The 570,859-nt window shown below is 40.6% G+C and overlaps 3 protein-coding genes across 8 annotated transcripts; 1 reads left to right on the top strand and 2 right to left on the bottom strand.

Annotated features, from left to right (window-relative positions):
- Nucleotides 1-21,493: 21,493 nt before the first annotated feature.
- On the bottom strand, nucleotides 21,494-128,895 carry ZDHHC14 (zinc finger DHHC-type palmitoyltransferase 14). Of its 4 annotated transcripts, none has more exons than XM_032183597.1 (9): nucleotides 128,226-128,895; nucleotides 71,935-72,107; nucleotides 57,877-58,035; nucleotides 45,216-45,353; nucleotides 41,602-41,650; nucleotides 37,033-37,135; nucleotides 35,271-35,380; nucleotides 31,818-31,920; nucleotides 21,494-22,745 (listed from the first exon to the last, which is right to left on the bottom strand). In XM_032183597.1, exons 1-9 carry the CDS (start codon nucleotides 128,474-128,476, stop codon nucleotides 22,344-22,346), a joined length of 1,488 nt encoding a protein of 495 aa, XP_032039488.1. In that variant the 5' UTR covers nucleotides 128,477-128,895; the 3' UTR covers nucleotides 21,494-22,343. The 4 variants fall into 4 exon arrangements, with proteins under 4 accessions (XP_032039488.1, XP_032039490.1, XP_032039489.1 ...); XM_032183599.1 differs by having other exon boundaries at nucleotides 21,494-22,700; XM_032183598.1 differs by having other exon boundaries at nucleotides 71,947-72,107.
- Nucleotides 128,896-147,649: 18,754 nt separating this feature from the next.
- Nucleotides 147,650-170,075, top strand: TMEM242 (transmembrane protein 242). Its single transcript, XM_032185187.1, has 4 exons — nucleotides 147,650-147,805; nucleotides 149,074-149,174; nucleotides 154,879-155,016; nucleotides 168,950-170,075. The coding sequence occupies exons 1-4, from the start codon at nucleotides 147,688-147,690 to the stop codon at nucleotides 169,046-169,048; spliced, it is 456 nt and encodes a 151-aa protein (XP_032041078.1). The 5' UTR covers nucleotides 147,650-147,687; the 3' UTR covers nucleotides 169,049-170,075.
- A 58,074-nt stretch (nucleotides 170,076-228,149) lies between these two features.
- Nucleotides 228,150-548,083, bottom strand: ARID1B (AT-rich interaction domain 1B). Of its 3 annotated transcripts, XM_032185764.1 has the most exons (22): nucleotides 546,434-548,083; nucleotides 515,987-516,181; nucleotides 467,394-467,534; nucleotides 447,917-448,027; nucleotides 372,775-372,816; nucleotides 326,570-326,813; nucleotides 310,347-310,436; nucleotides 294,223-294,402; nucleotides 287,394-287,721; nucleotides 269,003-269,148; nucleotides 261,348-261,457; nucleotides 260,434-260,592; nucleotides 254,770-254,979; nucleotides 251,029-251,233; nucleotides 242,968-243,106; nucleotides 241,549-241,721; nucleotides 239,823-239,973; nucleotides 238,704-238,820; nucleotides 237,019-237,115; nucleotides 233,012-233,801; nucleotides 231,965-232,095; nucleotides 228,150-229,948 (listed from the first exon to the last, which is right to left on the bottom strand). In XM_032185764.1, the coding sequence occupies exons 1-22, from the start codon at nucleotides 548,081-548,083 to the stop codon at nucleotides 228,239-228,241; spliced, it is 7,119 nt and encodes a 2,372-aa protein (XP_032041655.1). In that variant the 3' UTR covers nucleotides 228,150-228,238. The 3 variants fall into 3 exon arrangements, with proteins under 3 accessions (XP_032041655.1, XP_032041656.1, XP_032041657.1); XM_032185765.1 differs by lacking the exon at nucleotides 238,704-238,820; XM_032185766.1 differs by lacking the exons at nucleotides 238,704-238,820; nucleotides 372,775-372,816 and having other exon boundaries at nucleotides 546,434-547,295; nucleotides 547,356-548,083.
- Nucleotides 548,084-570,859: the final 22,776 nt, after the last annotated feature.

Raw genomic sequence — 570,859 nt, 5'->3', positions numbered from 1 at the left:
AGTCTTCACACCACTTACAGGGCTCGGAGAAGCATCACAGCTTGCTCCCCTACTGCCTTCTTTGGTGCAAAAATGTCCTCTGTCTTTTTTTCCTTTTTTTCCCAGGTACAAGCCCTCCAGTGGGCCTAGCGAAGCTGTCAGAGCACCACCAAGCCCCTTTGCCAGCAGTGCCAGCTTTGGGACCTACACTTGCCCACGCAGTATAAAGCAGCTGCAAGCAGGAGAGGATCTGGCTCTGTAGTTAATCACAGGAACGTACATGAAACTGGTTCTCTGAGCACCAGCCACGGACAGATGAGTTTGTGTTCACTCACACACAAGCACATGTTTATTCAGCACACTGTACCTCTGAGAGGTGCTTGTCTCACAAACTTCCCATCTCTTCAAGCAGGAGAGAAAACAGCAACAGAAGCCAAGAAGCTCCTGGTTTTCAGCTTGACTTCTGGTATTGAACTCGTGATTTGCATTACTTAGTCCATTTAACCTCTCTGCCTTTAGTTCCCTCACTGAAAAAAAAGGACCAAAAAAAAGCTGGATTTGACTCGGCAAGACAGCTCTCCTCAGGAAAACCAGCCCGGCGAGTGTTGTGGAGAACAGGAGGCAGCTCTCCCTGCACAGCAGCCTGCCACAGCAGGAACGGAGCCAAGTGCAAGGGGCAGACTGAGACTGTGACCAGTGATACACCACTACTAATCTTTAACCTCTGCAAGTGACTTTCCTGGGCTCCAACCACACAGCTCCCTGTAGCTGGCATAAAGTAGACATGAAGTTTCAGCGTGACACTGAAAATTGGAGGGGTCAGCTGTTTGTCCATTCCCCCTGGGGAAGGACAGGGTCACAGAAAAGGGCTGCAGGTAGGACCAACTAGACAACCTTTGCCATGGGCATAAGAGACCACCGGAGCAAGGGAAGTTCTCTGTCTCAGAAAATACCCAAAGCAGCCTTCAAAAAAATAAGGGGACCTTGTACGTACCCATGAGCACACTGACAAACCTACACCATGAGAGACAAGGAGAAGTTCTGCCTGAATGGCCAAAACAAAATAAAATGATGATTGGGTCACTGTGTTGTGAAGATTTTCCTTCTAGCAACATGCCATGATAAAATGTATATTCTGTGACCATTGGCAAGAAGTCTTTCCAAGCGAACTAAGCCAGTTTAGCAGGTAGGCTTTGTGAAGGCTGTGGCTCACACATAATATGTCTGGGCAGTATAACAACATGGCTTGTAATCACAATTAACAACAATGAACAACAGTTCTTTTCCTTTCTAGTTTCTAGATTTTTAAATTCTGATATGGCAAACATTTCCTCCTTAGCTGTAAAAAAACGAGGCTAGAGGTTGTAATTTATCCTTTGGCTTCAGGAGCTGAAGCTTAGCAGAGCAAACTCAATAGCTGTTTGATAAAAGCACGGAAAGCTGGCAACACAAGAACCTGCCAACATAGAGCACTTGCCAATATTAACAGATAGAAGCGATGGGAAAATATTTCAAAGCGACAGTGAAGGAACCAAAATGTTCTGAAACTGAGGGGTGTCTTTCTGCATCTATTCAGCCTGGATGAAGGCGGAACAGGGAACTAAGCAGTTCTGGCCAAGACAGCCACAGTAAGCACTGCTTTGAACACTTGCCAGGGTGCTGGCTGGCTGACTGCTTCATCATTCTTATCGCTCCCAGCAGCGATGAAGCACCCAGCAAGGGTGGGAATCAGGAAGAAGTCTGGCACATGTGCACCCCCACACATCCTATCTGTACAGGGCACCATCCATGGACAGGTTCAATTGACTGTTTCCGCCCACAAGGCAAGGGGCTTGCTCTGAGGAGGAGCAAGTGCAGCTGAAATGGGCCAGGAAGAGAAGACTTAACTTCCTTCATCTCCAGAAGAGATCAGGCAGAGGTCAGAAAAGGAAAGTCAGTCCAATAAGTAGCACATTGGCCTTGGAAGGCCTACCTCAATTCCCTACGCCAACACTGCCTCAAAGTCACAGGCTTCACAGGAACTCTGCAAAGGAGTTTGAGCAGCTGCCACCCATAAAGTAATAACCCTACTGCAACAACTAAAAGTCCTAAGGCAAGCACAGATCTGGGAATTGAAATGGGGATAGCTCCTGTAGAGAAACAGAGAGTCCTCCATAAGGCCTTAGAAACTCCCAGGGCTACGTCTCTGTCAGGGAGGTGACTGCATTTCAGCTCCTGTCCCAGCCAGGGAACGTGCTACAGTCTTGACAGAGACTCTTTTCCCCTGAGTGTTTTTTTTTTTTTTTTTTTTTTTCCCTCCAGAAAGGATAATTTGGTCTTAAGTAACATTTCAGATGGCACATTTTGATGAAGAAAAGCCAAAGCATGCTGATTAAAAGCCTGATTAAAAGATTTTACAATGACTAATATGTCACATGGAGAGATAACTCACTGTCTGTTTCAGAAGTAGGGTTTGGGGCAAGCTGTTCCTCACAGAGCCTATACTGCAGTGAAAGGATTTAATTAATAGTGTGTCCACAGTAATTGGCTCTATGCATTAAATCCCATGAATTTCACTTGACAAATCCTGCTATACGCTGCCCCATAAATTCATATGCTCATATCAAATACAGGAATCATTATGTGAAAAAATCTGCAATCTGGAATATGAAAGCCCCATGCAGAAAGACATTCTGCTTCACAGTGGGTTTGCAATCTGTTAGGGCTCAGGTTGGCACTGAAGCAGTAGTTACTCAACTGAGTTTAACATTTGGGAAGGCAGAAACTGCACATGGTCAGGCTGAAACAGGAGAGGACGGCAAAAAGTTTGGCAGAAGGAAACAAATTCTAGGTTCAAAGGTAAAACAAAAGGAAGAGGGATATAATACTGATCCTGCCTTGTAAATCTAATGGCCTTTCTTGCAAATACACCGCAAAGAAAAGAGACACAACATATACAAACTGCAGCTTAAGAGTGCAGAATATATAGCATGATCAAATCCTTTTTAGGATTTTTAGTGTCCTGTCTAGTGTCTACAATTTATCACCTAGATAAAATGAAACCCAGAAGATTTTTTCCTATAAGATGAGCAAGTGTGGCTTTCCTTACTGTCTTTTATAAGAACCTAAAGGAGGTTTGGAACAATTGCCAAAAAGTAATGAATCCACAAGCACGCCTTACTGAGCATGGCAAAGTGATAAGGAAAAGGTCACAATTCAGTCTTGGTAAAAGTAAAGTCATTTCAGAGCACAGTTATTTTGGGGGTGATTTGCTTAGGGAATACTTTCTGCAGAGAGACTTGATCAAGCCTCGAATTACCTCAAAAAGTTGGGCAGTCAGGGTACAGTACAGTGCCATTAGTGTGGGATGTGACCTAAAACAACTTCTGCTGAGAGTGAGACTCTTCTGCTTTTATTCACTAAGAAAGTTACTTGTTCTGACAAAACTACTTTGTTCACTAGACTTGGCAGAGTTACTCCAGCCGAATATCTGTGCGGCAGACAGCAGAATACACTCCTTTCTATTAAAAATGCTAGGTAATGGCCAGCTTCGTGCATAAATGGTAGGAAAATCTGGACATTCAGGTAATCTATTTTTGCCTTCTTAGAACTGCTTTGAGCAGTGCATGATAGAAGTAACCATTTGCAGCTAAACCTTTCTTGCTGGCCTTGGAGGAAAGCAGGAGCAGGTCTCCCAGAGCCTGCTGTGACCAGTCTTGGCTGTCAACCTGTCCTGCCCTTCTGACCAGAATGCCTCATTGCAGTAAAAGCATGTACATGGGGAGAGAAAAGGAAAAACACTGGCATAATTAATGCTTTCTCGATTAAAGCAGCCTGAGCTGAAACCCCTGTGGGTTTACAGAAGCGTATCCTAAGAGCAAATAACACATCAGCAGCCGAAGCACAGGGCTTGGGTGACAGATATTGGTTTGTACCACAGCTGCACAAATACCACGGGGCCAGAAGTCACAGGGTGAACCAGTGTTACCCACAAATTGTGTAAATGATGGTACCCCATCACTTTCTGGTGTCAGTAAGCAAGCGTGTTTAGTGGCTTTGGTCAGCAGTTTGAAGTAAGGATTGAGAGGACCTCAGTAAGCACAAAAAACTAATTGATTCTGGGATCTAACAGGTGCATAGACCCAAAGAGGCATACCATCAGCAGGCAAAGACACGGCTGATTTTACAGAAGTGCGGAATAACAAGAAACTGAAGATACAGCATGGTAAAGCATTCAGGTTGAAACAGTCACCACTCTCCCCTATGAATGTCCTGCCACACTTATTGGAAGGTAATACAGACACATGAGCTTCTTCAAGTGGAGTCTGGAAAAGATGCTTTAATTCTAAGATATAACAATTTCTGGTATCTCTTACCCAGTAACCCTTAGTTTCACCCAACACAGATCCCAACAGCACAGAAACAGCCAAACCAGACGAACCAGATGTTTAACACACAGCAACTCTATTGCTGACTCCATGTAGCATCCACCAACACGATAAGAAAATGTGGGACAAGGCAAAAGTTGTATCTATTTTGTATCTCTATTGCCTGATAGCCTCAGAGATTGCAAAGGCCAGTGTGTTAAATGTAAAATTATTGACCCCTTATGCATTCTTGTCAATTTTTTTTTTCCTTCCTCCCTCCCCCCCCCCCCACCCCCCCCCCCCCCCCCACCCCCCCCCCCCCCCCCCCCCCCCCCTTTTTTTTTTTCAAAAAACCTAAGCATTTGTTCATTACATAGTAGCTGTATGTAGTTGACCTGCATGCAGCAAAAGTTCTGGACCATGGATGTGATGATAGTGCAGGAGCTGAGTCCAGCTGGAATGGGGATGAGGACAACTGCTGCGCAAGAAACCAGTCCCAACAACAGCACTGGCAAACTCTGCCTCCAGGTGGAGAACATGAAATAGTCCCAAACTCCTGAAGAGTAAAAAAACAAAAAGAAAAAAAACAACAACAACAAAAACCACCTGCTTTACACAAATATCCATACTGATAACAAAAAAAAATAAGAGAAATAAATCTAAAATACAGTTTCTTAATGGGAAGCTTTCCACATTTCCTAGAAATTATGAAAGTGCTTTTTAACTTCACAGGCGGTAAGTTGATCATTTACTAATGGTTGACCTACCTCTATGAAATGGATGTCAGCTTCAGTACAGAACAGGTAAGGCACAGGAGGTGACGGTGCAAACAGCTTCCCCATGGCCAGGCCTTGCTGGGGAGGTTTACCTGGTCTCCCAGCTCATTCTTTTCTGTTGCTTTTGCCAGGACTGTGAAAATGCCATGTAGGAAACCACCTGTCCGTGTTATGGTGAAAGATCCTCTATGGAGAGCAGAATTTATCTTTTCTCAGCCTCTGCTGAAGGAGCATACAGTTAAAGGTGCCCTTTGGAGGTTAAAGCTCCACAGTTACTCATACTGCTGGGCAGCTGCACAAAGGTTTTCATACCACAGGCCCACCTCTGAAGCCTAGGAATTTGGGGGGAGTTTTCCTGGAAATCTCAGTGAAGGAAATTGACAGCTGAACACTTGTTTGTCAAAGTGACTTATCTTAATGCCAGTCCTAAAGAGAGCTGTTTCTGGAGACAGCCCAGTGGGTCCTGTGCTTGAGAGGGGTAGGAGCTGAGGAACGTGTGTGTGCTCTGCAAGCACTGCTCTTCTCAAGCACTGCCTCCACATCCATCTCTACAGGTAAGCAAATCGCACTGGAGCCTGAATCCAGTGGAGAGCTAGTACTACAAACAAACCTTGGGCAAGCAAAGCACCTATTTACTTTTCCTCAGAAAACAAGGGGGTAGGAGGCACGAAGGACACAAAAAACAGATTTAATATGGACATAAAAAGTGAGGAAAAAAATATTTGGGGAAATGACATGTATTCGGTAATTAGGGAAATTCCCTACCACATGTATCACAGATGCCATGATCTTCTCAGGAATCAAAGGCACCAAACATTTCTAGGAAACAACAGAAATACTTGCAGGTTTTTTGTTTGTTACAAACGTCATCATCCTGGATGTTATGGAATGGCTGAAAAGGATCAGGTTTCTCATCTCAGGCCTACACTTCCTAGGAGAGATTATCTCCTGGCTGCTCATGGCAGGATATCTTGCATTTTCCCTCTGGTTATTGCAAACAAACGTCACTGGTCTAAACAGATCAATGACCTGATAATTGCTGTTGCTCTGCTCCGCATTTGTAATTCAGCCTACTTTGGAAACATGTTCTGATTTCCTAGTTTATTAATTGTGCAGAGACATCTCAACTGATTAAAAATATCCTGATTACTTTAATAAGCAAATAAATTAACCAGTTCCGGGAACATTTTCACGCAAAACCTGATTGAGTTAGACTAAACGATTTATTAGGACACTGCAGATGCCACACAACCTGCTGACAGGGAATTAATTCAGAAGAAATATATATTTAAATTCAGTTTATTTTGAGCAGATTTGATCTACTAGCTGATGACTAGGGGAAGGAAATTGCCCTCTCCATCAAAACTTTTCTACCTAACAACTATTACTTTTACACTAGTAGTTACACCCCATAGTTTGCTGAATTGAGCTTAACTTAGAAAAGTTGTTTGCTGTTTCCTAGCCTTTGTGCTAGATGAGAAAAACAAAAAAAAAAAGTAAGCTAATTTGTGTAGAGCCAATGCTTCAGAATGAAATAAAATTTACTGAGCTGTCAACATCTTTTCTTGTTCATTTGGGCATTTGGAGCATTGCTGTAAGCCAAGTAGCTACAGCTGGTCCTCATTCCCCAATGTCTGTCATAGGCATGTAGCACTGCCACTGGCTGAAGGCACGGCCCATCCTCTCTTTGCAATTCCCTGTCTTTTCACAACAGATTCACTTAAAGAAAAGCAAAACAATCTAACAAACAAAGCAAACTAACAAAAAATGCACTCCTCTCCACTAGAGACCAATGCTACAACTGAAAGTTACAACCTGGAAAAACAGCATTTGGGTTTCAATACGTTTAAGGATGGACAGGAAATAGACATATAGATTGACAGCCTTCCCTGAAAGGTGTAGTTTAGCAAACATTAAGATATCTGAATAATCTTGAACATGCTTGAAAGGACAGAAGGTGATGTGCAGAAATAAGACTATTTTGAGGATATAGATCTGTGATACCATGCAGAAACATGGATCACAAAACCTACTGGTCTGCGATCCTCACTAGGAGGTAATAGAAAGGGTCCAGAAGGCCTAGTAACAAGCATAGCTACAGCACAGGGTACACGTTCAACTCTGGCTACCATGAAGTTGTGGAAGGAGCCAAAGTTACTGGTACCTGAAACTTACTCTCCGCGTTAGAGATAGTTAGATCTAGACTGCCTAGAAAACAGTTGTAAGTAGGTTTGCCTTTCTTCCTTTTCCTATTCCACATCTGTTAAGGACAGTCCTAGCATTAGGACAATACCATTTCATCACTGCTTCCCAGCTCCCTCAACAGCCAAGTTTGCCAGACCTTAGTGAATACTGTTGATCTATGCCAGCAAAGAGATGTATTCCGACCACGGCCCATGTAAGAAAAGCCAAAATATTCCCCCTTCTTTTCCAATCCCATATATTATTTAAAAAAGGACTGGCCTGGGCTAGTGTCATTGCAAGGCCTCCATGCTGGAGATTAGACCTTCAGTGGCACCACGTAGCATTTGCACTGCATTCCTCTTGGATGAGGAAGCCTGGATCCCTGCACGCTGCCATCTCTTTTTTGCTGCACTAAATTTCTGAAGACATTATCAGCTAAGCCTGGGTGGCAGCAGTTTAAAGGACACCAGCATTCATCTCACAAAGTGGCAGAGCATGCAGCTCTCACTCCTTGGGGCACTGGAGTCTGAAGTCACTTTTGTATAATTTCCCCCCAAGAGTACAACAACCATCTGCCCTATGATGAGAGCGTAGGATCCACCTTTTTTCCTATGTGACATAAGCAACAAGGACCCTGCAAGAACTGTTTCAAGATCTGGAGGGTGGTGGCAATATGCCTCAGAAAAGCACTCCTCCTGTGCCTTGGAGAAGCAGCTATGGGGGAAGAGACGCGATTTAGCATTTCAACATCTTGGCACGTTTGAACCCTTGTGCAACTCACAGTAATCTAGAAGATAAATCTATAATGAAGCCAACAGAACTGCAGATTTGCACTAATATCTTCTGAACCTGAACTGCATCTGTCCCCACAGGTGCGGGAAGGGCAGGAATAGGTTTCAGCTGAGCGTAAAATCAGGTGACTTGGCAGATGGCAACGTCAAAAATACCAGAAAAGCACCACCTGGAAAAGTTCCTCAGAGCCAGAGGTTGCCAATTCTGTTCCTAGACTGTGAAGATGGCTGCTATCCCTTCTGCAAGTGACTGATACCCCCTTTACAGCAGTGACAGCCATATATTTCATATCAAGGCAGTAATAAAGGAAGCCCGCAATATGTGTGTGTGTCCATATATATAAGTCCAGTGCAGCAGCAACGGCAAACAAGAACAGCTCATTTTTTATTGCCTACTGACATGAAGTCCAAGAATTACAGATGGTCTGAGGACTAGAATTTGTAAACCATTAGACTGTTAAATTTATTTCCTGATGTTTTAGATACCATTAGATCTCTGTATAGCATCTAACACATCGTGACCCAGGTTACCACAGACTTGCTTTCAGCAGTGATCCATAGGGAATACTTGCCACTTTAGAAACATAATGCCACTTTACATTAACAAAATGAACATGTATTGAAGTGCACATTTTCACATGTTGTCTCCTGATGGGATGGCACCAGAATAAAACCTCCCGGAATGAAGGCAGTCTAATGCCTGACTGTAATTCAGGTAGGGCAACAATTTTCCTCACTTTCTTGCTGTGACCTACTGTGACTACTAATGTCAAAACGTGTTTGTCTACACACACATAGAGTTATTGCAATGTCTGGAGGTAAAGGTGTGCATGTACATATCCACTTGCAAAACAAATATGGTAAATGCCTGAGTAAAAAATAGTTGATCTGCGATGACTCTATAATTTTGTGTATACTTAAACCACATCACAGTACAGCATGCACTACCCCTGGAGCACCTGGGGGAATGCAGAACATGATAAACCTGAACCCCTGAATTCCCAAATTATAAGTTGCTGGTAGTGATTTTCACTGCACTAAGTGGTTTTAACTAAACTCAACTCTTCGCTGAGGGGACAGGAGGAAAGCGAGAAGCCACATTTTGTGTGTGAGGAAAGAGAGGATTAAGCTAAATTGCTTTTCTTCCTGGGAACTGCGTCTTTGTTTTGTAACGCAATGTTAGTTCCCAGAATGAACCCAACCAGTCTGCAGAGCATCTGGTACAGTAAACACAATGACAATAAACAACTTGCCTGAGATCACACACTCAGTGATCCAGCTTCCTGAGTCCTACGGGTTAGTCACCAACAGTGGATCTACACAGCACACTTCCCCCAGATGACTGGCTCTACTGACTGAGCACCAAGATTAGACTCGCTACAATTACTGTGCAAACGTGCCTTGAAGTCTCTCATTTACAAAACAAAACCCCCAAAACTAAAAAACCTTTAGTATTACTGTCCTGTATTCACAAGAAGACTTTAATTTCTTTTCAGTTACAAGAAGCGGCACAACCTGAAAGATCATGAGGGGTAGGGTGTATATGAAGCATCACTTCATATGCTATATTTTTTTTCTTTCATGCTTCCTACTTCATATATTTTTTCCTGTGTAATCTACAGCTTCAGCCAAGTGGCTGGTTCAGACATCTGGTCTTTCTGTGGCAATTTTTACAGGATTTCTGAGGACCTTCACTCCCACCTGTGCACACTGAGATGCCACCTTTCTCAGCAGAAACACTTTTCTGCTGAGCGTCGAGCTGAACCAGAGCCTGACTTGCCCTCTCGGGGCACAAAAATCCTACCTCACAAAAGTATCCCTCTCTAAAGCACAGGCACTGCAAGTGCCCAAATGAGTAAGGGAAGGATAGGTTTCTGCTATGTGGACAGATGCTCTGCTTCACTCAGCACTGGTGAGGGCTCAGCTGAATCTAGTGCCTGGCTTTCCTAGGGCCTTGCACCCTTCTGGCCGCAGAGCTGGAGCCCCGCTGAGCAGCCCAGTGAAGTGCTCGCCTCAGGGTAAGGACGCAGCTGCTGATGCAGAGATAAGAGCAGCCTGCCCAGTGCACCCCAAATGGCCACAATACAGGGTCACGAGAGTGGATTACCTTGAGGGAGATGCCATTTACACACTGAGGAAGTTTGTCTAATGGTGAGGCTACTGAAGCAGTACAAGGGGTAAGCCTGGAGAGGCTGGGAAGGCATTGCACACTGTACATACAAAATCCTTTCAGGCATTGCAGAACAGGCATTTGCGTGTGTTGGGACATGAGGAGAGGGTAGATGCTCTCCAGGTCCCTTCCAGCAATGCTTCTTAATGACTTTTTCCTGAATTTAACTTGAGGTTTAACACTTTCACTCAATCTTTTGATTTCTGTAAAATATAACGTACTGCAGTACTAATGACAGTTTAACTTCTTTAATAGGCTACGTATCTCTAATTTACTTTCCTCACAAGGAAACCAGAGGGGGGGGAACAACAAAAAACACTTAAAAATACATTTCACGTCCTAGTACAAATATATCTTTTCTTCTCAGAGCCCGAGACATGGATTAAATAAGAACAAATGGCCCCCATTTTGAGACTGGGAGGTTCGAGGTGGGAAACCAACCAGATAATTTCCCAAAAGATACAAAAGCTTCTTGCTTTCTTGTAAATTATAAAAGATAAATCAGAACTCCAAATCTTAATTTACCAAGGGCAACAATAAAACAACAAACTACAGAGGACTGCAAAATGTAATCTGCTCACTAGCTCATGCATGCATCCAGCTCTCACCACAGCAGAGTACTGATGGTAGATTTTAAGAATTTAACTTGGCATCAGTGTAAACCTATTCATTTAATTGTTCTCGTAAAAAATTAACCCGAGGCAACTGTGATTCAAACTTTGGCATTTATGGCAATGGAGAGGTCATATGAAAAGCAATTTTCTTTTTTCTCCTAATCGTTAATCTTACCTAAATCTTGTCTCTTTAATTCACTGGTTGACAAGATCTTGTCCAATACTGAGTGTGCTTTTCTAATACCTGTTACATGCAGTGGGCAAAACTAAAATTTCTTCATCAGTTTTGCAGCACAAAAGAAAAAGACTTTCAGAAGAAAGGCTGCAGATAAAATCTAATCTCTTCGAAGTGGGTTCCTTAGTGGGTTCTGTATTTATTTATTTATTTATTTTGACATATGAATGATTACAAACTCTTTCCTACTCACTGGAGAGCTACCATACGCTAGCAACTCATGAATTCTTCTATTGCAATTTAGTCAAGGCATGTTTTTGGGGTTGTAATGCTTGCTGATGCAGGACAAAACACATTACAAAACAAAAGCTCATTTTAAATACACTACTGTTGTAAAAATGGTTATGAATAGTAGAGGTGAGTTTTCTGTGGTCTCTTTTTTTCATTTGCCTGAAATGCCTTCTACATAACTGTCTAGATCAGATCCTGAAAATGTAATTATTTTTCTTTGAATGGCAAATATATTGAATTCCCATTGAAACTCTCATTTGGAGAATAAAGTCACAAAGAGATAAAGACTGCAGACATGGACAAGTGTTGTGTGGGCCCTCTTCACAGAGTGTTTTTTCACTGAACAATCTAGCAAAAAGCTGCAGTAGAAACTTCCCATATTGTTGCAAGTGGGCACAATTACTGCCTGGGAACATTACTTCTTAAAGTTTACTGTGGTTGTTATTTATAAGCCAGTAAACAAACATTTACTTAAACAAATGGAAATACCATGCATCTTAGGATGTTGTCATAAGCATACACATGTTCATAGCACAGGTATGTTCAATATAATTTCACAGGAAAAGAACCACTATGTTTTCTGTACAACTGAACTAGCACATCACTGAACAGAACTGCAGTCTAATAAGCAGTTATTCTGTAAGAAAAAAAAAAAAAAAGGGAAAACTCTCACAGTGTTTTTTTTTTTTTTTTTTTTTTCTAACCAGTAAGTTTTACATGCTCCAGCATAATCACACAATTAAACACAGCTCTGCTTTTGTTGTTCCCCTGCCTTCTAGTCCTAGATCCATAACTCTATAGTCCTGATATCATTGAACATCCAGCAAATGATCAAAGAAAAAAATATCTACAAGCAACAGTTTTGCTTTAACACTGAGTGAATTGTGTTTCTTTTTGTATATGCCTGTTCACTCAAGTGTTAAGTATTCTCTGAATTATAGAACACAACCTAAATTTATCCCTTCTGGAAAGACAGGTACTAAATCATTTATAGGTTGGGTCGTCCACCAAACCACTTAGAGAAAGTAATCTACTGTCTTGCAGCTTTCAGCAGACTTTCAGAGTCAGCTCAAGAAATAATTGGAGTTGAAACCTGGACAGACTGGGGAGGCACAGAAGCACACCAAGATCAGCTCTGAGCCATATCATATTTTCTTAGAGTAGAAAAGAAAGCACTAGATGCACGTGGCTAAAATGTCATGCTTTTGTGAACTTGCATGGAACGGAAACCAAAGCATGAAGCAGAATTATACAGATAGTTTAGACTTGTTTTCTACGGAAAAAAACAAGTTATGCAGTCATGCTGAACTTGCATGTATGCATATGAGTGTGCATCCTCATAATGACCTTGAAACCACAGGAGAATGACGACACCAAACTGTTGCATGGGGGTGCAGCCAACATGCTGAGCCCAGGGCAGCCTCTCAGAGAGCTGGGTTAGCTGGATCCCTGTGAAATCCAGCTAGGACACATGCAGACTCCCGCATCCAGAACAAAATAACCCCTGCAACACTATAGTAAGTGGTGTTGTAAGGCTGTGGGAGACTGTCAGGTTGCTGTTGCAAGAGGATAATAAAAAATACAAGCCTCACTTGAGAAACTGATTGCATGTGGCCTTGATGTGAAGAGAAGGAGACAATAGGTTCTTCTATCACTTAGCTCAGCCTTCAAATAGGTGCATTTCCAGTTTAGGAAGCAATTACAAACACTGACTGGAGTAGTGGTGCCAAGTGACATTTAAGTGCAAGTAACAAAGGTAACTATGGTCAGGAAAAAAAAAAAAAAAAAAGACTACTTACAAAGCCCGGAAATGTATAGCAGCTTTTTTCCTCCTTCCCTCAAAAACATAATTCATTGTCAGAGATAATACAATATTGCTTTTTCCCAGATCTTTGAAACCTATACAACTGTAGAAATGTATACAAAATGGAAAGCTTTTTAAATTCATGCATTACAAAAAAAATAAAAATTTATCTGCTCACTTGGTCATAAGTAACTGCATTCCTGCTATACCTGTAAGTTCCTCTGTTCACTAAAAAGCTAATAAGGATCTACACAAGCTGAAGACAATAAAAACAACCATATAAAGTCCTGTCTGAAACATAAAACATGATGTGTGATGCCCCATTGAAGGCTACAGACGTACTCTTTGACTTAAGAACTGAACATCTGAAACCACATCTATGGCTGATTCCTCCTACAGAGAGATGTAATTAGAAATCAAAAGAGGAACACAGCTAAATGTTGCTTAGAAGAAACTTCCTAGTAGAGCATCCCCTTACAATAAAATCAGAAAAACAAAGCAGGACAGAGAAACACCAGGAATTGGTCACTGCCACCTAGACAAAAGCACATGACAAATTGCAGACATAACTACGCAACTCAAGTGATGGAGAAGACTGAAAACAATTTCCTGCTCCTTGTTTGGGACAGAACTATGACTGATCACATTGTCTATTAGAAAAAGATTTACCATTGAAACTCAAGAAGAAGAAACTCTGCCTAAAGCTGTGAGATCAGAAAAGTACCTCAAACCTACATCATGACACTGTCTTGGGACAGTGTCTGGCTCTGCAAAGTCAGCAGAGCACCAAAGGGTGCACCAGACGGACCAAATCTGCTTTATTGCTGATTTGTGTTATACTTCATTCAATACTTAAGACACAGAATGTTGAAATTCTTTGTTTTTCTAAAAAAAGCAAAGAGACTTTCTACTCTAGAGAAGAGTACTCTGCTTTTAGCCTTGTATCTTACTCAGAAAACAGTTCAGTCATTTAATTAGAATAGTCTACATATGATTAATAATATACCAGCACACTATTTGCCACTTACATATGCAAATACATTTACCACAGAAAGTAAAACCAAAATAAATAAGCGTCCTGCAAGCATACATACAAGCCTGCACTGGGACAGAAATTTTGTCCACCAAAATATATTTTTCCATTGGAAATTCCACATCTTATCTAAACTTTAGAACTCTAAAGAGAAATATCCAAAATTCTGATTTCATGCAAAGACACATATATATTTATATTTCCAAATTACTTGCCAATTGTAAGATTCAACTTAATAACTAATAACTCATCATTTTACATACACTGAACATTCTTTATTGCATGTTAGCACTCAAACATTTTAGTCATCTTAGTTATATAAAGCTGCTTAATTATAACCTTGATGAATGGTTTGTAAAGCTCTTCATTTCATTTATTTTTGAGTTATCCTCTAAACTATATGAATTCTGTAGAAGGAAACAACAGATCAGCAAGAAACAATTGGTATCTGACTCATACTTAAAAATAAGTCATTAGTCACAGGTATGCTTGAGTGTCACCCTTGTCTTCAACACAGTCTTCATCATTCATCATACGCAATACATCTGTCCCTGTACAGGCGATACTAACCATCTGCAGTATCTCTAAACTTGACTTTCTTTACATTCTCACCAATACCAGTAACCACAGACAAGCATCAGTGTGTACAAATATGACAGCACTCATATAAAATTAGATAAAATCTAAAAAGCTACGGAATGTTTCTATTTTCTCTAATGCAGTCTGATGTTATTTCCTTACAGTCATTAAGAGAAATGCATATCTAAGACTTTTTATATATGTATTCTAATCAGCACTGTGCTCCTTACTTATATCAAAATGTATGTCAGAAAAAATGCAATCTTCAGTCTTGACAGCTGAATCCAAATAAAATATAAATCAAGTATCAAATCCTGGAATCTGGAGGAGGTGGTCTTATATCAATGACACTAGTTTTATTGCTGTTGTGCAGTAAAGGTTTGTGACACAAGTACTTAAAAAATGAAAATGTTTTTATTTTTTCAATTTAGTTGTATAAACTGGTTTTAGGACTATTCAATAATGAAGATAGGTATGGTGTGTTACAGAATATTTCTGTAGGAATGGAGGAGGATTCTAATCTTTGATATGAGAAAATATATTCAAGAGTAAGACAAGAATATTAGAATATTAGAAAGAGCTGCTACTCATGTAGCTAGGGAATAAAAGCATTTTACCATGTTTCTTTCCATAAGGGTAGCTATAATAAAAGACTGTCATTGTGAATATGACAATGACAGTAGGATTCTGAGATATTAGTATAGTATATGTATATACTTATTATATATAATACTATATTACATATATAATATAATGTAGTATATATATACTATAATATACTATAGTATATTATATATAGTATATATAGTATATAGTATTATATATAGTATATATATATAGTATATATAGTATACTATATATAATATACTATAGTAAAAGTATTATTTCAATAGAGATGGGTAATCACATGGTCATTAAATACAATACTAAATACCTAAACTCACTATTATTTTAAGATTAAACACCATTTGTGTTCCAAACAAGTTTTTTTTCAGATGAAGTTTCAGCAGCTGGGAAACTTTTCATGAACGTTGTTTTTTCCTTTCCATCTAGAAGATAAACCAAATGCGCACAAACACTGGGTATTTTCTGCACCCTAGAAACTGAGGAGGTAGTCAGCTCTGCTGAGCTTGTTTTCATTTTCTCTGACCTACCTAGCGGGAAACTTAGCATTTTGGGGTGGGTGGGTGGGGGGGGGTGGAACAACCACCCAGCTCTCCTAGCTGTGGTTCCTGCCGGCAGCTCCTCCCTCCCATCGCCAGCAGCACCCACAGCCAGCTGCCGCACCGCGACAAGGCTCCGAGCAGGGGGGAACATGAGAAATCCTACAACCGCTTTTCTGCTTATTGCAAACAAAATTGTCGCTCAGCGTGAGGAACCATTCAGTAACTGCACATGGACATGGAATCAATAAATATTCTCACCTCTAAGGCAGCGTTATTTTTAAGCAGAAGTGAAATTCCCTAGAGACAAGCCGTGTGCACCCACTGCGCACTCCTGCTCTCTCTGCTGACAGTGCAAACGCTAAGGAAATAGATCCCAGGACTGAATCTAACCACCTTGGCCACCAAACCCCTTGTGCTTCACAAACACAAAACAGGAATTACTCCCTTATATCCTTCACACAAACACTCCTCTAACTACACCTCCACTGGGCTGGACACCCAATTCTTTGAAGCTCATTTCCCTTGCCAGTATGAAACCTAAATATTTCATCTCATTTCCGTCTTCCAACAGCAGTAAGATTCCTGTATGTTACTACAGACAGCCTATGGAGCATAATAGCAAAGTGAGATAGTTCTGAGCATGTTAAATTCACGTCCTTTTCTCAATTGTATCTGGTTTGATAAAGTATTTAGTGCTTTTGAGATGAGCCCAAGCAAGGCTCCAAGACTTCTCACATCACAGACCACACAGCAAGTTGCTGCTGACTGGTTCCTTCATGCCCTTATGTATTTCTGACACTTAACTTCACACAGTTAACTTCCAGCAGCTGTTACCAGCTTCAGCTTTGGGGAGATTTAAACTAAAGTGAGGTTAAACTTAGTTCTATTTTAGGTTAAACTTAGTTCTATTTTCCCTAGTTTTCAGAAGAAGCAATGCTTCTCAGCTCGGGCAAGGCCTAAGATGCACTGAGACTGTACTGACATTTATATTTTTAGCTAGTGAAACTGACTTCAGTATGTACTGCAAAACAAACATACCTGCGGGACAGAGCTATTTGGTTTGTAAACCATAAAGTTTATCTAGCAGTCTTAATTCATATTTTCACACTAGTCACAGAAATTCTGACTGAATTCCAGGTTTTAGGTCCAACTGACTATACTACCACAAAGGAAAGCACTTTCACTCAAAAGTGAGCAAATTTAACAAAGGGATCACCAAGAAACACAAAACCACACCACACTATTAATTTTGTGATAACACTTCTGGTATGGAAATACAGAATGCCAAAACAATTCCTAGTGAGGAAAACACTAACGAGATTCCCATTTTTAAGCACAATCAATGTTTTAAGCATCCCGTCAAAGGAACCACGCTTCTTTATGTTTACAAACGTATTTTCAAAACAGAAGTAGGAAATTACAGTAGAGGAGAGAAGCTTGCAGGCAGATCACTCACTCAAATTTTTCTCACCATCTTCTTACAGTTCTCTCAGAAGTCTGACCTTATTTCTCTTACATTTTTCTTTCCAGAATGACTTTTAAATTTCTCAACAACAACAACAAAATAATAAATTGAATGCCAGCGAGCAATTCTCTTGATTTCTTTTTATAATTTTGTTCAGTTAACATTGACAGCTGTCCTCATTTTTCCCCACGTGGCTGTTTTATTCCCTGTCCTTCTTCTCCTACAGCTTACAGGTAATTCCCCTCTTACTCCATGTCACCGGCTAATCTCCTCTGGTCTGCTTTCACCTCGGTTGTCTTCCTTTCATTTTCTTGTTCCTGTCCCCACTGACCTACCTTAGAAACACACTTATTTTCTCTCTTTGTAGCACCCGAAAAGTTGTTCTGCTCTCCACCTTGTATTGCTGGTGATGAGCACTCAAGTCACATAGCTGAATGTTTCCTGATAGCTGCCTGCTGGGGACAGAACTGAATTGCTGCATCATCTTGGAATTAAATGAGCTTTGCACAGGTTTAAACAGCTCACTTAATCCCATCAGTCTTTTGGAAGTCCAGGCAGTGTGCTCAGCCAGATGTCAAACTGCAAAGTCTTTGCGGACAAACAAGCAATCACAGCCAGGGAGCACTGACCCAGATGGATCCTGGAAAATAGGACAGTTCCAGTATAAATGAACTAAATCTATATGCAACTAAATCACGGTCCATTCATATTTGGGGCTTCAAAATATTTGAAAGCATGTTGAAGTATACTACCTTATTTCAGTTTGTCCCTAAAAAGAAAAAAAAGAATAATTTGGGCAGCTATTGACATTTAAAACAGAGACAGAGTGGCCTGTGCCTGCACACACCACACTTGTGTTCAGAGTACCACTGATAAAAAGAGGAGGTGGGGAACAATAAAATCACGATGATGGTTCCCACCTATAATTTACATCAGAAGAGAACTAGAATAAGGATTAGGTCCCTCCATTCTTTGCTGAGTTCTTCAAGCTGTATTGATTTGGGGAACTAAAAGACAAACAGAAGCTCAGATTTGTAAGTTCTGCAGAGATGCTCTTTCATCCATTATTTTGAATATTAGACAGTAATTTACTTACCAAGAACTAACATACCCACTCTTTAGATTTAAACAAGTAAGTCTCTGCAGTACCACGTTGGTCATCTTCCTTGTAACATATGCTGCACGTAGGTCTTTGGTTTATGAGACCCGTTTGCTTCTTGTAGGATCGTTCGTTAAAACTGCAAAACAGCTAATCTTCCATTTAGAAAACTACTTTCAGTGAATCCAGTAACCACTCTATGTAGAAACACATCCGCCTCTATCATCATTTAACATGAACAGATGAAAAACTGATAATGGATGCACTGATATACAAAAATACAATAATAGTTTGACATATATTACTTTACTGGCGAACTGATATGAACATAAAACTCCCTCTTAAAATAGAAATGTCTTTGAGAAATCACACAACTAAAGAACCTTTAAAAACATTTCATAAAACACTGTTTCATTCTACATATATTATATAAACACCTAGAAGGAAAAACTTATCTAAAAAACAACAAATCAGAATAAACAATTTTTGCCAGATAAATTAACCGGTTCCTACACATTGAAAGATTTAGATTTTTCAGAAAAATACTTTTTTTTTTTTTTTTTGAAATATCAACTTTAACTGTAAGTATACACTTCCATTCAGTCTACTTTTGTAATTCAGATGAATATTACAACTATTTAATATTAGGGCACTAATCGACAAAGTGAAAACAAAACAACAGAAAAATCCCTGTGCAATATTGACTAGGATTATCATTTTGAATCCATATTGTGATGTTTTTAATCATAGCCCAAAAAATAAAACATTTTAAAATAAAATCTGTCGAGTAGGTGTGATGAATGGTTACTCCGCTGACTCATTCCAGATGTATGCACAAGGTCAAGCATGGGAGCTCCCACGACTGATGCCTGCTGAGCTGGGAGTGAGGGGAATGGCCAAAGATCCTTTTGGAGGCAACTCTTCAGTTAACCTGCTGCTAAATCACTGCGTGCTGTCAGTCCAAGATTGCAAGTACCACACCATGTTGTTAATAGACTTAATTCCAAAATCTTCCAGCAGATGTCCTCACAAGGCAGTTGTGGCAGAGAGGTTAGAGATGTCACCATTTAAAAAACACTCAGATGAGAAGGTAAATAGACTTACAGTAAGGGCAATACACATATGTAGACAGACAAAAGTATTTAATTGATTCTGAAGTGCCAAACTTTAAAAAAAAAAAAAAAAAAAGGCAGCATGTTAAAAAACATAAGGCTATCATCTTAAAAGCTAAAAAGTCACGTGAACAAATATGTAACTAGCACATCTGTTTTCAGTAGCACATCTGTTTCAGTTTTGTTAGGTAGTTCTTATATCTTGATTATAAACAAAGCAGAAGACTGAAAAAATGATGGTAAAAAGCATGATCACAAGTTGCACATAAAAAGCAGTATAAGGACACTAATCCTGTCTTTCTCCCTCTTGTTTCATGTTAAAACAGACACTAATTTTATCATGTACTCAGAGCTGATGTGCAGCTTTCTGCACTACTCCCTGGTGGCAATGACACACAAGCGTTGTCACAAAGCTCATATTCTTGGAAGCATAGAATCCCTCAGGGATTTTAAGGGAGACTTTAAAAAGGAACAATTCTGCTAGAAACAGTGATCCTTAGCATTACTATTATGAGTGGGAAGTTAGAATAGCACATTAAAAATATTTGACTTGTCCTTCTACATTGTGGGCAATGCATCCATAGGTAAGCAGCCACAGGCACTGAGATGACTCAGTCAAGTACTGGTCAACAAACTCAAAGCAGGTATTCTTTAGCCAGGCCTATCAGACCAGTATCTCCAACACTCAATCATTACCTGATTTAATGCAGATGTCATGCATCATAAATGAAAAAAATCAGGAAAGATGAAATCAAGGTGATGAGCATCAATGACTCATCTACAATAGCATATACAGAAATAAAAAAATTATACTTGAGGCTTATTGGGAGACCAGTCAGCAGGGACATGTCAGTTACTACAGGTAAGGGGCAGGTGGAAAGAAGTTGAGACTGTCCCAGCTTCAGAAATGTGCACAGAGGGTGGCTAAAATAGCTGTGACTGATTTCTCTGCCATAGCTTCTTTGGTGGACCCATTACTGCAAATGCAATCAGAAAGCATTGCTACAATTCCACACTGAATAAGGTGAAAGCTGGCATTATCAATTATAGAAACAGATTGCCTGTGAAATCTTAGAGGGATAGGGGTTTTCACAATATCTTGTCTGATACTTCAATAGCATGCATGGCTGACTCTGTAGGCTGATTGTCCTCATTGTCAATAATGGAAATAAAACCAGATATTTAGGTTGGTGTCAGTGAATGGCCATCACTGAACAATAAAGAACTGTCACATTTCTGATCTGGACAACACTTTTACACTACAGAAGCATCAGATAAAGTTCATTCTGCAATAGGCTTGTCCTGAGGAAAGAAGAATGCAGGTCCCACATCCTGAAAAGCATAGCAAATACAGCATTAAAGCTATTAAGCTCTCCCAGCTTAACTAAGCTTCTCTTCGTTTATCATCAAAACAAATAATCTCCTTAACCTTTCCATTGTGCATTACTTAAAACAAACAAAGAAACAAACAAACAACAACAACAAACTACAGGAGAATGATCTAAAATCAATATTTGCATTTGAAATACAAGAGGACAAATACAAGTGAAGCATGATGACCAGAAGGCAGCTATGGCATATTGTTGACCATTTAAGTGTACTTCATGACACTGCCTCTGTCTTGAATCACAAGCTCCTCACCTTCAGCCACATAAGGAACATAGTGTCCTGCTTGGACTTTAATTCTTACTCTACTGTTTCCCAATACAGACTTGTCATGGGTACAAATACACATCTCAAACAAGATATAAGAGATTGTGAAGCAAAACTCATCATAACCAGCTTTTCCTCCGAAGTTTGGTTTCATTAAGTAAACATATCCCAGTAAACCCTTTACAAGCTATGTCCAACAATAATCATGATCTCCCCCTCTTTCCCCAGAAAAACTGGAAGGATAACTGTACACATGTCCAAGAAATAGAGGATGTCATTTTATTGGAGGTCCACAGGTAATTGTATCACATTAGGGAGTGGAAGAATCTTATGGTATGGCACAACACAATACCTCACTCTAAACACTTAAACAGAAGGTTAAATGATATGCAACATGATCAAATCAGTAACTCTCCATCTTCTAGGCACCACTGATAAATTTAAAATAAACTTTAATAATTGAAAAAATAATATAGTCCATTAATTTGTTTGTTGCACTGTCTTTAAATGAAACAGCACTTTGAAAGTCACAATAAAAAGCAGCACTTTCTCTTAATACCAACACCACCGTAACACATACTGTAGCGTGGCATGCAAATCCATATCTGCAGTCTTTTTTTTTTTATTTTTAATTTTGTATTACAAATGGAATGGTAATTTTCTACCTCAAATATTAGTAGCATAACATGTAAGTGCAGATCATTCTGGCCACAAGTGTGGTAAGCCTTAACAAGTGTGTATTACAAGAGCATAGAACACAGAGCATGACACTTACACCCAAGAATCTCTCTTTTGTACTGTACATGGTCTTTGCTACAGGCTGAATCCACTTGCTGTACCCAACTGCAGGAAACAAGATAATTGACCATTTCTGGTTCTGCTTAAAAATAAGATACAGTCACCATCAAAGCATAGCTATTAACAACCTGGTCAAAAAAATGCCATAGCTCCAATGATAAAAATAACTTGTCTTTTTAGTAGGCTCCATTATGTGATAAAGTTTCCACTATAGCCATGTTATGAAGTCTTACAGTGGTACTGCAGTGTCATTCCTGTTAAAGGTTTGTGTAGACACCAAGAAGTGGTGCGATGTTCATAAAAGCTGTTCAAACTGAGCTAAGCTTCACGAGACCACGTACTGAGTCTTCATGCAATGAATCCTGGCTGGCTAGACTCAGGACGTGCATTGTATGGCTGTGTGTAATAGGACTTCCACTTGGCAGCATCCCAGGGGGTGACGGAGCTTCTTCAGGAGTAAGAAACTGATGGCCTTCGTGTTCCTCTTTTAAAGGTATCATGTCTGTCAAACCTGTATCTGATGTGAGATTTGGCATGGAAGATGGTGGTGTTGGTTGCCCTAGAGTTAGAGTTGCACAAGGCCCACTGAGAGAAGTCTTTCCAGGTAAAGGTAGCTCTTCACTAGTTATGCTGGGCTCACTCTGTAGAAGAGGGGTGGCAGCAGCCTGCAAAACGAATTTAGTGCTCTGAATGCACTGGTCTTGGTCACACTGTAGAATGGAAGGGTGTCAAAATTATAAGGCAAAGAAAACAGGGTAAAAAAAAAAAAGTAGGAGAATGGATAAAAGACATGGAAAAGAATGGGATGTGAAGAGAAAAAGAGAGAGCCATTAGTATCATTCCATGGTTAGCCACCCAAAAATCTCATTGCATGCTACCCAGGAAAAAAAACCATGCATAACTAAGCTGGTGCTTTGGATTGTTATCAAAAATAAATTATAATAAACGTTTACAGTGTTCACATAAGAGATTTTGGTTACCTCCAAAATCCTTACTTTTATAAGTACTGTAATTTGAATATTTTGCTTAGTCTTGTTCAAAGCAATCTGGAAAGCCTAGCTGAACAGTCAGCATGTAACTCACTGCGTGGGGCACCTCAAAACCTCCCCGGCTCTAGCTGAGGGAAGCAGGCAGGTGAATCACTTCTGCTCTACTCATTTTTATCCTTGAGTAGCTGGCAGTTCAAAGAGGCCCAAAGGCAAAATTCAAGCATCACTCCAGGGTCAAAAATACGAGGCATGTGTCTTGTTTTACTGGTTTTCACATGCAGGAATTAAGGTGCTACGGATGTTTTCCAGAACAAGAATTCCTTTGATGCAGATGGTTTTATACAGATATAGTGTCAACACAGCCTCTGTGATCACAATTTTTATTTTCCAATCTAATACATTATATTCTTATTCTGGAAGACGTGTAGAAATAAGACAGTACTGCATATTTATTAGTTTGATAGGAAAACAGCTTTCATAATTTTTAGGCTGTTTCTTTACTAATTTAATCTTGACAATATAAAGAGTCAAGCTACTGAACAAAAGTTTTCTGGCAAGCGCTTTCACAGTAGCAAGCCAAATTCAGCATTATATAAATCCAATTAAGCTCAGTGAGTACTACCAGGAATGCTTTTGGCTCTGCATCATTCCTAAGCACCGTTTATACAAAGTTGTCATTCATTCCTTGAGATGACAAGACAGGCGGGTGTTTCAGCTGGCTAGGTGGCTATTAGGTTTTACTATTGCCTGATTCAGTTTAAGTTCTTCTTTCTAACTGGCATGGTTTTTGAGAGCTTCCAGACAATATATATTTAATATATTTATATTTAATATATATTTAATTCACAGCCTGATCATTTGTAACATCTGCAGATTTTTAAAATGCTGTTTGATTCATTTGCCACACTACTGTTCTGCTGTGCAAGAGAAACACTACAGTGATTGAATACAACTATAAATCCAATGCAGCAAAGAAAATTTGGAAGCAAACAGTAAAATAAGCATACCCTGAGTAGGACATGCCTATTTACTATTATTTCAAAGATTCCATTAAAGATACTCTACTTTACAACTGATTTCTTCAATCTATATTGTATTCCTAAAAGACTTTACAAATCCAACATCTATTCGAGATACTACCAATCATCAGTAACCACTGCTACTGACACTGCAGCAATTCCCTATAGTGCCCGTTATTTAATAAGCCACTGTGATATACACTATGCAAACTCATAGAAGACTTCTGCTTTCTCTTGTATATGATGAAAACCATCACTATGAAAGGTTCCCCTGGTATTTTCAGGTCCTCTGATTCTACAAGTTAATTCCATAGGTTAATGGTGGATGCACACACAATATATTCAGACAGAGTGCAAGCTGACTGCTTGGTTACAGTAGACAGGTAGTATTTTAAACACATCTGAGTGGTTTAGGACCCTGAGACCAACTATTTTCTGACAGGTAGAAGTCTGATCCTTACTCAGTTATGTATTTTCCAACACTTATGCTTTCAGAAAGACAAATGCACTCTGTTACATATATTAAGTTTATACAAGTTTCAGGAATTTTTTGCCCCACAAAATTATGAACAGCCTCAGCCAAACAATTTAAGTAGTCCATATAACTTCATAGAATCACAGAATGGCTTGGGTTGGAAGGGACCTTAAAGACCATCGAGATCCAACCCCCCTGCCATGGGCAAAGATGCCACCCACTAGATCAGCTTGTGCAGAGCTCCATCAAACCTGGCCTTGAAACACTTCCAGGGATGGGGTAAATTTCAGAGGGATTACTCAGAGGCTTAAAGCCAAAACCTTGCATAAGCACCTAAGGAAGAAAATGTTCAGGAGGTCTTTAAAGTCATGCTTTCAATTAGTAATTCACTGTGAATAACTCACTCTTGATTAATAATACTGTTATTCATCCCTGCTCATTTAAATTAAAACCATACCCCTTGAACTAACCTTACTGTGCAGATTTTAAAAATCTGTAACTGACTTTTCAAACTTCAAAAAGACAAAATCCATCTGCTCTAAAAAGCAGTAGCTAAAGTGCATGTTAAATAACAAAGGACTGCCCATAACCACTAGGGTTCCTTGAAAAAAAAACACACCAATTCTAGCAGCTGACTTAGTGCTTTAGTGAAGCTTCGGCACTGATCTTCAAAAGCAAATCATTACTTAATGTGTTCAGGCATACAAATACATAACTTTAAAATAGCTGGAGGTAATTTACTTGAATTCTTTGTATAGTCTGAATTAATTTTATTATTACTGAACTCTACTGCATTTCGACTGAATCAACATCGAAAAGATAAAGCAGCCTTATAAAGCTCCACTAAACAGAATGTTACAAAACTTTTTCAGGTACTATCTCTCTTCATTTTGTGACTTCCCTAAAGCCTCTGCTCTTATTCAGATACACAATTTCAATTTTTCTTTTTTCTTCCTATTTTTTATTTAATGAACAGTGATCATCATGAAATATCTTATATAAACAGAAAAGGCTGTAATCAGCTTTCAAAGGTGATTAGAGTTGGGGCTTATACTAGAAAAGGTAGACGCGTTAAACGAAGCTCTCAAAAACATACAATAAAAAGAGCACATACGCTACAAGCAGACTATTCTGCAGCCTAAACAGCTAACAGAAAACTAAAGGAAGAAACCAGATTTGTTTATAGGGCTGGCATGGTGGTTTTTCCTGGATTCCATATTTGGTTTTGAACTAAATGAAATCTACGAGCAGAAATTTGTCAACAAGACGATCTTGTTAACAAGAAAAAGGAAGCCAAGCTCTGAAAACTAAATAGTTAAAAATCTACTGTAAAAATTATTCCACCAGTACCTTCTTATTTCAGATCTACTGATTTTATTTTCCACTTGCAATTTTCACTGTTTCAGAGGAACAGCAGATTCCAAAGGTAAGACAAGTTTAATAAATTCTACAAGTACAGAAATTCAATTATATATATATGCATAGAAAATTTCAGCCATCTCTATTTTGCATTAAAAGGCACAAACCAAAGCAAATTAGACAGAGCCTAAAATTCTGAGTTTATTTCACAAATAAATACAAACGATTCTGCCTGAAACAATACTTTTAATTTTGTTTTTCTCAAGTCAGCTTTTTCCTAAGCTACAAAAAACATACACATTAACAAAGCTCTTGAACATGGCAATATTTTTTTTTCACATTTCTAATGCTAAACCAGAGGTTGTTTACTTTGAATTTAAAATTAACTTTGTTAAAATTTTTCTAACACTGGTAACATTAAAGAATTTTCACAGTTCTCAAAGATAGAGAAAAAAAAGAAAAAGTTGAATTACCTCAGCATCTCTGAATAAAGTACAAACACCAAAAAGATCAGAGGAGATCTCACAGCACTGACTGGCAGTGCTGAGCAGTAACAGAAAGGATGCTGAAATAACATACTAGTTGGATACTATAGATGGGTAAAGAGTGGAGGAATGGAGCTGCATAACTGTTCACAAGGGCTGTAGGATTCCACACCCAGAATCAGGTACTGTGCAAAAAACAAGCCACAAGCCCAGCAGGCCAGTGGCTTCACTAGCAAGAAGTACAGTGCAGTAAGAGTGGAACTATGAAGAGAAACAGCTCTGATGCAAAGATGAAATCACTTCTCTTTCAGGGATTTTACTTCAGACTAGCTACAGGTTGCTTTTATGGACTGAGAGCCCATGCATGGTTAGAACACTCTGGGGGCATTCCAGGAGCACATCTTCTGCAAGTAGCCTAGTCCATGTGCTCTGATCTTGCTCTGTGTTGGGAAAAAAAATGCAGCTAATATGCATGATCAAAAGAATTGCTTCTTCGCAATTCAAAGGAAAATATTGAAGACAATTAACTGCATGTGCCTTTAGCCAGTTTTAACTATGAAATAAAATGCTTTAATGAAAAACCTCTATCAACCTTGGCTATAGTAATGCTGACTTGGTAAAGTCCCTAAATTCTGTCTGGGGCAGTGAAAAAGCATATTTGTCAAGTACAACAGTAAATATTGAAGGAAACACCTGTAAAACTCTCAGCAAAGTGGGGCTCCAATCCTTGCTGATCTCTGTATTATCATAGTAGCACACTGGGATTGTCAGCTAATGTTCCCTGCATCAGCTGGATTCTTTTTTCCAGATCACTTCTAGAAATACTGATATGAACATTTGGGAGAGGACTTGCTGCATGTCTTACTGGTAAGAAACAGCTGCACATGTACTATAATGGCTCCTATGATTCACAGTGGTATGCGTAAGAAAGAAAACAAACTCTCTAACTAAAGAACTTGCATACAGGAAAGGGAGAAGTGGATATAAGGGAATTTGGCACACAAGCAGCTACCTAAACACTAAGAAGATAACTAGAACACAGGAGTACAAGTAAATTTCTTTGAAACAAAGAAATTAACCTGTCCTGATATAAAGGCAGTTGGAAGTAAAATCTAGCACTTAAGGCGTTAGAGAACTTCTAGAGACATCATAGTAAAAATAAACCAAACCAATTCCTCTTTAAAACAAACAAACAAACAAACAAAAAACTACTCAGAATGAGATGGATTCTGTGTTTCTTCATAGCATTACTAAAGAAAAGACCCTGTGTATTAAAACCCAAGAATCAACTCAGGCTTTTAAGATAAAGCTAAGTACTAGAAAAGTCAGATTCAGGTAACAGTAGCTGATGAGTTTATGCTGAAATAAGAACCTTTCCATAATACAAAGAAAATTAAACCTTTAAATGAAAAAGGAAAGAAGGAATTCAACATAATTAGAAAACTATGATAATGGTTGAGATACTGCCTGTCATGCAAAAACAGAACAAAACAAAACAGAAACCCAGCAAACAACTCTTTAGAACAAGAGGAGAGATGCTCAGGCAATTAATCTAATGAAGAGCTTGCAATAAAAATGCTATAGGGAAATACTTTGGAAACATCAGATCTACAGATTATTAGCTCTAAGTCACCATGCTTGTCACTTAGATAAGGATATTAAGAAGGTAGCTAATTAATTTACTGGATTAATTTAAAATTATGTTGGGAAAAAGATCAAAAACACTGGAAATATACCAAGAAAAAAAAATTATATGTTGTACCAGCCTTCAAAAAAGTAAATAGAGCTTCATCTCTTAGTAGAATAAGGTAGATACTAAGAAGATACCAGGAGAAAAAGCTCTTTTTTTTTTTTTTTTTTAATGAGATCTAAAAAAAATTACAAAATGGGTCTGTGAAGCCCTGATGATAAGAAAATCCCTGACTTTTGAGATTGTGGCAGAGTTAATAGCAAGAATAGAGTAGTGTCTATATGAAATATTTGAAGTTTTAAAGGCAAAATTATCATAAAAGCTTTTAAATATAATAATAATGCCTCACAGATGGTATGCTGAATAAGAGAATTTATTGCACTGAAAACAAGTGTCTGGCAACTTTAAACGTAGACTGATATTTGTTTTGAAATTAAATGCAAAAATGATGATCTGCTAGGAGATATATTAAAATAAATGAGAACAGAATATAATACTAAGTAACCTCCAGAGACTTAAGAATTGACCAGAGGCTGGTTGGATGAGGCACAAGAATTCTAGTTAGAAAGATACCATTCAGTGGGTAAAAGACATGAGGGAAGCGATGGAAAGAGGGAAGGAAAGGAACAACAGAACACAAGTGAGAGAGCAAATGCTCATTAAAACCTTTAATATCAAAGAGCAAGAGACATTTTAGCGCACTATATGGATTTAGTATAACGGCTAGAAATTAAGAGTCAATATAGACATAAGATGTAATGCATTCTGGAATAAAATCCTAGGAGACGTGCCATAAAGGTGTACTGGAACACACTTCAGATTTCTGATAAATGACTTCCTGGACTCAGAAGTAAATCGCTAAAATAACATTATCATCTCTGGTGATGTATAAATGGCTAAACCTCTGCCCATTTAAACAGTATTTATGGACTAAGACTCTGACCTACATATGATCTTAATTTAAGGAATTTAACTTTCTTTGTCCTTTTCTGAACCCACACTAATACGAGCTGCAGTTTTTTCAGACTCAGCTCCTTCAACCAGCCAGTTCTTTGGGGCCTACCTGTCTCAGCTCCAAGAACACATTTTTCAGTTTAAGCTTCTGTCTTTATTTCCAAGAGGTATGCAACCTTCCAGAAGGGAAGATGGAATCTTATTCCGTGTATTGCATAACCTTTGTCAGCGAGGACAGCTGGTAAAAAGGAAAACTCTTCTTCCACAAAGACATTGCCTCTACCATTCTCCATCCACTACAGTCTTGGGCTTGAGCCAGTCAATGCTTTAAACTTTCAATCACCAAAGGAAATTTTGATGTTCACTTCTGAACTCCCAGCAAAAAGAATTCTAGAGAAGCTTGCAGAGGTTCTTTCTCTAAAATAAATGGGATGTTGTGTGCCTTTTTTTTCCTGTGCCTTAAAGTGTACTCCACTGTCTTTCATTCAAGAAACTCCAGCAGACTTTTTTTTTTTTTTTTTTTTCAGAGGAGAGCAAGTGAATGGCTGGTGTTCCTAGTACCACTGCTCCCAAACTCCTGAAGAAGAGTATAAGATGGTGTACTGGGAAGAAAGATGAGAGAGACTGGTAACATAAAGCTTGGAAAAGCAATAGAGGTCACTTTATAGGAAAACGTTTTAAACAGAATGACGAAGTTTTACTTGATTAATTCTGTCTAAATTTAAATTGGAACAGGAAATCTGGTAACCAAGCAGAATGGATGAAAGCTAAGCTAGCAGTAAGGTGAATTAATTTTGTTTACACACCCAAAAAAGTCCCATTATGTGGATGAGATCGAGATCTTAACTGCGGATTAGGGAAATCAGTTTTGTTGTTTGCTGCTTTATGAGACAGGAAAGAGAAGAACAAAGATAGGTACAAGGTCCACTGAGAAGAGCAAAAATATCCACCTTAGAAAAAAAAGAAAAAGGGAAATGTGAAACAAGAACAAATAAAAGGCAAAGTTATGTTCCACTGCACTGCTGCCAGCAGGAAACACATTTATAATTTCTTATGCTTCAAACAATTCAGGAAAGAATGTAAGATTTTAAATAGGGAAGAGAAAACAGTGCTAGAGATATTAAGCAGGTCTTTAACAGTTTGCAACACAACAAAAGAGAAATTTTAACACTAATATGCAGCTGCTACTAGAATCTGACTGGTCTTCCATAGAGACCAGGAATAACACCCTGGGGTGAAATGGTATCACTGTCTCAAAGAGTTCCTCCATACAAGACATGGCCTGTTACATTTCTAAAACTTCTTTTGTGAGCTCATTTTCAGGAATGAAAGCCGCACATTTCAAAGCATCTCTAATAACTGTTAAAGAACCTAAACCTTTCTTGGCGTAAGTACCAATATAAGAATATAAGAAGTTAAAATCCCTGAAGAAATGCATTTGCGTATTTACAGGTACTACCCTCGAAAATCATAACAGCTGCCTGTTTGACGAAGTAATACCATAAAAGATTTCTCAGTTTCTAGAGACAAATTTAGACAATCTTCTATCTAACTGAAAAAAAGATTTGCTCATTAACATCTCATAATGATAGTATCTTCTTACAATGTGAGTTTAATTGCTATAATGTTAAGATAATTTAATGCTAAGAACTTACTGAGGGCTTATGATCATAAATAATTAGTCTTGACAAAGTCAGGAAGTTTGGGTAAACCCTGGAAGACCTCAGGCTATTTTTAAGTTTTGCTTTCTTTTCCTTCTTTTAATTTCCCCTTCTCTTTTCAGGGTTACTTTTTTGAGAAAAATTTGCACAAAGCATTACCTTGTTCTACACAAATGCATCTCACTGAAGATTCAGACTTAATGTGTCCCTAATACATTTTCTCATTAAGGAGACTAACTAATCTTCCATTTAATTCTCAAAATAATAAGCAGAAACAGGTTAGCAACTAGAGTAAAATTTTTATACCAGTTTATCAGCAACACTAAAACTATCTGTCTGGGAAGATGTTAGAAGGCTTTGTGGCCTCCTCCTTGTGGCAGAGGAAGGGGGTACATAACTCATGGCTTCTTGGACAAAATCTTAGAACCCATGATAACGTAAAGATATGTGGAAAACAATTCAGAAGTAGGCACATACGTAAGATTCTTGCCTTTGGAAAAAGATCTCTTTCAGTTATTCTCCTTGGCACTGGAAATCCTAGCCTCCATTATAATAGCCATTGCTACCAGCAAAACAAATCCAAAAACTAGCAGTAAAAACTATTGGCACGGTTTCAGAAATGTTTAAAAGTTTTGTTGTTACAACACAGTTGCCATGTTTTGTTCATTGGAAGTTCAGTGTTCTCCTGCTCTTTATTCAATACACTTCTCTTCCTTTTTGTTCATCTTTGCTTTTTAGAGCACGTTAGTCTACACACACCTGCAGCGTACAAGTGAAGGAGGAAACACAGTACGAGAAAAGTGCTGCATCAAATAACAATCAGTTGGAAAGTGATGAACCAGAGCAAGTCCATAATACTTGAATATTCCAGTTCAAAACAGCACATGTCAACAGTACAAGTCAAAATGCCAGTATATTCAATAAATCAGCAGTGTAGAAAAACTTTTTTTAAGAATCCATGAGCATTAACTATTACACTTTGTGAAACACATTTAAAAAAGCCTTGTTTTTCTTTCTTTACTGTTAATAAACAAGTCATTCTACCCAGTGTCAGCTGTATCCAGTTAGTTATTACTTGATTAGTTCACATGAAAGTGGAGAAGGAAAACATTCACAGGGATCTTGATGAACACTATGGGATGATTCCTACCATGTTGCTCTGAGATTGTGTAGCCCCATACATAGTGATGCCATTTGATGGTCCTGCTAATTGGGGTGTATCTGGTTGTATAAATCCTCTTCTGTCAATTAAACTATGGAATAATCAAAATAAAGAAAAAAAGAATTAGAAATATTTCAGATCAATAACTCTGCAATTAAAGAAAAAAATAATAGCACACAACAAACCTTAACGCACTACCAATAACTTCCAATGTCCCTTTTAATCAACTGAAGAAGTGTAAGACTTCATTTCTACTCAACATCAAGGTTAGTACTTCCCTGCAATATTACTCTCCATATAGTTATAATGTGCTGCTACTCCTCTGGAGGTTTATCAGGGACAAAAAAATTTAAAAGCTGACCAGCAGGTACTATGAAAACATGCATTTTAAACCACAGGTGTGAAAACAAATTACAAATTACAAATCTCATTACTGCATTTTGATTCAGAATCTACTTTAAAGTTTGTTTTTTTTTAAAAAAAATTATTATTCTGTTCCTAAACCTCAAAATTAAAGCTCAAGTACAAAAATACTGATTTCTTAACAGCTAATTAACCACAACATTTAGAAAGAAAGAAAGAGGAACTTTTGTTCAGACAACTTACTTGCCAGGTGCTTCATGACAGCTATCTAACACTGCTCATAGTGCTCCACTATTCTTATCAAAGTGATGTACTCATAAGAAATTTGAAGAAAACGAAGAGGGTTTGTGGAGAAATTAATAGAAAGAAGTAAGAATCTATGTAAGATTATAAAAAAAACAATGAATGGAATCACCTGATGTAGCTAAAATTCCACATACAATTTTTCCCTCAGTTTGAAAACTGTAAGAGTTACTATGGTTTTGACATTTAATAATTATATAAAAAGCTGAATGTTCAGACACTAGTACTGTGTTATACGTGTGGATTAGCTCATATCACTTCTACTCAAAACAAAAACTTTTCAGAACTTTTTTTTGTTTATGCTTCAATTCAAAGATGTTTTAATTAAATATAATTTCAATTATAGTTCCATACATTTTTAACTCATAAATGACAATGTTATTTTCCTGTGTCATGAACAGTGTTGCTTTCCATCTGGAAAACTGCAAGCTTCAGAAATCAAGAATGCTGTAAAATTTTAACACACACACGCCAAGAAAAAGAAAAAAGGAATATCCCTTTTTAACCCAGGATAACAAATTTTAACTGGAGGTTTAATCCTTCCTGTTACTAAAACATAAAGTGTGTTTTAAGACATTCTTGTTGTAAGAGCTAAAGTCAGCATAGAATTGGTTTTATTTGCTGATTTATAGAACCTCTAAATCCCCTCTAGGTCAAGATAGCCTCAATTTTAAAAGATAAGAACAGGACGTACAGAAAAATCTAAGGCGTTTCTCCTCTCCAAAGCCAATGATGTATCCACCACTCAAAAAACAATTTAAGCTCTTGTCATGAAGCTCTGCAGAACACGTTTTTAATGTACACTCAAAACACTTAGAAATCCATCTGAAATTAAAATCTGTCTTGTGGAAAGCACTCCTTCCAAAATCAGATGCTTGAAAAAAGTGTGTTATTATATTAGATCACTAGTTAGACCTATGTTGACAGCTATGAATCAAATTAAGATTTCAAAGTTACTGTTGAGAACTTGTAAAACGCACTCTGAATTTGCTAGCATGTGTTTCTGTTGAGAAACATGATATTTAAAGGAAGTGAGGGAATTTTAAACCATTATCTCAATTTGCAATCCATTTTCAAAGGTACTTGAACCTTTTGCATTTTAAGCTGCAATCACTAATAAGCTATCTTACAGTTATTTAAGAAAAAAAAAAACAAAACAACTTGAATATGTAGTGATTTAGTGATTTGGCATGCACCTGAGATTAAATACTTCAGAGTGATCTCGTACACAAGTGGAAGATTAGATTCTTTGCTAGATTTCAAATCAGGAAGGAGCAAGAGCCAAGAAAAAAGTAAGGCTATAACTTTTGTTTTGAAGTAAAAAAAAATTTATAGTCACAAAATATCTCCCTGCAGAAACTCTATGTTTACTTTATCATCTAAAAGAAATTATATTAGTATATGAAATTTAGGAAAAAAATGCACAACCTCTGTAAAAACACAGGAGCCAGTGCCACTCTGGTTTATTGTGTGTGGTAATTGTATCAGTCAAAGCAGTTATTTCAAGCAGTAAGAAACATTATATACTTTTAATAACTATCTCCATGTGAAGTTAAAAGGATTTGAAGCAAGGCCTTGAGTTTTTATGTCACATAATTCTATGAAAAGCAAAAAAGCAGGAATAAAGGGTTGGCTTCTGACACCATCCCCAGAGGCAGGAAGCAGAGGCAGGGTTACTCTTTACAGGGATTACTGCGTTAACACAGTACGAGGAAATCATATCTCAGGTATCTATCTCCTTAGGAAAAGATGCCAGCCTCTCCTGCTGACCTCCTGCTGCTCTGTGGAAGAATCTCTGGTATTCACAAGAGCAAAGACAGAAATCCCACTTCCAGTGAAGCACCTTTGCCTCTGCCATTTCCTCTTTCTTTCTCAATAGTACAGACTCATACCTACATTATTCCAGACAAAACAAACCAGCTTCAACAGACGAGTACTATCACAAAAATAATCTATAAAATGAAAGCCATTTTCTACAGAGGAACTAGGCCTCTGCTGTACACTTATTAGATGAGCTATCTAATCACTGGGCACTGAAGTAAGAAGAAAAAGTTGTGTCTTTCCTGATGCCAGTGTTTTTTTCCTCTAGTGTTAACTGTCTTATATTTAATTCAAGATGAAAAAAAAAACACACATAAAAACATATGCAACCTTGACTGTACAAATGTTTTGGATCTGTAAAGTGAAAAATATATGCAGCAGAAAAGAACCGGTAAGCTTTCTGTGGAATTTCTGTGGAATTTGGTTTAAGAGAACCAAAATCATCTTGGTGTATAAATGTTAAGAGTAGTACTAATAAAAAATATTGTACATTTAAATAAAGGAGTTCTGAGTGAAAAGGCAATAAGAACAATTATCAAACTAGTTGTAGAATCAAGGTTCCAATGTATCGCTCTGTTAGATCCATGTCACATTTGTTAGATATATACAAGTCTAATTAACTTTCAATAGCCCATCATGCAACATCTAATTATTACATTTTTTTTTTTTATTGCCAGCAGTTACTAACTGCAGTGGCAAAGGTTCAAAGAAGAAGTTTATTTTAATTTCAGACATCAACCTTAAATCCACATATTTTACAGGATCTGATCACTAACTTAGTCTAACCACAGTTTACTGTCTCTTTAATACTGAAGAACAGATTTACTTTACACTTCTAACCGACAGTAAAACAAAACATTATTTTAGTTGAGTAAAGTCAAGAAGTCTGAAAGAATATTTTTGTATTGATCATCATGTCTTCATTTACACTAACAATATTTTTGATACTCTTACCTTGGAGAGAGGGGCCCACAGAGTGCAGCACAGCAATTAGTAAAGATGTTGCCATAACTGTATGGATTATAGTTTTCTTTACCTCTTTTATTTGACCATGATCCTTTAATCTGAAGAGATATGAACAAGACGCATCACATATAATACAATATGGAAAATGACAGAGGCAATTTAAGGGTTACCAAAGCAGCAGCATGCTGCTTACATCAGAGGCAGACCAGAGAAAACCCATGATTACACTTTCCTAACAGCTTTGGACTGTTATGAAAGCTGAAACCTAAAATCTTACAAGCAAGCACAGGCTTTACCTCAATAGATTTAGACAGCCCAAAATCTCAAAGGACCAATATACTCACAGCAGGAATTTCAGCATCTGAACATGTTTTGCATAATGGTCTAAGCTTAATTTTACAAATATTACAGCCTGTTCTACAGAAGAGGTTTGACTGCAACATACCATTATAGCCAGCAATAGAGCACTTGTTTCCCATACCCTTGGGTAACTTCTCAAGCTGTCCAATACCACACAACATCATTTGCTCCTACAGCCCACAAATGGTTCTAAAATATTATGGAGTAATTGCAGTCATTACTGCCTTTTAGTCCATACTATGCCTTCTTTTAGACAATCTTACTTTTCTGTTTGTGAGGTGCTTGAGAGCCTGGGTAATATACCTTACGGTATTCAGCTGGAAATGTGTGGCTTAAATGAAGTTACAGAGGAGTTTACTTGAAATTCAGACATATTACACTGCTACAGTTCCCTACTCTGACTTTCAACAGTCCATAAGAAATTTGAGAGCTCCTTGGTTGGATACCTGATACAGAGGTACAATTCATTCCTTGCCTGCTTGCTAAGTTTTTCCTGGTTGACTGGTATTTTTTTCTAGTTTATAATTGTAACTGTGAACTTAAAATAATAAAAAACCACAGATTTGACAGTCCCAAAGATGCTACTTCTACATTCAAAAAATACCTATGAGAAAAGTACAACAAATTACACTAATTTTAAATTTACAGTAATTTGTTAGATTATTTGCTCAGTTCCAACATGCTTTCTAACATTAGCTAACTAGCTTTATTTCCTTCTTTCATCCATTTCCTATCTCACCTGTTAGTAAAGGAAAGACATATCAAGCCTCCACACATAGTTAAATATAATTTCACACTAAAACAACAGAAACCTATGTGCAAAATAGGACAACTGTAGAAATGAGAAAGTTGACCTTTGAATTAATTACATACTCCTTACTAGAGGTTTTAGATCTTAGAGTGACAAAGAATTTCAAACGAAAAATATGATAAAAGATGAAATTTTAGAAAATGTTGAATTCTCAAAATTAAAGTAAGTGATTTTTGAGTCAAATGGTATTTAGGACTCCAGGTAAAGAAAAATGCTGAAAATTTAGTAGTTTTCTACTGAACTGAAGCATATGAAATATACTCATTTCTTTATCTTCTCTTTTCTGTACTACATTTCCTATTTCAAGGTACAGGTCCTGGGGGTGTACATCATAATGGACACACTGTGTAACCACTACGTCTTCAAGCCACAACTACAGAACATAAGAGCTCTTCTCATATTTTGAATCAAGCATGACCAGGTTACTTCCTTCTTTACTAGTCAGTCATTCTCAAAACTATGCACCTATGAGTGGAGCGCTCTAAGAATTATGGAGAAAAACTGCATATGATTAAAATTAGAGATCTTCTCATCACTACAATATAGAAACATGTATGTAGAAATATACTATGAACTTACATCTTCATTTGTTGTTTGATTGGAGCTGATCAAATACGTGTGAAAACCTGAGAGGCCTACAATGGACCATACAGAGAAAAAACACACCACCGCTTCCAACACAGTAATTGAAAGTCAAGGAAATATATGCAAATGCAAATGCAAAAAAAAAAAAAAAAAAGATATTATATCCAATAACAAGCAGTTACAATCACAAAGTTCAGGGTAGTCAACTTCTAGTCCCCAGCTGTTTTCGAGATCTTTAGGGCACTTCAAAGGGGTCAGCAAAAGCCAGACTCAGAAAAGCAAACCTATTGTCAGTGCTTCAGTGCACAGACCACTGTGCACCACTGACAGCAGCAAATGTTTAAGGATCTGCACACTGAAAAAGGACAAACTACTGAGTGGCTCTGATCTCAACTGCTGAAATTCAAACTTACACGTTCATTCTGTAAATGTCATCACACTTCTTTTAAGATAGGTACATATGGGTACGTATGTTCTCATAAAATACGAAGTCAGAAAACTGCGTCCCAGTTTTATTTATCTAACTGTCCTGTCTTTCTTCTGTTACTGTGATTAAGATGCAAAACATGATGCTAACACTAGCATCAAAGTGCATTAGTCCAACTAAAATACAAAATTCACTTGCTCTCTCAACCCCCCCTGGATGTATAACAACTGAATACATTCTACTCTATAACTGTGGGGGTGTCCAAATGGCCCAGCCTTGGCAAATAGCCAGGACAACTGTTAAGCTTGTGAGCATAAACAAAATCACAGAATGGTTTGGGTTGGAAGGGACCTTAAAGACCATTTAATTATAACCCCCTGCCGTGGGCAGGGATACCTCCCACCAGCCCAGGTTGCCCAAAGTCTCATCCAGCCTGGCCTTGAACACCTCCAGGCATGGGGCATCCACAGCTTCTCTGGGCAGCATGTGCCAGGGCCTCACCACCCTCTGAGTGAAGAATTTCTTCCTTGTATCTACTCTCGACCTACCCTCCCCTTCAGTCTAAAATATCTACCCCCTGTCCTACTACTACAGGCCCTAGTAAAAAGTCTGACATTCTTGTAGGCCCCAATTTAACTTTTGAAAGGCTGGAATAAGGTCTCTCAGAGCCCTTCCTTCTTTAGGATGAACAACTCCAACTCTCTCAGCCTTAGTTAGGTTAGGCTTAAATACTTGAGGTAGGCTTGAATACTCAGAACTGTACAGTATTTGTCCAGAACTGATAGACTGGGAACCCGACTATTGATCACTGGCTAATTATATGCCATCAGTGAATCACTAAGCTGCTTCAACCCTGGTTTGGTTTAAACTCCATGAACTGAACGTTTTTTCAATGCAAGAGTAACCTTTACCTTTCCTAATTTCTCCCAGTGGGAACAATGCAAATGAAAAGCACAGAATTACCTTCCTAAATTTAGTATAAAAGTTAAAAAGAAAAAACAAGCCATGCTATTAGATTGTCTGTTTTTCATCTTGCATCTGTTACTCCTTTTATTTGCTTTTAAACTGCTTCTGTTTTCACTCCTTATAAACTGCATAACCTGAATGCCACAAAGAAGTAACTACATTTTAATAGATTGTTATACTAAGAAAGTCAGTCAGCACCCAGTGTTGCATACTTACTACAGTTTATATAATTCCTTTAACTCTAAAGGAGTCATCATCTTAACAGTAAGATAACAAAGTAGCTTCTAAACTTCATATACTCAGGCAAAAAGAGCAAATTTCTATGGAAGGTTTTATAGACTGTTTCCTTCTTGCTTTTTTTTTATCATTATTATTTTTTATTTTTATTTAGTTTCATTTACCTACAATAGACATGAACACAGAATACATTTGCTTCTAGAATGCTATTTTCTGCAACCCTTAAATAGTGAACTTTTTTAGGGAGCATGAATCAAAAGCAGAAAAGGTTTTGGTTGCTAGAAAAATTGATAGAATAAATCAGTTAGAACAAGACAATGGGAAAAGAATGAGATAAAAATAATCTGTACACTAACTGTATGCTAACCTTTAAAGAAGCCAGTTTCCAAGACAACAGTAATTCAAAATATTCCAGAACAAGGACACAGCCTTAAAAGATACAAATAACATTCTTACCACTGAAGCTATCAACAGAAGAGAAATATGACAGATCCTCACCATTATACAGAGACACAGGATGGAAAATACATGGATGGACATAATTGCAATAAAATATCCTAATACTAGTTAACAGTGAAGAGTCTTGTACTGAATGTCTGCTCTGACCTAATGAATTGGGAAACACATGAATTGCCTGTATAATTTTAAAGTGGTTTAAAAAACAGAAAAGAGCTGTTTGCTTTATGACCCAATCTGTTTCAACAGCAGCCAAATGACCAAAGTGCACTGCTGAGCAGCATGTTCTGACTGCTCTGTCATCTCCTCCTCAAACCATGTGGAGAGTCAAACCATCACAAGCTAGCAAATTACTCTCAGTTGGCTGTGCAACTGCCATAGCTTAAAGCAAGGAGAATAGCTGAGAAAGGCTAAGGAAGCAGATTGCTGTTAGCAGGCAGTTCAGAAAGTGTAAAAAAGCCCCCCAAAATTGGACACAATACAAGTCCAACTAATTGGGCTTCGAGAGGGTAGAAATTGTAAGGACTGCTCAGTAGAATCTACACACCAAGACCAAGAGGATGAATCACTTGGTCAGAAGAGGAAGCTGAGAGGGAGAGATGCTCTCTGCAGCCTCATCAGAAGAATGAGCACACCAGTAACAACATATTTTGTGCCAGGATTACACTCCAGAGGGTCAAATTACAAAAGTTAGTCTCCTACTGACAGAGAAGGGAATTTATCAGACTTCTTTTTGGATCTCAGTTTGAGGAACTGGAAGATGCACTTAGTCACATTGTCTAAACTTTTGGGCAGACCTGTGCGGTGCCAGGAGTTGGACTTGGTGATCCTTATGGGTCCCTTCCAACTCGGGATATTCTATGATTCTATGATCACTAGAGCGGGTGGTTTTATGTTAGCTTAGCATGACTAAGTCTGTTAAATTAAAAAGCAATACAAAAAAAAACCAACAATATTCTCAATATAAAGCATAATATGGTATCTTGCACAGGCTTTTTAGCAATACAGACATGCAATGTTCTCCGTGTCTGAATGAACTGATGCAACATTCCCAATACCATTCAGACAATTTAATTTTTTACTGCTCTGAATTGTAACCAAACTATTAAATTGTCCAACGTGTCACTATCAAACCAGGCCATTTCAACAAGATTCACTACAGAGCCTGTCAAATTGGCACATCCCAATGCAAATTATGAACAAGCAGCCTATTGTTCCTGTACAAGGGTTCTCAAATGCGTAGTCAATTACCTTTTGATTTAAGGACAATTGAAAGCTATTCTTGTTTGAACAACATCTGAAAGAATAATCTTTTGTAAGAAGTAATTGTAACAGTTTTATTTGGAAGCTACTGTTGTACTACTTAGAATGGTTTGTTTGTGGTTTGTAAAATTATTTGCACACTAAGAAAATTTAAACACTGGTTTAGCTAAAAAGGAAGTTCGCAGCTCATTGGCTCTACCTAACAAACACACATTAAAGAAAATCGTATCTATAGAATTTGTAGAATTTGATACTTGGAAAATCTACCTGGAAAGAGTGGTTCACCTTTATATACTGCTAGAAATGACTGAACAAACAGGAAGGGAGTTTCTTTCCACCTACTGTCAAAAAGAGAAAAGTTTATGATGCGCAGAGTCCAGAAGATGTTTTCTTGGCAGAAGTACAGAAAAGAATTATTTTTATAATAGCTTTGTGAGAGGTGCAAACTGCCTATTCTGACATAAACCATTCAAAACATATCCGTAAGTGTGAAGGTTACAGTCTGTACAGAAATGTAAGGAAGAAATTAAGGAGAATTTGTCAGCTTCCCATTTTTCTGTTATATTAGCTGCTTTCAGGTAGGGTGGTCAGGAAGATCCTTTTCCATTCTCACTCAGTGGAAAATATACAAAAAGCTCCCGTGAAATGATAAATAGAACACTGGGCATTTAGAGAATAGTAGTGCCCCAGTACGCTTGTGCTTACTTCTATGTAACTTAACAGAAGTTAACACTTGAAAGTGACTTCCCTAAAAACAGTAAATCAATGTAAAAATACTTCTAGTAACTGAACTCTTCAGACACAGTTATTTCACAATCTACTTTTTCTATTCTGATAAGAATCAGCCATCTCAGATATTTTTTATTGTAAGAGCAGAAGAATCTTTTAATAATTCAAATGAAACCATAGAATGGACATAATGTGAAATATATTAATGAATTCCACCACAAATACTGGAACGTATTTCCCTCACACACGAAAACTACAGACCTTTGTTATGGGTACTGCTTACAAAAGACGATGAATAAGAAAAACCCAGACTAGTCGCTTTCCTACTTCTAACATGTGGTGAGAAATCCTGTTGTGCAAGAAGTGATGAAATCATTAATTGATAAAATCCCAAATGTACATATCCAACAGCAACAACAAAACAAAAACACATCTCAGATATTACATTACAATAAGATCTAAAAGGTGTTTCAATGAAAGGATATCTTGCAGGACTGTCCTTGAGGGCATTGAGGAACCCTGTTTGTTGAGAACCTGTAGGAACAGAACCCAAATTACCAACTCAGTAAGAAATTGGACTACAGGCTGTTTTCACCATAGTGCATACACAGTATTTGAAGAGCAACTGAATAATCGTAGTATAGAGTTTACTAATGTGAATCTGAGATTATGTTATTCAGCAGCAACAAATCAGAAAAAAAAAAACAACTTGTGCATGTTATCAGGTCTAACACCTGCAGAATATTTTCTCAGTAGTACCAATTTGATGCACACATACTTTCCTTTGAACAAGACTTCTGATTATCCTTGATCTTTTTAGACTTAATATTGAAACAAAAAAATGTAAGCTATTTCTTTTATTTTGGAATATCAGTTTTCAAAAGCAGCCTCTTGACTTGGAAAATTTGCACCAAAAACCCAGATTCTCAGTTTTTGCTCCTTTATTCTGGGAACAGCACAAATTCTCCAGACTATAATTCTGCTCCCACTACACCTGTGTAGAAGTTTCTTTTATTTCCTCCCCTCCTTTAGTAGCTGCTAATTGCCTCTGGAAAATAAAAGATATCTAGCAGCTGAAAAGAACTCCAGAAGAGCATGCTCCAATGATCTGGAGATGGAGAGTTCAGTTCCACAACCATGAGATATTTATCAAAAAGGGCAATTTGACTGCTGGCTGATATATATATGCGGCAAGTGAATTTGTAGAAATTGACTCAGTGTCACATAAGACTCATACTTGTTGCATTTTACTATACAATTAAAATTATATAAATGCATCAAGTTGAAAGCATTTCCCCTTAGCTAAATCCATCTGAAGGTTTGTCTGGGGAGAGAAGAATCCTGATTAATCAAGATGCCTTTCAAACAAAAGAGAAAAGTGTGTATATCCTGATATCTGACCTGTGCAGTCAATTTTACTATTTATCATTAAAAAGGGAACGTTACTTACCTTGTATTTTGAGTCTTTTCAGACTCTCATAACTTGGTCTTAGCCTCATGGCACAAGATTAGTGGAACTTTCCCCTACCTTCTTACTATTTTTAGGATCCTTAATGGCAATGGCAGCAGGTAATTGTGATCTCTATTCCCTACTGCTGGTCACACTCTTACAAGCAGTTCCCAGTGTATCAGAAGGGGAAGTTCCCTCACCCCAGCATAGAGCTGAAGTACTGATACCTCAAACAAAGATGAAAAACTGAAGACATACTAGCATTGAAAATGTTTTAAGCTTGGGGAGATGGAAGAAAATCTCTTGCAAGTAAATACCTTTCAATTAGCTGACTTACAAAGTCTATTTATTATCTTTAATAACACTATGTGCAAAGATTGTTAATCCTGGAAAGGGCAAATATCCAAGGGATGTCTTGAAAATAAGGCCACAGAAAATAATAAGTTTGCTGCATCTCATATCTCATTACCACATGGGTTTACCAAAAAAAATTATTAAAGTGGCAGCATGGAAGACTTATAAAAAAATTAAACAGATTTCAACAACTTGTCTATATCAAGAGATATTTAAAATAAAATAGGTTTCCTATGTAATCAACAAGGTCAGAGAAGGAACTTCTCTATTAGGATGAACTATAAAAGATTAAAAAAAAAAAACAACACACACACAAATGCCTTCAAGTTGCTTGGAAACATCCCTCAGTCCCTTCTCAAAAGGATATTCTCCAAAGGCATTCTGCCCAATACGTGCTGAATACTTTTTTGACACAGTCAAGAATATATTAGATAAATTTGAATGCTGAACTTGAAGCTCAGCTGTAGTAAACATCAAGAAACTACTCACAGTTTATACCTGCTCCCATTGCCTTTGAGGACCATACAGTCTTTAGAATTAGGGCCTTTTTTCTGTCTCATCCAAGGTAGATAAACCTCCATAGTACGAATGTTTTACAACTGATAGACATGTTTGCATTTAACATTTACTGTATGTTACCTCTAACAACTATACAAAGCTAAAGTTCTTCTCAGCCACAGAGGCAAAATTAATCTCTCTGATCTTTGTCTAATTCACACTTAAAATTAGATATGGATGCTGTGAAGTAAAAATCCACTAGATAAATCAACATGACATACAAAATATGAGATATTGGCATAATATTGCTAATTCTTATGCTGAAAACTGCAAAAAAAAAATTGTAGTTTTTGTGAAATGAAGGTAGGTTAGCTTCAAAAGTAGCTTTATATCGTCAGACCAATTGTTTTCAACTGGTGAATTTTAGCAAAGTAAGGTGATAAAAAACATGCTGATGCCTTAACTGTAAAAGGTATGCAAACACATGTATGCCCAAATAAATTTTGATTATTAACGGAAAGTGTTCTCTTTCCAGTAGTTACTTTTCCCTTTTAAACAATAGGGTAGTTTTTTGTCTTCTCTTTAAACTAACATTAGAAAGGCCTTATCTGGCAGTGAGAACAACTTGCTGATCCAGACTCCCCAAAATCACTGCCCCTAGCTCTAGTGCTACATTTCTGAACTGTGTGACAGCCACTTTTTGTGTACTTTTGTCCTTCTTTTGTGAGGCACAAACAAGAGTAGTAGTTGTGTTTTTCAAATATAAACTTTCATCCCTTCACAGCATAAGTTATTTAGGACATTACACATAATCTGGCATATTTTTCAGTATTCTCTAAATATTCAGCATTCTCTAAATATTGCCATTATCAAGTTAGCTCTATAAATGTGTTATAAACTAGAATTATTATTTGTATCAGGTTTCCATTGTAACAAAGAATAGAAAGAAATGAAAAGATCACATTTCCAAAATGACTGAAGAAATACTGTTCAAGGCAGTATCCTATATAATTAGTGAAATATTTTGATGTGTCCTAATAAAAATGGATTAAAACCCCCTACTATATACAAAAGGACTTCTTTTTATGACCATTCATAACCTATTACCACAAATCAGATCGTCATCATACAGGAGCTAACACAATTTGTTACGTGTTAAAACAACAAAAAACAAAATAACAAAAATGAACACCCAAAAGTCTGGGAAATATCTTCTTTAAACCAAATTCAGAATACAAATAAAGATCAATCTCAAACTCATGAATATTAATCTACCTATAGCTTATCTGATTCACTCCATTATAAATTGGTCATTCTCAGAATGTCATGCAAATGAAAGTAACATGTTAAAAATAGGGTAGAGAAAGATGTAAAACTGAACAGTGAACAAAAAAGTATAAAATAGGTCAAAACTAGTTTCTTATAGTTTATCTTTTTGTTTGGATGACAACTGATCTATACTTAATCTTAAAAAAAAAAGTTCCTTGGGAAAATGATGCTAACTGTATACTTAGACATGCAGTATATGTGCTGCTTTTCCAATAAACTGCCTATAAAAGGACAAAAAAGATCAAAAAATTAACACTCTATTAAGGTAAAGTCAATGCTAGATCAATGACTACCATGACCAGGGTCTGCTACAGACCAGAGTGGGAGTCACTGGGGGTTGTGAAGCTTCAGAGAAAAGGCAAATAAATAAATAAATAAACAAACCCTGAATGATCAAAAGATTAACTTAAAAGTAAAAAACTCAAGTAAATGGCTACATACGTAATCTGATTTCACCAGCATACTTACGAAGGATGACGTGGGTGATAACGAATGCAAATATAAAGACTGTCAGAAAGGACAGAGATAAAATAAACATATAAAAAAATCTGTAGTTTCTTTTCCCCACACAGTTGCCTACCCAGGGACAGTGGTGATCAAACCGTTCTGAAATGAGAGGCAGAAGAAAAAAATGGAAAACAATTAATAAAATGCTGTTTACTTGGAAAAAAGCTCTCTGAATACTTTATTAAAACTCACGATTTAATTGGCATTTGCAGCTAGCCCCAGAGAAATTCTTATTTAGAAGGGAAAAAGAAAAGAAAAAGGAATATTGTAATGAAACCTTAAAGCTCTTAAATAAATTAAAGTATGAGGTGAGCTCCCATTGAACTTGCAGCATTATTATGATAAATTGTGCAGTCAGACCAAAAAGCTTATATTTATCCACTGTTACACAGAACAGTACCAACTCAATTGCATTTTTTTCAAAGCAAGGATATTTTCTTCCAGTGACTCTCCTACTCAGAATTAGTTTTCGTATTTATATCTGTCACGATGACACCTGACTTTAGTGCCCACTACCATCCCCTATCCATTAATTATGGCGCATGAAATATTCACACCTCCCACTTTTATTTTTACCGTTTTACTCCAAGTATTTTCCATTCCAGACCACTTATTTTTCAACTCAGAGTTGACACTGCCTTATAGCAGTTTAGAACAGTAAAACCATTCACACAAACCATTTTTCAAGCATTAAGATTTAGGCAGCCTTCTAAAATTTGCTTATACTTTTCTTTACTAAGCCAAACCCTTTCCCTTTATTTCACTGAGAGGTTAATGAGGACAGGAGTTCAGCATCGAGCGTCCCAAACACCAGTGCTGGAAAACAGCAGCGGGACCAGTGAGCCCTGCAGCTCCAGGCAGCCGGGAACCTCCTCGTCCCAAAACTCTGGGTAATGAAAATGGAGCGATTGTCAGGAAACAAAAGGGCCTTTCGTAACTGGAGAGATTACACTGCCATAATGTCAGAATTTTAAATTTCTAATCAAATCCAAGATCATAACACATGACAGATGCTCTCATGCTGACTGACTCTCACCCTCTGATCCTCATCCAAGCCCTGTTTTGTTTTCTATGACTTTTATGCTTCCATTGACGTACAATATCAAACTATTTGTAATTGCACAGGAAAGGCAAGCTCTAAATTTGAAGTCCTTAAGCTCTATGTTAAAAAGGCACATCTGTTCAAACACACCAGTTTATTTTAACTATGGCTTTATGTTAAAGACCTACATGGGAGGTTTTCCTTGAAGGATGTATTTAGGATTATCTCCATTTAGAAAAAAAAAAGAAATGAAAACAACAGGCACAACAGATTTCTGAGTTCACCAGACTTTAGGGTTTTTTAATGGTTTTGTGTAACAGATGTTTGGACCACATGTTTCTGCCATAAATCTGTTTCAAATTCCAGTGGGGCTATTCAAGGTGAAGTTGCTGAACTTACTTAGTATAAGGCTTCAGAAACACTTTGATTTAGAGAGACTTATAAGAATACCAAGAATTAAATACCTCCAATATCTAAATGAGTTGGCAATTTATTCAGTGGAATACACTGGTATTTCCAAAATAAGTAGCCACTGTATTTCAATAGTGCTGATTTTTACATTTTGCTTCTGAATGAGTCCTTACTGTCTGATAAACACTTTACTTCATTTAATGGGTACCTACTATAAAACATGAGCAAGTAATACCATAAAGAAAAATACAGTAACAGAGCCTTCTATAAAGTATAATCCCAGGGTACTTTTGCACCCTAATGCTTCAGGAAAAATAAAATAAAAAAATAAATCATGACATGTCTTTGGAAAATGAATTCCATACATACACATTAATTCTCTTCTATGCTCACACAGTAGGAATCAACAAATTCTACTGACAGAAAGCTCAGTTTCTAGCTGTGAAATAATATTTAAATATATGTATATGTTTGATGGATGCAGATAAATGCACACATACAAACACACACATGCAAATACACACACTCATATGCAGGTGCATACACATAAACATATACTTCTTAATAGAGACTGTATTTTAACTTACTCGCCTCTCCTCTCTATTTCTGTCTTCAGATGTTTTTGGTAGGCTGAAAGCTCTGATTGCTCAGTAAATACCTTGTTCAAATTGTGGAGCCAAGTAACTACCAAATAACTACCTAGTATATTTATAAAGCAGAAGTGGACAGAAAAGGCTAGTTGAGAAAAACATCACTATAGTGCTAAATGTGAAACAAGTCTAACAAAGCAAGAGAAGTACTAGAGGATTTATGTGAGTTCTGAATAAACCAGGCCTCATTTTTCCCAGACAGTCATAAAACACAAAGGGATGTGACATTTATGGTATAATGCCACAAAATAGTATCTTAAATAGCAAGGGATTAGAAAACAGCCAATCCTGGCAAAATGAGCAGACACATACTAAGCAGAAACTCCTACCACTGTTGAGAAATATAAACTCTCTTAAGACTAGAGCTCTTTCTTCTTCCTTGCAAAAAGAACTAACTTAATAAGTATCAATGAAGAAATAAAGTATCATCAAGTTCCCTTCCAGAAGCCTGCAAACTGAACAAACAACAATTTGGAAAAGGAAGCTTTTGCCTTTGGTCTGGACAATTCTGGTAACAAAAATTAAGATTCACCTTTATAGAGAAATGAGATAAACAACAATGCTGAGAGAAGCTGTGAATTCTGGCCCTTGTGAACCAAAAATGCAGGGCAAATAGAAATACAACTGATTCATATTATGAAGAATCATGGACTGTTTGGAGGTGATGGTTGTGGTTTTGGCTTGATTTTATAGGGTATCCTGGCATAGTTGCTGTATTTATATACTTATGCCAAACTTAATGTAAAAATGTTTGCAGCAAATGAAAAAAAAAATACATTTTTTTTCATTTACAAATGAAAAAAAATTACAAAATACTGCTAATACAAGCTCTTGTTAATAGAAAGTATATTAGAACTGTTAATGACGAAAGAAGGAAGCTATAAGGTCTGGAGTCTGTCTATCGAAGCATCTCAGGAACAAAGCAGCTTTGACAGATCATCGTCATGCACTCAATTTTAAGTGAATAAGCCAGGTATCTGCTTCAGGATGTGGTATGGTGTTACAGCCATAATAACCTAATAGAGAACTACTGAAAAAGACATTCTTGCTTCTCCTCTTCTGGAAATCCTGTGAACTACCTCTTGTCTGTGTGTTCGTGGTTCTCCTTCCACAGACCAAGGCTGGTGTATGTTTACCCTATTGGGGGCTGGTTCACAGCATTAGACTATATTAAAACTAGCATTAATTTTCTGTCGCTTAGCTCCCCAAACCAGCTCATCACACAGTATCAAACACTGAAGCTGACACAAGTGAAGAAGAACGAAGACACTGTCAGGGAAGGGGTGACCCTTTCTGAAGCAGCTCAGTGTTAATTCAGCTCAGCTCTAACATCAACCTTACCACTGGTTAACACTTGCCAGGATTGCAGGAGAAATTCAGTTTAAATGAATTTTTCAGTGTCTGAGAACAAAAGTAGATATAAACAGAAGAGACTGAAAAAATATGTGAACAGTTTATAAGGTGTAAAAGGGAGACAGGTAAATGGAGACTAGAAGTGCTGGTGTAAAGACCACAGAAAATGAAAGACGTAAGAAACCTCACGAGATGTCAGCAAACCTCCAACAGTGACTTTATTTTACCAGTTTGTCCCAAGTGATCTAACTCGGAATTTGGCTAACGACTTAGGCTAACCAGCACCTTTGTAACTAAAGCCCAAGTGTGAGGCCTCACAGGGTCACTGAGCCAACCTAAAAGCTCAGTAGCAGTGAAAGAGGTGGTCCCGTGCTGCCCTTCCCGTCACCTCATCCCACTTCCTTCTTTCATTGTCTAAGCTGCTGCTGAGTCAGCTCAGTTCACCCAACTGGCAGGAAAGAAAAAAAGGAAATTATTTTGTTGGTTGCTCAGTGAGTAAAGCTGGCTTACCAGTGGCTGTGTTACTAAGGGCTGTATGAATGGGCACAAAGGCCAGAATCACATGAGAAGGGGAAAAAAGGAGGAAGTTCAGATGATGTTGCCCTAGAAGTGGTGAGCTGCTGGTATGACCCAGTGGTCTCATTGAAACTCATCCAGTGATATATGGGATTTGGACCACGTAGAAGAACACACAACTTACATCCTGCTTTAGACATTTCTCTCGCTTTTTAACTTTTCTGAAATATTTAGATCTGATAACTTGCTTAAGAAACGTTAACTGCTGAATATCACAGATAAAACCAAAAATGAAAACATCTCCCATTTTAATAAGCAGTGGAGCACTTGGGCCTTATTGACACAGTGCATTTCCTTTAGAAGCCACATGGAAGCTTGTTCATTGATGCTCAGAAGCAAAGAGCCAAGCCTCTGCTTTTCCACAGCACAGCATGGAGACTCCTTAAGTCCTTAAATGCTCAGCTTCCACTTTTCAATCCCTGAGCTCCAGGAAACCATGTACAAAATGACTCTAAAGCTTTCTTCCTTCTTTCAAAGCACTCAATAAAAGCTTTCTAACTTACCAAGAACAAAAAAGGTGTTTTTACACAGAAATTTTACAAGCCAGCCTAGTCCTTCAGCTTACAGCTTTTGTTGTCTGGATGCATTGTGATTTCAGAAACATTTATTATTTATGAACTGCTTCCTTTTGCCTTTGCTCGACTGGATCCCTGCACACCAAAATATGTTTTCCAACGCTTAATGTGAAGGCAGGTCTAAGGAAGACAAAAGGTCTACAGGTACAAAACCACCCAGGTCACATTAAATTGCAGATTCCAGTGAGCACAGGTCAGAATTCACTTGGCAATTCCCCCATCTCATTAAATTAAAGCATTGCATAGCAAAGACACAAACCTTAGTCATTCACTGAATGTTTACTGTGCTTTGTTTAGCACATGAAAACACGCACACTAGGATGGGGAAGGGTCAACAGCCTGCTATTCAAATTTTGTGACAGTCAAACTCACATTCCAACTCTAGTAACCAAGAGAGCTCTAATTGAAATTACTTTTGATAGTAGCAGGACAAGATAGGACCACAAGATCCTTTGTTCTGGATGCACACTGAGCAATTATACAGGGCTACCAACACATCTGCACATATTTATTATAATGACAATTACAGCTCTTTGTAGAACTGTGATGTCATGATATGACCACATCTATTTATGCTTCTTGACTTTGTATGACAAAGGCTATTTTCAGAATTTGGTTGCTCTTGAAATGCTAAGGAACACAAATTAGTTTTGTTTTTTTTTTTTAATTACAAAAAGTGTTTTTCCTTCTAAGATACAGTAATCCAATCCCAGCAGCCTGAATCATGTACACATGCACAAAAACAAATACAACCATGGCATTAAAGCCTTTACAGTCAGTTTAACATAGCTAATAAAAAGTCTTGTATCCATTCTTCATAGAATGGATACAAGATACATATATTCATAAAAACTATCCTTAGATCAGCTGTTTCGTTCCATTGACTTAAAAGTCCTTACTCATAAGAAAATTATTCTTATTAAAAAGACTGATGGGACCTACCATCAACTGGTAACAGCATTTTGCATCACTTAATATGTACAACATTCACCTGTGAGACCGTCATTCTCCTAACAATGCCTTTGCTGTTACTTCAACATAAATTTCTAATCCAATTTCAACTGAAGTGAATAACAGAAGACTGATTGCAAGTTACATTCATATGCACGCTGATGTTATTTTAGAACATCTGTTAGGGACAACGCACAATAGGTCCCTTAAACCACCAAGCTTTAGTACTTTTGTATTCTGATCCCCAATCAAAACACCCCAAGAAAGCAAAATGGAACAGAGGGAACCTCCAGGCCTCAAGTTTACACTAAGGAGATACACACCAAAGGTTTACTCCAGATTACCTTCTAGACACTAGACTGATCTCTACAAAGTGAAACAGCAACGTAACATTGTGGAAAATAGGCCTCCTTAATTAATTAAATAAATTAATAATGTGCATGGATATTTATACCAAAAAGTCACTCAGAAATGCAAATGCAAGGGATACTCAGCACATTTTACAACTGTGTAAGCACTACCCCAGAAATCTAAGCTATTTGGGTGGACATTTAAGAAAATCATTTGCAATGCCAAGTTTTTCCACTCTAATCAACTTCAATAGTGGCAGACTAATGTTACTCACAAAAAGAAAATAAACATGCTTAATTTTGTTAATAAAAAATAACGATTTATTAGGAAAACATCCAAACATTGCCTTAGCATGCTCATAGTAATTAAACTATACTGTCACATAGCTCACTTCACTGTTACCTCCAATAATCAATGTTGACTAATTAACAATAAATCCTGTTGACTGCAAGCACACTAATGGTGACATTTTCAAAGTCAGCAGCAGCAGTTCAGAATAAGAGTGCACAGCAAAGGACCGCGCTGCTTAACCATCTTCTCCTTGTATACATGCTTTTGTAAATATGCTAAGTTACACATAAATATAACAAATTAGGAGCCATAAAATTGCCAGACACACAAAAATCATGAAGTAGGAGAGCTCAAAAAAAACCCAACTCATTCCTAAGGTAAGTGCGGTATCCATGCATCAACCTCTACAAAGTTCTTGGCTTTATTCCTCTTTTATTCTACTGTAAAGCATTTTTTTTTAATTACACATTTCTACCATTGCCTTCTAATTCCTTAACCATCTTTTAACATGTTATTGCACCAATGTAAATATTGGTTATTTATTTCAGTTTTAATAATATTCTTTTGTATTTTCTCCTAGATATCTCTCTCTCTCTCTTTTTTTTTTCCCCCCTCTCAGAAGTCTCTACTCTGACTTCTGAGATTTACAGCATCATTCACATACTCAGGGATTTTGATAATCTCTGCTCTTTTGTCCATATGCAGACTAACACCTTAGCTATAATATATTTCTCTAAAGTAACCTTAGACACCATCCCCTGGTTTTAAAGAGACTTTCTGCCCAGTGCTTTGGCCTAAACTTAAAATAAATAAAACAATCTCTTTGACACACATACCATGCTCCCTGAACTCGAAATTACATCTGGTATATAGATGGCACACTCATAAACAAATAATATACAATGTCTGGAAATGCTGCTGTGTGCTCCATCTGGCAGCCTCTTCGGTGCCCCAAAACGGTAGCACACCTTCAACAAAAAGAGACAAACTCAATTCTCACCTGTGAAAACTGGAGAGAAAACTAAAGAGAGGGAGAAAAAGGAAAAAAAGGACATAGAAGCCTTGTAGTTTTAACAGCTGAGCTAAAGAGTCACTTTTCAAGACCTGGAGCTAAGGCTTAACGGATTCAAAAAATCAGGCCCCATAATGAAGTGAAAATTACACTCTTTTTCATAGCAGTACTTCATAGCTTTATCTAAACCCAGGAAATGTAAGAAAAGAAATAGGCAAAGGTCATGAAAAGGCTTTGACAGCAAAAGGAGAGATAATAAGGGAATGAAGGAAGAGTGCTACAGAATGGAATTAAACCCAAGCAAAATGAAGCCCTGACATCAAGTGAATGTACATTGGTTATAAAGGACCAGGAAAGCTTGGGCAAATTACTCACAGACACAGCGTCAGTGTTATAAAAAAACAAAACCTTACAATGCTACCCCTCAGCCTGCTTTTGAAGAAACTAGTGTTTTCCAGGCATGGTGGTGTCTGGAACGATGTCTGGGAAGAGCTGCTCCCAGACCCCACTGGTAATTCTGTCTACATCTTGCATCACATGTTAGATGTTATGTACATTTTAATCAATAATTCCCCATCTTAAGAAAAAAAAAAAATTACAACATTGATGCTTGACTATGGAAGCTATTTTTTAGAACAGTGATTTTTATCCAGAATCTGCTGTTTGGCATACTGCTCTGTACATGACACACAGTATTTTCAAAACAATACATCTATGTAATCCAGCCAGGATCAGAAACAAGATTATAGCTACAACTGCCTAGTCAAAATGCTTTAGGGAAGTGATGATTTAACCAGAAAGGGGGTGTCTATCTGCTTCTAATATAGCATGTTTTCATGTTTTGTTTTTTACACAGAAACCATTTGCTCTTGCTTATGTAATCCACTGCTTTGTCTTCCTCAACAGCTCATTGATTCTGATCAACAAAACCACTAAAATATCCTCAATGTCCTAGACCAACCTGTACTATATTTTACTAGTTTTTAATCAAATACTTCTTTGTATGTTTAAGGACCTTAGTAATACAACTCACTTTTAGCTTTCCAAGATTGGGTTAAAAAGGATAATTTACCATTGACGTATATCCTCATATATTCAAATATGGTTTTGATTATCAAAGGACCAGCAGTTTTATTATATTTTGACCTCCAGTAAAAAAAGTTTGACTTTGTTTCTCCCTTCTCCCAAGGATCTAGCTTCTTTTTTTTCCTGGCATGCTCCCCACTGTAATATCTAGCTTCTAAGAGAAACCCAAGCTAATAAAACAATATTTCCTTTTCATCAACACCCCCAGAAAGTAGCATACATAATTTTACAGTTGGATATAAAATAATTAATACTTTTTGCTAACTGTATAATATATGGTTAAAGGAATCAAAAAAGAAAAGAAACTAAGCTCAAAGACTTAGATTTTCTAGACTCACCTTTAAGTCTTTACATAACACCCAATTTCTTCAACTGTAAGAACATAAAAACTGGAAAAAACAACCCAGATCGCTGCCAGCCTAATAAAATCTTGACACTTGTTTTCATGTTTAGGATCTTTAGAAAAGCAACCAAACTTACAAGTGAGAAGAATCCTATTTCCTACAGAAAACAGAACCATTGATAGGATTTTTGAAGAGGGATACCTCAAATCCATCAAGAACTACGGAAAACAAAGTGTTAACCCTCAAATGCTCAAGAAAGCCTATTTTGAAAATTTCTGAAAGCGTGAGAATATTCTGCAGGAAGTATCACTGCATGCTTGCCCTCTTCTCTTCTTCCCTGGGGATCCACTCTGGCCATGGCAGGAAACAGGCTGCTGCACCAACTGAAACCTTTGGTCTAGCTTAGCATGCCATTCTCATGCTCATAATGGATCTCTGAAAAATCAAACTGATTTCTTAGTAATCCTAAGGAAAACATTTCAAAGAGAGGCCATCTTCAAAACTTTGAGCTTTCAATCATTTCTGGAAAAAGTCACTTGCGTTGAAAGAAACACAGTGGAACCTGACAAGAGAAGCTATCTTTATCCATGAATCACACACAAATATATGACATACTTTTTTTTTTTAAGGAATAAATAAATAAGGACAAATTCTCTTTTAGGAATATAAATGGTGGTCCTTGTCTTCTAACATACTGGATTTTTGCCTTGGTCTAAGCCAGTTACTTTGCTCGATAGGCAAAACTGTGGCATGTGAATACAAAGAAAGCTTTAGACATCTAGTTTTTGGACTAAGTTGATTTACTGCTTGGCTAATCATCAGGCACTGGTTTTGCTTAGTCATTCCATACTATACTTGGGGAAATAGTTTGGAAACAATCAACTGCCTCTTGTTCAGCTTTTATTATAAAAATAAAATTATAGAAAATTAATAATTAATAAAATTATTAATAATTAATAAAATTATAGAAAATTATCAAAAAAGAAAGTTGCTGTTGAAATGACCATAAATATAAAGAAAAAGTAATTTCAGAAGCAAACCTAACAATTAGCTTTTTAATAGCATCAGATAAAGCATCAACATTCAGTTGTCAAAACTCAGCAATAACTAGCCCAAGCTGAGAAGTTGAGATTATTCCTTTTTTTTTCTCCTTTAGCTCTTGTGCTTATACGTACATTATTTTAAATTTGCATATAATTTTTAAGCAATGTATTGTACACAGAAAGCCCTCAAGGGGCTAACTTCCAGCTGCCACTCATAATGGAAGTTAAAAAAAAACTAGTCAGGAATACATCCATGATGTTTGTGTGAGGGAAACTGACCAAATTTTTGAAGGCATTACATACAAATGCAACAAACTGCATTTGTATGAAAATCCGTATTTTTCTGGATACTACTATGAAAACATGGTAAAGCTAAAGGAGTTTGAAATTGCTACTGTAAGTACAATGCTAATTAGGTAGTTTTTTTCAAATCCATTATTTTTGTGTAAACAAACTACATGGTTACATATAAAAATGAGTGATAAAATGAAAATCAGAACCAGTGCCAAGAAGTAACGGATAGGCTTACTGGAAAGGTAGTACTACTAATAATGGGGGAAAAACATGAATTAGTTTCTGCAGGTACTGACATGTTAAAAACACTTCTAAGGATTCTTTAAAGGAAAAAAGCATCAACAGAAAACACTGAATGAAAGAACCTTTCTGTCATACTGCATTAAATTGTCCAGTATCATAAAACACCTTTAGGGAAAGGTAGTAAGTTGTTTTTTTATAGTGTAATCAGTGCTGGTTTGAAGAAAGACTCCATTCCTTTATCACACACTCTCTGTAGTTAATTATTATGCAGCAAAAGCGTCAGGAACTAACAAGAAGGTAAAAATGAATGCGTAAGCATATTGGTAGTGGGTTGCAAACATAAGTTACTCAAGTATCCGTAGATGTGTGAAGCAGGAGTATTTTTGCACTAGTTTAATTAAGGAATGAGCAAATTATAGTGACACAAGAACACTCAAACATATTGTAAGATAGGTTAAACTAAAATTAAATAAAAGCATTATCATATAGACAATGCTGACTCTTAAGAATGGAAGCAAACCTCATAACATATATTCTGAGTAACTGTACACTCTTGCATAGTTAAGTCTTTCAAAGTATGTGAGTAATCCAATTCTGTTGACATCCATTTTTCATATAAAATTGGTTACAAATACTTATAGATTTCACTTATTACATTAAATCCACGTGAACACTTGTATGACAAATGCCTTCACGTAGACAGGAAATGAGTACTATGTAATATACCCTGAAAAGTCACAGTTTATCATAATTCTCATTATAAAAGCTGATGAGAAAAAACACAGGAAATTCATTCAAATAAATGAATTATTAAAAAAAAAAAAAAAGAAAAAAGCTTTAAATCAAATTTTTTTAAAATCAAAAAAGCTTTAAATCTTGTGTAAGAACAAATTGCAATCATCTCACCTATTTTATGAGTAGAAAAATCTAATCCTGTTGGATACAGTTATCACTTATATGAGTCACTTGGCTCAGCCTCTTTTCTGATATATATATTCATACAAATTCACAGCTGTTGCTTCGATACAGATAAAATCAGAAGATAGAAACTGTCTTAAGCTGGTTTCCCCCCCTCCATCACCAATTATTTCTTAGACTACAAAATTTAATATCAAAAGGACAGATTGCACATAACCTGTAGAGAAAGTCGTTGTTTGTTTATTAAGATAGCCAAAACGTTATCTTAAAATAGGTATGCATGGGAGGGTTGCTCTTATTTATGATGGATTCTCTTGATGAGGACAATAGTATTTATTTACTGCACTGGCCAACAGCTGCATTTTCATGTTGTCAGTTTTTTTGAGCAATACCACCCCACTATAATATCCAGGTTACAAATTTGATACGATACTTTCCTGAAGAGTTGTCAACTGCAATTCATAAACATTCCTCCTTGCCACGTCCAACAGCTTTTACAACACTTAGAAAACTCTAACAGCAGCAACACTTATTTACTGAGGGAACCATCTACAGATACCAACTGATGGCACAAGGCCAAAAGGCTACACATCTCGCTCTCATGTAAGCGTACTCACTCCATGAATATCATCTACATATGAAACTGTGATTCTTCCAGTGACTGCTTTATATCTAAAAATATCACTGCTGAATGCTGCAATTACATCTCTCAGCTGGAGACATCTTGCTACATTATTTTCTTGAATGCATAAGATCCAGGCTCAACGGCGTGCTAATCAGCTGCACTAAACTCTAAATGGGATCTAATTAACTAGAAAACTACTCAGATTTGATTGGTGGTTCTTTTTTTTTTTTTTTTTTTTTTTTTTTTTTTTTTTTAAGTTTTCTTTTAAATCCAAGCATATCTTAATCACCTTGCGTGCCCTCCAAAGCAACAGTCATGAAAAAGACGAGATGTTCAGAAGGAGAAAAAGCCCCTATCATTACAAAATATCCTTAGGTCCTGACATCATCTATTTAGCTTCTAAATAGCATGCTCATCCAGTAATTTCATACGGATTCTGACTTTAAAATTCCTAGTCTTAAAACATTTCAAAGGTATGAATTACCTATGGTGTGTGTTCTGGTCAGAGTGTAACCCTAGCCATTTGAACTATGCCTTGCAGAATTGGTCGTAAATTATAGGGAGAAGTATCTCCTTGTCTGCAATCTAGTTTGGGGAAGGAAACAATCCTGAGACTCATGCAAAACTCAAATCCCCCTGCACTGGAAAGTTCTCCTCCTCGTCTGCCTCCTCTCAAGCTCTTAACGTTTAACAGAGTTTGTAGGAAAAAGGCTGAACACAGCAAGTGACCTCATGAGTAATTTTGTCACTAACGCTTCTTTTGTCTCTAATATTGAAAGTATTCAAAACATATAAGCAACTAAATCGAACATATGCCATAGCTTTTTTTTTTTTTTTTTTTTTTTTTTTTTACTCACCTACGCAGTTATCACAAAGGCTGCAATGTGAGGCACGAGGTGGGCGGAAAATCTTGCAAGTAAAACAGTATTTTAGTTTCACTGTCTGTCCATTGATGATCACTTCTTTTGTTCTGGGAGGGGGGCGGTATCCTCCTGAACTGGAGCCATTTGCAATATCTAAACATGGAAATGCAACACATTAAGTTTTGCACACAAATTATGCTGTATACACATAATCAGCCTTGATGGCAATCTGTAGCAAGTCTCAAATTTATATGAACTCCATATTAATAGACTTAAACTACATTTTTTTTCCTTCTCATTCTCCTAAAATAAGAACTTGTACAGAGAGCAAAGAGATGATCACAAGCAGCATCCATAACCAACTAATTTGAATTAAAGAGAAAAAAAGAAACACTCAAATCCAAGTCTCAAAAGCTGAAAGCTACCTAGATCACCAAATTTCTATGCTGTCATATCCCCTAGTAGTTCATGAAGAATACATTACAGACAACTATGGCTATTGGTACAGGATGGTTGAAAACAGATGTTTTTCCAAAATACTTTATTTAGTTTGATCTTGAAAGATAAGTTTGCTCCAAGGAAGATACTCATCTCTGAAAATGAGAGTGGACTGACCAGCAAGAAAGGAAAACATTTCAGATGGCAATTTCAAGAACCTCCTCTGGACAAGTTCTCTCATTAAATTCCTTAATTTTGGGGGGAACTTGGTAATTAGTCTTTTCTTGACAGGTGCTGTTCTTCAAAATAAGAAAAGCTACCTTTTAAACAGGAATTTACTTTAAATAATCATAAAAAACCCTAACTTTTTAATCCTGAAAGAGGAAATAACAGAGGTTGTAGGCCCAACCTGGTACAGCATCTATGCATTTACTTAAGCATTAGCAGCACTGTCACCAGATCTAGGCATATGGTATAAGTAAGACCAACCAATCATCATTTTAACGTCTCAAACACTGGTACAATGGAGCACATCTACAGATCTTGCTTTTCTGACATTAAAAATCTACCCCCCAATTTTACTTTTATAAAATTTGAAGTTTTTTTTTTTTTTTCTCCCTTCCCTCCTCCCCCAAAATAATTTCCAACCAGCTCATGGGGTAAAAGTGGTGGGGTTTCGGCTTTCTTTTTGATTTTAGAGCTTCAGCATTTGTTTTTCCAGTAACTAAAGAACTGATTAGACTACTTCAAAGTTCAGTTCTGTCCTTTAAATGCTCCCAAGCTGAGCTATGTACTGTGACAAGTGAACATGTACAAACAGTACTTTTCTCTTCACACACCCGTTCTCATACAATCACAATCAAATAAGACCACAGAACCGACAAAACAATTTTTACTTTCTGACAGGAAGATCAGTAAAGCCAATAGGAAAACAAAGATAATTATTTTCCAGTATGTGACTGAAACTGCATTGCAAAGTCAGGGTCACCTGCACAGTTGCTTTAACGTGTCCCAGCCTGCTCACCCACTCACTAAGCATGCATCAGTAGGAGTATCTGTGGGATGCCACTGTGAATTTGACCACTGAAACAACTGCACTTCAGAAAACTTTCTTGGAGAAGGTGGATGGAAGGAAGCAATAGCTGCACATATGGGAACCAAGATATGAAGCATTCCTGAGGGGAAAGAAGTGGTGGGTACTGAAGAAACAGCTGCTGAGACCCTCCTGAGGTGTGCGGATCCTGTTGGATCTGCCCCACTCCCTGCTCTGTTGCTGGGATGCTGAGCCGGGCCCTATGATCTGCACGTGGAAGCAGAGGTTGCTGTGTGGCTCCCCCAGCAATCGATAATACTGATTTTGACCTCAAGGCCAGTACTACTTGCCATAGTATTTATGATTTAATAAGTATTGCACTGTAAGCTACTAGTGTGGCTGTATGTCGAAGCATATTTCTACAATAAAAGTTGTTCGATGTGCAATATGGACATTATCTTAAGTTTCCTAGTTTTTTCATGCTTCTGCTGCTTAAAAGAAACTTAGTCAAATGACTGATTTTAAAGCACTCTAAGCAGATACATGAATTTGATGAGGTCAGTAGGAGTAATTTAATTTCTTCAGGTTACACCGAGAACCATTTTTTGCGTGCATATTGTTGCCCTTATTACACATTGGTTTGAATCAAGTAACTTTTTGTTTTTGTTTTCTTATTCAAAACTAAGCTGAAAAGACATTCTTCTGAGGGTGTAGCATAAGTGCACTTATACTGTATAAAGCTTTGCAGAGACACAGGGAAAACAGGGAAGAATTTCTTATAATTGTGGAGTTATGTTTAAAGAAAATCTTTCATATTTACAGAGAACACTTTTTCTCTGTAGAACAAGTTATATGCTTTGTGAAATGGGGAAATAACTTGTAGGAGGAGGAGTAGTCCACATGAGACAATATCATGCTTTTTAGGGGAGAAACTGTCAAAAGTCATGGTTATGAAAATCCTCTATTGCTGATTGTAGTTGCTATCACTGTAAATGATAAATATGCTTCCATGTGCCATACCTTCAGTGATATCATCATACGGAGGCTTGTAATACCCTTAGTCTTTATATAAATCCATGGACCTTATAAAGCACAGGGTTATGTTCATTTCTGACAATAAGGGTCACAGAATCACAGAATCACAGAATTTCTAGGTTGGAAGAGACCTCAAGGTCATCGAGTCCAACCTCCAACCTAACGCTAACAGCCCTCCACTAAACCATATCCCTAAGCTCTACATCTAAACGTCTTTTGAAGACTTCCAGGGATGGTGACTCCACCACTTCCCTGGGCAGCCTGTTCCAGTGAAAGACAGACTACTAAGATGTGAACACAAATGTAGGTCATTAGCCCTAGTTTAGTTTTCATCCAAACATGTTCATGACTACTAGTTCATTGATAAAGCAATGTTTTCCATTTGATACTTTGAGAGTCAAACTGAGGTATACAATTGCAGCTTTCAATAGTGTTTAGAAATCCTAATGCACTGAATTTTGTGAAATAACACTAACTGTTTTTTTTTTCTCTCAGAGAATGTTACTTGGAAATGACTTTCAAATCACAGTCTAGGTGAATTCGCTGTTTCCCCCTCATGAATCATTTATTCATAAAAAATCCACAGCAACTAAAAAAACAAACAAACAAAAAACTTTCAGAAGTTCAGAAAGTCCCCTGTATTTACTTTATTTTAAAATGTGCTCTGGCAGAATCTCAAAGGCAACTTTCCTTTCCTCTGGTGCAAAAGGGAGACTACTGGCCAGTCTGTTACACTTACAATGCTGGTTTTCTAAGAGGATTTCCTTCCTAACCTGTGCCATGAAGTTCAAGTTCACAGAGACAGCCAATCCCAGCTCTCTAACTGAGGCAAATTAATCTGAAAATCCAAGTGCAAAAGCTGATGCAAATTAAATTAATGAAAACAGTCTTGCTGATTTTCCATGGAGTCAGAATTTTCCCCACGATCCTAAATTGCACAATCAAACCTGAAAGACTCAGTCATTCTGTTTATTAACTTTTTTTTTTTTTTTTTTTTCTGGAAACAACAACCGGGCAAAGTCAAATGTGTTTGGATTTAATCAGATTTATCTACCCTGCGTGTGCAAAACATGCCTTGTCCTCGTCTCACAATGATTTTCAGACTGTAATTAATCTTCAGTTGGACTGCTCATACTTGTGTTCTAACACAGGCAAATCTTTTAATATACGTGGTCCCTTTAATGTATAATGAGATTAACCTTCACAGAATCACCTTCCCCAAATAAACCTCTGTTTGACCACTGCTTTTTACATTTTTCTCTTCCAATCCACTACTGATGCAGTTAGGCAAGCTATTTTACAAGAAGGGTAAAATTCTCCCACTAATGGAATTGCCTTCCATCCTCCATGGTACTTTGCTGTGATAAATTTTATAAAACTTATCTAGCAGCATTAAATGTTGATGCACTAGATGGGGCTCCATCATTTTTATTTTAGGGAAAAAACAAACAAACAAACAAACAAAAAAAAACAACACACACACACACAAAGGACACGATCCATATCCTTGTAGGACCAAGGTACCTGAAGTGCTGCAAGAAACTTGCTTCATGTATTTAATGGAGACAGCAGTCCCAAAACCTTCTAATATATAACATACTCCACATACTTCTCTCAAACTATAAGACTAATTACTAATGTGAGGTGCTGTTTAGATGAGAGACAGAAGCTGGAATTTTGTATACATACAGGATCCTTCCACTCAAACATTTGCTATTTTGGTCAATTTTCCTAAGATCTTAGGAACATACACTCACGCTCTAAAAGGTCTCTCCACATTTTCTTGATACAAACATACCAATGCAAGGTTTACTGTTAACTGTAAAGTGGCAATTTCAATCTTTTATCATTAGAAAAATTAGTACCTATGAATATTTGTAATGTTTCCTACTGAGGAAAACAGAAGGCAATGAGAAACCTTTGTGTATGACCTACAACATCTGAAGAACAACAACAAATCAAAAATCTGCAAAAATATAAAATTCCTCTAAGAAATGTCTTCTCTGTGTTGAACCATGTTGAACATTCTCTGTTGAATTTAAGCTACGTATTCAACAATTGGAGGTTCAAGAGGAAGAGTCATTTTACAAAGTGAAAAGAACTGAAATAACATTTGTCTGTTTCCAGACAGTAATCTCAGGGACAAACAATACTGGGAACCTGGCTTAGACAGCCACTAGCAGCTGCTAACTGCATTCTTCACATAATTCTTCATCTGATAGGCAACAAGAAATACTGACCAAGTACTGCTCCCGACTTTAGATAAAAGACTTACTGCCTTGACTTTGGAAAACGCTACATGTTATTTTCTGAAGAGCTGTACTGCATCACCTTCTTTAGGTCTAAAATTATGTGAAATGTATTCTCACTCCCAGAAGTAAATGTAATCTTCAGTGATTTGCTGAGGGAAAGAAGCATTGAGTCCAAGAGCGTTCTGAAAGACTTGCTTAATGTACAGTGCAGTTTTATTAGATTTATTTTATGAATGTTGTTTAAAGCATGCAATATCAGGCATGACAGTTAAGCTGATATCCCATCTTGGGAGAAAGGGGAAAACATAAGCAAGTCGCACTCATAAGCAGTATTTCTTTAGGCTATTGTGCAATTCTCTGAAATGCCTATGTTGTGGTGGCCACACAGATTTAATTTTACAAGGCTCTAAGGAAATCAGACTGTGCATTTCAAAACAAATGAAAGACAGGAGAGGGAACTGCGGAGAAGTCTCAAATGCAGTCTTAAGCATCAATGAAAACGAGAGAGACAAAACAAAAGGAACCCTCAGAGATGGCATGCTGATGTAGCTAACATATTGAGTTTGGGGCTTTTGGAAGGACAAGAAAGAAAGTGAGCAGAAACCAAACTGCTTCTACAGAATAAATTGCGAGGATACACATAAGTTAAAGACAGTTACCCTGAAGAAAATTCCCAAGTATTTCTCATTATATATGGGCTTTTTTAAGGAAAGAAAGGAAGGAAAAATCAAAGTGGCCATCTTTTTATTTATCTGCACCACTCATCTGATGCAAATAAATACAAATATTGTAGAAGAATTGTTAAATCTTACATGCATCAAGTGTACAAATGATTTCCCATCTGTAAAACCCATTCCGATGGGTTTGGTTATTCTTTCACACCTTCATATTTAGAAGTATATATCTTAGAAACATTTTTTTTTTTTCAATTTTTGAAGACCACTCCACACTAAATGAATCACAAATGACAAAAATTATGACTGCAAAGAGGTTATGAAATTCCAAGTGATAAAGATTTGTGAAATTCAGTGTTGATAATGCAATGTAATGCACACAGGACTAAACAAATCTATTTATTACGCTATAAAAATGTATCTTGGAACTACTGTGGCCATTACAAAAGAAAAGCTGCTCAATACTCAAGTGTGGTTAAAAAGCAATGAACGGTAGAAAATATGATGGGCTGGTGTTATACTAATGCACAATGCTTTTTTATACTGAAGACTTACAGAATCCTGCTTCCTGCATCTTAAGTGATATAGAAGCAATAAAAAAGAAATAAAACAGAAAAATTGGAAAAGATCAAATGTGTGGAACAGCTTTCGTACCAGAGAAGATTACACAAATAATGCATTCTCAGGCTTGAGAAGAGATGACTGATTGAAGATGTAAAATAGAAAAAGAAAAAGCACAGGAGCAACTGTTCAACGTCAGGAAAAGAATTACTTGGTGTCAAATGAAATAATCAGGCAGCACTTAAAAAGAAGCAGCAGTACTTCTTGTCTAACTTGCAAACTCAAAATCTAAATAGCATTCCAAGTTTCATCAACTTCAGAAAAAAAAAAAAGACAAATTAATAAAGAACAAAACCCTATTAAAAAAAATAAATATATATATACAACCCTTAACTTCAGAAGTCCCTAATCTGTAGGTTATGGGGAGCAATGAGGGTACAGCAGGGCTCCTCAATTCGTTCAGTTCACGTCACTTGTCACTATCACAGATCACACATCAGGCGAGATGGACTACTGATCTGGTCATGTAGGGCTGCTCCTGGTTTCATGTTCCCATAGATACAACAGCCCTTCTCAATACAGTATGTTATGGGATCACAGAACCCACGCTTATAAACACCGTGAAAAAAATACAATTGTTTTCTTTTCCAAGGCAACACCATAAAAGTTTTTTTCATGAAAATTATAATTAAGTAAAAATACTATGTAAACAAGTTTAGTTTCTCATTTGGAAAAAAAAAATATTAATAGGTCCTGCTGCATTTGACTAAGATTATGGCACTGTAATAGTAAATAACTACATTATCTCCACTGATTTTGCATTATACGAATCTCATGCACCTAGTTGCTTCTGTTCTATATTATGAGAAAAATATACACTGTTTTAAGACCTATGCTTCTTTCCACTCCTAGGCCAAACAAATACAAACATATTCTTAAATATTTCCTCATAGGTCATGTTTTCTTTGTTTCTCTTTCTTGCTGTCTTCCTCTTGAGCATCTACACATCAGGTAAAAAAAATGGACAGTGAACTGAGCCTTCATTATGACTAAGTAGTGCAGAATGGTACCTCTCCTGGTTTATATATAATTATTCTTCTCATGCATCACCAAACAATTTTCCCTTTTTATCATGGAATCACAATCTGATTGTGGATAAAACTCACGTCCCCTTTTACTCTACCATTCACTAGCTAGAATCCTTTTTGTATTTGATTTGCATTTCTAATCATACATTCTTTACTTGTTCGTTACATTTGCTAAGACTATTTAGAGTATAAAAAAATCAATCAATCAATCACTTACAAATCCCTCCAGCCCAGCATCATCTTCAGAGTCAAGCATATTCCCTTTTTCTTGAGCCCATAATCAGTCTCTGCAACATCATACTTTATCACTTACTGTTTGCCACTGAGAGTATATTTTTGGAAAGGTGCTCACTGACTTTGTTGTAACTTCATCTAGACCTTATTTCCAAAATCTGCATAGAAAAAATCCTATGCAGGACCATATCAAGAGCTCTGTTACAGTCAAAATCTAGCTTATCTGCTTCTTCTTTTCCACTAAGACAGTTACTCCCTCAACGAAGGGCATTGTTTCAGTTACAATTGACTTTTCTTGAAATACTATGCTGCTCATTTCAAGCCTTAAATGGCCACAACCCCACTGCAGCCCCAATTCTTAGAGCTTTATCATTTCAGTTTACCCTGTCTTTCCAGAGATTAAATAGTTTCCAGAAATATAATAGATACCCATATAGTACAATATCTAATAGACAGATATACATACAGCATAGTAGATAATTTGTTTTGCCTTTTTTTTTTTTTTTTTTAACCCTCTTAACTACTATTTTCCTCACTGACCTGCATTTCCTATCAGCAGGCTGTGCAGTTTCTCTCCTGAGATCAAAGCAGTGTTGAATACTTCAGATTCCCCTCTGGTAATCTCTCATTTCCAAATTATCTAGCATGCATTCAGCTTCTTTCTTCCTCTAACGGAGGCCATCCTGTCATCTTCTAATGTTCCTAGCTAGTTTTAACAAACATTTCTTTCCCTACTTTTGACTTTCTGACACTTTTACTACAGGCTCGTGCCTGTAGTAAAATTTTGACTCATCTTTGAAATTGTCTCCATTTCTGATATAAGTACTTTTTGTACTATTTTGGCCATCTTTTTATTTATCTGCATTACTCATCCAATGCAAATAAATACAAATATTGTAGAAGATAACAGTAGTACAGCCAGAATGGCCTCTGACTACTCTTCCCAACCCATCTCTCTATATGAGCATAGCTTGCTGGTTTGCATTTAAAATAATATATCAATATAATAGTTATGAAAATATTTTTCAATAACAGAGCTCTCTTTCACTTTGGGGATATTCTTAATTTTATGCAATTCCTTTTGCAGAAGGATTCATTAAAATTATCAAACTTATTATTCTCCATAAGATTTGCCATAAGCCCTCATGTTTGGGAACTTGAGCCCCAGACTCCACACTTGCTGTCAGTATAGTTCCTCATTTCAAGACTCTGTTGGCCCTTTTTGGAAGACCACCAGTTTTGCTGCTAAAGAAAAGACCATGTTTTTGATCAGCTCAGTGGTCTGTGCCTGTGAAGCAAGTTTTGTGCTACCATATTTTTTTAAAGCAAATTTAAAAGCAAGTTCTGAAACACCCCCACACGGAAACATCTTGAGTCCCCTAATCAACTTTTTAATATTATCCTGGATGCTAGAAAAAAAAATCACCAAATTTATACTTTTCATTTTGCTATCTAAATCTCTGTATCTGACAGTCACTTTCTGTGAGGCAGAAATTATTATTGTCAGCCGCTTATTTGAAATGATCTGTTTCCTGACATAGATGAATGTGTCTTTGAACACAGGGGAAATAAACAATTATCTGAACAGGAACTGCTGCCTGTATTTTGGATTAAAGCTGGGACCTTATTCTAGGAAAAAGATTCCATGAGAGAGCTTAAATGAAACTAGACAGCAACACTGATTAGGAAAAACTATCAAATGAATACTTCATTATATTTTTTTCTGTATTTTTAAACATTTAACATCAACAACAAAAGACTTGGTAAGTTTTTGTACTCTAAGGTATGGTTTTTATTGTGAAGTTTGCAGATGCTTGAGTTAGATGATTCAACTACTTCAGAAACTCAGATGAACAGCAAACACGTTAATACCGCTGTCCTAGAGACTTTTAAGAAAGGAGCTGAAACATGGCACAGGCTGAAGCCTTTGAGCTTGGCACACAACTTTTTCTGTACAAATCTTGGCAGACAGGGCACAAGGAGGGTCATAATTCATATATCTGCAGCAGCAGCTTGTTACAAGCTACAGAGTTAACTTTCATATTTCTTTACTGTAGAGCACAGAAGTACTCCACCACTCCAGAGAAGCCAAGGATGCCACATTCGATGAGAAGTGGGTTCACTGGAGACTGCTGCCAGTGAGCACTTGGGGCAAGGAACCTGGCTCTGCTTCCCACTACCTCAACACAAAAGAGGAGGTGAGTCATAGAAGCAGGGCTGAGCAGAAATAGAAGAAAGAGAGCAGATCTCAGGGTGGATGTGCCTAACAGATGCAACAGGAATAAGAGGCAGAAGAGAGCTACAAAAAGGGCTCAGCACCAGAAAGCATGGGATGCTCCACAAACAGGAACCAAAACCCACTGGTAAAGCATGCCCTCAGCCTACCCTACTGTCAAGGCATAGATCGTGCCATGAAGGAATCGCTTATCAGTTATTTTAATAGCCCTGCGGACTGAAGGAAATTACAGAAAGAAATAAAAATTATTAATAAACATTGTTTATAAATCAAGTAGTCCCCAAATGATATTAAGGTAAGTGGGCTAGAGATCATCTGTCCAACCTGAATTTGAACCCATCAAGAATATCTTTTGTAAATATAATAATTAATTCCGTGACATTGTTTTGGATCTCTATTTTTACTAAAGCCTGTTAGAACCAGCCACCACTGCTCTCCAACATACATGTCTAATCCAGCCCGGAAAAATTCACTCTTCGCTTTTCATTTTGACAAGCACATACATAAAACCCACAAAAACACTGTGCTGAGACAGACGAGCAAGTTGCTGCAGGTCGCAAGCTTCCCCAGTTCAGCCCCATAGTCCCTACCAGTCTGTGCAGGTGTTCTCTGCCAACACTGGGAATGAGCACAGCTCCCCCCACCCAGCAGCTGACACCTGATGGTGGATGCCAGGAGCAAAGGTCTGGAAGTAAAAGGCCCTCACAGACATACTACAGACCTTTTCCAAACAACCATGAAATACACGTATGTGTATGATGGTTTTTTTTTTAGGTTCAAGCAAGTTAAAACAGTCTTTAAAAGTTTTAAACTTTTACATGTTAAATGTACTGTTGTGACTGGAGGCAGCTAGTGTGCCTTACTGTAGTGTTGCACCCATATTAAGTTCACACAGAAGCTTTTTCAATGAGTAACAGGAATCAACATTTTTATAGCGAATTTCTGAAACCGTTAAAGTTGTCAGCAGCACAGGAAACAATTTAGGATGGGAAGGTGCCAGCCCTCTAAACTAGAGGAATGCTAAGAAGCTCCTTCCCTCACTGCCCTCCAGAATAAAAGAAAGTAATAAATTAAACTTTTATAATTATCTGGGAAACAATCCCAGCCCTGTGTCTGGGGGAACTCCGTAAACAGAGACCAGTGAAAGTATGTGAATAAAGCCCAAAGGAAACAAAAGCTATCAATAGCTAGGAATGCTGTTGTAAGGAACCAAATTTAAATCAAACCCTGAAGCAATGGAGATCTCCAGGAATCTTCCGAGTTTGAATAACGGCCGGAGCACTAGCAACTAGCTGCTTTATTTGCCTGTGTGATAGAAAAGCTAGGGTTTTGTTTGCACAGTATCTGAATAAAAAATCCTGGGTGCGGTCACCGCTTTCCTTCATCTGGAGCAGAGGGACACCAACCAACTCTCCCAGCCAGCCAAAGCACTTCTTGGAACAACCTGTGGTAACTTGTTTCTGTGTCAAGGCCCTCATAACAAGAAGCACATTGTTACAGTGCTGCCTTCTGCCTTATCTCTCCAGGGTTTTACTATTCAAAGAACATGTATCTCCTCCTTTTGGATTCTTTTTTGCATCTTTATAACCAGTGGATTAAGAAAATGCATCTAAGACACTTTCTGTGCCAACTAGCAAGCATTCAAAATACCTGATCCTTCAAACGGGGACAAGAACACACCCAGTTGGTATTCATAAGCTTGTTTATATTCCTGCTGCTCTATAAAAACAGAGAATTAAATTGAACATCATAAAAACCCTAAAGTGACTATTACACCACAGCCGTTTCAAAACCATAGATTCAATTAAGTATTACATATATGAATACTGGATATAAAACCTGAAGAATTCATTTGCTGTGCTTCAATTGGGGCAATCCCTTAATAAAAGCATATTTAAAACATGAGCTCCAGGATGCCCCTGCATTTCACCAAGTAGCTGGGTATAGTAGTGAAAAATACCTGTCACAGCAAGATAGCTAAATGCTAATAGCTACACTTCAACAGCTTGCTTGCAATCTCTTTTAACAGACCACTATCATTATTACCTTTATATGTAATTACAGAAAAGGTGCATTTCCATGAGAAAGCCTGGCTGCTTTACATAAAATGAACAGGCTATACAAGTTTTGTTCAGAACAATTTTTTTCCCTCATCTGCACCATCATTATTATTGCAGGTAGATAATCAGAGAGTAAATTTCAGTAGCACCTTCATTACTGGATTTTAATTTCATTTTCCTTAACCGTTTCAAGAAATTCAAAGAAAGACACAGAAAAGGAAAAGCACCTTAGGAAGTGACAGTGCCTAAATGGATACCACTGTTCTTCCCAGCTTTTCTTACTCTCCTCTCTATTTCTCTCAAATGAAGGTGTAAAAACCTGTTGTCTGGGAGAATTTTATGTCATTAGTTTTGAAACAGTTTAAAGAATTACAGCTACGATTTTCTATAGCTGAACTCTCAGTCATCAGTGTAGGTGGCTCAATTCAAAGCACCAAACCTGCCTTTCTCTTCTAAACTGCGGACCATTTTATTTTACACAGCACACTCTTCTCAGAAGGGTAAGCAACAGAAGGGTTATTCTTACTTTAACCAGAGTTAAGATAACTTTCCTCACCAAATACCAAATTCTTCACACACAGCTACGCTCTGACTTTTCCTTACAATGACCTCACATTAGAGTAGGCACAAATTCTTCTCCATCTGGCTAGATGTCACCTTCTTCCTGTCATGGCAACGTCAGCTGGCTCTGGGTTCTGCACAATTACTCCAAGCAATGAATAAAAACAATACAGATTGTCTTACTGAAATATGAATGCCAACAGAACACTCTGTTTTTAAAAAGCTATACTGGATCTAAAAAAATTGGTGAACTGCACATCAGACTTCGCAAACCCATAGGGGAAACATTTATTCTCACAAAGTTCAACCCCCCAAAAGCCTCAAACCTACACATAGAATACAAGGAGCAAGTAAAAAATAGCTGCTGTACCTAGTATGTTGCAAAAGCATTGGCTTCACTTCATTGAAGTACACAAAATGCTGTTTATTATACAAACCCCTTTCTATCCTATGGCTTAGCAGACTGTAGCAGCTGAGTTCAGCACCTTCCAAATCCGGTGAAAGAAAATGATCTCACTGTAGCGACCACCAATAAATTCATCACTTTATTTTGAAATTCTACTTCTTAAAATAATCCATAGCAAAGGTAAAATTCTTAAGTGCAATGCATAGCTTCAGGATGCCTACATCATGCCTGCACTCTTATCAGCTGAGTCTAAGGAAACTAATGCCATACTGATGTGAACATTTGCTGTGTTGACATGAGTTCCCTTGTCATTCCTCACTTACCAGCATGGTTCAGTGTTGATTTTGGTGTGTACAAACCATGTTTGATTTCTGAAGAAACAAAACCAGAACTTCTGCTACACATATGCACCAGATGAGCTCTATGCCAAATCATGGTACAAGTCCAAACCAATGACTTTGCCCCTCACACATTTTCACCAGTGTGTTGTGGAGGACAATTAGTCTAGAGAATGAGACAAAACCTTGTCTGAAAGCAAACCGTTCAAATTCACACACTATAGATGCAACAGACTTAGTCCACTCTTTTGCTTTACCTGCCTTCAGTTATTTGTCATGGTATACAAAGTCTAAGATTGCACTAAATACTGTATCAGGGACCCCACAGGTGGTACTCCTGTGCTTGCATACACCTGTTACCTGTCTTTTCAATTATGAGTAAGAGTTCCTCTGAAATGACTTCAGATTGTATGATTTCCAACGGCTACCATTTCAAAGGAGATATAGTAGCCATTAGTAACCTTTAGTAGTCTACTACAAAAATAAGCAAACTGTTCTATGAAGCAGCTCTGCAAACTTACCCTGTGTTTTCTTATCTAGGTAGCATATTCATGCTATTTAGTGTACCTGTAGGAATTCCACAACTAGAATTTAGTTGTCAATTCTCTTGATAAATGAGGCTGATCAAAATCTAGTTCACTGTCCTTTAATTGTGCAGGCTTTACACAGATACTGAAGTACAACCTTCCCAAGATTACATCAACTTATAACACTGTATATTAATACAGAGACTTATCTGACCCTTTCACAATATAAATAATTAAATTCTGTTAAACTCTGATGGTACATTACTTTAAAAGATGCACAACTTCACAACCTTTGCAATATCAGCTGGCTTGCCAAAAACACTTTAAAAAGTATTCACTTGTGCATTACAGGGAAACTTCCACCATACCTGCTGAAAAGTATTTACAGTAAGAACTATCACTCTCCAGGTTCAGTATTTTGTTTACTGCCTTTCTTAGTTAAGAGCTGATCAACCATCTTTCCACAGGAATCACTGCAGTGTCATCAGACATGGCAACTCCAGGATAATTACTGTGGCAAGATAGGAGTAACTCTTCCCAGGAGGAGAGCAGCACGCTACCTTCACACAGCACATACACCCTCGGGAGGAAAGCGAAGAGACAACAGACCTTCATTGTTACCTATTTGTCTCTCTAGATCTGCTGCTTCATCTGGTGTTGCGCGTGGGAGGACACCAGGATCACTGAAACTAGTACGCAGCAGGGTCCCCATCACGAAAAAGAAAAGAATCCCACCAATTGCAGGTATAGCAGGTGTAATCTTCTCTGATAAATACGGACAACTGGAAAAAGAAAAAAGATTAAACAATCAATAACAAATAATGCAACTTGTTCTCAACAACTGTTTACCATCATAAATGCATATCAAGAATTCACTTTCTCACACAGATATATTGCTTTCTTTGGAACATTTAAGAAAGCTGACATTTCTCTTTCTGTTCTTGACACTTCTGAAAGTTCTCATAATCTGTTCAGTATAATACAGGTTGAAACAGCATAGCAATAATCTTCCTAATATGCAATACATGCATTTACATAAGAAAATGTTTTTATTACAGGATATTATGAGCTAATATATTTACTGCCAACTTGCATGAATTCAATATGCAAAGAGAGGGAGGGGAAGAAGGGACAGGAAGTAGACTGAAAATATTCAGCCATGAAGAGTAAAGCAGATAACATGATGAAATAATACAAACTAAAAATGTAATTAAATCTAGTTCATCAAAAAGAAGGTGTTCAAGATCTTAACACCTGTGGCACATTCCTATAACAGTCTTGTTATGTATCAATATTATAACACCAGGGTGGTGTCCCAAAGCCTGCTAATTCTCTTAATCCATTTCTTGCAGCTTAATAAGCTTGTTTACTCATTTGCAAAGTAAGGTAAATGTAATGAGAGTGCACTGCAACACACCTGGAAACAAATAATCCAGCTGGTCTAGGGCAGCATCCACAGCCCTTTACCAGCACAGGCTCTATAGTTACCAGATTTGCAATATAATTACAGGTTTTAAAATTATATAACAGTTTTATCAATTTTCCTCTGTATTTCACATGTAGTAAAAACAGAGCAGACAGCAACATCAGAATCTATGCAATGTATAAATATAAACATCTCTTTATGGTTGTGCAAAAGGAATGTGGGCATATGAAAACTTAGATATTACACAGTACACCACCGGTTACACTGGGTCATACAATAAGCACTGTAGGATCATCTCAGAAAATGCAGAATGAACACTCTCTTCTTAGCGCCTCTATTAAGCAGAAGGGACACAACACACAGATTGCTTCATGTATTTCTGATGTCTGCATGAGGAGTCATAACATAAGCCTAAAAATGACACAAGCCTAACACCAACAAGCTCTGGGCCTGAGGGCTTTGTCTCCAGTTTCCAGGTATCAATCAAGTTTAATTATCATCGTCTTCCCTCTTTCTGTTTGCCGCCTTAAACGATGATTCAGACGTGCCAGCTTCTGCACTGCATGTTATCCTCAGTGGGATGTTAACTCTGAGCAAGTGATGACAATGTCAACTTCACTGCCCATCACTTCAGCTGATAGGAAAAGCGCTTCCTTTCCCTCCCCATCCCATCAGCTACCACGTACCAAGCATTTATCTTACTGCACCATCCCATTAAATGCGCTTGGATGCTTCATAGTACATTGGGTTTAATGGATACAAGCCCAAATACATTACATGGCACATCATGTGGTCCACCCTGTGGTGGACCACCCTTTCACCCTACATGAATGTAATATTACTGGCAACAAAATATTAAACAGACAACTGGGCATTAAAATTAAGAAGGGGGACGGGGGGAATTCATAGACAGGATAGATTGTTTAGATACTTGGGAACACACTTGAAAATGCACACTTCTCAGAAATCTGTTTCCAAGAGCCAGATCCACGATACCAGTGCTAAGGGAAGCAGCAGCAAGACAGCTGCTAGATGTAGGCCTTGTTCCCTTACCCTCAGAGAAGCCAGTCAGAATGAACAACCAAAAGGAAGCTTTCACAGCACACAAACACCCTACTGCTCATTTCGTTTCTTGCCACAAAGGATCATTGAAATCAAAACTACTGTAATACGCTCAGACAAGAGTACAAATATGCTGCAAGAACGTATTTTTAAAAGGATTAGGGGGAGCATGTACATTAATGAATGCTAAATATAGCACAGTGCTCTTATTCTTCTACTGCATTATTCATTACACATACCAAAGAAACTGCAACTGTGCTGAAGTTTGTTGACCAAACAAGAGCTGTATGTGTGTGAAAGGCACCCGGGAGGTAATCTGAGGGTAGCATGGTAGGTGCAATACGGTTTAGACACCAGTGCAAAAATAGCAGCATTGTCAACCTACACAGCTTACATCGCAACTTCTCAGCGATACGCACAGAGCAGAAACTGAAGGGCCATCTGAATAGTAAGGTGTTTTGTTTTAACAGTAACTTCATATGGAATTGGTAGAAAGAACCAATTCCTATACTGAAATACTGTGAAAACCTTGCATTGCTGGAAAATGATGCTTTCACTACAGGAAAAAATACATGAAAACGTCTGTGCCTTGCTGAATCACAGTCCATCTCCAAAGAGAAAACATTCACAAAGCTCTGCACACTCTTCACCATATGCAACTGTAAAGTAATCTGCTTCTCCTAAAAGTGTTTCCAGGGTATAAAACCTTGAAATTTATTAACTTCAGCTTGGAATTGTTTCTGTACTTCATGCCTGCTAAAAAGGATTGAAGATGTGATCTTTGGCAGTAATAACCAAACAATGCTCCATGAGTTCAGAAATTAATTCAAACTGAAAAAACAGCCTGTACAGAGATTCGGATAGGAAGCCCAGACAGGAGCATTCAGTCTAGTCTGACCTAAATAGCAACAGGCCCTATAATATTACATGGGCCTGCAGACAATGACATCTACCTTTTAGAAAGGCCCAATTAATTTTCCCAATTCAGGTAAATTCAAAGAAACAGAAAGAGTATACATCATTCGCTTTCTGCATTTGACAGCACCCTGTGTAGCCCTTTTTTCTGTGAATGAATATGAAGACAGATAATAAGAGATCACAGACATCTCTGGGAAGACAAGTTCATATGGACTTTCTGCCCCAGACTTTGGAGGGTGAGAAAAGTACAGCTAAGTACGTTCCCTTTGACTAAGCATTTTTTCTTTTTTTTTTTTTTCTTTTTTTTTTTTGGGGGGGGGAGGCTATTAAAAAGTAAATCCATTAAAACAGCTACAAATTAAAAATTTGGATTTTAGCTCAAAACTATCAATACATCTGTAGAAATGCACTTGCATGTATAGAACTTGTATTTGCATATTCATATAACAAATGCATTTGTATTGGTACATTAAGTTCAATGTTATTTTAAGCAATTTATTTAAGCTATTTAAATTATCTATCATTCTACTTTCAGAACGGCCAAACACTATACACAAAAAAAAGCATCATTTTGAGTATTTGCTCAAATTCCTTAATTAATTTGCTTCAGTTGAGTTTGTATCCCATTAGGGATTAAAGCTTTCCTCATATATTATTGAAAATTTCTTTCTGGACGGTGTTTTCAGATATGTTTTTTCCAAGTAAATATTAGCAGATATTTCCTGACAGCAAATTTCAGAATTTCCAAACACCGTCGGTCCCCTGCTGGCAGCACCATCAGTGACAAAGCAGCATGAAAACAAATCCCTGTCCCCCACATCAGCACAGCAAGTACAGACAAATCTTTTAACCTCATCTCTTGGTAACCACTAGACATGAACTAACATCCTCACTTTATATCTTAGACTCAGGAAAACAATTAGCCTTAATCAGTATTTGTAGTGATAGCACAGAACAAGTACAGATAGGGGCCATCCCAGAAAATACATTTTTAGGACATATTTTGTGGCCAGAGATCCCACTACAAATGGTATTGTAGAAATGACTTCCTCAGAGAACCATGCTTGGTTTGCACATAGCAACGAGTAATACATCCTAAAGTTTCAATTTATTTAATAAGGTTTTTAATTAATTAAGGCTTTGTACAGATCATCCCTGGGTTTTGCCTGGCTTCTCAGCTCCTTTTTTGAAGCATCATGTGAAAGTTTGCATGAGTGTAGGAGGGAAATAAAATCTGCTGGAAGACTAGTCTGTCACAGCTAGATAAAAATAAAAACACGCTGGCATTTAAGAGATAATTATCAAGTATCGTGCCCGCGAATGAAGGATGCAGAAGAACAACAAAAGTAATTCTTATCACCCAGCAACCCTCTTAACTGCATAAGCACGCTCCCTGTGGCTACCAAGATGAGCAGAAAAATACACGTAGTAACTGTATTGAAGTGTGCGCACACTGGGAATCCTACAATTTTTGAGCTCTTTCACTAGAAAATGGAAAAACAAAAGAAACCTGCTTCAGACCTGTCCTGGAAAGATAAAGGTTTTTCTGAACAGTTCACTGACAGTCATTGTTATTCACTGATGGGGAGATATAATAAATGACAACTCTATCCAGTACAAATAATGGATACTTAGGCTGTCTAACTTGGAGAGAAACTCCATAGTTACAAAAAAAAAAAAAAATAATAATAAAAATATATATATATATAGCCACTCCTACAGAATAGAAAGAGACAAGGCTCTATACCCCTGAGAAACTTGCTGACCTGAGATCTTATTTATTATTTACCAAGTTGGCAGACAAAAAACAATGAAAACATAGATTTTATGTAAAGATGTACCATCACAATTATACTAGTTTAAAAAATAGAGAGAGATCTATAAGCTTGTTTGGTGAGACCAATAATAGGGTACTATATGTCAAGCTTTTCACAGACATAAAACTCTTTGCAGCAGACATTAAAAAATATGTGCTCCACAGGAAAAGCATAATATAGTAAGTATAGTAGGACCATGTACCATCAAGCAAAAAATTACCAACTGCTCATTTTCCTCCATCAGCAATTGAATTTCTGTTTTGACAGGTATTGCCTACTTACTTTACTAATAAATATTGATGTGTGGGTGCTGTCCAATGCCAAGAAAAAAAACTTGCACTAAGTTCAGTTCCACATGTTAAAAGCTAACTTCTAAATGAGACCCTGTTGCTTTCCTTAAATTAACCCAAGGGGTTTGCTTGCCCTCCCACTCTTATTTATGGCTTCTCTCAACTTCCCCTTCCTTTCACCTCCACTGCATCACTGCTCCAAGTCACTCAGTCCAGTGCTTCTGACCTGATGTCAACATAAATCTTTGTCATGTTCTTTTGTGAGCCAAGTCAGTTTACTAAAATGTAAGAAAACTGTTCCATTTTGTTGATGTCTGTCTGACAAATCACATATGCTCTTGGAAAAGTCTCCAGAGCACCAATGTTAGCATAAGGCAGGAGAAACAGAAGTACATACCAAAACTAGGAGACAGAAGCTTGGATTGAGAAAGAAGACCTTAATTTCAGCAGCAGCCAGTAAGCTTTTCATTCTGACTGCTGCCTTTTTTGAAACATTCATCTCTTTCAATTTACAGATGGCAACAGAGTGCCTATATAGATAGATCAAAGACAAATCCAGACTCTGGACTAGAACAGCAGAAACGCCTTATAATCTAGTTTTCTAATGACAAGTTACCAGTTCAAAGACAGCAGCCAAAGACGTGCATGTAGACCACAGCACAGGGAGACAGGGAAAGATGTGAGGATGGGTGAAACACGAGGGTACAGCAAGAACCTTGAAGGCTGTCCCCCCAACAAAGGATGACAAATGGGACAGAGGGAATTATCAGAGTGAAGTAATTTCACTGTTCTAGGGTTGTAGGCTTCTGTCTTTTTAATTGTTTTCCACCAGGGTTTGGATCAGGCCCAGTGGTTTTCAGGCAGGACCACAGTGATGAAGTTGGGCCGAAATGAAGCCAGCCAGTCAGTTTGTGGGCTGAGGTCTGGATCAGGCGGCTCCACGGCCAGCCAAAGCATGGCTGTGGTTGAGCCAGACTCTGCAACAGCTCAACAGGGACTTAAGGCCCTAAGGCTGAACTTCAGTAGACCTCCTGAGCCCATGGGGGTGGAGGAGAGACCCCAGGTGACGCTGGTCAGGACCATTAGGGCCTGTTGGTGCACTCAGGGTCCTGACAGAACCCATGAACCCAGCTGTAGAGGGACACTCCCTGTGAGATGGCTGGATGATGTTACACACCTGTGCTATGAAGGCTGCATTTGTGCTGACAAACTAGCTAATAGGTGTTGGGAAGCCCAACTTTCCTCTCTCTCCTCTCTGTCCTCTCAGTTTACTCTATGCAACGAGAACAGCACATTTCTATATGAAAAATCATTTTTGTACGGACAGTGTTGTTCGTGGTCAAGATGGTAAGAAGTAAAATCAAACGCAGACATAAGAAGATTGCCAAATTAATTTACTACAGAAAATACCAAAACAATCTTAAAGACTGCCGCATCTAAAGCAGAGTTAATTTTATTGCATCTCTGCACTGTAACTTCTAAAAGTGAGGAAAAACATGAACATTTTTGTAAATTTAAGATTTATCAAAACATTTCATGGTAGCAGCTCCTCAGTCAGTATTTTTTGGGATGCTCATGTTTTCACCCTCAACCCAGAAATTCCAGCATCCTACAACTACCTCTTTGAAAGGACCTTATTTTAAAATAAAGGTGAAAAAACTCTTCAGAAACATCTGACAAGAAAAAAAAAATACAGTTAGAAACAACATGCTGTGCATTAACCAGCTTATGGTTGATTCCTCATAAGTATGCTCTTGGTACACAGAAAATGTAATGCAATTTGAGTACAGATTAGTCTAACTAATGTTACATGAAGTGCCTAACAAGATTAGCTAGAGAAGTTCTGCATTAGTTTCCTCCATCTGCCTGATACTTTTATACAGCCTTTAAAATTCCTATCTGAATTTTTGAAAGATTAAGGAAGAGACAGACTATATTCAATGGGATTTGAAATGTGCTTAGAAATTTGATTTATTTCATTCTTCTTTGTGCTTTGAACTATTTGGAATATCACAGAATCACAGATTGGTTGAGGTTGGGAGGTACCTCTGGAGGCCATCTGGTCCAGCCCCCTGCTCAAGCAGGGCCACCTAGAGCAGGTTGCTCAGGATCACGTCCAAGCAGCTTTCGAAGATCTCCAAGGAGGGTGACTCTACAACTTCTCTGGGCAATCTATCATACCCTTCTTCACTTCAGAATGGTTAATAAAATTCAAAAACTTGTTTGATAAAATAGCACAACAAATATCACTCCTCTAATACTTGCATAATTCCAAAGCCAGGAAATTTGGTATCAGCATTCCAAACATGTAAGGACTATGGAAAAAAACAATAGCTAACAAAAGACTGAATGACAGCAGGAAAGAAAGGAATAGAAAGAATTTTATCTCCTGTAAAATCCCCAAAATATTATACCGTAATCATAAAATTGTATGTTTTATTGAATAGTTTCAGACAAAAGCATTTAGCCTTGCTTGAATGCTTTACCACTTATTCTATACTTTAAGATAACGGACAGACCTTAGTTTTTCTGTATTTGTTATAATGCTTGGGGGCAACTCCACTTAATTTTAATTCTAATTAACAATCATTTTTTAAGTGGGCATACATACAGAATATCCGTAATTATATGGTGCATTTTAAAAAAAGATCAATATGATGAAATTGTGCAGATTACAGAACAGCATGATCTTTAAGCCTAATAAATTAGATACTTTAGAAGTTCTCTCAAAACCAGTGAAAAAGTTCTCTCAAAACCAGTGAAAAATAAAGTTAGCTAAATGCTATCCTGAACTGCAAAAACTCAACAACCAGTCTTGAAAGTTCATGTGAAAACCTGACACAGTTTGGTCTTTAACACTGATGTCAAAACACCTGAGCAATTTCCTAAGGTAAAAGATCTACAGAAACCTCTCTCTCCCTTGCTCAAACCAGCAAGTGTTCAATGGAACTGTTAGCCTCACTCATTCCATTTAGTGCATTACCATTGGAAACAGATCTACACTGGCTGAATTTTGATGGAGAGGTTTAGATGAAACTAAGCAAGCACTGTAGTTTATGACATTGTGTAAGATAAACCACAAGCTCCCTCTACAAGTAAAGGTCTTAGCAATCTATTGTAGCAGATATGCAACAATCAAAGTAATACCCTTGTGTGATCTCCCAATTTTCATTGCTACATGAATCAACTCTAATGAACCACTGTCAAACTTCAAAGCTGGGACAGAAAATGCATAACGCAAAAAGAGGCTTCTACAAAACAGATGTGGTTATTGAAGCTCCTACAAGGGCAATTAAATTTTATTTTGTTATTTAGAGAAGGAGCTTTGTTTGTACTAAACAATTTTAAGATACTGATTGCATCAGCTGTTGGACAGAAATTTCAAAGCAAGGTAGTAAGAAAACGGGAAATATCTTACTAACTACATCAAGAGCCTAAGTCTTACCAGTTTCTTTATGGAAAGCCAATGCATATATGACATATCCTTGAAAGACAAACTTAGAAAAAGCAAGTCTTCCAACCACGCAGCAAACAGAGGCTTTCTTTTTTTCAATTTCTGCTCACTGACTAATTACTTGAGAAGCTAGAAATGTATCTGTACTTTAATTCTGTTTTTGCATGCTGCTAAAGGTCTGGTTTCCATAGTAAAAAACTACCAATTAATAAATTCTATTAGGGGTACAAGATCTCAATTTGTTTTAAACAGCTCATGTAGAACACTTGTTTTTCCTGTTATGCTTCATATTACTTCCTTATTATTTCTTATTATTTCCTGTTATGTGATTTTCTAATTAAACCATCAGTTTAATCCTAAGTACTTATGAACACAAATGAAAACCGGGCCAAAACAAAGGGAAATGTCTCGTGTGTGATAACCACAAGTTCCTGAAGAACAAACTTTCAGGTGATTTTCCACTGGATTCTCTGGATATCGAAACCTATGCAAGTAAACTGCTCCCAGACAGCAGGCACTGAGCTTCCAACAAGAAACATTTTGTGTTCGCCCTGCTAAATGACCAAATGTAAAGCCTAACTCTTGCTAAAATGCAAAAAACAAACAAACAAACAAAAAACTCACACATTTGTTTCCTGCTATTTTTCAATGTCACAGCACGATGATGAAATGAGTGCCAGTCATCCAGGAAGGATGGATGAGTTGAATTGCCATTTTCAGAGGCACTCAAGCACTATGTGAGTGAGCTTAGCTATAAAATGAAATCCTAGATAAAGTCATAAGGGCCTAAGGATACCATATCCAGTGTCCTAGAAGGATTTTATTTTCTTACTCTCGTTTTCCCCCCTGCGCTTCTGCATAATTGCCAGTCTTTTGCATAGAATACACAAAATAAAGTTTTAATACTTTTCCCCTGTATTTTAGATTAAAGATAACTACTCAGTGGAATGCACTAAACCAGAAGCCTTTGCATTTTGTTGAAAAACAGAGCTAAGCTTCACAGACACAGCACTTCCTGAGGCTCCTTTACTTATCAAAAAATAAAAGAAAGACAGAGAGAGGACTGAAGATCCTGCCCACACTACATATCAGAAGTGTACAACACATTGTTATAAATAAAGCAACTAGGAGCATAAGACAAGGAGAAGCACAACAACAAAAAGAGTTTAAACCTCATCTTTCCCAAAAGAAGCAAGGTTAAGTAGCAGCAATTCAGTGAACTGGTCATCCTTCCAACAGTCTTAAGAGGCACGTTTACACTAACCTCACAGGCTTGGGTTTTGCTAAGTGCTGACAGAGTTGTATTTGAAATGGCATCCTCTTTTCCTGCACTGCCTCCTCACAGCATCACCAGAACTCTCTTATCCCAGCCTAAGCACTCGCTGGACAAGCAGACTGGCATCCTACAGGCTACTTCAGATTTAAAAAAACAAAACCCAAAACCTAATTGGCACGCATCATGCCAAAACAATGCCAGCTCTTTATATCTAAATCCATATCTAAAATGAGTCAATTTAAATATAAATAAATTGCAAGACTGGTTTGAGGCAAATCTGTTCTTTCATGGAAAAAATAATGCACCCAAAGCTTCACCGACACACAAAGTTCTACCACTACAAATATTTTGGTTAGCAAGATGTAATTTAAACAACTAGTAATAGCCTTTTATTATTTTGCATTACAACTGAGGTTTGTATGCAAGTCACATGAGTCCAGGCATTAAAACTTTAAGAAATACTATACCCTGCAAGATTGCTTCTAAATCAGAGTTAGCAATGTCATAGCATTTCATTATCTCCAGGGATGTGAGGAGAAAAGGAATATTGCTCCGAGTGCAGAAATATTTGTATCTGATTTTTTTCATTTTTTTAAAGGATGCGATAAAATGCTCTGTAGAGACTTTTATGTTAAATATTCAGTTACCAAACCTAAATAAGCATGTTCACATTTAAAATCAGTAGCTTTAGCACATCATGTTTTTCTCTGAAGTTCCAAAAATACACTAAGAACAGGTCCTTTCTTCTTGACAAAGACCACTGACTGAAATTTTTCATTCCCTATAGTATAATTCACCAAATGTTACTTCTACCACAAACCAAATCTGATTTATATAACCCATTTAAATAAGGGAAATATTTTCCAGCATATTTTCTCTTAAGCCAACTAAATCAAGAAATAAATAAAAAGGAAAAATAGACCTAAAGTTATAACAGGTTTTATTTTTAAAGTTATAAATGGAATGAAAATCGTTCATATTAATGGTTAAAAGTTGAGAGTATCACAGAAGATTCTGTAACAAGCCAAACAGCAAAAAAAATAAATAAAAAAATCCACATTTAATAGAATGACTTTCATAGAAATGTCAGTCACTGAGGAACCATAGGTACTTTACAGCTAGGTGCTGCACATTAACTAAATATTTTGACTGCCAATGCATATAAAAAGACCTGAATGGAAGATGGACAATAAAGAAATGCCCAGATTTTACACTGTTTCTCAAAAACATTACACTTAAAATTCCCCCTCGGATAAGTATTTAAATTATGTCCTATGGATTTTTTGCTTTCTAGTATTTCATTAAAACTTTCCTAATTGAGTTGTTATTGCAATTTTGTTCAGTAATTACCACCAAACCCAAATTTTAATATAAATTGAACCACAGCATCACAGGTAGCAGAGAATAACAAACTGCCACCCTTCCTCAGAGGTGTAATTTACTTCTTCAATTTAATGTCTGCTTATTTTTGTCAGACTGCCAAAAAATGTGTCACAAGAAGGTGAAGCAAGCAATGAAGGTCTTTATTATACCCATTGTAACTGTAAATTTCTACCTTTTTCTTTCAGCACGTTAATTACATAACCTGTTACTGCCTATACAACACAATCCCAAGGCCCACAGAAAGACCGCTGCTTCTGCCACTATTTATACTGAAATTTTAGTAGATGATTTTGCAAGTGGAATAATGTGATCGCTACCCCTAAGGCTAGCCAGCCACGAAAAAAAACAGAGCAAAGCTCAGTTACTTTATTGTTCCCAGAATAATCCCTAGGGAGTTGCAACACAAGACTTGCTCTCTGGCTCGCCACTGTCCAGCGCGCTCCGTTGTCCGCCCAGCCTCAGATGATGCTGGCAAACCAGGCAAACACCTCTGCAGCTCTTGGGCTGCACTTCGGCATATTCATGAAGACAGGAAAGCAGTTTGATAGAAATGGAGATCTTTTGACTACATAAAACTGAGTCTTCCAAGTGCTGGCTTCACGAGCCCCATCTTCTGCCAGTGGTTTGTCTTCAGCCAGGTTTGCCTTCCTTTCTCCAGCCTCTCCCAAGCTCACAGCAACAGACCCTAAACAGGAGGAAGTTCCACAGTTTGGTAATTTTCTGCAGTTGTTTTCTTCTAGCCTGTCCTCTGATTAAGTCTATTCTCCACAGAAATGTTTGCCTTTGGGGTCTGCAAAACAAAATGCTGCATTCAAAGAGACGACCTACCTCTAAGAATAAGAAATGTGCTGGTTATTTCAATAAAAATTATCCATAATCATTAACAACTAATGATTAATAATTACTTAAACACATAATTGATACCAAATTTATTATTTTGTCAATTTGTTTACTCCAACTTGAGATAGTTGGCCTAAATGAAATGGTAACGCCCTGCATGTTCTTCCTCCTTCCTCTCTGTGCCCATCCAAACGTGAGTCAAACTTCAGGTGAGGTCTGGAGCTGCCCTTCGTTTTTCAGTAGCTTTCCTGGGTTAAGGTACAATGTAATGGGGATTTACAGCATATTCTGTCTGTGCGTTCAGAAAGGAGAGACCTTGGTGCATCATGCTCCTGGTTATAGGGAGTCTCAGCATAAGAAGGAAAGCTTCACACAGACACAAGCTGACAGCGTGTATACACTCTTCAAAGAAGAACAGATGAGATTTCACACCTGACAAGATACTTGGAGTCTATATGTCAAATACTATGAAAGGGTGGGGTTTTTTTGTTTGTTTCTAAGGAACACTTGGAACTCCAAAGAAATATTTAAATCTTAGGACAACTTCATACTTACTTCCAAATATTACTTACTACAACTTAGGAAACTTTTGTTTTGATTGTTTTCATTTATAGGAACCTGCAAAGTAGTTTTCAAGGTTATAATTTGAAAGAAAAACCTGAAGAAACATCTTAATTGAGGTCACCAATGGAAAAATAAAAGTGTTGTAAAAACATAGCGTAGGTAAAGTACAAAAAATGATAGTATTTTAGTGTGTATAAGCGTTATGCAAATGCTCACAATGAGCATGCGATAACGCAAATTGTATGAAAGATGTGTGAAAGACACATACAACAGGGCAGCAGCAGCAGAAGTAATTTCTGTTTACAAATGAAAAGACCAGGAGAACAACATTCTATTTCTTCTCAAGTATAGAAAAACCCTTTTCCAGCCAAAGCACAGGTAAGTATTCTGCTTTGCAAATGAAGTAAAGCATTCTTTATTCCAAGACTTTGCTTTGTCTGCAGAGGAAAAAAAAGAACAGAAATAGAAGAACAAGGACGAATGGACTATCATGCAAGCAACCTTAAATCAAAACACAGCTGTAAATCTAATTTTAGGTCTATTGAACTTGACATTACAAGCTTAAATAATATTACGTGCACTTATTCCTCCAAGAGCAATTATTCTGCCCTCTTATACTTGAAAACAAAACTTTCCTTTTCACATCGATTAAACAATAATGTTACCTAGTGTCTCATTATCCTGAAAAGTATCAAACCCTCAAAGGATTCACAGGTATGAAGCACACATCACATAATCCATCATATCACCGTGGACACATTCACAAATCAAAACCCAGAAGCCACACGAGGCAACTGTACTACTTATTTGATGAACTGAGTACTGAATTTGTGCTTGTTTATTTTTTTAAAGCTCTTCTTAAAGTAATAAACCAAATTATTCTCACTACTGGACCACTTCCATACTTTTCTCCTGCTTGACACTGTCAGATACCTTTCCTTTCTCTCTGTAGAAAGAAAGCTTCTTACTAGCAGACAAAAGCTTCTTTTTTAATCCTTTCAGCAAAATCTTGTTAGGACTGAAGACTACACAGCTTACAGACAGCAGACATGATCCTAAACTACACACTATAATCTAGGGAGAAATTCACATTTCAAATGTATACTAATTAAAATTCTAAACATTGCATTTTGCCCTGGATTGCAAAACAACTTCGCTATCATCTCTGTCCCAAATACATACTAAACATCTATTAACTTGTTTAAAACATGCAGAAAACAGGAGATGGAGGGGGGATTGAAGTAAATATGCAAGAGCAGAGTGCAGTTTTCTATTCAGAAAAGCTAGAAATCTCAAGAGTGCTGAAGGCCAAGCTGTTGGTATAACTGCATCCATGCCCAACAAAAAAATTAATGTAACCATCTCGGAACTGAAATTAAACAGAATCACAGAACGGTTTGGGGTCATAGCCATTAATTCATATGAGGCCCATTATTGGTGTCCAGGTCCAGACAAGCACCAAGATAAGACCTCTGTGCATTTTTATTCCATCTGTTAGAACAGTGAATAGCCATTAAAATGAAATAAATATTCTGTATCTGCTAAGCTTGAGTTCCAGGCTTGTGTTTCGGGCTCATGTACTGCACAGAAGGGTAAAATGAGCTCCCTGTGAACGTCCCCAGGTCAGCACAAATCTCACCCTTTGCACTCAACGCATTATGTTGTTTCTCCACAGCAGTAATAATTATTCACAATGTCTTTATTTGGTTCAGTAACCTAGAAAATGTAAACACTTATTCTACAAGCCTGTTCTAAACCAGGATAAGGTCCCAGTTTCAAAAAGCAGCATCTAGGTACATGATTGCTACCGACTGCAATTGGACCTAGATGCCAACATAAATCTAATCTGTGAATCTGATCTAATCCATCCTCTACGAACCCCTTCTCCTCCTTTTCTGGCAATATACATACACACATCATCATACTAATTGGAATAAAATTGTGTCCGCAACTTGATGTTCCCAAACTTAGCACCTAGCTAGATATTAAGACCAACAAAATGGAATGAAATGGAATGTCCTCTGAGACTGAGGTCCATAAACTGAATGACCTGCGTTTCTGCTGCGCATAAAGAATAATCATCACAAAATTTTCACAGTAATTACAGCTACATTAAAAACTGCAATAAAACCATAAATGAAACAACCTTTAAAATAGAAGAGACAAAAATGACCCCAAAAATTATTTATTTATTTTTTAAGAAAGATGAATAAAAGCAAATACTTTTATATAGATTCTTTTATTGGTTTAAATGCTACTTCTTCACCAAAACACACTCTCTAAAGCAAAGGACTTGTGCTCTTTCCTTCATTTTCCTGTACCGTTCTTGAAAAGCTGGGGACATTGCTCTTGTTAAACTCTTCCCACCTATCGCTGAAGATAAAAGAAGTTAAACCTTAAAACTGTAATAAAATAAAATTTGTAATTCTGAAGGATTATTTCTATGTCACTTAAGACTAAAATAAAAAATAAAAATAAAAATCTCCATGCTAAGCAAATCCAACAAGTGTAAGTGAAGTGTAGACCAAGGCCCTGGAAACATGGCTGGCCAAAGGTGATGTGCTGCAGTCAAACTGGTATAAGAAAAAGCCTAGATTAGGGAAGCAAACTTTAAAAAGTATTGAAAATATATGGCTTAAACACCAGTTGTTAGTGCATTCCTGTGAATATCCTGCATTGCAATCAGCTCTATTTTGTATATGACATTATACTACTCATGCTAAAATTAGCTAAGACTATATATTCTTTCAAAAAACAAAGCAGCATTCCTTATTTTTTGATCTATTCTGCGCTCAGATGCTTGTAGCTTAGCCAACCCTCTACAGCTGCCTCGACACCATGCCAGTGAGTCCACTTCCTCAGCCGTTCTGTGCTTAGGAAAGAATCCCCGGAGACCCCAGGAGCATTGCGCAAACAATGCCGCGGCCTCTAACTGCTCCTAAATGCAATATCCATCTTTGCTTCTTTTGTCTCTCTTGAAGGGCGGAGAATGTAGGCTTTGGACTTCGTTTTTGGTTGATGAAATGATGTTTTGTTTTCTCTCAAAAGGGTGATGGATTAACCTAAGAAAGACCATTCCAGACAGGTCAGCAGCAGTTCGGTGGATAGGACAGGACCAGGAATCAAATCCTTTTCCCGGATCCGCCAGGAATCTGTTGTGTGACCTTGAGCAAAGCCAACTCACCTAATATCCCTTCGTTTTTTTGGAATATACACCTATCCAGGACACAAGCAAGACAGGATTAAGTATGTGCCAAATTCCGTATGACTATAAAAATACACACGCGCGCCAGTTATTTATTTTCAGTGGTTTTTTGCTTCTTTTTTTTTTTCTGTTTTGTTTTTGTATTTACTGCCAATGAATCCTGATCATGGTCTTGGACTCTACTGTACAAAAACACTGTCCAAGCAACAAGCAGATCAGCTGGAATCTCTAGGCAATACTGAATTACAAATAATTGTTAACAGGATACACAGCTTGGCTTATACAATACAATAGGAACAAAAAGGGAGGAGGACTTAAAATAGAAACTCCATATGTTACTGTGCTGATTATTAGTTGTCTCAGGAAAAACCTACTGGGGTTACAAAAAAATAAGAAAATACATGGAACAAGAAGCATTTCAGCCTCTCATAAAGAGACAGGGTGTAAACCTTTATAAGTTTAAATCATATTTTCTAAAATGATACTGAATCAGACTCAGGCTTAGAACTTAACTGGTTTGCAAAAACATTCACTTAATAGGAACCTGATGTTGACAGATATGTTAGCAATAGTTTCTTTCCAAATATAGCCAGTGCATGTCTGTCAAATATTTTAGACAATAGTTCTGCGGAAATTACTTTAAAATTCTGGGGGGGGGGGGGGGGGGGGAGTTTCTTGAGATAATTTAATTCTCTCTTTTTTTTTTTTTTTTTTAATGTGAAATGAGTGATCTTGAGAAACATACATGTTCCAAGAAAGTATCTTCATAAAAAAGCCCTAAACTTTCTGGATTATAATACCTGGGCCATGAAATAATCAAATATTAAGTATTTACCACTGCGAAGAGTAGCAGTAGTCTCTACAGACCACAGTGATTTCCTCCCCCGGCATGCTGACAGAGACTAACTCTGTTGACAGTGCCAGCTTAAGCTCCTTTTCCTCTCGCCCAGCCCAGCCATTTCCACCCCTGCCTTGTGCTGACACAAATGTTTTTGCAGCTACACGGTGAATAGGAAACGGTCCCGACTGACACCCTCCCCAGGAAAAAAGGAAGAGCAGGAAGTGTGCTAGGGCAACTGGTTACATGGATGGTGAAAACTTTTTGGTTCTCATTGTTTTAGTTTTGTCTCTCAAATTTCAGATTGTTAATAAATAGTTCATCAACAGCCTTCAAAGATCTGAAATCACCTTCAGGCAAATTGTAAATATACCCATAGCAAAGAAAAACAGCAAAACGCTCATTGGCAAAATGAGATCTCTCCATCTGATTGAAACATGCCATAGGACTGAGTACAGCCTGACAGTGTACTAAGTACTGTGCAGTAACATTACAAGGTACAGCCGTAATCCCTGAAGTATTCTACATACACACTGCACCTGCAAGAATCGAATAATCTAACAAAAATCTTTAAAGGGAAGCAGCAGATATTAATAAAGCCTAATCAATTATTTACCAAGCAGTACTTGCTGCGTGCCATAATTTAGATGATTAAAGAAACAACTCACATCCTTACATCCCAGTCTTTTCCACAAACTGGACTTCACTGTCTGTGGAGTGAAGAGACCAACCCCACTGCTAGGGTTCAAGAGTCCCAAGCGTTGTCCTTCAACCCTCCCCTGTGCACATCAGCCTTTAGAAAGAGTGCCTTGTTCATGTTGAAATGGATCCTTCAGAAGGTAACAACAATACAGCTGCCTGGGGAAGCATCCTGATGATCAGTTCTCACAAATAAAAATGAAACTTCTTTTTATAGTTAGCCTGCAAGCCTACCTCGGCACCTGACAAATACTTCGGTGCTCCAGCTGTGCAGTCTCCAACCAGGGGACCATTCCCTCTGCTCAGCAGGGAAACAACTACAGAGATGACTACACCTCAGAGGCTCTTTAGACGTGAGGATGTCATAACTCCACAATTTTAATGATCCCAATCTGGCAGGAAAGAACAATATCCAAGTGTTATAGACCTATAATGAAGAGAGAAAAATCTTTTTTTTTTTTTTTTTTTTAAGGCATTTTCAATGCGGCACTGAAAGCTTCATTTTTGTTCCTTTCAGCACTGTTTCTTTCTCCAACAAAAGCAAATTTTGAGCGACAGAAAAGTACATTTCCCTCTCTGCCCTGCAGCTCACTCCGTGAGTGTGCAATCAATGACAAAGTCTTAAATGGGAAAGAGAAAGAGAAAAAACGACATTGCAGTGAATGATGAATGCCATACAAAAATATATGTCCTTGTATAGCCTCGAGCTTCAAAACAAGGCAAGTAAGATCCCTGAACAAATGCAAACATTCAAGAGACAGACAATCCTTTGTTACCAAAATTCGCTTTTCTTTGAGTATCTCTGGCAACTACATGCATACCACCACTGCTGTTTTATTAAGTGACATGATATTAAGTTAATTAGGTCAGCACAATTGAATATGACCGGCAAGCACTGTCCTGTTATAAAGTGTACAAAAATATGCTTCATAAAAAGACCGATTCAGATTATGAATTTTATATGTTATGCAGTTATATGCTTATATGTTATCAGGTGAGCTTTGTAAATTCTTTCAACTTCTATTACAATTTTTCTGGCACCTGTTTTTTGTTTGGTCTGACAATGGAGAATGGAAACTATCAATTGCACTTTGGGCTTTAACAAGGTCTCATCTGCACTCCTCAGTTGCATCATCTTAATTAAAGGCAGGATTTAAAGCAAGTTGAAGCAGCTTTATACCCTATAGGCAAATCACCAATCCACTTCAAGCTAATTTATGTGCAATTCAGTAGACCAAAGCAAAAATGTCTACAACAGCCATTATGTAAAAGGTATGGAAACTCCCCCCTGCATGTACAGGCTGAAACTTAAATGAACTTTTCATGTAAAGTTAGCATCATGGCAGGTTTGGGGATTATATGAGCCCCAAAGGGTTTTTTTGTTTTCACACCCAAGGCAAGTCAGGAAGACAACTGAGGGCTGAGGAATTCTCCAGCTACAAGGAGAGCACAGGAAGAGGTCCTCGTATCAGTGGGAGCTGTAGTCATAGCTGCAGTTCGTGAAGAAACTGAACCTGAACCTGCTCTTTCAGGAGAGGTTAGAGAGCAATGATGGACATTTGCACTTGAATGTAAGAACCCAGGAAGACACAATGCAAAAAGTTAGAAGTACTGGTTCAGGATATCAAATTCACACCCTGAAGAAACTACAGAAAAAGGTACTAGGATGTCAATGTGAAAGCTGAAGGGTGTATGGTATTCAGGAAAGTCAGACACTGAAGCGACTAGCAATGTGTTTCCAACTAGAAAAAAGGGTTCCTTGCATAAAGCACAATTAGCTTTGGTCAGAATCACTTAGGGAAATGACTGTTTAAAAAGGTTACTTTCAGTACTGCTAATGGGTCACAGCAATTGGGCTGGGAGATGAACAGAGGTTAAAAGAAAAAAAATCTCATTTTCACAAATAGACCAAAAAACAACCAGTATCAACAGTAGTGTTCCTGATAGGCAAAGGCTTCTTCAATGAAAAAGCACTGCTCTAACTAAGAAGCAATGTTAATTACAATATGGTTTTAGATTGCAGGAAGGACTTTACAGAGGAACAGGTCATAGAAAATAAATTGGTATTAAAGTGACTCATTTTTTAACCACTGAAATTAAATGAACAGATAAAACCGTCTGATTTGAGATTGTGCCATGCTCTACTGTGGGGCTGATAATCCAGAAAACTGAAAAAGCAGTGTATTAAAGCAGAAACTGCATAGGAAGATTTCATAACAAAACGATGAAATTAGTTATGTTATCATATGACTAGCAAGTAGCAAAAAAATGGATTTATGAAAACAATTCAGGCAAACCTATAACTCTAAATTTGCCCTAAATACCACTAAAAAGCTTTGGAATGTGTTTTGAAAGAAAGAACTGCAGAAACAGAAAGTACACAGAGATATACTACAAGGTGGCTCAATATCTGCCTTTGATGAGATTAAAAAAATATCTAGACGAAGCAGATGCAATCCCACCTACTCTATCTAAACTTAAGTAAAAAAGAGTATGATATAATCCCACCTGAAGGAGAATGATGACTGTACAACAGTGGTAAGCAGGTACAAGACTTGGTAGAGAGAGAATGATGATGGTGATACCATAAGGTGAACTACCAGGATTGAATAAGGGTACTCACAGAGCTCTTCAAGTGTCAGCAGCAGTTTTACTGACACAATAAAATTGGAGCATGCGTGCAAAATGTTTTTAGTGCACAGAACACTCCAGAGGACTGAATATTAAACACAGGGAAATTAATCACTATAGCACAAAGACTGGGGCAATTCTCACAGAGAGCAACAGAAGACATTTCTGCCGTGCTGTGGTGACTCATGTCCTAGACATGACAGGAAGAGTGATAGAGGGAACCGGGAGCCTCTGGGCCACCGACGAGGATGTGGCCATTAAGGCACCAAACGTGATGACAGACAAGAGCAAGGAAATGACACAAAAAGTTATGCACAGCAGTGGTGACACTGGACTACTGTATTTCAGTGTGTCCTGTCTCTGTTTGTTTTCAGGTGTGTGTTTGCCCGTGTAACTGCTTACATTCCTGAGCACCCGGGCTGGCATAACACCACGGTCATATGCTGCTCTGGAAAGAGTGCTGGTATTGTCATTCACTGCTTGAAAGAAAAGAGACTTGCTATTCGCATATTTTACATTGCTGAGAGTTCATCAAGTGCAACCACAGATACAGAGATATAAAAGTGCAGACGGTGTATTTGAGGACACAGGAAGGAGGAATACATCCCTTATTTCAAATAACTCGAACAGCAAACACAGGGCTTTCCTTCCTTTTTCGCTGAGATACAGGCAGGCCATTCAGCAGACTCCTAACAAAAGGAACTACTCATCTTTGAGAGAACCTCTCATTTAAGCTTTACAGCATTTAGGATAAACAGACACCAACCAAACCACTGAAGTAACTTAGTTTTAATACTCCTACACAGAACACAAAGACAGGCCTATAAACCCAAAACTCTAGAAATCGAAAATGCAAGGCTACAAACCAAGAGGCTCTTGTTTTACTTCTATCCACAAGACTTCAAATATTCAGATGCTTGCTGGTGGATACAGAACAAGGACAACAGAGCTGAAATAAAGACTGCCAGATACTCAAAATGGCACTAACCACTGTGTAACACGCCCAAAATAGAAATGGGACAACCAAAGTCCCATCTCACACCACTATTCTTCCTGCATTTACTTCTCAGCTGAGGTGAACAAATGATAATTAAGTCAATGTGTAAAATCAGTTATACTCCAGTGACACACATTAACTTGGATTTCTTCACTATTAAAACTACCGAAGATACTCCTACTCTTTGTCCTATCCAGATCTACGTTCACACTGTCTAAATCCAAATCGTACCCCATTTTGCAAGGACCTACACAGTATCCCAAAACTTCATGCTGCTCAGACTTGCCAAAAATCTCTATCTCACCTAAATCATAAGCGATGCTCGCATCAGGAGAATGATTCATTAAAATTAAGACACTGTCAGGAGCTTACCTATTGGAGGAATCTAGGAGAGTGAGAAATTTCTGAAGAGCATCATCCATTATTTTTACTTACACAACCACATTTTAACTATAGCTGGTTTTGCAATTTCAATTTTCCATGCATAAGTCATCAAAACATCAGTGTGAAGTACTGAGTGTGTATCTGACAGCCTGCTTCAATGACTTTGTGTCAAATTAGTACAATTTTTAAAGCAGATTACTGATCCTAGATTACTGCTACACTAAAGAACCCTAATTTATTAAAAGGACTGTTATGAAGAAAAGTTGATTTAAATAGACACAGAAATCAGCATCACCAGAAACAGCTGTTTACATCCAATTTTATGCAGAAGAAAAAATACAGGAAGATAAAAATATTTTCTCAGATTACTAAGTGATTACATATACACAATAATATGCAAGTGATGCATATACATAATATAAAACAAGCCATTGCCTACAGAAAATTATGTATTCTGTAAAGTACCCCAAAAACTGGCAATTAAAAAGTCAGTATTTCTGACTTATAGTAAATAAAGTGAGTTAGGGAAAGGTACAAGTTGATTACACTTATTCAGATTAGCATTTTGTGATAAGAGATAAAAGTATGTTATTGGCAATTGTTTGAAAACCCGCAAAAAAACTACTATTAAATAGCAGTATTTTAGATAATGATTAAGTTGTATAAAAATAGTAAAACGTTCCCTCTAAGAAATATTCAGGGATAATGGTAAAGCTGCACGTTTACATACCTTTTGCATAACCGAAGGAACTATTCTCATCTAGGGTGGCCCACAAAGATGACCAAAGGACTGCAGAACCTGCCCTGTGGGGAAAGGCTGAAGAAGTTTGGTCTTTTCACTCTGGAGAATAAAAGGCTCAGGAGGGACCTCAGCACAGTATTCCAGTACTTAAAGGATGGCTACAAAAAGGAGAGAGGCTCTCTCTTCACAAGGAGCAAGAGGTATAAGCTGCACTGGGAGAGGTTTTATTCTGATATAAGAATTTATATATTTCTTGCTGGGAAAGCAGCTCAGCAGGCTGCAAGCAATCCAGGAGACTTGTGGACTGAGTGTGTTGAGGATAGCTTCCTGACAATTGACAAATTGACAAACCAACCAGAGGAGAAGTGTCACTGGACTCGGTGCTCATGAATACAGATCAACTCATGAAAGAGGCTGAGATTGGAGGCTGCCTGGGCTACAGCAGCCATGCCCTGGTTGAGTTCATGACCTCAAGGAACATGGGCCTGGCAAAGTTCAAAGACAGGGCCCTGAACTTCTGAAAAGTGAGCTTCCAGCTGCTTTAAGAATTAGTGGATGAGATCCCTTGGGACAGTGTCCTTACAGACAGGGGAACAGATCAGAGCTGGCAGCTCTTTAAGGACACTTTTCTTAGAGTGCAAGAGCTCTCCATCTCCAGGTGTAAGAAATCAAACAGGGAAGGAGGAAGCCACATGGCTGAGCAAGGACCTGCTGGGCAAATTGAGGTGTGAAAAGGAAACGCGTGGACAGTGGAAGCAGGGACACGTGGCCTGGAAAAGTACAGGGATACATACTGTCTGCATGTGTAGGGGTTCTCTGTCTTCACTGGCAGTGAAACTTCCCCTGTCTCTCAAGGCCCTGGAACTAGGCGATCTTTAAGGTCCCTCCCAGCCCAAACCTTTCTGTGATATTCTCTCACTGAGCATGAAATTCATCCCTAGCAGACAACCAACACACAACAAATAATGCATTTAAAGTCTTTTTTCAAGTATTGCATTTGCTTGATGCTCACTCCTAAGTGAAGAAATCTAGCTGTAAGAGCAGCCACCATTTTAAAGCAATAAGCCATTAAGTAAGCATTTCTCCTCGATATTTTATTTTGCTTCCTCAAAACCACTTCAAACTGTTATTTTTACTCCTGATATTGCTGGACACAGCTAAGAGCTTAGAAGAACACGTTACTTATAAATAACACTTTCACTCTCAACATATTACATCACACTAAAACAATCAGAAAAGCTGACAACCACACACCAGATACAATCAGTGTACACCAAATACGGCACAACATAATACGCTAAACTAAATATCCAATCTCGAGGAACTTCTCATCTACAGAAGACTGGTCTTTTACTAAAGCTTCCAGACGTGACGGCCAAGGTTACAGAAGTTTCAGCTCCTGCCAAGCATCTTCACTGATCTCCATAATAGGCTGGATGCCTTGGCAAAATGGGGAATGAAAACACGCCTTTTGCACCAGGAATTATTCTGTTGTGCAAAGCATGAATTAAAATCACCTCTGAATTCTTCTGCAATAGTTGTATGTGTAGATCTCGACCCCAAGGAGTTCACTAAACTTCTTCATGCACTCATGAGTCTCATAGAAAACACGCTTTTCAGGATCATATATACATACACAGATTTACAGGAGTTATACATTCTGTACAGAATTACTTATATGAATATATGCTTCTGTACATGCAAATGTACACACGTATGCACGTATATTCTCACAGCCTCAGGAAAGTTAAAAACTATTTCCATGGCAACTACATCTAACTATGGAATAAGCTGAAAGTTAATTCAAAGTTTTATGTCTGAAAACCAGTGAAGACAGATTACACCAGCATTTGCTACTCCAGGAGAACTAGAGAAACTGGAGGAAGACAAGGAATCAAAGTAGAGATTTGGCACCGGCAGTTCCATTGTCAAGCATATTTTATTTATTTATTTATTTTTTTTACCAACAATATAAAGCTGACCTAACCCTCTACAAGAGGGAAGTTGACAAAAATGTACTAAAAATAATATTTGAGAAGTGGTTATCAAAAAACTTGCAGCTTCTGACCTTTATTAAGCTGTGTGTCTGAGCATCAGTGGGAGTCCTTACTGATTGATTGAGGGCTACGCATTCCTAAATTCATACTATGGTGCTACTAATAATAATCAGAAAGGACATTCTGAGTAAGAAAAATATATTTGTCCTGAGCATAGCAGAGCTGGAATTCTCTTCTCTTCCAGGCCATCTGATTGAGAATAGTCACTAGAAACATTTCTGAAACTGTTGGTTCACCAGAACTAACTATTCCAAAGTGCAATTGGTTTAAAAACCTCAAGTTTGCTGCACAATGGCATTGATACAAGTCAAAGGAAGTAAAATTGATAGCATGACCCCACAAGTACATAAGTCATATTCTTCTTTGGCTATAGAAAGTCCATTAAAAAAGTTGTATCTTAAAGTCTATCTTCAAAATAAGAAAATATAATTGGATTATTAAAAAGGTCAAATGTAAAAAAAAAATAATAAATCTGATTAGTGAACGTAAATGCCTTTTTACTTTGGAATACGAGTGATATATTCCAGAACAAATATTTTCATTTCTTTCACTATCACAGCTTTCCAAAATACCACCAGGTTGTGATTTTTGTGTGTGTGTGTGGCTAAAAATAAATGTACTGTGAATCATCAAGCCATTACACAGCACTTCCTGGGCTCTACTAATTCAGCCAAAGAATTGCCATTTTCATCCTTTCTAGAGCCACTTTCTGTAGAGTGCAGGCATTTCAAAGCATCAATTAAAGCTGCAATCTCTGTGAACTTATCCAGCATTAACATATGGCTGTAAATTTACAACTCCTGTACAAAGCAATCCTCCAGATAAGGCTTTGCTAAATTTGTGCCTATGTTTTACTACAAAGTATCCAATATCAGAAATAATGCACTGTACAGGAAGAACAAAATTGCCAGGCTGCAGTCTGTATTATGAAAACAAGGGGAAAAATGGCACAGAGCACCACATAGACGATGAAATTGGATACAGAAAAGGTTGCCAAAGCAGGCATAATATAAAACACTAATGTAATACTGTGTGTTATTAGAAACAAACAAACCCTTCACATTTTAACCCATACAGAAAGATGGAATTTTTCTTTACTGTTATCTTCATTTTCCACTTGCTTCACTGAAAGCCCTTGGGATATTTTGGTGGAATGTCCTCTTACAGGTTTTAAATTTTAAACTAAAATTTTAACTCTTAAAACCACTGCCTTTTCGTAAAGCTTTATATTTTTTGCATATACTATATAACAATTTCCAATTGTGGACAAGACAATACTTTTAAACCCTTGTTATATGCTGGTCTTCCTCCAGTGAAAACTGTAAGGAAAGACCTTAAGATGTTCCTGAATTAACTCTGCTCTCTGCCCACCTTGTTACATCAGCCGTCAATGGGGTCTTACCCAAAAAAGCTAATTAAAAAACCTGGCAGGAAGAGACCTATACAATGCTGATCTGGAACTTGTTAAGAGGATTTATTTACAGCAGTGTTGCCTATTGGAGTTAAATCCTTCCCCAAAAGATGTATATTGACCTACAAATTATGTAGCAAAGGTTCCTTTATCTTAACACTGCAGACACATTACCCTACAGACTTGTATGAAACAGCCATAAAAAAGGAAGGGGGGAAAAATATAGGCAAATTGAAAGCAGCTTCTTTTCTGTACATTAAATCCTGTATGCAGACTTCAGCTTGAAATCAGTTTGCCCCAATTATGCTGTATCTTTTCCTATACTAAAAGGCCACATATTTTGTTTTTAAAGAAAAAAAAAATAAATTATTTCTGTTACTATTATTTTAGAAATAATATTTTTATTTTTTGCTATCACCTGCATTAACACTGATCACAAAGATTAGTTCAGCTGTTGGGGGAATGAAGAAAAGACTGAAAAAAAAAAAACAGAACTAATATTGATTCCTCGTTCTAATCTCTTTGAAAGTTGGATTTTTCAAGTGAAGTTTACAAATAAATTTATGAGTAGCTTGCATCTTGATATACTTAATCCAGGGAATACTGTTTGCCCAGAGAGGCTGTGAAGTCTCCTTCTCTGAAGATATTCAAGATCCACCTGGAAGCCATCCTGCACAATGTGCTCTAGGTGATCCTGCTCGGCAGTGGGGTTGGACCAGATGATCTCCAGAGGTCCCTTCCAACCTCAACCATTCTGTGATTCTGTGAAAAAATCTCCGGAATCTACTCCATTTTCCTATCTTTGATCACAGAATAGTAATAGTTTAAGAGAAGAAACATGATAAAAGATAGCAGGAAAACAACTTTGACACAGACCATGTGTTCAGAAGTGAGGACAATTGGGAGCCATGAGAAAACTGAACAGAGGAAGGAAATATTTGGAGCAACAAATGCGAAATCTTTTATAACGTGTATGCCTATTGAAAGGGAAAAATATTAATAAAAAGGCTACCGAATATCTATATTTTCTGATGTTTTAGACATGGAGAGCCTTGACAGAGAGCACAGCAGGTTACAGTAGGATGCTCTACGCGAGAGCTCCATTTTCCATCTTCCCAACTAAAAATGCTCCTGCTGGGAAAAATTTCTCACAACTTAATTAACAGCAAGTTTAATATAGAGCCTCTGAAGTACACTGGCGGTTTGCATAGAGAGTAGAATCATCAAAACAAGGAGGATATAAGCAGCAGAGGGCACGAATGCTGCTCGGCACACACAAAATACGGGTGCACTGCCGGCTGGAAGGGAGGGGATGTGACCTCACGGCTCGGCTGGGTGCAACCTCCACCGCTCAGAGCTGGCCCACCCAGCCGCAGGATGGTATCAGATGGACGACGGGTTCTTTCCTAAACATTCAAGCTACTTTCTGGATGCCGACGGAGTTATTTCTGGAATTATGAAAATTTTTACAAATCTCTTCCCATGACCTTCCTGACATTCAAACTCCGATGAATAGCTCCCACACTGGAGTGCTCATTCTGAGAAGGAAATTTCATGTTCCTTTTCCTTACTGGCAGATAAGTTATGGATTGTCCGCAGCAATGATTTACCACAATGTACAAACACAGTGGCATATCAGCCATTTGTTCTCAATTCAAAAATGCCTGGCCCTTTTTTTCTGGCATGACCCTTTTTTTTCCAACCCAACATCAGACCTTGTCAAAATAAACTCTGAAATCCTGATCTGTACCATATCTCACGAATGTCATAGGTTCTGTAGGCTATTCCTGGAGTTATACAATTGCAAATGAAAAACATTAAGTTGCAAAACCAAGCTCTCCAAAGTCAACAAATAACAAAGGCATTGCCAGAAACAACACGCAAAATGCTTGGGATCCTTAATTTGCCCTGTGTGTATACATTACAATTTAAGTTTTTAATTATACGATCACGTCCTATCTCCCCTACAAGACTGCTCCTTGATTCAGTTGAAAAATAAATAAAAACACAAACAAGAAACACCAAACAACAACAAAAATCCTCAATATTTTTACCAAGCAACTACTCAATATTTTATTTTCTTCTGGCATTCAAAACGTATCCCAAGACCTTACACACTGAGCGCTATTCAGGTATTTCTATGAAGGTGAAATCCTCAGCTTCCTGGTGTGATATTCCACAACACTCATTGTTATAGCAACTCAACATCTTGTAAAACACTGTCCTTGAAATACATCTATGAAATCTACAGAGCATTACCCCATGATTTGAGATGGGACAATTCAAGCACAAAAAAAAACAAGGCATATTTTCCAGACCAGGAAGCCTTGCGTAGTATTTTCACTATAGAAGCATAGAAAGGTTTGGGTTGGAAGGAACCTTAAAGATAAGCTAGTCCAACCCCCTATAAAAGTTGTACTTTATGCTTAGTCAGCACAAAATCACCATTAATTCAATTGCAGCTGAGACCACACAGCATGCAAATTTATGTTCCAGGTTCTTCAGCTAAACCAAAGGAAAAATGCAAGTAGTGACCACCTACAGAAATTCTGGTTTTAAGTGATTCCTCATAAGAACACTGGAGAAGGTAGGAATGAGTCCAGCTTTCAGCACTGCACTGAGCTGTACTCTGCAATTCAATTCTAAAGTCAAGTTGATGATATGGCTGGTAGTCCCAGGCTCCTCAAATACATACTTGGACAAAAAAAAAATGTAGGTCACCACACTAAAAATAAGAGGATCACATAAGAAAGGCTGAAATTTTGTAATGGGTGGGGCGGGAACCAACACACAGAAAACTAGAGTTAGTTTTGGTTTAGAGTACCAAAACCTACACCCTGAAAGCAACCTGCACCTCAATGCAACCGTATGCCAAACAGAAAAATCCTCCATATTTGATACCATATTACTACCAAGCAGGGCACATTTCAGCAACTCAAAAATGGACTGACAGGAGCACTCTCATAACAAAGCAGCGAGGCATGCCAGCCAATGCAACGCTTTTTTCAGTACACGTCCAGTGTGGGAAATGCCAAGCACCACAGTCACACACAGCTGACATGCAGCAACCTAATGCAGATTAAAAAAAAAAACAGCAAAACAAAACAAAACTTTTGGAGAACATCATGAAAAACTTAAGCTAGAGAGGTTCTAGATGCTCTTGGGACAGCACATGTTAAAATAACAATACCATTCGAAAACTATTAACACCTAATAGCTAAGGTTTGTGTTAAGCAGTAGCAGGACCAGGTAACAGAAGCTCTGTGCTGGGACTAGTTTCAAAGAGAAGGGCATTCAAGAGGAAGCTCTGAACGAATCATGTTGTTATTATTTCATTAATCTCCATAATTTTATAAAAAGCTTGTACTAGATGGAACTACAACAAAACCTTTTAACTTCAGTCAGTTTGTGACTTTTGTACTATATCTACACATCCCATGTAAATGCCAAAGGGAATAACAGAACTCCCGAGAACCAAAACACATTACATGGAATTAAAACTAAGAACATGCAGCTGTTTTTAGTCATACACATTTTTATAATAAAGACAGAGCTGTAAAAACTGTTATTAGCCCAAGAAGATCAATTTTAAATCACTGTTATAATAAAGAAATACATTTAAATCTTTTGCTTGCCTGTTTTTAAAGGAGCTCAAGTAATTATCAGAATAAAACTAGCACAAAATTAGTGTCACCTTCATCCCTTGATGTCTTTAAATGGAGGATGAACATCTTTAGCTAAGCACAAACTGCATTTTGGTCAGTTAAGTCAAAAGGCTCATTAGGACAACTGGATGAAACGAAGACGTGTAGTATGTAAAGATGGGCAGACCAGATGATTTAATATTCTCTTCTGCACATAAAACAGTATCAAGAACTGTCCCAAAGGAAACCATACAATAAACACATCATTACGATCAATTAAACCACGCTCACATTCATTAATCTAAGTGTTCCTCACTGTCCTCATTGCTCCTCTCTAGAGGTGTTATCACAAGGCAGAATAGCCAGATGAATGGCCTATATCTTCCTCCTTTATTCCTCATCTTCAATGCAATCTGCTGCATACTTGAACTTACCCCTTCTCTGTATCTTGCTTACACGCACTGCTCTTTAAAAAACAAGTGTTAATGATAAGTAAGCAGTGTTTGTTTTGTTTTGTTCTTTTCATTACTTTTCCCAATTAGACTGTTTTATGTCAACAGGCAGCAGCAGCCTTACTTGTGGACATGGCACTTAGGAACATGGTTTATTGGTAGACTTGGTAGTGTTTGGCTGATGGCTGTAATTGATGATTTAGGGGTCTTTTCAAACCTGAATGATTCTGAATCTACTGCAATACACAAACCATGTCTTCTCATCAAAACAGTATCTGTCTCTCTCAGCTCCTAACGCAAAGTCAGGTTACTCTCAGAGAACAGAGCAGCACCTGTGCTGTTAGCAAGCAAAAAAACTGCATTCAAAGCTAGATAATCATTTTGAAATACATTTATTCTTCGTGGTATTCTCTGTGAAACATAATATTGTATCCATGTCTCTTGCTGAAGAATCTCAAGCGATCACACTTCTAATGCAAAGTGATCGTTAGGCCTAAAAAGTATTTAAAGTACTTGTGACCAGCTTCAGAAGGGTGTTTAAGGCATCCCTGATTCCAGCACAATGCCAGGTGTCTACATATCTCTATGGATCAGAGTCTACCTGTAGACAAAGACATAAGTTTATTTTGTCGTTCTGTAGAAATAAACAACAGTAGCATGATATAAGAGATTCTTTATTTCAAATAGAAATCTCATTAATACGTCACAAGCAGCAGCTTCAAAATCTGAAGTTACCAGAAGGACAGGGAATTATGCTAAAATAAAGGGTGTAAGATCCCTGTTCAGGCCAAGTGGATGATACACACTTGCTGAAAACAAACTTGCCAATTGCTCTGTCCTCTACAGAACTCAATACCACTAAATCCAAGCAGTGGAGAAAAAGTGATGAAAATCTATATGTCACTACTCAGGTTCATGTTAAAATTTTATTTAACTGGTAAGTTCAGAGCACTCTTGAGGTCCCCTGTTAAACCAAAAATGTGGCAGTTGGGAGATTAAATGCTTCAGTCAAACACACATCAAAGCATAAACTGCAAAGGGACGCCTGTCTCTGCACAACTCTTATAAAAAAGAAAAGAAAAAAGCAGGTAACTAAATTAAAAAAAAAAAAAAACAAAACAACAAAACAAACACCCTATGTCAGTCATCTACAGTAGTTTCTGTCTCAGGTCACCAATCCAATCTTTGCAACAGTCACAGAATTCCTTGGCTGGGAAGGATGTGCAATTACTGAGTTCTCATGCATACATTTTAGATTAATTTAGACCATATACAAAGCAACATCCAAAAGCATACATAAATTTTTCTGAGAAGGAGGCAGACTGACTATTACATGTGGCCTAAAGCTGAGATTTTAATCTGCCACCTCAAAGCATCTCAGTAATTATTTTGCTACTGAAACAAAATACATGATTTAGGGAACAAAGACACAAAGAAGAACCCCAAACCATTGTATTTAGTGTATCGTTTTCACAAGGAAAAAAAAAAAAAAACACACTATTGAAACCAGTATCAATCTTTCACATTATATTTCTTTGTTTATGGTGTGTGGATCTGCTACTTAGCACATATCCTCTTTCCACTCAGGCTGGCACAACAGTCATAAATGTAGGAGTATGATATTTGGGCTTTCTGTTTTTCAAAAATTCTTTTTAAAGCTTCCAGCTAATTATCTGCCTCCATTTAAAAGGAAAATCTGTAACAGCGCATTAGTTTTGCAGTAAATTTTACTTGTGTATTTTCACCTCACCTGGAAACATCTGGTACAATATGTGCATCTATACAAAATTAATTCAAAATCCTCTGGTGGCTGTTTCCACCACATAAGGAAGGCGAGGAAGAACTGAAACAAAATTAAACTATTTTCATCTCAGCTTTTCTAAGGACCATGGTGTCCATGGTCCTTTCTCTTCCAGCTTCTTTCTATAACTTCCAAAAGACCTGGACAAACCTGCCATCTGATTTTGACAATGTATAAAGGAGTGAAGGATATCTAAAAGCTTGTTTGCTCTAATCAAAAATAAAAGATAGAGAAGACAAACAAATTAGCAGTCCACCAAAACAACAGCTGCTGCCTGGTTATCTTTTGTACAGGAGATACTGTGGGAACAAGGATACAAGGCCACTTGTGGAAGGTATCATATCTGAGGGTTCTCTAGAGAAACAAGGGCATGGCATTTTCATGGAGAGAAGGGTAAGCTGTTCTGAAAGGATTTGGATGAGGGGAAGAAAAAAAAAAAAAAAAAAAAAAGCACTTCACTATTTCCCCCACATGATGAAAATCCACTTGTCCTAGAAAAATGACTCAAAATGCTCCAAGAAATGTTTTCTCTTCCAGCCAGAAACTAACTTGGGAACTGTAGCAAAGTTAAGTCCAATTTGTTGCACTGCCTTCTTGACAGACTAACTGTTTCCCATAAACAAATGCTGGTTTTCAAAAATTTCTTTCCCCTACAACACAAGAGCACCGAAGGGTTAGAAATGTAACTTGTTCAAATAACACGTTTAGGTCTTTAATAGTCAATCCGAATTTTGCAATGCTGTTTTCTATAAGCATTGAGGAAAACACAGCCAAAGTCACAACTGTACTGTAATTCTCAATAATAATCACGTCTCCATCCATACACTTTAATACTAAAAAGCAGAAGATCTTATTAGAGGATTATTCATTTCTGGTTTCATTTCTGGTATCTGTATCATTCCTTTGGAAATTTCCTTGGGGGAAGCACATGCCTGGTTATGGCACTGCCATCACACTGAAAACACTGCTTTCACACTTAAGCTAAAAGGCACAAATACTAATTACAAAAGCAAGTTAGGTTTGTTGGTGCAGGTCACAGTAAAGTATTATACAATCACAGACACGTCTATGTCACTAAATGTAGACATACCTATTAGACAAAGGGTACAGACTATGAAAAAATAAAAAACAGGTCCTGGTTTGTCTACATGTTTTGTTTTAATCTCAAAAGGGAGAAAGCAGGAAATGCTGTCAATTGCTATAAAAAAATCCTTCAATCTTTAAATCTCTAGCAATATCATCAAAATACATCTATGATTTTTCTCTGGCTACTGCAAGACTTTCAAGTACTGTTTGGTTTATCCTGCCATGCCCCTTTCTTGTTAACAAAACTGAAAGAAAAACGTAACTTAGAGAATAGCTTGCTATCTGAGCAATCAACACTGCTTTCACAGAAATCCTGTTAAATTGCATCTCCAGTCAGCTGTCAATAAAAACAACAAGACACAAAATCTTATCCCAAAGTGGTATGAATATTTAAGTCTGAGTTTAAACTACATCTTACTTCCCATTTAAGTTGCACATTTACAAAAAATGAAAGGGCACCATTGCATTTCTTTTAGTATTACCACTCTAGACATGATATTTATGAAAAAGGAAACTCCCATGTAAGCAAACATCTGTTTGTATGGTGAAACGTTTCCAGTATTTGTATTAAATGAACTCTGGAAGCTATTATAATCCACGTAGACCATTCCCTAGTAAGACTTTATCTAATCTCTTCTACAAATAACTCCTTTTATATTGCTGTTAATACTCCACTTAGTGTATATATGTTACATAATTAGCATTATTCCTTCCAATAGGCCAAAGATAAAAGTTATCACCTAAGAAACAAAACTTACTAGAGTAAGTATTTATTGGAGCATATGTTTTAAGAGTAATGAAAGTCCTATTAATAGGTAATAAAAAAGTTGATTAAACATATAAAAACCTAATGTGATTCTGATTATTGTGAAACTTTGGAAATAGGATTATATATTTGGCTGTCTTTCCATGAAGTTTAATTTAAGGTAACATCTTGCACTGCAAGAAGTGAGGAACCAATTTTGTTGACAAGGCTAGATTTCTGAAATAAAAGACTGTGCCAAAGCAGGCCACTCGTCTCTTACTCTCTAGAAATGACTGACACATCCCCCAAAATAAATTGGAGTAATTTCTCCTTTGGCAGGAGTTATTCACATCTCTGCTGACTATAACAAAGCAAAGTGTTTGCTTTTTCACATAAGCAACCATCCAAGAGCAGATTTTGATAATTACAGTACTCAGAAGAACCCACGGGCCAGGACTCTTCACACTTAGGCTCTCCGAAAAGCAGTGCTGAAAAGCACCGTTTATAAAAATAAATAAATAAATAAATAAATACAACTGCTCCACAAGATTGCTTTATCCACTTCATGGTCTTGCTGTCATGTCCTTCAGTTCTGACCACACAGTACAGATTAACTGCGGACAGGACTGCTCAAGAATCCGCAACTAGAGGTCAGGTTCTGCAAATGGCAGTCAAATAAAATAGCCAAAAAATGAGTTTTCTTTCACATCCAAATGTAGACTTTATATCCATACAGCCAAACTCAAAGAAGCACTATCACCTATAAACATTTCTACAAATGTATAGCATGTCTTCTGTGAAGATATTTCCTGTACACCTTCCCATGAGTTAGCAGCAGGCATTTTACACACCCTTCTTCATCTATAGATGACTAAGTCCCAGCAGGCTTCTGGCAGGCCACCAAAAGCAAACTGCTGTGCAAATAGCAGGGCAGCTAGGGGCTACGTGAACAAAGCGCTCAAGCAGTGTGCTTCTCTCTGCCTATACGCACGACCAAACCCTCCTGCTGTTACTGCCATCACACATGAGGAAATGCAAATTGGAGAGCTGCATTTGTGGCATCCGATTTACAGTGATCATTGCTCAATGCCAACAAACCAGAAATCCGTAGGAAGTAGGTTTACTGCTCCTAGTGATCAAAGGGGAAGTGGGGAAAGGAGATAAATGGTGCTTTCTCTGAGTCATGCAACGCCTGAGTTGACGGTTGGATATCCAGAAGAAAATCTCAGAGAACGAGGCTGAGACATCAGGTTAGGTGCCAGAAGTGTCTAACCAGCCATCTGCACAGGCAGATGTATCTGAATTATTGTCACCACAAGGACAGCAGTGGGCTTTGTTATTCTGCCTTCCATGACCATTTACGTCTAGTTCTGACTGTAACATACCTTGGTTGTTCTGTCGAGGTTTTGAAGGGAATTGTTCGTGTACTGTTTATTTTTTTTTCCCCTCTGTATTTTATCTTTGGGTTATCTCATCCACAAATAAAAATTGAAAACAGCATGGATTGTGACTTCAAAAGCTGCTGACAGGACAAGGCAAACAATGCAGCTGTGAAAATTGTTCTTTTGTTTCAGTGGCCTCTTCTTGGAAGTCTTGTACAAGAGACATGCTAGAAACAGAAGAATAATTCCATGCATGCTACTTATATCCCAAATAGCTGTCATCCAAAAATGAATAAAATTAATCACGAGAAGCCAACTGGTGAGGATGTAAGACACTAGGACATGTGCAAAAGAGATTTTGGAGCTTATTTGATATGTTCCTCATTATCCGCTATAAAGGAAGACCCAGATCTATATAAACAACATCTTCGCTCAACCAGACAAGATACAAAGTATGAGACCTTTGCGCCAGGGGAGTTTTAGGTTAGATGTTAGGAAGAACTTCTTTACTGAAAGGGTTGTTAGGCATTGGAACAAGCTGCCCACGGAAGTGGTGGAGTCACCATCCCTGGAAGTCTTCAAAAGAGGTTTAGATGTAGAGCTTAGGGAAATGGTTTAGTGGGGACTGTTAGTGTTAGGTCAGAGGTTGGACTCGATGATCTTGAGGTCTCTTCCAACCTAGAAATTCTGTGATTCTGTGACCTCCTCAAAGACCAACCACAAAGTAATGATAGAATCATTTAGGTGGATCTAAGATCATCTGGTCCAACCTTTAACCTAGCACTGCCATGTCCACGATTACACCATGTCTCTAAGCACTACGAAGACCTCCAGGGATGGTGACCCAACCACTTCCCTGGGCAGCCTGCTCCATTGCTTCACAGACTTTTCAGTGAAGAAGTTTTTCCTAAAATCCATCCTAAATCTCCCCTGGTGCAACTTGAGGCCATTTCCTCTTGTCTTATCACTTAGTGCTAGGGGGAAGAGCCCAATCCCCACCTCGCTACAGCCTCCTTTAAGGTAATTGTAGAGCATAACATCTCCCCTGAGCCTCCTTTTCTCCAGGCTAAACAACCCCAGCTCCCTCAGATACAGATATTCAGAGAGGACTATATCACAAATGAATATCAGAAAGGTCTTTTACATCAAAAGAAAAATCCTTGGCAACATACAAAAAGCTGTATAATGCAAAGCCATTAAAGTTAGAAAGGATCCTTGCAGGATTTCAAAAGAAGGCAAGAACAGACAGCGTGAACTTCCTCATCAAAAGGTCCGTGCAACTGCCTTGAACATGACAGCAATTGTAAACCTAACCAACAACTTGATATTTAAATATTAGTTTATAAAAAAAAAATAACCACCACATTGTTGGTTTCATAACATTCTGTCCTAGAACAAAGGAGTTAATCTCTCTCTTTTTTTGCAAAAATCTACAATATTTGAGCAAGTATTTTGCATCTTTCAATGCGAATGAAACTGGCAAATACTCGAGAGATGCTATACTTTCTCTTTTACAAGCATACAGCAATGACACAGACTTATTTTTTATTATTATTTTTTACTGTTTTAGAAAACACTTAATGACAATCAAAGGAGATTTGGAAACTAACTGTGCTGGTTTCCAAAATAGCCTAGAGCTACTCACCCTCCAGAATCAAACTACGTACGGTTGGTAAATCTCACATATAAAACCCAAGGGCTGTCAAACGAGGAAGATAAAATAATCACTCTGGTGACTACATTTCTGATCTAAAATAATGAAGACATAATTCTGTCACTATGAAATGACACAGACGATTTTCCAAAGAATTTTACTAAGCACATTATAAATTCCTAGAACATGGACTAGAGTTAAAATAAGGCAGTGTGAAAACACAGCTAATAGAGCAGACTTGAAGTGTACCATAATAACTGCTCTAAATCACATGCCAGTCAGATTCATTATGGTTATTTAAATATTCTATCAACAAAAAACAGAATATATAATGAAATAGGTTTTTATAAACTACTGCCTACTGGTTTATACTGGTTTAAAGGTGCTGAGAGATCAAGATATTTTTAATGTATACAGCTTTCATAGAATCATAAAGGTTGGAAAAGACACTCTAAGATCATCTGGCCAACCATCAGCTCATCTGAAGTTATATACTTCAGAATATTTCCATACAATAAATTACTACATAATTTTCTTTCAATTAAAATGAAGTATTTATGATAATATATTTAAATCCACTTCAGAGGTCTTTTTAAGTACACTTAATATCCACAAACACTTAAATTTTTTGAAATCTAAATATCCTGATAGTCAGTGTTTTTTTTTAACTGTAAATTTGAAATACTGAATGCAAACACTTAATTACACAGGAAAAAAATGAGATCCCAAAGATGTACAGAACAAGAGATCCAGAGGTGGCTGCTTAAATGTCCAAATTAATTATTAGACTACAAAAATTATGTATAAGAATTACAGCCATACCACTCAATCCAAAAGTGTCTTCTTGCTCCCAAATTGCCCCAACAGCAATTTAAGAGGTTATTTCCCGTAAAAACCCTGACAAGTTGTCCCCAAAATACTTCAAGAGTTTAAGAGAGAAGCAAGCTCCCTTATGCTTGCCATTGTGGATCACTCTACTGTCCTCCCAGTCAATTCGGGACTGTTCTGGCTTTTGATTGCCAGTACTTTCATCGTTCATCTTCCTCTAACTCAAAGTTGCCTTATTCAATTGAGGTTTCCATTATTCGTTCTCATTCCATTGTTAACATTAGATAGGTAAGCCTGCTTAGACATGTTAAAAAAAAAAAAAACAAAACACAAACAAACAAAAAACTAAGTAATCGTTCATTTCAATTCATATGCTCAGTACTGTGAACAGTAATCAGAATGGATTCCATGACTACTTTATGTAGGTCAAAACAAGAATTCATGGTTTCACACTCTTCATTTTTAAACTCCCTCTCACAAGCACTACTGAAACTCGCTGGATAATACATATTTTACTTTTAAAAATCACATATTTAAAGCTCAGTGTACCACATGAGCCACATAACTGCTTTGCAAGTTTTTCAGGTTTCATGTCCCATCTTTTATTTCAGTTCAATATATTTAAGATGCCAGATCACACCATTTCTAATAAGGCGACTGTGGCAGAAGAATCCCTTTTCAGGCCATTAGGACAAGACGGAGTGGCCTCATGTTGCAATAGAAGGGAAGAGGTTCAGGTTGGAAATGAGGAGTCATTTCTTCTCAGAAAGAGCAGTCAGGCACTGGAACTGGTTGCCCAGGGAGGTGGTGAAGTCACCATCCCTGGAGATGTTCAGGGAAAGGTTGGACTTGGTGCTTAAGGACATGGTTTAGTGGGTGACATTGGTGGAAGGGGATGGTTGGACCAGCTGATTTTGGAGGTGTTTTCCAACCTTAATGATTCTATGATTTTAAAATGGCTGCAGGTAACAGCCTTTTCCCTGCTGTGTGTCAAGAAAGCTGGTAAGCAGACAGACAGCAACTCCAGGGTTCACTAGAAACTATGCCTGAGCTATCTGAGAAATCAGGTAGGCAGGAACTAAACACTACTCTGATTACTTGGTCCAATCTACCCCTAGTGGAGCATGATTTTTCCAACTAATAAAAAAATATTTAACTGGTTGATCAATATGAAAACAGAAGAGTACGTGCTTTATAATAAAGTCAGATTTTTCTATTGTATGCAGCAGGACTGGAAAACACCATCTGGTCAGTTTGGTAACCTACTAAATTTTTCATGTCATTCTCCACTAATTACCTTTCCTAAGACACCAGTGAATATTTATAGATTGATTTATTCCCACACTAATAGTTGATGACAACTCCAAACTCTAGATTTTAGGTTCATTTTATAACTATTTTATGAGTCACCAATAGTCCTCCCCCTTCCTGGAGAAGTTAACAAGTTCTTTTTAAGGTTGCCTGTGCATGGTGACGGTTACAACATATGAAGTCTGAACCCGTGAATTGACAAATTACATTCTACTCAATACAAAGTACAGATGTTTTCCTCTCCCCACCCCTAAAACCGGTGCATTATTAATAAAGTCATGAAAAGGAACAGCTTCAGCTAATATCCTTCTGATGTTTTATGGATATATTCCTGAGTAATAGCAATGCAGTGACCTTTGGAAGCTACCCTTCTCCAGGGAAAGATCAGCTGTATGGGAACAACCTCAGATAAAGCTTCAACTAGCCTGCTTTGTGAAAACTTCTAATGGTGACAATTCCACAATCTGCCTAGGAAATTTATTTCAGTCCTTATCCATCCTTACACTTGGAAAGGGTTTTTTCCCCCTAACATCTGCTAACCTCTAACCTGAATATTTCCTGCTGCAACTCCAAGTCAGAGCTCCCTGCCACATCCCGAGCAACGTGTTGAAGTTTTTATCATCATCCTTCTGCATATCCAAAGGCAATCCCCATAACTCTCTCAGCACAGTCCTCTCTAAAAGAAAACCTCAAAAGACATGACTTTTTGAGGTACATGGGGTGTGGGAGGAGTGAAGGGGACGAGAAAGAAGAAATTCTCATGACAAAGAAGCTGCCAGTTTGTTTCTTTAGAGAACCTGGTAGGTTCTCTAATTCTAAGAAAAATAGAAGGGAAGAGGTTCAGAAAATTGCAATTAAAAAATTCAAGGCATTTCTCAGCTTAACAAACTGATTTATCATCTATTGAAGAGAAGCAGTACCCAAGGGAAGGCTTTATTACCTTCCCTTGGTTCCCTTCATTACCTTACCTGCATTACCTGGCGTCTGTACATCACCCCAAGCACAAGGACTACAAGGGATGAGACAATTCTCCTGTAAAAGCAACAGGAACAAGCACGTGTTCATGTAATTAAGTACATGCCAGTTCTAATCTACAGTAATAGTTTGCACTGATGCTAACAGCATTTAACTCTTTTTGTACACATTGTAAGCATTGCCTGTGAATTGTTTAAAATATGTTGAGATTTCAGTTCAGTAGTTTAAGAGAACTGCACTCCAGTCTGAAAAGGATAACTCGACATAAGCTGGTCTCTGCATGGGTTCCTATTGCCATATCAGTCATAGTTCAGCAACCCTGAAAGAGATGGCCACTTGTCTCCAACAGATTTCTCTTTAGACCACTTCTTTTTTATTGTTTTGGACAAAGCAGAGCACAGATAATTTGTTGAACTGCTATCCTGAATCTAACCAAGCAATGCTGCAAGGAGAAATTTACTATTTTGGGGAGTTTCATTTGACTAGGCTGGCCCAGCTAGCAGAGTACAAACTGAAAACAGAGTTTCTGAAGAACAATTTAAAGCTTGAGCATGTGAAAAGAGCCTGAAGAAACAAAAAATTGGGAAGATAACATCTTCAAACACAGTGCATTCCAAAAGATATTTTTGGCTGCAATAAACAAGACCTTGAAGTTGGCCTTCAATTTGTAGCATGAATTGTGCTACAAAACCACATTTCCAGAACGCTGCATTTCAGACACTTCTCAGGAAAGGATGCACTATGTTCTTCCCCAGCCAAAAGGAATATATAGAGAGAGATATATAACTGGGGTGCATTTCCAGTGGTCCTTTTCTTCTTTGGGAAGATTCAACCTTGTGTCAAACTCCAGTCTACAGGTGCACCTTTATTAACGTGGTGACATAGTTCTAGTCACAAACATAACATGACATCTAAAGATATGCAGGTGATTGGATGCAAGCTTTCCCAGAAGCTAGCTTCCATTTCAAATTAAGTCACAAACAGTGCTTAAATTTCATTGATATTGCACCCTAAGAACAAGACAGTCCCTTTAAAATTCTGTTTTCAAATAGAGAAAAAAGTTTGCTTCTGGGTAATATTTTTGCTTAAAGAAAAATTCCAGTGGAACCTGCCAGCACAAGCGAAGGCTGCATTCAGCTTCCTTAGGGTATGCTCCTCTTTCATTTTTTACAGCTGCTGAAACCTCCTCAGTGTCCTGAGGGTCCTTGCTTTAAGTGAGGGCAGGCAGTGGCACAATATTGGACACGAAAGGTCGGTAGTTCTGAAACACATTCACTCCCCCTGGTCAGAAAGAAGCCTGGACATCGTGACCTTCAGAGCAAGGTTCATCGTTTTTCCCAGGCTTTGTGCAAGAAAAATAAACCCCAGATGGCAGAGAGCCTTGATAACTAGCTAAGGAAGCAGCCAGTGCCAATCCTATTGCAAAAACAAAACATAACACCAAACCATAGTGCAATAATGTAATAATAACAACAAACAGCAAAGCAAAAGTCACTTTGCTACTCACTCCTGCCAGCTGCTTAGTATAAACTAGTTGTTGTACCTTTTGGTTAACACAGCTGAGGAAAATCTCACACATGCTAGGCCAGTGCTGTCACTGGAGAACAAGGCTGACCTCCTCCGCTTCCTACGCTGGCAAATGAACTTTGCTCCATTTCAGCCAACAGCGCTATCAGAAGGTGGAGTCGTCTTACAAACTGAAAACAAATTTAGGACCATTACGTATGGCAGCAGCAAGGTGCCTTCAAAAGTGTGCATCAGAATAAAACACAAGAGAGACCCCTCTGTCATCTGCCAATAAACGCCCTAGAGTTCATTATTTCATTCATAAAAATGACAACCATTTAGGCTGATTTTTTCATCCTCCGTGTCATGGCTTTGCACCTTGGTTTCAGCCACACCTTTAATAACTTTACTAACCTAATAGTGGGTTTTCCAACAGAAAATGCCAGGTAGCTTGAAATCAAACTTGCCTATTGTTCCAAACACATAACTGTACCGTGTTTGCTCTGCACTGTGCAAACTGCAAGAAATCAGCCGAATTACACAAAACATACTTATTTTGCATTTATGCTTTTATACTACCTCGAGAAGGAGCACAGTCGCATTCCAGCTTGCAAGGTGCGCAGAAGGCACACGCACTGCTCTGCCTTGGGGAGCACAAGGTCAGAAAAAGCATTCTGAATTAACAGCGAAAGACAAAGTTTTGCAGACTCCTGCCTACATATAACAAAGACGCAGAATAATCCACTGTCTCATCTGTAATGCAACCTACAAGCCTGCCCTCTAGGTCTGTCCCTCGTGAGGACATCTTTGGCCAGAGCCACAGAGCTTCACTGTCAGAAGAGATTAGCACAAGAGAAATGAGGAGCGGTAAGAAAAGTATTTCAGGACTGAAAAACACCCACAAAAGATTTTGAAACTCTACAGCACCACTGGTATTATTGTCCTTAACAGCTGCCTTTTCTGACCTACTCTTGATATATATATATATAAATATAAATAAATATATATATATATATGCTCACATATACATAAATAACCAAACTCCAAAACCAGTAAAACATTGAAGATATACATATCATACCGTCACTTCCAGACTTTTCAATTCTGTGCTGATGAACCAGGACTGCCAGTGCATCTCCATAAGCCATTTCAGCACTCATATCTAATACACATAACCCATAGCAAACATGACTTAGAAGCACCTGTTTAACCTTTTCTTGGCAGGATCCCCATCAAACATGCTCATCTCCCCATCCAGATGGTTAGCAGTACTGGAAAACAATCATACAAGTTCTAAATTTTTAGGCTGTGTCTATTTTAATCAACTCCTCATGTTTCAGCTTAGGAACAATGAAAACACTTCAGCCTCACTCTCAACTTCCATGTGCTAAAACAATCCTACAGGGCTTGGACTGCAAAGAAGCCTTACACACGAAAACTGCTTTCTGCACACAGAGCACACGTTTGGAGGCCAAGTACAATCTGGCATTTCTGCCTTGCAATAATTCTCTCTTTCCCTTTCCGTAACCTCATGCCTTGAGAATGTCCCCCTTTTCACAATTCAGAGATCTGATAACAGGACAAGCTTACTATTCACATTTATTACATCCTTTTATTTGGCTGGGATTTTCCCTCAAACAGTTATTGCACCATTCACTTTAATATGTAATGTATCTTCTGTATACAGCATGTATTACATGGTTTACTTTAACACAATTTTTACAACTGGGAAGTATTTGCATTTTGCTCATTAAGAAATATCAGTAAGAACGCTTTGGGACTGTACCTGAACTGCAAGGAAAAATCTTTCACTTAATCTGATGAACTGTCAGCCTGTACTCCTTTACTGCTGAATTTTAATACTGTCCTACACTGCAACAAGAATTTACTGGGGAAGTCATATTCAGGCTTTCTTTTAGAAGCATTTTGTTTTCCCATACAATATATTTCCCATTAATACACTAGATTTTGATTTATGCCTCAGTTATATCTCATGGTAACACCTTCCCTTCTATTTACAAGTCTATTATCGCCGTGTTTATTTTTCATTTTTAGCCTCTACCAAGAGATATGTTGGTAGGACGGAATACACATACATTAGCATTTCAGGTGCAACATAGTTTACGTATCTTGCTGTGTAGTTTAAAACACAACATGCTGGACACATAACCAATAACTTAAAAATCCACTATGAGTATCAAAAGTTATGGCTAGCTTATTTATAGGTACTAACCAAATGTGGACATGCAACTCTCCCTGAAGTAAGTGAAATTATTTTTCAAAACCAAATACTAGAGCAGATGTGCCAGCTCCACCCCACTACTTATTTTTTTCCTTCAAACCATTCTACAGGCATTGTAAAATCTTCTGAAATTGTCAGCGTCACCCTTTTCATCTTTCGGAATATGAAGGCAAGAGGAGCTGGCTTAGAGACGCACTCATTCTGGAAGCACAGCACAGCTCTTATCTGGCAAGATCGACTTCAGTGGCAAGTTTCCATGCTCCTTAAGTCTTTGACCTTTATTTTGCAGTCAAAAAATACTTGCAATAAAGCTGAAATTAAAAGCTTATTTCAACAGTGAGTTACCTTTGCAACAGATGTTGCCTCAATCAATCTCTTTGTATAGAGCTGAGAAGTTACAAACCCTATGTTCTCCCTCCACAGACGACATTTCTTTGCTGTAACAACGTCTAGCACCAACAATTGCTTAAAAAAGTTTCAGAAGAGAAAATAAACATACTTTTGCCAAGAACAATCCAGTATTAGGTAATATCACACCTCCAGACTATCATTTAGCAACCTGAGCTGTTGGTTAAAGTTTTCTAGGCTGCAATAACAGAAAGGTATGCGCATGGGGAGGGGCATGTTTATCTTCCCATCAAGCTGGATGTTGGCGCACTACAGCCTCACTTACTGGGATCCAAGCATGTCAGCTGCCTTCCTCGTATCAGGCTGCTTTGGTTTTCCTCGTTCACAGCCAAATGCCTGTTTCCCAGACTCCTCAAGTGCGAGCTGAGAAAAAAAAGCAAAATATTTTATCCCGCCCCATTGGTATACACTTTCCTCTGAAATGCCTTTCCACTCCCAGGACACACTGTCTGATGCACTCAAGTATTGGAAGAGAGCTTCCAGCAACTGGCATTAGAAACCAGCACACAGGGCAGACTGTTCTTAAAAGGGTCCGGGGTTCCTTACATCAGAGCAAAAACATCTTTTACTTTAAAGGCAAACACTCACAGCAGTGGTTGAAACTCTTCTTAGCCTCCCCAGCCCAGGCTAAAGAAAAGAGCCTTCTAAGCCTCGTGCCTTGTAAAAGAAGAGTGATTATCCTCTCAAGGTCTTATATTGAATTAGATTCATCTCTGTCAGATTTCAGTCCACAGCTTTTTGCCTGTCTCCTGCTCTATAGACGATTCCTTCTGCTCTGATTAGTTTTAGGTGTCTTATTTAACAAAACCATTTTAAAGGCCAATTCTTTTATTGCACTGTGAATAGAGACATCCACTCCAACTGTCTCTCGCATGCAGACCGTTCAATTCTCCATTAACTGCTTTACGATTCTTCCTCCATCCTCCTAAGGTTAAACTTTCAACATTAACAATACCAATCAAACCAAGAAAACAAAAAACACCCAACTACACAGCTGAATGAAACAGGCAATTTCCCCAGGTCATTTGCTGTCTTATCTGAAGCGTGGCAAAAACGGCAAGGATTATGAAAATACTCCTTTCCTGGTTCAGCTTAGCATATATTTTGAGCTAACTCAGCTGTTTTCACACAAAAGCAGGTGAAGAAGTGCTCGTGCAGCCTTTTCCATGGGCTTTCTTATTGAAGCCATGCAATACATTGGCCGCACAGTCTGGCTGCGGGGAACTGAGAGACTAAATGGGCAGGGATGCTGGAAGAATTGCATCAGATATTGCCTCTGTGTTTTGTTACAGAATTGGGTATAGTGTTTTTAACAAACAAACAAAAAAAATAATAAAATACAAAGAGCAAGACATGAACAACTAAAAAGCACTTGATGTGTTATTTAAAAGATGCTACAATTCATTTTCCTTCAGAAATGGAATACAGTGAAGTAGTCAAACTTCAGTCAAACAAGCAGACAATTTTAATCTGTGTGGGCAGAAGGGGCAGATTGGCTTTCTGCAGGAAGGGAACTTCCTGAACTGGTTCACCATTGGGTGGGGTAAGAGCAGAGCCAGGCAAGAGAAGTAACATCTAAGGCCTGGAAAAGTGGAAGAGGTGGCTCCATCCTTCTCAGCAGCCCATGGCCATTAGATTGGTCTTGCTGCAACTGAATCTGCTAAACAGAGAGGTTGTTTCTATGAACTGCTCCAAAACTTTGCTTTAATTCATGAACAGTAAGAATGGGGTTCCTGTCCCCATTAGAAAATAGAAAAAAAAAAAAAAAAAAAAAAAAGGGCAGAAGGTCTACAGGTATGAAGACCACCCTGAAAAACAGTGCTTTAAGTATGTGGTACAGAGAGTTGTGGAGAGATGTGCCTTTGGCTTGCACCAGCCCCAGAGAAACTTAACAGTGCTGTCACAGCATGTAGAAGTTCAGTGTATTTCACACAAATAAAATACATTCTGCTTCCCTTATACTTTCTCTGCTTTTAATTTTATTTGTAATAGTTTTTAATACAGAACTGGACACCTTAGTAGAATTATTTACTTTTTTAAGCAAATCAATGTTTTAAAGAAGTTTGGATTAATCTGACATCCCATGTGGTACCCTGCCCCAAAGATAACAAATTCAGCCCTAGCAGCTTTTCAGACAAACCATTTCATCATTTACGTCTGAGAGCCCAGAAGCTGAATGTGCGATCGATTAAGGTGCAGGGCTCAGTCTGAAGCTAGAGATGTCCAAGAGCAGGCTGGAGAAGGATGCTGAACCTGCAGAATGTGAACAACTGTTTGCGCTGGCTCAAGCACTGAGAGAAAGACCCCCTGATTTTACACAGCTGCACAATGATAGAGGCAAATGCAACATAAATCACAAATACTCATGGGAAAAAGCATGTGTTCATTCCCTTCCACATGACAAAGGGAAAAAAAAAAATAAGTCTTTTGCCTTCAGCTTTACTCCCTCCCTACCTCTTCCACAACAACAGCACTATTGGGCTATTAAAAGCAAACAAGTGGCTACGGAAGTTAGATGGGAGGAAAGAAAAGTTTACAAAGTTTAAGTGAGATACAGACAAACTGATGAACACAACGTACCATTGCAACAATTGCATTCAGGGACGCTCTTCAAGAGTGAAATTGATTTTATTTAAAATTGCTGCTGCTGTTTATTTGGTAAAACACCAATACAATTCAGCATAAACCAGATGGATAGCAGAAGACAAAACTTGATGGGGTAAGTCAAAGAGGTAAGTAGGTAAGTCAAAGAAAGCAGGAAAAAAAAACACACCAGAATTCTTGGAAAATGTGCTTTGAACTGAGAAAGCTTTATTCTTTTTTTTTTTTTTTTTTTTTAAAGGGGGTAGAAAGAAGAACTATGACATTTCACTTCTAAAGTTTTAAGTTTTATAGGACTGAGGCTAAAATTCAAATCCTACGACTAGATTATGCTGAACTAAGTTCTCATGAAATATGCATGTAGTAATCGGGTTCTTAGTTCTTAGGAACTAAAACAAGATTAACATTATCTCCCTACATACATCTTTTTCTGTCTTACAGGGAGAAGTTCTCAGAATTACCATGGATAATACAGAATGGCTGAGGCAGGAAGGGACCTCTGGCTATCACTTACTCCAACCCCTCCGCTGAAAGCAGGAGCAGCTAGATGAGACTGCTCAGCTCTGTAGCTGGTCACATTTCAGCATCTCCACAGCCTCTCTAGGCAACCTGTGCTCTCTGGGCAAACAAAAACAAACAAACAACAAAACACCTGTTTCTCATGTTTAAATGTTACTTCATTTTGCGTTCATTGCCTCTTGTCTTGTCATTGGTCACCGCTGAGTGGTGTTACATTTTGTTTTGTTTTTGTCATTTTAACTTCCCCTCCTGCAGTCAGGTACTTACATACACTTTAATAATATCCCTCCAAGTCTTCTCTTCCCCAGGGTAATCCAGCGAGGCAAACCAGAAGTGAATATGCTTTTTACACAGCATACTCCAATCTTTATAGCATACCATACAACACGTTTTATGCATCAGTCTACTCAGAGCAATGATCCAAGTTTACTTTGTTTCCCCACCCAGTGCTTGCCCAGCCCTGGAGAGAGCTCTGTCCAATGCTAAAAGTATCTTAAAAGTTGTATTTTGTCACCATATAGAAGCATTATGAGTGGCAGCCCTGAATAAACCATGTACACATGACGAAAGTTTATTGCAGAATAGAAATACTGATGCAAGAGAAATCAATACCAGCTTTTACTCTTCTTCTACTTGCTTTTAGCTGTTTTGCATAGCTCCACCTGAGGAAAAAAAAAATAATTCCTCCACGTTCCATTACAACACTAGGAAGCCCTTTTTACCAAATAAGACAGTGGAACATCTGCATAGACAGCTATGCCATGAAAACCCACACCATGAATGCAAACAAGCACACCAGTGAAATTTAAGTATGGGCTGCTCTTACACTTGTTTTTTCCCCCCTCAAACATAGCATTGATAACCAGTGGGGTATCTGACAAGTGTACTGGACATACACAAGCAGGACTGCTGTTCCCTGACATCCAGACATCTCAATGGGGAGGGTACACGAAATGTAGTGCTATCAGTAACAAAAGTTTTGTATAGGGTCGGTCTCGTTTCTATTCCTTTTTCAATGGGAAAACAAAAACTTCAGCCCCTTGCCAATGGCATTTAACCTACATCCATAACTCCTAGTAATATACTGAGTGATTATACCACAATAATAAATTCTAGCATATCTGTTCCATACTCTTAATTTCTTAGCAACCAAGATGTATTGATACGTATAACAAGCATATAATAAAAATACAGTGATTTCATACATTCACTCAATACAAACAATGTAACAGTTATCTTGCATTTAAACTCTAACATGAAATTCCCAAACTGCAGATTTTGCACGTGTTAACTTCCAAGTTCAGAGTCTCAGTTTTCAGTTTAATTCTCCACGTTGTACTGAATCTCCTGCAAGTGTTTTCATTAAAAGAGCAGAGCTACCGCACGTTCACCACAATAAATGCATTCTGCCAGTATTCACTGCAGTAACCACCTTCAGGGGAGGGCAGGAGTGGAAAAACAAAACAAAAACAGCTGTGATCTCATTAGCCAAGCTCATTAGGTAAGACCTCATTAGCCACCATCCCACAATAATGTGCATAAACCCTGCAGACACTAATGAAAAGGAAGCAATCACGGACCAAAAGCCAAATAATCATATAGCGCTGCAGCCCACTGTCAACCAAGCAGTTAAAGTGCTGGAATGAAATTGGGCACGATGCTCAGCGAGGCACAGCTGAAATCCCACGGTCAGGCTTCTCAGGCACAGAGCATCCCTCGCCTCACACCAGCAGCACAAACAGGAGCTCTGGGTGCTTCAAAGCCTCTTCCAGGACGAGGATGTACAACTGAGTAAGCAAGAGCGTGTCTAAAACAAAGCTGAAACTCCAAAACGCTTCAGCTTTCCTTCTGATAATTTGGCCTAAGAGGTCCTTAAGTAAGTTTTCAATATGAGTAACTTTTAATATGTCCACAGCATGAGAAAAACAAAAATTTATTTTTGGCTATTACACATTGACTTTATCTTGATTTTGGTCTGTTTCTTTGGTTTGTAAACAGTTTAACCGCTGTACAGTTTTTGTATTAAGTTCTAAAAAAACATACTATAATTATACAGAGTTTAATAAATTCTGCTATTCCCAGCTGACTTCAGCGAATTTTTCCCTGTTTTCACCAAAAGAAAGATGAGCAGTGGCGTCATCCACAAACCTTTGTCAGGAGCCTGGAACTTTAGTGATCATCAGCTTCACTTCACTATGAGAATCACCAGTCAGGCTAACAAAAATTTCCTAGATAGTGTTGATAAAACAGTTTAAGCATTTTAAAATTATCATTATTATCATTAATGTCCCAGTATTTCAAGACAATTTTTCTTTTAAACCAGGCTATTTTGAAACAACCACACAGCTTAGGAAGTTAAAAATACTCTCACAGCTTTCTCTTCTTCTGCAGTCATCTTCAATTTCTCATTACTTCGTTCACATTTTAATGTTCAGACAAGCAGTTTAAATCTGCACTAGCACAGAGCCCCTTTCAAGCAGAAAGACAGTATAAAAGGCTTTGTTTTGATGTTGTTTTAAGTACCTAAGAGGTATAACTTATCTGTTAAAAAGGAATTTATGTTTTGAAATGTCCAGTTCAAATTTCAGCGTATCAGTTCCTACTGAATCTATAAATGAGTCTAGACATTTTTTAACAAAATATTTTTTCTGCCCAAAAAAGGAGTGAAAAGACTACTTTTGTTCAAGTCCTACAAAGACTAATAATTTATCTTTTCACTCTAAAAGGATGACAACTCCTCAGCCATCCAAAGGCCAGCTCATCGTCTGTATACTTTATATTTTGTATGAAATGCCGTTTACAAAACAGTAATGCAACACAGCTATTACAAAAAATAAATCATGTAACAACACAGGTATTTTATCCACTATGAACCCAAATTTTAAAATGAGTAAAAGGAACACTTTACAGGAAGCTAAAAATGTAATATGGTCCCTGAGAAACTGACTTTAAAAAAATGGAAAAAAAATAAACAACAAATTTCCTTCAAACAAAGTATGAAAACTACTGAGGGGTGGACTTTAGAAGTCCCAGATCACGTCACACGGGAATGCTAGCCTTCTAAGAAACAGTAATAGAACTTTTTTTTTTTCCAGTAACGTAAATCTAACGTGATTGTCCCCATACTAGTCTGTAGAAGACACACTCACTACCCACTTGTTAACATAAAGGAGCAGCAGATTTGGATTTCTCTACTCAGAGAAATCCAAACCAAAACAGACACACTATACAGATTACGTGGATATAAACATCCAGCTTCTGAGTGATGAATTGAAATAGATTTTTAATCAAACAACTTCCACAAATTTATAAGTCTAATCTCACAGTTTGGAGGCTGAAGATGTACAGAAGTATTATGCATGAGCAATGGATACTTGAAGATATAAGGGTAAGAAAGCAACCAAACTTCTGAAATGACCTGTTTCTCACTCTGCAATGGATATCAAGAATCGAAGCTGAGAATTTACACCTACCTACAGCAACCACGCTGAGCGACAACAAAAGCAGCAAACTGTCCCCCGTCAGACTGCTGTGGCATTTTCACTCTTCCTTTAGGAGAAAGGGACATCAAGCAAAGAGGACCACAGACCTTCACATTTCGCTCCACAGATGCGCATGCATCAATGATCAAAAGCCATACAGTAAGTTCCTCGAGGTCCTGAGAGGACACGGTATCTGAGGAGCCAACATTACTTCCCACACACAGCTATATTCTCTATTTTCATGTCCCTCCACCCCCACAAAGAAAAGGGAGAAAAAAAAGTGGAGAAGCTGAAGCTGAAATGTAAGTAGAACACCAAGTGAGAAAGGAGTAAATTAAAAGATCAAAAATCATGTTTAAAATCATGTTTAAAAGATGATTTCTCTATGGAGCAATATAAGGCCATCAAAAAAATGTAATAATAAAAAGCTGCTTATCATTTCACCATCTTTTGGAAAAGGAGTTAAAATGTTACAAAACCATAAAATGCCTCTGCAGTTTCAGAGGAACTAGAGAATGCATGACTTCCAAAAATAGGAGAGGTTATCCTTCTGTTATGCTCATAGAATTTTACTCTGGGAAAAAAAATGAAGAATTTAATAATTACCCATTTCCAGATAAAAAGACCTAGCCTTGAAACACAGAAGTGCATGGCCTAATATCACATGCTACTGGTATATTTCCAGGTTAAAAGGATTTCATTTTGTATCATATAATTCATTCAAAGCAGGTTTAAAAGCTTAAACAAGCTTACCTGCTCAGTGAAGTGCTACTTTGAAACAGGCTAAACCAAAACTGCTCTCTTTTGACCAGAGAGAAACTATAGGTGAAATACTCCCACAGAACCCTGAAAAACTAAGAATATATGAAGCAAGCAAGCTTTTTGCAATTAAGGAAAGGAAAAATCAGCTGTCAAGGAAAACAGCATTAAATAGACTTTGCCCCTGAAAGATATTTGATTCTGACAGTTAATATTTTCAGGGTAAATTAAGTGCAAAGAATAAACAACACCTGGTCAGAATGCATTAGCAATTTGCCATATCATTTGGTAGATCTATATAAACTACGTACAAAAAGTAAACCCGAAGGATTAGGCTTATTGCATTCCATGTCTTTTTCACTAACGTGGCAAAACGAGAAATGGAAATATTGCTCTGTTTTCATTTTAATTACATTTTTTTTGAACAACAAACACTGGGGGGAAAAAATGCCTATTCATCATTGCTTTTGCCTACGCCGTTAAGCACTACTGAGCGGCCTTCCATATAGGAAGGGATGCAGTTCTCCATTGAGCAATCACTTTAGTTTCTAGGTCGTAATTTTCACTTTAAAGGCCATCTTGACATCTTCAGCAGGAAGTGTCCTGCAAGCTTACAGTAGCCGCTAACAGCTGAAGTCAGAACTGGTAGCGCTTCCTTCTAAGCAACGCGCCGTGTACTTACATCCTACAATGACCACGTCCTTCACCTACACATCATAAAAGCAGCCAAAGAAAGAAGAAGGAGGTTACTAGATGGAGCACGTGCCACCTACTTGGAATTCAGCCTCACACTGAGAATCCGCATCTTGTAAGAGCAAGAAGCACAAGCCATGAGACGACGATGCCTGTTGATGCCACGGAGAAAACACTCAGCTTGCTGACATGGGTGTTTACACACGGAGGCTCGTCACAGCGAGCAGCACCACTTCACCGCCGCGTGTGCTAGAGGAGCTCAATATTGAACCACCTACACCGCATCAGAAAGGGTGACTCACGAACGTCCTCCAGTCACACTGGTTTTCAAAGCAGGAGGGCTGGAAGAGGTTGCCAGCAGCCATAAGAGCAGATAGGAAGCAATGATTTGTACACACACATGCGCATGCACAATCTCAGTTTAAACGATTTTCCAACATCCACCTTTGGGAAAAGGGTGCAATTAGACAAATGCCCACCAAAATCACACTTTAACTAGCTCAGAAAAAACTCTCTAGTTGGTTGAATCAGTGCAAGCGTCAAATTATATCAGGAGTGATAGTGCTGTGACTCACAGTTACAGAGAAAAGAGCTGCACTGCTTCAGCCCTGACGGCACCCAGCCATCTGCTCCAACCTTCTCCGAGTTACTGACCCTGCAACAGAGCTGACAGAAGAAAACCTGACTGTGCCCGAGCCAGTTCTGTTCCATCAGCATCCCCGCTCACATCTACCTTTCATCAGAAGCCTGAACCGAAACAGGTCCAGTGCAGACACGTTCCCTCTGTGCCTGCTCCAAGGAGGAGCTGTGCTGGCAGCCAGGGGCAGCTCACAGCAGCAGAGCTCACAGCCCATCCATCACAGCTCCGAACTAGCGAGGCTTCTGCATCCATATGAGACTTGCCATTTAACAAGATGCCTGTTTTACACATCCTCCTGCGTTAAATATGCCATCCAGCCTCCTCGTTGCTTTTCTGTAACCTACAGTAGCCCAAATGACCCTAAGCATGAAGGACTCTCCTCTCTTTCGAGGATGCATACCTAGCTGCATAAAAGAAGTAAGTATGAAGTGCCTTAATTTTGCCTGTCTTTATTGCACCAATAAAGGGCTTTACATATATGCAAATACAGTGGTTGAATGGACTAGGCACAGCAGCAATACCTGCCCTTCAGTTACTGATGCCATCTTTGCTCTGGGGAAAGGAATTTGTTTTCCAAACTTGTCATGCAGATACTTAAACATGAGCACTGAATAATTATTTTTTTTAAAAAAACCTGTGTCTCTGTGTAAGGGGGCAAGGCAAAGCAAAGTCCATCATTGAGCCAAATTTGCAAGAAAAAAAAAAAAAAGAAAATCATTGTAAGGTTAGTCAGGAACTGCATTTCCAAGACAAAGTAACATACCCAAATTTTAAAGACAGATTGAAGTAAATTGTGGTGCTTAATCCTGAGCATTTTCAAATAGACGGAATTTTTAAGAGTACCTCAAGCACAACATCTCTGCTGGGTCCCCAAAGTACTTGCAATACATCACGTTATATTTAATAGACAGGTTACAGAAATAAAACTGCTTATTTGCATTTCCTTCCTTCAGAAGCAAGGGAAGATGCAGCAATTAGATTGCAACTGCTTGGAAGCTTAAGGTGTTGTTTTGTGTTTGTTTTTTGTTGGTGGTGGTGGTTGGTTTTTAAAGCAAAATTTCTTTTACCTCTTTGCAAATGAAAAATAATAGTGAAATGACAAAAGGAAGAAGTAGTGATGCACCTGGAATACTGGGGAGAAAAACACCAACAGAGAGAAAGGAATAAAAACAGCAGAAAGCAGGAAGTGGAAAAAAAAAGTAGGCAGGAAAAAGCACAGAAGCATAAATATGAAAAAATGTGAAGATTACAAAGGCACGATTCAAAGTCAAAAGCTACGCAGGTCAAGATGTGTTTGCTTTTGGAGAGCTACAATTTGTTGATTCAGTAAAATGCATTTCTACCCTGGAGATGAGTCGAAAGCACATGAAATAGCTCTGGATGAATGGGTATCAGAGCAAAATATGAGGTACAGGAAGAGATGACGTTAGAGGAACAAAAGAAGCCAGAAGGACACAGAACAAGTGTTTGTTAGCACGACTCTCTCAGAGATCAGCTGCCAGGTTCACCTCTTTCCCAGTCCCCCTCTTCACTGCCTGCAACTGGGGAATGACTTGGGATGTCAGTACCCATTTTCCAGTTTCCAAAATCCAAGTGCACAAAGTCCTTCCTTCCAACTGTAGCAAAGAACAATTTGAAGAACACACACAGTATCTTCCTCTTCACTGAGAGCTTCACCTTACAGTTCAGACACACAAGGCATATACCCTTTTAAAAATCACTTGGGCCCACGTGTACAGAAAGGACTGAAGCACTTTGCTCTCACATTCTGGAAGTGGCTGGTTGAGGAGCAGCTTCCTTACAAAATCAGTTAAATAACAGAAGTGACATTCAAACAACTGGAGACCTTCTCAGCTGATCAATAAGTAGCAACTTCAGACCACTAACAAGAGATACAATGAGAAACTGCTTCAGAATAACACTTTTTAAGCAAGGAAAGTCCCCTTTTTCCTTTATAACCTTACCAAGCATTTGTAGTTCAAACACTGCAAATATGCTGAGCACCATTCCCAGTCTCAGAGTTTGAGGGATTTGGTGGTGTTGTTTTTTTTTTGTTTTATTTTGTCTTCAGAGGATGCACAGTAATTCCAGCATAAGTGCTTTTTAAACACCAAACCTACCTTATCATTATTGTACAAATTAAATACCATTGCTGCCCTCTATTTTTAATTTCCTTGAAAGAAGAGTGCGAGTGATACAAGAATGACTCAAGAGCAGTACACATGCTTTTGCTCATACAGTTACGTAAAGCCAGAGATTTCTCCTTGCTTCAGACTTCTGGTTAGAAAAAGCACCAGTTTGGTATCAAAATGCTGTATCTTGACTCCAAACATGGTCCATCACATCCAGTTACACTGCAGATAAGCTCAAAGCCACAACACCAGTTGGAGAGTTTGAGTCTCACAGAGCACATAACTCACGGAGGTAATGAAATCAGGTGACAGAGAGCTAGCGGCTCACCCTGCCCTAGCAGTTCTGAATCACGCAACTACAGAGAATATTTCTCTCTGAAGGATCGAATTGTTAAAACACATAAATAAGCCGTACATGGTGGTTTGGCAAATAGATTTTACAACCATGACTATAAAACATTACACTTCCAATCCTACGTTTACATTCTGGTGCTTATGGGAAGTCCAGCACTTGCCTTTGGAGGCTCTAGTGAAGGTGATGAGACCACACACAGATACAAGTGTCAGCCCACACGGAAAACCTTTCCAAAATTAGGCCTAATCATGCCAACCAGAACAGAGTAGCAGCCAGTCCTGATGCAATACTACCAGCAGACACCTTTGAAACCCGTTTAAAAACAGGAAAGTAAGTGCACGTGCAGTAAATGGATACCATCATCCACTGTGCCATTGCAATTACTCGAAGGATGCTCAAGAAGTTTCATAATGCCTGCAGGAGATGTACAATGAATCACTCCTCTAGCATCACCAGGAGCCCATTGAAGACAGTTCACCTGAGGAATTCACAGACACCTTTTCCGGTCACACGGCTTTAGACTCTGATCACCTGCTGAGCATTTCTACCTTCTTAAATGCTACCAGTATGTAACAGTTGTCTTCTACATCTAACTGGCACAAGTCAGAGTTTGCTAACGTTGCTATCTCTCTCTTTAAAGGCAACAAGCAGTAATCTATGTTCAACTGTATCTTTATTTTCCTGCCACAAACCACAAATCAAGCTAGGATAGTTTTAAAACAGATGAAGCAGGATGATATCTTTAAAAAGAAGTCAGTAGTTCCTATAGCAAGTATTTTGCAGTCTGAGCACCGTTGTAACTCAGTGTTTTAAATAACTAAATAAAAGGTGAACTGCATTTTACATATCAAGTACCTAATTCTTTATTAGCATGCATACTTAATTTAGCTGCTCCATATAAATTTAGCTGCTGCATATAATTGCGAAAAATCAGTACGTTAGATTTGCTGGCACTGTGTCTTCACTTGACGGAGATGAAAAAGATTCCTGAAAACTCACAGCAACAGAGAAAAAGGCCCTAGGAGGATGCCAGAAACCTCCTTAAAAAATGAATCCAAAACTGTAAGGCAAACATTGCTTACAATAAGACCAACCTGACATACAACAAGTTACCATCACAAACAAAGTAATGCTGTTACCTAGTGGTGAAAAGCTAGGTACATACAAAATTGTATAGCTCTGCCTTTTCTTTATTTAACTAATCTGGAATTCTTGTCCACAAGCTATTAAATGACTTCGAGAAGGAAAAGACAGGAAAAAAAGCCTGATTTATGAACTAACAAAAAGCATTGCTTTCCTCGCATTCTGTGCGGTTCTGTGGCAAAAGGTCAGTATTTCTGCACCTGCCAGTTTTGATTCTAATCAGTTACCGACAGACAAGCAGCTACCTCATTTCCTGACCGTCCCAAACCTGTTGTTTTACGCTCCTCTTGCAGCAAGAGCTGCAAACCTGCAATATAAAAGCGGTACCACCTCCATCCGAGTTTTCCGCGGAGCTCAGTGAGGGAAGCAGGACCGTGTGCCCCTCAGCACCTCACCAGAGCACGCTCTCAGTTACATAAACCGACGGTAGCCGATTTCAGCCAGCACCCCCTGTGACATCTGGATAAGTGTGTTTATGTTGCTTTCGGTCAGCAAGTAAATAGCTACAGGAAGAGAGCGGGGACATGACAGGCGTGAACGTCACTTACTCAAACGCAAAGAAGAGTCCGCTGGTGACCAGGATGAGCACGAGAGTCAGGTAGAAGACTCCAGTCTGCCGAGCCATCATGATCCTCCCATTGCAGAAGAACTTGTTCCTTCCAGGGAAAACCTCCCATTTCCTCCTGGGAGCTGTTTTCTTTTTCTTGTGGGGAGACTCCATGGGAGACGAGGAGCTGTGCGTGCTGATCTGGCTGTACTCGCAGTCTTTCATGGGCCCGCTGCCACCTCCAGGAGTCATCAAGAGAAAGTAAGACGTGGGGCGAGCCCCACCGGAGAGGAGCTGCGGTGTCTGCAGGGCGGGCAGAGCCGCTCCCGGCCGAGGCAGCCCCGCTAGCAGGCGGGCAGGGGGTGCGGCGGGCAGACCCCGCCGGGCTCCTCGCAGCCCGCAGCCGTCATGCTGGCAGTGCCGGGCGGCAGGCAGCCGGCCTTCCCCCGCCCGCCGCCGGGCAGCACAAGCCTGGCTCGGAAGGGCGAGAGGAAAAAAAAAATAATAATAAAACAAGGTTTATGAAGCGGTGAGGGGCTGTCCGGGCTGATCGCGGAGCCGGAGGGCTGCTCCTTCCTGCCCGCACGCTGCCTGCGGGAGCGGCTCCGCCAGCACAGCCTCCTCGGGGACCGCTCCCCGGGGAGCCCCGCGGAGCCTCAGGGCCGGGGCTGGGGCTGGGGCCGGGGCTGAGGCTGGGGCTGGGGCCGGGCCGGGGCCCGGCAGGCGGCGGCTGCCCGCCGGCTCCTCATCCCCCCGCCCCGCCGCGTCCCCGCCTCACGCCCCGCGCCCCGGGCGGCGCCGGCTGCCCGAGCCCCCGCCTCCCCCCGCGGCGCGGCTCCTCGCAGCGAGGGCGGAGCGGGCAGAGGGGCGGAGGGCGCCGCCGCCGCCGCCGGGAGAGCTGCGCCGGGACCCCGCCGGCCCCTTACCATCCTCCCCGCCCTCTACCCGGGCTCATCCCCCGCCGCCAGCCGCCTCTTCATCCCGACCGCGGAGGGGAAGCGGAGCGGCGGGCGGAGCCCCCCCCGTCCTGCTGCCCGACCGCCCGCCCGACTGCGCCGCCCTGGCCGCCCCCCCTCGCAACCGGCCGCCCCCGCGCGCGCGGTTGCCTCCCCTCGGCCCCAGCAGGGCGAGGTGTGCGGGGGGGAGCGCCGGGCCGCGCGGGACCACCCTCCCCCCGCCCGCTGGGAGTTGTAGTTTGGCTGCCCCCCTCCGCCCGGCGTCCCCCAAGGAGGGGAGGGCGGCGGCGGGGACTACAGCTCCCGGCGTGCCCCGCGAGCCCTGCGGGGGGCGGGGCGGAGCGGTGGGGGCGCTGAGGCGGCTCCGCCCGACCCCAAATCCCCCCGGGCCGGGGCAGCCCTGCCCTGCCCTGCCCTGCCCTGCCCTGCCCTGGGCACGGCCGCGGCAGCCCCAGCAGCCACAAGGCGTGCCCATCACGTTTCCAAATAAATTGGGCTCTGTTACAGCACAGCCCCACGTGGCTGAGGGCTGGCCCTAGGGGAGACACCGAAAAGCCAGCGGTGTGTGGGGGCAGCGGTTTCTTAATTCCACGTCTAATGTTGCAGATATTTATCCCTTTAATTCAATAAACTAATTATTTATCCGTAAAGAATGACTGATGACAAAGGAACTTTGGCATCCCCTTCTTATTTATTTATTGTATTTATTTATTTACAGTAGGTGCTGCTGCACTGTTCCTTTCCATACCCTCCTCCTCCCCCCCACTTACTGCCAGCAGTTTGCCTGCTACCTCCTAACTTACACATACCGACAACTTTCATTCTTTGACATGTTCTTTATGAATAACTGGTGAGCTTTCTTCCTGTCTTCATGAATACAGCACCAATGCATGCCAGAAAGAAGGCTGCTGATAGAAACGTGATTCACTGACAAGCGTTTCAGTCTTCATCAGGTTTTTATTAGCGCGTTGCTGGAGATCTGTACTCTGCCAATATTAATGATTGTATGATGTGAAACGGCTCTGTTCTCTCCTGAGGTTATGAAATATTTCAGGCATTCAGAAAACAGAGCAAACAGTTTATGTAAAAATGTCATTGTTGGCTTATCTTCATTGGTAGCACTCGGCTAATTTCAGAAACACTCTTCAGAAACAAAACATTTGCAAACAATACCAGCACCTCATTCAAGCTGCTATCTACTCCATGGTATTTCACTTGGGTTTTGTTGAAGACACTGTGGTTGTGAAGCTAATTGAGAGAAATACGTAAAAGAATCTGAGGAGTGCCCGAACAGATAATTTGAAAAGTAAAACTCAAGAGTGGAAGTCCAACTTCTACTACTTTCAATAGGCAATGTATTTTGGCTCTTAGTGCTACCCGTGGTACTTTTCACACAGAAAGCCTGTACCAGTCCCTAATCAGTACCAGTCCTGCCTTGGAATTCAGAGTATGATCCTTTTGCAAATAATGTTAAGACAGCATCAACACCTTTTTAAAATTGCTTTTAATATCACTTGAAATCTCCTGTACAAAGGTATTTTATACAACTAATAGTTACCATTTGATGGTATTTTTCAAAGCATTTCTTATAGTTCATTCGTAATATTAATGAAACTCGTTTTGAGGCACCAAATAGATTAAATCATAAACACAGTAGGTAGAACGAATAGGTTCCCTATTCATAAAACTTTGTAGGCTCACGTGTTCTGGTATGTACTTTTCAATTTCTTATCTGTGACGGAGGTTGATCTCATGCAATGGAAGAATATGGTGCAGCAACAGATACTTAGTGAAGAGAAAAAAAAATATCTTTTTGTTGAGAAAATGACAATGAAAGAGTTGTTACCACTGAAACTTCCTCTCTCTTACCCTGTCTTCTGTGTGGAGGTGTCACAAGGGCAAGTCTTAAAACATCAGCTAATTTGCTGAGAAAAATCATCCTTATGTGTACAGAATGTTGCCATGCTTCATGACAGAATTAGCTTGACAATGGTGTAAACATAATCAGAACAGGTATTTAAATGATTAAATAATCACAAAATTAAAAATTTTAGAATTTTGAACATAAGATGTCTGTACTCCACACATCCTACATTGCCAAACCAATACTTCTAATGAAAAAAGAGGAGGAAAAAGCAGGTATTGAACTGAAAGATCCAATATTCTCACAGGTGGAAAGACATCAAGGCACTGCCACAGACATGGTTTCTAGGGACATTTTTCAAATCTTTCACAATTAGTTTTTGGAAATACTAAGAGTTTTCTTCTTTTTCCCCTCAACAAACATTTTTCTAATTTTTCACTGATGTTTTTCAAAAGTAACTCTCTACCACTGCTTGGCCAACAAGCCAAGCAATTTTAGCTTCTTACCAATACCAACCATTCCTTTTGTGAAAGTACTTCATTTCCTTAAAAATATTTGGGGTAAGACTGGAAATATTACTAAATTTCATAAAAGTTGCCAAACAGCTTTGGAGGAAAAGTTATTTTGTTTTTGTTTTCCCATTACTCCTCTGAGAAGCTAAATAGATCAGTTTTCTACTTTTAATATTATCTATTTAAAAAAAAAATGCTTAGTTTTGTTAAAATCATTATATTTCTCTAAAAAATGTAAGCTAAATATTTTGCAAAATATAAAATAACTTTTTGTGTTTGTTTTTTTTTTTTTTTTTTCAAGAAAACTGAAAATGAAATTACGTACACAACTTCAGTACCAACAGCACTAACTTTCTTTGAAATGACAGATTTGTTTTTCAGATAGGCCACATTCCCAGAGAAAACTGTCCAACTCATGACCATTGAATTTAAAATTGTCAGTGCAGTAAGTCCTAAGAGACTAGATATTCGGCACGATGAACAGTAAAAAATAAAAATAAAAAATAAGAAGTGAGAGTGAGACACTGAACATCAGAATCACTATCTAAGGAATCAAAAAAGTAAACAGAGGTTGTTACTTCTATGACAAGATCAGCTTCAACAGGTTCAAAAAGCTTACAAGTGTCTCTTAAGTCTTGCTATTGAATGTGAAAGCAATGTGTCAATTTCTCTTTTGAAGCACTGGAAAAAATACTTATTTATAACTTGAATGTCTGAAATGGCTTAATCATAGAGAATCTGGAATATTTCTACAGTTTTTCAACTTACAACTTTGGCTTCTTAGCATATGGCTTCACTGCTTTGGATAGAATTCAGAATCTATGGATATTTTCATTTATTCCAGCAGAAGATGATCATAATTCTCCTTAAAAATGCAATTAAAATCCAAAAGTTTTCAGAATTGGGCATGCTTCCACAATCAATAACTGCTTCCAAAGTTCAAGAGATACAGCCTCAAAATCTTACAATTCCAACTGAAAAAACAAACACAAGCGTTGTGTGTGGTCATTACCGTGGTATTTTAACCCGATTTAAGAGTCCTTCTTGCACTAATTTGAGCAAAAGAAAGACAAAAAATTTGTTCGTTTTGGGAAGTTCACATAACATGCAAGTAAAGAAAAAGAAAGGACCAAGAGAGTGAAGTTACAGGAGGAAAATCTATTTCCACTGTTATCAGTGTTGGAGAACATAAAATGATGAGCCAGGAAAATAATTTTCCTACTTAAATCCTTAAATCTTAAATCCTGCATTAGTGTAGTGGAGTGAATTATATTTTGTTTGTAGTTTTGCTGCCATGTGAAGAGCCTTGCATTCGTCATTGCTTGAAGCAGAGCAGCTCCGTTTTATCGGTCGGTGCTATACAGAAATTTCTATACACTCCCCCAAAGGTCTGTAATAAGGATATTTTACTGATTCTCGAATAACGGGGTTTGTACAGCTCTATCCTAATCCCAGATCACCAAACCGTTACCTTTTGTACTGTAAACTTCCTCTTTAAAACCACACTTTTTTTTTTTTTCTTTTTCACAATACGTACAGGAAATGAGCTTAGTTTTCAGAGAAGTCAGCATTTGATCATGGGTCATGCCCATCTGTATGCTCCTCACAGCACATATGCTTTCTGTTTTCTTGGTGACTCCTCCACGGACTGGAAATTCCTTGTCTTGGAGATAGGCCTCACTTCTCCTGTGCAGCACATTCAATATTGAAACAAGTGCCTGTGGGAGGAACGGATGCAAGGAAGCTAGATTTCCTTTCCCATCACAATAACCTTGTGATGAGGAGAATAACACTCTCTGAAACTGACAGTGAAGGGTGGCAGTTGTCCTGTCCTCTTCTCTGACCCTTCCACCCACTCATGTATTTCCACCCTCTCGCTTGCAGTCTCTCCACTGCTTATCAGGCTTTTTGCTGAACTGTCTTGGCACAGAGGTATCAGCAGAAAAAATACCCCTTTTTTTTTTTTTTCTCTCTTTTTCAATTCCCCTTAATTTTCTGCCACCTTATCATGTTGGAACTACTCATCAGAGGACATGACAAAGCATCCAGGACTGTCACAAGGGAGGGGCAGGAGGAACACATTGCCCTGCAAAAGGGAAGTGAAAGAGGAAAGAGGAGAACAAAGGGGCAGGGAGCAGGACTGCAGCCAGCAGTTGGATAGGGCTAGGCTGCCCCTGGACTTCAGGCTTAGCCAGACCTGCTCATAGGGGCATCCCCTAGGTCCTGGCAAAAAGTGAGAGGAGACAACACACAGCTTAAAAGCAGAAAAGGAAGGGAGAGCGTGATCTTCCCCTGCTGGGTGGTGGTGAACTGTTAGATAAGCTCAGGCTTATCATTAAGACTTGCTGAGGGTGGCAATATATAGTGACCAAGTTCTCCCCACAGCATTGGCATTAATTGTCTTTCTCTCTCTCATCGATTTTTAGGAAACTTTTAAAAATTTAATTATACCTGAAACTTCTACCCTTTTTCCTATTTACTTGAGCAAGTTACAGTGTCTTTAGAGAGAGCGGGGAAGTCTCACCAATGCTTTATACCGTTGTGTGAGTCCATTGAGAAAGGAAACCAACAAAAGCCACCACCACCACCACCAGTACACACCTGCAAATGCTCCTGTAATTAATGTGGTGCTGTCCACTACAATTGTTTTAAGTAACCAAAACAATAAAAATAGTAAAAATGTTTTGGGTTGGAGTTCTTTAAATAATATCTCTTGCTTAAAATAATATCCCTTTTACAGGTGGTGTGTTTTTGTTTTTTTTTTTTTAACTCCTGTTTCCTACCGTGGGTTATAGAAGGGACGAGACTCTTGGTAGATCAAAGCATAACCACAAAGATGCTCAAGTTTATCTCATCTATGACCTTTTCTCCCCACCTCTGTGCATGTTTCCTGGCTGCTGCTTCCTTTCTCTTCTCTGCTGCCCCAGCGAAGAGCCTCTTGCATTGCTGTGGAAAGGCAGCTTGTGTTCTGCAGTGTAGAGCAGGAAAGCACTGTCACCCAGCTCCTGCCGGAGCATGACGCTCATTTAGAGAAAAGCCTCCGTTGTAATTGCAGTCGTGGGCTGCTTCGCTGTTTTGAACTCCACACTTCAAGCAGCCATGGCTGTCAGTGGAACACATCCGTAACGCGTTGATGCGGAGTAACACAGAGTGCATAACAGTTTTCCTTGGAGGAATTAGGCCATTAGAGACTTCTGAAAATCCCAGAGGGGGGCTATCTGTATCATTGAATGCTTAACTAGGCCATCTGAAAATGGAGCTAACTGCTTTTGAAAATCTCTTTAATGCTTCATTGTCACAATTCAATGTCATTAACTGGGAAGATTCTGCATTATATCATTGCTTTTCTCTCACTCCCTTCTTTTCTTTCCCGTATTCCTTTCCCTGCCTTCAACTTGGTTTTATGTCTCTTCTACACCTGCCTTCCCCCACCACATATACTTTCCTCCAGCAAACAGCAAGGTCTTGGGTTTTGTACCCATCTCTCTTCCCCACCTTCTGCCATAAAACAATGAGCAAAAATAAAAAGGGAGAACAGGTCATTTTACACCTCGGAAAGCTATTGTTTTCAGGACAATAAGCCGTGACAGACACAGGGGTGCAGTAAGGACCAAATTAATGTTGAATTTGGAAGGCCTACCTCCTTTCCCCCACCCCCCATGGAATAAGAAACTTATACTTTATACTCTCAAATATGAATATTCAATGAGCTCTGTCAACAAAGGGCTAGACATGACTCATGAATCATACGGCTGACAACACTGCAGTAGAGAAAGGAAGTCTGACAATTAACAGAAATGTGACACAGATGATATACAAGTGTGGTCAGAGACATAAAACAAACACATTTTCCCTGTGTCTTTGTTCATTTATTTACTACATTGTTCATTCACGTATTTCTGCGAACACATAAATGGATGGGCTTCGCTCTTCTCAGAAGCTTGTGACATCAGAAATTTAGCAATTACTTATACTAGTACTGAATGCAACTTTTTCAGATGGAAATGTCCTTTTCAATTCATAGAAGTTTATTTCATACCACAATGAGTACAGTGGCTCACTTTTAAGTGTTCTCAGAAGCTTGCATTCTTCAGATATGCCCAAGTTGGCCTCATAAGACATATTTCTATTTTTTCCTGTAAGACTATTATCCATTAATTCTTTTTTCGAACTAAATGGAACGGAAAAGACATGGGATTACATATATGGTTAAGACAAAGTTTTGACCAAGATTTTGAGAATGATTTGTAAAGGCTTTAGAACATCTGCTTTTCACACCAAAATAGGAGAATGAGTTTATATTTTTTTGTGTAATTAGTTTATACTAATCTAGTAGCATTCATATAAATTAATTCTGATGAGCAAATGGCAGCCTGTAACATAATCACATCTTAAACCAATAAAACTGTAAGCATCAAATCCAAGAAATCCGTTCAGAATTCTAAAGAAAATTATTCATGCAATAAATAATATGCAAAGATTACACTTGAAAGCTTTATAATACTAACAGGAATAAAACAGAAATAAAACAAAACAAAATAAAAACAGAAACATTAGCTTCAGAAAAAAATAAAGCTGGGAGAACAATTTAAACTCAGATTTGATGTAAAGGCAATGAAGTTGCTTACCAGTAACCAGAGTCCCTCCCTCTGTGAAATCCACATATTCATTCGTAGCACAAGTGTTTGTAAGTAGAAACTGGAGAAATCTTTCTACTTTCTGTGAAGAACTTATAAAAGCCTTCTGGTAATTAAAGGCAGCTAACAAGAAAGATGAGGGGGGACTCTATGATAAAGTGTAGTGATAGGCCAAGAGTAATGGTTTTAATCTAAAAGAAGGTAGATTTAGATTAGATATAGGGAACAAATTCTTCATGATGAGGGCACTAGCACAGGCTGCCCAGAGAAACTGTGAATGCCCCATCCCTGGAGGTGCTCAAGGCCAGGCTGGATGGGGCTTTGGGCAACCTGTTCTGGTGGGAGGTGTCCCTGCCCATGGCAGGGGGGTGGAACTGGGTGGGCTTTAAGATCCCTTCCAACCCAAACCATTCTGTGATTCTGTGATTCTATGACTTCAGCTAAGCAGATTACACCCAGCCCTGCCTTCCCTTCAGCTCTGGGCAAATGAAGTGGAACATCCTACATCAGTTGTCTCTCAGCCACAGAACCTCTAGTGACCATCAACATCGGGGGGGGGGGGGGGGACGGAGGGGACGGACGACACTGCAGGAGGAGGTTGCTTGTGTGAATGTCTGAGTTTGGAGAGCTTCATTTACTAGTAAATAGGCTCCCCTTTTAACTTTGAGATAACTTTGTGACAACTTCAATAGATTGTAGAAATTTATAAACTGTGTGCATGCATAGAAGAAGGAAGTTTCCAAACACATGTAATGAGAAGCCTGAGTCCTTCAGGCAAACAATGTCAGCCCTGTGTGCCTCTGAGGTGGTAAAGCCACTGGCTGAAGCTTCAGGTGGCTGCTCAGAGCTGAGGAGTAGGGGCTGATGACATAAAGACAGGAAATATTAAGCACCTGGAGCCCGTGGGATAAGTTGCAGGTGGATTGTTAGGAGTAACTTACATAAAAGAAAATCTTGGAGGTATATCATCTGTAAAAAACTGCATTTCTCCACTTTCGGAAGTAACTGTACCAGAAGGAGTTGTCTACATGAATGCTGTCAAGGAACAAATTACCAGTGGCATGAAGAGGTAGCTCATGGTGTTCATGAGAACCTGCTTTAGCCCCTGTTTTATGTGATTCTTATCCAGGCCAACTGGTACAGACCAGCTTTTTCTCTACCTACCACAGCTTTATTATGCACCATGCAGAACACTCAGCAATTGTCTGCTCTAACCACAGTACCTAACCACAACATGTTGCTCAGAATAAGCCTAACACACACTGGTAACCTTTGCATAGCACACACTGTGAGCACACCCCACCTGCTGTTGTTTTCCTTGCTGCAGGTGCCACTGTACCTTCTCCTTGTGCAACAGCTCAGGAAAACATGACAGCATTTCAGGTCTCTTCCAAGCCTGCTAGGTCCAGGTAAGTCATCCTCAGATGTCACCTCTCCACATGTTGCCAAAGCTTCTACGTTTACATGAAGTAGAATATTTATTCATTTATTTACTGTTTTGAGGACATATTTACTGTTTTGAGGACAACAACCAATGCTTCATGACTTATGAGGTTTTGCATCTTGGAGACCAACAGTCTTCACAGCACCGTGCCATATAGCTGGGCTCTATATCTGGGCTCTGTATCTGAGCTGAGCAGCAGATAATCAAGAATTCTTGGCCAGAGGAAGCCACATGTAAGATTCCCGTCTGAGTTAGCACCTGCCATTCAGCGCTAGCAATCTGGGCACCCATGCATATTCAGGAGGCAGCTGCTGCAGTTCAGCTTTCGCAGATCCAAGGTGGGTCTGCTTGCAGTCAAGATCTTCAAGGCCACTGCCCAATGCCTGTATTCCCATACAACCTTCTTCAGCAACACTGAAAATGTTGTCAGCTCTTTGCCCAGTGTGGATTCCCCTGTTACAGGGAACAAAAGATGAGATTCACGCTCCCAGCAGCTGCCTCTCTATGGTGCTTATAATTGCAGTAAGAGAGAAGCTATCATTGTCATTTTCAGCTCTTCACTCTTCCAAAGTGGGTAGCTGGCACTCTCCCCCTTTGCAGAACCTGGGCTTCTGCAAAGCCAGGAAGCCTGTGTTTATTTCAGGCATTGCAGCATTTTTATCTTGGATGAAGTGCCCCTTCCCAGCCAAGCTGCACATGTGCAGTGTCGCAAGTGACCGTGACCTCAGCTCGCTGCCCACGTGGCCTGCTTTCTCTCATCAGAAGCCAGTTCCTACAGTCTGTAAGAACCCCTGTGACCTGATGTATCTCTGTATGAAAGAGGTGGTGAACTCTTAGATATGGATTATTCCCATGAGTGTATGTCTTTCAGTCCATATATATCCATCTCAGTACTGCTGCTGCCTCCAAGCAGTCCTGAGCACAAATTTCCTTCCTTCCTCTGCTCCTCCTCAGGAACACAAAAGCACCTCTTTGCACAAAAAGACCCCCACTTTCTTTTCCCACCCACTCTCAAAGTCATGAAAAGCACCACATTCTCTCCTCCACACCAACCCACCTCAAGTATACAACTCTCCATCTCCTTAACCATCATAATCTTAACTTTCCTCCTATCTCTGAGCAGGTGGCAGGTTCAGGAATGCTCTTTGCACAGGCCAGCATCAAAGCTTGTGGTCAAGGCTCTTATATGAACAAAACCCAAGTTCTCAGGCATGTGGACGGTATCCCATTGCTTTGCTGCCCACCCCGTACCCCTTCTGGACCAAAGCAGCCCATATTCCCTGCCATCCCACTCAAGGATGTCAGCCCTGGAGCTGAGATCAGGGAAAGCAATGCAAAGAGCCCCTCAAGTCCTCACCTGGTACCTGCCTAGAACATGCAATTTGCAGCCTGGGGAGATGCTGTGGAAGCAGAAGCTCCTATTCCAAGTGGGAAGAGGCAACTTAGGTCCTGAAGTCCTGACCAATATCCCCAGGAGCTGTTAGCCTGAACATTTACCTGAAATGCACCAAAGATGCCTCTGTGTGCATTTGGAGTACAGTTCACACAGCACAAGGATAAAATTAAATTTTGGGAGAGGGCATCAGCATTAGACAGCTGGAAACATAGGAATGCTGCAGCAGGAATCCCAGCTGGCCAAAAAACAAGTACACAAAGAGCAGTACTGTGTTGCTTGAATAAAATCTTTGATCATGAAATCCCTTCTCTCTGTTGAGTGGCAGAGGACTGAAATGGATGTGAACAAGCACCATCTCAGATGAATAGCAGCCAAACGTATGGGCAGGGCAGAAGCATGCCTCCTATAGACACTCAAATTTCTCCCATCTGTAGTGAGAGGACATAAGTACTGCATAGCTTGAAGACAGAAATACAGCTGGCAAGGACATAACTCTCTTGTGCTAGGTCAGGATTTGAAATGAGTTTTTATTGCAATGGTATGGTTTGAAGGAAGTTTTTAGATTTCAAGAGTTTTCAAGAGAGAAAGGAATTCACTGGAGAGTGAAATTTTGCAAAATTCAGCTTAAAAGAAACCACAGATTTTGTAATTTCTAAAAATTATTAAAAACACTTTTTTTTTTCTTTTTTTTTTTTTTTTAAAGATATGCTTTATTCAATATTGAGTTAGAGAGGGAATACTAAAGTTTTTAATTGGTAAGGCTTTTACATTTTGTATTGTAGCCCAATGGTTAACAACTTAATTTAAAAGTTACTAAAATGTATATTTTTGTAAGTATAAACCAAAGTTCCTCCCATCCCTAGCAACTCCATTTGACTGTACTGTAAGATTGTTTATATAATAAACTGATTGAAATTCATTTTTTCAGGGGAACATATGTTACACTGCTGCTTGAACATTTGAAAGCTTAGCTTGCTAGAGGAACTCTGAGAAATTGTGGCTGTGGCTGTAGCTCTTTGCTGTCCTGGAGGGCCTGCTGCACCCAGGGATGGAGGTGGAGTACTACGTGGAGCAAAGGCAAACTAGATTATAGTGTACATCACCAGTAGACATCATCTGTGTGTCTAGGTGCTACTTTTGTGCCCCCAAAGATATCTGAGGCCAGATAAGGTAGTCATGTCCCTGTCCATCCAGAGCAGCGAATGCTACGACCCTGGAATTTATAAATTTCTGAATTAATGTTTAATTTTCTGTCACAGATAAAACTAGGAATTCTCTTCAGTTATTCCTTCTTCCTTGCAACTCTCCTCTACTTCATATCAGGCAGCAGTAGTCTTTCCTATCAGTTCAAGAGATCACCTGTCTTCACCTGAACAGGTTTTGTTAGGTTTTTTGTTTGTTTCCTCCCTCTTGCTGAGCAGAATGCACTTGAAATGTCAGCTGTGAATCAGAAACCCTAGGCTGGTTGGAAGTTTCTGCACCTTTCTGTTTTGTCAAATAGGTCCAGCTGACTTAGACTTTCTGGGGTTTCATATACCCTCTAACAGAGCAAAATCCCTGTGTTTGCCCGGCATGACACCAGATGTCATAAAATGTGCCTGATACACGTGGGCACATCCAGCACGTGGGCAAGTGTACGCAGCCTGCACCCTCATGCTGGGAGCTATGCCCCCAGCTGACCTCCTGACCAACGAGGCTTCTGTGGGGCAGATAAAATGGCCTGGTCAGCCACATCCTGACCCAAGGGCTTGTTGTAACAGGGCCATAGCTTAAAACAGATTTCAAAGAGATGGAAATCCCGACGTTAAAAAAAAAATAAATTAATCATACTTTCAGCTCTGTGAATGCAGCAAAGCGCTTCTAAAATTAAGTATTCCTGTTTCTTTCTCTAGTCACTCATTTTATCTATTTTGTAGCTGTCTTTAAGTGTTAACTTTGTGAGCAAAGCAGAGAGGCTTAGAAAAGAAGGTCTGCAGAGGGTCAAAAAATACACAGCATTTTTCTAGAGAACAAAAAGCCTTGTCCAACAAACGCAGAAGGAGATGAGATGCCAGTGGTTAGTTTTAAGCTTTATTTCTGGTCTAAAACCAAAGACCTCTTTATAGCCTAATAGAATTATAGACTCGAGTCTACCATTAATAGCATGCATGGCGCCAGAGTAATAAAAAATGGAAATTCATTGTCTAAGAATGATTTACAAAGTACAGTAATTCATGTCAGAGTTTCCACAACATTATGGTTCTCAAAAAAATCTCAGGTCCAACTAACTACCAGTGTTCAGTTAGACATTGATCCTTTAATGAATGCATGCACTTTACTGATTTTACTTTGGCAATGTTACAAGCATGGAATTGAGAGAGAGAGAGAGAGAGAGAGAAAATATGTGCCGTGAAATATTCAGCAACATTTCTGGTCTGCTTTGTACTTGGGATCTTTAAGTTATTCATTTCATCTTTCCACCCTCTGGGAGAAATCTGTACCACAGAACATGTAAACTTCTAAAAAAATACACATTTTTTAATGTTGACTTCTTCAGAAATTGTAATAAATAGACGTGAGCAAGCAAAGATCAGATTTAAGGACTGTTTTAGCAATAGGCTTTATTTAGGATGACCATGAATAAAAATAATGCATAGAGAACATTAATTAGCCCATTTTCTACCATATGTCCACAGTGTCCCTGTAGCTCACACCAAGTGAGCTTCCACACTTCTTTTTAACCATGTACATTTAGTTGTAATGGTTCAGCTCGTCTTCAGTCATCAATAGGGAGCCTTGTTACTATGGTGACAGACAGATGGATTAATGCAATGTTTAGAGAGATACAGCAGTGCCAAATTTTGATATATACAGTAAGCGCTAATGTACTGCATACACGAGAGGGCATGCATGCAGAAAATCCCAGGGACAGTCTTCCGTATGCACGGAGAGGGCTCTGACACAAAATTCCCATTATCTTGACAGAAAGTGGCCATCTATCTCCCACTTACAACCTTCAAAAACGGCCTGTTGCAGGCAGGGACAGTTGCTTTCGAAACTTAAAATGAATGTCTACCGAGGCCTGCTGGAAAAGGCTGCTGTCAACACCTAACAAGTAAGCTGTATATATTAGGCCACGGAGCTACTGGTCATCTGAGAGTCATTATCCGTAATCCACTGCCTGAAGTGCAGGCTGACACTTTCAGCTGAGCCCGCTACATCGGCCTGTTTGCTTTACTCACTGTGGCTCTCACTGATGAGGAAGAAATGCTAGGTATACAAAAATGATGGGATTTTTCCCGAGCACAGGCAGAGTGCATGTAGAGTAATTCTTCCTAGCAACTTTCACACTTCCTTTTCTCTCAGACCTTAATGACCGGCACCTTCAGCACCCATCTCACCCCCTTCCCTAGAGCTGCTAATGAGCTTTCCTGTTTTTAGATTATTAGCTTAATGGCTTGTGTCTTGCAAAAATCCTCAGACAGAGATGAAATTGCTATAGGAATAAGATGTGACAGTTATGCTATGAAACCCTGCCAATTATGCTATGAATTCCCCAGCTCACAGAACTATTAGTTGCATAGTTGATTTTATTCTCTGTGCAATGTTTGAACCATCCCATTATTGCAGAACATCACTGCAGAAAGCTGTGATAAGCAACTAAATTCACTGAAAAGTCAGGTATTTTTAAAAGGCAGGTTGACCTACAGGCTGAAATTCTGGCACAAACGTGGCACTTTTAGAAATATTCTAAATGGGAAATCAAAAGCGCTTTATCCAGATCACACTATTAATTTATGCTACAAGAATAATTTAATTAGAAACGTTTTTCACCCATCTACACAAAGTGATAATTATCATTCATCATGAGCCTAATATTCAGCTCTCCTCCCAGGCCTTTTTTTTTAATTGTAATATTAACTATAGCAATTAAGCTCTGTGAATGACCGCAAAAAGGGCCTTTGGATATAATCTTCGCTGAAGCTGATTAGGAGAAGTATACATTTCATATTCATGCCAATTAATTTTGTGGCTGGGTTTCTCGGCGGGTGATGTACTATATGAGTCAATTTGATATTGGCCATCGCCCAACGACAAATAAAACACCAGCCCAATCCCTTTCCCGAGTGTTTTGCAACATGTGCCACCTCCGAAGGCCCCCAGACCAATGTAGCTGGCCTCATGAGGACACCCAGTGGCATGGGCTGGGCACAGCAGCTCTCCTCCTGGCCCATCCAGACATCATCCACTTCTGAAAATGGCGCTGGAGATGCTCCTGCTGCTGAGCGTTGGCCCATGACGGTAGTGTGTTCCCCCGGCACTGGAAGGCATCATAATTTGGTGAGTTAGATCTGAATCAGATGAAAATGAGCCAAGTTTGCTACCACTCTTATGCAGCCTCTCTGACTAGCTCACGCGGGGTTTTCAGGGGAATGTGCCTGGCTGTACCAAGCCACCCAGGGTGACAGGGAACCCTGGAGGTCTCCAGCCCAGCCTCCTCTCCAAGCAGGGTCAGCTGAGAGCTCAGGCCAGGTTACTCAGGGCTTTAACTTTAATCTGAGCCTGACTGCCCTTATGAGGGACAGTCATGGGGACCTGTTTGAGCGGTGGACTCAGAGGTACCCAGTGAAGCCCACAGCTGGAAACACACTCACAGGATACATAACCCTACATATTGGGCTGTCACCAAGAGGTCTCTTCTGTCCACAGACTTTTCTCCACAGAAAACCTTGATTCCAGGCTATTGCCAGGTGACAACAGCTCACCATCTAACCTTTGTTACCAGACCACCTTTGTTACTTCAGGTCAGACATATAGGCAGAGTGGCTGAGTTTGAAGTCCCAGACCATGCTTTATGGGCACCACAGCAATAATAAATTATTTTTTTGCTATTTCTTTTTTTGAAATTAATCAGACGTACATTTTTCTCTGGGCCATGTTAAAGGCTTTTCTAGCACTGCAAAATAATTATAAAAGTTGATAGATAATATTTCATTCTGTAATGAAATACATACTGAAATCCTTAAAGACATGGTATCCCACAAAAAATAATAATAATTAAAAAAAAAAAGAGCTCATAAATATTTGCTGGGTCCCTAAAGCAATGGTAACATCACAGGAATTGATTTGTTTCTGTAGTTAAGAAGGGAATGTGGGCACAGCCAAAGAGATGAGGGCATATTTCATTTGCAGAGAAAGAGCATTCTAAACATTGAGCAGGTAATAAAACTTGTAGTTTAGTAAGGGATAAGAACAGAAAATAAGTAGAAACACTTATGTGCAAGAAGCCCCTGCGATGTCCTCAGAACCATCCTCCAGAAACCTGTATCTCCTGAAGCCCCAAATGCCAGTCATCACTCCCCAGGAGCTCCCCAAGTGTCCCCACCTCTGCAGAGCCACATGAACACAGTCCAAGACATGTGACAGCCCCAACATGTGATATCAACATCTCTGAAATGTGCAGTGTGCCTCTGATCAGCCTTAATGTCATCACATGAGTGCTAATTTGGGATTTTTAACTGGAGCTCTGGCCACACTGCCAGTGGGACTTCTGCCATTTACTGAACTGTGGCCAGGCTCTGGCCTTACAAATACAGGACACTGTGGTGTCAATGCAACAGTCAGTCTTGTCCTAGGTTAAGCCTGACCTACCGAATAACCAAAAAGTGAAATAAAAAAAAGAATCATTTTATCTTCTGCAGAAGTAAATGGTAAGGTTGAAAATCAGACTTGTGCTGAAGGAGATGACCAGATATCTGGGGATCTATCTTCCCAGCCTATTCTTTTGCCAAAGAACTACAGCAAAACTTTGTGCAAACTGATCGATTTCTTCACTTCCTCTTCTCTAAATGGAAAAATACCCCTCACATAAATCTGTGAAGCTAGCTCAATCAATATTTTTGAAGCATCTTCTGTTTCTCAGATGCAAGGCTCTTACTATAATTGTTCTTAAGTCTGACAAATGATCATTGACTTTGTCAGGATATCTGTGTATAAATCCTATAAATCATTATTCAGTGACCAGATCTTTCCTAAAAGAGATCTGAGGACTTACTCTCAGCATGGGAATTTCAGACACCAAAGTCTTAAGAAAGGCACAACAGTAACCAGCTTATTTCTTATTACCATAAAACCAGAAACTATGGTAGAAACAAAATCATAGTTGCAGAATGCTTCCCTTTCTTGTCCAATAGACCAGAAAATTGATCTGAAATGCTTAACCAGCTTCCTCATGCCTCCTTCTGTACACAAAGCTAAGGGTGCCCTGTATTTTCAGGAATATCAAAGCTTTCATAAATACAGGAAATGACCCAACTCAGTCAAAGAGCAAGACTCAACTCACCCGAGAGCTAGCAAGCAGCTCAACTGCTGTATTTTCTCTCCTTCCAAAACCAGCATTTGGCTCCTTTTAAAATTCTTTTACATAATTAAATTCTGTTAGCGAACATGTCATTTTAACCAGTATTGAAATCAACCTCCTGTAAGCTTTGAATTGGATTTTCTATCTCCAAGCCTGATGCTGTGCTTCATCTGCCAACTTCCTCTGCAGTGGTACTGAAGGCTGCTCTGAATACATACTATAAGACAGTTGGATAGTTCAGTAAATATATTTATTTTGTCCCCATGAGCTTATAAACTAGCTCTTTTTCTTCTAAAGATCTGGATGTCAACCCTGGTCCTCAAGTGAAACCAGCCCTCAGCGTGAATTGCTGGTGTTCTCCTGTCACTGTGCACTCCTGCACAATTAGCCATCTGTCTGCTCGTAAGAAGACGTGGAGCAGGAGAAACACAGGTCAGGACTGAAATATTTTTCAGCATTACATTAAGAAGTTTGCACGCAGTGTTCTTATTTCTTGGGTTAGCTGCTTATAGGCAGGAATACCACATATTCACAAGGATTATTTAAAAACAAACAAAACACAACACAAAAAAAAAAAAAAAAAAAAAAGAACTTAGGGAATGCCTTTATGCAAACCTGTTTCTTCTGTATATTTCTTAAATTTATTTTCTTCCTTGTGCTCTTGCTTTTTGTGTTTCCATACCTCACCCTCATAAATACTGTATGCTTTATGAACTTCCTTAAGAGAGGCACTGTGTTACCAATTTTTCATGAAAACCCAAGGGTTGATGTAAAAATCATAAACACAACTTCAGAATCATGGATGCAGATTTACACATACTTTGAAGCTGAAAATTTTGGTTGCTTCATACTGTCTGCTTTTGCTTTACCATTTCTTTTTTATAATAAAAGAGGACCACAGAAGGAAGTCTACCATCCACCATTGCTTTGCTGTGAAACTTGGCATCCTGGCCATTGCAAACTTTAACAAATATTAAACATGCACACAGTGCCTGAACCTTGCAATTATCATTTACTGATGTTGTCTAAATTCAGGCTTGTAGTCAAATTAAATTAGTAAAAAGTAATGCATTTTTCAATCCTACCATCACCTATATAACATTATTTGCATATACATTTTCATGCCCTCGTTTTAGGAAGATTTTAATATTTGATACTAGAATCATAAAAATCAGTCTTTCAGAAAAATGTCTGTTTTTAGATAAAAAAGATAACTGAATTTCAGAAAAGACAATGGGTTAATTCCGAGTAGCTACAGTCTGTTCACTTGTGTACTGTAACAGTGACTGAGAAGGAATAAGAAGAGAAAACGCAAGGCTTCTGTGTAAATTATATTTCAAAGGAGAACAAGAAAAGATTAATATTGCAAACTAGGTGGACACAATTCTGCTGAATTTTTTTTTTTTAAAGCAAGACAATTTATTTTACAACACTAGGAATTTTAAATTACTCAGCAAGACAGAGTGGGTTTCATGGGTTTTATGCCCTACTTTAAGTCTTTGTGAATGATTAATAGAGACAGATCTTATCTGACTCTCTTAAAGATAGATTCCTGGCATTGTTCAAACCAAGATTAAATAACACCATTATTCCTTTTCTCATCTTTCTCCCTTGTCCTGGAGATTTGAAAGAAAGTGATGTGTTGATTGATGTGAACTCAAAAAAACTATCTTGAAAAGAAAATCCAGGACTTAATCATCAAGGACAAAAAAAGAGGTTATTATCCCAACAGTTCAATGATTCTCTTTGTAGGTATCTGGGTGATCTGGGCACAATTTACACTCAAAATGTATGTATGCTGTTGTTTTAGTTTTATGCATACTAATGACATCTAAATACTTTATATGACCGTATACACTTCAGCTTTAAGATACAATACAAATATTATTTTTATTATTATATATGTATATACAGAGAGAGAGCTCGTGTTTCTCTCCCAGCTGCTCCTTCATGCCCAAACGCCGTGCAGCCGGCGCAGCACACGCCCTGCCAGGAAAGGCTCCGGGTTGGCTTTCACAAGCCCTGCGACCAGGAAGTTTCCCAAAATACTCCATTTTTCGCCTAGCAACCCAATCCCCCGCAGTGAGCCGCTCGGGTACAAACTCCAGAGGCTCACGGGGAGGTGCACTGAGGGAAGCCGGGGAGGGAACACCCGGGGGGGGGCTGCGCCCGGCCGCCTCCTTGCCAGAAAAGGCTGGTGTTCAGACGCTGGAGGAGGAAGAGGAGGAGGAGGAGGAGGAGGAAGGGCGGCTGCCTGTCCCTGCCCTCCTCCTTCCCTTCCGGGTTAGCCACCGCTGCCGCCTCCTGCCGAGCCATGGGGGACGCCCCGCAGGGCGCCGCGGCGGCTCCGCTGGACGCAGGGCTGGGACCGGCCCTGCCCCGGGGAGCCGGGAGCTCCGCGGCCGCCCAGGACGAGGTCTTCCTCATCAAAGGTGCGGGGATCGGTGGCGAGGAGGAGCCGGCCCGCGATGGCCCCGGCCCGGGCTGGCCCCGGCCGAGGATCAGAGCCCCCCGGGGCGCCCCCGCTGCCGCTCCGGCTCCGCCGGGGCTGGGGACCCGCGCCCGCTGCCCCCGGGGGCGCTGAGGGGAGGTTCCGGCCCCAGGCACGCGTGGAGGTCCGCCTCTGCTGAGGGCAGGAGCTGATAAAAACCCGTGGTTGTTTCCGAAATCAGGGAAAAAAAATCACAACCAGGTTGCTGGTTAGTAGACCCTGAAGTGTAAAAGGCAGCGGGCGTCCCGTGTGCTGGCACTGCCTGAGGTACCTCACGTGCTTCAGTGACATGATTACAGCAAACTTCCTCATCAACAGTAACAGCCTAATTAATTTTTGAAAACTGGGCCCTAGCATAAGAATGTTTTGCTTCTTGCTTTCTATTCAGGCCATTTGATTTTTAAACCTGACTGCTGTTTATTTTTTTTTTTACCCAGCACAGGCTGGGTGTCAGTGGTCACAAAATAAGAACATGTAGCCCCCTAAAGAGGGGATTTCAGTATGAACCAGATGCTTTTGTACAGTGCACCCAGCCTGGTGCATCTTTCTCTTAAAAGCGATCTGGTTGTGGCTACACATGCCTTTCTGATGCAAGAAGCAGAGGGACCAATGGACCCCACGTAACTTTGGAAACACTGAAGAACTGAAAGTGAGGGGCGCTCTGTGTCTTGGGAAAGCTCATGCCTTTTTATTATTATTATTTTGAAATAGAGCATTAGAACAGAAAACGGACAAAACCAAGGAAATGTTGCTTACAGAATGGTTTTCTGAGGTACTCACGGATTTCTCAGATGTCTCTTCAAAGTATCGAATGATGCAGCAGAAGAATTGCATACATCTTCCTCTGGAGAAGGGCAAGGCACAGTGATAGAGCAAGGTGATTTTAGTAACCTGGCTCTGGAGTGAGAGAGGCTGCTGAGGGAGCAGTGGACATTTGGAAGTACTGTGAAAAGGCATTCTGGGATGCAAAAGACTTCTGCATTCTGTGCTTCACAAATAAACACTTGCTATTCGTTGTCAAAGTGCTCTATTTCAAAAATAATTGTCCTACTTGCTGTACTGAGTTAATGTAAATAATTTGGACAACATCCTTTCCCTTCAGCACATGCTGACATTCTCATTTTTCAGTTATTTTCAAAACAGGTTTTTACTATTTTTCACCCTAGAAAACAAAATCTTAATTTTTATTTCTTAAACTTTTCTCGGCAGGTGGAATTTTTCTGGGTACTGTCGCAACAGCAGGAATGATAGCAGGTTTTGGCACCACACTTGCCATGACAAAAAAGAAGAATCCAAACTGGTTCAGTAAGGTTTGTTCCTTTTAAACTATTTTCCAGTTGTGATACACAGAAAAAAATGCAAAAAATTGCTTATAAAAATGTTGATACATGTAGAACTTGGCTGTCCAAAGTTGATGGTAAGAGCACTAGACCTTAAATTAAGTCATTAGGAGTAGTAATAGTTTAAAAAATCAATTCAGAGTTGGTGCTGCTAAATACTTTAGTGCTTGAGATTAGTTGAAATAAAACAACATTAAGCTTACCCTGTTAGCTTTAATCATACTACTGCTATACAATGCAATGTAATCAATGATCTATTTTTATCCTGTGATGTGAACATCCTTCAGTCATGAGCCTCAGCGATCCAACTTATCATGCAGTCCTGTGGTGCTATCATGAATTGGGAAGAGAGGAAACTATGGAGTAACAGTGGGATGGAGAGGCAGAAAGCCTGTAAGATGTGGAATACATAATATGAAAAAAATAAAACACTGTGAGAGGTTGTTCCATAGGTTATAAGAATGTATTACAATAAAGAAGTTCTCTTTTTTAACTTCTTTTTTAAAGTCCTTTATCTTGGACACAGCATTTTTCCAGATACTGTATATTCTTGGCTGTCAGACCTGTCCTGTTAGCACTGTGATTTAATCAAGAGTGACATTACATTGACATCCTAAAATACATTTGCTGGAAGTGGCTCCATACGATACATACCATTTAAACTTTTACTGAAAACCAGTATCTGTTACTATCTGCGCAAATGAATTTTAGCAATTTGCTAGGAAAAAAATATGATTCCTGGGTTCCTTAACTTTAATACTGCAAAGTGTAGAAAGAAGGCGTTTTGTCAAGGTACTTGTAGGTGAGCAATTTCAAAAGGGAAGACTAGACTTAGAGAACGTCTGTAGAGGCTCTCTGAAGTTTTGTTACCAAAGAGGTAAAGTTTTGCGGTAGCATTCTTACTTAAATGTAGACTTACTGCAGGTCATTTCCTATTATATTTAATAACACATTATGCATAAGAATAGAAATGTACCTATGAATACCTAAAGATGATTGCATCCTTATTAGATGCTTAATGTCTAAACAGTATTTTATTCCATTTAAGATGAGGCCATAGCTTGGCAGGTACGTCAGGCAAACATAAGCCAGCAGTGCTGTTCAAAGAAGTAACCCAACCATCCCAGAATTAATGCTGGAAAGAAATAAAAGACCCATTCTTTCAGCATCTTTGCTGGTTTGCGCTACCTTTTGTGCCAGTGAAACCACAGCATACAAGTCAGAGTAGAAACAAGCAAATGTGACATGGTCTGGGACCAATTTAAATAGTTTGATGGGAGCAAAAATAGCAATTTAATAGAGGAGTTGTAGCATCACAGCATCATGATTGCTTTCATATTTTGAGAAAGCAACAGTATGAGACCCTAGTCTTGCAGAATGGCATTGATGTTACCGGCAAGAGATAAGGCTGAAATTGAACTTATTGTACCTCCTTCATGGCAGTGGACTTAACTAAGCACCATAAGAATTTGTAGAACCAGAGCCCCATATTTACTTTGAAATGAGGCTACATAATCCTGTTTTGTGAATGACTGCAGAGGCTTTCAATTAAGAATTGAAATTTCAATTGTTTGGGGATGTGTGTGTTAAAATTAAATGGTCATATGCAGCAGCTTCCCTATGAGAAGCATCCAATTTTACCAGCATTTAGTCAGGTGTTTAATTTTACAGTGGGTTAGGTCATATAAAGCAGTGAACACCCTGAACAGTCAACCAAAGCAGTTGAACTTAACATTCATTTATTTTAAGCACTGCTTCCTTTCAGATACATTCATATACACAAGAGAACGTTTACAGGATTGAGGCCTGGGTCTGGAAAAAAAAAGTCATTTCTTTTTCTCCCATTTCCTGCTCGTATTTCCCAGAAAAAAAAAAAATACAGTGTGGAGCATATATTTTGGCATTGGTTAATAGCTGATTTTTTGAATCAAAGAGTTATCCTTTGTTTTCTCTTCATTACTGCTCCTATACCGGGGAAAAAATCTGTACATAGAATAACAGGTTTATGAATAAAAATGTTCTTTTTGTTGGTGATGCCTTTTTCTCCCATGATATCATACTAGTTTACTCTTGTCATCTTATTTTTAGCAGTTCATTAATCAGGATTCTCGATGCTTCGAACACAGTATCTGATAATCATATGACAAATTGTGGTGTTTACAGAGATCTTTATATTTAATAACACCGAAGAATCAAGCTTTTGACCAAACACGGTTTGACTGCTGTCAGTAAAACCAAGTCAACTGTTTCTTCATAGCACTTATTTTTTTTGGGACAATCAAGCATTTAAATAGCATTCGAGTTTTTTTGCCAGCAATTTTCACAGATAATGACTTCTATTTAAAGATTCTGTGTAGAGGTTATTTTTGTCCATTCTTTTTCCATCTTCCAAGTGGGAGAAGTTCTTCTACATGTTGTGTATGTTTAGACTCTTGAGGCAGGAAAACATCAGAAATAATCATCAGCATTTTTAGATCTACTCAACACAATCTCTACCGAAGAAGTTAAGAAAGTTCATTAGCTGTGGTAAGGAAATAATAGGACGTGGTTTAATGGTGTAACTAGAGATCTCCCAAGTTGGTGTCCATGCTCATATGTGTATGTATACACACATGCTTACAGAGCAGTGTTTCGTTACCAGCTTCCACTTTGGGGATGTCCAAATCAGAATAAATAAGGATCAAGACAGATTTTGCTCATGCTCTTTGCAAGTGTGTATTTGTCCTTGGTAACTGGCTAGAACTAAATCCAAAGGACAAGCGTTAGTACTGAGCACTATCTTAGGATCATTTCAACATTTTGATAAATACAAAGCCAAGAGGAAAAAAAAATATTGATGCTTCTTCATTGATCAAATACCACACTGATAAGCATTGTTCATGTGCTGAACTTTATCAAAGAAGAAAGAGCAATTAAAAAAAAGTCTTAACAGAGAATGCAGAAGATTTTTTCCTACCTTTTGTGATAAACAGAGAAGTGCAGTTCTTTAAAATAATTTTCCTCTAACACATGTCAGATCTTTCATAGAATGGCTCAGGTCGGTGTTGTGGTTCCGCTTGAGTGGGCAGCCGAGCTCCACCACAGCCGCTCTCTCACTCCCCCTCCTCAAAGAGGAATGGGGAGAAAATATGTGAAAAGGGCTCAAGGATTGAGATAAGGACGAGAAAATCACGCAATAATTATTGTAACGGGCAAAACAGACTCGGCATAAGGAGATAGTAAGATTTATTGCCTACAACTAACAAGCGAGAGAAGTGAGAAAACAAAGGAAAAAAAAACCAAAAGCACCTTCCCCCCCATCCACCCTTTTCCACCTCCTCCCCCCGAGCGGCGCAGGGGAACGGGGAATGGGGGTTATGGTCAGTCTACAGCACTTCTTCTCTGCCGCTCCTTCTCGGTCACTCTTGTCCCCTGTGCTGTGGGGTCCCACCCACGGGATGCAGTCCTTGATGAACTGATCCGGCGTGGGCTTCCCACAGGCAGCAGCTCTTCCAGAACTGCTCCAGATATGGGTCCGTACCACGGGGTCCATCCCTCAGGAGAAAACTGCTCCAACCTGGCTCCCCTACGGGCAGCTCCTGCCAGATCACCTGCTCCTGCGTGGGCTCCTCTCCACGGGCTACAGGTCCGGCCCGGAATCTGCTCCGGCAGGGGTCTTCCACAGGCGGCAGCCTCCGTCGGTGCAGGGCCACCTGCTCCACCGTGGTCTCCTCCACGGGCTGCAGCGTGGAACCCTGCTCCACCGTGGCACTCCATGGGCTGCAGGGGGACATCCTGCTTCACCATGGTCCTCACCACAGGCCGCAGGGGACTTCTGCTCCGGCGCCTGGAGCACCTCTCCCCCTCCTTCTACACTGACCTTGGTGCAAAGCTGTTCTCTCACTCCCTTGACTCTCCCGGCTGCTGTGTGGCGCAGCGTTTTTTTCCTGTCTTAAATATGCTCTCACAGAGGTGCAAACAACATCGCTTATTGGCTCAGATCTGGAAAACAATGGGGCCCTTCCTAAACATGGGGCAGCTTCTAGATCTTTCTCACAGAAACCACCCCTATAGCCCCCTGCTACCAAAACCTTGCCACGTAAACCCACTACAGTCGGAAGGGACCTTAAAGCCCACCCAGTTCCAGACACCTCCCCGCAGACCAGGCTGCCCAAAGCCCTGTCCAGCCTGGCCTTGAGCACCTCCAGGGATGGGGCAGCCACAGCCTCTCTGGGCAGCCTGTGCCAGGGCCTCACCACCTTCACAGTGAAGGATTTCCTCCTAACATATAGTCTAAATTGCCCCTCTTTTAGTTTGAAATCTTCCCACAAGTTAATTTTTAGTCACTTACACATTTTAGACTACAAGTGAAAGAACTCTTTACTGATTATATTTGTATGCCTGTACTCTCATTAATTTACCTCTGAGCAATATTTTTTATTTTATTTTATTTTTTTATTTAATACCCAGTACGTAAGTAGGACTATTCAGTTGTGTGAGGACCACAGATGCCAGTCTTTAGTTGTTACCTTCTTAAATCTATGTTTCTATGTGAAGAATTGAACAGTGATCCTTCTGAGGGGGAAAAAAACACAAACCCTTTTACTGACATTTACCACTAGGAGTGAGAGGATTACATCCTACTGCTGTTACAGCCTACACAGACTGAAGCTCTCCTGCAGCAGATAAGTAGAGAGAAGTGGGCAGTGTGATCCGAGAACGGCTGGCTAGCAGCAAACACGTGGTGTGAATTGATTGATGTAAGCCAGCACACGTTTGTGCACTTCATAGCTGCACTGTGCCCTGATGTGCTGCAACTGAAAAGGTTTAATCGTGGTTGGGACTCAGTTGTGGTTGAGGCTCCTTTCTTCTTGGCCTGAGATGACATCCCCAAGTGTTTTTGTTTTCAGGACACATCTCATGGAAGACTCTCAAGGAGCAGAATCATAAGAACACCCACTCTTATTTCTGAGAAAAATGGAAGTATGAACACTGAATAGCATTATCTTTGTTACCACTTAGTGAACTCCGCAGGGGATGGGGTTTAACGTTGCTGCTTATTCTTTTCAAAAAAATTCCTAAACAGTTTCTAGACCTCCTTCAGAATTCCGCCTCTCAAAAATCAGTCCTTCAGTCACAGTTATATTCTGCCTCAAACTGAAAGCTACATAGGTTCATCCAGTTTTCTCATTCGCTACTTTAGGAGTGCAGGTAAAAACATAATAGACTGAAGGCCTTGACCTGCTCATACTCCTCCTCTCCTCCCCCAGTAAAAAGTACCAAAATCAGTTTTGTAAAATGATTATGTTCTGATGTTTGTAGCATAAGGGCTTTTGATCCACTTCGGGGTTCTGATCCTGAGCCAGTTTTGTATTTTGAGTGGTGGGATACCTGCCAGATTCTTGTGCTCTTGAAACACTTCATTTCGATGTTTCTGGGTAATAAAAATTATCCCCAGGTGCTACTGGTAGCCATGAAAGCTGTTCCTGGTGAGAAAGCAGCTTATACACCTACTTTGTGTCTGTTTGGGCCTGCCAGCATCCATAACAAGAGCTTCTGTGGCCACACTACTACAGCTGGCAGGACAGGAAATATTATAGAGCACTAAGTTAAACATTTTAGTGTTTTGTTTTGTTTTTTTTTTTTTTAAATCAACTATCATTCAATTTGTCTTGATCACTGTTTTTGCTCCTAGGGTATTACTGCCACAGCTGCATTACCAGAGAGTGGTTCATCATTGGCCTTACGAGCCCTAGGATGGGGCTCACTCTATGCCTGGTGCGGAGTTGGATTGCTAAGTTTTGCCATCTGGAAGGCGCTGGGTGTTCACAGTGTGAGTAGCAAGCATGATCCTCTCAAATACCATATTTTTCCTTGAATCAGTCATCTTGGAGTGTCATCTCTATACTACAGCCTGGCAGTACTCCTTCATTCCCCAGATGTAGAGTGACTAACCTGAGGGCTCTGCAGTCTGGAAAGTCATTCTTGCATCTTCCCAAGTGGGATGTTGTGGGAAGAGACAACCTGGGGGGAAGAACAGTTTTGTCCTGTTTATGTTTATTTACACAGATGTTTCAGATTCTTCAGAAAAGAGTCAGTGTTCTACTGCAGAGACTAAAATAGTAGCAGTAAGCTTTCTGTATCCTTTGCTTACAGAATTGAAGGCTACCCCCAAATCCTATCTTTAGAGCTGCCTGTTTATTTGTTCAAGGTCCATTTTCTGCATCAGGACATGAGGGACATAAAAGCTGAGAGGAAGACAGCTTTCTTTCTAGTGGGTTTCTGTAAGGGGCAAAGGGGCAGAAGACATGTAACAGAGCGCTATTCCACCACATGCCATGTCAAGGCAAAGAAACTCGGGAAGCATCTGTATGTCTCAAGGGGCCAAGGCTATCTTTAGCCAAGTGCTTATGTTCCAGTGTTTCACAGCGTTGAGTGTGAACACTAGAGTTCATGTAAGCATTTTGGTTTGCCCCTAGTAACGAGCCCATGACTGAAGAGTTCCCCTGCAGCTGTTTGGCAGAGCTGTCTACATCCTTTTAAGGGGTAGGAATGAATAGACTTCCTCTACTTTCTGTGACAAATTAATTCTATATTCAGCAAAGCATTTCATGCTCTCCAGACACTAAAAGAAGCAAGATATTACTTCATCCTGATGCTCATTAATAGCTTTATTCAAGTTCTCACTTCTTGTCCACTCTGCCAATGCATCCTGCGGGTTACCATTTGGGTCCCAGCATACAATCACATCTTCCCTGGTCTCCAATGTTGAATCTCACTAAGAGCCATTAAATGCAGGCAAAACACAACAAAGCATAGCAGGACACAGGATGCAGCATTTTGTTTATACTCAAGTCCTTGTCAGGCTATGGTGGAATAGCAGAAAAGGGGTAACAAGAGTGGGAATACCAATTTATGCTCTCTGCATGCTGACCTACAACAGTCCACTCAATTTACTGTCAGTATATCATCGTCCAAGAGGATTCATTCTGCTAGAGTATTTCTGGCCCTGCCAAAGGATAGCAAAATATGACTCTAGTCAGCAGTTTCCATTTACTGTTGGTCAGTAAGCTTAATTTTTATTGTCTTTGAGAAATGCTGACCTGGACCCACAGTTGCTTGCTTTTCTCGTGAGACCACTTTCCTTTAGACTGTATGACAGGAAACAACGGCATAAACTTGAGATGGCCAAGTCCCAGGACATGTCACAGTCTGACAGGGAGCTTCCTGACAGCAGTGGTTCTTGGGTATTAAGCACGCAGCACAGGGCACAGCCTTTTAGCAACTAGTTGAACGCTCCCAGTCAAAAAGTCATTCCTTATTTTATTCTGCGTTATATTAGTGTTGAAAGGAAATAGGAGTAACTCTTAAAAAGCTGCTGAAAATGCCTGTTGGTAGTGGTTTCTGTTGTAGGCTGCTCACATTTTACAACATGGCACAGTTAGAACTGCAGACACTGAAGGAAGCAGATTTCTGTCAAGACCCTTTGGCCACCCATGATTTTGAACAGCTGTGTCCCTGCTTTCTACTGACATATCTATTGCTTTCATTATAGACTTTTAAATGCCAGCTGCAGGAAAGAAACTAGTTTGATAGTACTAAAAAACAAAAATCGGCATTTGTAAATTGACTGTCATGCGTTTCTTTATCCTGTTTTACCTTATGTCTGTTAAAATCAAACATAAATGTTTAAAGTAGCTAAAGGTGCAAAATCAAAAGTGTTAAAAATGAAATACTCTGACCAAAGAGAAGAGATTCTAGAAATGTTCTTAACTGTAAAGAACAAGTCATTTTTGATTGTCGTTGACACTTTTTGTGTACTATTTTAACATAACAATCAGAGCAAATATTAACTCATAAAAGATATTTCATGGGGTAACACAATACATTTGAAAATTCTTCATTGCTGTCACATAAACAGAGATAATATACTAGTGACTGGTCAGTTACAATACTAACTTTTAAGGACCCATATTAAATGCATTCATTGTATCTAATAGTTATTAGATAATTCTCCAAATAAATCAAGTTTAATTTGTATGAACTATTTACTGGAGTTATCACTTAGCAAAATAAAGTTTCTTTATGTATTTTCAGACCTCAGAAGCCATTCCTGATTTTACACTAAGCTCCACATTTCAAATTTTAATTTCAGTTCACCACTTTGAAAAGAGGCTCTTACAGGCTTACCTGAATAAAAACATCTTATGTCTTCAGTGTAATTGAATGCTGTGAGTTCAGTTGCACAGTAATGGTTGCAGGTTCCAAAGTACCATAGACCTGTAGAAACTGAAATTATAGTTTCAATTGAAGGATGATGTACATAGATTTTAAATCTGTGACTTCAAAGCAAACTTTAACCTCTGAAAGCACTGTATTATACATGACCTCAGGGAAAGCTTGATTCATTTTGATGCCAGGAACCTGTGAGATCTTAATAACTAAACTTTTGGCAGCTGGACAAAGAGAAGAAGAGCTTGCTGCCCTGCCCCTTCACCTTACTGCCTTTAACAGCAACCAGCTGCCTTTGGGACCTGCTAATTAGCGATCTGGCCCTGCTGCTATCCTCTCTCAGCTGGGCACCAACTTCATTTGTTTAAGAGCTACTGGTAATATTAGTAACAATATTATGACAGCTCATATGGTGTTTAAATATTAAGTTGTTAAGCATAATAAAGTTCTAATTGTAAACACCACAGATGTTTCATTTAGCAAAAAAGAAGCTGCGTCTGTCACACATAAAAATGCATTAGCTCCAGCGTGTTCTCAAATTCATTGTCAGCACTGTCCTTGTGAGTGTCTGGGTGGGATCTCAGTGAAAAAAGGACTGACTTTCACGTACAGTTTGGAGGGGAGTTCTGAGTCAACTAAAACTGAGCTGCTCTGTGGTTTGATGCCTAATACCATCTCAGGGAGTAAAGCACAGGAAGCCACAGTGGAAAATCAGGTGTGATGGGTTGGAGATCTCAAAGCAATAGCTCTCTGGCCATTGACACTATTGAGCAGTTTTCCCCCTGACTGATCATCCACATAAACTGCTGAAGTTCATGCACACCAGAGCTTGCTCGGACTTTCAAGGAGAAGCAGAGCTGGGCAGTGAAGTTGGAGAAGTTCAGCAAATGATGTGCTGCATGCTTTGAATCACTTTAGCCATGCACTGGTTTGTAGTGGTGGGGCACTTAACTGGTGTCCATCACTTGTAATCAGTGTGCTTGCCATTCATCCATTTTGATCATATTTGTGCCCATAGGATAAGTGGTAAGCATCTTCCACTCACCTGGAAAGACAAAACTAAAACCAGCAATGAGGCTGGTACAATTTCTTTTTCCTTTTTTTTTTTTTTTTTTAAAGAAACTAAAAAAAGTCTGTATTATAATATTATGATTCCTATCTGTCAAGTGCCTGCCTGTTATGCCCTCCTGGGCAAAGCAGGGTCCCCATAGGGGTTGGTGTGCAGGAGGGCAGTGGCTATAGGCTCCGCTGCACACAGGGGCCAGGGGACTTGGGTATATATGTGTATAGTTTGTCTCACTTGCACTGCAGCTACATCTGCTGGCGGCAGGAGAGAACATCAGCACGTTCAATGTCTAGGAATAAGCCAGTTTTATTTTTCACGCTTATTGAACGAGTGTTTTTAATTGCCTTATAATGGCCTGTTTTCTTAAACAAGTATGACTGTAGTGGCAAATGCTGTTGCCCCTGGTTAGAGCCCAGAAGAGCACTTTTCATTTTGTATCACTGCCAAAATACTGTGATTTTTAACATTCAGGGACGTGGTCCCTGTGAGCATCAATTATCAACGGGACAGGGTGATTGATAAAGATACGTATGACTGTAAGCTTTGTGACTGTTTAAATTATCTTGTCATCACTTACAAAGTCAGAGATGGAACGACAAGAACAAACCGGCACGATATTTCCTTGATAAGTTATAATTGCTGTAATTAATCTGCGTCTGTGGTTCTGGAGCAGCGTTGCGAGTACTCAGCAGTTCGTGTTGTGGAAGGAAACTGGAACTGCAGTGTCGTGAAAGTGCTTTGTCCTTACGCCTCCTGACTCAGCCTGCTTTTGCTGGAGAAGCCAGCACAGAGCAGTCACTGCTGAGATCTGTTCTGGACACTAGGATGATGCTCCAGCGTTGGTGATACTAAGTTTTTATTTAATCTTTGTGGTTTATTGGTTCTTAAAACAGTGCTGTGACGATGCCTACTTCCAGCTCTTAAGTGGCTTTATTGTTAAGGGTGGTTCCCCGTAGCTGTACAGCCTACTGATTTTATGCTAGCATGAAAACCCAGGAATGACAGCGAGCCACTGATCTTTATATCTCGGAAAGGGATATAAAAGATTTTATGCTGTCTCAGGATGGGCTGTTAATATCCCCTGACTGCAGTTATCACTGTTGAAATCTTAGAATATCCTGGTAAGTAATAAACCCTCGTAAATTCCTGGGAACTGTTATCCCTAAACTGAGAAGTGATGGGTCAGTGAGGACTTGGGCTGAAAATGGTTTAAATTTTGTTTTTCATTAACGTGAAAGAGAAATCTTCATTTTCAGGACGTAGGAGCTTATGGTTATCTATTTTTACATTGTACCCCGTGCAGAAATTATCTAGCTGTCATTAACACTTAGAATGACTTTTTTAACTCGCTTCCCACAATTTCTTAGGAAAATACTTTCAAGTAGGTCCACCTTTGACTACCTCAGGGCCTAGCAGCTCTGTATTAGCAAGTGTCATCAAACAACATCAAACAGGTCAGTGAAGCAGTTTGGGTCTGGGGACACCTACAACCATATCTAGGGGATTTTTAAAATCTGGACTGACTCTAGCCTTGTCCCATGGCATGGGTATGTCCCATGTCCCTTGGGTAGCACCGTCTCTTTCAGGGACAGACTGGTCTTAGGTCTCAGGTCGTCATGTATTATTACAGTAGGCTTGTGTAGTTACTTGTGCTGAAATAAAACCTTTCAGTATCTAAAACCATAGGGTTACCAGAGGTGAGAAGTAACTGATCAAAAAGGAAGTGGCACAGACTCTTTTATAAATCATTTTCTAATGATAAATTGTCTGAACATTGTGGTGTTTAAACAGTTCTGATCTTATCTCCATCCATGAAGGCACAGAGTGCAGCAATGCAAACCGTGTCTGTGAGTACACTGTTAAAAAACTTGGTAAAATTGGTGGTCACAGAATAGTCCTGGAAACTTGGAGGAAAAAAAAAAAAACACGTCTCTGAATGAGGCCCAAAATCTATTGTTTTGTTTCTGTAATATTACTTCACATTAAACACTTTAATTAAGCTAAAGTTATAATAAAACTGTAAAATCTGAATTAAAAGTCTAATGCAGAGCAGACTTGCTGGAGCTAATACAGTTTGAGTGATTTATCTGGTCTGTCCCCTGCCTTCCCTGCTGCTTAAACATGTCTTTTTAAAGGCAGAAACGTGACATGTTAGAAGTCTGTACAAGCAGGATGCACACCATGGTGTTGCCTTGCTTTATCTGGTGAGTGAAACGGGAAGGGACTACTTTTGTAAAATAAATGATTCCTCATTTTTTGAAAAAGACCTTTTTGACTCATCCCTCTGTCCCCAAGTGCTTTTTTCTTACTCCTCAACCTCTGACTTTAGAGGGTTTACATAGTCTGATTCCCCTGTAGCTGACTGTCATGAATACATTGTTTACATTTATCCATATATTGCATTTGGTCTGCTTATTTTAGAGGGATAACTGATGGTGATAATCACATTAAGCTGAATTCCACTTTCCTTACAATATGGCCGCCGTTTATCAGCAGTACCAAATAACTTGGAAAAATGTTTCACAGTTTTCTAGAAGTTACAGTTAACTTCTGAACCTTTATTTTAAATAAGCAGGGTTTTCTTTTTAATTAAATACTTACAGCTACAGAATACTTGACAACTACTAAAACATACCTCTGAATGCCTGTTGGTATTATTATGTTTTTTACATACCAGCAATTACAAGCCTTTTTTTTTTCTTTGAAGCAGAACAATGCTTCAGCACTTGCACACTGAGGCATTCAACAATTAACAAATGAGACAGAATGTGCTTTAAGAGCCCTTTTGCTCTCCATGCCCTCAGTAAATTAGGTTTTATTTCCTCAGAAATAAAAGCATTTGTTCTCCCATAGGAAAAAGGGTTGGGATGATTCATCTGTAGGTTTGAGAGATCGTGTCTTGTTGCTTATATATCTGTTCTATGGAAAGCTGGGAAAATACTGGGAAGAATTGCCTAGTAATTTGTGACTAATATAGTTACAAAATATTAGTTTATCATTTTTATGGTGACTCCTAATGAAATATCCTCTTTTTCATTGATCTTAACTTTTAAAATATTAACAGCCTAACACAATCGCACAGCTGTGTAGAGACATCTAAAACAATTAGAAATGATACGGAGAATATATGCCTGCCATGGTTTTCTGGTAGGGACAATTCCTAGGCGGGCTGCTTTTCTCTAGAGGAAACCTAGCCTCTAAATCACCATTTTAAGTATAACAATATTAGCATCCCCTCGGCTATTTTGGGAGATACTTGATATAATTTTGTGGGACTATATTCATAGGTACAATATAAATACAAAAGAATATTGGGTTTAAGGGTGGATGATTTTCAGAAATGAAATGAGAACATGGAGAAATTGTCTTCACGAATTACTGGGTTTAGCATCCATAAACAGTACTACTACCTACAGATCTCAACCAACTATAGACATATTGCAGAGGCTTACATTTTTATGCTATTTCATAAATAGCATATGCAGCTATATAATATAAAATATATATATATATAAATAAAGTATAAAATATATAAAAGAAATGTTGCCATAAAAGCATTACATCTCCTAGAATCATCATAGAGTCATTCTAGATGTTTTTTACTATTAGTTTTTAATTTTCCTTGTATTTAATCCCCGCCTATTCATGACTTTTCTAGTCCTTATCATGCTTATGTTTGATTGCACAATAAAATCTTTTCTTTCCTATTTCATGATCACGGAACTCAAAATAATTCAAATTTGCCCTTTTTTTTTGACATTGTTTTACTTCCTCAATACTTGAATTCCAGATTTTAGAAAGAAGATGGAGTACTAGTACAAGTTAGCACTTCCTCCTCCTGTTTATACACAGTTTTTCTGTACTGCTTGTATTGCCTAATTAGTTTGGGGAGGAGAAGACTTGCCTCCACACATATGTACTGCTAGCTTTTTGCAGAAGAAGTAAAAAGAAAAAAACAAGGAACCTGTGAACTTCACTGTGTACTTGGTAGAGCAGAATGCTTATTCAAGGAATAAGACCATCATTTTCTTCCTGGAAAGCCGCTACATCTGCATTATCAGTAGGGACAGCTGTAAGGAAGTATTTCAAGAACACAGGAAGGCTGTAGCAGTAGCTCTCTCGAGGAATTATTTTACTGTGTCTTGGAAGAGACTCGTGGCTGTCAGCTGCCAACAACCTGTTAGGAAGGCAGACAGAATACGGCAGCGTTCAGCCTTTGGTCTGAAATTGCCTCTGTGGAGCAGCTCCAGGTCTCTGGAAGTGTGCAGGTGGATCAGCGCGCTTCTTGGCTGCATGTAATGCAAACTACATGCGTATAACTAAAGTCTGAATAAAAGTTTATCTGACTGGTGTGAATTCCTCATGCTACATCTCAGTACCATGGGGTCTTGTGCTTCATGAAGTGTGGCAGGATGGCAGTGCCTGCTCACCATATGCTTCTGTGGTCTAGGAGCCAAGCTGCTGTGCTGGACTGAAAGTACCCCGTCGTCCCCATCTTTGTGCAACATGATGCGTTGCTTGTGTGCAATTCAGCACTGTTCCAGGCATCATTGCTTAAGAACAGGGCTTTAGTTTTGTGCTGGCTCTTTTCTCAGCCATGAATCTCACTTGTGGCTGATGCGTGCTGTGAATTCCTGGACATACAGAGGAAAAAAATTACTCAGGTTACTTTTTTCAGGAACTACCTACTTGCATGCAATTCATGTTCTTCATTTAATTCAGAAATCCAAATTACAGCACACAAGAGCGTATACAGTGGGGACGCTCATCCTGATGCTTCGGGTCCATTAACCAACATGCTTTATACATTTAGATATTTAACTATCTTAAATTTTAGATTACATTAATTTTTCAAATTGCCCCGGGTGACTAAGGAGCAATGAGTAATACACAATAATAGACTAATCATGTGGATGTTCTTTTCAGGCACCCAGATTAGAAAGTAAGAGTTTACAGAAATAAATGTCAAGTTCCTCAGTGATTTCAAAAATTTTTCACTCCATTTTTCTGCATGGTGTGAAAGCCTTTTACAGTATAGCCCAAACTTTGTACCATTATTTTTATTTTGAAGCCTGGCACAGCATCGCTGGAATCAATGGGAATGGGCTTGAGAATGAAACACTAACATCATCCGGTTTGAGATATCATATGCTACAAAAACCCAAGCTCTTGGCCTTCCACTTCAGAAAAGTCAACTGGGAAATGTACAGAAATTTAAAGTAGGCATATATCTCTGAAGCTAAGGAGAGCTTCTCCAGAAAATGAAGTGCTTTTTTTTTTTTTTTTTTTTTTTTTTTTGTTCTGAATAGTCAGAACACTGGGATTGCCTTTGCCAGTGAAGTGTAAGACCTAAGAATATGGACCAGAGCACTGTTTCCCATGCTTGCCCTGCACCGAGTGCTCCGTTTTACCTTGGCAGTCGGGGAATTGCCTGCAGCTGGCAGGCTGTCGGCCCTGCACTTGGAGTGCTGTAAGGGCTTGGTGCTCACTGTTTTCTGCAAATAACTTGCTATTTCTGCATGCAGGCTTTGGTAAGCGTTTGATAACAAGGGTGACAGCAATCATTTTTAAGATTTGGAAAATGGTGGCCAGAACAATCCTCGCTGATGCCCTTAAACCCGGGGCAACCTGTCTCAGCTTCATGTCTTGCGAGGTGGAAGGTGGCTGATGAGGACATGTGGCATGGACACACCGTATCCAGCCGATACTCCAGTTCAGGGCATCTAACCCCATTTCACTTGGAAGCTAATGTAAGCAGTTCCTACTGGTACAAGTACTAAAATAGGAAGCTAATAATTCCTAGAATCTGGGTTGGCCTATTACGAATGTCAGACATTAAAGAGAACATTTCTTCATAAAACTTTCATTCTAGGATTCAAATAGACTCTTTTAGCCCCTCTTCCATTCATTTTAATATGAACGGCCACGTAAGTGCTCTCAGTAATAGTGCTCTCCCAATTTTTGTGTGACATTCTGTCAACGATGTACATTAAAAAGACATTATTAAATGGAAGATGCTTTTAGGTCCCCATATTTTTGCCACCTGAGGCAGGATCATTAGGTTAAGATAAGAAAATAACAGTGATCTGTAGCTATTACAGATTATTTAATGCAGTAAGGTAGATGATACCCTTTTAGAAAGAAGCCTGACAGTCAGAGGTGGAACAGTTACTGTAATTTATTTGGCAGGAAAAAACAGTGTCAAGCTTTGCAATATCTATGATAAAAAAAAAAAATAAAAATCACTGGAATGAAATTGACTTCAGAGAGTTGCCTCCAGGAAGAGCAAATGCTGGAATGTTAAATCAAGAGATGTGCTACAAATCGTTCGTGTACCACTAGGTGCAGGAGCAGGATTTGAGAGAGCGGTCTGTGGTCCTGAAGGCAGCAGAAGGAGGTGGAATACGTTCAGCTTTTAGTGCTCGGTTTACTCTGCTATTAATCAGAGACATTATTACAGTTGAACTGAGAACCCCAGGGTCCATGTGGCTGGCAATAATAAAGAGGCAGCCATTTCAGTGAATTACTTCAAAACATTCCAGTGGTTAGTGGATAGCGTATTAGCTTTGCTAATTAAATTAACACTTTTTGAATTGAGACCAGTGGCGTGTGTATTTGGGAATCTGGAGAAAATACAGAAGATTTCTGGGTCGGAGAGGGGAGAGCAGATCTTCCAAATGGGATGTCTGCTGAAAAAAAAAGGCAAGGCAAGACATGGATTTGCAACTGCTGTGTTTCCTTGTCAAGAAAGTGCAGTATTCATAGGATATAAAGCTAAATTTATCATTTTCACAAGAATATGACCACAGCGTAGGAGGCTGAATGGATACCAGGAAATCCATTTCATGGCAGGATAGCTAACTCATCACTAGTGAAAAATGTTTGCCTTCACTACAAGGATCCTCTGAAGCTGTGAGTTACTCTGAAGGCCAAATGAGGTCCTATACTAAGTACAGGTTGGCCAGGCAAGGCCAACATACTCAGCTCATGGTCTCTGACTGAAAGAAGTCACAGCCTAAAAGTTGGTAAGACAAGGGTTCATAAGCAGACAGACATTGTCACTGGGAGAGAAGAGGGAGGAACTCTGGGTTGCTGTTTCCCTGGTTATTTATGTGTGCATACACCGGTGCCACCCGTCAGAGAAAAGCTGGGTTTTGGTTGTCCCCATGCATTTAGGTAGTGTGGGAAGTGAGCTGTAGGGGAGCTCTGAGTGCAGGGAGGACACTGGCCAGGATTTACAAGTACATTTAGTTTGTGCAACAAGCACAAACATGGAAATGGAGGAAGAAACTGAAAAGCTGGTGATATTAGTGGAACAGAAGAGAAACCTTAGAAGTCCAAATCAAAGCCCTAATGAAGTCCTATAGTGCAGTTTCATACTGGAGGAAGAGAGAGAAATTAAAAGTCCATAAGTAGTACTACTTACATCTATTACTCAGAAACTGTTGTGGAGAGAAATAGTAGGGTGCAGGATCATTTAACTTGCATAGTAATTTAAGTAAGAGTTGTAGCTGTGACATTTGTCTTGTGAACAATCTGTCCATGGTTAAATAGACTGTGAAGACCCCATGTATAGCTTAGGCCCACGCCAGTCTCCGTGGATAATGCCTTTCTTAAACAGCTGTCACCCTAAACCGTAATGCTGAAGGGACAGTGCACAGTGGTGATCAGCTTGGCTTTCATTGATGTGGCTCACTGTCCAGAGTGGGAATCACAAAAGAAGAAAGTTTGTGGAATAATGTAAAACATTGTCAAACCTGTGAACTGCAATACAAAACTACTTTGTGCCAAAGGGTCATGGAAAAGGACACGGATGCTTGCAAGAGAGGAAGTGATCAATGAGACAGTGCCATCACCTGCAAAGTGCTTTTACAAATAAGCATTAGAATCTACGGAGATAAGGCTGAGGAAATTTTTCAAGGGGTCTTAAAACCAAAAAAAAAAAAAAAAAGGACATTGACATTGAACAGATCAAATTTTGTCCATGTGTTAAAGGAAAATTGCTTTTCTAGAAAATGAGTTGCTTTTACCTGCAGAACATAAATTAGCATTCTGAATGGAGAGAAAAAATCTGCATGTTTTTAAATCTGCAGTAGCTAGCAGTGTTTTAGTGCTTTCTAAATAAATACTTTTTTTTTTTTTCCTTCCTTCAGAATAAACCTGTAGTGTTTTATTTCCCAGAAAAGATTGCTTTGTGCATTTAAGGACTAGGCTTTGACATATTTGTAATTATGAGTTAGCTGTTAGAGTGAGGCAGCGCTGTAGTTCACTGAACGGCTTCCCTACCCATCATCCTTTTTTGGAGACCTTATGTAACTGCTTTTAGTTTTCCTTTGGTATCTTGTGTTGTCAGTGGAGTAATAGAGGTGTCCTGCAGGGCTAAAAATAAATTGAAAATCAGAGTTTAGAAGCAGCCGAAAAAAAAAAGCAACAACAAAAAAGGATGAGAAACAGATTACACCAGATCATATAAAATGATCATAAAAATGGTATAAAATGTTTATTTCCAGTTTTACCAACTGAGCTATGGCAGATCAGGTTAGGATCTGACTATTCCTATGTTATCAAACACCCAGAGAATACTTAGAGTGAGATGAGAGAGCTTGGTTCACTCTCTAGGAAGTAAAAAATATTAAGTATGTTAAATACTTGCCACATGTCAGAGAACTCAGGTAACTTACTTACAGAAGACTAGAAAAAAAGTTTGGGGCAAAACAAAGTTCCTAAAGCATTTCATACTGTAAATACTTGTATTCAATTGTCAGCAATTGTGTAATGTAATTTTGGCTGTTCTCCTACATTGTCTGTGATACTGTGTTTAGGGTCTTTGTAAAAAAAAAAAGCTACAAAAGCTTTTTAGGTTTAACTAAGTTGCAAAGATATTAGGTTAGTAACTATTGTGTTGAGTGCCAAGATTAAAAAAAAAAAAAAAAGAAAAGAAAAAAGAAAAAGAAAAATCAACAACAAACAGCGACAAACCAAGAAATCAATCAAAACAGCTATCTGATCAAAATAAAATGTAAAGCAGAGAGTGGATTACTTTTTGCATAAGAACAAAGACAGGATAAAACTAAAAGGATAATTTGGCTCTGAATTTTCCTCCTACTTCATATAACATGTATTTTTATTTAATTAGCAGTCCCTAGGCATTTTTACTCAAAAATGTGGAATCTAAAATGTTTTCCTCCATCATAATTAATTATTTTCTTAGCAAAGATTTTTAAAATTTCTTTGTAAACAGTTTCTTTCCTTGTATCAGCTGTAATTTGAATAATTGCATTCCAGCAAGTACCAGTTGTCTGCTAGAATTATTCATACACAGAAGGGCCTGGATAGAAAACACCCATAGCTATTTGTTAAAAAACTGATGACCCATAACACACAAAAGTTTGGTGTATAAGAGAAGATGTCTGTTTGGCTGCTTAGAATATACAGATCTCTTGGAACCCCTCCATGGGACATAGTGCTTGAGACAGCATTTTGTCTTGAAGATGTCATTGCATCTGTATTTTAATACCACACATCCTGTCTCCTGTGCTTGAATGTCATAGATTCTGTAGTTTCCTAAAAATAGTAGTTCAGATCTTCCCCTCTACATCCTGCTCTTCATGCAACAGGATTTGTACTGATTTGATTCTTCTATGTCTATCCTTAAAAATATACTACATGTAAAAATATTGGAAGAGAGGTACCTGCTAAATCTAAACAGTATCTTCAAATACAAGTGATTTTTAAAGGAATTAAACCTCAGTTTTGGCTTGCCAGGAAAATCGAATCAAACATTGGTGATAGAATGGTTGCCATAAATATAGATTTGGTGATTGGTTTTAATGTCAACACCGAATATAAAACCAGCAATCTTTCTCTTCTGTAGCAGACAATTTACCAACAAAGAAAGAAAAGCATGGTCCTACGTGTAGTTGTGAATCTTATTTTCCTTCCTACTAATATACAAATTTTGTTTTGTCACCATACTGTTGGATAAACCTCAGGTGAGCTTTTCTTTAAACTTCCTTAAAAATTCTTGAACAGACCTGGTGACTCTTTTATCCATAGCAAGTGTAGAATAAGGCACTGAAGTCAAAATATGGGCATGTTCTATTGAAGTAATTTTCCTATAAACAAACAAAAAAAAATTAAATTTGTGTGTATATACATATACACACACACATACACACATAATAGTTCATCTAATGGTAGTGAATCATTCAGGCAAGTGGTCCAAATTAGGCACCCCAGCGTAGTGCTTTAGAAGTGGGGATTGTTGTGGGTCTCTATACTTTCTTTGACTTAGTTGAACCAGCATATTCAGAGGGAATGTCTTAATTCGCTGTAATTTTTAAGGCCTTTTTGCCTCTTCTTTACCTCACACAGACCTATTTTGTGGAGTAAGCCCAGGTTTCATGGTACTACTTTATTTGCTACTTATTAACAGCTGACAGCCTTTATTTTTTTATGTCTTTTATAGATGAAAGAATTCCGAACTAAAATGCAATCAATGTTTCCAGCAATTCCTAAAACTAGTGAGGCCACTGTTGAATGGGAAGACTTACTTAAATCAAAGTGAAAGAATCGGAAGCATTTGGAGATGGCTCTTTCAGCAAGAACAAGTAGCAAAGTGTCCCATATGAAAAAAAGAGAAGAAAGCTCAGACTGAGCAAGTTACTGGCCCAGTCCACTGAACTTGGGGATGCCAGTTAACATCTAAGAGCAAGAGAATTAAAATAATTATTTATACTGTACTTCTTCAGCATGTTTGGTATAGTTGATATGGGAGGAACTGAACCGTCCGAGACAAGTTTGATTCAACTGGAAAAAAGACTGTATCTTATGAAGACTTAAAGAAGAAACTAACCTTGGTAATAAGTATGAGGACAAAACCCCAATAAACTCCTATCATATCCACCTTTTAAGAGAAATTTTAGGGAATTTCCCTAGGAAACAACGGTACTTTCAGTGCCATTTACATGTACCATTAGGAATATAAACATAAGACAGTTACAAAAGATACATTAATGAGCCTGAAGATAAAGCACACAGTGCACTCTGCTAAAAATAGAGGAGATATTTAAAGTTGTAACAGAGAAAGTGTCTAAACCAAGCTATTTTTATATGTCTGATGGGAAAGTTTAAATACTTCCAATAGGGAAGTAATGATCTACTGAGCTCCTCCGTAGAGCAGCAGCAGAGATCTCAACAAAGTACACTCTTTTTTCTCAGTAGTAGCCTTTTTATTGGATCCTACAGTTGTGAATCTGCAAAAAGCCTCTACTATATTTGTATGGAAATGTTAAGTGTTAGGTGAAAAAAACTTTGTATTTCAGTGGTTCCTGTGGCTCTTCTATTAGGAAAAATAATGTGTCATTTTCCAAACTGCAGTAATCTCATGTATTGTGGGTGTAAACTAGGAAGAATAATGTCTCAAACATTGTATTTGCAGAACTGTAGATCTGTAAAATTGCAGAAATTAAAAAAAAATATACCATCAGTGAACAATCCTTTGTTGAATGCTCAATTATCATTTTTTTTTATTAATTGTGCACAGTCCAATTAAGGCAGCTGTCAGATTTAATAAAGTCCTCTTCAAACCTGTCCTTTGTGATTAAATCTTTATATTCTTAGGAAAAAATGTTTTTTTTAAAAAAAGCTTTAAATGTCAGATGAATAATAGAGAAATATGGTTTTCCTACAAAACGTGACAGCAGCAGAATAATATCTTCAAAGCAGCTGATGTATAATAGTTGACATCTTTTCCATGGCTCGATGTTTGTAATCCAATATGAAATAAATTGTGGTGAATACTGCCATCCTATGCATATGAACAATGGCACTGCTTTCATATTTCTATTTGCATGCAGAGGGATGCCTGCAGTGCCTATGCATACACAGATCAGTAATATTGCTGAGTTACCAAGTTTAACAAGAAGGTCTGCCATTAAAACTGATCAAGTACCAAACTGAAGTAAATAAATGCAGATCTCATGATGCCAACTAAAGGTTGGTCACCTTAAGTTTGTAAAGTGGGGTTCAGGTCACTTGGCTTTATCTGCACAAAATAACTTTTGGTAAAATCTCATCTAAATTAGTCATCCAAGTTGCCTGCACCGTCGATTTGAGAAAGACAGGACTGGTCAGGGGGCAACTCACTCTGCACTAAAGCGAACAGCTGCTCCTGGAATTTTACAAGGCATCTGAACTGTGCCAGCTGCCTCTGAAAAGAGTCACTCTGCTCTAGCTTACCTCCCATCACTTCAGTGACTACACGAGAGCACAGCTCGGGAAAAACCCTTAAGAAAAATGAGTCGTTTTCTAGCTCTAGAGTTTCCTAGTTTTCTAGCACAGAGTCCTGAGGGTTAGATGAGTGCTAGTCCTGGCACAAGAGAGCTGTCCCTTCTGGTAATGGTTAACCACTGGGTGAGTCTAACTACATTACAAAAGAATTCCCTTATGACAGATAGGGTGAATTAAATCTGGAGGTGTCCAGTTATACGTACATCAGATATACATATATCAGATGATGTCTTCCAAAAATTTGAACCTAGTGAAGTTAGCAGACAAATATTTAAAATAGAATCACACTGGTAGGCCAAGTGGAGAGTCATCTGGTAAATCTGTGTTAAGGTTGAACATAAAACGTCTCCCAAAGAGTGAGTGAGGAATTAAGATAATATTATTACAAGCTTGATTGTATGCTATGGGCTGGAAATGTTTATCTTTTTTGTTTGTTTGTTTGTTTGTTTGTTTTTCCTAGATGAAGGCTTAGATAGAAGAGTCAGAGCATAATTTAAAAGTAAATCAAGTCTCAATCTACAGGAAAAACATGGGAGGCCTTGAATTTCTTTCTTGCACTGTGCAGTTCTTTTCACTAGGTGGACATGCTGTTGGTTTGGGGATGTTGCTTATTTTCTTTTTCTGAAAATATTTGGCACAGCTACTGGAACCAAAAGAAAACCCTAGAAAATGCCATTCTCTGTACAAATTGAAGGGAAAAGTACGTAGTATACCAATAGCAGATAAATATCACAGTGTATGTAGTTATTGCAACTGAGCAAATAAAATTAAGCTAAATGCAACAACGGATAATATAAATAAAAAAGTAATTAAGTTTTCAAGATTTATATACTAGAAGTAGACACTAAAACAAAAAAGTTATTGGGTCCAGTGGCTCCTTAATTGCTTCCTCTTTTATTTTAAAAATATTTTATCTTTTACTTTCTTTCTCCATCAAGGGAGTATATGAATGAAACTTGGAAGAGGAAGTTTATTTTCATTATCAACTTTTCCTGTGCAAAGAGTTGCACTAAATAAAGGGATGTTTGCAACACTGCTATTAAAAGTGGGTAATAGAGCACAGCCACAATGAGCTTCATTGTCACTTTTCAGTGGGCTTCTGTTTCATTTACTCTGTTTTTCACCAACTTTCTGGGCACACTTAGTTATAAGAATAATGGAGGCCACATGTGTTCCTAAAATTAGCCTGCAGGCTAATCCTTAATAATCCATGAGCTCCCTCCATGCTGCTGTGTTGTTTAGAAGATGAAGGAGATGTGGGAACAGGGCGATGAAGAGAACGGTATGGAAAATGGCTGTGCAAGAAACCCCGATGTGCAGGCTCCACTGCCCTTCATGTGGTTCTGAAGAAAGCCTCTGCAACACCTCCAGCCCCAAGGTCAGTAACAGTGTCTTTGCTGTAAAAGGTGGCAAATGAAAACAAACTGGAACTACTGCTTGTTTAATTTGCTCCACTGCCCACTCTGGCAAAAACGTCTCAGGGGCTTTTGCTGTGATTTTTGTCACCTACAGCATCTGCTGACTTAAACCAGACTCCTCAGAGCTCATCGTTTTCGAAAATTCAGGTCACCTAACATACACACAGGAGGAGTAGCCTTCGATATTTAGGCTGTCATTCAAAAATCTCCAGAGAGCTAAGTGCCTGAAACTCAATTAAGGCTGAAGAGCTGAATCAACACTGCCAGAGTTTGGGCTGGTGGTTGCAAAATTCCTGGATGTTTTAAGCCTGATAGGCCAGAAAACAATCCCATCTGGGCCAATGGTCTATTTCAGCAATCAGGATTAAGCTGACAAGTTTTCTGTGATTTGTCTATTTCTTTAATAGCAAGAACATATTGTTAAATTAGCTAATGGGAAGAAAAATGTTTACCAGTTAATGCGATGCTTTATGTGGAGCACCATCTGTGTATTGTCTGCTGAATGTCCCTGGATGCAGAAGAGAGGAAATCGTACAGAATTTCAACCTTGTCTTCTCTACTGTCATTATCTTGGGCAAGTATGGTAAACAATCATATTTATCTTCTGGAGCATATAGAGTTTTAATCAACCTATTAGCCAGGATGACATTTTTCACAGACGTTGGAAGGTACAAAAAAGACATTATCTCCCCATATGCAATCCAATTCATGGCACTGAGCACTAGAAAACTAGACCAGAATGAACGAGACAAGTTGTTTTTCCCTTCACATCTAAATAAAGCTATTTGAAGGGACTTTAGTCAAGCAAACTTGGGGACTCACCATAAAATTCTGGAAGGAAACAGAAAAATCAGCTTTTGTAGACTGCAAAACAGAAAGTGTAAGAGAAAGTTTTAATCCTTCATGTCCAAAAATCACCCTTTTCTGTTTGGTTGGACACATTTCTCTGGGGGAGGTTTTGCTATTATTTGAGATTCATGAAAACTGGTTCAGTTATTCATCAGTCTGACAACTGGGAATTGTACTTTCCTTCCAGTCTGATGTGTTTTATTCTGATCATCAGCAAAGCAGGGAGGAGACATCTTACAATCAACAATTTGGATATGGGAACAATTCTTCTCCTCTGCTGCTAGCCCTGTATTATAAAGTAATGAGAGTGAGAAGGCAGTACTGGCTGTAGAGGGTTGTGACAAAACACACATTTACTTTTTGACTAAGCAGTGATTGCCTAGCAGTGCCTTGTACCACTGCTACAAATGCGCCAAAGTAAAACCATAGAAACATAGTAAAAACATAGAAACACGACAATTTTGTGACCAAGGTATTCACTTAGGATACTAAAAGGTAAAGCTCAAGAATAATTAACAGAAAGAGGGACAGCTTTCAGAGTGGAGATGGGGGTCTCCTGCTTGGGATACACCCCAGGACAGCCTCCTGGGACATGGAGACCTGTTTCAAATTTTATGCTTTCTGCTTTGCTCTTAGTTTGTGCTTTTTCCTTACAAAGAAATAAATAATAGAGCAAATAACTCAGACTGGGAACATTTGTTTTCATGGTTGGGTGGATTCTTCTAGTATGGAAACATTTCCTATATTCTCCCTGAAAAGAAACGTCTTCAGCTGAAGACTGAACTTTTAAAATCCTGTACCACTGGACTAGATTTACATTCTTCTCTTCTGTAAGGCCTCTGGAGTTCTTGCAAGCACTAGCAACTGATTAAGCCCAGTTCCTGTTTACTGTGCTTCCCCTTGGCTGTTGGACTAGGACTTTATATTGATAAAGTGTAGCAGACAGTTTATTGTTCTCTATTCTGCTTGGCTACACAGCTTATTTATTATTTGTTATGACTTATCTCAAGAATAATGTGTAGATGATATACAGAAAGTCTGGGGTTCACCTGTATATCTGGGTCTGGCTCATTGCTTTCACACTAAGTTGCTCTACAGAGACAAGCATAGATCCATAATAGTTCTGTTTACTTCTCCTTCCCCTTTAATTTAGATTTGCTTATTTAATTATTTATTTTGCTTTAGAAAGAATGGAGTAAAAAAAAAAAAAAAAAAAGACAAGTGATATTAGATGTGTGGATTTTTGGATGCTCACAGTGAGAGCTTTAGTGATGATGGATAACCAGCCAATATTGACCCACAATTTTTGCAGCACTTTAAAGAAGAAAGATTTTCAGATTGGGCACACAGGGTCACTTGTCCTTTTTTTTTTTTTAATTATTATTTAATTTTGGCTTATTACATTACGTAATACATCTATGTTTATGTTCTGCGTGACCATAGCATGAATCTAACATAAAGAGCTATTTTTGTGGGTCACAGGTTTATTTAAATGCCATTTATGAGATCACACTATGAAGGAAAAAATTAAAAATAAAAATGCAGTGATCCTGTTGAAAAATGAAAGTTCACATATCAGGGATGACTTACTTTATGCCAAGCACTAGGTCTGATACCAAAGGACAAGGTAGTCAAAGCCCATGTTACATGCAGCTGATTCTTTCCAAGGAATGCACTGGATTTATTCTCCTAATTCCTGCAGACATCTACAGAAACACAATGAAATTCTCAATATTTGAACATTTGATTTAAGTGCAATGTAAACTGTACTTCAGACAAACGTACCAGAAACTGTATAATTAAATACATATGCTTTTTAGGCCAATTGCTAGTGTATACTCACAAATGATAATAATTTTGCTAGCAGACTGACAAGTCACAATAGAAACACTTATGTTTTGAGTTAAGTTAAGCTGATTTTCCCTCTGTGTTGTTAAGCAGCATTCCTCCTCTCCAAAACTTTCTTCTCTGGGCCCTCAAAAAAAGAGTAAAAGTTTTCTCTGCACCAGCTTTTGTCTGCAAATAGAAGGATGTTGCAGAAAAGGTTTTGCGTCCTGGTCAGAAGCATGTGGCACTTGGCTGGCCCAACCTCAAGCCAGCTGCAACATGGTTGGTTTTAGGGTTTTCTTTTGGTTTTTGAGTTTCTTTAAAGCTGAAACTTTGAAGCTCAAAATCCTCAGAAGGAACAGAAAGAGAAAGCTCATGCAAACAAATACCACTGATCTTTACACAGCTTTGATCTCTTATATATCTATAGTGCCTTTCATCATGAAGGAGCCCAATAAGATTTATAAACTGCCTTCAAAGAGAAATCTCTTATCCTCTATATCACAACGTGCACACCACTGAAAACCAGTCTTCAGAGTAGATGATGACCCATAGCATAATGTATATTAACAAGCAGGAGAATAATTAACCGATACCGAAGAATACATTATTTGGTGGGATCTGCAATACCAGAGAAAATAGTAAAGGCCTTACTTTTTAATGCACACTTACCTAAACTGAAAAGAGAGGCATCTCTGAGGGACTCATAGGAACCACACGGGCCCAATGTCAGCACTGTCACCTCAGTCCCCAATGTTACCTCAGTTTGAATTAGCCATTATGTTTGGTTAGTTTGAGACTGCATCCTGGCAGGGCTTTGCCCTGTGAAAGTTTCTAAGGAGAAAAGGCACAGACAGGACCCTGGCAGTTTCTATACACATGTACATATGCAGGGGCGCACACACATGCACAGCGTGACACCTGAAGCCTCAGTACATGCACGTGTGACTGGGAAGGCTGCTCCTGTGCTCATCCCAGGCCTCAGGTCTCCTCAGCTTTCCACACTACAAGCGCCCCAACGCCCCTCTACCCTTCAAGACCCTGCAGGGCAGACAGCACATGTGGAGATGTGGTGGTGAGCAGAGAGGATCTGACCATGAGGGACAGAACAGCCCTTTGGGAACCATTTTGGGTTCCTGGGTGCGATAACTCTAACCCTGGGATGGCTCAGCAGGTGTTTCACGCTCTGAGCTACGTTGATCTATCATCAGAACAGGAGCTTCTGCATCGCTTCTAAACATCCGCTGGCATCCCACAAGACTTCGGCACAGAACATTTTATGAGCACATTTCTCTTCTCTCTCCACATCTCTCTTGGCCTCAGGGAGCCCAGCTCAAACAGCTCCTCTCCCTCCTTTCCATTAGCCAGAATCCTTGATTAACTGAGCCTTCAACTGCCTGAAAATTGCAGGCTCCCTTGAAGACTTTCAGGTAATTGCAGTCTCTACTGCATTTCAAAGCTAAAGCTTAGGTTACTCAGCCATCTCCATAATGTCTGATCAATGAAGTGATCAATTAGGAATGGGAAAATGAGCTATAGTACAGCAAGAGGAATGGCTAATGACCTAACATGGAGAAGTCTTTTAATCTCTGGCGTCCATGACTGCATGCCAGCCTGCTCCTTCACAGAGCCAGAAGGGTCATGGAAAATTGAAAATTGTCATTTAAAAAAAAAAAAAAAAGAGAACAAATGGGCAAAGGATAAAAAATCAATTAAAACTAGAAGTGTGTTATAAGGACCTAGAGTGGGCTCAGGAAAAATTCCAAATGTTTGTTTAACTGATACATGAGATTGTTTGCCCTAGTAACTGTGTCTCTGTTTGATATGTATGAGGCTTTGAATATTTTATAACAGTGATGGCTGTGTTCACTTAAAGGCAGCTGCTTAAAAAATTTAGAATTCCAGAAAACACTTTGTCTTTCAACTCAGCATTATGTAATGTTTCAGGCTTGATACCCATTTTCTTTGAAGGCTTTTCCTACTGATAGCATCAGAAGTGTCATCCAGGAAAGATGTTTCATCTAAAAAAAAAAAAAAAAAAAAAAAAAAAAAAAAAAAAACTGTTGTTGGGTCTTTTTGGTTTGGTTTTGTTTTCTTTTTTATTCTGCTGACAGATAATGAGTGTTAATGCTTCATCTGAAACAAAAAATGATAGCTGAATTGGAAGAGTGCTAGAGAGGAGGGCACTGGGGAACACATTTGTGAGCCATCACACAAATTCTCAGAGAAGCCCAGGCAGAAATTCAGAACATCACATCTTAATAGAACATAATGTACTCCAGAAAGAGTAGAGATAATGTATCCTAATGTATTCAATATTTGCCTTTGATGTAAGCTTAAGCATTATTCCATATGTTTTACTCCATCACTAAATTAATTTTGGTTGGAAACCATCGCACATTAATTATCAAATATGACTAAGCTCCAGCTCACTTGTTTTCCTAGGTTATTTGATGTCTGCTGTGAGACGATTACATTGCAGAATTTTGTTTATAATAGCTGTGGCTAACATATTAACAGTGACTCTGCCAGATTTGCTGGCTATCAGGCACACACATAGCTCAGCTGTTTGGGAGGAGAGGCTATAGGAAGGGAAAGACCTGAGCCTCTTCAGAAACTTTGCACATGTTTAGGATCTTCTCTAAAATAAAACAGAATAACTAAGAATCTATTTTTTTTTACAGGGAATGAGACAACCTGTTTGGACCAAACATTTCACTTAATGAATGACAATTACTGCAAGCAAACACTTGCTTGGGTAAAGAAGGCAGAAATTAATTTAAAAAAATATTCTCTGTATTACAGACCACTTCCCGACCTAATGCCGTACTTTGTTTTGAACAGCTTTTATGTGAATTTTCAAGAACATTTTAAATAATAGATGTGCCATAATTACAGCCTGTGTTTCTTATGAGAGGGGGTTTTACTATTCAGATCTTGTCATTTTAAGATCAAAAGATTTCTATTTCAGAACTGTCTTCCTTGCTGAGCTCTAGACAGACAGAATACTTCGTGAGTTGCCACATCCTTAGCTGTTTTAAGCTCTGTTACCATTAAACTAAATACACGTTCCTGAAAATCCCTTATTACACAAGCAGCTTTTTTGCCCTGTTGCCCACAATATTTAATAGAGAAGCCCATATTCCCTCCTAAAAAAATCTAGGGATTGTCTTGTGAGAGGGATACTAGAGGGTTTTCATCTAAAGCCAACTATTGAAAACAACTGATCTAACTGTAGAACTTCAATTTTTATCTGTTTACTTAATCATGTGTATATCCTTTTTTAAAATTTATTTTCATTTTATTTTTTTTTATTATTTTTTTGGCAATGTTTCATGATGTCTTTTTGATCACCAGAGATCCCTGAATTACATGACAGCAATACTTCATTATAGTCTAAGAAACTACGAGGCAAAATATATAAATCAGATTTTCTAAAGATTTTTGTTGTTGTTAACCAAGAGAAAGTTTCATCAAGAGAAAGTAGCAGTTCTGCCAAATGACCAAAAATAAATGTTCATAAATCTAGATCCTGTTGTATGAACAACAGCTCATCCAATCTGCCTCGTTAGTCAGCTGTGCAGAACTTACACCTGCTCACACGTAGGGGAGGCAGTGTTCAGGCTGTGAGGAGGTAGTGTCATAGCTAGCAAGCGGCTGTTCAAATTCAAGGCCAAAATACAAAAGCAGACTGAGCGCAATCACGGCAATAATCACACAAACTGTTTGCAAAAGCTTCAGCCCAAAATTTTCAAGGGCAAAATCTCTCCAGAGTGTTGATTTTTTCCTATTATGTGTCACTTTAAATGTTGTTAAGAAAACAGACTGCTTCCAAGTGTGGGCTCTGACAAATGAGATGTTTTGGATCAGAATGGAGCTGTATTAGTTCTACTCATGACCTGTCTCTGTTGATGTGCCAGCCTTGATCCATTTGCTTAATCCTCATTAAAATTCCTGCTAGCTTCACTTAAGGTTTTAATGGAACATTCATTTAAGGGGATGTTGCTGCAGGGAAAAGTAGCCCCTGTGCCTTCTCTTCCTGAAGCCACATATTGCTGCACTTTGCCATCCCCTCCTCTGAGCTAGCAGCATCAGTTGTGCAGCTGAGTAACAGAACAAATCAGAGGAGATTCAAGCTGAAAGGCAATGTCTCCCCACAGGTTTATTTCCCAGCTGCTCTGCTTTCCTGACCGAGTACATCCCAGCTCCTCAGCTTGTGCTGGCACAGTGCACGAGGTAGGGAAGGGATAGGGACTACTTTTGAGCAGGACTGAAATGCCAGGCAAACCATGGTCTTAGTGAAGACAGATCTGGAGCCTTTGCCTGTAAAAATCATGACCCTAAAGAACAGGAAATCCCATTGCAATTCTGCATGGTTACATAAACTAAATTCTGCAGGCTTTAATCACTACGCACCAAAACTTTTTTGAAAGGCAAAGCTCAATCCACTGAAACATAAAGCTTTAGATGGGTGAATGACAAGAAAGGGAGAAGGATGTGACAATGGCAGAGGTACAAGGATTAATTTTTTGAAAATCATTTTGAAAAATATACCTGACCAAAATATTATGTTATGAGCATCAGAATCTAATCTTGTAAGACAATGTTTGGAATTAACTTTTACTTCTTATTTTTATTTTTATCGTCCTGCTGGCAATCTGTTAGCATTATTCCACTTTACATTTAAAAAAGCCTTCTCATCCATAGCAGATGTTCAGTTTTTCTCCATGTATGTTCTGTAATTCCTCTTAACTCTACTAATAGGCATTATATTATCAGAATTACAAGTTTTCTTATAATACCTCCATCGTGTCTGTAGTATCCTCTTAAAATCTGCTGAAAGCTTCTACTGCCATTTCCCTATTTTGAAAAAACAGCATTCAAATATCCTCACTTTTGCAGTATGGGCAGTGGCTGTAATTCCTGGAGTCTCTATTCATTCTGAAATATAAAGTTGAAAGCCTTAACTGGCTTTAATAACTCCAAGTTGTCACAAAAGAAATGGGTTGGCTGTTCACATGGTAAAGAAAAATCTGAGTATGAAATACATATCTGATACTACTTACACTTGCCCTGAAATAGTTTTTTTTTTTTTTTTTTTTTTTTTGTATTTTGCATCATATGATAGAAGTCAATATGTGTGATTAATGGCATAAAAAGTAAGGGAAGTATCACAGAATGCCATTTTGTGTCCTGCCAGCCAAATGAACCCATTGGATGCATGCCTCCCATATGATAGGTAGTGGTACGAAAGGTCATATAGTGCAGCAAAACTGCTCCTTAAGTTTTAATTTTTCTAAAACTGGCATTGCCTTTAATATATTTGCTAGCATTTTCTATTCTCCACCTCTACATTCTATTCTTTTTAATAAAATAGTTAGACAGGTAGGCTTTGCACCAATGGCTGTTGGCAAAAACAAGGGTAGAAAGAGCAGAGAAAAGAAGAAATGGATGTTTGCAGTGGGTGAAGAACTTGGATTGACTGAAGGCCCCAATAAGACCAAAATCTTTGTAAAGGACACTATCTCTTCCTGAAGACACACAAACTAAAGTAAAAGATGTCCAGAGTTTGCTGTTTCACACAACACTGCCTGGTCAGAGGCAACACCACAGTTACACAAGTAAGAGTCAGCCAGTTATCAGTTGGTATTGCAGATTTCTGAAAACTGCTGCCTCCTTGGAGGGAATATTCCAGTGGATACATTTGAAGCCACCCCCAGAGGCCACCCCTGAATCACTGCTGCCTAACAATTAAGGTTTCTTCAACACTACTTGCTCCCAGTCATCTGCATATCCTAGCTTCCATACCTTCGCAGATTTGTCCTTCTACATTCTCAAATAGACTTTGTTCTGATTTCTTAACAGCTAAAACAGCACAGCTGAAAGCACGGCTAGCATGATACAAGCTGCCTCTGCCCCCCTGCTTGCTGGAGGAGTCCAGCCGCCCCACTTATTTCTGCATCTGCTCTTATCCCCACTGCCACTCCCAGCAGGGGCACGAGGGAGGTCTGCAACCTGTGCAGAGCCTGGCTGAATGCTGCAAGGGAAGTGATGAGGAGAGCAATTTTAACCATGAATATCCTAATGAAGCTCCTGTGTTGACCTTACACACTTCTGATTAAGCAAATATGCAAATGCAGAGCAGTTCAGAGCTGGATTAACATTCAAAGATTTTTAAAAAGCTACTGTGGCTACATGCAGAGTGACCTTTAGGCCTGCTCAAGTCAGTTAGAATGCAGATGGGGAAAAAGAAAGACATTATAAAGACAGGCTCCATCTCTCTCTCTCTCTCTCTTTTTTTTTTTTTTTTTCCTTTGAATCTTACAGCCACCATAAAATGGGCCACTGGAGGAACTAAGTATCCAGATCAAGGTTTTACAACTGATGTAGTTTCAGGGCAAGAGATTATTCTGCATCATACCTGGGGATGTCTCTGCCAGTACCTTCCAAAACCAAAAAGTTAACAGAGAGTTTGATCATATCTTGTGGGTTTTGTGCTTTAAAAGATGAAATAGGATAGCTGGTAGGTAAGGATCCAGAGATGGCTTCCCACAGTGCAACTAAGACTCAGAGGGGATCAGGAAATCCAGGGTAAGTAGCATGCTCACCTCATGGTCATAGGAAGGCCATTCCAGGCAACTCTGAGGAATCTACCCTCTTCTACCAGCTGGTGTTCAGAAAGTGAGTATTAGGAGCAAACCCTCTTCTCTTTAGTTAGAGAAAACATCTGTGATGAGGAGATACTCCGTTTGTGCTGTCAGGTGCTATGGTGTTTATATACAGTGGTCTGAGCTGTGGCGTCAAGGCGGGATACCAAGATCCACAGATGCCAGAAGGCAGTTCAAGTCTCATTCTGATAAAAGAAGAGGCTAGACATGGAAAACTACAGGAAGGGAAAGGTTAACAAACACTGTGCCAAGATTATATGTTAGAACCATCTTTCTCTCAGCAAGTTTTCATTGCCATTCATAGTCAACTGCTCTCACTACAAACACACACCATATTTCTAGGAACATGGCAGTGGAAGAGACCTCATGGGTTCCCAAGACCCTGTGGCTGCAAAAGCCACATTATATTCCCCATTTCCTAAATCAGAGATTTTTGTTGGTGCTGTTCTCACTATTCCCACTGAAAAGCTCTTCTAACAGGGTTCCCTGATAACTGGGATCTCTCTTTTAATTTCCAGCTTCATTGCATTCATAGCTACCTTATCCCATTTGTTCTGAAACCTGACTTTGTCTAATTATTTCCTAAGGCCCATTTTTGTATCAATGTATTGAACTTTCACTAAAAATATTACTTCAGAAGACACCTTAACAATGAAAAATAGTGAAGCAGAATGATACTATAAACCAGGAGATATCCTGTATTTGTATAAACTGTCCTGACTTTAATATTAATGTATATTTTGCCTAGGAATTTAAAAAAAACTTTTCATTCGTTTTCAGGCTAGACATGAAAACAAATAACTGTGATAAAAGGCTATGAATATATCCATAGAAAACACATGTGGAACTACACTTTTAGATAACATTTCTGCCATTTTTTCTCAGAAAACATGAAGAGAAGGAGAAGAGAAGGAGAAGAGAAAATTTCCTGTTCTAATTTCCCCTAATATTTTATTAAAAACACTTCTTCACTCTTGATCCTATTATAATCATGTGTCTTAATGTAGTATTGTCCATTACTTTTTATTTTTTGCATCATTCATCAAGATGTTACTAAGTTTTGAAGGTCTCGTGGAATATATTTATTTACCTGGTGCATACTTGGGGTTTCAGAACATCTTTACATAGTTGGCAACAAAGTTTTATAATACAGTGCTTTATTTTCTTGCTTTGGAGATAAATAATAAGGATCAAAATTTACGACGGCTCAAAATACTATGTAATGTTCTCAGTAATTTGTTCAAGCTACAGCTAAAAGGCCTAATACCCATTTTTTGTATCTTTGAAGCAATCACACAAGCTTTTTGAATCTACTGACTCTTTGCATGTGCTAGTAATTTTGGAAAGGTTTAGTAGTTATTTTCCAATACTTTGATAAATCAAAGGAAAATAAAAACTTTGACAACGATAACAAGAGCATTTAAAAGCAATAACATGATGCTGTAAGGGGAGCATGCTTCCCTTCTGCTCAGGGAAGTAGAAATAATTCATTTTTTCTACTAATGATAGAACATGTTTTTTCCTGTGGTTTAATCCCCATCAAGATTTATCTAAAAACTCAAGGAATAAAAATCTGCCACATTTTATTCATTTTATAATGACAGACTTCACATAGGCTCTAAGGCAAATTCTAAAATAGCTCAGACTAATACAATACCAGGCCTGAGTTCTGCAAGAAAGCTGACTGGTCTGTGTTTATAGCAAACCTGAAGATGAATTTTCATTTGAAAATGTGAAACTGAATTTTGTACCTTTACAGGTAGTGGGTCTTCATACTATAAGTATCCTGCTTTATTTCTGCCCAATATGAGAAATTTATATTGCAACAGTGGGATAAATATGGCTGATTGTGCTATGAAGTCTGCTTATGAAGTCTGTAAACCAGAATTAAATACTCCTTATGAAGTCTGGAAACCAGAGTTAAATACTCCTTTTTGAAAACAGTCTATGCTTTAAGAAAAAGAAGAAAACAAAACCAAAAAAACCACCAACAACGGGGCTTTATGAGACATAATTGGGATCAACAGAAATTACTGTAATTCTGAGATATGTTCTATAGTTTTTTAAACCATCCTTTAGTGTTCTGTACCAAAGGCATAATTATACATTAAATTATAGCAGATGGCACCAGAAACCTGTAGAAGCATCATTTGTTAATATATTCTGCTGGGCTTATCCATCAAGGTAGTGAAAGTTGGCATAAATTACACTTTCTTTTGGCTCTTTGGCATGTTGATTGCATTGTGTTACATTCTCTCTGGATTGTACTCTATTCTTACTCTGTAAACTATGACTAAAAAGTCATCTTGCTTAAACCTAATTCAGAAACAGTGAAATCTTTGCATGTCAGAGCCAGAAGCCCCAACGGCTGGTAAGAATCTTAAACGTGTCCACTCATCTCCTCTTCCTTCTGAACTAGGCAGCCACCCCAAAAAGGGTAGGCTGCCAAGAAGGCAGACTGGGGAGAGTCTGAAGGGAAAGAATGAAAACTAGAAGTGGAATCAGATCCAAGTGGATCCTTTCCATGCAAGTAAACACCAGATGCATGAAAGTCAGCATTTGGATCGGCTCGTTCTGGTGGCGTGGGGCTGAGATGGAGATAAGAAGGGCTATGTGCAGTGCCACCACCACGTAGCAGTCCTTCTCCCTGTCCCCTGCCTGGGCACAACATAGACTTGCTTCTCGGGAGGAAAAAAGAGGCAGCCATGTTACCTGCCAGTTACGAGATCAAATTTAGAGCGAGACTTTGAAAACGGTCCTGTACTCTTTGTTTGCTCAGCACCTCTGTGCAATAGCCTCCAGTGTTTGCAGCCACATAACCGAGCTTCCCGCTACAAAGCCCCTCAACAGTGCAGGGAAACAGCAATGCACTTAACTGCAGAAACCTGGGCGAGAGGTAACCTTGTCATGTTTTGTTTGCAGAGCCTTGCAAAGAAGCCAGAGATACCTCTTAGAAGCCGTGTCTTTCGCAGGGGCGGCAGTTAAGGCATCACTGCAGCTGGCATTCAGAGTAAGGGAAGTTGGGGAGCAGGACGGTAAATCCTTACCATTGTTACCTACAGTTAGTCTGGGAGAAGTTGCTCAGACGGGTATTAAGAAAACTAAGCTGTAATGTACCTGTTCTCCAGCAGAGGGTAGCATTCGTATATGGAAAAATGCACCTCCAAAAAGTGCTTTCTGCCGCATATTTTAGAAAAGCTGGGAATCTCAGCCTTTTCCCTTCTAATTAGTTCATAGGTAGATGAACTAATCATCCAATCATCCAATCCTGAACACTTAATAAAATATGGAAAAGTATTATATTAAAAAAGTTAAGTCAAGATTTAAGATTACACATTTAAATGAAAATTATCAGCAATGAAATAATTAAGATTCCAGAAGCAAAGTTGCCTTGAACTCTATATCTAGCTTTCTGCATATTTTAGAATGCAGACAGTATTAGAACATTGATTATCGTGATGATTAAATATAGACCATTTAGGAGCATCTAAATCAATCAATCCCAATCAGAGATGGGGACCTCAATTCAGAAGGTGTTGAACACACACTTGTGTATGTATATCTGTGTGTATAGCAGATCAATGAGACAATGTGTGTTCCAGCAGACACATACCTGAGCAGCTTTATTAAGTCCTCTAGGCCCCTGATTTTTTAAAAAGTAGTGGGAAAATAATCAATTCATACAAAGCAGCTAAATTAATATGATTCTCTGAGCCTTTTTTTTTTTTTTTTTTTTTTTACCCCGCGTTTCATCTCTGCAGTTTCATTCTTTCAGTAATGTAATTTGGCTGCATTAATATATGGCAGAATTTAGCCGGTGTATAGGCACTGAGCCACACCAGAACTACTCTGCTTATCTGTGCCCCTTCTCCCTTCTAGCTTCTAGCTGTCACTTAGTCTGAATTTATGCCTTTACAACGTGATAGTGCTTAACTTTACAAACAGGGTGGTGCCACCCACTATAAAGATGCTGGAAGACAGGCAGGTGGTTTGGATGTTGCAGTCACAATACACAGATGATTAATCTACAAGGCTGCCATCCTCTCCAAGATGAGAGCTGATTAGGAGATCAAGAAAGATTTCGGGAAGGGTTGCAACATAAAGGGAAGTTAAAGGGACAATTGCTGTTGCTTGAAGCAAAAGCCATGTTTTAAGAGGCTGAATTAACCTCTGGACTTCTGGAGTGCACCCATAGCTGTGTGAGATTTTTCACTCTGTCACACCTGCTTTCCATAGATGTAATTCTTGGTAATGGGTAGAAGCTGACTGACTGAGCAGAGAACAAACTTGCGAATTTTATGTATGGTTTTGTGACACTGACTATCAAATTTACCGATCTTGTGGTTTTTGCCATACTGCAAAATCATGATAAAACATGAATCACAGTGCAACCTGTGGAGATGAGAATATAGCATAAAATGGATTTCTGCTGTGTCTTTTTGATAAAAAAAGATATCGATGTGAAAAAAAACTCAAAAATTCAATTGGCTGTGTATGCAACACTTCAGTGTTCAGAATAATAAAGGTCTACACACTTCTAATATATCTGAGAAAAGAAAAAGATCTGTTGAAAAACTAGGGTTTAATATCCAGGTCAGTGATATTTTATTCCAAAATCTGCAGCACTAACTTCATCCATGTGATAAAAATTCTCTTGATTTCAATGTGAACAGTCTTGTAGAAGGGTTTGCAAAACCAGGGCCTGAGGATGAATAGAAAAGGGAAATTAGAAGTTAATTGAAAGGAAAACAGATGTTGAAGAAAGATGGGCAACAAAAACATGCAGAAAGAGAGAGAGAATAAACAAAATAACTGGAAAAAAGGAGGGGGAAAAAAAAGAAGGATAACATGGAAAAAAAGAAAACAATTTGATGCAATATATATTGTGGAATTTAGACATGTTTCATAAATACATTATCTAGATAGCTCAGAAAACCACATACATGTCATTGCATTCTTTTCTGCTGAAAATGTCTGTTTTAAATGTATGGTATTTGTAATCTAATGATCACAGTAGTTTAAAACACCCCCAATGTGATAAAGTAAAATGCTGCTTATTTGCTTCTTTTATACTCTAGCACTTCTTCCTTTTAGTTATTACTTTTCCTTCCCCAAGAACTCCAATTAAAGAACAGAAAATCTGATATACTCAAATGTTAGCTTTTTCAAACCTGCAGGTGCACCTGTGCCCCCAAAAGCTCATCTGATTTTTCCAGTTCCAACTGGTCCAATGAAAGATAACAGCTCTGCCTGGAAATTTTGTCCTGCATACAGCGAAATATCAGTGTGATGTGCTGTGACCTTCCTTTTTTCCTCCTGATGCATTCAAAGTTTCTTATACATTCCACAGGCCTTGCAGGTGCCTTAATGACTCTATCCCACAGTGACACCTGGCTTCCCCCAAACCTACTTTCAGCCTGTTCTTTATCCCTTTTTTTTTTTTTTTTTTTTTTTTAGATACTCTGGGGCTCCCCACCCCAGCTACCTTCCAGTGCACAGAGTACAAATGACCTCTCTCAACTTGTGCTCCTCCTGTTCCCCAAATCCCTTGCCTGTTCTGTCACCTCCTTTGACGTATCACACTTGGAATACAAGCTCTCAGAGACTCATTGTGTATTCTTTCTCACTCGCTTGTACAGCACTGAATAAAGTGGTACCTGGATCCTTAGTCAAGGTTCCTGTGTATTATTATGATCATACAAATAGGCTACTGGGAAAATGTAGAAAGTTCTTCTTTCAGAGACTGCAATTAGTTAAGGATGAATATGTTCATCCTTATAAGTGGTACATTCATTCACATAAGTGCTGGAGTCATATCAATTAGGCTAATTCACTTGAGTAAAGTTATACTTAAGTATTTGTAGGACTGAAGCTACACTTCCATTGAGAACTCTACCTTTGACAATTATCACAAACACCTACATGTTGCTACAGGGGAAAACTCAAATTAAATTGCAATCTGTTATAGATAATAGAGATGAGAATGCTCCCAGTCCACAATTCTGAGACATCCAAGGAAAAAGCATCTGCAAGAAAAATATTCAATTACCACCCTTTCCTCACAAAGGAATACAAGGCTCAAGAAACCCAACAACTTAAAGAACAAAAACAATGTTGGAATTGTTCTCTGAAAGAGACTGGCCACACAACCCACCTGCAAAAAACTCCACAAAGACATTTGATAAGCTTGCCATGCAGAAGGCTTATCCTTTTTTTTTTTTTTTTTTTTTTTTTTTTTTTTGAGGTAGAGGATGATTTTAGCCTTGAATCACATACTCCTTTAAGAGGCAGAAATAATGAAGTGAAAAACAAAATTAAGAAGCTTCAGTATGCATGCAGGAAAATCTACTTCACTAGAGAAGGAGAGAAAAAGAAATGAACTCTTCTGCTAAACTCATTTGTCATTCCTTGCAGAATACCTTGCAGAGGCAAGGCATACAGGATCTTGTGCTGTCCATGGAGGCTCCGAACACAGCGAAGGACATGGCTTTATTGATATCTTGTTTTTACTTTCACCTCTGCAATGGCACAGATTGTATCAGAAAGTTTTAAAAGCAAAATAGAGGTTAGATCCATTTTCGATACTCTAAATTAAAAGAATAAATGAATCACCCAACTGTAGTTAATGGGCAATTAACATAATTCTGGTCCGGTGTAGCTGAAAGATAATGAAAAAGCTGATTGCAAATGAACCAGCAGTAATGTGGGAGGTCATAATAGTCCCATAACTCTGAATGAGAAACCAATTTCTCCTCTAACACTAGATGCTTTGATTGGTGAAGGGCTTTATCATACTATGAAATTTGCCCATGATAGTGTGAGATATAAAAAAAAAAAAAAAAAAAAAAAAAAAAAAGCTGCAAGGAGTGGATGGCTTACAGAGCAGGTAATCTGAGCAACTACATGAGCCTGTACTAGCTATCATAAACTAGAGGGTAATTAGGAGTGCAATGGTGAATAGAGAGGAGAGAAGCATATATCTGAGTAATGAGTTCACAACTGTACTACAACAGGGCAACACACCACCAGGGGAAATGCAGCAGGGTGTCAGACTCTGCTCCAGCCTGGAGACTGGATGTGCTGATGCCCTCTAACTTGGCCCACCTCCTGGAGACTGCCTAATCTCTTTGTGCTCAATTTGTTCTTAGTTAAGGAAGGAGTAATGGGGTGGGATGAATTCCACCCACAATGCTTTTCTCTTCTCTCCACTTACCATCTATGTCCTGATCCTATTAAAACTTAAGATCTTGTTCAGCAAACTGTCATCAGATAAAGTAAATTACATTTAATGCTAGTGGTAATGCTCTGAAAATCAAGAGAACAATTGTGTCTAGGGCAAGGACCGCCTCTTTCCCTAGAATTTTAAGTAAATCTATATTTAGCCCCTTTGTGGCTTTTGAGGGGGAAAAAAGGTAATCATGTTAGAACACTGTAATGGTAAATGAATCTATGTCCTAGAAGCAGATGGCACATTAATAGGGTGAAGACACAGAGAAAAAGAGAGCTAACCCTCAAAACTGTCTTTGTTTTTGTTGTTTTTCATCATTGTTCCTATGTCTTTTTTACCAGTCTGAATAAAATAACAGTAGATTTAATACAGAGGACTTAATCCTAATGCCAGACTTTATATCATGGCAAATCAATAGGTTATTGCTGCATTATGTTATGTGTAAAATAGATAAGGTAAATAGATAAATTGACAGCACTTAACACTCAGAAATATTTAGCATAGCAGAGTGCACAGGTTGCAAATGACTGTTCTAGGTAGATTTTTATGTCACCTTTTGCACCACTGTCCTAATGCTAAACTAAGGTGGTAACAGAAGTCACTCAGTCATTTGAGATGACTTAATCTTCCTGGCATGCAGGGATACATGCAACTCTGACAAGGAATCACCAATGCATATGCTGCCAGTCAGAGTCAGTAGGTACCTCTAGTTCATTCACTCAGATTGGTATAACCACCTTTGTGGGGCCTGTAACATAATAAATAGAATTGGGTTCATCATGGAAAAAGCATATATACCAACTAACATATTACTATCTCTCCTGCCCAACCATCTATATAACACCTCTCAGAAAAAAAAAAAAATAAAATCAGTATTAGTTTAAGTAAGGGCAGGTAATAACTTTAATTCACTCGGGAAAATCAACATTGCTTTTATAACGGAGTGTCTTATCTTCCAAGCTTACTGGAGTTCTCTACAGAGATTGATGCATATATGGATGGTGTTTATTCAGCCGACATAATCTATGTAGATCTCCAAAGGACTTCTACAGGATCCTTCACAAAAGTTTTTTAAGAAAGCTAGGCGGTGGTGGAACAAAGGGAAAGATGTCTGTATGGATAACTAACTAGTTAAAGGATAGGGCATAGAGAGGAAAACTGAAGAGGTGTTTTTTCAACAGGGTGCATTCCACCCTTGGAGTTGCAATGGGGTCTGATCTGGCACCTGAGACAGTCAAGGCATTCACAAATCATTGGGGAAAGTGGGTGAGAAGTGAGTTCAGGAAGTCTGATGGTGATACAGAGTTACTCGAGGTAGCAAGGACAAGCAGTGGCCAAAAGAAAAAAAAAAACACCTTATGAGGTTGAGTGGCTGAGCAACTAAACGGCAAATGAAATTCAATGCAGATAAATGGAAAGCAATGCATGTTGGAAAAACAGTTCTAACTCCACATATTAATATGACGGAGTTGATCATTACCAATTAGGAGATAGATCTGGTCTTATGATAGATAGTCTTATGAAAATGTCAACCCGATGCTCAATAGCAGTCAAGAAGGAAAGTCAAATGTTAAGAAATTATTAGGAAATAAATGGAGAACAAAACAGAGAACATCACTGTGCTGCTATGGAAAAGAATCACTCAAGCCCAGGTTGAATACTTTGTGCTGAATATCATCCTGTCTCTTTTCAAAGCGATACAGGTAAAAGGGGACATTTCAGAGGAAAGCAACAAAGATGACAGGAAACTGTAGAGCAGCCTTCATGTTATGAAAAGTTACTCAGCAACTACAACAGGGGATGCTAGCACATTTAATTCTGGAAAAAGTATGACCTGTAAGAACATGACAGAAGCCTGAGAAATGATGAATAGAATGGAGAAGATGGATCTTGATCCTTCCCATAAGAGAACTGGGGAACATAAAATTAAGATAGTAGGAACTGTATTCAGAACAAACATAAGTACTTCTTTGTGCAGTAAGTGGTTAATTCACTGCTTGCTGATGCTGTAGATGCATGAAATAAATGGGAATACTATACAAGTAGGAGAGTTACTGAAAATACAGAGACCACGTCAATTCAGGATGTCCCTTGAGGTGGGCATTGCTGGAGGCTGGGAGAGCAGAAAGAGGAAACGTCACGCAGAGCCAGGTGATGGGCTAGAAGTGCCTTTGGTCTTACTAGTAAGAGCACTCAGTATGATCTTACCTTCTAACAGATAGCCCCATCTGGGATATTAAAAATCTGGTTGACTGACTAAGATGAGAGAGGAAAGATAACACACGTGACATGATTCAGAGAAGTGGTAGGCTTCTCAAACTTTATGTCAATACTGATTAAGGATAACTAGTAGCTACAGAAGTAAGCCCTTTAAGAAAATTATATAGCTTCACATATTTCTTAACTCATATCAATCAATCTCATCGTTTTCTTATTACATTAACAGGACATTTCTTCTAACAGAGAGAGATACTTTTCCTCCTCCTGCTTTCCAATGAATTATGACAGAGATCACCTCATCTGGTGATCTGGGACAATTTGCCAGGCTCTCCCATAATCTTCCAGTGTATTCTCTATCTTGAAGAAATATTTATACTTTGTTCACTATAATGAAATCTGAATGATTTCAGATAATGAAGCCAACTGGGAAAGAAGAAAATGATCTATATTTGAATGAAGACTTGGGGGGGATGACACTATATAAAAGAGACTTGAATGTTATAAAGATGACATCACCAGATGGAGCTGTTACTTACAGTCCTCTAAATTCTCTTTCTTTGAATGCAGGGACCTTCTTGATTTTAAGACCTATATACTGCTTAATTTTATGGAATAATTTCTGTACACCGGACTGTGGGAAGTAGCAGGGCAGTTCACTCCCTGTCCCAGTCAGCGTCTTTGCCAGAGCCATTACTCTGGAAACTCTTTGGTGCTTCTCAATGAAGAAATTACCTGAACCCTGACTACTCTTTACACAAAGAAAATACTACAGGTGTAGTGTAAATAAAGTATCCTACACAAGTACAACAACCAGTGTCTTCCACACTGATTTCACCCTATAATGGCAAGCTCACCTGCAAGGCTCTATATCCATCGCTGCTTTGGCAGCAAGACAAGCAGCTACAGCAGATCCATACACAACCTTATCGATTCTATCTCTCCTCCTGGTCTTTCCAGAACACTGCTTGAGATGGGAGCCTCTCTCCCATTTTTCTTGCTATAGATCTGCTTATTCTTTCTGTTATCAGTGCTCCCAATATGCATTATCTCTGTGCATTATCAGTTACAACAAAGCCAAAAGAAGAAAAGCTCTCACTGTAAAATATTAAACTTAAAAAACTAGCTTATCTGATCAAAAGCTTTGGCTCTTTCCCAGGGAAAGAGCAGCCTTCGGTTTATTGCCCAGAGAGAAGCCTATTCTTATTAATCAAGGCACCTCAGCGCATTATTCAATGAACAGCCATGCTTAGTGAAACCGGCCTGGTTGCTGCCTCTGTGGCACTTGCTGTATTTAGAGAAGAGACTGTAGAGACTGTATTTAGAGAAGGTATCACAACCTTGGCAAAAACAATCTCCTCTTCGTTAAATTCTTGCCTGTACCAGAAGCCATCACAAGGCTTTAAATTCTATTTTGGAATTCTATTTTTAGAGTTCAAGGGGGATTTATATGGTGCTTCGACCTGACACAAGCTTTCTGCACAAGGCTGAATTTAGCCTTGTATGTCCTCACAGCTGAAATTGCTGACTATAATAAATTGAGGAGGGCTTGTTCTACATGTGTCTAATAGGCTACTGTGTATCTTAAATGTAGGACTTCCATGATGACTAAAATTTCACCAAATGCTTGTAGCACGATAAAAAAGACAAATGATGTTTGCAAGTTCAGCTCTCATTGTCAGCAGCATCTGTGCTTCTTTAGTGACTGCTGCAGAAAAATACCAAAACCTTATTTTAAGAGTAAATGAAAGAAGATTCCCAGATTATTTACAACTAAGAAAACTGTCCCCTTTTCAGCCTAGTGTATGATCATGCTGCCGTCAGCCCTGGCTCCCTTCCCTTGCATAAATTTTGAACAGTTGGCCAACTTAGAAGGGCACGGGGGAGAAGTCTCATGGATATTAAGCTTCTTTGAGTTTCACTAGGTAGGGGAGAGAGATTACTAATATCCCACTGACAGAAACATGTTTAAGCCATATCAGATACTAGGGAAGGCAAACAGGAGCATAGCAAGACATAAATATAGAAAATCAGATGATGTTGATTTTGTTGCTCAAGGATAGTATGGACAGAACAGACAAATGGGAGATCAAGACCTATTTGCTCACAAAGTTGTTAGTTTTTTGTGCTGTAATATTTGTGGTTCCAGGTGCAGATGCAAACTGGGCAGCTGTGGATGTAAACCATTAATATAAAAATATGGATTAAAGAATCAGTCTTGAATGTCTTGCCTAAGTTCAACCAATGACGGGAACAATTACAAACGCTGCTTCAAACTGCCTGGTCTAGATAAATTTCTGTTCCAAGCCTGAGCTGAGGTAATGAAAAATATTCCCAGGATGGTCTCAATTTCATAACTACACATTAGGCATAAACAAGAAAAAAACAAAACACCGCACACACACAAAACAAAACATGAAATGAAGCCAAACAATTCACAGCAGTAGAATAAAGCAATGAAGAATGACAAAACCAATGAAGAAATCCACAATGTGTTTGCCTGCGCCTCACAGTAATTAATGCTTTTTGAGATATTAGATAAACTTTTCTTTGTTGTAATAGAAACAGATTTCCCAGATCTCCTATTTCAGCTCTCAAGCTCCACCTTTTCCCAGCTTTGTCTGAAATTAGCCACATTTTCTACCACTTTAATAAACGTGGAATACAATTTGGAAATTATCTGTTTGCATCAGCACTGGCAATGAACAATAGCTCAAATTTTGAGAGTCAAGGCTTCAATAATAAGGCCTGATTTCCTTAGCAATCAGATGCATACACATGCATACACACACACGCACGCACGCACACCACATGTCTTTGTGAATAGGGCCCAAAACAGCTGCAACCTTCCAGAAATTAATTGGATTCTGGATCATTTGCATTTTTATATAGTATACCAACAAAAGATGGAGATAGCAAGTTTATTAATGTGAAAAAAGAGAGAGAGACAGAGAGGGAGGGAAAGTGAGCATTTTGGTTGAACCGCTAATCCAAATTTTAATACGCGCAGTTCCCATTCACCTTACAATGCTGCAGCAGATCCTCTAAGGTGGAAATTGATATGCAGGTCTAAACTGCAGGCAGCTGTTAAGGACTCCTACTGATGCCTAGGGCCTTTACAGTTCCTCATCTGGGTAGGCATTATGATTTGATAATGGCCATTTTCAGACAACACCCAAGGCAATTCCAGGATTTGCTGTCACAATAGACACACTGAAAATAAAGTCAGTGTAAATAGATTAAGAAATTGACAGAATAACAAGGCAGAAAGAATTAGAATGAATACACAAATGGCAGATGACAACTCAATGCATTGTGCTGCAGAGATGGGATAAGGAAAGTGGAGCTGGAGGATTTATCTGCTGACTGTATGCCTTCAACCTGCTTCCTGACTGTGTGGATGTTTATTTCAGTGAGAAATGAAATCTTTATTAGGAGATTTCTTATCTCTCTTGCTGCCCATTGAAAAACTTCCTTTCTGCTCAACTGAAAGCTCCTGATCTGTAGGGTGCCCAAGAAAGGTAAATATTTTTCAGGTACACAGCTAGTGATGAGGGGGCAGAATTGACACCCCCACTCCACTTGGGAACAGGAATAAGTACTGAGGACTCAGTGGCCCTCAACTCCTATGGGTGTTGAGGTGAACATCAGGTGACCAGGGCTTTATATTACATGATTCATTTACAATTTTTTTTGCAAACCTTTATCAGAGTGTTTTTTTTTTTTTTTTTGGGGGGGGGAGGTGTAGTGCGTGAACTTACCTGTGGAATCCCTTATTTAATGTCTTTTCTTCTGCTATAAATAGATGGAGTTTCATTGATTCATTTTTAATGTGATTGAGATTTAATCTCTGCCGAACAGATGGAGAAAAAAACACCTCCTAGCTCTGCTCAACCCCGCCTAAACAACCAAATCATACGTGAGTAAACCAGGTACCAGACTAATTTGTGAAATACTGAATATGACTTCATGTGCAGAATAACTGTGACTATCAAATCGTTTATTGGATGCTCTGTGCATGGTAGACCCAGAACACATTGAAAGATGGACTATTGGTTGAGGACAGTAGGTTGTTGGGTAAGGAAGGGAGAAGAACTGCTACAAGGATGAAAATGAAACTCAGTGCTGTGTTAGTGCTCAGCTGGGTAAGGATCCAGGGAACTTCAATTCTATGTCAGTGCAGTAAGTGCTTCCCAGGACTGTAAGACACGGAGCACAACTTTTCTCTTGGCTCATGGAAAATAAACTGGATGGGAGCACACAGTAAGCCAGAGCATATAGCAGTGAAATGTCCATCTACTTCGACTATGGCAGAGCTTTGATTGGTACCAAAGGAGACGCTGAGGTAAAGGGCACTGCTGGGAGGAAGAAATACAGAATAACCTCTTCCCCCGTGGAGCTACGAAAGCAGCAAGTTGCATCCTTGAGTAACCAGCCCAGCTCTACTGTTTCCTTCAAGCCCTTCCCTATTTACCTGTTTTTCTAAAATCACTGAGAAGCCTTAAAAAGCCTCTGGCACTTGAACAAGGCAAATTCTGAGCCCTCAGTGCAGGGTATTCACCCAACACATCTTGGGTAATCTGGCAGGAGCTTAGGCTCATCTTGAATAAAATACTTAGTTTTGCTTGACTTCATGGGTATTAAGCCAGTACTTAATTAAAAAGACAGTGTTGTATTGAATAAGGAACAAGATTGTATGTGTGGTTTACATAAATAATAATTAAATCTTTTGTGATTTTATACATACTTATTATCTTACGTGAATCTCATGTATGTAACTTTTCCATCAAATTCTGTAACATAATGAAACAACCTTTCATTTCCCTACCTTTTTCTTCCTTTCCTTCCTCCACATTTCTTTTCCCCAGTAAGGAGCATCCTACATTTTCTGTGGTTTGACCACTTCTGTATAAAGTTTGACCACTTCTTCTATATAAACTTTGACTGCAGCCCCCACTTATATCACAGATCCTTCCTTTTCTTTTTCATTTTCTCTTTGTTTTCTTCCCTCAGGTGTTGTTTTTCATCCTCCCTTTTGGTTGTTCTTAACCACTCCCGTTTCGCCCCACCACCCTTTTTCTCTATTTCTCTCCTCTTATTCTGCTTAAATTACAACCACTCTTTATTCAGTTTTTATACTGAGCATCTATGGACCGTGGTCTTCCCCATTAATTTGTGTACCCAAATCCTACAAGGTTAGAAAAAGAGAAGGTGATTTTAGCTTTGGCCAGAGAAATGAGAAATCAGGCATCAAGAAGGAAGTGAAAGGGATGACCTGCCACAGAGCCTTCCAGCATGGGGAAGAGCGAAGTAGTAACAGTTAAGAAAGGAAGAGGAAGGAAGAGAAGATTTCCATGAAGAATGTGGGAAAAGAACAGAAAACAAGGCAGTGGGGACGAAATACAGTGATACTATTTTTCTTCCCAGGTTCAGTGTTCCTTCATTTTTGAAGGACCTGAAGCTGCAAGGAGTGCAGAACTCCATTTTGCTGTAAATCAATCCTGTTAAATGAAATACCTTCATTATAGCTAGCATGCCAACATTTAGAAATGAATCAGAACCATGGCCAACATCTTTCTGGCTGAATAAACAGATATAGCGAGACACATTACTGAATAATAAAGTATCTCAGCACACACCAAGCCCTTATTTATCTATTTTTGTTACCCTTAGCAGAAAGCCTGCCAAGGTATTCTGATAGGACCAAAAATCCAGGAAAGCAATACTTTTATAACTAGGCAAATCTTTTCCATGGCACAAATCACTGTATTTGTACTGCCTAGGGACTTGCTAATTTTCTGCTTTTGAGACAGACAAGAAATGCAAGAAGCGTAAGCTTGACATCCTGGCCCCAGTGAAGCCAAAAGCAGTACCTCCATTTAACTTCTATGGGGCTAAGAACAGCTAATTTCTAACTGAAAGGGAGCTGACTGAGTGCAGTCTCTGTGATCTAATTTAGATGGATTAAAACAGCACCAGAGGAAAAATGGCAGAAAGCTGATTAATATTAGGGCAGGAGTGATGCAGAAACTACAGGTAGGGCAAGAAAGGTCCCGAGATGAGAGAGTGGGGGAGAATGGATGCAGATAGGAGTGGAAAAGGAGCAGAAGAGGATCAAACATGTCAGGAGCTGCAGATGAGGAGAAAAAAAAAAGGGCATAGGTAATGAAGACTCAGAGCCACTATATACAAAGTAAAGATGGTTGCCATCAGGTAGGCTGAACTGAGGGCCCTGACAGGAAAGGGTGAGACCTTTGTGTCTATGGAAAGAGAGAGGTATTCTGTGTTTGTGCTTGGAACCTGACACAATATCATCATAGCTCTGCATCTGCTCACTTCGTAACTATAAAATCCATTGTGTTTGTTCATTTTTGCTTGTTTGTTTTTTGAAAAGTATGAAACTTAGTTAAATTTTAAATATTCAACATTTATAGCACTCATCTTCTGTATGTCAATGGCGCCACAGTTGAAGTCTCTCTGGAGACTGCCTCCTCTGGGATGAGGAGGCAATAGCAGGGGCAGCTCTGCTCACATGAGCAGCTGTATTTCACCTGTTAAAATCTTGCAATGCTTCTCCAAGCAGAAACACAAATATTAACCTGCTGCTTCACTAGGCAATATAAATTTATTAAATTATTTTATTTTCCATATTGAGAAAGCACTAATAAAGCACTGATTTCTCTCCCTGAGAGGTAGCAAGAGAGAAAAGTTGTTAAATCATCAGAAACAAACCCTGGTAACAGAGAACTGCATTTGATATTCATTTTCTATTGTCCAGTCAGAACTATTTTATATTCCCAATGGACAGGTCACCTGCTAATCCTTCTGGGAGTATACTTCATTATTCCTAGTGTCTTAACTTTACGGTAAGGTAATACTTCTTTCTCCTGAGCATCTACATCCTTTAAACATTTGCAGCTTGTTACAGTTCATCCCAACTTTCACAAAGTTGCGTGGACATGGCTGTGTTAATTTTTCCAGGCTGGTTCATCTTCCTGTTGTCCTTCTCAAGATTTCCCTTAGTTTACCAGTTGTGCTCCACCAACATGCTAAATCAAACACATCCCCAGTACTCTAGCCAGGCTACAACAAAACTGCACACAGAGGGCTATTAAGACAGTGCTCAGTGATGCACAGCTTTTGCACATGCAGCCTGAAATTATGCCACGCTTCATTGCAACTGTGTTATGCTACATATGCATGCTTAATTTTCTGTTCACTATTACCTCTTAACAATATGGGAGACAGTGGTATAAGGCTATTCAGCTGATTTACACCCTTTCTGAGCATGGCTTGAATGCTGATAATGATGTCATTAAAAAAAATCTGAAATCTGAATTGAGCTACTGGGGACTTCACCCAGAAATTATTTTTTTCCTTTTTTTTTTTTTTTTTTTTTACTAATTAGTAAACAATTCTAATGCTCCAGTGGACATGGCTAATTCAAAAAGGACTTGAAATTAAAGACTAAAATTGGGATTGTACATAGGCTTGGTAAAGAGTTTATACAGTGCACTCTTGGGACATTATCAACGGTGCATTGTTGCATACAAAAGTGAAAATTCTGACAGTAAATACATACTTAGGATCTTTCAAAATGCTACTTATCAGAAGAAAATACTCCTTAAATAAATAAGCATAGATTATTTCAAATAGAGTACTGTGCTACCAGCCACAGCTTTTTATACCATTCTTCCTTCAGATGCACAGAGGAAGATCTGGCTGGAACAATCTGCAGATGATGGAACATCCACACAGTGTGGACTGCTTCATTACTATTTGTATATCATTTTAGAGAAAAGATGAGAAGGGGCTAAGAAGGAATATTTCTTCCTTCAGTACCTTTGCACTACTCCTCTGCCAAGGGGGGAATGCTTTAGCAGCATGGATGATTGCCTTAAGAAGATGCAAGAGCAGCAGATGTACCGATACTACCACTGAATTAGCTTCCTTCAACAGCATGGACAACAGCAGCTATCCATGTTTGCCTGGGACCCTTGGTATACAGCCAGATGGATAGCTCATGCAGAAGTCTAACTCACATTGCACTGCATTTCACTGCTGTTATTAAAGTTATGATTGCTCAGGAAGCAATTAGTCCTTGTTATAGTATAGACACTGAGACTATGCAGAAAGCAAAACACAGTCCTTGATCAGTCAACCCTTCCTTGATCCTTGTCACAGCCTCTCCTACATTGACTTTCTGCTCCGAACACTAGTGGTTGCAATCCAGGAGCAATGCCTTCTGGCTGCATGTTCTCTTCCTTTCAGATAAAGGAGATATGATCTGCTCAAGACACTCTGTAGATGTGAAACTTACAGTGCAATGTCAGCTAGTTCTTTAGTGTTTCTGAATTATTTTCAGATAAGAGATGCCATAGAATTCAGATTATTATTATTAGTTCCTTAATCTGGCTTGAAGCTGGTAAAGCTAACAGTTTCACAGGCCAAGCCATCTTCCCCATGGATTTAGAAGACAGGTTTGTGCATAATCTAGGCTTAAACCAAGTTTGCCTCTGCCACTACAGGCAGCCCAACCCATATTTAAATCAAAACTGCATGGAATAGTACGTTTTATGCCAAAGTAATAAAAACTGTAATGAGACACACACAAACACATATCCTTATCACAACATATCTACACTGTGTCCCAGGCATACTTTTAATCTACGTCTAACTTTTTAGTAGTGACGAAGCACCTTTCAGTCATTACTAGAGCCATTAATTTAAGTATCAGCGTTGTCTGGATGTACTGTTCTCCTACAGTGCCTAGGATGTCCATGCAGCCATTGATTTAAGAGACAATATCACTTGCTTCCAAGTTTATGAGGCAATAAACAGCTCCCGCATATTGATGAATGTGGAGGTGTTTGCTCAGCACATTTGCAGGGGACGTTTATTACCCAAGTGCTGTGCTTTAAAAGCAAATGAAATTGCAACTATTCTCACTTTCTTCTGTTGGGGGGAAGGGAGAAAAATACTGTTGTTTTTAATTTGTTCCTCCACTTTCCCTCCTCCTGTGACTCATTAAAATGACTGACACAGCCATGGACATTTCCTTCATCTGTGCAGTTGACGACTACAGGCATTTTTACTTTGGTGGCTTTGCATGAAACTGCTTTAGAAGAGGGTGCAATTGTCAGAATACCAAAGAGACGTGACTAAGACGATCCCTTAGTGCTTTATTACCCTATTATTCCTTTCCAAGGGATTAAATTAGTTCATCAGCATAACCACACAGAGTTGTTAACCCTACAATAATTCTCAGTGTTCTGTCCACATAATATAAGCATGAAATAATTTTAATCTACATAAAAGGGATCATGCGAATGTCAATGATTAAAAGATGAGTCTTTGGATTGTACACCTGGCAAAACACTTCTTGGAATCTGAACTCCTTTTAAGTGTATGGTATTGGGAAGGAAGAGAGGGTGGAGGGAAAAGATGAGATTGATTGCAAAGCTGCATGCCAACTGAGTTGTTATGAGGATGCCAAACAGAGAAAGCAATCCGTGAAAAATGTATTAAATTATCAAAAACACAAAACTGATTTATAGCTGCTGTAATTTCTCCCTTGCTCTTTGTTCCTATAAAAAGGATGTTAGGGAAAATATTTTCTTACAAGAAAATGTTTCTAGCTGTTATTAAAATATATACCGATATTTAAAGTTATTTTCTTTAACTAGGTTAGGAATTAAAAAGAAAGATAATTGAATGATAAGTATGAATACAAAATCTAAGGAACCAAACAAATATTTTCCAAAATCCTTGAGTAAAATTGACCATGGAATCTTCTGGCTTGTATGAGAAGTCTTTAATCTAAATAGCAGCAGATCTGTTGTTTTAAGAAAAGGATCTTTGAAACTTCTAGCAGAGCAGACAATTCATTTTTTATCCTTACAATATGAGATTAAAGAAAAAAATATCAACTTCAAATATTTCATAATGCACATTACCTTTCTTCACCATTTTTCTCATTGTGTTCTTTTCTAATTTAAGACTTAGATATGCAAATCTATATTCATTTAGATATACCTTTTAATCTGAGTAGTAGTCCCATTAAAATCAACGGGACACATGCTTAGGACAAGCCAGCCATTAGCACTGCTATGCCAGTAGGCTGTCAGAGGTCATTCTTTTCCTTGGTGTTTGAAAAATGCCTTCAACACATCAGGAGGTGTAAAAATTGTAACATTAAGAATTAATACTTATATTTAAAAGAAGAAAAACCTTTGTTGGTCTTACTTAACTAGCCCTCATTTACACTGTTAAAATTTCTGCCACTCCTGCTTTAATCCATATACTTGGTCTTTTCCATTATGGTCCTTTTCTCTCTAATGCATTTTCTCCTGCTTTTGGTTGTCCTGATTTTTTATTTTTTCTTTAATTTTCCTTGAATTTTATCTTCCGTTCTCATTTGACAAAGTAAATTTGTTAAGGAGAAGAAAAGGAAACTTCAAGTTATGCTGATATCTGTTCGGTTACTGTGATCTTTTGCAAACATATTTCAATTTACTCAGCTTGTACTGTCTTCTGCTTTCCCATGGCTGTGTGTTAAAGGGTAGTCCCTACAAAGGAGATGGGGAATGGGGAGTCTGTTTCATTTGCAAATCAACTGACAAGATTTAGTTTACACTATTAGCTTGGTAATGTTAGCTTATCATACATTATGAATTATGGAAATTAGAAGGAACAAGTCTTCTAACAGGTTTTGACAACCTCACTGATTGCTGCCTGGGGTGTTTATGGGCATAGGATAGGGGTGGTCATTGAAAATTGGTTATTTAGATTCTGCTTTAACATACCTGAACTGGCTGGAAAACATGTATTACAGAAAGTCAAGAAACTGAAAGTGATGTTTTTCCATGCGTATTGGAATTACTTAAACAAGTCATGACAATAATGGTACCTGTGGCCCAGTTTGGAAATTGGAGTGAAAATGAGTGTCATCATAAATGGTTTAAGCTAGCTCTAATTACCTCAAGTGTGAAACAAAACACATGAAAAAAGTTTTATCTATCTCTCTCTATATAAAATATATATAAATATGTTATATATATATATATATATATATATATATATATATATATATATATAAAAAACTGTATCCTGTTCTATAACAATTGGATGACCTCTGAGAACTGATAAAGGAAGAAGGTACAGTTACTTTCTTTCTGAAAGATGTTTTAAAGATGACCACTGCTTCCTATTTCTCTTTCTGGCCACCCTATTGATCATTTCTTCTCAATGGAATGGGAGCAAAGCAACGTTCTCTTCAGGAAGGATAACAATGGCTTTTGAAACTGTGTGCTGGATAGAAACATCAAGAAGGAGCAAATGATGACAGCAACTAGCGTTTGCTAGAAAGTACTGTTATCAACATCCCATGCAGAAGAAAGGGCGATGGAAGTATTTTTGGAAAGGTCATTCTGAGAGTTTTGGCTGGTATCTTTGTCCCAGTGAAAAAAATAGGAACAGCAGAGATTTTGAGTGAGGATCAGGTCTTTTGTGGATATTCTGTGCCAGCCTCTGCTAGAGAAAACGAGAATTGTATACCTTTTCCTTCCATCTCTTCTCTGCAAAGGGTCTCAAATACAAGCAATGCACTGTACGCAGTAAGCTTCAATTTCAGGGAAAGTTTGAAAAGCCTGTAATATTCTGTGTGAAGGTTATTAGGTGCTCCCCAAAAATCTCATGTTGAGTGACTAATTGCTGGCAGCAGACATTTCTAATGAATTTTTACACAAATTATTTCAATACACTCTCCTTGTCTGAAATTTTATATGTAATCTCTTGTGTTTGTATGTGCAGTTTGGCCTAAGGGGTGAGCTAGTGCTGGCAGCTAAACTAACTCAAGAAACCCTTTTTATAAAAGGAGAAAGGAGTGATACAATCAGGTATGTTTTCTAATGCTTAGATATTAAAAACACATTCTTTGGAGATAAACTCCAAACACAAAACAAACATAGGTGATAGACTCAAAATTGCCAAGTCTGTCTTCCCAGCCTGTTCTATGCCCCAAAAAGTCTTCTCCACTCTTCTGTTCCCCACTGAGGCCAAGCAAGCACCTGGTATCTCTACCTGTAGTTGGAGAATTCCTCATGGCACACAACCTAAGTTTGAATGATGCCCTAACATGAAGCCTTTTGCTAGTGAAGGGAACTCGTGCTCTTCCAGCTATTTCATTTGTGTAAAGGGCCTTAATAAAGTCTTCCTTTTAGCCAGAATTAGGGGTGTTCAGCACACCTTTATCTACAGCTGTCGTGGCCTAGAGATCACAGGCTTGCTTAACAGCAGCCAGCTTGCTTGACAGCAGTCACTGACACTTTCCAGCACAGCAATATTGTATCCAGCCACAATATCATATATGATTTCATTTCAAAGCCCTTTTGTTCCTGCAGGGGTCCCATCAAGCATAGCATACACCAAAAGTACAAATTCATAGAAAACACTGGCTCCCTGCATGAATGAGAGATATGTGTTAAAGCAGAAAAATAAAAAGGAATTATATCTGTCATGCTGCTTATGTGTGATTTTCATATTTATTAGCATAATCAGATTTATGATTATTCTTATGTATCTCTTGAGAAGCACGGCTGACAATTATTTAATTTTTTAATAGTAAAAAGAGCAGATCTCTCAAGCAGCAGGTGAAGAGGCCAAGAGCCTAGCTTTGTGACAGAGCAGTACTTCAAAACCATGTCTGCTGTGCAAGAATGACACTTTGGATGAGCCAGGACACATGAGAAGCGTGTACATACTGTAGTACTCTAGAGGCTCTGAAAGGAGAGAAGTCCCTTCCTTACTAACTTGGGAAGCTTTGCCTGCTGGATTTATTCACTCTGCCCCACACCCTCGCCCCAGACATCAACCCCCCCACACTTTCCTCCTGAAAACAGCTGCACTTTTGATGTGTTTTTAATACCATTTGTTATTTCCTGGGCAAAGCTGAACTGTAGCTCACCCTCCAAAAAAAGCAGATGTAGACCTATAAAAACTATCTTGCTATAAAGGACTCTATAAAACAGTATGTTTTAATTGCTTCCTGGTTTCAGCAAACTGTTTTATACTGAAAGTTAACATTAGGTTGACACTTAACTTCTTTGGGCTTTTTATTATTTTAAAACATAAATTATCAGAAGCTATTTATTTTAGCATTTGTTTTCATGAATGGAGGTAGCATTTGTGTGACTGATTAAGCATTTCAAAAAGCAGTACAACCTACCCCAGTTTTTAATTAGTTGCACAAATTATCACCAAGCACCGTAAATTTAATGTCATCTCTTTTACGCTAACAAAATAAATACTGAGCAGGTAATAACACATTTGTATGGATCAACCGAGTATCCTGTGGGTAGGTTACTATTACTCTCATTTTGGAAGCAGGGAGATGTGATTGAAGGAGATGCCCAGGGTGATGCACCCAGCTGATGGCTTGAGCTCTGAATCAGCGAGACTGACAACTTGGGAAATGGAGATATTTGGCTTTGTGCAGCGACGACCAGAGCTTTCCTCCCCCTTCTTCATACAGAACCATTGCAGAATCACAAATATGATCAGCTCAGAAATTACTGCCTGTTTCTTGTATTTTTTCCAAGAAGCAGTCTGTTTGTTTTGAATGTCTAACAATGTTTTGCTGCTCAGCCAGGTAAGTCTTACCCTTAATAACCTATCTTCTCACAGATTTTGAGCCTGTAATATGGCTACTAAAAATGTATTTAAATGGTTTATTAACTGAGAGACTCTTCTGAAACCTGCGCTACAACAAATTGGTATCATTCTGCAGAGAAAGATATACAGTAGTTTCTGCACAGAGGGCTGAGGCACTGTTTATCTCTCAAATGGGATATCGGCTCATGAGGTTAAAATCAACCAAGTGAATTTTTACATTATAGATTCTTGAAAGAATCAGATGAAAACTGATGACACCCAAGCGGACTGGAAGCATGCATTCTGCTTAGTCAGTCATAGCCTGCTCCCATATCATGTGGTAAAGAAAACCACAGCTGATCCGTAAGCACAAGAGGGTTGGCAGATAGTTTGATACGTCTAGGTTTTGGAAAGAACTGCTTCACGTTTTTGCTGGTGGAAGATCGGAAAGTACAAAGGAAAACAGTATGTTACTTAAAGGTAAGTCAGCACCCTATGAAAAACAGCAAAAAACCTGCCTGATGTGAAGACCTAACCCTTTTCCTGGAGCAGTCAAAACTTTACAGCAGAAGCAACACCGAAACTGCATCGCTAATGATCTTTTCCTATAACAAGCACTCTTCCAGGCCATGCGTTTTGACAGATGAGCGCCGACAGCCCTAGCTGCAGCAGCTTAGGATGTTTTCCCCAGTGCTTGTCTGGATGCAGCTCTCTGCTGCTCCATGTCAGCCCAGCTCAGCACCACGTACGGAGCTCATACTAGAACAGCAGGACGTGAACCGAGCTGGTTGAGACGTGGGCACACGCTGCCTGCAGAGCCCACAGCCTGTGGCGGAGGCCTAGGCCCTGCGCCCTCCCAGCCCCAGCCTGCCTGAGCCTGCCTGCTGAATTCACCCGGGCGCGCGGCAATTCGGAGGCTTAACTGCAGCCCCTGTAGGCAAGAGCTTTCAGCTGCCAAATATTATGCAGGCTCCCCGATGGGCTCGGCAGCCTATGTCAAACCCTGCGAGGCTGTAGTTACCATCACGCTGCAATCACGTAGCTGAACTGCAGGCTACAATTGCACCTTAAGAGGAGCAGCGCTGAGAGAACATAACAGATCTGTCTAGCATACAGTGCTGTCTCTTAACGGCAGGTGCCTAGGGCAGAATATAACAACGCAGGTTGTTATATAAAGCCAGAGGTAGCATCGCAAACTCCTCTTGTAGGAATCTGGCTAATTGCTTTTTGAACTCAAATAAACTTCAGACTTCTACATGAGTCCAAGGAGGCCAGAACTGTAACATTGTTTTTTAACAGAAGTATCTCATTTTGTTGCTTTCAGTAACCCATTTGCTAGTGCCAAGAGCAGCACCTGCCCCTCAGACTGGAAAACATGAGGGCTCCCAGTCCACCTCCCCACATCTCAGGCAGGTTCACAGGTCTGGATCGGCACCAGTTTCAGGCACTGCTCCCTTAGCTGAACCAACCCAGTCCAGCAATTTCTCCCATGGTAGCCATTCCCCACCTTTCCTCACTCCCATCACCTACCTTGCTAGGTGGGTAGCGCTCCCTCACCTTCATGCCACAGGGACCAGGGTGACCGTGATACCCACATGCAGCTTCTGCCCCTCCATGTCCCCTAGCCACACTCTGGGCACAGGAATCTTTCCACCTCCAGCAGAGGGGTGAAGGCTCCTTGCGGGGATGGGGACTCAGTAAATGAACCCTTCGAGTTAAATTGTGAGTCTGTGCTATGTTAGACATACTAACAGTCTGAGAAAAAGAAGAAGGTAAAACTAAGAAGTGACTACAAGCACACACTCTGCTCACCAGATGCTTGGCCCACTGGGTTAAATTCACTAAATTAACAAGATTATTTCCACCTGAACAAACTATTCATTCCTATTATTGCTAGTTAAAAGGAAAGGCTGCAGGATGTGTGCTTGTCACAGAAAGCAGTTGACCCACTTAGCTCTCAAGTTAAGAAATAAATACTGTACGTGTCTTTCCTAGGCTGTGGATCCAAAGGAAAAGGAGAAAGCCAAGGTATAAAGCTGAAACAAATGTCACCAGGCTGTGCAGCTCAGAGCATTAGGAGCAAACAGTGCGTGAAAGCATGATTGTTTTACATCTTCACCCAGATGTAAATTTGTCACTGTTGGGTCAGGGTTACATCTTCAGTTTCTGTGTTGTGTAATTACAGTGTTTAAATGCAGAACAATCTAATGTGCCGATATAGCTCACTCATTTGTGTGGCACCATTTAAAACAGTGCATAATACAACTTTGAAAAGTTTGTGAGAGAATTTACTGTTATATAGATACCATCTGTCCAAAGTCCATGAGTTAAAATGTACTGGCCTCATATGTCACATGGTCTTAGTAAAATGTGGTTTATTTTTTCCTCTCCCGCATCTGAAGTTAGAGAGAATCCTGAAATCTCTGTTTTGCCAATACACATGTAAAGTGAATCAACCACCAAAGAGACAAACAAAAAAGACCAACAAGAAACAGCAAAATAGCAAACAAAGATCCAACAACTCAGAAACATTGGGTTGGGTTCCAAGAAACTATGAGATGGTATTACAAATTATTAGGTTAAACAATAAAGATAATTTGGAGTCTTCCAAATAAGGATAATAAGGAGTCTGTCAGTAAAGTAGGGATTCTATTTTAATGTTTATTTTTTCAGCAATAGTGAGTTGAAAAAGTTAACTTTTCAAAAGAAAGCTTACTGCCTGATTCCAGAAACTACAGCCTTAAGAAAAACAAAAACAACAACAACAAAAAAAGCGCTGTAAAACCAGTGAAGTTCTAGGGGATGACACTGTGACACCAGCCAAGGTCCAAGTCATGTAGTGTTTCACTTGGCTTAGCATTTCCAGCTGATGCAGTAAAAACTGTAAGATCCAGCTATTAGTAAACTAGTGAAGCAAAGATGGATGTTAGTGTCAGCCATTAGATCAGGTAACAGGTACTCTGGATTTTAATTTCACTTTCAGTATATTTCATGTTTCTTCTTTTCTCTCTCCCCTCCTGAATAAGCTTTTTGAGACTGGCAGTACGTATTCTGGGAATGACTGTGCCTTTGTGTTTATAGCCTCAAGAGGAAAACTGTAGCTGTGGGGAGTTTGTATCTAGTGAATTCTCTTTTCAGAAAATGAAATGGGAATCTGCAAACTTTGAATGGAGTGCTGGAAAAAAAATAATAATGCAAAAACCAAAACAATGCTGTTACTAAGCATGAAAAAGCCCATAAGAGAAAGGCACTGCAGGGAATTTTTAGCCCTCAAAGAATTGTAGCCAGACACACTTACAGTTAATATAGTCAAGCTAAACACTTCTACAAAGCATTATTTTAACAGTGTAACAGTGTCCGTAGTAATTCTTCATCATAAATCAGCCATGTCATTTTACTAACCTATTTCAGTGGTGTTTTCTTGGCCATCAGAGGTCAAATCATTTACCAATTTTGTAATATTACTAAATTAATAAAGATGCATAATCTAGAAAGTCGTGAATAATAAAAATAATCTAATCTTTTCTGTGTAAACAGAGTATATGTACTTTAAAATAAGAGGAACTTTTCATTACCTACAAATTTGTAAAGCTCTCTCCTCCAAGGTGTCAGAAACCAGAAAAAGCAAGGATCTTGCACTCTGTAGGATTTATGTATGGAAAAGACATATGGTTTGCATAATTATTCCCACCACCACCCTGACCCAATGCTATGGAGAAATATAAAGTAAGCAATATCACCCCTCAGCTTTCTACAAGCTTCTCCAAACTTTAAAAATTATAATTACAAATGTCTATCAAATAATTATACTATAAGAAATATTAAATGTGGTCTTAATTTTTATTTTTGTCCCTAGAAAACATATTTTTTACATTGGAACTGAGGGCAAACATCTAACATATAAAATATTTCAGAGTTTTTTAATTATGAAAGGAGAAATGTAATTAGTCATAATTATTCTAGGGATCAGTCTTTCTCAATTAAACCCGCAATTTATATATTTCCTGGAGGAGATACTGAAATGTCTCAGATCTCAGTAGATTAAATTCTGTATGTAAAAAAAAGCTCTATAAAAGGTTGTCACAGAGCAAAGCACGGGCTCTGTTTAAACTATTCCTGAAGATAGTAATGCTCAAATGTTGCAGCTTGGAGTAGAATAACCTTTCTGAAGATGATGTGCCCTGTTCTACTGCAGGCTCTGCCAGTGGTAAACGGGACTTGAAGAGAGAGGGCAAAGGGAATGCGTTTTGACTCTGGACCATCTTTATCTCTTGATCTCTGTGCTGGCAGGCACTCGCCTCTATATGTAGTTAGCTTCCTGGACTACTGATAGCATATGTTGCAAGAACTCAATTTTTAAATATTGCCAGCAGTTCTGAGAGTAAAGACTCTCTTTTACTGTGGGAAAAGCAACTCTATAGAGAATGAAAGAATAAACTAAAACACGATGATTGTAGACACAGAATAGTTAAACCCTTCACAGCTTTGATAAATATGGAGGAGGTGTCTTTTATTCTATCCCACCCATAAGATTTGTCGATATAGAGAATCACAGCTAGACTCAGGAACATTTTCTAGAAATGTGTTTTACCCAGAACCGTATTTAATCATTCTGTTCACAGAAGGGGACACTTTTCAGCGGCATACAGATCAAACTACTTTTCTGTTGCTTCTCTTAGATCAGCATCCTGAAGCATTGACTTGTGATGCACATGGAGTAAGAAAGCAACAATGACCCCACACTACATATGAGATATTTAATAATATGTAGTTATTAAAACATGTTTGAACATCTAGTATGATCAAAGACAACAATAAATGGACTCTGACTTGGTGTACTTCACTTTACACTGTCTATGGATGCTTCTGTAAGTACTTTAAATTTGCCTTGATTTGCTTTCAGAAGGTTTTACAATGTATTTTTGTAGGATTGCATCATTGCTAGGCCAAACTCTGATTAAGCATCCAAGGCACATAACCAAAATGAGATCTGTTTGCAGAAAAACACTTGTTTTTGTGAGATGCAGTTAGAAAGTGAAGAATGGAAATATCTAGATGGAAATCAGTTTATCATACTGTCACACATGTAACTCCCAGGTTATCTGTAAAACCCCCAAACACCAGTTAGTATCTGTGTAGGTAATATGTCTGTGTGTAAACAGTACAAGGGGAAGTTTATCCCAGAGGGAGACTTCTTAAATAGCTTTTCCATTTTTAATCCCCTGTAACATTTTCTTCCTTTCCCAATAGTTCCTTGTTTTTACCTCTGATTTTGAACACATTATTTGGAAGTGCAGATTATCCAATAATATGAGCTACCAGAAGATATATTTATATATTTATTCATTTATTTAAAGGAATGGGTTTTTTAAAGTACCAGTTATCTGAAGCACGGGATGTGGAAGGAAATGTGGGTAATTCTCTCAATCTCTGTATCAGTGTGCTTGAAACTTAGGAATCCAGTACTCAGCTCTCTTGGTCAGGTTGTAATTTCAGATACTGCTGGGCAGCTATCTGAATCTCTCTGCATGTTTACGTGGCCTATCCCCACATGCTGACAGGTTCACACCTGTAAATCTGATTAGCAGACAATGTTTGACTTGATTAGTCAAGTGCAAAGCTCAATGCAGTCAGACATTTGAAATTCAAGATTTCCTGGAGCTGTGTTAATAGATTTGAGACCTGAGCAGTGTGCAAATGAAACGACAGGAGCCACACATTCTTCAGACAGTATTTCAGTTCTTCATGTTCAGGGAGTACTGAATCAGGGACTGTTTGGAAGTGACATGTCCCTCCCTCACTTGTTCCTCTTGCCTTGGGACAGTGGTTTGCAATCAGAGCTTTTCTGCACCTTCTTTGAACAGAAAGTAGTGAATTTTTGTAATGCTAACCAGCAAATTCCCATTTCCTATTGACTACTGCCTGTGCGTTTGATATCTCTGAAGGTCTAAAGGCTGCTTTCAGATTATTCCTTCACATGAGAAAAAGCACTATATTCTCCATCCAACCTTTCATAAGGCTTATCTATCTGCAGTCTCTAAGCTCAGCCTCTTGTTTTCTTATTGCTTTTCCATTCCTGTGACTCCCATTTCTCCTCAAATTGATGTCAATGCAAAACCTTCTTTCTTTTCTAACACTCTGTCTCAGTGGAGCATTTGTGATACCACACATTATGAATGCTCTGTGAAATCAGTTTCAGAGTAATGATATGCTATGTATGCTTAGAAACGCACTTATGTTTCCAAATGTCTCCTTGCATATTATTAAGGTTAGTGAACCAAGAAGATGAGTACTTCTGTCACCATAAGGATGATACACATAAGAAGATATACATGACTATAGATACAGACCAGTTATAGTCTGGGAGAAAGCCAGGGAAGGATTGTCATTTATTATTTAAACCTACCCAAGCTGCACATTGTATTTTACTGTACAGTATCAAGACATTGATCCTTGCCCCTTTGTCCTACAGAACCTGTAACATGAGGGAAATTAACACTGCACTGAAATAATTGCTCTATTACAAGCCCTTAATACTGACACAGTTTGCAGGAAGTAAAGGAAGATTTATTTCCATGCACTACACTCTGTAACACACCACAGTGAGCAGTCTCAGGAATAAGCTATGTTCTCTGGTACCATATGTGAAATGTGGTACATCCATGTCTAGATACAGTTATCTGCATGCTCTCAGAATATTGTCCTAAATTAGGCCAAAAATATCTTCCGGGAGTAACAGGACATTATGACAGGACAAAGTAATGGTGGAAGGAAGAAATCAATAAATACAAAGAAAGGCTGAAAATGGCTTTGGGGTGAGAAGAGTTATTCCCACAGAAAGACAATTTGCATTGATTTAATTTCTGACATGCTTTGTTTTCAAGATTTGTAATGATCTATACTATTACTATTTGTTCTAAAGCATTGTCAGAAGGCCTGAACAAAGACATGAGTAAGCAAGAATGGGAAAGACAAATTCTACTGTCTGCATGCCATCTGTGAGGGGCAGAAATCACCTATAGGCATGAAAACACGAACTAGATAAACAGGGTAAGTGGAAGGCTGGAGCAGAACAGAGTTCAGAGAGCAGCAGCTGAGAGGAGAACAGGGGGACTGAGCAGGAAAATCAGACACAGAGCTTTAATAATCATTGACCTTGCACTAAACAGCACAGGAAAAAGGCAGCACTCCAAAGATTTAATACAGGGCAAAACCAACAGGGCTAGCATGCACACTATATTCTCCTATCCATTTCTCCCCAGCCATATTAGCGTCCCATCTCTGGTATCTTAAATTTACTCTTACCTTCCCCCAGACAGCAGTCCTCTCTTTCTCTCTCTCTCTCCCCCTCCTGAATCCCATCTCTGTGAAACCCACAGGGTAGCATCTATAACCAAACCAACATTTTCTTAACATGAGAAGACTATTTACCAATGAAGAATTGTAAATTTTGAGAAGACATCTAAAAAAAAATAAATAAAAAACCCCACAACCCTAAAATTACAAGACTGTATTTTTTAAACAGAGAAAATCCTTGGAATAGCTGGCTTTCATTTGGCGCTTGTGTGAATGCACAAATGAATATTAAAAGACTTCCCTGCATCATTTGCTTTATCACAGAGCAGCCACTGGGAAACTTAGCACAGATTTCAGTGGATTGCATTAAGACCAATGCACACTCCACTACCATCATTTTGCATAACACAAGGCTATTTCAGCATTTATTTTCAGAACAAAGTACTCCTTGCGTACGAACACTTTCACAATGAAGCCCATATTTTTATGACAGCAATCTCAGGGACTCACTTCCCTCTGCTACTCACTTTCACCTACCCTGCTTCCTTTCTCACATCTCCCAACACACACGAGAAGGCACTGTGGTCTGTAAGGGTGATGCACCCGGTGCCCCCAGTCACAGAACAGGGTAGGAAGTGGTGCACTGCTGCGGGAGAGCATGTGCTTGCACAGTACCACAGTCTCTCTCTCCTCTTCTGTTACCCCATGCATTGGGTGAATCTGCTCAGTGGATCAAAGTATCGATCACCAGAGGAAGCACCAGTGCTCTACTGTACTCCACAAATGCACACGATGTGGTGGTATATGGAAGAAAAGAATGTCCTCTGTTCTCAGATCAAGATGCCAATGCACATTTCCCACCTCCACTGAGCCAGCGCCCCCTTCATGATTCATCATTCTCCCTCCAAAAGTGACACACAAACTTCTCTCACCCAGGCCTCCTTCTCCTCTGAGTTACCTGGACCCTCGTGTCCTCTGCAGGGAAATCCTGCCTCCCCTCCTGAAGAAGTATGCCTGCAGGTTGCACAGTAAGCTCAGACACACACACAAAACCTAGCCCCGGGAAGGCACGAGGCATCACTGAAGCAGGTCACCTTCCCAGTCGGGAAGAATTGCTACCATTCTGCTGCTGCAGTAGTTTGCATGAGAGCTCAGATCACCTGATCCAGGCAAAATCAGCCAGGCTAGTGTAAACAGCTGAAATATGCAGTGAGAATTTTCCTGTCTCATTTTATTCGAAGCAGATGAGGGAGAGCTCGCACAGCAGGGCAGCGGTGATGGCACAGCACAGGAAAGGGGCAGCAACAGGCAGTCGATGGGTAGAGATGGCTTCAATCAGAGCTGTCTGCAACACCAACATCTGCGGTTCGGTCATTTGTCAGAACACCCAGTGTTTGTCAACACGGTCAACGAGGGCATTTGTCAAAGCACAACTCTGCCGAGTTCCCAGAGGTCTCGTTCTTTTACATGAACTTCCGTAACACACGTGGGGGAATAAAAATGACGTTCTTGTCATTGCGAGAATAAATTCATTAAAGGTTAGAGCAAAATCCAAAACAATTACAAGGAAGCATTTACCTCTTCACAGATAGCATCTCTCTGTTATATTTGCCAGCAATTTGGAAAACTAATTAAAATAATGGATTATTGTACTCAATGTTTTAAACTAATCAGTAATGTTAACACGCAATGCATTTTCTCTTTCCTATAAACACTATTTTTAAAAGCCTTCCTAAATTGACACTTTTAAATAAAAATCATTTTCTTGCTCTTTTTAATTATTTCTAATCCAGCATATAATAAAGCTTAGCTTGCTGGTACTTGCATGAGTACTAGAAAGCACAGGTCATTGGGCCTGGGTAGCTGAGGGTGTTTAATAGCCCAGAGTATCTTTTTCCAAGGAGAAATGTCAGACTCTGATCTCATGATATTGATGTACAAATGCAGGTTCATCGACCGGTACAGAATCCCATTAACTCAAATGGGGCTTTACGCAGGCATCTGCCCTACTAGCAAGAATCGAGAACTTTATGATTGGAACCCAGCTCCTGAACAACAGGAGTTCGCATCTCATAACCTCCTTCCTCCGCCGTGCCCCTTTCCCATGTTGTCATACTGCTGATGGATTCAGGAGATTCAGGGGAAAAAAAGATGCAGGAATTTACTTTTAGTCCGCAGACCGACTCTTCTCTGACATTACTTGAAGTGTGCTTTTTGGGTAACCCAATAACACCTATGAAGTGACTCGGTCTCTGGATAAATATTGGCACTAGTTCCCTAGGAAGGGAAGTGGTTTTTTTTTTTTTTTTTTTTTTTTTTTTTTTTTTTTTTTGTTTGTTTGTTTGTTTGTTTTTAAATAAAGTTTTTTTAGATACCAAATAGGAAATGTTTTCAAGTGGTTGACCTTCCAATAGGGCCAAACACCCTTCAGGTGTCCCCAGGTGAGCTTTTCAGAGGAGAAGCCCACTAACCTTATGGTCAGCCTTGAACACCTCCCCTCAGGGTGGTTTTCACAAAGAATACATCCATGTGCACTCTGCTCAAAACATCTGTCTCTTATTCTTGCTCGAGAACTAAACTTAAGTAAGGGAAAGAGATACTCAGCTGAGCTATAAATTATGAATAGCTCTTCAGTGAATTGAACTTTGAAGCTTAAATAACAGAGCAGTGAAAGTCTGGAAAAGTAAAAGATGTACAATTTTAATTTAGTGCTACCCCAAAAACTCAGTTAAAACATTTAAACATCTTTATTTACTTTAGCTAGAATCTTCAATAGACCAAAAGTGTCTCTCGGGAATCAGCAAAGTGTTCTGCAAGATCTGAAGAAGAACTGGGGGGAGAAGGCAATGGGGGGGGGTCTATTCACACTTCAAAGAGTTTCCTTCAATGACACTATTTCAGAATAAGACTTACAAAATATTTATTATTTATACATTTAGTTATTTAAACAAATATCATGTATTACTTAGCTGAGAACAAAGAGAGTTTGAAACTTTATTTTTATGCTGTAAAGAAATTAAAAGCCTGTTGGACTTAAGTATCCTTTGACATTCTTTTCTCCTTTTAAAGAGATTTTTTTCAAACTAAAGACAAAAAAAGAATGTCAAGTTCTCACCTCTCTGTTGAGGTTCAAAGATTTTTTTCCCCTTCATTTTGGTAGTATTTTGTGTGGTAAGTATCTTATCAAATGAAGGTTGTGCTTGTTTGAATTTCAATGAAAATAAGTTACTGAATTTCAATGAAAATAAGTTACAAGTAAGAAGCCAGAAGTAAGAAATCCATGTTGAGAGTGCTAATTTTTACACTTTAGATAGTTACCCTAAAGTCTGCTAAAAGAACAGAAACATAAAGTGGAAAAAAAAAAAAAAAAGTAACAACAACAACAAAACAAGAAAAAAAATCATATAACTTTGCTGTTTCACTATGTCACATCATTTAAAAGCTTCAGAAAATAGGAAATGCTTTCTAAAGCCAGGGTATCTAAAGGTGTCCCGTGGCCACAGCTGTTATCTGTGGGCAGAAAGATGGCACAAAAGTGCCAGGAAATATTTTTTTAAGTTTCTGCATATTAATCAAATTTGGTAAATTTTTTAAGCATATACTGAACTTCAAAAATATGCCTGAATTTATCTTACAGGTATATGACTTCAGTATGTTCTTGATGCTGTCCTGAGTTGGCTCCTGAGTCTGCAACAACCTATTACAGTCGTACTTTTTTGGTCTTCCTTACTTCAGGCCCCTTTCTGTATCTTCAAATCATTTCTATGTATTTGAAAACACTGATTGTGGGAGAATTGACTTTAATCCCTTCACTTGCCTGGTATGGCAAATATTCCCACAACACATGATAATATAAGTGGGACCTTAGTCTGGCTTTTTGTCATTTTGCTAAGTAACTGTCTCTTGTGAGGTGGCAGTGAATGGCATCACTTAGAAGAGCTTTCTAGGATAGGACCAGCATCTTTGAAAGGCTTGGGCTGGTCAGCACGTTAAGGAAAATCAGCCAGTACCTTTTCTTTATGATGAACACAGCAAAACAGCCCCAAAGGTGCTAAGTTTCATTTTGACTGGGACAGGGTAACCAACCTTTCAGAAGAAAACTACCTGCCAGATGTGACAGGTGTAAAAACCAGTGCCAGTACGCACCCCCCCTGTGCCCACTGGGTCCTGCAGGCACCCAGAGGTGAACGAGCCAGCGGGCGGCTGCCTTCCCGCAGCTCCCAGCCCAGCGCCGGAGGTGGGTGTGCAGCAATTTCTGTGCAAACGCCGGCTGTGAAGGTGAGTTCCCATGGCCTACCTGAAATGGCAGTGGGAAACCAGAAGCGCTGTAATGGTGTGTTGCATATTTCAGTGTAACTTCAGTGGAATCAGAGGCTATTGATTAACTTTATGGCTACATGTCAGCTAGACTAAAAATTTATGGCAGGCCAGACCCGAGTTTATGTGCCACTGAGACAGAGTGCGTCTGCCAGCAGGGAACTGTAAAGCTCTGAATTCCCCAGCGCTGTAACCAGGTGAAGCAAAGGCACTGCTGGTTACCTGCTGCTATGCTAACGTGGCTTGTACAGCTCATACAGCTGACAAGGAACTCCTAGAAAAATGGTAATGCCTTGGCAGTAGTGTGCTCAGCTCCATCCAGACTATCGTAATGTTCACTTGCCTTTTCTTTGCTTGAAATAACATTTATCACTGCTTAGGGAGTACTGATAGCAGAGATTTTAGTAAGCTTCTCCATCACATTCCCCTTTACTTCCTTCTGTTACTCCTTTCCCTGATGAGATGGTCAACACTTTTTTTTTTTTTTTTTTTTTTTTTTTTTTGATTAAAGTTTGTGTTTTCTCAATCAGGGATTGCACTTTCACCACAATCAACAAGTTTTGTAGAATTATAGTAATAATTTTCTGCTTTCTATTATATTTTTATTAGGGGAAAAATTCAGAACAAACCAACTGAATTTAATGTTTTGTTTTGATCACGTTTAATACGTTTGGATCTTCTTGGTGGACATAATAACTTACATTATTATTTTGATTAACTTCCCATCTTTCTCTATAACATTAAATATCAGTGTTGCAGTTGCATTATAGACACATTACCTATTACTATTCAGTGCTGAAGCAACACATTTTTTATTTATCGGTGCTTCAAAATTACAAAAAGCCTTGCAACCTGTGTCTTAACAAAACAGCTTCCTTCCTTTATTCAGGACTTGCTTCAAAACAGGAGAACACTCTCTGGAATATAAGAAATAAAGTTAGAATCATATAGGCTTTCCTTCTAGTTATAAAAACCTCAGTTACTGAAATCTCTGCACTGAAAACTGTGTTGCTATTTCCACTTACTGTTCTGAGAAGTTTGATTGATTCAGCCTTCTCTTACTTCATGACAAATTAACAAAACACAGAAGGGTTCTCTTAACATGATGGATGCATTATCTGATTCAAAGTCCAAAGAACCCACAACTTCCAGGGTGAGTGTCATGCAAGGATGGTTTCAGTTAACACATCTATTTTAACAATGGAAGAGCATTGTAAGGGCAAACCCAGGCAGAGTGATTAGCAGTGGGCAAGCCACGCACCAGCTTGTGCCCTGAGGTCCTTTAAACTCTTGTCAACTTTCCTTCAGGCTAGGAAGAGAAGAGCTAGGGAGAGGCTCAGAGTGCTGCAAACCTTTTTATGCCTCACAAAGAGTATTATAAGGAATGGCAGTCTATACAGAGCCCTGTGGTTGAAACGGTGCATATAAGCAGAGCTTCCTCGGGGGGTGTAAAGACTGATCCATACCATTTCATACTCCCTCAGATTATGTTGTGGAGGAAGATGTTTGGATAGAAAGCAGTCAGTATATGCTTTTTCATCTAGACTTAGATCTCAGAGTCTATACAGAGACCTTTGCTATTTCAGGCAGGTTGTATTTATTTACTTAGCAAATTCCCATCACTTTATTTGTTGTATGTTGCTGCAACTACATCGTGTTTCTAGTAAAAAAGTATCCTGCTCTGCAGCCACACAGTACCTTGAGACATAGAAATGTCAAAATACTACACCACTTCATTTATTACTATACCGTTAAAGGCAGAATGAGTCACTGTTAATTTGATTATTTTCAAAACAGTACTGAAGTTCCCCCAAATGTTCAAAAATTGGAAGATACAGTAATATCGTGTATTTTTAACTTTGACTTGTCTGCAGCTGATGATGCTTATACTAACTTTAGTAAATACCACTGCCTAACAGCTCATTAGAAAATGAAAGTTTGTCTTCAGGTGATTGTTCTGCTTGCATTCGTCATAATTTACTATAGCAAAATCACTGTTTGATCTCGAGTGATGTACAATAAATGTTACCACTTGGTTTTTCCTTGTCACCCAGAGTTTCAGAACAACAGGAGATATTTCTGTCAACTTTTGATTCTATGAAAACGAAGGGGTGTGTCTATAATACATCACCATGCCGATGAAAGTCTTAAAATGTTATGTATTATCAGATACTTACACAGAGGAGGTGAGGACTGCAGTTTTTAATATATTAAGTATGATAAAATGATTCTTTCAGTGAATGACTACTACTCATACTTCTTTCATTATGAGTTGGTTTTTTTTTGTTTGTTTTGTTTTGTTTTTTTTTTTTTTTTTTTTTTTAATTAGAACAAGCTGAACTTGAACAAGCTTAAGTTTAATGTAGTTTGTTAATTGCTGGGTTACCAAAGACTGATGAAAAAAGCTTTGGTCGTAAACAGAGTTCTTACATAAACACATTCTCATGAAAGGAAAAAATAATAATTCACAGCTATACATAAGCGTTTCCACCCGCCTCCCCATTTTGAGTTGCATCGAACAAACATTGCCCTCAACTTGATCCTTTTCTGAAGAAAATAAAACGGAATAACATTGACTTGCCAGGAAATCACCAACATTATTCAGCTGATGAAATTTGATTAGAGAGCTGTATCAGGGCTGTGCAACACCTGCAGACTGTGCTGTGCTGAGCCCCTTGGGCCGGCACCCCCTGCCTGACGGCCCCCGGAGGCTCTGGTGGCTGCTTGTGCCTCAGAGGCAGCAGCAGCAGCGGCAATATTTTCCCTATGTAAATAGAGTTGGACAGCTTGCCGAAACCTGCTAAATATTGATTCTGCTAAGACTTTGAATTAAAGTTAATTTAAATAGTACATGTAAAGAGTTTTATGAATTGATTTCAAATAACAAAGATGTATTGAAAAAGCATTAAGCCCGAGTACCATTTTAAACAATGAATTTAAGCGTATGGTAATTGAATTACGGGTTTGAGCGCAGCTGAAACACAGGCTTGAGGGGGAAAGGCAGGCTGTGCTGGGTGAAACAAAGGCTACCCAAAAAGAAAACTGTCCTGGGTGTCAGGCGGGTGCCCCTGCTCCCTGAGGGTCCCCGGGTGGGCAGTGTGTGGGACCACCATATGGTTAGCCCCACATGAAGGCTGCTGTGGAGGCCAGCAGAAGGTTCTGGAAGGTGGGCTGAAGGTATGGGGCAGGACATGAGGAGCACAAAAGGGCTGCTCCACTCCGGTGGGGAGCAGGCCTCGCGTGTGCGGCCAAGGGGAGCCATCTTGCTGGGCATCCTTGTCATCACCCATGTCACTGATATGGGGAGAAAAGCCAACAAATAATTAAAAATTGAAAGTAGGGAACAACCCTCCCTCCAAGGATCCCTGCTACTTCCAGCCCTGAGGCACAGAGTGCTGCTGCCGGAGAGGAAATGTGGAGTTTATACAAATAAGGGGGTTACCACCTTCCTTCCGTGCCTGCTCCATGGTGGCCCTGCTGTCCAAAAGCGCAGCCATGTCCTTCTGGGTGCTGTGCCACCTGTGTGGCTGCTCCCCTTCCCAGGAAGGAAGGGCAATGAGAAGCCTTCCTCCTGTTCTTGCAGTAGGCACTGCACTTTCACAAATGGCAGGCCCAAACATTGACAACCAACCAAACAGCACAGACCAGACTGTCAGCATTAGAAGAAGCTCATGGGAGTTGTGCAATCTCCTTAGATCATGATTTATCACTGTATTTTGTGGCACCTTTTCAGCATGAGTCTATCATGCTAGCATCACCTCGTCTACTTGTACCTGGGGCAAGAAGCTGTGCTGCACTTTGTGCAGTCAGGATGAAGGTGCAGAGCCGCTCAGCTCTCTCTTATGCTAGGTATTGGGATGCTCTGGGGGGTAAATCAAATCAACCAGCTCCTGGAGAGTTTGCAGCCAGCAGCAAATCACCATAGTTCATAGTGCGATGGGTGAATAATTCTCTGAGTGTACAGTCATAGCAGCTGTCAAAATGTCCTGGGTAAAAAACAAAAACAAAAACAAGCAAACCCAACACCTGAACACATCAACCATTTAACCCGTTTTGCCTCAACTACGTTAGAAGCAGTACCACTAGCAGTAGTGCTGTCATGTTTGCAGGGGATAATAACTTCTAGGAGGAACAGGCTGGGGATGATAACCTCCTCAGGCAAGGCCACAGTCAGGAGAGCAGACCTGACTGCAGCTGAAGATAAAATGAGCTGATGAAAGAAGATTCCTGCTATTTCCCAGTTCAAGTGAATAAATTCTAATATTGACTTCCATTAGGCTATATAACTTCCAGAGTACAAAGGCAGGGAAACTGATATGCCAGGAGATTTATTTCAGGACTAATGCCAGCACATACCACAGTAGTTGGCTTTATAAAAAGACACTTTCTGTCTGCAGACTAACATAAGCAGACACAGGTAAACATGCCCAGTGTGAGCACCTGTGTGAGCTACCTGCTAACTCTGTTTGCAGTTATGGCAATGAATCGCAACCCTCCCCAGTGGAGTCCAGCAGGCTGCATGGGTGGGGACCCAGTGTGAGCACACAGACAGGCTCACTACACGTGCACGATCCCAGCTCTGCTGGTGGTGCAGACCAGCACAACTCCACAGGCTCCTCCAGGAGGTCACTGCCCCAGCCTAGCTGGGGATTCTGGCCCTCATGGACTGGAAAGCTCAATCTGACTTCAGCTCTTCAGGTAGTGAGTACATGCAGCTGTGGCTTCCTTGAAGTCAAAATAATGACACCAGCTGCATTTATGCATTATTACCATTCTTCTTACTGGCAGAAATGGGCACAGTGCCTCAGAGCATGTTTGGACTTAACCATCTTCTGTATAAATGAAGGTATTTAATGAAATTGGTCTTTATGTACACAATACTTATTGGCATATTTTCCTCTTTATGCCCTACATACAAAATATATCTCAGCCGATGGTCTGCTAGTCAATGTCTTGGTTCTGGGGTTTTCCTTTCCTAGACAAGGTATGGATGTTGTGGAAGGCAGGAATATGCCAGGCTGATAAATACATGTTAGCCACTTGGGGCACAGAATAAGCTGTGGCTGAGCTGACATGGAGGCCATAATATTATTTTCACAGGGTACACTGGTCATGCATCTAAGTGCTTTTAAACTGGCAGTTTTATTGATATTCAATGAAAACTATTTACCCCAAAGACCCTATATAACAGAAAAGCCGAGGAGGTTATAGTTGCTGACTGGAAAGGCTGGGTATTCATGCTTACCAAAAGTAACGTGCCCATCTTTTGAAGAGGTGTAGAAATGTAAGATGTATGATGAAGCTTTTTTTCTTTACCTCTCCTTGACAGATCTCAACCACCTCCACACTGTTAAGGCTGGCAAATGATTGTAGTCACTTTTTCCTGCAGGATAAGAACCTTCAGGGGATGCTGCTGTCTCAAGAACTGGTTATAAAATCCAGCACAATGAATAAACCTCTCTATATACCAAAAGGTATCGATAACAGACAAAATCCAGGCAATTCGGTAACTTAAAAATCAGGATTCTGTATTTGTTACTGATGCTTAGGGGAAGGGAAGCAAGCAACATGAGTGGCTTAGGGAATAAATGTTAGGGAAAATGAAAAAAAAAAAAGAAAGAAAAAAAAAAGAATGGAAGAGAAGCACTTTTTTTTTTTTTTTCTCCTGCCCTGTTCTATTAGGAGCTATGACAGTGAAACATGCATGGCTATAGAAAATGGGTGGAAATATGGGGAATAGAATGTTGTAAGTGGTTACAGGATATTGATAACAAATAACATGTTAGTAAAAGTCTCTATCTTTCCTAACAATATATAGAATATATAGAGCTAGTTCTGCTGATGAAGCCTTGTTGTACGTGTTATTTCTCACTTGCTGTGTCTCATTGCTACAGTGCTTCATCTTTCACATAAAAAGAAAAACCAAGAATAATCTTTTATAAGAAGTCCATTGTAATCTTTAGTAGTAGTGGTACAACTAATAGGATATTGTTTCTTTGTGAGTTCTCTTAGATTTAGTAGTTAACTTTGCAGTTTTGTATTATAATGACAGTAAAACATGTACTAGATTTATTTATTTTTCTTTGTTCTTCTCAGTTGCAGCTGTATATATAGAGCTGAGAAACAAATTGCTACATGTAGAGTGGAACTGCATCGTGGAGTAAGCTTTTCCTAGCATGTGTCTAACAGTTTTCGTGTTAGATAATGATGTATCTTTCTGCTGGCATGATTATATATAAACTTGCCTTTTAAACATACTCCATAGTGGAGCAGAAGTCAGAATGTTTGTCCTTCAGGAGTCTCTTTGCAAACCTGAATAAACATTACAGAGATGCCTGAGCCGTTTGGGATTTGCTCTGCTAGCTAGGCAATTCCACCCCATCACCCTTTTAATGTAAATAACTATCCTTAATTAATGGAAATGCAATATATACTAAATGTAATGACAGACTGAGTAAATTAACAAATGCAGGGCAAGATTTTGTGACTCTGCTGAAGGCATTGGATGAGGATCTTGTCCATTCATCTCGTAAGTTTAGGCCAGTTAAAAACAATGTGAAGTAAAAAGCATTTTTAGACTGTACAACCACGCTGAAATGAAATACGTTTTAGATTTCTGTTAGAATAAATAACTGGAAGCACAAACTGAGTCATTTAGGCATGTAGCTAGTTAGATCTCGTAAGCAGTCCAAAATATGTGTACCCACAGTTGCTGACGGTTACAGAAAGGAAGGCCAGGATTTGAAAGCCCTTTTCTGATGATGCACAAATAAACAAATGAGCATGAATTTAACAACAAAGTCAATATTAATCCTTCCCCATTCCTGCTGTCCTGGAGATTTGAAAGGTAAACATAATTAAGGAAAAATTAAATTTACCAGCCTGCATGTGGCAGCTCATCTTTTCGTTTTCCTTCCCTTCCTCTTCTCCCCCCACCTCTTAAAATCTTTTTACTTCCTTCATCTTTATACCAACCACCAATGAAATGCCAAATTATCTTGGCTTGGTTTAATTACATGTTTCTTTGGAATGACCCAAATATGAAAACAGTGATGCAGCAGGGACACAGGATGCTTTTCTTTTAGCTTGGTCTTCATATTCTGCCTCCCTTTCTCCAAGTGGCCACGTCTTTCTCCTTGCTCCTTCCTCAGTACTTCTCTTGCTCTTTTCTTCAGATTCAACCATCCCTATAAATATCTTTGTGATGGATAGAGGGAAAGGAATTGGGCATGAGAGATGTAAGATTTCGTCAGAAAAAGGAAGTGGGAGAGCCCCCAGGAACTTCACAAATTATCCTGAAGAAAATTAAACTTGCCAATGGTATGGGACCATATTCTAGCTTTTTGTAATTGCACTCTGTACGTGGTTCCTGTATTTTTAGTTTACTGTTGCTTTTGTTTCCATTTTATCCTATCTGTCTCCACCTGCATTTACTTGTTCGTGACTTGGAACATAAACTTCTTGCAGCAGGGACTACTTCGTGGTTTTGTGTGTGGTTTCCACATATACGGTGTTACCACGTTGATGGTGACAGAAATAGCAGTCATCATCCCTCTCTGAAGAATTTGTTTCAAAACCTGAGACTATTCTCCTGTTTAATATAAAGAAAAAACTGAATTTTGTGATCGTAACAATGTTATTGCAGCGCTGGGGCAATAGGTGTGTATTACTTCTTAGGATACAGCAATAGCGAGGTAATGAAGCAGCACACAGCTTCTTGAACGGGTGACCCAGTGTGTGCCACCTCACTTCGCTTGCCAAGTTCCAGTTCAGTTCTGTGTTACCTTGGTCATCTGCACTGTGGATGTTTACAGCCCTTCCTCTTTACCAGAGGGGAAGGATGAAGCAGTGAGGGATTTCTTCTCTGCCCCTGAGTAACACTGAACAGCAGCTTCTGAATGAAGCAGCTGCGTGAAGCAGTGACAAAGGGTTAAAGCAAAGGCTGAAATGAACTCCTGCACCTCTCCCTGCAACACCTGGACCTGTATTGGACGGAAGTGTTTTCGTCAAAATTGTCAGCTTCACTCGATTCCCTGTCACTAAGCAGTATTTTCATATTATTATAAAGTAAGAGGTCTGTTCTAAATATCACTGTGAAAATGTTCTGAGTGAGTCCTTCATGTGAAAGACAAACATATGCATTTGCTACAATATTTCTCTGTGTAATTAAATCTTCTGGAGGTGTCCAGGGCAAAAAGATAACAGACCCACAGAAGTGATGTATGGCACAGAAGTCACCAATTGTGGTGTAAAATACCTGAACAAGATGGAAGAGAAAGTGCAAAGGCTTTTAAATGTGGGTGAATTTTTCTTCCACATCCTTCCTTTTGGATAGTTGAAAATGGTGTTTCTGAGCAGCTTTTTTTTTTTTTTAGGACATTGTAGGAAATCGTAAAATCATTTAGATTGGAAAAGACCTTCAAGATCATCAAGCCCATCCATCAAGCTGACCTATGCTAATAAGAAACAAAAACATATTTTGCTGCCAAAAGGGATAGTCATCTTTTAGCTCCTGATGTGATTCTAAAGGTCAGTGAGATTCAGGGACTCCACGTATCTCAGTGCTGCTATTTTAATCTATAAGCAATTAGTTGCTCGGTCCTGCCAAACAATGGGTAGCTTATTGATACAGTCAAATACTTGTGGGTTTGATTATTGCCTAAGATACTAATTAGTTGCTTTCCCCAAAGCAACTTGTCATGGCTTTAGAACGTCAAATATCACACCCTCTTGTTAGCACTAGTCTGAACTTTGCTACACAGCACCTGTGATCACATCAGCACAAAAATGTAAAAAATTTTAACTGTAAAATTAAGTATCTCTTGTAGGAAAGATACAAACAGCGGCTCAAACTTGTTCAGGATTCAGTCAGAACATGCTAAGTTCACAAGTCTCACGAGTAGTTCTCCAAAGGCTTAAGGAAACATTAGGAAGAGATGTGAAATCATAAATTGACAACAGAGAGGAGTTCTTACATTTTGCCTTTCTTCTGATAAATGTGTTGTAATATTAACCAGTGATTTAAATAATTTACTGTTACTACCGTAAATCACATTCAGGCAGCACCTGTATTATTAACCTTTCCTTTCCAGCCTTCCAGTTCCCCAGGCAGTTCTACTCCTTGGTCCACCTGGAAGCGTGGCAGCAATGCTCCATACAGATGGACATCATGTGGCTGGCTGGCTAGATGGATTTTTTTCCCCCCACCACATTGTTTAACCAGGCTCAGAGCGGTCCCGAATGACATTAAAGCTCTGGCTCTGACAGCTCACAAGTGTTTTGCCACAGGTGTGGTTTTTCCCCCAGAGATCTCTGGGTCTGAATGCTGAAGAGAAAAGAGCATAGGCTCAAGATGTCCTTGACAAGAAAGGGGTGAGTATTGCTCTGCAGAGGGTTTGTTTAACAGCTTGCTTGTATCCACAGGGTAATATCAAGCCGTAAAATGTTAGTAAGAAATGGGTTTAGTAGCGGATACTACTTCTACACTGCCTAGTATTAAGCTGTAAAAATCACCCCTGAAATATGCCTCCTTCTGTGATGAAGAGTTACAGGTGGGTTATAATTCACCACCTATTTCTGAATGCTTTGTTACGCAAGAGAAAGAAAGACCGCTGCAGCAGGCGATGTGGGAGTGGAGAGATCACTGAATAAGAAAAGCTAGAAGGAGAAATTACTTTTCGTGACTCTAGGGAGTCACGTTTCAAACTCGGCTTATAATTGTATATACTTTACCTGTCTCTGAAATTCTTTTACATATATTAATGTTATAGCGATCCGTATGAGCACGATGGGCAGTATGCCAAAGGGGGATGTAATTTTCAACTACCTCCGCACTGTGATTGGAGAGGGGAGGAGGATGTCCACTAACAGTGTAATTATGTGGCAATTCCGGAGAAATTGATTATTATTAGCTTTTTATGATCACACTAACAAAGTCAATGATCCAAGATGAAACAGCAAAAATTAGTGCTTGAACAATATTCAGCAACAAGATATCACCAGGTGAGAGTGGAAACCAGATAGTTCCTGAAACTGAAATGGCCATCTCCCACCAACTGCAGCCATGGATGTGCTCTGTTAAAGCCTGATCCACTTTACCAGGGAAATCCCAGGATGAGAGGCCATGTAAGTATGCAATGACACATACAGTATCGAGAAGTGGGGGGGTGTTTATTCTAAATACCCACATCACTGGGGTATTTGCACCTTTAACCAACAGAGAGAATTACAGGTAGTGAATACAGATCATTTTCTTCAAGTTGGTTATTGCTTTAACAAACTCTTCTGTCACTTTTTCTAACATCCATCTTCAGCCCCTCCCAAACGCAGCACTGAGACTGGATACCTGCACGGTCAGGACTATTTGCCCCTTTGAGGCTCTGTGGTTTTATAAATAATAATTAGAAACACTTCTCTGTGATTTGAGAAGGTTTTTCTAAAACGAGAGCAAGTTGCTAGAATACTTGAACAGCAGAGTAATATTTCCGAAGGTCATAATAATAAAGGAGGGGAAAGAGAATAATCATTATTGCTCTTTCTTGCAATTAGTCTGCTTTCCGATATCCCACATTGCAACTAGAACATTATTCAAGAACACCCATCACAGTGCTTAACAAGATTTAATGTACATTTATTCTTAACATGTGGAACATATAAAGATTTTATACTGAATAAATGAAATTCATTAAGCCAGAGGAAAAGGAGGAATTTACATCAAGTTTTTTTCTTTTTTAACTACATTATCTTGAAATACAAATGCAGATTCTTGTCACTGAAAAATCTTTGAAGTTGTGTTTCTTCCTTTTTTTTTCCTGTATATATTTTTTTTGTCTGTAGACTGGTAACCATTTTCTTAAATCAATCCATACGTAACCATTTCCACACCTTGATTTATAAAGCAAATTGTGATCGGCTGCTCTCCCGAAATAGAGCATGACTTTATACATACAGAAACTTGTACATTACCCTCAGTTGTTGGTTTTCTGTGTTGGGTTTTTTCTTTTTTCTTTTTTTTTTCTTTTATTATTTTTTGGAGATATGGCCCAAATGAAAGAAAAAATAATTCTACTATCACTTTGTAGATACCACATCATGAAAAAGAAACTAAAAACTTTGTACTAAAAAAAAAAAATGAGGGTATGTTTAATGTACAACTTCTATATACATCACGGCCCTTAGGCAATAAAAAAATATTTTAAAAAATGATTAAAGGAATCGTGAAGAACTGTCATTGTGGAAGGTCAAAAAAAAAAAAAAACAGATGTAGACAAGACAGTTCTGGTGAGGAAGCAATTGATGTTTATCATCAGGTTTTGTTTAAAAATCTTTTAACTTGAATTTTTTGTTTTGTTTTGCTCCTAGCCTAATGTAACCATTTCTCCTGAGGAGAAACCCATATCGTTTTGTATTTTGACTACTGACTGACACCCTCCTTGATCCCCTACACCTACATCACTAGAATCTTCTATTGCACAGAGCTTTGGGTGATGGTATACAAGTTTTTTTTTTTTTATTTTTTCCTTATTTGAAAAAATAAAACACACAGGAACTTGGTATGTTGGTTATTTTTCACCTTTTCGTTTCAAAGTGGTGAGATTTTTTTCCATCATACAATGGTTTGCCATAACATTTTTTTTAAAAAGTCACTAGTTCGCTTCCCAAAAAATATGCAATACAAACATGGAAAAGAACATTGAAAAGGATAATCTATGGAAAAAAAAAAAAAAAGTGTGACCTTTGAATGTACTAGACAGCAACTTTGGTTAAAAAAAATAAAATAAAAAGATGTACTTATACACATAGACAGCAAATATTAATTTCATAACTGTTCAAATTAATAATTTCTTTAATTCCCAATTGGTAAATAGTGAATGGGGCAGAGGAGCAAAGATTCTTTTTTTTTCCTTCTTCCTACATTGGATAAACAAGAACAGAAAACAGCCAGTTATATGTGACCCTCTAATCTCCACTCACACATGCTTGGCTTCTCACTTATGTCATAACTGCCCGATCTGAAAAAGTACATCACAGATGACAGATGCAACCAGAGAGTTCAGGACAGCAGATATTGAGATATCCAGCAAACGACCCTCGTGCAAAAGGAACTCTGAGCGGTTCTCGTCCACTCTAGCCATGGCCAGCAAGGCCTTGGCTGCCCTGCACATCATGTCTACGCTAGGCGGCTCCAGAGGCGGAGGCTGCATGTGCATGAGGTTATGCTGGCTCTGCTGGTACTGGGCCATGGTGACCCCATCCTCCAGGAAGCTTATCAAGTTTCCGATGCTTCCCTTCTGCACAGCTATTGCCCTTGCTGCTAATGTGTCCCCCTGGGCAAGGTTCGATAAGAGCGCCATGGACATTTCTCGGCAGACCGGGTTTTTGCGATCCCCAACGTACCTAACTAAAGTAGCGTAGAGTTTCTCCTGACGACTGAATGGGGGGGTGGCCAAGATAAGGTCCACATTATTGTCCTGGATACTGAGCTTACACAGGGTCTCCAGCACAAGTCTCTGAGGCGAAAGAACTGAGTTGGGCCCCACGGTTGGAAAAGGATCCTGTGCCTCCGCAGACGGGCACACCATCCAGTGCAGCAAGCCATCCAAAATTGGCAAACAGATGCTTTCTGTGTAAGCAGACAAGTCTAGCTGCCCAGAAATGTTGGCTAATGTGACCAATGTATTATCCCTCAAGACCTCGAGGCAGTCCCACCACCACTCATCCTTGCTGCAGGCCACCCCTTTGTCCTCCTCTTCCTCCTTCTCGTAAGTCTGCGGCGCTCGCTTTCTTTCTGGATGCTCATGGTGAAGAAGGATCAACTTTCCCAGGATCAGCACCAAGCCTGGATGTTTGGACATTTCGGTGTCATTGCCAGGCACAAAAGACAAGCTACGGACGATATTTGACACACAGATGCAGCGTTTGGCCAAGGAGTCTTGCCAGTGAGTTATGGTGCATAGAGGAGTCTCATCCCGGCTCCTTGGCTCATCCTCTAGCAGTTTAATATTCCGGTGGCTTTTGGCTTGATGGATCCCAAAGGGAAATTTACTGCTCTCTGTTTGGGAACCAGAGTTTGAGTCTTCAGGCAATGCTCCTGGCCGGGCTGAGAGGACATCGTCAATGGTTGCTGTTATACTTTTTTCTTGCTGTTCCTCAGATTCGCCTTTCCCCTCGAGGTCCTTCTTTTTGCTTGGAGAGTTCAAGGGAGGAGGGGCTTTCCTGCGTGGAGGAATCTCCATCTTGCTTTCAAAGTGAGTCTGGATATGCTCAGTTGTGTCACCACCACCAAGCTGCCAGTGGAGAAGTCCACTATCAAATTCCTGAACGCGTCCAAGTTTGTCAGATCGGTCAACCACAAATAGATTATTTTTCTTTACAATCTTTATTGGCAGCTTGTCAAATTTACTGGCTTGTTTTGGCCTCTCGCTTGGATCAGCAATGGCACCAGGAGTGGAAAAAACAATGCTTTTTTCTTCTTCTACCTTTTCATCATCCCCCTCCTCCTCCTCTTCATCAAAATAGTCAATACATTCGTCGTTCTCCTCTTTTCCAGTATCCTCTGCCATGGACTGGCTATCATCTTTCTTGGCTGCTTTGTGATCAAGTGCTTTGTGACCTGGATCTCCCACTTCATATTCCATAAGGATTCCAAAAATGTCAATCAGGCATTTTCTAAAATATTCTACTAAAAGCTCTAGAAATCCAGACAACTAAGGGGAGAAGAAAGGAAGAAAGAAAGAAACAAAAAACAGATAAATATTTTTGTCTGCATGGGATTTTACTAGGAACACCAAAGCATACATCTGTGAATATTTCCCTCCTCCTGCTGTGGACTCGTGGCTAAGCCCTGTATTGCAGAAGTTATTAAAGGAAATTCTTTTAGTTTCTGTCCCATCAGTATATAATGTCAGACTATCATGGCTCCAATTGCTTAAACTATAACAGCTATGAGACGTACAATACTTCTATTCATGTGCCTCCTTTAAGCTGCAGTAGACACCTAGCCTCGCTGTTCTGTCCCCTGGGAAGTGCCTAGTATTCTTTATTGTCTGTTCAGAGCACTGAAGTTTCACACTTGCCTTGCTTTTCTGAATTGTACTTTTATTCGAATCCCGAAGTTGATGATTCTTCTCCTTTGCCTCAGTCTCTACAACCAACTGTTCTGTAGGAATCTGCAGTTCGGGTTCAAGGAACTAACATCCTAGATTAATATCCCACCTCTACTAGAATGGTTCTCTTTTTGCCTGGCAGTATTTTAAAATTGTTATTGGAGCCTGGTGCTGGAAGTCATCCTTCAGAAACAGTTTTCATTTAGCTTTAATCCTCTTAATTAACTTGTAATCATTTTCTCATGGAAAGGCAGTAGTTGGACTTGGTGCTAATTATCCTCAGTGGCTTTATTATTAAAAATTCTTTACTGTTATGATATATTCAGCCTGATTGTCTGCCTTTTAATGGTTGTTTTAATTGTAGACTAATAGGTGTTCAGCAAAATGTATCCCTTTGTCCATTCCGAATTCTCTAGCCACTGCCAAATCCCCCAAAGAATTAAGAACAAACAAATCCTTATGAACTGCAGGAATTATCAGTCATCATAAGGAGTCCTGACTGCCATTGGAAATTGTGTTCAAGGCAAAAGTAACCCCCCAAAAATCTAAAATAATCTGGTATTCTGTGTAATTTGCACAAGGTGCATTGATGCAATCTCTAATAGAGAGAATTCAGGTGAGATTCGCCTCGCTTAACCCCAAACACCTGCAACAGTTACACACCTAACCTAATTGTCTAGATTCCTTTTATAGTCCATGATCTTTTAGAGGCCATTTCTAGGGTATGATTCATCTGACCTATTTTAGATCTCTACTTTAGGATGAGATGAATCATGCTATAGATATCCCTTGTTCTAAAGTTAGGTGGGATGAAATGTACCATCTATGTCTGTGTTTTAAAAAAAAAAAGGTCATTATATTTAAAAAATGATGAGTTACACTATTAGTAACCAAGGAATGAATGGAGCAGGGAAACTGAATATTTCATTTGCACAAATTTTAAATTATGTGCATTATCAGCATACCCTCTATTACTGCCACCTAACAGGCCAATGGGTAGAGCAGGGCTGAAAAATTCTAGGAGGTAGTGAGGCAAAAGCATACGCTGTTAAATGGCACGTTACTTGTGTCCTGTGGACAAACAGTGGGTTTTAGCCTTTAAATCATCTTATAAATCTGAAATTTCTGTACAAACCTAATTTACTGGAAGAAGAAGTGAAACAAAAAATAGGTGATTCAGAAAATCTTACAGCTTAGTATGGGACTACTGAGTCAGACAAATAGTGACTGAAAGGCAGTCTCAAGTAGATTTAACATTGTTCTGCAATGCCTTTTCTTGGAAACAGCACAAGATTACTACCATATTGCTGTTTTCTGGGATTGTCCTTGAGCTACAACAAATGTGAATTTACACATCAGTCTTCTGCCAGTGATAAAACTCTTACATTCCTATGTGTCCCTTTCTAGAGATATCCTCCCTTTTGAGCTTATTTCCCCTATTCTAGCCTCAAGCATGTTTTGTTGCTCACTGTTACCAATAATCACAAATGGAACTTTTGCAATATTCAGTTTTATGTTGATTATGATCAATTTTAAGAGACTTCAGCATTTTTATATGTATTGTATTGGCACTTGTTTTCCTTGGAAGGCTGAGAGGTATATTGCTTTCCCACCTACCTGAGAGAGGTTGAAAGTAGCGACAGTGCTGTCATCATACAGAAGAATATTAATAGTGTCTAGCGCCCAGGTACTTTCAGCCAAAAGACCAGATTTAAGAGACATCATCACTCTCCAGGCCTCAGGAGTTACTGGAGAAAGAAAGGATAAAAGCAAAACAGTATTAGTGCATACTTGCAGTCTGTTAATGAGTTTTGAAAGAACAAGCTGTGACATTCTGAGGGTGAAAAATACAAATGAAACAGTTACCGAAACATTGCTTGTTTAAAACCCTGGTTTCACCACTTAGCTTCATTCTGTTTTTCTGTAACTGCTGCTTAGACTTAATTCTGGAGAATGTCTTAACAGGGCCATTCTTCCTACTTTGCTGAAGATGAAGTCATCTTACAAACTTTTGAGAAGTTGTCCAAAGCAAACAATCCATAAATACAAGTAGAATACTCTGTCAGGAGTATGGGAATTTCAAGTATGAGAACTTGAATGTGTGAAACGTAACAGGAATTCAAGATAAGTAGATACTTGGGAAAGAATATGGGGAGGAAAAAAAAAAAAAGACAAATAATATGGAATGAATAAATGGGCCACTCAAGGAAGGCAGACACTGTAAGTACACAGAGGAACAGCATTAGCTCTGTTGTGAGCTTCCACGGGACAAGAATGTAGAAATGTTGCACTGGTGATTTAACAAACACTCTGATGGAACTGTCAACACATAACCTTTGGAAGTCTGAGAGAAGCTTCATTTTTAATGCAAATGTGCATTTTTTGACACCCCTGCTCTCCATATTAAAAACTGATTTAATTCCAGGTCAGATTTGCTGGGCTGAGTTTTAGGTATCATCGTCATGATGCATATGTTATTACATTTTTATTTAACATTATCACATAATAGTTATCAACGTTAACTATTTGTCAAAATAGGTTTAAAATAAAAACAAACAAATAAAAAATGAATAAAATAAATAAAAACAGATAAAAAATAAAATAAAAATCAAAGTCCCTTTTTCACAACCTGTTTCGGTATTTGGCTTTTGTTTTGATGCTTACCAATATCTTTTGAGGTAATCTTTCGTCTTGGTTTTAAGACTGGTTGCGATGCTTCTACAGAGCCTGGGGGGAAGGTGATTTCTCGCCTAATCGGTGGTGGTTGGGGTGGAGGTCCTGTGACCTGTGACACCGGAACTGTGGGTATAACCTTTTGCATCTTCATGGAGGGTAGGAAGGGAGACTTGCTTGGAGACATACGGTTTTCCAAAGAGCGCTGGAAGGATGCTGGACTTGGAGCTCTAGAGATGTGATTTGGCATAGAGGGTGGCGTCTGGTAGGATGACTGAGGAGGTCTAGTGATAGGCTGCATGGAGGCTGAGGATGACATATAAGAAGGCTGACGTTGGTTGACATGAGAAGGCCACTGACTCTCGTGGTTTATCCTCTGGTCAGGTACCATCATATCATCAGTGCGATTCATCCCTGGATACGGCGGGGCCTGTGCAGGGCCTCCTGGACCTTGCCTGTTCTGGTAAGGGTAAGGCATATCGTTTCGTGTTGGCCACATGTTCTGCTGAGGACCTTCACTGGAGGATGACGACTGCATGGGGCCACCAATCATCTGGGGAGGTATTCCGTGCTGCTGCATTTGCCCTGGGCCCTGCATCCTCTCCCTGTTATACGGATACGGATACTGTCCCTGCATGGGCCTCCTGTCAGGCCCAGTGTAAGCATTGCTGTACTGGTTATACATCTCCTGTTGCTGGTTGCCGTACTGCATGTTATACATATCCCCTTCATGGCGCTTGGCTGGGGGCCCATACATGCCATCCATGTGTCGCTTGTAGTTCTGGAAAAAAGAAAAAAAAGGGAAGAAGATTTGTCACTTTTGCTCCATACACAATCAAATAGATCGTCTGGAAGCTCATTTAAAAAGCTGAAGGCTCCTCATTCTGGAAGGATCATGCTGCTTCCAGTCAGGCACACACTGCTAGTTAGGCTTGATCGAGGGCTTTCTTTTTAAGCCTCTGTTGTGCTGCGTTTGTAACTTAATATTGACAGGAAACTTATCCTTGGGCTGAATTTTCTTACGCTTGCTCTTGTTTTCCCCCTTTCCCCTTCCTTTCCTATCTGTCAGATAAAATTCCATTGACCATTTAAGACACGCATAGAAAGGCAGCAGTCCTCACCAACTAAGATATTTTCACTCTTTTTTTATGCTTAGTCCTCTAAGAAGACAAATTTTAAAACAAAACCACTCAATGACTTAATCTCTTCAAGGGACAAGCACTGAATGAACTCTTAAAATAACAGGATATGCCACAAGCATGTAAGGTTGAAACACCAGATTATGACAGAGCATAAGCTACACACAATACCTATACTATTAGGAGAAAAATTCTCCTTCATTTGTTACTCTGCATAATTCCTGGAAACACGGTCCTGCTTGGGCAACCAGCCCTCCTTCCCTAATCATCCTAAGCACGTTTAATTTCATGTGAGATTATTTTAAAAGCCGGTCACATCCCAACATTCTACTCGAGTTTATGCAGGTTCTTACACTGCTGATCAGTGATGAATGAAGCAATGTAACTAACAGCTGCCACCCATGGTTTATTCCGTCTTTGTTTCTCACCCTCTCAACTGGGGAATGTTGTGTGAGGTAAGCTGTTACACTGTGGGGGGAGACGAGCTGGTTTTAAATCATACGAGTTTGTTTGGATTTAAGACAGCAGGACAAAAATAAAGATGTTGCAATTTGAGGGGAAAGTGGTAAAGTTTGCAGGGGTCCTGGAATCCTTTGGGAATTTGTTGCACAGTTCAAACCACTCCGAATGCAGCATTTGTATTAAAGGGGCAATTTTTGAATATATGATCTATGGTAAGTTCAAAGTTATGGCTCCCCTGGTATCTATATCTACATATAGATAAAATTCAGTATGTATTCAATATGGGTCAGTTAAAACAGCCCTGGGATTCATAAACTCATCTTCCAACTTTGGTGCACATAAAAATGCAACTGCTGCATTGCTCAAAAGTATTTTTTATTTCTTTTTAACTTGCAGTAGAGCTGTCTGGCTATTTGAGAATAACCTTTTCAGCCTTACATAAGCTACTTGCTGTGGCAAATTCCACGCTTTGGGCCAATTCATACCTTGAGAACTGACTTGGTAGTTGCCACATCTAAGAAGGTGTTTGTTTTACCTGAGTGATTCAGAATGCTTAAAGCAGACACTTGGGAATGAAGCACGTGCCTTTATAAAAGCTGTTCAGTGCTCTTGTCTATGTAGTGGCAACTACAGTGGCAAGTACATCCTGCTTTATGCCTAAAGGTAACCAGTGCGGAGGGCAGTGGTGCACCTGATTCCCCCTCCTGTGTAAAGGTTCAGTGGGTTGACCGAGGCTACACAATGTGCCTCTCTCCACTGGGAAAGTGGAATTGTGAGATCTTGCAACAGACAAAAAGACACCAACACCGGTCACCTGCTGTGTAATAACTCTCAGGCTACAAGCATTCATACAGGAATTGAAAAAAGTGGCTCAAAGTGCTTCATTAGCCCCAGGGGTTCATGCTCCAAGCACCTCCTTCCTAGTCATTCCCTAGCCTTCAGGCTGCAGATAAGGCTTTGAAAGGGCCATTTTTCACATTCTTCTTGAACGCTACAGAGTGAAACTTAGGAAATAGAGTAAGGAAGGGGCAACCTGATTCCCAGCTAAGTGGAAAGGGGGAATCCTCCGGGAGTGGGAGCCCCCTCTGGGAGGGGCCAAGGCCAGGATTCTCGCCCTTCATTCTTCAATGCTTTTTTGCATTCACGCTTGAATGAATGCATTTTGCATTCAAGAGGCATTATACAAAGCACATGAACAGCACTAGGGACAGGACCAAATATATATATACACACACACACAAATTTAAGCTGCCTTCTTGCTTAAATGAACATGTAGTTAATATATAACCTACATACGTTAGCATGGAATATCTCAAACTGTTCTGTTATGCATCTTTGCAATTTCCCCATTAAATCATCTCAGCTGCTAGTATATGCTCATTGAAAAGAACAGCACATTACTTTTTTGATGATGCTATTTTAGAGATGTTTGAACCAAAGAGATAGGTAAGAAATTGAACATTTTAAGCCTTTTTAGTACAATGTAACCTAAAAGCTCTTTTTTCTCTTTCCTAAATTTCTTAGTAAAACTCTACCCCAAGCTGAAAAGGACTATTTGGAACTGTCTGAAAACAAGTTTACATTCTGACATTGTATTATACGGAAATGCTTTCTACTTTGGAAGCTAATTTTGATTACTGTATAACTGGAACTCATAACATGCAAGATGAAACTCTGACCTTGTTGAAGTCAGTGTAGTATTGCTATTGACTTACAAGAAGGGATTTCACCCACAAGGTAGTAATGATGCATCTTACAAAAACCTTAAATTTGTGTATCATTTGCATTTTCGAAGACTTTACACTGAGAGACTGAAATGTACAAAACGTTTAAGTTATTTTTAACACTAATAACACCTCTCATGTATTGGTAACATATTACTTGAGAGAACACACAGGGAATATACCATCTGATATATATTAAAGATAGGTAATGCACATGACCACAACATTCAAAATAATTGCGAGTACTGCATGATTTACTCTGTTCCGGTTTTCTGTTGGGTTCACTTGGCTGCATGACATAATTTGAGGCCCTTCAACCTGCCAGTCAAGCAGCTTTCCTATTTGTTTCTGAAAGTGAGGCAGCATCACTTTACTAGCCTATGAGTTATACTTTCCCAGTCTGCTGGTTATTAACTTGGGACATTCACTTGATACACAAACAAAGCCACAGAACATCTGTTAAAATTTATGCTCTTTCAGTGTTATGAACATATTCTCCTATAGCTGCATATATACTGCTTATCCATATGGGCTGTGATTCTGACCAGAACTACAGTGCTCCTTTGTGCCAAAAGACATACATTCTATAAACAATGTTTTGAGTGTATACAGAACTTTGGGGTGACATTTATTAAACAAATATTATGAATATAACTGTTTCCCCTTTTCCTACCTGCTGCTGTGGATACATTCCAGGTTGATGTCCTCCATATGGTGGCTGTCCTGAGGGAGGTCCTTGTCCTGGATACTGCTGCCCGTACGGTTCATGCCTAAAATGAAGCATTCAAATCAACACTTAGAGCTGATGGAATTTCCAAGCCACCAGGAAAAGGAAATTGCTCTGATGATCTTGCACGTTGAAGATATTTGGAAACACAGTGAAGGTACAGTGTGGTATGGTCCCGAGCCTAGTGCAGTAAGCTCTGCTGGAGCTGGCAGTCAAAGGAAGGAGGTAAAGCAGATAGAAGGAAGGAGAAGCAATGAAGATGCAGCAGAGAGATTTAGGGGTAGCTGTCAGGAATGGAAACAGAGTATGGTCAGCAAAGAGGTAAGACAGGTAGCTACAGTGACGCTGGGAACCAGTTGTAGCAGGACAAGTACTTGATGTATAGCTCAGATGTTGCGAGTCAAGATGCTTGTGTTTAAAGAGTAGATCTCCATGAAGACTATTTCCTGGATTAAAAATGTTATCAACTTAGAGGTATGCAAGTTTGGTATATAATCAATACCTAACTGCTGATTTAAAGTGAAATTCTGTGATTCTAAATTTAGTTGGACCACAGTGACAGAAAGTTAGTATAAATATCATTATATTACAATATGTAACATTTAAACATGTTATCACTGAGTGAAAACAGTACTTTTATGATTTTGCTAAAATTCATTTAATTTTTAATTAAAGCTACATAAATGAAGCATACACACAGGAGGCAGAATTGAGCTGCACTTGGAAACTTACCTGTGGCCCCTTATGACCTCTGAGGGGCACTGCAGTGCAACTGCAGCATTTTTAGCATCTCTGAATGAAATTTAATTTGCTGAAATGAAGTGCTTGGAAAGTATTTAGACTGAAAAATTAACACTGTATTGCAGACCAGTATGTCAGTAATTCCACTCTGTACATTACCAGTAAGAACATAGCTACCATTTGAGTATAATTATGGAAGTAATATAACACAGAGAGTCAGAGAAATAAAGGAAATAAAGAAGACTGGGGAACTTGATGCATTAAAAGATCTCATGGGACATGGCTTTTCCAAAAACACAGAAAATTTACAGTTTTTGTGTGTTGACCAGAGTGAAAGCAATAGCTGCTTAGTATTTCCTAAAATTATCATGTGGATGGAGAGAAAATACCTAATGACAGTTAAAAGAACAATATACCTGATAGGAACTATCTACACTTGTCAAAGATTTTATGTGCTACACGATAAAAATGTGCAAAGGTACACGTACATTATATACATAAGGAAACATTTTCTAAATGTTAGTTTTGTTAGCCACAGAATAACCACAATCCAAATGAAGCTGTGGAAGCTTCAGAATTGGTGTCATTTGATGCTGCACTGGAGAACTTGGGGCTATAATAAATGTTCAGTTCAGTGTTGGCAGGGAGATACATAAGACAGTATGTATACTCCTTTTCTAACGTCTATGATGCTATAGCTACACAAAGCCAACTGATTCTCCCAAGCCTCTGTACCCCCAAGAAGCTGAACCAAAGGTAAAAGCCTAAATAAGAATAGAGAAAGCATAAGCAACACCAAGAGGCCGCATATTCTATGTGCTCCCACAGAGGCTGCTAGCACTCATTAGCTGGTTATTGCAGATATTACAAACAGAGAAATCAGTGTTCACCTTTGCTGGCCAGGGTAACGATTAGGAGAGTACATGCTTGGGTCACTGTTTGAAGGCACCATGTTGCTTTGACCAGGTGGTCCCATACTGCCTTCAGGACCCAGCCCATGATCCGACCTAAAAAATGACAAAGGAAACCTCATTCTGTAAAAAGCACTTATTCTCCAAAATTGCCAAGAAAACAAAACACACCCCTTAAAGAAAACATTTGCTTGACTTATCACCTTCCGCTGGAAACTTTAATCTCACTGACTCCCCAGCAATATGACCTGTTGAACATGACAGTTGTGTTTGCCTACACACCCACTACATCAAACTATGGGTGAAAACTCTACTCCGCTGTTACACTTAAAAGTCCAACACTGCATCACTTTGGCTACCACCAGGAAACAAAAAAGGAAGCTAAAGTACACAATCCAATGAGAATAAAAGTGGGAATATAGCCAGAGCTGCAAAACCTACTGGAATGCTTGATAAAATACAAACAGTCTCAAACCTCTCTGCTTGCTATGTAACAATGCTCATTCATCAGTGATTTCACTGTTTTTTTCTTTATTATTATTTTTTCCAAAGGCTTTCCCAGCATAAACAAAAGAGAACCAAATTTATTCTTGCTTACTTCACTGAAAGGCAAACTTACTAGGGTCCTGATGGACACGCTGAAAGACTAGTGCCTCTACAGCTCAGACAACAGACTCCAGAATTTCCAAAGACAATCCACTAACAGACCACAAACCAAACACAGTTAGGCTGTTTGTTTTGTTTTTCAAAAAAAGCCCACCAACAACTGTTTAGGTGAAAACATGGCAAGAAGACTAGCTCAAGTGCTACTTTACATCATCACAGCCCAGCCCAGCCGCCAGCTGAAGGCAGCTGCCAAACACACCATTTGCTGATCTGCTGCAGCTTGAGTGACTTCTGAAGTGTAACAATTCCTCTTTATTAGTTCCTGTGAACAGCTAGACACTGTCACTACCAATGGTTTAACTCCCAGTGATTTAGCAAGATGCTGTAGGAAATACAGGCCGATATGTTCTCTGCAAGGTGAGATGGGAAAATGAGAAGGGGAGATGATTGTTTTCATTAATGGGCTTTCCTTTCTCCTAAAGATTAACTCACCTCCTGTCATAGCCACTTCCATAAGAGAACTGCTGTCGCTGGCTCATGCTCATGTTGGACATCGCTCCAGATGGACTCTGGTTATACATATCCTGTATTCCACTGTTGGGCATTTGTCCAGGGGTCATGAAAGGCTCATTGCTTCCAGGCACTGAAACAGTAAAGGAAATTAAATATATTATTCTGGGTGTTTGAAGATATCTTTTTATTAAATGATATATTTTAAAATAATGTTCAGATCCCTAACACTGCCAAGGAGAATTAGCTGGTGTCTGACAAGCTCTCCAGGGCCTGATGAAAACACATGAAGCAGCACCACTACCAAGATGATGGTTATAATATTATATAGGAGCTGCAAACAAAGAAAGTAATCTCATCATATCGAGCTGAACTCAACAGGCACCAAGGCAGCTTCTTCCCTGTGGTCTTTATAGCTGAAGATGAACTTGCTCTTACTCTTTTCACCCCAAACAATGCTAAATATGACCGCAAACATGAACCCTACAAACAGATGAAAGCAAGTCTCATAGTTTGAATTATAAAGCTGTAGGGATTAGGTTCTGCTTTTTCTCATAAAGCACTTATATACCTACATATATCAGAACTTGCTTACTGAAGGAATAAGCCCACTTAATCTCAGATGGATATAACAACTAAAATGAATCTAAGACAGAGAGGACCTTCCCCTTACTCTAACCATCTTGTGCTAGTCTCCACAGTCTAGGAGAAAGGATTTAAAGGAAAGGTTTGAAAAATCACATCAGGCTAACTATCTCTTTTAACATATCTCCTCGACTCATCACATATCAGGCAGTTGGGCTCAATCCTTGTATGTCCCTTTCAACCCTTCCATTCCATTCCATTCCATTCCATTCCATTCCATTCCATTCCATTCCATTCCATTCCATTCCGTAAAATTCTTCCCTTGATTTATGGGCCTCTTCTTCCTACGTCTCTCCTTTGCTCTCTTTGTGATTCCACTTCTTAATTTCATCTCCTCCATCTACTTTTCTCTTTGAAGCCATTGTGAGCCCTACTTGTGTTCTTTCCTCCCACTTTCCTATATACAAGGTATGCAAGACTGATTCATTTTAAGCACATTTTATAGAATCCACAAATACACCTGTAGGTTAAGTGCCCAAAAGGATAAGAGTCAGGTTTGACATTAATTTTAATTTTTGCTTTCTAAAAAATGAACAACCTTTGAGCATGTTTATCACTTTTTTTCAAGGGTTGTCTAAGGGAGAAAAAAACTAGCTTTCCTATTCTGAAAAATATGTAAACAGACAGACAACATAAGGAGACTTGCTCAGTTCCACACAGTGAATTTCCAGTTCAGCCCTACTACAACCAGGCCTGTTGCTTCTGAGTTTCATATTCTAACAATGAAGTCCAGGATCTGATTTGCAGAGTAGCTAACCACCTTCAAGAAGCATACTGCATTGCATAAAATCTTACCCTAGGAATTTATGCCATCGTTCCTGAAATGTGTTCCTAGAAACAGTTTCAGGAAACAGTTAAGTTCCTCTAAAATACACAATATGACTCTGAGAGGGGGAAATATGATCAGAGCAGAATGAAACACAATTGCACTGCATCTCTCTTTTTGCTATAAGCATGCCATTTTGCCAGTGTTAGAATCAGCAAAGTGTGCAGCTCATTCTGATGACTAGAATACCCTGATTAAATCGATGTAAGAACACTTAAACTCCCACAAAGAAAATACCTTTTCTCATTCCACCGAAAGGATCTTTATTCGGCTCATATGGCATCCTTCCCATCATATCTGGCATGTTTATTCCCTGCTGGTATGGTGCATTTGGCGTCATGGAGTTTCGCTTCGGGAATGCTGAATCACTTACATCAGAAAAGGGATCGTGCACACTAACTGCGCTGTTTCTAGAAGAGGAGAAAAAAGAGGCATTAACATCACCATAGATTTGTAAGAACTGTGAAAACAGACTGGACTATAATATGCCTAGTCCATGACGCTGTCTTCAGCAGTGCAGCACATACCTGAGGAAGATGCAAACAACTTTCACCATCATTAAAAAATCTACCCATTTTTTTCCCCACGCTTATCTGACTACTTACATTAAAGACCAGTGTTTTTCATCTAATTCAACTGCGCATGTTCCTATTAGTCATGTAGAAGTCTAAACTTTTCTGAAATTTCACTAAGCTGTTGTCCTCACAAGCACAGGTTAATTATATGCTGTGTAAAAATAGTATTACTGTTGATCAGTTTCAAATTTACCAATTGAAAGGTAATGACTGTAAGGTTACCAATTTACCATTCCCTTGCTCTCCTACTAAAGACTAAACAGCTACATTTGATTTACCTCCCAAATACCATTTCCTGTTATATGCAGAGGCACTAACTTTTATGGCTGCAGACAGCTTTATTCTGAAGCCATTACAAATTTGGCTTGGAAAATGGATTTTCACTATTAACTAGCAGATTTATTCTTAATACAAAAGAAAATGTTTTTCACAGTGGAAGAAAACTCAGCCTGAATTACAGATGATTAAGAAATTTCTGGTTATCCTTTCCGAGCTATTGGAGATGAAGAAAAAAGAATCTATGTATGTTAAGTTCTGAATGATTCTGTAAATAGTTCAAAGCTCAGGTTCCTGCTGAAGTCAACGAGAACTTTTTTTTGCTGGACCTCAGTGGGCTAAGGATTCTTTATGAATGGAGAGAAGACTTCAGATCAAGCTGGCCTGAATGGCTTATAGGATAGACAACTGAAAGGGATCTCTCTGTCCATCCAGCTGAATACTCTGCTACCTCACTGTTATTGTAATACTTATTTGAAAATTGGACCTGTATACCCAAGAAGCAAGGCTGTGGTTCTGAGCTGGTGCTGCTGGGTTCCACATTCCTCCCCACTCTTGACATATTCACATTCTCTCCTTTGCACTGGTGCTTGTTTGATCTTTCTCTGATGTTTAGAAAGCTAATGCAGTTCCTACTCCTTCCTCCCTTTCCCAATCTCCTCTCCAAAGAGAGATGATTTTCTGCCACTTCTAAGGCTGGACTGGTTCAACACAGAATCAAATGAGTTCCTGAGCAGATGGGAAAAGGCTTAAACTGTTGCAGAACTACAGCGTAAGAGAAAATGAAGCAAAGCTCTTCTCATACCTGCCACCCTGCATAGGTGTCATCTGTCCATGAGGTGTTGATGCTGGTGTTGGGGGCTTCAAATCGCCTGGCACTTCTGTCATGGAATTACTACCAGTAGACTGTGGAGTCTGTGGACCTTGTAAGGAACCAGAATTAGCTGGGAGATGAAAGAAAAAAGGAAATATTAAAAGGTAGAAGCCAAATTACTGTGGAAATAATAATCATCAGTGAGAGAAACTGGTTCTTTCCCCCATGAGCCTGCTTATACCATGCATCTCAATACTTTATAACTTCCACAGATCCTCTGAGATCAAGATGTGCTGTGCAATAATAGCCATCATCTTTCCTAGAACCATGAATTAAATCTGATGCCTGAAGCAACATGAATAGAAATCATCTAGATGAAGGATCATTTAAAACAGAGGTCAGAGATACAGACTTAATTGTCTATAGTTTACAACAGAGTAAATTAAAGGTTGTTCTTTGGCACAGCTTCTTTATATAATCACTACCACAACACAGACATTCATAAGGCAAATTTCAGCCAGAAGCTTCTCCTACAAATTTAAACTGCTGTATTAATATAAGAACATAATTTCATTTACTACTAGAAGGCAGACATTTCTGAGGTGAAACATGGCAAATGGTTGGTGGCATGCTGCAACTCTGTGTCAGTTTTGAGACAGCATGGCAAAAGATTGTGTTCCAGAAATGCAAAAGACAATCTGGGATAAGCAGAAAGCAACCACTGGAAGTAGAATACGAACAGGAGCTGTGGCACACATTCCTATTAAAATTGTAAAAGTAGCAAAATACAACTTAACAAAATGTAGCTAGGATCACCTCAGAGCATGTGTAACAAGACCAGGTCAGTTCTGCAAAGCCACCTATTTCACCTGCGAAAACTTTTAGGTTGAGGTCTCAGAGAGTAGTAGTGTACCTGCACTACTGTCCTCCTCAACCATGGTGAATACCTATAATCCTGATGTGACAACGAGTGGAGAAATCATGGACTGTTCTATTCCAACAGCAAAAAGAGCATTAAATGAATACATCACATAAGCTAATGGTAAAACACGTTCAGACCAGTCTTTTAAAGTACACACTTGAAATTACTCTTTTTGTATGAATACTGAGCGGATTATCCCCCCCACTCCAAATATTTGATGTGGTATTTTTCTGATTTAGAAGGCAGTAGAAGGGTATCATTAACAGTGTCTAAACCTTGGATCAGACTGGCCTTGTCTGCTTGTTTGGTGCTCGTAGCAGGAATTCGTCCCGAGAAGTTGTAGGGTCAAGTCTATGGATGCAATTTTCAAACAGAAAAAATCACAGACCTAATAGACTTAGAAAGACACGGCTTTGACTTGAGAGGTCTTTTTTTTTCTTTTCTTTTTTCTTTTCTTATGAACTGTCACGTAAGCATTTTATAGTGCCTGACTATCTACGTTCAACAGCCAATTAACAAAACTTTATAAATTACTGTTAGAGGAAAAATTGCAAGAAGCAGTATGGGCTTTTCTTCTGCATGTGAAAGAGAGAGTAGTTTATAATTGACTCAGACTCCTAGAACACTCATCATCTTGACAGGCAGAGCTTGTTTTTAACTGAAGAACACCCTTTTTATGTGTTTCATTTATATCTGTAACACATGTTCCACTATCTGGAAATCAGTCTCAGTAGCAAGTGCATATGTAAAATGCACATTTTGTAGACCATGTTGTTCCTGTCCTCAACTTTCTAAGGCATGTTTGGATTGCGCTCACATAGAAATGACGTTCAAAAAAAGTTCAAGAAAAGCTCTCTGATTGCATTAGTACAGTAACAACAACATTTGCGACAATTCAGGCTACAGTTGACTGAAGGCTTTAGTGCTATAACGAAACAAATCCATGAAATAATAAAGCAGATCTTCATGTTCACATAAAATGAACCCTTTGTATATATGACCCCCTGAGTAACACAGGACCATTCTCTTGTCCTTTTGTATTTCAAGGCCTATTCTGCTTTAAACATAGTTCTAGATTACTTCTAAAAAGCTCGAAGGCATTTCTGAGTTGTCACACACCATCTTGTCATATTAGAGCTATGTAAGCAAGTATCTTAGTTTATCCATACACGTACTGTAAAACATGATATTGCTTCACCCTGCACATTTCTCTTATGAGTGGCTCTTATGCAGCAATTAAGTTCTTCCTTATTCTACCTGAGCAAAAACCGAATTCATATCTAAAGTAAACCGAAATAAAACAAGCAAAATATTCTTTCATTATTTATGGGCTGCTAGAATACATTGTATCTTTATTAGGAATAATGTGGTTTTTAGAAACCTCTTCAAGGAAAGATTTAAAAACAGAAGGATGTCCAACAGAGAACCTGCAAGTTAAATTTCTGTCTGCTGGGTGGTAGTTATAGTTATTGGCCCTGACCCTGACCCCCTGCTAAACAACTGTTTATAAATATCTGAAAAATGGAAGGTAAATACTATTACAAGAAGTGCCAAGTTTCTGGTATTGCTTTGTGAACGTGCTTTGCCCTAGGTCCCTGCTGGGTAAGGCACACTTACCCCAGACTAGGGCCTGCAATGGTTTCAACCTCTGGATCAGGTCATCAGCTAACAAGACGAGCCCAAGAGTGGGTATGACCTACATTCTTTAAGTAATGTAACTCTTTCTTGTAGGATGTGATTTTCAGTTTCTTAAACATTTACCATGCTTCAGACAATCACAAGGAAGTTATCCAGATGGATCTTCCCCTCAAGCTATTTTTTTTGCTTGCTCCTGTAGAAATTTCATGTGCAATACTGGGCATATGAGTGAAATTATTTTTTTTTCACAAGAGGTTCTTAGATGTGTGGTCCTTTCCTCAGAGAGTCTCTTTAGAGATGTTGATTTGTGGCTAGGCAGAACACAATAAAGCAACAGGTGAGATCATGTAAAGGGTGATACATGGCAAAACTTAGAAAACTGGCACCCAGAATGAGCTGATATTCATGATGTAAATTTTTTTGGTGGCTCAGCTCTTCATCTGTAGAACAGGAATCATACTCCTTTTCCTCTCAGACGGATATTGCAAAGGTTGATCGATGCTTTTAAAGCCCTCAAATACAATTAAAATGAGGACCAAAAGAAAAAAAACAAACAAACAAGGAGTAAAGTTATAATTCTCTGTTTGAGGCTGTCTGAAAACTGTGGTACAGTTATTGAAAGGTGAGGGTAACACAAAATACTGAATAACTTCTCATTTGTTGAACATTTGTTTATTTTGTGCACTGAATGACACAGACATTTCACAGAAAAAATATCAGTGTGACCGCATGATTAAGAGTGTATTGAACTGTAGATGCACAAGGAAACATAATTAAGGTTACAAAGACTATATCTCACTTTTGGCATTTCTTAACATTTGAGCACTAGGCTTTGCAACAAAAAGATATGCTTTGACCAGTTTTTGGATATAGTATGTGCACACACTAAATGCAGATTACTTATGTTCCCTCACACATACTAATACATTTCACACACATTGCTATTAGCAATGTTTTCTAGTTTTCAAGGATATGGAAACAACCCTCTTCTTTGTAAGAAAGCGACATATTCCTTTCTTCATGTTTTACCTTAGATTTTACATTTGTTAATCTGTTCTCTGAAGTCCTTATATCTATTCTTGAAGGTATTTTATTATGCTAGCCGTTTCGTTTTGATCGTGGACATCCTGAAACAGAAGCCCTATCTTTTATAGTGCTTTCTAAGCTTCAGTACTAAGCAAAGAATGAATAAGGAAGACAAACACTAATGTTCTTTTAGAATAGGTAATCTCTGTGTACATGACTGCAGCTGACTTGTGGACGTCCAGGAAAAAAACCTACGTATACATAGCTAATGAATTCTTCATCTCACGTCCATGTCTAAGTGATGCTTCTCTCTCAAGTGTCATAGCAGATCTGTAAGAGTATGCTTTTAGGAATTTAAAATCCATCCAAAAGGAAATAAAAGGAGCATTTCTGTTAGTGAGAAGTACAGTCCTACAAACTCTTCCCGCAGTTCACTCAGCGGCAGCACGGAATTGCAGGACTGCCACAGCTTTTTCCTTGCAAAGCCCGAATGGCAGCACAGGCTGCTTTAAGGAAAGACCCTTGATTTACCAGAAAGACGCAGTTAAAAAAATAAATATATAAAAAAGATTTCTCTTGCCAGCAATTTTTTCCCTCCAGGAAAAAAAAAAAAAAGAATTCAACCTCTTGAAACGCCATTAATAGGAGGCCTGACGCGCTCTCTAGGATATCCCTACCTTTTGCCAGAAGCTACAAATGTATACTCTAAAGTAAACAATGGGAAGGTTACTGAAGGTTAAGCACATTCGCATACTTCAGAGCGAGCAGCCAGCCGCCACGCTGGGAAGATAATTCACACAGCACGAGCCCCGTGCCCCAGTTTGGCCGGGCTGGGGGCCGCTGGCTGCGGCTGGGCCCCCCCGGCGGGGCGTGGGGGCACCTCTGCCTGCCCCCACGTCCTCCGACCCCTCGCCCATCCGTCTTCCATGGGGATTCCTCGGCTGGCCTGGTGGCACGCTGCGTGGCATCACCTGCCCGCTAATAACAGCAGGGCGGTCGGCCACCCGCCGCCAAAGAGGGATGGGTTTGGTTCTGGGGCCACTCACTGAAGGGCTGCGTCGCGCCGTGTCCCCCCCGCTGTCCCTCTCCCCAGGGCCTGCTTCTCCGCTGCCAGGGAATCTTTCAGTTCAGGACTTGCCACTGGATTTGTCCATTTGGGTCAAAACTATCAAATGCTCATGATGGGAAGCGCATTTTGTCTTTGTACCCACTTCTGGAAAGTACTGGAGCCCCAGAAGGATGCTTACGAAGGCCTACGGTGCCTTTCTCTCCAAAGGAATGCCTGCACAGCAAAATAACACCCAACAGTTGGCATGGACCTTGGCACAGACACAACAGCCAGGACACAGGGCCAGCAGGGGTCCTCTAATAGCTAGTCTGGCATTAGGCATCTGCTGGTGGTGTCCACCACGGTGGTACTACCTCACCCCGACAGACCCAAAGTGTGATATCAAGGTCTCAGCCTACCACAAGCACGTCTCCAGCTTGCACAGCCTCGGAGCAGTGCAAGACACACTGCAAGACCTTCAGGCCCCCACCTCTGCCTGGCGGTTTTCTGAAAGGACAGAAGAGGCTCCAACAGTACTATAGAGCCAGGACGTTTATTACAATAGGCAGCTAATCCTATCACTACTGCCTTGGCTACAGTGCCAACGCTGGCTACTCTGACTCCCTTTTTCAACTTCATATAATTGCTGACACTACCCTGAATTGCACTGTACACAGCACTAAACTATTCTCTCCTTTACATATCATTTACCTTATTAGAGTTAATGATGTAAAAACCAAAAGTGATGGGAATTCCCAAATACAAGCAAATGGACTAACACACGAACCCACACTGCTGCATCGCAGTCCCCCAGATTTGCCTTGCACATCACAACCTTTTCCCGACCAGGTTCTTCTGCTGGGCTCTGCTTCCTATGGTTTTTGCACTGTTTCTCATGGACAAAGTACAACACCCCCTCTCTGAGACAAATCCCCCTGCTTTTTTATCAAATTACCCAAGCACTAATGCTGCCAACTACTTCTATGCAAATGGTGTCTGCTTCAAAGTGGTTCTGCCTGCACTGAGCTAACTGCACAACAGAGGCTAATGGTTAAAAGGAGGACCTTACGAGGCTGCTGTTCCATGTTGTACCGGGCTCCTGCTCCCTCTGAATGCCAAAGAGTAACAGATTATCTAAAGTACATCCACAACTCTACTTCTTTTGTGCAGTTAAAATGTTAATGTTGGTATAAACCAAAGAAAAAGGAGTGAGAAAAAAAAAGCTGACTATTAAAAAGAACAGGCTTGCACTCTGCAGCATCTATACCTCAGCGGGATTTCATGTACTAAAGCTGATACACACTGGGAAAGCCTTTCTGCGTACAGAAGTGCAGTCCATTCAGTGACACGAGTTCTTTTCTAGCCAACAAAACAAACCTTGAGATCTTTGCTTGCTTCCCCCTCTTCCAGTCTCTATGTCCTGCTGTGTTTTTATCTTAGAAAAATAGTTTCAGTTCTCCTCATAGGCAGCTTCCTTGAATGTTATGATAAATTTAAACTCGGACTTTATCATTTTAATCTGTGGCATCGTGACACAAAAGGACGCTGTAAAAATGGTACGTCTGGTGTTTCTGTTCCTTTGTTTCCAGTCTACGTATTTAAATAAGGATTCTTCATCTCAAAGTTCAACCGATTCACAGGATTTGTCCCCGAACAAACTGCTGAGCGCAGTGTTGGAGGCGGACGGGCAAGGGAGGAGAGAGCAAAGCACAATACCCTTTCATTTTTAGTACTGCTTCTTAGTTTTAGAAAGAGATTAATTTCCTCCTGACACTCCTTAGCAAGTCTAAACAGTTTCACTCCCCTTACCAGCCTTCTTGGGAATGAGAGGCAAATGCAACATCTTATAATTTTTGCAGTGGGGCACACTCTGGACTTGCTATGCTCATTTCAGACTGATAAACATTTGGACTATAGGCTTTACCTCTTGTACTACGTGTTTTTCTTCACATTCTGAAATTACCTTGCAAAGTCATCTAGTTATCTTCTATATTAAATTATCAACACTGAGGTACCTGATAACTGTAGGTATTAATGAGGAAGTGGAACTATTTAAAGTATTACACAAGGAGATGTATCTAGGAGTGTTTAACACTAAACATTGCCCCAAATCCTTAAACCAAATACATCATGCTGAAAAAGATTTAAGCTTTATTTCCTTATCTTCTTCTGTAGTGACAAAGCGCTATCATATGAAATGATCTTGTAAAGGCCAGAACTGTGTTATATGATGATAAAGGCTTTTGCAAATTTTGTGGTATCCACGGTAGGAGTTTTCCAACTGGGGAGATACAGCCAGCAAAATACCTCAAGAGCTTGCTGGGTCCCCCACTCTCCACCTCCCATTTTCAGCCAGTGAACCGAAATAACAGAAATTAAGTCATTAAATACTTTTCCAATATTGCCTTCTAACATACGGAACTGCTATCAACATTCCAGAATTATGTTCTCTTGGCAATAACAGAAGGCGGTCTACCTAGCAGTAAATGTGAAAGCTGGTATTAGCAAAATTATTTTGTTGCTCAGAAAAGTCTAATAACCAGCAAATCACAGGAAAATTTTTCAGAAGTCAACTTAATAGACTAATACTTACAACACCTTTTCCTATATGCTTAAAATGTCACTGCTAAAGAATTTTCCTGTGTTGAATATCAATCATGACTATCAAATCTTGCAAGTCTCAAGTTAAATTAATTTAGAAAGAAACCACACTGTACACGCAAAAAGAATGGCCCAAATCAATCAATTCACGTTCTGATTTTTCAGAGAAGATAAAAATGGTGATGCTAACAACTTATCTGACATGCAGGATTAACAACAACAGAATAGAGAGCGTGCCTCCAGACTACAATGTCTGGCCGTGGGGATACACCATACTCTCAGCTCCCTCCATCTGCCACACATTCAAGGCGAGCCACATCAGAGCAACCATCTGAGATCCACTCATTAGCCCAGCATCTGCCATCCTGCCTCCAACTGAAGTTTTACCGAGCAACAGCCACGCTGAAAATGCAGCTTCAGAGCCACAGCAATGAAGGTGCAGGCAGGAGGGCCTCATCTTTAGATAAATGGAAACTCCTCCTGGGGCTGGCTGCCTCGTGTGTTACAGCACGAGCACGTCCCCGCAGAATGCTATCGTTTTTACTGGAACAGCTTAACTCTTTGAATCTTAGAGATATGATGGTACATGCACCTTGAGCAAAGACTAGATACATAACCGTGGATGGCTCCTCAGAGTTAAATCTGACTCAACTCAGGAGCCGGTTCAAGTTGGAAAACAAGATGCCAACAACATATTTATCCTCGCAGTTTGTCTAATATTAGCAAGACATGCTTCTAAATATAAAAACTGCAACCTAGTGAATATCTTGCGCATTTAAAAATGGTTGTGTAAGAGGCTGCAGTTTTTCCTACTTACCAGGAGATGGCGGCTGAATCTTAGGTTGTTTCTTGGTATCTCCGGTGCTGAAGACTTCTGGAGGGGGCTCCTCCCCTCGCTCGATCTTGCACTCGAAGGCAAACAGGTACTGAATGTATTGTTTTTTCAGGGAGCTGGCTGCACTGCTCGAAGTGCCAACGTTCAATGTTGTTGCCAGCTCACGCCACTTCTTGTTTTTATTAACCTAGCACAAGAAATGGCAGAATCATTGGTTTGCAGCAGACTGGTTTGTTTAAAAGTCAGGAGACAAAAGAAAAAAAAAAAAAAGTACTTAATGTCTTGGTTTACTTTTTTTTTATTTTTATTATTATTTTCCTCTTCTAACTAATGCTCATTACTCCCACACGAAGTAATGCATAGACAGCATTTACAGTTATAAAACCATTAAGGAACCTGCTGATAGCTACATAAAAAGCTTTGCTTGTTGAGAGTCTTCTGCATGGTGCATCTTTTAAATGCCTTGCACTCTTCCAGGGCCTGTGCTCTTCAGTTAGCAATTTATCTCCCAGCAAATGCACGCTCACTCTTGCTCTGACACCCACCCACACCCACCCCATTCTAATTAAAAAGCAGCTTCTAAAAACTAATTTAAAAAGCAATAACAGCGCTATTCTGCAATTTAAGTGTTTGAGCACCGATATGAAAAATATTTTTTCTCTCCAAACTAGCCACCAGCTGTCAGACAGTTTAGCCTGTAATTCCTGGCTCGAGTCCTTTCACTTTAGGGCATCTTGCAGGGACAGATCAATGATCCTTTAGCTAGATGAGAGGCAGAGTGAAGTGAGGCCCCTTCATTAATTAAGGCAGACTTCAAACACGCAGGACTAGCCCGGCAGTACCCTGTATTACACTGCTGACTGCACAGCTCCACTGCGAGCCTTGTTTGCAGTGCAAGGCTGAGAATATCCAAAGAATCTGTTCCTGAGTTCTTCAAACACAGCTGATCTGCAGTAACAGCTCAGTTCATTTGTCATCCTGGATGATGCCACTGGCTCACTCAGCTGTACCAGTCGTAGCAGAGTATTTTGCTGTAACACCTGATGCCCCAAAGTTCATTCAGCCAGTTGTGCAATTGCTAGGTATGATCCTAGGAGGGGAGACAGCACTGAAATAAAGGGGCTATGAACATCTGAGCATCTGGGCTGATGCTGGGGAAGAATCCTGATTCTTGCATGCCACGATACCTTGTACTTGCCCTGAGGCCTTGTACTTGCCCTGAGGCCTGAGATTTTCTGATTCCAGCTTTACTTTTCTAGTTACAATGGTTATCATTAGCCATACTGTTCTCGTGCCTTTATGCCAGCAGAAGAAATGTTTCTTACATTTCTCTCTGTGTTTAATAACATCATAATTGCTGCCAGTCAGCGAAGATATTTTGGGGATAGCATTAATAGTATGCAGGTTGGCATGGCTGTATGAAGTGTTTTTATTTCTCTGGTAGATCCTGCAAGAACTCAGGAGTTAAAGGAGAAGAGATTTTCATAAACTGCCCCTGCTGAGGCTTGAAATCCAGTTACACAGCCCTTTGTGCCTACTGACTTACAGCTAAGTTGTATGTAATGAACACATTGTATAATGCAAACAGGAACATTCATGCCTAAATGCCCACTGTACTGGCATTTAAAAGAAGACTGCCAGCAGCTGGTCTGTTCATGTTGGGACCCCATCAGCTGCACGTATTCAGAGAACATGTACTGCTGCTGCTCAGCTACGTTCCCTGTCACTTTCTGGGCAGAATCAGGAGATGCAGAGCGTAGCAGCTGGAGCAACAACTTTTTAGAAGAACATCACTCGGATGCATTTAAATAAATCTCATCAAGCAAAGCACTTTGCCTCTCAGTAGGCCCGAACAGATAAACACGGTGATCATTCATGTGGGCATACCAGCAAAAACAGAAGCCTTTACTTTCAATGTCAATTCTTATCAGTACTGAAGCACACAAATTTGTAACTCAAGATCCTTCAAAAATCAGGCTAAGTGAACAGCATCTATTCTTTGGCAATGCATAATGTCTATCATTGCAAATTAACACTGAGTGTCTCAAAATAAAATACATTTCCATGTGATAAGCAAACATTAACAATTCTCCAGAACATCCCATGTGTCCCCCTTGCTTTATTTTTGATACCGAGTCAGGCTACGGGAGCAATCTCGCTGTACGAGGCAGAGCAGCTGCATGATACGATTTACCTGTAATAAAGTTTCTGAGCTAAAAGTAATCAAATCTTTATGATGCTGGGGGGCATGAGCTGATCACTAAAAATGTCAGGATACCATCTCTTACCCATATATAGCATTTAACAACTGGCAAGGTGAACTATATTAGGTTTCTCTGCCTTCCTCTAGTAACAGCAATAGCTAGCATTTCTGGACTTGAAGGGCCAATGATCTAATTCAGTAGTCAAGTCCTGTGTTGTGAAGTGTACCATTAAACACAGCAGTAAAAATGGTACTAATTGATGTTGGAAGTTTCTTTCCTGAACTAACCAGATAAATCATTAAGATGTACTCTCTTTCTGATGATCTAATTTGATTTCCGTATTTTTGACTTAATATTTTATAATTAGTGTAAAATTATATATACATATATATACCATTAAATACTACACAGATATTTATCTATACACCTGTCTTTAAAACCTAGTCTTGCAAAGCACTGAACATCCACAGACATTTTTAAATCCACAGAAATTACGGGTCTCAGCATTTCACAGTAGCTTCTAGCATCTAGCCAGACTGATCCTGTAGATGCAAAGGATGTTTACTAAGCATCAGGAAAGGGCAGATAATATCAAATACAAAAGCTAAGTCTGCAAATGCTGACCATTTACTCCTGCTTTCCCTTTTGATGGTGCTAGTCAAAAAACATTTAGTTTTGCTCTGTGGTGGTCAATTATACAGAACCTTACGTAAGTTATTTCCACATATCCTTTTGCCAGAGTTCCAGTTAACTGGTGAGAACACAAACGAAAGTTTCTCTCATCTGTGGCACACCAAATAAGCTCAGCAGGAAGAACAAGGCCAGAGAAATTCGTATATTCTGTATTCTAACATTGCACTTTTTTGTTTTCAGCTCTTCTATTTTCCTTTTCCTTTCTCTCAATTAAGTAAATCACCTTTTCTTTGTAATGATTACGCTTGTAAGGCAAATCTAAATATCCTGAAAGTGCTTTCCAAACACGAGGAGAGCACAGTCTCTGCTTAAGACACAATTGTACTGTGTAGAGACAATTGGAGATGAAAGATTTGGGAAGAAGAACGATTTTCAAGAATCTCTCTGCCACTTTTCTGGAGAAATGAACTGATTTGTCCCAGAGGCAGCATACCTATCTGGGAAGGATGGATTTCAAAATCTCCTTTTTCTTTCAGCTGAATTCCTTTCAGCTCTATCATCTGTTTTTTTACATGTGACTTTGATGCAATGGCCTTTTTCTCTTCTGTTTTCTTAGCAGCACTACTGGATTCCCCTGAACAGGTACCCTGAACAGGCAACAGCTTCATCTGTCTACAGAGCTGGTCAATTTTGATTCAAACAGTAGGCTTTTAGAGCAATTATGCAGCCAAAGATGAGCTCCAGACAAATAGAAAAGCGTTAATATGTTGAAACTCTACTTCAACTCTATTGTCAGGGCTGAGAATGAAGTTGTGTAACTAGCAGGAAATATTCTGGAAAATTATGTATTGCCTCTTCAGAAGGTTGACTTTTAAGCACTTCTCACCTGTGCTAAACCTCCAATCTCTTTGACACAGACGTACAGCCTGAACAGGTCCAAGGGCTTCTTGCCCACAGCTGGCAGACTGGCCACAGGTGTGCCCCTCTCCTCCATGAATGTGAGGTACCGGTCTACCCACATCTTGCGCTCTGGTTCGTTTCCTAGTTCATAGACTTTTGTGATCTTCTCTCCAGTTGTGGTAGAGGAACTTGATTTCTGAATTGCAAAAAGAAAAAAAAAAGTTGGGGGAAGGGTGGGAGGGGGAGGGAAAAGAAAGTAAGAAACTCACAACATTGAAAAAGAGAAGATGTCAAACAAACTAAAGCTATCACACAACAGTCAGGAATGAAGGCTACTAGTTCAGGCACAAACAGTACATTCTGTCCATATACTGAAAATTCAGCTTTTTAATTAAAAGGGCCCAAACTCCCCATTTTCATGTTTCTTTCACTGATCTGAACTTTGGATCCCAGAAGGCAAGTTTCTGATGTTGCCTCATTTCATTTTAATAACAGGTAGTTCTCACATAGTCCTTCACGTCCACTTATCTTAAAGTGCTTTGCAAGCAGTGATTTGGGCAAAATAAAACAAACTTGTCCCACTCAACTCATCTTAATCCTAAAAACGAATGAAATGAACACTCTGCCTTTCTACCCAAAGAGTGGCTAGAAAACCTAAAAGTCTTCCACCAGAACAGGAAATGCAGAAGAATATCCTAAAGCATGAATTATGGCAATCTAGTACACTAGGGATTGTACTTGATTTAGAGTCATAAATGGCAATGCTTTACTGTCTGTTCATACCACTGCTGGTCAACAGAAAGAAGATGAATGCCTACAGTACAAGGAGATTGGTGGCAAAACTCGTTGTGAATTGTGAATTAGCTGCCTGAGCCAGTAATGCTCATGAGTGGCTACTACTCTCCACTCTTGAATGAGGACAGAAGATGGTCACTTCATATGACCTGCCTAGAGAAGAAGAGTGTGTATATGACCTGGGGAAAAGCAGGATTCAGAGCAATCAGAGATGAGCCACAGGAAAACTGAAAGAGGTGGAAAGAGCAGAATACTTTCATATGTGGCAGAAGTGCAGGAGTGAAGCCCTTCTGCTGCTGCTGTTCTGGCTTTACAGCTAACAAAAGCTCATGCTATCCTGATGTCCTTTTCTTCTCAATCTAGAGATGGCAGAAAGCACTGAGGCTGCCACAGGGGCTGGAACACAGATCTTCTCACCATATCTTCTTTTTCCATCTGCGAGCTGGGCTTTGTGCCACACGTGGATGGACCAGGCACTGAGGTGCCTCTGGTCAGACGATGGAGAGGGGCTGTTGGTACTGCAGGAAGACCCTCCTGCTCGCACAGGGTGAAGAGATCTGCTCAGCACTGCGAGATGGAGTGGCTCAGAATTAAACACAAGAGAGAAAGATTGATATGAAGCTTTGGGAAAGGAGCCAAACACATGAAGGGAAACATACGCTTTCTATCTATGTAGCAAAATCCTAATCTTGGTTGTTGATTGCAGTAGACACTTCAAAATCATCTAGTCAATCACTCTTTCCCTTCTTTGCCTTCCCTTACTTTGAACAGGAGACAGTAGTACTCTGAAGTAATCAGTACCTTATTTGTAGTCGAACACTTCTAAACGAGACCCTGGACGTACCTCACGGGTGCTACAGAGCCACCCACTTGTCCTCGTCCCCACACAGCGCTGGTGAGGGCTGGCGCTCCACACCATGAAAGATGTGGTGTGGCAGCATCCAACTGCCAAGGACTCTAAAAGCACTGCCACCATTCATCTTGCACATTAGCCTGGAAAATATGACAGGCTCTGTATCTCTCTCCAGCTGAAACTTGGCAATACTGGAGGGGAGCCAGGAGAAAGGGAACACGAAGCCAGGAGGGGGTGACCCAGCAGTTCCATGAGCCATTGCTGTTCTTTCCAGTGAATGGATATTCCTTTTAATTAAATAAATAGCCTCCTGTAAGGTTTTCTGCCTCCTTTGCAGTAGTCCTTCCTACAGAGAGACACTACTACCTTCTTCACTTAGAAACAAGACACACTCCTGAATCAGATTCAGTTGTGTTACAGATCCTGTGATGCCAGCGTCGAGGCTGAACTCTAAGAGGCTGGCAGGAAAGTTTTCTGACATGAGTCCTGCAGATTTTGATTATGCAATGGAAACACAAACTGACTCTGTAATGGCAAACACTTTACTCAAAGCATCACTTGCCATGTATTTGGGTGTTTCAGTAAATCAGTATAACTCTTTTCAACAAATATACTTTGTCAAGGATTTATTTGGTGGTGGGTGGGAAGTGGGCAGTAGGCAAGTCCTATTGCTACTAATTTGATTTCGTAATGAAAACACGATCACAGACTTGAACAGCAGAATAAACTAATGCTACTCCTCTACCAACTGCAGCAATAACAAAGTTACTCTACTGTTCATCAGCACTAGCATTAATTTTAATCTTACACCTAAGATGCTAGAGAACTCCTATACAAGTCAAGGTGGGAAATTCCAGCTTTTACCCAGCAAATTTTGTATGGCCTTTTATTTTAACATACAAGGCAACAAAGAAGTTTCTATTTCACTTTTATGGTAGTTCACTATTAAGAATGTTCAGGTTTCCCAGTTTTACATTTTATTTTTCTATGCACTAAGATTCTCTCTTTCAAATCAGATTCAGAGCAGAATGGAGACCAGTTAAGAATTTTTCATTCTGGGTTCTTCCACTGTATGTCTCAAATAATGTTGCTTTTCAGCAATGTGGCAGCAGGCTCTAAAATGACAGTATAATCTGAAAACTTTTCACAGCTTACAGAAGGTAAGAAGTGTTTCTTACTGTGTGAGCTTTCAGGTTGTCAGGCTTTGTAAAATGGGTGCAATTTTCTTCTAAAATGAAATGTTAACTTTAGAAGAATGCACTGGAGGGAAAAATGCTATTCCTCAAGAGTAAAGATCTTTTTCTCTTCTCTATTTTTTATAAATGTAAACATATAAAAATGACAGATGTGTGCAAGCTAGTCTACACACAAACAAACTCTGGATCCACATGGGCACATTCAGCTGGAAGACTAAATTTGCCTATAGGTCATTGTTAAGCCCTGGAAAATAGGGGGTTATTACAAGATGATACCATTAACTGATTGTTAGCTCAAGTGAGGGCATAGCAGGCAATGCTGGAAGAACACAGATCATGAACATTTATTTTGTAAAGTTTGTTGATTATTTGGGTGATAAAAGAATGCTGGTGCAATCCGGTAGCATACACCTGCACTGACTTGGTGGTATCCTGTTCTGCCCTCAGTTCCCAGTCATTCTACAGATATGGCTGGCTATGTTTAAATGGGTGATTAAAACCACCCCCAACAAAGAATGTGGATACCAAAGCCAATTCCTCTATTAAATTTCCCTCAGCTCATACTTTATTTTCAATACCTATCCCCTACTGAAGTTGTATAGCTCTAATACAGACCCTTGCATGCTGAGGCTACATAATCCTTGTGTTGGAGTGACCCTGCATAGTGCAGACCCACTTTCAAATTATCTGCTAAAGGATTTGAAGATTCTCAGACTGTCAGGGATGAACGCTACATGTAAAATTAGCAGAGCAGAAATGTCCTTTTACCTATACACCTTAAGAGCCCTCACAACATAACACAAAACAGTTCCTTCTTTACATTTTGTTATGGCTCAGTTCCATTCAGAACTGCTGAAAGAGAGGATCCGCTTGGTAGGATCACAGGGACGTTGTGAGTCCATTCACCTTTGCTTTTATCCTCTGCTGGAATGGAGAAGTTGTAGCCCAAGAAGCAGCTCTGGGATTTAACGAACAAATTTGGCCTGTTTTCAAGTGTAACAAAACGCCTGCAATCAATCTTCCAGTCTATGTCAGGCTGCTGTTGGAAGTCGAAGTTATCCAATACACTGGCCTTCATAGGTAAGAAGAGATCAGCTAATTTACAGCACTCGTTTCTCCATCATTCCAAAGCACTGTATTTATCCCTACCAAGAACCTAGCTGAAGCTAAAGATGTAGCAGCACTTGAAGGGAAGGGCATTCAGAAGAGAAGCTTTTACACTGAAACCACAACATTTCTCCGTTCACTTTTCCCAGCACTGTACTCTGCCATATTTGTGAGGGAAGAAAACTCTGCATATCTTCACAATGGCTCTAGGATACGTTGTGCAGTTTTTACAGTGAACTCAGGAATGCATTGCAGAAGGACTTGATGGGTCAGACAGCCTATGCAATAGCTCTCTTGCTTTCCTCCAGAAAACCTACCTAAAAACGCCACTACAAAGAAAACGAATCCCGTTTTTGGTACTACCCTCTTAGAAACACTGTTAAGAATGAGACTTTGTGGGAACAAATAACACCAGCTGCCTTCTGAGACCCAAAGTTGCTGCCAAATAAACATCAAAACATCAAGGTGGTGCATTTCATGCCACGCTGCCCCTCTGCTCAGGGCATTCACATCTGGCTTTTGGATGGGTAGACCTTTGTTACTCCAATTGGCCTTCCTCTGTTTTTAAGACATATTCTGTAACATATCACTTTGTGAAAACTGAATTGTTATCAAAGAATTGTTGCTATTTTAAGTGAACATCAACATTGGAAAAAAAACACACTTTATATTTCTCAAAAAATATTGCAGTATTTTTCTACAGAGAAACTATTATCATTATTATTTTTAGCAGAAAGAAAATAATAGAACAACATACATTTTCCTATTAAAAAACGCAAAAAGCAAAAATGGCCAAGTAGACATTTGCTTCCCATAGGCCATATAGTCTTATGTCAACATTCTCTTTTCTATATATGTCTATATATGCACATAGATTGCTCTATGTGCATATATATATATATATGACATTTATTTTTTTAGTTCCATGCATATCTCTCAGGTTTTTCTTGTACGAGAATGACTAAACATTATTCACCTAAAAATAGTTTTCTAAGAACATACACACACCAGTTTTATTCTACCCACAATCTGGGTTATTTCTAAATAATTGAAAGAAGCAAATCAGAAACAATTTTGTTTTAGATCATATCCTGAGAACCTAATACATGTATTTCCACATACACAATTCAAAATATAAAATGTTTTGAAAATATACATGGCAGCTTTTTTGTGGTGCGAAGTCTACAATTCAAACTTTCACGTATCTTTTTTTTCCCCCCATTTCCTCCCTTCCCTCCTCCCGGCCCCAAATAACACTAGCAAAGACAAATGCAGCAACCAGAGTGAAGACAGTTGTGTGAAGGAGTTTGGGCCCAGGAACAGAAATGGATTTGTCCTTAACAACACAGTCCGCATGCTTGGAAGCTGATGCATTAACAGGATGTTTTCTTCACAACAACTGCTGTATTACCAGACAGCACACTTGCATGATGCACGCAATTTTACTCTTTCTTATTTCAAAGTACCGTTGGGACAAATTTTGCCCTTGGATAAGCATGCTCGGGCCCCACTGAAGCCAGGCAGTGGAACTTACAGTCATGTGTCCGAGAGCAGAATTTGTACCCAGTGTTATAAAGAAAGAAAACTGTTTAGTGGATAAATAATGAAGAAAAGGAATTTATAAAACAAACAAGCAAGCATTAAAATATAATTAATTACAAAAAAATAAACAAAAACCAAAAAAACCAGAGCCACTTACAGGGCTTGATGGAGTCTTTGGCCAGCCTGGGCTGCTAATGCTATCACTTTCATCTCCATGAAATGAGGAGATGCTAGCAGAGCTTGGGGACATTGGGGAAGGGACTGGCAGGTTGCCTGGGGTTGGGGGCTGAGAAATACCCTGAGAGCTGTAGCTATCCTGTGGTAGAGGAATAAAAAAAAAATAATATGACAAAGGCAGGGCAAACTTTATTAAAAACAAAAAAAAATACATCCAGTTTAACAGACTGACCAATTTTTTATATATAAAATATATATAAACAGAGAGACACATACAGAAAACACACACATATATAAATATATTTATATATATATATAAAGTATTAAAACAACATTCTTAATTAGTATAATTTGGAAAGTTTGCTGGATGCTTGGCTAAAGTCACTAAGCCACCATGCTTATTTCAAGCTCACATGGAATGCTAAGCATGGGTTTCCCCTTATGAAAGAAAGAAAAAAAACACAAGCTGTTCACCTTATTTTATCAAATAAGGCAGGAAAGCAAAATATTAAAGTATGTTGCTGCTGCTGAGGCGGCCAAAACAGGAAGCTATAACTGAAGGCAGAGAAAAATGGCTGCAAGGATTAAAACCAGGCAAGACCCTTCTTCCCCACCCACCTGGCACAGCCGAATCCCCACGCAACTTTTGGCTTGGGATGCTTTGCCCCCGCAAGTTAAAATGCCGTAAGAACTAGTAACTTTCAGATCCACACAATGAAGTGAAAAAAAAAAAAAAGAAATAATAAAAAAAAAAAGAAACAAACAAAGAGATTGCACGTGAATGGAAAGGCATGCAGGAGAGAACAGAAGTGGGTAGGCCAAAACCAGAAGATGGAGACAACACAGCAGACTCCTGCGGGCTGAACCAACACCACGTGCGGAGGTGGTAAATACCTTTGACTTGCTCTCGGGTTGAGGGGCTCCTTCTTCTTTGCCATCTGCTTTGAGAGGAAGGGGTAGTTTGGACTCACCGGGTGTCATCATATCTGCAAGACCCATAGGTGCTAATCGAAAACAGGAGAAACAGTTAAGCATGACTGTGCTTGGCTCGGTAGGAAAAAAACACTTCCTGCTGCCAGCCTGTGGCCACACGTGAAGCAGAGGTTATCCCACCTCCGTCCTCTTATCCTAGCATCCGGAAACCTGCACACCTCTTCAGTGGGAGTGAGGAAATAAAAGGAAAGCGAGGAAATAAAAGAAAAAAGAACAAAGGGAGAATGCAAGCACCACACAACAACGATAAAAAACACTTTACGGAGGAAAATTTGTTTCTCATGGTGCTGCTGGTCTGCAGCTACCCAAAGACATTTTACCAGTACAGTTTACCAGACCAGCAGACTACCTCAGTTACTCCTGCACTTTCCCTTTAGCAATAGACTAACGGAGACGAAAATGACGTAGATTTTACTTTCAATTTTGAATCCGAGAAAAAGGCTGGACTTCCCAATTGCGCTTCTGCATTAAGACTGGCGTCCAGCAGGTAATTGCTGCCCCGACTATCTTCAGGACGAGTTGCTCAGCCTTGTGAGCTTTAACTACAGAATTACAAGCTGCAAACTCTGCTCTGAGAAACAGCAGTCAACTTTCCCCCTCCTGCCAAAATGAGGTGGGACTATAATGAACGCACAAATGTCTTTCCCTGATAATGGCACGCAGTTGCTTCCCAGGGGTGTGAGGAGTTTAAGTTTTTTTTTATATATATATTTGAAGATGCGAGTGCTAAGTATAGTATTATTGCTGCAGAGCTGCTGGGTTCCTGGATTTCTAGAAAGATGGAAGAAGAAACATTCAGATAAATACAGAGAAAATACTGGGCAGAGCAGATGCTAGGAGGTGCCATGACACTGAATCAATGCAAATAACCAAAGAACAACAGCAAGACACCAGGCGATTCTTTTCCTGCAGAAAACCATGTGCACAGCATTTATGAAAGGCTGGATTATCTTCCCTCCCTCTCCCTCTTTTTTTCTCCCCCTCATGTCCTGCTTTCAAAGAAGGATCTGAGATAAGAAAAACATAGGCTAGGATAACCTATAAAGAAAGGAAAAAGGAAAAAATACATATCCCAAGCTCACAAATTTTAAGAATCAGCAAAGCATCGTTGCTTAAAAAAAATAAAAAAGGGGAAAAAAATAAGAATGTGATCATTACCAGACCTAGTGTGCCTCTGCAAAATGACAATGCTGGCTCACACTAGGCAGCAGGCACACTGCGTAGCAAGCCAAAGAGAGGAGGGGGAAAAGAAGCTTTAAAAATGCTTCACAGATTGCCCACTACAAAATGATTATTGCACATATTCATGTATTACTATGTTTTAGAAAATAATTAGTTTTAATTACAGCAGTGAGAGCATGAGCAGGACTCTGGCGAATATGCTGGCAAGCTTTGCAGTGCTAATTTGCTAATATCTTTAGCATCACTGCAGGTTGAGACTATGGGTCTGCCAAAAAAACCTACCCAGCCATGTGCCATGTGAGTTTACAACTGTATGCTCAATATTCAGCTTTGAACTGCTGGTGTTTTTCATGGGCACATTTTCTTGTTTTTTCAAAGCACATTTGTAGCCCAATCAAGCCCTTAAAGTCATCACAACACATAAATCATAATTGAGCTTAAAAAAAAAAATTTACTTGCAATACTTAAGACTTCAAGAATTGAACAAAAAGCCTTTTTCAAGTGATGCAGCTGCAGAGAAAATCTATTGGGATCAGCTAAAAATGCTGTTATTTTTATGTATGTGTGTGAAACCTCAACAAAACAGCCAAGCAATATTATACTGGGAAGCCAGCATCCACTACGCATGTGATTTGTATGCATTTTGCCCTTACACTGTTTGGAGAGTTGGGGCAGCTTGTGACCATTATGGAGTGAAGAATGGCAGCCTAACACATTTTAGTTTTGAATTCTTCAGTTTTAAAAAAAGTTACTTTTCTTTCAGAGATTTTTTTTTTAAATGTACATAGCAAAATGGTCAAATGTATGCCACAGTCTGGTTTCAAACTGGGATGCAAAACTGTTATACAAAATCCATTTTAACACATATCATGCTGTGAAAGTGCTAAAAAGACATCTTAGTTTTAGTTAAAAGCAAGCCAAAAATGACCCTTCTCCTCTCAAGCTATTTTGGAGAGGTCAAACAAAGTAAAGTTAACGACACTTCTTCACCAGCGTTCTGCATGGCTAAATCCTCTGTTGATCTCTCACTGTTATCTAGGTTGGCACATTGTATTTCTATTGTGAAAGAATAGCATAATTCTGCCCATTCCTGGTAGTCCTGTTTCCATCAGAGCTCCTTTATAAAATCTCTTCCAGCGAGGTTTCAATTAACATCTCATGTAAAGGGCAAGGGACTCTGGTCTGCAATGAACCACATATTCTGACTATATTATTCAGGTTTGGGAATGTAAAAACACCAGTTCATTTTGTGTACTGCGTATTTCTTGTTTTGTGGTATTTGCATATATAATTTCGTCTCTATCAGGAGTTGGAGACTATTATGAAGAAATTAATATGGCTTCACAAATCTGTTCCACTTTCTGTTCTAAATTATTTTCTTCATCTACATCACTTTCTATTCTAAAGAGGAGAACTGCAAGGGTTTTACTAGCAAACTGTAAGGTCTCCCTATAGCTTTTACCTAACATGTTTCCACAGCTACTTTTCCATCCACTGTTGAAATGCTGTTTCATAACTTCTTGCAAACGTATTCTCCAGTGATTTGCAAACAGACACTCCTTCACTTTTTAGCAAAGCAGTACAGCAAGAACATTGTTTTGACCCTTTCTGAGCAGTGAAATACTGTTATTGTCACAAAAGTGCTAAATTAAGACATGCTCTCTTTCTACATAGGTACTAATAATTCTGTGTGTGAAGTACAGACCGAAAGATAAAACATTCTAGAGAAGAGGATAACAGGGAAATTTTGACTTAAAAAGTGCTGTAGCATACTGTGAATAGGTCTCAAGTACTAGCCTCTGGCTTATTAGAAGAATTTAAGAGCTAGAATGGTTTCAAAAAGCAAGTATGGGTCAAGGTCCTGAATTAACTATTCCACGCTGAATTTAATGTACTCAAAGGCATATATTGACAAGAGTGAAACTGCAGCAAAGTATTCTTTTTTGCTAAAGGCTGCACTATCAGTCCCAGAAGATGATGAAATACTGTAAGAGCAGCAATACACAAACATTGTTTTTCTCTTTATTGCTAGTGCAATAACAAATCACGCTCTACAAAACAGAATATTACATCCTTTGTAAGACATTTCTCCCTCCCTCCTGCCCCTAGCACTCTCCCTCCAAAAAAAAAAAAACAACAAAAAAAAAGAAACAAAGAAAAAGCAGAGAATTTATGACTCATATGGAGCTGGCAAAAGAATCCCCACTGCTTTTATACCCCAAAAAAACAACACAACAGAGCAGGGACAACAGCAGAACAGCATTGCCTAACATCCTGCCATAACTGACCATTTCCCTGTGGGTAGAAGCACAGCCGAGGATGCTCGGGCTCCTTGTTGTGAAATGGGTGTGCAGGCAGCCAAGGATGTCAGCACCACCCCTCCTTTCTGCCTACCAACCCTCTGGACTGTGGGATGACAAGTGCATGAGTTTTGGGATGTGGGTACGTGTACTGTAAGAGCTGGCTTGGCTTACAGTTACACGGTGACCACCAAATTATGGTCATTGCCTGTATGGGCTACAGGTGATGCGATATTTAACCTGCTACCAACTACTGGTGTCCTCTGAAAACTGTGTTTAAATGTACATTATAGAATAGCTCACATGGAGGTACGTGTCAGGGGAAAAAAAAAGGAAAATAAATGGAGTTCTTCATTCTTCTGAAAAATTAAAACCAACCAAGCCGCAAAACAGAGAAAAACAATTTAGATTTCTAAAAAATGCTTCACATTTATAAATATAATTGCTGTTTCTATCAGGGGTTCAGCCAAATAAACACAAAGTCAAAAATACATTTTATATAAAAATGTAAACGTTGTATCTGTTTTTAAGAGTGTCCTTTTAATTCCTTTACTTTTTTTAGAGCTTCACGTTGTAAGTATTCCAATGTTCAAAATTTACTGGGAATAACAAAACCCAGAAAAATGAAAGGTTTGGGTAGAACAGAGGTATGGCCAGTATGAATGCTCCAAAAGAGGTTTTGGATGCCACTCTGTGCGAGTACAATATTGAAATCTATGAGATACAAACTCCATATTACTTCTTTTTAAAGCTAATTTTCGCAAGAATTACCAAGGTTAGCAGCGTGAACTTGTTATTTCATTGATGTTGGTTTTGTAAGTTTCCTTTTATTATATTTTTATTATATTTTTAAAGCCCAAATTTAAAAAAACGGAGGGGAAAAATATATAAATTATGTATGCGAATGTGAACCCCTGTATAACAAGAGGACAGTGGAGTTTATACCATTTCTCTGTATGGCAGCTAGTTCCATAATTGTGGGAGGATTCTGGCACTTGTTCTTGAAGCTTTTGGTATTGTTATGGATGGGATACTCTATCAGAAGGATCCGTCTGCTTTAATCTCATAATTTCTGTGTTCCTAAACTGTTCTACATCATCTAAAGCTGGTGATGTGTTCTTTGATCCACAGTCACTGCTGAAATACCTGGATGTTAAACTGCACCACGCTATTCCTTTTGATAATGATATTAATTAAATAATAATAATAATAATAAAATAAGGTCAACTGGTAATGAGGAGTTATAAATACTAATAAAAACAGGTGGCAAAAAGTGTTATACTCAGCTGTACTGAAGCTCTACAACCACGTAAATTCCAAACAGCATCTGCAATCTTCCTGTGTTTTACAGAGCAAAACCTAAAATTGACTGCATTTGATTACAACAAATAAACCAAAACCTACCTTCCATCCCCAAAACAGGCAACGTAATTGCACTCTCAAACCCCAGAAAACCAAGAAATGAACTTCTCCGTGTTGCTTACCTTATTTTTTCACTGGCCTGTTACTGAAACAACAGTTGTTCATGCTCAGTGCATGTCAGAAAGGTAACCCTCTCACTTGACTCCACCAGCAGCTACTGAGTTGCTTTTTTTGGCCCTACACACTGACTGAACCCTGTTTTTCCTGGCTGTTGTAGCTTTAAACTAGTGGGAAAAAGAGCCAGATAGCGGCGTTGGTCTTTGTGTCACAGATAATGCTGCTTTCGGCCTGTAAGCAGGCACCATCTGCATGTTCTCCATCTCATCAAATGCAGTGCATGGGCAAGAGCGGAGCCTGCAGTGCTCCCCTGGCTCAAGACAATATCATTTTAAGTCCTGTATTGACACTTGTCTTAAGCTCAGCCCTTCATTTCTTTGACCCAAGCAGAATGACGTGTCAGCATATGGGCAATGGCAGCGTTCCCACTGCATGTGCCCCCAGCAGTGTATCCACGCCTCATTTTCTCTTTTTTCCCCTCTGCACCGCCACGCTCCGTGCTGTTGGAGGCCAGCCGTGTAAAGCAATAGAGTGCAATCTAGATGCGTGTCTGCTCACACACAGAGGAGAGGAGGTGCACTGAACTCCTCCGGTTCATCTCATACTTACTTTCTATTGGGTAATCTTTGAATTAATAAAACTGGAACAAAAGAAAACCTCACAAATGCACTGGCAGAAAAAAAAACCCTGATAAATGTTTAAATTATTAAAAATCCAATATTTCAGAATGCATAACACAATAAAAAGAGTATGACTACCCCATACAAAAGACTGCTAGGATAAATGGCCTTGCATTGAACAGATTTCCACTGTATGAAATAACGAATGGCTGAATTATCTGAACAAAAAAACCTCTGTGAATCTTCCTTTAAACTGGTTATTCCTTAGGAATACATAAATCTTCTTAGGCAAGGCACTCTGCCATCTGTTTGCTGTTGGTTATTTTTGCAGCTCTGGGGGCCAAAGGAAAAGGGGGAAAAATTACTTCTGCTAATAGCAAAACAGAATTTATAGCACAGTTTCAATGCTCAGAAGTAATTTTATTTCAGCAAGCCAGACAAAACACATAACTACACAAACAAAACATAATATTACCTGGGACAGCTCTGGTGGGGGAAAAGCAAGCTATTATCTAATGGTCTTTTCAATAGCTTTTCCCTCTTCATCCAGACAGTACAAGTGTGCTGTCTGGACTAACCAATGGCTTTCAAGCAAGACTGAAAAAAGCCCTTTTGGTCTTTTTTTTTTTTTTTTACTTTTTTTAAGATTAAAAAAAAAAAAAAAAGCTTGCTGATTAACAGCTTCTATTCAGTTTCTTTTGCTAACAAAGATGTAACATCATATTCTCGAAAAAGTAAGACACCCTCAAGTATCTTGGGAGCTCCTAAACACAGCAAAGAAGCCCTCTGGACATACTAGACACTACAATTTCACATGGGCCATTTTCTGCCTAAGAAACAGAGGCATATGAAATTGAGAGGAAGGAAAGGCAGGGAAGGAGGCAAAGGATGAAGGAATGGAACAGGCTACATGGTGCAGAGAGGAAGATACTGAAACACAGGCTCTTGGTAATACGCAACTTAAGCAACAAGGTATCTGTAAAGAAATAAACTAAGTAGAAGCACATACAACTAAGAAATCAAATCACCTTAGCATAGCTCTTCAGCTTTCAAAAATACTTTAAAAAACTAATTTTCAAAAAAGGCTAATGTAATCAGTAAAGCATGCACCGAAACTCCACGACTGGAAGATCCACCTTAGGGTTACTGAAACTCCATCCGAACCCTCCCTCATCAAAGAATTGGTCTTTACTGAAGTATGATCTCAATAGGAGATAATTGTTAGGACGTGAAGCTGAATAAGGACAATGAAGCATATTTGCACAGCAGTATATTCACCTGTCTTCGAAGATGCACACAAATCTGTAAATAATTCTGAATTCACAAGTCACAATATGAAAGATAAATCCAACATCTACGTTAAATATGCTTTGTTTGCAGAAGGAAACTATGATTAAATTTCATATACTGATATTTAAATAAGTAAGTGAAGAAATTCTATAGATGGTTATATGAATTTTGGAAACAGAAAATAAGGCCTATATTTTCAGAACAGAGCAATTATTTTAAGTGCCCAACTTACAGCATCTTCAAGTCAGAGCAGGTGCACATCTCTGTTTTTAAAAAACAGCACCACATTAAATAACTCAAATTGCAATCTTAGGAAGCAAGACACTGAAAAGCAACAGCAGCCTCTTCAGAGATGAGGCTTTTCTCCTTCCCCCTCTTGCAGACACACACACACAAATACACATAATACTTGCTAGTCAACACCTACGTCAAACTGGGTCCGAGTGTTGCTATAACTTTCAAAACATTGTACTCATCTACATGCTGTGCGAAAGGACTTCATGAAAAATGCATGAGTTACTGTACAAAAAAACGCAAATACCTTAGCCTAGTTTCCAATCACTCCAAACTACCCCGGTAGGGGCGAATTGAATGAAGAAGGCTATCCTCTGCCATCAGCTCAGGGCTGGTACCTTTAAACAAGTTTTTGGAGGAAGGCCACTCCTGAAACGCTACCCACCATTACCTGTGGAACTGTTCACCATGTTAGGTGCCATGCTGTATGGAGGAGCCTGCGGGTTCATCAAGCCAGAGCTGTTGTTCATCGGCTGCGTGTAGGGGGAGCTGGATCCCATAATACCGCTTTGATTCATGGCAGGAAAATTGCCTTGCCTACGAGAAGAAAAAGCACACACACACAGTCTCATTACGTACCTCATCGCTGAAGATACTGTGGTTTGTCACAGAATACATCTCCTATTGTTTGCAAATAGCTAAGGAGAAGGCACACAATTAGTTCATTTTACCTACATGGGGAGCTATTAGTCTTGAATTAGTCACTGTGTATCTGAGACAGAATTGGCCTGAACATAAATTTCAAGAAATGTATATGGTGTTTTTATATGTCACAACCTATCAGCACAAAAATACAGCTCATATTATTTACCCTAGACAGCAACGTGATCAGGAGTCAAAATTAGAACCTAGGTTTGGTATATAAAAATTTCAGAGTGAATGAAAGTTTTGACCATTTAACAGAAATCCTTGCCTGCCATGGCTCAAAATGCAATGAAATGACCAGAAGAAAAATGGGTGCCATAGAATCTCTTTCAGATCTCTTTATCTGATGTTATCAAACACACCTTGTTTCCTGTAAACACTGCCAGTCTTAGGGTTCAAGAGAGAAAACCAACTGCATATGAAAAGTTATCTTGAGTGTAACTTCATGACCAGAAGTGGCATTCACAAAAGTCCCAATGAAATCATACAAATGTAAATTCCTGCTTCTCTTCTTCAAAACAGAGTTTTTTCTTAATAACACAACAGATGTTCCTGTTTCCGGTACTGATTTAGGGCCCAAAGTCATAGTCATTTAGCAAATGCCATTAAAATGACCACAGACCTGACTGCAGCACTGAATAAAATACCCATCTTGTCTGTGCTGTTCAGGTTCAACCTTCCAAAAAACTATGTACGTACAATGCACTGTTGAAGGAAGAAACCTTTCAAAACCAAAAAGTTAATCATGTATCGGTATGATGCTATCATAACAGAGCTTTAAGTTTGTCTGAAAAATGGAAGAAATTCTCCACATCTTCACATGTGAAGATTTCAGATGAAATATTTTTGAAGACTAAACCTTAGATACTTTTTAGAACTTCGGTAGCTAAGTACACCTGAAAATGATTTCGCAAACTGTTTAGAGAAACTGAGGTGCAAGAAAGAAAATAATCAAACCCAAGTAAGCAGAGTAATCCAATGCAATGCTTCACTCAACCTCAAAAATAGCCTTTTGCTCTTTTCATTCACAATACAATTACCTACCTTTTCTTGGTACCATTAAAGATGATATAGTTTTATGATACCTATATGAGTATGTAGTTATATGTATATATTTGTATGCATAAATAAAAAGACATGCACAAATATACTTACTTTTATATTCATAGCCTATATAGGAAAATACAAAATTCAGACCTCTTTCTTCAATGTACCCCTGTGAATTTATGGTGTTTTTCAAAGAAGTAAGATTAAAAAGGAAGCAACCCCACCCCCCTTCCCCTTCCATAGCTTTGGTACCTGTCTGCTTTTTTCACCCCCCAAAGAAAACCAGAACAATTTAATGTTATTAAATAATAGGCAGTGAAAGTTGTTGTAGGAAGACACAGTTTTGGTATAAATTCTGCTGTTCATTATTGTACAGTATTCAAACAAAATGGACAATCCCCCCCAAACCAACAACCCTGAATTACTTCAATGGCTTCTCGTCTTCCCCAAACTCAAGGCAGGTTCTTAACACAATTGGTAGAAATGGATTTTTTTTTTCTTTAGGAGGTAGAGAAGGAAGACCATTAAAGCACTATTTGGCCTAATTTTTCTTGGCACATTGTGAATTTCTTCAAAGGAAAAGAGAATGTGTTATCTAAATAAAGCATCTTTTTCCAAGTCAGTTTTGTCCTTTGCTCTCTGAAGACAAACTTTTCTTCACTCTTGCAAAGAGGCAAAGGCTTTCTTTTGATATGAAGGAGACAACTGCCATACAATGTCATTTCCCTGATGAAGCTTGTAATGTGTAGTGGAGGGAAAAGATTTAAAATGCACAGTGGTGCAATGCTCCAAGGGAAAATTACAAAGGGAAAAGAGAAGAGGAGGACCATTTGGCAACAACTTTAAAAGATTTCAGTCATACAAGCAAGCTTTTCTTATGTAAATATTGTATCTTCCTATACCCCTCCCCCTTTTCTAGCTGAAAATTGTTGTATTTCAACCAATGCAGTGAACTGAAAAGTTCTTTCCATGCTGGATAAGTGAGCTCCTTCCCATTACTGGGAAAAGATATAAGCACAGATGAGGAAAGTGTGCAAGTGCATTTTTATGTTTTAAAAAAGAAATAATAGATTTTGAAAGGTTCTTTTATGGAGTGAGGATGGGATTCTGGAAAAGACAGAAGTCTCTCCAGGTATCTGTCTCTCCAGTGTCCTTCATTTGCTTTAAAAATACACAGGAGACTTGTACCTTGCAGGTAAGCTGAAATTGGTCTCGACCTACTAATATTTCAACGCTATTACTTCCTATAGCATGTATATCTTCTAAGCTGTGGGGCTGTTCATTGTCTCAAATTGAGGTACAACCTATTTCATGTTACCCACTATGGACATCAATCTCAATTGTAGCTCATGAAAGCACACTGCTGTACAACAGCTCTAAATCAAGAAGTAGGAAACTATTTCCAGTTTAGACAGAGTGGAAATTAAATAAAAGGAATATACTTGCTTTGGTCAGGACAGCAAGAAAACAACCAAAGTCTAAAAAAAATTGCTTCCGTACCCTGAAAGACCTGAATGGCAGAGCCTAATTCTGAAATTTCATCTGGCAAGGCAATGACTTTCCCTTTCATCCTCCCATGTAATGCCACACTTAGAAGGCAGACGGCTCTCAATCTCTAGAAAGGGCCCCCAGCAAGAGAAAAGACTCAGCACCATCCCTTGCTCAACTTCATTCTTCCCCCATTCCTTATCACAGCACTGACCAGGGCATGCATGAGCTAATTCAGCAACTTCGAAAGGCAACAACCTGTAAAAGTAAATATTAAATTATTCTGAGATCGGGTGCAGTGTGCAGTACAGAGTTCCTCCACATATTATTCTGCTCTATGATGGCCTGGAATGGAAAGTTTCTTTAGGGAGAAATAATCAGGTATTACTTCAGCCTTTAATTCTCACTCCACAGTGGGCCTCCTTTGAGTAAAGACTGCCAACTGTGACAAATTGTGCTGCATCAGTGCTATAATATGAAGTGGAGTCCATTAAGAACTGAGCTGAGATCACCAAACTCATTTTGATTAACCTCCAGGTCACTAAACACTTATAAATATGTTACACAGCAGCTGCTAAACATATTTATATATGCTTAAGGTCACAGCGTCATCTGTTGGTTGTTGGAGTTAAGTCAAAAATCTTATGTTTCCTTCTGTGCTGCTTTTAGTAAAGGAATATCCAACACACTATTTAAGAAGTAGTTATCTCAAAGTATACTACCAGACCCTCTCCTACACCTCTCAATTCCCTCCCCCATTTTTCTGGAAGGCTAAACAAAAATGAAGTCTATTAAAAACTGTTTGCTGTACACGTAGTGACATCTAATGGCAAAAATTCAACTGACTGGCTATGAATTCTATAGCTGAACAAACCCCATTAAATATAGGACTTCACAGTATTTACCACATAAACGCCAATGGTTGGGTTGCTTAGGAATAACACAAGTGATAATTAGGAATAATAGGAAGAAATTAAGAAACAGTTATGTGAGCATAATAAGAAATGTCTTCATGGTGAGATGTGGCTATCCTCCAAGGGAGTGAACTAAACCCCAGTACTTGACCCTTTCGCACACAGAGAACACAACACATTAGAAGATGTAATGGTCAGAGAAATCCTGCATTATGTATGTGCTAGATGACCTGTCAGGTATTTTCCAGCTCTAACTTCTCTAATACTGTGATCCCAGATCACTTATTTTTCCCCATTTAGATGAAAAAGCAGCTGGCTAATACAAATTTAGGATTATGCTATCAGTTTAAACACCATACTTAAGCCTACACATTTCTTCTTTCTGCTCTACTGTTACAAGATGTCCATGTGTTCTGCAAATAGATGAGATTAAAAATGGGAAGGGGGTAGGATCTGCTTGCTACTCTGTTGTGAATTTACTAATTTACAGCACTTGCATAACATCAGAGCCAGTTGATACGCTCGAAGAAAGGGCTGCCACCCTGGGGGACCTAGAGAGGCTGGAGGAATGGGCTGACGGGAACCTTATGAAATTCAACGATGACAGGTACACCTCACAAGGAAGAGCCCCCTGCAGCGATGCTGGCCGGGGCTTGACGGGGGTGAGCAGCTTTGCTGAAAAGGCCCTGGGGGTGCTGGCAGACAGAGAGCTGAGCATGAGCCAGCAGTGTGCCCTGGCAGCAAAGAGGGCCAGCAACATCCTGGGCTGTGTGACCAGGAGCACAGCCAGAGGTGAAGAGAACTGATCTTCTTCCTTTACGCAGCACTCACTAGGCTGCATCTAGAGTATATCACCTCCACAGTAAAGGAGAGAATGATAAACTGGAGTAACTTTCACAGAGGGCCCTTAAGAGTAAACCCTTTTCCCAGTGAAAAGTCTGGCATTGGATCAGGTGGCCTAGAGAAGTCATGCAGACTCTGTCCTTGGAGGTTTTCAAGACCTGAGTGGATAAAGCCCTGAGCTCTCAGGTGAGCCTGCAGTGAGGAAGAGGTTGGACCAGACACTTCCTGAGGTCCCTTCCAGCCTGAATGACCCTGTGGCCCTTCACTGTCATCTTCATTGTGCTGCTGATGGTCTGGTATACTATCAGGTCCAACATAAAAATGGTCAAATTCAAAACATTCCCTTTTAAGAAGGTCGTGTTCTGCTTTTTTGTTTTCCTTCATTTGCAATCTACCCGAAGCTTAATCTGCACTTAATCTATTTTCTCTGCAAAACAAGTAGCACCAGATCTAATTGTGACTTCTGAGCTAATGCAGAAGTCCACGTATTTGTAAAGAGGGGATGACATGCAAGATCTGGTCATCGTTAAAAAGCACAACAAAGAAATTGTAAGAAAGAAAGAAGAGCACTGACAGTACAAAGAAGCACACAAGTGATCGCAGCTGCTGAGCAGTGTCTCTCATAGCGGGATGTCTTTCTTTAACTGGGCCCAAAATCACCAGTAGGTTAGTGTGGTGCCTCCAGCTGCCACACAGAAGTCACTCTGTGGCACTGAGCACATTGTGTTGAACGCTTGTTGGTATCTGATTTAGTGTCTCCTCAGAGTTGCCATCTGATGAAGGATTTTATTGTCATCTTCCTCAGATTTCAACAGGCAACTGACTACAAAATGGAGCCCGGAGGTAGGTCCAGCTTAGCTATGGACCTCCCTTTCTCAGAAGGACAAGAAATGAAAACTCAACTTTCTGTATGGAAACACATCCAAGATACAGACGTGGGGCCTCTCAGCCAGGTCTGTTCAAGGGACGGGAGGGATTCACAGGGGAGCCTCAAAAGCAGGGTGCTGTAAGAGAGGGGCCTTCCCTCAGCTCCACTGCTTGGGCGCGCTGCCAAGGGCCGGCCGCAAGGCCCCAGGCTGGCAGCATGGGACAGAGAGGTGACAAGGCAGGAGTGGTGCTGGAGGTGTGTGGAGCCCACAGTTGTCTCCGTGGTCATGTGGGGTGGGAAGGGAGCGGCTGCGGTCTCTGCGAGGCTGGCGGTGCTCCCGGGGCGGGGAGCGGCTGGTGTGAACTCGCCATCCTTGTCCCAGCCTCCGTGATGGGCCACCAGGGGACACCACCAGGGAGACCTGCAGGAATGAGCTCTGGTCGGGAAGAGCCGCCACCAAGTCACACGTGTCCCGGCAGCCACAAGCTTGCACCTAGGATTATTTGGACGCCTCTGCATTGTGCTGCCTGATGCTTTCCACAGTACTGTGTAAGGCAGCGATTTCCCTCAGCTATCCAGCCTTAGGCACTGGACCTGAAAAATTACCCTCTTACCGTGACCTGGCCACCTGAGCAATCGGCTGCTGAGGGGAAAAAAAAAAAAAAAAAAGAAGAAAGGAAAAAAAAAGGCCCACAAGATCATGGGAGTTTGCCATTCTCGCTCCAGATCTTTAACCTACATTGGTTTTGCAACGAATGCACTGTAGCATCTCCAGGGAGTAATTTGTGTAAACATTTTAAAAGGAACATTTTTTTTTTAATGCTGACACACTGCTAAGGTGGCTACTTGATTACAAACTGTGAAAATGACTGCGTTAGGCTGCGCTCACAAATCACAGTGTACTGACCAAATTGCCCTGTGCTTATCTGTGCCAGGTCTGCAGCACGACAATATTTCCTCTCTCTTTTAAATGTCAAAGTATGATTTGGGGGGTTGTTATTTAAACACACTGACCCGCACAATAACTAGAAGTACTTTATTTAAATCTGCCTTGAGCTGGGACTAGCCTTAAGCGCTTATAATCTGTCATACTTTGACACCAAATGGATTATTATAATGAGAGTAATTCAGGAGTGAGACCTGCAAATGCTTTCTCCCTGGAGAATTGACACGTAAACATGTGCATACAGATACATATGCTCTTTTGTTATGGATTTTCCTTCTTGCTGTATTATGAGCTCCCTTGGAGAAGTGAAACCATTTCTGTCATCGGGGGATAGGGGAGAACTGGAGGAGGGAGAAGAGAGCAAGGGAATATAAAAAGCAATGTTGCTTGCTTTGCTCTGCCTGGAAGTTCATCAGTGAGTCATCACTGTTACCAAAGGCCAACACACACGAAATCTGAATACTGTCTTGAAAAGCTATAAAAAGGCATTAAAGGCAATTCCCATGTAAATAAAACAAACACATTCAAAATACCACATATGAAAGCTAAGTATCTTCCTCTCTCGTTAGCTGCTACTATAAATGTACTAACCTGGATTTCCATTTCCTCCCTTTGTTCAGCAGGGAAGCTCACCACTTGCAATAACAAAGTTTTAGAAAAGCAGCCATGAAAGCTGGTGATGTGACAGGTGTTAGCTCTGCCATGAGGCTTTTGATGAAATCCATTTTTCAGGTTAGAAGGAGAAAGAGAATTTTATACTTATGTGTGTGCATGCGTGAAAAGGGAGGCCAAGGCTCTGAAACGCACATGACACTGACAAAACACCATGAAACAAAAATGAAAAATCATACAGATTTGTACTCTGTGTGTGTGTCTGTCTGCTGACACCTGGTACACAGAATGAACACCAGACTGTTCTGTACAATGACAAGACCTAAAAGGCAATGCTAAAAATGGGGAATAATTTTCTAGCATCATAATTATATGATAGTGCACATCACCTTGTAATCCACTGCATGCAATCTGACCAAGTAAACTGCCTTTTCTTGGTCTGACTGATCTAAAGATTATTGCATAGCATACATTTTTGGAAGAATAGCAGAAATAGCTTTTCTAAATATACTCCTTTTCTTCTGATTATGCAAATATTTTTGCCTTTAGCATCATCATCATTATTTATATTTCACTAAGAAACAGCCAAGGAGGGAAAAAGAACTAAAAAATTAGTTTCTCCTATCAGACTGATTTGATGCTTAGTCCCCTCAGAAAAGCAGCCACAAAACTGTATGTTTGTTTATGTGCTATTATCATCACATTAACCATTTTTGCAGTGAAAACATCTGCCTGACAGGCTACCTTTCTTGACACTTATTTAAAGCCCAATAAAACATAAGAGTGTCACACCGCATCAAATACTGGAAGAGCAACAGAAGAGGCATATGTAATTCATGAATATTGATGCTAATAACAATACAGCTACACAACATTTGTACTGCTGAATGCAAGTTAAAATCAGAATAAATGTCTCTATCCCATTTTACAGATAACGAAAACTGAGGAAGAAATCCAAGATTAGTAAGAGTCTAAAATACAGCCAGAAGAATACGAAAGTAGTTGAATACAATGAGGAAAACAGCACAAGCCCACAGAAACAAATCCTTAACTTCATTTGATCCTACTGATATAAGGGTGTGTGACTGAAAGACATGATGGATATTTAGTGAAATACAGTAGTATTTTTTTTTTATAGAGCTCCTTCTGTGTTAATTAGTCTTTTTGGTCTGAATTTCACAGTGACTGCAGCATTTGGTCGCCAGTCTTCAAACCCCCAGGGATTCCCTGAAATGCCTTTATTAAACAACATTCTTACAATTGCAGCAAGACCTCCACACTTGAGTTTATTTGTATAAGAACAAAGTCCTCTGTAGTCATTGCAGCCTCTGCTAGATAAATGCAATATAATGCTGTGTGACAGAAAACACAGGACTACTGAAAAGCAGGCCAAGTCCAATGGCTTGTAATCCCATCGAAGCTCTGCTCTTAGTGACCCCTGCCTACCTGCCTGACAATGTGGATTTAAACTGCAGCTCTCAAGGCAGCTGCTTGCACCTGTCCCCTTCAGATAGAATGTCTCTGCACTAAAAGGAGATGCATTTCTGAGCCCAAGTGTGTGATGGGTGAAAGAGGGATGCTGTACAGCAAGCAGAAGCATGCAGAAACTTTTTTTATATAAAAAAAAAACAAAAAAAACTAAAAAAAAAAAAAAAAAAAAAAAGGCCTTCTATGCATGATGCAGCCAAGCTGAATCAGAATGGCATGAAGGGTGATTTAGCCCGGTGTGACTTGATATCAAAGTGAGGAATGACTCATATGACTCTCTCACTATGTACCTTCTATTTTTGTGCATGTTTATAAATAGCTTTATTAAGAAGTCGGAAGGCCCTATGAACTCTCTCCCAGAATGATGACTTGAAAGTGGGTAAGAGTCTGTTCCCAGTACACTCATAGCTAGGAGGTCACCAAAGCGTGGTGCTAAAAAGCTACAGGAAGCTAAGGACACACTGTGTATTTCATCGATTCAGGCTCCTCTGGTGTGGCACCACCTCCGAGAGGCTTGACTCCTGTGCTCCCTGCTCTTTCATCTTGGGATGTGATTCTCTTGCTGCCTCTCACCTCATCCTTGCAACGCTCAGTCATATTCTCGTACTGCTTTTGAGCACCACTCAGCTCCACTGAGCTCACTATGCTGGCAACCAGCTGAAAATCTAATAAAATCCTGATCATTTCATGCCAGCTCCTCAATGTATCTTTTCATAGTAAATGTCATCTGGCTGACAGCACGCTGAACACAACTGTGCATGTGCAGCAGCATGGAGAGGAAGTTCTCCAAAGGGATTTCCCAGCAGACACATTTTCACTTACCTATCTTTGCCCAATAGCCTGGAGCTATTACATGTTTATCAATATTATTACTACCACTACTACCATCAGTCTCAGCATTTTGGCACTCCAGACAGTTTCACAACAGCAGTGTGGTGCATATGTCAACATAGTTTCAGCTGGCTCTTTTCTTCATCTTTGGCTCAGAAGATGCCTGAAACCTACTGTGACAACTGCAACAGGTATTTAATGTGTTAGTGAAAATGGTGGTTCTCATAAAAAAAAAAAAAGAAACAAGAAATAAAATAATAATAAAAAAAACACTACCTTACTGCTGTTAACTGTTTAATATGATTCTTACAAAGTTACTTGTATGGCAAATTTGAACAGATGCTCCCCAGCTGAGCTCTATTACTGAAGTGAAGGGCTCTTCCCATTCATATTTCCCAAGGTAGCATTGCTAAAAATTATTTAATGTTCTTTCAATGATCACCATTGTAAAACAGCGTAAAACCTTAAAACCACTGTAAAACCTGAAACCCGCCTACCATTTTTTATGTCTCTCACTGTCTGTTGCAAAAACCCTAGACTGTTCAGTCACAGCCTTGTACTTGCAGAATATATGTGCCAAATCACACATGGCAGTCATGGCATTAGCTTTCTTCATGAGTCCCATTAAACAGATGGCTATTCTCCTGTTTTCTTCTGACTAGTTCTGTGATTTTAACTAGTAGACAAAAAGACAAACAAAGTGAAAATCTGGTTTCCTCACCTGAAGCATTTCTTGCCAACCAAAGAATGAGCATTCAACCTAAAGTTCTCCTGTATTCTTTACTTTTATATAAAAAATAATTAATGAAATACTGCATTCTTAATACCCTGAAGATCATGTTTTGAAGTACAGAATTTCTAAGTAACGTCTGATTCAGAGGCAAAATGTTAATAAACTAGAGCCCTACACTGCTATTTTGTTTCAAAACAGTACTTCTATAGAGGACAACAGCTCTCCTAAATAACCAAATCAAGCCAAAAATAATCCTGACATGATAATAATCAAATTAGAATTGTCTCTGAGACGACTGAAAATTCTCATTCGTGATTCTGAAAATCACCCTTCCTTCCCAACATACTCCCACTTTCACAATTTACAAATTGTTACTTTCCAAAGGAGGGAAGGAGTAGGACTCTTGAGGTCTGTGGTTAATCTCTAATGGCATGAACAGCATACAGCAGTCTACTTGATTGATGAGTAACCAAAATAGAAAAAAACGTCTCCCCAAATCACTGGTTGCCTGCATGAGCTCTGCAGTATGGTGACATTCAGGGCTCCAAAATGATGGATTTACCTTTTAGTGAAACAAAATTCCAGATAAAAACATATTTCTCTCAGTCTCCCACAAAAAATGGCTTTGGTTGGCTCAGCACGTAAAGTTTCTTCCCATCCTTACACAATTTTATCAGCGATTTTGAGCCGATCTACAAAATGCATCTTCATTAAAAAAAAATAATCAGAAAAGAGTTTTTCCAGCTTCCCCTTTGCTATAGTAAATGCATACAAGCTAAGTCATGCTTCACCCCTCCTAATACATTGCAGAAACAATCCAAGTATGGTTCTGCTTCAAAAAGCAAAACATGAGGAAAGGAAGTGCCCTTTCAAAAAAACAAAGAATAAAAACCCCATAGCTTGATCTAAACGACTGTTTCTTGTGAAGACAGAAGAAGCATGGGCCTAGAAATTACAGTTACAGGAATCATTAATATTTGGACTTCAAATCACACACAAAGTTGACACAGAGAGAAAATATCCCACCCCTTGCTGCAGCCACCCCCAGGTGGAGCAAGCGCAGGAGGTGCTCTCAGCTCACAGCAACACCATACAGTCACTTCGGGCAAGAGGCAACAGTGCTTCATCCAATTAAACTATACAGGGACCCTTTTTATTTCATTTTATTTTATTTTGGAAGCCAAAATGCAGTTTCACTGACTGGAATTTATTGCTTGGATATTCAAAGAATACCAGATAGGAAGGGAGGGCTTATTTCAATGAAATCTGTCAGGATCCCTAAAGAGATCTTTGGAGGGGTGGGATGGGGGGCAAACAACCCGACACCTTGAGGCTTGGGAACTGGGAATGGGCTGAATTTGAACAGGAGTGATTCCTTCCCGGTAACTGCATGTGAATGCTAACTAAAAGACTGGGCAGAAAGAGCCTTTCTGCCAGAGGCTTATTTCAAAGACAACAGATAACGCACCCCAGTGCTGGCTCCAATTATGGCTTCCAGTCCTATCTTGGCCTCGTTTACTTTGGGGATTTCACAGTGGGCAGCCTTTCATCTAGAAGAAGCCTGGTTTGAATAAGCAAAGAAACTTGAATGAGTACTTAACCTTCCTGCACTCCAGCGCACTTCCCAGCAGAGAACAGCACCTCCAAGCTTAAGAGGAAAAGGGAAAACAATGGAAAATACATGCTCTCTCCAGGGATTAAAGACATGAAGTTTTATTGTAGCACTTCAAGTCTTCCTGCTACATAACTACAGCTTTTTAAAATCACAATTAGAATTTTAAACTCAAAGTTTCAAGATCAAAAAGGCTAGACTGGAAAATACTGCATAGAAATTGACAGGATCTAGGATGTTAAACACCTGAAAGAGTTCTGTTTTTTATTTATATTATTCTTTTTTAAAAATTTATTTGCAATTTTCGCCTTGATCTTTTTCCTTTTGACATTTTAATGCACCGTGTCCATTACTATATTTCCTCACCAGTACCTTCTAGTCCATCAGCAGTGCTGCATTACCCTGCCGTTGGAGAAAATAATATGGAAAAAGTGCTTTGCTGGCACCAGCGACATGGAGTATGAATTATACATACATAGCAGCAGAGAAACGCTGATGGAAGGTTAGGCTGTGGATGTGTGCGAGCGTGCGTGTGCATATATACACACACAGGCTGTAAAGAAGACATATAGAATACATGTTTTTATCTTATTTACACTAATTTTAACTGTCTCTGTACAACAGAAACCCTCTAATATCATTGCAGCTTTTTGAGATCAGTTTGAGGACTGAATACAAACTTACCTATATTATTTTCAGCTCACCACGATGAGGCTGTAGTATGTACTCTCACTGTCCTGAACAAGTACTGAGAGCCAGTCATGGGCTCCTGGCATGGCTATGGGCTTAATTATCCATTAACTATGGACAAAACAGTATGCCTTTTCATTAGAAAGGAAAAACATCTGATAAACTTAAGATGATAAAACAAATATTTTAAAGATTTCATTTTATAAAGGGATGGATGTAAAACCTATTCATATACAACTGCACACATTCCTCATGGGTAAGACCAAAAGCAACTATGTATTTTTTCCTCAGGTTGTGGGATCTCTGCATGTGGGGTTCTCCCAAAAGTTTCGAGGCTATTGGCCTTGGAGTCCTTTTTATACTGAAGCTGAAGGAGCTTGTCAAAGACCTACACAAAGGGTAAGGAGCCTTAAGATGATGGCAGTGGGCAGGTTGCTGCACTAGATTATTCTACCAATCTCTTTGCTTCCCCCCTCGCCAAGTAAATAAGCAGCAAGAACTAAAATCCATAGGCAATCTGTCCTTCCAGTGTCCTTACACAAAATGCAGAGAGTAATCCTAGAAAGACTGCCACTAGATTGCCACTCTTGTCAAGTGTCCCCCAGGACTTTACTTATGTCTTTACTTCTCTCTTGATACACCTAATACCAAATTCTAGCACAGTATAGAAAGTTTTGGGTTCTGTGACTGAAGGGCAGATTGATCAGCTAGTATGATCCTGCAGCCCTTGTTTTCCCTGAATTTGGGGGAACAACTCACGTCAGAGCCAGCCCCGTGGCTCCAAGAAGCCTTACTTAGTGGTACTAGACTCTAAGGGCTTCAGTGCTCCTGAGGACTTGTCAGGTCAAGCTGCCAGTGAACTAAAAATCTGGAAGTTAAAAAATCTACTTCTCTGCAGCTGGACGGGAACTTCAGAGTTTTTATGTTTTAGAATCACGGGAAGCACACACGTATATGTATCATCTATGATTACTCACCTTTTGTAATGCACTTTGCTCAAATTATGGTGAACCAACTGCTGAGCAGTTTAGACAGAACCACATTTTAAAGTGCCTAAAAATATGTCAAAGCAATGCAACACCATAGATTACTACAGAGACCGAACACCATCTCTCAGGTGGCATAGGGAACAGTGAACAATAATGTTAATATCCATCTTAGAGTTAGCAACCCGATCACCAGGATTTAAAATGGCCAGAGGTTGCAAATAGCTAAGCTGGATCCCAATTCCTCTCTTTAATAAACTACTATGTCTAAATTGTCTTCTCTAAAATCAATGAAATTGAATTCTAAATTCATTCAATCTATATTTAAAAAAATTGCTTTAATTTACAAAATTGGAACATGCAATCCCAAGAAGCATATTAAAATAGAATTCACTGAGTTCAGAAACACTGCATTCAAAGATAGGATTGCTCCTCTTGTAGGCACATCAAAACTCATTTTAAAGTAATTAGTTCAGGTATTGATAACTGTAGTTGCACCAGCAAAAGGCTCACTTACCCATCCAGTTGGATGTGTACTTTACTGCCAGCTAGTACAGAATTAAGTCTTCCTAAGGCCACGCTGCTTACAGTGTTATTAGATGGCTATTTCACAACCATTTCTTTTTCATTTCCATTATACCACAGTCACATCTTCAACTGCTAAGACATACTCCGAATGACACTCCCTGCTGGCAGAGACGTACTGAACATGATGTTGACAAGCATGTAGCTCCAGAAACGTCTATTGACTTCACTTGTCAAACTAACAATCAATTCTCTTAACGTCTGTACTGCGCATTTACTGTTGTAGTAAACATAAAAGCTCACAGTGAACACACAGTTCCCAGAAGTTTCAAGATGGGCATCCACAGACTGAGGAACTCGTAACTGGCTAGAGTTTAGAGAAGATACTGGCTAAATTTGCTGCCCTTCACATCCCCACTAGCAGAGAAAATGCTATCTTGTTTGTTTAAAATGCTTGATTTTACTGAAGGATAACTGCGTTGCAAGTCTGTACACACATAAATACTTATATATCACTATAAATATATCTATCGTTGCACAAACTATAGTGTGCTAAAAGATTTAATGTTTTGAAACCATCTTGTCTTTAGAGGTCTCCACTGAGTTGTGACCTCCAACAACAGAACCAGCCCCTGATGTCCTGGGCAGCGCTAACAGAAGTTAACAAAAGTATTTGCTTGGAGTTCAGTGGATGTATTAGGCCCTCAAAGTACAGTCTGTATCAGTCAACAGGTGTGTTGCAACCAAGACACAAAAAGGAAAACAAAATTTTGCAGTTTCTTCACACTGTCTTCTTGAAAATAAGCAGAAATACAATACAGTGTATTAGAGAGTTATTTTGCGTTGCCTGTTGCAAACTGTTACCCAGACCATGCTTAAACATCCTTGGCAGTGTGAAACTACAGATATTGCTGGTCCAACAAAGAGATCTCTGAAAGACTTCTCTTTCTTTTAGCCTGACGTGAGATCTCATGTGGGAAATGCTGGCCTGGGTGCACAGGAGGCTAGTACATTGTAAAATTTTAGGTTGCAAGAAAGGTGTTCTGTGGCTGAAGGAAGCAATCCAAACTTAACATAGAGCTGATCTCCTGGTGAGGTCAAAGGCTAACTCACATGGTGTAAACCTACCATCTTCCACATCCACTGCTTCTATTTTCATATTTTTATCTTTCCTAAATCAGAGTAGTGGTCTGTGCTGATGATGATGCCTAGGTATAACCAGCTGACACTCAGATCTTGATCATCCAGCCCTTGTTAACTAACATTGATTTTCTGCCCCAGTGGAAGTGATTTCATTCTGATGCATGCCATTTAAATTCATTTTACACAGCTGCTTAATGTGGCTTGGCAAAGCAGAGGCAAACCAGCTTTCTATGTCTAAATGAGACTCCTGAGTTGGTAAAGGACAAATCCTGTGGATTAGCAGCTGAAGATAAATTTCTCTCCCCTATTGATACTTGGCTACTGATTCAACAAGTTGACCTTGAAGGGGATCACCACCAACTTGTACAGAAATACTGCTGTGTAACCATGACTCTGACACAACCATTTCATTTTCCCCTTAATTCCACATAGAGGGGTGTATTTTGTGGTAATGAAAACCCAACAGTTTGTGAACTCCACAGCTGAATCTTATCAACTCAAGACATACAAAGAAAAAGGCTGGATATTATTCAAGCATTTTGGCATATAACAGTAGATGTCTTTTCAATTAGAGAAAATAGCATGGTGCAAGTTTTCTCCCATTTCACTGATTTTTGCCTTTTAAACAGAAGAACCAGAAGACTTCTGTTTTCATTTTTTGTTTTGCTTTTTTACTTTTTCATGTGCACTTACATATATGAATGATGTTATTAATGAAAAGAGAAAAAAAAAAAAACAAACAACAACAACAACAAAAAAAAACAACACAACACAAACAAAAGCAGCTATAGAAAACTGGTGATTAAAACTTGTTAATAACCATGAAGGCAGCAGTAATCTGGGTATTACAGATTTCCTACGGAGGTAATAAATGAAGTAATCTGATGGCAGGGAAGTCCATGAAACATGAATCTCGAGTGAAATTAGACAAGGTTGTGAGCAAGCAACAGGATAGAAATCCGTGCAGATACATTCTCCCTGTGCTTTAACTTATAACATGGTTACAAAATCATAGTTGGAAGAACTTTGCTGAAAAAACAGTAGCTACATTTCAGGGCATGTTTTGGTCCGAATACCTAAGGCTCTTAAAAATCCTTCCAGCTACTGGCTGAAATTTTTCAAAGATGTTCACACTCAATTACAGTGCAATAAAACTTCAAAGAAATTTCAAAACTTCAAAATCCCATTAAGAAATCCTGTCATCACTTCTGCAGTAGATCATGTCAGAAAGGTATCACACTTTGGGGGAGTGGCTCACTGCTGAGACCATAATGACGAAAACATTAACAAGTCAGGAGAATGATGTTTGCACAGCCCTGCTGCGAGGCAAAAACATGGGGTGTCCGCCAGCCCTAGCCTGGCTGGGATAAGCAGGCGACCTAATGTATGGTGGCCTAAAGCAGAACAAAAGAACAGCCTCTTTGGATTTGCTCGGTATCACAAATACAAATCACTGACAAGTACTTTCTTTCCATGTACAAGAGAAGGAGGACTTGCAGGAATTGCCAGAAGCCATTGTGCTTTCTCCCCTTCAGATGACTTGAGATTGAGGGGAAAACAGTGTGCTTGCAGCCTTGTGGCATCTGAGGGGGGTGACAGGTTTTGCTCAATTTGCAGTTTATAAATGGCCCCATATATAGCCAGTATTTGCAATAGGTATTTGATGACTGCATTTCCTCTACAGGTGCTGGATCACTGGAATGAGCATTCTGTGATGAAAAGGCTCCGAAATGGTGTATTTTTGCCCAGGCAAAGCTAGAATCCAAAAGCAGTTCTACAAAACTGACTTGGGAGGAAGGTGTGAGAGATAGGAGTGGCGATGGGTTAATCTAGTTTTTGATCAAACACAACACACTATGCCCGAAGTGTAAGCTGAATCACAACCAAATACCTTGTACTTATTACAAACCAAGTCTTGCTGCAAACACCAACAAATATGTCCTTTTCCTTTCATTATGTGATTATAAAGAAAGCGTCCCTGCAGCTGCAGCGATGGCCCATTTATTCCTTCTTGCCTGACCTATCAGCTTACAGCCTAACCAGCCAGCCAGAAGCAGACTCCTGTAAATCTGACCAGACAGGCCCGTTAAAACACCCACCACAAGCAAGAGACTGCTGGTTCACAAATATCTGCAGAAGCATGGTCTATTTTAAAGGAGCGTGGTTCTGTCTCTCAGAAGAAGAACATGAAGTACACTAAATTTACTGTTATTGTTTTAGAAGTTTGCTGTTGCTTATCGCTAGAAGCCACCTGCCTTCCAAACTCACAAAGCAAGAAAGCAACAGATAGGGGGGACACATTAACTTGCTATTTTTGTTTCTACATTGTGCCTTGGAATCACAGCAACTCTGGCGTCCAGAAACACTGGTCTTGAATAATAAATACCTGTATGTGTGTATGTGCACATGTGTATGCATATGCATAAATGAATGCAAGATGCTCGATATGCACACGCATAAACTCGCCTACCAGAACAGTGCAACCAGCTTTGTGTAATTCTCAAATGTAATGGAACATCTTTTAACAGAAAAAAAAAAAAAAAAAAAAAAAAGATAATAAATACAGCAGGAATTATTTCAGTCCGGGGAAATGTGGAAATTACTTCATCCGAAAATTTCCCAGAAAATATGATTTCACTGTAAGTACTCAGTCATCTTAATAACCATGGACAGAAAAATGCCTTTGCCAAAATCCACGCACAAATGGCAGTGTGCAGTTATGCTGCTCAAAGGGGAGACAAGAAGCCAGACAGTGGCTCCAGCCTCCAAAATCCTGAATTTGCAGGTTCTCTCATACAGATGCATAGGTGGCAGTTATCAACTCCAGATAACTACACATTGATTTTATGCCTCCTTCTGCCTTTCCCCTCCAGCTGCTCCCCTCAGCATGCCTGCCTAGGAACAGGAACATCCCATAGAAGAGAACTGTCACCGTGGCTGCCACTCACACGTGGGCAGTAAGCACAAGACTTGATGGGCAGCTTCATAAGCCTCCTTACTCCCTGGCAAGGGCAAGCTGCCAGGGACGTGCTGGCCCTCTCTCTACCAAAGATCAAATACACATATCCAGCTCATGGGTTTCAAGTTGTACAGGGCTTGTTTTCAGCTCCTAATGTCACCACAGCCCTGTGGGTTTTCCTAAAGCCTACAGTGCCAAGAACCAAAATGGAAGTGGCTCTCATCTTCATCATCACAGCTGCTTTTTGAGAGTGTAACTCAAATATCCAATGGCATGCTTTCCCCTTGCATTTAAAGAAAATATTCTTCCCACTTACCATCTCCTCTCAGAGACAGGGGCACAGACAGAACGTGTATAAATGCGTATGTGTGCACCTCTACAGCATTGTTGCTTCAGAAATGATAAAGAAAAGCACTGCCACTCGTTTCAACTCCTTTCACCTGGTTGCATACCTGCTCTGAGCGGAGTTCGCAGCAGCCTGCATCACTGCAGCAGCCGCCTCCTGTGCCTTACGGTTCACAGATGGCATGGGTGGGCCCATCCCGGGGCCTCCCTGCTGAGACATGCCAGGAGAATTGGGGGTCATACTGCTCATGTTTCCAGGAAATGGTCTGCTCTGCATCCCAGCTGATGGCATCCGTCCCAGGGGCATGGTACTACAAGGCTGGCTTGGCCCCTGTCCATGCATCTGACTGTTGGCATTTATACCCATGCCGGGTCCTGGGCCACTGTAGCTTGTGTTGGGCACGCCAGTGTATGTTGGTGGTCTGGAGTAGTTTCCTAAACAAAATGATAAAAAGAACAGAGAATAACATTAAGCTTTTGAGCAAATATTTCTTTTTAGGACATCAGCAGCCGCAGAAGTGACACATATGAACTGAAGGGAACCACGCAGGACCCAAGTCAGAGCGACTTTGTCACCGTGAGGACAGGCACACAACGAACAAGCTGCCCAAAGATGCTGTTCTGATTCCCCTGAGACCCATCTGGATAAAGTCCTGAGTAACCTGCTCTGATCTTACATCTGACTCCGATTAGAATACAAGGTTGGCCTAGAAAATCTCCTGAGCACCTTTCCAACCTGAATTATCCTATGAACATCATTTCCACGTACCCTTCAACATTTTCTGCCTAATAAACATCATGGGATAACAGCAAATACAGAAAACCGTGGCCTCCAGAGGGTTAACAACACAGCACACAGTACAAAAACGCCTTGTGCAGTCGAGATACACAGCATGTAAGAAGCCCATTACAAAAGCTCAAGAGAGAGACTTACTTTTGTAATTTTATGTCCTCGTTCTTCATCTTCCTGCAATTTCTGCAACAGGCTATTCTCACTGGATCCTTGCTCCTAACCGTTCTGTCCATTTGTGTCGGAGATGCTCCGGACTGACCTATTGCCAGGCCCTCAGGAACATTCCCGCTCCCTCCCACCCTTACCCTGGTGAAAAGCTTGGCTCTGCCAGCAAAGAGCGTCTTAGCTCACAGTGCAGCTCTTCTGGGGAAACTAGTATTACAGGAGTAATCACCAATACTACAAAGATGCTAATATAAAGGGGTGCCTTATGAGGGATGGCATGAAAACCTGGCTGACCCCAGTCTCCATTGTCACAGGAACAAAGTACCCCACTTTCAGCAGCTTAAACTGAGTACGTGATTACCTGAGTACTGACTTTCCTATCATATTGAGAGCTAAAAAAAGAGTAAGTATGGCATTCAGTGTTTTAGAAACAAATCCAAACAGCATGAGAAAAGAAAAAAAAAATGGTAAAGATACGACAGAAAAGTATTTTAAGAGACGGATCGCATTACACTACTTCAGTCATCAGATTTGACTCGTCTTTATTTCCATCTCATCCAGATTAGTGGAAATGTGACCCATTCCCTCCCCGCGGGATGCCTCCGAGCAGAGTTTCCTGACTACCCTTAGATATTCCCACGCTCGTTTGAGGGCGGCAGCCAGTGGACTCTTCCTGAGCGTGGAAATCAGCTACATCTTTCCTCAGGCCTCAGCTACCAGGCAGAGGAGTCAGCGGCATGCAACTCCTGTTTATATTTGAAATAAATATATTCATTCAGCATTTGAATGCGCACATAATTAATTCATACGCTCCTGCTGCTGTGCTTTGGCTAATCCTCCCCTCCTCCCCACCCAGCAACTGACTCACTCTGGTACAAGTTCTCTTCAGCAAAAACATGTGTGACCTACGCTTTCCAAGGAAATGGAACAATGCTTCACTTCAGCTTTAGAAACCAAATTTGTCCATGCATTTTTTTTTTTGCAGAAAGGTCCACGATATGTGGTTTAACAGAGATGAAAGGCTCCAGATTCAGCTGTGCGCTGACTTCAGACCGCCCTGCCTTTTCTTCTCCTCCTCTAGGCTCAGCTGCTGCCAGCTGACCGTTTGCTGTGCAGCGAGCCATCGCTCCTAACCAGAGTTTTGTTTGCTGAGACCTGCCCAAGCCACCCCTCTGATCCAACATATGTGCTTGTATGTGCCCACAAACCAAAGGGCTCGTTAGTTTCTTACTGCTCTGCTTAGTGTTAAACCTGTAACACAGAACTCGGATGCTGCTCTGCTTTCCCAGTTGCTTTCTGCAAGAAAAATACAACGCAGTAAGATGGAGTATATGTACGCTCGAGGATTACATGCACCCAGTTAACACATTTTATGTACGTGCTATTAGAAACACTGCTTCCAAAAGTGAAGCAAATGCACTCCCTGCACTAGCAGACCTGATATCCATAATCACTGGGAGCTACTGTCAGTCCAATTTACATAAAGCCAATTTGTTTTGTCAGTTCAGCTCTACAAAGTACAGTTCAGCAGCACACTTGGAGGAGCAAACACCAGTGCTAAATACTATTGCTGTTTTGATGCTATTTTGAATTGGGACATAAAATCTCTTCTTTCATGTTTTGGCTTCTCCAGCATAAGCACAACAGAGAAAAAAAAGCAGTGGAATCTTCTCCACAAAAATATGTGGCTCGGTTAAAATAGCTCCTAATCATTCCTCTCCAGGGATACGCGTCCAAGAGCACAGGGAAGTGGTATCTTCTCAGTAAGGAAAACAAGTTTCAATGTTTTTTTCCATGTTTTTTTTTCCTAAGCATTTCCTCAATACCTCAAGTACTCGCTATTCTTATACCTTTCCCAGACCACAAAAAAAAAAGGCAAAATAAAAGCCAAACAAAATACAAGAGGAACTGCCAGGAATGAGGAGCGCAATCTTATTTCCATGTTTCTCTAATAGATTAGTAATTTGTTGGCAGTGGCTTTGACAGAAAACAGATGGATGCAGCATTAAACACAATGAATGCAGCAGATGCTAGGCCAGCCCACATCAGCTGGACGTGTCAGGCAGCCAAGTCCAAGAGCCCACACTTTTCAAGTGGGTACAAGCCTGGCAACAGCGGCTGTACAATACCACTGAACAACTCCTCCCCTCCATATCAAAGGGATTTTTGATTCCAGCTCCCCCAACCAGAGCAGAATTGTGCCCACAGACACGGTGTCTCAAATGAATCAGAAAAAAACAACATGGTAACTGGAATCAGGAGGAAAAAAAAGCAGCATAGTGAAGATAAAACATGAAAAAGCCTACTAACAACCTGCCAAAGACAGATGTTCATGCTTACTGCTGAAACTTCAGTCCACTTTGTCCAGGTTTGCTGAACAAAGTGCTCTGATACCTTGCCATTTCTAGGGCAGCCAAAGAGAGGGCAATGTGAGAACTGCCTGCTAGCTTTGCTCTCTGCTTTAGGGACAGAGGTCACATTCATGGTATTAAAAATAGTATCTAAAAGACATTTTAGAATTGTTTATATGTTCACTTAACCACCAAGTTTTCCCCATACAGATACAGACAATTAAAATATATTGTGCTGAATTTCTTGTAAAGTATTTCACCTAGGGGGCTTCAATATGTGTGGCTGGTTTTTAAGTCTTAACTCCACAGCCTGTAGCATGTGTGGGACTGAACTCGGAGGCCCAGACTCTCAAGATAGTTAGGGCAGCTCATCCTTAAGATGCTACCACTTTGAAAACCTAGGCTCTTGAAATCAGGGGGAGCAAGATACCAGAGTGCTTCTGTGAAATGAGTTCAACATTAAAGTTACAGTCCAACATTAAAGGTTACAAAGCACAAATACGCATTCATATTACTTTACCACAAACAAAAGGGCGTTTAACTTACCGTGAAGTTTAGGGGTTTGGGTTCAAATACATTCACTAGTGGTTCTTCTCTTTGTTATACCCAAACAGAACAGTGTTACTGCTGAATTCAGCAGGAAAAGGTAGGGAGATGGGATGCATTTCCGACAGCTTTTACTGATCTGCAGTAAGTTTTTTCTCTGCCCTAGTCTTAAAAGATCCAACTGACTGTAGTATCTGACTGCTCTCCGGAGTGCATTTAAAGGACATTTTGCTGTGACAGCAGTTTGATACTCGGGTCATAGTCCAGAGCTTCATTAGCTCACAAGCTAGATGTTGCCCAAATACAAAACAGAAAGGCTGTTTCTTTCAGCTCCGATTCTCACTTTGCTTCTTTTTATTCTTGGGGACAGAAAACTGCTGGGAGTTTACCAAAAATTAAACTACTGTTCTGTACTCTATCCTCCTGTTTTATATCACAGACATACAGAAGTGTGCAGCCAAAGCCATTTTTTATTTTTGTGGGAAATGCTTTCACAGCATTGGGCTAGGTCCCCAGTCCAGAACTGCTTCCTGGGCAAATATGTTTTACTCTTCTTACAGATATAAATGTCATGTAAACATACAAAGAACAAATAAATCAACTATATGCATCTGATGGATCATTCTGCTCTTGTGAACTGTGGGTTAATTCTTCCAACTCAACCTTACTGGTGTAGTCTTCACTACAACGAGCAATTCCATTGCAGAGAAAGACAGCAGACTTAAGTGTTACTTTCCAGGACTGAACACAGCAAAATACAGTATTTACATGTAGACTATGTTTAAACTCAACATTTAAGCTTAATGTCACAAAATGCTTTGACACATATATAAAAATATAAGTAGTCCTGTCCAACTCAGCTAATGCTTAACAATAATTTGGAGGAAGGTCTATGTGAGCAAAATGAGAAAAGCAAACAAAATCCTTGAGAATGATTGTAGTTTAATAATTTAAGAAGTAGTTTGCAACCCAGGTGATTTTTAATATATTTGTTATTTTGGCAATAAAAAGTAAATGGGGATACAGTATTATAAATTCATCAACACTGGCATATAATTGTGCTTTGTAAGAGGGTATGTTAGAGATGCAATTACAGATTGCTTTCATTAAAAATGAAAAATGCTATTAAAATCTTAAATCCAGGTAAGTACATGACTGAAATATCACCATATTCATCCCAGTATTTTATTAATGGTCACATTAGCCCAGTGAAAACGCAGTATTCTTCTGCTCTATTTGTTACCTGTAGAGCTTAAAGCCTGCAGGGCCCTAATTTTATGATGACCAGTGCATGGGATCACCAGTACTCTTCGAGAGCTGGCAGAAGAACATGCTTTTCATCCATCACACTATTCACCAGACCCCTCTGAAACGGCCTGTTAATGACAATGATGCTCATTTTCTTCCTGCCCCTCAAGTTCACTTTTTAATAGCCGTTTCTTCCTGACCGCGACCCATAAAATCATTACATAGGCACTTTCATCTACAGCGAGAGGAAAAGAACTGCTGAACTCAAGCAAAAAAGAAAGTAGTATTCGGCGTGTTACTTAAATGCATTGATTTAGTACAAAAACCTTTCCACTCAATCAGTGTGGATGGCTAATGTTTTACTGCACTTGACACCCACTATTCCCATGGTTCGGAATCTCAGCAGCAGCCGTACAGCTGGAAGTCAGGATAGCACATCATAAATCCACTGGATTTTTACCAGTTAAGCTAGTTGCTCTCTGTGCAGATAAAAATAAGCACTTGGACAGCATTTTATGGCCACAAAACGCTTTCCAAATAAAAGGAAAGCACCAGTCAACTGGAGTTGGGTAATTAATCTTCACACATGGCTATAAGGCATTGCTAGCCCCATTTTACAGTTAAGGAAAGCAAAGCAGAGAAATGAATCTACTTGCCTAAGTTGAACGATGGAGTAAAAGGCAGAGCCAAAATTAGAAAGTAGGAGAGTTTGGCTTGTAGCCCTGTGCTCAGAAGACTAAAACAAATGCAATCCAGAGATGAAAAAGAAAGGAACATTGCATAGGGCAGCAAGACGCCCTTCAAACAACAGAACTAGTTCTCAGAAACCCTGGAGACTGAAATAGCCATCCTTGCTAGCACGGGCAAGCCACTGGGCCCTTATGGAATTTCCCATTTCTGGTTCCAATACTTTTTGAGGATTTTCAGTAAGAAAGAAATAGTAGGAATTGCTGAAATACGAGAGGTTCTTGATGTACCTTTAAAGAAAATACTTCCCCTTATATATTCTGCAGCTTGACTTGAAGTTCGTTAAACCTCTAAACAGATGCATACTTTATAGAGGTTATCCATTAAAGGCAAAACAACAGACAAGTTCAAGGTTGCATGCATTGAATGTCCAGGGGCAGAAATTGTTTCTTCTGTTTTTGTTTTAGTCCTTCAACAGTTTTGTCAAACAAGCAAAATAAAAGGAACTGTCTCTCTCAGTCTGAAGGGTTAGTTAAAATTCACAAACCGTATGCATTAGAGCTCAATATTATATTCCCACAGTAGCCACTGTATTATTATGCTCGTTAGAAGACTTTAACCCTCGCAGTCGCTGCACTATCTCAGATTGGCCTTGGGATTCCATCTAAGAAAAGAAGTCCTATTTTGGGATTGGCGTTCGGACCCTTATTCCATGTGTGGTCAATTAGACATCGCAGACATGACATGCTAGGCCTCCTAAACAATGGCCCTGGCAATGCAACAGATTCATCACTTCCTTGATCAGTTTATCGTAACTATTTTTATACAAAGGTGCTAATAACAGAAACAGCTTCTTCCACAAGGTGTAGCACCATCTCTGAATGTTCTGAATGACTTTTTTAATGTTTTTTTTTTTTTTTTTGTTGTTTGTTTGTTTGTTTTGTTTGTTTGTTTGTTTGTTTGTTTGTTTTAAAGGACAGGGCATGGGGGTGTTGGGTGTATGTGGATTTTATTTATTTATTTATATTTTTAATAAGTCACATACCTACCTGTCTTCTTATATACATGATACATCTCTCATTATTTTTTTTACAAGCACATACATGTATATGAAATTATGATACATATTAACAGCAAGGATTTTACCTTGTGGTCCATACTGGCTCATCTGAGGCCCATAAGTACCACTTGAATTACTCTGCTGAAAGCTACCAATTCCAGGATGCACTTGTCCTCCAGGTGAGGGGTGTGGTGACATGGAAGGTCCAGTTTGTTGAGGTCCATACTGTGACATTTGGGGGTTCCTCTGTATGCCTGCCATAAAACCTAAATGGAAAAAAGCACCAAAGTAAAATTTAATATTAAAGTGACTGTTCTTTATTTAAGAAATCCTTGACATTCCAGAGACAAACAAAAACCAAACAAAACTCCTTAGTTATTTTCAGACCAAAGATATCCAGAAAACCAGTAGTGTTCATACAACAGAAATAAATGCACCTCAAAATCAGCAAAGCTCTCTTAGTAACCACAACTTGTATACAAGCTTCACAAGCTTTTAGTTGTAAAAGAAAGATAGGGGAGTCCTGCTTAGTTACAAATGGCTGCTGATTTTAAAACTAGAATGACCTCTAGAAGAAAACAAAAAAGGCAAATGTCTGCATTAATAAATAGTAGTGAATTTGTCTGATGACTGTTGATAGTAATATCATAGCTTCCAAAAATATAGTTTGCTACTAAAATGCATACCTTGAGCCTACAAAAGTCCACTGTATTTTTTTCTATTGCCCACACATTCTCAGAAGCTAAAATTTCCCTTTATGTGAAAACCAGCCAAACCAGCCAGAAAAAAGGTCATTTTGACATGTATTTGTGCCCTAGGACCTTCCTCCAGTCTGTCACCAGCATGTCTGTACTGCATTCTCTCTTCTTTCTCCTTTCATAAATGTATTAATGAATCCCAATTTAATTTAAGGTTCAAAAGCTGCAGCAAAGACCTAGTAAAATGCTATAAAATCTGGAAACTTCATATAAAGGAACAGAACCAACCCTATTAAATGAGAGGCAGAAGAAGGTTTTTCTGTTTATTCTTTTTAGTTTTCGTAAAATGGGAGAAATCCTGCAATCCTGCCCATGAACCATCTATGAAGGGATGTTGGTTTTGTAGTATTTCACCCTGTTAAGTTTTAGTGTTGCTTTCAATGTTGAAGAGGACGTACTGAGGAGACAGTAAGTTATTTTCCTGTTTCTTGAGGAAATCCACTTTCTTTCCTGTTCTGTTCGCATATTAAATTTCATCTTCGTATTTCTGTGGGGCAAAACAGGGGTATGCAGAGGCACGGCATTTGCTCTGCTGCACCCGGCTCCACGCAAGGCCTCCTGATGGCTCGCCCTTGCCCAGGGGAGCATGAGGTACCACACGTTGCTGGGAGGTAAGAAAACGTGCACGAGCAAATCTGCGTTTGGCCTGCCTTGAAGCTTGTCCAGGCACCCCTGCTTTGCCACAGCAGAGGGATGAAACAGTGTTTGTGGATGCCTGTTTCCTCTTCCCTCCAGTGCTTTAAGTGGAGCGTGTGTGCGGAGGGATGAAGCTGAAAGCCGAGGGAGACACCCGGCCTGTCAGCACTGGTTGGGCCTCTCCTCCCATCGGGTAACAACAAAACCCCTGACAGTCAGCGGACAACTGGAGGCTGCTGATAGGAATGGTTAGAAAAAGCAGAATAAAAAATCTTATTTTTTGAACTACTTGCATTAGTGTGATCAAACTAGCAGCTGAAAACACAAAGGTACTACAGCTGCTGTGACTGGCGAGCTGCCTCCGCCACCCATGGGCCTGCAGGCAGCTCAAAGACCTCCCTTGAGGAGAAGACCACAGCTCTGGTGAGCACGTCCCAAAGGGGAAGGGTTAAGTTTCTTGTCCTAGCACTGCTGCCACTGATGTGACACCAGGTGAAAGACCTGCCTTGCTTTCTCCATGTTGCTAGCCTGTTTGCAAGCCAGTGACAAAGCGCTTTACACAACAGGACAGGATCTTGAGGTTGTACAAATGAAAAAAGTGGTGTGTACTTCACCAGGAATTAGGAGCTGAGTTTAAACAAAATATATAGTATATAGTTTTTGAGCCCTCCACAACCTTTTCTTCCATTAACATGTTTCTCCAGCCACCAAAACTCCATCAGAGACAGTAAGCTCAATGCCACAAGTTGTAAGGAAAGAAATGAGCACGAGGATGGCCTTGCTACAACTGGTACACACTTCTTTTGTACTATGAACAATTCAACTCATAACACGCTTAAACTCTAACAACCGTAACTTTGGGTAGAATATACACAGTTTTCCTGACCTCAGGAAACTGTGAAGTCAGAGCTCGGCACCTGCTCTGGAGGAAGCCCAGCTGTGCTCACTGGGAGAGGGCAAGCCAAGTAACTGAAGGAGAAATGGAGGCTTGGAAACTAGTAAATATTGGCATTCACACTTCTCTACACTTCTGTAAAGAAAAACTCATATCAACTTCTCCATTTAGCTTGATTTTGAAACAGACCCCTCTTTTCTCTAAAATAGTTCTACTTTCACACAAATCTTATTATAAAGCCTATGTCTGCTTCTGACAGTACTGTAACTAATTTAAAAACCTAATACAATCGTATGTCTGTAGGAAATAAATGCTCACATTCCAGACACACACACACCATATATATATTACACTCACGGGATCCATTTAAATGAAAAATTTTGTACTGGTCACACTAAGTTTTTTATTATAAAGATAGTAAACTCAGTCCTGTATCTAGTAAGAAGTGAGTGTTTTCTGTTCACCATGGGCCTTTTAATCTATGAGAGAGAACTCTGCAAGCATTGTGTTAGTGATAGAAGGTTTTCAGCCCAGTTATCACAAGCCATACTTTTCTTAACACTGCAAGGATGGATGACACATTGACAAGCTATAGCTTGCATGGGTTGTAATGATTTCCAGGTGATGCTGAGGAACTGCTAGTCTTTGAGTCTAGTGGAGAACATGGACATCAGTTTTAGCCAGCTCTGCTGTTGTCAGAACAGCTCCTGAAGGGACTGGAGTAATAAATGGAATAAATGTTTCCACCCCAATGACCTCTTCTTCAGGAAAATTCTTCTCATCTGTTTCCGATGCTGTGGAGTGCACTGCCAGGCTATGTGTACAGTCATAAATAAAACACATCAGGTGCACTCCCTGGCCTAGAGAGCGGTGTGGGACACTTGTGTCCATTTGGCTAAACCCCTCCACTCAGTCCTGGCAGTACTGTCCATGTGCCTCTTGTACGCAGTCCTTGTTCTGCTTCATCTCTGCCCTGGGCTGTGGCTCAGGAAGCACACACAGGCATGGGCCAAAAGCATGCCATGCCAGTAATTACACAGCAGAGATAACTGTGTGATACTACCCAGGCCCATGCTCTGACTACAGTTTATACAGATGCTGCAGCAGAGGTGGAGCAGGTAAGCTCTGGGGCTTGGATTAAAACAAACAGAACAGGCTCCTTAACTGCATTTGACATGAAGCACCAGTGTCATCATCCCAGAGGGTGTGAGACTGTGCTCAAATGAGGTTGGCTTTGCCATCTTCTCTTGAGCATGGACAGGTGGAGAATTAACAAAAAAGGAAGCCTGAAATGCAGGAAGAATATCTGTGCCATATTACTGTCTGTACGTTATGTTGAAACATGGCCTTAAAATAGGATCTGCTCCAACCTCTTCCCAGAGAGCAGAGGAGTTATTTCAGTTACAGATATGACACGGAGAAGAAGGTAGACCAGGTCCATAATGTGATCTGAATTCCCTTAGAACAGAGATGACTCTATCCTCATCTATCTCAGTGAGGGCACAGTAAATCTTCAGAGATCAGTGCATGTGTCTGAAGCGCTTCAAGTACGTGCAGAAAGCTCAGATGTCTGAGAGAGAAAAAGGGTTCCTGGTCAAGACGTTAACATGCTTGCATCAGAAAGAGAAAACAACATCAATTCTAGAAATCTGATCAGAAATGAAAGGGAGCAGCTGGCATACATTCATTTTTCTTTATTTACACACATTTTCCCTAGTGTTCAACTTCATTTTATAACCGATACAAACAGAAATAAATTTTCTTTCCAGAAAATTAGATCTAAGATAAAGTTTACTTTTGTAAAGAAAGGAAGTAGGATTACATTAGAAATGCACTGGAGTAAAGGCGGTGGAATGATTAAACAGCCAGACTGCATCTGACATGTCAACCTCTATGACAACAGGGTGTTTTTTTCTTGTCATTGTTTTTTAAAGAAATTGATAGGAAACAGCCAGGAGTTAGGGCTTTAAAAATTGCAACAGCAACATGCTCATCAGTGAGCAAACCTACTCCCTTCCCCTAATGTTAGTGATAAAAGAGGTACAGATGATGCTTTGCTTGCCATCACAACAAGAGATTACTTACCAAGAAAACACTTGAGTGGAATTCAGCAAACTAAGCTATTTCAGGAGTAGCTGAATATATTGAGCCTTCCAGAAGTACTCTCATATTCTAGCTATTTTTATACTATATTCATACACCTAAAGAAAGATCTTTTTATTAGAACCCAATTGAAGTTGTAAAGCCATCTTTGCTTATTTTTTTCTCAGTTACAAATGAAACAGTAGCATTCTATTAACAATTAGCTCACTATTATTAATGATAATGCGTTTGTAAGTTCTGATAGAACATACATACAATGTTTCAAAACAGTCACATAGCAGCATATTTATCTTCTTCCTTTTTGGCAAAACGCAGAGATATAATACACAATAGATAAAGCTTATGATATTTGTGAGCGAAGTGTTTCTTCTCCTTTGAGGAGGAAAAAGACAAAAATGAACTTCCCAATGTCCTATGTATTACTAAACACCTTTTAGCACACATCATATAGCTAATATCATATACGGTGCCTTTGTAAAACATCTGAAATCTTTTTCCCTTATGCACAGATATACATAAAAGAGATTAAAAACAGTGAGTTACTAGACTTTCAAGAAATTATGCACTAAGGCTCTCTTAATTACATTTGTACAATGACCAATACAAAATCATCTGCTGAATACAATCTCTTTAGCATTAACCATGAAAAAACTCTATAGAATGTGCTGGGTGTTGATGTAAAGTCTGAAATGGATTCTTCTGATCTTTTAAAGTCTTGGCTTGAATATGAAAAAGCCCTTCCAGGAAAGCAAGAGCTAAAATGCAAAGGAAGCAACTGCAAAGTAACAAGTTATTGTACATCTGCTGATAGACAGTAACTCTCTACTGGCACACACTTAACCCACAGTCAATGAGAGGTCTTTTGATTTAGCCAGGAGTAGTTCATTGATTTTCATGAATGACTTAAAACTGAAAACACACACAACACTTATTCATTTTAAGCTCAGAAAAACTTTGGAGTTTACAGCAACAGCAGATCATCATTAAATTACAAATCTGATAAATAAAAAATGAGGTAAGATACAACTTGCCATGGTACTTTGCAAAAAAGGTACTTACATGAGAAAAAAAAATACTTCAGGCTATTGCTTATTGCTCTTTTTAGCAAGGTATGGCTAGTGGAAGAGCATGGGACCAAAACAACCCAGGAACAATTCTGAGCTGGGCAAAGGAAAGTTCCTCTTTTCTGAGGGCAGATGCTAAGGAAGGGGCTAGGCCCACTTACTGCTCTGGAAATCATGGAGTGAGGAAAGCAGAAACATGTTGGATACATTTTCTAAACATCAAATAATTACAGAAAAATAACATGAAATTCTCTACTTAGCGGTCAGCTCAGAAGATTTAAATCTGAAAAGAGAGTTGGTTTTCGCTACCGATAAAGGAAAAACTTGCAGGAGGTGTAGGGGGGAAATCACACAAACGACCAATGCTTAGTATGTTAGCATGGCACTGACCGGTACCCCTGAGAAAAAAGAGCAAATGTTTGCACACTCGTGACACAGTTCCTGGCAGAGATTCCTTCCTCAGACAGCCATCTGGGCTGTATTCACTGTCCCAGGATTTCCAGAACACAAGAGAATTGAGATGGATCTAGAGCAGCAAACTGCAAATGCAGCTTGTCCTTAGGTAAACAACACTGGGTGAGAAGTAGCAGGATAGAGCTGAACAAACAAAGAAGAATTTTCTGTGCAATTAATGTAATAAAATTTGGCAAGCTGTTACCGTGGAAGGACGCTCAGGAATATCACAGCTAGTCTGCAGCTCTCCCTAGCTTGCCCATCTCAGATGGCAAGTCTCAGGTGGCACCTCAGCTGAGGAGGTCTTTGGACTGGGTTTTTGCCCTGCCCACAGTCATCACCTAGAGCACCCTGAGGAAACACCCGGCAGAACAAGATCAAACACTAACAGAGTTTCTGTAATTGAAAGAGTTTGTTACTGTTGCATGAACCGGAGATACCAGGACCTTAAATGTGAAGCCAGGTTGTCTGCACAGACTGGTGATGGTACCACAGTGGCCTTCTAACAGTGTGGTCAACACCAGAGTGGCTCATTAAAAAGGAATACTTATGAGGGATACTTAGATATTGGGGGAAAAAAATCTAACCTGTCAGAAATTTTATATAAGACTAAACAAAGAACAGTGATGAAGAATCTGAGGAAGGTTTGACCCATCTACCAGAATGCAGCCCAAGTCAACCCAGTGAAGCCATGTAGGTGGCATAAGAGAACTGGCCTCCAGAGTCACAGGATTTCTTCACGTTAAAGATGATGTACTTTTCTCAGCTCCTATTCTCACTTTCTTGATGATAGCCTTATGAAAATATGTCCAGCTGGACTGGTGACAGTATATACAAAACCTGTGTTTGTCATGCATGGAACATACAGCTTAGTGATATACACAACAGGGCGATGGCTTGGTGAGCCCGAATAGATCAGTTTCTGGAGCGTAAACCTCATTTAGATGATGTAAATATTAATTCTCAATATTTCTGTCCAGTTAATAGGATGGTTAAAAAAAAAATCCAATAAAACACCTTCACAAACAGATGGCAAACAAGATTCTGATCCATATTTAGCACAGCTAAGTTACAGCACTGCGCCAATAAAATATCTTTGGATGGCTCTGGTATGAGCCTGTTAGATGCGTCCCAAGCAGCAACAGTGACACGGGTAATGCACAGGTAGTGACTGTACTAGAGCTCTGCTAATATCCCTGCTACCAAGTGAACATTTCTGCTGAGAAGGAACCTGTACAACTGAAGGGTAGCAGCATTAAAGAATGCACTCAGACCACTGACACTGGAGAAATTAAGAGGCTGATTCTTTAGTCTTTAAAGAAGGCTAATGATCTTCTTGATATATACATTTTTTACTTTTATAAAAGCTAAAAAAAAATCATATTCCTCACTTCTTTTTCTAATCACAGTCTATTAAAAAAAAGAAAAAAAAAAGTTTTGCTTTGTTGTTTTCCCATTAACTGCAAAAAAAAATAAAATAAAATAATAATTTCTACATTGGGCAATTTCTTCACGAACCATAAAGCCTTTCCTTCTTCTTCAAGTGCACAGGATGCTACCAAAAACATGCAAAGCTCTCTGGGCCAGAGCATTCTCTGGGCCAGAATAACAGCAACAGGATTTCTCTTTTGTACCTGGACGATCTATTTTCATGTTGGCATCAGTCTGCAGAATGATTGCCACATTTCTTCACACCCATTTGATGACATTTCTTTGCGTACATAAAATAGCAATTTTGGAAAACATCACTTTAGCAAAATTGGTGCTTCCTGCAAAGAGCACTGAGGTATTTCTTCCTTTTCACAAAAGGATCAATGTTCTATTTAAGAAAAAGCGCTGGACTGGTTCTATTTATTTTTAAAGTATTTTCTTATTATGCTTCATTATGTATCTTACAGACTCTTCACTGTGTATTTGTCTGACTGCTTCTCTTCACAATGTGAATAGCTTTGGGGAAGATGGAAACTAATGACCTAGCTAAGGTTTTAACCCAGACCCCCTGGTGTTTTACCAGCTGTGCTATTAGGTTAACTGGCTGAATCTCCCCTGCTTCCCTCTCTCTGATATTACAAAACCCTGTCTATGTATAGCACGCAATAATGTTTAAAATTTTCCCACCCCTAAACCTCCCTCAGCTACTGCCTAGCCTTGAAATTCATATAATCTATCACTGATAAATTAGAATCTGGGGAAGGATCAGACAGATTACCCATATGGTAGCTAGAGAAGAAATATCTAACCTTTCCTAATGCAAACCTTGCCTAATGCTCTCTGATGTAAATTTTAAGTTCAGAGAAGGAAAGACATTTGCGGAGATGTTGATAAACAGAGAGACCAAAACCTCATTGCTCATCCAGTGTCTTACACATAATTTGTTACTGTAACGTGCCCTTATGCAGGATGCTTTTACTATGGTGCTTGGAAAATCAGGGTTAATGGTGAATTGCAGTACAAAAGCAACCCCCCCACACACCTCCCCAGCTGAAGCAAATCCTCGATTTCACTGGGTAGCTTGGGCTGCTGGAATTAATCTGAGCAGCAACGTGAAAAACCTGAGGAGCCTGCCTGCTTTATACAATCAACATTTGTCTAAGTTTCCCTAATAACATGCATACTTATGAAAATCACGGAGGAGAGCAAAGAAGGAACAGCATTTTTCAATGTGTAATGTGCAAGGCCTGCAGGCTTAATGGTCTAAATTTCAGGTTTGAAAAATTTAACCTCCCCAGAGACTCCTGTTCAAAGGTTCCATGGCTCAACTCAGATCTTCCTTTTCATGAAGTAAATATATTGAATACCGTGAGATATATATGGATTTTGTGGACACAACTAAAATACATACAGCGTCTCATTTCTGTCTTGCATGCACGTAAAATAAATCATAATATTTTTCAAAAATACAAAATCAGCATGTTGTCCTCAGTCCCAAATGTCTTCGTCTCGATCTTATTTTACCATGAGTTATGATTCGACTGATTCTTCCCTTCCTTGATTTGCAGCTGTTCCCTGACGAGTGTTTATTCTGCAGCCTTTTGGGATCCTTTGGGATGAAAAGAACTATCTAGTGTTAGCTATTAATACACACATTATTATATAGATTTCAGCTCACTGCCCTACATATGAACTTAAAAAGACATAAAGGACCTTAGATCAGAAGTTCTTTATTTTTAGAGGAGCTTCATAAAAAGGTTAACCCAGGTGCCGAGGGAGCAGGGCGTCCTTGAAGCAATGATGCTGTTACGCAGGCAGAGCACAGGTGGCTGGGAGTTTTGTAGGCCGCGATGGGAGGCTGTCCCAGGGACAGGGACGGTGCTCACAGCTCTGCAGCGAGCCTGGTGGCAGGAACATCGGGTGACGCTTTGTCAGCTTCTTCATCGGTGGCGGCTTGCAGCTTACTTCACTCCCTGAGCCCAGGGGCAGGGAATCTGAAGTCTGCCTAATGAAGTCAGTGGAAACTTTTCTATTGAGAAGCCTCTGCGCTGGCAACTATATAAACTCTCTCAGAATAATTCAATTCTACTCCCTAATCTCAAAAAGAGAATCCCCAATTTAGTTTAAAAAATGAAATAAAGATTCATCCCCAAGTATAACAAGATTTAACATCAGCAAGAAGAAAGCAATGACCAGCTGCTAGTATACAGAATTTGCTTGGGAGGCCTGACTCCAGGTTTTGAATGTACAGATATTATTATCTACTTCAAATCCTACTTCTGCAGGTTTGCTTTCTCCCAGAGTGCCTTATCACATGCAAATCATACCCTGTCCTCTTGCAGATAGCCAGGGCTGCTGCATAGTTAGTGCACACCACAACTAATCAGATCAACCTAAAGCTGGCTCTGGCTGGTGTATGTCTGAAATCCAAGTACAGCCTGCAACCAACATCCTGAAATGGTGGCTGATTCCTTTAAGAATTAACCTGGTTTGGCACAGTAGTATCACCCCAAATACTTTCAAAATACTTTCAAAGCCAGAAAAGCAAGTCTTCCTTCAACGCGTGACAGATGAACAGGCACAAAACTCTTCTCTCCCACAGCTCTGTGTGAGAACCAGCAACCTGAGACCCCAAAGATCTTGATTCTTCATTGTAAGGCACACGCATTGCACACCAAAGGCTTACACTGGTGTGTGATGCAGTACACTACAACGGGTACAAAAATGGGGCTTTTGGATGCTACTGCAATGAAAACAGCAAAGAAGTGTGTTTACATTAAAAAAAACAGCAAACAAAAGCCCTGCTCCTCAGACCAACACATTTCAAATGAAAGGAAGATTAAATTACTTTTTTATATCTAAGTTAAAGCATCAGGACTTTTTCAATCAATTTAAAAAAAAAGTAAAAAAAAAGTAAAAAAAAAAAAAAAGATGGACTGATGCTTTTGAAGACTTGATAAATTTAGTGCTCACTGAACCGAGAAACGAACGTAACTTTTTGAGTCACTGAAGAAGTTCAGTGCATGGCCCTGCCTTCACATCCAGATCAACTCCGTATGTTCCTGCGCATCCTTTAGAAGAAGTGGGGATGGGAGTGCTGATATGGTCTGTCACATCACTTGCAATGGAAGAGATGTTTTACACGGCTAGCCTTGTAATGGAATAATTCCCTCAAAAGACATGTGACATCTTCAACTACAGCCTACTTTTTCTCCTTACACGAAGCACTTCGCTGGCTGTTGAGGGCACAATTCATCTAACCCCAGCTTTCTGGGAATGAAGATTTTTCTCCCAGCCTGGCACGGTGTTCCTGTATACCAGCTGGAGCTTAGCTCCTCTGTACTGACCCACTTGGAGAACACTATGTGCAGAAGAGGCACTCAAACATACCTGTGGCTTTGCACTCAGTGCATGTCTCAAGCATCTTTCTTTAAGAGCCTGAAACACTTCAGTCTACATCAAGTAAACTTATTACCAAGTCTGATTTAACCTTAAGTGGTGTCATCGTTAACATGGCAAGCAGAAGAATTTTAATGACAAGAATCATTTTATTCTCTAGCTCCTCAGTGCTCTGAATAGATCCCAAATCCCCAAATGAGAGCAAAAAATGTATTCGCAGGGAAAAAGTCTTTTTAAGATCTAAAAGCAAACTATAGTATCTTTTTTGTTGCAATAAGAATTCTTTGATCTATTTTCTTCCTTCTAGTTTCCTTTTTTTTTTTTTTTTGTAAGAAGAAAATAGATTTCAGGGAAAAGAATCTCTACCATCAAATGTCAGTATTAAACCATAAATCTGATCAGAAATTGTAGGGGCAAAATACCAGATTGGTATTCTGTGTCTTCAATGCAGGAAAAAACATTTATATTTTGTTAGATATATGACAGTGGAATTTATGTGATGGCCGTGTACAAATAAGCATGCCCACAAACCAGTTCAAGGGGATAAAAATACCTGCGTGAAATCCAATGGGCAAATTAGGAAATTGTAGTTACAGAAATTCAGTTGCTACTTAGTGTTTATAGGGAAGCACAAAGAGAACATCAAAATGCCTGATCACATCCCATCTGTTACTACCTCTTGCTGGATAACATCTTGGCTGCCAAAAAAGCTATTTAAATTTACTATATTGCAGCTACTGATAAATATCACTTCTGTGAAGGTATAATACTAAATAAGGTCTAGATCTGAGGATAAAGCTTACAAGCACTTGTGTCAAAAAGATCCCAATTTTGCTTAGTGTAACACCTGTACTCCTACAAGCCTGTTCTTACTCCTTGTCCCTGTTTGTGATATGTTTTTCATACAGCATGTAACTGTACAATAATCCTTAGATCGTGTCAACAGCAGAAAGAAATAAACAGCCAGAATGGAAAGGATGACAAAAAGAAGAAAAGAAAAAAAAAAAAAAAAAGGAAAAGAAAAAATAGAAAAAAAAAGAAAAGGTACTGGGAGAAGGTGATGGAGAAGAGCAAGGCTATTCAACAATTTTGGAGGTGCTTACTCCGGGCACTTTCTGCACAGATCTGACAGGCACAGAATGGTGCCATGAAACTGCCTCCAGCTACAGAATACATTTTCCAGCACATCACAGCAGCTGCAACGGCATCAATTCTGCTTGCAATCCATGTCCAAACAGAAAAGTTCTCAGTGGTCCTATTTCAGCATATCTCAAGGACTAATTAAATCCTCATTACTATCTTCTAATTATTCCAGTGCTCTGGGATTTCACTGAGCAAGTCCCCAATGGTGCATTAGATGAAAAGGGTTAAATAACCTGTGTTGATTTTGAGGCTCCAGATCTATTTCAGACCTTTAGCATATCATCAGCATTATCATGAATATTTAACTACATACCGCTGTGAAAATTATAAGGGGAAAACAATTAAAGATTTTTTAAAAATTAATTCTGACCCATATACATTTGCACTAATAAATAAGGCTTCTTTAAGTATCCCCATTATGAGGGTGCTTGCTGGAGTAATAATGCAAAGTCATTAACTGTTTCCATTAAATTCAATGGTTTTCAGGAGCTCCCAATTCACTATTTTAATATGAGATTGAAACTGGACGTGTGGATACACAACTTGAAAAGCATGAAAAATATTACTTAAAATTGGTATGTTTTCTATGCTTTTTCAAAATTAGGTAAGGAACCATTCATTTCTCCCAGAGTGAAAGTGTTTCAGCATTACTGTGACACGTTTTCTCCTATTAGTGTTTACTTATGTGAATATCCATATACCATCTCCTAATGGACATCTCCCTTAGCTTGCAAAACTAAGAGTGGGAGTATAAACTAAAGGTCAGGATAGAAGACTTCCTTTTCACACTTCAGGAAACTAGTTCAGGGGGTTAATTCGGATATGCTGGCTTCTGTTTCATCCATACAGACACCTTCTGGCCCACAGAGTAGTTTTAGCTATTGAGCACATCCTCAAAGAGCAGCTTCCAAAACTGCAGCAGATCAGGCAGGTTGGTACAGTTGAGAATAGGGAACATAAGTCCCTGTACTTCAAGTATTCGCCAGATGGGTACAACGGGTATCGCTGCTTCTCTGCCTCTAGGGGCTGATGTAACTGAAGTTTGTAAATACAAAAAACAAAAAAAATCTACTTCTGGTCACAATAAAGAAAAAGCTGGAGTAGCTATATGAGAAACAAAGAGCAAAACATGGATCCCTCCCAGCAGTAAGTTTCAATGACTAGCTTCAACGAGCATGACTACATTTTCACGTGTTATTCCCTAGTAATGGTAACTGCTGGGATTCAGCAGCAGATAAACGCATGTGTAGGTAGGTGAGCCAGCATCGTTCCTCCTGCTTCTCCAAGAGCCTTCTGACCCCAACCCTGCACAGCCTGCTCTTTCTGTCTCCACAGCTCTCTGACTCCAACAGTTACCTACGTGATATGGGTCTAACTTCAAGCTCCACTACTGTGAAAGTCTTGTGAGTTGAGACATAGGTTATACACATATAAAATTACAAGGAATTTCTTATTGTAGATGATGCATGTTGGTAGAACTGAAATAGTTTCATTGACTGGGCATTGAACATCAGTAACTGGTGACCGCTTCTGGGATGAGAAGTAGGCTACCTACAACAGCATGTTCACTGGATCCGAATGTACCAGTTTGACATGAATAAAATTCAAATTATTTTTAAAACGTACGCACTTTGATGCAATCATTACAAAAAGTATGTAATAAGCTATATAAAAGTAAGCTAAGAGCACAGAAAATCCAGTCTCCCAAGAAATTCCTATTACTGTACATACGTACACACCTTGCCACCTTTACTCCTCTCACACACAGAATGTACATGTAAAAATTCGCTCATTGCTTCATACTGCACTGTATGACAGGGATGTATAGCCTCAGGCAGGCAAACATAAGAAATCCCAGCTGGGTGCTGAGTAACCGTGGATAACGTAGGATAAAATATAATCAAACACTTCAATAATAAAGATGTGTAAACTTAGTGGTTCAAGGTAGTAGTTTAGCATCCAGAAGTGCTACAGTTCATACTCCACCTGATAATCAAATTTCACAATATCTGATAGATAACATTTTTTTTTTCCAAACATTGAGAGCAAAGGATTCTCTTCAGGAAACTGTTAGCAACCTGTTGTTCATTCAATTATCTCTCTAAATAAGGAAAGAAATGTTACACAAAGTACTAAAACAAATAACTTTACCTTATCCTATGAAGGGTCTCTAGGCTTTTTTTTTTTTTTTTTTTTTTGTAGAAAGTGCATCAGTAAGCCATGAGTTTAAATTACTGTAACAGATGCCTATGGATCAGGTGTCCTTAGCAGCAACGATTTTCTGCTCAGGTTTTTATCAGTAAATGACAAGCACCTTCCCTTTGAGTCCCCATTACTCCCCCTCCTTCCTGTCTTCAAGTTCAGTGGAAACCAGTTCAAGCAAGCAAAGGAATCAACTAATGTAACAGCCTTTTTAAAAGGTGAAGTTTTCCATTTCAAAGGAGCCTCTAATCAATGACAGGGCGCAAAAGGGAATGCACACATGTTTATGCACGTATCGCGCAGACTTTAGAGAAGCTTTGGGGAACATGTTCTGCAAAATCAATATAACCTAGCTAGTTACAAATTTCATATCTTCTGCATGAAACAAATGAACTTCCTGTACAAGATGGGTCACAAGGATCACGCATATTACACCAGATTCTACATGTGAAATGTGAAAAAATTATGTGTTAACATTCCCAAACACATTTCCTCTAAGAACATACCCACAATTATCCCCCCCATAGATGAAGAACAACACTACATCAACCTATAAATTTTATTTTCCTTGCTGTTATATACTTGTTTGACTTCCCAGTTTTAGTAGCTGTCTTCTAACTTTTACTTCTGCATGCCCCTCTGTCTCCCCTGACCACATACTGACACCCAGTTTTGTTCTGTAAGAACAGTCAAAGGGTTCAACCAAACCGTACAGCTTGGTCAGATCCGCCTAACTCATCCCCCAAGGCCAGGTGAGGAACACACACTAACACTTATTGCTGAGCAGCACCACATTTAGTGCCAACACCCAATCATGCCAAGAAATGCACACATCTTTCTGAGATGCTTGGGTCTTCAAAGCCTCAACCTGATCCACTCCCACTGTCTTGTGACATTCTGTCCTACAAAACATAACACTTCTGTACCGGGTAATGAGGCCACTCTTCTTCACCAAGCACGTACATTACTCTAAAACAGATTTTAGGTCCCTGCACTAACTATGTATAAAGAATGACCTGCAAAGGAAATAAAATAAATGAATCAAACGTGGAATTTTCTATTTAATGTTCTCATTAATCAGCATTCCTGGAGGAGGTGACATCCAACACAGAAAAATAGCAAAAATTAGGACTCTTTCCTCCTCTTTGTGAATCCTCTTAGTTTCTCCTGGATGCTGTCCCAGAAATTTGTCATTCTGTGAGTTCAACTTGTTTCACTGTGAGAAAACTTCTAGTATTTATGGTATCCCCATATGGTGCTACTTGGAATATTTCTGGTAGCAAGACATTTTAGGAGGGGCATTTCATAAATAACTCCATGTTTATCACAGTTATCATGTGTCTGTTTTGCAAGCTTGTTGCTGGCACATGTTAACCACTGCATGGACAGGATGCCCAGTTTACAGCAGTTGATCATATGGCCATGTGAGAAGCCTGTAACAATTCTTTTTTTTTTTTGTGAGCTAGGGAGGAAGGAGGCAAAAGGAAAAAGGGCTTAACATTTACAAACAGTAACATTAAGAAAAAGTATTTCTCCGTTTATTTTGGTGAGCGCTTGCTAGGAAGCAGTGTTTTAGAACAGTGCTGCTGCCTGCAAGGTTTTTCCTTGTAGAATTTCCAAATCTTTGAACTATTTGACCTAAATAGTTGATTTCCCTTTATATTTAAAGATATTTTTATTTCTAGAACTGGCTAGAGCACTAGCTATCATGTCCGTGCAAAGACATCAGAGACGAGAATTCTAAGAACAGTATCAAAACTACAGTGCTTGTAGCTACTAAAATTTCTATAGTACTTTCTATAGATCTCAATTCCAAGACAGACAACAAAAAGTTGAATTTTCTAGGACATAAATCAATCATTTACAGAAAACTGCTTTTATACTCCGGGTATTCACTGTATTTTAAAAAGACCTTGTTTCCAGTTATGTTTTGGTAAAACCTGCTATTCAATTGCTCTTTCCCCAGAGAAGGAAACCCCCAGAGGCTTTTAAAATAAGGATTGTCATTATTTTCTCTGGGAAAAGGAAAAAAAAAATACCAGGAAATCTCATATTACTAATGTGCATCTTAAAATGAAGACTGAACTTGGCACCAACTATAAAAAAGACCCAAACACCTAACAAACCTCGGTCCTGTGGCATTGGTGACTGGCTCAAAGCAGGGTGGGAGCTGGATTCTGACTGGCTGCCAGGAGGCTGCGGTGGCATCTGACTGCCTGTAACACACAGAGAAGAAAGGGAAAATAGACTTGCTTTTAACATTGCAATGCACAAAACCAAGCCTTGCTGCATTTTTAAACCACTTAACATCAAAGAAAGTACCAGCTGTATAAGTTAAAAACAGAGCTCAACAGGTTCAGCTTTTTTCTTTTTCTTTTTTTTTTTTCTTTTCTTCGTTTTTTTTTTTTTTTTTTTTCTTTGGAAACCCACGGAGGAAAGATGCATAAACATATTTAGCAACAGGCATGGTGGAATGTACAATTTTGTATTGAGCGAGTTCCCAACCTCACCGACATGATCCAATTTATAGCTGCAAATCTCCTGACACATATTTCTGTTAGAGAGTTTAACAAAATCCAAGTCTGCTGAACAATAGGGCTCATCCTGCCGAGCTTAAACTGGCCTCCAGCCAGGCAGACATGGCCCACTGCCAGCAATATTACCAATGAAAAATTCAGTCAATACAAAAATGACTAACAACAATAAAAAGTATTTCAATGAATCAGTGGTTTTAATGTTATTTGAATGTCCACACAGAACATGGGAATAAAGAGTAATACGTAGGTGCACATGGTAAACGTGAAGCATGTTTGAAAGGGAGCAGACAGCAAAGGGGTATCTTATTATTCAAACAAGGCAAAGGGAAGATATTTGCTTACCGAAATATCCATCCAGAACACACAGGCTCATTTCTATGGCCTCGTTCAAAGACACCCCCAGTTTACCCACAGCTGTCTACCCACCCAAAGAGGAAGAATGGCTCACACAATGCTGCCTGTGAGGCTTAGGACACTAAATCTTCCCTTTCAATAGTGCTACGCGGTGTTTAAAGCAGGTGCTCATTGAAGTCCTTTCTCTGGGCCACAATTCAACGCTGTGTCCAGCACGGGGCCCTCACCACCCCCATTGCACTGCTACAGCTTGGCAGCAGCTTTGTACCCAACAGGAGGAGGAAGACCAAGAGCTGGGCATCTCCCGGCCTCCTGGTCACTGCTGGTTTGAGATGCCTCTGCTCTCGACAGCCAAAGCAGCTTGAAGACCACCTCAGGTTAGGCAGCAAGTATATATTTTAAGCACTTAGCCACTGCAGTGACGAGCATGGTATAAATAGCAGCAGACAGATTTATATCCCTCATCCTCAGAAACTGCTCAGATTGTTTTCCGTTTAAAAGAAATGGAAAGAATAAAAACACATGAAATAGATTTGTGCCTGCTGAGAATCATTTCCTCGTGCTTAGCAGCCACCCTTTTTTAATGGCTGAGGCGAGGATCCTGTGGCTATTTCTGGAGCTGGGAGCAGAGCTGAAGGAGAGCCAGCAGGGGTTGCTCTTTCTTTAGAGCTACGAAGTGCCCAAAGCTGGAAATAAAACCGAGGAAAGGGGATGTGCCTGCCCTGCCCTTCCCTGCCCTGCCGCTTCCCGGCCTCAGAGCCACCAGCTATGGCGGGCCTGCGCACTGGAGCCAAAGCAATGAGAGAACCGTGATGAACAAAAGGAAAATCCATAAAATGTAGGGTGTGACCACCTGCTAACTACTCCGCTGAGGTGCCTCTACGCTAGAAAACATGACGGGCAACACGAGCATGAGCGGCTGTGACAACAGCCTCAGAGACACAGATGCTGGGCTGGAGGCCCAACGATGCCACGCGGTGCCTGCAGCTCCGGGATCCACGGCCTGGCTGGGTGCCCCAGGGCGTGTGACCATAACACACCAGCTTGTTTCGATGCTGATCATGGGCAGGCTGTGGCAACAGTACGTGCCTGCACTGTACCAAACACCTTCTGCTTGACAGAAAGGATTGGGTGGCTCGAACTGTAAACAAGCAGTAGCGCCATGCTAACGCGGCGAGCTGCCACTGCCACCGCGCGTGCCTGAGGCACCGCGATCAGACAGCACTTCCAGTAAATCTTGACTGTGGCTTTTTTTTTTTTTCCTGAAAACCATGTAAGATTTTTCAAAATGCTTAATAGTAGAGGCAGAGGTACTCCTGATTGCACCCTGCAGCTCCCAGTGGAACCCCCACCAGGTGGAGGCCTGGCAAACTTTAAGAGACATTAATATTGCATGGACGATCTGTACTAGGCCACATATTTTGACTACATTTATAGCAGGTCTTTAACTTTTTGCATTGATAATAAGTTCAATTATCTGGCAGGAGCCTTATCCTGCACATGCAGATGTGCAAGCGCAGACAGGGAAGTCAAGCTCTAGAACTGAGCATATACGGCATGTTACAAAGAAATCATTTTCATCTGCATCCTTTGGGAATCCAACCTCAGGAGCTTTGCAAATTCACTGAAATTGTTTGTAACCTCTGTAAACATTAATGCTATTTTAGTTCACTTTTTAAAGTTTGCATTCTGTTTTTTGTTGTTGTTCTTTGTTTGTTTGTTTGTGCTTGGTATTGAAAGAAACTGGAAACCAAAGATGTTGTTTCACACAAGAAAACAATGTCATAAACAAGTCAACCAACTCTACACATATTAAAACAAGGAATGAATTTGCAACAGAAGTGGCCATTATGTTAATTATCAGTGGGTATTACAAATTATCCAGGTGCTGGACATGTGGAATACTGCACAAAAATATTTTCAGTTGGCCTGTCATTTTACCCTTAGAAGTGATCTGAAAGGTAAAAGGAAGTTAAGCACCCAAATACCTTTGAAGGCTTGAACTGAACTCTTAATTTGGATATCTAACTCCTATTGATTGGGAGTGGATGACGGGACTTTTAAAATCCTTTGAAGATCCTGTCTGCCATGCTTTCAAAGTTCCTTTGTCAAGAAAAGAAATGACCTTAAGGATTTTTTTATTTCTTTCCTTTAAATGATATTAATCCTCCTCCCTTTTAGCCTACTGGTACTTGTAGCTGGTATTCTTGGAAGCTGCTTTAAATTATACACAAACAGACTTTTGTGTTTTATTACGGAAAAAAAACTTCTACAAAAGAAAACAATCTATTTTCTTTTTAAACATCATTTCTACGGCTATGTAAGAGGGAAAAAAAAACAAAACACAAGTTTTTTCACTGACAGACTATTGCCTCTTTTGACCTAATGGTACGCAGATGGAAGTTTAAACAGGAATGCCCTTTTCCCATGCTTTGTATAGTACTGTTATCACACTGCTGAGATACTCTACCTGCCAAAACTTCTGCAAAGTAAACACTACTGATGTTTCACAATATTTTTCTTATGCAAAATCACAGCAAATACAATAATGCCTGTTAAAAGGATATATCTTTTTTCTTTTTTGTTTTAATAAAGTAAACTCAGTTGAAGAGGTGAGAGAATTTGAACTACTTAATGACATAGTTATAAGCTGGTTTTCTATTTTAAAAATTATGTTAGAAATGCCTTTAAACATTTTGCATGAAGCTTTGTAAATCTGTGCTTGAAATAGAAGAGACTGCATTGTACCTTTGGAAAAGGTGGTCTGAGAAAAGCACTAAATGGTGATTGCATTATAGTGGTAGCCATGAAATTTGCAGTTAAAGTGTAAAAAGCAAATTCCTTAGAGCCAACGTAGCAAGAAAGAGCAGACCTTTGATATCCTGCTGGGGAGGGGTCCTTATGATGAATTACTGCCCAAATCAGTAACGTTTTGAAACATGCTGAGGGCTCTCTGCTCCCATCAATGTAATGACACTGGAGGATGCTTGGTAGCAGTGCTCGGTACCGCTCTGGACAATACCTCACAGAATTGCGCCTGAACAATTGAATCAAGAAAGCACTTCAGTGATAACAGGTTCCCCCTGGGAAATTACTGGTTAAAGAGGGAAGGAGGGATATCAGTACAAGAATTTTAAGATGCGTGAGGAACTGGGAAATGGGGACCAGGGGGACTGATCACAGGAACAGACTGAGTTGAAAGGGGAACATCAGGCTGTAGGAAAGTCAGAAGTTAAAGATCTTGTGGGTTGTATTTGGGCCAATTCTCAATCTAATTTAGGAATTAAATGCTAGGACTCTATTAAAGACATTGGTTAACTACTAAGTAGGGAAGCATAGTCGATAACATAGATGATCAAAATACTATCTAGGAAACTGGACCACCCTTTGTATTGGAGTAACGAAAATGCAAAGATATATTCTTACAGACCAGAAAGAGGCCTTTTCTAACTGAAAAGCTATAGGATTATCTATTATAAATGGGAGAAGGCAAGGAGGGAAAATCCGACTATATTTTTTGATAATTACAACTAACCATTTGCTGTCACCCTGAATCAAAAAAAATATATATATATTATTAGGATGAATTAGGAGAATTATTTCCAGTGGAGGTAAGGAAACATAATGCCATTGCTGATGTGCCATTGCTGAGCCCTCATGCACACAAAATTAAAAAAAGCCTAATGCTAACTGGAACGGGAACTGAGAATGGCTATGAGCATGACATGACAGGAGGCTGAAGGAGGGCGTATTAGTGAGCATGGCAAAAAGTAAAGCTGTTATTTTGTGCCATCTTTTTAAAAATGTATTTGCAGCTAAATATCAGGGAGGGAAAAGAGCACAATGTTTAGGATGATAATCAAACCATTACTGGAATTTGAAACAACTTCCTTTTAGGAATAATGAGGTCCAGGAAACCTAGTGAGTATTAAGATGAAACCTGATAAAATAATGGGATTATATCACAGTCAATGTGACAGTAAAGGCTCGCGGACCGGAAGGGACACTCGGTCTCAGATCCCTACATCAGAAATGAAAGATCATAAATAGGCTTCTGTATGGGACTGCTTTAAATGGGCTTTTCAGGAAATTGGAAGTGAGGTGCAAATGACCTCAAAGGAAAGAAGTTTTTCTATGGGCAGCATAAAGGGAGACCGATCATGTGGTTTGTGTTATCTCTTTCATCTTACAGAGCCTATGACCTCTAAAGAAGAAAGATTATTTTCTTCCTTAATTTATGCATTGTAACCAAGCTTCCTGTTGTATCATCAGTATTTTTAAAGTGACGTACCCATCTGAACAAAACCCAAGTGTTGCCTGCATTTCCTCAAATTAAGAAGCACGAAATATTAAAGCCTTCCTTGTATCCACATGGTAACAGATACTTTAAAAGGTCAGCAGCGTGAAGACCCTTGCAGATTTGCAGACCATATCTTGGCTACCCACACCGCCAGGGTTATGCTGCACCACCTGGGAGGGAAATGCAGGCACCTGTGCTCAAACCAAGCCTTCTGGCTCCTCTCAGCACTGTGCTGCAGCTAACAACAGCACTGGCAATCCACTGCTGCCTTCTCATGCAGCCAATTTCCACCTCTGCGACCCGGGAGCTCCGAAGGAGCCTGGAGCCCTCCAGCCTTGGGGTGGTTTTGGCTGCTGGCTGTGCGGCTGCCTGAAGGTGAGACCGCAAGCAGCCAATTTATTCCACTGCAGCAACGCAAAGTGGCTGCAAGTGTGGAGATTGTCAACTTCAGCCACATTTAGGGATGTTCCACATTGCAAAGTTATCAAAAATATTGTTGGCTCGGCCCTGATTTTCCACATTGCCTCTTAAAACAAATGCATCATTCTCCAAAGTCACTGGATTCACAAACATACATGAGTATCGCTCACAAGCCAATTAAAATCATCAAAAGGTAAAAATATTCTCAAAGTACGTAATTCTAACTGCTAATCCTCGGAAGTTACACTCCATGTTCTTCTTCATATTTGTATTACATTCAGTGTGTCAAGGACTGGGTTCTGATCACAGATAACACAGAGGTCACCGTAACTTAAGGGCTAAATTACTCTAAAATCTGCATTCAAAAATATGCAACAGTGAGTTACGGTGTCCCACTGAACCTTAGCTCTGACTCTTCTCCACACATATGCAACAGCATAAACATCTTTATTTCATGACCAGGAGCTACTTGTTTGACATGATATAACATTCAATTCTAAAACAAAGATGACACTGACAGGACAAGGTAGCTATTCAGGATCTTGTTTCATCCTCATTATTCAGCGTGTGGTCCCAGGGTATTACTTATGGAACACCATCCAAATGTCACCCTTGCTACAGAATTATTCATTGCATTATAGACCATTTTCTTGTTAAAAAAAAAAAAATAAAAGGGGGAGAGAATTCTGTGGCTGAAGCTGGTATCCGCCAAATTGGCTGTCCATGTTTTATTCCCAGGTTGTATAACCCCTGAGTAAGGTATGAAGACTATTAAGAAATACTCAGGAGTATAAAGTGAAATAATTGCTAGTACCACCTAAACCGACAATGGGCTGAGTGTCAAGTTGCAGGAAAGCAAATATTGCCCCGCAGGCAAAAGCTTTCTTTGCTTGGGAGGGAAAGGGAGCAGCAGAGCCGCGGCAGGAGGCCCCGTTTCATCTACACCCCATCCAGCAGCCACCTCGGCGTTTGGACCGAAGTGAAGCACCGCGGCAGCACCACCGATTTTTTTTATTTTTTTTTCCCTGAGATTTTGGCGAGAAGCCCGAAGTCAGCTGTCAATAGAAAATTTCAAAAGGCTGCGACTCATCCAGATCCGAATGGATTTTCAGCAGGCCACAGAGAGCACCTGTCTGCTTGACAACTATTGTTCCTCTCCAGCAAATTTCGAAATCCTGCTGCAGACCAGGAAAGCACCTAGAGCCCCTCAAAATTAAGGGCACGCCATTTATTTATTTATATAAGCGAAGGCGTAAGTCAGCCTAAACCTAGGGATCACTGCTTCCCTATCCTCAGTAACACCCCTCCTAGCCCTGTAATTTCACTTTACAGTTATGAGAAGTTTCATTTCGGGGGATCAAATTCTTTCGACTCCCACCTCCACCTAACTCTGCGCTCATTTAATGCATTATTTCCAGGAAGCTCGGGAGAGTTCACAGCACACAGTATTTCTGCTGGAGGCCAATCCAGACTCGCGCAGCCCAGGATAGCAACCAGTTAAATCTTCTCTAATCCCTGCATTCAGAAATGGTGGCTCACGGAGGCTGGAACGCAGGAACTGAATAGAAGCGGCAAGCTCGTATTTCTCTCACCAGGCCAAATTAATAAAAACAAAACCTGATTTCTCCTCCTCATTTTCCTATTCTTCCTCCTCCCCAATATTTTTCCTCTTTCAAACACTTTTTTTTTGTTTGAGAAGCTTAATGTTTGGCTGCCTTCTGAAGAAACGGGCACAGTGACAGATGAAAGACTGTATTCAGCGTATAATTCAGAATAGGAAAAAATCGACCGCTGTGCATTTAAGATTCTAACAACCTTGCAATTTTGTATAGCCGTTTTCCCCAACCCGTTCTTTTGAAGAAATCTGCTTTTATTCTGTTAATAACTAACCACAGTTGCAGCAGCATGGATCCGATTAGCAGTTCTTACGGTACAAAGGAGAAGGGGGGGAGGGCTGTGAACAGGGTTGCCAATTTGTCCACCTGGGTCCCCAGGAGAAAGATTAGATGAGGCGCTTGCTCCTTTTTTCCCCACTCGCTCACTGCTCCGCACTAGACAGACCTCTTCAAAGCTCAGCCACTGACTTCATTTTTTTTTTTTCTTTTTCCTAAAGTCTCATTTAACCGCCCCGCCACATGTTTTGCACTCTGTGCCACCGCGTCCCTCCAAAGCAACGCTGCAAATTGGGATGCGAGGGGGCTGGAGAGGCTGCAGCAGCAGCTCGCCCAACCCCCCAGTGCATTCTCTCACACCTCCACAGTGCCTTTGAATTGCTTTTAGATTTTCCAAGCTGTATTTTCTGAAATCGGTGTAAAACAGCGAGAGAAGCGTCTGTGTGCGTTAGTGACTGATCCAAGCCCTGGAACCGCACCGTATTTCTTACCCTGTCCCTTTAAGCCTTTCATAAAAATGATAGCTTTGCTCGCGTTTAGACCGAAAGGCTGCATGGATTTAGTCATTCGTAATTACTTGGGACGTGACATTACATGTTTGTTAATGCAAAAAGCATATGCTTCAGCTGGAGAAAAAACATTCTCAACTTCTTTATAAAATGTCAATTACCCAGAATATAAAACTGCTATTGATGCAAGTGCTAAATAACTAGAAGCTCTTAACAAAGGAGAGGGCAGTATTTCCTCACTGTATCTTGCTCATTTCTTCCTTCCAGAAACGAAACCTACCCTGTCACACACCTGAAACTTAAAGCACAGAATTTCCATTTAGGAAGTAAATCCAAGTTCCAAAGAAAGAATTTTTCATTATCCCTGCCCATCATCCTCTAAGCTTCGTTTATTACTACAAGGAAAGTTTTTCTCTAAACTGTTCCTCGTTGTGTCTACCCGCTTGAAGAGCCTGGGAAGCACAAGAAACTTCCAGTATCTGCCACCTAACAGAAACCTTCAGCCCTGATTTTATTATCGCCAAATTTTATCAAAACCATATATCAGCTTTCATTCGTAATATTTCCGGTGTAAAATCATGCAAGATGCCAAAGAGATGGTAAACATGAAATAAAATTGCATTTCTTAATCCGTATTCCTTTTTTCTTTGATCCGTCTCCATGCAGGAATTGTTCCGAATCAATATTAATCATCAGGTGGCGTTAGCTCTGGTGGAGTTTCACTCCTCCCTGCTTCTCAGCCTCTCAAGTTCAGGCAGGTAGGTGGAAAGTGGAGCAGAGCTGATATGTGGCAACGAACTATTTTGCCTGTCCTGCCTGCTACTTCTTGTACTACTCCAGCGCCTGTGATTAACAGGCATTTAAGTAGTAAAATGCGTGCGCTCTCATTAATCCTATCCTCAAAAGGAACAAACCCTCCTAAGACGACCTGTAGCTTCTCTTATTGCATGAGAATGCACGTTGCACAGCCAGCGCAGTTCTCAGGGAAGAGGGGGAAATGGCGAGTTGCATGCAAAAAGGCAGAAAGCACCTGGAGGCAACCCAGCCTCCAACAAACATTTGGTGGGTCTGATCTTCCTGAAGACAAGATCTATCATGCCATATTCCATCTTGCCCAACAGCGATAAGCTCCCCAGCCCGCTGCAGCAGCAGAGCGGTTGGTTCCCCACGCGTTTTTCACCAGCTGGGAACTTTCCTCCGGGTCGCTCCCTCCCTCCGCAAGGTCGCTCGCCCCGCCTGCCGCCCGCTGCCACTGCTCCCGTGTCACTTGCTGCTTGGAAGGGGGAGGATCAACGTTAGCAACCCCTGGTTATATCATTTATAAACATGCAGATGTGGATTATTAAAGATTAATGCATTTTGGGATTGGTGTCGGCATCCCGTTTGTCTCACGCCGAAACCAATTCTGTTCTTCATTAGTCAACGACAACCCGCATCACCCTGTTGTGGAAGAAAAATCAAAGGTGCAAGCGTGAATTGAGAATAAGTGATGAAACTGATTACTAAGAAACTTAACGGCTGTAATCAATCAACACATCACAATAATTTGAGTCCACTGTTATCTGGGGATGGGGAGCAAACAGCAAGGCTCGCTGTCAGAGCCAGTTGCTCTCTCCTGTTTACTTTCCGAAAACCCACTTGTCAATTCCAACTCCGTATCTACCTACGGAGCAAAGCTGTCAAAGAGCCGTCCAAAGCCTTCAACAGTTCAACCCGCATAAGCTCGGTCCCTAAGGAGGAGAGAGAACACCTTGCTTTTCATTATTTTGCTTTATAAAAATTATCTGCAGGTAGTAGAAATGTTCTCTTTTTGAGGCTAAATGCCTGTTTTCTAGCTGAGCTAGAATTAATTCGAGCCACCTTTGCAATTATTCAGGTTCCTTCTTCGAAGGAGGGATGTAACACGTAGCTGTCTAGTCAGTTCTGACACTAACCATGAAGTACGAAGGACGCTTTAAATATCTCTAATGGCAGTGATACACAGCCCACATTAACCCTGAAAAACTAACAGCCCACCCCACCACAGGAACAAGCCACTTAGTCCATTTACGCTGGTTTTATCTGTGTATAACAGCCATCTTTCAACATCAACAAAAAACTTCCAATGGGAACCTGAGAGACTTCCCATTCACCGATCAATCACTGCTTAATATTGCAAAGGAGGAGGGAGTGAAAGACAACCTTTTAATTAATGATAACACACAAATTAATGCTCTATTTGCAACACAGAAAAGAAATAAAGAGGTAAAGAGGATCGATGTTTGTGTAGGCAAATAAGAATGACAGGAAAAAAATAATCAAACTTTCATAACCAAATATACACTATCTTAAATTTCTGGAAAAAAACACACATAAGTGGGCTTCACAAAAAAGAAATAAATGACTGGGTCAGTGATTACATGTAAACAGTAATAGCTCAGTGACAGCCTTAAAGTATACAAACATATCTGTCAAATCTTGGCGGCTCTGGTGAGTCTATTTGAATTTTGCCATGTGAACCAGAGCGCATGCATAATTATGCAAAGATTTTAATTGGATTTCAACAGTCGCCTTGCTCCAGGTGGATTCGTAGCAGCGCAGGGCCAGCGGTGAGTCACGGAGCTTCAAGAAGCGGCCTGCTGCACGCACGCTGCCAGGGCACGCTCATCAGCTGCTGCCCCAGATGTTTTGCAATGGCCAGGATGGCGAAAACAGGCCTGGCAGGAGGCCGGGGAGACAAATAATGAACGGGACAAAGCACGGCCAGGGGGAGGTGCGTGGAGTTGTCTGTCTGGGGCAGGTTGACGTGGAGGGTTTGCAGGGTGCTGGATGAGCCCCTGTGCTGTGCTCGGTGGCCCCTGCAGGATGGTGAGCCATGGGGCAAAAGCAGGCACCAGCAGTCTCATCTCACACAGCAACTAGAAGCCAGAACTGCACTGTCTGGCTGTGAAATGTAAATGGTGACAAAGCAGATATTAAGCAAGTGAAAACATTACAAACTGCGAAATGAAAGCTACCACTGAAAACCACCACCCAGGGCATGCTGGGTTTGGTGATATTTTTGGTTTGTTTGTTTGTTTGTTTCTATCCAAAGCTTAACTCAGCAATGATGAAAAACAGCAGGTTGATGGCTCTGGAATATGAAACCCTCTATTGTAAGGAAAATACAACAGGAGGAACTCGAACAGCGTGTCTCTGTCGCATTTCCTTTCCTGCACCTGTTCTGGGAAGACCACCTCTGCAGAGAAGGACACCTCCCCGATCTCTCTGACCAGCTTGCAAGGAAGAGAGCAGCTTTGCCACTGCCTTCTGTAGCTCCTCAAGAAAATAGACAGACTATTTGCTTATTTCATGATGCCCTGAACCAACAGGTTGTTAATCAGTCGTGACCCAGGCTGAATTCTAATAGGTAACACAGGTTAGATGCTCCGTATCCTAGAATCGATGCCTCCAGACAGAGTGCTTAAAGCTTACCTGTTTTTTTTCCTCTTAAAATAAAGAAAAACTCTATGTGTTGTTCAAACCTTTCAAAAGAAAGCGTTTTAAATGATTGTTATGTGAAACATCCATGTATTTCATTCGTAAGCATTCTAGATTTGCAAAACTGCTGAATAGATGTTTTGTGCACTAGTAGTGATTAAGAATATGGCTACGTCAATGGCATTTTGTGTCCTGTTTTTTTTTCTGGTCTCGATGCCAATGAACAGCATGCATCTTCCTTGCAACAAGCTGTTGCAAGGTTTTTGCCTCCGGAGAAGCCAAGGGGGAAATATTGATAGATGTATTAAAATAATCTTTCTAGACAGGAGGACCACGGCCATTTTACAAGGATATAACCCTCACTTGTGTTTTGCAGCTCTGTTAAGGTATCTGTAATACTTCAACAAAGAGTACAGCATTGCAAATTCACTTTCATATGGTAGTCTTCTCTCCCTCAATGTTTGAGAAGGGTCCATGCTGAATAATGCGCCCGTAGCTGTGGTCAATGGAGCAAGCATGTGGAACAGCTCTATGCCAAGCAAAAGATTTTTTCAAATTCTTGTTTAAAGCAAGATCAGTCTAATCGGCTTGTCTTGCTGCAGCCATTTCTGGAAACATGACAATTATAAGGCTTCTCCTTTGATACAGCATGAAATAAAGCATTGTTCCTATTCTGATTTTTGCTTTAAAATGTCCTTTAAGACTATGACAGATGAACCATTACTCATTTTTTATTCTCTCTCTCACTACTTGCTTCATCAGCCTGTCCACCGCACATTGACTAACATGCACACTGAAGCAAGAAGTCCTGGTACAGCCCACTCTGGGCATCCCATTCCCCTTTTGCCTTTTTTTTTTTTTTTTGCCTGGAGTGCTACCGTAATTCTGTCCACGATGGGAAGGGAAGCAGAGAGCAGAGCTGGTCGCTGAACGGCACACATCCACTGCCTCATGCAAGTGTCCGAACTAAGAACCTGCGGGACTGTTAATCAGAGGAGGGTGCTCACCACTGGTCAGCATAAATCAAGGTGACTGACGGGAGCATTCCTAAGTGAGAGCAGCCACACATGGATTTCTTCCCGAAAACTGTAACTCCAGCTGCATTCAGGCTCCTTTGTGCAAGAGGACATCAATATAATTGTAATAATAAGAAGTACCATGCAGTTGACGCTTAGCAGAGTGAAAATAACCTTGTTTGTTCAGGAAGTAAATGTAATAAAAGTGCAAGGCAAAATACTGATCTATGTGAAAATACTTTTATATATTTCTAAAGACAGCATTTGCTATTTATTAGTAGCGTAGCATATTCTGATTTTCAATATAAATAAAAATTGCTGCAGAGGTTTAAAAATAATCTCATCTCTTAACTCATACAAAATCTGCTCATCCATCATGGGTTAAGGGATCCCTGGCCTATCAGCAATCTTCCGCACAACTCTCAATATTAAAAATTTTTGCTGCTTGCACCACAAGGGAGAAAGAGCTGACAAAAGCCTTTGGCCGGTGAGATCAAAACTGGGGATGCTTGAGGGGGAGAAAGTGTAGTTTAGCTTATTTACATTTTTGCTTTCTTAGTAAACCGGAATGGTTGGAGCAGGAGGCATTAAAAAAAAAAAAAAAAAGTGAAATTAACATCTACTAAATCTTCTGGCAACAGCAGTGCATTTTGATGATGTGCTGTGTCAGCTTCCACTAATGGTTTAGGGTTGAATCAGGCACAGTTCAAGACCTAGAGCAGTGCAGGGCATCGCATCTCATTTTTTGGAAGAACATGTACCCTAATTACAAAGATGGCTACAAAATAAAGAGACTGGGGATTCTGGCAAAGCAGAATAATGATCCACTTAACAGGGAATCAGAATACCATTTTACATCTTTAAAAATCATAAAAGAGTAAGATTTCAGTTCTGTAACAAAAATGTGTCTGAAAGAGAATTTTGAGAGAAAATGGTTAACAATTCTCTTTCCAAACTAAGCACGGCAAAGTTGCTTTTTCTGCTCTTAGGAGTTAATCTCCCCGATCTATTCCAGTAACGTGCATGGAAACAAAGGCTGTATATGTGTGCCACTTACCACACGAAATATCTGTCCAGTATTTCAAAGAGTACAGGAAGGAAATGCCCACTGAGCTAGGGATGTGCCAAAGCCCGTGTTGCCTGTGCCAGTCCCTTCCCATGAAATTCACAATGTGTGATAGAAAGCAATACGGGAAGGCAGATTTGCGGTGGGGTGGGGAAGCGGCTTAAACAGGCAGTGGAACCGAGTCAGCCATTTGGGAGGTTTATTAAGGGGCTGCCTGTTTGTCTGCCCTTTTGATGTTAAATTAGTCGTCAGTTTTGTTGCAGCGAAGGAGGCATCGGGAAAAGGATGCTTCTCTTCCAGCAAACCCTGGGAAAGCAACACCTTTATTTTAACGGCCTTCCCACCAAGAACCCCCTGCAACATTTTGGCTTTCCCCAGCCATAGCTATCAGCAACACAACAGCTGCTCATTTTACAATGACTTGCTGGAGAGAGAATGATTGAAAGAGCCAATCTATGTCACATGGAGAAGCTGTGGCACAACATCGCAGGAGGTAATAGGAGAGGAATGAGGTCAGAACAAACAAGGGTAGGGTGAGAAGGCAGAGGAAAATAGCAGCGAACAAAATTATTGAAGGAGAGATGCTAGACTACACAATGTATGTTTAAAAACAGCTACAACAGCCCCAGAAATGCAAACAAGCTCCGGATTAGTTTTTTCCAGTGCCTCATGAATATGGCAGATGGGAAAAGCCACAAAACCCCAGTAACGAAGCGCAATGGTGGGAATGCAGTTAGGTGAACGGGGAGAGGGATGAGCACGGCGTCGCTCACATGGCTTGGAAACCCGAGCACCCAGCAGCGTCCCACTAGTCACGGGGTTTTAAATAGCAGTTTTACTCATTTCATTCTGTAGCTTGAGAGAAGCAGCAGCAGCAGCAGAGCTAATGCAGCTGCCTGGTTTTCTTCGGAAGACAGCGATGCATTAGCTCTCACCTGAGAGCTCACCTTTAGCAAAACAGCTACAGAGAGCGGGAATTGGCCCAAGCTGGGGAACCGGCAGCAGGCGATTTTGATTTAGTGCCATTCATAAAAACGCTTCCTGAGGAAGAGGTGCTTTGTGTTACTGTAACAGACTAGAAAATTGGCATTCAAAATGGTGACACGGTCTGTATGAAGAGCTAATACTTTTCATTAGGCCAGTCACAAAAACAAGCTTTTGGGCTCAGCTGAAGCGAAGTGACTCTAACCCTGACCTTTCAGCCCAAAGCCCTTCTATTTTTACCCCAAAGGAATTAACTGGTTTGATAAAAGTTATTACTTTTCCCTACAAACTGTCCTGCTTACATCCTTATCTGTCGTGGTTACAATAAAGCTATTTTCAACTTCACAACACTCTCCCTATATTCAGCAACCAGGCTGCTAAAATATCCATCAATTTATTTGCCCGAATCTGACTGTTCAGAGATATTCAAAATTTAATCAAGCCGAGATTTTCCCAAGAAATCAGAACATCAGTCTGCAAACAGAAGCCAAGACTTCCTGTAAAGCCAACAAATCTGAGTCCTGACTGTAAAGCGCAAGGATTAGTTCAGGCTGTGGGAACTATTACCTTTCCTCCTAGGTGGACTATTTAACTTCACTCAACAGGGACAGGCTTTGATGCCACACAGTGGGAGCTGTGCCGCGAATACAGGGTCACCACCCTTCCTGTAATGCACAGGGCTCCTGTCCCATCGCTCTTCCTGCTGTTCCTGCCCCACCTGAGCACATCCTGCCAGCCCAAGTGGCTGGAGAGGAAAGAAATGACTGCAGGGCATGTGTGCAGCATCAGGGCTTGACACACTCATTTAGGATGCAACCTTCATGCGCATGCTGAGCTTACTCCCCTTTGCTTATCTAGCTTGACCTCTGTTTATACTTAGGCACGGACATTTCACTCACATACCTTTGTACTGAATACCAAAACACACACTGCTCACTACATCTTAACTTGCATCTGGTCTACAGCACATCTAATGAATAGACATTACTATTTTTGTTTTTTAACTGAGCTCCATCGCTTATTTTTTGTGTTTTTGTCAGCTACAGATATCACCCCAGGGTAGTGCTAGCACTGTTCTATTCTTAGCATTCAAAATATCAGAAAACAATAAAAAAATGAGCATCAGAAAGGGAACAAACTCATCTTAAATACCAAACATGCCATTTTTTTCTTCTGGGTACCTTAAAAAATTTTCACAAATTTCTGAATGTACATTAATGATCTTGTGTCAACTCTATGTGGCACAAAAGAGCAAGTGGCAAACACGCCACCATCATTTACATTACTTTTAGTGGAGCTGAATTCCTAGTAAAATGTTGACCTTTGCAAATATAAATTAATGTCTTATAAGAAATATTGTATTCAAATTTTACCCCAAATAACATTTTCTTAACACAGGGTTGGAAAACCTCTGCCTCATACTAAGGGGTCTTAAGCCACCATACAACTCCAAGAGCTGAAGACAACAAAAATACACAGTAAAAATAAAAATGGGACCCTGCAAGTAACAGAGGAATGTGACAGATGGATGATAAATGAACCAAACACAAAAATTAGGATCAATTATTTGGACTGGCCCATGAATAAGACATTTAACAAATACACATGTGGAGTCACGTTCAGAATTTTGAGAGCTCTGAGGGCTTGGTAGCGGAAATTATCCCTGCTTTATTTACGCATTCTTTTTTTTCAGAAAAAGACCCTGAAAACGCAAGATTTTCCTAAACTGATGAATTATCAATCTAAACGTATTTTTTCTTTAACATATATAATTATAAACCTTTGTATTGATATTTGTTGGAACAAGCTTACCTGGAATACTTGCTGGAGAAATGGGACCAGACCTCGACTGGTTGCTTCCAACAGGAGAGCCTACAGGGGAAGGCGATGGGCCCCCAGGGATGCCAGAGAGATGTGGAGAAGCATGAGGGGAGAATGGAGACTGTGCGGGGTTGCTCTGCTCCCCTTGGCTGCTTGTAGAGCCTGATGCGCTAACAGCTGAGCTCAGCGTTGCTTCAGTTCCAGTCGGCAAGTCATCAATGGATCCAGACAGATCCTGAGGAAAAAGGAGAAAGAACCTAAGTAAAAACTAATACACGAGCCTCAGGACACGAGAACTGGCATGGTGACGAGGTCCATTTGTTTACTTATTACAGCAGATAACTAAGAGGTTTTCTTTAATGCTGGTTCATGTAGTTAAATGATGGTAGAAAATGAGGATAGTACATACAATTCTCGGTTTAATCTGTAATTCTTTTGAGAAAAAGAACAAGCAAGGGTAACAAATGAATTGGAACCAAATTCATTCAACATTGAATTTAACCTTTTCCATCTGGATTAAGCTTTCAAAATTAATCCCACAAATTCTGCCTGAGCATACTAAAGCTAATGAAAATGATACATCAGTTTCACTTTCACACAGTATTTCATTTTGGGGTTTGCTCCCGTTAGAATCACAGCTTATTCACTTCCCTCTTTAAACCATCACTAGAATGACAGAAGAAGGGTATAAAATGTGCAGCCTTCCTAATACTCGTGTTCAGTTCCTTTGCCTTGCAGACGCGAGACAAAAACAAGGCCCAGCCCTGTGCAGCAACACAGGACCCACTGGCCACCTAGGAGTAAGGAAGGCTGCTTCTCTACTTCCACCATATCTACTTCCATCAGTTTGACTAGCATCCAAGCTCAGTTTCTCTACAATTTTATTTGAGTGCACTGCGAAACAGCTGTTTCGTTTCAGTTCATAACTGTTGCATTTTCAATGTTTTCAATGAGAAATTTCCTCCAGTGGTCAAAGCACATCTCAATTCTAACTACAAGTTGCTGGGCACATTCCCTAAAGCTATAGTTAACACTGTTCTTTGGATCTGTGGGAGTAATTTGCTTTTAAATCATTGTAAAATCAGATAAGAAGAAACAAGAATGTTGTGACAAAGCAAGTATGTGCCCCTTAACTCTCAGGAAAAATGTTAATTCCTGAGCATGACAAAAAGATCTCAAGCAAACAAAAAAGCACAAAGATAGCTGCGCCTCCATCAGCTGTTGGTGAGGCACAAGTTAGGGAGCACACTGCTATTTCTATTAGTGAATTAAGGCAGAGAGCTATTTCACAGATAAAACAAATCATGAAATGACCTTTGGGGCTTCAAGTAATTGAGATGACACAGAGCGTGTTGCTTTTGTTGATAGTTATTTCATTTGTCTGACTCATGCAAGTTGTTCCACTGGAGACAACGGGACCAGAGACTTGAGGAGTGAAAAGACAGCTGGGCTTTGCCTGGGCAAGGAGCTCAAGAAACAACAACTTAGTGCTATCTCACCTTTATCACAAAAATAAAGTTATTTTTTGGAGTTACGCAACCTGGACAAGATTCGAAGTGGTGTATTCAGAATGAGTGCTGCCTGATCCCCGTTACAAGGGGCTCCCAGTTAGTCTCCCCTAATAGACAGTCAGTCTTCCAAGGCATGGACATAGTAGGATTAGCAGTTTAAACACCAGGAGCATTCATAAAAACCCACCTAGAATGCTATGTGCTATTCCCCCTTTGCATAAAGGTGTACTTAAATACAGCTGGCCCAACTTAGCTCTATCCAGGACACCTCACAGACTGTATTTCCAAATGTGAATTAGACACAATACTTCAGGCACAGCTCTCACCACAGCTTCATTTTGCTTTTTCCAACAAGCACAAAATTGTATTTGTATTTCATTAGGCATATGAAAAACAAAGATTGAAGTTTTCGAAGTTAATTTACGTGTGAACTCTGCATTCACTTGAGAATAGAGTTCCAAGTCCCTACAAATGGAAATTTAATTGTGATGCTGGCAATAAACCATTTTCATTGTCTCTTTTCTGAAACTATTAACTTTAGGAAATGTAAACACTGCCGTTTGATGCTGCATACAGTAACGCCAGGGATTTTCACAGGAGAAGGTACCTGACAAACAGGTAAGCAATTACTGCTTCTCCATACATCACACGGCATTCTTATAAATGGAATCAAATCGCTGCTGTCGTAACGTGTAACAAACGCTGCAGGAAGTGCTGATGAAACAAATGCTGCTGAAAAGCATGTAATGAAACCCCGAAAGCCGAATGCCGCAGAAGAGAGCATATTCAAAATGAACACAAATTCTGCGTAAAAAAATAGACGGGCACCCAACTGATATAAGGTAGTGAAAGCGCATGGTTTTATGTTTGGAATAACAAAGTTTTTAAATGGTGTTTGGATTAAAGTGTTCACTTGCTGCAGTAAGCCACAGGGTACTTGAAAAACCAGCAAACCAAAATAAGGGAAACCCATGAAGCAGTTAGTAGTGTCCATGAGGAAATTATCTCTGCAGAGATTGAGGCAGACCTTGCCCGTTCAGCCCAGCACCTCCCTGGCTTGCTGCGTGTGGCTGTGGGAGCACGCGGGGCCAGGACGAGGCTCATTTCTCCACAGGCCGCATCATGGCTCCTCGTTCCGCTAATCTCCCGTGGGGGTGGCGTGACTGTCAAGTCCTAGGCATTTCCTCAAGTCCATGCCTTCAAGGGATTTCCTCACGAACCTGATCCAACTCATTCATAAAAGCAGAAAAGAAGGGAAGAGGAAAGCTTCTGTGATGCCAGCCAACCTGAAGCGCCACCCTGCCCCCAGAAATGGCGGGCACAGCAGCCAGGCAGGCCCCAGTCACGGTGCGCCTCACAGCAGCACGAGCAGCAGGATTTCTTTTCGAGGCCGGGAAAGGCACAGGGACACGTCCAATTCATCGAACTCATCTGCCGAGGGTGTTATCATGGCAACAGGATCAACCAGATCAATCGCAAACGCTGATAATAAGGCTGCTCCTAGGGGCATGAAGGGCTCTTGTCTATCCGGATGCCTGCGCGACGTTCCACAACCTCTACTTTGTGTTACAGGGGGCTAAAATGAGAATCATCTGCCCCTCTGCGCAGTTTGTGAACCATTATTGTGTGTTTTTTCCTAACCTGTGCTTCATGGCCTTACCTAGTCTTTTAAGGCAGAAAGCATGAGTAGGTGAGCAACCGGGAAACTTCCAGTACACAAAGGCTTTAGAAACACCTCTGTTATCCACAAAAGCTAATTGGGAAATTAAAGAGCAGCAGAAGAAAGACTTTATGTGAAGCACCTGGACCGAAAGAGCACAAGTTGGCTTTCTGTTCTCCTATTATCAGTATTTTAATGCCTGCTTTTCCCTCAGCGTAGCAGAACAGTAATGAAGTCCTGCCACTTCCACATCACAAACATTTATTTGTAGAGAAGATATTGTACATGTACACATCATATATGTAAATTATATGGATTTACTTGCATTTACTTAGCATATCCATACGTAAAGCTATTAAAAAGCCTGCTAATAAGAGAAATTCACAGTGGTTTAAGCATACAGCCTAGTTAACAAAGAAGCTCTGTAACTAATACTCCTCTAGAGGACAATTTAGTCAGCAGGGCACCAACTCTATTCTTCTTTTATAAGTACTATCAGATCTATGATGCCTGTAAAGAACAGAGAGACCTTACTTACTGCATCTCATTCAAACCAAGGCACCTTCAAGCTACAGTGCTTCCATTTATCTTGTTGGAAAGTTGGCAGGTTAGGTAATTGCAGGGATTCTTTTAAGGGGCTGAAGTCCCCATACCCTAAGGCATGTCTTAAATTCTGCCTCTTTTCAGAGGTTTTATCTGGTAAGCACTCATTTCTTTGAGTAAAACGTAGCAGGTCTAGAATTACCAGAAAACTCTTGTTATACAGACCTGGTTCTTGTACAATAATTTTACTGCTCTTGCCTATGGTATTGGTATGGCTGTATTTTCAAATGTGATACCAAATCTAAGGAAAAAGAGAGGGAAGACAATTTTTTTTTTTTCTCCATCACATATCCATATCAAAATTCTGTATTCTCTGTCATCTTTACATTCTGTATTATTCAGGACAGCTTTCCAAGTTCATTTCGAGATTACACCTTGATTATAAACTGAAATGTCCCTATGCAGGAGTTCTCTCTTTTAGTTAAGTGTTTTATCTCTATCTTCACTTCTAGCCTCACCTTCCACCCATGCACAACCTTTATCCTTGTCCCTGTGACAAGTACAAGAGCTAAAATGAACAGGATCACATTGTGCTCAGGATTATAATGTTATGCCTTCCTGGTGGTATGATCTTATCAGGCTGACAAGAGAGCCACTCTTGGAATAGCACACCAATTTACAATTGCAGCACAGCCAGCAAGGGGTAGAAGGAAGTAAACTGCACAGAGGCACGAAACCCACAGCTACCTGCAAACAGAGCACATGAAAAAACACACAGACATTCATATATAATAATATAATACAATGTAATATAATATAATCTTATCCAAGGAGTATTCCTCGATCCAATAAATAGCAAGGAGGAGACTTCAGTAACTTGCTAACACCACCACGATTTTACACACGGAGTGTGACAGGATTAGAGCACTCACTACGGAGCAAAAATTTACACTGCAAACACTTCATGCAGTTGCTGGTTTTGCTCAGGAGTGTCCCAGCAGCCATAAAACATAAACAAGATTTTACTGGAGGAATCCCTTGCTAAATACCCACAGCTGAAAAACGATGAGTGCTTCCTCTGAAGTCAGTAAAACTGAAAAGTGCCCAACAGGTCTAGCAGATAGCCAGAGCCTTGCTAAATGATGTCCCACACTGCTAAATGACTGCTTAAATTCACTGACAGATTTCTGGGGTTTGGGGGTCTCTCAATGGGTTTCTGCATAGCGTATACAGCCCCGGGGTTATTTAAACTTAAAGCTGCCTGCCTGCATGGCCCGAGCCACCCTTACTCCACCCAGGCCTTTCTGTGGTGTTTTTGTTAGGACGGGGGACAATACTGCTTAAAAGGCAGAGTAACGCACGAAATATTCATCGCCTCAACGCGAGTCACCGCTTTAGCAGTGAAATTATATATACACACAAACATATTTTACATATAAGTATGTAAATATACATTCACGCAGACATCCACTTGGCTATTGTTTTGGAACCACGGGGGATTATGAACAATATGCTCTGTAATTGAGATTAACTTTGAACAAATCATTTGGCTGACACACACACATACGCGCACAAAGAAAAAACCCACAATAGCTCTGTTTAAATTTCAAGATATTTGTAAGACCTCTTTTCATCACAAAGAAGCCTATAATAGCACGTTTCAAGAAGACTTCCAAAGGCCCTGCTGGTCACATTGTCTAGACAGCAAGCGAGTTAACAGCCTCCTGCTTCCTGCGCAACTGGGAAAACACACAGGCACCGAGCCATGGGGACGAGGAAAACCCCAAAAACCCCTTAGTGGTCAGAGCCTCCCACCCCCTCAACAGGTGTCCTCCCGCCAGGCCAGATGCATTGTGAATATGCTAAACATATTTAATGCACATCCTTAAAAAATCTTGTTTAATGGGACACGCGTTGGAACAAACCCAAACTTTGACAATATTTGGGCAGAGGTACTTTTTAGCTAGCCATGGTGCTTGGCAGACCTACTTCATCCCACTTACTGTACTTCAGTGTTGTTAAATAAATTTTAACTTTAACCCGTCTATAGTAAACTACTTGTGCAATAGTCTAGATGAAGCAAATTCTAAGTATATGGTAAAAACACTAGCCTCTTGCAGTAATTTTAGTCCCAAATTCCTTAAAACAGCTGGTATGTTGTAAGGGCTCCTATCAGCATCAAATACCTTCTCTGAGAAGTTACATAGGGAAGTCCCCCAGGATGCAAAACCTTCCACCAAGCCCTGTACTCACTTAAGCAACTGAGAAAGAGTATAAGCAAATAATGCAGTGCCAGTGCTCAGCCTTCTTTCTTTTCAAGCTGTGGGATTCTGGAATCACACCAGTATTACAGAAATTATCTACAGAAAGACAACCTGGGAAAGCAGATTCAAGTCACAGCTTACTACCTAATCACTAAGCAAATGACTGTTTTGGACAGTTCTCGCTTTTAATTTGGATATGAAATTAATTCCCAGTCTTAAAAAAGTCCCTCTGGTTAAAGCAGCACGGAAAATATTTGTTTCTAAGAAAAGTGAGTCCTAATAAGTAAATACTTGCAGAGAGCGAGGAAAGAACAAAGGAGGGCTGATACTTTTTTTATTATTTTTTATTTTTTTAACTCAAGCTGATATGAATTTCTGTGCTGACTTTAACTGACCTGGGTTTTCTCTGAACATTCACTGAATGGGAAGTTTCATCTGGCAAATGTAAGTAGACTCAGTGCAAAGTCAGAAACTAAGAGCTATACCACTATTTATTTTATTTAAGGTATCCCCTGGTCCAGAGCACACATGATGAGGCAGTGTGCAGCCTCAATGGTTGAGACCTGGGGAGAGCTGACGGCAGGACCTGGCCCTGTTTTGCTCACTCACACACCACAAAGACCTCACGGGCTGCTTGCACAGGGCCACCTCACCTGCTGCCTTTCTACACGGGAGACAGAGAAGCCATTCAGGAGGCAGCAGCCGACTATTTCTTCCCGAGCACAGATAAGTTTGGGCACCCGAGCTGTTAAGACTACGCGGGAGGAGAGGCTGTGGCTGCAGGCATTCCTCCCTGCGTGTGTGCCCACAGGCCTGGCTGCCACCCAAACTGAGAGCACAATCTTCTTCTCCTTGATATGGCATCTCACAGTGGCAAGCGATTTCCAATCCATTTTAAAAAGACAGAATTGTTTCTTGCTACATTTGCTTGACAAGCAAGGGATCTCTGTTAGCACGACAACTTTAATTCAAATGTAAAATCCAAACCAAACAACTGTTGACCTGATACAGATGTCCAAGAAGAAAAGTAGGGTCTGACCATGGCAAATTCACTCCAGTGCTCGTATCTGGATGGTTTTGGACCACACTGCACAAACTGCTAGACCCTATAATTTCAAAAAGTACATTAATTTTTTAGGAATTAATCCTAGCATAAACCTGTGTCTATCCAGGGCAAAGCTTCTTTTTGTGCATTTTAAACTACTGTATGTATTTTTAACTATTTTGAACTATATTGGGAGTTTCTCTCCATTTCTTTGGATGACATATGATTGGTTTATACCCTTGAGGTTCCTGCAAATCCAAACCCATACGAATTGATCAGCTACCACGTTACAGCAATCTAACCAGCTTGTGATATGCCCATGACACGAGACTAGAAGAGGTTGTGAAGACAGATACGGTCACACTCCTGTGCTTGCACTGCTCCACGATGCGATCTGACTTGCTCGTCCAGACGAGAGCTTTACAGCAGAAACAACTTAGGGCAATTAGAAATTCAGAACCGACATGGTAGCCTCGAGAATGACACAAAAGCACGGCCAGCTACACACCTTGCTGGCAGTGCTGCGTGCCCGGCATTATGTGGTCTGCAGTTCCCTGGCAGGTAATGGGATGGGGGCTCCTGAGGTCTCCAGCTGCATCACAAAAGCTCCTCATGCCATAAAAAAGTTGATACTTTACAAACATCGACTCCCATGTATGAAACAATAAATAGTAATGACCCATGTGCTATCAAAGCAAATTGACAAAGCCTAGCAAGGACTGTAAACAGGTAAGATGCAGAGCTTGTCTGACAACAATACTTTTTTATATCGGAAGTAAACAGTAAATCTCCAGAACAGGAAAACAATAACACGGCATCTCTCAGGATACAAACCTCACTGTTTATCTCTGAAGCAGAATGCTTAGCACGTAGAATTTCTGTGAATAAAATTTAAAAACAAACAGCCAGGAACCCTTAGGAGCCATTTGTTTCCTCGGTATTATAGCAAAGAAAAATTCTCAGCCAACAACTCTCGTAGCTACAGCAAATAAATTATCAACATTTAAAACACCCAAATCAATGAAAACAACAAACTGCCGCCAAGTCTAGGAAAGAAAAGTTGAATTTGCGTAACAGCGACCTAATAAAATCTGCTCGCGCTCATACTACCACTCATTCAGCTTCCTCAGTGTCAATATTAAACATACACAAACACGAAATCCCTGCCATTACAGCTAAGTTTTTTCATTTGAAGAACAACGAGGTAAGATGTAACTTCCTTCCTTTGCACCTCATTGGGTTACATCCATTTTCTAGACCATGTCCTACTTCCCCATGGGAAAGACAGGCTCAATTGGTAGGATAAAACAGAAAATAAGCAGACTGAAGGTGAATAGGCATTAATCTAGAACCTTTCAAGCTCTTTGGTGCTTATTTTGGAGATCACCATCCTCCTTCAGTAGGCTTAAAATCTGCATGGCCACTGGACAGCCGCACTGCTGGTCAGTCCAACCTGCTTCTGCTTCTGTCCCGACCCTATGCTGAACCAAGCATCACAAAGCCACAAGGAAAACACCGCATGCCTCTTCCTCCCCCTCCCGTTACTTGCTCTGCTTTCACAATTGGCTTTGAGAGCAATCTGAACAAGCAGGCAAGAGGAGGAATACTGAGTCACAAGACAGGTGAGTATCAATTTGGACAAAAGGGTATGAGACAGAACAGAACAAGACATTACCAAAAGAATATATGGGTCAGTAGGTCTGAAAAAGACCTAAAATTTCGGCAGGAGCAGCAGCGACATGAATGAGGAATTATTACTTACTCCCTTTATTCCCTTTACTTTGGCTCCCATGCTCGTGGAAGCTTGCAGCACAGGCAGTCAGAAATAGACCATCTGTCTCGAGACTATGTATTCAAAAACCCGAGACTTTGCAGGTGCAGCTCAAGCAAGAAGCAAATATCACTTCAGGATACCACGGCATGAAATGTGATAAAATTCACAGTATGTCTATACTGCAGCATGCCTGCACTTGATTGCAGCGCCGAGACTCTCAACAGGTCTGCGAAGGGCAGCTCTGGTAGGAGAAGCTCTTTCATTATGGCCACACAGCCTCGCACAGCTCGATGTACCCTATGTCTACTACTACTGTTTACTCCTGCATCACAACACACCCATCTTGCAATTATAAATTAATGTCTTTCCATACCTGCTTCTCAGATTACCCCATACTGCATTCAGGAGGCATCAGCCAGGCTGTTAAAATAAGTTTGGACCTATGATATAATTTGATTTGGAGATCTGGAGTTGAGAAACCAGAAGAAGTGTTGGTCCAACAATCAATCGCCCGCTGATCACTGAAGACAGACCTTTCCACCCCACGGTAAAGTAGGCAGGTTGATAACAAGTGAGCTGCTCTGATAGCCCGAAGCTGTATGTGGACCACAATAAAGAGCAGAATAACTGATGAACCTGTACACCCAAGGTTTAAAAGCTCTTGATCTACAGCACTTGCCTTTTTTTGGCATATTAATACCCTTTGTAGGAGTCATGGTTTGATAAAGGAGGTGTCCCAGCAGGTGAGCGTGAGAATGAAGATTTACAAAACACAGTTTTCCATTAGCTCGGGGACTGTGCATGCATCATAGTGTGCCTCTCTTCTCTCTCCCCCACAAATCTGTGTAACCAAATACCGCAATTACACAAGATGGTAAATAAGCCAGAGACACATCTTGAACTTCAAAAACACAAGTGCTCCACTAACTTTTCACCTCTTCCTCTTTAATCACATGCTGAAAGCAGGTAAAAACGCATACACCAAGAACAGTGGTAGATGTTAGAAATGCCTTTTTTTTTTTTTTTAAGAGACTGAATAAAGAGACTTGCCTCAGAGAACAGCATTAATTAACAAAGTCTCATTTAACAAAACTGGAACTAACTGGATATGCTGTGCTATACTGGTGGGGCAGGCAGAAATTAGTGTCACAATGTTCTCCACAATAAATTCAGCTGAATTTGCCTCTCCAGACTCATTCTCTTGGCATCATGCAGGACTCTCTCACGCTTCTCCCTCCTGGGCTTCCTTTCGTTTTTCTGAAGCTAACACGACTCCAGGGGTGCCCAGTTCAACGACCAGCAGAGCACAAACAAATGGGGCTGATCGCTTCACGCACACCCACGTGTACACAAACTGCTTGCTCCTTTCTGAGGTTTATGGGCCATAACAGCAAAATCAAATGATTATGCTTCAAGAGCTGTTCGCTCACCCCTCCTACCTTTTCATTTCCAAGTAACCTGGGAAAAGGATGGCAGATGAAATTCGAGGCAGTAATAAGGCAGAAAAAACTTTCAGCTCTTTTCTCACACGCACTAGCTAGAACCAGATTCCCTAATCACCCCAAATTCTGTAGGCCACATCTCCTCACCATAATTCAGTCCTGGCTGGGCACACTATTGTGCAAAATAATTGAGCTGCAAGGGAACATGATATTTTGAGATGATACGGCTTTAACAGACTTGGGTAGAACTCACATTTCAGAAACCTCTGTATAAATTTCAAAAGGCTTTTGAAATCTTAGAAAGGTGTCTCGGCCTCAGATTTCTTTTGAAATAGTATCTTGATTACACTAGTAGGAAGGATAACTTGTAGTGCTTCCTCCAATTAAGCTTTAAGAAAAAAATCTCAAAGGCCAATACCCTCCCCTGCCTCCTGTTAAGCATGCTGTCCTAGACGTGGTTCACAAATGTTGTTTTCTGGGTGGAAAGGGTTATCTCAAGGCTAAGGCAACAACATGGTTGTCCTAATCACTGAATGCATTACGCCAATCTTTATCCAGCAGGTTTGCAATTTTAGGCACACTTCTGAACTCCAACACGTGAGGACAAACAGGAAAAGTCGCTACATAAGTCTTAAACCATATCGACTATGAAATCTATGGGGAAAAAATGCCAATTACTGTTGTTCTTTAATTACTAGATTTTAGAAAGAGAAGACTTCAATGGTGGATTGTGAAAGCCAGCTTTCTGTGAGTTTCTGAGTACCTCAGCATGCTTGAAAGCTGCATTTTTTTTTTCTTGTCTTAGAAAATACAAGGAGTCCCAAGATCTACTAGACAAAGCTTTCAATGAGACTGTTCCTCCAAAACTTTTCTTGCCTTGAGGAAGGAGGCTGGTATTACATTGAACTACAAATCAATGCAATTCTAATAAACACACTGTGAAAAAACTCCAAGAAAGCCGAGCGAGGATGTGCAATGTACAGCATCAGCCAAAATGTGGCTGCTGCTCCCTGGACGACGATGAGTGGTCTACTTGGTAGTGCCATATTGAACAGGAGATCCCCACCTCCCCCACTGTGCGTTACCCTGCCCTGGACCTGAGGTGCCAGTTGTCCTTTCCCAACACCTGCCAGGCCTTGGACCTGCTGCAGTTCCCTCCAGCAAGTACCACTGTGGTACCACAAAGCCCACAAAGACCTTGTGGATTTTGCACTTGGAAGTCACTGGTATGAAAGATTTGTAACCAGAGTTAACAGAAAACTCTCCCCACCGAAGTCCTCTCTACCCATACTGAATTTCGAGGGTGTTCATGCACAGTGAGAAAAAACATGCCAGGTAATGTGACAGAGAAAAGGTAGAAATAAAGGGCTATATTGGAAATAAAGGTGGAACCTCCTTTGAAAGAGGGCCTGCAAGGCCCTTGTAAGGCGGTGCTCATTTCCCTTCCTCTACTGCTGCTGGAAACCCCCGTGCCACACACAGCAGATGCTGAACCACCGTCCACATCCGCATCCCAGTCATTGCATGATGAAGCCTAGACAGATTTTAGCCCTGCAAGAACTTCAGGTGCTTCCCCACCTCCTGCTGATGCTCTAACTTTCCAACCTGTGTTCGAGCACTGCAACGGAGCTCAGGGAGCAGGGTTGAGAGGTCTGCAGGGGCACGCGTGTGACAGAAAGATGGGCAAAGAGCCAACTGCATCACATCACGGTTTGTAAGAGATACAGCCTGAGAAGGATATGGGTCTTAGCCTGATCAAAGTTTTGCTCTGTGGCTTCTAAAGTCGTTGCTGCTTAGCTGCAGTGCTGCCTGAGCACTCATTCTAGCCGCCTGTTCGTGCTCTTCCATGCCAAGAAGATTATGGATGGGGCATCATTTCTATACTGCTGTCTTTCTGTAAAAGACAAACCAAAACACTACCTTTCTCACAACTTTTCTTACAAAGATCTAACTAATGAACTATCAAAGAAAAGCTCATTTCATCCTCTGAGTTATTCAGTAGAAAGACCACCAAAAAAGGGGGGAAAAAGCAAATCAGTAGGTTGGGTTGTCACAAAGTCCCAAAACAAGTCTGAAGGGTGATTGGCAGAATAAACGAATGTACCAAAGGAACAAACAGTCTTACGAATTAAGTAAAGAAATAAATAAAGAGAAAAAAAAAAAAAAAAAAAAAACTTGTAAAAATTTCAACAATCACGCCAATCTGTTAGGAGCTGTACCACTGCCAGTTAGTGGGCCTCAGGGCTCCGTAGGATTTCTCAGCACAGTGCCAAACTCCAGCAATATTGTTATGGTTAGAAAGGAATTTCTCACAAGAGCTAACAAAGGCAGAAGGTCATAAATAAACACAGCAGGATTGCCTTGTCAGTTCTCATTATTAGCGCTGCAGGCACTTGCTTTTCTATGGGCTGCTCACAGGTTCATTTAAGTGTAAGAGCTCCTCCTCAGAATTTCACATACTCATAAATAACGAAAACATTTCTTAACTCACGGAAGAATAGCACATCTAAGTTATTTTTTTTATTTTATTTTATTACTGTTTTTCAAACACACAGAAGCACATGTGCACGAGCTTCCTATAGCTCTGCTGTCCGTACATCCACAGGCATGCTTCCCAAACTGACTGGAAGCTTAGGCGCAGTTAACCCAGCACTGCAGCATCCTTTTACGCTGGCCTTCATTACACCGCCCAGGCATCCGCCTGACTCCAGCCATAATGAACAAGAAGAACTTTCTTACTGTAATAATGGTCACCAGCATTACGTCTGGGCAGGAAATGAGGCTGAGCTCCTAAACCGATCCTGACGTGCATTACAAAATGAGGAAAGCACAGCTGTGTGATCATTATTGCAATTATAAAATGACATTTAGAGTTAACTTCTTTTTGTTTCTGAATTTTAAAGCGGAGAGGGGACAGTACCAGTGATTCTAGGGGTACAAACAAGCAAAAAACAGAAGGGAAAAGTTCTCAATATTTCAAGTGCCAGTCCTTTATCTCCTGTCAAAAGTTAACAGGCAAGTGAAAGCATCTTACCTCTTCCATACGCATGTGTACCTATCTATACATATACATACACATACATATATGTGAACAAAAAGTGAGATTTGTGTAAAACTAGAAATAATTTAAATAAATTAACACTACAATGTAGTGCATACTGATTCCAAGATGCATATGTAGGGCTTTTCAGAATATTACATTAAACTTAAGTACCAGCAATGCTATCTCCAGAATATTTTTATTTTCTATTTATTATGCTGGAATATACCTGTAAAGACTTGAAGAAAGCCCAAAGGTTCACAACCTTGGAAACAGTGCCGTTATGTTAAACACAAGTAAATGAGCAGGCCTCATGCACAGCCCGTCTGCTCCAGAGCAGGTGACACGGGATGCCTGACCACAGGCAGACCACCGCTCCATCACGGTCACTTTCAGTACCTGAGAGGTGTGTGGGGGGGGACATAATTACCCACCTGCCAGGAAAACCCAAACACTGCTCCCTTTTGAGAACTGTACTCAACACCAAAGTACACTTCAGCTTCCCTGCGTGGACATAATGAAATGGCCATATCTACTTTTCCGGCGGGTAAAACCTGACCAACGTGACTATCACTGCGATCTGCGCGGTTTCAAATCCCCACCTTTTCAAACAGATTGCATGACTGAATGACTGGCGAAAGCCCTGACGCCTTGTATGCTTTCTGCGAAGAGCTCAGGAAAATCATTTTCCTCCCAGCCTGCTTCCTGGCCCACCGTCTCCTATCAAAGGCAGCCGGGTTGTTAGTACTGACGCGCTACAGCGGAAAAGCCGTGTTCAAAGAGCTGCTCCCCTCAGCTGCGCGGCCCGTTCATTACACGCCATTCATCACCATAAACATCAAAAGCTGGAGCAGCTCCTGCGAATGGAAGTTCTCCACATTTCCTTTTACAGACCGCAGGTCGGCTCTCCTCCTCCTCCTCCTCTTCCTCCTCGGTGCTCAGAGCGGTTCGGTGCCCTCCCAGCCGGCCGCTCCTGCCTGCGCTGCCCGCCCCGACACGGCCGAGCAGGGCCCTCCCGCACGCTGCTGTGCAGGAGCTGTTTTCCAAATTGCTTACCCTTTTAAGCTGGCTTCCACCAGACACAATACCGGAGGTGTTACAAAAGCAGATTTCTTTCTGCACACCGGCAATTGTGTCCTTCTCAGCTCCAGCCTGCTGGAGAGGAGAGAGCCGCTGGAAGTGAAAGAAGCTGGAATAAAAGATAATTGATTCCAGCTGGTTACTTTCTCGGCCTCCCTCTATCACCAGACAAGGTGCAGCCACAGCACAGGATGCGCTGTAATCCCTTCTGCAAGCACGGAAACCGAGACCCGTTTGTGTTTCCAGCGCCTTCTCTTCAGGGCCGCCCAGAGGTCCCTGGCTCTGCAGCACCTCATGTTGGGCCCTCGGCTGCGACACGCAGCTCCCTGCGGGCAGCACTCACGGGGCCGGGACATGACATGGGCACACAAAGGCACAGGACATGGGCACACAAAGGCGTGGGACATGGGCACACAAAGGCACGGGACATGGATGTGCCATCTGGATGTGTTGAGCATGGCAAGGAGCAGCACGGTGATGCCTCCCAGCCTGGCAGATCTCAAGCTCACGTGTTTCAGAGAGAGGGATACCCTAACCACAATAGCACTTACACGTTTCTTTCCTTGATTTTTTTTTTTCATTAATATTTTAAAATCATTTACATTTGATCAAGACACTCTGATCAAGACATGTTTATTTCTCTGCAAACGCTCCTCTGCCACCGATTTTGACAGAAGAGCTAGGTTTTGGCCCACCGACTCAAACATGCACTTGGGTTAATGTTTTGTGCCTCATGAATTATTCCAGAAGGGAAGCACCCCGTATGCAAGTCAGAACGCAGCTCCAGGCTACCAAGTCCGGAGCAGAAGAGGAGAATCTCTCTGCTGGGTAATTGCAGGCACACGTGGACGAGCTTCTAATCAGCAGAGGGAAATTTCCCCTCTGCAGTTGCTATTGAAGGCAGGAACCCAGCCTGGGCTCTGAATCATCTTCCACAGCAGCTCGTGGCTGTGGAGGGAGCGCTTTGAAGTTGCACTGAAAAGAACTTCACGTTTTGCAGATTAATCTATCCCTCCCTTCCCCCCCTTCTTTTTGTACAATTTGTTTTACACTTCAGTATTTGTGGTCGTATTTCAGTAGTACAACACTCACAGCTTTTTGACATTTTTGGTATTTTAAGCTTATATTATATTTAAGTTCACCATGCTCAGAATTTGAGGATAGAAAAAAAAATGTTTCAAGGGCTACAGATTTCTAAACTGAGTCATTAAATGCTTTCTCATGTTAAGCATTATATTTCATTACCATAAACACGCTATTGTGGAGTTTTTTCTCTAGAATCAGGAAATAATTATTTTGTACATTCTGGAAAAGGTCACCGTACATTCCTGTTGAGTTTAAGAGCGTGAAAAAATTATGCAAAAGAAAGTTGAGAAAGTGAAAAAAAGAGCAGGGGTGTATTTCCTGAAAAAAATATGGAGGTATTTCTGGTTACAAAATATCATTTGTTATATTTCTATCAAAGAAAACTGCAAGGACACACTAAAAAGGTGAACCAACTACTCTAAAAAATTATGACTCTGCCGAAAGATCACAAATGTCAAGTTAGTGTCAGAGTGTTGGCTCCACTGACTTCTCACGATTTTAATTTTACTTTTTAAATGGAGAAAAGAGGAGAGAAAGGGAGAAGGCATCATCAGACTAAGTCCATCCTGCCTAGCCTTAATTTTTTAAGCTAAAAAAAGCCCAAACTCTGTCCATGATCTGTATTGGTTTGTACCTGACCACTTCAGCCGTCCCTGACACTTGACCTGCTTCTGAAAAGCAAGAAGTCCAATTTAAGCCGACGGTCCTGCGGGGAGGTAATGGTTTGACCCTTGGTCCCTCCACCACAACCGTTCCAATTCTCTAATGATTTCCCTGCAGGGTTCATTTACCAGTTCTGGGTCAAAGACCAGCGCATCCATGAAGACAAGGGGCAGCACAAGCACTGCATGATGGATTTGAAAATAAGTGCATCGTAAAGGAAACCTCCATCAATTAGGGATGGCCTTTGAATTCAAAACAAAAGGAAGCAAAGAGCAAATCATAATGTCTACTCTGTTCACTTCAACAGCACACAGATACATACATTAGAGATTTATTTTAGCCTAGGTGCAGACCCAGCAATCATCCTAGGACAAACAGTGCCCGTTCATCCTCAGATGAGGCAGCCTTTCTATCCTTAGTAGCGGGGAAGTTGAAAGGATTCACTGCTTGATTCCAAACAAGCTTCTGTTGTATCTGAGCACTTCACTATCACACACCTGGTGACTCTAGACAGAAACATCAAGACTTGCAGTAACTATGAAGTAAAAGATCATCCACATGTCATTCCGCTTTTGATTTTTTATCCTCTGTCTTATTTTACCTTTACAGGAAAGAGCAAAATTATCAGTTACGAGTACTGCTTCTCCAACCATCCGTTTCCAGGCACAGATTAAAAGTAGATGCATTATTTATTTATTTATTTATTTACTTGTCCAGTGGTCCTCCACATTGAAATTTATTATGTGCTTTTTTAGAAAGACAGGTATGAGGAAGTAGAGTTAGCAGTACAAAAGGAGATGCAGTAAGGGCACAGAAATATGAACCCTGAAAGATGTGCTTGTTCCTAATGAAAGATGGAGGGGAAAAGAGGGGAAAAATTACGTCCCTTCTTACCAGCAAACATGCAAATTAAAATAAATACGAGAATACTAAAAATAACTCTCTTAAGAAGGTTTCCACTATTCAAAAGCGATCAGGCAAGGCCATGGTAACAGATCAGCTGATGCCCGTCTTCAGAAGCTCTGGCCATGGCCAGCATGCACCAAGCAGAGCTAATAAATGCAGATTACTTGTAACAACAAGGGAGGGAAGCTATATGCACACATGCATATTTTGGTGATACAGACTTAGACTGGGAATAGAGAGAAAATGATCGTGACAACAATGCAATATCCCCACTTTTTAAAGCATCTTCTATTTGCACAATCCAAATTTAAAAGCTATGTAAAAACCCCCAGTACTGAGCCTGCCCGTCAGGCTTGCTGACCTTGAATCTCCTGAAATACCTCCCTAAGCATTTAGCATTCTCACTCCTATTATGGCAAAACTGAGGACTGGGCAACAAACCCTGGAATCTAATTGAATGAGTTTTGTATATGTGACCAGGCTGGCTGAGAACAAATTCTTGCTGCCAACCACTCCATATGTGACAGGAAAACTTCTGCTAATAAAAGCCATATTGATGTACTTGTTAACGATTTGAACACCACAGTAATTGAATTTAAACCAGGTAACTATGCACCAGGGTTATATTTTGCTCTACCAGCCTACCTCCTCCATCTCCTCTGCCCCTGCGCTGCTTAAAAGCAGCTGGAATAGTTTTACACCACCACCCTTCCCATCACAACCCTGTTGCCATTACAGGAGCTCGGGGAGCCTGGCATTTGAGCAGTTCATTTGAAGTGCTCTTAACTGCTTTTCTGAAAGAACAAAGCAGTTTTATAACTCTTCTCTATAAAAACAGAAGGCACTTATCTGATGGCTTCTCTTATTTTCAGTCCACCAATAAGTGACACCGGTATGCTAGAAGTGGCTACCGCCATGGAGACAAAGTCTGTCCATCCCTCATTGGGATCAATCACATCAATGTTTCTGTGATGGTTTTTTATTTGTTTTTCATTTTGTTGTTAAATTAAAAAGGATCAATGTAAAAAAAAAGCACCCCCACAAACCACTCAAGCCCCAGTACAAAAAGTACTTTAACGCAAAAGGTTCTTGATTTCCTCATCAGCACCATTATTTGAAAGCTGAATTATTAAATGGACACCATTAGAGAAAGACAAGTTTTCAGTAATCTTTTTTAAAGTAGTAATCCTTCTCCCCCCCCCCCCTATTTTTCATCAATTAAATTTAATTTTCCTGTGAGTCAACACAAGGGAATTGTCAATAAAAGCCTGATGGAGCAAACCTTTCCAGAGGCCCTTAAGCCAAGCGACTTCAGCTTACAATCAGGATACAACCTGTATTCAGAGAAACCCTTACTACACCTCCACCTCTGCTCAAAAGTGTGGTTTTGCAACCTATCTTTTGGGCTGGTAACACTTTGCTCATGCGATTGTATGCAAAGAATGGCACACTACAAGCTATATTGGAAATAAATGACCAGTTTGTTTGTTTTAACTGGGACTGAATTACTCTGTGTACACCTCGTTTATCTCATGCAGACCACAATTCACGATAGCCATTTATTCAAACAAATTCTGCACCTGATGAACTCCGCATTGGTGAGCTCCTACAAGAAAGAACCTGAAGGCCTTTCCCTCATACAAGTCCCCCTTCGTCCCTCAGTTCAGGTGGGAACAGAATAACAGATAGTTTTCTTTTACTCCACACCAGGTCTGAGGCCATACAAGAATCATACACGTTACAACGGGCTTGTACAACATTTGGGCATCTTCTCTGTGGATTGATAGCTTGTCTGCAGAGAGGTGAACTTATCACGGTCCTGCTTAGCGTAGACATCCGGACAAGCAGTTGGCAGCAAGGTTTCTTCTGCACTAATTACATTCTTTTCCAAAAGTTCACCCTGCCTGGGTGTCCAGGTAATTGCAATTAAGGCAGGAATCTGGTAATTAGAAATTCAAGCGCCCTGCCAAGAACAATACACTTCCTCTTAACGTGCTGCCCAAAGAACTAATTCACTTGGAAAGGACAGAAGCTGATGTGAAGTGGCAGAATAGATGTTGATTAAGCAACAACCACAGAAATAAATTCCCTTCCCCCTAAAATCAAATTCATTACATCTCATTTAGACTCCTAGAAAGTGTTTTATTGCCTTTGAAACATTTAAAATAAATGAGAACTCAGAATTTCAGACCTCCGAACAGAAGCATTTTCTGCTCACCAACTCCAGAGACTGTCTGGTGAGAACTGCAGGAACATTTTTTTCCAAGCCGCACATCCAGCTGGTTTGTACTCCCCTTCAATCTCCCACCAAAATGCTAATTTTGTATCATGACTCAGCACCTACTTCTCACAGACATTATTCACTACATACCAAATCACTCAGTAACCACCCGAGCATGTTCAACACAGAACAACATTTCATTAAAAACGAAAGTATAAAGCAAAGCCACCCAATATACCACTTCCACTGGATACTAGCTATCTTACACTGTATACTAGTTTCCTCTTTCTGGAAACAAGAAGCCTTTTTCCACTGGAGATAAGGAAACTGTTCAATTTTCACCTGCATACTTTGCACTGTATTACATTAACTAACAAAAGTGTAAATTCTAGTATAGATGTTATACTAACATCTGGTAACTTTCATCAGTAGTGTCTAGAGGCAAACATCAGCTTCCAGCCTCCAGCAGAATTCAGGTTCACTTAAAATAATTTCTCATGTGAAGGAGCAGTTCCAGCACTCGCACACTGCGCAGTCCCACCCACCTTCTTTTTGAAGCATTTGGTTCTGGTCACTGTCAGTCACAGAACAGATTAAATAGTCTCTCATGATAGGTCCAGCAGGATTATTATTATTATTTTTAAGGTGTTGAAATGTGACTGACCAGCAAGTCAATCACCAGGCACAGATATAGCTGATCTGGCCAGTATACTGAGGTGACTACAGAAGGTTCACAAAGCTACACGTTCAACAGACCTTTACTTCTTACTTATGAATGGCTTCAAAAACCAGACATTTTCCCTTCTTCTTCCTCCTCTGTTTAATTTTAACCAAGAAAGCAGGTACAGCTTACATCTAGCTGTTTCTAGCCTATTCTTCCCACCTCTCTCCTGTTCATTCTGCAAAGCAAACCCTGATGAATCAACTCAGCCATTGCTCCTCTCTGGCTTTTCTGAGGAAGAGAACATGCTCAGAGAGTGCTTATGATCTTGGGATCCGCTTACACAGAAGAATAAAATCAAGCGGCAAAAGTAATTAAAAATACCTTAACAACATAATTGGTCCAAAATAAAATGGATTTTGAATATTCTGGCACTTAAATTGTTGAAAGCATTATTTAAACAGAAATAATGACAGCAGGTAGATAACTGCATTGTTTTTTAATCTGTCAGCTAAACGAGGAATATTGTTCTTAAAGTCTAGACTTCCACATCACATGCTTTAAAATCCATAGATTTACAACATACCACTAAACCTTTATCTACCGAAATTACTTTCATTATAGTTTTAATTTAAGTCACGTGGCAAACAAGGTTAAAACTGTCTGACGGGATCAACAGATAAAGAACTGCATAGGAGTAGAGTCCAGAATGCCATACTCACATTTTTCTACAGAGAATCAATGTAAGAGGTTTCCGTCCAAACCTAAGCCCTGGAATCACGAGCCTGGCTGTAGACACAGCACTGCCTATTCATTTTAATATAGCTAAATAATTTCAAATTTAAATAAGGAAGGATCTGGGCCAATGCTGTTTAGAATTATTTAAAAATATGGGGAGGGGGAAGAATTTTTACTCTCTCTTGAAAGAAAAACCTACATGAAGTCCATGTCTGTGCTAGATGACTCAAGGAAAGTGCTCTCCCTAGTCCCGCTCTTAGTGGTTCCATAATAACTTCTTCTGGATGACACTGCTACCTCTTCTAATTAGCTACCTAGGCATAATCAAAGGAGCTTCTGCTTCCTCATCCTGCGTTTCACCCACTAGAGGCTTCAATAAGCTCTCACAACTGGGATTGATCTAGGGATCAAAAAACTAACACAAGCATAACTCACATAATTCAGAATGCACTTCACAAATGGAGACTACAGCCGTGCCATAAAATGTATATAGAGCCCTGATGGAAAACTATGAAAAAGAAAGGATGCTTTGAAATTCTCAAGATTTGTTGTTGGTTTGCTTTCATAAAGCATTATAAGATCAGTTCTGTCGCCTCCCCCTTTCTCCAACGTTTTTAAGTCTAAGAAATTACTCAGTTCTCTCATGACCTCTGTTTCTTATTGCCTTAGTGGGTTTCGAAGATTCTTTAGATCATACCCAGACATAACTACTAAAGGAACAAGCTGAGATCATCAAAACCTTATGACTGAAACACTGAAAACAAAATAGAATGTACAGTTTTCACCGCCCACCCCAGAAGTACATCAAGTGCACAGTAAGAAAAGCCTACGGTAAGAAATTACCTCTCACGCGCTGCAGCAAAGCCTTGGGAGCTAATAATACAAGAAATAAAACTGCTGTTTTGATTGATAGATCTGTTAAAGTTTCTTATCGCTGATTTCCAATGTCAGTCAAATATGTTTCATCTTTTATCAGTAACAAAATAAAGTTATTTTTGCCTTGGAATCTGAATTATAGATACTTAAATGTAGAGAAATAACACTAAGCCAAGCAACAATTGAGGACTAATATCTTCCAATTGACCTAACAATGTATTTAAAAAAAAAACCACAAAGATCAACTATTATGAGCGAACATTGTGTTCTTTCCTATGATTAATTTCAGCTGATCATAAGCAAGGTGTTTAGTTCAGGTATTGTGTTCTTTGTTTTATGTTAATCTTCCCATCTGTTCTTATGGTAGGTATCTCATAGAGCACAGACAAAAAAATAAATAAATTCTCTGATAGACAGGCATTTGCATCACGCTGTAACACAGAAATTAATGTATTCAGTGTTCATGTAACTTTATGCAACCATATATGCATACAAATATACATACAATATATATAACGGAGACAAATGTTTTAATTGGCAAAGCTGGGTACTGAAAAATGCGTCACTTGCAGCTTCACTGTTGTATGGTAAGTGATTTTTATTTTCTTGGGTAAGTTAAAATTTATTGTTCAATAAGAATGAAAATCCTTTAAACTGCATGCTGATTTCATAGTTACAACACGCTGAAAGTCATCTGATGCTTTGCACATGGCATAGTGCAGTGCGTGAAAATAATGCTTTCCAGGGAATTTGGACTAGAAAAGACTAGAAAAAAGAAGTTAGTATTATCCTGCTTGTGTGAATACACGCACTTACACGGAAGGACATGAACAGCTCACTGGGCACATGCAGTTGGACAGGATCACTTCACTGCCTGTGCGATGCACAAGCGAGCAGGACGGGGCCCCAGTCCCCTCCCCACTGCAGGGGGTCATTGCAACCTGGGCTGCTACGGAAACTGCAAAAACCCACAAACCACAAAAACAGCAGATGGATTTCGACCCCCCCAAAGGTGTTATCTGCCATGTTAGAAAATGCCAGATGCTACGTAGGCACCACGTTCAGACAGCTCTCCTGCTTCTGCAGATACTCCCTGGTCCCCGAGGTGCGGCATCACGCTCCTGCTCCCTTCTCTGCCAGCTCCCTCTCCTCCTCTGTGTGCTGTCAGACCAGCACCACAGCTTACACCGGGGCAGTTTCGGACCACACGGACTCTGGAGCATGAAGATGTGGCGGCTGTAGCGAGCCACATGTGGCTGACGGACGGCAGCAGGCCCAGCGCTGTCCGTGAGGCCTGGCGGTGCGACCGCGGGGCCTGCATCCCTCGGGGCAAAGTCACTCCCTCCCTTCCATGTCCTGTTACCAACCAAGTCACGTAGAATAAACTTCCTCCTATAACATCTTTAAAAATGGCTAATAAGGGATTTTTAAAGTCAGATTTTTCTATATAACACTCCATAAAACAATAACGTTAGAGCGTTTTACTACTTCTTTCTTCAAAGATGCACGGCTTTCCTGAGAGCTGCATCCATTCAGCTGGTGGAAAGGAGCCAAGGCGCAACCAGAAGCACTCGCATTTTGAAATCCGAGTGGTCATTTTACAAAAATTATATTAAGCAGCACATAGCAATATAAATCGCTCCATAAAAGCGGCATACTGCCTTATAAACTGCTCTTTTAAAACCAACTTAACAACAACAAAAAAAAATTAAGTTAACAATGGGCTGCACAGCTGTAAAATAAGTTGCCAATCCCTGACTAAGATGATGAAAAGCAGCCATAAAGAAATTTTGGTGAACTGCAGCAAGTATGAGAAGACAAGGTGACAATTATATTTGGGGAAGTGATCGGGCCCCGTAGACCCCACTTCAGCAGTGGAGTAGTGCATCTGTCTAAAGCTGGCATCCAGCTCAATGGGCATGATATTCTAGTCAAATCCATCATCATTCAATAATAATGGCTTGAGAGCCATTATTTTCTGAAAAAATGTACTACAATGGACAAGCAGCAGCCTCACAGCAGTTAGACTGGCTCAGGGAGAAGTCAGCCACACAGGAGATCATTTCCTCCATTTTATAAAGGTTCAGTCCCAATACACACAGATGCCTTATTTTTCTAGAACATTAGTACTGAATTGCAACGGTGTAATGGTGGGGTAATAGTCTCCATCAATCTGCTTTTTTAAAAAAATAATATTAATTTTTTAAAAATGAAGTACTGGAAGTCTCCGTGTTTCTACAAAGCCTGAATTCATGCATCCATTTTCATGGAACTTAGGAGGTTATTCTTTCAACTGCATTTTGGGATGCTCATGACAAACTCTCTGCTAAGAGGATGTACACACAAAACTGCAAATCGAAGGGCCTTCTCAAAAAACTATCCCACGCACGTTCATGGAACAGACTCCAAATGTTTTTCTAAACCACGGGCAAAGGCCCATGTCCTGACACTATAACTGGAAAGAATGCCACAAGGGGTAAATTACTACGGTTGCCTTCATTGTTTTTCACAAGGTAATTTTTTTAGACGAAGATGCTGTTTCTAATGACCTTCCCACCCAAAAGGGTAAGAGCTTTGTCACTTGTGAGTTATTTGTATACTCTTGCTAATTGTATTGCTACACTCCTCCAATCATTATGAATATTCATTTTATCTCACTCCTCTCTGTGTGCACTTATTAACTGTATAACACATATACCCAAGAGATTTTATATGTGTATATATGTATATATGTGAGTGATGTTATTTATGTAAATCTATATCTGACCTAGGCACACAAAAAACACAATATTCAGCAGTGGTACTGCAGTCCTCGGGAATAAGGAACTGCCAGAGAAATTGAAACAGTTCCAAATTACCAAATATCACCTCAAATAAAAACAGCTCCTTTAACAACAATCTTTTTTAATTTTTTTTTTGGCAAGGATATGAACTCACCGAGCATTTCTTATCATTATTGCTATTATTATTTACTGAACACTAAACTGTGTTTTGTCTTATATATTTAAATTAAGAGAGTAAGCTGCCTGAAAGATCTCGTCTTGTTGTGTTTCCTTCTATCTGCTGCTACAGTTTTAAAGCACATTTTCCTTTATTTCACTTTTCCACAAGCCATAAAAAAACTCATTTCTAATTCATCCGTTCGTTCAGCTTAACCTCTCTTCTCAGCAATTAAAGCACTCTGCGCATCCCTCATCTATCACACAGCCAGCTAAATAATGCATTGCGTCCTCCGCTCATCTTTTATCATCCCAAATGACAGGTATTAGCATATCTCCCCAGTCAATTACAGTGCAGCGGAATAATCACAGCATAATTGGGCGAAAGCCACTCTAATCACCAACCCTGCAAACTCGCAGAATAAAAACTGAGTGGCAGTTCAGACAGGCCTTGCTCTTGTCCATGACTCTAGCCAACAAGCTTGGCAGGTCTCCATTTCCTTCTGCCTTTTAAAACTTATTCTTCAGGGCTAAACTTCGCAGCACATACACACACAACTAATTTTGTTTCCTTCAAGGAGGACCGTGCAGGTTGATAAAAATTACCAAAAAGCTATTTGCTAACAAACGGAAGCTTGTAACATAGCATGCCTATTTTCTGCCCTTCAGATCATCCAGCCAGGCTCCGCTCCACAGACTAGCTTTGACAGATGGGTTTGTTGCTTGAGGTGGAAACTTTTACATTTCATGTTAGAGCAAGCAGAATTTCTTTTCCTTCAAGTATAAAGGTTTTAGTAGATCTAACACGGTTAGGTACTGTTTTAGATGGTACTGCTTACTGCAGATATTACCTTCTGTTTTTCAATGCTAGCAAGATGCCCACAAAGCCTCATTTTTAGTTGTTGTGTTTTTAAAACATCTGAATTAAAATCCTATATATATATATATTTATATATATGAATATATATGTGTATATATATATATATATGTATGTATACATATATATATATTTATACATATGAACATAAAACAAATGCTTAATTTGTTAAACAAATAAACACAGGTAAATTGACATCAAACTGCTGTCTCCCGTGGTCAATCTGAGCAAATGGGAGTATCAACAAAAACCCTCCACAGTAACAGACCCCTGGATGTGTGCTCTTCCAGCAGCTCTCAAACTGGTGCCTCAGCGTCCAGCTGAGGTGGGTCCCTGCTCCAACACCTCCCTGCTCCAGGTCTCGAGAGCCATATGCCAATGCGACCACTCGTGGACATTGGGGTGGGACCACCCATGGCCTGGGATCTGCTCACCCTACAGGGCAAAGGTGTGCCAGCCCCACACAGCTTGGGATCTTCTGAACAGAAGGAAGTTTAGGGCATGCAAAGTACCTGGGGAAACCAGGACGTGTGTTTAAAAGAAAGTTGTTGACAATACTACCTCAGCACAGCTGAAATTTTCAAATGTATTGCAAATGTGGGGAAAGCTGTCTGAAATCCAATGGACGAATTCTCTTCTTCGACATCTAAGGGAGATTTATGATCCGTGTGCTGTTGTCATTGGTGGTAGCACATTTTGGTTGTGTGTATTTAGGTGACTTTTCTGTCATTTACCACTTCAGCCCCAAAGACAGAATGAAAAGCTACCGAAGAAAGCGGGCAATTAGACTTCTAGCCAGACCATCAGTGCGGTGCCTTCCTGCTGCTTGTACAGGATTATGCATGGCCACTATAAGGTCAAATTGCACTAAATGAGGAAAAGACTTTCTGGAAGCAAGGTTTAGGCAAGTTATGTACCTGTTTCAGTATAAACAGAGGGGGTTGCTTTTACCTCCTTCTGCTAAATGGTTGAGATCTTACTCATTATTTTAGCTAGAACACAACATCCTAATTCAAACATAGCTTTTAATGTTTCATTTTCTTCCTAACCTCCTCCTGTCCCCCATAACTGCTTTCCCTAAATCACTTTCAAATCCCTACCTTATCTAATTGTAATTTCTTTGTAGTCAACAGAATTACAGCAGATACATTTAATCAGTGGTGATCTTCCCATTCCTGCTTCCCAAAATGGAGCTGAACAAGACAAGGACTTCTTTAAAAAAAAAACACAAACTCATCTTGTACAGTGTCTCATCATATAGCTCTGTGTGCCAGCACTGCCAAGCAATGAAGCTAGGCAAACAATTTGGTATTAAACTACTGTTGCAAAGCCAGGGAGAGAAGAACAGAAGCTCGTGTATTTACAGAACAAAGACTCTCCTTACCCCACGTCTCCCACAAAGCCTAACCTCCTGAACTACACCTGCTTGCCACGCTCAGGCTGCTGCAGCTACAGCACGCAGCGAGAAGGGGGAAGAGAGGCTCGCAGCTGTTTGACACTTTGGAAATGCTGGTGGAGGATTCTTGGACTCCTTCCCCTCGACGGAGATGAGTGCCCACAAAGATGAGGCAATTATTCAGCTTTCAGTGCTGCTTCTTTCTTTTGTGCCACTGAGGAGCCTCCCAGGGCCAAAGCCTGTCTCTTCTGCTAAGTGCTGAAGAGCAAAAGGCATACAAGCTGTACCATTCCAACTCCTTTCATCTCAAGTCTTTTCTCATTCTCATTTTTGCTTAAAAAATAAGCACAGGGTGGCTATACAAATACAATTTTCACTGTTTTTAAAGTCCCGGTGTTACCGTTGCGTCTCCTTCCAAGTCTGCTTACTTCATACAAATAGATAGATGATCCTTTCCAGACTCCAACTTATTACCTCTTATAATGTCAGGCACTGTGCTCTCAACAGATTCACTGAAAATGATGTGAGCTGGGAAGAAGCCAATCAACAGGGGGAAAGAAAAAAAAAAAAGCCATTAAAAATTGGCTTTAAATCTTGGCTTTGAACTGATAGAAAGATTAAAAAAAAAAAAAAAAAGAATTTTTTTTTCTTCTTCTGTGATTGTTGATTTCACTCCTCCTTTTCTGTATAAAACCCAGAGAGCTGAATGAAGGCTGGTCAACTAGGTCATAACAGGTTATGTTGGAAAAAAAACACCCCTAAGTTAGATGCTGTTACAGGAACCTTTATAAAGCCCTACATACGCTGCTTTTCTTTCTGCACTGTATTTACTGCTCATAAAAAGTGTTCAGTAGCTATTGAGAAGAGGTCTCTTCATTTCTGCAATGTAAGAAAAGAGTGGCCTCACCCAACGAGCTTCCCCAACACTGCCCCTCACAACTCCCTGTGCTAAAGAGAGGCATCTTCTGTTTTGTTCTCCCCTTTTATCTTCCTGTTACCCTGAAGATCACTATCTAGTTTTAGGAAATTAATAACTTCACTGTGAAGGAACAGACTAAGACCAAACACAATTTTGCAGATGTCAGAAGAATTTTTAAATGGATAATTCTGGAAAAAATACAAAAAGCGAGGGATTTGGCAGCCTACAACAGAAAGCCTTCCCAGGAACTGATGAAGTATTTGGAGGTGCAAGCAGCCCTGTTAGTGTGCTTCACTTACACAGATGACAGCAGATCCAGCTGGGGCAATTCGGGGCTGTTCCACGTCTACCTCACCACTTCGCTGCTTTTACAGAGAATTCATTGTAAGAAAATGTAAACATGCCCCCAAAATGCCTGAACCCAAACTGAACCCATGTTTTAAGCTGTGATCTGTGACTGCCTGGACTACTGCAGTGTATTTCCATCTGTCGTAAGATTGGCAGCTTCTGCCAGTCAGCAGCCAGGGGTAGTAACACCCTGCGCTTGTGTCATAACATTTGTCAAAACACCTCCTGGTAGGCACCTAATCTGAAGAGCTGCAGAGATCCTCAAAACCCCAGAGCGTTCTACAACGCTGTGTTACACCCTGGCTGATCCCAGCTGACCAGAAGAAGCAAACCAAAAGGAGGCTCATCACAGGGTGGTGTCATCAAAATGTTAGTCTAAGCTCCGTGTGTCACCTCCTTAATGGCGTTTCCAGGCACAGATCGTATTTCGTATTTTTGAGAAATGGATAATCCACCTCGTAACGACATCCAAAACCACGGGCAGGGAAAGGCTCTGGAATATGAAAGATTCTGGAAACAGTAGCTGTTAGGACAAGATGAACCTCAGATGGACAGAGAACATGCCATACAAATCCCTCCAGCAACATCTAGAATGAAAACCTGCTTAAAAAGAAATTTCCAAATCTACGTTATTTGGAACAACCAACAACCAAACTTCAGAAACATTTCCTTTCATCCAAGACCGTGATCCTGCAAGCAACGAATGGATCACGTTCCACCAAGACTTCCTAGAGACGCAGTATTTTAATGCCTTCAGGCTGCATGCACATTTCTATCCAGCAAGGGAATTTCTGTGTTGAGGTTTCAAGAGTGCAAATGTGACATGCTGCAGCTGCCTTGCACATTATGAGATATGTTCTTGTACTTCTGGACAATGCTTGTCTGCCAAACTATAAAAACAGAGAGACATAAGCTATACAGCACTGTAGTCAGAGAAGCAAGCTTGGGGGAAAAAATAGGAGTGAAATAGAGTGTATCACCCATCTCAGCTCTACAGCAATGCAGGGAATTCTGTAATTAGTCTTTGCTTCTCTGAACACCATTCTCCTGGTAGTAGACATCACTGTGGTGTTTGAGTGCAAAAGACTGGTCTGCAGAAAAGGCACACTAGATAAATCCACAGGCTGATGGGAAGATGTGTTCTTAGGTGGAAGGTTTTAGTGGAGAGCCATAACCTGTGACTCCAACTAGAATTTAAGGACTGCTGATGCGTGTGGATTTGCAAAGGTGCTGGGAGCAGAGCAATTCTCTCCTGGGAGCAAATTCTTTGTATCCTCTCTATGGTTGGTCCTGGAGGAACAGAAGAAATACAGTCCCTTCCTCCTCAACTGCACTGGCTTCTGTTTAGCAAGGGAGGCAGCAGTATCCCTTTATCACTGAACTTTTATGATCATCGTAGTTCTATAATTTATGTGAAAGTCAGGTTCGCATTTGTTTTGTAGACCTGAGAAATGTTAAAATACCACAATTTTTATTAAAATACTTTTCTTCCTTTTATTCCAACAGATCTTACAACCCTAGTGCTTATTTATCTTTTCCAAGAATGCTCTAATAGTGTAATAATTATGACCTATGTTCAATTGACTTGACGACTAATGAGCCTTCTGTAACCCAAGCAAAAATCCCATAAGCTTTGATAAATTGCGTAGATGTAACGTCGAAGCAACGCTCAGCCACTACTTCTCCAGAGTGGAACAGAACCGGTGAGACAATGCTGGGAGCACAAATTCATTTGCTAGGATTTTGTTTTCCCACTGTGAATTTAACACATGCTCCTGCTCCTTGTTTCATAGAAGGAGATGGGGAAAATATGCATTCATGTTCCAGCCCCCAGATATGAGAGGAAGGTTGGAAACAACAGGGACCTCTTGCAATTTAGAAGATTTCTCTGCTAGCTGTCTTCTACTGTTCCCAGAAAAGATGCCTCATTCTTTCCATGGCTCTTTCACCATAGCCACACCTATGACATGGGGACACAAATGCCTCAAAGGTAACAGCATTTGCCATCAAAGGGAAAATATGGTTGTTTTGAGGTCTCTTTGCAGCCCATTCTACATGTAGCTCTTGTCATCCCCTATCTGTGCATGAATGAAAGGGCAAAGCAGGCACGTCGTTCTTTCATTTAGTATACATATGCTATCAAGGAAATTATCTAATCTTTGGTTATCTAGGACTTTCAGAATCCATATTATTAAATAACCTACATCTTCTTAAAGAAAGGTTAGCAAAATTTCTGTTTTCTTTTATAAACAACGTTAAAGAAATTAGGAAAATCAATAAAGTAACTGAATTCAAGGAATAGTCACAACAAATACTTTCTCTGGATGGAATCATTAAAAACTGTTTGTGGCCTCCTCTCTGGAAAACATTCCAAAACCCAGAGAATGTCAGGATAACATTTTGGAATCAGACACCTACTCATCACATGAGATACTTTACAATTTCCTTGCAAACTAGTTCAAGACATTAACAAGCGTTTTTTTTTAGTGAAGATGATATACAGCTACAGAACAAAAAATGCTAACGTAGGTCCCTTTTAAAACCGCTTCTCCTGTAAAATATTGCTTGCTTTCTGGTTTGCAACATCATATTTATTTAAGAATATAAACCATTTGTAATCCCTTTAATAGCAATTCCTTGATGGTGATGTGCTAGAGAAATATAAATAATAATTAGAAAGTAAAGCATTTTTGAATCCCAGAAATCCTATGTGCAGATTTTGAATATACTTCAAATGTCAAACTAACCTTCAAACTGCACTTTAAAAAAAAAAAAAAAAAAAAAAAAAAAAGAGCTGTCTTTCTGTTGTTGCACAGTGACTAAAAACCAAGAACTTTTCTTTGCTCCAACAATGGCACGTGCCAGCTTTGGGACTGAGACAAGCACCAGTAGGTACAAAATGGACCTAAGGCATAGAAGTCTTTGGTTTTGTTACTTCAGCTTGCACACAGAGAGCTCAACAGATAGGCTGGCAGAACTTTGTATACATAAGCCTTTTGCAATATCTTCTCAATGAAAGCATGAGAATTGAGAGTATATGCATAAAGAAGTCATAAAATTGACAGAAAACCAGCTTAGCTTCTCCACGTACATTTCATTGCACAAACTTTAGTGTACAGTTGGGAAGCTGTGACTTTGAAATGCTAACAGACAAACTATTTCTAGTTATATGGGGGTACTTGGTCTAGGTATTTTGGGGATATTTTTCATAAAAAAAAAAAAAAAGGAAAAAACAATTATAGAAACAACCCTTAAAATTATTTTTTATTAATAAAATGACAAGGGATCAAAAACAATTACAGAAGGCAACCTGCTCTTAAGTTGATTAGCCCAGATGTCAAAACGGTCACATTTTGCTTTTACTGGATGTTTTTCCAGAAAAGCAAATCCACCCTCTTTTAGACCAAGTATCACATACAAGCGTACATATGCGAATATGTACACTTCAATCTACTGACTGGTGTTTGATTAATTTAAATAGATGAGTGGCTCACTTAAACTCTCTGCGCTTTGAGGTTACGTGTCCCATTATGTACCGAGCTTGTTGGCATTTGGAATATTACATTTAGAAAAAAAAAACAAAAAACATATTATTTCACATCTCCTTCAAGTTACTAAAATATTTAGGCGTAAGATATTCCCCATCTAGATATGGGCATAAATCAAAGAATATGACAAGAAACTTGCATCTAACACCAGCCCTTCTCTGCTCCTTTCATCTCCGCACCAAAACACGGAAAGGAGATGAGCCTTAAGGGCAGCAAGCCCTGGGTGAGACAGTCCAAGTCTGCTGAAGTATGCAAGGAGATGCACTCAGATGACCACACGTATTTCAGTGTAGCAAAAACCATCTTTCACTTCTAAATTAGAACACGCTGAACTCAAATAACTTTGCAGAGCAAAATTGGAAGTGCAAGACTAAAATAAGAAGAGACAATTTTAACCAGGAGAAAGATCTGGAAATCTGTACTGATCTCAGAGGCTTTTTTTTTTTTTTTTATTCTTTTAACCTTAAATATGTGCCAATAGGAAAAAAATGAACGCTAACCTTTCTTCTCTCGTAAGTATAGCAATTATCTGGGCCTCACCAAAAGCCCTTTTCAAATTTCGCATGCCACGGCCCCCAGATCTGGAGAGACTTCTGGCTCCCCATAGCTTTCTATATTTGAAAAGTTCCTCTAACTGAGGGGATTAGGGCCTCATATTTAGGGTCACATATTTAGAGCCAATCAGGAGCACACTGCTTTGAGGCTCTGTTTGAAAAGAAGAAACTGAAGGGCCAAAGCAGGGACAACACGAGCTAGGTACACTAGCTGGTCATCAGACAAAAATCATCGAAATCTACAAAACCGAGTGAAATGGCAGCCAGCTAAGGACGTAAGAAAGTCAGAAAAATCCCCCTCTGCTTGCATTCACCAAATGTCCGTGACAAGGCCTCCTTGGCAGGGCCCGGGGACCTCACCCTCACCCAGCTGCTGACCCTGCCCCACGCGTGGTGCAACACCGTGGGATCACTGTACACATAGCCGCAGAGGAGCTGTGGCTGTAGTTGCAGCAGGAAAAAAAAAAAAAAAAAAAAAAAAAAATAAAGAAAAGAAAAGGAACCAGGTGACAACACACAAACGGTTGTTCTTAATTACTCGTAATTATATCGCAAGGTCATCTAATACTGTAGGAATAGCTGCAGAAGGAATGCATTACACCATTCTGAAGCAACCCTCTGCTGGACTGAAGATTTTGTTGTGTGTGTTCAACTCCCCGCTCACAATCCCACAGAAATCAGGCCTGTGGTGTAGGACAGCCATTTTACCACAACTCCGGTAAGGACGGGGGCCCTGCAGACGAAGAAAATGCCACCGCAGGGCCTGTGGCCACCTCGCCTCAGGCACGAGGCAAGCACGGCTACCTTCTGCTGGGGGTCCCACCAAGCTTGGGGGCCATCTTCAGCTACCATGAGCTGTCACAGAAAAGGGTGACCAGAGCCAGCCCCAGCAGTACAGCAGTGCCTTCAAATGGCGCCGACTGCCACTAAAGCTAGAGGGCGAGTCGTTCACAGATCATGTAGCCCTGCACATCCAGAGGGGCCTGAAACACCAACAGGACCGGTGCCATGCCACGTACACCTGTGCCTAGCGATAATGCCACTCACACCACTTTGTAACCCTCTGCTTCAGCACCAAAACCATGAAAACCACGAACCCAAGCCTGCCAAGGCCCGGCGGTGCTGGAGCACCGAGCGACCGCCTCACGCCCAGGCCATGCCATGGCCTCCCTTATGCTGCTCTGAAAATCCTTACGGGAGGACTCGGTGCTCAGCTACAGCATGAACTGGCTCAGAAAATACTGCGGGATCGGCAATTATCCCTGCCTTCAATCCATTCAAAGAGCCTGCCAAAAAAGAGAAACTAAAGAACTAAATATAAATCCTTGGGAAATAAAAGTATACATAGATACATGTATATAAATACACAGCTCTGAGCATATACGTTCACATATATTTGCGTAAAAATACCATTTTGAGTACTTTAATAGAAACAAGCACAAATTGATTTAAATTAATCTCTGAACATACTGGAGAGCCAGCACAGTAATTAACTGTGTTATTTATTAATTATTATAACCATACCAACTGTCCTTTCTCTTCATCTCTCCAATAAAAACAATTCATTCCTAATCCATTCCAGTCACAGCAACCCTTATGAAACGTTACATAAGGTAATAAAATAGCTCCAGTTTTAGGGCCGCAGTATCCATTTCTAGCCTTCAATCACTTGTGTCAGATTATAATCTCCAGTGAAGAGGTCTGCGGTATTTGAACAATCCAATACCTCCACTGGCACATGCAAGCAGGCTGTAAGATTGTTTTTTCAAATTACACAGCAATATACTCTGACTAGGAGATCGGTCACGGAACAAGCTAAATCTGCATGAAGGAGAAAGACTGAAAGAGCTGGGGGGGCGCAGGGAGGGAGGATGCAGTAAGCAGTATCAGGAAAATGAAAACAGAATTGAAAAAGGGAGAAGGACCACAGGAATGTACCTTAGTTGAAAAGGTTTCTAGCAATATCTGCCGGCAGTTTCTTTTAATCTGTGCAACTAGATGTTATTCTACAGCAATCAACAGTTTGAGTGGGCATAAAATAGAGAATTTCTAATAGTTTAGATCAGCACAGGATATAAAACACAACTGAAATGCATTTCCATGTGCTAAATTCAGCAATGATTACTGCCATCCAATTGCTTGTATAGCATACTCTGACTATTATGGTGGCAGGCATGGGGAATACGGAGCAAAAAGGAAGGTAGAAATATGTTGATTCAGATTACCACTTACTGAATTTGCTTTTGCTTTGCTAGTATATTGTTAAATCTTTTTTTGTGCTTCACAGAAAGATACACATTTTTAAGATGGCTGGTCATAGCAAGGTCTTTATTTTGTTTTTGTTTTTAAATGGCCGTAATTTGCACACCCTGACACCTGCTGATTTCATGCCCTGCCTTTTCCCGTCAAAGCCCATTCTCAGCTCTCCACACGAGGAAATCTCATTTATCAAAATTCTGTTAGTGTAAGGGGAAGGGCTATGCTGAGCTGAGCCATGGCCTTCATTAAACATGCAGAACATAAACTGCTGACACTAAGCACAGTCAACTTGCAGTGCAGCAGAAGAGGGGAAAAAAAAGAAGAAAAAAGAAGAGCAATGAGACAGAAGCAATGGTATGATGGTGAGATGGGAATAAAAGCCAGTTTTGCAAAGCATTTAAGTCGCACTGAAGTCATTGAGATTTAATCACAGACCTGAAGTTAAGCATGCGCTTAACTTCGCCAAACAGAAATAGATCACTAAATTATGAATGGATCATTCTATTTCTATTTCAAGGAACACGGACACTTTGTTCTCCAGACCATTCCCTAAGGGAATGAAAAAGGTGAGGGGGAAAAGGGTAACAAGAAGGAGAAAACAGTCCCCTCTTCAACTCAAAATACTGGTCTGGATAGAGGAACCGTACGTTCTGCTTAATATGATGAGACGAAAAAGGTTGGCATCCATCATTTCGGTTCATTTGGAGAGAAAAAAAGCGATCACCATTATGTTCACTGATTTCAACAGGGTAGCAAAAACAGTTGCTCTGAACAGGAAGGAAGAAAAATTTGTAAATTTGGAAGAGGAAAGCATGAAAACAGAAATGCATTAAGAATCGACATTAGGGTTGAGGGGGAACAAAGTGGCTTTTGAAATTTTCAATTCAGCTACTGTTCTTGATTTTTTTTCCCCTTTAATTCTCAAAGATAGCTGTGTAATGCTGCCTACAATAGAAGCTTGAATTTAATAGGCACGAAGCAGAAGGTGTGTAGCATTTTCCTCTGATCACAAGGAACAAGCACTTAGCTGTAAGAGAGATCCACAATGAGTCACTGCAGGGAGGAATCAAATGCATCACAGGTACATGTAAGCCTTTTTTATTATTATTGTTCCAACTGAAAACACATTATAACTTACAGACCTAGGGAAAAAAAAAAACACACACTTTAAACCTCCTAGTCCTATAAAAATACGTAATATCCCAATCATATATACTGGCATTCACACAGCTTCAGTGGAGGCTGAGGGAAGTGCAAGGGGGAGTGGGGAAAGAAGGTCAACCATTTCTCTGTAAGCTTTTTTTTTTTTTTTTTTTTTTTCTATTTATCAATAAGCTAAGATAATCATTTGAAGTTGAAGCTGTCTAAATACCAAAAGGAATGATTTTCCATCAAGTTTCAAAGAGCAGCTAAAAGCTATTTTAATATCCATTATCTGAAAAAATAATATCATATTAACATTTTCTGAGACTCTGACATCTCTTCAAATAGTTCTTCAAAGTTAATCTGAAATTAAAAGTACCATAAAATTAATGGCCAGATTCTGCTACCCTCTCCTGTATCATCACATTCCAGAAAGACAGAATTTCAGCATTTAGCTCCCATCAACCAACTCTTAACATAATACGAATTTTTCTTACATCTTTCGGGGCTCTGTGTACGTGTAGTTTAGACAGAACAGAAAGTAGACACACTTGTGGCTATGGGGCATGCACATTAATCATTCCCCAGAAGTAATTTCTGTAGATTTTTTTTTTAAACACACATTGCATACACTTAACAGAAATCAATAGCTGCTTTCATAGTAAAAAGCTCTCATAGTGGTGTTTTTCATAACATCACCTACAAACCAGAATGGAATGGCCCATTTCTTAAACCTTGTCGTTGGATTTGGAACCAGTGCCATATTTTCAGCTGTTTTACCTTTATTCTGGTGAACGAGACGCTGCAGCCTGCCATATAAAGCTGCACGCCACATGGCACCATTCAACAGCATATCTAGGTCAGCTTGCATTTTTAATGTGCTCCATTAGCTTTCCCCTTGCTCACTGTATCAAGTTTAAACTTCTTCTCACTTTCAAACCTTTGCATAACTAAGCCTGGCACAACACAGGATCCTAAGAGTATCGTGACTGTCTGCAACATTTCTTCCACCAAAGACATCCATTCTAATGCTACTTAATTTCCTAGATTTCAAGCCATTTCCAAGCACAGCATCCCCAGATTTCTCCTTCAAGACTCTCTTCCACAACATTACTGGTTAAAAAAAAAAAAAAAAGATTTTACTTAAAAAAATAAAAAAAGCTTTAGCTACCATAATTCCTTCCTCAGCAGTACTTGGGGCAGCTTAACAACTGTGACCTTGGCAGCTTTCTGCACACACTACAGCTAAAAAACTAAGAGTTAATAACCATATAAACACCCATAGCTACATTACTGTAAAGCTTTTGCATGCAATCTTATGTGCTATAATGATATTTAGTCACTTAGCTGCTACAAAAGCCAGTTCCACACAATTCACTTCATTGCTTGCCTTCATAAACTGCAGTTAGACATTTCTCAAAATACCTTTATTAATTTTTAAATTAGTACACATCCCGACTCTGTTCTCACAAGTGTTTCCAAGGCGTGCATCCCTCCACCGGAGCACAGCCCTTGCACAAGGATTAGCGTTGTAAAACCACTCTAGATATAGGTTACATTTACAGGGTAATCAGTTCATCTGCTCTGACACGAGGAATAATACTGCGAGAAGTTTCACAGAAGGCTGGGGAAGATTCAAATGGATCTTGATAAAGAGGTGGGGGGGAATCAGCTGGTGGAATGAAAACAGAGTCACATTAAATTGAACGGCAGGGATGATGCTCATTGTGCTCCAGATTAAAATGTTAAGGCAAGTTTTACTACAGAGACTATAAATCTGTCTGCTTTCTGTTTCAGGTGGTATCAAGGATTCTGTAGTAGAATTGCAAAACACACAGAAGGATTATTACACCAGAACTATAGCACAACTGTTTACACGCATGTAATAAGCAATTAAAAGTATTGCAATAGTATGGAAATTATGCCTGAGCCATGTGTAATTTTGATCCTCCTATGTAACGAAAATACATTATTAAGATCCAATATAATTCGCCGCTCACCAAGAAAACCAAAGAAATGACCTTGAAAAACGAGATCTTCCAGTGTCATTCGAACCCAACACAATTATTCATCAAGATCCCTAATTCACTAAAAAACCCCGTCTCACACAAAGAATTCCTTAAAAAACAAAGCCAAACCAAAACCAAACAAAAAAAAATACAACACAATGGAATAATTGAAGCTTCAAAGTTATTAAATGTTTTTTTTTGCGAAAGAAATGTATGTTCAGCTGAAACTCAAGCTGATGCAGTATTGTCACTGTTTCTCCCTCTGTGAAACTCATGGCACGTCACCAGTACTTTTTCACGCACAGCACGGTTCTGAAGCATGATACACACCTGACCTCATCCCTGAAAAAAAGGGAAACCGAATCCGAAATCACATCTGTCTACCCAACAACTTTCTCACGTTCCTCTCTGCAATTTCTGCTCCGCAAACCTAGTATTAGTTTTAACAAGCTGACTATGCAATCAGCGTAAGCAGCCGCATCGCACATCATCTGAATCCTTCTGTACGTGAATCCCCGTTTCGTGCTGTTGGAGAGAAATACCGCCCCAAAAAACAAACGAATGAACAGCAGGGAAATTAAGAAAGTTGCGGTTTCTTTGTTGTCGTGGGTTTCAGTCGCAAGACCAACAGGAGCAGGCTTCCTGCACCAAGGTGGGGTTCCTGGCTCCGGGCAGCAGTTCTGGTCGCACCAGTTATGCAGTCAGGGAGAAATTTGCAGAAGAAAAAAAGAAATCTGGTCTAACCTGCTCTCCTAATCAAGAAAGAGCAGCCAGGTATTTGCAAGCGCTCTGTCCTGCCCTCCTCCCACCCCCAAACAAAGAGACCACCTGCCTAAACATTTATTTAAAATGTGCAGGTATTTACAAGCAAGCGCTGCGTTCCAGTTGTCAGATGAGCTCTCGGTGAATCTGATATTCCCTCCAAGTTCAAAACAGCCGTATAAATCACGCGGGCCACACAGGACTGCAAAGGGCCCGCGCTATCGCACCAGCAGCATCCTGGTTACAGTTTAACAGCCTGCAGTTCAGCTGCACGCTGCCAGGAACACAAAGCTGAGCTAAATGCTGGCAAACCAGGGGGGGAACGTGGGGCTGCAAGGTCTCAGCACCCCACCAATTAAGAGTGTGGAGTAACAGAGGAAAGACTGAGAAAATAAATCTCCCTCCCCTTTTTTTTTTTTGTTGTTGGTGGTGGTAATTCTCATTGCTGCACTGTAGGGACTGATGCGAAATGGTGGGTTCAGCCAGACCCTCAAGCTGACGGGTGTTCCCATCAGGAGAAGAGCACCAGATGCTTTTGGGGTGTTTCTACAGATCCTAGCAAAGGGCTAACCCCCCGAGCACATCGCAGGGCAGCTCCTCGAGCCAGGATCGAAGCAGGCGGCCGGTGCCACGAGCGCTGGCTGGTCAGGGGCTGCAGCAGCACGTATGAACAAAGCGTCAGCTTGAGTCAGCGCAGAAACACAGCAGAAATACTGAGGGAAGGGGGACGCACGTCACCAGAAAGGCATAAAGAGTTGCAGACGTCGCTTCAGGAAAAACTGGGCGATGTCCCGAGTCGCACACACGCGTGTTTAGGAAAGCTGCGTGCCAGTCGCTGATCCCTCGGACTCTCCAAAGGGCAGCGGCAGCTCTCAGCTTCCACCACAAAGCCACGCATGGTCCCAGCCACATCTTGGTGATACAGACTCCGCAGCATTGCTGGTGATGGCTGCTCACCATGTTCCTGTTCTTAAAGTAGAGATGATATGGGAAGAAAGCCAGCAGTTCATTTATTTATTTATTTTTTTAGCGCTAGTTCCCAGCTGATGGCAAACCACGCGACAGCATGGTTTGAGGACTCAGAGGCAGGGGTGATGCTCAGCAGCTCTGCTCACACCAGCCCTCCGCAGTGCACTCAGAGGAGCTTTTGGAAAGCAGAGCACTTCCACAGCCCCATGCCAGCTGCCCAAGCCTAACCCTGAGGCCGCCAGTATTTATTCTGCAAGCATCAGTAGCTGCTTCACATGGAAAAGGAGCATTGGGCAAGTATTTATCAGTATTTTGGGTCACCGGAGAGGCGTCTAGCAGAAGAAACAAGGGAATAAATATATCTAGGAAAAAGCTCAGCATGCTGTCCCCTCATAGGGACACTGCCACAGGAGGCAGTTCCCCCCTAAAGCCTTGCCTCAACTTCCCTGAGACTGCAGTGCAGGAGTGCGTGCGCAGGCAGCATCGCTGACTGGGACAGAGCGCAGGGAGCAAAGGGGCAGCTGCTGCCGTGCCATTTATCCAGCACGCCTGGACACTGCCACATTTGGGGGTTCCCAGCTAATGTGGCTTTCTTTCCTCTCCTGTGCATCATTTCATCTTCTCTTCCCCATGCAAGGTTTTTTTTGCAGTTGTCCACATCCACCACCACCACGTGATGAGCCAATAAAACCTCTCTTTTTTCCATATCCTCCCATAAAACTTTAAAATCCTGAAAAAAAAATACCAGAGAGATCTCCTGAGGCTGAAATTCCCAAACATTATAACTACTGATTCTGCAGGTGAAGCTTCCAGACCACGATCGCCATCACTCAGCCCTGAGATTTCTTGGGTTGCCCCGAATACCCTGGCAGTGAGATGCATAGGTCCAGGCAGGAACATGCTGAAATTGCTGCTACTCGCTTAGCCATAACCACTGCAAACCGCTTTGGCTCCTCTGTAAGGGGCCCCTGAGCCCTGCTGAGAGCCCTAAAAGAGCACCGTATTCCCTGCTATGGTGCCCTTCTCTCCCCTTAAAAACCAGCTGGAACAAAGGGCACTCAGGAGGCTTCAGCAAGCCTAAAACACAGCTTTAAAATGGCTCAGAGGAAGAAGGCTGGGAAATCCTTTTAGTCATCTCCGAACACCTCCGATAACACAACTCCACAAAGAGAACAGCAGCGACAGAGCTGGTGAAACATGTAATCCTAATTTTGCTCTGAGCAGCGAAACAGAAGTTACTGGAGGCTAGTATGAATATCTACTCTTTCTGAGCTGAAACAAATCCAAAAACTTATTTACAAGCCCCCGGATTCCTACCTAAGTCAACAGTGCACAGGCAGATGTAAATGAGGGCTCATTTCTCTGTATTTTCCTATATACTAAACACACACATAGACACTCCAAGTGTCAACATATCAAGACAGAGATAATTCAGACACTTGAAAACATCCTCTTCTGAAAAGGATTAATTGGCTTTAAAACAATTTAATTTGGCTTTGAAGATGCAACTTGCAGAAGCAGCCACCAGATGGCAGAAGCAGAGGCTGCTCGGAGACTTCAACAAAAGAAAGCTGTCTTAAACAAGGCAAGCATTAAAAGAAAACAATTTTTATGCCTACTTTTTCTTCTTCTTGAATAACTTCTTTCCTCCTTCCTTCCAGGAATTAAGTGCTATTTTGTGCCAATCGATCTAGTTCAAATCTCCAAAAAATAAAGATGGAAAAATTAACAAACACCAAAATCTCTCGAGAACACATTTTCTCAATTTTCTCAAATGGCATCGCTACTCCATCTCGCAGCTCAAGGCTTCCGTGTTATGGATACCGCTACAACAACAGTTTCCTTCTAGATTTGCACCGTCATAACTCATGGTCAGCCACTAAATGTATTCTCTTTGGTGTCCTACGCTTCAAAGCAGGAAGCTGACACGTAGCTACACCGCGCAGCAGCTGAATTTCCCCTCGGGATTTGAACTTCTGGTAGCTGGGGCTGTGAGAATAAGCAGGCTACAGGAGATGCAGCGTGGTGCACTGAGTGTTGCAATACAGCACCGTTTGCAAGGTGGAGGAAAGAGAAAAATAAAAATAAAAGCTTAGTGAACTCGAGTAGAAGTAGCATGGTTGGGAGCCAAAAAGAGGTTTCAGTCCTGAGCACACGTGATTCTTAAAATTGTATATCCTGTGTCGGAGAGGGAGCACTGGAAAAATGCATCCCGGCCGCAGGTATTTGAAAAGACTTAGGAGCTGCCTCCCTCAACAACTTCCAGAGTTATTAAATTAGGGAGGCGAGGTCACCGCTTTCTGCTGCGTCACGGAACCAAAACGTGCCCACTTCCACGAGCAGCGCCCACAGCCCCGCGGCGCGGACACCGCCACGTCGGGAATGCCACCCTCACTGCGTCTCTCTAGCAGAACGGTGGCTCCATGGCACGGATTTCCCTGTCGAAGAGAAATCTTTCCTCCTGGACTTGTCTTCTCCGAAGGAACCGTAAAACCCCTCCGCCAGCGAGCGCGTCCATCGGGAGCGAGGTCGGGGCTCCTGGAGCCCAGCAGCGCGGCCCCAGCAGCGCCCAGGTGAAGCTGGCTCCGACGTGAAGACGGCGCCAGACGCAGTGCTGCAGATAATTGTGCCTCCGCACGGCAGCAACACCCCCCTTGCAACACAGGCAAGGCTTTCTCGCCTGCCCCTGCTTTTAAATGACACCTGCGAATCGCTAATCCAGTCGCCGCTGATTTCCATATGTCAAATTACAATCCCAACTTGTGCGCAGCAACATAATAGTAATGATTAAGCCAATTACATCACAACGCAGCTTAAAAGCACACACAATGGACGGATTAGAGCCGGCGACCAAACACGAGCGCCCTGTTCTGGCTGGAGCTCCCCCGCTGCGGGAGCATCGGCGGCTCCCGTCCCCTCGCCCCGAGCCTCCCGACAGGTCTGCCACCAGCACGGTGCCCTGCAGCAGTGCCACGCCACGCCACAGGCTCTGCCAAAAGGGCTGAGGCACCCAAGGGTGGCTGGCACCTCTGCCGAGAGGCCGGGATGCATGGGAGAGGCGGCATCGCCCTCCCGGGCTGGGCCAGGCCGCTGCTACCCAGACAGATTTGGGTCAGGTCGATGCTGGCAGCAAAAGTTGTGGGGAAAGGGAGGGGAACAGAATAGGAAACTAAGCACCGACTGGAAAACAGCCTGGCATCTCCTTCCCCAGGTAGGGAAGGAGACATCGATTTTAGCCCACCTGGAGCACGTACCGCCGGCTTTCCACACTTCCACGCCAACCGATGCCAACGTGGGACTCCTACAACAAGGTGTGGATTAAATCTTTACATCACGACCAACCTCTCAGACTCTGGTTTTCCATTCTAACTGAGGGATTAAAATGCCGTGATGAGAACTGAGCACCTAAATCTCAGGATTTAAGAAATTCAGACACGGGTATTTTCATTTGTCCATTGCCTTGGTGTTTGTGTTGGTGTTGTTCACAATGGTTAAACCTTTTACCTCTTATTTCTGCTCTGTGCACCTTATTCTTTTTTCCCTTTCTTTTTCACATCTTTGTATCCCTCCTAATTTTCTCCGCCATCTGGGAGCACTGGTCCCATCTGCTAAAATCTGTCCTCCTATTCCAGCTAAAACCAACACAAAATAAATCGGAACTGTTAGCATTTTACATGTCATCATTAGGCTCTAATAAGATTAACGGGACTGAAAGGGCTTCCAACTTTTAAATACATCCCTGCATGCTGACTGCAGACCCAGGCAGACACCGCTCCATCCGGTCACTCTTATTCTACCTGAGTTTCTCGGCAGCCCCGGGTTCAAAGAAAATTCCTGTATGTGCAAGCTGGCACTCGGCAGAAGCTGAGTGAACCGTGCCCACCTGTTAGGTCTGTCCCACATCACCTACCACCTGCTGGGTGGTCATTTCCCCAGGTCTCTCCATTAACAGCCACACACATCACAGCCACTCTAAATACTGAAGCTGAAAGATCAGTCAAAAGCTGGATTAATTTTTTTTCCCTTTAAGGAACAACCATGCATACAAACGCACACACAAACACGTGTATAAATAAAACTGAACACCACATGTTCCATCTTCCAAAATGCTATTACGGCACGCTAACAGCTTACCCCTTCTGCAAAATTAGCTGCAAAGAAAGCTGAATGCTTTTGCTTCCTGCCATTCAACCGAAGGAGAGGTTTGGACAGTAACACTGTCGAATTTGTGAGTCTTCATACTCAAACGACACCTTTTATTTAAACTGCTTACACTTAAAAAAAGTTGGTATTAAAAACATCATTTTTTTCTAATAAATTCCATCTATTTCATCTTTGTTTTGGGAAGACCACTTTCTGATTAAAACAGTGAGGCGGAGGGACCATTTTGAAGGACTTATTACCAGTGGTCTGCGATTTGCACCTGTTCTGTGCTTGCAGAGCAAAAACAAGCTCTGGCACTTCAAGGTACCTCTCCTCTGGGTTTGTTGACAGTGTGAAACAATGGCTTTTGTTTTAATTTTCTTTGCTAAAATTAAAAAAAAAAATCTTTTGCCTGATCAAAATGCATATCCTACATCAAAGACCCTCTGCAGTTGATTTCTACATGTGCTTATCCTCCTCATCAAAGACTCCAAAGACTGCATCATCCAGATCCTCACTTCCCAGATGATAACTATGGTGAGACTGAACAATGTTGTGCTGTCTCATTCAGCGTGTTTTCCTGGGAAACGGCCCCACTCGCTGCCAGCATGCATATTTACCATGAAATGAAAAACAAGGAGAATTTAAGACTAACAGATAACATTGTAAGTTCTTTCTGCAGTTTAGAATTATTATTTTTTTAAACAGTATTTGGTATCTACAGGAAACACAGCCTGTCAACAACCCTAAAACTAAGCGATAAGCATTTAAGGGTTGGTGGAATGGATATAGTCAAAAACAGTCACCCTCTGCCACACATTATGCTTCTCCTTACGCATACGGAAGGGATTTAAAATGCTAGAAGCTGAAGCATGTGCTGTGCCCCAAAACATCAAGATAGCTCCCCAGTAATCTGCATTAGACCTGGAGGGAAATTCAGGCTAAAAACGTGTACTGAGGAAAGCATTACAACTGTGTGAACTACAACCTTACATCCTCCTCAACTATGTTACATGGTATTTGCCATATAAACTGATTTTCTGAGTTATAAACTAAAAAACACCACTTTTATTTTTTAAAAATATGCTTTAAAAATGTGCTTAGACGTACTTCCCATGACTGCACCAACTGATTAGCTAACAAAACAGAGATGCTAACATTTGTGTGTCATTGCAACAGACAGTAGAGGAAGTGTTTCACAAGGAAGAGGAGGAAAGAAAGTGCTTTCACAGGATGCCTACGTAGGCAGTCAAGATAGATTCTAAGATTAACAAATTTGGAATGATACATTTACCCTTTTTCTCAATTGAGAAAAAGTACATGACATGTCTAGTTTACTACATAATGTAAGGCTACTTCTTTGAGAGAGCAACAAGACCCTCTTGGTTCTGAAGCTGAATCTTACAATTTGCTTGGGACTCTGGAAGATAAAGTTAAGAGCTGGCAAAGGTACCGATTTGATTTTGTTAAATTAAAGCTTAGCAACAGAAAATTCCTGAAACTTTAGGTAATAAAAAGGAGCTTCAAATGGTGTCCATCAACATGACTACTAAACTGAAAAACACCTTGCAAGTTTAGCCACAAGAAAAATAGCAAGAAGCCTCTTCCACGGTGTTTTAGTTGTGCGAGTGACTAGTAGTAATATTTCTGTTTACCTACCTATAGTCTGAAGGATTATGGAGATGAGTTCACAAGAGCTGACCCTCCAGGTTTATTAAATATTCAATGAATATTCTGTATGAATGCTGGGTATTAAGTAAAAAAAACAACATGGAAGATACTGCAGACTACCATATGTTAAATACTTCAAATAATAATGGGGTAGCTCTGTTCATTTTTTAATAATTTAAATCACTTTATCATGTATCAACATAAAAATGTACAATACAGACACAACTGTAAATTCTGGCATCATTAATATTTAGATGCTTTTAAAGCTTTTTTTCTGTGGGTTAATTTTGTTTACTGAATTCTGTATAAACTTGGAAAACTTATTTCATCTTTTGATTTTATTTTTTTTTTACCTCGGTAGTAATAGACTATTATTTTCTCACCTGCAGTAGTATCACAGCAAGGGGGCCTTCAGCAGCAGGAAACTCTTCATTGTCATGATTTAGCCTACTGTTTCTACAATCTCCTCCTTCCCCTCCCCTCCCCACTCTCTTCCGAGCTAAATAGATGTAGCCTACACACAATCTGCCTTTTCCTAAAATCATCTGCTATTAGTGCTTAATTAAAACTGTGGTTGTCACCGTAAAGCTCGATGGCCAAAGAAACTCAGGCAATAACTAGGATACTGCCACCCATTCCGCAGAGCAGGTCTAAATGGTCTCTCCACCACGCATACTGTATGCCATACATTGATCTACAGTTGAACACAGGGTGATGCAGCTGCTCAACGTAATACTTCCTATTTGCGATGCACTGTGAAAAAGGATCGTGAACAAAGTGGCTTACTCAACAGACTGTTACAAAGCAGGAAACAACTGGGATTTCTGAGCTGCAAATCTATGAAACAAGAACAAACCCAGCACGGAGGCAGCTCCAATCTTAAAAGTTACTAGAAAAGTGAAGTTCTGTACTTCCACATGGGCTTCCCCACGTTAAGATTTGCTCAAATGTTCTACACAGAATAACAGGACTCAGCCAGCCTGTGTGCCCTCTGCAGAACACCACACGTTTGGGGAGGTTTCTGAATTGGTGGATGTAACTAACAGGGATCCTCAATTCTCAGGCTGAAAATTGTCGTCTTCTGTACCATCACATCCAACAATTTAAACGGAAGGGACCTATAGAACAAAACTGCATCAAACTACACACCTTGTGTCCAAATGTAGCATCCTCGGAGGCCAAGACTTCAACCTGAAATTATAAGGAGAAAGATCATTTGAAATGTAGCCACTACCGACCACCTCTCCTGAGCACAGCGCCACAGCCCAGGCAAAGCAGGCTTCTCCAAATGAAGACACGAGCCTGGACCGACCCTCGGAAAGCCTGCATACGGTAGCACATGGTGAACTGACAGCTGACAACAGGAATCTTCACAAGAGGAAACTCAGAAACTCACAACACAGACCACATTTCTCAGCCTAAAGGCTGTAAAAAGCATCTACCTGTTGGTGCCCCAAAATGTGCTGCACTGCAGCTGCAACACTGATCTCCATGGGGAGTTTTGGCTACACCAAAAAGCTGCCTGAGCACAAGCAGAATCTCCTGCTGTGGTGTCTCCCCCTCAGACAAAATGCTGGCAGCACCTGAGCTCTTCCCCTCATGTTATCATCTGGCGAGGCCGGGTGCTGCAGCATCGTCTGAACAGCTCGGCTGCCCAGGCCTCACTCACAGGCCCCTGTCCTGCCTGGAGCTAAGCAAATCCTTTAAAATCTGTGGAGTTCAGAGCAGAAAGGCTGCCCAGGCAGAGGCCAAGGCCTCAAGATGCAGTGCAGACCAGAAAGGCTGAGGAAAACAAGGTGTTAAGTGGCCTGGCGGTGCCCCACATCCAGCGCCTTGCTGCTCGCTGCGTACCCCACCGCTCCAGGAGCTGCTCCGTATTAATCCAGGACAACAGGCACAGAAAGGCAGGCACGCCGGCTTTTTCATTAGACTCCTTAAAAATACTTCACACATCAGCACCTTTCACCTGAGAATCTCAGCGCTTTTATGAATTCTAATTAATTAAGCTTCTCAATACACCGGTGAGGTAGGAAATGTCATAATCCCAATATACAGCAAGAAGAGTGAGGCAGAAAGAGGTTAAATAATTTCTTAGCAGTCATGTGCCAAACAAGGGACGCGCTCAGGAAAAGAATCCCAGATTTCTACTCCCAGGCTCATAGTTTAACAACTAGGAAATTCTCTATTTCTCTGATTTACATCCTATTTAAAATGCCTACTGCTGCATTATAATTTATACAACTAGTATAACTATAACTAATGTATCTAATCTCCAGTTCCAGTTTAACTTAAGAAGAGTGAAGGATTTAAAGCAAATCAAGAGGGAAAAAATGAATGTCAAGTTTCAGCCTGAAGCACATTATAATGCCAGAGTTATAAACCCCTGAACAAGAGGGTTTATAATGGAAAGGCTGATAAACTAACAATGATGGCAGCACTTAAATATATTTATGTCATGATCTAGCAACATATGGTATCCCTTCATCTCTAAATTAAAAAAGGGAGGAGGAGATGAAGCATTTATAGGAAGGAAGAATAAAAGGAGAAAATGAACCTGAAGTTACCCAATTGTGACCTGTCCGGCTGATTAGGAATGGCAGTAAGAGGCTACAAAAGAGGATCTCATTCAATAGGAGGTAGAAAAAAACCATCCAAGTAAATAAAATCAATCTGAAATGATACGTATTAGCTACTTATATTAAGCTTCTAATCCTTTAGGCACTTTATAAATATTAAACAATCAGTCCTGGTGAGACTGATAAATATCCATAATATATTTTACAGATGAAGAAACAGACAGAGGGTTAAGTGACTTGCCCAAGGCCAAAAAGAGAATAATCAGACGCTGGATTGGAAATAGCAGTATGACTACTTGTCAGAATACAGTGCCCTATTCGGACCCTCAAGTAATTCCAGGATCAGAGGCAGCCCAGCTAGGGTTAATGCGGTACCCATCCAAACTGAGAGTTCATTTTCACCAGGCTGTTCGTTCTGGTAAAACATCTCGCTACCATAACCACACAGACCCCAAAACGTGAACCCGTGCCACCGGCTCCCTCTCGGACGCCCTCCTGTGCCCAGCAGTGCTGATGGCCACAACATGGATGGCACAAAAACCCCGCAAAGATCAGACAGATCTTTGCTGGGGCTCCAGGCCTTATTTCTTCTCTGGGGAGGCCACCTCGCCACGAGGGGACCGTCGCTCTGTGGGAAGCTGGCACTGCCAAAAACGGGCCGTGATAATTGAGCACCCATTCGCTTGGATGTCTGTGGCTGCCCTCGGTTTGAAACACACACATGAAGGTGACGTGACAAGCACCACATCTGCAAGACTCAGGTCTCCTTTTCACCAAGAAACTGAGAGGAGGAACAAACTGGGACATCAAACAGCAAACCAGAAGCTGAAGGTGGTGTAACATACATCACCATGATCTCTTTCACAGGCAGAAATATTTTCTTTTTTGCTTAGAAATGTAAACGCTCACAGGGACAACAACATGGTTCAGAGTGCAGCTATCGGTGTGGACGGTAATCCTAATTTAAAAACTGTTATTGAACAGGTCTGGTAATGCCATTTCTGCTTTTCCAAGAGTGATCACACCACTGCCGTGATAAAACACTCGTCTCTCGTTGAGGATGATGCAATAAAACACCCTCTGTATTCTTAGTTGCTGCTGTGTTTACTCGTGTATTAGTCCCTTCAGTTCGGTTTTCACCTCTGTGTAAAAAGCAGCAGCGACCAGTAAGAGACAAGTAACTGCTGACACTGTACGATACACAGAGTAAAGTACTGACACAAGATGTGGGACAGTGTGATACTTTTCTCATGCTGACTTCCAAAAAAAACAACCCAAAACACCACAAAACGCATTACAACCTGGCCTGAGAGGACCCCCCTCTAGTGGGAATGAGAGTGTACTTCAGTCGACACCCACGTTACCCAAGAACAGAAAATCTCGTGTCCTTAAGAGTCAGGCAAGCACCATCTTTCTTTTAATCATCTCCAAAATATATCACTTTCACTCCAATAAACAAAAAATGAACTACAGATTCATTACTGCTTCAAGATAATCAGGCATTAATTAAGAACTTCTCATTATAGACTTATTTGTGGCAGTTAAACATTTCCTATTTTAGCTGCTGCACTGTACACATGTAAATACATTATCCTGGGCAGGGGTTGTTTTCCTTTCACAGCAAAACATCCCCTGCATCGTTAGAGAAGTGGGCTGGGTGATTAACGAGGCTCCGGCACCAGACCCAGGCTCTGCCCTGGCCCTGTGCTGAGGCCCCACCTTTGCGCCTGCTTTGGGTCTGCTCCTCACCACACCGGGATACAGCCGAGTGGGCCTGCTTGCCCCATGTCTCGTTTGGATATAATCTGACTTGTCATCGCTAGTTTTCTCTAACGAATCCAGCGGCCTTTTTGCTGCTGATAAAGGAAACGCAGCCCCAGTGCAGCAGGCTGCAGCTCTGGGCCAGGAGGCTGTTGCAGGTGGTAAGAGGTGGGGTGAGCTCCTCCACCTCCTAATGCAAGGGCTCATTGCGTCATCCTAGAGATCTCTCATGAATAACGTGTGGAGCACCCCGAAACAAGTTGGGTAGTAGCCCCGAGTCTCTTTTTATCAGAATAAAGGACACTTAGTACTTTTGTTTTGCTCTTATAAAGGAGTCCGGCAGCCCCCAGGAACAGTATCGCATCACCACCAGAAGGCTTACAGTAAATCATGCACAGAGCAATTTTTACCTCCCTATCTCAGAGAAAAGGATTTGTGACAGATCAAAACGTTGAAGGGCAGTGCTAAACAATACCTTTTTGAAACAGTTTTACAGCCTTGCGATGAGATGACACAAGGAGTTATAATACTGTGGTCATCTCCAAAGCCACACTCGGCAGTGATTCGGTCCTCGATTCAGTCCAGCTCCTTCTTGGCTCATCAAGACTTTGTTTGAGATGGGATTAGCTGAAACTGAGCAAGAGCCACAGGAAGTGGAATACCGTTAACAAAAAGAAAATTACAGCTGTGCCTAATACTCAGACTGTTATTCAAACAAGGGAATATGAAGTGGCAAGTACTCAAGGACAAAATAACTAACTCATAGGAGACATGGGTCACAGAACCCCTCTCTACCTTCTTCTTCCTTTTTTTTTCTCTCCTCGTGGAATCTGGAAATAAGCACTAATAATCATTTCAGGTGGATGCGGATTGCCATATAATATCCTGTTACCATTAATGCTGAAAAGGATCATTGATCTGCATTTAACTACCCAGGCAAAAGCTCCCAGCGCAAGGCAGGCTTAGCACTGCCCTCAGCCTTGGGGCTGAGCCCTTCACTTAACAGAGCCACTGTGACCGGTGGTCCACAGGGCTGGAGCTACAGCAAGAAAGGCAGCAGAGGCTGGTGCAGCTCCGATCCCGACAAAATATTCTGCGCAGGCACTTGCCATTTCTGTGGGTCACACCTGAGAATTTGCCCAGCTGGCTGCCAATTTCACAGGCTTTCTATTGTCATTTGTTTGACACTATTATTCTAGAAAAATTATAGCACATGGCCTCTCTGATACCTAGAGGGTTTTTGCCAACTGCCTGCTTGCTAAAAAGGCATGCCTCTGGCACTTCTAAGATAGGTTCAAAACAAAATAAACGTGTATGTTAATGCTCACATTTTGTAATACTTTTGTATCCACTGTATCACAAAGATCAAGTAGATCAGAAAGGACTCTCTTCCCCATGATAACAAAATCATAAAAGAACAAGGAAATACAGGGGTTGCCGCCTGAATTGCTGTCAAATCACCTCCTCGCCGCCGGGTCGCGATAAGACAAGCCTTATCACGCTGCCCAATTCACAATCAAATTACCTGCTCCTGTCCCCAGTCTGCCCCTTCCCTTCACAGGGCTTCTGGGCAGGTGGGTGGGTGGGGGAAACGCCGTGGTCTTGGTGACTTACAAACGGGACTCCTCAGTCTGGGCACGGCGAGATGCAAATGCACCTCCAGCCACCGTGCCCGCACACCGGCCTTGCTGGGCTGCCTGCTGGAACCAGCCTGGACACCCGGGCGCATGCAAGGTGCTGCAGCGCGTGGTGCAGCTACAACCCCACAATCCTTCTCTAGTTCAGACTGTCAGCTTTTAAGGTCTGTCCCCCACAACTCTGAACTCACCTTTTTTAAACAGGAAGGACAATAAATTTATCCTGCTTTCACTTTTCAGCGCCCTCAGAAAGTTTATTTCAAAGATAAATATTGCTATAGTCATTCAGATCTTCATGAAACCCAGCCTACCTAGCTGTAATATTTGCATTCTTTGCCTCCCTTTTAAAGTAATTTAGGATTCAACAACTGTAGACCATGGTTGCCCTTCTCCTTGGAGCAGGGACAAACTTAAATGACCCACACTAGTTTTTGGCAATTCTTCAAGGACTTACAGAGCTTGTACTCTGCTTTTAGCGTATGCAGGACTATGTAGGAATAAACTTTGGTAACTGAGACAACCTTTCCTTCCCTTTTTTCTCTGCTAACTGCCACCAGTTTATTTTTAATGGCTATCATGCATGTTCTTCCAGTCAGGTTCCAAGCCTGCAGCAAGGGAAAAGCCGGCATGCTCCCCAGGCAATCCTTGAAACAAACATACCAAGACACTTTGTTACCACCTTGAATCTATGCCTGAATTAAAGGTGAGGCAGTTGCACAGTATCAGCCTCACGAATTAAGGAGAAATCAGCTGAGGTTTCCTCACTTTTCATACAGAGTCCATGGAAACTACTTAGTCAAGGCCTTTTGGATATGTAAGTGCCAGCCCCTTGCAGTGTGACCCCTGTAACAACAGGACAATGTGACCCAGTTCAAGACACTCTTTAAATCTAGCACCCACTTTTTCTTAAACTTTCCCTTTCTTTTGCCAGCTCTTTGTGATGTCAGTTATTTATCTTCTACTTCACCAGGGTTAGAAATAACAAAGATCAGTGCTCAAATTTCTGAAGCCGCAACTTTTAGCTACCAAAATACACTTTAAGCAACAAAAAGATCTCTTTTTAAATGGTAGAACAACTGTGTGCTATTTTGCGTTAAAAGGGTTTGAAAGGATTTTCAGAAACTATGCTGCATTTCACACTTGCTTATTAATTCTCCTCATTCTCCTTATTAGCATGTACAGACAACACAGCAGCTCAAGGACAGCTCGCTGAAGCAGCTCTGTGCTTGGTCAGCCAGCCTTAGAGATAAAGCACAATGATGCCTCATGTTCTTCAAAGCTGTACAGCGGAGCAGATCTGTCCTGCTCGTATTTTTAAAATTCTTAAATGCCAATGTTTTTGTGGAAGCTGATTTACAAAAAGTAATAATAATAATAATAAAAAATCATTCACATCTTCACCATTGTGCCTAATACACTTTCTTGGACATGATATTGACTAACCTGCTGTTTTAGTCTCCCATTGCAAATATTTTGCAAAATCCTGGGAATGAGGCCAATCCCTGAGAAGCAAAAGAAATAGACTCTAGATATTAGCTAACTAAAAGCAATAACCATCAGCCTTGTGGGATACAACACTCACTACAGAATTACATATGTATTAGAAGCAACTGGGGAGAACAAAAAGTTGTGGATTAGATGGCGATGGGGCAATCCCTGTTACCTCAAACAGAAAGAAAGAGACAGACAGAGTTAGACCAGCACCAAGAAGCAGCCATTGCAAACTGGGGATAAATGGACATTTGAGATTGTGTGTGTGCTGATCGGCGCACGCTCACGAGTCGCTGCAGCAGGGCCTACCAGAACTACCTGCAAGCATGCACTGAGACAACTTATTCCTCCACAGCTACCACAGACATCTCTGATCAGCAGCAAACTCACAGCAGCAGCATGTCCATCTGCTCTTGTCATGAGAAGGTGAAGCAGGTAAGGAACATACAGGCAGACATATGTATACCCATGCATGGACGCTGCTGTGAACACATTCACAGTTCAAACCTTTTGTATATTTTCTGTCAAGCACTGTTTTTCATACATATGCAAAGCTATGTAACATACAATTAGTTCTTTCACACTAGAGCGCTGCATAAAACAGAGTAACTGCACTGAAAATTAGCTTTTGATATTTATTTGTTTGACAATGTAGAGATCAAAATGATTGTTGTACTGAGACTGAAATCTAGGAGCAGTCACTATTTAATTTCCCTTAAGAAAAGAGTGGTAGATACTATTAAATACAAAATTCAAACCTTTCATCCGCAAGCATTCTAATATATGGGAAATCCTGAAAAACTGTCATTATGCTATGTGACATGAGCGGTAACAATTACTGCAAGCGTTAAGCCTTTTATTTAGGTATTGTGTCTGCATCTTTTCGAACCCGTTTGCATTTCTCACTCTTTTGTTGAATACCATTGCTCCCTTTTGATTCCGCAGCTCCAGAAGGGTGAGCCATACAATCTCACGCGCCAAAGTCCACTGCAAAAGGTCTCTGCAAGCAGCCTCCGCCACGCACGATCACACTGTCAGCCTGCAGAGCGATGCTGATAAGGAAAACGCCAAAAGGGGTTAAAACTTCGCTGCCCTCGCCCCACAGGGCTGGAGGTTCCCACTCCAGGGCTCTGGCAACCCAAGGGGCCAGCTGCCCTCACAGCCTTTTTCAGGCTTACTTCACATAAATAGGGGGTGCCATCCACCAGCAACTAGGGGGTGGTAACGAACAGCTGCAGTGCCATCATGGCTTTTATTTCAGAAATTCCAGAAAGCTCCCCAAAGGCTTATTTGCTTATTTTGCTTTGTAGGGCTGCGAGAGCTGCTCCCCCTCGTCCCCTCTTCCTGCCTCTCTGTATAATGCCTACAGGTGCCAGCTGGGAAGATGAAGACACGTACCGTCCTAGGCAAAACCGCGTGTCTTAACAACCTCGCCTGAGCGAAGTCAAACAATTTGCAGCAAAAATTGAAGATAAGTGACCAAGGACAGAATCTTTACAGAAACAAAGCTTGAAGTTTCAACTCTACACCATTCTGTCAGCAGCTTTCTTATTTAATTGAGCCGGTATACACCCGACATCAAAGATACTAAGCTATTTTGTGCTGAAAATATTGGAAGCATGTTAAGAAGAGGTGGCAAACAGAAAGGATCTGTCAAAGGTAACAGATGTATCAAGGGCACCAAGCACTGTGAAGAAGGCGTTAATTATCTATGCTGAAAAAGAAAAGGTGTTTGAAAAACAGAAACTGTTTTCAAAAGATTCAACATATTCCTATTGTGCTCAGGAGAAAAAGCTTCCCGGCACCTTAGACAACATTATTTTGGGTATGTGGGTTAAAAAGATTTTTTAGGCGAGGAGGCACACAATGTGGAGAGAGAGCGCTCTGTTTCAGAAACATGGTTTCAACTTCAAAACCTTTGCTGTGTCTCACAACCCATTCCAACTGTAAATTGAATTCTTTATTCCGACTTTTAATGGAATGGGTAACTTACACAACCTAGCTGAATCTCTGAAAGAACGGGAAAAGAAGAACACCTTTCTGAGCGCCTTTTTGTAATTTAGCACAGTCTCCACAGTACTTTCAACTCCTGCCCTACAAGGACTGCTTCATCTGAAAGGAAAAAAAAAAAAAAAAAAAAAAAAAAAAAAAAAGGTTTTTTTTTTTGAGAATAAAACAGGAATATGCAAAAAAAGTCACGCTGAGGCAAAACTTGTCACCAGAGGACCTACCCTACATAGCGCTGACGTTCTTATTAATTTTTTTTCTAGATCGTGGATGGTTCTGTTCACTCACAACCTAATTCTGAGTCAGGAGGAGAAACTGATTCCTTATTATACCTCCGTGCCCCCTCCCTCCACCTCCCCTCGTAGGAGCAGTGAATCGCACCTTTCTGAAGCACGATTTTGAGAAAACCGGTTAACACAAAAATGACCCTTTCCTTTTTCATTTGGAAAAAATAAAATAAAATCAGAACGGATAGGAAGGGAGACGAGTAATAATTAAGAGCAAGGGAAGCCTCCACCTATGTCACGGGGGAAATGGCCGAGGCGATGGCCAGCAGGGATGTACCAGGCCCTGGGAACCCGATCCCTACCTCCCCAGCCAGCCAGCCAGCTCCTCCTGCGGCCCGCTTCCCTCCCGCATCGCTCTCAGGCCATATATAGCGGGTGGCTAACACCGACAGCGGCTGGGAAACCCATTTGGGCATCGTCTGGGCATCGTCAGCCCGAGAGCACAGGTTTGGAAGGGCTGGTTTCCACAACAGAGCGTCAACACACCTGCCAAGGAGTCACACGGGAGGAATCCCCTGGGCACTGTTCTGTATTTCATACCATGACTTGAAAGGGTAGGTCTCTGGAACAGGACTCAGAAGAACTGAATTATTTTTGCCGACGATCCGAGCTTTTTCTCTTGGCTTATTTTCAGCTGCATCCTCCTCACCTCCCCACAAGGTGCACAGATTAGGAAATACTCTGACTGGATTAACCGCTTTAAAAATTATTCAGATGTCACAGCTGGCCAGTTTTTGACCCTTCTGATAGCAGGATTTAAGAGTTTACTGGGAAAGAACAAGTGCTCCTGTCAGTGCCATAACTCCTCCACACTGCTCTAGTTCACAACAGCAAAACACTTCCTCAGAACTGAAGCAAAAAAAGCTCTCAGCTCCAGGCCAGCTCTACACTGAAGATTTCAATAGGGCAAAAAAATAAAAAAGAAAAAATATTCCAAGGAGTCACTTCAGTCCTCAGTAGGGCCCGGAATAATACAAGTCCAGATAAGCTGGCAAACTGTGTTATTTTCCCGTTTTGCCCGAGTTCCCCGTCTGTTGTGGCAGAGGAAAATGAGCGCAGTGCTGAGAACACGTCCTCCAAAAACACACGTTCCACGCTTCACACACACAAAGCCTGAATTTGCATACATGAATCAAACAATTAGGTTCCCCGAATGCCTGAACTACTTACACAAATTGGGACTTTCACTCAGTCGAGCGAGCGAGCGCACAACGTACAATTTCGCAGGCCACTTCAGCATTTCACATTTCTGATATCCCCACAACGCAAACCAAAAAAATCGAGTCCAAATTCTTCTCGAAGTTACTCCCAGCAAATAGCAGCTCGCTTATAAAAGCCTGATTAATTGCAGAATCTTGGCTTCAGAATTCAATTACATGTTAAAATATTAAAAATTCTAGAGTCCATAAACAATGACTATAAAACTGTTTATAGCATTTTTAATATTTTATTTGCATACTGTAATATGAACTATAAATGTTCTTTTTCCTGCCCCCCACCCCCTTTTCCCTCGGATTAGTTTGCTGCAGTTTCTTCCTGCAAACAGAACGAGCGTGACACTCGGGGACGGAGGAGATGAGAGAGGATGTGGCAGGCTATTGACACTCCACCTCCTCGCAAACTCTGCTCCTTCACTCTGCTCTGTGCCTCTTCGTGAGTTTTATTCTGGGTCTACAAGGGTGCTTCTGGATAATTACAGGATACAAGCCGGCATTTTTTTCCAGCCTGTCTCGATTTCAAAGTAGCCTCCCTATTCATGCTTGTATTATTTATCGAAGGTAAAACAGCAAAACAAATCAATTGCTAACAGCCTCGTGCAGTTTTCTGAACTTAGCATTTCTGCAGGGAGGTGTGCATATACCGCGATACTCCGTGCAGCTCTACATGTTCAGACACGAGAACCTTGTACAAATCCTAAACTTGAACAAGCTTTTTCTTAAAGGCTTTACACACGCGCATCGCACAGGTTAGTCTGAAAGACGAAGATACAGGAAGCACCTGAGCAACAAATCTTCCTGTAACTTCTCCCGAAGTGCTAAACCCCAGCACTCACCCTGTTTTCCAATTACGGTATCTGCACCAATTATAACAGTAAGTTGGCAGCCCCAGAGAGTGATTTTTACACTCATTTTAAGCTCGTTTTGCTCAGAATGTAAAGAAAAACTTGAACTGCAATCTCGGAGGTGAAAGGCTAGAGTTTTAATTTCTGAACCGCGCAGCCCTGGCAGGTCTTTTCCACACTTGTGCTCTGCGGAGTCCATTTTGTTTCTGTATGTATTTCTGCTCAGGTTCCCCTTCCCCCTCCGAACAAAGAAGGTATCACCGCATTTATAAGAAAGCCACTCATTGACAGTTTTTGCTGCAGCTCATTTGTTACTTCCCGCTAAGAGTTTACAAACAGCTGTCCCATGCATCTCCACTGGATACAATTTTAGTCTAGACAGGGGAAATCCAAGCTACTGCTGCCCAAACAACGTAAACACAGGAAGATTTTCAATCAATCATTGCATTAATAGGAACACATCTCATAATATAAGGGGAGGGCGTTTTGGAAGAAAGCCTATTTCAGAGCCTGAAACAGTGTAATTGCATGGCATTGTTCTTGTGCTAGGCAGGGCTATGGAACGGCGCTCTCGCAAACCAGATTTTGGTGCAGTGGTAGATTTCGATAAAATGAGCCTTGTTTCTCCAACACAAGTGGCTTTCAAGACCACTGACAACTTTGAATTAAATGGTAAACAGACTAAATAAGACACGCACAGCACAGGCATTCATCTCCGCTTTGATACAATCAGGTCAGTGCCCACACAAATATATTTATTGCGTGACCATTATTTCTGTTTTTCTTCAAGTTGCTTTACCTGGGAAATGATGTTAAACACCACAGCTACTAATGTACTAATGATTTTTCCTGTTCTCCTCTGTGGCAGCCTGTTGTCTATGCCCAAACATACCAACATCTAGAAAAACTGCTAGTGCAGATACTTCTGTGTTGTTATGTTTTTCGAGAAAAACAACGAGGCCCTTCTTACATCTGGGGCATCCATATACCTACTCTTCATAGAAACAAAATCAAATAAAAATGAATAACCTTAATTACAAAACTTTTTTTTTTTTTTTTTTTCCCCCAGGGGGTGTGAGGGAAAGCAGCTATTATTCTGTCCTTATTTTATTTTTTTTTCAGTCCCTTCATCAAGAAGCTTGGTTTACACTCATGATCTTGGATCAACTTTTACCAGTGGGTGTCAGTGTAACAGTATAATGATATAATGGGGGGAGGACACGTAGAAAAAGCATGAAGAAACACTGATTGAGTTTTATTTTTAAATGTTACATCGATATAAAAAACAACCAGAGAACACATCTCCTTCCAGAGACTTTCTGCTTCACTAGCGATGTATTCCGCGGAGATCCTCGAACTTCACACACGTTTGTGCTAGCATGCCCAATGTGATCGACTTTGGCTTTTGTTTTCTGGACTTCTGCATGTTGTGTGTGCGTACACACACGCATACAGACACGCGGCGACTGCAAGGTTTCCGTCGTTTCGACAAAGCCAGCCTGTCTCTTTAATTCAGATTTCGCAGCCAACAGTTAAGAGGCTCTGCGGACCCCAACTTATTAACCTGTGCCAATTTAACTAGTATTACTCAAGAGGTTCAGAAGCCTAAAAATAGGTGTTAATCTGCGCAGACTGACAGCAACTAATCAGTACCTGCCCTGTCACAAGTTCCGTCCCTCCTACTCATTGCACGGAGGGGGAGGACAGCACACAGGGAGGTTAAAAAAAAAAAAAAAAAAAAAAAAAAAAGGAGAGACCCTGGTGTTTCCTTTTAATTCGTGTGCAGCTTTTTGTGAGGGGAAAAAAATAAAAAAATCACGAGATGTTTATGTGGTGGGGCTCAATGTGAAAACTTGTTTCCGTACCAGCGAGCAATGGCTTCCTGCAAGCAAGAGCTGCATGCGTGTCTACCAAGCCTCTCCGTCCAAAGCAACGAGGCCCTGTATTTTCACTCGGGGCGAAAACAAGCGAGCAGGGCTCACACCCACCCTAGCGCCGGGTCTCGTTAGCTGTGTAATGGCGTGAAGTTTTAGGGGCCCGAGTTTTGCTCTGCCGAGTGCTGTTCGCCTGGCTCTCCCACAAAGCTGGGGACGGACACGAAGGGCCAGCGGGGCACACGCCCCATGGTGGCTTTGCTCTGGTGGGGCTGGGGTTACGGCTGTTGGGAAGGGCCCCAACCAGCCACAATTATCCCCTACAGACGTACTTTTAGGAGAAAAGTGGGTTTAAAATTAATAAAAGTAGTCAGCCAGGCTGGCTGATGGCTGAAAGGAGGGATGAGGAGCGCTCGACTCAGCTGGGTGTTTCGTGCGTAACTCGTGCTATCCGGGATGTGCCGGGTTTCGCTGAAGGAATATTTTCGCAGGAAGTACCAAAATAATGTAAAACAATGCTGTGAGGCCATTGTGAGGAGAGGGAAGTAAACAACAGCGGGTTAACGAACCGGGGGGGGGGGGGGGGCGGGGGGAGGAGGGGCGCTTTGCGAGCTTCGCTTGTGCGTTACTGAAAAGACAGAGAATAAAAAAAAAAAAGAAAAAAAGAGAAAAAAAAAAAAAAAAAGAGGAAAAAAAAAGAAAAAAAAAAGAGGCGCGGGAGGGAGCACCCGCAGCGGGCTCTCCCGCCGAGGGCTGCCGCCCGCCCGCCAAATGGCCGCGCGCTGCCGGCGCCCCAACGGCCGCCCTGCGCCCGCGCCCGCAGCTGCGCCCGCGCCCCGCCGCGCGCCAATGGCGGCCCGCGCGCCCCTCCCCCGCCGCGGCGCGGCCAGACCTGTTTTTGTCTGCGGCGGCGGCGGCGCTCGGGGCCGCGCCGCTTCCTCCCCCCCGCCCTCCTCCTCCTCCTCCTCCTCCTCCTCCTCCTCCTCCTTCCCTCGCCCCCCCCGGCCCGCTCGTTCTGTCCCTTCCCAGCCGCGGCCCGTCCGGGCCCGAAGTTGTGCTCGGAAAGGGGGCGAGGGAAGGGAAGGGAAGGGAAAGGGATAGGAAAGGAAAGGGCTGCTCCATCCGCGCTCAGCCCGAACTCCCCCCCTGCCAACACCCCCAGCTCTCGGGGGCCGCACGAAACATAAAAAAAAAAAAATAATAATAAATAAAAAATAAAAAATAAAAAAGGGGGCGAGGGGGAGCGTAGCGCGCCTCAAGTTTCCCCGGGAGCCGTGAGGGGCTGCGCCCCCCGCCCCGCGGCGCTGAGGCGGGCGTACAAAGGCACATCTGTGCGTGCCGGAGGGCCGGCCTGACGTGTTTTCTGCTCGCAGCAGCTGCGGTTTCTGAGGAAACAAGGCTGATTTTCTAGTCAGGCGGGGAGATTTTTTTATTTTTTTTCTCTCTCTCTCCCCCTTTCCAAGCGCCTACGTGCGGGGGAGGGGAGCCGAGGAGAGGCCGCGCCGCAGCGGAGCCGCGGCGGGGGAGGGGCGGCGGCGCGGGGGCTGCCGGGAACGCGCCCGCCGTGAGGCGATCGCTGCCCGCCCGGCCGCCGGGGGGGGATTTTTGGGGTGTTTTTTTTTTCTTTAAAATCAACCTTTGTGGCCGCAGGGGCTCAAAAATCCCTCTGGGGCCTGCCAGCTCGAAGCAAAATAATCCCAACTCCTCTAAACTACGCGTTAAAAGGGGGGGGAGCGAGATTAAAACGCACGTGGGAAGGGCGCTGCTAAGTCGGGAGAAATAAAAAGTGTTGAGCTGCAAAGGGTGCGAGATGAACGCCCGTGCGCTTTGTGCTGGTGCTGAGCGTGTCAGGCCAAACTTACGCCTCGTGTAGCTGTTTATTTTTCAAGTGTCCAAACATCTTCCTGCGCGCACACCGTAACAAATTAATTTCACTGATGTTTAGCACTCGAGATCGCGCTAGACAAGCAAGGAATTGATTCCCAGATATAAAAGCTAATGCTACAAATTTTCAGACTCGATTGCCCACAAGTAGATACCTATGTTCGTATTTAGTCACTGAAATAATTGGCCTAATTTTCAGAAATGATAAGCGCTCGCCTTTTCAATTAATTTCACTTCTCTGAAAATCAGGCCACTATGTATCTAAATATGACCTAAGTTTGAAGATCTTGTCTCTCTGAAACTGAAAAAAAAAAAAAAAAAAAAAAAAAAAAAGGAACAAAACTATTACTACATCCAAATACCAGCATAATTATTTAACATTAAACGTGGAGTGAGTAGAAAGGGAAAGAATATATATGTATGGGGTGACGGTACCTAATGCCACGGAAGCCACATGACAATTACATTAAAAATACTCAGAGCTCTGTGTGAATCTCTTCCTGAGATTGGTTCCAGTTATTGCTGTGGAAAAGGTTAATATAAACAACTCCCACCAGAACTGCCCGAAAACAAAGCCCACATTTACAAATTGTCAGGACTGACCCAAAACCTTTGGCCATATTAATCACACTTAGTGCACATTTTCCCACAAAGGAATTAAAGGGAAGAAAAAAACAACACCTCTGCTTTATTTAAAGAGGAGAAAAGGCAAACTGGTTAAGGACTGCCATGTGTGCATTATGTATATATATATACCTGACTGGATCTAACGTGATTGTTATCCTGACTGTGCACGGGCTGTTTTTCCCACCATGTGAAATGAACTTTTCTGTAAGTTTGGGCAGGGCACAGGCACGGCTCTGAAGACCAGTATTAGAAATAGCGGAAAAAAAGATTCTTGAGAAATGCCAAAAATAATCATGTTTCTTGCCTTCTGCCAGAACTGGAGTCAATTTTACCAAGCGGAAGCACTCAAAAATCCCAAGTTTGGGCTCAAAACAAGGAAAAAGCTTTACAAAACATGAAGCTTTTTGGAAAGAGCTTCAGATTCTTTTTTATACAGTTCATGAACCTGTAATAGGTACTTGGATCATTATTTTCACATCCCTCCCCCTCCATTTTACAAGACCTAAAAAATGGCCCCCTACAAGTACTGGAATGCCGAGGCTGAAGGTTTTTCTGCTTTTGTTTTTCAGCTGTCAACGACACAAAACTCCAGCCCTGTTCTGTCCTCACTCCTCGGCCCCGAAATGAACATTCTCCAGCAGCAGCCCAAGGGTCACTGGCTGTGATCCTTAGGCACTACCTTTGGCTTCACCTAGGCCCTCTGCACAGGGAAAGGTGAACTGCAGTGACTTAAGCAGCGCTGGAGCTCCTTGCTGCTGGGCCTCGTGGGCACACAGCCTGCAGGGGATGGTTTGAGAGGTTTCCTCCAGGACTCCTGTCCCAGCCCGACTGCACTGGGGGAAGGTGGCCAGCAAGGGCAATCTGCGTGCCCCATGCAGGATGGCCAATGTCCAGCACAATTCCTAGCCACCGCCGTATAGTTTTTAATGGATCTAACAGAGCTGAAATCCTCAGAGGAACCTAAGGGTTACCTTGACCTGCTAAATTGTTTGAAAAACCCAAATTATCTCATCCTCATCGTATTACCTCATGGCAGTTAACTTGCTAAGAATGCTGCTCTCTGATAGCCAGCCCTTAAAGGCACACTGTACAGCCTCACCCACCGTGCTTGCTTTCCCCCAGCAGCTCTGAGGGGCCCTGCAGGAGCGATGAGCTGACACTTTACGGGCCTCTGCTGGCTCTCTGCGACCATCTCAGCTAATGGGCAGTGGTGAGGCCTAGGGGAAAAAAAGCTTCGGGAACTGAGAGGCATTTAGTACTCTGACGTCGGGGAAAAACACGAATGTCCACCATCTTTCCAGAAAAGAACACACCTGCGTTTTATCAGTGCTTTAACATGCACGATTATAAATTCAGATGCAGGGACTTGCAAACAGCAGATGTGACTTTAAGACAGAAGAAGATACTGATTTGTTTCAGTACAAGAGTGAAAAAAGCAACAACTGAAAAATCATGCAGCTACAGCCCACAGAAAGCAAATGGACTGTTTATGCTAGAAATGCCAGATACCTATTACATAGACTATATTGGCTTACACCATTTTCAAATGAAAACACTAATTCTTTGTATGTACGACTATCTGTAACTGCCAACAAGACCATTACAAGACACAAAGCATTAAAAAACAACAACAAATGCTGTTCCTTTCAGTGCATGTTAAACAAAGTGACCCCACTTCTTGAAATCAGCTTTTGAAAATTCTAGAAGAGCTTAAAAATACCCCCTTGCTGGTAACTAGATCTCCATTTCCAAATCCTCCAAAATTCAATGGCAACATTGAACATGCACAATCGCAAAGCTCTGAAAAAAATGCTTTTAAATAAAAGTTCTGAGAAAGACAGTATTGCCTCATAGGAATTATTCACATCTCTATCCATGCTGTGGAAGTAGCACTTGAAAGGGGAAATAAAGTATATACACATAAATATTTGACAGACTGGTCCAATCCTCTTAAAACTTATGGAAATAGAGAACATATGAAAGGAGCCAATGCAGACGAATGGCCGCATGATTAGATGAGTGCTGCCGTCCATCCCCTTCCTCTTCCCACTAAATGAAATTGTCATTAGCAGAGTGTCAGTCCCAATATCATCAACTTAATAAAGCAAGATTGAAACAGAAGACAAAGCCAGTTAATACAGTCCTCCAAGTGCAACCCGAATCAGAAGAAAACCCTTTGAAAGGCACCGTGTTTCTTCTCGTGGAGAAACAAGTAACAGACTGGGCAAAAATTCTTGAAGAAAAAAAGCCAAGATCCTTGTTTTACCATACATAACACTGAAAACCTAAATCCCTAAAGGTGCAGGTAAAAAAGAAACATGAGAACAATACAGAAATGCATTATTTATCATTCACTTTAAGCAACTCAAAGCTCTTCAGTGATGAAAGATCAGCAGAAAAGCAGCAGATCGGTTAGGTGGATACAACCTGAGACCAACTGTGAGAAGATTGCCACTGCTCCTGGATATCTCCACCCGATTTGAACAAGTATCATCGCCAGCGCTCACATGGGGGAAGAAAACACCCCCAAAACACAAATAAACAACTTACTTGCTGACCCTGCCAAGCTGCTGGATGTAAGAGAAGTCCTCATATGGACTACACAGTCTCAATAGCAGTTTGTTTATTTATTTATTTTTCCTGAAAAGAACCCTATTGTAGTAGATCTGGGAAAAAATGGGAATTTGTGGTCATTGGAGGAAGCTGAGTCTCCTTTAGGGTTTGGAAAACCATGGCTGTCTTAATACTATACCAAAACCAGGCACCCCAATGGATATGAAGAAGGCCAAAGCAGCTACAGCTTAGTGATCCAACCACCTACTGAAGTTTTCATCTTCCACCATGCATCCAGAGAGTTACACACAGAACTCAACATGCTCCACAGCACAATGGGACCAATTTCTGAAAGAAGAGACTTGAAACAGAGCTAATTTATTCCATCAGAATGAAATATCCTTCATTAGGTTCCCCACAACCTTTCATAAACATGGCTTTTATTTGGAAATGTTCAAGCATAAAATTCTTCAATAATTGTTTTTAACTGTGTATTTTACAGTTACAGGTAACTGTTCTTGTATAAATACTGTCTATGTGTACATTCCCATTGTGAGTGAAACCATATGCAAGCACCGAAAGCCTGAGCATTTTATTATCTCAGCAGTATCTGCCGAGGAGGAAGACAAACATGACCCCCTCCACGTGCCCTGCATACTGCTACGAAATCAATGGTGTGCGCTCCTCACTTTCAGTTCCTAACCCATTTTTTTTTAATTTTTTCCCCTAAGGGACTCCAAGGAGAGGGTAACAGGATGGTTTGTGCCAGTACATGAGAGGAACACAGCTTAGAGGCAGATCGGCTATGAGTAAATAACTCTTCCATCTCCTCCCAATAGCTCTTCGGGTAAGCTCCAAGTTGCACTTCCCACCAAATACCATTTACCTAAAGGAAGGTTCAATAGTCCATGGGAGATGGAAGCTCTGCTCTCCCAAATCTAGCATCGATCACTCAGGCTCCAACAATGCTTGGTAAACGTAAGAAAAAAACTCCAGGTAATCTCTAAAACTCAAGAGAAAAGATCTGCTGCTCCTCAGCCAGAGAAAAGAGAGCAGATCCGTCAGAGTCAGAGCTCCCCGGAGGGTGGGATGAGTTAGCACCAGGAAAATCACTACTTGGGAGTTCCAGGCAAGGAGGGAGAGCGAGCACAACCTGAGCGAACCAAACAGAGGCCCTCCCCTCCTCAGCTCCAGCAAGCAATCCCAAGCACTGGGCAGAGCAACCTAAAGCAGGGGTCACGTTTGTTTTGTTCCTCGGCAGATACTGCTGAGGAAGTATTTTTTTTCTGGCTTTCTTTGCATGCATATGGGTTCACTCACAATTCCAGCCACCCACTAAGCTGAGAAGTGTGGTTTATTTGGCTATATGCATCCATTTAAGATATCTCTCCTATCTTCAGTCATTTTTAATTCATGACTTTCTGAACCAGAGGTCACACCTTTGTACTAAGTAATGCTTGATGGAGTTTTCTTCTACTAATTTATCCAATTTTATTTCGATCCCATATACTTTTTGTGGCATCTGCAACACCCTGCACCAAAGCATCTGCGCCCTGCACCAACAGCATCTACAGCTTAATTTGATGTTATATGTAAGGCTCTCTGTTTATTTGCAGTGTGCTACCTTGCTTTGGAAGAGACAGAAGCATCTGGAATATCCAGGTGTTTTTTGAAATGGCACCTCAAGAGGGGACTTCTGCACATGCACATTTGGTCCCAGAACAGAAGAACGTGAACCCTAAACCACCCAAATACATACTCTTCCCTCGGAAACAGTCCCTGCAAGCCAAGCACCCATGTACAGACATAACGCACACACACAGGTAACTTTTATGAGCAGGGGACCTGTTCCTGTGAAGACTCCAGGTGGGAATCAGAGGACGCCAGGTGCAACACAGTTCCTATTCTTGGAACATATATTCCTGGAATACAGTTTGAAGATACATTTTTTTCGGGCAAACTGAAGCCATTAACATCATCTTAAAAGAAAAAATGCATAAGTTTATCAGTCCTATCCATAGAGATAAGGCTGTACTGGAAAATAAGCCATTATAAAGTTAACAGATCATTTTTTCTTTCATCTTCAACCCCTCCCTCTTCCCAGTTTCACTTTTATCGAGAGTAGCTACAATAACTTTTTAATTTGATAGCTCATAATAAGAAGGAATAAAAGAAAACTCGCTCTGTCTCTCTCTTACGTTTCTTGTCTTCATGGAGGCCTGCTGAATATGAAGACAACGAGTCTAGCCTAACCCCATGTTAAAGGGGTAAAGTAGCTGTTGGATTACACGGCCAGCCTTCTTGGGGTAACGATGGAGACAAACTCTTCAAAACAAGAGTAAAATACAAGACAAATTTTACTACTGAAACGGTGTTACTTCAGATCCAACTATGACAGCTCAGAGCTATCAGGCAGATGTCTTCTCACTTCCACAGCATTAGCATCTGTGTATCTATATATATATGCATAAAAAAATAATTTCTTAGTGCAATTCTTTAACAGAAGCTACCGTTCAAAGCAGTGCGTGAGCTGGAGGTTATTTTAGGCAGAGGAGGAGGATGACTGCAAAGGTGAGGCAGACTTGCATTACATTTGGCTTTGGATCGTACAGGCTACCTGTCGGTGGAAAATCCTCTCTGTTCTACAGGGCACACAATTCACTTGGCTTCACAAAAGGCAGCTGACACTAACGTCACAAATACAAGTCTTTCCGAGTTTCAGATATGGGAATTAACTCCATTTGGCCTGATTAGATTTTGCTCTCTAGCCTTGTTGCACCCGTGTTTCCATGCAAATTCTGCAATCAGTCAAAACACAAATAGTAGAGAGCATTACATTCTTGGTAAAATAGCTTTATGAATACACACCCACCCCCTAGATGTGGTTCTCCTCCGCAGACCTCAGCTAACACAACGCACAAACCTTTACCGAACTCTAACTTTTGTTCTCTCTCAGCAGTGTGTAAGGCCACGCTGCCGTACTGAAAACCCATCCAGACCTTTATGTCACAAAGGCAAAAATCTGAAAACCACAAGCGAGCAAAATGAGATCCACAGTTGTGCTGCACAGATAGCATCATCTTTGGTAACGAGCTGCAGCCTGCAAAGCGTGCATGTCTCAGCACACAGTGCTCCACGCTGCACCCCCACAGGCTGAAAAATTAGGATGGCTGCAGTAAATCTGCTGCATTTTACAAAAATCAGCACGTAAACACTATTCTTTCTGTAGAGTTTGTGTGTTATGGTCTTAAAGCAAACCTGTGTAAAAAGAGTTGTTTGCATAATGATAATTAAAAAAAAAGTGTTTCCAACTAACTGGAAAGGCCCCAAACCATACAATCCAGTCGTCTTCCGGTCACAAATACAGGAAAACTGATTTTCACAATTATTCACAAAAGCTGTTATGTTTAAGATATCTGGTATTTTCAGAGTGAGATGCAAAACATTCATGTTAGTAAATCTTTTAATACCCGTGCTGCTATTATGCTATGCTATGTGTTAAGGTAATGGAATACAGCTTTGCGAGACGCGATGATACTGAATTTTCCATCTCCTCCAGTTCCCTGCATGTACACACATGCACACACAAGCGCTCTCTGGATGGACGGTACCTGCATAGTTTGAGCATTTCACTACATGAAGTCTGAAGAAACTTCTCTTTATCTCCACCCCCAGTTTACACAAGCATCTTAGAAGAGCAAAGGGAGGAGGGAAGGCTCTGCTAATGATCCACAGTTTCCTTCAAGTCATCAACATCTCAATTTTCATTTCACACACATTCTCCAGCTGGTGCACTTAAGTGACCAGTACACAGCACCTAGTAAGACAGCCCATTAATGAGAGGAGGAAAATAAAGAGAGAAAAGGTTAAGGAAAATGCAACTCACTCATATTCACTTTTCAACTGCGTTTGGTAGAAGATATATTCCCATACGCCGGAATACATTAAAAGTTAGATACTTAATCCCACACAGAAGAGCACAAAATATTTGTGTTTTCATGCAAAATGACAGGCTGTTGGATAGCCGCTTGTCTTTGGAATTAATAGTTTACAGCTCACGGTGTCTGGGCTGTGAACACATGCAATTAATAAATGCGAATCTGCTGGCAGTAACTCTCTTCTGCATTTTGTAAGTACTCTTCCCGAAGTCCCAAAGAACAATGTTTTCCCTACAAGTTTAGCACACTGAGACCCTCTGTGCCTGAAAAGCTCCCCCTTTTTGTTCTGCAGTCATAACGAAATCAATTCTTTGGGGCTGAACGGTGCAAGTATTCACCTTGACACTGTGGGGCCGTGACTGTAAGGCACACTGTGTGCGGGGCTGAGTGCCCCACACCGTGTGTCCCCTTCAGTCCGTCCTACACGAAGGATCTGACGCGAGCTAGGCTCTTGCTATGTCATGGCTTTTAGACCTTCCATGTTTCAAAATCACAGGGGAAAAAAAAAAAAAGCCTGCTTGTTCTCTGGTGGGCTCTGGTAACTTAAAAAAAAAAAAAAAAAAAAAGCCTCTCTACCTTAAAAATTAAAAATAAGTCATCTCATATTGGCATCTCCCACACCACAGCTCCCAAAGAAGTCAACTCAAGAGTTGTGTTGCATCAGCGAATAGGCAAGAAAATGAAAGAAGAATAGGAAGACAGGCTTGTAAGACACATATTGCAAGTCAAAAGCTAGCTCGTAAGTGGCATGTTAGCCTTGGGGCCTTCTTCAGGCTGTGGAAAAAATAGAGAGCAATTAACAGATAACCATGCTGAATGCTTTGTTTGGGCTTTGGATTTGTTGTTTATTTTTAAATACCCAAGAACGGAGATTATTCATAATTTACAGATTTCCTAAAAAGCCAAAGCAGCCAAATAATATAACATTCTTATTTGTACTTGTTAGCAGCGGCAGCAATAACAAAATACTAGAAAAGAAGAGACAGTGGGGAAAGGAATATGATGTTTCTTTTCTTCCCCAGCATTTGGAAAATGGCCTATAGGGAAACACCACTGATTATTTTTCATAGAAAAAACAACAGAAACCGTGCTTAGTCCCCCACCACTGAGGATTAGCTGCTCAGAGAAAAGATTTTTCATTTTCACACATGCACACGCTTATACACACGCTTGGTTTAGATAAATTTGCACAAGCTGCTTTAACTAAACTGACGGGAAGCTTGGCTGCATCTGAAATACATGGTTATTCTCATGGACAAGAGGGTGGGTACTGCACGCATGTTGTTCAGAATTAGACAGCAATTTAGGACTTCAAATTGATCTGGGAAGAGCAACCATGTTTTTATTCAGTCACTTACTAGGAAACAACCAACGCGGTGACTATGGTAATAGGCCGGGATGCAGGCATGTGTGCAGGTGGAAGAAGAAACAGGACACACTGATTCCATGCGTCACTTTCCCTTTTTAGATTTTAATAAGCAAAAACAACTTCCATTTGGGCATGGGTAGATCCAGTTAGCTCTCTGTTTCGGTGACTGTGGAATCAGAGCTCAGGAGGTCTCTTCACTCACTGTCACTCACTATACTTAGTAATAAAAAAAATAAATGTTAAAACACAATTAACTTTCTGCAATCATATATTTGAAAAGAAAAAAAAATAATTTCCAGCTCAGCAAGTACCTTTTGTACTGCTTGCCAGATTTACGCCTAGTTCAAAAAAAAAATAGTAATGATGGGGTAGAGCCCACCCATCCTCCGCTGGCAGAAGCCGTCCAGTGGCATCAAGTTTTGGGAGAGAAAGGAGTAATAATATCCTTGGAGCTTCAAGTACAAGGGTGATGCTGTAAGACAGTCCTAAACTGCCTTTCTAAAGAGACTTCTACAGACTCATGGCAAGTCACATATGCTTTGTATTGAACGTAACAAAAGCTTTAAATCTTTTGAGATACTCAAGTGCTGTACTATGTGACAGTGCAATCTTCTGCAAGAATACTGGATCTTCATGCTACTGCATGCCTTTTGAACTCATGCTAGCCCTCCTGACCATACGTATATAGAATTTGCTTAATTTCTATAAATATTCTTGCTTGTGTAAGGTATTCTGTAGGAAGACTAAGAGCTTCCTTCAATATACATACTTCATCTGTCTTGCCACTCTGCAGATGCGTCCAACTGTACTTCAGCACACAATTTCTGAGTATCTTACAGCTAGCAGTGTTCTGACACTTGGTGTTCTCCAGTCAAAAAACAAAACAAAACCAACACCAACACCCAAACAAAACCCCAGACAACCACAGAACAAAGCAAACACAAACCAGAGCCTCGTGGCACTTCACAGAGCGGTCTGAAAGCCCTGAAGTTCACGCAGAGCCCACCATCATTCATGACGTAACATGACAGGATTTTCAGAACAGCTCCTGCTTCCAACTATACCATTTTATTATTAATACTTCAGAATTACAGGAAGGTCAAAGCCTAGGCCCACACGAAGCCCTTGTGGCAGTTTCTCCAGAAGGAGCAAGGCAGACGCTGCAGATGTCAATGACAGGCAAGGCTGTGGGAGTAAACCGGTTGCTGCCCCTAGAAGCTGCCAATGCTGCAGAGCAGGAAACCATCCCCTGTAAAAACAGGGAACCCAACTTCACCCAAAAGTACACAGCTCAGCCTCTCCTCCTCCTCAGGACTGCCAGGCCCCTCCTGGCCATGCCATGCCGTAGGCCCCATCCTGGGGCCCAAGGAAAGCCGTGCTGCTCCCTGACCCTGCGCCGGGCACCGACCGAGCGCTGCTCCAGAGAGGAGAGTGTCACCTCCTGAACCACGGGCACCGCTTGCCCGAGCAGTTTTTCTTCCGTGTGTCACATCTAATCAGCATGGCACAACTCTCACAGCTGCTAGGAAGGCTGATAACATTTTCTTTCAAGGAACTAAAATTTTATTTTATTCAGGCAAGACACTAGCATTGCTGGAAAGAAAGGCTTTTACCAAGATTTGGAAGAGCATTAGCAAAATGTTGGAGGGCCATATGGCCTTCAGTATTTTCCAGCCAAGCTGAAGACCATTGAGGGGCCTGACATTTCGAGGGGGTTTCCTCACAATAATGCGAAGATCCCTCCAGCACAGAGCTGTTGAACGCAGAGATGGGTGACACACTCCATGGAGCATCCCCACTGCTCACCAGATCACCTTTTTATTTTTAACGTAATACCTAGGATTTTTTTTAGAGCTAATTTGCTATTTCAAACAACTTAACATGAATGTTCTTTTAGTATTAGCGATAAAGCTGCACAGCCTCCATGCAGCGTGGAACACCGAATCCATGCGGCTAAAAAACTGGTTATGCAAGCAAGGCATATGCTTGAGGGGATGGAGAAAAATTGGCAAGATGCAGCTTGCCAAGGCATGCCACACATTAGCTCTACTTTAAAACTGTTAGCAAATTTCAGCATTTGCAGTTCGTTTTCCTCCACAGATACACAGAATGGGATGCATCTTCTTTCAGGAACCATCCTGAGATGCTCGCCCCTCCCTTTTTCTCCCCTATTTTGATCACATCTTCTCTTTGAAATTAAGAGCCACCTTTCTCAGATGATGTTATCTGCAAGCTTAAATAACACTATGTCCTTTATTATTTAAAATTAAGTATTAAACAGAAGCAAACATTTTTTGTAAGCAATCACTGTGCATTTGTACAGCTTAACTGCATTGTTCTCGGAAATGGCTTAAAACATTGTACAAACAAAAAGAGACTGTATACTGACATTTTATTTTAAAGAATCTCTTTATCACAAATTGCTTTTTCTGAACCTGTATTCTAAATTGTTTCTAATTGTAATGCTGGCGAGTGGGGGGTGGGGGTGTGCACGTGGAATCAGAGTACCAGAAATCTTAAGGAATCAATATCACCTACTGTGCATCCTACGTAAATCTCTTATAATGACCAGCTAAGCAAATTACGCTGTCTATAACATGACAAGAAATTAAAATGTTTTTTAAAAAAAGAGTTTAATATTTTCAAATGGTGCAAAAAGTATGTTAGGCACTGACCCAACCTATGAATGTTCATCACTGTATGGTGAAGTATAAAATCTGGTATGGAAACAGAAGCTAGAGAAAACACATGAAAGCACAGAAAGGCAGCAAAGGGGGGCAGCTGTCTGAAAAGCACACAAGTGAAAGATAAAGCATCAGATTAGATCAGCGAATATGAATGTTAACATTCCAGTCTGTCTTACAACAATAACGTTTCCAGAAACTTAAAAAAAATCTAGATTATTATATTATATAGAGTATTAATACATTCTTGTTGAAAGTTAAAACAAATGTAAAATAATGTGTTGTTAAAAATCCTGTTCGCTATATCCAGATTATTTTCCTCCTCCCCAAGGTTACAATTAGCTTTCTGCTAACCTCCATCAATGCAGTTAACATAATTACTGAGCAGCATTATATTTAAGCTTCTGCTTTCAAAGTGACCATATATATTTAGAGCATTGCACCTGGAACCCTGCAAGCACAACAGGAAAAACAAAACAAGCCCCCTAGTATTTTAGATTAAAACATTGCATCCAACCAAATTTCTGTCTCCCCACGTTGTTTCTGTGTTCTTTCATTTTAAAAACTTCTTCTTGTTTTTGAAGCGGTAACTTAATTTCATTACTAGTGATGATTTAGATCGCCTTTCTCCTCCCACTCTTCCATTTTCATTCTTTTGAACGTACACACACCCGTTGCTGTGAAGCAGAGATTTTACCCCAAACTTTCTAGAGATCCAGTCCCAGCACAACTCTGTAAGGTACACTCCATAAAGCAAAGGGAAGCATAGGATACCTTCTATATGACCCCATTATTTTCTCCCCCAATATTTGTTCACAGGAGATAAAAATGACCCCGTTTAACATTTTGGGGGTTACAAAGCTATTACCCTTGCTAAACTCTCAGTAAACATGTAATTTACCAGGCAGCATTAGACAGAGTTCAAGCTCTTGCTTGGCGTGCATTTAGTATCCCAAGCCCATGACATTTCAATGCAAAGCAGGCTTCCTGGGAAGTAAACTAATGCTAATCAATAGATCTGACTCAGTGAAAAGCCTTGGACTGATAAAAGAAGGCATCAAACATGAAGACAGATCATTACCTCCTCTAGCAGCTGTCTATCATTTACAGCAAGGTGCAAAACTGTTTCTTAAAACACCACTTTAGCTCGGTTCAAACTGAAACACCATTTCAAAAGCAAGCTCTGTGGGTTCAGTGCCACTATTTTACTAAAATTGGTCAGATCCCATTTTGCAATTGCCAGAAACCATTGTTATTAACACTGCTCAAAATACTTCCACAAAGGCTGTTTTAAGTCTCCACAGAGAGACATTTGGATATCCCCTTTAAAGTCAGGTACTTTAAAGGTAAATATATATATATATATATATATATATATAAAAATCTGTAAAAAGGCAGAGAGTTTTTTGCTATATAAAAGGCCGTAGTCAAAGCTGATCAAGTTTTCTCCCTTTGCTCTATATAACAGGTGTTAACAGAGGCAGCAGTTAACCCTTGAGCCCAAACTCATTCCTGATAGAAGTATTTGCTTCAATGGCCTTTCAGGAGCACAGATTATCTTGGCTCCCACTGTGACTAACAGCCTATCAGTGGAATATTTCAGATATTTAAAATCTGTATTAAGCAGTGAAAAGAGCTATATTAACATTCGGAAGCAAGGAAAAAGAGCCTGTATGAAACCCTACCTTTTTTACAAAAGGCTTCTTTATGTGCCAAAGTCATAGTAAAAGCTGGAAGAGCGCGGTATTAAAGTAAGGTTCATAACTAGCTTGGAAAACAGTACCAATAAGTCTATAATGACGTTTAACACAGCCTTCCCACCTGCAGGAAGGCTTTCGGTAACCACGTTCATTGTAACTCAAGCCTTTACATCAGTTTAAAGGCAATTTCAGAGAAACAGCCAGCCCAAACCAAAGTTCTGGGACATAAAAACGATCTGTAGCTCTCATAAGGGAAAATTTCACATATAGTTGCTTGAGATTGCAGTCAGCTTATTTCTCTGAATTCTTCCCTCTACAAAACCATGCAAATCTCAAGCTGTATCATGACCGATTAGAAAGTCAACACCAGAGATCACGGACGTTCAACACATACTTCATGAAGTACAGGCTGCGTTCTTCCAGATGCTCATACAGCAAAGGTACTCAGCGTTTTTCCAAGGTCAGGTATTTTTATCACCCCCACAGAAAACCCTGGGTGTCAGAACATCACGCCAGGTCACTAAAACTAGGTCACCAGGCACAGCCCATGGCTGCTGGCATGGGAGAAGGGGATGCTGAAAGGCCCTTGGAGGAACTTAGCAGCACGCCTACGCTGATCAGGCGTCCGTACGAGCTCAAATCTTCCAGGTGTGGGTAACGTGGGCAAATTTGTGGCAAGGGTAAGTGATCTACCCTGCACACCGACCACAGGCACAGTTGTTTTTTTATGCTTTTGCTAAAAAACAATGGGGCTGCAAGATCTGTTTTAAAGAGGAGTTGCGTTTGTGAAGTGTTGTTTGTTTTTTTTTTTTTCAATTAACTCTAAACACATTTTTCTTAAAACTCCTTTAAAAAAAAAAAAGCAGTTTTTTTTTTTTTGTGAAATTTTCAACATTTAAAAAAATGATATGTAAGCAACTTAAAAACAGGCTCTTACAATAGGAAATGTCAGACACGCTGAATATTAGGTGCTATCACGCCTGCCCATAATAATTTCCAAATTAAATTTAGATTCTGCGGTATATCTTCACCTAAACAGATTTCCATAACCACCAACCAGTAACTCTTCTTTTAATTTAGGAGTGCTGTGTTAGATGAGTTTGTTCCCAGACTCAGACTGTGAGGCTAGCATCCCAAGAGACACTCCCACCTCTTCCTGGGGATAAACAAACCAGCCCTGGGAACACGAAACAAACAGCAAGAAACAGTATTTAGCTTCTATAAATTTTAATAAACTAAAACACAGGATTGAAATCTTGGTGTATTTTCTTATTTACTATTACCCTGAAGTGAAAATATAGAGGAGAGGATAGAGTATATTTTTGCATATACTTGAAATACAGGAATGTACCATTTTTGCCATTCAATACACTTCCTATCTACCCACCTTTTTTGGTTTGCTTTGCTTTTTAAACAGCCTGGCACTAGGCAGAAGTCTGCCTTTTTTTTTTTTTTTTTTTTTTTTTTTTTTTCCTTTAAACTACACGAGGAAAGTATCTACATCTGCCTCAAAATCCTAAAAGATATTTTTCATGGTCATTCTTCAGTTTGCAAATTGGGCCATTAAGAGTAAGTTGTGTCACTGCCACTGCCATTTTGATCACCACATGCAAGGAGTTAGTGCTGCTTTGTGAAACTTGTTCTGGATTCAGTCCTCAGAGCTGCACAACTCTTTCATTCCCTCCCTTCCCCCGTTTTTCTAATATGGTAAACATTAATCTCTGTGCTTTGGAGCACTACAGCTAAGTAAGCAACTTCTGACATTCTCGGATACTTAAATTTACAAAAGATACTGGCAATTAGAAGGGACACCTCAGCTCAGTTTATCATTGCAGCATTAATACTTGTTTCCAGTTTACCGCTGTGCTAAACGTGCATGTGAGGTATGCATTGCTGGGTGGGGGAGGCCAAAGGGGAACAGAAACATACATTAAATAAGTACACTGGAGAGAGTGGAAGACAATAAGGAGATTATGAAGAAATTCAATATATGTTGCTGGAAATGGCTCGGTGCTAGCTTTTGAAACCCAGGAATTGTTCCGTTCCGTCACATAAATGGGAAATGAGGGGGCTGCTGACAATAATCACTTCTCTGACCTCCACCTTCCTGGGTTAAGCAGTCAAAAAGGAGAATTGTGTAAATAGCGTTAGTAAGAACGTAACAAAGCTGAAGATCCCAAGCTACTTCAAAGTGCACTGGGTCTCAAGTGACCCATGGTAGGATTTCCCCCCTCCTCAAACGGGCTATCTCCTCCCATCTTCTGCGGGCTTAAAAACCCGGAGAGGAGCAAGGCGCCATCGCAGCCTCGGTAGCTGGGCTGTTTTCCTCGCTCCATTCCCCCAGCTCTCACTCCTCATTCACTCCACGTGGCGGAAGAACGAGCCTCATCATCTCTTTGAACTTCTCTCCACTATTTTCAAAAGAGATAGGGGCAGCGGAAAAAAAGAAAAGAGGGAGGGAGGAAAAGAGAGAAAGAACAAGACAGAAAGGACACATCAAGGTGAGTTAGATTTCCACATCATTTCTCCTGCAAGAAAGCACACGCTTTAATCTACCCCGAGCCAGACACAGGCATTGTTAGGGTTGCATTTTGTCTACAAAGCCAAAGAAGCAGCGAGCTGAGCTGAGCGGGGGTTAGGCTGCTGTGTCAGGCTCGTTTGGCCAGTTCCACAGGTCGGCTGGAAAAGGAAGTGTGCCATTTTCATTTAGGAGAACACGAGCACGGCTCAGGAGCATGGCCAGGCATGTTCGAGCAGATGGGACGGCGTGCTTCTGAGCGGGAGGCAGCCTGGTGTTACAGCCAACCACACGTTTTAACGACTGGTGACAGATCTGCCCGAACGCAAAACTTGAGCACAGCGAAACTTCGCTGAAGGTAGTGGGAAACAACCAAGAGAGAGATTTCCAGAGGAAAAGAAAGGTCGTGTGTCACAGCTCCCCAGTCCTTGGAGGTGCACACAGCTCAGGGCATGCTGCTGGAGCAGGTACAGACACACGCCGGCACCCAGGGAGGGGTGCAGATAGGGCAGAGTGTGCCCAAGTCATTCAAAACCACCCTGTGGAGAAACTTGGGAAGGGGCACAGGAACCCCCTGCCCAGCCAGAACACGGCCTGGCAGGGTCAGCAGCAAGGGCTGGGGTTTCTTACCCCTCCCTGGAAAGGGTAAGTGCAAAGGGAAGGTCACCTCCACGGCAGGGTGAAAGGAGAAACAAATTCTTGTGGTTTGAAAGGTAGGCCGAAGGGGGCAGAGAGAAAGAAGCAGATGGGGGCGGTTCTATCTATCACCACATGAACAAAATCATTTTAAAAATAGGCTAGAAATGCCAGTTCATTTCACATGATCCTGCCACCAAGGACAGGAGTAAGAAATTCCACTCCCTCAGCCCCACGTGCTGGCAGCCATAGGCGCCCTGTGGTTACAGATGCCGTGTCTGTCACAACAGGCCTCAGCCAGGCCGAGCTGAAGGGTTTCCAGTCGCGGGGCCGTCCAGTCCTGACACACAGACTGCCTTACTGAGGGACGGACCAGCCGACCATAAGCTGAGACGTCTCCACATTCCTTGCAAACCAGGAAACTGTGCAAACCCGGGATTTTAGGCTTCACGTCCAGTTATGAAGCTACATGTTTTAGAAGGACTGATCCGAACTGTATCGACTGGAAAGAAGTCAGGACGCCAAGACAAACAAAACACGGTCTAAAAGCTACCCTGTTGCACAAAGACCTTTGAGCTACTGAATCCACTCTCTCCACAATGATCTTTAAAGCCTGGACGGAAGTCAGCTGTTGGCTGTTAGCATTCATCTTCATACTTTCAACTGCTCAGACATAAAATGCTATTACAGAAAGGCTGGAAGATGCCTTCATCAAGCAGTTGCTCAGATAAAATGAAACGGGTAGTGAATTCCTGAGGTAAGAACAGCTTTGTTAGGCTGCTCTCTGTAGTAGACAAGGAGACAATTTGGAATTAAAAACTGTCTTGCTCACTGTAAAACAAAGACAGCATCTGTGGGATGTTCTCATAGCTGTATAAAACCAGAAACCTCAAAGATCAAAAGACACAAACCAGCCTTTTACCTCAAAAGCCAAGAATCAGAGCAGCCAGGGTCACTATCCTGAACCTGAACTTCTGAATTACAGTGCTTAGTTTTTCTAAATACAGAACAAATTTCAATCTTCTATTTCTCTTCAGGTCCACGAAATACCTGGTTTACCTATTTCATACGTGTATGAAAATTACCTGGAGGGCAACCTAGCACTGGCAAAGTATTTACTATTTGTGTGAAGGAACTCTAATGAAATACCCAAACAGGGGTTAAAGGAGTCCAGGGGAGACAAAATGTACAGACTAACTTCTGATAATGGTGTCCCAGACTGTAAGTCTGACATTGCATGTGCTCCTCTGCAAACATAACAACAGGCAAAAGCTTGGTCTCCAGCAATAAAATTGCTGTGCTCTTACTACACAGTATCACTGCAGGGGAAGAGAAAAGATTACATATAAAAATATATTTCTTCACATTTAATCCACATGACTTCCCGAGGTATAATAAATTTTAACAGTTTGGAATTCAGATGCTATAAATAACAACATAATAACCAAGGACAGCAAAAAGGATGTCAGAAGTTGACCAGCTCTGAAATACTGCATGTTGTGTTATGAATGGTTTCCAAAACTATTACTGTACAGAGAGCTACTCCTAATCTGCAGAAAAATTAGACTGCTATTTTTTATGTACATCATTAGTCACAAATGAAGCATACCTGTTTAAAAAAGTTACAGTAAAATAAACCATCTACATTAAAATTACTCCTGGCAAATGCATCAGAAGATAAATACAAAGGCAAGAGGCAAGATAGTTAAGTAAGAGAAAGGACGATCTGGCACAAGCCGAGATGGAAATAAACTCCCAGTAAGATTTGCACTTAAGCTGGAAGTGAGCAAAAAGTTCCTAAGTAATGGAGCAACCTCCGAGCCAGGGCAGCGAATGCAAGGAGCTCCGTGTTCGGAGCGAGGCAAGGCAACGTGCAGCGCGCAGAGCCATGTGAACGCAGCCTGCGCCGTCCTACACGAGCACAGCGTGCGAGTTCCCCATCTGTCCCGTGTGGAGAGGGAGCGTGTCTGACCTTGCAGAAATGTATTTTCATTTTCAGAGTGAACATGCAAGCATTAGCAAGTTAACTGCTTTTCCTTCCTTCCTTTCTCCTCTTCTCTCTTCTTTTTCCCTTCTTACTGGGGGTGGGAGAGGTGTTGGAAGGTTAAGAAGGGAGAGAGAAAAGCATGGGGAAAGACAAACTACGAAAATACTTTAGGCAAACCTGACATAACCTGAATTACATGCATTATTTCATACGGTCGCCCATGCTTCTACACACCAAAAAGACCCCTATATATATATGTGTGTGTGTATATATATATATATATATATATATATATATATATATATAATGTAAAAATGATACATACAACTTCATTCTGTTTGTCCTTCCTCAAAGGCACACTGCAGACACAAATAGATCCTGCTAAAAAGTCCTGAATGGTGAAAAGATCCGTGCTTCAGCCTCAGGCTAAGAACGAATCTGTTCCTACTGTATCGCTTTCCTGTTAAATATCAATAAACAACAGAAGTCCTCAGTGACTTCTCTGCAAGACTTGCTGTTTCTGCTTCTGTTCATCCATTTATGTTCTCTATTATATTTCAGGTTAAGCATATTTTGTTAATTATGCAGCAGCATAGGATACATCTTCCTTTCACACGTTTTTAATTAAAAAACAAACAAACACAGCAATAGGTAGGTTTTTCTAGTCATTTAAGCCTTTAAGCTCAGGTCAAAGCCTGCCCAGCAAATTATGCAATTACATTTTATTTCCCTGCACATACTTCTTCATGGCAAAAGAAAAGCTGATGATAAAACTTTTTCATATACTGCTGAGGGAGAAGCAACTACAAGGCCAAAAAAGATTGCCGTGGTGGCACAGAAGTGCCCTAAACAGGAATGCTCATCTGCAGCTCATTCCGGAGTTTGGCTGTAAAAGCCGTCTGCGCAAACACGGGGGCCGTTGGGGTATCAAAACACGACCATAAAATATGTGACTCCTGCCTTGATACAGACGACGAGCGCGCTGCCGTCTCCTTATTAAAACCTGCCTTCGTTATGCCGCACGTGAGGGGAATGCTGGCGCTCGGACACTGCTGCCGTGGCGTGAGGTGGGCTGCTCGCGGTGAGGCACACTGCAGGTCAGTAAAGACACCGGAGAGCAAGCACCAGCAGCCGTGCAACTGGGAGAGATTTCGCAGATATATCTGCGAGGCCGGAGACCGCGAAGAAGAATTATCCAATATCAGGAAGAAATTGTACGGGAGTCCTCACAAGAGACGGGCAATTCATTCTCCCAAAACATGGGGAACAAATAAAATTACCTGGCAACTTCATCAACTGATACCTCACCTCCCATCAGGTTCATCAGCGAGCCCGTTTTCACAATGGCTTCCCATGTCCCCACCTCCATTTTCACCCTCCATTTTATTTCCCAGACAAACTCCCGCTGCTCTATGTCAGCTCCAGCTCCTCTTCCCCAGGTCTCCTCCTGAAGGCCCGGCCATTCCCACCTTCCCTCATGGCAGGGCTGCGGGCAAGCTCCCTCCTGGACCCTTCTCAGGGCTGCCCAGGCCTCCTCCGGGTGCCCATCCCTTCTCCACGCCGATCCCGCCTCCGGAAACGTCTCTGGCACGCTCCTGGGAGGGCTGCTTCCAATTTTCTGTCTTCCCTTGGAAGGAGATCTATGAGCCTTGGACACGGTGTTTTACACACCCAAACCTGACGTCTTGGGGAGGGCAGCAGCACTGAGTCAGGAAGACCACAGAAGTGCAGAGAAAGTAGCCGGTATTTTTAGAGAAACACATAACTGTCAAGCTGTATTTGTATAAATCTTGCACTTTTCATAACAGACTCTCCACAGAACACCACATTTCACAGAGCACTTGAAATGTAATCCTTGGCATTGATATGTGAGGAAGAAACACTGTCGGAGCTGCTGTTCTCACTCCAGCCCCACCTTGAAGACAGAAGACAACGACACGACAGGAATATGCATGTGCACGATGTGAAGGACTGGGCAGGAGGATCTCGTGCCCCTATATGAAGAGATGCACCCACCGCAAGCCATCAAACCACTAAAAGGGAGCAGGGTACCATGTACTTTGAGGATGCTGCTTTCAGTTGTTTTCTTTATTATTTAAGTAACGTCTTTCAACATTTGCAAAGCATATTAATTGTATTTAAGTGCTACATTTAAATTTCAGCACTTCTTAATTATTTGATTAATCTGACAAAAAATCTGTTATTTCCAAATCTTACCATGCCTTCCTCTTGCATCCATTTACATTAATAAAACAACAATGCTGTTTTCAACTCATCATTCCTGATATTGGGATGTTTAACTAACACTAAAAATACTTCCACTGACTAACTACAAGAGCTTATATCTCAATATGAACTATGGCATTGCTTCAATAGTGCTATAATAGAGTTAACATAATGAAAACCTAGTAAAAAGACTATAAATTCACCATATGAGCCCATATGGATGTGAAAAAGGAAATCAAATGAGTTCTCCAAGCTAAAATTAGATTCAAAACAGAACAGCATCCCACAGAAATAGCACAGACCTAAAAAGTCTATATAAATTCACTATGCCAAATCCAATTTTATCTAACATTCAGTTTCATCTATCCATGTTTCCACAGTGTACTTAAGGTATTGAGAGTTTAACTGTTCATAAAAGTCTTGCCTTCAGTGTAGCTACTTCAGGTAGATTTCCACATTTCAAACAAACCAGAGCCGGGCTCATTGTAGTGCTATAAAAAATGGAGTTCAGTGAATGTGATTTCATAACCGAGCTTCTGCTCTCAGATTTTGCATTGCTTGTTCCGTTTATGTTTTCTGTGCAATTGAGTCTTCCTTTCTGATGATTTCAACACAATGATTAATTTAAAATATACTTTCTGAAGAGTGGTCTCATCACAGAAAGGAGAACAAAATCCATTTATTCTCTGTCATTGTATATATATTCATCTAAATATGCTTTTAAAGCAATTCATCTGTGAAGATGAGCCACCTCTCAGTTCAAATAAAGACAGTTTTGAACATGATATTGCTTTTCTTGTAGCCCCTGCAACTTTCTGCCACAAAACTTTGGTGTAAAAAGCCTGTGACACAGCTCTGAGCACATTTTGTTTGGTTTTGTTTATGCTGCATCTTCCATGTCAGTTTAAATTGCTGTGTCCTGCATCTTCAAATGTGTCATATACACTGAAGGTCACGTCAACCATCAACTAGGAATCAAATCAAGCAGCAGCAGTGTCCAGTGTGCTTCTGGACTACCCCAAAGGTGTTTGTTGTAACCTATCCCAATCATCAGACCGAGATTCTGTTAAACTCACGGGCACTTTCTGTGGAGGATAAAACCTATTTCTTTTCAGCTGTTTAATTACCTTGAAACTTCCAACTTCTGGGATTTAGTTTTTCATTCTTATTTATTTTTGAGAACTCAGATACACAGCAAACCTACACACCTACTGATGCAGCTGTAAGAGATGCAGTAACTGAGGACGTGATTCTTCTCCTGGCTGGAGAAGCACGACAGAAGACAAGTCTGTCAGTCACACTGTTCCTACAGCTTTCACGTTTATTGCTTAAATGCATGGCAATCCCATGTTTCACAAGTATATCAAAATGTTCATGTCCTCTTTAATACAACAAGCAACAACTACGTCTAATGGACAACTGAAGATTTACTTTCCTCACCTACAAGGACTTAGCTTCTTAGCTCATTTGACAGCTTTTCAGCTCTTACACTGCTCTGCCAGGTGCATGCTCCCCTCATCTTTCCATTCATTTTCTCTCTCTGAGCTTTTTTATCTTCTGCCACATCTTCCTGATATCAGCAATCTTCCTCTCAGACTTTCCAGACTCAACAACAGATTTTATGCATAGAAAACTAAATTTCTAGGGCAGGAATCATATCACTACTTTTGTTAAACTATGGAGCCTTGATAGGGAAGGGATATGCAGCCAAGTGCGTGGTTTAAAACAAGCACCGCATTCATAGATTATTTGTAACAGCAGAAGTATGCCTACACCAAAAAGCAGTAGGGAAGACCACATATAGCCTTGGTTTTCCATGGCCATCAGTGCCACCTGGATGTCCCACCAGCTAACCCTGCATGATGCCGTATGCACAAAGTCGCACGATACAGAGCAAGACATCTCCAGGGTCCGCAATTCTGAGCAATACAATACAAATTTTCTCCTCCCTGCAGCCAGTGCTTCTGCTGTGATAACACAGTTGTCGCAGATGACACAACATGTCAATTACAATGAGAGATGCTGGCTTTGTGTCAGCATGATGCCGCGGGGCCAGGCCCTTGGTTATGGGTGCCCCGTCACCAGGCTCGCTTACAGGCCCGATGGGGACACCGCAGGCCGGTGGCTGCTCCCCATGGTCCACAGCCCCAAGGAGGGACAGGGCACCTCAGGCCCACTGCTGGGATGAACGGATGAGAGGAGCACCATTGCCATCATGACCAGAGCACGGCCCTGACAGGCGGGCACCCACTGGCAATGCCCCGCGCCGGCCTGCTGTGCTGGGAGAGACCGTGAACTGCAGAGATCACCTCAGAGCACAAAGTGTTGTTGGTCTCTCCTCTCCTGTCTATACATATAAAAGCCGTGGATGTTGAAAAAATGGAGTAGCCCAGCTCTACCCAGCAGAAGATGGCATTTGCTCTGTCAGACGCCACTCGTGAGACCTACAAGCCATGCAATACGCGCTTACCCAGAATTATTTGGTATTTTACCTGAGACAAAGTGTTGCAACAAGACCGAAAACACTGACCATTTTTATTGTTGTGATTTGTATTCACGAAACTTCAAAATCCTTTAAAATCACAGAAATATAAAATTGCCTAAAAAAGGAAAATACCTATTTACTGACAGGAAATAACTTTCTTAGTGGCTGTGCCACACTGAAGTACATGCTACATTTCTGCGGAGCAGTACCAAAAAGACAAATCATATCTCCTTGAGAAACTCTCTTACCACAGTGTCATATAGCCACCTAAAAGCCCAGTGGAGTCAATGTCAACCTTTGCATTATTTCAAGGGATGCTGTACCAGATGCTAGACATCAAAACGGAGTTTCTGATATTACATCTCACAAACCTACAGGTCCTTTCTGTTTTCCATGAGCACAAATGTGAACAATATTTAAAAGAAATGCTACAGTTTGCCAGCCTGGTATGTAAAATTCACATTTTTAACCCCACCGCCCCCCTTCACTTTGTGAACAAGGGTGACAAAAAGGCATTTTCCAGCCTAACTAAAGCTCCTTCACTGTTGAAGAAAAAAATCTTGCAACTCAAAAAAGCAGCCTACCTCTGAGTAAACAATCTATATACGATTTTATTTACACAAGTTACATTTGTGCACTGTGGGAATATCAACTTCAGTTTGAATTTCCATAGATAAATTTTTATTAGAATTCAAAATCAACCTTATAACAACCAAAAAATCTCTATACCAGCATTCTTTATTTCTGCCCTCAAAGATCCCCCAAATCTAGTTCCAAGTCACTCAATGCGACTTTGGACTAATTTCACAACCTCCTTAACTTGAAACAATTTATTGTATAGAAAAAGTCAAAATATAACATGAGCAGAAATAGAATGCTACTCGGAAGTACTGCAACAGAACTCGTCTGAACTTTCACTGAGTCAAGGTCTAGAATAGTTTATAAGTTTATCCAGCTCAAATTAATACTTTACTTACATCTAAACAGTGATTTTTGTAGTCTAATGTAAGTACATGTTGAGGACAATTTTCTCATGATGCAGTTTTACAAAAATTAAGTAACTCTTCAATATATTGAAAACAAGACCATGAATTTACTAAGGCAGTGTCCAGCTCCCCAGAGCAAAACTAACCAGTACCAACTTCTAAAGACAAATCTACATTGCTTCAGGAAATTACATAAAAATTTATACAAAAAAACTTACCAAGTATCTCCTAAAAAATAAAACCTATTTCACATTATGAACAAAATCAAGGTAAAGCAATAAGTAATTTATTGTAATTTCAAGTCTCAGGCCAGAAAGAGCCAAATTCTTTATGGTATGTTCATAATCAAAAGCAACACTTAAAGAAAGATTTTAATAGATCTGTAACATGCCCATGCAACATGCGTATTTATTTAAATTGTGCGCTATTGTGCTTAAATATCGCAAAGTTCGAATCAGCATTTGAATCTTTCCTGTGCTGATGAAAGCCAGTCCGGGCACAAACACATACACACAGACATGTAAAGCATATGTAAACAACATCTGAAAATACTGTACTTGTACAAAGTCTTTCAAAAGTTGTTTTCAACAGAATAAAACATTCATCCCATAAAAACCCAAACCTAAAGTTTGAACTGTGGTATTCTCCCCAAACTTTGCATTACCTCATTGCTTTGAACATGGATACTTTATATCAGAAAACACAAATATGGGGTTCTCTCAAGGCACTTTTGTTCTTTGTTATTCACTGAGGGAATTTGTTTTAAAGACTTAATTACTTGAAAAAAATTCTAAGGAGTCAAACACTTGACCAGATAAAGAAGGTAAACAGTGATTAGGATTCCACAGTTACACTTGTGGGACTTCATCTGTTAAACCTGAACCCCATGTTTTATAAACAGTTATAATGTGTGCCATTTATAAACGCAGTTTCTGACATGTGACTGAGCTCAATGCCTAAATGATTTCTGAAGAAATCTGTCATCTGTAAATCTCAGCCATTCTCTTTTTTACTATTATTATTTATTTCTAGATCATAGAGAAATTTTTGAATACTGCTAAGCAAATAACCTCAAATGGAAGAATTTTTGGGGAGTGTTTTTTTGTTGATGTTTTGGGGGACGAGAGATTGTGAGTGCTGGAGACTGCTGTACGTCCACATTACATGCCATGCAATGTTTGTTTGTAGTACATTGACCTAGTTAAGTGTGACGGCAACCCTATGAAACTCAGCCAACAAATTCAGCAGAGGAGGAACGCACAGCTTTCATGAGGAAAGCACGGAGCAACAACAAAAAGTAGCTCTCAGCCACTGACACATCAAACATCCAGAATTGACCAACACAGTTGCATCACTTACAGTGCTCAAAGTCCAGATGCGCTCTAATTCTTACTTGTTACAGAGGCCTTAATTAGTGCTGACAGACAATAGCTCACAGTGAAGGCTGCAGATAGCTGGTTGAGTCTACTTCAAAGGCAAACCCACAGAAAAAAACGCAAAAACCACAGAAGTCAGTTTTGGCAAATACTGGGGCAGCTATCCAAACAGAGCAAAGCAGGTGCAAGTAAGACAACCAGTTTAAAGACTGAGCTCAATCCATTTTTGGAGAGGCCTATGTCATCTAGCTGCCTACAGTGGTCCTTTGTTTCCATCACTCTTCTGCTACAACAGCTAGTTCAACGTGTCCAAACACGATGCCCTCATGCCTGAGTGTCTAAATGGATCAAAATGGGCTTTTTGTGTCATTTTAAGTAATAGACTAAGCTTGTGGAAGATCAGAAGGAGAAAAGGAAGAGAAATGACAGATAATGAAATTTCTTTAGGCAGCACTAAAGCTGCTCTGTTGTGCAGCAACTTCATCAGATGTTCCACCACAACCGAACCCCTCCAAGAAACGCGCGGTGTCAGCACATTGATGCTCTCTCTCATGCTGTAAGCACCGTGGCTTACAACTACAGCTATATACGAGAATCTACACATATCATCAGCAAAAATAAAACCCCAAAAAACAGAGGTGAAGAATATCTGATACAAAGACAATACGAAAATGCAAGCATATCATCAGATATTCAACCACAATTGCAATGGATCAGCTCGACCAACAGAAAAGACGATGACTGGGCAAATACAGGAGAAATGAGGCTGAGTTTTGTTCCCAGAAAATTTGGAACAATACTGAACAGTGCTGAGGAGCACTGTCCTGAGGTACCAGAATGTTGTTGCTGTATCGAGGCAGTTAACATAACGTGAAGAAGCTTTATGTGTACATATTTCCTTCATAACAAACACCTTCCCAGCTACTTTAAATAATGTGGCAACCCTAAAGCTTGCTAAAACCAGAAAAAGCAAGCATATAGGTTGCTTTACAGAAAAAATAAAATACAAACTCATGTCGGGGGTGAACTTTTTGCCAACAGTATTCTAATGCATCCAAAGCAGCTGCCACTGACATCAACATCTGATTGACATTAATGCAGAATAGGTGCTATGCTGTATTTGGTGCAGAAAGCACTTCTCTCTTTGCCTACTGAACAGACAATTAGAAGCCATTCTAATGAGGTTCCAGTGTCCAGTCCAGGAAAGAGAAGCATGGGCACACAAGTGTCTATGTGACAAAAGCCTTTCACTCTTGTCTCACACCGGTGCAATGCACCAAGGGTGACCACCACAAGTTTGTGCCCTTGCTTGCCTCATGGTAAGTTGGTGTGTCCGTACGTAGGAGCAGGGAGCACATGTGCTGAAAAGGCCACACTGCCATGCCACAAGCATCCTCAGCTGCTGCACGCTGCTCACTGCATTGATTAATTATACCAACAACAGAATTGTGGTCAAAAAATCTGTTTTAAGGTTTGTTTATTCAAAAGAAGGTATCAATGCAGAGAACAGATGGGGAGAAAAGAGAAAAAAATAGAAGAGGCGTGAGATAAGCCAAAAGTAACACCAGCAATTACTTAATAAAAATGGAGTCAAATATGATGAGAAAAAAAAATAGAAAAAGCAAGGTGCACCAAAAAAAAAGTATGGTTTTGGTTTGCAATGCAGATGTTTAGGATTTACAATCAATATGGTTCACTTTTTCACGCTATAAAATGCATATACAATTATGCCCAAGATGTGTGTAAATGTTTAAATATTAAAACAAAACAGATATTCTGGATGTTTGATGTTTGTTTTTGGGGAGGAAAAAAAAATCTATTTTACAAGGATCTAAGCACTAAAGTGAAATTAACATAAAACAAACAAACCAGCGTAATAAAATAAAAAGCTCAAACCCAAAAGTTAACCAAGGTCGTTAATGTCAGTTAAGTGGCAAAGATCCATGTTAGCCAATGTTTAAATATCAATTAAATGGGAGAAGACTGCCTTGCAATTACACTTCAAAGATTTATTTCTGCTTCTTCTAGGGTTTATATTGTCCTCACATCCATAAGCATGGTTCCTTACATTCCTGAAGTTTAAATTTCCTTATATTAATTGTCACAACTCAAATTTCAGATTTCTTCCTTCTTGGTGCCATTTATTTCTCTAAATAGTTAGAAAAAACACTAGCAGTGATCTGCCAGTGCTACCTCTTCCTATGGTAAATCTGTAACTAGTTAAGTCTTATGCTGAACAGGAGACAAAGCTCTTGCCGACCTCTTCAGTCTAAAAATACCCCACAGATTAAAATCTTGAAAAACAAAAGATACATCAACACAAATTCACAATGTTTTGCTGACAACAAAAAGGGTCACTGCATGCGTGGAAATGGAAGTCAGAAGAAAAATATAATTAATAATAAGAATTTTTTGGTGCCCTACCTCTCAGTGATACTGCCTGAATGGAATTTACATATAGCCATAGTCTAAAAATATGGGGACTAAGAATTGCAAGGCTGCATGGACTACATTCAACACTTAGAAACCTTTTTAGTTGCACAGGAAAACCAACTGCCAACCACCCTTTGACAGCATTGTTCCTTCTCCTGTCTTGAAAAATTAAAATTTAAAGAGAACAAGTAAAATGTACCGAACTACAGGAAATGAAATTCAAATGTTGGCCACTGTACGATGCCCACAAAATATTCACATGGCAAAATGTCAGATTGAACAAGTGCTCAGAGAATATACAAACAGATGATAAACCAATGGAAACAGCAGTTTCTGGTGTGTGTGTTTTTTTTTTTTCCTTTTTTCCTTTTTTATTTTTTTTTCTCTAGTTTTCATGCAAACCCTGCTTTTCTTTTTCCATCTTTCCGAAGGGAAGCAAAGTAGGTCCAGCTACTCTAGGTAAATTGGCCTTACGGGCCCCATACACATCGGATGGTGTCAGAGCTCTCCTCTAGGAAGAGGACACAGCACAGGACTGCCTTCAGTGAAATGAAAGTGACTACAATGCTTTTCTTTCAAGAAGTCAATACAGAAAAAAGGACTTCACTAGCAGTCCTGGCCTTTCACCTTTCTGTATCCATAAACAAGCTCAACAGCCAAGTCGCTTACACTGCCAATGGAAACATGGATCGTGCTTAAGACTTCCCCTTCCCCTTTTCCTGTTGGTCCTTAGGGTAGGAGGTTTAGTTTTTTTCTTGGCTCTTCCAAACATTATCATCTGAACAAGTACGTTTTAAAAGAGATGATTACCTAATTTGATTTTATTGATTCCTTTCCTGGAACAGGAAGGTTCAAATTTGTCCAATACAGTCAGAGAAGCAACCCAATTTAGCAAAGTTGTTCTTCAGCTCCTGCTTGGTTTACTTTCATAGACACCACTACCCTGCTGAGCAAGGCAGGATGTTTATGCAATCTTTATTTCAAGGTGAGGAAGATTATTTGAGCAGCTCCGAGCTTGCAAATGTCAAGGCAGGGATTCCTGATACACTTAGGAGACACTACATAACACTTCAGCTCACATCAGCTCTTCAGTCCCTCAAACTGAAATCTGTGGTCAGCTAAATGTAAACCATATGCACTGGAAACATCTTTCAAGATGCAATTTCTCCCAGAGTACTGGCTAGAAGACCGTTTTACATGAAAGCATATTCCTCGCTCCAGAACTGCATGTTGCAAGGAATGCAGTTCCTGAAGTCAGTAGAAACTATTTCAGGTTCCTCTCAGTAACACTGCGACAAAGGCACCGAGTCTTCACATGAAACACCAACTCAAAGTTCATCAGTAAGTGACCAAAAAAGCATGCCTTGAATTAGCGAACAGTGTAATGCTTGTCCAAAAGGCAAATAGTAATCATGGTAATAGATGAGTTCTCTACTAACAGGAAACAAAAGAAACTCCTTGTGAATTTCTTTTCACCACCAAAACCAGGCTCCTAACTCTCTCAACCTCCAAAGTAACCAGCTCAACATCCAGTCCCCTCAGTAACATATACTAGAAATCATCTGTTGGATGTCTAAGAATTGCCCAGCACTTGTGTAAAGATAAGCACTTTAAAGATAAGGACCACATATGTAGGGTAGAGTAGAAATAGAGTAGACCCACCTACCACCCATCAGAAGACATCAGAAGATGCGCATTTCCAGGAGTGATCCCTGCAGACAGACACTAGCCTAGCGTTACTGCTTACGCCAGACACTTCAGAAACGAGTTTCTCCAAGCTTTGAAGAAAAAGACCAGCTTTGCAAGATTCTGGGAACAATACTACCAGCCTAAGAAGAGGACAAAGAATAAGTATCCACAGTACAGACATTCTAAAAACCTTCTTCCAGATCCCACTAATAAGGAGAGAGAAGACAAATGCAGAAGAACATAGAGCTTAAACAGGCCACAGGCCTTTCCACAAAGAAACAACAGTGTTTCTCTGTGGCATGGACTACTGATCTTGGCAAGGGCCTGCTCCTGCGGGGGCTCTCCATGGGCCGCATCCTCCTCCAGGCCACATCCACCTGCTCCACCAGGGGCTCCTCCACCCACGGGGGGGCTGCGGCGTGGAGATCTGCTCCACGTGGGACCCATGGGTGCAGGGGGACAGCCTGCTCCACCAGGGACCTCTGCACAGCCCGCAGGGGAACTGCTGCTGCCTGCCTGGAGCACCTCCTGCCCTCCTGCTGCACTCACCTGGGGGCTGCAGGGCTGCTGCTCACTCCTCTCTCCCTGCTGCTGTACCGAATTCCTCTACCTCATTCTTTAATTTATAGACAGCCTTGCTCCTCAACCCTCCACCATTAATCTAAAATTGAAATAAAAGGCCAGGACAGTCTAGGGATGTTCTCAGTTTCCAATGAGACAGAAAATGAAATCAAATTAAAGAAAAAAAAGAAAAAGAAAAATAAAGACCAATAGCATTTATTTATTTTTTAGAACAGTAACTTCCTGTTGTGTCTTTTTATACAAATTATTTCCCTTTCACGGATTTGGTCAGTGATACCTGAATGGTTGCAGTGCCCAGCTTTTTGAGTGCAACCTGAAAAACTAGGTTAGCCCAGAAAGTGAATTCCATCTGTCCTGGTTGTCATCAGTAAAAGATACCCATTCACTTCCTTTCAAGCATATGATCTAGTACTCACTCTAAAATAGGATTTTAAAGACTCCTCTTATCGGCTTTTAGCCTTACTTCAGTAAGCAGAAAATACACTATTTCAAGTTAGTGCTATACTGAAATTAGAGAACTGAGAATTTATTTCCTCAGAAGAAGAAGAGGTACAGGTGATACAGGAGGTCAATCCACCAAACTGATGTGGAGAGAATCCGAATACTTTGCAGTCACAATACCACGTACCATGAGCACTTGCAAGAACCACATAGCGTGCAACTTTGGGAGGGGAAAAAGGGCACCACATGATTATTATAGCCTGGTTTTGATACTTAATAGATATAAAAGATTCTGCCCATGAAAATTAACAGCACTGCTTTGAACAGATTCCTTTAAAAATCTATTTTTCACTACAATTATTTCAGAAATTTGCTCATTTCACTGGAAACAGTGTATGAAATTTGAAAAAAAATTATCTTCATGAATAGTTAAAACAAAGTTTGCTGAGATGTACTTTTTTTTTTTCCCCCTCTCCACTAGATATATTTATCCACAAAGTTTCGAGGATGCTTGAGTTACTTAAACAAACCTACCAAAATGACAGTGGTTCAGCTTGCACTAGAACTGCGTTATTCCCTTCAATACCTACAGTGTACTTTCAGCACAAATCTTTGGAAACTGAAATATCTTCGGTCTCAGTTAATGGTCTGGACTTGACAAGACCATTAGTCCATGCCACAAAGCAAATGCAAGAAGTGTTAAAAAAATCCAAGCTAATATAAATGGCACACAATATTTTGTCTCTCAATAGATTCAGATGATGTAAACTCTGCAACACTTCCACGCTGCTTGCACATCCAGACAAGTTCTTAGAAACCTAAAGCAGTATAGACAGCGCTCTACTGTTTTTACACTTTCCAAGATTTGGGGAGGAGTCAACATTGCTATCTGTGCAACTGAAACCAAGGATTTCACTTGTCAGTGTGCCCGGTTATAAAAATCAAGACTGGGTGAGCAGGAAATTAAAATGCATGCAAGTAAAACAAAGCGGCGTTATCAGTTCTTCAATAAACTGCTCGCCAGAGCCAAGATTAGCTGGAAGATGTGGTTGTGCCTGTGACAGGAGGAAGCAGGGCACAGTCCATCTCACAGCCTTATGAGGGTTTATCACAGGGGTAGTTCTGCAGGGTGGCTTAGGCCCCAGTGCACAAGAGCAGGCTTCCCACACCCCCAGCCCACAGACTGCGGAAAATATGCCAGGGAAAGGGGAAAAGCTACCCAGAGTAGATGGAGGATCTCAACCCAAAGCAGCACCACCAAATACCTCATGTTTCAGCAGCCCTCCTGGAGCAGCTTCATTGCCTTCTTCAAGTCTGAGGTCTCAGCCCTGCACAGCACGCCCTAATCCCTGCCGCAGTCCTCCACCGCGCCGATTGCCATCGGCTGAAGTGCAGTTTCCCCTAGACAACGAGCACTAAGCACCTCGTTGCCTTGCCCAAATTATAATTGCATAGTTAGAAGGTCCGACAATTATTTTAAAACAAATGGGGAGCAACAGTGTTTGAGTACTGCGAGACTGCAGGGCAACTACCATTAATGCGCTTCAGCTAATGAATTTATCAAGCAACATTACTGGTTTGACTCAGATTTTATGGCAATTACAGTCTGTATTATAGAATTGTCAAATCAACAAAACAGCTATTTTATCCCCCAAACATTCTCCATTTTGGAACACGTCTTTTAGTGCTCGTTATTTACTTCTTGTCTCTTTAAAAGCACAGAACATGTAAATTCACTTTCTGCTATTCTACTCATTTAACGTAGACTGAAACTCAACTGTAATTCTTCACAGCTGTAGGTTCCCCAGAAAACCTCGAGTATGACAAAATAAAGTCCAATTCCTAGCTACTATAAACTGACTTTTGCTCATGTGAACTAAACAACTACTGACATATGAGTTAATATGAGCATACCAAACTTTATTTAGGAAAGAGAAATGGGCTATTATAATTGTATTTGATTCCCATTCACTTACCAGATCCACTCCAGAAAATGAAATAAACCATGCCAAAAGACATTAATTCTCTTCAATATATCAAAAGTACTTTACAGAAGCAGTGTAAAGAGAAATAGCTATTGTTCTTATTTTATTTCCAATCCCCTTATGCTCCTTACTGTTACGAGGATCAAATTCAAATACACCAAGTAGCTATTCTGAATGTTTGCAGCCCTAGTGAAACAGAATATGAGCACACAGCAGCTACATCCTAACTTGCCTGCCTGCCATCCACCCGTCATTTGGATGGGTAATTTCTCCCCTCGGGACCATATGCAGTGCTTAAAGCTGAGTCAGTTTGCCGTATGGCATTATATTATAAAAGCAACGAGACTTTACTGGAATCTGACCTAGGAGGGTAAAGGCTTCTACATAGTTGGCTCAGTAGTCGCTAGACATGTTAAAGAAACAAACAAACAAAAAAAGATTTTAAATGTAATCCACTTTTTTTTTTTTTAACATGGCATTTTTCCTACTGTATACAGGCTTTACACCGTTAGAAAGCAGAGTTCTGAGCGTTACTCTTATTATTTACACCCATTTGCACACCAGAAATGAAAAAAATATAAAATGCACGAATAATTACATTACTTTAAATTACAGATCTACAACCGCATTATAAATCCACTAAGTACTACATCTACTGAATTATATATATATATATATATATATATATAGCCTTATAATTTGCACTTTACATCTCTGTCTTCCCTCTCTTTTCAAACATTTTATAAGAATAATTTGGAAAAAAATGGACATCAAAGGCTTCTAATAAGTGGTGGTGGATGCAGGCGAGGAGCATATTGGATATGTTTATTAATATTCTCCCAACTTATTTTTGTTTTACTGCAGCTACCTATTTCAGCTTTCTACTGAGTAGTGGAAAGTAATTATTTCAGACTGCTGTAGACAGAATCACTGCTTCGTTACCTGTGTCTTTCTCAAGCGCGATACAATAAAAGCAAGCCAAGAAAGAAAAATAATGCATGAGCAGGAGGTTCCTTTTCATGCCTACTCTTGATTTGTTTTCCATCACAAATGCTGCTAACATTGTTTAAGATCAACAGAAACAAAAATATTAGGAACAACCCTAAAGCCTTTACAGATGCTGGCGTTTCTGATGACATGCATTTCCCTGCCTGCCTAAGCAGCACACTATTAGTTTACCATCACTTCAGACATCACAGGCAGCAATCGCTCGCTAAGATGATTACGGTAAAAGGCCATACATCATTATCAAATCTTTCTGGCCCCTTCTTTTATGAAAGTTTTACTAGGTACACGAGAAAAGGAAGAGAGCAGCATTATAATGTGCGTGTTAATGCAGACCTCTGCGACGTCTCCACAGTTCAGACAACTGGAGCTCGGGAGGGGTCCAGCCAAAATGGAACATGTGCGCGGAGTGCAACCCACTGGCCTTGACCACGGGTATTAAAATATTCATATCTCCTTTCAATGTCACTTGCATGCAAACAGCTTTTCCTCCTCCTTTGAAGCATTAACCTCTGCTCTCCCAGGTGATGCCAACTGGTCGCAGCATTAGCGCTGCCTCCCCGTACAAAACCACCGCTGAGCTAGAGAGGCAAGCACCTGTCAGGCACTCGCTCCTGCCTCCTCGGGACTCGGATATCTATTAATTACAGCCTCCCCGCTCCACCAGGAGATGGGCCAAAAGGGTGTCTGTGTGTGTGCGAGCGAGCGTAAAGGTCTGCCCAGGAACAAAAGGGAGGCTGCGTTTCGGCCCCCAGCCCCAGCCCTCCTGCTCCCCGCCAGCCTGCCACGTACGCTGATCATAAAGGCTCCTTGCGAGAGAAACTTCATTCTTTTCACCCATTGTTTTATTTTAAAACGCACGGCTCTGTAATGCCTCCTTTGTGACACACTAAGGAAAATGAATAATAAGCTGAGGATTCATATGGCTTTATTATTACAGGGCTTTATAAGATAAAACACCCAGAAGAGTTAAAACAAAACAAGAAACCTCCTACTGTAGTCAATCAAGTGTTTTGATTATGGAGTTATCCAGATTATGTATTTATCTTTTTTAGCATACAACAGACAGAACTATATTCACAGGAGTTTAAAGCCCTGAAAGATGTTTACTCATAAAATCAAACTGGGGGAGGGGGGGCAAACACACGGCTAAACCAGCAAATGATCAAACCAACGTGCCACCCCCAGCCAGGTATTATCACCCCTAAATGAACAGCAGCATTTTGTAAGCTGGATGCCCATCGGGAAATCAAATCTACATTAGCCTGGAAAAATATGGTTGAAAAATATTTACTAAGAAAATTCTGGCCAAAGCTTGACTTCAGTTATGAGGCAGCAACTCAGTGAAGGCAACCAGGGGAAGGACATGTCCTGTCCTGTGCTTTCACCACCACAAGAAGGGCCGCCAGGAGCATCCCTTCAGCATTTTGCTTTTTCCTGAGCGTAATTGTCACCGTGATGGATGCATCAGGAGCACGCATAACCCAATCTGCCCATGGGGAGCGCGGTGCTCTCCCAAGCCACGCAGCAGGCCAATTGCTAAGCTGGAAGCAGCACTCATGTTGGTCGGACCATTAGCCAGAGCTCTCCTACTATAAAAGCCTGCAAATAAATGTAGACTAAAATAAACAGCAAGTCAGATGTTTTATCTGGGGATGTTACCTCATTAAAGGCTATATATGCCAACTCCAATTCAATTTGAAGTAACCTTACGAGGGAAGACATCTCCCCCCCCCCCAAACAGAATTAGATCCACTTGATCATTTTAATTATACCACATTGCTCTTTTCAAAAGAGTACTGTGAGCCTTTATAGGTTGCTGTGTTCCCCTTTGAAATTAACAAATTAGGCTTGGTAATTAGAGAGTCAAAATGGTGTGGTACATTGTTTGGGAGTCACAAGGGATTTAATACTGTTTCATTTTAAGCAGTTTTCGATGTTTAAAGGTAAAATACTATCACTAATCACGTATGTTCCCATTTTCCACCTACACTGATGAATATCTGCACAGTGCACCGAGATAAATTTCTTAGCATCTTAATTAAGAACATTTTGAGACAGATTCCTCCAAGTTCTGTTCATTCGAAATGATGCTGTAAATATCTTTTAAATGTTATTTACCAGAAGAAAAAACTTCCAGGGTATAATACTAACTACTAATTTATCCCAGGAACGAGAAATTACTATTTTTCTCCTTAATAGGCCTGCTGTCAAATTGTGAGATGTCACTGAAGTCTGATACATCAATTCAGGAATATGGCTGAGTCACCCTTCCTTCTGAGAACAGGGCTGTGCATTTGCTCATTGTCAAACAAACTCGAGTCATTTACATTACAGTCGGCATCGCTTAAGATTATGCTGCAAGCCCTAAATGGATGATGATTTGCCCCACTGCCTCTGCAGAAGGACTGCCAGGATACTGACTGATGTCCAGTTTCGCTGGACAATACCTGCAGCAGATCTGAGTGAAGCGTGCCAAAATAAATCCAGGGGAGAACACAGGCCTGAGAGGCCATAAGAGCACATTTATAGCATCGTTCCTTTCATCTCAGGCTCTCAAGCCTTGCTACATACACAACAACTCATGGGTAAGCTAATTACTTTCACATGATACACAGCAAAAAACCTCAGTGATCTTGGTCACCAAAGAGGACACAAAGAATTGCAGTGGAAAAACCAGAAAATGGAATTAAAGAAACCCAGATGCCTCCCTCCATTGTCCTACCTTAGCAAATACGGTACAGCGTGTTTTGGCTCTATATAAGTTTTCACAGCAAATCTAGAACAAAAACACGATGCTGACATTTTATTCTATTTTTCAGTACATTTGTTTTTCAGCAAAGGCACCACGTTTCTTACGGCACACGGAATAAAGACAGCACAGCAGTATTTCTCATAATATTTGCAAAACCCGAAGCAGAAGGTTTTTTTTAATTCTATCCAAAGTTTTAAAGCACGTACTATACAGACTTTCTCCCCCTGAAGTACCGTTGTAAGCTGGCATTGTGTAACAGTAGGTGAAAGAGTCAGAAAGGAGGAGGGAACTTGGTACCAAATATAGGATCAAAGAATATAAAACAGAGGAGACAATAAAAAGAAAGCAAGCAAGAAAAAGAGGTATTAAAAAGGTATGATGAATGGCACATACATCCTTGTGATAATTCCTTCCCTGCTTTATTGCTCGGTAATGATCACACAATACTATACTTCATTGATCACTGCTTGAAATCTAAGCTTCATTTCCTTCACATACGTTAAACACCTTTGACTGGAATTCACTTCATGTAACTTTTCAGTACTTTCTTTTTCGTGTAAAGGGAGACTGAATATAAATACTGAATGAAGGAAGAAAAAAAAAATCATTCAACATTATTGTTCTCGAATATCTATAGTGTTAGGAGATTTCTTTGAGGTTCAAAAGTGTCTGTGGCAAAGCAGGGCACCACATCAAGGCGCTCCGTATATTAAGCGCACGCCTTGGGCTAGCGATTGAAAATCCACTTTGACCACGAGCTGCAAAGCCTTCATGCAGATTTCCCCGTAGCCAAATCATTCAGTGCCTGGACAGGAAAGACCAAACCTCTGGTACGGCCCAGGAACAGTTAGCTACGCCTCGGGGGCGAGCCAAGGCGTGGGCTCGCACTGCCGGCTGCTCCGCGTGGCCTCGTCTCAGCGGGCCCATCGAGGGACACGTGAGCGCGGCGCACGTACCGGGCAGGGGCGCACGCAGAATATTACCCGGTGCTTCGCGCTGCACGCACGTTTTCAGATGCCAAATGGACAAATACGGATGCCGGCGGCCCCGTTGCACGGCTAAACTCCAGCTGGAACGACGTAATTTATGAGCGGCTCCTCGCTGCATACGCTTCCCTTTTAATCAGCTGCTAATGGTCACCGTGGCGCTCCCCTCGGACAGCCGCATCTCCGGCTCGCCGCGCAGCGCAGTGACTCCCAGCGCACGAAGGCACATAATGGATCAGCCGGCCACTGGCAGCTAGTATTCTTTTGACAGTTTAATCATTTATTATGATGAATTCTCTCCCACAAAAACATCGGGGGGAAAAATATATTAATTAAAGGAAAAAAAATACCTATTTTGCTCATACTGCATTTTCAGCAGTCTGATTTAGTCAATGAAACAAAGCATAATGACCTGTGATTTTACAATTAATAGATATGAAAGAACAGACAGCACTTAATCTGAGGTCCCTAAAAATCTTTTTTTTTTTTTCTTTTTTTTTTTTTTTTTTTCTGGACAAAGCACACACTGGGTAGCGAGGCAGTGTAAGGCTTTCAGAGACACCACCATGAGGGCACCTTGCCAAAGGAGCAAAATCATGAGCTGGGAAGGGTTGGTTAGGGGTGTGTGATGACGGCGTCTGACGGGATGCAGAATGTGTCTGGATGCAATCCCACCTCTGCCTCTGACTTCCTCCCCGACCTCGGGCAAATCAATCAATCTTTCCGTGCCACAGATACTCAGCAGGGATAGCAATAATATTACTTCCTACCTCCCAGGACTGTTGTGAGGAGAAATTCACTAGTGCTTTCAGGTCAGCTCCCTCCCTCTTAGGTCACATGCATTAACATCTACTTTGTTTACAGCATCGGAGCACTCACAACAACAGCCCAACACCATCCAATTCCTAGCAGCAAGGCAGCTATTTTACAGGTTGTTTTATGCACTAAAGAACCTGAAATTCTAAAGAAACCTGAATTATTAGTGTGACAGCATACAGGAATGGTACGTTACGTACTTGTGGCTTATGTCTACTAACCACAGAGTACACAGTTGAAAGATCCAGTATGCCTTTATCAGATAGATATGTACTTGGCTGGAGGAGTATTCGTGTCTGAGACATCTAGAAGGTATTTATTTCACGCACAGAAAATGTTTAATAATATAGACAACCACAGTTTCAAAAATAACTGATCAAAAAGAATCCATTTTTTCAAAGGTTTCTGTATTAACTGAGAACTGAACGTTAAAAAAAAAAAAAAAAAAAAAAAAGACTGCTTTTTAATGTGATCCCACAGTCAACTTCGACTACGTGGACAAAAGACAGAAGGAAGTGCCTCGCACGTGCAGGAACACAGGACAAGAGCGATGGTGTCATGAGGAGCTTGCGGGTCCTGTACTGGACTGAAGAAAATAACACAGGCCATCGTGGCAAATAAGCTACGTGTGAAAGGAAAAGAGGAAGAACTCTAGGGAATATGGGACAGACAACCCTGACATAACTGCCGTGAAACAGACCATCCAAGACTTGAATGCGCTGAAATTCCAAACAATTGCTCCATATAGACCAGAATGTGGCTAGAAAATCCACTGAAATAGTCCTTCCAGAAAGAGCATCAATAGCTTTGAGGACTTCAGTCTTCACTCAGACCGCGGGTTTTAGTATGCATGGGTGCAGATGCAACACATTGCACTACTCTCAATTCCAGACTTGTCTCTTATATAAATGATAAAATGAGACTGATATATTCTGTTTTGAAGGAAAAATGAGAAATACTGTATTTTGTATGCTTCAAAGTGCACAATGAAATACGTTCTCAGGTATGAGAACAAAATAGCTAGACGAAAAGAGTAAGTTCTGTCTAGTCAAAACAACACTTGATATTTTTATAAATATTTCTTTTATTGCATACTTCAAAGAAAATTGCATTTTAATTTTGAACAACAGGCTGGACAGGTGAGTACCAAAAAATTCTTGAACAAAAGAACAGAAAAAGCAGCGAGGGTGCCTTAAGGTCAGCTTTGCATTTCTCCTATTTTCAAAGCCAGTTTGGCCCATTAGTATAATTCCAAACCTCCAAGCTGATTTAATTTTCATCTATCTGCCAAAGCACTCAAGAGATCTAGAAAGGAGCCACTAGACAATACAGCAGTGCTGCAGAAACTCCCCCAACTCTGGGTCTAAAGGATGTGTAGTACAGCAAGCACATCACCACTTTACTATCCAAAATACACCCTAAGCCAGGGCAATTCTCAAATACCTATATACAGATCAGTATAGATGTGTATATTAACCATACAGAGTCCCCCTTGCACAACTCTTCCAGCAAGAAGAAGCTGTACTGAGGATAATCAGCCTCTTGTCTTTTTATGATAACTTTAATCATCCAGGAACAAAAAGTAATGAGTACTACAGCTGTGCTGTACCACTAAACAGCATTTTCTAGTAGAGGCAGAGGTCTCCAACAGTTGTGTTTTTATTTTAGATTACGTTCAAAATATCTTAAATCAGTCATGTAAGCTGCACTCAGCACCAATGACATTAGAATTTTTTAAGAATTTGTGATTATTAGTCGTAAAACTTCTGGGCTCTTCCTATCTGTTAGCCACTCGTCAGGACATATTCAAGAATATTTTCTTGCCCATCCACGGCTGAAAACAAGAATAAGAGATGAGGGGAAATAAAAGGAATTTAAAGCTGCTGAAAACTAATGTCTACCACATGAGGCACAAAATAAGCATGTCGTTGTGTATTTGATGAAAAAATAACTGTTATGAAATATTCATTTGAAAAGTGATTAAGCTTTGCAATTGAAAAGCTAACCCTTCACAACACGAAATAATCATGCAGCTTGGGAACGAACACATCCTGTGTCCTCTGGTGCTCATTATAATTTATGCAACATCTCTACCCCAATACTTCGGTTGCTTAGATATTTTCCTCCCGTTTCTAACATTCAAATGAAAAGAATCACTAGAATTGTTTCTTAGAAGCATTCCTTAAACCCAAAGAACCAGATTTACCATCCTCTTACACTTCTGGACGTGCCACAGAAACATGTGCTCTGAATAGTCTGCACGGAAGAGCAACACCGTCTCCAGAAACCAGCTCAGGGGCTCCTCGGGCCCCGCTCCGAATCCCACCTACTCACCTGCATAGGGGAACAGCTTCATTCACCCGAGCTATTTACACAAACCCACCAGCAGAAGGTCCAATGTCTCTGCTCAGGGTTACAAGTGACATTTCTGGGTGGAATGGGCAGCCCATTCCCTAAACTGCAAGCGATTAATCCAACGAGCAATAAAGTGCTTTACAGTCCCACTTATTTTAACTAAATATCTTCAGGGATATTTAACTTTCCATGCAAAAGCTGTACTGTGTACACCGTACACACGCAGACGCATTATTTATTTATAAACCCCAGTCACAGAAATCACGAGTTCTAAATTTTCCTTACAATGAATTTCATAATTAGCCCTTCCGCAGTCAAGGCACATACAGAGATCAGGGATTATTCATTAGAGGAAGGAATTAGCAGGATTTTAGGCTTCAATGGCCTGTACAGACTATTAGCTCGCATTTGGCTATTAGGCGGGTAAGCAGAGTGGTCTCTAAAGCATCAGCAACAGCTAACAATAAATTCTCCCAATGAGGCTCAGCACCTGCCGTCCCCAGCACGATGGGCAGGGGGACAGCCACCTCAGCGGCCGGGACCACCGCAGTGCTGAACCCCTGCCCCCAGCAGCACTGCCCAGGCCTGGGTGAAGGATGGGGGCTGCTTCCTCTGGCAGAAGGGCTCGGGAAGGCAGGGAAGGGAAGGTGCGGGCAGCAGGGCTGGCTGAGCCCGAGCTCTCGGGTGGCCTGTGACCCTCAGTGCCAAGGTCTGCAGCTCAGAGGTGAGAGGATCGCTGCGACCAGCTAATGAAGGCTCCAACGCCCCACGTCCTGCACACACATTGCGTTTATTGGTTCTGAACGGCACCAACACCCTCCACCTTCTGATAATGCCGCCCCATGCTTCCCTTTTAGCAAGCTAATTCATGGCTTTGAGCACACGGGAAAAATGAGAGGAGTCTAAAGAAGGTCTCTGCCTTTTTATTTTATTGAAGCTAGCTCACCGTTGTACTTGAAGATGAAGGACAGAATAATGCTTCTACCAAAAATACAGCACAGAACCACCTTGTTCAGCTACAGCCAGCACTAGAAACCAAGGGATTTTGATTTAACTCTCCTCTCGTACAAACAACTAACTCTCCTTTGCATTTCCAAGGCAAGCAGAAACAACCGCATTAAATACAGCTTCTAAGAAGGGGAAGTGCTGACAGATAAGCAGCATGAACCCAATCAGGAAAACATCTCGCAGCTCAGTACAACATTTCATCCTCACCTGGATCCGTAAAATATTTCAACCAGAATAAAAAGCTCCATCAAAAGAGCCACCCTAATTCACCGCTCCTGCGATTTTGTATCGGCGTAAGTTCAGTGACTTCAAAGTAATTACACAGATGTAAAACAAGGATGATCACTGCGATAAATCAGTCCCACTGCACATTCAGAGGAACTCTTCCATGCCTCAAAACATGTACAAATAAAAATATTAAGATGAACCATTATAGGAAGACACATGCTATTGCATGTAATTGTAAATACAGATACTACTAGATCCCTGCATCCAGTGATGAAATGGAGCTACGCTTTGTTCCTGGCCATTTATTACTAGATTGTTTGAACATGATTATTACAGTACACACCTGTTTTGGAAAGAAAAAAAAAACACCGATCTTTTAATTTAGGGAAGACAGATTTAGTACACAAAATAATACAGTAAACGAAGAAGCAGAAGTTCAACAGATCCAGGCTGTCCACATTAATTTGTTAGAGCCATAAATTGATTTCCCAGCTCACATGAAAGGATTCTGAGGATGCTGAAAAGAAAGCTTTTCTGGATACTGATCAAACAGAATACCTTACATGAGAAAAAAAAAAAAAGTAATTACACACAAAATTATTTGAGCAACATTTCTGGAAAAGAGAGAAAACTTAGAGGAGAACCTATAAGACACAGGGACATAGGAAGAACTGGTGGTCTCGTTACTCAATTAGTAGGACAGTGAAATGGCCTCTGTTCCACCTCCTCCTTTAAAAACAAACTTGTGACTTTTAGTTAGCCATGATTTTTAGTCCTAGACACTACTTATCCCAGACCAATGTTAGTACGAGTGAACTAAGCTTGGTTTTTCCTTCCTCTCTCCTGCCTTTTTACTTCAAAACCATGAACAAAGGGACCGCTCACGAGAACGAGGGGCTCACCGCGCAATTTTGAGAGGCGCAGAGTTGTACTGTGCAAACCTCTCCACTGCTTGTCAGTGCAGTTCAATCCATGACCTAAAACTCCTCTGCTAATTTCAACCCCAGACCGTACTTGCAAAATGAGTACTAATTTTCTGAGTTTTTTATTTTTTTGACAGGGACAAAAGGATTCCAGGAGACAGCAAGGAGCTCACTTCCACTCGAGAACTGATCATCAGCCTGTTTGAACCCGGCTCTTTAAAAGGTAACATTTTCTCATTATATGAAAGTCTCTGCACATCCCTTTTCAGATCACAACCAAATCATTAGGGCCTGCCACAAAGCCTATTAAAGCCAATGGAAGTCACTCAAAGACTTCAAAGGCCGCTGGCTCTGGACGCGAGGTGAAGCGCTGAGCGGCAGCGCAGAGGGAAGGCCGTGCCGGCACCAGCGCCCTGCTTGGGGCTGGCCCTGGCACCGAGCACCCACAGCCCACTGGGTGGGCTCCTGGGGCACGTTTTCGCAGTTTCATTTCATCCAGAAGGAATCCAGCTCGCTCTGTGCCTGCGGGGTGATGTGAATTGAAGCACGGTCGTGGGGCACAACAGGCAGAACCTCCTCAAAGGCCTGCTCTGACAGGAGCGAAACGTTCGTCCTGTCCCACCCCGACACCAGAGGGACCAAACGGCTCCAGCTGCTGCTGACAGGGCAAGGCCACGTTTCTGGGAAGGAACGTCCTAAAGGAACTGAGTGGATTTCCCCCAAAACTGTGAGCAAGGCAGCTCTTGCTAGCTTCACAGGTCAAGCACAGCCAGCACCCCAGTAAGAAGCGATGTGCGGCAGCCAGCACAACTGCCCTGGTCGGTGCCGACAGCTCGATACCAGACAGCTGTACCCACAGCTACTCCTGAGGTTTCATAGGTAGGAAAGGAAACATCAAATACTACTGTCCAAAAAAAAATCCTAAATCTCTGACTGAACTTAAGTGAAATTACTGCCTATGGGAGGCCAGGTCCAGCTAACGTAAGTTCCTACAGCCTGCTAACCCAAGATCAATGGCATCACTCTTCCTTCCTTCTCAGGCTTGTAACCAATATTCTGTCTTTTTCTGATGGTTGACTAATAATCATGACAGTTTTCAACACTTCCTATTTAACTTTGATGTATTGATCAGAAATTTAAATTATATTTCATTTCTAATACCCATAGTTTTTCAAAAATATACTGTACAAAATTAGTAGTTTAGAAGTGAAGAAAACCTAAGCAAAGGATCCAGCACTGTCTTTCAACAAACCAACTCCAAAATTGCTTTGGTTTTCCAAAAAAAACACTATTTCAAAAGTACAAGTGAGTTCTTTTCAATGTGTCAACAGATAAACATGTGAAAATCTTAACATGCTTCATAGAGATTTGATTTTAGAGTGCAAATAAGAAAATCTTAAAAAGTCTACCGCTGTAAGGAATTACAAATACACATATTCCGCTGACCTGCCCTTCTCCAAGTTTAAACCATGAAGTTTACTAAAAGTAAATCTGTGATGAAACAGAGCATTGACAGATGTTCAACACCTGCTTAAGCAAATGAACCCTAGAGTAACTGTTAATCAGTTTCATAAAACATCTATTTTGTTCTGTACTCTGGGCAATTTCATCCTAATTTGGGGTTACAGCTCCTTTTCTGAGGTATTAAAGCTAACCTAACATGAAAAAAAGACAAATTAGTGTTGTCTTTTCATTTGGTAAATGAATGAAATTAAAATACAATTTCATTATGGCAGTGCTACAGCAAACAAATGCACAGAAAACACCAAAGCCAAAACAAACTACACACTTAACCTACTTCTAAAAGGACACATCAAGCCAAAAATGACACTGTTATATCACTATTATTAGCTTTAGAAATGAAGCATTTAGGAGTAATTTCAGTTTTTAGCCTGTTACCCTAAATGATGGCATATGTGAAAAGAGCATATACAGAAATGTAGTTTGGAAAAGATTAAGAGATTATTTTAGAAGCAAATCACTCCATAAATAAAGCACAAAGGGAACACAGCATCATTCAGGAATGGACATCTGTCACCCAAGCAGATACCACATCACACATTCACAGCTTAATTTTGCAAGTGGAAAAACAACACTTAAAACAACACAAAACCTTACATGCATTACATTTATTTTTAAATTTCTGGTTACCATAAATACCTAGACACCATCAGAGAGTATAAACATTATACACAGAGGAAACGGCAAGGAATAAAATGAACAAAGAAGAGAAGAAAAGAAAAAGACACGTGCAGTTGGAAAAATGTAGCCCTATCCTGAGTAGTAGCATCGCTGCTTTTCTTTTAGTGGGGGAGGGAATGAAGAGGGAAGAGAAGTCACATTCAATGTCATCTTGACAGCGACCTCTTATTCAAAAACTATTATTTTTCCATCTTGAATAAGAGAGAACCAAGTGCTCTTCATAATCACATAAATGACCTACCACTCTCTAAGTGCTCTCTCTTAGATCAACAAAGAGCTATCGGAAGCAGAAAGTATTACACACTACTCCCCTGTCGTCTCAATCCAAGATGTAGGCACAGTTCAACCTTACCCATAAGAGAAACCTTGAAAGGCCAAAAGCTTTAGGAAATACACTTATCAGGCTATCCTTCCTCCTCGCAGCAATCCTTTCAGAATTTTCCAGCGTTAAAATGATAAAGACAGAAGAGAAAAAAGTAAGAAAGTTAAAAGAGAGAGAAGGAGAGGAGAAGCATGATGGGAGTTAACTTTTATTTTTCTAGGGGAAAGAAATCAATAGCTTTAAACCGGCGTTTAACAAGGGTGGGAGGAAAAGTTTCCGTTGTCCTTAGGGGTAGAGACTGTTTGCTAACGCTGCATTTCAGAAGACCCTTGCAATTAACTAACTTAACCCAGCAGCTCTTACTGCCAGGCACTCTGCACCACTATGTAAACTTGCAAACTCTCCCTGCCCTCTCACAGGAGAGATTGCAAGAGCCCGTCCTGATAAGGTCAATGGCAAGTCTAAGGATCCTTAACCCAAAAGAAGAGCTGTTGGGGGGAGGGGAGAGGTGTCGGGATTTTCTTTTTTTTTTTTTTCCAGGAAAGAATGAGGCAAGGGAAATCCTATTCACTTAATTGTTTGCAGTTCTTTCCCATAAAAGCTAAACAGGGAAAGTACAAAAAAAAAAAAAAAAAAAAAAAAAAAAAGGAAGAAAATTCTATCAAATGAAAGAGAAAGCAAAAAAAAACAAAAAACAACAGTTTTTCAGACTACTGTGTTACTGAACACACATATATCTCCCAGAAAGGCTTTGCTGTTATGTTGAAATCCAACTGCAAATCAAATTGGTTCAATAAAAAAGAAGGATCTGGTACACTGAATGACTCAGCAAGTCAGAGCTCGGGCTAGCTCCCAGGATGGAAGTGCGGGATGACCCGCGCCCCCAGCGTCCTGCCCGCTCTGAGTGCTGCTCTGCTTTGCTACTGCAGCCGTTCCAGAACAACCCACAACCTGGAAGAACAAAAGGACAATCATGGAATGCAGGGGAAAAAAATAAATTACTTTTTCCCTTGGAACCTCAAAAGCTAAGTCATCGGTAATGAAAGCTCACCTTTACCAGCCAGGTCGGTCTGAAATACTGAGTGCAAGAACTTCCACTCATCCAGCCGAATCACTCCCAAACAGTCCAAAACAAACTGTTCCCAGTAGATGGGTTTGCTGGAAATTCAAATCCTCTCAAACAAAATGGGTAAACCGCAGCTGAAAAAGGGTGTTTGTTGAAATGTTCGGTGTTCACAGGGCTGCAATGCACTTCTTGTAATAAAAAAGAGCTGGGGAATATACAAGGACCGTGGCAGACACTAGGATGGCTCAGAACTCCTTCAGGAACTAAATCCATAAATTCACCTCTACCACTACCACAAAGCAAAAAGATCAAATGTACATTATCAGTAGGAGGAACCAACAGGCCATAATGCTTTCTTCTGTTTCTACCAGGAGAGAGCATAACGAGCCACAAAGGAAGAGCAAACATGAGAAAACCCTAGGAGAATCCTTGGATCTGACCTTCTCTCCATATTCTCCCCTCCGTCATCTCTTCTTCTCTTTTTTTTTTTTTTTTTTAAGCTTCTATAAAATCCTTGCTGTACTGCTGACTGCAGAGCACTTACTGAAGAATGCATAATTACATCTCTTTAACCCCTTACTGTCACACAACGTATACAGTGTGTTTGGACCTATTTTTCAAACACACACCCCAAAAAAATGAAGAGAATTTGCACAGCTTAACAGCCCCCCTTCGCCCCCCCCCCAAAAAAATAAATAAATGGTGATACTGCCAAAGATTCTAACCCTTAAACGTTTGACTCTGCATTATTCCACTCCCAGGTGCTCTCTCATGTATTCTTTCCTGCCACGCGTTGCTTCAGTCTGCTCACACACAGCAGAGTCAGTTAAAAGCATGGCCATCACCAAGAAAGGAACATTTCAGGCCCAGCAGCTTGTTTCACTTACTCACTTGCTTTTCTCCATGTGAAGCTTGCAACAGGCCCTTTTCACTTCCAGCATTTCAATCCCTACTCTGGAAGAGCTTGAGAACCTACTCATATGGTGGAGGTAACAAGAACTTCCTGTGGATTTCTCTCCTCATCCAATGCCTGAGTAATAAGCAATTCTTCAAACTCATAAGTAACTTTTAATTTTTATGGTATTGGTGTGAAATCACAGGCTATAGCACTTGCATTTTCCAAAATTCCAGAACTAGCATACTCTGAAACGACATTTTCTCATGTAAGCATTTTTGCAGACTGTATTTGCTGCAGTGTTTCAATGGACAGGAGACATGAACTAACAAGCATACGTGACCACAGTGGCAGTCAGCTGGAAACGATGGGAAAACACATCCTGGCCTAAAAGACTTAAATGAAAAATTTTCCACACACTGTAAGCTACTGAGGAATATTTTTTTTTTCCTGGCCATTTTGTCTGTATTTCCAGCTAGTTAGAGGAATTGCTGGAGGCTAAGGAGTCTGGATACAGACACTACTTACACGTGTAATACTGGTTTCTAAAGGAATTTTTCTTCATTTATGAACTGTTTGCAAATACACTGTTTTCAGCAGGACTTCCGCCTGTGCTGAAGAATGTGATTATAGCTCAGCCAGAAGGCTGCAAGTGTTAACAATGGGAACCGTGCTCGCTGATCACTACAGGTACAGCAGGCACAGATGGAAACGGTAGGTTTACAGACCCTGTCCAAAGAAAGAGGCTCAAAACATCTGTTAATGCAGAGGAGCAGGGTGACAACTGGACAGAATGAACATAAGAATTAATTGGCCTAATCCAAAACTTATGGAAATCAGTGAAAGACTGATTTCAGCAAAGTTTGAACTGGGCCCTCAAGGCATAAGTAGATAGAGGAAAGCAAAGGGGAGTTTACACCAGTTTGGGACTACTGCAGTTGGTGTTAATTGACTGATTTGGAAACAATCCTCTGCACAGAAAAGATGCTACTAGTTTTTAGGCACAGATCTGGATTTTGCTTCCATGTGGTATTTCTCTTTTTAATAGACTCTCCAGTCTGTTCTTTTGATTCCAAATCACTGGTGTAAAAGACTACTATCAGCTACAAATAACCAGTATACCGTTCTCAACTTGTATCTTCTATACGCTCTTCTGTATTGTGCATTATTATAAATAAAACCGAACTGCTTTTTGTTAAAACATTTTATGTAAATTTTTATGGTTCTATGAAGCCAGCAAGGATATGAAAACTTGCATCAATGAATGGCTTAGACAAAAGATTTAAGAAAATGGAGAAACTGAAAATACTAGGAACTCTGGAAAAATCTGAGGAAGGCATAATTTTAAGTTGTTCTGAATTCTGCAAATACAGCACTAAGAAGAACATTGAGTACCTAAATAATTAAAGTTTATCCTCTTTATTGAAACAGTCCATGTTTGAGAATTTGCGCAAGTTTTAATGTTTAATTAAGGGATTTAAACATTGTTTTAAGTGAAAACTCCATGCAACCTTAACTATAGGCCCACTAGGTCACCTCCATAATATATTCATGTTGGGAGATCCAGGACCTAGCTTTTATAGAAGTCAGTTACTACAAACACACAGTTCAAATATCAGTCACAAGCATGTGAAAAATCAATTTACAAGGAGATGAAAAAATAAATGTTCTAGGAGATAGGATATGCTAATGAAAATTAGTGTAGGATGTTTGCTTTTTGTCCACGTCCAGGTTTTGGTTTCACATGCAGCGACTGCTGAGACATGTTTGTTTAGTGATTAAAAAAGAAGAAAGATTAAGCAGCAACTTTGAAAAGCTCTGTGCAGATAAAGATATGCCTGTTTTATAAGCAATTAGTAATTTCTTATTAATGGAATGTAAACTGTTTTCTCTAATTTTCCCAAAATTTGCACATTCAAGGGGAATGCAACTCAAAGGATGAAATTCATATCCATAACGCCAGGAGATGAGAGTAAACCTCCAGTCCAGCCTATTTAATATATTCAGCTGTACAGTACAATATCCACGCAGAGTAGATTAAACATTCTTTAAAAAGTATACACTAAAAAAAAAAACAAAAAAAACTTTTAAAAACACATTATTGCCATGTTCTACAACACTACAAAACACTGACTCCAGGTTAGGCTGTGACACAGCCCATAGCTGCTGTAGGCCAAGAGCAGAGATGGGCTTTGTGCTGGCCTCAGGTGGCCAAGGAGCTAGGGTGACTCTCCATCGTCCATCTATCCCAGAGCCTCCCTGAGGTAGGGAATGGATTTACTTGAGTTGTTCCAACCAGCACTGAGGGTGCGTGTTGGCTTCACACAAAAGAGCTACATGAAAAAACAAATGCAGTGCTTTGAGACACCGAGCGTTGAAGATGGAAGTATTGTTCATATCAACATCACTACACGTTGTTGAAAAAATAAGAAAAGAGACAAAAATTGAGGAACATCTGTTTTTTTCCTGAGATGCGTTTTGAAGTATCTGGGGAAGCAGGATCTGGGCTAGATTCAGACAGACAAAGCAAGGTCCTCTAGGTGCCGGTAAGTACCTCCTTGTAATAACAAATACACAATCCCATACCCAGAACCTAAAAATGAGGGCGCTAGGGGGAATTATGAATGCTAGGCTTGCTTGTTAGCCTCCAAGTTTTTGTACTGGGACTGCGTCTGCAGGGACAACTGAATCCCTGTATCCACAGCATTTGACAGCCCTTGGATATATGCCTCCTACTAGAGACTAAAATGAAAGCTATATTTTAGAGCTCTGGAAAAGCAAAACAAAGCCTGCAGCTTGTGTTTGTAATATTTCTACCTATCTAAATGCACGTCGCCAGCTCTGTGTTAAAGAGGAAGGTGATGGGGGTAAACAGCACATCCCCGGAATTGTTCTGGGGTTTTTGGTCCCAGTTTTTCAGCCAGCCACGAGGTGCTTCTCTTCTGAAGGCTGCTAACAAAACTCTGCATATGCAGAGAAGGGGGTAACGCCATGGAGAGGGGATGAAACGGGCACAGCCATTACAGTGCCCAGCCAAAATACTTGCTTGGTTTGAACCCCTCGCAGCTGCAGCGAGGCTCACGCGTGCTGACTTCAGTGAAACGCCAGAAGCTGAGCAATCTGTGCTGCTTTCCAGAACGCTTCAAAAAAAAATAGTTTAAAAAATCCTTTTCCAGTTTTTAACGTTTTAAATGGGAGCAGTAGGAAGCATTTGAGGCCTCCCTGCGAGTTTGTGAAGATGAAGGAGAGAAGGGGTTAAGTCCCGGCGAACAGAGGAGCAACCGAGCAAATCTGACTACGTGTTTGAAAAAAAGCCCATAAAACGTTACAAGCAAAACAGGAAAGCGGCTGTTAATAATGCATAAACCGAAGGAGGGGAGAGAAGAACAACAAAAAAAAAGCGAAAAGCCTCCGCATTTAACAGCACGAGGCTGGGAGAACGAACTGCGCCCTATCCCCTCAGCCCCTCAGCCGCCGGGCCGGGCCGGGCCGGGCGCGGGGTGCCGGAGGCCATTGCCCGCCCGGTCGCCCTGGCAACGCCGCCGGAGCGCCCGGCTTCAAAGGCGGCGCCGCCATGTCCGCCGGCACGGGGGCAGCCCCGGGGGAAGAGGGGGGACCGGGCCGCCGGGCTCCGGGTTGAGAGTGTAGTGGGGACGCAGCGTGGGGAGAGGGCTGCCGCTCCGGTTCGTGCTGAATTCAAAGAGCCGGGCGACGCGCAAGATGGATTCGGTGGAGGAAAACCCTCGCAGGGAAGGAGAAGGCTTTCAGATGTGCAGATCCGAGCAAAAATGGCCCCAAAATGTTCTCATCCGGCCTGCTTCGCCCAGGCCTCTCAGGGGAGCACGGCTCTGCTTCCCACCCCGCAGCGTTCAAAGCCCCCTAGGTCCCGGGTGCCACAGCAGGAAGCACGCTGCTGGCTCCTTTTCACCACAGGAGCAGCCACGCACAGCCCTTCGTGGCACCGAACCGTGCTCTCCCCATCCACGATGCAACGAGGGGCAGCGGTTAGGTCTGGTCACCCACCTGGTGGGGCTGGGACGGGTGCCTGAACCCAGCCAGCAAACCCAGACGGAGCTGGTGGGACGCATTAAGCAGCCCGATCTGCCCTTGGCTAATCACGAATGCACAAGCTTCGGGGGCTACAAAATCCGGCTTCTGACAAAACTGAGCCCATGGCATCTATTTTAGAGCATGCAGGAATCTGGAGCCTGTGATAAATTCAAACGCACAGAGCTTATGCACAATGTCTTAGTTTAAACAAGGACTGCTTTTCTAGCAAAGTTAAAGACTAAATATAAGAGAAGGGTTGCTTTTTTTTTATAACTGAATAATTTTTTAAAAACCTTCACATAGCTGTTCATGTTTTGTTTCCAAATTACATTTTTCATGGATGTGGGTGGTGAGGAAAAAAAGAGTGTCAGCCTATAGGTGCTTTAATTACATTTCAAACCTGTAGTGTCACTGCACACCGTAAGTGACAGAAGATAGCTCTCACCCTGAGCGGCTAGCTGACTACAGCCCTCTGACCACATCTCCATGGAAATGGAGGTCAAGCAATCAACATTATTATACAGGAGGGGAAAGTTCATTTTCCTGGCAAAAATAAGGTAAAGGTTCCACAGGATTTACTTCAATCTGACCTGTACTGCTGTGAAAACGGGCATTAAAAAGCAGGCACTAGAAACCACTACTCGCTTTTTTTTTTTTTTTTTTTTTTTTTTGACAGGTTCTTCTGTAATCTAACCAGCAAAAGACTAAAGAGCTGAAGTGTTTGTAAGTATATGTAAGAAGTGCCTTTCATGGGATCTGGTATGTGACCTCTGTCTCTTTGCAGCTGAGCAAGGCTGCTCCATGGGCAGCCTAAACAGGCCCTCGCACCCCGTGCTGCAGTCCGACCGCCAAAGAGCCCTCTGGCCAGAGGCAGATGAAGTCTTCCAGAGCCAAAAAAAAAATATCTGTACTTTGTCATACCTCAGAATAGGAACAAAAAGGCTGTTACTGTGATTTCCAACAGGACAAGATGTCTAATGAGCCACACCGGAAGAATCGGCAGTCATTTAAAAACACCAGTATGGTGTATATACAGTCTTCCTAAGCTTTCTGTAAAGGCACAAGCAAAACAAAGGAAAAGAGTGAAGATGGAGGGAAAATGGACTAAGAGAGAATCCAAATGAAGCCACAACTATGAGATTTTACTTATTAAAAAAAAACAAAACAAAACAGATCCTACAATTTTATAGCCCTGTTTCAATAAATCCTGAAGAACTGTGCTGAAAATTGCACTGAAGAACTTTTTTTTCCTACTTTCATGTAGGCATCTAATGATACAATAAACAAAGAGGATGGGGAAAAATTAGGCTTTTATAAAGTTTTCATTAAGCACTATTATTAAAATCTTGACATGGTCTGTAAATTAAACAAGGGAAAGAGAATCTGGAGTTTTTCTTCCATTTCCATTGCAGTATGGTAAGGCTTTCAGTTCACTATAAAAGTCTAAAATGGAGGGATAACACTTGGCGTTGCTATAACCCATAACATAAAAGTTCACTAGGGCTAAGGTGTGCACTTAATCCATACACCACTTTATATACCTATATAATCTTTCAAAGTTATTTTGATTTTACAAGTGAGTCTAAAAATCTCAGATCGCTTTCAGTTCCTTTATTCCCATACTTGTGGAAAGTAAGTACTGGCTACTCTCAAGTTTGCAGTTTAATAAAAAAACAGGAATGCTTCAAACCTCTTTCATTACCTTTTATACAAAAGCTGTTCATCATTTACAGTAATATAGATGTACACACGAGCATACATCTTACAATGCTATGACATGAAATAAGCTTTGTTCTCTTAACTAGGTCCACTGCTGTGTATTCAGCAAACCTTTCTAAAGCTTACAGATGCATAATGTATTATCACATGCAAACATATGAATACATAATCTCATGTATGCTTATCTTTATATTACTTCCCAAACGTTAGCTTCAATAATATAGTGGAAGACACACTGTTAAGAGAATTTTCCTTTTGAGAAGTGAAAAAAAACATGTTCAGTTATAAATTCATGCCACTTAACTAAGATGTGAAATAAATGATCCAGAATGACATATTTTTCTATACTAATGCAGTTATTCAAATGTGCATCAAAATTCAGGTCCTCGTTCTAATTTAGCACAATAAGTCTCATTTCATAGGTTGAGATGATTAAAAGGGTCATCTGCAATTGTTTGCATGGAAGGAAAGAGATCAAAAGCCTAAACACTGCGAGCTGAAAGTACCCTTCTCCTGATGTTACCAGCTTCTCCATCTTGATTTCAACACGTTACGATGTTTCACCCCCTGAAATGACATTGCCAATTCAAAGGGGACCCTCAGTCCTGTGGGACTGGAGCTGTGTTTGGAATTACGGGGAAATGGCACCTACTAATCTGTATGGCATTAACGAAAATTGATGCAGTAAGTTGCAGAGCATCACAGTGCACACAGCATAGACTACAAAAGCCATCGTGAATAGTCTTCTTTATGGGATGACTTCATAGTGAATCTAACGCAGCTCCAGCAAAGGAAGGAAAATTGAAGAGAATTAAGCGTTACAGAAGACGTTAGATTTCCAGAAAGCACATTTGAGAAAAATTTTAATAACACTTTCAAACTTCAGAAAAATAAAGCAAAACATGTGAACGGCCTCACATTACAGGGCCGACTTCACTGGGATTGCAGCATAGTACTACAAAACAAGTAGCACATGACAAACACCTAGCATTTGCACTGTGGCTGTACCCAAATCCCTAGCAATTGTGGATACACCATCAACAGCAGAAAAGCACTGTGAAACCGTAACACTATGAGCGTGAATGCACCAACACCTGCTTGCACAGAAGCGAGCCTCAGATCAAAGCCTAGTCATGTTTTTTTTTTTGGTTTTGTTTTTAAAAGGAGAGTTGCAACAATAGCACCAGAAACCAGCTCATTCCAAGTAAGCAGGGACGGATGGCAGAAGAAAAAGAAAAGGCATCTACTGTTAGGCTTCAGATGTTGCTGGCCGGAATGAGGCACTGTGTTTAGTCAAGGTTATGAAGCTGAGGTCACCTCTCCGGACAGCTGGTGAGCTCAAGTAAAGGAGCCATTCTAGGAGGAAGAAAATATCCTATCTTACAGGAGTACTTGTGGTAAAAATAAAGGGAAAAAAAGGCGCAATTACGGTGTCTCAGGTACTTCCTGAAATGGTATTCCAGTAATACTCTTTTGTCTTACTTTCTGTTTGGCAATCCCAAAGTTCACACAGGCATAAACAAAAAATATGGGCCAGTGAATATATTAAGCTTTGGAATTTATAGCATGCTATCAACTCAAAATTTACAAGTAGCCGAACAGATGAGGCACGCACGCCTTTATACGATTGTGTGTACACACAGTGTGTAAAATATTTCAAAAAAACAAAACCAAATCCAAATATCAACCAATCACACCCCAGGAAATCCAAAGCCCCGGCCATTTTCCAATGAGATTCCCAAATCCACAACCTGAAGGGATCGACTTGGAAACTGAGGCAGGCCAAAAGGACAGCTGGTGCAGCAGGCGGGTACCTCTGGGCCGTGCATGCAGAGCCGCCTGTGCTGCAGCAGCTCCGGGTCCTGCACGTGTCAGTAAGGCGGGGGGCTGCAGCTCACCCCCATGTTGTGCCAGTTGCCCTGCTCTGTGGGTGGCAGCCTCTGGGGAGGGAACAGCTGGAAGGGCAAAAGGCTTCAACCACCCAGACTCGATCTGGTTTCTTTAATTCTTGAGTCAAAATCAATACTGCCTTGGTATTCGGAGGCAAAAAGCACATCGAGGCAATTCCTAATGGCTTCAAAAAAACACTGCAGGAAAAAGCTACTAATACTTTAATATTCCACCTAGGACAATATTGGCCTATTTAAATACAAGTTTTTGCAACATTATCCACTACTGGGATCTATAATCCCTTATCAGGTTTCCCAAGTAAGTTTCACGTAGAGGTCAGACTAAGCATTTCTTTTTGCATTTCTAAATTTTCTTAGATCCTAAATGAGTGATCTTGTTGTTACAGGGATAATGTAACCATTATAAATGCAGAATGTTTTGAGAACTGAAAACTTGATGGAATAACCAAGCTTTTTTTTTTTTTTTACAGTACTTAATGAAATTAGTTTTCATACTTCAATAGCAGCCATAGCACTGTTTTTAATATAAATCTGATCATCCTATCAAGCAAAACCAAGCAATCCCGTAAAGCACAAAACACAAATGATTAACAACAGGACTGTCTCTTCACATTAAAAAGCTTAATTTTTATAGCAAGACTACTAAATTCAATAATCAACTATTTTAGTTTCAGTGTTCCACTTTACCACTACACACAGAGAACAAGCTCAGGACTGCTCTGCACTACCTTGATAGTACTTTTGCCCCAAAATAGGACTTAAAAATGAATATATAGGCTGACTCTATGACGGAATCAGTTTGATCACCTATATAAATGCTGGCCCCCACAAAGTCAAATGTAAAAACGCACGAGCATTGTGTGGGCCAAGATTTTCAATGTCACAAATACACAAAGCTAAGTTCATCCCTCCTATAATATCATGGGGGATATTATTTCAGTGAAGCTGCCCTGAGTTCGGCCCACTGTTCACACCTACTCCAGGGCATACACAGGAGGTCATGTCCAGAACCTGTATGAACGCCAGCACCAATGTTTTGCACCTCAGAAACACTCAAATGCATACACTTTGTATTTCTATACATACGGATTGCATGAGGCTTATTCTAGCAACAGGTTTGTTACATGGAACGGCAAGAAAAGAGAAACAAGCTAGATCAAGCGCGCTTGATCTGGAATTAAAATGACTTGGAGAAAATAGCAACTTTTTCCAACTCCACGCATAACAGCTAAGAAAAGCATTTGAGAAAGCTTAGTCACTTCTTTGCAACTTGAGGCTTTTTTCCTTTTATTCCAGGCTTAAACAAAGTTCAGTGGGGCATCAAACTGCCTCAGTTTTAAATTACAGTCTGTACTTTAAAATAGAATGCATGCACCACATGTTCCTGAAGCTAGAGGGTGGGAGTGTTATTCACTGAAAATTGAAGGCTTGTTGAGTCAATAATCTTCTTTCACAGAGTAACAATTTTCAGCTAAAATTTCTTGACCCAAACAAAGGAAAACAAGATCATTCAGTTATTTTACAACACTGCAGAAAAAGAAAGGAAAGCGGGAAAGAGGCACACCAGTCTTATCCTACTTGGTGCAAAAACAATGGAGAATTTAATTCACAAGTATTACATGTGTTTCCTTCTTGTTCATGGTTTAACATACTCCCAGTTATTTTCAGATGGAGACACAAATAGCACAGAGCTACAGGACACAACTGCTACCACAGCTCTATCAACTGCACACTGCTTTTACCTCCCGTGAGTTACCAGGGATCCATTTACAGATTTTCCCCCTCTTTTTTTCTTAAACCAGAAACAACATCCTGGATTTTAAAATATCACTTTTATTTTAATCCAGTTTTCTACTTCTGCTTACCTTGACATGGTCTGCAAAGTAAGACTGCTGCTGTACCATCTCTCTCTTTATGATCATTTTTCCTTACCAGAGGGGCTACAGTGGTAATTAATGTTTACATCATGGTAGTGCCCACGCCCTCAGCCATGATCAGGGCTTACTGAACTAAGCCCTGTATAAATGTCACCAGAGTCCTTCATCCCAGCAGTTTAACCTCTGAGAAAAGAAGAGGCATCTCCTACTAACTCTTAACTACAGTTACTCAAACTATACTGGAAACTGTTTTCAACTCTTCTTGATGGAGACAATTTTCCAATCTACTCCATATTCTGGACATCAGACAGGGAGTGTGGATTCCCAAACCTTTCCGTGCATTTCCACGTATATGAACAGCATGCTCGCTGTTGCTTTGTGTCACATACAGGTTGCTCCACCTCCATGAAAAGACCCAGTGAAAATGTGATATCAGAATTAATGTGTGAGCACTGACGTCCAAGTGACCTGTCAAAGCAGCAGTTCCCCCCACTCCAGATCCAGCCTTCCACCTCCAACACGGCATGACCTCCAGCAGGGACGATACAACACCCAAGCTAGCTTACAAGGCCGAGGCTGTGATTTCACTACAGCTTACTCTGATCGAGCCGTCCTCTGCCTGTTCAGAGCCCGGTGACTGCTGTGGGGCAGGACTAAGAGCATTGTTTTGCCACCACGTCTCAGCTGATGGGATGACAGCATCTCAAACCCCTCCAGGAAGACCATGCAGTCCTCTAGGACGTGGCTAAAACCAAAGATGTGGCAGTCCCACTCTCCCCTTTCCCTCTGTACCTATACATTCCCATCTTCCCCACCGTGATACCACGGATGCTCACACAATTACAGTGATTCAGTCAAAAACTAACCCAGAAATAAGAAGGGTGATTATTTCTGAGCTAGGCAGTGAGGGTGGAGGAGGTGGTAGGGCACACGGCAGGGCTGCAACCGCCCGGACTTACCACAGCTCAAGAACCTCACCCACAGGTTGCAACAAGAAGAAATCGGCAGAAACCCTCGTTTCAAAAGTCTGGCAACCTTGGGTAGGCCGTCTGACCTCACGCCTCCAACAACCACGCTTGGTGCTGAGCAAAAAAGGACCTTAATAAAGCAAAGTAATGGCAAAAAAAAAAAAAAAACCAATGTCTATCTGAAACTGCTTTCATACTGATGCCAATAAAAAATTAAATTCACCCATGTTTTCCGCCCTTCATTCTATCAATACAATCCAACAAGAACATTTACAAAATTACTCATTAAAGGCAAAACAAAGTATTAGTCTTCACAGACACACACAGCCTATACTGACATAAGCTCCTTTACTGCAACAACAAATTTGCAGATATATCATTTGGAAGGTTTTTCCTGTAAGTCTGTTCTATCTTTGTCACAATAGCAGAAATGTGTATTTGGCTATTATCCCTTAAATCTCAGCAAATATATTCGGTAGTAGCTGTTCTCCAGACAATTGCATTCAGGCTTCTCCCCCTTTATTCCTCCACTCTAAGAGGGAACAGTTTCTGTTTATTACTTCCTTTCCTTCACAGAGTACCTAACTCCCATGTTTTCTCAAAAGCCTGAGATTTCCTTCTAATTGTGACCCCAACAAAAGTGCTTGGAGCACTATTCTGTGCAACTTTTCATTTGGGCTCTCAGTGACTCCACATGGTTAAAGACCTCCAGGTCAAACCTTTCAGATATCAGAGCATTTAGGAGAAGGAAAGCAAGCATTGTATAGAATCTGACAGGCCATTAGAAGTAGCTAATAAAGCCATATTTTGTTTGTAGCCATTTGCTACCAACCCACATTACAAATTTGTCTGCTTTGAACTTTATGGGAACATTCATGCCAGGACTTTTATATACAACGTGTGAAGGAAACGGAACAACTATTGAGCTGTTTAGCTGTGCTTACTGTGACACAAACCTGCTGAAAAAAAAAAAACTCTCCAAAAGGATGACACAAGTCAGCATTCAGTGCTGCAGAAAGTGGCCAGCTCCTCTTCAAATTCATCAAAGGGAAACTCTTTTTTCAAAGCCACATCAGAGAACACCATTCAGCATTTAGTGTTACATCTCTTTTGTTGTTTTTAGACATTCGCATAAGCTCACTATGTAGCTGCTGTGACTTTACACAATGCCCTTAAGAAATAAAAAGATAACGGGCAAATTGTATAAATATCAGAATACCGTGAAACAAAACATAACCAAATTTTATTAAAAGCTTAACACCACTATTACTTGAAGCTTCAATATACAAAGACGGCTTACTGACTACCCTCAAGAACAGCATTATCTCGAAAACAAGTTTAAGAAGCCACATTTAGCATCCCAAACTGACACTAGAGCTAGGAATGCTAAGTGAGGAATAGCGATCAGAGGTTTTCATAAGCAGCTGAAAACTGAACACAGAACTCTTGCTCAAGGGGAGAAAAAACTATTTATATGGTCAAGCTATCCTCACCCCCCAACAGAGCTATTCATGTATTAAAGTCTTCATCATGCTCACCATACTATGAACGTATGGACTATTCCTAATTTCTAAGGCATTTTTCCTTGGAAGTAAGAGGAAGCTTGCTAACATTACGAAAAAACAATGTCACCGTATGTGAAGGGTTACAGCTGTATTAAGATATGGAACAAAAACAAAACACAAAATGGTAATACCTCTCATCCCTGTCCAAACAGCAAGGTTTTTCAGTATGTAAGTGATCTATGGATTAAAGCTTTTCAGTAGTGAAGTGTGTGAATAACAGCATTTAGGACAAACCTACAGTGTAAGCTACATGGCCCAAACGGTTAATATTCACTGTTAATACCACGCCAGCTTACTCATACCTAGAATAATAATGAGCTACTAAATATACCAAACACTTAGGGACACAGATAATACCCAACAGTCTGCTTAGATATCATGATGATGGAGGTAGAACAGAGTATGGATTAAAAGTAGGACAATTGTTTAAGAAAAAACACAGGCAAATTAGAACATTAGCTGATAAATAACTATTTCTATCCATCCTTATAAACACTGTTTATGAAAAGCTGAGGTAAAAAGTCCTTTTAAATATTTCTGCTTTTTGAAGTAGTTAGTTGTTGCCAGAACAGTTCCATGTCCAATAGCTACTATTTTAAAAGTAATTGCTACTGTTCACTTTTGAGACCTGTTCAGAGAAATTAGTCTACTTAAAAAAGGCTTCCCTGCAAAACCGGCAAAATTAATACTAGTTCAAAGCAAATGGATAGCTCTTCTCACACCAGTTTTCATAGCTTCTCCTGAAGCATACATGTTTTAACATCATGTAAAGACAGAATTTGTGGCATATGTACTCTCCTAGGTGCCAAAGAGATAAACATCTTCATGGCATTTTAAAGTTATTACCCTATTTTTAAGGGTTGACAATAGTGCCATGTGTCAGAGGTAAAAATTACAACAGTCTACCAGATTTCACACATACATTCAGTGTCTCAATAAGGTGAACTCTTCAGAGGAATCCCAGTGCTAACTGGAAATGAATACACACTCAGTGAACCGGGGGAAGCATCCTATAGGTTTGCCATACCTATAAGCCAGGGGTCACGTAATTTATGAACAGTTTTCATCTTTCAAGCTGACCGTATTCTGGCTGGTTAAAATTCATGCTGTTTTGCTACCAAAAAACAAGGAAATCCCTAAAACAACAGTAGCATACAGAGACAAGTCCAAAGAGTACTTTGTCCATTACAGTGAAATTAGACCTTTAACAATGCAAGTAGCTGCAGTGTCTTTGCAAATGGTATTAACGTGTGCTGTTTCCCCCACAGCAGAATGCACAGAGCTCAGAAAACTAAGAAAGGCTAGTCCAAAATAATCTTCTAGCCAAACAATCAACCTAGCCAAAGTATCATTACCATTCCCTCTTCTGCACTTCTGACTGTAGTAATAGACCGTAGCAGAATTAACATGTCAAACTCGTTATTTATGCTCAGGGTTTGGAACAAACATCTCATGGTGGCAGTGTTCTAAATCAAAATACACTGAAATCCTTAGAAAAGGGCACAGAAAAAAGCCTCTTTCTCACCAGATTGTTTTGTGCAAGTACAGAATTCTTAAAGACAAAAAGAAATATCAGTCCATTTCCTCTATGCAAATACATGTGCACAAACATAAAATGTGGATGCACGGGGATATTTTGGACCAATAAAACCCTAAGCTAAGTCCACTCATACACAGGCTATTTATTCTCTGCCCCACCTTTTTTTTTTTTTTTTTTTTTAATTAAAATAATCATTCAGATCAACTTGCTCTTTTCAGTATTTCTCATCCGCTATGTACAATGAGGTCCTACATAAAGTGCTTTCATTTTAAAATATTGTATGGTAACAGAAACATTAGTTTCTTACTGGTAAGCTCGATGGTCTTTCTTGCTGGATTAGATTCAAGTCTTCATGGTTAGGCTTTCCTGGGGCCATAGGAGGTTGAGATCTGGTTCCATAGCCTTCCTGAGACATGTCCTGAAAAAAAGAGTTGCAGAGTTATTAACCTGATTCAGTAATTACAATTAAATGCACATCACAGAAGGGTGAAAATACAACAGCTGAGTGCTGAATTTTTATTTTTTACTGGTTACATCTTTTTGACAAAGTGCCAAGCCCACACAGGTACCACTAGGGCTGGCACGGTTCGCGAAGAAATCTCCACAGCAGGCAGATGTGCCAAGGGGTGGTAGGGAATCAGACCAGTGCAACATGGAGCAACACACACAGACAAGCCTGCCAAATTAATGGCCCGCTTCTATCCTAAAAGAGCAGCAAGCACTACATGGTCAAAATGTTCATCCTACTCTTCGATGTATTATCGAGCCTCCTGATGAAATACTAAGCCAGGTGGAAGGACTGGACTTGAAAATAAGACTGTAACCATGCTGTGTAACCAGATGCCTGTAGCAACCCTGGATTTACCATCACTACTACTGACTTTCAGAAGCTGCCTGTCAGAGGGCGGCAGAGACGACAGTCACATTACATCCGAGTGCTTCAGAGGCAAGTGTATTTGATCAAAAGCAGCTCCACAGCTCGCACCACCAACTTGGGGATTTTCCTCCCGGTGCAAGCCCAAGCAGTGTTAGGTAATGGCTGGCACACAACCCACCGCCAAGGGGCTGAGGGGGCCAACAAACAACCCTCTCCCACCCCACAAACTTACTTGACGTGCAAGGTACTTGCCCATTGCAAAGCCTTAGGTTCAGGCTCTGCTGTAGCTGCTGTGCTTCACATTAGCTGCTCCTGCACTTAGCTGCTCACTACACTTTTTCAAGGAAAACAGAGTGCAAAGCCTACTTCAGCACGGGTAACTGGCATGGAAAGTTGAAGAACCAGTTCCCAATTGTTAGAAAAAGATATCACTCCTTACAGTTTTTTTCTTTATTGTTTTTAAATCATTCGATCCTCCTCTCCCCCTCCCTGTACACGGGAAGTGTAGTTTGCTCAGGCCTTCCTCTCACGGCCTCAGCTTCAGTCAGCGCCTGCAAGCGGCCAGGCAGGGGGCACGGGGAGGGACATGGAAGCGTCCCTGCCACCCCCATCCATACCCTGAAGGCTACATTGCTGCTGCTGCTGGCAGAGGGCTGCTCTACAGTCCAGTATCCCTATCAGTGCAAGTTACTGCTCCTACACAGGCTGCACAGGCCAGCCGGCCTGCAGAGCCGGAAAGCTTTCTGCCTCATTTTGAGCCCTGCTCCTGACAGGGAGAAACTTGTTAACTGTTTCCATCCAGCTCCTTCCATTGCTTTGGACTCTCCTGAGTTACTTCAGGGGGTGCCGAAAACTCAGCAAGGCTCAGAACAAAACGCAGCGGAGCTGAGAGGATGTAAACCCAAGGAGGAACGATCTGGTCCGCGAGCCTGTGCCAAGCAAAATCAAGCAGCACTTAAAAGGCCAGCACTTCAATGTGGTTACCAGCAGAGGGTAACAATTAGGCTTAGGGGTGACAAAGGCTGCTGGCTGAATGATGATTATCCCCGGTGACCCCCCGCGCGCCCCCCGCCCAGATCTCCACTTGTCACACAGCGCTCCTGCTGCGCGCACCAGCAGGTTCCTGTGGATTAGCAGCGAGGTTTAAAACCAACAAACGGCACAAGGCCGCCATTCAGCAGCCTTCACCCTGCCACAAAGGAGGAGAAAGGTGCAGGACAGCTTCACAATGGGCAAACAAATGAGCAAACCTCTGCTTTCTCCTTTATTTCACAACACACGCGCACTCGCGCACACGCACACGCCGGTTGTCCCTGCACAGACATCTGTAACAAACCCTGCTGCCACCTGAGGTCCGCGCTTCCAGCTCACCCTCCTGCTCGCTCCCCCAGATCTTTGCAAACAAAGTACAAAAAAAGAACCACTTGTTAAATCACCAACAGAAACAAAAGAGGAAAAAAAAAAAAAAAAAAAAGAAATACCAGGAGTGGTGAAAAAAGGATAAAGGGAATATTACACTTAGGAGACATTCTAGAAATACAATTATTCCAAGGCTTAGGACTTTTTTTTTTTTTTCTGGGAAGCAAAACATGTTTTGTACTTTGAGAAGTCAAGAGCTATTATTCCTCACTAAGTACCAAGCATGGGTTTTCCCACATTTCCAGTATTTTACTTGAAACCTCGCTTCCTACTGAAGCTTCCAAGGGAGAGCAGGGGGAGAGCAGAGAGAGCCTGTTTTTTCACAAGAAATACTGCATGGTGAACGGAATTTACTTTTACCTGGGTATTTGAAGACTATCCGTGGAGCACCTTTCCACATGCTGAGTGCACATAAAAGAAGCTGGACATGGCAGCCTTTGTCTTTTTAAATGTGTAAGGCTCACAGTGCCTCCCTTTACAACTATTGAAAAATCAAATCTATTTGCTCAATTCTCTATTAGGTTTGGAAACAAATACTGCAGACATCCGTGTTTGTTATGATGGGGACACCCATGCACTCCAAGTAGGACTGAAATCACATCCTATTTCCCTATATTCACTGTAATGCCACTGGATACTTTGATGACTGGAAACTTGGAAAGTAGCTCTTGAAAAGTGAGAAATCGCTCTGCTCCCTATGTTTCAGACACAGGAATCTCCCAGAAGAAATGTGCAAGGGGCTATGTGAATAATTTTGTGTGTTTATACATATGCACTGTCCAATAAAAACATTTCATTTGTATAATAAACATAATGACGATTAAATAATAGCATGTTACACTAAGAGGTTGGCTTCAAAACCAAAACAGTGCTTAATATCATTCTCCCTGAAAAAGAGGAGAGAGAAAATCCCTACCATCTTTCTTCAGTTTTTCAGTGTTTGAAAATTTTGTTAACATTCAGCATATTACAGACTAGATAAAAAGATTTTGAGAGATAAATAAGACATAAGGACAGAGGTATTAGGGTAAATTGTCCGTCACCGAAGAAATGCACGGAATTGGCAATACTCGCTTTCAGTTCTGAAAGGTCATTTTTCTTTCTAGCATCTAGGAAAGGATTTGAAGAGGAAACATAAGGGGAAGGGAAGCATGTTCCCACATGTGCTGCAGCCATGGCTGAGAAGTCCCTCACTGGTACTGAGGCTCAATCTTCCCCCAGGATCACTGCGGTTTTGTTTTTCTTTTCCTTTGACTCCTAATACTTTATCCGTCAATGATAGCAGATTTCAAGGCAAAGCTTCTGATTTTTTCTAATGAATCACAGAAAAACCTTCCTCCCATAGAAGACGAGTGTGCATGTGACAGAGAAATCCAGACTTTCATAAACAGAAGGCTACAAGTTTCCACTCAGAACTTCCCAACTTGGCACAAATCCAATCATATCATAGCTGTTACAGCACAAACTGTCAACAAAGTTGTAAAATAACTAAAAGCAGGGTTTCCCCCATCAGATTTTAGAAAAGACACTGGGAGAAATAATCAGCAAGTCATAAACATGTACTCCAAAATAGCTGAAGCCTGTTTTCGAAAAATATTTCTACTCTGAAACAGGTACACCAGAAAAGAAAAACATGAACGTGCCTATGTGCATGATGCCTAAAACCTACAAAGTGGGTAAGCTGTTCAGAAATCAGTCCAGGTACAATTACAAATGACAAATATGGACAATAATAATCAATTGCTCATCGTCCATAGAGCCAGTTATTCACCTCCTGCTTATGTGCATGTTTACCTTGGGTGGCAAACTGGGGTACACGGAGCTTGTGATTTGGGAAGTCTTAGGAGTATGGAAAAAAATGGAAGGGTGTTTTCTTAGCTGTTGTTCTCTAACACTGTATTCATTTTACTACTTTTCTGAGTCTCTAATTCTGATGTGAGCTGTCACTAAAAGGTTTTGAGGAAAAAAATGGGTCAATGTATTGGCCTGCAGAGAAGTCAAAAGCTCCTTGCTCCTGCCTCTCCCATTCCTGGCATTGGGCACCACCACCACCACCATCACCTTCCTGTGTTGGGCTCTTACAGGACCACTTTGTGAAACGATGCAGCTTAAAGCTTGCAAGAAGACTAACCCCCTGCCTCCCAGCTTTGCTTTCTGAGCAGGAATGGCCCCTGGAAGGGTTGGGGGAGAGAAGAGATGAAGGAAACAGACATGAGCCTGGCTCCACCAACCATCAAATTGTAGCGCAGGTCAACAGCACGGCAACCCTTCTGGAGCAGGCCACAGATAGGCAACCTTTTCCTTCGTAACATGCAATGCTAATAATATAATTAGTGTAATGCTTTCATTCCCTACCTGGACCTAGTTTAAAACAAGCAATTCTGTTCACATTTTTGTTTTCTCTGCAAAACTGGATGAATATAGTGCTGATGATGCTCAAAACCATGTAGATGGAACGCATGCTTGTTTTAAGTTCTGCTAAAGAAATTAGGATCTAATTATGGAGCGGTTTAAATTATTCTTAATGGAAAATGAAAGCATAGGGAAATCATTAATGTTTTGGGGAAACCACATTTAAAGAACGGCTGGGTGAGAAATATCATTCAGGCTTCATCCACTTCCACTGCAGTAAATTTCAGAGGGATAACACGACCACCCAGGAAGATAAGTACCACGATGGTTAAGTAGAAGCAAAATAATTTATGGAAAATAATATACTACTTTTCAATTTGAAGAACTCATTAAAAACTATTTTAGCTTGTGTCCTTGATTCATTTGGTTGATCCACAGAAGACTTCAAGTGTGAGAGCACTGAATTCTACAGCAATGTGACAACAGCAAAATTGAAAGCAAATGTTAATTTTTTCCCCCACATCACTTGAGAATGGAGGTCAGGACCCAGTATAAAAGCCAAAAGAAGCATACAGCCCTGCTATACAAAATTATTTTACTCATCTCTGAAGAGATACTATGGAAGAGGAAAGAGGCAAGTCCTATCTCACTGGCTATAGAAATACATTCCTTCTTATCACTTACCAAAGTAACTGTTTGTGCTGTGTAGGTAAATACCCACCAAAACATTTCTCCTCCTTTATACCTTCTGATGCAAAAAGCTACAGTAAAAAAAATATTCCTTACCTAAATGGTGGCATGTCCCCACACAGCCAACTTCTAGCCCAGCCGTGATCCCTGAAACATTACCTCCTAAGTCGTACACTCTGACAGCACAAAGCAACAAAGCACAGCCAACCTGCCAGAGCTATATTGCAGGTAAGGCTGTACTCAGAAAAAGGTGTTATCCCCAAGGGCACAAGCAACACCGAGGCTCACACAAGCTGGCAACAGAATGCAAACCTGTGGGGAATGGTCCACTAAGGACAAAAGAGCAGAGGGGTCTGCCTGAATCTCAGGCAGATGGCCTGCAGAGGTCCCACGGGGTGTTGATGCTGGGTCAGGAAGAAATGCATATATATGGCTTGAACTTTGACCTTTATGAATCAGAAAGAGGGGAAAAAAAGAACAAAAAACAAATAAAGCTTTAAAGAAAAGGAAACTTGTATCTTGCAGCTGTGCAAGATACTGCACAAGCACTGTGCACAAGCCAGCAGCAAGTCTCTTAAGAGCAGAGACAGAACAGGTGATGGCAGGAAAAAAGGATTTGGTAGGTCCCATGCCAACAAAACCACTTTAGGTTGATTACCAGTGCAGTCCAGTAATCCCCTTCAGCATGATAGCCTATGTTTAGGTGATGAAGTAAATAAACCCTTCTCATAATCAGAATATGTAGATCTCTTCAAGCCAGCCCGCTACCACCACCTGAACGGAGACAAAGACAGCAGCTGTCCTGAGGTACAGCAGGCGCCTGGAGAAATTTGGAAGAGATGCAGTTTCGATGTCTCGGGCGTAGAGCAGTCACCATCAGTAGGACATCTGATCTTCAATGTAATTAATGCTGCCCCTTCCAAGATATCTGCAGTTTCAGTCAACACTTGTGTTTACTAGATTTCTTCTTTTTTTTTTTTAAGCTAATTCACTTACGTCTACAACAATGGGAACACCATTTTGTGCCTTCATGATCCCCCCTTATCACAAATTGATAAGTGAGTTAAGTCTCAAGACACAGGAGGGAGAAAAAAAATGTACTTGTAGCAGCCAGTAGTTGGTGCAAATTATAATTATCTCAGCCTCGATCACGTATTTACTTACACACGTCCATAAGCCATCTAAGCACTCAGGAAGTTATTAGAAACTCAGACTACCTAACTATGGAAAGTTTTCCCCAGCAGAATACACTGAAAGCACATTAAATGCAGATAGGGTCAAAAAAACGACTCCCACATCTGAGGAAGAACATTATTTGTTTGGACAGGGTAGCTTCCAGTCACGTATCAGGTAATCTGAAACAGCTAACAAGAAAGATGGGTCCCTCTTCCTAAACACTCTAGTCCATTTTTACATATGTCTTGCCTGTATGGCCTCCAGGAGCCACGTTAAGCTAATGATGCAGGAAGAGCTCAAAGATGAAATCCTTCTCTGAAGCCCTTATCTTGCTATTCTCCTTCCCCCACTATTGCGTTCCACGGATCACAGAGCATATCAGTAGTGGATTTAATCAGAGACAAGGCATTTCTTCTAGTTTTATTCTCTCGTAACATTCCACGTGGAAAAAAAAAAAATGCAAGTTTGGTGTTTGTATTAAAATGTGACTGTTTAACATTTCACAGCCTGATAAATGGCTGTCAATTCTTAATTTACAGGCAAAAAAAAAAAGGTACAGCTTCTTTGTTCTGCAGACATAATGTTCAAGTATGAATGAGGAGATGAGAGAAAACCTGAAGATGCAATCTGAGTACTATAAATATAACTTGGAAGTAAGAGGTAAAGCAAGCCTTTTATTTCCATGAATTTCCCCATGTTTAGAGAGCTTTTTGGACTTTTCCTAAAAAACCCTACGAGGCTGGGCAGCCCAACCACGCTTTCATTTTCTACACCCAGTATTTCCTTTCCCTGCCCATCCTTTAACTGACAGAGCTATATTTAAAAGAAAAACAAACAAAGAAAAAGAGCGTTGGCAGTTGGTTGTTTTTTTGTTGTTTTTTTTTTTAACCATCCTATTCTTTCTATTCACTTGGGACAAGCTACCCCACGAAGGCGATGACTTACAGATTTCGTGCCATCCGGTGTCCTGCCTATAACTCCTTGCTAGGGCCCGGGGAGGGACGCGCTCTTCGGCAGGCCCGAGACGCCACGCGGGGCCGAGACCCCCGGAGGGAGCTGGAAGCCGCAGGAGGCCGGAGAGGGGCAGGATTTGCAGCCTGCCCTTTCCTCAGAGCCGGGGGGCTGCGTGCCCCAGAGGGCAGGATTCGGCCCCGGACGCCTGCCGCGGTGGAGGCGGCTCTGGGAGCATACGGCTGGCTGGCAGAAAGGAGGTCAGGGACTGCCCGCAGCTTACAGCGGGGCTGGGGCCCTGCCGCCAGCTTAGGGAATAAAGAGAAAAGCTGCGCCCAGAGCAGCTGCTACCTCCGGGCCAATCCAGCGAGGTACCCGAGGAGGCGGCTTCCGCACTTGAGGCTGGGAAATATTTTTGCAGTGTTTTCTTTGGGGCACGGCAGCGCGGGCCAGGACTTCACCCGAAGGCTCGGGAAAACCTGTGACTCTGTAAGGAAGGGCTGCAAGCAACATGAAACATCGCTGCGGTCATGTAAAAACTGAGTGGTGAGAGGGCTTTGTTTGCTTTTGTTTATTTTCTTGCTTTTATTTCACTTTTTTTCCCCTAAATGTAAAGCTCATTATGTGATACACAACACCTATGTGACATCTGTTATGTCATTCCCTAATACTCCGCCACAGAGTCTCGTAAAAGAAATGACCGACATGAGGCTTACCCACTACTCATCTATGGGACAATCACAAGCGAAATTCAGACGCACAAAAGCCTGCATGAACATTGGTGAAGAGGGTTTTTTCAGCTGGACTCTGCCATCTGGGTTAACTTAAATTTTTGGAACGGGAGAGGGGCAGCGTGGTACTTGTGGGGCTACTGGAGGTAGAGCATTAGCTGCATTCCTCTCCTCTCTTCCTCCACAGTCCTTGAAGAGAGTGCCTGCAAAACAACTTTTAAACCCAGCCACCACGTGGAAAAGTGTTTTAGTCCAAGGAGTGGAAAGAGAACAGTAATTTACAGAGGACAATAATTTACAGACGTAAGCACCTAGCTGCAGGAGCAATCCAACAGGCTGCACAATACATACAAGTTTAAACCAACAGAGGCGAACTATTGCTTTCATCTCTGAGGTAGAAAAGTCTTCACCACCATCGCCACAACCACAATTTTTTCAAGAGAAAGTATTCCCAACTGGGCTGGTGTTGGGAGTGGCAGGGGGTGGGGGTGTGGAGAACAAGTGATGAAAATTTAAACCTCATCTGTGGCCAGACCACTGACTATTCTCTAACACGTCCCTGAAAACAAGCTAACAAACAAATTAGTGATATTCACTAAAAGTTGGTAAAGGACTGCTAGGTAACAAAGGAGGAGAAAACCTTTTTTTTTTCTTTTTTCTTCACAAGAAGCAAGACCTTTGTGAATTCTGTAGGCAGACACCCAAAACCATAAATCCTTATACCTGTGTTTCATTTTTTACCTAAAAACATGCATGTGGAACAGGGGTTGTAGATGGGAACTTGGCAATTGGGAAGAAGTCATAGGAAGAGGTGGAGAGAGAGGCTGTATCCTCCCATAGCTTGATTTACTGAGGGACAGCTCACAAAGACCAGCGGTTTTTCTTCTCTCCCCACCAAGCAGTTTTGTCAACACGTGTAGGTAACTTGGTTTTGAAACACTATCTTATTCACCTTGATTTGCTGTTTTATTCTTTGGTGGTCACACCTGATTGCAACAACTAACAAACCCTCTAAGGTTTCAGCTGCACATTCCAAATCCCGCTACGGTAGGACAGAAATGCAGTAAAAGGGAAGCACACAGGATAATGAATATATATAAAATATATGCTGACCTACATTCAGATAATACACTGTCTTCACAACAAAATCCCAGTTCTGGATGCAGAAAATAAAACTAAATATACGTACAGCAAACATCTTTGATTACTAAAGAAAATATGAGCAGCAAAAAAAAAGTGGTAAATTTTATGCCAGGAAACATTAACAAACTTATTTTCCCCACCTCTGAGGAAAATAACATGTGTTAATTTAAAGGCCATAAGAGAATATTGCTGCAGCGCAACTGGCCATAAGGTGTAATTTACAAGACCACTAAAATTTGGGATATATACTGCTCACATAGAAAAAACACATCCAGATCTATTAATATTTTTTAGACTTTACAATGTTATCACTTAATTCACTGTACTGTCCCATTCACACTTGAAATTTTTTTTTAGACCAGGATTTGTGTATTTATTTCTAGAACATTTGTATGGACACATTTGTCTAAAAACAGCCACCAGATTAATGGATCATAAAGTAAATGACTATTATTATGTGATCAGGTATCTTTTGAAAAAACTTACTATTCTGTTTAACTTACCGCTACATTTCAAAAGGTATAGATAAAATTATTTCTGGGATATTAATTTTGGTCTCCATAATAGTAAAATAAAATCATCATTGGGTAATAAGGAGAGTGGTAAGAGAAACAACACTAGTTATGATTACTAATCTCCTAAAACAAAATAGTTTTTATCAGCCTGCATTCCAAGAGTTTTACTATCAAGTTAATTAATAGACTCCTACACTAATATCTAAATGCCAAGCAATTAATGGCACTGAACTATAAATGGCTTTGTCTTTGCTCTTGTAGGGTTATTTTATAAAGCAAATGCAATTCTATCACTTCAGTGATTTAATGCAGGCTTTGTGAGGTTAATATTCCCAAGCAGTTGCAGAATAAAGAACTGCTTTAATTAACCTTCTGTGATTTAAATACTGAAAGAAATCAGAATTTAGAAACTTTAAATAATAATGCCACTGTAACAACAATACTACTATTCTGTGGATCAAAGCCAAACCGCTAACTGATTTGAGAACTCTGAAAAACACATTGAAACATGTGCATTTTGCTGTATTTGTAACCTTGAAAAAGACTTCTCTTTAGACATAACACTCTACATCCATGATAGATTCTCATGGTTATTATAGTTAAGGTCAAAAATGTTTCCTTTCAGGATTATTTACTTATAAACACCAAGTTTTTTAGCTTATAAAAAAAAAAAATATTTAAGTACAGCATCCCCATCTTTTGCACCTTAATGATTAGCAGAGATTTTTCCTACTGCCCGCTAAGCCTGCAAACTGGATGCGTGTAAACAACTGGCTGCTTACCAAAAAGGAGCAAACAGGAGTTCAGACTTCCCCTTTTCCCCCAGACTAGATTTTCTCTCTTCCAGTTTAGCAAAGAATGTTTCTTTGTTAAAAAAAAAAAAAAAAAAAAAAAAAAAAAAGCACATCAGGACTAGGGTCTTTCTTCCTTGCTCGTTTTACAAGCCCAAGAGCTGCGATACATGCTTACCAGGTTCAGAATGATACAAAAATAGGGAATTAGAATTAAAAGCCAGCAGGATCCAGGCTGCCATGAACACTGCCAAGCAGGTGTGCAGTGTGCTCTGGCCGAGCTCCTCCAAGCAGCCTGCTCGCCCTCACCAAGCCCCACTGGCAGCAGATGCTTAGAGAGGTGGACTAACTGCTTTGTTGTGAAAGAAAGCAGACATTTACATCCCTCCCTCAAACTGCAGGTGGAAAAGCACACTTTCAGCAGAAAACCACTAGGTGAACACGGTAAAAGAATTAAGTGAATGGAAAAATGTCTCCAAACTCCAACTGGGGAACTTTAAACTGCGGTGACAGAATTGTTAGACAGCGTAGAAGTGAACAAACACATACTTTCATCACATGTGATTCACTGGCTTTTAGAAGATTATCAGAGGTATAAACAACTTCGGTACACTTTATACACAAGCAGTAGCACCACTCGACAAGACAAAATACTTCTCATTTCCCAGGAATGAGAACAAATCCAGGTTTACTACAGAGGCAGAAGCATACAAAGGGCTGTTACACACTCTCACATTCAGGGTTTCAAACCCAATAGACCAGAGTTAATTTTTTATCTTGCTTTACCTAATCACCATGTCTGCAAACAATCACTTTAAACCAACAGGGCCAAGAAAATCTTCCCAAAATCTGAATGCATGTTTTTGGGTTTGGTCAATATGCCTTCAGTAAAAGTAAGCCCACACCAGTGCTAGTGCTGCTTCATGGTGTGCCCCCATTTTGTGTTTGTGCTCGGGTGTGAGTTCATGGGAAATGGCCCTTGCTTCTTCTGCCTGCACCTAATCCTCCCAGCCCCTTGGCTTTGGAAGATGGCTCGCCAAGTCTGGTGAGCTAGCATCTATTATAAATAGACATAAACCTCTGAGGATAAAAGAGAAGAGCTTGACATTTCCTGGAATGATACAAACAACGCTGAACAAACAGAGCATTCCCCAAATGGACCATAAGCAGCTATTCCCATTACTGGGAGAAGATGCAGCACAACAGGAGTTGTGGCTTCACTGAACTCCTGAGCTGATCAAGAAACCTCAGCCACAGAGATAAACACTCACATGCTTAGCACTTTTTCAGGATTATGGCAGCATCATGCTTATGAAATCAGACTTCCTAAAAGCAGAAACCTGACTAACTGGCAAAGAGTCCAATCAGTTAAGCATTCATTGAACCTACAGAGGTTCAAACCTCATTTGCCCCTCCTGAAAATGTTACACACTTAAAGGTTAAAAAACCCCTATAAGTTAATTTTATTCACAAGTATGGTTCCTAAATATTTCCCCAGTTGTTTTGTGTTTTTGTTTTGTTTTTAAATCACCGCCGTGTTTACCATGGTACGGTGACAACTTTCTTTCAGGGGTGCTGGCCACTGGTGGCATGTCTAGAAGCCAAGATTTAAGTCATGGTGTGTGAGTTTGGGAACCAATTGCTGAAAGCCTGCTGTCCTGCTCCTTCATCCCCACAAACCTCTCCAAGCTTTATTACAGATGCAAAAAGTCAAGATTGCACCCTGGCTTTTGATATCTGATATCTCTGAAGTAGGCTGACAACAAAGTGCTCAATGTACCAAAACGGACGCCTTTATAAAGAGAGGTTATATTGTTGTTCTTCCTTGACTCTCAACTCAGGTCCCACAGAAAGGAGGCTGAAAAAGCCGGCAGAAGAACACAGCTGTGTGTGAGAATTTTCACCTGGCTACTTTCTTATCATAGATTTCCCTGCTCACTACATAGAGGCAGCTCTGCTTTGTAAAAGCCAACCAACAGGTACACATCAGAAGCACGAGTTCTTAATGCTATGGATTTGGGATTGAATGGCTGAAAGGAATCACTTCTTCCTTATTCCTCTTTACATTGGAAATAAAATAATTACCTCTGAAATGAAAATAAGCCCAGCATTTCAAAAAAAAAAAATATATATATATATAAAAAAAAAAAACAACACACAAACCAAAAAAAAACCATCTCTGCTGTGGAGACAATGGAAGCCATGAAGGATTTACGGTGCACACGCAGTGGTGTCAGTCACTGTTGATGGAGACAAGCACCAATCTCTTCTGAACATTAAACTTGCTTATGAGCTCTCATATAACTGTAATAGCCAACTTTCACAAAGAATGCTTTCCTATATGGCTGGCAGCAAATGTCAGATTAACATGCAGGCGTGTTCCTTCCCAGATTTCCTGTGGTTCATAACACAACAAATATTAAGTGCAACCACTTGTCAGTGGTGGATGACTGCAAACACAAGAGTTAAAAGGAGAGAAGGACAAACAATCCTTATTGTAACTTTAAGCCTTGGGCAGCTACATGTTACTTGCAAGGCCCCATATATTCTGAAAGAAGTTTGAATTGAATTCTGCAGGAGTTAAGACTGAACTACAGTACTGTTGACGGCTAATTCTGTGCCAGTTTCTAATAAGAGAGTGGGGATTTTATTAAAAAGAATAATTGAGTTGAGGTATAAAGCTTTAATTTGGACTCACTGAGGATTATCTGTTACTTACTAATGAATTTGATATTTGCATGCAACACAACTATTCCTAACTTAAAACAACAGCATTTTTATGCTGTGTTACACCCCAAAACAGCTTGACAATGTTAATTAACATGCTGCTTATTACACTGTTAAAGGAACTTTAGCAGCTCACATGAAATCACAAAACAAAACTTCATCCTCCTGGTACCAAAATCACTTCAGCAATTTGATGCATTTTGCCACAATACAGTTTGTTCTGTTTTCATGACAGTCATACAGCTTGGACATGAAAAGCAATTAATTAGTTTCACATTTTGTTCACATTTTCAAAGACTGTTTCAAGTGGGGTAATGTTGTATCTGTCCTACCTTGCACTGACTCAGCGCTAGAAACAGATGTCCACATGGGAACATGCCCACAACACTCAGGCTGCCGACTGAGACTGGCTCAATCCGTCGCCGCCACTTCAGAAACAAACCTGAGATTTCTGGCTTTCTGTGACCTCCTGCACAGAACCAAATCAATTCCTTCCAGTTATTGCTGCGAAACAAACACCTTGTGAAAAATACTGGGAGACCTGAGCAATGCATGGACCCTCTTTCCTGCTACAACCTTGAGGGCAGCACCCCATTGCCGATCCTCCTCAAGTTGCTGGGGCACAAGGACTTGGTGCCCTGCAGACCTCAACAGAAGGCAGTCCCTGTCCTGTTGTCTTGTGCTGCTGATGGCCCACAGGACTCTGGAAATGCCTGCTGACCCCACCAGCCTGAGCTTTCTTCTGGAGAGCCACGGCAGCACCTCCCATGTGCAGCACACGATGCATTCCCCAGACCCTGCTTGGCGGGCACCGAGTGACCACAGCTGCGGAAGATGGTGCTCCCCAACACCATTACCCAGCCCCAGGGCTTTGGCCAGCTTTTAAATCATTTTAATAAAACCCGATAGTGAGGGCACCTTGTCTGTGTGCTTGTTTATGAAACATCTTATCCTTTTAAAGAAAACCAGACTAAAGACTGAGCCTGAATGACCTGTTTCTTTAAGGCTTTTTTTTTTTTTTTTTTAATAAAAAAGTCATGGTAACCACAAAGGAATGGTTTAAAAATACATCCACACAGCCTCTTCATGCACACTTAACCAGGAAGAGCAGTGCCCCAGAAAAGCACGCACACCTGCCGCACCTCAAGGATCTGCCAGGCTCTCCTCTGCTTTTAATCTCGTGCCTGCCTGAGAGCACAGGGATCAGCGTAATCCTGCTCTATCCTGCAAGTTTGCGAGCAGAAAGCTTCCAGGAATACTTCAAGCTCAAGATGACTTCAGGGTAACAGTAACAGGTGTAGAATAAAATCACCATTTTTGTTTAAACTAGAGTGAGACCATAATTATTTTTCAGATCTACTTTATCTGTCAAAAGAGTGATGTGGTCCCAGCTCGTAAAATTACACATTAAATCTCAAAGGCACGATCCTCTCTTGATATGTACGAACACATGCTACATAAAACAAGAAAATATATAAACATGGCTGTTTAAAAGCCATTTGGAAAGCATAATAACCCAAAATATACATCACACTATCTTAACAAAATAATGTTTAATGATGACAGTTTAAGTTTGCAATTACATGACATTCTTGAGCAAAATATCACTTCTAGTTATGGCAAAAGATTTAAAACTGCAAAAACAACTGAAGCATTTATTCATTTATATGCCATTTCAAGATGAAAAACCCTGCCAAGGGCAACACTCTAGTAGTATAACACATATCTTTGTCTTTTTTCTTTTAAGGAGCAGTAAAGGTAAAAGAAAAAAAAATTAAAACAAGGAGATATCTACATCTACTGGCAATATCTAATGATCAATGAATCCACTGCTACTGCAATAAATTTGCTTAAAACAAAGCTCTTCCTTTAATGGTTTTCATTTTTATTTTATTTTTTTTTTAACACAGCAGGCTCCTGATTCAAAGAGGGGATGACTGATGCTGGCTTACAATATGGCTCTGTAGTAAACTATGCCAGTATTACTATCAAATCACCCCTCACAAAACTCCCTTCCTACCCACCAAGCAATCAATTTAACAAAGATCTAAACAGCTTACAGTTTAAACATTCAAATAAATTCCGCTTTCCTTCTCCTCCTCTATGCTTATTTGAAGAATGGGAAATCACAAGTCACTGGAACAGACCCAGACATCATTTTATCCATTTACTTTTATTGACAAGATTGCATATTGAATTCAAGTGAGTCAAGGAAAAGGAGCAATGGTTTCACACGTCCATGATACGTGAGAAATGAAGACGAGCACCAATTCCAAGGCACAATGCTAGGAGTTACACCTGACTGCAGAAACTCACTCGCGTTCTAACAGAGCAAAAATAAAACATTATCTGTATGAAATCTCGTATCGAGTTTTGTTCACATAATAAAATACTCGATAAATCACACTGCAGGACTTTATATAAAAGGAAACTATTGGCACAACAAAGCCCATCGTCTACCCAAAATAAATCCTACTTTCAGTTTGATAAACTCCAAAACAAATACACTGGAAAAAGTAGGGAAAAGAAGGTATTTACTCAGCAGACCCCTTTTTCCAATCTGGCATCTCTTTTTTATCTGGAAGTAAAACCCATTCTATTACACTCACTTCACAAACAATGCAATCATGTAGATGGATTATTTACCCTAAAAACAACAGGAAACTTCACCTCACAGCTGCTCCCGTTACAAGCGAGTTCAGCTTCCAGTCCATCAGGCACAGAATAGGATCCATGGATGCCCACATAAACCACATCAGAAAAACTGATCAAATTGCATCGGACAAACTTACTTATATTTGGGAATCCTTTAATATCAACTAAGACTTTAGAAAATACAATTCTGAAACTTTAAAAATCAGCTCAGTCAATCTATGTCAATGTATATAAGAACCCTTGAGGAATATGTCCAACTTAATTTTTTATTTTTTATTTTTTTACAGCAAAAGACAATGAGAAAGATTTTCTCTTCCTTATTTTTTACTCCTCCCTCAGTACCTTCAGCAGCAGATTAATGTTTTGTTTCTCCCTGACAACAACGTGCACTGAAAAAAAAATCTTGTTTACCTATTACTAATTGGGAGAGTTTGTGCCACCCAAACCTCAATCATTCACAGTAATTGCATTTTCTATTCAAAATTAATACTTTTCTCTTTTTTTAATTCAAACTGATTTCCCTTGTCTAGAGGGCAGGTAACTACAGTCAGCATTTTCCAACACTGGGAAAGAAAAAAACATCTCTTGTTAAAGCTAATGAGCATTTGGCCATCGTTCAAGGTATAGGATCATGAATCAAGCAAACATTCATGTTCTTGAAATGCAGTTTTCTGTTGTTTCAGTGCAATAAAAGGAATATCCTAATTTGAGAATCAACTGAATGAACGCCTTCCATGTTACTAGCCCACACACCAATGACAGGTTGTTCCCATCTCTGAAGTCTCAGACCACTGTTTGCTACTCTGAGCATTGCTGTCTTTCCTATTTATACCTCCCTTACTGACCTGACTTCACCTGTTGCCACATTTACTATTTAGTCTGTAAACATTTGGGGGGCAGAGACAACCTATTTGTTATGTACTTGTAGACCACTCAGAGTAATAATGCACTGATCCATGGCTGGGGCTCCCATGAGATAATTCAATATTATTAGAGTGATCTTCTCTTGGTTCACAATCCATCCATGCTCTCCAGGAAAAATACTTTTAAGTCTACAGCTTTCATATGATTCAGGCTAGCCAGCATGCAGCAAAAACATCTTCAGAGGCCAGCTTCTCTTCTTGAGGCTAATATGCTGAAACTATTGACTTCCACATTCCTCAAAGTTGTGACAATTCAATAGTACGACACAGTAATACAAATTCTGAGTGCAAAACCCAACAAAATCAATATAAAAAAGACAATGAAATGGTTAATGGAATACAGAAGACATGGATGAAGTTCATTTTCAGGATGAAAAGAGCAAAACTAAGGATGGCAGAACCAGTCGCTATAATTAAGATTGTCCCACATTTTCTAATTGACTGAATCAAATAAACAGGAAATAGTATTTTAATAGAGCGGGGGAGAAAAAATACACTAACTAGTTAAATAGGTATTATATGACCTCATAGCTTATTTTTATGTTATATTTAAAATATGTAAAGCTAATATTAAATCGGAGTCCCTTAGGTTTTGGAGAGACCTTCAGAGAGAGGTCAGGTAGTCAAGCCTCTGGTTCCAAGCTAGTCTAACGAGCAAGCACAAGAACTAGTCTAGCTAGCAAGAACAAGGTGCTTGGGGATCTTGTGCAGTCAAATTTTGAGCATCTCCAAGGATAGAGATTCCAGTCTCTTTGGCTCAATATTTTAATTGTATTGTTTTTTTTTTTATTTTACAGAGTTAAAATCTCCCGTTCCTCAGCCTGTGTCCATTTCATCTTGTCCTTCCACTGTGCAGCTCTGAGATGAGCTTGGCTGTGCTTTCCAGTATATCCTCCCATTAGGAAGTTGTAAACAGCAGTAAGATCTTCCCTGAGCTTTCTCAGGATCCTCAAAGTACAGTTTGTCTACAGCAAGGCTGCTATCTTCTACCTGTGTATCTCCCTTTCTTCCTCTTTATCTCAGTTCTCTGAAGGCCATAACATATGGGAGGCTTTACTCTCACTTTGCCTTTACCCTCTTTCTATGATACCCTTCACTTCACTGCACAAGCCTTCACTTTACTGCCTATAATAGCAAAAAAATCATATAATTGGAATGCTTATTGGCTCAGCTCTGGAAAACAATGGGGCCCTTCCCAAACATGGGGCAGCTTCTAGATCCTTCTCACAGAAACCACCCCTATGGCCCCCTGCTACCAAAACCTTGCCATGTAAACCCACTACAACATATAAATCAGTATCTTGCTATTTTGTAAGTTCTGTATAGTCAGCAAGTTTTGTATGCTTTTAAACTAAAATACTCAATCCATTCAACTGACAATATTTAAAATATGATATTTAAAATATGATGAGGTGTCCAAGGCAGCAAAAAACATATCAGTTTCACAAACTGTGATGTGTAAACAGTGATTCTTCTCACTCACTGGCTGTATTACTAGGACTTTATCAGCTAAGACTTTACCAAGACACTCATGAACAGTATTTTCAAGTTATAAAGAATTTAAGTATTCAATGCTGAAGTAAAAAGGAATAAAATTAAATTTAAAGACAACTGCAATATTTAAAGTGAGTTACGTATAATCCAAAAGATGGAAAGGTATGACATTTAAAGGATATCACAGACACAATTAAGAATTCTATTTCATAAACGATCCAGCATTTTAATGAAAAAAAGTTAATTCTCAATGGAATTTTAAAATGTAGATGAAGAAAAATTAACATGTAATTACACAGTGAAATTATCATAGCTTTATTTTAAAATCAAAGGAGGGGAACTTCCTGTATCATTCCTACCTCATGGCATCTTTTGTTAAGTTTATTTTGTACACTATTTTTATTTCAAGCTGAGATTTCTTCTTTGCACCAGCATTATCACAAAATGTTAATCAGCCATGCCTGACAGAATTCCCCAGTGATCCGCAGCAAGTGCTGATGCTTTCACTAATACCCAGTCTTGAGCAACTTACTTTTGTTAGATTTCCCAGGATGGTGAGCATGCTTTAGCTTCATCCTTCCATTTCCAGATCAGCTCTCCATGATTAACAGAGCTGAGGCTGCAGACAGACCTTAGCCTACACGTTACAGTTGTATCAGCCATGGACATCCATTTTGTTCGGTATCTACAATCTGAGTGTTTCTCAGGCTCCAGGAAGCAGACCCATATACTACCAGTTCTGATCTTAGTTAAAAATAGAATCATTTAAAATGAATTTTAACAGCTAACACAGAAAGCATAATTCAAGAATGGCAGTGGTACTGAATTATGCAGATTTACTACCTGGATGGGCAAACTGAAAACATTCAAATTAATAGCTGTGATATCAATTATAAAAATAGCTCCTAAGCAGCTCCCCTGGCAAAGCAGCTGCAAAATGCCTTGAACTCATCTATCCTCAAAAATGAAACAACACAAAGAACAAAACAGTGACCATATTAGAGCTCTCAGCATCTGCCTTGTGAGGGGAAAACGTGAAAAACAAGGAAAACCTTCAGCCTCCACTGACATCTGATCAAGCAACTTGGTTGTTTTTAAATGCAGAATGAATAGTTGCTGGGGTATAAATGCTGGCCTTATTAAAGAAAAAACTGATACAGAATAAATCCTGAAAGTGTGCGTGCATGTATTAGTATGTATATGCCCAAAGACCTCTCAGAAGGATGTTGTCTGACTCCGCATGAGTTTGATTTTGTTTATACCAGTGTTATCTGGAAAAGAGGTCAGGCGGGTTTTGTTTGCCTTGCAGAAAGCATTTTGCACTCCGGGACGGCGCTTACCTGCTGGGCCTGGTACCTCTGCTGGGCCTGCGACAGATACTGCGCCTGGGGCGGCAGGTGCTGCGGCTGCTGGTTGTAGTACGGTTGCTGGCCCTGCTGGCAGTAGCCGCTCACGCCTTGCTGACCATACTGGGGCGGTATCTGTTGGAAGAGCCAAGCAGAGCAAATACATGAGTCGAGATACAGGAGACATGAAGCCGACCGAGCTCAGTTACAGCTGTACTTTAACCAGGCTAGGTGTGATATCCTCAGCTGCAGCCCCGACCCACCCATCCCTGCTCTTGTACCTGAGAGTTATTGCAAGCCCTTAGATCCTCTCACCTGAGCAAGAGGAGCAAGCCGGAGTGCTCTCTATACAGGTTCCCTTTTCAGGAAGGATTTCTAAGGAAAACGGTATCCTTCTGAACATCACCATCCCAAAATGTCCAGTCTTAAAATACAGAGGCAGTCATTTTAAAGTTTGCACTCCATAGGCACACCGCTGAGCCAAATCTACAGAGGAATCATTTTGGTACATTGACCCAAAAGCAGAGCTGGATAGCACAACTCTAAAATAGACATTGACGGAAATGCCATTTTTCTGGAGCAATAAAATACTGGCTTTTGGTGATTATTTTTTTTTTGCACAAAACCCTCACATTTTTAGCTTTTGTGCATACATGTGTTTAATTTTGTGTGTGTGTGTGTGTGTGTGTAAAGGTTGAAGTTTGGTAGGTTTTTGTCTTTCCTCTCTCTTTCAATCTCTTTCTCCTGCCCCCGCAAAGGTAAATCTTAAGAAAAAAAAAAAAAAAAAAAAAAAAGAGCATAACGCAAATAAAATAAATAACAAAATAAACTGTTAAAAACTCCTGTTAACAGACAAATCAGCACATGTATCATACACTAAGAAATCTTCCCTGCACACTTAGAATTTAAATTATAACCATGATCAAGCTCATTACAATTTATCAGATCAAGTTTTCTGTTACAGTTTAGGCATTAAGCCTTGTATCAATAGACATTGACATTTTCATGAGATATTTAAAAAAAACAACAGACTTTCAGTAAGCTCCTGAAATTGTATCTGTATTATCTGCCCCTATTCTAGATACTTGTTTTCTCCCCCAACATTGGTATTTATAGCGTTTCAGGTGAACGACATGCAATGTAGGATTTCCCCCCCATGGGCAATAGATCTCCCATTGGTCCTGCACATCTCTGCCCTAAGCAAGTGTCTTGGATATCTGAGTGCATCTGAGAGGCTTTGATCTCGAACTTGTTCTCACCAAGACTCTGATACTCTGATAAATCTGTTTACTCAACATACAAACACATACCTGTTTTACCTAAAGTTAGCTTATGGTATTCACTCAACAATACAGTAATATTTACAAGGCAATAATCACAATATAAAGTTAAATTTCAACATATGTTTAGGTGTTTGGGGTTTTTCTTTTTTTGTTGCTGTTGTTTTGTTTTTAAACCATCACACCTTGATCTGTTACTACTACTTCTGCCAGGAGCTGGTAGTCCTAGTTCTTGCGAACTCCTCATGTCAACGCTTCCTCTCCTTGCTTGCACATCAGTTTCTCAATTTCCTCCATCACTGGCATTTTTGTATGACCACACGTACTGTTTTTGACAAACACCCTCTTCCTCTGCTGATGTATAAGGAGCCAGTCAGAATGCAAACTGAAAAGAGTTTCACCAAGCAAACAGGCAGCTGGAGTCTGGGACCTGACAGAGGACCATAAGGTGATTTCCTTGTCAGCTGCAAAGGCCACAGAGCCTGGACTGGTTCCTAGGAAATGCTGAGGAGAAACCTATGCTGCAGTCCATCTGGGCCCAAGTAGCATTGGGAAGAAAAGGAAAGAGATGCTGACAGCTAAATATGGGCTACTGGGAAGAGGGTGAAAGAATCTCGATGCCTGGTTGACATGATGATGGCAAAGCAGTCAAGAAAGCAGAAGGAACTGGAGCACTTCTGGAATAAAGATACTTGTATAGGAGTACAGAGCTCACCTCAACGTAGGATTCAGACTGCTGATACCTAAGAATCAAGAAAGCGGACTTCTAAGCTGAAGAGAAGGGTTTAGAAACACACGGTTCAAAAGCCTGACACTGGTATTGCAAATGACAACATGGAGGTACTGGGTTATCAAGTAAAGCTGGTCAGAAGAATCAAAGAATGAAGACAGGCACACAGACAGACAGATTGCAGACTAAACAGGGTAACAAGTAGTAAACCCAACATTGCCTTCTACACAAGAGTGAGAGTAGAAGAGAAACTGGATGACTGGGGCATCAAGCCACAAACAGAAGCACTAACCGTAGTCCCATGAGAAAGCTGGTTAATGGAGGCGATTCGCAGGACACTATTCTGCATCATGCCAGGACACAAATACATAGGGAAGACAGCTGGTGAGATCGTAGTAGTATATATTACAGAGTTTAGAGATAAATTAAAACAGAACTCCCCCTCACAGAGCAGTAGAATTCCAAAAACCTGGAGTTTGTTCCGAAAACCAAGAGTGAGTGCTGGGGCCACCAGGGTTGGCCAGACTGTGGTGACACTGACAGCAGCACACCACAAGAGATCAGCGAAGGCAGGGCATCAAGTGGCAGTGGGAGACTGCAACTGCTTGCATGTAGACTGAGCAAGTGGAACCCAACTCAGGAAGCTCCAACAGCCAGCTGGGATAAATAAAACCTGAGTGGCAGCATCAAAGCTGGTTAACAACCACCACGTGGAAAGCGCAGAACTGATATTCGCCACCTCTTAAGAAAGACTTGAGAAGAGCAAAGGGACATCAGCATGGCTCATAGCAGGTTTCCAGAAGCAAAAAGGCATCCTTCAATAAGCCAACACACCAAGTCCAAATGCAGAAAACAAAAAAGAATGTAAACTCTGGCACTTCACATGTAATAAGGCAGGCCAGAAGGAACTGGAGAAACAGCTAGGAAAGCGAATCAAGTGAGTAATGAATCATTTCTTCAAACACATCAGGAGCAGGAGGTCTGCCAGAAAGTCTGAAGTGCCAAGTAATGATCAAGGTATCAAAGGAGATTCAGAGAAAATGAGGACATCACAGAGAAGCTTAATGATTTTTTTTTTCTTCACTAGTGTGCACTGTGGAAAAATCTTGGGAGGTTCCCATGCTGGAGTCCTTTTTTGTGAGGGACTCAAAGAATGTGCCTGAATATGATGGAGCTATTCATGGAACAAACTGACAAATGAACAGTATGAAATGCTCATGACGATACATCCCAGAGGTCTAAATGAATTCAAGAATGAAATAGCTGAATTATGAATGATGGTATGTAACCTCTAACTCAGAGCTGCATTGGTATGCGAGAACTCAAATATTTTATTTATTTTTTTTTTTAAAGAGAGATTTGAGGAATTTAAGACTGTAAAGGATTGATGGCTGTACAGGATAAATGAGTACAAGCAAGAATGAAGATGAGAATTACGAAACATCAACATAGCTTTTGCAAGGGAAAAATCCCTCCTGACTTCTTCAATTTATTAGGAAGGGTCAAACACAAAGGTTCCGAGAAATGCTACAGGAATCAAAGGTATAGCACAGTGTCCATGCAAGGAGCAGAGCAAGCTAGAGCCCTTCAAGTCTGAAAAAGACACTGAGAAATGAGAATATGATAGAAAGCTAACAACCACCCTGCCCAACACAACAAGCAGAAGGCATTAAATGAAGCTGGTAGAAGTAAACCTCACAGGCAGGGTCTCCAGTCAGAGGTAGCAGGCGTCTGAAACTCCTTGCCAGAGAGTGTTTTGAAAACTGAAAGTTCACGTGGGCTCAAGCAGAGACCGGACAATTTCAGAGAAGATACATCCTCTGAGGGTTACCAAATATACAGAGCCACATCTGGCTCAGAAAGTCTCTGAGCTGAAAACAGCTGGAGGCTTGAAGAGCACTGGGGGAAGTATCACATGCTTGCTTTGCTCTGACTCTTCTCTAGGCATCCAATTAGAGCTGCTGCTGGAGATGGGATACGGGGCTACATGAAACCTTCATCTGACCCAGCGTGGCCATCCCTGTGTTCTGATTGTCTCTTTGCAATACTTCTTTGTCTCCCTTGAGAAGGCAAGGGAGCTTTGGCCTGCAAGATACCTCGGTACCAAATTAAGTAACCCGAAGAGGCAATAACACCTTTATTGCCAGAAGCTGGGAGATTGCTCCAAGCCCTTAAAAGCTATCCCTGCTTCCAGACAGTGGTGTGAAAGAGGGTACTGGGCTCTTCTGACCTTATGTATCAGTTATTTACATCAAAATTTTCCTCCATGTTCTCCCAGCCCAAGCTGTTTCAAGGGGAATAAAAGAAAAAAGCACAAACAAGACCTCCTCACGTGACCCCCCCCCCCCCAAAAAAAAAAAAAATAATCCTGACAGTACATGTACTTTTAGATGTCGTACATACAGTGCAGCGACCCATCACAGCTGCCTTAGTAGAAGGCTTAGTATAATTTCTGTGGCTATTTAAATAAATAACAAACAACAACATGCAAATTAATCCTCCTGCTTTACTGATGTGGATCACAAGATACCGCTTATGGACAAATGTTTATTAAACAGCATATAAAAAAAGCTTAATTAAAATCTCCCCAGAACAAAACAAATCTGAAGCCAATTACTTACAATGCCTGGAGTGAATGACCCAAGCATCATCTCTCTTCTTAAGGTAATTGTTTCCTCCCTTTCTCCCTTCCACCCACGCTCCTTGTGGCCTACACAACACAGGTGACCAGCCTTTGGGAAACTTCAGCATGCCTGTGGTAACACATACGTTCTTGGGACATTACAGCAAGAACAGATCCCAGTTTCAATCTATTTCTAGGCAAGCACAGAAACTGTAATAATTGCTTCGCCTCCTATCTGACTTGCACAGTACCAGCAGCATTATTTGGGGAGAAGTATGACTGACCATCAGTGATTAAGCCACTCTGACTGCAAAGAAAGAAAAGGAGGAGAATAAAAGAGGAACAAAATTGGCAGCCAGAATGAAGAGGTGGGAGAAATCCAATTAAACCCATAACTTAGCCCATTATCTTTAATTCTTGCTTGAACAAGGGGTCTTGTGGCAGACATTCTTTGTCCAGGTAATACCTTGATAGTAATGGAAGTTTTAAGCAATTTTTTGCATGCATAATCCATAACTGATGTCAAAGGTGAAGGATGATTAGACAGCATTACAGTCATTATAATAATTTAAAAAAATTAAAATGTACCTGTGCTATCACACTAATTCTGTTGCACTAATAATAACAGCAATACACAGCTACTACACTCTTTAATCATCCTAATGGGTAGATCCAGTCAATAATGGAAGAAACTTTACATGTCCCCTAACACAAAAAGCTCTGCCAAGACACCTGGGGACCTACCTGAACATCTCAGTCACCAAGAGATGCTCACAGCAAGGAAAGGGTCCTGGCAACACTGGCTGGCCATTGCTTCTGCATGCAGTCTATTCGGTGCCCAAAAATGTGGACAGACCCTGCATAACTTCACTAGCAGGCAACAGCACAGTTCAGAAGTTTGAACCATACTGTCATAATATAAAAATCCCCAAAAGTGGTGTGTTTGGCCTGATTAGCATTAAGCCACATTTCCAGAAAGATAACTCCAATGGCAGGGCTGACAGTCAGAGGGAAGGGTGACACTACTTGATGCAATGACCTACTTTGCTGAGAAACAGGGAAATAGATCCAAACATTGTGAAATAAGTACTGTTTTCAGAAAAGTAATCATCAGTAACATTCCACTTTCCTAGCAACTATAACACTGTAATTACGTAGAAATTAAAATACAAAATGTATAGCGATTGGAATTCCCCGCAGGGAAAAAAACACCTGGTAATTCACTCGAGGAGTTAAAACAGTACATTCTTGCAGTCAGCAAATGCTACATCCAAATTTAATCCTAGTTATTTTAATTTTACAGGGGTGACTTCAGTATTAACTGTAAAGAAAGTTGTCACTCAGTTCCCATCAGACCTTCAGAAAATCACCGGTTTTATGTGAAATATTTACTCCTTCAATCTTACACTTCCAAAGCCAGATTTCCACCAAAACAAAAGTATTTTCCCCACACATTCAAATCATGCATTTCTCCATACATTTGATTAGAAAATTTTATGGGCAAGTTATCACTCTCTTTCACTTAAAAAAAAAAAAAATTCAGCTTGTATCTAGAACCTTCAAGTTCAGGTAAACACGTGTCTTCAGCAGTATGTTTAACTGCAGTACAGTAAGAGAAAGCGTAGCATGCTTGCAGCACAAGAAAATCCTTCAGCATACATTCAGTGGCAATAGAGACTGTTATAGTGATTTCAGAAAGGGGACCATGGTATAATAACTATGTCGAACCCCAGTGTGCTTGCGCACATATAGTCCTAACGAAGGCTACAAATCCTTCTCACAATGGCAAAAAAAATCTGAAAGGAAATCGAGTAAAAGCTCTGTGTTAATGCCAAGACTATTAATCAGAAGTAAATCAGAAATCCCAGTGCTAAGGCATCTTATTCATACATTCTATAAATTCTATTACTACTTATCGCTTACATCTTTGACCTTTTGAGAATACACTGGTCACAACGTTCTCTTATGTTACTGTCTTTCCTAGACTGCTTGCCTTTACAGTGAAGTGTGAACTTCAAAATCTTATTAAGAGCCTTTAAAATATTAACATTGGGCTTAATGTTGGCCTACCCTGACCCAGGGCCACAAAGCAAAGGGGTAGGAGGCATGTTTCTATGCCGCAGCACAACAGTCCTGATTCCAGAACGTGCACGGGAGCAGATTTTGCAGAGTCATTAAATGTACGTCTATGTTGAAGACTGCAGTGCAGCACACCGATCTGCAAACTAGCTCAGCTACTGGAAGAAGCCTACACCAAAAGCCATGCTAGGCTAATTTGCCTTGCTCTGTAGAAGGGTGAACTAGGTCACGCGTAGATCCACGCTCTTGTAGACAGGATGCTTCTTGTACACAAGCCAGTTCATTTAAAAAGGTAGCTCAAGTATCTTCACAATACGCTGCAGTCTGCAATGCAGTCATCGCCTGTACTACTGTAATGTGCAGGACAGAAAGGACAGGACTTCAAACACGTGTCTACAGACCCCTTTTCCTCAAAGGGTGCGCAACGGCATGATTACACTACCTGTCAGAGCAATGTATATGGCATCAAATACGTACCTGTCACGAGGTGCTCTCTATATACTGCCTTTTACTGTAGCTTAAATCAAAGCAACACGAGCTAACCCATTATTAGTACAGGCAATTTTCCTCTCTTTCAAAAAAAGAGAAACTATAAAAAAATAGAATGTAAAAAACTACTAAGATTACATGATTAAAAAACTCTCCAGTCAGAAAATATAGATGTTAAGGTTCCAAAAGTAACATTAACTGAGCCATGTTGCACATATATAGCACCTTCTATTTCTGATTTATGTTGTCAAAGGCATTTCATAAAATATAGAGGATGTGAAATGTGGCTCAGTTAATGTGGCTGCTAGAATCTTATCATTTATGTTTTCTGACTTCTTAGCTATGCAGCCTTCACATCTTATTAACATAGTTTTTTGCATAGACTGTAGTATGGAATAGTACTTATGTTTTATGTATTGACATATTTTTGATGTACTGAGATTTTGAATAAGTTTGCTATTCTTCATGATAAGAGCCAAATAAATAAAGACTACCACCACAAAATAGTCAATCATTTATAAGGAAAAGCAATATCTCTCCTTCCAAAAAAGAACACTTTGATTCCCTTGTCAGAAATTGATGAAAACTACCTCTGCTGTAAATGCTAAATCTATGCCAATATCACAACCACCTCCTACTCCCACCTTCCCCTAAAAGCAGCAAACAAACAAAAATAAAAAAAAATTTGCATGTTTTAGATGAGCTAAAATTAGTTTCAAGGGAGAGGTAAACAGCTGAGTCTAAAACAATAGGAAGAAATTTTTCCCACACAAGAGCCTGATATTGCTGATTTGTACATTGCATTACAGTTTGTACTAACGCAACATTCGGTCCTTTTTGTAAAGGAAGGGATGAAAATAAGATAATTTCTAATAACAGAATTCCATACTGTCATATTCATCCCCTCAGACCAATACTATGAAGAATATTGAAACTTTGCAGTTTTTTTTCAGAAGAGCTATTTTGATATATTGTATTAAAAATAGAGAGAAATCATAGTGCCTATATATACACACACACTTAAATGAGTCACATATCTATTCTTATCCTCTGCCTTCCTCTTTTTCCTTTTTTTTTTTAAACAATCAAAACAATTAAAAGGGATCATGTTATCTGCTTAAGTACTTGATTTTCATTTTTCCAACCAATATAAAAAAAGCACATCACAACTGCCACAAACAATGCCAGCTCTTCCTGATTCCTATGGTGTCCCCAATGGTTGGTGCTTCATTAAAAAGCATACAAGATGTCTCACCACTCACAGCATTAATAACATGAAACCTACCTATGAAACAACAGCCATTAACCAAAGAAAAATGCAAAAGATTGCATTTAACCTGACTTTTAATCATTTAAAAATAATTTATTACAGAGAACTTATTGTGCATCTACAAATAGACTATACAACAATCTTAGGTCCCCAAATCTTTTATCTACCATTTATTCTCCAGGAAACAGAGTGGCAACAGTTCTGACCTCTATTTCTCATATGATGGTTAAAGAAATTGGTTAAAAAATACACACGCAAACATTTTTCTTCAGACAAGCTTTGCGGTGCCATTCAAACCTTCTAAAGCAAGGAACACAAATGAGAGGTATGGGTTGAGTCTGAATAGCAGGTAATCTAACTGCATGAGTAATGCTCCATTTTTATGTATTTATACACAGAAAGACCCGCAACGCTTTAGTACCGGAGACTCAAAAATCCCTTTCACTCTACATTTCTTCTGGCATACGATCTTGGTAGCTGGAAGAAATGCAAAGATTATTATTTAATTGCAGTAGCGGGAAAAGGAAAAATGCACACACACCCTGTTTACCATTGCTTACCCAGTATCTTGCACATCCTTGAGTTTTCTTCCTTTCTTCCAGTCTCTTTCAAGAGGGAAGGTGACTGCTTTCTAATTCATTCATACGCTTTTCTGAAGATATCAATCTTGATGAATACTGTCCTTACTATATGTAAGTTCAATGGCTTTCAGAGCTAAATCACCTGGGATCATTTACAGAGCCCTTCACTATACCTCTTAAAAACAGCAAGAGAATAATATAAAATATTTTCTACAGGGAATGGTGCTGTGTAATCCTTAGCAGCCCACACCCTTCTTCTCTTTCTACCCAAACTTCCTGAGTTTCACTAGACTATGGAGTTCCAGAGACCTTCACAATGCATGCACTCTCTTCTCTCTCTTATGGCTGTTTATCTTCTACTTTCTTATTTATTGCTCTTTCCACACCCCCACCCCACCACTGTCCACTTGATTACACCTGCAGTGATGGATGTGTTTGCTTATGTGTTCTAGCGCCTCACTTTTGATGTTACAGAACTGCAGGTGCCACTCTTCCACCCTCCTGGGGCTCCAAGGCCCTTGAGAAATGTGGTGAACACAAAGGAAAAAAAATGACAGACCCTTTGTGGGAAATTAGCATGCTGGGGTGCTTCTCTCAAGTGCCTGCACACGAAAGCATACAGCATGTGGAATAAACACGATGAGTAGGAGATCTGGGTGCAGCTGCAGAGCCACGATCCTGTTGGGATCATGGAGACACGGGGGTATGGCTCCTGCAGCTGGAGTGCTGCAAGGGAGGGATACAAGCTTTTAAGGAACAACAGGCTCAGAAGATGAGGAAAAGGAGTGGTCCTCTATATGGAAGAACAGCTAGAACGTATTGAGCTCTACCTGGGGACAGATCACGAGGAGTAAAGACTGATGATCAGACCAGTATGGGCAACAAGGGGTGGACATCTGCTGTAGGCCACCTGGCCAGGAAGACACACAGCTAGAAGCAGACCCATGTTCAGAAGCCCCAGTCCTCATGGAGAGCTTCAAAAACCCCAGCATCTGCTGGAGGGACAGCACAGCAGGGCATAAGCAATCCATGCAGTTCCTGTACAGCATCAATGGCAACGTCCAGACAACAAGGAGAGGTGCTTGGCTAGACCTCGTCCTCACAAACAAGGAGGGGCTTGTTGGTGACGTGAAGGTTGAAGGCTGCCTTACAATGGCCATGAGACAGTGGAGTTTAGGATCCTGAGAAGATGGAGGAGTGCTAAAAAAAAGTAAGATCACAGTCCTGGACTTCAGGAGAGCTGACTTTGTTCTCTGAAGAAACTGCTTGGAGGAGTCCCATTTGACTGTGGAGGTGAAGAGGGGCCCAAGAAACACAGTTGACAGGCTGACAAAGTTCAACAAGGAAGTGTAAAACCCCACACCTGGGGAGGAATAGCCTCAGGCATCACTAAATGCTGGAGGCCAGTCAGGTGGAAAGCAGCTTTGCAGAAAAGGATCTGGGGCTCCTGGTGGACAACAAGTTGAATGTGAGCCACTTATGTGCCCCTGGGGCAAGAACTGTGAGTGCACTCCCAGGCTGCATTAGAAGGAGTGTTGCCCGCAGGTCAGGGAACGTCATCCATCTGCTCATCAGTGGGGAGGCCCAACCACTTTTGGGCTCCTCAGTACAAAAGAGAGCTACCACAGAGAGCCCAACAAAGGCCTGCAAAAATATTTAAGGGACTGGAGCATCTCTCCTGTGAGGAAAAGCTGAGAAATCTGGGACTGTTCAGCCTGGAGAAGGCTCTGGGGAATCTCAATGTATATAAAAACCTGAAGGTAAGGTGCAAAGAAGTCAGAGCCAGGCTTGTTTCAGTGGTGCCCAGTGCCAGGACAAGAGGAAGTGGGCACAAATAAATACAGAAGGTTCTGTCTGAACATTAGGAAACATCTTTTTATTGTACTAGAGCAGGCTGCCCAAAAAGGTTGCAAGTCACCATCCTCAGAGATACTCAAAAGCCACCGGGACACAGTCCTGAGCAGCCTGCTCTGAGCGGCCCTGCAGGGCAGTTTGACCAGAGATCCCCTCCGGTCCCAACTGTTCCGAGATTCTGTGATTTAATAATGTCAAGCTGCTCTAAACATACTTCAATTTAGAGTCTTTGCGCGAAGTTAACAGGCAAGGGACACATCCAGCTTCTGTTGATCTCTGACAAGATCTCCACGTTCGGGATAGCTCTGCCTCCTGGGCCAGGCTCTGAACCAGCACAGCAGTAGGTTGGTGTTATGCAAGCAAATCATTGCCAGTTCTAGCCCTTCATTTTTCTAAGGGATATCACACTTCTAATCACAAAAAACTTGCTATGTACATGCACTAGGAGAGCAGATTTACAGCTCTTTGTGTTCTCATTATGGATCTCAAACCCCAAATAGTGTCCACAGCACAAAAGGTCAACGCAAAAGGAACAGGCATAACCTCTCACAGCTATCATCTAGTTTCAGCAATTTCTGTGACAAATTTAGTCATTTGTACAGTCCAAACTCTGCTAGTTTCCTCTGCTAAAGCAAGATCAAAATCATACTTTTTATCTGGACACTAAAAATTCCCCACAGCAAGGAATTCTGAGGCAAACAGGCTGATCGGGTGAACCAACTGGAAAAGAGAATTTGATTACGTCTCCACCAGCCCAGCATAACTCTGTGCTGGATGATAATACATTAACTGCCTGAGATCCGGATCCCATTCCATGGTACAGTCCTTCAACACTAACACTCCTACCAAAAAACAAAAAACAAAGCAGCCCCTATCCCAAACTATCTTTAAAAAAACATCAGCAATTAAAAAAAAAGAAAATATGTAAGTTTTCTCTGTGCTGGTTTTTCTCTCCCTTTCTCTACTTGGAACAGGAAAAAAATGTCAGCCTCTTAAATAAGATCACTTACATAATCGGCCAAAACACTACATATTACAACTATAATACAGTTCTGACTTCAAATGTTGCTGCAAGTATTTTTAAGAAAATTTTCAAACCCCTCCCTATACTCACAGAGTTTAGATATTTGAAATATTCCACTTCTCTTATTTAATTTGACCTATTACGTAGCACTGGAAAACATCAAAAGATCCCTGACAGAAACATCAAAGACATCAATCTTATGAAATCGTAGTTGAAACCATATAGCACATAATAATTCCTTAAATAATTACATTTTTATTATACTCAGGCTAAGATGATTATTGTAAATTATTCCTCATATTGGTTACCACAAGTAAGTCTTAGAAAGATCTGCTAAATATAAGTATCTGAATACTGATAATGCAATTCATGTAACATTATCCTCAAAATAGAACAGAAAAACAAGCAAGCCACTTTATAGTTGTAACATCACTCACTAAAAATGACCTGTCCTGATTAATTTAAAATAGCCCACTTAAAAACTATGTAGAATCAAAGACCAAGTTCATTCAGTCAGTCTGCCACCCCAATAATTTTTTGTTGTTGTTGTTAAGTTAACCCCAACTCAAATATTGTGTTTCATCAACCTTTGTAATACTATTCTTTCGAGACATTTGAGCATTTTCACTGTATCTATGCATGCTCCTTCCCTTTCTTGGAAGCTTAAAACCCCAACAAGTCTGGTCATTTCAGGCTACTATCTGAATATACTTTATTTTTTTTAAGCATTCACAAAACAAATTCTTACACTCAGTAAAATGCTTCCTTCTCATTTATGTCCAGACTGAAGTCATATCTATCTGTACGCGAAATTAACACACAAGTGTATAATTGTAGTTTTATGCTCAAGTGCCCCAATTATGCACTTTAAAACACTTAAAAGGATCTATCAGGAGCATTCAATACTTCCAAACTGTAGTCTGTAAGAGTGTCTTCTGTCAAAACAGCTGCATTAAGGGGAAATCTTTCAGTTAAAAACAAAGAAACCAAATCAACTTTGGCTTTTTACTCAAAGACACACAGATTGTAAGGAATGGTGGGAGCTGTCTGGTTCAGTGTATTTCACCAGAAGTAACAGTCAAGCAGGAAGCAGAGTAGTTCATCTTACTTTCGTATAATAAAGGTGTCCCAGGTAGCCTTTGTCTTATACTGCTAAATACAAAAGGCACCCAGACTTAAGCTTGTTCAGAAAGGTGATTGAAGATGTCAGTGCTATACAAGTAAGGACCCCACACCTTCCTCATTTCACTTCCAAAATAATCCTAACTCCTCCCCCACCCCACAGTCTCTGAATATTCAGTCCTCTGCATTCTCACTTCTCATTACAGATTACTGCTACGAAACTCCCTTTACCAAAAAAACTGTATGAGGAGACTGTCAATATTTTTTTGTTGTTACATAAATGTATTTCTACATGTGTGGCAAAGGGAAATCTATGTTAACTCATCTGAATTTGCACTGAAATGCACTGCAAGTGCTCACATGATGTGCTACAATTTTTCTCCCAGTTTAGTCATAAAAATGTAGTTTCTTTCGTTGTTCAGTTTATTAGAACCATTCTATTTTTTTGTTGTTGTTTTGTTTTGTTTTTTTTTTTTGCTTTTAAGCAAATTCACATGGAGATAGAGGAAGATGAGGACAACAACATCACTTAGTTGTTTCCTATGACAAACCCATTATCAAGATCTTAGTAAGAAAGAGGTGGGAAAATTAGAAACGGGAAAAATCGTAAGCATAACAATCTAGACAATTCATTGCATTAAAGAGCAGCATACGAAGAAAAGTGCTTCAGGCTGATTCAAGGACGAATATGGAGTTACGCCATGCAGCAAACGCTTTCCTCAATGAAAGCAAGAAAACCTACATGGTAACCTACAGTGAAAAAATGCAATGCTGTGTGCAAATCATTCGAGAGGGGCACGTAGTCATTTCTTGTCGACCACCAAGGAGCTGAGGAGAGCCTATTCAGAGGTGGGCCCTCCAAAAGACGGCAAGCATCAGTGAAAATAGCAGTTGCTGTTGCAGTACTTCAGAGGGCCGACAGAGCGCTAAGCTCTTCCAGTGGTGTTGGAAAAAGCTCATGTTCTCAGGAGGGAGCCATTCTAAGCTATAGCCCAAGAAACAGGTAGGTGTGAAATGCCCCCGAGCTCCTCACCTGCCCCCAGAGTGGGTTCCTGCCCTGGGAATGCCCAGTGCCCACCTCTGCGCCCTGGATCTGAGGAATGAAGGTGTCTGCTGACAGCAGGTGCCACAAAAAGCAGGACTCTCTTCTAGGAAGACAGCAGGATACATGTAGTGGGTGCTGCTCCCCTTTTGTACAAGGCTTCAGAGGCTAAAGCACAGAGACACCTGGTCTACAGCACCATGCCAATGCCAATCTTACTGTGGCTCCAGAGGCCCTGCTGTCTTCTCTCCTCTCCTAGCCTGTCAGCTCCCCATGGCTGGTCCCAAAAATTGTCTGATCCTCTACCAAGCCTTTCTATCACACTGAAATAGCGGAAAGTTAATGAACAGCCTCCTGCTGGCTTCGTGCACAGAAACAACTCAACATAGCCAGATGAGCCCAGAGGCAACAAAAGGGAAGTGGCACTGCAGCTACCAGTTGGGTTGGCTTTGGCAGCTACTTAACTGCAGGGTCCTTGGTTTTGGTTTTCCTGGACTCTCCTCATCCCGTGAATTCAAATCCACCATTTCCACTTTGCTAAAAAGCACAGCATACACAAGCTAACAGCTCCCAGCTCCCCAGAGGAGTGATACAGGTGTCACAAAGAACACTGCAAGCCCAAAGCAAAACTACAAGAGAAGCCTTTCTCCTTGGCTTTCAGGGAGGACATGGGCTTTTCGGGCCTCCTCAGCTCAGACACTGACATCCAGCCATAAAACATAACCCATTTTATGCAGCAAAGCAGTCACTGCAGCTCTCACCAAGGATGGCACCCAAGGGGAGGGACACACACACACCTCTTTCCTCTCATGCCTTGCAGGAAGCAGAAACAATTAAAGCATTCCAGGGACATATTTATGAGGAAAATAAAGTTGATTTTTTTAATTTTTATTTTTAATGCAAGAGGCCAATATCTGTTTTGATTAGGTTTTGAATATTATTAGGTCAGTGATCACTGTGGGATGTTGGTAGTTTGATGCTTCAATCTCCCATTTGGTTTGGCGAGTCTTTCTCTTATGGCAACAACACTGTTCAGGAATGAGCTTCTACGTTTAAATTAAGCTCCTGATTTTGCCATTGCATACCTATTTAAAATATTTCAAAAAACAGGCCAATGTTTCTCAGCAGCTGTATATACCCTTCAGAGCAGAGAATTCACATGTCCCACACCGTAAGAAGCAAGCTGCATTTTAATTTTAAAAGCAGGTATTTTTACTACTTAGCTGTCTCTGAAGTACGAAAATCTTTTTTTTTTTTTTTTTTTTTTGGAGAGAGAGAGAGAATAAAACTGGGGGCAAAAGCTGAGGAAGAAGCACTGTCTGTTTTGGAGGGAGTACTTACCCATCTGCCCTTCTGGCCAGAGGTTTAATAGATTTCTATTTTTATAAAGGACATAAGGGGAGGGGGCGGCTCCATCAGTTTCCTACAGAAACCCAGCTGCCAAACTGGATGTGCCAAAGGGGAATTTTAGGGAATTTTAAAGAGATAACCTCTGCTGAGACTGCAATGTCAGCTTTGTAACCTCATGACTGGAACATGTGCAGTGAATGCTGGATTGAAAAAGCTGTGCTATGGGAGTTAGAAGAAAGAAAAGGAGAGAACACGGGATCATTACTCTGTGATGAGAAGGGGACTGGAGCTCAAAAACACTGTTAGTTCGCTATGAAAAAATACATCTATAGAGTAAGCTCACTTTGATTTGGGTATTTATTGATAATCTATGCTCCCTTCCATCCTCTCAGACCTAATACAGTCCGTGCTGATACCATCGTTTCATTTAACAGTTCAGCTGCAGTGCATTTTAAACAACACATGGAGCCAAACTGACCTCTGGTTTAAACATTCAGCACAGAAACTGGGGGAGGGGGGAGAGGATCAAGCAGGGAAGAGGAAGGGAATAGGAGCACTGGCAATTAAAAACAAAAACAAGTAAATCTGTGCTTTTTCACAGTCTAGCTCTTTAGCTTCTACTCAGCTTTCCTTTCATGTCAATAGGTAAAAACAAACTAAATCCCCTCAGTTTAATGTTATCAAGTCTTTCAAAAGCTGCAATTTTAGAGAGAACAGATAAAAATAAAAATAAAATATGGCATGTGCTACTATTTACTCACCAAGATCATGATGTTTGAAGAGATTTAGTAAGCTAAAGAATGTGTAAAATATTTGTGACTCAATAATAGCTGAACAACCACACAAATACCTTCAAAGGTCCATACAAATACTATTATAAATGAATAGCATTAACAATCTTAAATGGGTATTAAAAAGGTGAAACTGGAGATTTCCACTTACATGAGATCAATATATTTTTATACCACATTACAGTAAGGGAAGTCTCTATTGGATAAAACCCCACTACAGAGCATTTTTAATGTCAACCTCTTTTTTGTTTTCCATCTCCTCACGTATAGTAGCATGCTTGCAAAAAGTACCCCTTTTACTACATTTAAAATAGATGGGAAAAGATGATGTCATCACATTTCACCTAGAAGGGAAGCAGCAATAAATACACTTTTGCAGCGAAAGCAGGAATGCTTTATGATAAAATATAACAGCTCTTTAAAAAGAAAGATTTCAAAGTAACAGGAAAGTTGGAAAGGTAAAATAAATTAATAGTCTATGTTGTTAAAAGCAATCTACAAATCTTTATAATCCAATTCTCTCAACAGCTCCGATATGTGGTGAACATCATTAAATTATCAATCTAAGAAAAGAAGCTGTCTTTAGACTTAAAAGATAGATGCTCTGGTTAGCCTGGAAATTTGGAATTGTTGAGAAACTATTTCTTAATGTTTTGGGATAGGTTTTTCTGTTTGTTTTGTTTTGTTTTTAAGGAAGCTGTCAACAGAAGACTCTTAAAAATAATCCAATTTTGTAACTTTACAATATCAGGGGTGTGCTGCTAGAGATGCCCTCTTAAATGAAATGCTAGCAAGTTTCCACAGTGTTTCTTCTTCTTCCTGGGAAGCATTTCATTGTGGACCTGGCTCACTTGTGAAGAGACGAGCTGATTTAGTGCAGCGTACCTAGATGTCTGTTCAGAAGGAATACAATCAACTAATTAGCACTCAATGCAACCATTCTGTGTATCAGAGGAAAAAAAAAAAGCTAAATAAGCACCGATTTAAAAGCATTGCTTCTTCTACTTTGTTGCTTGTAAATGATCTGAAAATAATCTCGTTTCATCTTCAAGTCAAAAAGAAAACAACTTGTTACACTGTGAGTGGCTCTTCCACTGGCTTTCTGTAAGAAAAGCTTTGCAAAGTCAGAAGATTTTTGCTCTATCAAAAAAAAAAAAAAAGTATTTCTATGATGTATTGTAAATCTTTACCTCCCTCAATTGGGAGGTAGGTTTTTATGCCTTTCAAAATTTATTATGTCTGCTTGACTGTGCTTTCCTAAAGATCCCCTTCAGCTTCTGTTCCAGCTAGCAAGTGAAAACTCTCTCAAGTGCAGTAATATAAAAGGAGTAGGAAAGAAATTCAGTACATCAACAGGGCAGGCACACAATGTAGTGCAGTGCTTTGCAGAACCCTACAAAGCATATTACAGCTGGATTCGTGAAATACATGAATTCAAAGTACTTGCTATATAGGTCTTATAATTTATTAAAGTTTGTATTAGAAATAAAACCATAAAGCAAGTCCCAGTTGAAATGCATAGGTTTCCAAAGAAGCCCTACAAACTCAGCACAGCCTACAACCTTTTCTATACATCTTTGCCACCCACAACCTTATTTATTTCCATGACATGTTGTTCAAGTTCAAGTTCTACAAACTGCTATGCATTTTTTAATTTTAATCATACAAGTGGTGCTGCTGAGCTCAACGGTACCCATAACACCAGCATAACACAAACGTATGAACTGAGGATTTATGCTGCAATATCCTTGGGGCAAAGAATATGGATTTGTCTACATTTCACAAAGAAGCACACGATTCTGGCAGCAAACAGTAAATAAACAAAGATTTCAGTTTAAAAATTTTCATAGATCAGCAACATGAAAGATAAAGCCACTGTTACTCTACCACCAGCAAGCCCAAAGAGTACAGCAGAAAGCCCAGAAAAAGCTCTGTAGTGAATCAGATTAAAGGATCTCCACAATCCTTTCCTATGATGATGATGATGAAGTCAGGAATGGTACTACACAAGCTACAATGCAATAAATTTGCAATTATCTGGAAGACAAAGCAGAAACCTTTTTTTTTTTGCACATCACCCCCCCGCCCTCCGTAGCCATTCCCAAGTGGTTTTTTCCTACTTTTGTCAAAAGCAAGGTAATTCCAATAAAATAAAAGCAGACTATACTACCACCAATAAGAAAAAGTTTCCACTACACTAAGTGGTCCCTCCTTACATTTTTCCTACGCTTAGGTTTATTCATTTAATAAAAGCAGGGGGACAAATTAGAGGTATTGCTGGGAAAAAAAAAAAAAAAAAAAAAAAAAAAAAAAAAAAAAAAAAAAAAAAAACAATACTTAGTCTGTCAATTAATTTTTCTCTGGTATTTCGGCATATATATTGCAGTAAATATTCCACACTACTTCTAGCTTTGAACAGTAAGTTCATCCCTCATGTGCAGAAAGTGCAGGAAATTCTGTCTTGATAATTTTAATTACTGGGAATATTATCATGGATTTCTAAACTGAACCAATGACGAGGTACCCAAAGCATGCAAGATACAGAGAAACAACAGCCAAAGCTACTTCAGCAAAATTATGCCTTGGTATTACATTTAGATTGCAGCTTTGTTTGCCTATCAAATATTAGTAAGCATATTATCAACTTTTAGAAGATGAATTGATTATTAACATGGCATTTCAACCACAAGCAAAAAAGTAAGGCTACACTACATTAGAAATTTGATACAAGTTTGACAGTGGTGATTTTGAGAAACAGCTTTTCAAGTTCATACTAATGAGATTTTTCTTCATGAGCTGAAAATAGTTTTATTCCCTTATGTCAAATAACATTTATGTTTGAGTTATGTATCTGTAACGTGTGCCGTACCACAAGAAGGAAGACACGAAGCAAAACCATGACCTCACAGACATGTCTTTATCATCACACAGCACGGCCTTATAAATAATGCCGAAGTAAACAGAATCGGTCTTTAACATTTCTCATACTGACTGTTAAATAGATCGACAGAACTGAGCAGCATTAAAATGCTGCCTATGACAAAAATATCCCTGCTTTTATTTTAAAATATATAAACAAAATTGTTATTTTTGTAACCATCAAAGCATTCAGGCAGCTGACTTTTGATTTCATCTGTAAGGAGCACATGTCTATAAATAAAGGAAAAAAAGAAGGGAGGAGGCAGAGGGGAAAACACGAGCAAGCTTCCACACTATTGACAAGGCTTATAATCCAGAAAAAAACGCCACGTGAGCCAAAGCATGGCAATACAGTGTTTAGGCACATCTAGGGGAAAAAAAAAAAAAAAAACAAAACAACACGCTTGTAAATTCCCCTGGTCCAATGAACAGAGACACAGTTTTCATAATTTTATCACTGTACGCCATGGCTGACTGGCTGTCAGGCCAATGGCAGCGCACAGGTTCCCATTTGAATGACATATGGGTTCGCCCAACCAGAGAGATGTTGGAGCATTAAATACCACGAACAGACGGGACAGGAATGCAAAAAGCCGAATTAGCGCTCGCGCAGTGGCACCGAGCCGGGCCCAGCGCTAGGCCCAGCGCCTCTGCAGGCTGCCCCTGGGCAGCGGCCTCGCACCTCGTAAAACTGAGAGACACGCGGGAAAAGCAGACTTCAAAGGCAGACGGGAAAAATAGGAAAACGTGTGTTTTGAAATACTGGAGGATTTAGGTTTAGGTATGAGGGGGGAGAGAGAAGCGAGTAGGAGTTACCCTTCCCCACAGTAATGCTGAAAAGCACCATGGAAAAGCACCATTTTTACCTTTGTGGAAAGCTATTCTTTAGTCAGAAGTATTTAACATGTTATATAAACACGTTATACAGTGAAATGTAAAACACAGGGGAATTTTCATCACATTTATTGCATTTGTTAGCCAAAACGTAATAGTCTTGTAATCACCACTGCCACTGCAGTAAAACACCTCAGCAATATTAACAAAGTGCTTTCAGCCACGCTTGTTGGAGGGGAATGAAATTACAGGGAGCAACTCGGACATAACACCCAGCAAGAACAAGAAGAAAACCCCGGAGAGCCCCAGGGGAGGGCACGGCAGGCGGCCACGTGGCAGCGGGATGGGAGGACAGCCACAAGGGAAAGCTGGCTTTGTCCTCCCGGCCTCCACCAGCGAGCGCACATGGAGCAGCTCGCCACCATCACTGCACCCAGAGGGGTCTGCAGAAGCAAAAGCAGGACTGGAGGTGCCCCCAGCCACGCTGCACACCCTGGTCCTCCTGCCCCCAGGCTGCTCACAGCACAGGCTCACCGCTGGGCTCGGTAAGGCAGGGCATACCCACGGCCAACAGCGCCCTGACAGCAGGGGAACTTCTCCTCTGTCTCTCCCTGTGCTGTGTTTTCACCCTGCAGGTCTCTCTAGACACAGTCTCTCCTTAGGTTTGCTTTATAATACACGGATTCTCTTTTATTTGTACTGTATTTTCCTTTTCTTGTTTGTTTTACCCTTTCAGTACTATTTCCATTATTATCGTGTCTACAAAAAAAAGCAAAAAAAAAAAAGGCTTCGAAGACTTCCCGAGGATCTGTGACAATCTGCAACAGCAAACTACAGAAGGAGGGAGTACTATCATTTGGCAGCCATTCAAAATAGCTGTTCAGGTCAAGGGTCCTGATCAGCCGCTGCATCTCAGAAGTCAGTGACAATCTCTTCCCAACTAGAAAATAGCTACACAATGAGAGCAGCAATCCATGATATTATTATATATTTTTTTAATAAAGGTAAATAAATCTTTAATAAATCACACACAGTTTACATTTTAAATAACCACATTTGCACTTTACTAGCTAAACATTGGTTTCATTTTTCTTATATATAAATATTAAGCAGTTTTTAGGACAATGAAGAATTGTTACAAAACAGCAAAAACAAACATTTTTTCCTTAATAATTCCAGCACAATACCACAGTCTCCCACCCTTAATTTCTTTTCAGCATCTCCACATACTTCAGATGCTAGATCCCAGTAAACTGTACCACAGGCTAAGTTCTGCCCCAAGGTATATCCCAGCAGTGTCTCTTCACTTTCAAATTTGTTTTGCCTGAGAACTTCATATTCCAGCAGGACTTCCAGTTCAACAAGCACAATTACTACCCTCCCACCTTCTTTCTGTGGTTAATTACCAAGAAACTATTTCAAGGCTATGGACACCGAGATGCTAGAAGAAAGTCCCTCTGACTCAGAAAAAGAACCGAACAAATCCATTTAAATGTTCCCCTAATTGTTTTTCATATAAGCAGGCAGTATGTCATCTGGAAGGATAAGGCTAAGAGTGAATGAATCAAAGACAAAGAAATGTATTCTTTAGTTATTTTAACATCTAAGAGTAGGAAATTATTTTAAAGCTACAGATAGACATACAGAACACTGCTGGCACAACACAAGAAAAGTGGCTATCAAGTAGAATTGTCAGCGATGCCCTCCTTAAAATACTGTCTTAGAGAACTACTCTTGTACCCTCTAGGCTAATCCATTCCCATGCTCTGTGTTGGAAGATGATGCTCATATTAGCAGATCCATCACAGCCTGCCCTCCCTCAGACAAGGAAGGGAATGCAGCACAGCTAATGGAGAGAAACCCTCCCAGCCGTAGGCAGAGCAGCTCTCCTCTCGCCATTATCTCTCCCTACTCCACCATGTTAAAGAAAGTTGGCAAACTGAGATAGGACTCCTAATTCAAAAATGCAGGAGCTTTCAAAAAAGGCTTAGGATATGTTAAGGGTAAGGCTGAAATTAATAGCGGCTTCAGAGCTCTGCAAAGTGCAAGACAGGATGAGGGGAAAAAAACGTCTATGACACATTGAAGTAAAAAACCTGCCAACACCACCCTTCTCTTAGAAGCTTAACTTACATGGATACATGTCTGACATGCCGATGTGAAAACTCCATGGGTTGATTTATTTTTTAATCATAATCATTATTATTTTTAAGTGCAGCACTAAAACATGGCAGAAACTATTAATAGTGGTTTTGGAAGATTTCAAAGGTGCTTAGACAAAAAATTGTTTTCTGACAGAACTACACTAACTATGTTTTTATAGCAGCTTTCAGGTATCCAGTGTAGTGCATTGCTGTGCACCAGGTAAAATTCTGATATATTCAAAACGAATAAGCACTTAATACAGATAAAATTAATGTGGATTTAACAACATGGACTTGTGCAGCACAAAACTAAGCTTCTTGAGTTACATGTATACATCTCTAATAGTTTAATGGAGTCTCAGGCAGACACACAACAAACCCAGAGTGGGACATGACTTTCCTTGATGTTACCGTAATTTTAACATAAAGTGCTGTCCCCATCTACACAGCCCCACAACGTTCACGGACCCTTTCTAGCTCCATTTCTCCAGAACACAAGCAACTGGACATCAATACAAGGAACTGAAGGAATCATTCTCACAAAGTTAGTGAATACTGAGCCATGCTTATACCAAAGTATCTGTCATCCTTACTTCCCAAAATTACTCTGAAACCAAAGGTAAGCCCTGAATGACACTGGTGCACATGTTTTCAGGCCAGAAATAATGCAGCCCGATGTCCTGTGTTTGGGCTGCACAGCTGGTAGGTTTTTCATAGAAGAGATTTCAGCTGAATCGTGAGCACTGAGCAGAACAAAGCCTCTAAAGCTATTGTTTCTCCCACCACAAGGCCACAAAACCCCAACTTGAATATCATCTGAGCTCCCAAACAAATGGGTATTAAATAAGTATGGCTCTTCTAACCCTAACCAGCTCACACACAGAAGGGCTGCAAGCTTTAAGGACAATATCCAGCTGCTCGTCCCCACCTACTCCCCGCTCAATTTGGGTAATGGATTGGACTGGTACAAGCTCCACCACAGTGAGCAGCCCCAAAAGCAAACGGCTGTCCTCACCCTAAAGCTAACCAAACAGTGAAGCACAGAAGTCCCAACTGCCCTCTGTCTTCAGTGTTTTTTCCACTGATGACCAAACTGCAGTTAACGAGAGGACAGAAAGGCAATGGCTGCAAAGGGGTGGGCATATGGAGACACATTGACAAGGCAACAGTACGTGCATCTCAAAAATGTTTTTTCATTTATAGTAAATTGTAAGATTAGGCTGTAAAACTGTCTCTAGATTAAGGGTATGGTTGGAAGACTAAGCAAGTCTTAGGCATTTACCCACATCAAGGAAGGTTTCAGGTATTAGGATGCAAATCTGCACTCCAAATAGAGGCTAGGCAAGGAGTTAATGGTAGTTTGATACATGTGATTAAAAAAACAAACAAGCAAAACAAACAAAGCACATGGATAGATGGCAGCCACTGCCTATTACTGCAAGGTTTGGATTGGATTACTTTAATTAATGTTCTGTGTAAACTCTTACTTCAATAGTTTCAAATTACCATTAAGAACTACTAGCAACATCCTCAAATTAAACATTTCTCCCTACCCAAAAGACCCAATTTTAGAAGCTGCCTCTTCAACTAATTGTTTATTATACTGCTTATGGTACCACAGAAACCTTTACATCCTTTTAAATTTGTGGTGAGAACCTTTGATGGTTCTTTAAGAAAGGTCCTTTAAAGGAGAAACAAAAACACAGCGCTTGTTGAACAGATACTCACAAAATGAATGTCTCTTTGCATATGCCCAAAGAAGAGTGGAAAAAATGTGAATATACTACCTAACCTTACAGAAAAATTGGAGGACTCCTACTATTTGATGAAATCTTCAGACTGACTTAATCCTGCATCTTTCTCTTTGTTTCTGAATACACTTAGGAACAGAGAAATAAGGAAGACCTTGTCTTGAAGATGCAATTTTTTGTAGATTGATGTATCCTTTTTTAAAGAGATATAATTTTACAATCCCTCACAGGTGAGATAGTGGGTTTAATATCTAAAGGAAAGTACATATTTGTCTTTATGTCAATCTACATGAAAGAAAAATCACTGGGAAAGTAACAATGAAATACATGCACTGCAAGGATCCATCTACATTCCTATTTTGTGGCTCAGATTTGACATATTTGCTGTACTCAGAAATGCAGTATTTCTGCATGCACACATAAATCTTGACAAAAAGATCTTATTTCAGTCATGCTGATCCTATTTTTAAATTTATTTAATACTCAGCTATAAAGGTAGAATACTATTTTATAATTGAAAAGAACATCACAGTCGAGAAATATTCCTGATTGAAAATACTATCTACATGGATAAAAGAAAAATCCTCCTGCCTTTCTTTTAAAAATCAATAGAGTAAGACAGACGTGCAGAATTTGGAGAAACTAATAAACGAACTGCAACATGAACACTGTTACCAGTTCAACACACATTCATTTTAAATCCCAGTCATAGTTTTCCCCACAGTATTATGAATTTAATAAGAAATCACACTGTGTATGCCTATGAGATGTTCTAATTAAGAATTTTTAGATGTTTAAAGATATCCACAAATTCCATTAAACAATAAAATAGTACAGGCCTGCAGTTTAAAAAGAAGAGCAGTAAAAACTCTAGTAGGCAAAACTGAAATCTCTTTGAAGAAATGTTTTAAATCTGTTCTCTTGTGATACAGGATCTCTCCTTTAGCTTATTGCTTAACTGAGAAATTCCACATTAACGTATTGGTTATGGTATACCCAAAACAACAGCACTGTAGAGCTATATGCTACCTCTCCTCTAAGAAACAGTGTAGAACAAAAAACGAACTAAAAAAAATCTGTACACCAATTATGATAAAAATTGACTATTAACACAGCTACAATACTGCAGACAACATTTTTAACAACATTTGCTTTCTCCATCTGTCTTTTTTGAAGACTTTCTTCAGCAGTGAGTCAGGTTTTGGACAACATTTGATGTGGTGCCATTTAAAAAGAAAGAGAAATGAGGAGTAGGAAGAGATTTTATGAAGTCAGTTCTGCCATGATCCAAGGCAGATATGGAATATGACAACAAATTCATGTCAAATAACAGACTGCCTGATGTTTAGATTCTTAAGATCTATTTGGGAAATGCGACGAGAAAAAAATGAAGTTTTCCAAACAGTCTTGAGGAACTTATAATATGTTACACGCACTAGGATATTAAGAAAATTAACAGATAATTAACAGATAAATTAATTTAATGAATTTGCCTATTTCTGTTACACACAGTAGACCAAACACAGCTAAAAAACCTGGCTAGTTAGAGTGACTTTTGCAATTTTTCCTTTCAACACAGAATAGCCACTACACGCTTACAAAGCAGCAAAGAGGGCCAGCTGCTAGGATTTTCACTCTTTTGTTATTTTTTCCTCTATGACCAGAGCTGCACAGATTCTTCTCCTTGTCAGAATTAAGTAGAAAGAAATATTTCAAATAGCCAGATGGAGCAGACAAATTTTTTTTCTGCGGATCTCCTGTACAGAGACCAGGTTTGCAAGCTGAGTCCCACTTCAGTAATGATATGTAAGAGCGTACAGATAACACATTTTCCTTACAAAAATAATTTTAAAACCAACAAAACAATTTACTAGCTTGACTACTAGCAACGCCTACCTAAACAATGGTTTTCTAACAGCCTGCCAAAACATGCCAAATTATAGCCAAAACTTCTTGCGCAGTGACCTCATTACTTCTCACAAATGGGACCGTCAAAGAAAAGTCCTATGCTAATGTATTTTACAATACTTATCAGTCAGTTGTCGCCCTTCTGAATACATCTGGTTTGAGAATAGTCAGACAAAGCATCTTTACAAAAGACTGCTCTATAAAAACAGGAAAAAATAATGGAAACATCAATTTCTTTTAAACATTTATTGGGTCCAGAATGGAATTTCTGGACAGAAGAGCACACAGCATCACCACATAGTTTTGGCAGACCCAGACACAGCCTTACGCAAGGACATGAACTTTAACTAGCGAATTACTGCTTATTTTCAAATTGTTCCAACTGTGGCAATGCAGCAAAGCAAGCTCATCCGACTGCCAGGTGCCACAGATTCACTTTCCTCCCCATCTCTCTGCACTGCCCCTGGCACTGGCCTGAGCTGAGCCATTTCAGCACACAAAACCAGCAGAAAACTGAACCTCCTCCCTTCCTTCTCCACAAGAAAAAAAAAGGAAAGCCTCCTGCCAGTTCAGCAAAGCACTGCTGAACTTCACTCCAATCAGGCACTGTACCTCTATGCATCATCCGCAGGGAAGGCAGGAGATCCAAACTGAATCAAAGTGCGCAGCACAGAACAGAAAACTGTCCAGAATTAAGGAAGCTGTCTCCCACACCACCCTGGTCCTGACTCAGATTTGTAACACCAGCAAAATGCCACGCAGCAGTGATGTGACTGGTGCACACTGTGTTTTGCATCATGCAAAGCATAAGAAAATCTCAGAAAAAAAATTACCCCATCATATATACACACACATCTATACCTAAACACAGACATCCTCATATTATTTTGTTCTTAATTAGTCCTTCAGACTAATTATTAATTAGTCCTTTGTTATTAATTAGTCCTTCAGCTGAAAAATCTTCATTAAATCGTAACAAATTTTTAAATATACTGATGAAGCTAGCATTATCATTTCAATAGGGACAGCATATTAAATCTTCTGTTCAAATTTGTGTCAGAGCTATGAAACCCACTGCTTACTTCAAGTGTTTTAGAATAAATTCTCCCTATACCAAAGTACATTTTGCCTGTTTATCTTCTACTGATTTAGTTTGCTAAATATTTTTCCCCCCATTTACTTTCTTCCAAATACACTGCAGTGTGCCTAGCACACAGTAGTTTTTGATGCACTTACGTAGTCAATGCACATATATAATCCAAAGTTATAAAGCGCCTTAAGGGATGTGAAAGGTGTTAAGAAAAATAAATAAGGCAGTAAGAGCTTTTGGTTCAGCCAACCAGCCTAGAGTTACATTTTTCTAAGTACTTGCATTTATTCTTAGCCACTTTTAAGTATGTGTTAAAAGCACAGAAACAATAAAGAATTTGTGGTTTTTCTGTAAGCCATGAAAATCTCTGCAGCTCCCCGGTGAAAACGCAAAGGGATGGAACAAGCCCCACGGTCACCTCCCAACTGCTCCCGGGACCCGGGTGTTCAGCCAGCTTCAGCTGCTCAGCAACAGCTTATTCCAGCAGCTAGACCAAAACCAACAGTTAACAAAACCCAAAAACTTCATAACAAAAGCCTGCTGAAACCACTGGCAGAGAAAAGCCAGAAACCATCTGAAACTTAGAGAGACGACATAAATTATTCTTTGAAACCCTTTTATTGGGATGTTGCCAACACCCTTCAGAAATAAAAGGCTGACGTCTGATTTATCCAATTTGAGCCTTGCGTGTCTAGATGGTTACAAAACTAAACAACAACATGCTTAACATTTTCCCCTTAAGTTTTGTATTTCAAGAACTGCTTTCAGAAAGATGCAACTGTTGTAGGTGAAACATCTCCAAAACAATTCAAAGCACTGGCAGAAAACAAGGAGGGATGAAGGAGGAAGACAAGCTTGGATGTTTAATATATTGCCATTACTAAGGATATCAAGGTAAAAACTGAAGGGATGAATTGAAGGTATGCTCAGTGCTCAAAGCACATTTCTGAAATACAAGATAACAATTTGTCAGAGAACATCTTCTCTTTATCTCCCTCAGAGGGCTGCAAGATTATTAATCTTCAGAGCACAAAACACTGAAAAACTACAGCTCCCGATGTACCCTGCAGCCCATTCAATTACCACAAGTACATGAGTCCTTGCTAAGGGGAGGAGGATTAGATTTAAGGAAACAAACCTAGCTCTGCCGTGCAGTTCCCAGCTCCTAGTGTTTAGACACTTATTTTTACAATGCTCTATTCCTTTTGCAGAAGAAGAGAATTCACCAGCCAATAGAGGCTGAATTTTTTTTTGTTTTCCTGGGAAAGAACAATGTCAAGGTGATACTGCAAATACACAACCGCTTTGGGCACAGATTTTGGCAATGCCTTGGACACATCTGAGTGTGGCATTGACACAGTAGCCTTAGGACAGGGGTATGGCAACAGGTGGTCACTATCACCCAACAGAAGACAGCTGACCAAAGGGAGAACCCACTCAAGCTGAAGTGATAGATCTGTGTCTGAGACAGCATAAAGCTTCCTGACACTGCTCAGAAAATAGGATCTAACCAGGATCCAACCATGTTTACCCTTTCTACATCTACAACAGCACCCACAATGCAGGATTCAGACACAGCTAAGTGACTAGGAAAGACAGGGAAAATCCCTCATGTACCGCTTTAGAAGGAAGAAAGCATGCCCACGCCACGTGCTCGGGCTGACGATACAGCCCGAGATGTTGCTCATCTTCCCAGACCTGAGGTCACAGCTACCCAACCGGCTTGGATACACCTCTTGTTAATTACAGACAGCCAGGAGAGAAAGAACTTCAGCTGAAGCATCTGGGGCACGTGTGTTTTTTTTTCCCCAGAGGTAAAATGTGAACAAAGGGTGGTGACGGGGAAATGCCCACCCGCTGTGCTGGTGCTTCCCCGCCCCAGGACACACCATCTCTGTCCTACTGCCTGGCTTCCCCATCCCACCCCCAGCTCAGGCCAGCCATGAGGTGCCCAAAGGGCAGAGTGGAGGACACCCATCCCATGTCCATGCAGGAGGCTATGGTGGCACAGCCCTGCCACCAAAGCCCTGTCACAGCCTGCAGCAGTGCTTGAGAGGGCACGCGGAGTCTCCAGTTTAACAGCAGGTCCCTCATAGGTACAGGCCTCGGGAGCGCATCCACCATCGCATCAAACTAATTACACATCTTGCATCCACTACTTCAGGGTAAGGAAAAACAACAACACTCCAAACAAAGGACCACCTCAACCCTGTTTGGAAGAGAGGAGGAGATGGCCTGGGAAGCCCCCGAGTGAGCAGGCAGCAGAGCTGCCTGGTGCTACAGGGAGAGGGCAGGCCCCAGTCTGTGCTAGCAGAGCCCCAGCAGGCCCAAGCAAGTTGGATGTGAAGCATCTCGAAAACAGTGCGCCAAAACATGTTAAAAATACCCTTCCCTCTGCCCACAATTCGGTGCTCACAGATCTGCTGCCTTCAGTTTCCCAGGTCTGTAGACATGGGATGGTTACACCTACAGTACGGTATTGCAGAGCTGTAACTGCAGGGTGTGGGGTAAGATGACAACGGATGATGTGCACAGCCTTACACTCCATACTGTAAACTCATTAATTTACTTTACCTTTTTTTTTTTTTTTTTTTTTTTCTCATTGGCACAAGCCCCACTTTCTAATGGTGCTCTTTTCCCGACTATGAGAAGCTTTTGGGCAGTTTATGCTAACTGCTCTCCATCGTGTTTCATTTCCCAACACCATCTTCTGGCAGATGAATTATTCCAATTCAACCCAAAGCGGCTGTCAACGTGAATACTGATGATCTGTTCATTTTTATAATAATCTCATGTTGGCAGTGATTTCCACCTCCCCTCCTATTTGAACTCAGAAGACTAACAAAACTCAAAAGCGAAAAACACATTAGCAGGTTCACCTTAGCATTACGGAAAATGTATTCGGCATGCGTCACTTAACTGAAGGGCTGTATTTTACTATAGGAACAAGAACTATGGGGGTGGAGGGACCCCAGTGCAACCTAGAATGTCTTATTTGTATATAAACATTTTGCACCATAAGCATGCACCCTTTGTTCTTCTATTCTGCTGAGTTTGAGCATGCAACCAAAAGCAGAGCCCTTCTGGAGGGGCAGAGCTCAGACCCACTGGCATCTACCACCCATCAGACTTCCATCCACACTGGAAAATGCATCAAATAAACAGTGAAGACTGGGGGGAGGCAAGGGAGGGTTAAAAAGAAAATAAGGAATCCCTGGAAATGGTCCTGCTCTGCAATTATGTAACTAGATATCAAAGGTGCGAAAGCTAGAGTGAAAATATTTGATGTGACAGCTCTTCACCTCAGTTGTAGCGTGCCCTATCTAAATAGCAGGAGAGCAGATGGTAATTTTCAAGCACATTTAGACTGGAATACAAACGATACTTAAAAATAAATACATAAATAAACAAATAACAGCACACATGGAATAAATAAAGCAAAGCGCGTGTAGGGGGAGAAAATGTCTTACTAGGCTAACTGAAGTAGCTGGGAAAAAAACACACACACTAATTTACAGTCACACAAGCCCCTCTTTGGATCTGACATTTACAATTTATTTCTAAGCTAAACTACCAAATTGTGTAACAATGCAAAGATGCATGCACTTGTCCTGGCTAAAGCTTCTCTGAAGTTCATTGGTATTAAATCTGCAGCCTGGTAAGCTGTGAAAACTCTGTCCTTTCAAATGAAGCAGCTTTTGAATACTTGTTTTGAAAATTTAAAGTGAATAAGCAGACTGCATAAAATTTGTTCAAACACCCACCACTACCTAGAGATTTATGCAATGTCAGATGCACCCTCAAACCCAAACGATTTTAAAGATAAGAAGCAATAAATCATTTTAACACTAATAATGACCGGTTTCAAAATGCTGCTTGCTCCGCAGATAATGCTGAATCGTTTTCCAACTGTCCAATCAAATAAATCAATATCTGGGGTCATGGAAGAGGTGGATTTGCGAGCTATACATGGGTCTGTATTTAATTGTGACAGCAAATCCCAGATTTAAAGCATCACCCAGCCTGACACAGAGCCAAGAACAGCCAGTGCCATTACTAGGAGCAGCGCCTGCCACTGCCCAGAATCCACGCTGTGGGGAGGTTTCTGGATGGGGAAATATACACACCACCGTATGTAGAGTAACTGCGTGTGCACATATATATATGGTTTGTGTATATACACCTATGTCAAAGACAAACTTCAGCAAAACCATGACCAGATGAAAAGATAAACACATGGTGAATCGTTCTTAGGGATCTACCAACCACTAGTATTGCCCAAAGGGGATGCCCACTTGCACAGTTCTCCTTATCTATACTGCATGCCAAGACAGTTTTCTTCTGGTCATCTTTTCAGGATTCCTGCCTATTCCAGAAGGAGTCTAACCAACTTACCATTGAAAATTAAATGGAAACTGCTAAAATTTTACACTTAAACCCCTGTGTTGTTTTTTTTTTTTTTTTTTAAATGCCAGTTTGATCACTTATACTACTTAAGTGAATAAAATGTGTAAATCTTTTTACCCATACTGCTCCAACAAGTTACATGCACGTACGTGCCCACGCCAATGTATGTATCATCCAGGGTTACAGTAACATCCTACATCAGTAAAGTGTGAAAAAAAAACATACCACTAATTATGTCTAAGTAAAACAGCAGGCATTCCTACCTCAATAATTATTGCATTAGTTATTCCAACACCTTGATGCTTCATCCAGAGCAACAGTACCCAAAATTAACAGCTTCCCTGGCCTGCATAGGAAGGAATATCTCACTCAGGGCCTTGTCAATTCATGTCACAGTTACAGTAACATTCCTCTCCTGTGCAATCACACCAGTTTTGTTACCCTGCTGTCCTCTACTCCTACAGACATTTACTTGACTCTGCATTAACCATATCATCCATTGTGTGCGTCGTTGCTGGCTTCTGCTTCCCCTGCTCATCTAGAACCCTAGCACCAGACAAGGCAGTTTCTCATGATGGGAACAAGGCGTATTTTTACCTGTCACATCATCTGAGACTGAAAAGATTTAAAAAGCAAGACTGCATTAACAGGAAAAAAAGATGAAATTAAGTGTTGTGATAAAAGCAATTAATTGTTGCATCTACAGCACAAGTGTTTCCACCTGATGTATAAAAGTGCATTTGTTCAAAGCATGGTAGAATTTTAGCAACCTTAAAAATTGTATTTCACTTCTGTATTTCGCAAGAACACGATTTCTGCTCAATAAACATTATTTGGATAAAATGTTACTGAATATGCAGCACCAGGTAGCTATTTTATCATTTATTTGCAAGTATTATGCATTTTATAATAAATTAGCATAACAGTTCAGCAGCAGAGTCAAAATTTGTACCCAAGCATCCTAATTACCAGGATTCTTTCTATATTCCAACTCTAATATGTTATCTCATTTGCTCATTAGTATGTGGTATACATGCATCACTAAAAGCACGCAAATGAAATTATCATAAATATATAACTACAGTTACATTTTTATTAGGTTTACAGAAATTTGAAAGAAAACTGAACTATTAAAGACTAAACTTACATATAAAATTATAATAAATTGTGTATTAAGCTTAATTTATTCTTAAAATACCAAAAAAGTTCTAAAATGAAGAATTATATTTAATATAAAAACAGTAATAACTGTCTATTCATTGCCTACCAGAAGTAGAGGTTATTATCTGAAATAATAACTTGAGTATATTGTAACATGGCTCCCAGGCATTAAAAAAATAAAGACATTTATTAGCTATTAATAGAGCCAGACTAAATTGATATGATTGAATCATAGTTTAATCTACTGTTTAGTTTTATGAATTTGTTTAACTTGCTTCCTTTTGGTCAATTTTGGAAAGCAAACTGTTAAACAATATAAAGACACTTACTTATACCCAACGCATGCGAAAATAGACAAGAACAGACAGGAATACTTAGTATGCGTATGCCTGCATGCATTCTTGCATGGAATTTAGAACTTTTACTTGTTATTCTTATTTCTCTTCTAGTTTAAGAAGCAGAGAGAATCAAGCTGCCATATCGAAGTTTTTTGTTTTTTTTTTCTAGGTGATGCAGATATTATCTTGTTCATGATTTCAAGCGAGCCAAAAAAAATGGCATTTCTGCACCTTCCGAATTCTCGTAATTTACCTGTTGTATCGTAAAAGCAGCAAAAGTGTATTCAATCTCCAGGATTTTCATACCTTCTACATGCATGTTAAAATGAAATATTTGCCTGATGACAAACGTCTCAGGTGCAGAGAACCAGTCTCCACAAAAAAAACACTCACATTTTCTTTGTAAAATAAAGAACCACTTCATTTTTAGTAATTAAAGTTCCTGGTTTCTGAAGGCATAACAATGTGTTATAGGTTTAATAAACTGACCACACTGCTGGAACATGAGATTCACCAGAGAGAAAAACAAACACTGACTGCAATAAAGCAGAAGGAAAGTGATTTCAAATTTACATCACTTAATACTTAAAAAGACCAAGTTAATTTTTTCAGATCTTTCGGGTTTATTTTGATTGTTCGAAGATATCCTGCATGAAGGAGATGGCAAGCCTGACACTGCGCCTGCATCTGGCCACCGTACTCCAGTCAATGTGCTTTCTTTATCTGTGAAAGTACAGACCACAGTTGGACTGAGCAATTCTTCCTAAAAACATCTGTTCCACACATCGAGATATACAAAGATCCACACCAAGAGATGGGAATAATCTCCTTCTCAACCTAAAAGGGCACTCGGTTCTTGGGAACTCTGATGACGGACAACATTCCCCAGCTTGCTATAGCCATTGTAGCTCTCTGTCTGAGCTCCATCTCCAGCAGCCATTCTAAAGGACCCCAAACTAGATTCAGCTTTCCGGTATCACTTTCTTTTACTCAGCCAAATATCATATTAATGCTTTTAAACTGCAGGACTGCACAAGGAACTTGCATTCAACTGATTATCTACCATGACCTTCAAAGCTTTCTCTGTCCCTGCTTTCCAGAAGAAAGCGATATCCTGTAAGCGAGACCTGCCTTTCAGTTCCTACATCACAGTGGACTGATTCAAATCAAGGTACTGAATATTAGTCCAGTCTTATCATCATTTAAATTGGCAAGCAGAAAATCTGGCATGAGTAATATATTCTAATCTTGCTTTGCATTAATTATTTTTTGGTTATTCTTTTAAGAAACATTTAGTCGCACTGATTGGTAAATATTGAATTTTGTTTTATTATTAGCTATAGCTCTTACACTATGCTTGGCAAGTCCTTTTGCTAACCAGAAAAACACATTTAAGTGTCCACACACACTTATTTAAGCAATTATGCACTTGGACAAATATTTATTCAGATCTTAAATTTAACATGCTTATTACATTAGAAAAATGGTAAACAGAACATTTCTTTCTTAGCAGACCATTTTTTAAGTTTACAATTAGCACTCATTTATAGTTGAAGGAATTTGACTCCTTTTAAAAACGGGTCTTCATTAGTTAAAGAAACCACTCTAAAATAAACTTGATCCACATTCAAAATATCTTTGTTAAACAAAACAAGAAATAGCTTCAAGAGCTGACAGTATTTTTTCCTACTAGTTCTACAGTTCTGACAAATGCTGGAGACAGAAACAGCGGGAGAGAATTAAGTTTTCCCTCAATTATTCATTTTGTAAAATACCTTTAAGCAATTTCCAAGTATCGCCTATAGAAACTGAACAAAAAAATTCTCTCAAATGATTTAGCTTACGTCCATTCCATCTCTGTGTAGCTGTCTCTCTGAAAGTAACAGACACATGTTTTTAAATGTACGCAGTACAATTGCAAATCTCTGTGCATCCACAGTCATTATTATGCTTTCCTTATTTGAGCTCAACCCTTTCTCTATACAACACAGTTAAATTGTGGTCCTTAATTTCTTTTATTTATTTTTTTTTTTTTTTAAAGAAAAAAGTAATTTAGCCATGTAACAAGTTCACCTGCCTTTGAATTCCTCAGTGTCAAACAAAGCATTTCAAGATAAATTGTCACCTGCATTTACACACACATGCTTTTTTTTAAAAAAAAAAAAAAAAAAAAAAAAAAAAAATCTCAAAGCTTTTGCTTTTCTTTTTGTGCTCTGCTCCCCAGCACAGGTACCATTCTTAAGGAACTGGTTATCCCACTTCTACTTCATTTCAGAGGTATCTAGCAGATAGTAGCTAGCACCCTGATCTCAAGCCTTCTGTGCCGGGACAGTAGTTCAGAAGCATTTAAAATCATTTGCTTTTGAGCACTGCGTGATTCAGAAATACGTAATACTGCTCTTGATATAGAGTACCACTTTCCCTCCCCTTCTACCCATTCAATTCTCTCTAAATAGGTTATAACCGTTTATGTTACCATTCCAGTCCCGGGAACCTTCCCACTAGATTTCAGGTAATACCAAGTAGATGAAATTTATAATCACAAATGAGAAATTTCTCTTCATCTTGTTTATTACCCTTGCTGCCAACATTAGGAGTATAGGCAATTAAATAGTTGTGATCACTTTTGTTCACAAGGCCATGAGGTAGATTTCCATGTGTGCTTACCTGTAGCTTTAGTTTTACCCTCCACCCTTACTGCTCTAGCTTGGAGTCCTTCCACCTGCCCTGGCCTCAGCAAATAGGTTCATCTATGGGAAGCAGCCCAGCCCAGCACACTCCCTTCTCTTCACAGATGATAGCTAGCTTCTCCAAAACCCCCAAACTTTCTACATTTTATAGTCTACCATATCAGCAGGTCAATTCCAGAAACTTTCACCTTTGCTTCTGCTTTGCTTAATGGAAAGGAAGTTGTTTCAGACACATCAACTGGATAAAGAGACTTTCTACAGGCTGCGGCCTCCTGGCAACAGGCATCATAACCTACCTTACTAACGTGAATTCTTCCAAAAAGAAGTCAAAAGACAGTCAGAAGTAGCTTCTGGTGGTAGGGGGTTGTTGCCTAGGTTTCATGTACCTAATGGGAAAAGTACATTTTCTTCTATCTTGTGTGAAGTTCTGAGACTTGGAAACGTCCCTTGGACATCATCATCTGGGAATCTCACCAACTCTGAAGTGTGACCCATACCTTCCTTTCCTTGGGCCAGAAAAAGCCTGTCTCAGTTTATTTTCCAGCCAGTGAAGCCATTTAAGCAGTTCAGCTCCAACAAGGCCCTCCTATCCTACAACACGGATTTCATCTACTTAATTCTTTTACCTTGGAATTTCTCTGATGCATTCCCTCACTTTTCTGTACCAGACAAAGGAAGTCCTTGCCACAATATTCCACACAGTCTCAGATTTAGGACTCTAAATCAGCGTTAAAGTGAGGTGTCCAAAGGTTTCCAGTCCAGATGAAGACAATGAACTGCAGCATCAAGACAGTCATATACCATCACCAGCTTCATTCAGAAGGATCATCAACTTTTTGTTTGCTTGCTTCAAGATTTACATTTGCACTCTTATCTTCACATGGTAGTCCTTTTTCTGAACAGTTATGAAAACGTGGCTCCATCAAAGTGACCACCATTTTATCTCTGCATCCAGATACACTTTTTGTAGCATGGGTTTAGATTTTTCCTCAGCCTACTGTCACTGCATTAGCATGATGCCCCACACATGGAAGGGAGACATGTATCCCCTTGAGGCAGACCAGCTGATAACCACCGGGTTATTTTCACTAAGTTACTCTGAGAACAGCTTGCCAGAGGAAGTGGGGGCAGCAGAAGCCTCTCCCTGGCTACCTGTGAATGCAGAAAGCCTCCTGCACATCTAGATGTACCACAGCCATGAGGGCAAAATTGACAAGGACTGCACAACCTCAGGCAAATTTCACTCAAGGTCTTGGAAACCGATGGGTGAGTGGTGGCATTCCCAAACGCAAATGGGTTGTCCCCCCCCCAGTGACACCGGTTCCTCACACAGAGGGGACAGCAAACAGAAGCCTGACCACGTGTCCACAACAACTGCGCAGAATAATGCTGCAGGCTCCTATGATTCATTTATTTTTTTCTTCATGAGCAAGTATAGTGTAACTAACGATATTAACATTGCAATAAGGGCAAAGAAGTACACTCATGCCTCAGCTGATAAATATATTTGCAAGGCTAATTTCACCTGCAGCCACACAGCAAAAGTTGCCCCAAACAAGGAAACTTAAAAAAAAAAAAAAAAAAAAAAAAAAGAAGAAGAAATCCATCAAGATAATGGCACAAAAATACAGTTGTACCTTGCTTACTCCCATAAGCAGTTAGCCTGACTTCAACTGTAGGAAAAATTATGGGACAAGAGTGAATTCACGTCCTTGCAAGGGTCTCCGTCACCCAATTCATTCTGCCTTTTTCAGCACAACTGGGAATTTCACAGAATATCACATTCCAGGGTCTGAATATCTCAATTTGCAAAACAAGACGCTAACAGCATAAAGAACTCCACAAGTGAGCAAAAACGAGACTACGCTTTGAATAAAGCCACTGTTCAAATACCAGCTACAATCTATCGCCGAGTGTATGAAAATAACAAAGAAAGGTATCTCAAAGGAAAAATATTCAATCTTAGCACTCTTGCTGCATCCTTTAGGTGAGTCATTCACAATATTTGTTTTCAACTGCAATTTGACATACTCCACACCACGTGCATTACTAGATGAACACTACTCCTGAAAGCAACATAGGGAGAGTAAACAGTGCATTTCAAAAACAAAGGCAGCATACAATAGAAACGTGCAGATTTACATTAGATTCGCCACAAAAATATCTCCAGGCTAATCACAAACTGTTACAGCATCCTCAGAATTTCCCACTGCTATTGTCTTCCCTTAACGGGAGGAGGGAAAAAAAGAAGAAAGCAGCGATTCAAAATGGAAGTTCAGTAATTATTTACAGCCCAATATGTAAACGGCAAAGTGACTGGCAAAGTTCTTAGCACATCAGCTCGGATGCATGTAAGCAAGACATTCCTTCCCCGCAGTAGGCGGCCCCATGTCAGGTAACTATGTGCTAGAACTTGTCCTGAGCTACCTGTTCAAAGGGAACTGCGCAAGAGCATTTCAAGCTCTGACAGATACCACTTTGTGCAAAAACATCCACGGGAGTATTACAAAAAGAGACAGCACTGATGTTTCAGCAACCCCCATGTCAAGAAAGGTGCTCTCCTGCGTTTTTATTGACATGCACAGAGCGGGCGATCACTCCTTACAAAATCAGCAATAGAGCTGCTGATACTGCTTACCTACTGGTGGTCTTCTCCTTTCCATTTTTACCAAACTCTGCCATTTAAGACCTAGCAGCCTGCTTTTCAGAGGCTGTTTGGCATTTTCAGAAATATCTAGCGAAATTTTGCATCTGAGACAATAAAAAGTACATAAGAAAACCACAATGCAATGAATTTATAGCATTTTATTACTACAGGACTAACAAGTGCCATTTTTTTTGCCCCTTCTTTCAGCAAATATATATAAGAATCTTGAGGACACTTAAATTTATCACATGCAAGGATTCGGGGCACAGTCACTTCTAACCTAGGGATGCAAGTTGAATACTTAAGTATTTCTTATATGTAGACACAATCTCTTCAAGTAAAAACTTGTTTTCTGCACTAAGTAAAACACTACATGCAGTGTGCATCTTTCCACATTCTTATAAACAGGCTTACAACAAGGTTCCTTAATAACTAATTTTTATCCTTTGGGCTATTTTTTTAAAACCAGTTTTACAGAATGCAGAAGTTTGAATTGCTTTAGATTTGTCTGCAAGAACTCCAGTAAAAACAGAGCAACTCATATGTACACGGGGCTGTGATATTTAGTCAGGTTTTTATTTTGCCATACAGGATCATAATGCATGCCAAGAATAAGAACATATTTTTAGTTACTTATATATGTGAAGGACAAAAATGAGATGACAAGAAAGAACAAAGAAAAGCCAACACAAGTATATATAATCTTTCCCTGGATATTCTTCAATTACTTTTTATGGTTATATTCCTCTTGTAACCCCTGAGTTATAGGCCTAAAGCAATGTTAGAAAACATTCTTTTTCCTGTAATGTAAAAAAAAAAAAAATCAAAAAAGAAAGGCCAAGTATCCTCACAGTCTTGGCATTTTCTGAATCTACTCTTCAACATTTACTCAGGTCATAAACCTTAATCTTCAATTTGAGAAGGATACATGGGATTTTTTTTTCACAGCATCACCTTGGACAGCTGAAAACCCACCTGCCTGCTCTCTAACATCAGATATGACTTTATCCTTGGTGAGCACAAAGCCTGAAGTATCACTTTCTGCAGAACTTAAGGCTGAAGTTAAAATAATAGCTTCCTTCCTAGGACAACTTTCCAAACATAAAACGACCATAAATCTATTAAGTACACACTTCCCAACTCTGTAGAGGGATATCTTGGCCTCTGATACTCTTCAGTTTTGCCAACCAGCAATAAAATGAAACCAATGAAAAAAACAGAAACCAGTCATTTTGTGTCTGTCCTTTTAAATACTCTCCAGTAAGTTGGAAGAGTTCGAAAGATACCAAATTTCATGTTGACAGATGAGAAAGCTAGGAACAAGAACAGAGACATGCAGTGGCACTCCTCAAAAGGGGGAACAGGAGCTCCAAGGCAGCAGAGGTGCTTTCTGAGGAACCTCGCTTGCTTTCTCTATGCACAGATTCAATGTGTTTTTGGCATCAATCCTCACCTACGTATTTTTACTGAAGACCACATGCACAGAGCGAAACAGCTCAGGCACAGAGGTGACCCAGTGCAAAGAACGAGGCAGTTTTGCTAACCTGTCCTTTGCCAATCGGGCCTGTAAAACACACGTGTACATAGAGTCAAGATAAGTAATGTCACTTCTATAATTAAAACAACATCTTCCCTGAGTGGCCATATAAACCTTGTTTATTTTGATTGGATTCGTGTCTCAAAAGACATGCTATATTACAGTTTGCCAAGAAATAAGCAGAAATCTCTCCATCACTGCTTTGTGAAACATACTAATAACAAGAGCAATTTGTCCCTTTGACACATACAACAAAGCCAAATTCAGTCACTTTCCCAAAGGCATATTTCAATATAAGATTCAAATAAGTTTTTTAATGTTGTCCAGTCACTACATTACCTGTTCTGTGTTTGTTCTTAGCACACGAATGCAAAAAGCATTAAGTGACAACATTCAGAAGAGGAAGAAAAGGATGGAGCACACAAAGAAACAAAACAGACACTGATTTCCTCCACACTCCTCTTCCCCGCCCCCAAAATGCTTTATAAGATGCAGAGATCAAACACTTACCAGCTAGAATGCGAGCATTTAACACATTTGTTCTATTCCAGGCAAAGCAATGAATAAAATGCATAAGTACTAGAGAGGCACCCAAAAATGGGGTCACACAAGGTAACATATAAATAAAAGCCTACAAAAATTGAATGAGCTGTACACTGAAATTATTCCTTAAGTTCTCAAACCTTTTTTTCATTGTTCTTGAAAAACAATAAATGACCAGAAGATTAAAGTATTTACATTAGGATCTTTATATGCCTCCAGTTAATATAGTCATAAGGAACAATACAATTGGTTTCAGAAAAAGTGACCTAAAGACAATGTGGTTTAAAACATTTAAAATTGTTTTCTTTATAAAAGATTTTATAATTCATTTATCCCCACAAAAAAGCTTAATGTTTTAGGTGATAAAACACACTGCACTGAAGCATGTCACTGAGCATGCTTTGATTACACTGCATGGAATCCATGTCATTTAAGACTGACTTTAAAGAAAAAGGCATGGAAAATGCTTTCCGTTTCTTGCAACTTTTAAAATACTGCTGTGAAACTACTTTTTACATAACTTAGGCTGAAGCTAAATCTAACATTAAAAAAAAAAAAAAAAGCTGCTGGTAACAATGAGAGCCTGGTTGTGAGTTCCTGAAATACCTCGTATTTCTGAGAGGTTTATCCTACCAAGAAGAAAGCTACCTGACTGTTCCAAAGTCACTAAAGTGAAGGATACTGACCTGTTTCAGTCTGAAATTGTTTAACTGACTTAAAGGGGCGATTCTGCCTATGTTGCTATCAGCTGAAGATAATTCACCCAACAACCCCAAACACATAGAGTGAAATCATGGGCTCTGAAGTCACAGCAGATTTCCCATCAACTTCAGGGAGGTTTCACTTTCTTATCTTTTGCTCTATTTTCAGCTGTGGGAAACACACTCCCTGTTTTTTTTTTTTAAAAAAAAGCAAATTCTATTGCCTCCCTTGCATTCTCTAAGCAAGTTCAAATTTATGGACAATTGATAGTATCTTCTGAGAAACTTAGAAGAAGATAAAAAAAAAAAAATACTGAACAGCCCCCCAGGGACATTACGGAAAGTATGGTTACAAAAATCTTAACGTGTTCATAATGGGTCTGGATGTAATTTTGGTAGTTTGGAGTGCCAGTTATTCTTTGATGAATATTATTAACAGAAAACTACTATAAATACAATATTAAGAGTAACAATTCATTATTCCTTACCTACACTTTAAAACCTTCCTGGCACAGTCACTGCATGGCAGCTGTTGAATAGAGCAATGAAGCAGAGTTTTCTTAAGGCATGATGCTTATTTAACTTCAAATGTAAATAAACTCCCGTCCTGTGCTTCCATGTAAAATGAGCTGTTCACAAGTAAATGATTTTTTATCTTCCCAGCAAAGCAGCAAATGACCCTCTGTTCTCCACTTCTGATCACCAAAATCTATTTCCTACCTAACTCCAATTTGGGCTGACAGCTAATTTTTCTCCTAAACAAAGTTCTCAATATCGGAATAACTGCTGCTTCCTTAACAGCCACCGTTTTCAAAGCACCAACCCCTGGGCTTTGCATATGTGGTTATAGCTATTAAGTATTCAACACAAAGTACAATCATTTAGCAGTAACAAAAATAATTTTTTATTTGGCATAGTATGTTGATGGTTCTTATACACTTGCTATACAAATGTAGGCTGCTGCTTACTCCAGGACAGATATAAAAATTAGCATTTACTGAACATCAGTAAGTGAACAGATAAAAACATCAACCCTGTCTCATTTCCAAGCAGCCTATCACCAGTTGAAGAATCAGTTCTTTTTCCTTTTCATCCGACTTTTTTTTTAAGCACCGTTTCAAAGAAATGATAGAAGCTACTGAAATGTTTCTATTTACCATAATAATGCAATTCTACTACTTTAGGGATTTTCCTTCGGTAAACAATCTCAGATGACCAGCATTAAGATGAAGAGCTAAACTACCATAAAGACCTGAAACTTATGTCAAATTTGATTCTGTGATTATCTGTAATCTGTGCTCACCTCTCTCTATAGAGTGAATTACACTCAATGAAAGGGATAATTCTAACGGAGACAATACAACATAAAGCCTTATCCTGCCATGAACTAAAGTAGCAGCCTTTTTTTCAATTTAGTCAATGAGGCTTAGTATACCGAAAAGAAAGAACCATACTAAACATTTTCCTACAGTCTGCACAAGCACACTATTTAGCATTTTCTGAAATCTGAAATTTAAAAAACCCATTTCTTTACATGACAAAGAGCACCAACTTTTCTTTGCAATTATTAACACTTGACCATCAAAAGATCTATTCTTAAAGATGACCTTACAAGAAAGACAAATAGCTGTGACTTCTTGTCCCCTTTTTCTGATTCATAAAAGGAAGGACTCAAACTTTACGCTCTCCAGGAAGTATTTCTTCTATTTATTTCAACTACAGCTTTTTTGCTGGCAGTTTGCAGCGGTTTGACAGAACAGCAGACACGCCATTCAAATCAAGTATTCTGAGAAATTATTTTCATTCAATATATTATGTTTTTAATGGAGGAGAAAATTGAGAAAAACCCATCTTTAAGATTTTCAACCTCTGCTTACCACTAAAGAAGGCCCATGAGCTAATCAGAGCTCCAACTAAATGTCCAGGAAAAATGCAAAACAAAATAAACAAAAAAACACACCCAAGGCAAATCAAGCAAAAATCCTGGGGAACATTTTTTTTTGAAGCATGCAATGATCAAAGCTTCACAATTTCTTTTTATGTGCGTGTATGAAATGCATCTATCAGTCTTTACGAAAAGGCAACACGTCTCAATGCTTTGTCCTCCGCCAGTTCTTTTTGAGAATCAATCATATTGATTCATTCTCTGCCCTTGCAAAATAAATAGGCTAAGAAATGAAAACTCTGCTTATTTCGTATATCTACTCCCTTAACCAATAACAACATCATCTGTGCTAAAAGCTGCTCGGGAGCACAAAAAACTGCAATCTATTCAATATTCTCTAGCTGGTGAAGGCAATTGCACACACACAAGACAACAAACATACCACTTGACTAGCACTCACCGTATACATGCGCTACATTTCAGTTAATAGTTCACAGCAAAAAACTTTACAGTCAGCCTCAATTTCTTTGCATATTTCAACCTTCCAGAATTAAAATTATTTCAGAAATAACACACACAAGCAGACACCCAATAGTAAACACATTTGCGCTTGCTAGCTTTAAAACTACCTGCCAAGCCAATAGCCAATTGATTTCCTTGGCGTAAATTCGACATTTCCAATCTGGGACATTACCCAATATGAGGACTGTAAACCCTTTCCTAAATGAGGTAATCACATTGGTGCTTCTATAGTTCTGGTTGACTTGCAGTTTCCATTACAATAAATCCTTGCTGCACATTCCCAGAGGTTTTGTAACTTCTCTGCACCTTTAAAAAAAAGTTACTCCTAGCTGAAATCTGTCACATAAGACCTCAAAAACAAACAACAAAAAAAAAAAAAAAGCAAATTTTCCTTACTTAATCCTCAAAAAATCTGTACAAAAAAAAAAAAAAAAAAAAATAGAGAAAAAATATTTCTCTGAATATTTACAGTTCCACTTTTAAAACTGGGGACATTGACAAGGTTCATTTCTGCGTTCTGCAAATCGAGAATACAAGAAACGTGAAAGGGACAAGTGACTAGCACAGTTGTATTCTACAATATTTATCTAGTGAAAAAGAAAGAACAGACAGGCTCAAATCTCATAACTGAATTAGTGCTAGCAGGCTCAAGGCTCTGAGATGAGTGCATGATGAGTACTGAAGTGAAAAAGTACTGAAATACTGCACTTTAAACAGCTATTAGAAATGGCTATTGTACACATCCATGCAACTCTCCTTCATAAAGGAATTTACCATGCGTAATAGCAACATGTTCCTATTTACACAATGAGTTGTTGTTCCAGTCCATCAAGTACACAAGAATTTTTAATGCATCCTAAAAAAATCAATTAGGCAATGATCATCTGATTAAACAGCCACATCATACCATTCAATTCTTTCAAACATACTCGTAAATCCAGGCCTTCAGATTTTGCTACAAACTTCCAAAACCTACACAAACAGCATATTACAAGGAGCTGATTTTTAAGCTTAATGAAATTCAGCACAAACTAAAGTATTACATGCTATTAACCTGGAAACGCAACATCAGACACAGACAGAAAAACCTTCTTTTAGTAGGTACTCTCAGTTTTAATGTAAATGTTTTTACAAAGTATCAGAACACCTCCCACAGCACAGAGCACAGAAAACACCTTGAAAGGGCATCGGAATCAAAATTGGAAAACTGATTAGGGCGTCACAACCAACTTGGTGAAGGTCCAAAAGGTGGGGAGGGGGAATAAGTAGCTAAACAAAAAGAATGTTTTTTTTTTTTTTTTTAAATCAGATCTTAAATATTCAGCCTACAGCGAAATACATTGCAAAACTATGCCTGAAGTATGAAGTTGCTAAGTATCCCTGCTTATTAGTCTTCTTAATTTTGACATCACTCTTTGCAATTCCAAGATGTATCTGAAGAAAGTCTGAGAAAGCTGGGGCTATCAGCCTGAAGAAGAGAAGGCTCTGGAGTGACCTTATAGCATATTTTCAATACTTAAAGGGATCTTATAAAAAAGGTGAAGAACAACTTTTTGCTTGGGCATACAATGACGGGACAAGGGAGAATGGCTCCAAACTAAAATGAGGGGATTTATATTAGAGGTTAGGAGGAAATTCTTCACTGTGAAGGTGGCGAGGCCCTGGCACAGGCTGCCCAGAGAGGCTGTGGATGCCCCATCCCTGGAGGTGCTCAAGGCCAGGCTGGATGGGGATTTGGGCAACCTGGTCTGGTGGGAGGTGTCCCTGCCCATGGCAGGGGGTCGGAACTGGGTGGGCTGTAAGGTGCCTTCCAACCCAAACCCTTCTGTGGTTCTGTGATCTGAGAGCTCAGAAAGTGGAAGTTAAACCTGAAAGTATGTGGTTGTTTTCTGTTTTCAAATACATACGGTTATCTCCCTGATGCCCTGGGAAAGGAGTGCTAGTAATCCCCAAATTGCATTCCTCCTATGCAAACCAGAAGGGAGAGTACATGAAGTAGCAGTATTAAAACTCACATGCAAGACCAGCATTGTAAAACCCTGGGATGCAAACACTGGCCTTGCTGCAACTTGTGTTTCTATCATGTTGAAAACTCACAACCTAGACACAGGTGAACTTGCTGCTGGGTTTGCCTTGCCTCCTTTCCATCTCCTCCCACTGAATGGAGGGAAAACAAAGAAAACCTAAGCTTCCTAACAACATTAAGAAACCATCTTTGTTAAGTAATTCATCAACCACATCTATTGCCTACCGCCAAAAGAGAGATGAACCATCAAGTCTGCAATCCTACAAATAAAGCATATGATGCTTCTAGTAATAGTTTCCTCTCTTATATTTCCCTTTTTATGCAGGTACACTTTACAAGCTCATTTGATCTTTAATATCCTAACCCATGAAGACAATTTTACTGGAATCAGTCCAGAATTCTTTTTGTATTTATTTGACCCATACTGAATTAACTGGACATGCCCTTAATATCAGACAAAATGCTGTAGCCGTTTCACAGAACATATCCAACCCGTACTTTCTGGATTTCCTTCAACGTCCTGACATTTCCACACAGAATTCTAAGGAAGTTTGGGGTTTTATTTCAAAATTTTTTTACCAAGCATGCCTACAACAAACAGAAGTCTGAAGAAGATGTCTGCTACATTATGTAGAGACCACTTTTTCAACAGGTTAGCAAACTATGCTCAACACCCATGCTGCAGATAGGCAGAATGACAACATTTCATCTTTTCCACTCTTCAAACTTTCTGATGTCAGAGGACTCCCTCCCCACATGTCTCTCCTCCACCTCTGGCTTGCAGGCTGTAATGAAAGGCTTCCAATAGGAATACACTATTCCCTGCTGCAGCATGACCCCACCAGCTACCTACATCTAGGCAGTTACCTTCATTTTCATTAATTTCAGGTCGATCATTAGGGTGATGTTTTTCCATCTGTTCCTGCACTTACAGCATCCTATAGCAGAGCCTGCAAGTTAAAATCTGTCAAGTCCCATAGCTCCCACCTCAAGCCACAGCTCTGACTGACAAAGATCTAGACTTAACATTTCAAGGTCTTCTTCAAGATTCAAATATCTTTACAGCCTAACAAATAGCCTGCTCGTTCCATCCACGGAAACGGAACTGACACCCTCAGCTATCTCTGGGAAACAGCGAGCTATAACTTAAAATAAGAACAACCTCCCTCAGAAATGCTTCCCTCCCTTCCTACAGTGTGGCTTTCCACCCTCATAACCCACCTACCCGATGCCCTTTTTGCACCATACTTAAAACCAAAGAAGGTGTATGCTAAAGGCCCAGGATGATTTAACCGATCAAGCTTTCGGAAGTGTCTTGTGGTTTTCATTAATTCAATGTGACACTGTGAAGGACTCCCATTTTCAGAAAGTGCTGAGATTCATCTTCTGAAAATTTTGGCAAGATTATTTTTTTTATATATATTATATCTAGAAGTAGGCACATGCTACGCAGCCAATTTTAACAAGCAAAGCTAGGCTCTCCTTATTTAATATTCATGTCACAGGAGTAAAAATCCAGCCAGGAATCAAACTGTGGCATCCTGTGCCAAAGACAACTTACCACTCAGCTGGTAAGTTGGCAATTCAATTTACAAACCTGCATTCCTGCATTTTAATCCTTTGTAGAAAGGTGGTAATATACAAGCAATATGAAAAGAACTGGATTCAGATCATTAGAGGTTCACAAACCAAACACGCGAAGCTTTGGAGGCTGTCCAAAACAAAACCATGCCTAGGTGGTGATGTCCGTTCAATAAAAATTCAATGTCATAATTATCCTCTCGCTTTTTCCCCCCGAAGAGCATTAGTGCTCAGAACCGTGCTGCTGCTCGGCCAATTACATTAATGCCGTTAGAAGACAGATAGGGCCCGCAGCCAATCGCTGTGCCAGGTCACTGCCTGCTGACGGGTAATTTACAATTAGCAAGCAATTAGCAAATGAAGTGAAAATTCAACACTCATCTCCACATAACGCAGAATAACTCATTTTTAAATTAAAAATATGTTTTAATAACTTTAGTTTGGCTACTGCCTCCTTTTACCAGTTTCTCCTCCTTTATGACTGACAAAAGGCCGCGCTGTCTGAAGTGAGAACCACGTCTATTGTTTGATATTTCTAAATGAAATAACCTCTTCCTTACAGCTAGATACCTATTTAACAACAGAAAAGAACAAAAATGAGAACTGTTGATAAAGGTAACATTCACTCAACTAGCGTATTTGAAAATTTCTAGCTCACTGAGCATCTGATGAACACCCTGTACCAGCAGACAGAATTAACAGAAATAACTGGAACTAGCCAAGCACCTGTCTGGGAGTCCGTAATCTTCTTTTCTTCTCTACATTTAACAGTAAATGACGTAAAAAGAAACTGATCTGCAACTAGTCAGTTGCACAAAACAAAATGCTGCTTCCCATTAATCATCAACTTATTAGCTTGGTATGCTCACAACATAGTAAAGAGCTCAGAGCTCCTTTTACCTACACTCGCAATCCTAAAAAAAATAAATAAATAAATAAAAATCTAAGAAAAATTTGCCAACATAACTTCTAGATAAATTTGTTTCAGTCCCACTCTAGAAAAATACTGTATCTTCCTTAATATGCATGGTATGGGTACGGTAATTAACCTTCTCTTAAAAGTGCAGGCAAAAATGCACAAGAGCATCATCAACAGTGAAATCCAAGCAGATTAAAGGAGATTCTTGCATGTTCCTTGATACCAAAAAATTAGCCTAACTTTTGAAGGAGTTATTGAGGCGAAAAAATTAACAAAAGTTACAGAAAACTCTTACAAAAGGAGGATGGGGGAGAAAAAAAAAGAGAACAGCTGATAGAAATACCTAACACATTTGCATGTACTGGACAACACTAGTGTTGCTGTGCTGACACCAGCTCTAGGTTTTCATCTTTTAGATAAATAAGTCGTGAGCCAGAAAGAAAGAATTAAAAAAAAAATAAATTAAGGAAATATACAAGGCTAAGTGATGTCAACCGAGAAAGAAAACTGATTATGTTTGACCTATTTTCCTCTCCAAGAAGACACCAGCAACAAACTAACCTCTTTTCTGACTGTACACAGTTTCAGAAAACATTTACGCTGTCAACATGAGGTATTTCCTTTTGAAACAGTCACCCTCCTTCTGGAAGAGACGAACTTATCTCTGAATTCTTCCCTTGCACCCACTGCACTACCACAACGTCGGAGAGAAGGGAAACCCACACGAGAGAGCGAAACCCTCCACAAACCTGCTGCTGCGGATACTGCATTCCTCCCATGGCGGCCGGGGCTCGTCCCTGCATTCCCACGGGGTAGCGCTGGGGGCCGGGGGGGCCGTAGGACTGCCCAGGGTAGGGGCTGCTCTGCTGCGTCTGAGAGTGAGGGTTATTGCCCATGCCGTACAACTGAGGTCTCTTCATCACCATTGGATCCATTGGACTGCCCTGTTAGTGAACACAAGCAAAGAATGGGTTTAGAGATACTGGAAGAAATGGGTCAGCACAGCCACGCTCACCACAGACAGGTCATACAGGCATTTGCTCAATACTTTATCCCTTTCTCCCAAAAAGATGAAAAATCAACATGGCATGCGAACAGGCAAAGTACCACAATTAGTTGGGTGGGTTTCTGAATGGTGAGTTTGGGACTTACATTCAAATATAAATAAATAAAATGAACTTTGCCCTCAAGTTTAGACATTGTCTCTCACCTACAAAGACAGGTATGATAATTACCCAATAAATCCCAGCTTAAGAAATAATTAAGTATGCTGTTGTAAACTGATTAGCAACATTGACTTCAACATGTAAACATACATCAAATCATGTCTATCAAGAGAGATACATGTAATGGGAAACCATTCAACCTTGAGAAAATGTCTATTTTCTTTCCTTGGAAAAAAGGGACAAGTGTAAAGAAAAGGAAGTTTCCAAAAAAGTGCAATGCTTCACAGCCTTCACGTCACTATCATATGCATTAGTAAGGTTCCAGATGATAAGGCAAGTCATAACCCAAAATTTACATAGACATTTATTTGCCTCTTTAACAGACCTCAGAAAATCCAAACTGAAATCAGTGATGGAGGGGGATGGGAAGCAAGGGGTGGAAGTTTTATTTTTAGACTTCTTGGCAGGACTTACCAACACCATAACAGCTTCAGGACGGGTGTCAACCATTGTATGGCATTACTCTCACATTTGATTACTGAGGACTAACTGAACCAGAAAAAAATACACTTTTGTCAAGTGCAGCGGCACTGCATTGTTAATATGACACCCATTTTTTAATTCCTGAGTGCCAAACAGTTGTATTCAACCAAGAAAACTGTTTTTTTTTTTTCCTTTTTTTTTTTTTTTCTTTTTAAAAGCCTACCACAGTTTCATCTTAATGAGATTTCCCCCCTTCCCTCCCCAGAAAGAGGTGTATTAATTCATCCAACCAGTCTGCCTTCCCTCCGGTAGCAGGATTCCTTCCTATGGCGTATTTTGTACATTTTTTCCAACAGTGCACTGCTGACCAGCTTTATTTTAAAGACTTCCAATGTAATGTGACTTCTGCAAGGCCTTTTCGGCTGCTATGTTCTGATGTAATAGTTACTATGACAATAAATTACTTTCTCACTCCCATCCCTGTTTCTTTTCATTATTGCTGTTTGTACTACTGAAACACTATGTTTCCCCCCTTCCCCCAATAACACAGACAGGTATTTCCCCTGTAAACTAGCCACTGCTTAACAGTTATATATTGTTCTTACTACTTATTCCTTGCAAGGGAGTAACTCAAACCTTCTCCCCGTTTTCTCCAGCTTTCCCTACCTCTACCAACACCTGTTTGCTAGGAATGTGACCCAAACCAAATATAGTATATCCATCTCAAACGTTGCCATAATACACCTGCAAAACGTGGAAATTATAACCTCATTCTCACATGACACCTCTATTCACTTCAGAAGTGGATTGCACCCACCCTTTTTATTTTTCCACCATAGAGAATTGCACATTCACTTCTAATTTGGGGTGAGTATTACTCAGCAATTATCCACTTTATTATTTGCCTTTTTTTTGTGGCCAGATCAGAACTTTTTATTTTTCACCACTAAATGTCTCTGGGTAACATATTATTTATATTTCATACTTTTCAAATTCCATGGTTCCCCAAACACTGTAGGCCGCCTGATCTCTACCAACACATTTTTTTTATTATTTTATTTTTATTAGGCCATTGTGCATCTCAAACTTTTAAATAAGAGCAGACAGACGTAAAAGTTTAGCGGATGAACTGGAGATACCTTCTGACATGTTCCCAAGGGACAACTTAAATTACCCTTCTCTAGACCAAGATAGTTTCTCTGTGTTTATTTCAGTGTTTCCATGTTCATTCTGGGTACCACCTGTTGTATGCCTCTCCTCAAATATAAGTCCTTGTTTAAAGCAAGTTTTGGGTTTCCTTCATGAGATTCTTATGAAGCCTAACTCCCCTGCTGATTGCCCCCATCTTCTGTTTCAGTGTATTGTTTCCAGGTCTCAATTCCTATAAGAAATTAAGTCAAATTTAATTTTAATTAATTTTGAATGTAATATTTTCCACTCCCCCTCCAATACTTAAGTAGTACCATAAACAATACAGATAATTACAGCTAAAATAGTCCAACACTTTATTTCCATTATGAAGACTATTTTCAGGTGGGTATAGACTTTGCCAAACTTCAAGTATTTAGGCTGAAATTTTCCAGGCCATATGTATGCCTGAGGCTGAAATTCTCTGGAAAATTCAGCTGAAACAGTTCAGCTATGTCTTAGAATGAGGTCACAGAAGAATACATTGCTTATGTTCTTACATAAAATACTTAAAAATACCTCTTGAATACCATGGTTTGGGGTAGACAATTTTAATTTGCTGGGGTGACAATGGATTTTAAGGAAATATAAAACATGTACCCCTATGAACCCCTGATTTTCACCTGATTCTTAGGAGAGGAGGAAGAAACCAGAGAGCGTGAGGTGCACACAACAAAGCAAGACCAGATCAAAAGAGCTGCAAGGTATAAGAAGGTGGCCTGAAATTTGCCAAAGAAAGGACAATGGGTTTAAAAAAGCAGAGGAGAGAGAACTGGGACAGGAAGAGCAGAAGGAAAAAGAAAACAAGGTCAGGAGGTTAAATGGATACAGGCTGAAGAGTATCTGTCCAGTGGACAAGTGACCTCCAAGTGGTAGAAGTCCCTTGTTTGTTCATTAGTTGGTTTGGAAGGTAAGCCCTGACATTTCGTTCTTCCCTGCTTTCTTCTCCCTAACCTGGTGCCTCTTCAGCTCCTGCTTCTCCTTGTGCTCTCCAGGAGAGCTGCCCCTCTGGCCCTTGTGTGATGTGAAGGCTCAGAAAGGAGGAGGCCTGAAGAGCCCGAGCTGCTGCTGGACCTCCAGGCACTGGGGGCTGTAGGTGACCCACACAGCGCTGAAACCAAAGGGGCTGTGGACACTGCATATGGCCAGCAAGGGACACGGGCAAGGGGGGACCTGGGCACACTCAGAACTTACTGTGTACACTGCAAGCAATGCACCACGATCGAAGACTGAAGATACTGAAGATGAAAGCAGTAGATAGGACCAGACAAACGGCTGGGACACGCCAGAGAGACCCACTCGTGCTTGTCAGTGCTGATTGCCCTCTCCATTCTCCAAGACCTCAGGAATACAATAAGCAGCAGTAAAGTCCCCTGACCATGTTTAGGACTGGAGAAGTAAGACTGTAGCATTAAGTAACATGACCTGAAGCCACATCAGAGAAGGATGGCCCATCTTAGCCCTGCTGCTTTCTTCTCCTGAGGAGCACGAGGAGGCAGATGGTCCTGATTGAGACACTAAGCTGAACTCAGCACTGCACCCACCTGAAGCACACTCACATAGACAGAGAGGCCAGGAACACAGCTGAGAACACTTTATTGTCAATACCACAAGAAAAAACAAAACCTGGGATGAAAACTAAGAATAAGTGAAGTCTCAGCAATCTTCTAGCATCAAAGAGCTCCTACACAAAACCCAGCGAGGATGCACATCTCATCCCACGCACTGGCTGGTCCCTATGGAGGGTGGCAACCTACCACTGACTCCATCCAAATGAACTCATGACTGTCTGTGTGCTGCAAGTACAGGTGAGGACACCTACCAGTGGCTGTCAACATATTTCTGCATGGCCTAACAAAGCCAAGTAACCCACAAGACCACTTCCCTCCCCAGCTTTAAGAAACATTATCATTGCAGAGTTGTGTACTGAGTTAGGAACTATTGGGAACAAGTTTTCCCTCAGTATTTCTCCTGTTTCCTTCACGGAAGATGGTCACTGCTCTAGGGACGGGTCAGCAGCAGCGCAGGGATGGGGGCTGCTGCATGCTACAGGACCAAATGCAATATTTATTATACAAGTGAGAAGATGGGTAGCAAACAAAGCAGGATGCAGTGGGATGAGGAAAGCTGATTAGGGTGGTCGTAAGCTGCTCAGCCAAAAGTGGATACTACCCCTCCATCTGCCACAGTTTTTACCTAATGTTGAATAAATTATTAAAACAATAAATTTTCAAAATGTAACAGTTTAATGCATCCCTCATTTCCTCACTTGGAGTCATGCAATTTAATTTGCAGAAATGCTTCATACAACTGCAGCAGCTTTTGAATTTGATGAGATGTGCTTTCGAAGAGCTGTATGTTGCAGAAAATTTGACCTACAGCCATCATAAACAGGCTACTCAAACTTCCTTTAGTAGTGCCTCAGTTTCCCAACTGTAAAAATGAAAAAGAAAATCATTACTTCTTCACTAGAGAGGTGATTTTAGAATTTAATATGACTGTGATCAATACCATAGAAAACTCTTAAAAAAAAGAAAAGAAATTGTCTTCAGAACAGTGCATGATAAGAAAGACCTGGAGCCATACACTTAACAGCAGAAAACAGCTGCTCCCTGAGTACTGGGTGTCCTGTACAGTGGAGGTGAAAGTTATAATTAAACTTTTTCTAACTTTAACGCATGCCCAATTTTCAGCTTTAGCACTCTTTAAAAGTTTTATTTTTATAGAAAGTTTCATCCACAATGTTCTGAAAAGCTAAGAAGTGTGTTATCATCCTATCTGAAGGTTCCTTTAACACTTAAAAGTTCAAATAACTTTTTTCTAACATTAGTTCCAACAATGTTCAAAGACAAGTTTCAGGTGGCAGGGTCAGTATGACAAGTATCAACCTCTGCATGTTGTAGGGATCAACAACCAACCCCTCCACACCCGCTCTAACACTTTGCAAAGGTGAAGGTGTTGGTATAACTGCACTGTATTTTTCTAAATCCCAGTGGACATGTATTATCATAGATGGATGCTGTGTGCATTCTCACATCTTCCATGCCTTTACTTCATTCTATCACATGCTATATTAGAAAGTTTTAATTACTTTTTGGTTTTATTTTAGTGTCACTGCAGTTATCAGTATCCATTCATTACCCTTCCCTTCCTTTACAGGAATACGCACATTTTTGCCAATTTAGTTTGCATATCCTAGTTTTTACTGCCATATTCTGCCAGGCAAGACTGAGTGGATTCTGCATTTTACTTCTGCCTCTGCTCCTCCTTTTCAACTTGCCGCATTTCATTTAAACTTTGCATAGATCTGCAGTTCCTCAAAATACCTCAGTCTTGTTCTTTGCTTCAGTCTGCAATAATATTATAATTTATAACCCCTTTATTATAGTGCCTATCTTATGTCAGTATCAGATTCATTTGCACATGTACCAGGCTTTGTAAGAACAGAGCATTTCGTAAGAGTCCTCGCCTATTATGTGCCTTGTGAGCACATTAAAGCACCCAATGGAAGGTTTGCTAATGATTTCAATAGGGCCAAGATTTCACTCCCAGTCTTTACACTGACAGTCCCACCATTAAGGTAAGATGCAGAAAAGTCTACCCTGCCTACAGATAGTAACCGGCAAACTTTTTCTATTACCTGCTCCTCTTTTCGATGTTTTGTATAAAAGAAGGTATGAACTCAGCATCGTCACTATAAGTGGTGGAAAATATTTACACCCACTTGTAAACTCAGTAACACTACTGCTTCACTACTGCTTCTACTAGCCAAAGGAACCAAACAAACCACCTTCTCCCCAGAGTATCTGGAGACTCAATTTTGCCTCTTCTAAAAGAACAGAAAAAAATTGCTACTTTCTTTTGCTATTTAACCAGTGCTTTCCCTAATATCTCACCTCCTCTCAGATCTCAGGCAAGGTGCACACTAGGATAACTTTAGCAGCTGTCTGACCAAGATACATTGGCTCTTCCTTTTACATTATGTATTATACATACTAAGTTATCATCATATATTACACTTCTAACACCGAAATCTTTATCTGAAAATTTCAAAGGTATTTACAAATATGAACAATCCTGGTCACAGTCCCAAAACAAAACTTGCTGTTTAACAACACCACAAAGAACCCCACCACTGATGTCCTGGGGCAGGAAAGAGTGGGAGACACTTTACAAAGGTCACAGTGGGACTCAGGCATGATGATAGCGCCCTGACACGAGGAAGACGGAGCAATTCACTGCAAGACAAGAGTGGTCACATGAGATACAACGACTCTTCAGAGAGAAAGTGTGCTTTTCTGTTTGTTCAAAAAAATTGAAAGAAGCATTGGCTTGGCTGACAACAGCAAATGCACCAATTTAAAGTGACTATAAGCCACAGTGCATCCCAACAACTAATGCTACATCATTTGCGCCTGTAACAAAACAACATGAACTCAACACTCTCCAATAGGCTTGCCCTCAAACTCCTAGAGCTGCTGAATACAATAACTCTTTGTTTATTCATTGATCTGCAGCCAAAGCTGCTGTCTCTGTATTAAAAAAAGCAGCCTCTGATTAATACCAAAGCCTTGAAACCTCATAATAAAGACAGCTGACAATCAGCTACCGACATTCCAAGAAAGATGGGCATGGAGCTCTCAGCTCTAGGTCAGGCACCAAGTTACAAATTTATCGCTGGAGATAATCACAAGTATTCACTCTAATACAATGACACAGCTGGCATGAGGACGCAACTGGGGAAAAGATAATCCATTCCTAGATAATGCCATCATTTGTATGAACATGTACAAGGACTCCTCAGCCAACGGTTTTACACGACAAAAGCGTATCAAAACACAACCCTTGTTACGTGTTTTAAATATCCATTTAAGAAAGATGCAACTATAAAATGTATGAATACACAATACTAAAATCTGCCTTATATTAGTATTAAAATCTGAGAGGTGACTGGCAAACAAGCTTCCCGTATTTTCAAATAGGAAGTCTACTATCTGGGCTTTAATAAAACTTAAAGCAAAATAAGTCAGTTGCACAAACGCGAGGAACAATCAAGAACAAAGAGCCAAGTTCAACATAAGCCTATGATGAAGGAAAATCCAGTGAATGAAGAGGCATATATTGGAAGAGATTTAACAAAAGTTTTAATTTTCCTCGTCTTAAAGGCTCTGCATACTGTATGATTTCAGCTGCGGGAAGACATCAGAAAGATAATTTTCCACTCAAAACAGAAAGTACATAATTAAAAAGGGGAAGAGGAGAAAAGCAAAGCTGTGCCCCACCAAGAATCAAGTACTTCTCCACTAGAACTTCTACAATGAGTAATACACACAAGTGTCTCTGCGGGGTGGGGGAGAAGGACATAGGTATACTTGTTTTCCAGTTTTCCTCTTGGTCCCCCTTAACACAACCTAAAAACTGGAAGATCAATGAAACAACCATCCTCTAGTTATTATTTTGTAGACAGATAAACCTAAAATAACTACAGAAAGAGCAAATCACAACAAACACAGCAAAGAAGAGGAATCTGTTTTTAATGAACTACACACAAGTAATCTCTTCATGTTGCCACTATGAGTGCAAGCAAAGGTTAAGACAACATCGGAAAGTAATTATACACATTTATCACACCTGAAGGCCAAAACAATCCCACGTCTCTGACAAGTTCACATGGCAATACGGCTCAGGAGTGCTGCCCTTCGAGTCGCTTTTATTACCTGTATGTCAGTAGTTGGCAGTGACAATACTCCCATTGCTCTGAAGCCAGCTCAAGACACGTCATCCTCCCCCTTCATGCCTGAAGCCTCAACCTTCTTACCTTCTGTAACCTACTTTCCTAATCCCAAACTTCTTCCAGAACGACCTGACATTCTCTTCCCTTCTTCCCCACGCACACACCAGCTGGGATGCTCCTAGAAGGAGACCTCTTTCCTTCAGCCACGTAAATGCTCTTGCTTCCTGCTGCAGAAGTGCTCTCAAGCAAGTTAACAGTAATTTCTAGTGCAGCAGGATCTACGGTCTTTACAAGCATCTTCCAGGTAATGTCCACAGCCATCTGACATCTCATTGCTTCCAGCTGCTTGTATCCCCCCTTTTGCCAGATCATGGCCATGCTTTAGATACTTCCACTCACAGTCCAGCATCTGCACCGCAAACTGTCAGCACAGGGTGGTTTTCGCCAACACAACAGCTTTGGCACGTGCCCATGCCTCAACTTCACGTGCCAGTGCTCCAACTTCTCATTCTGCCATTTCTGATACCTAAATCACAACCCTTGGCAGGAGAGCAAGGCGTACAGCTAGGGAAAAAAACAGTACCTTGAAGTTCTCAGGCTAGATTCATCAGAGGATGTGTCACAGCCCTCAGGCTTTCTCAGTAGCCAATACTGCAGCTCAACAAGGAAGAGAAGAATCCATTCATAAACCCAGAAAACTGTAAGTTAAAAAAAGCAGAACCCCACCCAGAACACCAGTTACTTCTATTTTGTCTGGCAAAGAGGTTCTCAGCTTCCTAGACAAGTAAACACCTTCACTCACAGTGCATGGCTGCCATCTGGAACTCAAAAAAAATTCCCTTACCTACTTTGTACAGCTCTTACACAAACACGGGGTTAGATGGACAGAAAAGGATGTACTAAAAATAGTGCCTGTCAGGGAAGGAGCAGAGAGCAGCCTCGAATGGAAGGAGGGGAGTGCTGCAGGAAGGCTCCCTGCAGAGCCGTCCTGGAGTGGGAGGGGAAAGCACAACGTCCTGGAAGCCAGTGAGCGACGGCAGGAGGAAAAATATTCCACATCAGCTCCAGATTTTAAGGAAAAAAAAAAACTCCTCCTAAGCCTAATAAATATTCAACTGGATTTGAATACGCTTTCTCAGTTACTTGGCTTTATCAGCAGAATTAAAATTAAAGGTTAGATGTATTTAATAGCCAGGGAAAGCCCTAGCTGAGAAAGTGACACTAGCAACACTGGGGAAAACAGCGTGCCCACAAAAACGTATAGCCCATCACAACTAGGTCACAAGCCAGAACCATACACCACGCTCAGCTGCAGTTTTTTTCCCCCACTCCAAATGTTATATATAGTTCTGTATTAACACACACACACAAAAAAAGGTATGCTGGTCATATATCCTCAGCATTTATGGCAAATTATTAATCAAGTCCCACCTGAAACAATTTGTTAAATTGATTTTAATCACTGGGCCTCTCATGTGAAGCTTTGTATAATCAGCATTTCATTTACAAAATTAATTGCCTGATTGATTCTCAAGAGGCAGTAGCTGTCATTACACTGCTGTCATAACTTTTGAGTAGGGGTGTCACAACACTGAATCCTGACAGTATGAAGAGCGCTGCTATTTAAAAATTGAGGGCGGGGAGGCAGGGGGGAAACAAATACAGCGATTTCACAGATTTGCTCTTTAGCCCGATAGAATGCTCAAACCATTTGGTATCAGTTTCAGCCAGCCTCCCCGTTTTCCATTCATTGAATAACGCAGTGCTCAGCTATTCAGTCACTTTTCTTAGAAGCAGGTCCATTTAATTCAATTTTATCATAGTTGTGGTTGCATAAAATGAGTTTGTTGTTGACTACACAAAAGATTTAATCACAGGCCACTCTTAAGGTTGTTTGCAGAGCAGAGTTTGACTTCCAAACGCGTGGCACTTTTTCCACATCCACAACCTTCTGCAAAGTTATTTCCAACCAGATCTCTTTTTGTTTTCCATCAGACCAAAGGAAAACCACAACTTTTCTTATCTAGGACCTCCTTTAAAGCTTTTGTTTGTTTGTTTTTCCCCTCCTGCAGCATTTTGAAGCCACGTAGGAGCCTCGAAGCAGAGCTCCTCCACCCGCTGCAGCTCTCTCCGCGCCCCAGAGCTGCGGCATTCTTGGAAAAGCCCGCAGCTCCGCACAGCACAGCCCGGCGGGCAGCGGCCGGGGCACTGAGTCATAAGACAGGGCTGCTATTCCTGGCTCAGCAGCTGACCTGCTATGCAAACACGAGCGCAGCACTTCACCTTTCGGTGACTGGGTTTTCGCTCTCATAACAACAAGTATTATATGCACTCTGGGCAAGGAAGGAGATGGGAAGACTTTGGGACGACTTCGCCAGTTATCATCCTCAAGAATCAGGATTAGGAGTCAGAAATGGTAGGTTACAGGAGAGAAAAAACTCCAGAAGTTTTTAAAGGAAGAAATCACAAATGCTCTAACAATGTACTCCAGATTTTCAGAAAGCTACCTTCACAAGGCAAACTTATTTAGAAAAATAAAACAACCTTAGCTTCAGCTAGACCTCTTGAAACGCTATTAGTGCCTTCAAAACACAGACCTATTTCTGAGACAACTCCAGAAATAAGCCCCTCAGCTTCTCAAATTCAGCTTTATGCACCGGATTGCATCAAGTGCTCCTGAATAAAGCAAATTCAAAGTGTCTAGGCCGCTCTCTGAGACTACAGCATTATAAAAAAAGCAAACAGCAACTCTAAGTGATTTATACCTATTGGTGGCATTTGTAATGGACCTCATCGGATGCAATTCTGGGATCAGCCAGAGCCCAGCTCACACAGGAATCTAGGGGGCATTCCAGAAAACACAGCTCCCCACCCCCAGGCTCCTGCTGTCCCCCTGACACTGCTCCCTGCCAAGTGCCCTGTCATTCCCTGTGTGCACACAGCACAGGTTGCTTTGGTACGAGCAGACTGACGCAATTTCCATCTCTTTTTGCAGGTCTCCGAGTTCACAATGATTAAAATCAGAAGGAAAAAAAAAAAACACACATGCAAAATAGATAGGCTACTGGGATAGAAAGGCATAGCGGGATAACTGAATGGCCAACTCCACCAGGCAAACAAAGCAGTAAGTTGTTTTCCTTGCTCCTAGCAGTAATGTGAGATTGCAGCTAAGGGAAGTTCACAAAGTTCTGCCCCCACTGAGAAATGGTTGCCAGAGAGCTATATTCCTCTGACACACCAGGAGGAGAAGATCAGACAGAGGAGAAAAATCAGTTACCCTACTCACACTGTGATAGACTGAGATGTTAAAAAGATGTGTAGAGCACTGACTTGCTGTATTCATCAGTTTCTAGCCTCTTAGCAGGTAGCTTACTCATTAAACTAGCTTTTTCTCTCTTTAGTCTGAACTCCCCCCCCCTCCATTATGGAAGAAATGGTTTTAATTAAGTAAGAAAACAGGGGAAAGCCCCTAGCCAGAGCCAATACACACAAAATTCCTAAAGGATATATTTAGGATCAGGATAATTGGAAGGCAAATTCAGATCTACAACAGAAGCCCTGTCACTTCTCCAACTGCCAAGAAACTGTTCCTCTTGTAACATATTTTCTATGTTAAAACTGTTTCCTGTAGAGACTGAAAAAACTTGGTTGTAAATAGCACAAAATATTAATAGTTACCTGGAAACTAACTGGCTCTTTTTTTTTTTTTTTTTTGGTTTTAAAAACTTTCATGCCACAGTAGTTTTGTATCACATTGGTTGGACGTCATGAAAAACCTGCTGCCCCAGCTTGAAGCATACCAACAGCTTGGTCCAAGGGTCAAACAGACAGAGGTAACGAGTCTGGGGCTAGACACCCTGATTGTAGAGCTGGAGCAACACATTTCCATGGAGCCTGTGACTATCCTGCAGTTGTAAGTGACCTTCCTCATCAACACAGAGGCTCTCAGGAGCACAAAACTAACTTTCTGCAATGGAACAAAACAAAAAAAAATGTACCAGCAGCAGGTGATTTAAAGCACTAGCAATAGCTTTTTTCAGCAGCTTACAAAAAATTAAAATCAATCACCAGAACAAACTACAGTTATGACTGGAATTTTTCATTATTGATCAAAAATATTTAAGTTAGGAAATAAATCAGAGGAAACAGTAGGCTGAAGGTCAAAGCTTCTGTACTACTTGAGAGAACAATGTGATTGGAAAGCATGAATTCACACACATGCCTACATTCGCCCCAGCTCCTTCGTATAATGTAACTGATTCCCAAGTATCATTTTACAATTCTGATTAGGTCTTACAAAAATCTTGTTTATTAAATTGCTTTCTTTAGGCATGCATAGCTGCTAATTTGTTTCCAACTAAATCATGTATCATCTGAAAAAGATTACATTGCAACAGTGGAACAACACTCCTGGGATTATGCTTCATCTGGATTTCAGAATTAAAAGGACAAATATTACAGGAGTTGTAAATTTCCCTTTGAAGGTAGTGGCAGGAACAGCCTGCAACTGGGTAATTCTGAACAGAGCCATGAGTGCACTTCGCATGTAGCAGCCCTTCCGAGAGACACGCATAGCAAGTCAACAACTCCACACATTAAGGGGCCTATTCACAGACAAACTTTGATTTCTTCAAGAAAAAAAGCTCTTTAGATCAACACATGTATTTGTATAAACATACTTTGTAAGCAAAATAAATAATGGGAGCAAAAATATTAAAAGCTTTGCTGATTTAAAAAAAGATTATCAGCTCCAATACTCAATGGTTTTAAACAAACTTATAAATATAGAGGTTTGGGAAGGACTCCCAGAGAGCTGTCCAGAATAGACCTCTAAAAATTTATTTGCATTTTAATACAGAGTTCCCTATGGCTTATTCAGGAAAAAAAATCTGACCTGGATTTGAAACAGATGAAACTCTGGTTTAACCCTAGTGACTTCACCTGCTTCTCACTTGGAACAGGCAAAAGCTACCAGGTCCTCATTCCTCTTCTCACCGTCTCCAAAAGGGACAAATTCCTCCACAGCCAGAAGCAGCCTACAAGAGCATCTAGAGCACCTCAGCACAAAGAAACACGTGCACGTAACATCCGTGTATGATAAGTGCAGAAACACCTCTGCAGTTAAGTTATCCTGGATGTTTATAATTAAGAGTTTGTTTTTAGCATAGCTACTACCAAGAGCCTTCAGTTTACAAAGATATGTTCACTATATAAGCATAATTTTCTTTTAATATCGCATCATTTAAAATTAATAAACAGCATGCAAGACATGTCTGGTTTGAGAATTGTAAAAGCAGGAAAGCTGACCCAGATCTTCGGTATTTCTCATCCAAGACACCAGTTAACAGGAAACCTGAAATACCATAACCATCGGATTTCCTCCCCTCTCGCAATGGAAATCATTACTTTCAGACTGCCTGCCTGAGAACTCTTGGCTTCTTTCCACTTCTGAGCCCATCTCCTATTTCCCAGTCCTTAGGAGAGCCCACGTTAGCCATCATGTGAAAACACCAGCACACATTTCCTAAAAGCACATCAGAGAAACTCCATTACTTGCCAGAGAGGATACCCAGGGCCTAGGAATCCCCCTTGGCCACAGCCCAAAATGCAGCATTCCCAGCTTCCTAAAAGTCACCAAATCCAGAGCAGAATTAGAAGTCAACAATCAAATTAAATGGGAGGAAAGAGAAAGAAGTGACAGCCTTCAAAATCACTGAGGCAGTCCAGGTACGGGGAATCTTTCCTGTATGCCTGAGTAAGCTGTTTCTGTGGGAAACAACAATTTGAGCGTATTTACATCTCATCTTTCTTCCTTCTCCAAGGCTGCAACTTACAGCAGCCTCCTCCTGCCGCTGATGAGGGCTGGAGACAGTTCATTCTGTCAGAATCACTTGGCCTAGCCAGAAGAGGTCATTTAGCAGCAAAGACAGATGTTTCTCAGCTGATACAACGAAAAGGCAGAATAGAGCAAACAAGCCCAAAGACTCATTTTAGCAACGGGGTATCTGCAATTCCAATTTTAGGTATTGTTCAATTTAGAAGGATGCTATTCATCCAACACTCATTTGCAAACTTCATTTCAGAATTAAAGAGATGCAGATAACATGTGTAAGGCTCTGAAATGTGGCTTTAAGAAAAGATTTTGTTTCTTTGAAGAATAAATAGAACACAGATTATTCACTTCATATCTAACCTTTATAGGTAAACCCAGTTCTTCTGCCAACTACTATGATTCCTTGGGTACGTTCTTCCCCTTCTCCCTTTACACCCTACGTTTTTTGCTCAGTTCTTTCATACAGGAAAAGAAACTAAATAAAAAAAGGAAAACCAAAACTGATCACACACTAGAAATACTGTCAAATATGAAAAGGAAATGCTACGCATTCTTAAACTAAATCTCCCCAATGCCCAAGAAGATGAGATGCTGGTTACAAAATCAACACAGAAAAAGAACAATTTCAGGAATAAATATACCTGAAAGCAGACTACCAGTTAATTCTAGAAATGGGTATTATACTCAACACTGCACAAACATAATTAGACTATTTTGACAGAAGGCATTAAGTTTCCAAAAACCAGAAACAACCCAGATACTTAAAGTAATCCCTATATGAACCATCACATGCTCTCACTATCTTTCAAAAAAAAATTGTTTGTTTTTTTTTTCTTTTTTTTTTTTTTTGGGGGGGGGGGGGGGGGGGGATGACAACATATGTATAAATAACCTTCTGCATTACTTTTTGCTCAATGTTTTACTACTACAGTAAAACAGGATACAGCAACATCCATCATGAATGTTTTATGCCCAACTTATCCTGCCTCAGAGCAGAGGGATGGATTAAATGACCTCTTGATGTCACTTCCAGCCTTGCTCTTCTATGTTTTGGGTATTATTACATCATCTTTTTTTATTTTAAGGTTTCTCCTGTTTCTGCAATTTGCTTTTCATTTGAAGTCATAATCCTCAACTTCAGGCATAACGAAACAACATGGAAATTAAAATGCTACAGACGTACTAAGAATATTGATAAAAAAGCAGAACAGTTTAATAAGAAGTAAAAAAGGTAAGAAAAACTGTTACTAAGGAATTGATGTTGACGTTTGCAGAAACTGCTGAAAAGAGAAGCATTTAGGAATTTGGTTTTGGGGAGGTGTGAAGGTGAGGATGAGCACACAGTGTTCCAGGCACCAGAAGAGATAGGGGTGGGAGAGAAACAGAGTAGGTGGCCAATGTCAAGGTGCTGATCACATCGACACCCAGCTCGAGCTACTTACTTCGGACCACACCAGGCCAGAGAGATCACCCACACCAAACATCTTCTGGACATCGCCAGCCTTCCCCTGACTGTACCACGCACCAGAAGAGACCTGCGCCTACACCTCGCCTTCCCTCTGCATCATTTGAGCTGCTTCTTGCACTACTGGTGCCTAGCAAGTCAATTATGGCCTGCCTTGTGGGTAAGTCATTAGATTTCAGTAATTCTCCAAACAATTCACATTTTGGGAAGTTTTGGTTTTTTTTCAACTTCATCAAGGAAGCCTCTTTCTGTGATCCTCAGAGATGCGTGCAATTAGAGACAGCACAACAAAACTCAAGGAATAATGAGAACCAGGAGACAAAGAGTGTCCAGCCAGAGTTTATTATACAGCCACAGATTACTCCACCTGTTGCATTGTACACTGAGTACTTGCAAAACCAGAGAGAGAGGAAAGAAACATGCAGGTACATCCAAGCAGCTAGGAGCATGAATTTTGATCTCTTTTTATATCTTATTGTTATCTGCAACCTAGGAACATGTTAATTGGCCTAAGTAATTGGTTTAAATACCCAAGCCCCATTATAAAAATGTACTATGAAAATACTTAGACACTGATCACAACCAAGAAATTCTTAACTAAAGTTCAAAGCTGAAAAGACACTAGGGACTTGTCTACACTGAAGGAAAAAAATGCATAATTATACCAATATAACTAACTCAGTGTGGAAACTTGCTCCGGTGTAAGAGTACCCTTTTCCACTTAAGCCTACGTGCTTTGGAAGCAGAATAAGATAGGCCACGAAAACTCTTATTCTGGTCTAAGAGTGTCTCCATAGGGAGTTATGTTGGTATAATTATAGCATATAATTATAGCACATCGTTGTACTGGTAAATTTCCTCCTGTAGACAAGCACTAGGTGCCCAGTCCACATACATTTCCTAGCAAAACAAATGGTTATCAAATTCCAATGGAGGCACATGAAACACTTCGCTTTTATTTTTGTCTGATGAACCTTCTTCATTTTAAAGTGATGAATTGCTTCAATTAATCTTCCTTGCAAATGCTTTTCTCTCTATCCTACATGGTAATAGATTATTCTTCCGGCGGAAGCATCATAAACCAACACTTCAAGAATGGCTGTGATAGCTCCCACGCTGATTTGGGCTCCCAGAATATAAAGCAAGTGGCGAGCAACCAGGTTCAAGGAAAGAATAAGGTGCTGTTTACACATTTGCCTGTTAGACTCTCGCCTTTTACAGTATATTGCAGCTACTTTAAAACAGTTAGTGCTTCAATAATTTAGTTTCTATCCTTCTGACGATTTCATTCTCACCTCATTTGCTGCAGAAGTTAAAACATTTCAGCCAACCTTGAGGAAGCCGTGCTTCCTCCTTCCACCCTCACACACACTGGGGGAAAAAAAAAAAGTACATCTAAAAACCATGCCACTAGCTGGACTTCAAACTCTAAAACTACAAAAGGCTCCTCAGACTCTTTTGAAAACATACAACTTTTCAGAGGATATTGAGCTCAAAAACCTAAGCTTAACCCGAATAAATTGACACTGTTTATCAGAAAGATCCCTTAAAACGGGAGCAAACAGAAATACCCATTACACCAGCCTCCAGAAAGTAGGAAGAAGAGAAACCTTGCCACAGAGATGTCAGTGAAATTATTAATGGCATAATACTTCAGTTTGGGCATTTTAAACACTCAGCTAAGAAAGGTTAAGTGACCCTAGAGATAATTAAGGATTATGGTAACCATTTTGTAAGAAGTACAGGTAAATCCCTTTTTACAAAAACTGTTTTTAACTTTTTTTTTTTTAAATGCATTAAAAATGATAGAGCTTTTGGCAGAATAGTCATCCCCATGTTTTCTTTTGTACTTCTTAAGAAAGTTATCCCTCTGAATTACACCAGGTTCCTTAGTTTTGGGTCTGGATCATACCCCCAGTAGGCTGGGTCTGGATCACATCCCCAGTAATTTATTCCCACATGGACAGGCTCCCTCAGTGGCACCTCTCCACTTAGCAGGTGGGCTCCCTCCCTCCTTGCACCAAGCACAGCCCCTGTGATCCAACAAGGGCCTCACCGCATGCACATTTTTGTCATCCCACAGAACCAGGACCACTGATGGGAGGGCTGGAGAGCAGTAGGAGCATCCCTGTGGGCAGCAATGGCAAGGACGGGTCCATTTAGCTTGAGCACCAGCAACATGAGCAGTTTTCTAATGGATTGTGGAGCAATACCTGTGGGACAAAACCACTGCCCTGTTTCCAAATCAAAAGCTTGCATCTATGCACAGAGATCTCAAACCTAGATGTTTAGGTCAAGCATTATGAAAATTCATCCCAGTATTTTCAGATGTGCCAGAATGCTTTGTGCCTACAAATATTCTTGAAAAGAAACACTGACAGTTCTTGCATGGAAAAAATTAATGTATAACAAAAGCAACAGCAGGAAAAGCTCTGAATAGGCATACAAAAAAAGAACATTAATGCATCTTAAGCTTAACAAGAAATAGCTATTAAAGCCATTAGTTCTAATGTTTCACCAAGGTAATGAGAAAGGTTAGTCCACATCTCCAAACAAATGTGGATTCATTTACCTCTATGATTTGAAAACATTACAAACAGTGGAAGGAATTACCTTCACCTCCCCTTTGGCATCAATGCCTGAACTTATCAGCTTAGACTTTCTTTACAGTGAGTGAGAAAATGTGGAGCTTTAGGAGCGTGACTCATTAGACCTGTATTGCGTGCCTGCTTTGGGTCGAGATGATTCACACCAAGAAATGTCTCTCTCTTTACACCAAAGACAAGCCCACACAATAAGATCAGGTATAAATGCCTGCAATACATATGGCCAGATAAGTCCCACCCTTGAAAGTTAGGGTTTTTTTTGTTGGTGTTTTGTTTTTTAAAGATACTGAATGCCTATTCTGTAATTACCATCTTTGGGAGGAAGAAAGAAAGTCTCTTATCACTCTGTGCCTCAGTTTCTTTTTAAGAGAAATAACTATGATTCCCTGCTCCAGAAAAGCATGGAGAAATTAAAACATCCATTTTTATTTACAGAGTACCTTTATGCTCAAGATGCAGTCTCGTGAGGAGTGTAAGCTGGCTCAGGTCTGTAGCACCATCCAGAGAGGATGTCCTGCCCTGACCCCCACCCTGGGGGAAGCTTGCCCTGGCCTTGCAAGACTACATTGCAAGTCAGATCAGCTCAATGACCAGGCTGAAAGATAATCATTCATGGGTTTTGTTCTGTGGGATTTGTCTTCACACAAGTCATTGAGCTGATGCAGCTCACCTTAAGACACAAAGGAAGCAGCAGGGAGCTGATAAAAGGATGGGACCAGTCTTTTTGGCAGAGGTCAAGCCTTGGATCACCTTCAGATGACCATGAACCTCACTACAAGGTGCAAGATCTTTTAGCAACACAGTTCTATGACAGAGTGCCCAACCAGCGTAACAAGCAGCTACAGAGAAATAAACAAACAGGGAAAACAAAGCAGGCTTTTGAGTTGACTTCAGTTTTCCCCAAAGAAATTCTGGCTTGATGGCTGCACAAAAGGCACACACCTGTTTAGTTCAATACATATTGTCCTGTATGTTTACATGTTTCAACCCTTCTCCCGCTAATTTTCTCTTAATTTCAGCTCCTGATCCTCAGAAGTCAAAAAGAATAAGCTGCCTTTCAGACAAATATCCACAGGATACCAGAGGAATAGGCAGAACATGTCACTGAATGGTCTGTATCAGATATAAATTGGGGAAAAAAATCCTGTCTCCTTCCACCTAAGAAACCCCAAGATAAGCACCTAAGATAACCCCATTTCTAAAAAGAAGACTACATTTCTCCTTATTCCTAGCACTCTGGCTGAAGCAACTTGCTAGAATAAGTCAAATCTATGTGCTCAAGGACTTAAAGAAGGTAAAAAAAAAAGAGATCAGAGAGATCAGAAATCATAATTGACTCTTCTGTTATGATACCATGACCAGCTGTAGCCCTTAACAAGAAGCATCTACTTTCTTTCTCCATCTCCTCAAGCAAAGACATCAACCCAAAGAAAAGAAAAAATGTTGAATTGGAGCAGAGAGAAGGAACAAACAGGATGAGTCAGACCCTTGCTTTTTGAAAGCTAAAAGCCCAGTAACTATCACAGGCAAGCCTGAGATTTCTCTAAGGAACAAGAATTTTTGCAAAGACACATCTCAGTCCTTTTAGAAGGAGAGCAAAATTTAGAAGTCACCAGGCAAGGAGAAATGGGCCTTGGTTCTTATTTGAATTGCTAAGGTATTTTCCTAGAAGAAAGACAGCACCTTAACTTATAAACAGGCTTAATTCACCATCTTAAACAAACATCCCCAAAGAAAATACAATGTGGTGTAACAACAACCAAACATCCCTGGCAGTGTCCTTCCCTCCTCACCCCAATCTTCTGAAAAGAATTAAAAGGAAAAGAAATTCTGAAATGAAGTTATTAGGTACTATAAAATTGCACATCACATTCATTACTTACTATAAACAGTTAGATGCAAAATGTTTTTCCCCTCCCCTCAGCTCCCATCTTTTCTACACTTCCCACACGTGGTACAACACCACACTCCAATTTTCAAGCTGACATGCTCAGATATCTTTTGGGCAAACAGATTTTTAACTACAACTGCCACATCAGGGGAAAAAGAAAGACTGTCCACATCACATTTACATTTTGTCTTTTCTCTCCTTTGTTTGTTTCCCTCTCTTCTCTCTGTCCACTATTACATAAGAGCATCGGCTTTAGAGGAACCTGAAGAAAATGGCACCATCACCCACAGGTAACTACTTTTATGACTCCTTCTAATCCTATTAGGATTTGGGGTTTTGTTTTTTCAAACCCAACTTAACCTCTTGCCAGGAGAGCTGCCCACGCAGGAGGCTGTCTGGTGGGCTCGCTCTCCCCGCTGTCATTCATTCCCTACCAGTTTTCGTGCACAGATTCCTTGGAGGATAGAGAGGAGCAAAGGCAAGTCAGAGGCAGCGATGGGTACCGGGGTCACTCAAAAGCTATCCTCTCCTTGGATATGTGGTCACACTGCTCGCTTTCACACAACTCTAAAATGGCAGAGGATAATATGGATGGCTTTTCCATCACTCCAATGAGTTGGAAAGTGAGAAAGATGAATTTGGAGATACCATGAAATTTTAAAGAGGGAAATCATAGCAAAGGAACAAAAAAAGATCACAGTGTTTGGATAAAAGGAAGTAGCAGAGCTCTGCTAAGGAAAGGAACGAGACAGAAGCAAGTACTCGACAAACACATTTCACTCTCCCTGCAGGCGAATTAAGCAGAGGAAAAGGCTTGAGCAACCACATCCCATAACAGAACTGAAATGGGAGTGTTAGCATCTTCAGAAAAAGGAGAGGACATCCACTGCCATGACACTGCCCCCACCCTCGTGGAGTGACAAGGCACTCAGGCCCCCTCTGACCTCCCTCCCAACAGGGAAGCTTCCCAGGGAAGGGAGCTAGGAAGAATTACGAGGAGGACTGGGGGCAATGCAAAGCCTTCTGGGGGCAGGCAGCCCCAGCAACATCCATACACAAAACTCTTGACAGCTCAGACTGTTGCAGCACTCAGGTCCCGCACTAATAATAATCTTTATTTATTTTTTAGAATATTGGCATCCATACACACACTGAGAACATCACAAAAGTGGCTCTCCAGCACAGGGCAGCTCGCTCCAGATGCTGCCTCACCAGCCCCTCCTCTTTAAAGGAAGAGCTCAATTAAGTTGGGAATTTCTCTTCTGAATGATTTTAAGTGTTTTCTTTTTCTTTGTGGTTGGATCTCAGTTAGTGTAATTGCTATTTATATCAAAACATTAAAAGGCCTGGTTATGGGGTTTATTAGAAAAGCAAAATGTGTTTTTAATACTTAAAAGAACCACAACAAAATGCTCTGTAGTACTATTCCCCCTGTATTTGCATACCGCATGCTCGACAACAAAAAAAAAAAAAAAAAAAAGCACTCCGTGGAAAGCTAAAAACTCCCCAAATACCACCAAAAAGGTCGGTCTTCGAGGCCGTGAGGAGGAAAACCCCTCTGCGAGGGGCTGGGCCGGGGGCTGCCCCGGGGGTGGGAGGGGATGCAAACCCGGCCGGGCCGGGAGCTGGGGGGAAAGGGGAGGTCCCGGGGCGAAGCTGCCCGGCTGGGGAGGAAGGGGAGGAAGAGGAGGAGGAGGATTTGGGGGCAGGGAGGAGGGAGGCGCGCACGCACGGGGCCGTCCCGGCGTCCTGGCGCGCCGCCCGGCCAGCGAGGTTGTTGAAAAGCAATAGATAGCTGCTGGCAGCGGCCAGGGGGAAAATATTGTGCTCATGTGACGCCGCAGCAGCTAACTGCTTCGCTGCCTGCCTGCCTGCAGGAAACGTCCACGGGCACTGCCCGCACCGCGCCGGGAACCGGCCCCCCTGAGGGGCACCCTCGGTTTGGGGACCTGGGGATTTCAAAGGGGCTCAGGGACGGTGGGACGCAAAGGATGCAGTCACAGAAGCGCGATTATTTTCCATAAATCATGCCTGAAAGCCAGCCATCGATACCAGTGTTTCGTATCAGCAGCAAATATCCAAAATATTCACGGCACAAATTGCTACGCACACGCACAACACAACTCCTTACATTCTGCCCAAATCAAAGGCTGCAAACAAACCAGCAGAGTCCTTTGATGCTGTCAAAACAAACCTCCTTATCTTTATTTTTAACTTTAAAAGAATTAAATTTAAGAACTACAAATCCTGTCCTTTTGCTTTCAGAAGTAATTTCCAGCGCTGATGTTTCAGCAGCCTGCTTACAAGCAACAAACTCTGACAATCCACCCAAATAATATGATCAGTGCTGGGAACACCTCAGCTCAGATCCCATCCAAATCAAAAATAAATAAATAAATAAAAAGGAGAAAGAGAGAGAGAAAGGAAGGTACAATACAGGCTGGATACCTTCACACAGCAAGTACTTAGGCTGCCTAATTGTCCTCCGTGGCACCGTATATTGAAACGGCACCCCGATCCCAAACAATTAAAAAAGGCAAATACTATCCTGATCTCTGCAGAGGGAAACTGAGGTATCCTCCAGCCAAGCAGCTATCTTTAGATCACGCAGTCAGCGGGCAGCTATGCAGAAATCCCGCACCAAACCTCTACTTAATACCATTTTTCTGAAGTCACGTAATTTACTTGCCACGGCTGAATTCACTGCTTGTGCAAAAGAGGCACTACTCCATTTCAATCAATCTGTGAATTTAAGCATGTCTGCATGGGGAATGGTACACATGACTACAACTGTGTTTTAAAACAGGGTTTCCTTTTGGGATTTTCTAAATCAATTCTCCTTCTTTACTCAAGAAGGAAAAAAAAAATCAGCTTAATTTTCAGGATTTTCTGGGAAAGCACAGTCCCCGGTACAGCTGGCTACAGTAAGAAAGCCCTCCACATCTTGCACATCACAGGTTACTTCACACTTTGAAGATGTGACCAAAGCTATGCCGTGGAAGGAGCCTACCTGGTGCCAATGTCAGGCACCCACCTGCACCACAGCAGCCACAGCTCAGACCCCTGAGAGGCTGCGGTGTTGCCAGAGCAGTGACTACCACCCCAATGGAAAGCTAAGCAGAAAGGGTTTTGCCACAGCAGCTGTGAGTTGGAGAAGCAATTCGCTGCCCCAACCTAACTGCACAGCCTCAACAGCAAACCTGGCCACATGGTCTTCAAAGGGCAAGCAACTCGATACAAGAACTTCAACAAATATAAACTATTTTGTAGCTAATACAGGTAAAAAAACAACTGTGGTTCAACAATAACCTGCTACAGAATTATTTTTCAGCAAGCAGACACCTAAAATAAATTCCAAGGCAAGCTCTCAAGGAAAAAGTGTAACAGTTTAAAGTAACAGCTTACAAGCTCCTACTAGTAGCTTTTACATGAGAATTTTCCTAAACTTTTTGTTTGTTTGTTTTCTGAGCAAACATGCTAAAGGAAAGAAGTAATAACCAAGAACCCCACATACACCTAATTTATTTATTTGTAAATAGCAGACAAAAATAGCAGAAAACTCCTTCTCCCTCACCAGCAGCTCCAGTAGCCAGAAAAAGGCCAATGGGGATGGCAGGGGGAGGCCAAACCAGGGCCTCACAGGCCCCTACAGCCCCACAGGCAAGAGGGGGAGAGGGCCTGCAGCTCCCAGAAGCATCTCCACAAACACCCACCAGCTCAGGAGCCTAAACCCAGTACCCCTGTGAGCCTAACCAGGCTGCAAAGGAGGGCAGAGCCAGGGCAGCAGTGAACTCTTAAAGGCAGAACACCGTTGGGCAATTTGGCAAGCCCAGGTGCAAAAGATTAACTAATAGTAGTTGAAATTGAAGAAAGGAAAGGAATAAATAGATTACACACCTCTAAACACACTCAGTCCTTCTGACAGATTTACCAGGCTCGCCATGACTCAAACGCAAGCAGCAATATGAAAGCAGATCAAACGCTGATAGCTCTGTACCGAAAGCAATTCCTCGCGCACACTGCAGAACCACCAAACTCTGCTGTGCACCCACAGATGAGCTGCTGCCCATTCAGAAATTCGGCAGCCTCACGACTCGGCTTGGTGGTTAGCAGAGAATTAACATTCCCACCACACTTGGAGTATAAATGCGCTATATATCAGCACTCTTTCAAACCGTGCATGCTGGCAACTTTTACACAGATTCCACATCGGTTTTAATAAACATATAAATGAAACATTTTGATAATAGCATCAGGATAATGATCTTACATTAGACAATTTTCTAAATAGTTGCAGGTGCCTTCAGAGGAAGCTATATAGGGAATACAGGGCTTGCTAAAAGGTACTTTATACTCGCTGTAAGAACAATTCCCATCTGAAAAGCAATCTTTAAGCAAGACACAGTAACTGTGATTTGTACACAAAAAATCCCTGTCTCTTCTCAAAGTTGAGAATCAGAGGGGTGTAAGACTGATGCTTGCTGTTATCCCCCACAAGAAAGCATTGAAACTGAAACCAGACTCCTCCAGGCTTTTTCCAGAGACACCACTAGCAGGATTTCTCTTTAAAAAGAGAAAGGTACACAGCCTGGGACAGAAGGACACCTTGACTCAGCTTCTAAGGAACATGCTTTGGCAGGGGGGTTGGACCCGATGATCTTTCGAGGTCCCTTCCAACCCCTTCAATTCTGTGATTCTCCTCATTTTCCCAGCTGGAATATAGGCGGCGCCTATGATAAAGTGCAGCTCTAAACTGAAAAGTCACGTGTAATTTTCTTACGCTTTGTGTTCATTACGCCTCGCTGTGTTCTGGATCAAATTTGTCCACTTTAAAAAATGAAGACGATTTGTCTGCCAGAGAAAACGACGGGACTTGGTGGCAAGGGAAATCTGCGCATGCCCTCGCACCCCCCAGCATCTACTGGCGCTCCTTACACTGCACCCATCAGGAAACACGCTCCGCAGCACCAGCTGAGCTCCTGGACACTTGTTCAGCCCAGTTCTCCTCAGAGCTTAATTTCTGCGAGAAACCCAGTGGCTTTACATAGATGGCACTGAGTACATGATCAGGAAACGGCACAAGGAGTACTTGAATTTCAGGTGACGGTGCCTTTGGTTTAAGCGGTGCCTATGCTGCGCTGCCACAGCAGACAAATCCCTCGTTTCATTCAGCCACTCGCCTTTTCAGCTGCCTGAACAGAGAAAGTAAATGGATGCCTGTAACACTCACATTCTCCCAGAGCACAATGCAATCACAGTAAGACTGGATTTATTCAAAAGCTAGTGTTTATGGCACCGAGGCCGTATTTATTCCCGAGAGAAGCGCGTTTCCAGTTGTGCCAAGGCATGCCCGCCTGCAGGTACGCCTTACGTGGCTGTGTCCCCACCCTGCACAACAGAGGGAAGTGTGGCGGGCTGCAATGCCAGGAACGCGGGCGGGATTCCGTGCGGCTCCAACGCTGCTGAGAGACAGCAAAGTTAGCTCAAAGTAGGCCTGGGAGCATCACTCATCCGCCGTCCCCAAAATGCGCTGTTCGCAAATTACAAAGGTGTCTTGGGATAATTTGATACCTAAGGATTCCTCGACGGCAGCGGAATACCATCCTAGGTGGATGTGGCCTTTCCAGAGGTAATGTGTCCTGGTGGTCACTAAATGCCACAGTCCCAGAACTGGAAGAAAAACAAAAGTAATCCTCTGGCCCACCTGCACCTCAACCGCTACAGCACTGTGCCAGCACGTGAGCATTTGCATGTAATAAAACAGAGTGTGAACGTGTAGGACAGGGTAACAGGAATGTATCAGAGAAATTCAGAAGGTAGCCTTACGATCAGAACACCAAAACGCGCACCCGATGTACACAAACCCTTCAGTTTTACCAAAATATAATATTTACATTTAATAACAGGCAAGGCTTCTCTAAAATCAATTTTACTCCAATACGATTGGCTCCATAAGATTTTCACATTTTAAATTTATTTGCTTTCCTCTGCAATACGGGAACAATGCTGCGTGATACCACTTTTCTATTACCAGTTTTCAAAACAAATTCGAAAACCACTAAGGTATACTTTTAATTTAAGTTTAATTAAAGTCCTCATTCAATCCTACCAAAACATGTATTTAGCACTATGCAAATAGCCCCAAAATTGAAAGAAAAAGTTTTTTTTTTTTTTTCCCAAGTACCTTAATAATCACAATTTTAAAATACATTCCAGCAAGCTAGCCTACCACAGACACACGCTACTGAAATTCTGAAGCCTTGAGCGTGCATGCACAGCAAGTGAGGCAACCCTGCTTTACATATCCACAGAGAATCTTCAAAGCCTCCTGATAAATGGCACATTTTGAAAAAGTAATGAAATGTAACTCGCTAGGACACAGGTACAATCTTAAGGACGTAATGATAAATAAACTACTGCCGTCCTCATGCTAGCGATGGGAATCTCAAAATACCGATGATAAAATATTTGAGACACAAATGTGAGAAAGGAACAGATCTGTAGCTTGTTTTCATGGCATGAATTTCACCTGGTTTTAAGGTAGGGTTACTATTGCAGAAGGAAACAGCATCACCCAGCAGACCGTGCTCAGTAATTTCAAAAATTTCACGTCACACACGTGACTAGGAAATTTAGTGACAGATTAATGCATTAGTGCTTCCTCCCCCCAGATTTGGATCAGAATGCCTGGAAGACGCTAATCAACTACTCGGTGGTGGAATTGTAACACGGTGGAGGTGGGAACACAGCGGACGGGTCTGCATCTCTCCTCCTTCGCTGTACCTTGCAGACAGGGTCCTGCTGTTCAACGCGTCGGCACATAAGCGATGCTACAGAAACCAATAACTGAACACCAAACCACAAAGTGTCAAATACACAGTCATAATATATATATAGATGCTACTAACTGAGAATACTGCTATTTGCAGCTTCTGAATAGAAGCTGTGTGAATAGTAGGCTGTTTATTCGAAAATGCACAGGAAAAAATGTATTTTATTCTCCCACTGAGACATCAAGAATCTATTTGCCACACTAACAGCTGTTTAATGGCCTTCAGACACAGGTCAGGACTCCGCAGCCCTGACTTAGCCAGAACTCCTGGAAAAGGCAACCTATTCGGCACAGAAAGCTGCAGAATGGGGCACACTCCGAGTTTCTCTGTTGCAAAACAGACGGCTGATCCACACGCACACAGACTGAGAGCAGCTCGATGGATTTTTTCTAACACGAGGTCAGCACCCTGTGCTACGTGGGTGCTCCTGGAAAGACCCAAGTTCTCTCTCTTTGTGTGTAAGGTGTTCGTAAACCTTACGCACGTGTACGAAGGAGAAAGCGGTACGTACAGCACACAGACAGGCCACCTAACGTGTTAAGCTGCTGCAGTGCATATCGGAGCTGTGGAATAAAAGGAGCCTCAGGACGTTCAGTATTTGTACACTGCCAAGGAATTCGTCGATAATCAAAATAACTGAGTGACAAGGTACTGCACTAGCATCACAAAACTCCTCCACAATCGCATCAACGTATCAGCATGAGCAAGATCCATCTGCTTTGAAAACGTGCGTTTCTTCGGAAACAAGAGGCCTCTTTTTCGAGCTTACAGATCTCATCTCGCTGCTGGGTAAGGACATTAAATGAAACCGAAGCAAAATTTCCTTAAATAATTTAAAAGGCTGGACAAACACAGAATTCAGCGCAGAGTGGGATGCCGCCGCAGTCCTGAACATTACAAAAATTGCCCACGCTGAGGCAAGAATTTCCTGAGCAAGTATCTCGGATGCTGTAGCCTACTGACAGTCCCCCTGTTTTTTTTTTTTTTTTTTCTGTTCGCAGCACAATAGTTTCTATAGGCGTGGGGCCAATCATCATCTGCTTTGCAAAGACACATGACAAGTGAGTGTATTCTAATGTGTGTATACACATACACACAGCATACGCACAGGTGATTATCAAGAAAAAAAAAAAAGGAGAGAAGCCTTACGTTCGAATGCTGGACTGCATATTCCCTTTCACTCTTTCAAAAAGCAATCAATTTCTCTACTTACTGATACAACATACCTGGAGGTGGCTACTTGGGAATTAAAAACAAAAGACAATGTACAGAAATAACTGTGTTCTGTAAGCTAACAGCAAGTATTTATTTTTTATTTTATACAACCCATTTTCTACATTAAAAATATTAATTAAAATCTAAGAAAATCTTATCTTATCCACTTACTACTCGGATGGAAAAATCTTATTATAAAGAGCTCTGCCGAGTTGCCTTTATTGCTATTATTTTGAGGAAAAAAATAAAAATAAAAATGTCAAAGAATAGTGCCCTTGCAAGACCGTTCTTTCTAAGCTGCATCCTATTTCTTACAGTACCAAAAAAAAAAACACCACACACACAAAAAAACAACAACAAAGAAACCTGTGAGAGAGGACATAAACCCATAAATACAAGAAAGCATTTCTAAGGGTCATACTGAGGACATAATGAATTTACTCTCACGCCAATAAAAATAAAATACTTTTAACAATTTCTACCGTGAGAAATAGCACTCTGAAGCAGCATGTGCCATCTCTATCGGACCACGGTTTTCCCAGCTTTCAAAGGCACGAATTGTGAACTACCTGTGTTTAAAAGCAAGCAATTAATGCAGAATTTTTTGGATTAATTATGAAAGGGTATGCATGCAAAGCCTTATTAGCTGATGGCTTCCAGTGACCTCATTTATTATTGCAAATTTTAAAAAGGTAAAAATTAACGTTCACAGAAAAAAATCTTACTTCCCTGGAAGAAATAATACGGAAGTGGAATAAAATCTAAAAACACGACAGGGGTGCTCCGTTGGAAGTAGGCAAACACACACAGCCAGCCTGCCCAAGGTTTCTGTGATTATTTTTTAGGATTGATACACCAGTTGTGATACCATCCAACGCTTTCTCCAGGTTTTGCTCACTGAAGAACACACTTTACAGAAAGATCCAGCTGTCTGAGGACCCCAAAAGCGTCCACCTGCGTTTGCTCCTGCTACTCCTCACTGCTAAAAGCTACTGGAAGATTTAAGAGAAGGATCTCGTTGAGGGGAAAAGCGAGCCGTGAAATTCTCGTGCCCTACTCCCCTTCACACGACTCCCTCTCCTAGCGAGAACTCAAGCGTCATCTCACGCCTGTGCGTGGAAACAAGGAGAGCAGCAGCTCCGGGTGCTCCTTGCAGCGTGGTGCCCGCGGCTCCGTCCCGGTGCCCCCTGACTCTCTGGGTTCTCCACGGGGCTGGCGGAGACGCGGTGCCTGTCAGGACGACTCCTCGCTGCCTTCCCCGCGCTGTGCTCTCCCTCCGGGGCCGCAGCTGCGTGCTGAGGAGGTGGCGTTCGGCGAGGCACCGAGTTGGCGTTAGGGTTCACGCTACTGCTGCGGGTTCATACCCAGCCTAGCCCCTCATGTGGCATCCACGCTACGGATCGGGGCTGGGAGGGCACGGCTGGAGCTTTGGGGCTGCCTCACGGGAGGGCACGGGGTGTGAGGGGAAGGCCGGCAGGGCCTATCCATGTGCCCGTCCCGTCCCGCCAGCGGGTTTGGGCTTGGGTTTGGGATTGGGATCGGGATTGGGTTTGGGTGCTGCTCTTGACATCGGCGGCGCCGAGTGCCCACTGGCGAGCGGGGAGCCAATCAGGCGGCAGGCTGGGTGTCAGCGCCGAGGCAGCTGCCTGGGGACGGTTGCGGGCCGTTTACCTCCACAATTCAAACTCGCGGCCCCGCTCGGCTCCCCGCGACCCCCGCACCGACCCGACCCCTCCTTTTGGGGTCTCCCGTTTCTCCTCAGGGCAGGAGCACCCCCTGCCTGCAGCCTGGGTCAGCCCGCGCCCCGCTCCGGCCGCTCAGGGCTCGGGGAGGGCTGCCGAGGGGTTTTGGGGAGAAAAAGGAGGTTTTCGGGGCAGCCGAGCGCGGCGGCGGCGGGGCGCCACACGAGCGCGGTGACTCAGGCGCGCACACAGAGAGAGAGAGAGAGAGAGAGAGAGGGGAGGGGTGTGGGATGGGGGGGTTGGGAAAAAGAAAAAAAAAAAAAAAGAAAAATAAAAAAAAAGAAATTAATTAAAATATGTGTATATATATATTTATATATATATATATATAAAAGGGGGGAAATCCGGCCGCTTTCAGTGGGGTGTGCAACGCGGCCAAGTCCGCCGGGGACGAAACTAATTGTGCTGGGGGAGCGCGCAACTCGTTCCGTGCAAAAAAAAATAAAAAAATAAAAAAATAAAATAAATAAATAAATAAATAACAAAATAAATAAATAAATAAATGGACGGAAGGGGGGGGTGTAAATAAATATATATATATAAATAAATAAACGAAAAATGCCAGGCTGCACAGAGAGGAAAAAAAAAAAAAAAAGGAGGAAAACAACAACAGAAAAAAAAAAAAAATAAGAAAAAAATGAAAAAATAAAATTAAAATAAAAAAAAAGCAAGCCCTGTTGTCAGATGATGAAGTATCATCCTGCGGGAGCTCCGGCAGAAACCGTGGGAGCCTGGTCCCGAGCCGCCTCCCCGGCGGCCCCGTGGCAGTGCGGGCGCGGGGGGCAGCAGCGCCGAGCCGGGCCCGCCAGCAGCAGCAGGGCTCCGGCGGGGCGGCGCGCTGGGCAGGCTGCGGGCGGCAGGCTCGGCCCCGCAGGAGCGTGTGTGGGGGGGGGGGGGGCTGGGGGGAATCAAAGAAAAAGAAAAAAAGAAGGAAAAAATAAAGAAAGAGGGAAAAGGGAGGCGGGGGAGGGGGGCAGAAAAGTGAGGGATAAAGAAACTGCGAGCTCGGCGCGGCGGATGGCGCGCGGGGGGCTGGTTACCTGCGTCCTGCTGATGGTCTGCCCGGTGCTGCCGGGGCTCATGGCCGGGTGATTTCTTTGTTGCGCCGCTGCCCAGGCCGGGTTGGCCGCCCCGTACTGGGCGCCCATGTCCTTGCCCATGCCCATGCCCGCCGCTGCCTGCTGGCTGCCCGGGGCGGCCGCCGCTGCCTGGGGCTGGGGCTGCGGCGGCGGCGGGGCGCTGGGGCTGCTGTAGTCGGGGTAGCTGCCGCCGTAGCTCCGCATCATGGGGCTGGGGGACGTGAGCAGCTGGTTCAAGGTAGGGGTGGCCCCGGACGGGTGCTGGTTCTGCCCGGAGAACCGCGCGAAGCCGCCGGCCGCCGCCGCCGCGCCGGCAGCAGCCTTGCCGAGGCCGGCCCCGCCGCCGGGGCCCATCATCATGCCGCCGCCCGGCTGCCGCGGGGAGCTCAGCACCCCGTAGCCGGCCGCCGAGCCCCCGTAGCCTCCGCCGCCGCCGCCGCCGCCTCCTCCTCCTCCTCCTCCGCCGCCTCCTCCGCCGCCTGCCCCGGCGGCCGCCGCCGCCGCCGCCGCCACGGCTCCCGCGCCGCCGCCGCCCGCGCCGCCGCCGCCGCCGGGGCCGCCGGGGCCGCGGGCGTAGGCCGGGTAGTGGTTGTACTGGCTGTTGGGGTACCCCTCGTGCGAGTTCTGCAGGGGGTCCATGCTGTTGGGGGCCGCCGCGGGGTGCATTATCCCCATCCCGGGGCTTTGTTGTCCGCCATGTTGATCAAAGCAAGGCCCGGCGCGGCTCGCCGTAGCGCTGCTGGCAGGGGCAGGGGCAGCGTTGCCATAATAGCTATTGAACTCCGAGACACCCACCGCGGAGGGGCCGCCGCCGCCTCCCCCGCTGCCGCCGCCGCCGCCGCCGCCGCCGCCGAGGCCGCCGCCGCTCCCGGCGCTCGGGGGCGGCTGCTGGGGCTGCTGCTGTCCGCCCAGGGGTCCCAAGCCGGGGTGGTCGTAGCGGCCGCCGATGGGCTCGCCCATTTTGCCGGGCATCTCCTCCTCGTCGGCGCCTTTATTCAGCAGTTGCTGCGGCTGCTGCGGGGGCTCGGCCTGAGCGCCCAAAACACTGTCTTTTCCTCCATGTTGCTGCTGCTCCATGTCTGCACTGGGCTGAGCAGCGCCGCCACCGCCACCGCCGTTGTTGTTGCTGCCGCCGCCGCCGCCGCCGCCGAGGCTGCTGTTGTTATTCTGCACGGGATGGTGCTGAGGCGGCGGCTGCTGCGGCGGCGGCGGCGGCGGGAATTGATTTAGCTGCTGCTGCTGCTGCTGCTGCTGCTGCTGCTGCTGCGGGCGGTGGTGGTGGTGGTGGTGGTGGTGCGGGTGGTGGGCACGGTGGTGGTGGTGGGCATGGTGCTGCGGGTGCTGGGCACGGTGCTGGTGGTGCTGGTGGTGGTGGTGGTGCTGGGGCGGCGCGGCGGGGTGATCGCCTCCGACGCTCTTCAGCTTGTGGTTGGGGAGCAGCCCCGTCTCCATGGCCGGGCCCGGGTTGGAGGAGGAGGAGGAGGAGGAGGAAGGCGCCGAGCAGCGCGGAGGCAGCGCCGAGCAGCTTCCCCCGTCCTTCACGGCCGGCTCCGAGGCGGAGGCGGCGGTGCCGCTGCCGTTCCCGGCGGCGGGAGCGGCGTTATTGGCCATGGCCGGCGGCTCGCCCGGCCGCTGCCGGGGCTGCCCCGCACGGCTCACGCCGCCGGCGGCCCCCGCGGGGCTGCTGCCGGCGCCCCCCGGCCCCCGCTCGGGCCGCGGCGTCAGGCCGGGTGCCCTGCCCTTGGCGGCGCCCGCCGGGGCCGCTGCCACTTGCGCGGCCATGCTCAGCGCCACATCGCGGGGCTGGGGGCCCGGCACGGCGGCGGAGGGGAGTGAAGGGGGGGAGGGGGGATAAAAAGTTAAAAAATCGAAAAGACGGAAAATTTTAAACAAAAAAATAACAAAAAACGGGCCCCCGCCCGCCGAAAGAAGGGCTCGGAGCGGGGCCTGGCAGCGCCACGCGCCCCTTCCCGCTCCGCCACTTCGCCTTCAAAGTTTTTTTTTTTTTTTTTTTTTGTGCGTGTGTGCGCGAGTTCGGGCTCAAACGAAACTTTTTTTTTTTTTTTCTCTCTTTTTTTTTTTTTGTGTTTTTTTTTTTTTTTTTTTTTTTCCTCCTTTCCTCCCCAGCCCGGATATGGGTAGGCGCACGCCCGGCCGCGCCGCGCCGGCCCAGCATGGCACGGGCGGGCGAGCCCCGGCAGCCATCGCCCCCTCCGCGCCCCGCGCACCCGCAAAACGCGGACTGGAGCCCGCGCCGCGAGGATCCGCGCCCCGCCGCCGCCACCCCCGGGGACACCGCGGGGGGACACACGGGGACGGGGGGGACACAGCGGGAGCGGGCGGCCCCGAGGGGCAGCCTCGGGGAGGCGCCGCTCTGCTCCCCACACCCAGCGTGTCGCTTTTTCCCCCGGCAGGGAAACGCTCCCCATTTCACCCAAAAACGCACTTTTTTCCTTTCTTTTTTTTTTTTTTTTTTTTCCCTTGTTTTTAATTTTTTTTCACCATTTTGAGCGCAGACGGTTCTGAAATTTAACCCAAATTCCGCACCCTCGCGGTTGTGTCCACATGGTCCAGCTGCCTCCCCAGCCTAATGGTCACTGGCGCTAATTGCACAGGGCCCTTCCCAATATGTTCCCCACACACCAACGGGAGCCAGGCGTCCGCAGCCTGCTAATTGTGTCCCGAAACAATGTAATTTGCTTCGCAGGACACTCATGAGAGGGCAGCGATACACACACACACACACAAAATCAAAATACGTCATCCAAATAACTTTCGCTCCAAATGGAAAGCTGTTGCTGATGACCTACATTTTTGAGCCATCTTTCAGGATGGCTTTTTTTTTTTTTTTTTTTTTTTTTTAATAGCTATCTTACTACAAATGATACCCCGGTATAAAGTAATAGTCACACACTACATTAAACTAATGAAAGCATCGGGGAGATCAAATACTCTGCTATGAGCGTAGATAGCAAACCGGGATATTAGCAAACGTTTTCAATACAGCGAGGGGCTGAGATGCGCTGTTTCAGATGAATATTTCTGTGCACAATGCCAAAGGTAACCAATTTTCAAATTTCAAAATGGCTAAATAGGAGGCTCGGTAATAATGGTAGGGAAAAATGCAGCATCTCGAGAGCGATGCCGTCATGAGCGGGTAGGCTTCATTGTACCCACTGTGGAAACATAAAAGAGCAGAAGCTTCGTGCTCTAATGTTGAATTACCCACAAAGATTATTGGTAAATGTATGACCAGTGCGATTCCAATGTCTTTTAATTGTAGTTCTGTCTGAACAGTCGGAAGTATTCAGATTTCCATAATGGAGCCAGTTTTGAAAAGTCTCAGCGTTCACCAAGTCCGTCGTGGTAACACTTCTGTTACAGTTGTGTTTGTCTTCTTTCGGTTCTCTCTGCAAGTGCAGAAATGTTATCTGGCTACTGGAAAAACACAGAAGGGGGGAAAAAAATGGTGAGTAATTCTAGTGGGGGGAATCAGGTGCATACCCAAGGGTCATTACAGCCTGTAACAACAACAAATTGCAGTTCTATGCAAACTGCTGGAAAGGGGTATATCATCTTTGTAGGAGAGAGAATAACAGAACTGTAAGATGAATTCATGCCAAATCATTCATCAGCTTTTGCCAAGAGAATACTACATCTTTGTTAGTGAGCCTTTTTGACATTTTCTCCTGGATTTTCTTCTTTTCGATATTCAAATGCGCGCTAATTATACACATTAAACCACCTAAGTTGATTTTTTGAAGTCTTTCATATGCAAATATAAATATAGATGTCTACTTGTGTGTATTTATTTACACGTGTACTCGCAAATAAAATAAAAAAAATCAATTACACGTTTGTACCTTAAGACATTTGTATTCGAGCAAAAATATAAGCATTTAAAACCTGGCAACGTGTACCGATAGCGCCCCAGCTGAGGTTCGCAATACTTCCTGACATACTCCACAACTCCTCTGACCAAGAAAATAACCCACAAAGTTTAATACAGATTTATTTGTGAATGTTCTCCCCAGGAAAAAAAAAGAAAATAAGGAAAAAAAAAAAAAAAAGATGGCACTTTAAGCCAAAGAGTTTATACCACTCCTATTCCTTCCATTTGTTTCAGCAACTCGGCTACAAGATTGGAAGTAAGAGGCTATAAAATAGAGGCCCTCAGCACAATGAAATCAGTCTGCTATAAAAGGCAACACATGCCAGTTTTTCCTCCCCAATGGCAGATGCCACACCCTAAAGCAGACAGAAGGCACTGCAGTCTGTGCAAGGGAAGCACAACACAAAGCAACGATGGTTCAATTTTGTAGATCACAAATAATGTTGAAATTCCTTTTGCCATCTTTGCTCAGATGATGACTGGTAGTGTTTGTTAAATTCAAATTCTCCTTTCCAAAAGCTCTCGTTGTATGCATGAATTATGAATTTATTATAATATAATGTAAAAAAGCTCTAATTGCCATGCATTTTATCTGCTGCAAAATGATTGCATTGATATTTGATATCACAAGTGCGCAGTTTCAACTTTAGTTCCATTTCCATTGTTTCTTCGATTTAATTATTTTCTATAAACCAACGTTGGCCATGCATCGTTTCTTCTCTTGATATTTTTTTTTCCCCCAATAAACTGTAAACTCCTGTGTTCCAGGACTCCTTTCCAGGATAAAGAGTACAATTTTCTGAACTTAGTGTTGGCAGTTCGTGTGCTATATTGACCGTGCCATCCACACAGACCCCTAGGCCCCTATGAGAGTGAGCCGTGTTGCACAGCAGTGTGGCAGCTGTCTTTCTGGTGGGTCAGAGCAGTCGCTTTGAAATCGTACAAAGAGTAACACCAAAGAGAGATACAGAAAACAAAACGATGTTTTAAGAGCTCCAAAGCATTATCTTAGAGATGCTGGAAGAAACAGCATCATCGGGCTCCTTAATTTTTATTTTTATTTTACTTATTTATGTATTTTCAGGTGAAAACACAGCCAGGTTCAGGAGCCTGTTGCATCTGACCCGGGTGTCCACAAGTGTCCGAGAAATCCCTTTATCCAAAAACCCTTTTTTGTTTGGTTCTCGTGCTTTATGTTGAAATCCACTGTGCGGTTAGATGAAACAGTTGTCAAATTCACCGTAATTCTCAATTTCCTTCCTTTAGATTGGCATTAGATTTAATGAGAAAAAAAGAGAGAAGTATGTGGGCTTTTATTAAATTATCACTTCTTTTACTAGTTAAACACCCAATCCAAATCGTTCCAAAGTCGGTGCAAATCTTTTAATTGATTTCAATAAGGCATAAATCAGATCGCAGAAAAGTAAGCAGCCAGTGCAGAGCTTTAGCTTTATGCTTTAGCTCCGTATTTGGAGCAGTAGTAATGGTGTTTTTCCGTTTAAGAGAACCCTTGTGTGGTCAATATATAAATACAACAGAATAGTATTTTCTTTATTATGTAATATTTACTTTTTAGTCACAAATGCAATATGTAAACTACTGCAGTTGATACCCGGCTGTGAAGCAAGAATCTTTCAGGTGTAAAGGCAAGTGTAATAGTTTCATTTCATCTGGTCACAACGGACTTTGAAAAAAAACGCAGTTTATGCCAACAGATTGTGGCCTAAAATGTGTAGAGAGTGACACATTTTACCATTTAATTACAAGCCATTCTTTAGCAGCCGCTAATCCCGGGCAATTTAATCAATTTCTTCTGGCAACGCGTAAACAAAAGGACTTCAAAACCTCACTGTCTCCATCTCAGGAATGTCATACATGATTTTATTAGGGAAATGCAACATTAGCCATTTTCCTCCTCGCTGGATTTGGACCACTTGAATAGGACGTTTAAATGCCGCGATTTTACAAATGCGCATCATCCATTGAAGTCAATAAGATCACTCACTTCCTTAAAGTTAAGCCCTGATTAAGTGCTTCTGTGGACCGAGGCCTCTAGGAAAAACAGCTCCGGAGTCTGTACTTCGGCGAGATAGCAGCCCGAGCACTTTGCTAAATCAAAACAAAATCTCCCACTTGGCAGTGACAGTGGGTGGTGTTGATTTCTGGGTTTGCCCACCGACGAAATCTGAGCCTTCAAACCAAATTTCACTAATGTCTGTGGATCCTATGTCATTGTCTGGGAACAGCATCGTATTTGGGGGAAACCAAGGAAAAGGACAGCCTTCCTTTACATGAGTAATTTATGATCCTGTTCATTTACAAATTGGAAAACTTAAACGAGAGTCAGTACAACAGTAATCACAGAGTTCTCTGCCAATGTTTCTTCCCCTCTTTCCTGTCTGTTACACGTCTTTTCTTTGCTGAGCAAGAGACGGAGCTAACCCATTGGGAAACCAAAAGAAATGTTTGCAGCTAGCTACTTATTGGTCAGAGATCCTTTCTGTCGTCAGCTGTGGCAGGCAGGCTGGAGTGATGCACAGAAGAAAGTCAGGCTGACAATACAGTTTTCAAACTCGTAACATGAACAAGATCAGTACCTTAGCTGCAAACAACCTGGGTCTTCCAAGAATAATAATAATAATAAAAAAAATCCAATATTTTTTTTCCTAAACTTCTTCAACAGTATGTTTATATTTTTTTAGATGCACAACGCAACTATTATCTATAGTCTGCAATATTAAGTGCTGTTTCTAGGAACAGATTACAGTCACTTCCAAGTCTTCACTGAGAAAAACAATTTGTATATTTGTATGTACAGGCAAAAATGCATGGATTTTAATAGGAGATATCACTTTTTTTTTTTTTTTCCTTTGAAAACTGAGTTTCATTCCCTATGATTATAATTTGTATGTGATTCTGAATATTTGCAAGGGAGTCAAAATTATGATTTCGCCTGATGTACTCAATTTCTGACCCATTTCTGTAGTATTTCACCATTCACAATCTCTAATACAGCAGCCCTAAGTCCTTCAGATGGAGCCCCACCTTCCACCTTTGCAGTAATGGTTAGTAATTCCCTCCTTCCCACACCTTATCTTCACTCCCCACCCTTTGCATGTACATGCACATTCACTCTCTGGGTAACCCCAAACTCCTGCAGGCCACTTTTCAGTTGTCTCAGCCTCCCAAAGTATGGTCATGCTGTATCATTCCTGACTCACTCATATGCTGCTTTCTCTCCAAACCTCTGAGTCCTACCCTCCAAGTTCCCCCTAATGCCAATTTTCTGTAGCCCCTCTGTGTAGGGGACATGAAGTGGATGCTTTCAGTGACAAGAGGGAGGAACTGCAAAAGCTGGAAGAGGATGATGGAGGAGCGAGCAGGGAGAGGCCAGATGAAGTTTTCAAGACTTCTCCATCCCAGCCATCCCTGTGCTCTCCCAAGCAGGCAACCTCACAGCTTTGAGCCGTTGCTTTGACACATTTATCCTTTAAGCACTCCTACAAACTGAAAAGTCCAGTCGCTCCCGCTTCACCCTTACAGAAAGGAGGCACAAGGGAGGAAGGCTGAGGTGCATGAACATTTCTTTTAGCTACAGCACCCACTCCAGCAGCTCTGGTGACTGCCGTAACCACCTGGCACGGACCTTCGGGGTGCTGGTGCAGCAGTCAGTGCAGCTGCACGGTGTGCCAGGAACTCAAGGGAGGGGGGAGGAGAGGAGGAGAAAATTTATTTTTACCCAGATCCTTGCACTGACTCACCCAACGGCCCGACCAGTAGCATTGGCATAACAGGAAGGGTGAAGAGAAGGGGCCGAGCGTTACCCACGGGGCGTTCCCTGCTGCTTGCTGTTTGACCGATGGCAGGGTCTGGAGGCAGGGGGAGATGAACAGGACCTGTTCATCTATCTGAACATCATCTAAAATGACTATCCTAACTTTTTGCCAGCATAACCCTTACCAGATACTAACGCTCCTCCCATCTGCTGGTGCAGTTGCTGGTATGTGTGTTCCCCGACCCATTTCAGATCAAATGAGCCAGGTTACCGGGCTTACTCCGCATTAGCTCAGACCCATTTGCCTAAATAAGATTAGGATAAAGTGAGCCAACAGATCTGAGGAAAGAGCTGACTCCAGCAGAGGGACAATAAATAGCTGGTAGGTGGCAGGTGCCTCTTCAATAAGCACAACATCTGTGAGGGCTTGCATCCCTTTAGGCCCTAAGTGTTGGCCATGGTGATGTAGAGCATGGTACACAGAAGTAAGTCACATCTGCTGGGCCATTCTCCTCACTCGTACAGTGGCTCAGTGGAGCCTCTAAGCTGCAGAAGGGAGCTCGCTGTTCTTGCCTAAGTGTGCAAGGTGGGAGCTGCTCCTTGTGCCGGAGGCAGCTGAAATGCCTGCCATCTCCAAATTCATGGGGAGAGGTTAATCTGGTCAAAGATGCTCCACACGCCAGCTGGAAAAGGGATGTCCACGGCTTTCTTGGCAGGGGCTGTCGCAGGAGAAAGCCGTGCTCCTGTGGGGCTGCTGGTTATGCACGCGCTCCCCACGGACGCGCTGAGCTCGCTCCTGCCCCCAGCAAACAGGACGCTGCCACCAACTGCTGCTCGGGTGCTTCGCTTTCACATCCCCTCTGCCGCGGCGCCGCTGGCTGTCGAAGCCACAGTCTCATCCTTGCTATGAGGGCAAACTATTTCTCAAGAAAAGCATCCCCCATGGCTGGCTCCCTGCTTCAGCTGAGCTAAGAGCCAAGCTGTGCTAAGAGAAGATTTTTTTACATCATGGGTGCAAACTCCTTCAAGATACACGTCTCTAAAAAATCCCAGTATGTTACTCGTTTAAGGCCTGACCCTGAAAATGCCCAATAGTTCTCGTAGTCCTTCCCCCTGTTAGGCCATGACATTTAGTGACAGAACTTGAGCAGCTATCCTGTGGCGAGGATTGGTCTGCTTAAAACATCTGTTTCTTCTCGTTTAAATTTAAAAAGGAATGTTATTAAAATTAGAATGACCATTTTATTAATCCAAAATATCATCTAGTTATTCAACAAAGACTTAACAATGTGAGTCATCTGCATTAACAAATCCAGATGCTATATTCGGAGGCAGCAAAGACTCGGGGACTGACAATAGGCTTGCTTTGTACACTAATTAATTTTTTGCTATTTGTTTTTCATTCCAAACAGACCATCCCTAATATTTTATCTCTCTCGGTGGATTTTTAGGAACATTATAAGTGAATGGCATAATATGAGCTTCTCTCTCATTTTAAAAAGTAATGGACAAATATTATTAAGATTTTTCTCATCTTGATTTTGTCTTTTCAGTGGCCTTCATAAAAAAAAGAAATGGGTGCATATCTTCTTGCCATGTTACAGCTGTTTTCTTCTCATCCAGAGGATTGGACAAACGTGGTTTTCATTTAAGCACATTTAAATTTAAATTGCCACACCATTCTGTGCTGGGCGTAAACTTACTGTGCATATGTCCAAGAAGAAAGGAGCCTAATTTGGGAACCGCTATCCGTGGTGATTCTCACGAGCTAGAAATCAGGGACTGCGCTCGTTCTGGGAAAGGCCACATAATGTAAAATCATCAAAATCTTCTCCTTTTTGCTTTCCAGTGAAGGGCTGTTCCCACTGAATGGGGATTTTCAAAGCACCTCCTGACAGTAGAATTAGAGTTCAGCAGAAGGAAAGTGATACCAGTACTAAACATTTTCTGATTTAATTTTAATACGTATCATTTTTATACATGGATCTTATTTGCACAGCTCCATGGAGCCGTGTATTTGAAAAGCACTGCTGATTAATTAGGTTGGATCAGTATGAATGAATTAGGTGATCTCTATTTTATGTCTGTTTTGAAGTTCACCATTGTGAACATCACCCTATTCAGTGCTTCATCCTGCTCTAAAGACTTACTACTAACTTCACTCGGGCAGGAAAGGGGATCATTCAAAGCACTGTGCAAGCCTCTCAAGTATGGTGGATTCTGTTACAAATGTATAAATCCAGTTTATTACTCAGCTGAGGGGGACTGATTTTCTAGATAGATTTTGGAAACAGGAATCTTGAGTTGGCTGGTGTGAAAAATTGCAGTTCTTATGGACCAGATGTGAATCCAAGATCTCTGTTCCTAGGGTGATGTCTGTACCAGTTTAAAAGTAACCTGCCTCTCTCTCTCAATCTCTCTCTCCTTCTTTCTCAAAAGTATTTTGTCTATTTTGCTCCTATAATTTTGAAAGACTGCAAAAACAACTGGTTTCAGTGTTTTGGCATGTTTATCTCAACCTTTCATTAAGGACAATTCATGTTTCACTCAGAAATACAGCTAAGGTGGAACATGCTAGACTTCTCTTTTTGTTTCTTTACTTCCAGTTCAGGAGTTCTTTTATTCAGTCTGATGTTAAATCTACTTGTATTAGAGAATCCTTTTTATCTGAGCAAATCTTATTCCTTAGCAATGAATCTCAGAACATTGTGGGGTGATTGTATAAAGCCATTGCTTTTTCTTTATTGCCCACTAAAGAAACATTTATGATTAAATGGGAAAGGGAACTATCTCATTCTCCTGAGCTGGAGATATTGGACTCAATAATGTCCTTTGTACGTGTATGTTCTATTTCAGCTAACCTGTTAGAATTGCAATATAAAATTGTAAATCAATGGCATCAAACACCTGTGAAGATGAGTAAGATTGCAAGCTATTTCTCAGATAGATTTGGAGAAACAGCTCCCAGACAAGAACTCTTTTACATGTTCTACAGGGTCTGTCCTAAATTATCACAATAAAGTCACTTTTTATACATGATATTGAGAAAATTACCAGCTGTCTGATGTCAAGCATTCAGGAACAGTATACAGAGGGACACTTGGACTTTGAGGTATGTGGCAGACAACTGGATGTTCATAAAAATCGAGTTACAGGCCATTCAGCTGGTTATTTGCAGAGCTAAAAAATTCAGTCTCTTCTCTAATAATGAAAGTAGATCCTGAGGAATTTGTTCAAATCTGTTCTGTTTAGCTACAACTGAAGAAAATGCATGCTTCTCTACACAAGGTGTTCCTTTATTGATTACATCGGTGAAGGTAGGAATAGTTAAACTGCTACTCATAAACACTGCAGGATAGAAAGAATGAACGTAAAGGAGGAATTCTGTTTGTTTTCCCTGCCTTTCTGTCATCACAATGGTATCTCTTTTAAGCTTGTCATCTTCTGCTTGGCTGATTCTCTTGTAAATGCTTTAATAATGTGAATTTAATATGAACTGTACCTTTGTACCTACAAATATACATCATTCAAAACCCTTACTCTCTGTATTTTGGAATAAACTCACTAAGATTTATATCTGTGAAATATCTCCAGACCTAACAAATACAGAGTTCTAATTGCCCAGGCGTGCTTATTACCTTTGCAAAGCATAGCGATCAGTGCAGCATACACACTTGGCCACCAGAAGATACAGAAATACACACCACGGAGCTGACAGTATTGCAACCCTGCGCACAGAGCTGACAGTACCCACTGAGAATGATTCTGTCACAAGGGTGTCCTCCCAGTCCAGGCAGAGGACACCCAAAAGACGGGTGGGATAGGTATTAGTGCTTCAGCCTCCTGTTTTATGCTGCTCTAAAAGGGGTCTGCTGCTGGAAAAGGAATTACAGTGTTACCTAGAAGACTGCAGCTAGAGTGTAAGAATGATCAAGGAGAGGAGGAACTCCAAGGAGAGGCACCCGCACAGAAGAGGGCATCACAGGGGTCAAAATGTCTTATTATAGCCCTGGAGTCAGTAATGTGAGGCAAAAGTTAATAAGCTAGTAACGAAAATGATGATTTCTTCGCTTGGTATCTTTGACTTAAAAATGGTTTCTAGAAGATGCTTGCTCATCTACGAATCATTAGGGTTAATTACATAAAATTACTTGACTTGTGTCATACCTCCGTTTGTATGACCTAAAGGTATCTTCTGACCTTAAATTTTATGAATCTACATTAAGTAGCTGTAAGGAAGGAATGGCAGAATAGGATGTTGTTTCACTGATTTGAATTACAACATGCATTTGCATCTCTATTTGCATTTACTGTCTTGTGAGTAACTGTACCAAATGCAGTCATGGGATGGAGTTGTCACTGTGAGCCGAGAAGAGGTGAACGCGGGTTCTGAGAGACCAAGGCTGTGTTTACAGGACTGACATCTCCTAGTGTAGCTGTAAAGAGATGCCAGCCCTGACAGGCGTAGCTGTGTCAACAGAATTCACTGGTATAGGCACAGTTGTACCAGTAAAACTGTATTTTAACCAATACTTTATTTTTGCCAGCAGTGGGAGATTGTTTTAGCAGAAAATATTGCTTGCTAATATAGACATATCCATACTAACCTGCCTAGGATTTTAGTATTCACAGCAAAGCACTCCCCTCAATGATTCCCAAACTAATCAATTTTGGTGGTGTTGTCAGAGATAGGGTGTGCAACTGGCCCTGACCACTGTCAGCTTTGTGGTATCGTACATGACAGCATTCAATACATGAGAGTGTGGAGAGAGTTTAAGGAGAAGTCCAGGCTCAATCTGTTTGCCAAATAGTTTTGTAAGGGAGCAGTGTGAAAAGATCTGACTGAATAAAGTCAGGAGGAACAATAAGTAACAAAACAAAACAAAACAAAACAAAAAAGTTCTTCTAAAACAGATTCTGTCATTTGGAGCAAAGGTTTAGCAATACTGGCAAAAAAAATGACACTGGAATAAATTGCATAGTCTCCGTGGTTTTAGTAATCACAGCTATATATATGTGGAAAATCTCTTGTGGTGTAAACTTGCTCTCAGTAGAGACCCTAGGGGGAAGTGTGAAGGGTGAAACCAGCTAGCATACGGCTCAGGAGCAGGGGGTGAGGAGGGGACGTAACCACTTTGGCCTCTAAGTGTAGGCCAGATGTGTCGCACCCGATCAGACTGTGTGACCCACTTGCAAGCCCTGCCTTTGTGGAGCGTGAGTGCTGCTCTTCACTCAGCCATGCCCACGGGCTCCACTTCCAGACAGCTCCCACAATGTCGGTGTGCAGCTCTGGTACTAGCCCAGCAAATGCAGAGTATGGAGCTGGTGCTCAAATGCACAGCTCTTGATTTTCACAGTTTATGTCTAGGCAGTACATACATGTATTTTGGAAGGGCATGATCACTAGTCAACCTTCACTCTTCCTTAACAACATTGTATAATGTTCTGTGTTCCTAGTTTTTTTTTCATGATTATTTTATTATTATTACTATTATTTTTTTTTTGTCCCCAGTAAACTTCTTTAAGCCTTCCAGTACTCTGACACAGCTTTTCTCCTTCACTACTTCTACAGGTTTTGTGATGATTCCCCTTGCCAAAATGGTGGCTGGCTGCATACTGGAGCTTTCACTCACCCCTGAGGAATTTGGTTCTCCTTCCTCAGCATTTCTCATAAAGGAACAGGACTCAAAGGCTGAACCTCGGGGAATCCAGTAACAATTCAGAAGTGATGATGGAACAGTCGGGAATGTGTTTGCAGGGCTGGAGATGCGTCTTCAAGCTACAGAGTGTGTGTGGGGAGCTAGGTGCGATGGCCTGGGGAAAACGAAGTGCCCTTGCTGCTCTGACTGCTTCTTGCACCTGCCTCTCTGAACCTTTCATGCCTCATGCGGCTCAGCCACCATGGGGCCTCAGTTCTCCCTGTTGCCAGCATCGCAGCTCAGACTCTTCACCCACTGCCCTCTATCATCCCCATAGCTCCCTGATGGGACAGAGGGGGAGCCACCTTTCCGTGGGGACAGCAAGCCCTCAGCTACTATGACCAAAGCAGGGCAGGACGTGCACCAGCAGCCCACCCAGCACCAGGGGTGGCCCAGCACAAACCCCATGATGGCTCAAGCAGGGCTAAAGCAGGGGGGTGAAGAGGGAGATGCCCGGCAGGGCTGTGCCAGCTGACACCTTGGGCAAGCCGCTTCTGGCTCAGACTGCCGGCACCATGCAGCCTCTTGCAGGGACATTCAGGCTGGGAAGAGGCTTTAGAGGCAAGAAGCTTTGTCGGAGATGGAAGCGTTGCTCGACTAGAGCTGTGTTAGCTTTCACTGGAATATGAGAGCGTGATTAATAAAACAAGCCACAGTGGCTGAAACAGTGAATTAAAGTATCACTTATACTCATGTGTTGTAAATTTGCTCCACACACACACACACACAAAAAAATATGTCATTTTAACATAAAGATTTTGTGAGTGTGAACAACATAAGATCCCAGACTGCCATAACGCACTTAATATGTGTGGCAGTATTTGTACAGAATCCGAGGTTAAGTGGGCAAATAGGCTTGTATCTTTAAATTAATTCAATCCAGCGCAACACAACTGCCCTGAATCTGGTGCTATTTATAATGCGCCCAGAACACTTCATACAAACAATAAATTAGCCGAAACAGCCGCCGTGCCAGCTACGCGAGCCGGCAGGGCACCCGGGCGCGGCGCGGCAGCGCTCCGCCGAGCGCCATCTTGCGGCCGCCGGCCCGGTGGCGCTCCGTGCCCCGCCGCGGAGCCTGCCGGGAGCGGCAGCCATGTCGCGCACCGCAGGGTGCGGGCAGGGTTAGGGGGTGCCTCACGCTGCCCCTCCTGCCTGTGCCTGCCTGGCTTTCTCTGCCCCATAACCCTGGATGTCCAGCTTTAATCAGACTGGAGCAGAGATAAAACGCTTCACAGGCGTTACATGTTATACTTATTTTTATATTTTGACGGTAAGGGGCTGTATCATCATCTGCTGCCAGGCAGCCTGGTGCCACCATGCAAGGGATGTGCAGTGACTTGTGCCACTTGCTCACCTCCTAACCCTGGTCTCCAATTTATTTATTTATTTATTTATTTCAACATCTTACCCCTGGCCAGTACACATACCTCATGTTCTAAGAAGTAAACGTTTTTGAAACAGGGTCGCCATTTAAATTCCACATCATGGGACTGAGCAAACCTATTGTCAGTAGCGAAGCGCGTGTAGGAATAGGAGTTATAAATCAGCCAGTTGCTCTGAAGGACTATAAATGGAAAAAAGAGCAAGAGACTTAAATTTTTTATACAGAGTACAAAGAGCGCAGAAGTGAAAATTTCAAAGGGTTACAAATGCCAATGGAAAATCAATAGAGATATTAAACAAAGAGTGTTGGTTTTATCACACCTTGAATGCTAAAATTGTAAATATACAGCAAGACCCTTACTAATCAATAATAAGCATTCTACAAATATTGTGAGGCCCTATGGAAATGCAACCATTTTCTCCCTAGGTCTTAAAGGGCTGTGGTGTCTTTCTGCTCCATTCTCTGTTTGGTGTGGATTATTTCCTGATGCTGGTTTTGGGAGCAGGCAAGGATGAAGTTGTGATACCACTGCTCGACAGAGCAGCTGTGTCCCATTGCTGCCACTGTTGTATGATTTTAGTTGTAAAGTTACAGTGACAGTCTTGACAGGTGATGCTTTCATAGCAACTCATCATTCTGCAGTCGTGCGAGAAATTAAATATCTTAAGTTCTATTTAAGAAAAAAAAAAAAGGTTTTCAGTTCGTAGTGACAAAGTAGAAATGCTACTGAAGTATACTCCTCAATGGCTGGAGTGCCAGAAGACACTGATAGTTTGTTTCTCAGTTCTGTATTGGTCTGAGGAAGTGGTGTGACTCCCAATTCTGTTATTTCTTGTGTTGGCAGTACTACCTGTCACTGGATTGTGTCCCAGTTTCCTAGCTCTGTGTGGACAAGATAAGAATGTAGTATGAGTGACAAAGCACCACTTCTTCCAGTGGCAAAAGGCCCCATGCCAGCTGATCAGTAGTATCTTCCCTCACAGGACATAGCCCCTCCAGTATCCAGGCTTTTGCAGCCAGAAGCTGCTGCCTATCATGGACGCCTCTCTGAAACCACCGTGGCTCACACCGCTGTCCTCACTTTGTGACTCTCATGAACTGCCCATTTGCTGTTTCCTCCCTCCTGTAGGTTGCTGACCCTGTAGTAACTGATCTGCTGATGTGTTTCTTCTCATCTGCATGGGACCTGTCAGCTACAATCTAATTGAGAGGACAAAGCGGGAGTACTGTTTTTGCATGATCCGCTGTGTGTACATCTACATGTATCAACGAACCAAGATTTCTGAGTATCCCACCCTCCAATACAAAAGAAATACTTTGTTTAATGACTTAGAAAGAAAGAACAGGGCTTTCTCTCTTGGGTTTTATAGTATGTACTCAAAATGGGGGTCAGAGAGAAAATCAATGATCAGAAACACTATATGTTGATTTACAGATAGATTAGGGATATAAATGTTACAACCGATATAGATGGTTATGCATTGTATATGCTGTCTCTAGTGCTCTCATCTTATCCATAAGCCTATATCACATCAGAGATTCCTGAGCATTCAAAAATAGGAAATGTTACATAACTGATAAAGAACAGAAAGATTCTGAAGAATACATCTGCCTTCTTGGGCGTGTATCAACACATGATCGTAGAGAATGGAAAAACAAGTTCATGGAGTTCAAGTTCTTCTCCTTTGTAAAAACAAGAGCAACCTGAAAGACAGTGTAAGTTTTAAAATTCAAATGGCTCAAGTGCCTTTCTCTAGGAGTTGGACGGAAGAACATCTTATCCATACTGCTACCACTTACATGCATTTAAAAATAGACAACACAAAGAGTCTTTGTATTCCTGATGTGTCTTGCACAGTGAATACAACTTTGATCGTTTATGCAGTGTCCAAAACAATAAGAGTTCCCATACCTTCTGCTCTAACAAAAGAATTTGTCTGAACTGAGTGTACTTGAAAAGGAGATGGGCAAAAGCACAACTGAAACCAAGCCATATTGTTCCCCCTACTCTAATTCAGCTGAAAGAATGTCAATTCACAGATGAAATCTTGAGAGAATCAAAAAAGGATCCTTCAGTAAGACTGGATTTTTCACAGATACAGTATATGAGGAGGAATATTTTCCTCAACATTTTCTCTGCACAGTATCTTTTTATGTGGCTATCATGTAGATAACAGCAGGGAATTCCACTTAAGTAGATCCTTAATGGATTTAACTAATGGTTTCTTTGTGATGCTCTCAGACAGTTCTCCTGTAATGTGGATCCTCTAAATATTTAAATCCACCATTGAAGCATTTAATAGGAAGAAAGTCTCCTACCACTAGAATAAAGAAGAGGCTTTCAGCTGGAAACAATACCAAAACAAAATCTGATTTGTACAACTGCATCAAGAATCTAAGCCCACTTGCTCTCGGAGGCAGCTGATATAACAAGGACCTGGGGTGACAGGTAAACAAAAAACAGTCATTTGTATATTGAGACAATCCACATCCTTTCCTGTTTCTCTAAATCCTCCATATTTTTGAGGGCTATTTGTGGTGATTAATGGTTTGAGTGAGCAATAAAGCTGGTAAATTAATATTGCTACTTACTGTTGGTACAGGGTAAGTGCCTAACCTGGGGGCTCGTGGAATCTTGAAAATAATGGATGGGTTAATCTGGGATGCTTCTCCTTGTTTCAGATCTTTCTTCTGACACTGTCTCGGAGTAATTTTTCTCACTGTTGTATCCATTATCCTCTTATTTTATTCTTTTTACAAGTGGAGCCTGATGTTTCTTCAGTTCCATAAAATATTTGAGCTGGAAGGAAAAACCTTTTAGAAATCTACTTCATGCATTGTCAAGACCCATTTTTTTCTCTCCTGTCTCTTGCTTGGGAGGAACAGTCACTTCAGAAACTAACAGTGCTCTTTAAGCCGTCTGCTTAGACCTGGATTTCACCATGTGTCCTCTGCACAAAGAACAAAATCTGCTGTTTTCAATCTAGATTATTTCTGAAAATGAGAAATAATGGAAAAATAAAGGCTCCCTCTAGCTTGCACCCAACTGAACATAAATATAGAACTGCAACTTCCCCACCGCTGCTTTTGTGGTATATGAGATATATCCCCTACCTTTTGAAGGTATAGGAGTCCTCAAAAAGAATAACCATCACTCTCAGCTAAATACATCTGTGTATTCTTCTCCACACAGTTTGGGCAGGAAAGTTATTCCTGCAGATGACATTAATAACTTTCTAGATTTTTTCTGCAATCACTTCACAGTCCATAGTGTTTAAATCCATCTGTAGCTTGTTCCGTGTCAGATCCATAAATACAGACATTTTAAAAATTTTACCGTTTGTGATGCTTCTGTAATACAATCAATTTCTGCATTTGAGTCACTTGGTATTACTACACATACAAGCATGTAAAAGCATTTTGAATTTCTTCATGCACAGCTGCCGTATAAGTAACACACAATGTAAGCAGCAAAGTTTCTCACTTGCTATGGAAACTGGCCACCCAGAAAGGGTACCCTGGACCAGCAACTAAAATGGCACCCTCTGTGGCTGTAAAGGGGTGGTTCTCTAATAAAACGAGCGTGCACTTAGATTTTCTTTCTTGTTGGATCTCAGTGCTGTTAGGGATCATGCAGAACTATCAGCATGTTCCTCTCACGCTTGCACTTTATGTTGCATGGATACACTCAAAGGCTCAAATTAAAGGCTTTCTTGCTAGCCTGCCCACTGCCAGAAACGAAGTGCCTGTTTTTAAACCGAGTGCCTGGTTCTTTGTCATTTGGTATCTCCTTTAGCTATATGAATCCCACAGAATTAATGGAACATGGCTATCAAATATTAGCGTCTATGTGAATCAGTGCAGATGCTGAACAGATAGCAGCAGGAGCAGAATATGACTACCCCAAGTTAAAATGGGGTGATATTTATTTCAGATGAAGGAAAGCAGTAATGAGTGAGTGCATAGGAACTGCTGTTACACAGAGCAACTCAAAATTTTTATCTAGGTGCCTGTGCATATTATTTGCATAGTGGTTAAAAAGCAGAGAATGTAAGTATTAAATGCCCAATGAAGGCCACTTAAACACATAACTCCCACTTGTACCTTTGAAAACATCCCATTCTTAGATTTTTTTTTTTTTTAAATATACTTTACTTTGAAGATGTTGCCTGTTTTATCCATGAGAGCAAAGAAGGGTATAGTACTAGTTTGAGTTGGTATCAGAGTAGATACTTCCAAAATAGTTTGTTTGCTTTTTTTTTTTTTTTTTTTTTTTTTTTTTTAAAAAAATTGAGTCCCATCTGTGAATTGCTGCTTTGTGCTGACCCACAATTTATGCAGCTTTTGCCCAAATCTATCAGACAAAGCTCTTTAAATGGCTTAAAAGTAGGTTACAAGTGTTACAGGCATTCAGTCAAATTAGTCACTTAGTCAAATCATCCTTTCAACTGTTGCTTTCAGCAAATGGTTAAAACAGCATTTGGGGAAGGACCAGGTGTATGATCTAATGCCTGAAAGCAGCTCATGCTCAGTGACATAATCCCAAGAATAAATGTATTGTAAGTGTATGGCCAAACACAAGAGGATATCTGTCATCAAGTAGCTGGAGGTGCCACATGGTTTTTGTATCACTGCGCTTCAGCTGGAGCCACTGAGACTTGAGCAGCACTTTCAGCTCCTTCTGAGAAAAATACCACCTACTGCTTCAGCACTTCCTGGACTCGGGGCAGATAACTTTTAAGAAATCCTTTGCTACTACTTTTAAGGAATCCTTTACTAGCAGAAGTAACGTCTTGCCAGACATCTTTTTGTCTAGATGGAAGAGCCTCAGGATTCACAGAATTTTAAATATGCAATTCTGATGGAATATGCTTAGTGGGTTGTGAGACAATGCATCTCCACATTGCGGCAGTGAAGCCTAACAGACAGAGCAGGGCACTGGGTGTCCTGCTTACAGAGATCAAAGTCTGGGTCCACCACTGGCTTATTTGACACCAGGGTAATCACAGAATCATAGAATCAGTTTGGTTGGAAAAGACCTCTTAAGATCAAGTCCAACCATGACTTCCATCCAATCACTTGGCATCTTTGTGCTCTGTTTCTACAAGTACATCAAGATAACATACCACATGGGAATTTGGAAGAAAGAAGCTTGGAGACATAGGAACACAAATAGGTCACAAAGGAACCATATTACTATTATTACAATTAGTATTACAGTTGTAGTTGCCCTCTCAGAACTCATAATCAATAGCACATTCCTCATATAAAGATTATTGAAGATTTCTCCAAAAGTATTTCTCGGTCCAGTCCTCATTCTTCATCCCTATTTCCGTCCTCTTTGTGAATTTTTACAGCTCTGTCATTACTGTTTTAACAAGTAACTTTTGGACTCCTTGCCCTTGTCTTTCTGCATGTTCTTGCTAATCAGAGCTGGCGCTAGGGTGCCTCGCTTATTGATATTTTTCTCTTCCTGGAGAATCTATGTCTTCATTTAGAATTTAAAACCTAACAATTACATGGAGTGCTAAATCACTTCTGGAAACTGGGCCTAAAATAAATGGTTATACTCTATGAAAAGCTGCACTAACCTTTTGACCCTGCTGCTGCCTCTTTTCAGAGACGTGGTAGGAACAGCTGTGTATACAACTTGAACATGCTCCCTATCTGCAGACTCTTTACTGGGACGCATCCTATTAACTGAGAGCTCATTGCCACTCTATGACTGTTCAAATCCATCCTCTCCTGTCTACCCTGCAACTAACTGCTCATCTTTCCTCCCTGAGGTTCCTGCCTCTCTGTCTGCACCATTGCCATTGCAACCCGCAGGTGCTCCCTCCCCCTTCTCCTACACATCACTCCCCAGGCACTCTGCTCTAAGACTTTTGCCGGGCCCCCGCTGTCTATAACTTCCCCTGTTCAGTTAATTGCTGTTAGCCAACTCATTTTCCAAATAGTTTTTAGAATTTCCAGGCAATTACACTGTTGTATTAAAACTGGGGAATGAAACCTCAGAGAAAGATGAACTGAAGCTTAAGTCAGCATGGAGTTTGCCTTTCTGAGGGTGGAGGGGGATTTATGGGCTTCATGCTCACAATTACTAGGCAATGACACTTCAGGAAAACTCAAACGTCCTTAATTTTTCATTATGAGAAAAAAAAGAAAGGAAATAAACCTTAATATTTTGAAAATAAGAATGCAGAATAGAACCTGCTGGGACCCCTGCCCGGGGGGGTGGCAGACAGTCTCACAGGCTGTTTTGTCATCCAGGAGTGAAAAATGCTCTTTGAGTAGAGCTCTCTATGTCTTAGACAGGTAGGCAGAAAAGAGATCTGCAATGAGTCTCCTTTCACACTGATTTTACTTGATGCAGAGCTCATATCCTGGTTCACTTCCATGTGCATGTCCCTTGAAGTCAGCGCAATCAGTGCCATGGGAGGAGCAGCAGCAGGCCCTGCAGGCATGGATACAAGGCAAGGAAGGGGTCTCCCAGAGGCCTGCTGAATTTGTCAGGACAGTGTAATGGTAGATCTGAAAAGGGATATTAAATGTGAAATAGGGGGTGGGATGTTTAAACTCATTAGTTATTGTTAAAAATAACTCTTACTCTGCAAACGTAAACAGTACTGAGTATTCTGTGCTAAAATGAGGTAGAACAAGAGACCTTCACAACCCAGTTGTTACACGTGGCCATCTGAAGTCATTGTTTTTTAAGTTGTAGCTTTCAAAGTCTTCATAAAACACTTTGTAATCATATGTTCATCTAAGCTGATTTCACACAGTCCAGTCCAGTTGCCATGTGTAATCATTTAGAGATTATTTTGCGTGCCTTTCCAACATGCAAATGGGCAATTGAGCAATGGCAGATACTTCATTGATTTCTCTTTCTGTGGAATACAAGCATTAAGTCAGTAATCAATTTATTACCAAATGTCACTCGGAATGAGCAGCTTTCTTCCTGACAGTAATCTCGTTGGTTGTGAAAAGGTATGATCGGGTGACAATGAGACCTCAGCAACACTACAGTAAATCACACTCAATAAGAATAAAGTTTCCAGAGTAAAAATAATTCAATTTTCTATTCAAAAAGTCCTTGGCAATTGGCAACCAGTGGAACAATGGCAACACTGCAGACACTGCTGGAGAAGTGAGGCATTGTTGTCTGAAACACAGAAAGTTAGTGGGAAGCTCAGTTTAACTGTGCTTTCTACGTATACTCATTTTTCACTGCTAGCTCTGACAATCTTTTCTGGGATGTGTGTGTCCCATTTTAAAGCTTCTTTCTCTTCATTGCTCTAAATCTGTTGGGTAAAACTTAACCCTTTGTGTCTGTTGAGGCAGCTACATCCAACTTGCCTACATGACACCTAATGTACTTTAGCAATTAGGCACAGAGATGCTTCCTCCCCACTCTCCCCTACATTTATATCTTCCAGTTAGCACTGAATTTGGCTGTTGTATTTACAGCTCTGTATTTCTGTTGCATCTATTGGAAAGAAAAAGAGGTCTCATGGCAGGAAGATCTGCGGCTAGTCTAGAGCTTTCAGTAGGGAGTTAGTTCCACATCCAGCTTTCAGCTTCGTTTGCTGACACCTCTCATGCTTGTTGCAGACAGTTGTGTCAGAGAGATGCCTTGAGAGGTCATGGTAGTGTTGGCTGAAGAGGATCCTAACTCTCTCAGACCTGTCCCACAAAGGGCTTCAAAAATTGATGAGAATCTTAAAAATCATTAAACGATGGCTAAAGAGGATGCATGATCTGCAGACCGTAGTATAAGAAGTCCTGAATTTTGCATGACTGAAGCTTTTAATGTCTCCATCCCTGATGTATACGTTCCTTGGAAGCCACAAACGCGTGGCTGTACTGTATCCAAGACACGATGTCGTTATGACCAATACTCAATGCTTCTTAACTGGGTTTGATCAAGTCAGGCTGTCAATGCAGTTCTTTGTCCAATTGGCTTCAGCCTTCGCATGTTGATTTGGAATAAATTAGTTTGTCACAAGTGCTGGTGGACTCCATGATAATTGCCATCCTCCTGGCACATTGGCCTCCGCCTGAGTGTGCAGATGGATTGAAAAGATAATTCAAAGTATTGAGAACTTCCATATTTATATTGGTTATGGTAATCACGGCCATTTAAGCATTATTTCTGACATGTTAAGTCTCTCAGTTGTTAAGTATTACTTCTTGTGGTAACTCCACTGAAGAACCGAGATCAAATTATGAAGACCTGCTCTGCCTACTGTGTGTGGCCTAGATTGTGTCATGGGTAGGCATGAATGGCTATTTAGGATACTGGAGAGGCAGGACTGTACTGTATTTTCCTCCACTTGCTCCCAGCTGCCAGGAAAGAAAAATGTCCTTGATGTATCAGTTCTTTAAATCAACCGTCACACTCAGGACAAGTACCTTCTCAAACCCCAGCCACCTCTACGAAATGGAATGTGCGATATTATTCTAAAATGAAGGAAAAATATTTTCCTTTGCATTTCTGCAGAGTTAAAATGGCTGAAGAAATGTTCCTGAGATTTAAAAGAAGTTACCTTTGGCCGGAAGGTGTGAATGGAGAACTTTAACCCCAAGGTGATATTTTCAGCAAGATCTTATTAAATAGAGAGCTGTCACCAAATTTTTTTTCTCGTCCTGTCTGTTACCAATGGATACTAGGCTTTCCTTTCATCCTTTGTATGATACCTCCCATAATTGCCTCTGAGTCCATCATTAAAATCCTGATTGCAAATTAATACAAGTTATTATTTATTGTTATTATTAGAGGAGGGCAGGGCTGCCTTCATCTGTCTGGAGGGTCTGCCATTATATCTGCTCTGCGTATTGCTACAGTGGAATTGAATACGCTTCAGCCTCATGCAGATGCACTGTGTCAGAAAACATCTGCTAGCTGCTGATTTTATGCATATTACAGAGACTTTATGTACTGTTAAATGGACCACTTTTTCATTGCAAACCATAATTTTCCATGTGGCATTATTTGATCTGTCCTCACTCCAACATTTGGTTTGATCAAGTCATTTCTTCCTACCCAATGTGTGTGTTGTAACTTCCTCCATGGCTCTGTATGTGTGCGTGTCCTGTCTGTGAATGGAAATTACTGCAGTCCTCCTGTCATAATAATATGGTGGTAGGGCAAAGCTTGTCATTTTAATCAATATATTTTATTCCCATTAGCTTCTTTCAGCACTGAGCTTTAGTCTAGGCAACTTGGATCTGATAATGCCAACTGCTACCCAGCTACACAGCAACATACCACCATCAAATGCTCTTTTCCAGAAGTGCCAGGGGTACTGACCAGGTCACCAAGTTTAGAGGTTTAATGCAGCTGGTGAGGAAAATTTATGTGCTCCACAGAAAGCTTCCCAGAATGGAGGAGCCAGCCTGTCCCTTTGGGGACAGGGCTGTCCGAGCCCTACTATTACCACCATGGGTGTTGAGCCGCTGGGCCACAGCAGCAGAGGGTGCAGGAGGCAGAAGCTGGGAAGGGCTCAGAAGACGCCAGTTCCTTCTGGGGCTATACATTGTTTTGCTTTGGTTTTATGTGCCATTTAATTTTAAGTCACCTACCCTCCACTGAGAATAATGCACGTTGTAATGCAGCCATTCGGCATGGGACTTG

Source organism: Aythya fuligula, chromosome 3 (assembly GCF_009819795.1).
Source record: "Aythya fuligula isolate bAytFul2 chromosome 3, bAytFul2.pri, whole genome shotgun sequence".
NCBI classification, from domain to species: domain Eukaryota; kingdom Metazoa; phylum Chordata; class Aves; order Anseriformes; family Anatidae; genus Aythya; species Aythya fuligula.
This window is presented reverse-complemented; position numbering and strand designations above follow the sequence as displayed.

Excerpts from the sequence above, each read along its gene's own strand:
- TMEM242 (XM_032185187.1), top strand. The coding sequence starts at position 147,688 with ATGGGGGACGCCCCGCAGGGCGCCGCGGCGGCTCCGCTGGACGCAGGG. Across the intron at positions 149,175-154,878 it reads ATCCAAACTGGTTCAGTAAG|GGTATTACTGCCACAGCTGC; the intron begins GTTTGTTCCTTT and ends TTTTGCTCCTAG. Across the intron at positions 155,017-168,949 it reads AGGCGCTGGGTGTTCACAGT|ATGAAAGAATTCCGAACTAA; the intron begins GTGAGTAGCAAG and ends TGTCTTTTATAG.
- ZDHHC14 (XM_032183597.1), bottom strand. The coding sequence starts at position 128,476 with ATGACTCCTGGAGGTGGCAGCGGGCCCATGAAAGACTGCGAGTACAGC. Across the intron at positions 45,354-57,876 it reads CCTTTGTGATAACTGCGTAG|AACGGTTTGATCACCACTGT; the intron begins GTGAGTAAAAAA and ends CTCTCATTTCAG. Across the intron at positions 41,651-45,215 it reads TATCACCCACGTCATCCTTC|GTTCTCAACAAACAGGGTTC; the intron begins GTAAGTATGCTG and ends CTGTTCCTACAG.
- ARID1B (XM_032185764.1), bottom strand. The coding sequence starts at position 548,083 with ATGGCCAATAACGCCGCTCCCGCCGCCGGGAACGGCAGCGGCACCGCC. Across the intron at positions 251,234-254,769 it reads AGATTGGAGGTTTAGCACAG|GTTAATAAAAACAAGAAGTG; the intron begins GTGAGAAGTGCT and ends TTCTTGTGCTAG. Across the intron at positions 238,821-239,822 it reads GGAAGTGGCTATGACAGGAG|GTCGGATCATGGGCTGGGTC; the intron begins GTGAGTTAATCT and ends GTCATTTTTTAG.